Genomic DNA, 576,716 nt, shown 5'->3' with positions numbered 1-576,716 from the left:
ATCTGTTGTTGAGAAGCGTACGAACACTGAAATGTGCAGGAGCTCCATCGTGCATGAACCACATGTTGTGTCGTACTTGTAAAGGCACATGTTCTAGCAGCACAGGTAGAGTATCCCGTATGAAATCATGATAACGTGCTACATTGAGTGTAGATGGAAGAACATGAGGCCCAATCAAGAAATCACCCACAATGCCTGCCCAAACGTTCACAGAAAATCTGTGTTGATGACGTTATTGCACAATTGCGTGCGGATTCTCGTCAGCCCACACATGTTGATTGTGAAAATTTACAATTTGATCACGTTGGAATGAAGCCTCATCCGTAAAGAGAACATTTGCACTGAAATGAGGATTGACACGTTGTAGGATGAACCATTCGCAGAAGTGTACCCGTGGAGGCCAATCAGCTGCTGATACGAGGTGTGGCTAGAAAAAAACCGGACTAGCACTGGTGAAACAATAAAACGAATGCAATAAGGCTGAAAGTCGCGTGGCCTGTCACGTGACTCTCGCTCCGCCTACTGCTCGAGTTTCATCTGCCTCCTGCACTCAGTCTGCCCGTGGCGTCTGTTTTAAGTAGTTGACGTTTTGTCTGTGCGTCGGAAAATGTTGAGTGTACAGAAAGAACAGCGTGTTAACATCAAATTTTGTTTCAAACTAGGAAAATCTGCAAGTAAAACGTTTGTAATGTTACAACAAGTGTACGGAGATGATTGTTTATCGCGAACACAAGTGTTTGAGTGGTTTAAACGATTTAAAGATGGCCGCGAAGACACCAGTGATGACACTCGCACTGGCAGACCATTGTCGGCAAAAACTGATGCAAACGTTGAAAAAAATCGGTAAACTTGTTCGACAAGATCGCCGTTTAACAATCAGAGCAGTGTCTGAGTTAACAGGAGTTGACAAGGAAAGTGCTAGGCAGATTCTTCATGAAAGTTTCAACATGAAGAAAGTGTGTTCAAAAATGGTTCCAAAGTGTCTCACAATTGAACAGAAGGAACGCCGAAGAATGATTTGTTCTGACATCCTGGAAAACATTGAAAGTGATCCCACCTTCTTACAAAATGTTATTACCTGCGATGAATCGTGGTTTTTTACTTACGATCCGGAAACTAAACGCCAATCGATGCATTGGAAAACTCCTGGTTCTCCACGACAAAAAAAAGCACGAATGTCAAAATCGAAATTTAAGGCAATGGTGATTGTTTTTTTGACATCAAAGGGATTGTGCTCATTGATTGGGTACCAGAGGGACAAACAGTGAATCAGCATTACTACATTAGCGTCCTGGCTACCCTACGTGAGCGAGTACGGAGAAAACGGAACGATTTGTGGAGAAAAAAGTCATGGATCCTTCACCAAGACAATGCCCCAGCTCACAGTGCGTTGTCAGTGAAGACGTTTTTGGCAAAACACAACATTCCCATCTTAGATCATCCACCCTACTCACCTGATTTGGCCGCCTGTGACTTTTTTCTTTTCCCTAAAGTCAAGTCAGCTTTGAAAGGAACTAGATTTGAGACTGTTGAAGCGGTAAAAGAAAAGCGACGGAAGTAATGTATGGACTTACCGAAAATGATCTGCAGCATTGCTATGAACAGTGGAAAATTCGTATGAAGCGGTGTAGAGACCGAGGAGGAGAGTACATTGAAGGAGATAACATGAAATTGTAAATAATTGTAAATAAATGTTTTTTCCAGCATCAGTCCGGTTTTTTTCTAGCCGCACCTCGTAGTGCCTGCACACGCTCTACATGGTACGGAAACAACTGGTTCTCCCGTAGCACTCTCCATACAGCGACGTCGTCAACGTTACCTTGTACAGCAGCAACTTCTCTGACGCTGACATTAGAGTTATCGTCAACTGCACGAAGAATTGCCTCGTCCATTGCAGGTGTCCTCGTCGTCCTAGGTCTTCCTCAGTCGCGAGTCATAGGCTGGAATGTTCCGTGCTCCCTAAGACGCCGATCAATTGCTTCGAACGTCTTCCTGTCGGGACACCTTCGTTCTGGAAAACTGTCTCGATACAAACGTACCGCGCCACGGCTATTGCCCCGAGCTAATCCATTCATCAAATGGGCATCTGCCAACTCCGCATTTGTAAACATTGCACTGACTACAAAACCACGTTCGTGATGAACACTAACCTGTTGATGCTACGTACTGATGTGCTTGATTCTAGTACTGCAGAGCAATGAGTCGCATGTCAACACAAACACCGAAGTCAACATTACCTTCCTTCAGTTTGGCCAACTGGCGGTGAATCGAGTAAGTACAGTACATACTGACGAAACTAAAATGAGCTCTAACATGGAAATTAAGCGTTTCCGGACACATGTCCACATAACATCTTTTCTTTATTTGTGTGTGAGGAATGTTTCCTGAAAGTTTGGCCGTACCTTTTTGTAACTCCCTGTATGTGTAACATTTAGTGCTATGCACAAGTGAGAGATTCCAAGCAACAACATCTCTGACACAGTCTATGATCTGTTTGTTCTTTGTTTTCCGTCTATATTATTTATTCTGTTGTTCATTCACTCTCTCACTCAAATTCATTTTGTGTTACGGTTTATTCCTAAAGTAATAAAAAGAGTTTTGCTAACCCATAACTATGTTTTCCAATGCTAAATTAATTATTTCACGGTGTCTTAAACATCGTTGTGTCAGGAAGGCTACTACCTGTTTTGTACGATCGGACGATTCTACAACTTTACCTCTACTCCTTATACTTAAGAATAAACCTATTCTTTAGTATAAGGAGTGGAGGTAAAGTTGTCGAGCCATTCGGTAGTTCGTTAATTATATTCTGAAAATCACACAAATGTGAATCCCAATTTCTGTGCTGACGATAGCAATACAATCTGCAAAGTTTACCTAATTCTTTCATAATGCGTTCTGAGGGGTTAACAGATGGTGTAGATCAGAAATCAAACTCACATATACTTAAATACATTTATTTTACTTGGATTAACGCCGGACATACAGCTCCAAAAAAAAAAAAATAAATAAATAAATAAAAAGAAAAAAGAAAATAAAAATAAAAAATAAAAAAAATAAACATCAAACCAGAGAAATCAGCTACTCGTCCAAAGAACAAACAATGCACTTCACTGGTCGGTCTCTTCTTCCCACACCTGGGATGTAGGGTTACTTGAATCTGACTTATCGTCCAGCTCTTGTACGGACGACCGGTTGAAATGTCGTTGTGAGCATAAGTGTGACTGGTTGTTCGTCTTGGCGTTGTCTCTTCAGTTCGACTGGGTATAGACTCGCCTGAGCCTCGGTCATCCTGAACTCGAGGAGTGCTTTCATGCTTTGGCGATAGTAAGGTCCATGCCGGTTTCACTCTTTCAATGGACACCCTGACAATTTTTCCACTTTGGGACATGTCTATAGTATGGGCATTATGTCCCAGTACTTGGTAGGGCTCAGTATAAGGAGGTTGTAGGGGAGCCTGTAAGGCGTCTGTGCGCAACATCAACGTGCGAGCAATCCGCCAATGCTTTGTGCATGAAGACCGGATGTTCAGCACGGCGGGATGCCAGTGACGCTCTCATCCTTGCTACATGGTCGCGAATGTTCTGAACCAGCAGTGGTAGCTCCATTTCTGGTTGTAGTGGTGCCGATGTGAGATAGTCTGCAGGAATTCTCAATAGTTCTCCATAAACCATCTCCGCCACTGACGCGCCTACATCCGCCTTATACGAAGTCCATAAACCTATAAGTACTAGTGGTAGCGCCTCTGTCCACTTCTCTCGGTAAAAAATGAGAACCGCCTTTAGTGTTCTGTGCCACCTTTGCACCATCCCGTTGCTTGCCGGGTGATACCTGGTTGTGCAATGACGCTGGAATCAACGCCGTCTAGCCAATTCATTCAACAGGTTAGACTCGAATTGTCGACCTTGATCTGTTGTAATATGCAGGGGGCATCCGAAACGTGCTAACCAATGTGCAACAAATGTCTTTGCTATAGTCTCGGCTGCTACATCTGTCACTGGTATAGCCTCTGCCCTTCTTGTGCACCTGTGTACTACAGCTATCAAGTATTTATAACCCTTTGAGGGTGGAATTGGGTCCACTATGTCGAGTTGAACGTGACCAAACCTTGCTGGCGAACTTGCAAAATTTCCGACCTCTGCACGAACATGTCGTTCTACTTTACAACGCTGACATTGAAGGCATGGACGACTCCAATTCCTGACATCATTTTATAATCGGCGGCCACACAAACAGCTCGGTTAGCAACTTCATAGTGGTGTTTGCACCTGGGTGTGCTAAGTTGTGGACACTGTCAAAAGCCACTTTGCGGAATCGCTGTGTAATGTATAGCCATGGTCTCTGTTGCGATACGTCGCACCATACTTTGGTCTTGCTTCCTGGCACTTCTATTTGTTCCAGACGCAATTCTGTGTATCGATCTGTTAGTAAGCCTTGCAACTCTTGATCTCTCTCTTGTGTTGTGGCGGGGTCGTCGTAATTTTAGATGCTGACTAAGCCGCATACTCGAGAAAAATAATCGGCGACTATGTTTTCTGCGCCACTGATATGCCGTATGTCCGAAGTGAATAGGGTGACTAACTCTATGTGTCGCAACTGTTGTGGTGAACATTTGTCGCTAATGTTGTGGAATGCTGACACGACAGGTTTATGATCCTTGAAAACTGTCAAGGTCGGGCTTCAATGTAGGGCCGAAAATGTCTCACACTCTCATACATCGCCAGTAACTCCCTATCATAAATACTCCAATTTGTCTGTCTGTGCAGTAGCTTCTTTAAAAAAAAAAAAAAAACTCAAATGCTGCCAATGTCTATTCACTTCTTCGTGTAATGCTGGTCCAATTGCGACCTGGCTGGCGTCGGTCATAATATTCAAAGGTCCACTCGGGACAGGATGGACCAGCAACACTGCGTCTTCAAGACCGGTTCGTAATTGGCTAAAAACGTTACTCATTTCTAGTGTCCATTGTAATAGTGTCTTGTTCTTGGCAATCTTAGCCGCAAGCGCATCCGTTAATGGTACCTGGGTGGCAGCTTTAACCGGCAAATGACGGCGGTAAAAATTTACCATGCCTAAAAGTCGTCGAAGTTGCTTATAGTCCGTTGGCTTTGGTAGATTATGCAATGAGGTAGTCTTTTCAGGCAAACGTTGGATCCCATTGGCCGAGACTCTGTGGCCTAGGAAAGTTACCTCGCTTTTGCGCGTGACGGACTTGTCTTGATTTAGCACCACTCCGTGGTTACATAACCTCTGTTGCACTTCACGTATATGCTTGTCGTGAACTTGTGAATTAGCTGAAGACATTAATATATCATCTAAATACGCAAAGCAAAATGGCAAGCCTTGTAACACGCCGTCAATGAATCTCTGACAGGTTTGGGCTGCATTTTAAGACCAAATGGCATAAACAAAAAACTCAAACAGGCCGAAAGATGTAATAACTGCTGTCTTTGCAACATTGGTATGCGTCACTGGGATATGATTGTAAGTTTTCCGGCAATCCAGCTCTGAGGAAACTTTTGCACCCGACAGAGAATAGGTAAATTCTTGGATATTAGGTATAGGGCATTTATCTGGGACTGTTCTTGCGTTCAGCCTACGGCAATCGCCACAGTGGCGTCATGTGCCATCCTTTTTGCGCACTAGGTGTAACGGGGCTGCCCATGGGCTGTCGTATAACACCAGCACGGAGCATATTCTCAAACATCGCCTTAGTCTCAGCCAACCGTTCTGGAGCTATTCTACAGACGCTGTGAAACCGGTGGAGCTGATGTGGTGCGCATATAATGCCCTGTAATATATTTAATACTGCTTGGCTGCACCGACGTATGCGGGATCGACAGTTTACTTGCATCATTAATTACTCCTATTATATTGTGAACATAACCTCTCTGAATTACCTTTACCCTGTCACATTGTGTCCCAGGCAGGCAAAAAAAAAAAAAAAAATTGCTCTGAGCACTATGGTACTTAACATCTGAGGTCATCAGTCCCCTAGAACTTAGAACTACTTAAACCTAACTAACCCAAGGACATCACACACATCCATGCCCGAGGCAGGATTCGAACCTGCGACCGTAGCGGTTCCAGACTGAAGCGCCTAGAACCGTTCGGTCACAGCGGCCGGTGCTAAGGCGTGCATTTGCCAAGTCTACAGCCAGTACAAATCACCTACTATGGTTTGCGTAATGTCTGCCACCACGAAACTCCAATTATATGGAGTAGGAAAACCAATGTCTATCGTCATATCTTTGCGCCCATACGTTTTGATGCTGGAATTGTTCACGGCTAACAAATGTAAGGGCTCCTGCATTGTCGTCTTAACTGTGTCCGTGACTAGAAGGGTGCTGACTTCTAAACCAGTGTCTATTCAAAATCTTAAGCTTGAAATCTTATCAATCACGTGCAACCGACGCAGTGTCGTGCAGCGACTCATCGGAAACGTAGTAAGCATGCCATCATGGGCCCTACCTTTACCGTGTGTCCATCTGTGCATTGCTGCAATTTGACTCTTCTTACGTCGTCTGCGCCGTTTGTGGGTGTCACAGCCCATGGCGCCTAATTCGAACTGCCCTTGCCATTTGGGTATTTACAGGGTTTCGCGCACTTTGTAGCACGGGCGCCGAACCGTCTGTGGTACCAGCAGATATCATCGGCAGTAGTTGGATCTTGAGTGTTGTCTGACGGATGTAGATGGATGAACGAGGTGACCGCGTCGTCTTGTCGACGTCCGTACGTAACTCCAAGTTCTTTAACTGCGTGACAGTTCGTCCCATTGTGGTCCGTAACTCTCGAAATTCCCAAGCGATGTCCAGTGATTGTCGACAAGGTGCAGCAGCACAATTCAGCATCGGCTCCATCAAAAACTGCGATGCGTGTTTATCACACCTTCCGTTGTGGCGCTCGTATTTGTCGCCGCTACGCATGTCACAGTGGTTGATTCCAATGTGGCATACGCTCTATCAGCTACTTGCAGGAATTTATCCAATGGTTGTCCTTCATACGCTATTAATGTCGACTGTACTTGAGACGGAAGCTGTTTTCGCCAGATATGTAGCAGCATCTCATAGATAGTCCACTATCACTCGCAAATGTCTCCAGAATTCCGACGGGTTTCTGTCCCCACGTTTCTCCGTGTAGCATTCATTTCACGCTAGCTGAGGAGAGCCCTGCTTCATAGTGACGTAACGCAACGCCATCGTGACGTAAATAAACCTAAATCGACTTCATGAGTACGTGTATCGATCTTTGCAGTTGTACCACAGAGGTTGCAGGGTTATGTAAAAGCTGAATGTGGTATGTTCAGCCCAATTGAATTAGGTATGAACCTGGAATCGCAACAGTTTTGGATGTTATTGTGTGTTTCTTGAACATAATGTATGTTTGGACGAAGGAACCATAACGAAAGAAAAAGAAAGGCTTGCCGTAATTTTTAAAAATATGATGAATCCTCCAGAAATCATGTGGAAGAAACGTGAAATAATTAATTATTAAGCTTTAATCCAAAGGATTTTGGATGTTATTGGATATTTCATGAACATAACGAAAGTCAAAAAAAGCTTGTAGTCATCTTTGAAAAATCCTATGAATCGTGCATGATTGTGTCGACAGAAACGTGAAATAATTAATTATTAAGCTCCCATCCCAAGACTGTGGGATGTTATTGTGTGTTTCATAAATGTAACGAATATCTGAACGAAGGAACCATAACCACAACGAAAGTCAAAAAAAGCGAGTAGTCATTTTAAAAAAATCCGATTAATTGTGCATAAATCATGTGGACAGACACGTGAAATAGGGAGAAATTAAAGTTTTTCGTATTTTTATATAAGCCAATGGATTGCACATAACTCTTCTGGGCAGAAACGTTAAACCGAGAAATTAATGTGGTTCCAAAGATAATTAGGAATGTTGCTGGAATTTTAATTTTGCCTTCATGTTGCAGATCATCTCAGAAAATTTTGCTTTACAGAAATAAATTATTCCTGACGATTAAAATGTATAATGTAACCTGTTTATAACACATGTCATTATTTTTCTTTACACGTTGTATACTGTGAAAAAACAATGATATTTCGTCTATAATTGCTACTCACATTTTAACATGAAAGCAGTAGCAACTATAAAGAAAAGTAAGTCTCCTAGTAGTTGGCAAATGATATTGGGACACTGGCTGTCACAATGGGTGAGCTACTTGAGAAAATAGCCACAACAGCCCACAGTTTTAGCAGCACTAATTGATGTTTGATATGCGATGGTGGAATACTGTGTTTGTTTATTCTCTCAATAGAGATGGTATTAATTTTGGGGGCGTCTGGCATGATTACTATAGCTATTTCCGTATTGCCTAAGAGTCGTAGCTAAAAATGGCAACAGCACTCACTGCTTTCAGTCACTTAAAATTCTGGTAAATGTGACTTGCATGTCATTGTTTTTTCACAGTATACAACATATGAAGAAAAATAACGTGTTATAAACAGGTTACATTATGCATTTTAACCATCAGGAATAATTTATTTCTGTAGAGCAAAATTTTCTGAGATGATCTGCAACATGAAGTCAAAATTAAAATTCCAGCAGCATTCCTAATTATCTTTGGAACCACATTGATTTCTCGGTTTAACGTTCCTGCCCAGAAGAGTTATGCGCAATCCATTTGCTTATATAAAAATTACGAAACACTTTAATTTATCTCTATTTAACGTTTCTATCCACATGATTTATGCACAACTAATCGGATTTTTTAAAATGACTAAACGCTATTTTTTACTTTCGTTATTGGTTTCGTTCCTTCGTTCAGACGTTCATTACATCAACAAACACACAATAACATCGAAAACTGTTGATATTACAGCTTAATAAGTAATTCGAATAGGATGAGCATACCACATAATTGCTGTCACTTCGTTTGCACACGTGTGTTTACATTTAGCTTTCACGTTACCGTGAAACCTCTGAGGTACAACTGCAAAGATCGATATACGTACTCTTGAAGTCGATTTCGGTTTATATACGGTAGACTGACGTACCGTTACGTCACTATGACGTAGGGCTCTCCTCACCTAGCGTGAGATGAATGCTACCCCGTTTCTCCTGGTAAAGCACTTGTGAAAGCCGCTGCTCGGGTAGCTTCGTGCAGCGAGTGATTAGCGAAATCTTCAGGGCGCGGTTTGCTTGTTGATGGGGCGGGTGTAGAATCACATCGCATACTATTGAATGACAAATGAATGACCATTTTTAGATCTCGTAACAAAACTGAAAATGTCAACAGCAGCTAATTCTCTTAGTTTCGCAGGAATGATCGGAAATAGTTGTGTTATGTGCGTAATGGTAGGCGGTTTCGCCCTATGGACACAGTATGCATTTTGCTGAGCTGGTATGGATTCGCTTTTCCATATTGTTGAAGTAACATGTATCCTGTAATTTCTGAAAACATTTCTTAGCAGCAGAGTGTGCCCGACCAAGATGTGTGTACCAAATGAGTTTGTTAACGAGTTCGTCTGGGATGCACAATACCCATATAGGACTGTTGGGATGTCTACGTCTGAATAAAATGTTGTTACATACAAAGTAAAACTGTCTTATAGCAGTGTTTGATTTGTTTTGTCAATCTCCTTTATCTCTTTCCAGATTGGACCTTTCTCCTGTTCATGAGCAATATCACATAACAAGGATGAAAAAATGTTTGTAAAAGCTACTTTTTGCATCTACAACAAACTAAAATTATTTTCCTTGCAATCTTCTTCATGACTTTGGACTAAACCAACAGGTGTACGTGAAAGTGCATCAGCAATAATGTTTTCTGAATCCGGAATGTAAATCACAGTGAAACTGCATTCGTGAAGAAACAAAGTCCAACGTCTTACAAGATCATGATTCAGCTTAGCTCTCATACGAAACTGAAGTGCCCAATGATCGGTATATACCTTAGTGTGTTTACCATGCAGAAAGTAACGAAATTTATCAAATGTCCAATCTATGGCTAATGCTTCGAGTCCAGTGACTGAATAGTTACGTTCGGTTTTGGTTAAGACTTGACTGGAAAAGCTATACTTTCCTGTGTAAGGATTCCATTTTCTACAATTTCTTGAAGCAAGTATACACCAAGACCAGATTTTGAACTATCCGTCAAAGGGCAAAAGTCAAGAGACAAATCAGGATGTGATAATATGGGTGCATTAAGCAATGCGGTTTTCAGATCATCATATTCGGTCTGGGCGACATCATACCAGTCCCAAATTGTATTCTTACCTGTGCATTGACTTAGTCTGTGTGTAAGCTGACGAAAGGTCGATAAAAATTCACAAGACCTAAGAATCCTCTAACTTGTTCGTTCGTAGGTACAGGCATTTCTTCAATTGCTTTTAGTTTTTCTGGATTGGGTAATATACTTTTTGCAGAGATAATGTGTCTAAGAAATTTAATTTGTGTTTTACCAAATTCTGATTTCAGTAAACTGTTTTATAGTGTTGATCTGTGTGACATCGAGAGCAAGTCTAATAGAATCGTCTTTCTTTTTAACGACGTGTAACAGGCTGTCATATGAACTCACAGAACGCTCAATAATTCTCTGATCTAGAATCGATTGTATTTCCTGCTTAACCTTTTCTCCCTATGTCAACGGAATAACGTAAAGTGGTACAAAAAATTTATTATGTTCCTTAACATTGAATTCGTAAAGAAAATTTCTAATAACTCATGTGTGTCTGCATCAGAATCTATTTTATATCTGAGTACTTTCTTTTTAATTAACTGTTATGTGGTGATAGATTGTTCAGCTTCACAATGAAATATTGTTACGTCGTTCATGCAATTGTCATACAAATTCAATGAGTGTTGTGCCTCGAGCGGAAAGAGGAAATGCAAGTAGTTCACATCTTCCTTTGTTAACCAACCTTGAAATTTAAGCGTCACGTGTACCTGATTTACTTGTAACATTACTTCAGCATCGCTAAAGTTTAACTTTGCTTTATATTCACGTAGAAATTTTAAACCCAAAATTGCTTCTGTTGGCGCAGAGGGACTAACAGAAAATTCACAGAAAACTTGTGTCTCTGTTACATGAAAACTAACGAAGTTTGATTACGTATCGGTACCTCTGCACTCTTTCCTTGAATCATTCCCTTCAATTTGGTTCTTAATAGAGGCAAAATTGGACTAATCGCGTTAACTGGGCTACCAGAATAAAGTACAACAGAAGGTGAAATGTTTCCTATGGAATTTTTTACAATAGGATGTACAAGTGTATTTTCATAGTCGTCGTTTTCTTGTAGCAATGTGTCGCTAATATCATCAAAACCTGCAAAATTAGTACGTACGGTTCGTGTGCAGATTGTCAGCAGCTGTAAACGGTTCGTTTGCAGGCGTGGCTGTTATTCATTGTTGCGTTGTTTCGTTTTGCCTGGAGTTGTTGCGTGGCTTGGGCGATCTGATTTCTGCAGCTCCATCACGCTCAGAATTTGAATTTCTACGATCAAGCCAATTTTGGTTTGATCTGTCATCATAATTATTTCACCTGGTGTAACTATAATTAATGTTATTGTCCCGTGGGCGCGACGCACTGATTTCTACAACCTGAGCACCACGTTCAGAATCAAAGTTTGTGTGGTCACGCCAATTTCGTTTTACTATGTCATTACCACTGCGTCTAAAATTGTCTTCACTGCCATAACGTCTGTGTTCATGCCATCCGCGATCTCTGTTCCTGTACTGAAAATTCCTGCGATCACGGGAATCATTCTCGAGCATCTGTAATCTGTACTGTAGGGGCTGATCTCTCATATCATGCCCGTTTTCGTCGCGTCTCTCATTATATCTTTTACATGAGTTCCACCTCCTTTTTCGGTTACGCTGCTGACGGTAATTTTCCCAATACTGATTACTGTGTTTTATCATTATTGTCAAATTCAAGTTCTTGCAAAAGAGCTTGAAAAGCTTCCAAGTCATCCTTACAACGTACTGCCAAAGCTATGTGGCGTAATTTGATAGGTAATTTAGGCAGACAAATGCGAATTAATTCCGACGACTGTATGGATTAGTTAAATATCTGTTCATGCGCATCATGTTTTCAATGTACTGCACAGGAGTTGAAAAATTCGATTCTTCGTTATTTTTTATCATTATAATGCTATGTTTCACGTGATCTTGAGTTGTTTCGGACCAGTAAGCGGACAAGAATGCGTGATAAAAGTCACCGTACGTGTGACATTCACGTGCAGTTGATCTCATTCTTGTCGCAGGTTCTCCTTAGAGCTAAATGCAAATGAATTCCAGCTTGTGGTCAATTGGCCACGTTGGTGGTAAAGAATAGTGAAATTGTTGTGCCACTCCATTGGGTTAATTTAAATTTCCTTACTGTGAGAAAATGTTTATCTGAACCGTTGTTCATTTGCATCACTCTCTCTGCTAATTCTTCGACTCGTTTTGCAAGAGTCTTCAAGTGATTTGCGTCTTTGAAACTTTGGTGTTAGTCTGTAACTGCGATGACTCGAACTTTTGTGCTGATTCCTCTATTCGCATATTCCTGTTGTGACGTGATGTCTCATCTCAACAATATCAACAGACTCTACATGATCAAGTCTGGATGCAAGATCATTAATAGCTGACCTGAATCCCTCACATACCTGAATTTTCAACCGTTCTGACATTTCCTCGAATTTAAGATTTAAATTGTCATTAATTTCATCCCAAAACAATTTGAAGTTCTCTTCCTGTTTCCTACTAAATTCGTTGATATTTTCATTTATCTCATCACCAGATTTTATAATCTTACGAAGTTAAGCTAGTACTAATTGTATAACATTATTACTTCTACTGTAGAAGTAGAAGCAATACCTGAATCTCTCATAACAAAATCGGACTGCATTATGATATTTTGATCACCTGAATTGCATGTAGTCCCCTGCAGTACATCACACATGATTGGCAAGTAATAGTCTATACTCTGATTCTTCACAGTATTGTTTGAAAGTTCCCTGACTTCATTAACCTGAGAAGAATTTTCTACACCATGTCTCAAATTTTCCGAAACTTCATTTGAAGTTACCTCTGTTGTCTTGTCCAATCTTGCCGGAGGTCTAGTTTCCATTGGCTTTGTAGCAATAAAGAAAATGGCACAAAACTGTGAAACATCTATCTTAATACAAAACTGTTAATTACACTGTTACAAAATAAATACTGAACTAGAAAATTGTTGAAATAAGAGTTTTGATTGAACGCCAAGCAGCACATAAGCAACAAAAAGTGCTATGCAAGAACTAATGATTACGTGCTATTGCATAAAATTTCTAAAATGCAGTAGCAAGACAAAGCATCTCTAACTGCAAAATTGCTCAATGAAACGGTATCCTGGCAGGGTCGCCAGGTGAAACTCTTTAGGGTAAATTATCTTAAAACATATATGGATATATGAGTGTGTGATGATCTGTCTCTTTTCAATGATAGTATTCTGATTAAGAACAAATGAAACCGAAATTTGAAAAGAAAATTACTTACTCCTCCCACGAATTATAAACAAATCAGTTCTCAACCATCTGAATGTGAGTTTTAAAATATCCTCTAACGTCTCCTAATAACGGTTCTGCAATGCTCCTGTATGCAACAGATAACCTATCTCGTCTTGCCACTGCAAACACATGATCAGCAACATGCTAAAATACTTCAGAAAGCAGTCTGTGATCCATGCAGAGTGCAATGCATGGACTAATTACAACAATTGCTGCCATACTACTATACATAATAACTGAATGATAGGGAGGGGTTTGGTCAAATAACCTTAAGCGATATAAAGAAAAATAAAAGGAACCAACAAAAGACTTTTACTATATTCAGAAAACTAATGACATATATGCTGGCGAACTTTACACAGAGTTTTAATTATTCCTCAGTGTCTATACTCAAGTAACACGTTCTTGGCCACAACAAAGATGCGATTATTACTCTGAGTGTATCCATACACAAATCTGACCAAATCCCTCCAGCGTGCAAGCAAGCAAAAACTATGTGCAACGAAAAAGCAAATTACCAAAAAATCCTCAATTAATACCAGAGTCTCCTCTGTCGCTACTAGCACGATCGCAGCAGACTGTGACCTCTCGTGTCCAGCGGTTTCTCTCCACCGCACCCTGCATTCGACCACTTCCGATTCCCGTTAGCAACTGCTCTCTCGCTACTACTCCCGATGATAATACTCCAGACTCAGAGTTTGAGTATGCAAACAGCAGAATCATAGATGTCCAACTTTTAGTGTATTGAGAAGCACTAAACAGGACATGCTTAAACCACAATCCAGTCGGTAACAGTAGTTTTCATTGCTAGATGTCAGAGGTCGCTGAAACACTCGCACATCCCGCGCGCTCATGTACCGACGTCCACACAAGTGCGCCGATCCCCTCACACACAGTTGGCACCAACGCTCCGATGTCAATGAAAACTACTGCTGTGACCACAGCCACAGTCGTGGACGTGTCTGTATGCCAGAGTGCACCACCCCCGGCCATGGAGGGCGTCAGGGATGGTTGGAGTGGTAGGAATTCGGATGTTATCAACACCTCCAGCGCAGCCACCTGCCGTTTTGACACTCCTCTAAGGCAACATATATGTCCACATCTGGCCCCGCTCACCCAGCCCACTGGTCACTTCGCTTTCTCCCACTACCGCAGATAAGAACAGACAGGCCGAGCTAATTCGGTACGTGCGGTTGCCGACTCCTCATGACCACCCTCGCAGCCAGCCGCGGTGCACTGTGAAACGAACAGCTGTGGCTTCGATGAATACAGTGGTTCGAACCAATTCCACCCCGACATAGACCCCTCTCCCCCCCCTCCCCCCCCCCCCCCTGTTTAAAAAACTTCTGAGACAGGGATGTTGCCGGCCGAAGTGGCCGTGCGGTTCTAGGCGCTGCAGTCTGGAACCGCGAGACCGCTACGGCCGCAGGTTCGAATCCTGCCTCGGGCATGGATGTGTGTGGTGTCCTTAGGTTAGTTAGGTTTAACTAGTTCTAAGTTCTAGGGGACCTCAGATGTTGAGTCCCATAGTGCTCAGAGCCATTAGAACCATTTGAACAGCGATGTTGTTGACCAAACACCTCGAATTCCTTTTATACAAGTTATTTTCGTAGACAAAAGAAATCAGGCCATACATTCTTTTTCACGTCGCTGAGGTTTCGTTACTTGTTGTGAAAATCCCGTAACAGTATGGCATAGGCTACATTTCCTCCAAGTACTGTCTCATCAGGTAGAAAAAATCTTTTCTTAATCCGCTTAATACTTGTTACGTCATGCATCACAGCACTAAAATAGAAACCTCATTTTTGGCTCATGATGGAGTGCTAAGATCTACCTCTGCCACAGGATACAGTTCCGCACTGTCGCCTGATAAACAAGGTAAGAGCCTACAGAATATCAGACCAGCTGTGTGACTGGATTGACGAGTTTTTAGCAAACTGAACACAGCATGTTGTTCTCAATGGAGAGACGTCTACAGACGTTAAAGTAACCTCTGACGTGCCACAGGGGAGTGTTATGGGACTATTGCTTTTCACAATATATATGAATGACCTAGTAGATAGTGTCGGAAGTTCCATTCGGCTTTTCGCGGATGATGCTGTAGTATACAGAGAAGTTGCAGCATTAGAAAATCGCAGCGAAATGCAGGATGATCTGCAGCGCATAGGCACTTGGTGCAGGGAGTGGCAACTGACACTTAACATAGACAAATGTAATGTATTGCGAATACACAGAAAGAAGGATCCTTTATTGTATGATTATATGATAGTGGAACAAACACTGGTAGCAGTTACTTCTGTAAAATATCTGGGAGTATGCGAACGGAACGTTTTGAAGTGGAATGATCATATAAAATTAATTGTTGGTGAGGCGGGTGCCAGGTTGAGATTCATTGGGAGAGTCCTTAGAAAATGTCGTCCATCAACAAAACACGCGTTCGACCTATACTTGAGTATTGCTCATCAGTGTGGGATCCGTAGCAGGTCGGATTGACAGAGGAGATGGAGAAGATCCAAAGAAGAGCGGCACGTTTCGTCACTGGGTTATTTGGTAAGCGTGATAGCGTTTCGAAGATGTTTAGCAAACTCAAGTGGCAGACTCTGCAACAGAGGCGCTCTGCATCGTGGTGTAGCTAGCTGTCCAGTTTTCGAGAGGGTGCGTTTCTGGATGAGGTATCGAATATACTGCTTCCCCCTACTTATACCTCCCGAGGAGATTACGAATGTAAAATTAGAGAGATTCGAGCGCGCACGGAGACTTTCCGGCAGTCGTTCTTCCAGCGAACCATACGCGATTCGAACAGGGAGGTAGTGACAGTGGCACGTAAAGTGCCCTCCGCCACACACCGTTGGGTGGCTTGCGGAGTATAAATGTAGAGTCCACGGTAACAGCACAGAGAAGTTGTAAATATCAGGTCTATGCTATGTATCGCTTTATAAAATTGGAAATACGTTTGATTTTATTACGATGGTCGCGTCTCCCTGTGTAGGCCGAAGATTGAAATTTAGTTAAAAGATATCGTCGCAAAAAAGAAAATTCCTGATTACCGATCCAAATTAAGAAGCGTATCCGTGGTGCCAAAGACATTGCATCCACCAGCCATGCGGCACGTCATTGATATCAAATTGATAGACTAATTAATTAAATTAATGATGAAAATTTCTTTGCATGGGAAGTAATTTTTTTTTTCAGCAGTTGGATTACACTCACATGGTAGCTCAAATGGGAATCCCTGGAGGCGAGACGATGTTCTCTTCGAAGAACACTATTGAAAACTTACATTTGAAGCTGACCGCAGAAGGATTCTACCGTTGGCAACTTACATTTCGCGTAAGGACTGCGCTATTAAAAACACGATCACAACGACTATCTTACTGTCACCCTGCATAGAAAGCGGTCTTGGTTCTACAGGCACACGCTAGAGTCGCTGATAGTGTTACGCTTTTTGATAGAAATGCTGTCTGTGATTTGGAATCAAGTCCATCCACTGAGCCACATACTTGCGTTGTATCCTATGGAGACGCCTTTTAATAATTAAAGCCACCGGTAAATCATATTTGTGCCACTCTCATGTCTCGAAACAAGTTCCCTTTTTCGAACCTCTCTGTTAAGATTTTGTCACTAAACTTTGAAAAAACACACTACATGCAGTTCAGAACTTGTAAGGGGTGTCCCAAGAGTACATGTCTAACATATGATGACAAGAAGATAGAAGAAGTGGACGGTGTTAAATTCTTGGGATTACAGCTTGATAATAAATTCAACTGGGAGGAGCACACCACAGAACTGCTGAAGCGTCTTAACAAATCTCTGTTTGCAATGCGAATTTTGTCAGACATAGGGGATATAAAAATGAAAAAGCTGGCATACTATGCTTACTTTCATTCCATAATGTCATATGGGATTATTTTCTGGGGTAATTCATCAAGCCAAGCTAAAGTTTTCCGGGCACAAAAACGTGCAGTAAGAATTATATGTGGTGTGAACTCAAGAACATCCTGCAGAAGCCTGTTTAGGGAACTAGGGATACTAACTACAGCTTCCCAATATATTTATTCCTTAATGAAATTTGTCATTAAAAATATATCACTTTTTCAAACCAACAGCTCAATTCATGGAATCAATACTAGAAATAAGAATAATCTTCACAAGGATTTAAAGTCACTTAGTCTTGTACAAAAAGGTGTGCATTATTCAGGAACACACATTTTCAATAACTTGCCAGCAGCCATAAAAAGCTTAACAACCAATGAAATTCAGTTTAAGAGAAGCCTAAAGGATTTATTGGTGGCCAACTCCTTCTACTCCATTGATGAATTTCTGAGGAAAACCAACTGATTTGTATATAAGTACAACATAACTTCTGCACAATTTCAGTGCAGTAATGTGTTCACTGAAAATTTGTGTGTGTGTGTGTGTGTGTGTGTGTGTGTAAGTATAATCTAACTTCTGCACCATTTCAGTGCAGTAATGTGTTCATTGTAAATAAGTATTACAGTAGTTGTATTACATGTTTCTTACCTTATAAATAAATATAAAACTTTTTTATTTTAAATTCAGTGCAATAGTATTTGTAAAATGACTCTTAGTGTTCATTAAAAAATGACGATCATTCCACTTGGGACCTGTGGAATGGTACATTAGCTTATTTGTTTTAGTTTAAATATTTGTCATGTATTGTTGTTTTTCTGACATGTTCCACATCCTGGAGGACCTCCTCACTACGGATCAATTGGAATGAAAGTAAATCTAATCTAATCTAAAAATACAGCAAAACTCCAGCGTGGTTGTTTTAGACGGTCCCTCTGCATCTAGTAACTGTTCCTCAATCTTTGCCCACCCTCCCTGCACTTTGTCCATGTGATCGCCCCAATTTAAGTCGTAACTAAACGGAAGTCAGAAGGCGCTATATCTAAGACGTTCTGCATCCCATGGAAGAAAAGGTTAAGCTGAGTTAATGCCGACAATACCGTGTTTTGACCACTCGGTGGAAATGGGAACATGTTGTCATTGCCCAGTCACCTGTGTACAAGGTCAGCGCCAACTTGAGGTAATAGAAAAGAGAGTACGAGCAGTTACGGTGTTATTTGTTATTGGGAAAATAAGGAAGACTCCACAATACATCGGAAACTGCACTGCTCTAGCATTATAACGTGTTTAAGTGCAGAACTGTGTAGCCTTATGAGTGCATGTGTTTATGTTCCCCAATCATTTCTCTCTTACCAATACCTTCTTGGTACTGACCTCAGACACTAGAACAATACTTCAGAATTGATAGCAGAGCTGATGTACATTAAATGTTTCAAACTATTTCGGTCTGGAGCTCCATCATGCATAAAGCACACGTTTCTTCTTCATAACCATCTGTTAAATCACCACAATACTCTCATGTCTGCTATACACCGGTAACAGGTGCCAACCTTCTCGACATGCGCTCATCTGGAGAGATCTTGTGCACTTGGATGGGCGCGGTGAGTAATCTCCAACTTTATCCTAAGAATGCGAGAATGCTCTGTGATTCCCACCTGCATAGGGAAAAATAGGCAATCGTAAATTAGCCACTATGATCGAATTGGTAGAAATTTGTAGATCAGTATAAGAAGCTGTCTGGTATATTTTGGTGTATATGTTCGAGAATTAACGGTGAATGAATGTACTGCACAGCCATCTATCTACATTCGCAATCTAGTATATGGTACTTGCAAAGTAGTGGAGGGGTGGTTAAGTGATGATACAGAAATTGGGAAGTATGCTGTTGTGTCATTTGTGGGCAGTGAAATTACGGTAAAACTGGTAAAACTGCTAAAACTGATCCCACTATCAACTATGATGCTTATTACAGTATATCGATGGTGTCCTTTCCATCCCATACATCCACTGGTACGCTGTTGATTACCACATAATGATTGACTGACATCACTTGTTTGAGTTTGAGAGTCTTGGTGCTAGTAGCGTCTTCTGTGGATGGCACGCACTGAAACAGTGATCACATGCATGACCACAATATGAGGAATCAATCGAAATGAAACCCCTAAACATCCGCTATCACGTCACTGTGGAAGATGAGTTTAAGTGTACAGGACATCAGTCAGGTGGTTGTTTGGAAACACCCACAATACTGCAAAGTCTTCCAGTTTCTATATGTTGTGATGTCTTCCGCATTTTTGTGTCAATAAGAAACACCATTTCTGTTTCTTATTTCAGTCGTCCTGTGTATTGTGGGAGAAGCAGCATTGTTTACACCGTATGATGTCCAGTTTTCTGTGAGAGCCAGTGGATCGAAACATGCTAATTTGGTTTAGTCCTTGAAGTCCTTGAAGTTGTGGTGGAAAAACAAAATGTATGGTGGCATACAAAGCGGCAGTCAACACTCTATAGCAGTAAAAAACAACACTCTATAGCAGAAAAAAACAACGCATAAAACTGGAATGAGATTTTCACTCTGCAGCGGAGTGTGCGCTGATGTGAAACTTCCTGGCAGATTAAAACTGTGTGCCGGACCGAGACTTGAACTCGGGACCTTTGCCTTTCGCGGGCAAGTGCTCTACCAACTTTTTTTTTTTTTCATGTTTCCGCCCGGGATCGAACCGGGGACCTTCCGCGTGTTTTTTTTTTTTTTTTTTTTTATTATTATTCACTAGAAACAGTAACAAAAATGGCTACAATGAAATGACATAAATAAGGTGACAGATAATTGCAGTCATGAATTACAGATTCAAAAAATGAGTCTGTAGTAGTAGCACAATTTAGCACCTTCACTGTCACCTTTAACTGGTGGCAGTTCAGCACGCACATTTTCTTCTTCTGCAGCCGGTTCCTCATCATCATTTCCCAGGCCCAAATTAATCATTCAGTAACTCCTTGATATGTGTTTTTTCCAGGGTAAATTACATGGACAGAAGAGAAGTCCCGAACAGCGACATCGCAAAATATTTCACTGCCTTGTTATTTTTGTCAGTTCCAGCCTTCTAAACGCATCTATAGGGAGTTCATGATCTTCCTTTATATCAGACACCAGATGTTTCTCGCCATATTCTTGTATCTGCTGTACTGTTGATTTATTTTTCATGTGTGACTTGCAGGTGAGGTTAGGGTCGGGAACGTGACCCAATCCATTCCCTCTCTACTAGGAATCCAGTTCCTAACCTATGCCCATTCGGTTGAAAACAATTCGAAGCATGTTACCATATTTCTTATTGTGATTCTGATATTTGAGTATTTTCTCGAATTCATTTTCCATATACATCTTGTATTCAATATGTTCATCGCTCCCAATATTGTTAAAAACATAACTTGTATATTTGCCCATTAACCAAATCACAGCGTTATTTTTTGCCTGAGGGTAGTAACTTTCTTCTGGTCTGAAGAAAATGTTAGTCGGTACATTGTTTGCTGAAGTTCTTGTTATTTGAGCAATTTTCTCCCTGGCCCACCTCCAGTTGATAATCCGATCTCCACAAGTGTAACGATGAGGCACACTATCAACGAGGTTGCATTTGCTGCAGAGGTTTGTGTCACTTAAACCGACGGCAAAGAGGCGCTCATTAGTGCTGATGATGTTGTTGACTACCTTGTACCACGCTGTTCTCACGTCAGACGAAAGAACATCACTACTGATGTTTTTCCAGACCACATTCCATGCTATTCCAGCATATTTGGTGAGCTACCCATGCACGACTCACGCCCCGTCCTCACAGTTTCATATCTGCGAGTACCTCGTCTTCTACCTTCCAAAGGTCCCGAGTTCGAGTCTCAGTCCGGCACACAGTTTTAATCTGGCAGCAAGTTTCATATCAGCGCACACTCCGCTGCAGAGTGAAAATCTCATTCTGGAAACATCCCCCAGGCTGTGGCTAAGCCATGTCTCCGCAGTATCCTTTTTTTCAGGAGTGCTAGTTCTGCAAGGTTCGCAGGAGAGCTTCTGTAAAGTTTTGAAGGTAGGAGACAAGGTATTGGCAGAAGTGAAACTGTGAGGACGGGGCGTCAGTCGTGCTTGGGTAGCTCAGTTGGAAGAGCACTTGCCCGCGAAAGGCAAAGGTCCCGAGTTCGAGTCTCGGTCCGGCACACAGCTTTAATCTGCCAGAAAGTTTCAACGCATAACTGCTTATGAAAGGATCACCCAGGGACCCTCTCTTGCGACTGATATTCTGTGGGATATGGCCCTCCTACAGCACAGGTGATGAAACTTCACACTGGTCTGTGGAGGCGACCTCAATCACTGACCACTTGTTCCAGTGGACCGGTACATGTATATTTAATGGTATCACCACATATGGTCAATGCCAACACACAGAAGGTATTTGTTTCCCGATATATCAGAAGACAGGGAAGCGGTAATATCTTATCAAGTTCTCTACAGGATTACATTAGCGAACTTTTTATGGTTTGTAGTTTTTCTCTGTTGGATGGTGCAAAATAACGAGGAGGGAGAAAATATTTGGGTGACAGACATGAATCCACTCTGAGAGATGCAGATCTCCCTCGTACTCCAGTACCTGTATGTAGTTTGGAGACGCACCACAATGCAGTAGCAAAATCCTAGTCCTTCTTCCAGTTCCCATATGATGTGGAGTCTTCCTAATTTTCCCAATAAGAAATACCACTGTAACTGCTCGTACTGCCCTCTCTACTACCTCGTGTTGCAGAAGAAAGCTTCGTTTGGCGCTGGTCTTACACTCTGCACACAGTTGGCTGGGCTATGACAACATGTTCCCATTTCCACCGAGTGGTCAAAACACGATCCTGTCGCGTTAACTCAGCTCACCATGATTCTCCGTGGGCTGCAGAAGGTCTTAGATATCCCTTTCCACCCTGGACTGCATTATTGTGCGGATTCTATTTTAAGTTTTTTGTGGCTCAGCTTCAGAGCTTTCCTGTGTAACTCATGAAGATATCCAAACACATGCCTGAAGTGCCTTTTCGATATTATAAATGTATGTGTTTTGAGTGGCACGATCGGTGCTAGTGACTTCTTGAACAAACTATCACCATGAGAATTTTTTCACTATTTTTGCCGAATTCCAGAGGTCGTAAAGTACAGAAACTGGTACCTATCAGATTAACTTCTAAGAAATTTTCTCTCAGGGTGGAAAGGGATATAGCGCTCTCCGACGTCCGTTTGGTTCCGACTTAAACTGGAGCGATCACACGGACAAAGTGCAGGGAGAGCGTGGGGCAAAGACTGAGGAACAGTTTACAAAATGCAGAGGGACTGTCTAAAACAACCACGCTGGAGTTTTGCTGTATGGGAACCTTAGCAGATAGGTGCGAAAAAGGTAACTTGTTTCGAGACACGAGAGTGGCGCAAATATTACCAGTGGCTTTAATCATTAAAAGACGTCTCCATAGGTTACAACGCAAGTATGTGGCTGAATGGATGGACTTGATTCCAAATCACAGACTGCATTTCTGTCAAAAAGCGTAACACTATCAGCAACTCTTGCGTGTGCCTGTAGAACCAAGACCACTTTTTATGCAGGGTGACAGTAACATAATCGTTGAGATCGTGGTTTTAATAGCGCAGTCGTTACGCGAAATGTAAGTTGCCAACGGTAGAATCCTTCTGCGGTCAGCTTCAAATGTCGGTTTTCAATAGTCTTCTTCGAAGAGAACATCGTCTCGCCTCCAGGGATTCCCATTTGAGCTACCTGGTAAGTGTAATCCAACTGATGAAAAAAAAATTACTTGCCATGCAGAGTGATTCTCATGATCAATTTAATTAATTAGTCTATCAATTTGATATCAATGACGTGCCGCCTGGCTGGTGGATGCAATGTCTAGGGCACCACGGATATGATTCTTAATTTGGAGCGGTGATCAGGAATTTTCTTTTTTGCGACGATATCTTTTAACGAAATTTCAATCTCCCGCTTACACTGGGAGAGATGACCATTGTAATAAAATCAGATGTATTACCAATTTTATAAAGTATCTTGTCTGTGGTAGCGGGGGCCAGCAAAGTGACCAGCATGCTAAGTGAGCGGGGATAGAAGAGCATGTGTGTGCTGCTTGAGAGGAGATTCAAAACGATGGGTGTCTGCCATGGACGTATTGATGACCAATCCAATCATCCCTGATGCCCTCCATGACTGTTTGTCGTGCACTCAGTCATTCACGCGCATCCTTGACTGAGGCTGCAGTCACAGCGGTAGCTGTCACTGACCCGTGAGTGTATGGGTGACTGCCACGCTGCGTGTGCATTTGGGGACATGAGAGCGCCGGATGTCTACATCTACATCTACATCTACATCCACACTCCGCAAGCCACCTGACGGTGTGTAGCGAAGGGTACCTTGACTACCTCTATCGGTTCTCCCTTCTATTCCAGTCTCGTATTGTTCGTGGAAAGAAAGATTGTCGGTATGCCTCTGTGTGGGCTCTAATCTCTCTGATTTTATCCTCATGGTCTCTTCGCGAGATATACGTAGAAGGGAGCAATATACTGCTTGACTCCTCGGTGAAGGTATGTTCTCGAAACTTCAACAAAAGCCCGTACCGAGCTACTGAGTGTCTCTCCTGCAGAGTCTTTCACTGGAGTTTATCTATCATCTTCGTAACGCTTTCGCGATTACTAAATGATCCCGTAACGAAGCGCGCTGCTCGCCGTCGGATCTTCTCTATCTCCTCTATCAACCCCACCTGTTACGAATCGCACATTGGTGAGCAATATTCAAGCAATGGGCGAACAAGTGTACTGTAACCTACTTCCTTTGTTATCGGACTGCATTTCCTTAGGTTTCTTCCAATGAATCTCAGTCTGGCACTTCTTTTACCGACGATCAACTTTATATGATCATTCCATTTTAAATCACTCCTAATGGTTACTCCCAAATAATTTATCGAATTAACTGCTTCCAGTTGCTGACTTGCTATATTCTAGCTAAATGATAAGAGATCTTTCTTTCTATGTATTCGCAGCACATTACACTTGACTACATTGAGATTCAATTGCCGTTCCCTGCACAATGCGTCAATTCGTTGCAGATCCTCCTGCATTTCAATACAATTTTCCATTGTTACAACCTCTCGATATACTACAGCATCATCCGCAAAAAGCCTCAGTGAACTTCCGATGTTATCCACAAGGTCATTTATGTATATTGTGAATAGCAACGGTCCTACGACACTCCCCTGTGGCACACCTGAAATCACTCTTACTTCGGAAGACTTCTCTCCATTGAGAATGACATGCTCCGTTCTGTTATCCAGGAACTCTTCACTCCAATCACACAATTGGTCTGATAGTCCATATGCTCTTACTTTGTTCATTAAACGACTGTAGGGAACTGTATCGAACGCTTTGCGGAAGTCAAGAAACACGGCATCTACCTGGGAACCCTTGTTTATGGCCCTCTGAGTCTTGTGGACGAATAGCGCAAGCTGGGTTTCACACGATCGTCTTTTTCGAAACCCATGCTGATTCCTACAGAGTAGATTTCCAGTCTCCAGAAAAGTCATTATACTCGAACATAATACGTGTTCCAAAATTCTACAACTGATCGACGTTAGAGATATAGGTCTATAGTTCTGCACATCTGTTCGACGTCCCTTCTTGAAAAGGACGTGAGAGTATTTCAGCTGTATCTGACATCTAGCCATGACAACTACTACAATAGATAGGATTGTGTTTTAAGTGTGTCACGTTAGGTGCTTTTCAATACATTGCAGTGAACTCTGTCTTGCAGAGATATTTGGTGCTGTTGTTGTTGTCTGTATCCTATCAGGAAGTTGGCGCTTCCTCCTCCTTCAAAATGTAGCAGAGAGAATCAACTTAGGGATTGTATAGTGCTTTAAAAACCCAACCGCGACGTTAAATTTCCGATTGATAGCCATTTCCAACTTCTAGCCATGACAACTATTACTACTACGGATTGTATTGCGGTTTAAATGTATAGTGTCTAGTGCTTCTCAATACATTGCAGTGGACTCTGTCTTGCAGTGGTATTTGCTGTTGTCTGTATCCTGTCACGCAACAGATCCTTCCATCTTCTCCGACTCCGAATGTAACAGAGAGAACCGGTTTCGGTAGTCTATAGTGCTTTAAAAATCCAATCGCGATGTCAGATTCCCGATTGATAACGACCTCTGACATCTAGCCATGACAATTTATTACTATGGATTGGATCGCAGTTTAAGTGTGTCGTGTTTAATGTTGCTCAATACATTACAGTGAACTGTGATGTACTGATGTTTCTTACAGAGGTATTTGTTTTTGTTGCTGTTTCTATCCTATCGCATACTAGGCCCTTCCTGTTCGCCGGCCGAAGTGGCCGTGCGGTTAAAGGCGCTGCAGTCTGGAACCGCAAGACCGTTACGGTCGCAGGTTCGAATCCTGCCTCGGGCATGGATGTTTGTGATGTTCTTAGGTTAGTTAGGTTTAACTAGTTCTAAGTTCTAGGGGACTAATGACCTCAGCAGTTGAGTCCCATAGTGCTCAGAGCCATTTGAACCAACCCTTCCTGTTCCTTCCTAATGTGGCGGAAAGAACAAGCCTAGGTGTTCGCAACTTCAGATTCTGGATTGGTCAATTCATTGTTTCCAATAGTGGTATTGCGAGCACACACACCAGTCTAACCCCTCCGCAGATTGTTTAAGGAGAAGCATGCGACTGAAATTTCAAATTTTCAGCTACCTCCAAAGTAATCAACTTCCTACCAAATGACCTAACTGTCCCAATATCCACCGATAGGAGGCAAGGGAAAACAAATCTGGTATGTTTTGGAACCTGGGTGGCTGCAGGATCAAAACCTGTCAAACATTACGGTCCTAGTATAAGCCAATAGGAAGCAAGGAGAAACTGTCCTACACAAAGGTATCGATTTAATTAACTAGTCAATTATTAATTAGCCAAATATTTCCAACACATCAACAGCTATGGGTTTACCAGGTAAACACTGATTTGTTTGCCGTCCACTCAGTGCATAACCAATAGCGCACGCGGGGCTGACAGTGGCACGTGACAGGGCGTGGCTGGCTGAGAGAGAGAGAGCACGTGATTCAACAGAAATTTCTCACGTACCAGCATCAAAGCGTTGCCGCCGTCTTACGCTTTTGTTCGGGAATTACCGCTATACTTCAAGGGGCTGTGGGGCCGCTGGAAGCTTACAGTGGTATGGCAAACCTGATGGCGTTCCCAAATCCCTATGACACGCTCTAACTATGGGCAGCCTGCATGGGTGTAGAGATGTGGGAAAGTTTTTCAGATATGTTTAAACGGCCTGGAACAGTGTAATTATGTGTTTCCTTATGCGATTAGGATAAAAAAAGCGCCGGAATTGTTTAAATGCTCCATACGGCCTTCGCCCCCAAAATGTTTAAATACACAGTAATTCCATACACTGCAATCGATTTCCTATCAATTTCTTTAAATAAATAAATCGTGTTCCAAACGTTGCCTTGAACCCCATAAATTGTTTAAATAAGCAATATTCAACGCATTGCCTTGTCTACCAGAAATTGTGTACACAATATCCATACACTGCATTCGATTCCCCACCAAATGGCCAATCAACTGAGTCGTTTTCCTGCTAGTTTCCAGGTGGAGGAGTTGGGCGGGAGGACTTGGTTGTTCCCAATAGGGGGAGGTGTTTCATTGATTGATTTAATTAATTAGTCAATCAAATTTATATCAAAAGTTTGCTTTTATCAGCGAGTAGGTTCCAAGAAGGGAGGGGAAGGAAGAGGGGGAGAGGGAGGGAGGAAGAGGAGGGGTCTGGTGAGTTTTCTCAGTAGGACGGATTATCCCCAGGTAGTCATAACCCTCTTAGCAGAACAGTAGCTTAAGAACCTGTCAGTCAAAAGAGAACAATAGGTCTAACCCTGAGTGCATACTTGCCTCTGATACAGGCGACCCACAATCTCTGATGATGCCTGCTTTGTCCCCCTACTTCCAGCAACTAAATTACCACATCCCAACTGTGATGATTATTACACTACTGGCCATTAAAATTGCTACACCATGAAGATGACGTGCTACAGAAGCGAAATTTAGCCGACAGGAAAAATATGCTGTGATATGCAAATGATTAGCTTTTCATAGCATTCATACAAGGTTGGCGCCACCTACAACGTGCTGACATGAGGAAAGTTTCCAACCGATTTCTCATACACAATCAGCAGTTGACCGGCGTTGCCTGGTGAAACGTTGTTGTGATGCCTCGTGTAAGGAGGAGAAATGCGTACCATCACGATTCCGACTTTGGTAAAGGTACGATTGTAGCCTATCGCGATTGCGGTTTGTCGTATCGCTACATTGCTGCTCGCGTTGGTCGAGATCCAATGACTGTTAGCAGAATCTGGGATCGGTGGGTTCAGGAGGGTAATACGGAACGCCGTGCTGGACCCCAACGGCCTCGTATCACTAGCAGTCGAGATGACAGGCATCATATCCGCATGGCTGTAATGGATCGTACAGCCACGTCTCGATCCCTGTGTCAACAGATGGGGGCGCTTGCAAGACAACAACCATCTGCACGAACTGTTCGACGTCGTTTGCAGCAGCATGGACTATCGGCTCGAAGGCCATGGCTGCAGTTACCCTTGACACTGCATCACAGACAGGAGCGCCTGCGATGGTGTACTCAACAATGAACCTGGGTGCACGAATGGCAAAACGTCATTTTTTCGGACGAATCCAGGTACTGTTTACAGATGGTCGCATCCGTGTTTGATGACATCGCGGTGAACCCACATTGGAAGCGTGATGGTATGGGGCGCCATTGGTTACACGCCTCGGTCACCTCTTGTTCGCATTGACGGCACTTTGAACAGTGGACGCTACATTTCAGATGTGTTACGACCCGTGGCTCTACCCTTGATTCGATCCCTGCGAAACCCTGCATTTCAGCAGCATAATGCACGACCGCATGTTTCAGATCCTGTACGGGCCTTTCTGGATACAGAAAATGTTCGACCGCTGCCCTGGCCAGCACATTCTCCAGATGTCTCACCAACTGAAAACGTCTGGTCCATGGGGACCGAGCAACTGGCTCGTCACAATACGCCAGTCACTACTCTTGATGAACTGTGGTATCGTGTTGAAGCTGCATGGGCAGCTGTACCTGTACACGCCATCCAAGGTCTGTTTGACTCAATGTCCAGGCGTATCAAGGCCATTATTACGGCCAGAGGTGGTTGTTCTTGGTTCGGGATCTATGCACCCAAGTTGCGTGAAAATTTAATCACATGTCAGTTCTAGTATAATATATTTGTCCAATGAATACCCGTTTATCATGTTCATTTCTTCTTGGTGTAGCAATTTTAATGGCCAGTAGTGTACTTATACGCCAACAGGACTCGAAGATTAAGACCTACGGATGGGTTACGTTAATACTCAGTCTTGGTCTCCATTGAACACTCAAAATGACAGTTCCGGTGGCCGATGTTACGCAGCTGATCTTGGGGACAGATTTCCTGTCTTTCTACGATTAGGTTCCTGATCTACAGATAGCAGTGTTTGAAGGGCGCGACGACAAATCTAAGTGCTAGAGGAAAGGTTAACTACACTGTCCCAGTGACAGTATGTGTAATCGCCGAGGATACTCACTATACGCAGCTGTTACAGGATTTTCCTGAAGTTGTGAGGCAGTCACCTACATTAACGACAGTTAAGCATGTGGCAGTTCACTGCAGTCTCGCCTCACTGGTTCTGCCTATCTACGTCCGTCATACGCGCCTGACACCTGAAACGCTAAAAATTGTCACCCAGGAATTTTGCAGTATGTTAGCATAGGGTATATGTCAAACTTGAAATAACAGTCGCACGTCGTTCCAAAGAAGAGCAGTTGTCGGCGTCCATGCGGCGACTACCTCCAGTTAAATGCACGGACCATTCCAGTCTGGTATCCTCTGCTGCATATAGAATACTTCTCCACCAATGTGCATGGTAATACCAATATGATCTACGACTGACGCAGTGTGTGCATATTACCAGATAACTGTAGCCACGTTTGAATTCATGGGGATGCCGTTCGGTGTCTGTAATGCAGGGCAATCGTTCCAGCGTTACATGGATGAGGTCATGCGAGACTTCGAATTCTGCTAAATCTGCATACATGATGTTCTCGTAATGTTGACGTCTTAGGAGGAACGTTTACACTATTTAACTCCGTTGTTCGACCGTTTACCCACGAACGATCTAAAGATAAAACCTTCAAAAAGTATTTTTCGGGTTTCAGAAGTTCATTTCCTGGGATACGCTGAAGACGCAAATGGCATACTCTCTCCTCAAGACAAAGTACAAGTCATAATCGCATACCCTTTTCTAGTTACAATTAGAGAGCTTCATCAATTTCTGGGAATCGTAAATTTTTACCGACACTTCATTTCCAGTCATGCTTTGATCACAGCTCCGTTAAATGAACTTCTTAAGGATGCACCAAAAACAGTGACTGATTACAGTGGACGGGTGAAACAGATTCTGTTTTTATGCCACAGAGACGCGACTGGCACACCCTATAGCTCATATTCCGCCGGCATTAATGGTTTAAACCTCTGCTATCGCTAATGGAGCAATCACGCAACAGACAGTAGACCATCGTTTGCAACCACTCGCGTTTTACAGTCACAGGCTGTCACCCTCCCAACCATGGTGGACGACATACGACTGTGAATTATATGTTGCACATGCTGCTATTAAAATATTCAAACAATTTTTGGAAGACCAACAATTTAGTATTTATACAGACCACAAACATTTGACTTATTATTTTAAGGTGAAACCGAGCAAGACGTCTCCAACACAGTTGAGGCAATTGGACTACATAGTCAATTTTGAACTTATTTTGTTTTTGTACAAAGCAACTTCAGTGTGTCTTCATATGCACTGTCTGTGTTGAAACCTTGAATGTACCGGAGCATACAACAGCACAGATCGAAGCTAAAGCTGCAACCACTGATTTTCATGCTCTTGCGCAGGAACAACAGCATAATGAGGAATTACTGTGCTCACGCAACAATCAAGACTGAAGTTATAGTAGCTAACCACATGTGAAACGAATTCCAGGCTGTATTGCGACATTTCCGGAGCAAGACCACGACCGTTTCTACAACAACAATTTCGAACTCAGGCGATCACAGCTGCTCATAGTCTAGCACATCCTGGAGACACCATTAAGTTGGTCAAGCAAAGTTCTGTATGGCACAGACTGCATATGGGCTGCAAGGCATTTGTCGAGAGCTGCAAGGCACGTCAAAGGAATAAAATCTCGGGACATTTCAAGGCACACCTGGGTGCATTTGTACCCTCTAACCAACGATTTGAACATGTGCACATTGCCATTGTAGGACCTCTCCCCGTTTCTGAAGGCTACAACTGCTGTCTCACAATAGTGAACTGATTCACCAGGTGGCCAGAAGCATTCCCAATGACACATTTCTCGGTGGAGAAGGTAGTGCAGACATTCTTTCGTGCGTGTGTTGCTTGATTTGGCAAGCCTTTACGCATCACTGCTGACCAAGAACGTCAATTTCCAAGGAATTGGCAACGCCACTAAGTGTTAAACACATATGCACCATAAGCTACCATCCTGCGGTGAACTGCACGGTCGAGAGCCTACATCGAAAGCTCAAGTCAGCTTTACAATGTCATACCACACAGAAATGGGCTGAGGTACTGTGGATTGTGCTCCTTGGACTATGAATATATCCTACGGCCACGGCAGCCGAACTCGTCCACGATTGCCAGTAGAATTCATGCATTATGGGACAGACGACAACGTAGCATCGTCGGATTTTGATGTTAAATTGAGAGAGCATGTTCACCAACTTGGGTCCGTTATCTCCAGAGAGCAAACTGGACGACGTCGATCCGTTCACTGACTTAGACAGCTGCACACACGTTTTTTTTTTTTTTTGCACAATAAATGAGTTCGCAAATCACTTTAACCACCATATGAGGGACCATATGCAGTATTAAGTAGAGGCAAGAGCATGTTCAGAGCTGACATTCATGGTGTACGGGCTACAGTTGCCCTTGACCAGATCAAGCTTACATTTGTTGATGTGCAAGATGCAACTAAAATGCCAGCACCAACATTTATGAAAAGTAAAATGCCCCAACTGTAGATGCTCCTGCATGCTGCCTTGCTGGCACATCACAATGGACACCAGACACAGGATGTTACATGTAGAAGATAGTGTCAAGCTTACCCACCCCTCAACCAGACGTCTCAGGATTCAACAGGTTCTGGGCGTAATGTCAGATTCAACATGAAATTTCATTGACACTGTAGGAGCGGGAGTCACGTAGTGACCCACCCTACTTGTGTGAACGCGAAGACACAGTAATGTGACGTACAAAACGAAAAAGTTGACACACAGAATATTTAAAATTCTTTAACGATACTTTACATGGTCGTGTGCACTTTCGTATGTTCTTAGTCTTATTACACTATCATATTTCTTTGTCAAAGAAATTTGATTGTGTAATAGGGGAACTTCACAAATCTCACCTGTCGTCAAATAAATATGATCAAATCTAGGGCCTCACTGTAGATTTGGTCATAAAATTCGCTGGTCTTCTGTTCACTGCAATGTGAAATGTTACCACTTGGAGTCCAAGCATCGCTGAAGCGTTCTGTCACCAGTAGTGTGTTTGTAAACATGGCTCCAAAGTATAATTCGTGTGTGCCGTCAACCACAAAATTAATAGAAATTAATAGAAATGTAGGAAGCTGATGAGGCGCTTTACAACGTAAGGCACCCTGAGTCCAAAAATAGATTAAGAAGACTGGAGAGCTAAAAAAAATTGTGGAGGTCATTAACCCTGAATACGGCCTGGGTGCACAGCTGACAACATAAAAAAAGGAAATGAATGGTCTCCGCTCGAGCTACTCTCACAAGAAAGCACAAGTACGTATCGACATACTTATTTCAAATATATAGTGTGAGTCGCGTAAGACGTAACACCCCCTTTATTCTGGGAACGATTGCACGTATCGGCAAGCGGTTTTCGGCGAATCATAGCAGACTATGAGGCACATACTTTGGTACATGCACAATAATCACAACGTTTATATTGACCGAGATAATGAGGAAAGTACATGTTTTTTTAAATGGGACGCTATGCTTTTTATCATCATTCGAACGCTCTGGAAAAGGCGCATATAGTGATTTATTTATTTATTTACTTAGCATCCTTGTATCTCATCATTATAAAAATGATATAGGATTTGTCATGCATTGCCGTACATAGAAAATAGGACATGAAAAGATTTACAGTTATATGTCCATAAATAAAATATTATTGCATATAACATGAAACCATATACGTAACATCATTCATAATATGCTAAATTAGAATAATAGATGAATACAATTTAGTTTTCAATGACCGTTTTGGGTCATTACGATGAAGGAAATAAGCTACTGTATATTCAATGCTGGTGATTTAAGAATTCCTTGACACTATAAAAAAACTCTTGCTAATTAACCTTTTTTAAGTTCTTTTTTGAATATGTGGAATTTTTGTATACTTTTAATTTCCTTTGGTAGTGCACTAAATAAGATGTTTGGCTGATAAAGAACACTTTTCTGATACATAGCTTTGATGTGACTTTCTCTATGAAAGTCGTCGCTATATCTCGTTTTGTAGTTATGAACTTGACTGTTTAACAAAGAATGTTCCTGGTGTGCCTTCATAACACATATTGCGGCAGTGATATTTTTCATGTCTGGTGCAAACTGATATCAAAAGTGCGCGAAAGTTTTTTTTTTTTTGGTCATGTGTTGTTTTTTTATCTTTGCCGTAAGACTGTAGGCGACTTGCCTACAACAAATAATTGCATAAAATGGTTCAAATTGCTCTGAGCACTATGGGACTTAACAGCTGTGGTCATCAGTCCCCTAGAACTTAGAACTACTTAAACCTAACTAACCTAAGGACATCACACACATCCATGCCCGAGGCAGGATTCGAACCTGCGACCGTAGCAGTCGCATGGTTCCGGACTGCGCGCCTAGAACTGCGAGACCACCGCGGCCGGCAATAATTGCATAGCCTTCCGGTATAATGAGTTAACGAAAAAATATTTATTCCTGAAAACTCACAATGAGAAGAAACTAAAAAAAAAACAACAACAGAGAAGTAACATAAAATAGGAGATTTTACAGTCTTACGGCGAAGATAAAAAACAAAACATGACCAAAAAAAAAGAACTCTTGCGCACTTTTGATATCACTTTGCACCAGACATGAAAAATATCGCTGCCACACAGCCCCCCCCCCTCCCCCCTTAAAGTGCGGAGCCCCAGGGATATCTTGATACTTGAATTTTATTCGACGTCCAGCCCTGGTGTGCGTCAAGTGTCTCGGGGACGGTGACGTTGTTGTTTGTGGTGGTGATTCACCTGTCTCGATGTACTGAGCGGTGTTTCGGTATGCTCTGCGTCCATCATGTGTTGATGCACAGGCGTGGTGTCAGAGGTCGGAGAGGGTAAAACCCATGCTGGCTTGACACGTTCAATCGATACCTTTGTCGGAACACCATTGTACACTATGTCCACGGCATGCTTATTTCTTCTCAGCACCTGAAATGGGCCCGTATATGGTGATTGTAAAGGCGATTTGACTGAGTCTGTTCGCAACATTACGTGAGAGCAGTTGTACAAGTCTTTGTGTACAAACACCTTACGCTCGTCTTCTTGTTGACTTCGTGTTTCACGCCCAGCCCGGTCTTTCTTCCGCTTAAAGATAACTTGTGGTCGCTGCAGCGTGCGTACTTGCGCTCGCAAATCTTCTATTGCAGTTTTTAAATCTCTAATTTCGTTAGAGCTTTTTGTTGTTTGTCGCGTTGCGACCGCGGCACAGTTTACTGTTATGTCGTCAGTTTGGTCTTGCTGGTAATGGTAGTTACCGTACGTGACATCTGTCGACGTCATTGCGACTGTTGCAGTAGGCTCGTGCGTCTCGTAGATTCTGTCTGCAGCGAGCAACAGTTTGTCAACTGATCTTTCGTCGTATATAGCTAGTGTAGTTCTTACTTGCGTTGGTAGCTGTTGTTGCCATACATGGAGTAACAGTCTATCAGAGGCTGTCGATCTATCTACCCGGCTGCGTAAATGACGCCAGTGTTCTGACGGGGTCGTATCTCCCCGTTTCTCTTGGTACAGTACTTGTTTGTCTCTGATGTCGACTGACTTCACACACCGAGAAATTAATTCTTCTTTCAGTCTACAGTATGCTCCTTCTGTAGGCGGGTTCACTATAATGTCAGATATCAAAACCGAGGTCTGATGGTCCAAATTACTTATCACCAAGGTGAACTTCTCGTGATCACTGACTATTCTTTGTTGTAGAAATATATTTTCCATTACCGCGAACCATGTGTGTGGCTGAGAAGGCATGAATGGGGGCGCCCGTAATTGCAACCGTTGAGTTGGTGAAGCGTTGAAACCAGCGGGTACTTCCATTGCTGTTACTTGCTGTGGTTGTGCTGCCATGGTTGTTGAACCAACGTCATTCCTTTGGTCCGGTATATGCTTTAAGTTCATATCTTTCGAAATACGCAACTGTAAAGTTTCTATCTCATTCTGAAGCCTATGAATTTCTTCCGTATCGTTTGCCGTCGTCGTTCATTGCTTTTGCAGTTAATGTTCGACGTAGCTAACGAAAGACGTAAAGTTCCTTAATCGGAGGTCACCAATATTGTAGGCGACTTGCCTACAACAAATAATTGCATAGCCGTCCGGTATAATGGCTCAAATGGCTCTGAGCACTATGGGACTTAACATCTATGGTCATCAGTCCCCTAGAACTTAGAACTACTTAAACCTAACTAACCTAAGGACAGCACACAACACCCAGCCATCACGAGGCAGAGAAAATACCTGACCCCGCCGGGAATCGAACCCGGGAACCCGGGTGTGGGAAGCGAGGACGCTACCACATGACCACGAGATGCGGGCCGGTATAATGAGTTAACAAAAAATTGTTTATTCGTGAAAACTCACAATGAGAAGAAACTAAAAAAACAACAGAGAAGTAACAAAAACTAGGAGATTCTACGGTCTTACGGCAAAGATAAAAAACAACACATGACCAAAAAAAAACTCTTGCGCACTTTTGATATCACTTTGCACCAGACATGAAAAATATCACTGCCACAAGACTATAGAGTCTCCTAGTTTTTGTTACTTCTCTGTTGATTTTTTAGTTCCTTCTCATTGTGAGTTTTTGCGAATAAATATTTATTCGATAACTCATTATACCTGACGGCTATGCAATTATTTGTTGTAGGCAAGTCGCCTACATAATTGGTGACCCCGGCGTGATATACTTTCATAAATAACTAGTAGAGTCATGATTTGTAGCTCCTTGAAAACTTTTTTACATGATTCTCTGTGTGTCATACCTCTGATTATCCTTATTGCCCTCTTTTGAAGCACAAACAAGTGTTTGGCCAAACTGGTATTCCCCCAAAATATGATACCATATCTTAGTGTGCTGTGTATGAGTGCAAAGTACGAACATAACACTGCATCAACACTACAGAAATTTTTTAGTATTCTAAGAACATAACAATACTGACTTAGTTTTGTTGCTATTGTGATTCAAATTTTGCTTAAAAGACGCCGGGAAATATTGTACGATTGGAGGTCGAGGCGGTCGGAAGCGGCTGCAGACTGTAAACACGCCTCGAGCCACCCGGAAAGCAGGTCGCGTTCAAAAAATGGTTCAAATGGCTCTGAGCACTATGGGACTTAACATCTGAGGCCATCAGTCCCCTAGAACTTAGAACTACTTAAACCTAACTAACCTAAGGACATCCATGCCCGAGGCAGGATTCGAACCTGCGACCGTAGCAGTCCCGCGGTTCCAGACTGAAGCGCCTAGAACCGCTCGGTCACCGCGGCCGGCGCAGTCCGCGTCGTACAACCAGTAGGGCCCGCGACGTTGCACCAGTAGAACGTGCATCTCCTATCGAGATGCTGGAACATTACGTCCAGATATGCACACAAATAAGAAGAAGTTAGACATGTTACTTCTGTATGGCGAATGTCGTAGGAATGCTGGCGAAACCGTACGGCAGTACAGGGACATATATCCTGATCGTCGGTGTCGTACTCGCGAGGCCATTGCAAGAATGATTCCTACACTAGTGCAAACAGGCAGCTTTAACAGGAAACAAAGGACGAGGAAGAAGACTGCGACCGACAGAGACCACAAAGAGGCTGTTCTGGCCATGACGTTTATTGATCCTCATTGTGGCACGATACGTATCGCCGCGGAATTTGGGGTCAGCCAGACGAGTGTCCTGCGCATTCTGCACCGGCATGAGTTCCACCCATATCACCTTCCACTCCATCAGGCACTCGAAGGACGCGATTTCGAACGTCGTATGGAATTTTGTCGGTTTGTTCTGCGACACCTGCGAGATGATAATACATTCTTCAAACGTGTGCTCTTCACCGACGAAGCAATCACGGGAATGTAAATTTACGTAATCTGCACTACTGGGCAACTGAGAACCCACATTGGCCGCGTCAGGTACAGCACCAAAGGCCATGGCGTGTCAACGTGTGGTGCGGCATTGTAGGAAATTACATCGTAGGACCTTATTTCATTACTGGAGTATTAAATAGAAATGGAGACTTTCTTAGGAACATTCTACCCGTTCTGCTAGAGGAGATACCACTCACTGAGCGCCTGTGTATGTGGTTCCAACACGACGGCTGCCCAACTCACTCCTCACGTGTTACAAGACAAATATTGAACGAGACATTTCCTGACCGCTGGATTGGACGGAATGCTGCAATATAATGGCCTGCCAGGTCCCCCGATTTGACTCTACTCGATTTCTTTTTGTGGGGAACACTGGAAGATGCGGTCTACCGCGAAGTCCCAACAACGCCAGATGACATGCGCCGCCGAATCGTCACAGCTTGTTCCACCATATCATCCACTGACCTTTCATCTGTTACCCATTCTCTTGAAAGTCGATTACAGACGTGTCTTGCAGTCGAGGGTAAACCGTTTGGGTACATGCTTAAGTAAAGTACAACGCCATGTTTTGTTAAGAACACTATGAATTGTGAAGGTTATCAGTAGGTACCAATGTATTATTAAACGATATTTGTCAATGACCAGTAACATCCTTGAAGTATAAATGTAACGTGTGTAGACAATGTGTATACCACGTCGTACTGTCGTACTGTTTGATGGGAGGTGGTCAGCATGTGAATGTGAATAAAATGATTATCTTATCAAATGTGTATTCGCCGGCCGCGGTGGTCTAGCGGTTCTGGCGCTGCAGTCCGGAACCGCGGGACTGCTACGGTCGCAGGTTCGAGTCCTGCCTCGGGCGTGGGTGTGTGTGATGTCCTTAGGCTAGTTAGGTTTAATTAGTTCTCAGTTCTAGGGGACTTATGACCTAAGATGTTGAGTCCCATAGTGCTCAGAGCCATTTGAGCCAAATGTGTATTCTCTCTAATTATAATGTCCAATACTACGTGTGGAAGCACTAGTTTCACAGCAGATACTTTGTTACCCCACAGACACACTCAGGCGTCACCCGCGAAGAGTTTCCCATGAAGCATCCATCAATAACATTACCAGCGGCTTACTGTGCGTCGGGTGTGCCATGTAAGCAGGAAGGGGGTAAAGCTTAAATGAGAATCTGCGTGACAAAGCGGTTGCTATGTTCACACAATAACTATTCATTTCGGCCTCGTGATGTCCGTGCATTTGGCATAGTTCTCATAATCCTCTTCTGATATGCAATTAGCTAGCATGTGCCACAGTTAAATACGAAGCGCGACTTGCCACCCTTGTACCTATGGTGTATCGTGAAGAGGGCGGATGAGGGTTTACCTACGTAGCGTAGGCCGTGCATGCTGCATAGAGCACGGCAACTCGGCCTGCGGGTCGCGCGAGGCGTGTTTACAGTCTGCAGCCGCTTCCGACCGTCTCGACCTTCAATCGTGCAATTCTTCCCAGCGTCTTTTAAGCAAAGTTTGAATCACAATAGCAACATGCGTTACATCACTATACGCTTTTTCCAGAGCGTTTGAATGATGGTAAAAAAAGTATAGCGTCACATTTAAAATACATGTAGTTGCCTCACTATCTCGGTCAAAATAAACGTTGTGATTATTGTCCATGCACCAAAGTATGTGCCCCATAGTCGGCTATGATTCGCCGAACACCGCTTGTCGATACATCTCTCCAGTCTTCTTAATCTATTTTTGCACTCAGGATGCCTCATACTGTAAAGCGCCTCATCAGCGTCATACATTTCTATTAATTTTGTAGTTGTGGGATGCAAAATGTAATTATTACTTTGATCAACAATAAAAATAGTTCTTAATGCGCATAAAGTTTATTGAATATTTATTTACTTTCAGATATTGGTCCTTTAGTGCTTTATAAATCGCTTCACACGTTTCAGGTATTCTTTTAGTTAACGTGCACTGTGGTATTCGAGTACTGTACTGTGAGCTAGAGTAACTCTCTCCTGTAGCAAGAAATCCCAGTGTTACTGCGAGCCTGTCTTCTGCAGATATAGCAGTTCTTAATTGAGTATTGTGCTTTGTGATATGACGAGACACGTCACTGAGCAAATATTGAAATATATGCTCATCCATTCTTATGTAGTTTATGTACGACTTGACGGCCTCCACTAGAAGGTCACGTAACAAATTTTGGTGAATACTTTTATCGTTTCGTCTTAAAACCCTTAGCTTCAACCTTGTAAGTTTCTTTTTTTTCCCACTTCTCTTCCAAATGTGCACACATGGCAGTTGTGTCACATGCAACTGCTGCATATAACAAGAAGTTGTTGTTGTCAGCCAACTTGAACTTTTACGAAAAATATGATGATATTGCAATATCCCTTTATAGCGCCACATCAGATATCTTTGTCAAACAAATCGGACGAATATTTGAGCATATCTTTGATCAAATCCTTGTCAAAGAAATGTTGTTGTTGTTGTTGTGGTCTTCAGTCCTGAGACTGGTTTGATGCAGCTCTCCATGCTACTCTATCCTGTGCAAGCTTTTTCATCTCCCAGTACCTACTGCAACCTACATCCTTCTGAATCTGCTTAGTGTATTCATCTCTTGGTCTCCCCCTACGATTTTTACCCTCCACGCTGCCCTCCAATACTAAATTGGTGATCCTTTGATGCCTCAGAACATGTCCTACCAACCGATCCCTTCTTCTGGTCAAGTTGTGCCACAAACTTCTCTTCTCCCCAATCCTATTCAATACTTCCTCATTAGTTATGTGATCTACCCATCTAATCTTCAGCATTCTTCTGTAGCACCACATTTCGAAAGCTTCTATTCTCTTCTTGTCCAAACTATTTATCGTCCATGTTTCACTTCCGTACATGGCTACACTCCATACGAATACTTTCAGAAATGACTTCCTGACACTTAAATCAATACTGGATGTTAACAAATTTCTCTTCTTCAGGAACGCTTTCCTTGCCATTGCCAGCCTACATTTTATATCCTCTCTACTTCGACCATCATCAGTTATTTTACTCCCCAAATAGCAAAACTCCTTTACTACTTTAAGTGCCTCATTTCCTAATCTAATTCCCTCAGCATCACCCGACTTAATTAGACTACATTCCATTATCCTTGTTTTGCTTTTGTTGATGTTCATCTTATATCCTCCTTTCAAGACACTGTCCATTCCATTCAACTGCTCTTCCGAGTCCTTTGCTGTCTCTGACAGAATTACAATGTCATCGGCGAACCTCAAAGTTTTTATTTCTTCTCCATGAATTTTAATACCTACTCCGAATTTTTCTCTTGTTTCCTTTACTGCTTGCTCAATATACAGATTAAACAACATCGGGGAGAGGCTACAACCCTGTCTTACTCCCTTCCCAACCACTGCTTCCCTTTCATGTCCCTCGACTCTTATAACTGCCATCTGGTTTCTGTACAAATTGTAAATAGCCTTAATATATAAATAATCAAAGAAATATGTTAGTGTAATAGCGGCCTTACCAAATGTTCTATGATAACAGCGAGTGTGACGCCGCAGACGTACTGTTACGTACGATGCTACCGTTGTTTGGTATGTGCCATTTGCAATGTGGCAAACTGTATAGTTAGTTCTGCTAACTGAGACTGTAATTATGTTAAAGTCACTGCAGCTGTGTTATTCCGTTGCAATGCTCGCTGAGGGCTATATCTCCGCGACCTTATCCGCTTATTGTGCTAATGCATTCACATCTCCTGGACATACCGTTAGAATTCTCTGTGTATCGGCAGTTGACCTCGACAACCAGATACTACGTAACACATCATCATTGAGTGTGTTGCTGGCTAGTATGCGTAGGCGCCGTAGGAGCTACGACGGAGTGCGGTCTCTAGTTCTCCTATCCGCACAAGTTACTCATGGCGCTTTGCTTCTGACTGAGACAGGCTCTTATGTTAACCGGGGACGGCGGAGAGGCTCCGTCCCCGCCGCAGCCGCAGCGGTCCGCAACGCCACGACGACTACCGCAGTCCACTTCACCCCTACGCCACCCCACACCGAACCCAGGGTTATTGTGCGGTTCGGTCCCCGGTGGACCCCCCAGGGATCGTTTCACACCAGACGAATGTAACCCCTATGTTTGTGGTACAGTAATGGTGGTGTACGCGTACGTGGAGAACGTGTTTGCGCAGCAATCACCGGCGTAGTCTGGCAGAGGCGGAATAAGGAGAGCAAGCCCGCATTTGCCGAGGCAGGTGGAAAACCGCCTAAAACCCATCCACAGACTGGCCGGCTCACCGGACCTCGACACAAATCCTCCGGGAGGACTTGTGCCGGGGACCGACGCTCCTTCCCGAACGGAAAGCCGTGCGTTAGGCCGCACAGCAAACCGGGCACGGGCCCAAGAGAGACAGGTGCTTAATCAGAGCATTCTTTATAGCAGCGTACCGTTCCGCTTCTGGTGGTGTCGCGAGGTTATCTTCCACCTCGGCGGCCAAGTTTCCGTTACTGCTGTAACCACGTGACTATGCTTCGTTTCATCTACATCTAATCTACATCTACATCCATACTCCGCAAGCCGCCTGACGGTGTGCGGCGGACGGTGCCGTGAATACCTCTATTGGTTCTCCCTTCTATTCCAGTCTCTTATTGTTCGTGGAAAGAAACATTGTCGGTATGCTTCTGTGTGGGCTCTAATCTCTCTGATTTTATCCTCATGGTCTCTTCGCGAGATGTACGTAGGAGGGAGCAATATACTGCTTGACTCCTCGAAACTTCAACAAAAGCCCGTACCGAGCTACTGAATGTCACTCTTGCAGAGTCTCCCACTGGAGTTTATCTATCATCTCCGTAACGCTTTCGCGATTACTAAATGGTCCCGTAACGAAGCGCGCTGCTCTCCATTGGATCTTCTCCATCTCTTCTGTCAACTCTATCTGGTTCGGATCCCACACCGGTGAGCAGTATTCAAGCAGTGGGCGAATAAGTGTACTGTAACCTACTTCCTTTGTTATCGGACTGCATTTCCTTAGGTTTCTTCCAATGAATCTCAGTCTGGCATCTGCTTTACCGACGATTAATTTTATATGATCATTCCATTTTAAATCACTCCTAATGCCTAATCCCAGATAATTTATGGAATTAACTGCTTCCAGTTGCTGACCTGCTATATTGTAGCTAAATGATAAAGGATCTTTCTTTCTATGTATTCGCAGCACATTACACTTGTCTACATTGAGATTCAATTGCCATTCCCTGCACCATGCGTCAATTCGTTGCAGATCCTCCTGCATTTCAATACAATTTTCCATTGTTACAACCTCTCGATGTACTACAGCATCATCCGCAAAAAGCCTCAGTGAACTTCCGATGTTATCCACAAGGTCATTTATACACATTGTCAATAGCAACGGTCCTACGACACTCCCCTGCGGCACACCTGAAGTCACTCTTACTATGTAAGACTCCTCTCGATTGAGAATGACATGCTGCGTTATGTTATCTAGGAACCCTTCAATCCAATCACACAATTGGTCTGATAGTCCGTATGCTCTTACTTTATTCATTAAACGACTGTGGGGAACTGGATCAAACGCGTTGCGGAAGTCAAGAAACACGGCATCTATCTGGGAACCCGTGTCTATGGCCCTCTGAGTCTTGTGGACTAATAGCGCGAGCTGGGTTTCACACGATCGTCTTTTTCGAAACCCATGCTGATTCCTACAGAGTAGATTTCTAGTCTCCAGGAAAGTCTTTATACTCGAACATAATACGTGTTTCAAAATTCTGCAAATGATCGACGTTAGAGATATAGGTCTATAGTTCTGCACATCTGTTCGACGTCCCTTCTTGAAAACGGGGATGACCTGTGCCCTTTTCCAATCTTTTGGAATGCTGCGCTCTTCTAGCGACTTACGGTACACCACTACAAGAAGGGGGGCTAGTTCCTTCACGTAATATGTGTAAAATCTAACTGGTATCCCACCAGGTCCAGCGGCCTTTCCTCTTTTGAACGATTTTAATTGTTTTTCTGTCCCTCTGTCATCTATTTCGATATCTACCATTTTGTCATCTGTGTGACAATCTAGAGAAGGAACTACCGTGCAGTCATCTTCTGTGAAACAGCTTTGGAAAAAGACATTTAGTATTTCGGCCTTTAGTCTGTCATCTTCTGTTTCAGTGCCATTTTGGTCACATAGTGTCTGAACATATTGTTTTGACCCACCTACCGCTTTGACGTAAGACCAAAATTTCTTGGGATTTTCTGCCAAGTCAGTACATAGAACTTGACTTTCGAATTCATTGAACGCCTCTCGTGTAGCCCTCCTCACACTACATTTCGCTTCGTGTAATTTTTGTTTGTCTGCAAGGCTTTGGATATGTTTATGTTTGCTGTGAAGTTCCCTTTGCTTCCGTAGCAGTTTTCTATCTCGGTTGTTGTACCACTGTGCCTCTTTTCCATCTCTTACGATCTTGCTTGGCACATACTCATCTAATGCATATTGTATGATGGTTTTGAACTTTGTCCACTGATCCTCAATACTATCTGTATTTGAGATAAAACTTTTCTGTTGAGCCATCAAGTACTCAGAAATCTGCTTTTTGTCACTTTTACTAAACAGAAAAATCTTCCTACATTTTTTAATATTTCTATTTACGGCTGAAATCATCGATGCAGTAACCGCTTTATGATCGCCGATTCCCTGTTCTGCGTTAACTGTTTCAAATAGTTTGGGTCTCTATGTCACCAGAAGGTCTAATATTTTATCGCCACGAGTCGGGTCTCTGTTTAACTGCTCAAGGTAGTTTTCAGGTAATGCACTTAGAAAAATTTCACTGGATTCTTTGTCCCTGCCACCCGTTATAAACATTTGAGTCTCCTAGTCTATATCTGGTAAATTAAGATCTCCACCCAGAACTATAACATGGTCGGGAAATCTACTCGAAATATTTTCCAAATTTTCTTCAGGTGCTCTGCCACAACAGCTGCTGAGCCAGCAGCCTATAGAGACATCCAATTACCATGTTTGAGTCTGCTTTAACCGTGACCTTCACCCAAATTATTTCACATTTCGAATCTCCGTCAATTTCCTTCGATACTATTGCACTTTTTATCGCTATGAACACGCCTACCCCTTCACTGTAAAGCCTGTCTCTGCGGTATACATTCCAATCTGAGTTTAGAATTTCATTACTGTTTACATCTGGTTTCAGCCAGATTTCCGTCCCTAGTACTATGGGGGCATCGTGGCCGTTCATTAATGAGAGCAGTTCTGGGAACTTTCTATAAACCCTCCTGCAGTTTCTATCTGACGAAATCTGCGCTAAAATCAACTGGCTCTCTAGCTGTACAATCCATAGTACTGGAATGGGCTATCAGAATGGCGGTGGTTTTATTGTCTCTTCCAGTCATCTTGCTATTCTTGTAACACATGTGTATGTTCTGGTGCAATTCAGACCGTCGAAGCTGGCGCAGTAGTATGAATAAGATTCGTGTGGTAGTCTACTCAAATACAGATTTATTCCGCATATATATTAATTGCTAGGTACGAGCTATTCGTAGCGCTAGTTACATGGGTAACGCTCATTTCAGTCTACTTCCTGTCGTGAAGCTCGTATTTGGTGCGTTGTATTACAATCACATTATAACGTAAGTCCTATAAATATATGCTGTTCCAAAACGTTAGTACGTTGATAATCTCTCGAAAGGTCCAATTTATTGGCATTAAATGTCATATATTGAGTTATTGGCGTTTTAGGAGACGTATGAAAGAGATCAAAGTGCTAAATTGCAATTAAATATTCTAGTATAGTGCTGAAGGTCCCTAATCGACTCGCAAATTTTGTTGTTTTGGTTCGAGTCCTGCCATCTCCAAAAATTTTATTATTCACCTTCACCGTTCTGTGAGCTTCCGGGATTTGTCACTGTCAAACATTACAAATCAACCTTGAAACATGGAAATACGAGTGAGTATTCAAAACACTCTGATTATTTGAAAAAAACAAAAAAAAAGACTGACACCTGTGAAAAAGAATTTAAATGCCTCACTGTCAGATGCCTATTAAGGATAACAGAAAATTTACATGCTAATTATTTCCAAACAAGAACGTCTTGAAATTAAGCACTTATGCAGACGAAACATATTCTGGTACTGGTGCAGGCATATTTCTGCTGGTGTTTCAGTTACTTTCAAGAGCGAAGGAAGAAGTTCTACTTTCCTGGGAGTGAATTGTAATTTTTTTGCACACATTAGAACATAATTCACACAAACAGCACATTCACTTAGCAGTGGGGGAGGTTCTCCCAAAGTACTTTTTGTAATACATACCACCATGTAAATAACTAGTATGTAGTTGACAGTTTCTCACTATCAAAGAAAGAAAATACAGCAACAGTTGTAGTTTCACGCTCAAATTAGAACACACTTCACACAACAAGCAAACTTAAGTAGCGTCAGGGGAGCTTCTTAAGTACTTTTCGTACTCTGCAGTATACTGCAATGTAGATAACAATTATACAGTGCGCAAGTTGTCACTTTAAATGAGAGAAAAGAAAGTTATTCTTGCAATGAATGAACTAGCCGAGCAAGTAATAAGTTTCTGCTTTAATTCGTCTGCTAGAATGTCTGCCGCAGTCACGACGATACCTTGACAACGGAGACGTCTATAGACACCTTCGAGAAAGCCGATGTAAATCTTTGAAAGGAGCGCAGCCACAGTACCTCTCGTGAGGTATATATCATGGAGGTAAAAAAAGAAGGGAAGTGACACTCCAGACTTAGGCTGTACGATGTTTTGAAGCCAGAGTGGGCGCCATTTTAAGTCGTCCCAAACATTAGCAGATACCGTTTCTGTCCTGTGTACGCAATAACTGTTTTAAATACTAAAGATTATAGAGCTGATGTCAATTATATAGTGCCAGAAAGGCAATTTCGAACTTTTTTTGTTCTTGAATGCGTATTTTGTCCAGTTAGAGTGACGACACGGAGAAGGGTCACTGCAGGGAACTATAGGGGTATGAATGCGGTGAACCCAATATTTTGTCCAGTTAGAGTGACATAACGGAGAAGGGTCACTGAAGGGAACTATAGGGGTATGAATGCGGTGAACCTATTATTTTGTGCGGACATCGGCTTCAAGTTTGTGACGTAATGCCACCTCACCTCTTTTTTTACCTCCATGGTATATACAAATAAAAGCGTGCCCTAACTAGACTTCATTCACTCGTATCAGAGATTTATATGAACACGTCATTCTTGGAATGATTTATTACAATTATTGCCATAAATAAATGTCACAAAATGACGTTTAATGCCATCATATAAAGGTAGTGTCTCAGGAGTGAGTTGTTATCGTCAATAATTTACAAATTAAAAATGAAAAACACTTGCACACTTGTATTGTAATTTGCAGTATGGGATTTCAAGGTAATGCAGGATTGAAAATTGATCACAAGCCTGTCACTAATATAATTAAATGTCACTTAATACCGCATCAATGATATAAGCCTTCAAGAGAGAAAATGACAATCAATGCAAGAGACAACAATCACCGGTGCTAGCGCAATGGACAACATCATGCCTCCTCGAGTGGAATGATGTGGTTTACATCTCACCACGAGCATATAATTTTTTTCGTATCAGTCTAGTTAACACATTCTGGGACATTCTTACGAATGTAATACTTCTGCAACATTCGCTGTTACCTGCATTCCAACTGATTTCAGAACGAAAGAAGAAATAAATAGTTAGCGATTTCCGAGTGTTTGGTTAGGCAGGAATCCAAGAGGATAGCTTAAATTGCTGTGAGTGAATGGAGCAGCAACAAAATTAATATTTTCCTTGTTACAAAGTCGATAGCCGATCATTCGGTGATCGATATTGCGCCTGACGTCAAAATGACGTCACATTTGCAGGAAGTAGTGTGAAACGAGCATTACCCTAGTTACGAAAGTGAATAAGAAGCAAGGAGTAATCGGAGAAAAAGTAACGTCAAAGAGTAAAAAACGGAAAAGTAGACATACAGAACATTTATGTACTTCACATTACTGTTTCTGCGGGTTCATACAAGTAGCATGGGTGACTACAGCCTTAACACCTCTTCCATGCACTTCACAATGGTTTACAGAGCATAGATGTAGATGAGGATGTAGATAAGTGACCGTGTTTTCTTCTCTATACAGTCTTTTTCTGTGCAAAATGTGCGTCATGTTTTATACTGCTGTTTTTGTACTGCTTGCTTTTGGTCTCAGCATGCAAAATCATATGTAAACTGTAAAATTATGGATTAATGATGTATGTTTGGGACGATTCTTGCCCCCTTTTTTTCCACTATTTGGTAATTCTGGTTTATATAATCCTATGTCCAAGTTTTCCATTACTCCAAGACTTCCACCACATTTTCGTTTAAAAATATGACTATTATTTCATTTTTGTTTACTTACTTAATTAATCATTCAAAGATCATCTCACACTGATATAAGAATTGTCATGCTATGGCAAGACAAAGAAATCAGTAGCTCATAAACACAGAATATACAAGTATTCTTTATGAGGCTAGGAAAGGTGTCAGCCATTGTGTTCCCTAGAATTATTTAAGAAAATAACGGAAAACCTAAATGAGCATGGCCAGACATGGCAAATTCCATACTCCTGCATATGACATCAGTGTCTTAATGCATAGTGAGGAGAGGAGGAGGAGATTAGTGTTTAACGTCCCGTCGACAACGAGGTCATTAGAGACGGAGCACAAGCTCGGATTAGGGAAGGATGGGGAAGGAAATCGGCCGTGCCCTTTCGAAGGAACCATCCCGGCATTTGCCCGAAGTGATCTAGGGAAATCACGGAAAACCTAAATCAGGATGGCCGGATGCGGGATTGAACCGTCGTCCTCCCGAATGCGAGTCCAGTGTGCTAACCACTGCGCCACCTCGCTCGGTCTTAATGCATAGTCACACTGCCTTATACAGTTGGTCCCTGTTGTACAGTGCTCCATGATTTACATACATCTTGCTTCAGATTACTAATAGTATAAAACACAGTTTTGCTCTTCATCACTACACATATTGAGGATATCCACTGGTGACTTCTACATCATGAACATGGTACTATGTCCTTTGAACTAATTTCATTCTGTTCATAAAACTGACTCAATGGCCATAAACATGCAACAATGCTAAATGAAAGTCTTCATGTCCTCTCATCAGTGCAACTGAAAACCTGAGTCAGCACATTCAATGACGAGTAAGACGTTGAAATCAATAGACTGACATGTCTGTCATGTACTTTAGACATTGACAGTCGATTTTCTGGTAAAAGTGTTATCTTCATCATGATTGTGTAGTATAATGTGACAGGATGTTGTTACTGACAACTACTGTAGTCCTCTAAGAAACCTTTAATACAGTGTGCATTAGCCTCCTTATGAGAATATAGTAGCTACATTCTTAAACAGGTATATTTTAGTAATCCTTCTCATTTCCTTGAGGAATTTGTTACATAATTTTATAAGCTGATTTTTTTAAAATGTTGTTTCGAGATTTTAGTTTGTTTTTTCTTGGTAAATTCATGTCCAAATTGGCTCTTGTTATATGATTATATTAATGAAGTGCTAATTAGTGAACAGAATTTGCCATAAAATGTCTATTTGGAGACCAATCATGATGTAGATAATTTTTATTGAATTGTCTGAATGCATTGTTTTTTTAATAGTATGTAGTAGCCATCATTAGATCCTCACATTCTGCTTCACTGCAACAGGTCATAAAATGTAAAAGTAACTGCATCAAAACTCCCACACATGCATCAGTCAGATATGTACACATGTGTATAGGATGATAAACAATCCTAGAGACTACTGATGCATGTATAATGTACAGGTAATTATACAATTGATTAAAAATTATTTGAAAGTACAGTCCTTTAAAATATTTCCAGTTAAATGTAAGACAGTAAGGTATTTTTAAAAAAATATTTGTCTATATGAAAAATGTATTTGTCTTGTGACAGTTAAAACTGGTCAAAATTTAACAAAATGGAAATTGATTAAAGATCATTCTAAAATTAAATACATAATCAGAGCTCTAAAAACAGTCTTACAAAGAAAATTGACATAGTTGACTTCGAGAACTTGTGTATTGTGCTGTTGATCATATTCCAGATTATATTTAGACCAGTGAACCCGGCTATGCTTCACAATTGCTAAATATGTATGGGAATTGTTTGTAAGTCCTACTCTCCTTCTGCCCCCTCTCTCTGTCCACCTCTTCCTCTCTATCTCTCTTGTCAACCTCTCCTTTTCCTCCTCTCTTTCTCCATCTCCTCCTCCTCCCTCTCATCTCCTCCTCCCCAACATTTCTCCATCTCCTCCTCACTCCTCTCTCTGCCCATCTCCTCCATCCCCTCTCTCTGTACATTTTCTCCCCCTCTCCCTCTATGTCCATTTCCTCCTCTCTACCTTACCTTGAGGTCTGTTTATTGTTAATGTAAGCAAAACCTTCATTCAGAAATGAAGTCACTTAGAATGAGTAGCTAAATTGTATGGGATCATTAATATAAGGGGTACAGGAGGGACCTCTCCTGTTCCTGCATCTGTGAAGATAGAAGCAACATTTATAGTATTTCTCAAAGTTTTAATATGTAAACTGGTAAGATTTTAAAGCATTACGTCGCTAGGCAATGAAAACCTCGTAACTCAAATTGGTCAAATTTTACAGGAGAAACAAAAAACTAATTATAGAAATCACATGGGGACCTTATTAGTCAAATGTAGTGGTTTCTGCTACACAATATGGATCCGGTCATTGGTACATAAAACTTTATTATGCACTTCAAATTGTCTGCCGGTTTTTGGAGTTACGAGGTTTTCACAGTTATTTTTTTGGCAGTAATGGAGATAAGAGGCATGTAACGAGCGCACGGTTAAGAATTGAAATGAATGGCTGTTTAATTTCTTTTAAAAAATACTTACTTAAACTTTGCATTATTTGTGTATTATGAAACATCTGTAAGGATACATTGTTACAGACATAAAGTGAAATGAATAATTTCACAGGGATCAAAATATTGGAATCTGGATGTTAATAAATTACAGTGTTTAAAAAATATAGAAGAAATGTCGTTAGCTTTAATTCAACGTTTATTACTGTAAACATTTGTGCAGTTCGTTAACATTTATTGTTACTATTACTGCTACTATCACATTCATAGGTGGCTGTTAACAAGTTTATTTTCGGCTGCATTTTTTTAAGCATAGACATGTTCTCTCATTACAAATGTGAGGCAGTGTGTCGTAATATGAACACACATCCTTAGGAAGGACCAGCTTTAGTTGTTGCAAATGCGTAAACTTTTCAACACTGATCTTTGGTGGTCAACTGTAGAGAGGGGGCACTATAAATGAGCTGTGCATGTTTGACACCCTTCTTGGAAGTGGTTCCCATGTATCGCTGAATTTCAATTTATATTCCATTTTTCCGGAGGGATCATACTTGAGACACTGGATATCAGTCACTGTTGGATCCCCAATTTTGGATCCTTACCGAATAGACAAATACAACGAGAGTTTATCATAGGACTTAAAAAGTGTGTGGTCCAAATAATTGACAACATAAGGTCTAGGACTTTGTCTTGCGGTAGCACAAATTTCTACATATCCAGCAGGAGTATAAATGTGTCTGTTTTTTAACTTCCTTTCTATGGTGGAGTGCATAGAATCACACTCCATTTGAGTGTGACCTTTCTCCAGAAACTTTTGCACTATTGTAATGCCTTTCTGATTGGCGAGATGAGCCAGTGCAGTACTCATGACTGAGTTTCGATTCTGGTATGTGCGTCCGTCGCTATAGAAAATAGCTTCTGAATCATTTTGGACGTACGTTTCATACGTTTCTATAAAATGCACGAGTATAATGGCAAATTCCGAAGATGTTAGTCCACCTTCACTCTCGTGCCAAAGGTAACAATAACCAGCGTTACTTTTTAAATCATAGATGGTAAAGTTGTGGACCTTCAGTTTGCTTTTATACTACAGTGCAGATGCTTTTAGTCTGGGAGAAAGCAGAAGTGCTTGAAGGTCCATAGTAAACACTCTAGCTGGTCCTAATTTATCACTATTTTTCGCTTCCCTTGCCTCAGTTTTTGGGCCATATGCAAAGAGTATTCATTGTCTGAGAGATTGCATGTCTGGTGAGAACAACAAAGATCGCACTGATCCTTTCCAGGCGAGAATAAGATTATTTTCATCGAATACCTCGCAGAACTGTTTGTAAGCAGCTGAGATTTGTCCTCTTTCTCTGCAAAATTCTATATATTACCTATGTAGTTCTGATTTACTCTGCCAGTTAGGTTCCAAGTAGAGTTTCGTGGAAGAACGACGGCAGTAATGCGATTCCAGTTTCGGCAAATCTGATGCTGATTGTCGTCCACCTGAAACTTTCGTTGGTCTCGCCTGCGTTTGAGGCCCTTCTGCAAGCGTTCTTCCTTATGCACTAGATGCCCATGTTCTCACACTCCATTCGCCTAAGCACAAAGCATTCAGAAACATAGTCTTGCAAACAGTTTTTCTCTGTCCTTCTATTACAAAATTGTAATATAGTGTGTTAGAACGGTGAGATTCATTAGATTGTGAATTATTTCTGCGTCTTTTAACTGGAACGTGGTAGACATGGCTTCTAACAAAGATTTTTCTTTCACCTACAAGACATATCCCGCCAGAAATGATTAAATTTTAGCTGTCTCTGCTCTTCTGTAATATCCTTGCAATTCCTATTCCGATTTAAGGAAGAATGTTTACGGTTATATCGTAGTTTCATTTCCCTTCTACTTCTGCTCATTGTTGGTCTCTTTTTGCCAAACTTATCTTTTTGCATTCCTAAATAATCCTGTCCCCTCATACGTTCTTCTTTCTGCAAACTTTGAAGTGATCGATTGCTTTTCCTTTTACAGCGCTGCTTAGTACTTTTTACTCCCACATCAACTTTGTCATCGTCGTCTTCCCTGCTGTTGTTACTGCTATGGTCATTATTGATTTTATCTGGATCATACACATCACTACTGCCACTGGAGATATCATCCTCGGCGCTGTGTTCGAAAAGACTTTCAAACTCAGAAGTAGAATTCGCCTCTGTATTGGCTTCTTTTTCCGCATTATCTGTAGTGTAAACAATAATGTCATCAAAAATATTTAAATAATTTAATCACCTCAACTTTTAAACAAGGATCTTACTTGAAGTTACAACAATATGAACTACGGTTTACCTTCATTTGGAGGTCTATTCTTTCTTTTGGTGCAAGGAGGAACCTGACTAGAATCTTCTTCCGGTGATTTTATAAGATATGATCCGTTGTCGACTTGTTTCACAAGGTGAAAAGTGAATTTACTCATTTTACCCATTGCTGAAAACAAAGTAGTTGCTGTAGAATGAATAGGAATCTGTTAAGTTCTAAAATTAGAATCTCGTATGGACCGAGTGCAGTCTGCTTTACGCGCGATGAAAAACTTGAGTCAACATTGTATTTAATGAGGTCATTATTAATTCTGTATATTAAAATACAATACATAAATACCTAGAAATACTAACACGTACCTGTAGCAATAAAGCAGTGTTCGGTCTGCCAGTCAAAAAGGTTACTATCACATCAAAAAACGTTTTATTCTTGGAGCATCTGTTCGCCCTGTACACTAACAATGGCGATTACCGGAGATGCGAGGTTTACAGCACAAACTACATATCGTTGGAGATTTGAGTTTTTCATTATTGCCACTAGATGGCGACACCGTTCAACTCGAAGAATGAAGGTTTCAACAGGCTATGTGGCATAATTGTCTGCATTTGGTAATGGAGTTACGTGGATTTCGTTGTCAGATGGAGTTACGAGGTTTTCGTAGCCTAGCGACGATTAGATGATTCATATTCAACCGCACAGCAGTATTGTAATCGTAACTCAATAAACCATAAATCTAAAACACAACGTTTCCCCTATATACTTTCATATGTTATCTATTCTTACAAAATGCAGTCACTGTCTGTTTGAATGTTTATTATAGCATCATGTAAAAATTTGAAATAATTTGATCAAGAATTTTTCGAATTTTTTGCTAACAGTGTTTTGCCTTTATGCATTACATATATATTTATTTACCATATAATTTAAAAACATATAGCCTATGTCCATCCAAACTTTTATTATAAGTAGATTATTTGAATTAGACTGGTCAAGAACTTTTTACTAAGAAAATTTCTCCTTTATGTACTATATATGTATTTATGTATATTAAAGGAATATGTATCCTATGTCCATGTGAACATATGCTAATGTATAGTGAAAAAATCTGAATTAAATTTGTCAAGAACTTTAGGATTTTTTTCTAATTTCTTTCATCTTTATGTTTAATAAATATATTTTCATTGTATTAACAATTAATAAAGAGTTGACAATTCATGTGTTGCAACTGGATTCCTTCAGTCATAACACTTAACATCACATACGAATCATTCATCATGGCCAAATTGCCACGGCATGTAGTCAGTTCACTTCCAATTTTTTGTCCAGCATTTTTCTCCGAGTTTGGATTCAAATCTTGGATCTGATCGTTTTGCTTCATATTTCATCACACATGATAACTACACCAAAAACAAGACATGCACACAATGATGCTAATGAAATAAACATTTTTCAAACACAACACTTACCAAACACTACTGGATATTGCTGTGCAAGACGCTATTCAGCGTCACATATACAGTTATCATAATCACAGATTCACCTTATTTTAGATAAGCTCAGCTGAAGCTGAATTTTTAAAGGCTACAATTCATTGTCACGACTTGGTCACCACAATAATAAAACAAACTACTTAAACCAGTGTTCTATTGCAGTCCAGTGGTTAACATATAAACCTGATGTGTAGGACATCACAGGTTTGAATCTCATCAAATGCAGCGAAATTTCTTTACTTCTAAATGTAATCAAATGAGTATGATTATTATTTTTTCAGTTAATAGGCTTAAATGCAATTTAGTACTCTTATTCCTTGCCATGTGATTTTCATCATTATATTGACTTCTTTATTTGCTCTAATTTTTCTTCCTACCATTCTTTATTGTTTGCAGTCAGTCTGTCACCTATAACATGTAACCAAGTGTCAATGAAGACTGCTGATCAGTTGGTAATGCAGCAGCTCATTTAGCCATGTGAGAATAGATTCAGGTAACCAACGACAGCCAGAAATTACAGCTTGATTTCATGGTGAAACTGATTTTTTTCTGTCCTGAGTTTGCTCATAGAGGTCAGCTTTAATTATCATGAACAAAATCATCGTTATTTTAGTTTTGCTGCAGATTGTTGATCGTCATTTTATCAGATACATTGTATATCATACAGCTGTGGTTAGCTTAGGACATGTGTTTAAATTCAGGGCTAACAAAAATGGTTCAAATGGCTCTGAGCACTATGGGACTTAACTTCTAAGGTCATCAGTCGCCTAGAACGTAAACCTAACTAACCTAAGGACATCACACACATTCCTGCCCGAGGCAGGATTCGAACCTGCGACCGTAGCGGTCACGCGGTTCCAGACTGTAGCGCCTAGAACCGCTCGGCCACCGCGGCTGGCCAGGGCTAAAGAATGCGACGTCTGCGGCAGTTCAGTCATTGGTCACTTAAAATTGGCTGTTGTCACAGCATCTCGAACTTCCAACACACCATACAGTGGCCACTTTCAACACTGCACTCTCTGTGTTCGTGTGTCACCTATAACCAAGCATTATCCAGCAGCCAATGTGGCAACACTGTAGTAGCAATTGACATATGCTAATTATCAAGTAGTAAGTATAGTTTAATATCTTCTACTAGTGTTCAGTATCTATGTTATGTTGTTTGCAGTGATTACTGGTTCTTGGCACTACATAGCATTAGAAATATTATTTTTCCTTTTCAGTAAAAGTGAAACAGATAATACCAACATCATCTAAGTCACAAATTGAATGTGATACCAAGAACATTTAAAGTGCACTATTTGACAGCAGACATTGTCATGATGAATAATAATGCACCATTTTCGGTCTTTTCCCTGATTTCATTGATGACATGTTGCAGTTAAATTGTTGTATACTATTCAGCATTAATTTTTTATCAGTCCATGCCCACGATGCACCTTGTGTATCCAAAAAACCAAGCAATCAGTTTTTTCAAAGCAGTTCATGAACAAACCGTTTTTGTTATAGTTCCAGTTGATATGAATGCATCCAGTTAATATTCATGTTTATGAAGTTTTATGCCAATTTTGCATTTTCTGAGTCAAATTTTTGAGGAGATCCTTACACTAATGAATGTGTCCAGTTTTTGAGCTTCCATCAAATTATCACGAATCCATTAGGACAGAAAATCATCACAACTAAACATACTGCAGTTTTCGATACAGTTAAGGGTGCCTGTATATCAAGGTGCCTCACATGCTGATTTTCTTCAATTAGTAACTGAACTGTGCAGATATTTTTGTGCAACAACATATGAGGAACCAAATTCTTTGCTTGCTGAACCATGAGCGTAACGTTATTGTGCAAACCAATTGTGAACGGTCTTTTCTAAACACAATCTCATTTTATTTATTTTAATTGTTTTTGAGTTCCTTGGAGTCTTGAGATGAGTGTATTGCAAGAACTTTAATGTGACAGATTATTGCTGTAATAATCATATGGCAATGCTCTTAAAGATTAAAATGTAAATCATATGTAAACAGATAAATAAAAGTGAAGTCCTGCTGCTCTTATAACAACTCAAATAACTGTAGTAATAATAATCACACATACACATTATATGTCTTACACTCTAATTTCTGCATAAATCGTTTTCTTAAAAAGTGAGATGCTAGTGTGACACAGTAAGTTCGCATAGAACCGCTTAAAATAAAATAGTCAAATGCAGTGTCAAAAATTCCTGTAAAGAATAGAAGGACTTTCAAAAATATATAGTTTCAGGTTTTTTTAATTTACTTGTCAGATTTCCAGTGACTTATCTGGCATGAAATGGGAATTTATTGTATACCTTTATGCTTGACTAACTTAGCTGTATCTGTACCATACTGAGATATTTTAAATCTTTATGAAGATTGTATTTGTTCTTGTATCGTTATTGTGATACACATTGCTTATTTTGTAAATTGGACAGTTCTTGTTGGCATATCACAAAACTTAAAAAATATACTTATATGGCATGGTGAGTCCCCAGCTGTTTGTATAAATTTCTGTTAGAGAATCAAAGGTAGACCCTACTCGTAATTATGATTACCCCCTTCTGTGCCTGTGACTGGCTTCATGGGAATATCCACGGTATGCAGCTTTAATTCTTTCCAAGTCACAAATAGACACAATTAAGTGAATGGCAAATGCTTTGATTTGTCTTCTATTTTGTAGTGCTGGAAAAATTTTTGTTGCACCGATCTTTCCTTTGTGTGGTACTATCTGATCTGAGGAAATAACATGACCCAAAACTTTTTGTTTCTGATGTCCAAATTCCGACTTTGGTAAGTTTATTGTGACATTATACTCTCTGAATCTCTCTAATACTTTATTCTGCAATTCCATATGTTCTTTCCACATTGTGGTGGCAACCAACATACACCGTCACTCTACTTAGCAATTCTGGGCCCAGTAGTATATCCGGGCCTGCTATGAATATCCCTACACTGACATTCAATCTGAAAGGAAGTACACAAAATTGGTAACTCCTACCGGTACATACGAATGCTGTATACTTGCTGCTATCAGGCTGAAGTGGTATCTGCTGGGATGAAGCATGCAAACCTATGCTAGTTAAGTATTTTACACTGTGAAATTTTAGTAATTGCTCACCTAAATTTTCTGGCTTTATCCTAACTGGGAAGTGAGCTTGTTGATTCTCTGGCATCCAAAACTAGGCAGTATTGCCATTTAGTTTCACAATTGCCAGTGGTATTGTGCATTTCCGTTACTCTGGAAATTTGGTGGCACCAATAAGTTATTTGTTTGGCTTCGACTATCCTTGTAAATCAAAACAATGGAGTTCAATATGGAACAAAAGTGTTCCAGGTCTGCTCCGGTGTAGTGACTAGTTTCTGTCGAATATGAGGTAGGAATCGAACTTTCATAATTTTAAAATATGTCCACAGGGCATTCAAGTTTGCTCCAATACCTCGTTTTGTTAATGCATTTTTCAAAATATACTGATGGAAAAAAATTGCAACACTAAGAAGGAGTTGTGTAACGTAAACGAATGTTTGTAGGTGTATTTCTACAGTTGAAAGATGATGGCTGTCCAAATTTCGCGCCAGTCACATGAAACTGGAGGATTCAAATCAGTTCTGCTTTAAATCATTCTGTAATGGTCGTGAGTGTTAGTTACCTTTGAGACTGGATGTGGTGAGTTGATGTTAGTCAAGAATGCCTTTAAGGTGACAAAGATGCCATTATCAGCGCCTCACTGAGTTTTCAAGAGGAAATATAATAGAGCTACAAGAATCTGCTTGTGCCTTCTGAGATACTGCAGAATGACTTGGCAGAATTGTAATCAGCTTAAACGAGGTGGTGGTACAGATTGCTGTGCACACCGGTACCTCTAATATCCAGTAGCACGTCCTCTTGCATTCATGCATGCCTGTATTCGTTGTGGCATACTATCCACAAATTCATCAAGGCAGTGTTGGTCCAGATTGTCCCACTCCTCAATGGGCATTCGGCGTAGATCCCTCAGAGAGGTTGGTGGATCACATCGTCCTTAACTAGCCCATTTCAATCTATCCCAGGCATGTTCTATAGGGTTCATGTCTGGAGAACATGTTGGCCATTCTAGTCCGGCGATGTCATTATCCTGAACGAAGTCATTCACAGGATGTGTACAATGGGGGCGTAAATTGTCGTCCATGAAGACGAATGGCTCGCCAATATGCTGCAATATGCTGCCAATATGGTTGCTCTATCGGTCAGAGGATGGCATTAATGTATAATGCAGCCATTACGGCACCTTCCATGACCACCAGAGGCGTATGTCGGCCCCACATACTGGCACACAAAAAGAGCAGAACCCTCCACCTTGCTGCACTCGCTGGACAGTGTGTCTAAGGCATTCAGCCTGACCGGGTTGCTTCCAAACACGTCTCCAACGATTGTCTGGTTGAAGTCATGTGTGATACTCATCTGTGAAGAGAACGTGATGCCAATCCTGAGCGGTCCATTCAGCATGTTGTTGGGCCCATCTGTTCCGCGCTGCATGGTGTCGTGGTTGCCATGATGGACCTCGCCATGGACGTCGAGAGTGAAGTTGCGCATCATGCACCCTATTGTGCACTGCTTGAGTCGTAACACGACGTCCTGTGGCTGCACAAAAAGCGTTATTCAATATGGTGACGTTGTTCAGGGTTCCTCCGAGCCATAATCCGTAGGTAGCGGTCATCCACTGCAGTAGTAGCCCTTGGGCGTCTGAGCGAGGCATGTCATCGACAGTTCCTGTCTCTCTGTGTCTCCTCCACGTCACTTTTGTTCACTCTGAGATGCCTGGACACTTCCCTTTTTGAGAGCCCGTCCTGGCACAAAGTAACAACGCGGACGCGATCGAGCCGCAGTATTGACCATCTAGGCAAGGTTGAACTACAGACAACACGAGTCATGTACCTCCTTCCTGTTGAAATGACTGGAACTGATCAGCTGTCGACACCCTCTGTGTAATAGGTGCTGCACATGCATGGTTGTTTATATCTTTGGGCGGGTTTTAGTGACATCTCTGAACAGTCAAAGGGACTGTGTCTGTGATACAATCCAACGTCTATCTACAGGAGTCCTGGGAACCAAGGTGATGCAAAACCTTTTTTGATGTGTGTAGTACTGCATCTGCAGCAGCAGTCTGAACAGCAGTTGGCGTCACTGTGACACAACGAACTGTTAACAATCGATCCTTTAAGGACATCTCTCAGCTAGGTGCCCTGTAGCGTGCATTCTACTGACACAATATCACCGACATTTGCGATTTCAGTGGTGTCAAGCAAGAGCTCATTGGAGGCAGGGTAGAGGTCCGTTGTGCTTTCTGATGAAAGCTAGATCCGTCTCAGCCCCAGTGATGGCTGTGTGTTGGTTAGAAAGGGGTCGGTTGAGGGGCCTGCAACCAACCTTTCTGCATGCTAGACACACTGGACGTATACCTGGAGTAATGGTCTGGTGTGCTATTTCATATGATGGCAGACGCTCTCTCGTGGTTATCCCACGAACCCTAACCGCAAATTTGTGTGTTAGACTGGTGATTCGACCTGTTGTGCAGCCATCCATCAACAGCATTCCATAGGATGTTTTTCAGCAGGATAACGCTCACCCACATACCGCTGTTGTAACACAATATGGTCTACAAAGTGTTGGCGTGTTGTCTTAGCCTGCTTGATCACCAGATCTGCCTCTAGCCATGCACATACAGGACATCATTGGACGACAGCACCAGCGTCATCGACAAACCGCATTAACCATCCTCATATCGGCTGACCAAATACGACAGGCATGGAACTCAATCCTACAAACTGACATTTGGCACCTGTAAAACAGAATGAATGCACATTTGTACACTTGATTTCAATATTTTGGCCATTACACCAGATATTAATGTACCAGCGTTTCATATTTGCTATGGTTTATCTCACATTTCATTACCCTGTGATCTTACAATATTAATCATTTAAATGTCGTTAGGGAAACGGCAGCAATTTACAGGAAAAGACATCATATGGACTGAGCCTGTACGCCTGGGGACCTCATTCAACTTGTCGAAGAGGCTATTCCAGAAGACATTGAGGGAACAGGGTTCAGTCAACTGCTGATTATAGCACACATTGGAAAAAATGATGCCTATCATCTGGACTCTGAGATCATATTTGGGTCATTCCAATGACTGGCAGAGAAGGTTGAGAAGACCAGCCTTCTGCAAGGTGTTTCAACAAAGCTCAAAATTTGTGTATTGTCCCCAGGACTAATCATGGCCCTTTGGTTCTGAGTCAGGTGGAAGGACTGAACCAGAGACTTTGAAGGTTCTGTGACAAGCTAGACTGTGACTTCATGGACTTGCGCCATCCACTGGATAGATCTGTTCCCAGTAGAACAGTTCATAATGGGAGGGAATCTCCATGGTATACAGTCATCATCAAGAAACTTCTAAGGAAACAGATATTAACTGCTGTAAAACAAAGTGTAGGTCTATAGATAGATGCAGAATGAAACACATTCAGCAGTCAAGGCAGCAATGTGTGATGCCTTCAGTAGCTAGCATAACACAATACTGTCAAATGATATTTCATAAAACCCAAAGACATTCTGGTCATATATAAAGGCTGTTAGTGGCACCAAAGCCAGTGTCCAGTTCCTTGCAAATGAGATAGTAACTAAAATTGAGGGTAGCAAAGTAAAGCTGAAGTGCTTAACTCTGTTTTCAAACGTTGATTTACAAGGGAAAACCATGGAGAACTGCCCCAATTTAATCCTCAAACCACTGAAATGATGAATGAAGTAAGTATTAATGTCAGTGGTGTTGAGAAACAGAAACAGTCGTTAAAATTGAACAAAGCTCCAGAGACCGATGCAATACCTAGCAGATTCTATACTGAATTTGTGGCTGAGTTAGCCACTCTTCTCACTATAATCAATTGTAGATCCCTCAAACAAAAAAACCTAGCCCAATTTTTGGAAAAAGGCACAGGTCACACCTGTCTACAAGAAGGGTAGTAGAAGTGATCCACAAAACTATAATCCAAATCCTTCCCATCGATTTGTCATAGAATCTTAGATCATATCCTGAGCTCAAACATAATGAGGTATCTTGAACAGAATTACTTCCTCAATGCCAACCATCATGGATTCCGAAATCATCATGCGTATCCCAACTCGCACCTTTCTCACATGACACTCTGAAACATTTGGATCAAGGCAATCAGATAGACGCAGTATTTCTTTATTTCCGAAATCATTTGACTCAGTACCACACCTAGTCTTATTGTCAAAAGTACATCATATGGGGTGTCATGCGAAATTCGTGACTGGATTGAGGACATTTTGACAGAGAATGTAGCATGTTATCTTGAAAGGAGAGTCATTGTCAGTTGTAGAAGTAGCTTCTGGTGTGCGCGAGGGAAGTGCGTTGGGACCCTTTCTGTTCATGTGTTATATCAGAGACCTTGCAGACAGTATTAATAGTGACTTTAGACTTCTTCCAAATGATGCCCTTATCTATGGTGTAGTACAGTCTGAAAGAAGCTGCATAAATATTCCGTCAGATCTTGATAAGATTTCAAAGTGGTGCAAAGATTGTCAATTTGATGTAAACGCTGAGAAATGTAAAACTATGAGCTTCATAATACGAGGATAGGTAGTCTCCTATGACTGTAATATCACTGAGTAACTTCTGGAATCGGCGAACTCGCTCAAATATCTGGGGGCAACACTTTCTAGGGATATGAAATGGAATGACCACATAGGCACAGTTGTGCTAAATGCAGGTGGTAGACTTACGTTTGTTGGTAGAATAATGGGAAAGTGTACTCACTTTACAAAAGAGATTGCTTACAAACCAACACTTTCGAGAACCCACTTTAAATGATGACTCAAGGAATATACTGGGAGTATCAAAAAGAATCACCTGATCATAACTGTTATGTTATTTAAGATATGTGCATGAACAATGTACTTTTGGAAGGAGCAAACTCTCTAGTTTTACATGGTTCCCACTAGATGGCAGCAGTGTGTGTCCACTTCAGTTCTAGTAAAAATGGTGTCGGGACAACAGAAAGCGTTTTGCCTCCTACATTTTGCACAGTGTGGGTCAGTAATTACTGTTCAGTGTTACTTTCGTACTATATATGGTGTTTATCCTCCTACAGTACAGAGCATTAGACGATGGCACGAACAATTCTGAGAAACTGGTTGTTTGTGTAAAAGCAAATCGCCAGGCCGTCCCTGAGTACCTGACACAGATGCCGAATGCATCCGCCATAGTTTCACAAGGAGTCTGCAGAAATCCATTTCGATGGCTCGATGGCTCAAAATGCCGCTGATCTCCATGTGGCGTGTGTTGCGTCGACGTTTACACATGAAGCCATACAAAACTCAGCTACTGCAAGCTCTTCATGGAGGTGGCAAACAACAACATGGGAAGTTCTGTAATTTCGTTCTTCACAAGATGGAGGATGACAGTTTTCTTCCACACTTAGTGTTTCGTGATGAGGCAACATTCCATTTAAATGGAAATATGGACCATAATAATTTGATTGTATGGGAATGGAACAACTACATGAAGTAGTACAACATCACAGTGGCTCTGCAAAATTACATTTATTTTGGGCAGTTTCATGGGAAAAGATGTAGGGTCCATTTTTCTTTGCCGAGAACACTGTTACAGGAAGGACATTTCTCGATATCCTTGAGAACTTTCTTTTTCCATAGTTAGAGACACATTCAAACGACTGCAATTACCAACAAGGTGGGGCATCACCACACTGGCATCTGGAAGTGCGGGAATTTTTAAATCAAAGGTTTACTGAACAATGAACTGGCAGCACTATGTGATTATTTCTTGTGGGGCATTATAAAAGTCTCCGTTTATGTGCCTCCATTACCAACAATAATGAATGAGCTGAGACGTCACTTAACAGCAGCTATGGAAGCGGTAACTCAAGACATGCTCGCTGCAGTGTGGGAACAATTTGAATACAGAATTGACATATGTCATGTACCTCAAGGGTGGCATGTTGAACACCTATGAAACAATATGAAATAAAACTTTTTGAGTTCCCCGTTCATCAAAAAACAAAATTCATTGTATATGTTTATTAGTTTCAGAAATATAGCCATGCCAAATCAACATGATTCTTCTTGATACACCCTGCATTACAACCACCGATGTATCGGTCACATAGGGGTAATGAAGATAAGATTAGAATAATTACTGTACACAGAGAGGCTTTCAAACAACCATTCGTGAATGGAACGGGACGAAACCCTAATAACTGGTACTAGGAAACATATCTTCTGCCATGCTCCTCACCATGGTTTACGGCGTATAGATGTAAATGTAGATGTAGATTTTGCCTAGACAGATGCATTCGCGAAATTTAATTACTCTGCATTAATATTTTTTTTTGCCTTGCGATTTTTTCCTGTCAGTGTATTTCCTTAATCCTCCACGTTTGTCATCATACAGTTGTGTGTGAAACATTTTATCACATAGTCATTCTTTCATATCTCTCGACCAAATTTGTCGTCAAAGACCTTCTCGAATTTGTCTTACTTTTGATATTTGTCCGCTACATCTGCAGTATATCTCACCGAGTTGTTGTTGAGACCAGCTATGTGGTAATACATTACGAAGTGCTCTAACGAAAATTACTGGGTGTACCTTTCTTGATTCAGTAACAAATTCGTGAAATTCTCTGTGTTTCAGTAGGCTTTCATCAGCTAAAATTGATAAAAGATAAGAATCTTCTCCTCATGTATGTAACATTGATATGTGTCTTAGTGTGCACAGCGGCTGATTCAGAGGGGGGGGGGTCATGGGGGCACATGCCTCTCCTCTAGACAGTTCGAGATTGAGAGAGAGAGAGAGAGAAAAGACAAAAGGAAAGGAGAAAATCTCGGCATATTCATAATTTTTACTTATGGATAGCATGTAATGCTGAGTGCAAAAATTGCAGACAGCCTGAAATTAATGGAATGGCTGTGTTATGCCTTCATTTCAATGCTTACTGTTTCCTTTTTGTCAAAATATATGACAAAAGTGCGACATAACATGACTTCATTGAATATTTTGTGATTGTGTAGCAGATGATTGGGCTATTGTCTAGATTTCACTCACTATGCGAGTAAAGTTAAATCTTTTATATGCAAAAATTTTGTAAAGGGCTGCTTTCAGGCCCACAGATTCACATATTTAATCTCTCTGAATTCTTTTTCTGGACACCCCTTCTAAGAAATACTACTGCCACCAGTCAGCTTTATTTGAAGCTACACATTACGATTTCTCATCGTCATCAGGCTTCTTTCAAGTCAGTACATTTCTTGTTTAGGCGCCTTGGCATATCACCAAAGTACTTTTATAGGAAATAGTGCCTTGTGTACTGTTTGTAGCTTTAGCAGCAGCCAGCGTGTCTCAGTCATGACATAGCATCTCACTTCTTGTTGAAAAGGACAGCGTGTAATCCATAAGGTACCAATATCACAAATGAGAAAGTAACTGTGTCTGCTTTTCTGACATCTTTTCATGGCTAAACCACTGAATCGAATCTGATGAAGTTTGGTGTGGAGATAGCTTGAACCCTAAGGAAGAACACAGACTACTTAAAAAAATTAAATCAATGGGCAGAGGGGAAAACAGTATACAATAGTGAATCAAGGCCTCAAAAAGGTTATTAGCAATGCAGTCTTTTACACTTCATTGAGCAGGCGGTAAAATCTACATCAAATTGGAAGTCCTTAATTGTAGACCTCAAAAAATTCTATACATAAGTCCATGAGAGAATGTGCTTTACGGTTCACCCATAGTCAACTAAACTTTTCTGTTTTGATTGCCCATGGTGCAGTCAGTCCAAAAGACAAAAATCGTGAATGTGGGTGTAACATCAAAGAGAAACATATGTTCTCATGGGCATTTTTGCAGGTATGTTTGAAATCTATATTTTAGTATATCATCAAATTACATGTGACATATTGATTGAATGACATGTTGTTTGTGTGTATACAGTGCAATTGCTGGTGGCGGATTAGGCAAGGTGTGCACTATTTTTAGATGGGGTGAGACAGGTACAGATGATGTGAAAGTGGTAAATTTAGTTACAGAACAGTTGAAATTATATAAGAAATCCGTTGAAATTCTCACATAGTACAAGAACACCAAATACCATCAAGTTAACATGGTAGTCTCTCACAATTTGTTGATGATAATGGAGGGGAAGTCAATGAATATTTTTGTCTAAATGAGACCCCAGGAGAGCAAGATTATAGAAGAGAATTGTAAAAAAACATATAACCATTATACAGACCAATACATTATGTAGAATGTGCAACATAACAGCTAGGACCTTATTACTTCTTTAAAGTTTGTTACCAGCAGCTTCTCATTCACATTAATTAATTGAACACCTAATAACATATCAGCAACCATCCTAAGCATAGCGAAATATAGGCATTACCAGAAATACTGTTGTAGGGATACAGTACCACTGGCTCTATCCACAATAATATCGCTGCCCTACCACAGCAAGAAGAACTGTATCTTTGCCAAGTCTCTAGTACCCACCCTATTGTGCATAACTGTGAGAATGAAAGTATTCATAGTAAGAGACGAGAGTTCGAGTGATTATTTATCATAGCAATTAACATGCCTGGTCCTCACTACCTAAATTATTATTTGGGATCTGTGATCATGAAATAAACTCACACGATGTATTCCTAATGCCTCAAGTAGATACTATAATTTGTGGGAATATTTAAAACCATTCTATTCTCTTAACATTGCTAAAATTCTTCTACCATCATTATTGATAACACATTTAAAACAGAAGTGATTTGAAAGAAATTACTATCAGTAAACTTCAGTTATAATCGTTACTGATGATACACAGTTTAAAATTAATGTAATTCAAAACACAAAGATCAGAATCTAGTTAAAACATAAGTTTAACTATGTTATTATAAATCATTATCCTGTCTGATGAACTCAGTTTTGAAAATATTGTTTTACAGAAATTAAGTACATTTTTTGTTAAAGCAAGGAAACGTGCTTGGAAGAATTTATATTCTATATTTTACGAATAATTCACTAAAAGGTAATATGAGTTGTTATATTTACGTACCTGACTACTTTCATTGTGAATGAGATCGCTCTATAACGAAATTCATATGTTAAGGTTTTTTTTCATTTTACAATTTCTTCAGTGTTGTTATATGTCAACAATCATTGTAATTCCTTAGTTTACAGTTTTTAAGAATCTCATCATTCTAGCAAACTGTATATAAGGACCATGTTGAACTATTGTTGTACACCCAGTTTTGCTTCTTGTATTGCTGTGACACCTATCCTGATCAGTTCAGTAAACATGATTCAGTTCTGAAAAGCACACACTGTGTCAACTTTATTCAGTTGCACCTTGAAATTAACAAGACAGAAACTCAAAACTACATTTGGCACGAATTAATATGGGCATTAATACCCACTTGGCCAATGTCTGTAACACCAGGACTGTCATTTCTTGTTTTCCACAGCAACAGCAGCAAGAGAAATTTTGAAACAGATAACACAGGTTATGTATTTGATCCCAGCTAAAAACTTTTTACAGGAAACTTTTCATTTTGTGAAGGATTTGGGACCACTTCAAATTTCTGAACAGAGCACTAACATGGTTTTGAAGTTTCAAGTATGTTTGTTGTTGTTGTGGTCTTCAGACCTGAGACTGGTTTGATGCAGCTCTCCATGCTACGCTATCCCGTGCAAGCTTCTTCATCTCCCAGTACCTACTGCAACCTACGTCCTTCTGAATCTGTTTAGTGTATTCATCTCTTAATCTCACTCTACGATTTTTACCCTCCACGCTGCCCTCCAAAACTCAATTGGTGATCCCTTGATGACTCAGAATATGCCCTACCAACCGATCCCTTCTTCTAGTCAAGTTGTGCCACAAATTTCTCTTCTCTCCAATTCTATTCAATACCTCCTCATCAGTTATGTGATCTACCCATCTAGTCTTCAGCATTCTTCTGTAGCACCACAATTCGAAAGCTTCTATTCTCTTCTTGTCTAAACTATTTATCGTCCACTTTTCACTTCCATACATGGCTAAACTCCATACAAATACTTCCAGAAACGACTTCCTGACACTTAAATCTATACCAGTTATCTTGCTGCCCAAATAGCAAAACTCCTTTACTAGTTTAAGTGTCGCATTTCCTAATCTAATTCCCTCAGCAATACCCAACTTAATTCGACTACATTCCATTATCCTCGTTTTGCATTTGTTGACGTTCATCTTACATGACATGTCCGAAAGAACAGATACCATCTTAGAATATATATAGTTAATGCTCACCGGCCACTTGACCATCTTCTTCTTCTGTGCGAGTGCACAAACAGTGCCCAAACTTTTACGGGAATCGGCAACGAGCCGCGAGTAATGATTATAATTGGTGGGGGCACTACGAATATAGTGCAAGACAATACGTTGAGAATGTGGGTTTCTCAGGAGGCGTGCCAGAGATACATCCCTGCAGTCGCGCTATCCTCTGTGTCCTCTGTGGCTCAGATGGATAGAGCATCTGCCATGTAAGCAGGATATCCCGGGTTCGAGTCCCGGTCGGGGCACACATTTTCATCTGTCCCCATTGACGTATGTCAACGCCTGTAAGCAGCTAAGGGTGTTCATTTCATTGTAAATTCATCTTATATCCTCATTTCAAGACACTGTCCATTCCATTCATCTACTCTTCCAGGTCCTTTGCTGTCTCTGACAGAATTACAAAGTCGTCCGCGAACCTCAAAGTTTTTATTTCTTCTCCATGGATTTTAATTCCTACTCTGAATTTTTCTTTTGTTTCCTTTACTGCTTGCTCAATATACAGATTGAATAACATCGGGGATAGGCTACAACCCTGTCTCACTCCCTTCCCAACCACTGCTTCCCTTTCATGCCTTTCGACTCTTATAATTGCCATCTGGTTTCTGTACAAATTGTAAATGGCCTTTCGCTCCCTGTATTTTACCCCTGCCACCTTCAGAATTTGAAAGAGAGTATTCCAGTCCACGTTGCTAAAAGCTTTCTCTACATCTATAAATGCTAGTAACGTAGGTTTGCCTTTCCTTAATCTATTTTCTAAGATAAGTCGTAGGGCCAGTATTGCCTCACTTGTTGCAACATTTCTACAGAATCCAAACTGATCTTCCCCAGGGTCGGGTTCTATCAGTTTTTCCATTCGTCTGTAAAGAATTCGTTTTAGTATTTTGCAGGCATGGCTTATGAAAGTGATAGTTCGGTAATTTTCACATCTGTCAACACCTTCTTTCTTCGGAATTGGAATTATTATATTCTTCTTGACGTCTGAGGGTATTTCGCCTGTCTCATACATCTTGCTCACTAGATGGTAGAGTTTTGTTAGGCCGGGCTCTCGCAAGGCTGTCAGTAGTTCTAATGGAGTGTTTTCTACTCCCGGTGCCTTGTTTCGACTTACGTCTTTCAGTGCTCTGTCAAACTCTACACACAGTATCATATCTCCTACTTCACATTCGTCTACATTCCCTTCCATTTCTATAATATTGTCCTCAAGAACATCGCCATTGTATAGACCTTCCATATACTCCTTCCATCTTTCTGCTTTCCCTTCTGTGCTTAGAATTGGGTTTCCATCTGAGCTCTTGATATTCATACAAGTGGTTCTCTTTTCTCCAAAGGTCTCTTTAATTTTCCTGTAGGCAGTATCTATCTTACCCCTAGTGATATGTGCCTCTACATCCTTACATTTGTCATCTAGCCATCCCTGCTTAGCCATTTTTCACTTCCTGTCGACCTCATTTTTGAGACGTGGTATTCCTTTTTATATTTTCTCCTTTCATCAATTAAATTCAATATCTCTTCTCTTAACCAAGGATTTCTATTAGCCCTCGTCTTTTTACCTACTTGATCCTCAGCTACCTTCACTATTTCATCTTTCAAAGCTACATATTCTTCTTCAACTGTATTTCTTCCCCCATTCTTGTTAATCGTTTCCTGAAACTCTCCCTGACGCTCTCTACCACCTCTGGTTCTTTTAGTTTAGATTGTGCTCAGAGGCCACATCTGCCCCTGGAAATGTCTTACAATTTAAAACCTGGTTCCTGAATCTCTGTCTTACCGTTATATAACCTATCTGAGACCTTCCAGTATCTCCAGGCTTTTTCCATGAATACTGCCTTCTTTTACGATTCTTGAACCAAGTGTTAGCTATGAGTAAGTTATGCTCTGTGCAAAATTCTGCCAGTCGGCTTCCTCTTTCATTCCTTACTCCCATTGCATATTCACCTACCACGTTTCTTCTTTTCCTACTATCGAGTTCCAGTCACCCATGAATATTAAATTTTCGTCTCCCTTCACTGTATGAATAATTTCTTTTATCTCATCATACATTTCATCAATCTCTTCATCATCTGCTGAGCTTTTTGGCATATAAACTTGTACTACTGTGGTCGCTTGGGCTTCGTATCTATCTTGGCCACAATAATGCGTTCACTATGCAGTTTGTAGTAGCTTACCTGCATTCCTTCTTTCCTATTCATTATTAAACCTACTCCTGCATTACCCCTATTTGATTTTGTATTTATAAACCTGTATTCACCTGACCAGGAGCCTGGTTCCTCCTGCCACCGAACTTCAATAATTCCCACTATATCTAACTTTAACCTATCCATTTCCCTTTTTAAATTTTCCACCCTACCTGCCCGATTAAGAGATCTGATGCTCCACACTTCGATCCATAGAACGCCAGTTTTCTTTCTTCTGATAACAATGTCCTCCTGAGTAGTCCCTGCCTGGAGATCCGAAAGGGGGACTATTTTTCCTCCGGAATATTTTACCCAAGAAGACGCCATCATCATTTAACCATACACTAAAACTGCATGCCCATGGGAAAAATTATGGCTGTAGTTTCCCCTTGCTTTCAGCTGTTCACAGCACTAGCACAGCAAGGCCGTTTTGGTTAGTGTTACAAGGCCAGATCAGTCAATCATCCAGACTGTTGCCCCTGCAACTACTGAAAGGGCTGTTGCCCCTTTCAGGAACCAGACGTTTGTCTGACCTCTCAACAGATACCCCTCCATTGTGGTTGCACCTATGGTATGGCTATCTGTATCGCTGAGGCATGCAAGCCTCCCCACCAACGGCAAGGTCCGTGGTTTATGGGGAATGGTGTCAGGTATATTTCGACGATATGTCTTGGGCTGTAGAGATCTGACACAAAATATGGACAGAGGAGAGAATAAACACAAACTATCTGTTCGGACTAAAGTACAACACAAAATTCACTGATGAGTCCAGAAAAATCCGACATCGACCAATTGAGCCAGCAGCAACATCATCATCTGCAGTGAGATACTTCAACAGTCGTTTCTACTTTTCTTCAAACTCACAAGTAAGATATGTGAAGAACTTTTTGTTTAAAATTAAAATTTTTTTATTTTGTTTTGAGTGATATTTCTGAATGGATAATTGTCTGTAGAGAATGTTAATGGAAGAAGGGATGAGGAGGATGTATAGTAGAATAATGATGAGGACAGTCGCACTAATTTAGAGTCTGAGGAGCAAGTTGAAATATCATGAAGCTTATAGTGTCTGTACACCTTTACTTGGCTTTGATGAGAGAGAGGGCATGAACAGTAGTAACAGCAATAGCTTGTTTGACATATTAGCGAGTTAAATAAAAGACACTACAGAAAAACAGAGTAAACAAATCAATGAAAGGTTGCAACAACTAGAAGGTTATGTTAAGAAACAATGGGAAGCTTTGAATTTAGTGAAAAACGACTTGACTAAAACTAAAATCATTGTAAGGCTGAAGTAGAAGAAAAACAGATAAGCTTGAGAATATTGTGTTAGATTAAAAGAAGTTTTCAGAAATGAACATTATAAAATCAGTAACAAAACTGAGGCAGTGGAGGTTAGGGAAAAAAGCTTGGAAACAATCGTAGTTCATGAAACTGATAGTAATGTTAAAGATATCAATATGCTACATTCAACAGTCAAAAATGAAACACAAATTGTAAGTAATAGAGTAAATGGAAAACTAAAGATTTTAATGGCAATCTTACTAAAATTAAAAGTGGTGTCGATGCATGTGTTGCCAGTATTTCAAATCTAAAGTCATAAGAGGGGAACTTGAAGAGACTATCATAGCTAGAAATTTTAATAGTAATAACAATAATACACTCCTGGAAATGGAAAAAAGAACACATTGACACCGGTGTGTCAGACCCACCATACTTGCTCCGGACACTGCGAGAGGGCTGTACAAGCAATGATCACACGCACGGCACAGCAGACACACCAGGAACCGCGGTGTTGGCCGTCGAATGGCGCTAGCTGCGCAGCATTTGTGCACCGCCGCCGTCAGTGTCAGCCAGTTTGCCGTGGCATACTGAGCTCCATCGCAGTCTTTAACACTGGTAGCATGCCGCGACAGCGTGGACGTGAACCGTATGTGCAGTTGACGGACTTTGAGCGAGGGCGTATAGTGGGCATGCGGGAGGCCGGGTGGACGTACCGCCGAATTGCTCAACACGTGGGGCGTGAGGTCTCCACAGTACATCGATGTTGTCGCCAGTGGTCGGCGGAAGGTGCACGTGCCCGTCGACCTGGGACTGGACCGCAGCGACGCACGTATGCACGCCAAGACCGTAGGATCCTACACAGTGCCGTAGGGGACCGCACCGCCACTTCCCAGCAAATTAGGGACACTGTTGCTCCTGGGGTATTGGCGAGGACCATTCGCAACCGTCTCCATGAAGCTGGGCTATGGTCCCGCACACCGTTAGGCCGTCTTCCGCTCACGCCCCAACAGCGTGGAGCCCGCCTCCAGTGATGTCGCGACAGGCGTGAATGGAGGGACGAATGGAGACGTGTCGTCTTCAGCGATGAGAGTCGCTTCTGCCTTGGTGCCAATGATGGTCGTATGTGTGTTTGGCGCCGTGCAGGTGAGCGCCACAATCAGGACTGCATACGACCGAGGCACACAGTGCCAACACCCGGCATCATGGTGTGGGGAGCGATCTCCTACACTGGCCGTACACCACTGGTGATCGTCGAGGGGACACTGAATAGTGCACGGTACATCCAAACCGTCATCGAACCCATCGTTCTACCATTCCTAGACCGGCAAGGGAACTTGCTGTTCCAACAGGACAATGCACGTCCGCATGTATCCCGTGCCACCCAACGTGCTCTAGAAGGTGTAAGTCAACTACCCTGGCCAGCAAGATCTCTGGATCTGTCCCCCATTGAGCATGTTTGGGACTGGATGAAGCGTCGTCTCACGCGGTCTGCACGTCCAGCACGAACGCTGGTCCAACTGAGGCGCCAGGTGGAAATGGCATGGCAAGCCGTTCCACAGGACTACATCCAGCATCTCTACGATCGTCTCCGTGGGAGAATAGCAGCCTGCATTGCTGCGAAAGGTGGATATACACTGTACTAGTACCGACATTGTGCATGCTCTGTTGCCTGTGTCTATGTGCCTGTGGTTCTGTCAGTGTGATCATGTGATGTATCTGACCCCAGGAATGTGTCAATAAAGTTTCCTCTTCCTGGGACAATGAATTCACGGTGTTCTTATTTCAATTTCCAGGAGTGTATTTGTTGTAATATTAACATCAAAATTTGCCAGGTGATAACAAAATCCATTCTGTAGATATAATTTGTCAATACAAAGACGATTTTTCCACCAACATGTCGTATAACTTGAAAATCACATAACTTGTAAAAACGTTTTTAGGTGATAAGACCCTACAATGGACAAATCAGATTATTAATCTAGATATGAATTTTGTAGAATTTGAAAGATGATTCACAAACAAAGTTTGGTCAGAAACTATACAATCTAGAATATAGTCACAGGTTTTAAATTGACCTCAGTTTAAAGATTGCAGTGGCAGAATGAAAATCTTCTGGTAAGAACAGATTAAGACATTAGTACACCTTGTAAAACGATTAGAGGAAATGAGTCAAATTGATGCTCGTAAAAGGCAATTACCACACAAAGTTCAGTGAGGACTGGTCTGTGGACCAAACGATTCAGCAAAAAATTATTAAGCAATGAAGATAAATCAGATGTGGCTTGGAAGAAAAATGACAGACACAGGGAGAGACAGAGGGAAAATGAACTTCATAATAATGGAGGTTATTCCAATTATCATTTTGGAGATATAGATAGGAGGAAAGATAACAGAACCAATTATCAAGACAGTTATAATCGTAAGAGGAGAAATAATCACTGTAACGATAGATGTAGAGACGAAGAGAGAGGTAATGAACAAAGAAATAGGCAATGAAGAAATGATAGTGATAGGAATACTGGTAATAGAAACCTTTGAAATGGAAGGAGAAATCAGGGAAACTAAGATTTGCTTCACAGGTGACATGTTGGTTTGAGACAAGAAATAATAGATACTCAAATCAGGCCCACAATAATATTAGAAGAAAGTGAGATAATTATAATAGGGTGGATCAGAGTGGAGACACTAGTAAATGGAATGAATAGAATAGAATTCAATAGAGAATTTTGGGAGGATATTCTATGAGTGAGGAAAGAAGAAGAGAACAGCAAGGAAAAAACCCCAAGTTATATTTTGGCAAATTTGTTTGATGAACCAAGTAACAGTAGTGAAGTTGTGCTTAATATCAATAATAATGTGAATTGTGATGTGTATGGCATTATGAGATCAATAGATAATTCTGATGCAGAATGTTTAGTGAACATGTTGATACTGAGGTCGAATGTGTAAAGGCAAAGAGTCATGAAAATATGGGGGAATGAAAACAAAGTAATAACAAATGATGATGCTGTGAGTAATGATTTGAGTATTGATAATGATGATGCTATTAATGTTGATTTTGTTAGCATTAATGAAATAGCTGATGATGATTTGGAAGCTATTGATGATGTTTGTGTAGATACTAATTATGTTTTTACTAATGAATTTTGTGATAAAGTTGACAGAGATTTTTCTGATGATGATTATGATGATATTGATGATGCTTTGCTATTCCATGAGTTAGACAGAATGATTTAAGTGGAGATTAAAGATGATAGTTCAATGCAAAACGAAGTTAGAAGTGTTATTGTAAGTTTAGATGATGATTCTATGTTAAATGGGGTAGTACATGATAATTTACTTTTGTTAGTTGATGTCAGTGAGATTGTATCCATTTATTATTATGAAAGTGAGAGCTCCCTGCACTTGAGAGACTAGAGGGCATGGCCATCAGGGTCAAGTTCAACGGAGCCAACACCGCACTGGTATCGCTGTACAATCCTCCTAGAAACCTAGTAACATGTGATATCAGCACAGTTTTCAACATAGTACAGTGGGTAATGGCCACTGGAGATCTAAACGCAAAGCACCCTAACTGGAACTTACAAATATGTACATCAAACTGCAGGAAACTATACTAACATGCACTAGGCCGAAACCACATTATACTTGGGCTGGATGTTTCCATGTATGTTCCTAGACAGGCCAGACGTACTAGACATAGCCCTCATCAAGGGAATCACATGCACACTCGACCTTATGGTTGAAAACGATCTGAACTCAGACCACATGCCTGTAATACTACACACGGAAGAAACACTGCAAGACACAGAACGACACAGGATAATGAACTACAAGCGGGCGAAGTGGACCCTGTTCAAGGAAATGCTTGATAGTCGTATTCCAGACACCCACGAAATTAACAACACGCAACAAATTGATGAAGCAGTGGATGCTCTTACTCCTGCCGTCCAAGACGCAATGACTGACGCCATTCCAAGTACAACACCAAAACAACACTCGACGGCACTGTCCCAGGAAATCCCGAATCTAATCTCAATGAGTAATCGCCTCAGGCGATACTGGCAGCTTACCAGGCGCCCATTCTATAAACTGCACGTCAACAGACTCCAGGGTATAATATGGTACAAAATACAAACATTTCGAAACGAACAATGCGGACAGAAACTCGCAGGGCTAGATACCAAACGTCCTGGCTTGTGGAAGCTAGGCAGACAGTTCACCAGGGAGAAACATTACATTCCCATTCTACAAGGGCCATACAGCCCAGCTTAATCCGCGACGGAGAAGGCAGAGCTTATGGCCACAACACTTGCAGCGTCTTTCATGCCGAATCTAGCTACTTCAAATCCAGTAATCACACTTGAAACGGACCAGGTGGTTACACGCCTTGTAAAAAAAATGGTTCAAATGGTTCTGAGCACTATGGGACTTAACATCTGTGGTCATCAGTCCCCTAGAACTTAGAACTACTTAAACCTAACTAACCTAAGGACATCACACACATCCATGCCCGAGGCAGGATTCGAACCTGCGACCGTAGCAGTCGCGCCGTTCCGGACTGAGCGCCTAGAACACACGCCTTGTAGTCCAGCCCTCGCGCGACGAAATTAGACGTACTAGCACAAAAGAAATTACATGGGCTATCAAGCACACCAACAGTAGGAAAGCCCCTGGTCTGATGGCATTCAAAACCATGTCCTGCAGCAGTCCCCGGATAGAGCCGTACAATACCTGGCACACATAACGAATGCCATCCTAAAACACCAACGCTTCCCTGACTTTTAGAAGGCTGCCAAGGTCCAGATGTACAGGAAGCCAGGGAAAGACCACTCCCTCCCACAAAATTACCGACCCATCAGTCTGCTGTGCTCGCTCAGCAAGATTGCTGAGAAGGTAATTCTAAAATGCATCTCTAGGCACTGCATCGCCAACGACACTCTAAGACTGGAACAATTCGGGTTTAGGAATCACCACTCAACAACACAATAACTCCTCCATGTAGTTGAACATATAACACACGGCTACAACATGAACAAAGCCACAGGAGCCGTGTTCCTGGACATCGAAAAAGATTTCGACCATCTTTGGCTCAACGGCCTTATAGGCAAACTAAGCGAAGCTGGTTTCCCAGACAAACTCGTATGTCTCATACACTCACACCTCACAAACAGATGTTTTGACCCTGACGTGCAGGGCAAACAATCGACACAACACGGTATCCCAGCTGGAGTACCCCAGGGAAGCATCCTAAGGCCCACCTTGTGCAACCTGTGCATTAACCGCTTCCCAGCAACACAAAACATGACGTTAGCCATCTACGCAGTTGACACAAACATCCTTGTGCAAGATTGGAAACCGTCAAACATTAACTTACGAATGCAGACAGCACTCAGAAGTACTGAGCCTTGGTTGGAACGAAGGCATATTGAAGTAAATGTTGACAAGTGCGAAGCAGTTCTGTTCGCACACAGACCAAAACTACCGCATAAACATCAACACTGTAGATAGTTAACACTTCATATACTCCTAATACGTTTCTGAGAGAAACGTGTCTGGCTGGACTGGAAACTTACAGGAGGGGGGGGGGGGGGGGACACTGAATACGTTGCCAACAGAGTGCACACGAGGATCAAACAACTCTACCCAATGCTCACCAGGGAAAGACACTGAATAGAAGGGTGATGACGTACGCAGATCCCATCTGGGGATGTGCAGCTCCTACAGGCTCGTGCAGCCTGCAGATCACACAGAACAAAGTGTTACACATCATTAGCAACTCTCCACGCTACACACGCACCGTGGATTTTCACAATATATACCACCTTGAAACTCTCAAAAAAGTATTAAAAAAACACACCACATGACTATACGGGGAACTCGAGACACTCGAACAATCCTTTCTTCCTTACTCTGGGAAACTGTGATCACAACCATAGATGGAAGCACAAGCGGCCAAAGACACTACTAGCTAGGGCATAACCACCTATAGCAAGCTAACATACACCAACAAGTGACAAACTACGCAAGCCCCTGCGTATCAACAATGTTGACTGGATATGCCGGCTGTTATTAAAGCTGACCAACAGGCTACAGCAGGGAAACCGACGACCTCGCACACTGACGCACAAACAAATCGCTAACATCACCCTACACTATGCATCTGATATATGACCTATTAGACACAAACGATGATGAACCTAATTGTTACAGGTATGCTTATACTGACCGAGAGATCAACACCAGCACCCAGCGGCAGCTGCCAGGTAACGGCACTGCACAGTGTCAAAGGTATCAACCTGCGTGATACCCACTATTAACAAAGCCTACTTTTGCGTGTCCTGTCGCACGCACCAAGACATCCGCTACTGATCCTGCTACCTTACCTAACTATCGCAGAGGTTTTCTTCCGTTGGCACTTTTTTCTGTCTGCCCTTTAAACTGCTACCCTTCGTTCGACTTTCGATCCAATCTATCTACAGATGAGAGCTCATTAATGGTTAACCTTAACCAGACATCCGCAAACATTGCAGTACCCACATCCTGCGACACCTCATTTTAGTGAAAACTAACCCTTATGCGGAGATGGCAGTAACCTTTTGAGTTGGCCATCATGCCAGTGTGGGCGTGGAGGGGCTCCACCTCCTATAAAAAAGGGGAATGATTTAATTAGTAATGAAATACTGAAAGTAACTTGTAATTATAATGATAATGTTGGCAATGGCAACAAAATGCATTAAACTTTAAGGGCAGTTTGTCAAAATATGCACTCTGGTAATCAAATAAAATTTGATTCAAATTAGGACCCATCCAATCATAATGTAGTTTTAAAAAGTTTGTAGTTTGTAGAGAGTAATGAAGTTCCAGAGGAAGAGAAAGGAATGACTTTCATAGGAACTGAGGAACGTTTATTATTTGAAACTGTAAGTAATAAAAATTGTAATAAACTGGGAAACCATTATATTTCTGTTCAAATTAATAATTGAGGAGGTAATTGTCTTCTGAATACTGGTAGCCCATTCCTGGAATGCCAAAACAGTTAACAGATAGGCTAAAGAATAATGAAAATTTTAGTGAATTTCCTGTAACAGGTGTTAGAACAAAAGGAGCCACTGGAAAGGGTAGCAAGTTAACCATTAGAGAAGTTTTGGTAGATTTAAAATCAATGGTGTAAGCTTTACTCAAGGGCGCTCAGTAGTTGTAGAATTGAATGAATGTCTGGCAGAATTGACTGGATAGTTTTAGCAAAGGTAAAATTTGATTGGGGAGGATATGAAAGTAACTTTTACCGAAAAAAAGTGGGATTTCTGGAGAAACAAGTATAGTATAGTATCATTAAACAATAGCCAATATAATTAGATCAGGAAGTTGGAAGAGTTTGAAGATAAAGGTTTTTGAGGAAGATAAAGAACTTCGTAATGACAAAATAAAAAATTACTCATACAATGAATTAGTAGCTAAAAAATTATGTGAAGCAGAAACTTTGAATACAGGAAACAGAGAGAAATTAGAAAATTTTCTATGGGAGTACAGTGATAGTTTCATTGCTAAGGCCAGGAAGAGTAAAAGGTTATAAGTGTAGACTTAAATTAAAAACTCATTATCAGTATTCTGTTACTCCCTATGCCTTACAAATATGTAAAAGAAAGAAAGTTGCAAAAAATGCAAAACTGGGGAATAGTACAGAGAAGTAGGTGTCAGTACAACAACCCTTTAATGGTGCCATTGAAAGGGTACAGTACCGCCCGACATTGAAAATAGGTACAACATACTTCATTATTTTTGTCAGAACAACACATTTTTTTGTAAAATAACTCAATTTGAATTAATACAGCGAAGCCGGATACCAGTGTGGGAAAGAATGACAATTTATTTATTTAATTGATCACATGTGCACTCCCACAAAATAAATCCCTACATTCAGTTTGGTGAGATCTGTGAAATGAATGAATGTATGGTCGTCTGCTAACCGCAGATAGTGAATGTGAATATATGATCATCTTTGAGACGATCCTTTGGCCACCTTTGGTGGGACCAAAGAGATGAAATTTACCTGAGCTTTGAGTGCCTGAAATGTGGCTGACCAATACGGTAGCAAGGTGCTCCCCCACTTCAGCAGAGGTGCGAGAGGACCTGAAGAATGGCCATGTTTCAGCACTCTGCCGCTGGATCTTGTGCTGTTAAGACCTGTCTTAGTTGTGCTCCGTAAAGACAAAAGAGTGGAGACATGGTATGCATGTGGAATATTTAAGAGTAGTTTGAAATAATAATTTCTCTATTTCAGGAACTTTTGTGGGGAGAATTAAATGTCAGGCAGGTAATATTAATGGGATTGTAGTAATCTTCGGAAGTGAGCAACGGTCACAATGAAACCACGTGTAGCAATAAGTTGAAATACTTCCGTGTGCTTAAGTTAAGCTGAATTACTAGCGTGTGTACAATAAGTTGAAATATTTAAGAAATAGCGTGTGTACCATAAGTTGAAATATTTAAGAAATGGAGTGTGCAGGGCTTGAAATTAGAGATGAGTACTTCCACGTGGGGAGCACTGTGTGAGTCTCAAACTGTGTATGAGACAAAAGATAAAGAGAAGTACTCGTCCATGGTATCAGTTGAGGACTCGTGTGTGTGATGAATACATTCTTAATATTACTTTGCGTGATATGATTCCGTGTGACGCTCGATTCAAACTACAACACTCTGAGAGAGAAACAAGGTGAGTCAGCCGTCTATCCACAACGCCACTTGGCTTGCATTGCACAGGAAGACGTGCATATATCTCCAGAGTTCATAGTAGGAAAGTAGAATTACGAAGTGGGGCTGTGTCGTGTGAAACGGGGATAAATATTAATTGAAGTGGGAAAGCTGAAAGTGATAATGTTGTGACTATTCCCTGTGTAGCATTTCATGTTGTAGTGTGGTGTATGTCATGTAATTTAAGTATGTGTGGTTTGCATGGGAGAGTAGCAAGGTAGTTTCAAAAGATTAGTGGGTTATGCTTGTTCCTTCGGTACCGCTCGGTCTGGAGGAAAGTTTCGTGATGATGATGATTGTGAGAGTCGAAGTGTGAGGTATAATAAAAGATCCACCATCCTATCCAGAAAGTGCACTGTAGCGTTAAATAATTACGAGACCATAAGGTAGAGAATCACCAATGTAAAGCCATGCCCACTGGGCGGAATTTCTCATGTGTTATTGTTGTAGGTTATAGAATTTGTGTGTTTAGGTTATAGAATTTATCGGAATAAATAAGATAGTGAAAAGAAAAAGATTGGTGGACTTTTCCTTCGAATTGTATGTTGCCATGATGTCCCGAATTTATAATGTGTGCGCCATTCATATTCAGTGCGGTGGCCACGTGTTGATAAAAGCCGTTAAATAAAAGAAAAAAGAAAATGTGGTATTGCCAGTGCATAGTGAACAGTCAGAGTTCTGTAAATTACTGATAGTCAGATGCTTGTTTCCGTTGCGTATTATTCATACAGGAGGAGAATTTGTAACTAAATTGTGAGTACGAGAGTTCATGTTACTCGATAAATAAGAATGAATCCACTCGCTTGGCAGACCACTCATCTTGCAGGCCTGAGTGCTTGATGCCACAGTATGAGCAAGGCATGTGGGTGCCTCTCACTATCTAAATGTGATGAAGGCGTAAGACTTGTTTTAGACTCCAGACATCTAAATAAGTACCTTGAAAGAGAAAAAGAACATCGAGAGAGTACTGTTGAATTGATAAATAAGTCTGAAAATGTAAAGTGTAGGACTAGTCTTGACTTAAAATTCAACTCCCACCGAACTGAACTGAAATATGATTCCAGAAAATATACAGCAGTTTTCGACTGTGTTCAAAATCTAGGGACTGACCGATAAGAGGATACCGAACAAAATAGGTCTAATTAACTTACGTCCGAAAATGCATGGTTTCCACGCTAGAGACTATTTATTCAGTCATACTTTGTTACAGAGACTGTAATGTACCATGCAGCCACAGTTTCAGTATGCATGGTTTCCTCCTATAGGGTGGTATTGTTCCTCATGCATTATGCCCTAGCGCCCTCTCCTGCCATAGTAATTGGTAATGTTGTGTCTGATTCTCTTCTCTTCCTGACTCACCTTATAGTGGATGTGATAAAGTCTTGCACACAATAGTTCCGTAATCGAATCGAGAGCTTGCCAACATGGTGTTTACTTACAGAAGGCAAATGGCAACAGGCGGTGGGCAGCAAGATTTATCAGGAGACCTATTCCCACTGACAACAACCACAGCATTCAATGTCTGCAATAGTGTTTCGCAATTTGTCTGAGCCAGGGTCGTTTCAGGAAACAGAAAATCATGAAGGATGTACCCAAAATGTTCAGACACAAAACTTGGAGGAAAATGTGATTAATGCTGTGATGGCGACTGCTGTGTCAGTTCCAGGCAGTTGGCTTGCTAGTACAGGATTAGTCAGACGATAACGTGGAACATTCTCTAAGACAACTGTTACTACCCTTATCACTTACAGCCTGTGTAGGGCTTACTAGCGACAGACTTTCTACATCAGGACCGGTTTTATCATTGGTTTCTTCACCAGGCAACCACAATTATGGCTTGTGTGTCACCCATGCTATTCACAGATGAGGAGCCAGCCACTAGGGCCAAGCGCATCTAGGCGCTTCAGTCGGAACCACGCACCTGCTACGGTCGCAGGTTCGAATCCTGCCTCGGGCATGGATGAGTGTGCTGTCCTTAGGTTAGTTAGATTAGATTAGATTTAGATTAGATTAATTATTCACTCCATAGACTCATAAAAGAGGGAATCCTCCTGGGTGTGGAACATGTCAGATAAACACATTACAAAAATGTAATTAGATAAACTTGAGTTTCATTAATTTTAATGACCCTCAGTCAATAAACAGTAAAATTATGTACATGAATTAAATTTAAACTTCTAATATTTACAGGTTTAATACCTACATCTGCTTTCATTAAATCCATCATTCAGACATTTACTAGTTTTTTGGCTATTACAACCAAGTATTGTCAAAAATTAAAGTAAATTATTCATTTCAGTGATCCTCAGTTAAGAACAGTCAGATTATGTACAAGATTTAAAATTAAACTTTCACTATTTAAAGACTTCAGACTTATATCTGCTTTCCATACATCCATCATTCACACAGTAGGTAGTTACTTGGCTGTTACAACCAAGTATTGTCAAAAATTAAAGTATAATACATTTCATATATATAAAGTATAATACATATATATAAAGTATATATATATATATATATATATATATATATATATATATATATATACATATATAAAAAGTATAATACATTTCATTAAAATGGTCTACTGCACTTGTTGAGAAACTCATGCATGGAATAGAAGGAGTTGGCCACCAAAAATTCTTTTAAATTATGCTTAAATTGTGTCTTGTCTGAAACTTAACTCTTAATGGTTGCTGGTAACTTATTGAAAATATGCTTTGCTGAATACTGGACTCCTTTCCGGGCAAGAGTAAGTGATTTTAAATCTTTATGTATATTGTTCTTATTCCTAGTATTGATTCTGTGTACTAAGCAGTTAGTTGGAAAAAGAGATGTATTATTTACAACAAATTTCATTAAGGAATAAATATACCGAGAAGCTGTGGTTAATATGCCCATTTCTTTGAATAGGTTTCGACATCATGTTCTTGGATTTACACTACTCATTACTCTTATTATACGCTTCTGTACTCTAAAAATTTTTTCTCTGTTTGTGGAGTTACCCCAAAATATGATACCATATGACATAATGGAGTGAAAATAAGCAAAATATGCCAGTTTTTTTATATTTATATCCCCTATGTCTGACATCATTCGCATTGCAGACACAGACTTGTTTAGGTGCTTTGGCAGTTCGTTAGTATGTTGCTCCCAACTGAATTTATTATCAAGTTGTAATCCCAAGAATTTTACACTCTCAGCTTCTCCTATTTCCATGTCATCGTTTTTTATATACACACCAGAAGGAAATTTCTTTGAAGTTCCGAACTGCATATAGTGGGTTTTTTCAAAGTTTAATGACAGTGAATTGGCTATGAACCACTTATCAAGGTCAGTAAAATTTTGATTAGTTGCCCTTTCTAAATTTATATTTGATTTACTATTTATTGGAATGTTTGTATCATCTGCAAATAAGACAAACTTGGCATCTGGTAATATAACAGATGACAGGTCATTAATATACACAAGAAACACAAGTGGACCTAGTATGGAACCTTGGGGAACACCACATGTAATTTCTTCCCAGTCAGATGTTCTCTGATTGCTTGCTGCTGAAGTGTTACGTAATGACATCCTTTGTTTTCTATTAGTAAGATATGACTGAAACCACTTTGCAGCACTACCAGTGACGCCATAATATTTGAATTTACTTAAAAGAATGCTGTGATTCATACATTCAAACGCCTTTGACAGGTCACAGAATATGCCAGTTGCCTCTAATTTGTTGTCCAATGAATTAAGGGCATTTTTGCTGTAAGTTTAAGTAGTTCTAAGTCTAGGGGACTGATGACCTCAGATGTTAAGTCCCACAGTGCTTACTGCCATTTGAACCATTTTGAACCACAGATGAGGTCACCTTTATGCAAAGTGGTATCTTCAACTTTCATAACAGTCATCTGTGGGATAGTACACAGAACCCCCATAATATGGTGACAGCGAATCATCACTACTGGGCAACTGGAATGTGTGGACTGGGATAATTGGCGACCATCTTTTGGGACCAGTCTTCCTTCCACGTTGCTTAACAGGTTGGAACTATCGGCGTTTCTTGCAGGTGACTTCGCCTACTCTGCTGAAGAAGTGTCATTGATGATTCGAAGGGTTATGTGGCTGCTACATCATGATGCCTCAGCCCACTTTGCCATTAATGTCTGGATGCATCTCAATCACATCTTCACTGGTCTATGAACCAGATGAGGGGATCCATTTGCATGACCTGCTAGTTCACCAGATATCAGCCCGTGCAGTTTCTGGTTATGGGCCCATCCCAAAAGTATTGTGTATGCAGAGTCTACTCCAGATGTGGAGACAGTGGGGCAGCATATTCATGCTGCCTTTGACACTGTTGGGATGCAGCCTGGTCGATGTGAACATGTGAAATAGAACACACTACAGCACATACACACTTGTTGAGGCACCTGGAAACCATTTTCAATGCATACTATAACTGTGGCTGTGCAGTACAGCGTGTATTAGACCGCAATCTCTGTAACAATGAACGATTGAATAAATGGTTTCTCACGTGGAAGCCATATATATCCGAACATAAAGTCATTAGACCGTTTTTGTTCTGTATCCTCTCTTCAGTCAGTCTCTAGAGTTTGTAAACAGTGGAAAAAATCACCCTGTATAATGGGAAAAGCTTTTAGTATTGTATTGTGCATTTTGGTTTAAACATTTCTGCAGCATAGTTTATCAGTGGATTAGATTTTTTTCGGAAGGGAACTACTGGTAAAATTGACTATATATGTAGATGATATTTAACTGTCGAGAGATCTTGGGAAAAATATATGGGCACCCTGAGGGAAATTGGGAAAAAGACAAGACTAAGATCAATCACATTAAAATGTGAAAAATGTAGATTTTCTGAGAGACTATTAAAATTCCTTGACCACAGCATTACTCCGGGGTGAATTTTGTCTGATTAAAAAAAATCGTAGCCTTTGTAAAATTTCCAAAAACTAAAAACAAGAAGAAATTCAAGTAATTTTATGGGTTAAATGAATGTTGTGTGATTAGGGCCTCCCGCCTGGTAGACCATTCGCCGGGTGCAAAACTTTCGATTTGACGCCACTTCAGCGACTTGTGTGTCGAATTTTATGGGTTAGTAGGATTCTGTGGAAAGTACATTAGAACCCAACCATTAAATGCACCCTATCTAAGTAACCTTTAAAAAAAATACTACGTCTGCCTGGGATGAATAATGATTTTGATGAAATTAAGAAACAGTTGTGTGATGGAAATATCTTTCATAGACCAGATTCACCTTTACCTTTTTGCTGAACAGCAGATAGTAGTGATACAAGATTAGGTGTGCATCTATTTCAAGAAAAAGAGGTTAATGGAGTAATAGGAAGTTATTCAATTTCATTCTCTAGTAGACTGCTGCAAAAGTGGGAAAAGAATCATATGATCATAAAAAAGTACTTTTAGCAATAGTGTTCAGATTTAAGAAACTTAGGACTTATTTGCTTGGTCACAGAACTGAAATACACTAATATCAAAGAGCCCTATCATATATTCAAGAGTGTTAACTGTACCATGAAAGAATTGGCAGGTGAGCAATTTACTTGCAAACATTTGACTACACAGTTCAGTATATTAAAGGAAAGGAAAACGTAACTGTAAATGCCTTACCTAGGTTACCAGTGGGGGTAGGGGGGATGAAGTTGGATATGAGAATGGAAGACTGGAAAAGAATTTCAAAATTATGAACCTGAATGCTGTAAAGGATGAAAAAGAAATTAGGAGAATTAGTAGTCAGTTCAGAGGGAATCAAACCCTGATGATTTTTGAAAACTTAGAAAAAGCTATCTGACAAAGAAGAGACATGAGAAAGTAATATTTTACTATTAAGTATATAGAGGTATTTTTTTAGACAAAGTCCTGATAGTTGCAGATGGATAGCTAGCCAGACCATTATATCGACACACAAAATGGACATTGTGGTTGCTTCAAGCATATTCAAAAAATTAAGGAAAACATATATTTTCACAATGTTGCCAGAACATTCCGGATATTTCTTGATAATTGTGATGGTCAAAGTATAAAAGTTAGCAACCAAACGAGTTCAGGCTATTTCCAAACTGTAATACCCAATAAACAAATAGATTTAGTAGGCACTCTCTTTACTAGCAAATTGCCAACAGCTAAAGGTGGTTTTCAATGTACATTCGACACGATACATTTATTCTATAAATATAGGTTCGTTTGAGCAGTTGCCAGAGAACGCCAGACAGCAGGCTGCACAGCGCATGCACAGCTACAATGACGTAGACAGCCCGTGCTTGGTGCTTGCTCTGCTCATAGGCTTTTCGTCGCATTTCTGTGTAGAAATTCGTGCATGTTTGGGAATCACATGACAATGTGCAGTTCTGCAACATGTTGTTGAGAGGACCTAGGGAGTTGTACCTGGAGCAATTTTTTATCAATTCTACCCAGACAAGGAATGCAAATAAGGATTATTCACTTCAAAACTAGACTCTACACCTGAATGTACCATAACATTTTGCTGTGTGTTGACTTTGAGAGATTTTGTTTTAAATTCATACTCTGCAATATTGTTATGTATCGTTTCCAATCAGGTTTACATCTACACAGCACTGCAAAAAGCTAGTAAGAAGGGATTCAAATTTCTTGCAAAAAAAGAAAAAGAAGCAGTTCCTTGTGTAGCTTACATCAGACTGAAGGACAATAAATTTCAAGGCTATTTCAAAATGTGTAAAAAATTAACAAGGTTGTCTGTGAGGCAAAGAAACTGTACAACTAACAGTTTATATTCTACTCTAGCAATAAATATAAAGCTATATGCGGAGTTAAAACGATAAAACACAGTATGCTGCCAGTCTACAATTTAGCATAGAATGGCATTCTATAAATTTAAGATTTAAACACAAATTAAGAAATAACTTTGGGCCTAGAGGAAGTACAAGACAAGTGTCTTGTGATCGAAAAACACTGTGCTTCATGGAAGGAAGATTTGTAAAATTCTGCTACAGCTGTCAATATATTTGAAACAAAATATTTAGTTCAAAACTACTGACCAAATTTGTCTGCTTAGTCAGCTTCAAACCTGTTACCGCCAATACTGCGGAACATAACACTTCGTTTCAAATAAACTAACTGCCTCAGGGGAAAAAATTAATAGAAGCAAATTTCTCCACAAAACTGACAGAAATAGCTTCATTAAGACATTAATGGTTGATTGCTAATAAAGTGGAAATAATATAAAATCAGAAACTTGAAACTACTAACTTATTTTAGTCTTTCATGATTATGAGAATGTATATTCATTCACTTGATGTCTCTCGGTCACAGAAATCTGTTTTGTTTTCGTTTGATGTGGGAGCTGTAAACAAAGAGAGACCAGCAATATCACGAAACATACACATGGGTCACATGGAGAATGACCCTCCACTATAACTCAGCTTGCTCTGTGCATGCACGAATCTGGTAGCTTTTTCAGGGTAGCATCTGGCTACTTGCTACTACTGCTCATACGGCAAACAGCCACGTTTCAAGTATCCAGAAGCGAAAGAAGGCACTGCTCATACACGAATTCGGCTCTGCACATGTGCACAAGCCCACTGGCAGCTGCTGAAATGAACCTTACGTAAATTTACTCTTTGAAGAAAGTAACTGCAAGAAAATCATTTCTAAAAGCACACAGGACTATTTTCACATAGCAGGCTTACCTAAAGCAATTTTATCTGTCAATGGAAGTCAGTTAACGTCAAAAGTATCAAAGGAATTTATCGAAGACTACAACATACAACACATACTTATTTCCTCTTACCCTTGAAGTTGTAACATGATTGGACAATACATGAGAGAAGTAAATGGATTACATAGAACCTATTGCAACAAGGATCATTCAGATCTGTTAGAACATATCAGCAGCTTTTAGGATGTACTGAATAGCTTACAACATACCACAAATGGATTCTCACCACCGAAAATTTATATAACAAGAAACCAATTTTTTCATTAGCAAACTAACTGAATTCCCAGCACACAAAAGTATATCTGCCACTGAGAGATAGGATATTTTAAGAGAAACTATGAATCAGTATTACAACAAGAGAAAACAGACACATGATAGGAAAATAAAACACACACAATTTAATTTTGCAGATTTAGTTCAAGTAAAAAGTTACAAAAATCAAATGTGTTAAATAGTGACTTCAAGAATTTTTTCATATTTACATAGGACATTTTAAAATTTATGAAAGCCAACACCATAATACTTAGAGCCTCATTTACCCAAAATTCAAGAACTGTATGGTCTTGGAATTTTAACACAATTAAAACCATACAGACATTCTGACTAAGTTGATACCTTTCACACACAAATTATTTTATTTGATAATTTTTCCATACCAGTTTGGCATTTTCTCCAGTCACATTTGAAGATTATTATACTCAGGCGGTACAAGCTTTTTATGCATTGTGCATGTGGCAAACGCTATGTTATATTTTCTTCAAGATAAACTCAGTTTCTGATGTCACATTCCTCTCTTTTCCTATTCTTTAATCACTTTCTGTAGACACACAATGAAACATGTATTCATAGGTATATGGTTCACATACATACACAGTTTCATCATACACATACCTATTTGAAACTTCTAACATTCATTTTGCACATATGCTGTCAACCGGCTTGTTCTACCAAAATTTGTATTATGTTAGATGTGAACTGCATGCATGCTGCATGTGTCATGGATGAAAACTATCCCTGATGTTCACTCCTTTAGATGTGAGGGAACTGAGTATAAATCATCTATACCCATATATCTGAATGCCTGGTAAACTACTTGCAATACCTGTTGTTCACAAGCTTATCATTATATTACATGCATGACTGAACGAATTTCTTACTATATTGCTTACTGCTCAGACTAGCCTCTGTAAGCCAACACTTGTCGCCTTACTTATCAATACACACTAAAGTACCAAATAAACTGGTACAGGCATGTGTATTCAAAGATACATAAATAGATGGAATACGGCACTGCAGTCACCAACGCCCATGTAAGACAAATAGTGTCTGGTGCAGTTGTTGGATATGTTACTGCTGCTACAGTGGCAGGTTATCAAGATTTAAATGAGTTTGAATGTGTTGTTATAGTCAGCACACGAGCAATGGGACACAGCATCTCTGAGGTAGCGATGAAATGGGGATTTTCCCATACAACCATTTTGCGAATGTACTGTGAATTTCAGCAATCCGGTAAAACATCAGATCTCTGTGAACACTGTGGCTGGATAAAGATCCAGCAAGAACAGTACCAAAGACAACTGAAGAGACAGAAGTGCAATCCTTCTGCGCATTGCTGGAGATTTCAGTGCTGGGCAATCAACAAGTGTCAGCATGCAAACCAATCAATGAAGCATTATCAAAATGGGCTTTCAGAGCCAAAGGCCCATTCATGTACCCTTGATGAGTGCACAACACAAAGTTTTATGCCTCGCCTGGGCCCATCAAGGCCAACATACGATTGTTGATGAATGAAAACATGTTGCCTGGTCGGACGAGTCTCGTTTCAAATTTTATCGAGTGGATGGACATATACAGGTATGTAGACAACCTCATGAATCCATAGACCCTGCATGTCAGCAAGGGACTGTTCAAGCATCTGGAGGCTCTGTAATGGTGTGGGGCATGTGCAGCTGGAGTGATATGGGACCCCAAATACGTCTAGAGTACGACTCTGACAGGAGACATGTACATAAGCATCCTGTCAAATCGCCTGCATCCATTCATGTTCATTGTGCATTCTGACGGACTTGGGCAATTCCAGCAGGACAATGCGACACCCCACAAGTCCAGAATTGCTACAGAGTGGCTCCAGAAACGCTCTTCTGAGTTTAGACACTTCTGCTGGCCATCAGACTTCCCAGACATGAACATCATTGAGCATATCTGGGATGCTTTGCAACGTGCTGTTCAGAAGAGAGCTCCACCCCTAATACTCTTATGGGTTTATGGATAACCCTGCAAGACCCATGGTGTCAGTTCCCTCAGCACTACTTCAGACATTAGTCGAATCCATGCCATGTCATGTTGCATACTTCTGTGTTCTCACGAGAGCCCTACATGATATTAGCCAGGTGTACCAGATTCTTTGTTTCTTCAGTGTATTACATGCACGACAAATCGAATTCTCTACCACGTTTCTTATTGCTCGCATTTGCTTCTATAAATCAATACTTGTCACCTTGCTCATCAACACATTACGCACGATTGCATGGGTTCTTTACTACATTGCTTATTGCTAATACTGACCTCTATGAACCGACACTTCTTGCTTTGTTTATCAATATATCACACCCTTGATTGAATGAATTCTTTAATGCATTGCTTATTGATAGCACTTGCTTCTACACACCACCATTTGTTGTCTTGCTTATCAATGCATTACACATATGATTGAATGAATTCTTCACTGGCTATGGCTCATACTTGCCTCTATAAACCGATACTTGTCACCCAGCTTATCATTATACTATGCACGTAACTGAATGATTTCTTACCTCTATACACCAACACTTCTTGCCTTGCTTTTCACTATATTACTTATATGATTGGTTGGCTTCTTTACTACATTGCTTATTGCTAACACTGGCCTCTATAAACCAACACTGTCGCCACACTTATCAAAATTTTACACATATGATAAAGTGAATACTTCACTACTTGTTAATGGCTTACACTTGCCTGCATAAAACAACACATGTAGTTACACTAATCATCAAATAATTTACTACACACCTCGTTATATGAATTCAGTAGCAATTTTGTTAATAGCCACATACTTCTGAGAACTTACTCAAGTCAACATACTAGCTTGGTTAGACCTACATTTGTCAATTGGAATTCCTCTTACAAACATACATCTGTGGCTTCACGTAACACCAATCCATTAATTACACATTTACGTAAACCTAAATTTACCAAGATACTGAGATATATATTTGAATTATATAAATTTACACTGATATGGATCATCTATTACCTGCATGAATATATAATTGAGCTTTTATCACAATTAATCCATGCAAGAATTAATTAATGTTCACATCTTTTATATATTACATACAAGTATCACAAACATACACAAATATACATCCAATTCTAGGAGATCGAAATATATTACTTATTACTGTGTTGGGACAGTTTTCTATCATATTACTTGAGTATATACATTAATGTCTAAGCAACTGTCAATAGATGAAACATAAACTGAAATGTAATTTTTTTCTTACTATGGTCAGCTACAAAGGTTTGATAATACTGAAGTTCAGAGCAACAATTTCCTGAAGTCATGTGTTTTACTTACCTTATGTCATGTACTTTGTAACATTGATGACACATTTGATTGTCAAAAAGAAGAAATTTTGTACTAATAATTATGTGATGTGATAGATGTAACCATACATATTTTATTAACACTATAATTATTATTATAGCTTGAGAAGTTTTTGCTGTCATGAGAGACAGAAGAATTATTACACATACACACATATACATTCATGTTTCGTTATGCAGACGTAAGGGATTTGATAAAAAATTATTTGTCACGTTGCACTTAAAAATAATTCTTGTCCGAGGTGCAGGTATACTATGAAGTCTAATTTTTATGAGTTTTTGTTGCATAATACAAACTTGACTGAAACATGTCGCTACAGATCTCCACTTCTTATTGCACCTGGTGAGTGTAGAAACACTAAGTAGAAGCGGTAAAACCCTAAGAATTATGTGTACTGAAAGAAGTAAAGTTTCATTTGAATTTAGCTAAAAAAATTGACTAAGCAACAACATCACTTTTGAAATAAGAAAATATTAAAATGTAAAGAAAAACCTCATCTGTTACAATATGTACATACTTAGTTTAGTAGCTGGAATTGGGAATATATATAATAAACACACACACAAACACACACACACACACACACACACACACACACACATATATATATATATATATATATATATATATGTGTGTGTGTGTGTGTGTGTGTGTGTGTGTGTGTGTGTGTGTGTGTGTTTATTATATATATTCCCAATTCCAGCTACTAAACTATGTACATATTGTAACAGATAAAAACACACACACACACACACACACATATATATATATATATATATATATATATATATATATGTGTGTGTGTGTGTGTGTGTGTGTGTGTGTGTGTGTTTTTATTTTGTTTGTAAGCCATATTTTTTAAATCAGAAATAACCTTCACAAATGACTAAACTAATGATTTAGACACTTTATTTGCAGGAGGCTTGATTAGTGTGATATAAACATGTATGCAGTTTTTGAAGCTTAGTTAAACTTGGGACAGTGAAAGATTACTATTACTATGCACTGTGCTATCAACGGTGGCAAAATGCGGACAGAGTAAAATTCTAGCAAGTAGCATCACCCTGCCTGCATCTTGAGCAAGCAAAAACATGAAACGAAAAATGAAAGGCACAAACTGTGAGTAAAACACTTCTATACGGAAGCATGTTGCAAATAATCAGAGACTAAAGTCATATTTAGAATTTTGTCTCTCCCTCCTCAGACTTCAAAGACAAAAAAAGGCATTCTTTATCAGCATACATTGAACTGCCTCTGATATCTATATGTAAACAACAATTAGGGTGAAGGCTCTAGTTTTGGCCACTGCCCCACTTATGGCCACCTTGATGTCAAAGGCTAATTTTTAAGCTTCTCTGGAATACCAGCCAGTTCTACTATAGATTATTATAAACTTTGTGAAAGGCTTTATTCATTTGTCTACATAATCATTCTTTTGTCTGTTTTTGTTTGGAGACACCATTTTGTGAAATGATCAGTGTTGCAGAAGCTGGGTTTTGTAGAAGATTTCTTTAAGCAACACATGATCTTTTTTTTTGTATTTTACATGTTTAAATAAAACATCAGAAGAAACTTAATCTGTTCAGAGGTAAGATACGACATTATATTTTCATTTCTTTTAAGTTTTATATCGCTCAGCCTAAAAACATGTTATCAAAATTATGTGGCCATTAACAGTTCCATATTTGGCCCTGGTTCCGTGTTATGGCCATGCATGTGGCCGTAAGTGGAGGCATATATGTATCCTGTTTTAGCCACTTCTAAAAACTGATACAAAAACATCAATATTAGTGTTCTTTCCTACATTACCCTAGGCTAATTTTATTTAAATAGGCTTATTAAAATATCTTTGGTATTTTTATATCAATATATACCTCATTGTTGGTATTGTCTTGGCATATCGTACTAATTTACCTATGCTTGTAAGATACAAAATATGCAATAGGCACTATTCAAATATGCAACATTCTTTAACTCCATCTTTGTGCATTATTTATAGGAAAAATGAGTCAATCAAAGAATAATAAGTTTCAGTATTCTCCCAGCAAAGTTAAAGATGCTCTAAAGGCTATTGATGAGGGAATGAAGGTTGCTACTTCAAGCAAGTTGTACAAAGTTCCAAGGACAACATTAAGAAACAAAATTTCTAGTGTATCTCCAAAAGAATCTACAGGGCACTGTGGTCCACATTCTGTCTTAGGAGAACAAATTGAAAAAAAAATTGGTGGACTGGGTTTTGGACAGTTCTAGCATGGGATTTCAAGTTACTAAAAATCTCTATGCATCAGCGCAAAAACTTATTGAGAGTGCAGATATGGAAAGTTGTAAGGCTACGTTTACTAACAATCGACCTGGAAAGAAGTGGTATTATGGATTTCTTAAGAGACACAAGGTTCTGTTACAAAAACATGCAGAATATGTCAATAGGGCTAGAGGTTCTGTTACAGAAGAAAAAATAAGAAACTGGTTTCACGAAGTATCCATCACTTTAAATGATATGGATGTGTTAAATGACACAAATAAAATTTTTAATATGAATGAAACGTCTTTTTTTTCTGGCTCCTAAAGGGGAATTAATAATCGGTCCTCGTGGCCACCATGTTTATGATGAGTCATGTAACTCTGACAAAGATAACATTACTACATTGTTTGCTGTTAATGCTGCTGGAAAATTTGCTCCTCCCTTAACACTGTTCAAATATGCAAGGATTCCAGCATCATTGGTGAAGGCAGCTCCGCCAAACTGGGGCATTAGAAAAACAGAAAATGGGTGGATGACAGGTGAAAGTTTTTTTGAGTATATAAGAAATGTATTTGATCCGTTCTTGAAAGAAGCTGAAATTCCCCGGCCTGTAGTAATATTTTTAGGTGGGAACTGCTCTCATTTGACACTTCATTTGAGCAGATATTGTAGGGAAAATCAGATCATTCTAGTTGCTCTCCATCCCAATTCTACACACATCTTGCAACCATTAGATGTAGCTGTCTTTGGACCTATGAAAAAAAAGTGGAAGAAGATTGTTCAGAAATGGCATTTTGAAAATAATGGCACAGAAATTTCAAAATCTGATGTACCTTCTCTTCTGTCACAAATTATTACAGAACCTAAAATGGTGGCAAATATTCGTGCTGGTTTCAGGGCAACTGGTCTGTTTCCATTTAATGTGAACAATGTAGATTACAGCAAGATAGTTGTTCATAGTATACCAGCCTCAACCACAGTTCAGACAAATGAGGAACTTCAGAGACATTTCTCATATATAGAAAAGCAAATTGATCCTGTCCTTCTAGATGAGTTCAAAGCAACCAAGAGAAGGAATCATGAGTGGGAAGGAAATCAAGAAGCATTATTACTTTTCAAGTTCCGGAGAAAAATAGCTGATTAAGTTGTAATGCATGGTGCAAGTGGTAACACTGATGACATTCTGACAGATAGCATAGCGCCTCCCTCTGAAGATAATCAAACAGAGGATCTTTCACAAAACACAGACAGACTTAATCCTTCATCCATTCAAAATGTTGATAATATTGACATATCTTCAACACACAGCAGCATTTTACAGAATTCAGGTATTCCTTCAACACCCATCAACATTCTTATTCCTGCAGATATATCAACAACCCCCAATAATATTTCACATAATTCAGGTACTCCAACATCCAACCATAGTCCATCTTCAGTGCGTATCCAAGTGACACCACCAAAATCATTAGCAACAGTTTTTGAAAGTGTCATCACTTGGCCAGAACCCAAACAACGAGGCACAAAGAGAAAGAAAGAACATACACCCACTGCTGTGACTAGTGACAAGTGGGTGGAGTATCATGAACTGAAGGAGAAAGAGGAGCAGGAGAAGGAGCAGGAAAAAAGGAAGAGAAAAGCTATGAAGGAGTTAAAGTCCAAAGAGCAGCACTTGGCATTATCTCATGTAAAAAAGGGGAAAACAAGAAACAGGCAAGAGTTAAGTGATAGGCCAACAAGTTCTTCCAAGGAAGAAGAATGGACGGACAGTGGAGGCAGTTTAGATGACTACGTAGAAGGAGATGAAGATGAAATACCAGAAAATGTCAAACTATCTTCGAGTGAGAATTCGAAAGTAGGGGAGTTTATTTTGGTAAAATTTAGTTTAACAGGAAATAGAAGAACAAGACCTCCAATTTTTAAGTATGTATCTGTAATTTTGAAAGTGATTTCTGACTCTGAATATGAAATTCAGTGCTTAAAAAGTTCTAATGTTCAGAAAACTTGTTTCGGATACATTGAAAATGATGTTTCGACTATAATGGGTGAAGATATTATAGGGAAACTGCCAGATCCAGTCTTGATGCAAGAAGGACGTTCATTAAAAACAATGTTCACTGGTTCTATTGATACTTGTGAGAAATAAACTTGTCTGGAAGTTGATTTAAGTAATTGCTGGGACCATACTTTGCCTAATGATTTTTTTTCTGTTCATTCAGTTTCTGTACCTTTTACTTATTTGATGTATGTTGTCTGTTGTCTTATATACTTGTATAAAGTACAAATTACTTTCTGGCACATGGATTGACAATTATTCTAGCCATAGTTTTATTATAATATGAAGTGGCCATAAGTGGGGAAACAACTGGCCATAGGTAGGGTTAACATGGCTAAAACTGGGGAAATGCGCCATTTATTTTTCAATATTATTTCTGCTTTTGTTATACAGCCTAGAATATTTGTTTTTACATGGTTGTAATCTGTAGACTTTGAAGCAATAGACACGATTTTTGGAAGTAATTTGTATATTTTCTTCCTATACTAAAAATGTGATGTATCTCGAATTGCCCTTAATGTGGCCATAACTGGGGCCTCGACCCTACTTGTCTTATATTATGCAAACTACATTACTATAAATAATTTGTTTTTTTCTTTTTTCCATTAGTACTTGTAGTATTTACTTGGTCTTAAAAAGTACAACTGCTGTAATGCTTAATGTTTTGTATACCTATGTGTTTAGCAATTTTGCTTCAATTTAGAAACGTACAAACCACTTTTTTTCAAACAGCAAAGTTTCATAGAAAAGTTTATGCCAATAATACTCTGATTATGTAAAATTTGTATTGACTTTTTCACTTGTAAATTATAGAAAATGTGTAAAACTGTACCCACCTGCTGTTACTTGAAACTTGCTTCAAAAGCTTTGCCCAGCCTTTCCCTCTACGAAACTTTTGAGGTGGGGAGGGGGGGGGGGGGTGCGAGAGCACATAACAGCTAGGACCTTATTGCTTTTTTAAGTCTGTCACCAGTGGTTTCTCACTCATATTAATTAACTGAACACCTAACAGCTTGTCAACAACAATCATAAGTATAGCTAAATATGGGCAACTTCTGTAATACTATATTTTGGGATCTGTGACCATAAAATAAACCCACACAGTGTATTCCTTATGCCTCACGTAGATAATGCAATTTGTAGGAATGCTTAAAACCATTCTGTTCTCTTAAAATTGCTAAAATTCTTCTACCATCATTGTTGATAACAAACTTAAAAGAGAAGAGATTTGAAAATAAATACAGCCATCAAAATACAGTTATAATTATTATTGATGATACACAGTTTGAAGCTAATTTAATTCAAAAAACAAAGAACAGAATACAGTTAAACAATGAGTGTAACTGTGTAATTACAAATCATGGCCCTGTCTGCTGAATTCAGTTTTGAAAAGATTGTTTTACTGACATTAAGTACATTTTTACTAAAGCAAGGAACATTCTAGGAAGAATTTATAGCCTATAGTTTACGAATAATTGAGCAGAAAGTAATATTTGTTGTTATATTTACATACCTGACTGTTTTCATTGTGAATGAGATCACTCTGTAACGAAATTCGTATGTTATATAATTTCATTTTACGTTTCCTTCGACGTTATTTATCATACTGTTATCTGTAAACAATCATTTTAATTCCTTAATTTCCTGTTTTTAACAATCACATCATTGTAGGAAACTGTATATAAGGCCCATGTTGAACTATTGTTGTGTACCCAGCTTTGCTTGTTCTATTGATGTGACATCTACATTGATCAATTCAGTAAACATGTAATAAATAGCATGTAACAAATAACAGAATCTTCAATCAGTTCTTGGTAGAACAACATTACAATAAATGAAAAGCACCAGTTTGCTTTTGTTCTGTAATCTTACTTTTACTGTGTACACCGGTTTTCGGCTTACAAGGCATCTTCAGACATGTAATAAATAAGTAAGATTGTAGAACGAAAGCAAACTGGTGCTTTTCATTTATTGCAATGTTGTTCTACCAAGAACTGATGGAAGATTCTGTTAACAGTAAATATGTATTCAGTTCTGAAAGGCACACACTGTGCCAACTTTGTTCAGTTGTACCTTTAAATAAATAAGATGGAAACTCAAAAAACCATGCGGCAAGAATTAATATGGGCACTACAACCCACTTGGTCAGTGTCTGTAACACCAGGACTCCTGTTGATTCTTGTTTTCTACAGCAACAGCAGCAAGATCAACTTTTCGAAGCAGATAACACAGGTTATGTATTTGATCCCAGACAAAGAACTTTTTATGGGAAATTTATCAAATACAAAACATTGCTTTAAGAGGATACATGAATGATGGTGATTTAGAATCGGAAATTTCTCCTCGAGAAGGCGACTTTAGAGCTTTATTTAAGTTCCGAAAAGGTGCTTGAGATGAGATACTAGTGAACCACATGATAACATGTTCTAAAATGCATTCATCATTAGAAAAAATCAACTCAAAATGAATTAACTTAGAGCAGTGGGCAATTAATAATAGACATATTTTTCTATTATTTTGTTTGTAATCGCTAATTCGATGCAGATATGAATGAAAACAATGATGAGTTCCTTAAGTTTGTCCTGATTGTGAATCTCGGTGGTGAAAATATAGCTCACAATATACTGCAGTAATCAGAAGAGCTGAACCTAGACATTTCACTGTCCTGGCGACAAGCATATGATGAAGGGGCCAATATGTGAGATAAAATAAAAGGTGTCTCCATGAGTCAGCTGGAAGAATGCATATTTTCAAAAAAGAAATCAAAACTCATATGCCCTTCGAAAAACTAAATATATTAAAAACTGCGTGAGAGAAAGTGAATGGAAAGAGATGATTTGACTTAGACATTTTTAGACATTTTCCAATGTCTCTCTCTAAGTTTACAAAAATGGCTGATAATGGAGCCAAATGTGATAAACCTGCTTTCTCTCTGCTCCACGCTATAACCTTGTCGGAATTTGATATGAGGCTTGTTGTCCTCACTTACGTTTTGGGAATAACCTTCTCTTTATCTTGATCGTTACAGGCCATCGAAATTGATGTAGTTTCTGCAATGGAAATTGTCAACCATAAAAAGCCTCCAAAACGGACGAGAAATTCCATAGATGAATTTAAAATAATTTTCGTTATGGCAGAAAGCCTAGCAGATGAGACTGGCACAGAAAACAGCCTACACGCTAGCAAACAGTCAAGCCAACGGAGAAAACCATCAGACCCGATTTTCAGACACAGTCTATGGAAGTGTACAACTGTCTATTGGAGTTTATACCTTCTCTCGATCATTTGTTAAATGGTATGTCACTGTAATTCCCTACAACTCAGCTACAAAGAATTGGACAGCTACAAAAATAGCTGTCGCAGATCATTAGTGATAAAGGATATAGAACTTGTTTTGCAAAGTGTTGAAGCATACAAAGACGATGTCTATTGTTTTGTACTTTAGAAGGAAGAAATACAAAATTGACAGTAAATGGACGAAAATATGCCAAAGTCTCCAAAAGAGGCCTATAAGTGGGCAATGGTGCTATCGAAAATTAGAATCTTGATGCAGTTGCTGTACACGTTTCGTGTAATAATCAGCACTGCAGAGAGATCTTTCTCAACCTCTCACCACCTGAAAACATTTCTTTGAAGCAGGATGACAGAAGATCGTTTAAAGGGACTGGTACTCATGTAAATCCACCAAGGTATTGCATCAACGATGAAATCTGAGTAAGTGTAGGATATCTTCTGCAAGAAACTTTCATTGCATCACATGTAATAATGATAGTAATAAAATTATACTTCTAATATGTTTATAACTGTAATAAAATTAATTTCAAAAGTGTTTTTTGTGTGAGTTTATTTCAAAATTAGTCTTACAAAGCTTATAAGGACATGTTCACTCTTCTGATCCGTGTACTCAACACCTCTCCTAAAAAATTCTGTATCCATCTGTGGGTGTGGTAGCTTGTTTGATTCGTCATTAATGGCAGTAACTGATTATACATACCAGAATTTCTCTCGTTAATGACCCAAATCTTTAAGGATTGAGAGTTGTCCTCTGTCAACAAGTTCCTTTGATTTGTCAATCATCAAATTTTCTAGTTCGACGCAAATCTTTAAGGATTGATAGTTATCCTTGGTCAACAATTTTCTTTTCTTTGTCAGTCATCAACTTTTCTACCTCATTGCCAAAAGTTCTGTGTTGTATTACAAATTTTTGTGCCAGTGTGGTATCACTGTCAAACATTCATACATCTGAATGGTCATTTAATTCCTCTATATCTGTACTAACACGCTTTTAAAAGGCTTTATGATCTGACCTCCTCTGACAGTTTTTTATCTTGTCAGGAAGATCTTTGCAAAATTTTTGCAGTTCAGAGAGTTCTGCCTGAATGTTTGTAAAGGCTTTTCCTAGTTCATGGTGAACACTTTGCAAATGATTTCGTTTCGTTGTTAGCTTATCTAACCTAGTTGTGGTGTTCTTTTGTTCTTCTAATATTTGCTTGAATTTTTGATCGGAGTTTTGATCAAAATCTGTGAATAGTTTGGTCAAGATTTGTAAATTTTTGATAGAATTTTTGGAACATATCCTTTAGAAATTGTATCAACCCATTCATGCTGTTCATATCAGCTGAAACTATGTCGCCTAATGTTTGTGATTCTGCTCCACTAATAAACATTTTCTGTTCACAAGACACTGAACTATCTACAATTTCCTCTCATCCCACAACATCCCTTTCATAGCTGCTCCAGGAAAAATTACTGTTGGGTGGTAATTCGTCCACTGTCTGCATTGAAATATTGCTTAGCAAAATTCTATCATTTAGAGTTTCTGTTAAATCCATATTGTGACTGCCAGTAATGACATCATCATTTTGATGATGTACGTATCAATTGTTTGCATTGGCATATCCACATTTACTACTTCCTGAGTCTGGTTGTCTAAAATATTTACATTATCTTGTTGATCTTTTGCTTGATCCATTATTAATGGCTAAATAGATATACACACTTGAAAATATTACAGTGAGTCATAATTTTTCTCTATAGATTGGAAAATTTCTTGGCATTTAATTTACATACAACGAGATGGCTGCTACTTTTTATTACAATGTTTCATATAGCACAAGGCTGCTAACACAGAATACTACTCTAATGAACGCTGTGAATAGAAAAACTGCACATTAAAAGCCTGTTGTTGTTGGATCTAACTGCATATCATTTGACTAACAAGAGGCCAATCAATAACCATTCATTTTATCTTAATTGGTGGTGTGGTGTGGTATTGATTTGTCATTTCAAATATTCTTTATATTACACTTTTGCTAAAACCTTATTTCCTGTCACTTCTCTTCTACCATGTATTGTTTTCTTTATTTTACTCCACCTCTCTTTTTATTGTTTAACTGGAGAGAAAATTTACATCCATTATTATATGAATAATAATCTTACCCAAAAATGTATAGTTATGGGACTATTGTTACAGGCACAGTCGCTGTAAGGCGCCAATATACGATATATTAATAAAAAATTATATTATATCATATGACAAACTCACAAAGGATAAAATGTAGATACACAAATAAGTGAATAAAACATTGTGATAATGAATGTTGTTAGTTTGCATATTGCTAAGGTCTGCACAATAATTCTTGACACACTCATTTAGTCTAGCATTAATAAATATTGTTAATCAGTATTATTTTCAACAGTTTTTTCCATGTAGCCATAACGAAGGCGAATCAGACATTATATGAAATTTTTTTGTATGTTATCGATTTATTATACAGGGTGTGAAGCGAAATTCGCGCACTGGGGCTTCGCAGCGTGACTCCTCACATGCCAGTGATAAAAAAAAGTGTGTCACAAAAATTCGTCCAACGAGTAAATCCGGCATAAAAAGGATGTTAAAGACTGGCAATCTGGCAATACTGTAACCACATGTAAAGTAACTAGCTCTGTTAACACATAGAATTGCACTGTAGAGTTGGTGCAGTGAATAGAGTTTTGGGTTAGCATGCAGGATGTCGACGGTTCGATCCTGGGTTAAAGAACACATGTTTTTTATTTGGTAAATGTAGCCCACGTGGTACGGTATCTGGCATCTTAATCGTCAATAGCGGTTGCAGCAGGTCCTCTAGAAAACATTTGTACCTACATACAACAACCGTAGATATGGAACATCGATCAGCTTTGAAAGATGCCTTTTCCACTTAGTGGGTTTGAATTTATTTGCACCACTTCCTCCAATAGAAGCGAAACCTGTTTTCTTTGTACCCTCCACTAATGGTCACATAGATTAGTAGGTTGGTTGGTTGTTTGGGGAAGGAGACCAGACAGCGCAGTCATCGGTCTCATCGGATTAGGGAAGGAAGTTGGCCGTGCCCTTTCTGAGGAGCCATCCCGGCATTTGCCTGGAATGGAAATCACGGAAAACCTAAATCAGGATGGCCGGACACGGGATTGAACCGTCGTCCTCCCGAATGCGAGTCCAGTGTCTAACCACTGCGCCACCTCGCTCGGTACATAGATTAGTACCAGCTATTATTCTTTCCTCGTTCCGGTACATTACATTTCATCAGAACATTATGTTACCAGTAGGACTAGCAACATGCTTTGCGAGCAATGTCCAAACTCGGTTACTATTTGTATGTGTTATCACTATGGTACCATTAATTGTTTCAACTATCTATTCCTTATTTGTCTAAGCACATATTTGTTGTGATCAGCATTACAAAATGTTGTAAATTTAGGGCACATGTGACATAAGAAAAGGTGTATATTACAGTATGAAATTAGCAAATAAAGAAATGCACCCCAACCCAGACCAGAACTCTCGACCTCCTGCATCCTAACCCAAAACTCTATCCACTGCACCAACTGTGTAGCGCAATTAAGTTGTGCTGTCAGAGGTAGTTACCATACATGTTGTTACAGTGTTGCCAGATTGCCACTTCTTAACGTCCTTTTTCTGCCGGATATACTCGCCAGACGTGTGTGTGTGTGTGGAAACGCCTATGAAGCTAATATGTTTAGCACACAATACAGTTATTTTTCACCAATAAATACGTATTTTCTCATCCACTACTGCAGAATAATTTTTTTCTTTAGAAAATGTTTGTGGTCTACTAGTAACATACTTCTGTCCTGAGGTTTATTAGAATTTCTGAGTGAAGTATAAAGAACTGCCTCTGTTTCTGAGAATTTTTTGATATCCTACTGTCTCCTGCAATCACTCAGATTGGTACTTTTTGACTTTCATAATGGTTTTATGTCATTCATAAACAGTATCTTGTTTACCAAAACTATATTGAGGCAATTCAAGGGGTTGTTGTTCTGTTAAGGTTTTGAATACAATATGTAATGTTTTTGTGTCCACAGCTTGTGATCTAGCGATTAGCGTCGCTGCTTCTAGCCCATGGGGTCCCTGGTAAGATCCCCAGTGGGGGTCTCAGTCATCAGTGTCATACGACCATTTCATTCCTGGTCCAGTCAGGAACTTTCTTCGCTCGCGGACTGGATGGCTGCGTTGTGCTAATCATATTACCTCCTCTTCATTTATGCACACCTCACCAAAGTGACATCAAGTAGAAAGACGTGCACCAGGCGGCCAAACAACCATTGATGGCATCTCCGGGCCAGTAATGGAATACAATAATTTTATTTGAATTGCTTTTGTACGTTCTTTACTATGTATGCATTTCATCCATTCCATGAGTGAACCCTACCACCGGACGCGATTTGTGGAAAAAGAATGAATACTTTGGAAATTAAATTCGTAATTTCACGTTTGTGGTCTGCAGAATATAAGTACAGTAGCCAATTATAGTACTATTGTCGTCTCCGAGAGTACGTCCGCAGCTCGTTGTCTTGCAGCTAGCATTGCTACCTCTAGATCACTGCTTCCCGAGTTCGATTCCCAGGTGGGTTGGGGATTTTCTCTTCCTGGGAACTGGGTGTTAGTTGTCCTCATCATCCATGAAAGTGGGTAGATTGGACTGTATATAGCTCGGGAATGTGTAAGAACGCTGATGACCGACCAGTTGAGCGCCGCACAAACCAAACATCATCCTCCGAGAGTAGCGAGTATTGCCACATGCGGCCTCGGCATCAGACTGCTTTTGTTTGTTGAGTTCGTGTGTAATATCTTTGGTTATTTCCCAGCGTTTTTATCTCTGCTCATCAGCTGCGCTGCTGTTTAGTTGTCGACTTGTCGGCGTATTTGGGTGTGCAGCTGTCAAGGAGGACGGAAGGAGGTGAGTTATGTATACAGTGCTTTTTTTTTTTTTTTTTTTTTTTTCTTAGTAGTTCATACTGTTGTGACAAAACAAATGATGAATTTTGTGTGTTGTGTAGAGCAATCATATCGCTTTCCTTCCTTTAGATGACTTAAGTTATGATGTCACAGTTGCATTGACAGTGCTTTAGTTCCTGGATGAATGTACTGTAACTCTCAATTTCTCTCGGTAGAATGACTTACATGTGTAGAGCTAAAATGCAAGAACCAGGACCTAGTGCCATTGTTTTAGTGATATCGACATTAAAAATGTGTTGATAATGACAGATTTCGAGGGTCAGGTGGTATGTTTTGGAGAAGTCAAATTACAACGTTGCAGTCTGCTTATTTCTTATTGATGACTTTGTCTTCTATTTTAAATTTCCGATGTACATCGTATTTTAAACACAAGTCTAACAAGGAATAAAGACATAGACTATAGTAACCGAACAGCACATGAGGAGTGCATTTGGTGCTACAAAGTAAGTGTCCAAATTTACAATATAATTTTCCTATACGCCGAGGTCATTAAGGATGTACAGAAACTTCGGTAAACAAAGATGAGGCTGCTGGAATAGCACTTAGCTTTTCAAAGCAACTATACCGATATTCACTGTAATCAATTTAGGAGAATAACAGAAAATGTAAGTATGAACGGACGGGCGAACGGATATTGAAATGACCTACCGGATCACCTTTTTGCAGGCTAATTCTTAACTATTTTCAAAAGATTGCTAACGTCGCGCCATTTGTATACATATAAACTTTCTTCCCCATTCTTTACTGAAGAAATTTGCATCATTCCATACAAACATGATTCCTAAGATCTATTTAAATGTTCAGTCAAAACCCTTTGTACTTTTGACTTACATTGACGTACAGTACTACGTTAGTCACATAGGCATAGCGCATTTAATGATCAACAAAATTACATTTAATGTGGCTTGTATTAACTATATTTATGGGGAAGGCACACTTATATCCCACCCCCTTAGGAGTAATAAAGGGATTAGTGACTCATCTGATTGATTACCCTCCCCTCCACCCAAGTGGGATTAGTAAATAATCATGTGATACAGAGCCAATTGACAGATGCCATTAACACAGAGGAGATACAATCCTCGTTGTCATTAATAACATGAAAATGTTAGTAAAACAAAAACTGAAAAATTAACCAGGTAGAGATGTTCAGCCCTTGAAATTTCAAAGCACCGTAGGAAAAATAGGTTGTCAGCACTGACATAATTTTAATCCTGGAATACACAGCATATGAAAAAGATCATACTTTCTAACAAACCACAGGTTATGCTACAGATCAGGCTGTTACCATGTCTTCATATTAAGACATACTCTCTCTCTCATAACATTAATTGGCTTTGCCAAGTCATGACCAATCAATCACCTTCAAATCAAACCCATACCCTCAGGTTATGCTAAAGCTCAGTCGGTCACCACAACTGCTATTAAAAACAGTGAAAGATCAACTGTAGATGGTCTTCAGTACTTGTAATTACCAATAGACATGTACAGGTCTAATTTACAACACTATCAAAGCTACCATCCACAATAACCAACAACATATTGTTATGCAACAGAAATGGTGCTACAAATAAAGCAGTTGTCACAGAGACCAATTACATAGCATAGTTGCACCTAAAAGATGTGCCAATTGTTTGTTGTTCACTAGACCCTGCAATATGTTTTTATGTTGTGAATCTAATCACCTAGGCATTAACAGTGTCAAATTATAAACTTACTTCAACTAAAGATTTTAAACATTCAGTATTGTAAAAAATGAAGTCTGTACTTGAAACATTTCCACTCTTTTGCAGTAATGTTTGTTTCTGTTGGAACAGGAACATGTGGTAAATGCTGAAACAATCTCCAACCAGGTTTTGCTAGGGCACATTTGTTGACCCTGCCGATTCACAACCTACAGACCAATGTGTCACCACAACAAATTTTTCCCCCGTTAGCACTCATTGGCTTTGGCAGCCAACAATAAAACTGAATACATGCACCAAAAGATGACATAACGGCAACCATTAACATTGTAACTGGCCAAAGACCACAACTTGCATTGAATATTGCTCTTGAACACTTAAGGGTGAACTGGTTGTACTTGCCTAAACATACATAACATTTATATCAAATTATGATAAGCTTTCAGGTCTCATGTGTTTGTGATGCCCTGACAATTTAGATTTTGATCTAATCACAAACTCCTTTTTTAAACATAAGAACATTCACCGGTATACTTGGGAAGGCAGGGGAACCAGATCTGTCATTGACTATGTAATAACAGATCAGGAATTCAGGAAGGCTGTGAGGGACACACGTGTATTCAGGGGATTCTTTGACGACACTGATCATTATCTAATCTGCAGTGAAATTGGTATTGTGAGGCTGAAAGTGCAGGAGGTCATGTCCATATGTAGGAGGATAAGAGTGGAGAAACTTCAGGATAAGGAAATCAGGCACAAGTACATAACAGTGATCTCAGAAAGGTATCAGTTAGTTGAATGTAGTCAATTACAGTCATTGGAAAAGGAATGGACAAGGTACAGGGACACAGTACTAGAAGTGGCTAAAGAATGTCTTGGAACAGTAGTGTGTAAAGATAGGATGAAGCAAACAGCTTGGTGGAATGACAGTCAAGGCAGCCTGTAAAAGGAAAAAGAAGGCGTATCAAAAATGGCTACATACTAGAACTCAGGTAGACAAAGCAAGTTATGTTGAAGAAAGAAACAAAGCCACAGATAATTGCAGCATCCAAGAAGAAATCTTGGGAAGACTTTGGAAACAGGTTGGAGACTTTGGGTCAAGCTGCTGGAAAACCATTCTGGAATATAATTAGCAGTTTTCGAAAGGGAGGTGAGAAGGAAATGACAAGTATTTTGGACAGGTCAGGAAAACTGCTGGTGAATCCTGTGGATTCCTTGGGCAGATGGAGGGAATATTTTGAAGAGTTGCGCAATGTAGGTGAAAATACGATCAGTAATGTTTCAGAGTTTGATGTACAATGGGATAAGAATGATGATGGAAATAGGATCACATTTGAGAAAGTGGAGAAAATGGTCAATAGATTGCAGTGCAATAAAGCATCTGGGGTGGACGAAATTAAGTCAGAACTCATTAAATACAGTGGAATGTCAGGTCTCAAATGGCTACACAGGATAATTGAAATGGTCTGGGAGTCGGGACAGGTTCCATCAGACTGGACAAAAGCAGTAATCACACCAATCTTTAAACATGGAAACAGAAAAGATTGTAACAACTACAGAGGTATCTCTTTAATCAGCGTTGTGGGTAAAATATTCTCAGGTATTGTTGAAAGGAAAGTGCGAGTATTAGTTGAGGACCAATTGGATGAAAATCAGTGTGGGTTTAGGCCTCTTAGAGGTTGTCAGGACCAGATCTTTAGCTTACGGCAAATAATGGAGAAGTGTTATGAGTGGAACAGGGAATTGTATCTATGCTTTATAGATCTAGAAAAGGCATATGACCGGGTTCCTAGGAGGAAGTTATTGTCTGTTCTACGAGATTATGGAATAGGAGGCAAACTTTTGCAAGCAATTAAAGGTCTCTACATGGATGGTCAGGCAGCAGTTAGTTGACGGTAAATTGAGTTCATGGTTTAGAGTAGTTTCAGGGGTGAGACAAGGCTGCAACCTGTCTTCACTGTTGTTCATATTATTTATGGATCATATGTTGAAAACAATAGACTGGCTGGGTGAGATTAAGATATGTGAACACAAAATAAGCAGTCTCGCATATGTGGATGACTTAGTTGTGATGGCAGATTCGATTGAAAGTTTGCAAAGTAATATTTCAGAGCTAGATCAGAAATGTAAGGACTATGGTATGAAGATTAGCATCTCCAAAACGAAAGTAATGTCAGTGGGAAAGAGATATAAACGGATTGAGTGCCAAATAGGAGGAACAAAGTTAGAACAGGTGGACAGTTTCAAGTACTTAGGATGCATATTCTCACAGGATGGCAACATAGTGAAAGAACTGGAAGCGAGGTGAAGCAAAGCTAATGCAGTGAGTGCTCAGCTACGATCTACTCTCTTCTGCAAGAAGGAAGTCAGTAGCAAGACTAAGTTATCTGTGCACCGTTCAATCTTTCGCCCAACTTTGTTGTATGGGAGCGAAAGCTGGGTGGATTCAGGTTACCTTATCAATAAGGTTGAGGTTACATATATGAAAGTAGCTAGGATGATTGCAGGTACTAGTAGATGGGAAGAATGGCAGGAGGATGTCCACAATGAGGAAATCAAAGAAAAACTGGTAATGAACTCTATAGATTTAGCAGTCAGGGTGAACAGGCTTAGATGGTGGGGTCATGTTACACGCATGGGAGAATCAAGGTTACCCAAGACACTCATGGGTTCAACAGTAGAGGGTAGGAGGAGTCAGGGCAGACCAAGGAGAAGGTGCCTGGATTCGGTTAAGAATGATTTTGAAGTAATAGGCTTAACATCAGAAGAGGCACCAATGTTAGCACTGAATAGGGGATCATGGAGGAATTTTATAAAGGGGACTATGCTCCAGACTGAACGCTGAAAGGCATAATCAGTCTTAGGTGATGGTGATGGTGATGGTGGTGATGATTATTATGATGATGATGATGACGATGATGGGGAGGGGGGTCATGGCAAAACTGAAGATTACATTATCACCAGTCAGCTTTGACCTGTGACGTCACGATGGCACTCCTATTTCAAGCTTATGTAAGGGACAGTCAAATGAAAAGCAGACAGATGGAAAAAGTAAACACCATATAACTGTTAATACAGTGATCCTGCAGGGGGACAAGAGGGTCAGTGCCTTCATGGGAACATGTAACTGCATGGGAATGTGTAACTGTGGTTGTAGCCAGGCATGCACCTCTTCATTCAAAGCAAATACAGTCACAACTGTCTTTCTTTAGCATTCCAAAGATATAGAAATCATATGGGGAGAGATTGGCAGGTCAAGAGTAATGTATGATAAGTTGTCAGGTTTGGCCTGTGATGTAATGTTAATGGCTGATGTTGAATCACCATTTGGTACATATATTCAATTTTGTTGTTAGTTGGCGAAACTAACAAATTTTGGAGGAGGGGGGGTTGAAGGGGTTCACCTGTAGCTTTACCCAAGGTGTAGGTTATGTTGGAAAGTAAGTTTGGTTGTGAGTTGAAGTCAGAAGCCAATGAACGTGATTACAAAAGAACCTGGTTATGGTGACACTGATATGTACCTTAGCCCACTTGAAAAACATCACCAATAATATCATGTCCCCCCAGGGGGTCCACAACTCTTTCGTGGATACGTGCGTGGCGAGCACGGGGCCCCGAGCCATTGCAGCCTTCTTTCTCTCCCGGGCTGCATTTCCTTTCCCTTCCCCTCCTTTCCCCTCCATACCCCTTTCCCCTCGCCCTCTCCTCTCCCTCTATTGGTGTCCTTGCTTATGTTGGCCCCCGCTATCCTCCTGGTTCTGTTGGTTTTACACTCTGGCTTTGTTGCGTAATCATCTCCTCCTTTTGGCATTCCTTGGTCCCCCTCTAGGGTTTGACCTCCATTCCAAAATTTCTCTTTCCGTAGTGTGAGCCATTTGGGGAAGAGCACCTTACCTAGTGTCTCCGACGTGTGCCCTCCTAGTATATTCCACCTTTTCTTCTACGTCGTTGTCTGATGCTAGGGTGCATAGCCAGCACGGTAGCCAGCCCGTGTGGTGGGGTCGCTATGTACCCTTTTGGTTGAGCCCCCTGAACACACAGGGATCACACTTCTGATACCTGAGCTGTGACCTCCTCATGCATGCCTTGGAGTGGTTGCTCGTCATCCTGGAGCATCGGAACTCCCGGCAATGGCCGCCGTGCCAGACGGCCCTTGCTGTGGCTGGGTGGCGCCCGTGAGGAGAGCCCCTGATCGGAGTGGGTGGTATCAGGGCGGACGCTATGCAGATGAAACGCATAAGGGTCCAAACCTCTGGCCGCTCTTCTGCGGCCGTCTCTCTGCGTGGTACTGATTCCTCAAGTGCTGCTTCTCTTGCCCCTTCGGCCTTCCCTTCCGTGGCTACCCCCTGGGAGGAGGGTCAGGCCCGTCGTCTAGGGGCAAAACCTTTCCCCCGTTATCTAGTTTGCACCAGGACTGATGGAGATACTTTCACCGGTGTCAAACCTTTATTCTTTGTGGAACACATTGAAGACAAGTTCGGCGAAGTGGACTCCCTGAGCAAGATGCGGTCGGGTTCATTACTGATAAAAACTGCTTCGGCTGCCCAATCTGCGGCCCTTCGTGCCTGTACCCATCTTGGCACAATTCCCGTGTCCATTACCCCTCACCAGTCTCTAAATATGGTACAAGGTGTAATTTTTCACAGAGACCTCATCCTTCAAACTGATGAGGAACTTCGGGACAATCTCGGACGGCGGGGTGTTCACTTTGTTCGGCGTGTTCAGAAGGGTCCTAAAGATAATCGTATTGATACTGGTGCCTTTATCCTGGCCTTTGAAGGGGATACCCTTCCTGAGAAAGTTAAGATTATGGTCTATCGCTGTGATGTGAAGCCGTACATCCCACCTCCTATGCGGTGTTTTAAGTGCTTGCGTTTTGGCCACATGTCTTCTCGCTGTACCCAGGACCCTCTCTGTGGTGACTGTGGACGTCCACTCCATGAGGGGAGTCCCTGTGTTCCCCCTCCTGTATGTGTAAATTGTCATGGTAGTCATTCTCCACGTTCAGCAGATTGCCCAGTCTATAAGAAAGAAAAAAAGATACAGGAGTATAAGTCTCTTGATCGTTTAAGCTACACAGAGGCCCGTAAGAAATATGCACGATTGCACCCTGTGTCCATGACATCTAGTTACGCCTTGGTTATATCTTCATCCCTTCCTCCCCCTTCCTTACCCCCGTCCCGGACCCCTCTCCTTCCCCCCTCCCCTGCGGCTCCCACACCTTCTCCTCTGGGCGCCGCTCCCCCTCCCCAGCCGGAGAAGTGTCCCACTCCTTCGGCGTCTGCCGGTCAAGGGCGCCTCTCCCGGGATGCCCCTTCCCGGCACCTTCCAGGTCAAAGGTCTGCTGCAGCGCGGCGACCGCGAGAGCCGCGGTCTATCGGCCCCCAGGTCGCCCGGTCTCTTTCTGTTCCTGATCTTGCTGCAGCTGGCTCCATTATGCCACACAGCCCTCCTCGATCTCAGCCTGAAAAGAAGAAGAAACATAAGTCCCGGGACAAAGAGCCTCTGGTGTCACCGGAGGTCCCTTCCCCGGCTTCACAACCGGATTCTGACCTGTCGTTTATGGATGTCGCCCCCTCCTTGTCGGTGACAGGTGGGGCCCCGGCGGTATGACTGGATTTAGCGTGTTCAGCCCTCATTTAAACCATCGTTCTGTGGTTCTCCAATGGAATTGTAATGGCTACTATCGTCACCTTCCGGAATTGAAATCACTTCTTTCGTCCTACTCAGCAGCTTGTGTGGTTCTCCAGGAATCTCATTTTACTGATGCTCACTCACCGACCCTCCGTGGGTTCCGTGTTTTCTGTCGAAATCGGGTCGGACCCTTGCGGGCTTCTGGTGGCGTTTGTACGTTGGTCCGTACAGACATTGCTAGCACGTGGATTCCTCTCCAAACTACATTGGAAGCAGTTGCTGTTAGGGTCCACTTAGACTCTGCAGTCACAGTATGCAATCTTTATCTCCCTCCTGACAGGACTCTTACACCTGCTGCCTTAACCACCCTTCTTCAGCAACTTCCTCCTCCCTTCCTCCTCCTTGGGGATTTTAATGCTCATCATCCTTTGTGGGGCAGTGCCTTTCCATCTAGACGAGGTCTTCTTATCGACCAATTTATTGCAGACCACGACCTGTGCCTTCTTAATGATGGCTCCCCTACTCATTTCAGTGCTGGTCATGGTACCTTTTCTGCCATTGATCTTTCTCTTTCTTCTCCCTCTCTCCTCCCTTCATTACACTGGTCGCCACACGACGACCTTTGTGATAGTGACCATTTCCCGTTGATAATCACGCTCCCTTCCCGCTCCCCGATGGAGAGGTTACCTCGTTGGTCTTTCCACCGCGCCGATTGGCCTCTATATACTGCACAGGTCGAGTTTTCTCCCTCTTTGTCGGGTTGTATTGATGACGTCCTACGTGACGTGTCTGACGCGATTGTTCGCGCTGCTAACCTTGCTGTCCCGCGCTCATCTGGACAATTTCGTCGTCGGCAAGTCCCGTGGTGGAGTACGGCCATTGCCATTGCCATCCGTGATCGCCGTCGAGCTTTGCAACACTTTAAGAGGCACCCATCTGTAGCCAGCCTTTCTACCTTTAAGCGCCTTCGCGCTAAAGCCCGTTATTTAATCAAACAGAGCAAGCGGATATGTTGGGAACGATTCGTTTCTTCCCTTGGTTCCACTGTCCCTCTGTCACGGGTATGGGCTACACTTCGCTCTCTCCAAGGTTGCCATCGGCAGTCCACCCTCCCAGGCCTTCACCTGCCAGGTGGCATTTGTACGGACCCATTAGTTCTCGCAGAACATCTTGCGACCCATTTTGCAGTGGCATCAGCGTCGGCCTCCTATCCAGCTGCTTTCCTTCATCAAAAACAGCAGGCTGAAGCTGTCACCTTATGTTTCACCACTTGTGAGTCAGAATCTTACAACGAACCTTTCACTGAATGGGAATTTCTTTCTGCTCTATCTGCTTCTCATGATACGGCTCCTGGCCCAGATTCCATTCATAACCAGCTGCTTCAACATCTCAGTGCTCCACAACGGCACCATCTTCTTCGGGTGTTTAACCGTATCTGGCTCCAGGGTGACTTCCCTTCTCAGTGGAGGGATAGCATTGTGGTGCCTGTCCTTAAGCCTGGTCAGAACCCCCTATCTGTTGACAGCTATCGGCCAATTAGTTTGACCAATGTTGGTTGTAAGTTACTTGAACGGCTGGTAGCCCGTCGGCTCACTTGGGTCCTCGAATCTCGGGATCTATTGTCCCCTTACCAGTGTGGCTTTCGAGAGGGACGATCTCCAATCGATCATTTGCTTCGCTTGGAATCCGCAGTTCGGCAGGCTTTTTCCCAGCGCCGCCATTTGGTTGCAGTGTTTTTTGACCTTCGCAAGGCCTATGACACGGCCTGGCGCCATCACATCTTACTAACCCTTCATCAGTGGGGTCTTCGGGGCCCACTCCCGATTTTTATCCGCCAGTTCCTGATCCATCGGTCATTCAGAGTTCGAGTTGGTACTGCTTTTAGTTCTCCACGGACCCAGGAGAAGGGCATCCCACAGGGTTCTGTCTTGAGTGTCCTTCTTTTCCTCACTGCTATCGATGGACTTGTGGCCTCTGTCGGTCCCTTGGTCGCCCCTGCCCTGTATGTGGATGATTTCTGCATTTGGGTTAGTTCCTCCTCGATGCCATCTGCAGAACGGCAGCTCCAGGTGGCTATATGGCGTGCCTCTGCATGGACCCTCTCCCACGGGTTTCAATTCTCTCCTTTAAAATCGCGGGTGGTCCACTTCTGTCGCCGTACTACGGTCCACCCTGATCCAGAGCTCTATCTCGCTGCACAAAGATTGCCTGTGGTTCCACAGTTTCGTTTCCTAGGTCTTCTTTTCGACAACAAGCTCACTTGGCTGCCCCATATCAGACTCCTGAAGGTAGGATGTTTCCGTAAACTCAATGTCCTTCGCTTCCTTGCCCACTCCTCCTGGGGTGCGGACCGTTCCCTCCTCCTCCGTCTATATCGTGCTCTAGTTCTGTCACGTTTGGACTATGGTTGTCAAGTTTATGGTTCAGCTGCTCCTTCCACGCTGCACGTGCTGGATCCAGTCCACCATCGTGGTATCCGTTTGGCCACCGGTGCCTTCCCTACTAGCCCTGTTGATAGTCTCCTGGTTGAAGCTGGGATCCCCCCCCTTTCTGTTCGGCGGTCCCAGCTTCTGGTGTCTTATGCCCTTACTATCCGTTCTTCTCCCGCTCATCCTTCCTATTCTATCCTATTCCCAGACCATGGGCGTCGCCCGCCTGACTCCCGCCCTCGGGCGGGTTTACCGGTTGGGCTGCGCCTTGCGTCTCTTACCCGTGATTTTCGGCTTCCTTCTTTGTCCTGTCTTCCTCGCTCCCTCCCCTCCACCCCTCCTTGGTTAGTTCCTCGGCCTCGAATTCGGATGGATCTCCGCCGCGGTCCGAAAGATTCCATCCCCCCCGGTGGTGTTCCGTTCCTTTTTCCGCCAAATTTTATGGGAGTTTCGGGATGCTGTTGTTTTTTACACTGATGGTTCTAAATCTGCTGATCATGTTGGGTATGCCTTCACGTCCTTTGTTGGAACGGAAAATCATCTACTGCCACCCTCATGTGGGGTGTTTACTGCGGAATTGATGGCAATTTCCCGGGCCCTTACCTTTATTAAACAATCCCAACACAACCGCGTTTTGTTATGTACGGACTCGATGAGTGGCCTTCTTGCTATTGACCGGTGTTTTTCACGCCATCCCTTGGTCTCTGCCATCCATGACCATCTCGCTGATCTTCACCGTGCTGCTTGTTCCATTGACTTCCTATGGGTCCCGGGCCATGTGGGTATCCCGGGTAATGAGCTCGCTGATCGTTTGGCTGGGGGAGCAGTTACTTACCCCCCGTTTTCTGTAACCCCTCCTGCAGCGGATTTACGGCTTCACATCAAATCCCACTTTGCACAGTCATGGGCCAATTCTTGGGAGGCTACTCCACTGTCTAATAAACTTCGTGCCATTAAGGTGAATACAGGCCCATGGCGTTCTTCCTTTAGCCTCTCCCGCAAGGACTCGACCACACTGTGTCGTCTCCGCATTGGCCATACCAGGCTGACCCATGGTTTCCTTTTGCGTGATGAGCCACCCCCGCTATGTGGTTGTGGAGCCTTCCAGTCAGTGGCCCACATTTTGGTTGAATGCCCCCTTCTTTTGGCTCTGCGTGCTAAGTACAGACTCCCCCACACTTTACCTTTGATGTTGGCTGACGATTCCCGGATGGTCTCTCTGGTTCTAGGTTTCCTCCGGGAGAGTGGTTTTTATTCTCAGTTTTAAAGTTTTTAATCTCCCTCTGGTGTTGGGGCAGGGCGGTGAGTGTTTGGGTGTCTCCCACTGTAGGCAGTGTTCAGAGATTCCCGATTCACCTCCCTGACCGGAATCCTCTTTTCTTTCCCTTTTACTCTGTTTTCACCCCTTCTTTTTAAGGCTTGGTTAGTTTTTATATTCCCATACGTACTTTCTGCATTATAGCAGTTGTACCTTTTAAGTCACAGGTGGTCTTGCCTATGCTGTTTCAGCATAGTGTTGGGTTCGTTCTCTTGCCAACTTCCCTCATTTGTTTTTACTAATGACAACGTGACTGCCCTTTTACGTTTCCCCTTTATCCGTTTTATTTTTCTGACTATACTGAGATGTCCCGTTAGCAGAATGGAGTCTATTTGAAACAAGGGACTGATGACCTTGCTGTTTGGTCCCTTTAACCTCAAACAACCAACCAATAATATCATGTAATAGTCAGCATATTGTTTATGGCATTTGTTACATGTTTCCTATGTTACTAGTCAAAGATGACAACTCACATTGAACATTCTTCTATATCAGAAACTGGCACTGTATGGAGGGTGTGTAAGGGCTTCCCAGTGAAACTTCTGAGTCATAATCAAAACAACCATGGCAACAAGTGCCCCCCCTCCACACACACACACACACACACACACACACACACACACACACACACACACACACACACACCATTTACCCATGGAGGCAGTGATTGTCTTGTCTCAGTGGGATAAATGTATAGACAGTTATGGCAATTGCTTCTGAAATAAAGTTTACTTCCGTTTTCCATCCATCTTGTTTTAATCTGACTGACTGACCCTATAAAATATGGAGACCATGTAGATACTTCTTATATATTTTAACATACACATATAATATGAAAAATATTTAATTCTGGATATAACACTACACTAATGGAACAACTGTGGGCATTAGGGAGTTTTCAGTTGGGACAAACTAAACCTATGACAATCCTAATAATGAAGACACGTCAGAGAAAATACTAATGCAGAAATCAAGCAAAACCATTCCTCAGCAATCAGAAAAATTACAGTAAAAACAGAAAAAACTTGTACCAGAAATTTCACTTGACTTATGTAGCTTAAATGAAGTCTGGTACCATGACCCCCATATAGGTCCATAACCTGCCTTAGTTGGCACTAGAAACTTCATGTGACCCATATAGCTCGAACAGAATCCATAATTCCACAAAGTCAAACACAACTAGACAAATCTAGTATCTGTAACTTGACCTATATAGCTGAAACGAAGTTAGCCACAAAACAAAATTTGCTCATATAACCAATACGAAATCCTGGCCTCACAACTGAAGGTAAAGCAAACTCCACATTACCTGCCAATCACAATCCCACATAACCAACAGCTAACAACACAAAAAAATTCATCCTCGCAGGGGGCTCGCAACTCTTTTGTCAGTACATACTTGACTAACATGGGGCTACAGCCTTTGCAGCACGACCTCCCTTTCTATGCTGCAATCCTATACCTCCAGTATTCCTTTACATCAGATTGTCTTTCTGGTGTAGACCCCACTTGGAACTGGTGCCCTTCCATCTAAGCACCCTTCCTTTCCGATAAGGTATGCTCAAAACAGCACTGTCTCCATCATCTCGTTAGCGGAGGGGGGGGGGGGGGGTCGTGAAGCACTTGCGTGCTGGATACCTAGCCCCCTGAGCACACAGGGATGACACTGTTGGTGTTGGAGATGAAACTGAGTGAGATGGCGTGGTGTATTTGGGAGGACAACGGTTCAAACCCGTGTCCAGCCATCCTGATTTATGTTTTCTGATTTCCCTGAATCACTTCAGGCAAATTCCAGGATGGTTCCGTTGAAAGGGCATGGTCTATTTCCTTCTCCATTCTCCCCTAATCTGATGGGACCGATGACTTTGCTATTTGGTCCCCCTCCCCAAATCAATCAACAGAGTGGAAACCTCCCCATGTATGCCCGTCACAACATATATGGAGCCCTGAGCAATGGATTACTGACAAGGTAGCTATTGCTGAGGCTGTGTGGTATCTAGGGAGAGGAGAGCACCCTTTCGGTGGGGGTGACACCATGACAGAGGACTTGCATATTAAGTGTTCTCCCACTGGTGGTCATACAGCCCCAGCAGTCATTTCAGAAGAGAAAAAAAACTTGATAAATGCAGATAGGTATGACCCCAAAGGTTACCTTCACTGGCTATGTGCTGGGAGGAACATAGAGCTAAATGACAAGCAGAGAAACAGTTGTGTCCAAAATGAAGAGTGGGTCAATTTTTATTAAAACAGCATCTGCCATGTCACGAGCATAGTTTGTGTGACAAGCTGGGTAACATTCCAGTGATTCACTCCCCACAATAGACCAAACATGGTTCACGCCATCATTTTCCATTATGACTTCATCTTGCAGTCTGACAATGAGCTACATGCTAACTTGGAGTGATAGGGTGTACACCGTGTGTTGTTTCCGTAGGGGGCCAACCAGTAGAGATGCTATCAGGGGATTCACCGTGGGCTTTGAGCCCACCACCCCATATGCGGTGCTCCGAATGTATAGAATTCGGGCACAAGTCTTCGCATTACGACGCTAGCCCACTCTGTAGGTATTTTGGATGACAATTCGTCGTAAATGTTTCTTGTCCCCATATACCTGTTGCATCAACTGTGGAGAGCACAACTCTCCCTGCTCACCAGAATGCACTGTCTTAGAGAGTGAGAGAGTGAGAGTGAGAGAGAGGGGGGGGGGGGGGGGTGAGGAGGAGGGAATGACTCTGGACAGACTTAACATACCAAAAGACCAAGGAAAAACTTTGAGCATCTACATCCTGCATGCATGACAATGTTGTGTGAAACAGTTATGATGTAATCCTCTCGAGGGCACTCTCCCACGTTATGTGTCCTACAGTGAACCCTCAGGGCTGCTTGACCATGCTTCCTCCCCCCCTCTGATGGATGTGAGCTCTCCTCCTGCTTCCCCCACACCCACTTTGGGAGCAATGACTCCCCACTCGCTGGGGACGTCGATCCTCGTCCCCCAGTCCCAAGTCACCCTTGTCCAGTTTCTCACGTCCGTCAGGAAGGGGTCCCTTGGGAGGCTCCAGTGTTTCTGCTGGTCTGCAGCTGGATCCCAGCCAGTGGCTGAAGAACTGCAGGCTGCTGGTCATAGGGCTTAAGATTGTCTTCAGTCCCTGAAAGTGATTCAGCGATGCCCTCCCAGTCATCCAAACTCCCTAAGGAGAAAAGACAAGAAGTACCGTAGTCTTCAAAGAGCAAGGAAATTCTGGTGGAGCCTTCATGCCGTCCAGTCCCACAGGTCCTGCTTCTGTGGCAAAGGTGGTGATGCCAGTGGCCCCTGAGGCTCCAGATCATGCCACACGGTATCTCAGGACCTGTGTGTGTTAGTACAGCAACCTCTCAGCCGGAGGCAGCAGATGACCCTGCTACATAACTTGCCTCCTTGGTCCCTTCACACCCTCAAAGCATGTTGACAGCACAATTCTCCAGTGGAATTTTAGCAGTGTTTGAGCCATGATCTCTTAAGCTCTTCCCCTGCTTTTTGCATTACCCTTCAGCAAACTTGGTCGCCAATAGTGCAGACCACTGCCTTGATGGCCAATGGGGATATTTTAAGAATCATGCAGATCATGATAGGATATTGCGCGAAGTTTGCACAAATGTTCTGGACCCAGTATATAGTGAACTTATGCCTCAAGATACAACTTCGGAGACTGGCTGTTCAAGTAAGGGCATTTCAAAATTTTAACATCTGCAATGTTTATCTCTCTCCTGATGGTGGAGTGCCTCCGAATGTATTGTGTGGATTGGTTTCTCGCCCCCCCCCCCCTCCCTCCCTCCCCCCCCATTTTTTAATCTGGGGTGACTTCAGTGCCAATAATCCTTTGTGGGGTGGAACCATGATCACTAGCTGTGGTAGATATCAAAAACGTACTGGCAGATCTCAGCCTCTGCCTCCTAAATACTGGTGCCCCCACACACTTCAGCATGAAACATGGAACTTACTCCAGCCATTGATCTTCCTATTTGCAGCCATAGTCTTCTTCCATCCATCCAGTCGAGGGCCCACGATGACCTGTGTGCTAGTGACCACTTCCCAATCTTTGCACTCGTTCCTCAGCATCAGTGCCCTGGGAGCCAGCTCGTATGGGCTTTTCACAATGCCAACTGGGGTGCTTTCACCTCCAGTGTCTTTCTTGGCTCCCTGCTACATGGAAGCATTGATGTGGCTGTCCGGAGTGCAACAGCAGCCATTCTATCGGCAGTTGACTTAGTGATTCCCCTGTTCTTTGGGATCCATCGATCGGAAGATAGTACCTTGGTGGAACTCAGGAATTACTGAGGCCTTCAGAGGGGCTCTCCAATGCTATAAGCAGCATCCATTGATCGAGCACCTCATTGCCTTCGTGTTGCTCCGTGCCGGGTCCAACACACAAAAAAACGATGGAAGCAAGAATCCTGGGAATGGTACATTTCAACCATTGGATTACATAAGCTGCCTCCTTTGCACATTTGGGCAAAGATCAGATGCTTCTGTGGATACCAGTCCTCTGTAGGTGTTTCTGGTACAGTGCTATTTTCACTGACGAAGATACTATATCCCAATATTTTGCTCTGGATGATGCTAGTCTCATCATCTGAGAACTATCAAACTGCTTTTTGTGTGGTCAGTGAGTGCCATTGCCCTTTGTCCTGATACAGCCCCAAGGCCAGACAGCATGCACAACCAAATGCTCAAACACCTGTCAGTGGATTATCAGTGTCCTCTCCTTACTATGCTCAACCATATCTGGAACAAGGGTGTCTTGATTATGGGAGTTTGGCATGCAACAGAAGCCTTTCCGACTTGGACTCTGAAGAGCCTACTCACGGTGTTGCATGTGTACCCTGACCTCAGATCTGTCTAGATTCTTTTTTGGACTGAATGATTCAGTTGAATCTGATGGTGTTTTGCCACCTGTTACTGGCTGTCCTTGATGAATTTCAATGTTCTTAAGTGGTATACACTGACAGCTCAGTGGCCGATGGACGAACTGGTTTTGTATACACACATGCAAGGTTCAGTGAACTACACTCTGCTGAATGGGTGCAGTGTCTTCGCTGCTGAATTGGTGGCCATCAAATGGACCTTAGCCATGCTTGTTCTTGTACTGGCTTCTAATCTGCAGCAACTCCAGGAGCAGCCTTTGGGCTGTAGACTAGTGTCACCCTCGTAACCCCATTAGTTAAGACTATCCAGAATCTTCTTTCTATGTCCATCAAGCTGGGTGGTCAGTGGTCTTTCTTCAGACCCCTGGACATGTGGTTCTCAGGGAATGAACATACTGACTACTTGGCAGAGTGGCTACCAGGATGCTGATTTTAGAACGGGACCTTTGGTCGACTCTACGCCATTGGAGTTCTGACACTTGGACTGGTCCTTTCTGGACTCACCAAACAGAGAACAGTTATGGAGACCATGATGACGAGGCGGCCTTCCCTTCGCTCTTCTCGCAGGTGTTTTGTCTTGGCAGCTGTGCATTGGCCACACTTCGCTGACTCACGCCCATATTCTGACATGAGGGCTGACCTTACTGCCGATGTGGTACTTGCCTGTGACCACCCCTCTCTCCCCTCTCGGGGTCTTTCTGCTCTTTGGCAAGTTTGTGGTTGGCTACTATGGGGCTTCTGCCTTTGCAGCATAGTTTCTCTTCCATGCTCCATGTCTATCCTCCTGCTATTCTATTTCCCCTCCCTTGGGGAACATGTCTTGGCTATTTTTGGAAATTTATTCTGCATTTTTGGTAGTCAGTATCAGAATACTCTCCACTACTTTTCGTTCCTTTTTCCTCTTTGTTCTCGTTCTTGTATCCTTCCTCCGCTTCGGTGTTTGAGGTTCCTCTTTTTCTTCTTCTTCTTCACTGTGCACTCCTGAAGGTTGGCTCACATGTCTGACGTGTAACAGGTGACTAGATAATGTGTAATTTCCAGCCTCGGATTGACAAGCAGGGTTTGCATGTACCCACTGGTACAGGCCAGGCTCAGGGAGGGGTGATTACCTGTGCTGCTACCTTCCCAAATTGCTTATTGGTCCCTCTGTCAGGTGTTTGGGAGGGCCCCCAATTGGAAGAAACGCGTCATTAGAGACGCTGGCAATCATGGGGATTTTTTCGCAATGAGCCAATCATCTTCATAGTCAATAGCTATGAAACATAAATACAATTAGGCTATTTCGTGTACTGAAGACAGTCAATCCTTCGCACCGGTAAATCCATTTACTATTCAGAAAGGTGTAGCTGTTCTGGCCCTGTGAAATTCTGCTCTCGTTAACGCAATAGCACTTTGCTTTTGGACACTACTTCAGGTTCTCAACCACAACTGCTTGCAGCTTCACAGCTCCATGGCTATCATGTTTGTGCCAAGGCCCTTTGAACGCTGAATTCTTTCCATGGTGTTATTTACACTAGGCTGCTGGATGGTCTGACTGAGACAGAAATCCAAATGGACCTATCTGATCAGGGTGTTATTGGCATCCATTGGGTCATGAAAAAAGGAGATGCCGACACACGCTCTTTCTCACTTTGGACAGTGATTTTTCCATCAAAGATCAAAGCAAGTTATGAAGTTATCACAGTTGGACCTTATGTTCCGAACCCAATGCGCTGCTACCAGTGTCATCATTACAACCACACTATAGAGTTCTGTAGACACACAGCCAAATGTGTAACCTGTGGTAGGGATACTGACAAGGGCAATTGTCCACCTCCTCCTCCCCGCTGTATCAACTGCAATGGGACCATACCACCTCCTCCCACGATTATTCCATTTATCTTGATGAGTGGGATGTTGAGAAGATCTGGGCAACTGTCAAAGTGCCTTACCCAGTTCCCCGCTGCGGGTTCGGGGGTTAGAATAGGCCCGCAGTATTCCTGCCTGTCGTAAGAGGCGACTAAAAGGAGTCTCAAATGTTTCGGCCTTATGTGATGGTCCCCTCTCGGGTTTGACCTCCATCTTTCTAAATTGTTCCGAAGAGCGAGCCAATTGGGGAAGGGCGCCTTACATGGTGCACTGTATCTGTCGTGCATTGAGACCTTTAGCCGGCTTTCTCGTCGTTGCAATGGTGTCCAGCTCGTTTTCCATCTCTTGGCCGAGGATACGTCCATGGGTGCGATTTCCACGCTGCACTGTGCAGTGTTGTTTTTCGCTGCGACGACGACCTCATACATTTTTGCACCTAAGATCCAGCACGGTAGCCAATCCGTTGTGGTGGGGCCACCATGTACCCTGTTGGTTGTAGCCCCCTGACAACACAGGGATCACTCTACTGATGATGCCTGCGCGTGAAGCCTCAGTTCTTTGTAGAGCATTTAGAGGACAAGTTTGGGGAGGTGGAGGGCTTGTCCAAAATGCGCTCTGGGTCAGTTTTGATAAAAATGGCATCGTCCGCCCAGTCACGCAGGTTACTTGCTTGTGACAAGTTGGGGGATGTTAACGTTACCATCACACCGCATAAGAGTTTAAATATGGTCCAGGGTGTTATTTTCCACAGGGACCTACTTTTGCAGTCTGATGACGAGCTGCGCGCCAACTTAGAGCGTAGAGGTGTTCATTTTGTCCGGCGCGTTCATCGGGGTCCGAGGGACAATCAGGTTGCTACTGGTGCCTTCATCTTGGCCTTTGAGGGTGATACATTACCGGAGAAGGTCAAGGTGATGGTCTACCGTTGTAACGTCAAGCCCTATATCCCTCCCCCGATGCGGTGCTTTAAGTGCTGGAAGTTCGGCCATATGTCTTCCCGCTGCACTTCCAGCCTCACATGTTGAGATTGCAGACGCGCATCTCATCCCGATACTCCATGTGCTGCACCTCCCATCTGTGTCAACTGTGGAGAGACTGTCACCTTGCTCGCCAGACTGCAGGATCTTACAGAAAGAACGCAAAATCATGAAATATAAGACCCTGGACCGACTGACTTACACTGAGGCTAAGCGGAAATTTGAATGGCTACATCCCGTGCGCATGATGGCATCTTATGCCTCAACTGTCACTCCTGCTCCAGCTCCTTTAGCTGCACCACAAACAGTCAGCTCTCAGTCGGAGGACCTCACCTGCCCCCTTGATGATCGGGGCCCCTTCCCTCGCTGTTGCTCCCACACGATCTACCTCGGGAGCAGCACCCACTAAACCACCGGGGACACCAGTCCCCACTTCTAAGCCGGAGAAGCGTAAGTCTTCTTCGGCTTCTCTCGCTCGGAAGGGATCCCTTGGGTCACTCCCATCCCAGGTTCCTACCAGCAGCACAGCAGACACCAACCAGTGGATGAAGAAGCCACAGGTCGCTGGTCGTCGAGCTTCGTGATCATCTTCGGTCCCAGAGACTGACTCCAATAAGCCCTCTCAACAACGACAACCAAAGGAACAGCGAGAGAAAACGACATTGAAGACCCGTAAGACCAAGACACCTGCGGTGGCACCTACTCCACCGCTACCTACAAGCTCTGCGAAGATGCGGTGGAGATTCTTGCGTCCGCTGAGGACCTCGATCTTGCCGGTCCCTCAGACGCAATGGATAGCACTTGCATGGGTGCTCCATCGGAGGCAACAGGTGACCCAGAGGCGTAATCTGCCTTCCCAGTCCCGTCACGCCTTTCTCAGCCATGGACAATTCCATCCTCCAGTGGAACTGCAGCGGTTTCTTCCACCATCTAGCTGAGCTCTGCCAACTTATCAGCCGTCATCCTTTCCTTTGCATTGCTCTGCAGGAAATTTGGTTTCCAGCAATGCGAACCCCCGCCCTCCATGGCTATCGGGGTTATTTTAAGAACCGGGCAGCTTATGAAAGGGTGTCTGGTGGCGTCTGCATATATGTCCTTAACTCTCTTCACAGCGAGTCTATCCCTCTACAAACAGCTTTAGAGGCTGTCGCTGTTCAGGTGTGGACGCCACAGGCTGTTACCGTCTGCAGTCTTTACCTTCCACTGGATGGTGATGTCGCGCAGCATGTCCTGGCTGCGCTGATAGCCCAATTGCCACCACCTTTTTTATTACTGGGCAACTTCAACGCCCATAACCCTCTGTGGGGTGGGTCAGTGGTGACAGGTCGAGGCGTCACCATTGAGCATTTATTGGCACAGCTCGATCTTTCACTGTTAAATGATGGTTCCTTCACACACTTCAGTGTGGTGCATGGCACGTACTCCGCCATTGACCTTTCGATCTGCAGCCCTAGCCTCTTACCATCTGTCCAATGGAGAGTGCATGACGACCTGTGTGGTAGTGACCACTTTCCGATCTTTCTTTCACTGCTACAGCATCAGTCTTCTGGGCGCCCTTGCAAGTGATCAATGAATAAGGCTGACTGGGACTTGTTTTCCTCCATTGCCGCTGTTGAGCCTCTCTCTAATGATGGCTTTGATGCGGTGGTTCAGTCGGTCACCACGGGCATGGTTACTGCCGCCGAATCTTCCATTCCCAGTTCTTCTGGGTCCCCTCGGCGGCGGACTGTGCCTTGGTGGTCGCTTGAGATCGCTGAAGTGATTAAAGATCGCCGGCGGGCGCTCCAGCGTCACAAGCGACATCCCTGCATTGAACACCTCATTACCTTCAAACGTCTGCGTGCGCTGGCCCGCCGCCTTATCCGCCAAAGCAAGCAGGAGTGTTGGGAGCGGTATGTGTCCACCATTGGCCTCCGTGTCTCTCCATCGCAGGTCTGAGCCAAGATCCAACGCCTCTATGGCTATCGGACCCCTGTCAGCGTCCCTGCGCTCTCACTGAATGGAGCAGTTTGTACAGACGCCGACGAAATTGGCAACCGCTTGGCAGAGCATTTTGCTCTGAGTTCCGCTTCTTCCAATTACCCACTGGCCTTCCGCTACATTAAAGAGCGGATGGAACGTCGGAGCCTTTCTTTTCGCACCCACCATTCTGAATCCTACAATGCTCCATTCAGTGAGTCGGAATTTCACAGTGCCCTTGCCGCTTGCCCTGATACCACTCCTGGGCCAGATCGCATCCACTTTCAGATGCTGAAACACCTTTCAGTGGACTGCAAGTGACGCCTCCTCGACCTTTACAACCGTCTCTGGGTTGAGGGTGAGTTTCCGTCACAATGGCGGAAAGCATTGTCATCCCTGTTTTGAAACCGGGCAAGAGCCCTTTGGAGGTGGACAGCTACCGCCCCATTAGCCTTACCAATGTTCTTTGCAAGCTTCTCGAACGGATGGTGAGCCGGCGCTTGAATTGGGCACTGGAATCTCGGGGCCTTCTGGCTCTGTCTCAGGGTGGGTTCCGTAAAGGCCGCTCCGCCACCGACAATCTGGTGAGTCTGGAGTCGGCCATCCGTACTGCCTTTGCCCGCCGTCAGCACCTGGTCGCTGTCTTTTTAGACATGCGGAAGGTGTTCGATACGACATGGCGTCATCACATACTTTCTACACTTCATGGATGGGGTCTTCAGGGCCCTCTGCCGATCTTTATCCGAAATTTTCTGTCGTATTGTACCTTCCGCGTGCAAGTCATGGCCTCCCATAGTTCCTCCTGAGTCCAGGAGAACGGGGTACCACAGGGATCTGTCCTCGGTGTCTGCCTGTTTTTAATCGCAATAAAGGGGCTCGCTGCGGCGGTGGGAAATTCTATCTCCGCTTCCCTGTATGCTGACGACTTCTGCCTTTACTACTGCTCTACTGGCATTGCAGCTGTTGAACGTCAGGTACAGGGCGCTATCCGCAAGGCGCAGTCTTGGGCTGTAGTGCATGGTTTTCAGTTTTTGGCTGCTAAGACCTGCGTTATGCATTTCTGCCGGCGCCGAACAGTCCATCCTGAGCCGCGGCTTTATCTTGCCGATGAACTCCTTGCTGTGGTGGAGACCCACCGGTTTTTGGGTGTAGTTTTTGATGCCCAGCTGACTTGGCTGCCTCATATTCGGCAGCTTAAACAAGCGTGTTGGCGGCATCTAAATGCTCACAGATGCTTGAGCCACACCCGCTGGGGCGCCGACTGATCTACCCTGTTACGGCTCTGCCAGGCTTTAATCCAGTCTTGTCTGGATTATGAGAGCCTGGCTTATGGCTCAGCATCCCCATCTGCACTGCGAGTACTGGACAAATCCTACACAGTGGAATATGCCTTGCCACTAGTGCTTTCCGGACCAGCCCAGTGGACAGCATACTTGCGGAGGCAGGTGTCCCTCCATTGCGGTTCAGGCACCAAAATTTACTGGCCGCTTGTGCTGCCTATGTTTTTAGCTTGCCCGGGCATCCAAACTATCGTCTCCTGTTCCCGCGATCGTTCGTCCATCTGCCAGAATGTCGGCCCCGGTCAGGTTGTACGATCGCGGTCTGCGTCAAAGAGCTTCTCTCCGGGCTTAGGGTTTTCTTGCTCCACCTCCTTTTCGGGCCACTTTGCGTACACCCCCATGGTGTGTTCCTCGCCCTTGCCTTCGGCTCGACTTGGCACAAGGCCCGAAGGACTCAGTCCCTCCAGAGGCCTTCCGCCGCCGCTTTTATCCCATCCTGGCCACGTATCAGGGCTCTGACGTTGTTTACACTGACGGTTCGATGGTTGCTAGTCGTGTCGGTTATGCACTAACTCTTGGGGACCATTCCGAACAACGTTCCTTGCCGGCTGGCTGCAGCATTTACACTGCTGAGCTGGTCGCCATCTTTCGTGCCCTAGAGTATATCCGCTCCTGCTCAGGTGAGTCCTTTATCTGTAGCGATTCCCTGAGTGGTTTACGAGCTCTCGACCAGTATTTCCCTCGTTCTCGTCTGGTGATGGCTATCCAGGAGTCCCTGCATACTCTTGCCCGTTGCGGCCGCTCTGTGGTCTTTGTGTGGACCCCCGGTCATGTCGGTATCCCGGGCAATCAACATGTTGACTGCCTGGCGAAAGAGGCCACCAGGCAACCATCTCTGGATGTTGGCCTCCCAGAGACTGATTTGCGAGCGGTCCTCCGCTGAGAAGTTTTTGTGCTTTGGGACGCTGAATGGCGCGATCGGATCATGCCCAATAAACTCCGTGCCATTAAGGAGACAACGACTGTGTGGCGGTCATCCATGCGAGCCAACCGCAGGGACTCAGTCGTCCTTTGTCGGCTCCACATTGGCCACTCCCGGCTGACACACAGTTACTTACTGCGTCGGGAGGACCCTCCTCTGTGTCGCTGCGGGGCGGCTTTGACAGTGGCCCACATTTTGTTGGCCTGCCCCCTTTTAGCTGTGGTCAGGCGGACATTTGCGCTGCCTGATACGCTCCCTGCCCTTTTAACTGATGACCCTGCTATGGCTGGCTTAGTTTTACATTTTATTCGGGCAGGGGGGTTTTTATCATTTAATATGAGTGTTTGTTTTATTTTATTGTTTTGTGTTGATTCTGGCCTTTGGCCTATGGTTTCAAACTGAGTTTTTAATGTGTTCTCGGTGGTTGGCTTTTCCCTTTTTATTCTATGGTCGGCCAACCACTGCCACACTCCATGTGATTTTAATGTGTTATGTCTGTTCTTTGTCTGGGTTTTTCTTGTCCTGTGTTGTCTGTTGTCTCTATTACTCGTTTTTTACTCTTTGTGGTAGTTTTTAAGTTTTGGAACAAGGAACCGATGGCCGTTGCAGTCTGGTCCCTTTAATCCCACAAACCAACCAACCAACCTTACCCAGTTGCTTGCAAGTTTCTTGGCTAGTTTGAAACCCTGCGACTACCACCTGGTACTTACATCACTGTTCTTGCTACATCCAACTCCATGGAGGACATGGCCACCTAGACACATGACCTCAGAATTAGCACTGCGGTTGCCAAATCGCCTAGCATCATGGCAGCATCTGTATCTCCCCCTCCAGCTATGCAAAACACCATCAACCTTTCATCTCATGGGGCAGTCACTAGCCACACAACTGGCAGGCTGGAAAGGACAGAAGGAATACTCCCAAGACGACTTCCTATTTTCCTCCAGCCAACCATCTGAGTCTTCTTCTGCCAACTGGAAAAGCTTGAAGAAGTAAAAGGCAAATGGTCTTCTCCTTAGCTGACTCGAAGTTTCTCTTAGGCAGTGCCGTCATGTGATACCCTTGCCCAGCTGACATCCATGTCGTCAGTACACACCACCAATCATTTTTCTGTCCACAAGCCGACAGAAGGAGAATGCTAACACTTCTGTAGATGTCACGGAGCAGGCGCAACAGGATCCTCCTGCTGCTGTGCCCTAGACCAGCAAGTCTCCGAAGGCTGGCACTTGGGAGCTGCCAAGGTGACACCCATTCATTATTTTCCTCGTCATGACTCTCCTCCAATGGAATGTTCGTGGCCTTCGATCCAACAATGAGGATTTAAAGCTGCTTGTAGAATCACAGTGACCACTTGTTCACTGCCTTCAGAGAATGAAAATGGGTCCTCACATCTGCTCTGAGCTCTTGCATTTCTTCCCAGTCCGTTTTGACCTTCCCTCTGAGGCCGGCATTCCATCTTGTGGAGGGAGTCGTGCTGCTCAAACAGGAAGATGTTCATAGTCAACCCAACCCCCTGACTATCCTCCTACAAGCCGTTGCAGTTCGCCTTTATTTCCCCACTTGACCTTTTTCCTTTGTACCGTTTACATCCTTCTGTCATTTGATGTCACCAGGGCAGACTTCCTCCAGCTTATTGGGCAGCTACCTCACCTATTTCTGCTGCTCGGCGACTTCAATGTGCACCTTCCCCTTTGAGGTTCTCCCAGAACCTGTCAGAGAGGTACCCTCTTGGCTGACATTCTTAAGCAACTTAACCTCTTGTGCCTTAACACAGGAGCACCCATGTTCCTTTCAGACTTTTCACATACCTATTCCAATTCAGACTTACCATTCTGCAATGCCTAGCTTGTCCATTGTCTTGAGTGGTCCATTCTCTGACACATACTCGAGTGACCATTTCCCTTGGGCTCTCCATTTGCTGACTCCTACCCCACTTATGTGCACACCCAGATGGCAGCTTATTAAATCTGACTGGAGGCTTTATTCCTCCATGGTGACCTTCGACAAACAATATTTCCCCAGTTGTGATGACAAAGTGGAGTGCCTTACAAACATTATCCTTACTGCTGGAAAATGTTCCATTTCTCGCATTTCTTTACCATGCCGTGTCCCGATCCCTTGGTGCACTGAGGCATGCCACGATGCAATTTGCGCGTGGAGATGTGCTCGTGCTCTGTTTTTTAACTGCTATCCTATGATGGCAAACTGAATTCATTATAAACAGTTGTATGCATAGTGTTATCGTCCATGAGGATAGGAGAAAAGATAGCTGGATTTCATTCACTAGTTCTTTTAACAGTTCCGCTCCCTCTCCTATAGTGTGGGCTAACCTTTGACAGCCCTCTGGGACCAAGATCCATTCTCCAATTTCTGGTCTGACAGTAGCAGTCAGTGTCATTGTGAACCCTACTGCTATCCCCAACACTTTGGGATGCCCCCCCCCCCCTTTCCCTTTCAACTCCATAGTGTGAGCCATTGGGGGAAGAGCACCTTACCTAGCGTCTCATACGTGTGCCCTCCTAGCTCCTTCCTTGTCTGCTGCTGGGGTGCATAGCCAGCACGGTAGACAGCCCATGTGGTGGGGTCACTATGTACCCTTTTTGTTGAGCCCCCTGAAAACACAGGGATCACACTTCTGATACCTGAGCTGTGACCACCTCACGTAAGCCTAGGAGTGGTTGCTTGTCGCCCTGGAGCATCGGAACTCCCGGCAATGGCTGCCGTGCTATATGGCCCTAGCTGTGGCTGGGTGGCTCCCGTGGGGAGAGCCCCTGATTAGAGTGGGTGATATCAGGGCGGACGCTATGCAAATGAAATGCATGTGGGTCCAGAACCCTGGCCGTTCTTCTGCGGCCGTCTCTCTGCATGGAACTGATTCTTTTAGTGCTGCTTCTTCTGCCCCTTCGGCCTTCCCTTTCATGGCTACCCCTGGGAGGAGGGTCAGGCTCGTCGGCTGGGGGCGAAACCTTTCCCCCGCTATCTGGTTTGCACCAGGACTGATGAAGATACTTTCACCAACACCAAACCTTTATTTTTTGTGGAACGCATTGAAGACAAGTTTGGCGAAGTGGACACTCTGAGCAAGATGTGATTGGGTTCGTTGTTTATCAAAACTGCTTCAGCTGCCCAGTCTGTGGCCCTTTGTGCCTGTAACCATCTTGGCACAATTCCTGTGTCCATTACCCCCCACCAGTCTCTGAATATGGTTTAAGGTGTGATTTTTCACAGGGACCTCATCCCCCAAACTGATGAGGAACTTCGGGACAATCTCAGACGGTGGGGTGTTCACTTTGTTTGGTGTGTTCAGAAGGAGCTGAAGGACAATTGAATTGATATTGGTGCCTTTATCCTTAAGTTTGAAGGGATACCCTCTCTGAAAAAGTAAAGATTATGGTTTATCAATGTGACGTGAAGCTGTACAACCTACCACCTATGAGATGTTTTAAGTGCTTCCGTTTTGGACACGTCTTCCTGCTGTTCGCAGGCCCCTCTCTGTGGTGACTGTGGACGTCCACTCCACGAGGGGTGTTCCTGTGTTTGCTCTCATGTGTGTGTGTTAATTGTCATGGCAGTCATTCTCCACGTTCACCAGATTGCCCAGTTTATATGGAGGAAAAGAAGATACAGAAGTATAAGTCCCTTGATTGTCTAACCTACACTGAGGCTTGTAAGAAGTATGCACATCTTCACATCTTCGCCCTGTGTCCATGTCTAGCTATGCTTCACCCCTTCGTCCCCCTCCCTTACCCCAGTCACGAACCCCTCTCCTCCCCTGCAGCTCCCACATCCTCCCCTCTGGGCGCCGCACCCCCTTTCCAGCTGGAGAAGTGTCCCACTTCTTTGGTGTCTGCCGGTCAAGGGCGCCCCTCCCAGGATACCACTTCCTGGCACCTTTCATGCCAAAGGTCTGCTGCCACACAATGACCATGAGAATCACGGTCTGTGGGCCCCCAGGTTGCCCAGTGTCTTTCTGTTCCAGATCTTGCTGCAACTGGCTCCTTTATGCCACACAGCCCTCCTCGATCTCAAAAAGAAAAGAGGAAGAAGTAAAAGAAACATAAGTCTCAGGACAAGGAGCCTCTGGTGTCACCAGAGGTCCCATCCCCATCTTCGCAGCCTGATTTTGACCTGTTGTTCATGGATGTCGCCCCGTCCTTGTCGGTGACAGGTGGTGACACAGCGGCATGACTGGCTTTAGCCTGTTCAACCCACATTTGAATCATCGTTCTGTGGTTATCCAATGGAATTGTAATGGATATTACCGTCACCTTCCGGAGTTGAAATCCCTTATTTCGTCTTACTCTGCAGCTTGTGTGGTTCTACAGGAATCTCATTTTACTGATGAACACTCACCGACCCTCTGTGGGTTCTGTGTTTCCTGTCAAAATCAGATCGGCTCCCAGTGGGCCTCTGGTGGCCTTTGTACGTTGTTCCGCATGGGCATTGCTAGCACATGGATCCCTCTTCAAGCGGAAGCGGAAGCGGTTGCTGTTAGGCTCCACCTGGACTCTGAGGTCACGGTTTGCAATCTTTATCTCCCTCAGGACAGGACTCTTCCACCTGCTGCCTTAACTGCCATTCTTCAGCAACTTCCTCCTCCCTTCCTCCTTCTCGGGGATTTTAATGCCCATCATCCCTTGTGGAGCAGTGCATTTCCGTCTAGTTGGGGTCTTCTCATAGACCAGTTTCCTGCAGACTGCGACTAGTGCCTTCTTAATGATGGCTCCCCTACTCGCTTCAGTGCCAGTCTTGGTACCTTATCTGCTATTGATCTTTCTTTTTCTTCTCCTTTCCTCCTCCCTTCATCCCCCCTGCGGGTCCGGGGGTTAGAATAGGCCCGAGGTATTCCTGCCTGTCGTAAGAGGCGACTAAAAGGAGTCCATCCCCCTCAAGGGGGTAGTTAGCGCCTGCGTCCAGAGACGGACGGTTCCACGACCTATATTTGTGGTCTTTTTGGTTTTTCACTTCTCGTTTCTTCCTTCTTTTGGTTGGTTCCTTTCTTTGTTCTTCTCCATCTCACTGTCTTCCTTACTCTTTCCCTTGCATTCTTCTCCTTGCATTCTTCCCCTTGCATTCTTCCCCTTGCATTCTTCTCCTTGCATTCTTCTCCTTGCATTCTCTGGTCTCCGCCTCGGCGTTTGAGACAGTCTGTCCTCTCTCTCTTCCTTTTCCTCTTCTTCCTTCCTCCCTGTGCACGCCTGAAGGCCGACCCACGTGTTCGCACGCGTCGCCGGTGACGGGGTAACGCGTAATTCCCCGCCCTGGGTAGACAAGTAAGGCACGCACGTACCCCCTGGTAAAGGCCAGGCCCAGGGAGGGGTGATTGCCTGAGCTGATACCTTCTGACCATGCTGATTGGTCCCTCCGTCTGTTTCTCGGGAGGTGTGACCTGAGGTGTAAACATTCACCTAAGGCGGGAGTGCCCTCTGAGAGGGTCCCCATAAGGAAGGAGCACGCCATCGGAGACGCTGGCAATCATGGGGGATTCCTCCGCAATGGATTTCTCTTCTTCTCTCTCGACTTCTGCCCACAAACGGAAACATGACCAGCCACCAGTGACAAAAGTACTACCGCCTGCCCCACAGTTCCTCGTCGTTTCTTGATCTGAGGATGGAAAGGATTTTTCCTCTGTCAACCCTTTCGTTATCCAGAAGGGCGTAGATGCCATAGCCGGTACTGTTAAGTCTTGTACAAGGTTGCATAATGGTACCTTGTTACTAGAAACTGAGCGCCTTTCAGGCACAGAAACTGCTTCGAGCCACACTCCTGTACACGTTCCCTGTCCGGGTGGAGGCTCACCGAACTTTGAATTCATCTCGTGTTGTGGTCTATACTAGATCCCTCGACGCATTGACTGACGAGGAGATTCAGTCTTTCCTCGCTGAGCAGGGCGTGACGGCTGTCCATAGGGTCATGAAAAAGGTCAACAATGACCTTGTACCGACCCGGACACTTTCCTTGACCTTTGATAGTGTTCTGCTGCCATCGCGCATCAAAGCGGGCTACGAGGTTATTTCTGTTCGCCCCTATGTCCCGACACCTACGCGCTGCTACCAGTGTCAGCGTTTTAATCACACTCGCCAGTCTTGTTCCAATGCGGCTAAATGTGTCACTTGTGGCAGGGATGCCCATGATGGTGACTGTCCACCTCCGTCTCCTCGTTGTGTGAACTGTCAGGGTGACCATGCAGCGTCCTCCCGCAACTGTCCCATCTGTAAGGAAGAACGCTGTATCCAAGAAATTCGGGTCAAAGAGAAAGTGTCCACCTCGGCTGCTCGCAAGCTATTTGCTAGTAGGAAGCCCACGCTGCTCCCAGCGGGGAAATACAGTACTGTCCTCGCCTCTCCTCGGACTACCAGGGAGGTGGCAACCCAGACATGCGATCTGACCTTCAGCACCACGGTCGTCCGTTCGGCCAGTGCTAAGATCGCGCGGTCGACATCTCCTCTTCCTCCCATCACCCCACAGACACAAGCCCCTTCATCAGCTTCTGCTAAGACGAAGACCCAGAAGTCAGATGCACGGGCCTTCAAGAAGGAACCGTCCCGTGCAGACTTCGTACGTACCTCGACCTCCCAGCCATCGACCAGTACTTCCACCAAACGACCTTCCAAGAAGGCTCATAGGGAGCACAGTTCTCCTTCTCCGCCATGGCGCATTTCTTCTCCTGCGCCACCCACTGGTTGCCGCCCCAGGCCGTCGTCCGTTTCGCCTGGCCGCATCGCTGGTAGCCGAACATCTGGCCGTTCACCAGCGGAGGAAGCTCCCCCTCCCAGCCATCTTACCAAGATGGCCGATTAACCTATAGAACCAATGGACGGTGACTGTCCGCCTACTGATAGCGGCGGCAGTGCTCGCTTGAAGCCAGGCCCTCAGTGGCCTTCGAGGTGACCCCTTCTTTCATCTTCCTTTTCTTCTTACGATGGCACATATTCACTGGAATATTCGCAGCATTCGCTCCAACCGAGAGGACTTGAAGTTGCTGCTCCGCTTGCACCGTCCGCTCGTCGTAGCCCTCCAGGAAACGAAGCTACGCTCATGCGATCAAATTGCCTTGGCACACTACACCTCTGTGCGTTTTGACCTACCCCCTGTGGTAGGTATTCCGGCTCATGGAGGGGTTATGTTGCTGGTCTGGGATGATATTTACTACGATCCCGTCACATTGCACACCGGCCTGCAGGCAGTTGCCATCCGAATTACTCTCCCCACTTTTACATTTTCCATTTGTACCGTTTACACTCCATCGTCGTCTGCCGTTACCAGGGTAGACATGATGCAAATTATTGCTCAGCTACCTGCACCATTTTTGTTAACTGGAGACTTCAATGCCCACCATCCTCTTTGGGGCTCTCCAGCATCCTGCCCGAGGGGCTCCCTGTTAGCAGGCCTTTTCAACCAGCTCAATCTTGTCTGCCTCAATACTGGCGTCCCTACTTTTCTTTCGGACACATCTCGCACCTATTCCCATTTAGACCTCTCTATATGTACTACCCAACTTGCATGCCGGTTTGAGTGGTATGCACTTTCTGATACATATTTGAGCGACCACTTCCCGTGTGTTATCCATCTCCTGCAGCATACCCCCTCTCTGTGCTCATCTAGTTGGACCATCTCCAAAGCAGACTGGGGGCTCTTCTCTTCCAGGGCGACCTTTCAGGATCAAACCTTCACAAGCTGCGATCGTCAGGTCGCACACCTCACGGAAGTCATTCTCACTGCTGCTGAATATTCCATCCCTCACCCTACTTCTCCACGTCGCGTACCAGTTCCCTGATGGACCGCAGCATGTAGAGACGCTTTACGTGCTCGTCGACGTGCTTTACGCACCTTTAAACGCCACCCTACAGTGGCGAATTGTATCACTTATAAACGATTACGTGCACAGTGTCGTCGTATTATTAAAGAAAGCAAGAAAGCCAGCTGGGCTGCTTTCACAAGCACATTCAACAGTTTTACTCCTTCTTCCGTTGTCTGGGGTAGCCTGCGCCGGCTATCTGGCACTAAGGTCCACTCACCAGTTTCTGGCTTGACGGTTGCGAATGACGTCCTTGTGGCCCCTGAGGGCGTCTCCAATGCCTTTGGCTGCTTTTTCGCAGAGGTTTCGAGCTCTGCTCATTACCACCCTGCCTTCCTCCGCCACAAACAGGCAGAGGAGGCTAGGCCACCTAACTTCCGCTCCTGGAATCGTGAAAGTTATAATGCCCCATTCACCATGCGGGAACTCGAATACGCACTTGCCCGGTCACGGTCCTCCGCTCCAGGGCCTGATTCTATTCATATTCAGATGCTGAAGAACCTTTCTCCTGCGGGTAAAGGTTTTCTTCTTCGTACTTAAAATCGCATCTGGATTGAGGGACATGTTCACGCATGCTGGTGCGAGTCTATTGTTGTCCCGATTCCTAAGCTGGGGAAGGACAAGCACTTGCCTTCCAGTTATCGACCCATCTCGCTTACCAGCTGTGTCTGTAAAGTGATGGAGCGAATGGTTAACTCTCGTTTGGTTTGGCTGCTCTAGTCTCGATGCCTACTTACCAATGTACAATGTGGATTTCGTAGGCGCCGCTCTGCTGTTGACCATCTGGTTACCTTGTCGACCTTCATTATGAATAACTTCTTGCGGAAGCACTCGACCGCGGCTGTGTTCTTTGATTTGGAGAAGGCTTACGACACCTGTTGGAAGGCGGGCATTCTCCGCACCATGCATACATGGGGCCTTCGCGGTCGCCTCCCTCTTTTTATTCGTTCCTTTTTAATGGATCGACAGTTCAGGGTACGTGTGGGTTCTGTCCTGTCCGACACCTTTCGCCAGGAGAATGGGGTGCCACAGGGCTCAGTTTTGAGCGTCGCTCTCTTCGCCATCGCGATCAATCCAATAATGGATTGCCTCCCAGCTGATGTATCAGGCTCCCTTTTCGTGGACGATTTTACCATCTATTGCAGCGCGCAGCGTACATGTTTCCTCGAGCGCTGTCTTCAGCGTTCTCTTGACCGTCTTTACTCCTGGAGTGTCGCCAATGGCTTCCGTTTTTCTGCCGAGAAGACGGTCTGTATTAACTTCTGGCGCTACAAAGAGTTTCTCCCACCGTCCTTACGACTCGGTCCCGTTGCTCTCCCATTCGTGGAGACAACAAAATTTTTAGGTCTTACATTTGACAGGAAACTTAGCTGGTCTCCACACGTCATATTTGGCTGCCCGTTGTACCTGTTCTCTAAATGTCCTCAGTGTTCTCAGTGGTATGTCGTGGGGAGCGGATCGAACCGTCCTACTTCGTCTATATCGGTCGATCGTCCGCTCCAAGCTGGATTATGGGAGCTTCGTATACTCCTCTGCACGGCCATCCATCTTACGCCGCCTCAACTCCATACAACATCGGGGTTTACGACTTGCGATCGGAGCGTTTTATACTAGTCCCGTCGAGAGTCTTCACGCTGACGCTGGTGAATTGCCTCTCACCTACTGGCGCGATATACTGCTTTGTTGGTATGCCTGTCGGCTACTGTCAATGCCCGACCACACGTCTTATCGTTCCTTTTTTGACGACTCTCTCGACCGTCAATACGGGTTGTATGTCTCTGCCCTGCTAGCCCCTGAAGTTCGCTTTCGTCACCTCCTTCAACACCTTAATTTTTCACTCCCTGCAACCTTTCGAGTGGGCGAGAGCCACACACCACCTTGGCTCCAGGCTCAGGTTCGCATTCACCTTGACCTCAGCTCGCTCCCAAAGGAGGTTACCCTCGGTTCGGTCTACCACTCCCGTTTTGTCGAACTTCATTCGGAGTTCATTAATATGACCTTCATTTATACAGATGGCTCTAAGGCCAATGACGGGGTCGAGTGTTCTTTTATTGTCGGGGCACAAAGTTTCAAATACCGGCTCCATGGCCATTGTTCGGTCTTCACAGCTGAGCTCTTTGCCCTCTACCAGGCTGTTCTTTACATCTGCCGCCACCGACATTCTGCTTATGTCATCTGCTCCGATTCCCTGAGCGCCATCCAGAGCCTCAGTGATCCGTATCCGGTTCACCCTTTCGTGCACCGGATCCAACGCTGTCTTCAGCAGCTGGTGGACGTCAGTTCTCCAATTAGCTTTATGCGGGTTCCTGGCCATGTCGGTATCCCTGGGAATGAAGCTGCAGGTGCCGTGGCCAAGGCTGCGGTTCTCCAGCCTCGGACAGCTTCTTGTTGTGTCCGTTCGTCAGATTGTAGCAGAGTCATTTGTTGGCCCATTTTATCGCTGTGGCATGCCGATTGGGCTGCACTTACAGACAACAAGCTTCGGGCCTTGAAACCTCTTCCCGCAGCTTCGACATTTTTTTGGCCCGGTTACGAATTGGACACTGCCGGTTCAGCCATTGCCATCTGCTGACGGCTGTGCCAGCGCCGTTCTGCCCTTGTGGGCAATTGCTGACTGTCCGCCACATTTTAACGTCCTGTCCAGATTTTAACACACTGCGTCTTGATCTTGGCCTGCCATGTACTCTAGATACCATTTTAGCGGATGACCCACGAGCAGCTGCTCACGTTCTTCGTTTTAGCAACTTGACAAACCTCTCTAAGGACATTTGATTATGCTGTTTTTTTTAATCCTATGCCTGTCAGTCTGTCTTTTATCGTGTTTTCCCTTTTAGTTGCTGTTTTAAACTTGTGCCTTGCGGTGCATTCCTAATGTAGTCTGGGCGCTAATGACCATTAAAGTTGTGCGCCCTAAAACCACACACAAAAAAAAAATCCTCCCTTCATTACACTGGTCGCCACATGACGACCTTTCTGATAGTGACCATTTCCCGCTGATTTCTTGCTCCCTTCCCGCTCCCTGATGGACAGGTTCCCTTGTTGGTCTTTCCAATGCACCGATTGGACTCTATATACTGCACAGGTCATTCATTCTCCCTCTTTGTTGGGTTGTATTGATGACGTCCTACGTGACGTGTCTGATGAGATTGTTTGTGCTGGTAGCCTTGCTGTGCCACACTCATCTGGACCATTTCGCTGCATGGCAAGTCCCATGGTAAAGCATGGCCATTGCCATTGCCATCTGTGATCGCCGTTGAGTTTTCCAACACCTTAAGAGGCACCATCTGTTGCCAAACTTATTACCTTCAAATGCCTTTGCACTAAACCCCGTTACTTAATGAAACGGAGCAAACGGATGTGTTGGGAAAGCTTTGTTTCTTCCCTCCATTCTACTGTCCCAGTGTCATGGGTATGGGCTACACTTGGCTCTCTCAGAGGTTGCCATTGGCACTCTACCCTCCCGGATGGCCTTTGCGCGGATCCGTTGGTTCTCGCGGAACATCTTGCGACCCATTTTGCAACAGCATCAGCATCAGCCTGCTATCCGGCTGCTTTCCTTTACCAGAAACAGTGGGCCGAAGCTTCCGTCATATGTTTTACCCCTTGTCAGTCAGAATCTTACAACGAACCGTTTACTGAATGGGAACTTCTTTCCGCACTTTCTTCTTCTCATGATACGGCCCCTGGCCCAGACTCCATAACCAACTGCTTCAACATCTCAGTGCTCCACAACAGCAACATCTTCTCCGCATGTTTAACCCTATTTGGCTCCAGAGTGACTTCCCTTTTCAGTGGAGTGATAGCATCGTGGTACCTGTCCTTAAGCCTGGTAAGAACCCCCCTGTTTGTCGAAAGTTATCGGCCAATTAGTCTGACAAATGTTGTTTGCAAGTTACTTGACAAGTGTTGTTAGCCCATCGGCTCAATTGGGTCCTCGAATCTCGGGATATGTTGTCCCCTTACCAGTGTGACTTCAGAGAGGGACTGTCTCCAATCAATCATTTACTTCGCTTGGAATCTGCAGTTTGGCAGGCTTTTTCCCAGCACCGCCATTTGGTTGCAGTATTTTTCGACCTTCGCAAGGCCTATGACACAGCTTGGCACCATCACATTGTACTTACACTTCATGAGTGGGGTCTTCAGGGCCCACTCCCGAGTTTTGTCTGCCAGTTCCTGTTCCATCGGTTGTTCTGGGTTTGGGTTGGTATTGTTTCTAGTTCTCCATGGACCCAGGAGAATGACATCCCACAGGCTTCCGTATTGAGTGTACATAGTTTCCTCATTGCTATAGATGGACTTGTAGCCTTTGTCGGCGTTTGGTCACCCCTGCTCTGTATGTGGATGATTTCTGCATTTGGGTTAGTTCCTCTTCAATGCCACCCCGATCCGGAGCTCTGTCTCCTACAGTTTTGTTTCCTGGGTCTTCTTTTCGACAATAAGCTTGCATGGCTGCCTCGTCAGACTTCTGAAGGTAGGATGTTTCTGTAAACTCATTGTCCTTCGCTTCCTTGCCCACATCTCTTGAGGTGTGGACCGCTCCATCATTCTCCATCTTTACTGGGCTTTAGTGCTGTCTTGCTTGGGCTATGGTGTCAAGTTTATGGTTCGGCTGCTCCTTTCACACCGCACCTCCTGGATCCGGTCCACCATCGTGGTATCCGTTTGGCTACTGGTGCCTTCCGTACTAGCCCTGTTGATAGTCTCCTGGCTGAAGCTGGGATTCCCCCAACCCCCTCTTTCTGTTCAGCGGTCCCAGCTTCTGGTTTCTTATGCAGTCGCTGTCCATTCCTCTCCCACTCCTCCTTCCTGTCCTTCCTGTTATATCCTTTTCCCAGACCATGGAACATCACCCACCTGATTCCCACCCTCGGGTGGGTTTACCGGTTGGGCTCCGCTTTGCATATCATCGCCATGATTTTCAGCTTCCTTCTTTATCCTGTCTCTCACATTCCCTCCTCCCCCCCCCCCCCCCCCCCTCCTTGGTTAATTCCTCAGCCCTGAATTTGGATGGATCTCCACCTAGGTCCAAAAGATTCCAATCTCCCGATGGTAATTCCGTTGTTTTTTCCGCCAAATTTTATGGGAGTTTTGGGATGCTGTTGTTTTTTACACTGATGGCTCTAAATCTACTGATTGTGTGGGATATGCCTTCACGTCCTCTGTTGGCACGGAAAATCATCTATAGCCAACTACATGTGGGGTGTTTACTGCGGAATTCATGGCAGTTTCCCAGGCCCTTACTTTTATTAAACAGTCCCAACTCAAACGCGTTTCGTCCCCCCTGCGGGTCTGGGGGTTAGAATAGGCCCGAGGTATTCCTGCCTGTCGTAAGAGGTGACTAAAAGGAGTTTCAACCATTTTGGCCCTCAATGTGATGGTCCCCATTGGGGTTTGATCTCCTTTTTTCAAAATTCTACAGAAGTACGAGCCTTTCAGGGAAAGACACCTTACGTGGTGTATAACCTGTACTCAGTGCACTAAGACCTTTGCACTCATCATCGGAACGGCGTCGTAACTGCACCCACTGTTCATCAATTTGGGGCTAAACACCTTATGGGTTGCACAAGTTACGCCAATAATGCATCCCCATCTGCACCTACGATCATGATGGACTTTCCATGGCACCCAAAATCCAGCACGGTAGCCAGCCTGTCGTGGTGGGGTCGTCATGTACCCTCTAGGTTGTAGCCCCCTGACAACACAGGGATCATACTGCTGATACCTGAGCTGCACCCTCACCACGTCAGCCAAGGAGTAGATGCCTGTCTACCAGGGGCATCAGGACTCCCAGCAATGGTCATCCTGTCAGGTGGCCCTTGCTGAAGCTGGGTGGTGCCCGTGGGGAGAGCCCCTGGTCGGAGTGGGTGGTATCGGGGCGGACGTTTCGCAGATGAAACGTCAACATGCATCAGGTCGCTCTGTGGCCGTGTATTCTAAGAGGAAAGGTTCTGTCTCTGGTTCTGGTACTTTTGCCTTTTCCCCCTTGGCCACTCCCTGGGAGGAAAGACAGGCCCGCCGGCTTGGGGCGAAATACTTCCCCCGCTATTTAATCTGTTCTCGGACCAATGGGGGGACGTTCGCCACCTCCAAGCCCATGTTCTTTGTACAGTATATCGAGGATATCTTCGGAGAAATCAAGGCTCTTAGTAAAATGCGTTCGGGCTCCATTCTCATAAAGACCACCTCTGCTACACAGTTGGCAGCGCTCCAGGCATGCGACCGACTAGGGGACATCCCAGTGTCCATTGTCCCACATCCGGTGCTCAATAGGATGCAGGGGATTATTTTCCATCGGGACCTCCTGCTGCAATCTGATGAGATCAGAGCCAACCTGGAGCGCCATGGCGTGCATTTCGTCCGCCGAGTCCAGCGTGGCCCCAAAGACCATCGCGTCAACACTGGGGCCTTTATCCTCGCCTTCGAGGGGGATATTCTCCCGGAGAAGGTAAAGATGATGTGCTACCAGTGCGACGTGCGACCTTACATCCCACCTCCTATGCGATGCTTTCGATGTATGCGCTTCGGGCACATGTCGACACAGTGTGAAGCTGAGCCCCTTTGTGGCGATTGTGGACGACCTCTTCATGAGGGACATACATCCACCCCACCACCTTGGTGCATCAATTGTCCTGGCCTCCACTCACCTAGATCTTTCGACTGCCCTGCATATCAGAAGGAGAAGATACAAGAATTGAAAACCTTGGACTGTCTGTCTTATTCTGAGGCCAGGAAGAAATATGACCGCCTCCATCCTGTGATGTTGACAATGTTGTTTGCTTCGGTCATGTCCACTCCTTCTGCAGTATCCTCACTCCTATCCTGTCCCCCCTCCACCTCCTCACCCCATCCGGGGTCTATGCCTCCGCCTCCCAAATCCCTCCCTTCCAAATCCTCCTCCCTCACGGCCCCTGCCCCCTCTGCCCCAGGGGCCACCCCTCCTCCTCCTCCTCCTCCTCCTCCTCCTCCTCCTCCTCCACCGCCGCCTGAGAAGCGAACCTCTTCTCATGCGTCGTTACGGACCCCTGCTTCCGAGGTCCGGCGTTCCAAAAAGGACCCTGAGCGTGAGGACTTTCTTCGGGTCCAGCCCCCCATCCCTGTGACTCATCGGTCTTCCAAGAAGGCCTCAAAGAAGTCGTCTTTATCCCCCTCTCCACCTTGGCACGTTTTGTCTGATGCTCCATCCGACAGTCGCTGCTCCCGGCCATCCTCGGTTTCGCCGGGACACTCTGCTGCCAGGCGCTCAGCTGGCCTGTTGTCGGCGGACGATGCTGCCCCTCCTGCGCAACCCAGGAATGTGGCCGCAGCTGGCGACGACTCTATGGAACAGGATCTGTCTCCCGACGGTTGTAGCGATGTTCCCTCGAAACCTGGCCCTCTGTGGCCATCGAGGTGACCAGCTCTTCACCCGTTTCGTTCCCCCCTTTCTCTGATTCTCGATGGCTCTGTTACATTGGAACATAAGAGGTATTTGATCTAATCGGGAGGAATGAAAACTGATCCTCCGCCTGCACTGTCCGCTCATCATTGGTCTCCAGGAAACGAAGTTACGCCCAACTGACCATATTGCTTTTACCCACTATACCTCCGAGCGATCTGACCTAACCCCTGTGGACGGTATTCCAGCTCGTGGTTGGGTCATGTTGCTTGTTCGGGACGATGTCCATTACCATCCCATCCCATTGACCACCCCACTCCAAGCAATAGCTGTCCGTATTACTCTTCCTGCCTTTACTTTTTCTGTTTGTACTGTCTACACTCCGTCATCCGCAGTTAGTCGGGCTGTCATGATGCACCTCATTGCTCAGCTTCCTCTGCCGTTTTTATTGTTTGGCGACTTCAATATCCATCATCCCCTTTGAGGTTCTCCTGCATCCTGTCAGAGAGGCTCCCTCTTGGTGGATGTTTTCCACCATCTCAATCTTGTCTGCCTCAATACTGGCGCCCCGACGTTTCTCTCGGAATCGACTCGTATCTACTCCCACTTGGACCTCTCGATCTGCTCTACCACTCTTGCCCGTCGGTTCGAATGGTATGTCCTTTCTGACACCTATTCGAGGGACCGTTTCCCCTGTGTCATTCGTCTCCTGCAACACACCCCATCCCCACGTCCCTCGAGCTGGAACATACCGATAGCTGACTGGGGACTTTACTGCTCCCTGGCGACCTTTCCGGACCAAGATTTTCTCAGCTATGACAGTCAGGTTGAATACCTCACAGCTGCTATTATCAATGCTGCCGAACGTTCCATTCCTCGTACTACCTCTTCTTCACGTTGCATTTCAGTCCCCTGGTGGAATGAGGCTTGCAGAGACACTCTCCGTGCTCAACAATGTGCTTTACACACCTTTCGCCGCCATCCTACGCTGGCGAATTGTATTGATTACAAACTACTCCGAGCGCAATGTTGTCATGTCATCAAAGACAGCAAAGAAGCTTGTTGGGCCTCTTTCACAAGCTCCTTTAACAGTTTTACTCCCTCTTCTGTAGTCTAGGGTGGCCTGCGCCGGCTGTCGGGCATTAAGGCCCACTCCTCGATACCTGGCCTGACTTCATGTAATGAGGTACTTGTGGACCCTGTGGATGTCTCCAACGCCTTCAGCTGATTTTTTGCGGAGGTTTCAAGCTCCTCCCATTACCACCCTGCCTTCCTTCCATTCCAGAAAAGAGGCAGAAGAGGCTCAGCGACCTTCCTTCCACTCGCTGAATCTGGAAGATTATAATGCCCCTTTACCATGCGGTAACTTGAACGTGCACTGTCCCGGTCCTCTGCTCTGGGGCCAGATGCCATTCACATTCAGATGCTGACACACCTTTCTCTGGCAGGCAAATGCATTTTTTCTTCGTACCTATAATTGCGTCTGGACCGAAGGTCAGGTCCCCATGCGTTGGCGTGAGGCTGTCGTTGTTCCCAAACCCGGGAAGGATAGACACCTTCCTTCTAGTTACCTCCCCATTTGTCTTACAAGCTGTGTCTGTCAGGTGCTGGAGTGCATGGTTAACACTCGGTTGGTTTGGATTCTTGAATCTTGACAGCTACTTACCAATGTTCAATGCGGCTTTCGTCGACGCCGCTCCGCTGTTGACCACCTTGTGACCTTGTCGACGTTCATAATGAACAACTTTTTGCGAAAGCGCCAAACAGTCACTGTGTTCTTCGATTTAGAGAAGGCTTAAGATACCTGTTGGAGAGGAGGTATCCTCCGCACTATGCACAGGTGGGGCCTATGTGGTCTCCTGCCCCTGTTTATTGATTCATTTATAACAGATCAAATGTTTAGGGTAAGTGTGGGTTCCGTATTGTCAGACGTCTTCCTCCAGGAGAACGGAGTGCCTCAGGGCTCCATTTTGAGCGTAGCCCTTTTTGCCATAGCGATCAATCCAATTATGGATTGCATTCCACCTAACGTCTCCGGCTCTCTTTTCGTCGATGACTTCACGATCTACTGCAGTGCCCAGAGAACATGATGCCTCCTGGAGCACTGCCTTCAGCGTTGTCTTGACAGCCTATACTCATGGAGTGTGGCTAATGGCTTCTGGTTCTCTGAAGAGAAGACGGTTTGCATCAACTTTTGGCGATATAGAGCACTCCTTCCACCATCCTCACATCTCGGTCCCGTTGTTCTCCCATTTGTGGAGACAATGACGTTTTTAGGGCTCACACTGGACATGAAACTTCGTTGGTCTCCACATATGTCTTATTTGGCTGCCCGTTGTACACGTTCCCTTAATGTCCTCCGTGTTCTTGGTGGTTCATCTTGGGGAGCGGATCACACTGTCCTGCTTCGCTTAGATCGGTCCGTAGTCCGATCAAAGCTGGATTATGGGAGCCTCATCTGCTCAGTCATCCCTCTTACGCCGTCTCAACACCATACATCATTGGGGGTTTCGTCTTGCGACCGGAGCATTCTATACTAGTCCCGTTCAGTCTTTATGCCGAAGGTGCCGAATTACCATTGACCTACCGGCGCGACGTACTGCTTTGTCGGTATGCCTGCCGGCTGTTGTCAATGTCCGACCACCCCTCTTATCAGTTCTTCTTCGCCGATTCTCTCGACTGTCAGTATGGGTTGTATGTGTCTGCCCTGCTGCCCCCTGGAGTCCGCTTTCGTCACCTGCTTCGACAATTGGATTTTGCCCTCCCTACCACCTTCAGAGAGGGTGAGAGCCCGACACCACCTTGGCTCCAGGCTCCGGTTCACATTCATCTTGACCTCAGCTCGCTCCCGAAGGAGGGTACTCCGGATGCAGTGTATTGCTCAGTTTGTCGAACTTCTTGCGCGACTTGCCAGAAACACCTTTATTTACACTGATGGCTCCAAAACTGATGATGGTGTCGGCTGTGCCTTTGTCGTCGGGGACGTCACCTTTAAATACCAGCTCCTCGACCAGTGTTCCAGCTTTACGGCCGAGCTTTTTGGTCTCAATCAGGCCGTTCAATATGTCTGCTGCTGCCACCACCGTTCTCTGTACATACTCTGCTCTGATTTACTCAGTGCTCTACAGAGCCTTGGAGCTCCATATCCAGTCCATCCCTTGGTGCAACAGATTCGGCAATCCCTCCGTTCTTTTGCTGATGATGGCTCTCCTGTTAGCTTTATGTGGGTTCCAGGCCATGTAGGAGTGCCTGGGAATGAGGCGGCTGATGCTGCGGCCAAGGCTGCAGTCCTCCTGCCTCGGCCAGCCTCCCTTTGTGTCCCATTGTCTGACATTAGTAGGGTTGTTTGTAAGATGCTTGTGTCATTATGGTGGGATACGTGATCGTCACTTCAAGAAAATAAGCTCCGGGCCTTAAAACCGTTCCCAATAGCTTGGACAACCTCCTCCTGACCATCTTGGCGAGAAGAGGTCCTGTTGGCCAGGTTGCGGATTGGGCATTGCCGGTTTAGCCACCGCTACCTGCCATCCGGTTACCCCACCCCACAGTGCTCTTGTGGTCAGGCATTCACAGTGCACCATGTTTTATTGTTGTGTCCCTGTTTTAATCAGTCTCGTGTTGTCCTGTCTCTGCCATCTACTTTACAGGAAATTTTAGCTGATGGCGCTCAAGCAGCTGCTCGTGTCCTTCGTTTTGTTGCTTTGACAGACTTGTCCAGAGACATCTAACTCTTAATTGTTTTATCTGCATCTTTGTAAGAACTTTCTGGTGATCCCCCCCCCCCCCCCCTCCCTCTTGAGTTTTACCAGATTATATGTGCACTTACATTTGTGACTGGGCGCTAATAACCTCAGTAGTTGAGTGCCCTAAAATCCCACAAAAAACAAAAAAAAACACGTTTTGTTATGTATGGACTCAATGAGTGGCCTTCTGGCTATTGACCGGTGTTTTACCCGCCATCCCTTTGTCTCGGTCATCCATGACCATCTTGCTGATCTTCACCGTGCTGCTTGTTCTGTTGACTTCCTTTGGGTCCTGCCCATGTGGGTATCCCAGGTAATGAGCTTGCTGATCGTTTGGCTGGGGGAACAGTCACTTACCCCCCCCCCCCCCCCCCACCTTCTCTGTAACCCCTCCTGCAGCGTATTTATGGCTTCACATCAAATCCCACTTCGCGCAATCATGGGCCAACTCTTGGGAGGCTACCTCCCTGTCTAATAAACTTCATGCAATTAAGGTAACACCTGTCCCATGGCGTTCTTCCTTGCGCCTCTCCCAAAAGGCCTCAACCACCCTGTGTTGTCTCTGCATCAGCCATACCAGGCTGACCCATGGTTTTCTTTTGCGTAATGAGCTACCCACACTTCGTGGTTGTGGAGCCTTCCAGTCAGTAGCCCACATTTTGCTGGAATGGCCCCATCTTTTGGCTCTGCGTACAGACTTCCCTGCACTTTACCTTTAATATTGGCTGATGATTTCTGGATGGTCAAACTGGCTCTGTTTCCTCTGTGAAAGTGGTTTTTATTCACAATTTTAAGGTTTTTAATCTCACTCTGGTGTTTTGGCAGGGTGGTGAGGGTTGGGGTGTCCCCACTGTAAGCTGTGTTTGGAGATTCCCGACTCCCCTCCCTGGACAAGATCCTCTTTTCTTTCCCTTTGACTCTTTTTATCACTTTTTAGAATTAGTTAGTCTCCTTTTCCAATATGCACTTCTACATTCTAGCGGCTGAATGCTGTTGAATAGCAGGTGGTCTTGCCTTTACTACATCAGAGGTGGGATATTTCCTACCTCTAGCATAGCCTTGGGGTTGCTCTCTTGCAGACTTCCCTCATTTTGTTTTTACCTTTGACAACACGACTGCACTTTTAAGTTTTTTAGCCTTTTACCTCTCATCGTTCTGACTTTTCTGAGACCTCAAACTGTCTGAATGGACCACATTTGAAACATGGGACTGATGACCTTGCTGTTTGGTCCCTTGAACCCCAATCAACCAACCTTGGGGTGCTATTTTGCGGAGATTTTGAGCTGCTCCCTCCCCCTGCAGGTCCGGGCATTAGAATAGGCCCGAGGTATTCCTGCCTGTTATAAGAGGCGACTAAAAGGAGTTTCACACGTTTCGGCCTTCATATGATGGTTCCCTGTAAGGTTTGACCTCCATTCTTCAAAAATTTCTTGAAGAGAGAGGCAATTGCGGAAAGACGCCTTACATGGTGCATTGTGTCCATTGTGCATCGAGATTTTTAGCCCGCTTTCTTGTCGTCACATTTCAGTCTCTCTCATTCTCCATCTCTTGGGCGAGGACACCTTCTTGGGTGTGTTTTCCACCATGCACCATGCAGTGTCGCTTTCTGCATCGACTGACCCTGGACTTCTGTGCACCTGATATCCAGCACAGTAGCCAGTCAGATGTGGTGGGGGTGCCATATACCCCGTTGGTTGTAGCCCCCTGACCACACAGGGATCACTCTGCTGATGCCTGTGCCGCTAACTCCCCATGTATGCCAAGGGGAAGATGCCCATCCCCCTGGGGCAAAGACTCCCAGCAATGGCCATCCTGGCAGGTGGCCTTTGCTACAGCTGGGTGGTGCCCATGGGGAGGGCCCCTGGTCGGAGTGGGTGGCATCAGGGCGGATGACACGCTGTGAAGCGTAGTCCATCATCTCTTGCTGATGGTGAAACACCAGCAGTCTCTAAGCGTTCACAAGCTCAATTCCGCCTACAGAAGTATGACCCCAAATCGTTCCCCTCCCTTGCCACACCATGGGAGGAATATCGGGCTAAGGATGGCACCGGATCTTATTCACCCTGATATCTTGTATGTTAGAGAGCTGATGGGGGAATCTTTCATGACGATGAAGCCTCAGTTTTTTGTTGAGCATTTAGTAGAGGACAAGTTCGGGGAGGTGGAGGGCTTGTGCAAAATGAGATCTGGGTCAGTCTTCATCTAAACAGCATCCTCCTCCCAGTCATGGACATTACTCACTTGTGACAAAGTGGGGGGATGTTTCTGTAACCATCACGCCCCATAAGAACTTAAATATAGTCTAACGTATCAACTTCACACGGACCTTCATTTGCAGTCTGACAATGAGCTGCGCAGTAATTTAGTGGCGAGGTGTAAATTTCGTCTGGCATGTCCACTGGGGTCTGAGGGATAATCGGGTTGCCACTGGTGCCTTCATCTTGGCCCTTTGAGGGTGATGCATTGTTCGAGAAGGTCAAGGTGATCTATGGGTGTGATGTAAAGCCCTATCCCCCCCCCCCCCCCCCCCCCCCCCCCCCCCGATGCGGTGCTTAAAGTGCTGGAAGTTCGGCCATATGTCTTCCCACTGTACTTCCAGCATCACATGTCGAGATTTCAGACGCCTATGACATCCCAATACTTCATGTGCCCCACCTCCCATCTGTGTCAACAGTGGAGAGCACCATTCGCCTTGCTCACCTGACTGCAGGATTCTCCAGAAAGAAAGGAAAATCATGGAGTAAAAGACCATGGACTGACTGACCTACACTGAGGCTAAGAGAAAATTTGAACGCCTGCATCCTGTGTGTGTGACATCTTACGCCATCACTACAACAGCTCTGACACCATCAGCTCCGCCAACCCCAGGGACCTCTCAGAGCCGGAAGACTACACCTGCCCCCTTGATAGTGGGGACATTTCCCTCCCTGTTGCTCCTGCGCCACCTACTTCGGGAGAAACACCCCCAACCATTGGGGATGTCCATCCGCACTTCTAAGCCAGAGAAGGATAAATCTTCTTCCGCTTCTCTCGCTAGGAAGGGGTCCCTTGGGTCACTCCCTTCCCATGTTTCTGCTAGTGGGAAAGACGACACCTGCCAGTGGCCGAAGAGTCTAAAAGCAGCTGGTTGTAGGGCTTCACGCTCATCCTCAGTCCCAGAGACTGAACCAGTGAAGTTCTCCCAGCCAGGGAAATCCAAGGAGCAGTGAGAAAGCCAAACAGAAAACCCCTAAGACCAAGGAAATTACGGTGCCACCCACACCACCACTACCTACCAGCTCTGCATCTGAGGATGGGGTGGAGATTTTGGTGTCCGCTGAGGACCTAGATCTTGCCAGATCCTCAGACACAATGGATATAGATTGCTCAGGCAATAAATCGGTGGCAGCAGGTGACTGAGGCATAAACTGCCTCATTGGATGTTCCATGCCTTCCCAGTCTCACGATGTCATCCTCTAGCGGAATTGCGGTGGTTTTTTCCACCGCCTGGCTCTGAGCTACGACAAGTGTTAAGCTTTACACTTGCTATCTGCATTGACCTCCAGGAAACCTAGTTTCCGGCAATGCGAACCCCTTCCCTCTGCGGCTATAAGGGATATTACAGGAACCGTAGCAACTATAATAGTGTCAGGTGGAGTTTGTTTGTCCTAAACTGGGTCTGTAGTGAACATGTGCCCCTTCAAACCCCTTTTGAAGCTGTGGCTGTCAGAATAAGGACGACACAGGAAATAACTGTCTGCAGTGTATATCTTCCTCTGGATGGTGCAGTATCCCTGAATGCATTGGCTGCACTGATTGGCCAACTCCCTAAACCTTCCCTACTTCTGGGAAATCTTTTGTCCATAACCCCTTGTGGGGTGGTACCGTGCTTACTGGCCGAGGCAGAGATGTCGGAACTTTACTGTTGCAGTTCGACCTCTGCCTCTTAAATACTGGGGCAGCCACACATTTCAGTGTGGCTCATGGTAGTTACTCGGCCACTGATTTATCAATTTGCAGCCCAGGACTTTTCCCATCTATCGACTCGAGAGCACATGATTACCTGTGTGGTAGTGACCACTTCCCCATCTTCCTGTCACTGCCCCAGTGTCAGGCACATGGGCACCTGCCCAGATGGGCTTTGAACAAGGCAGACTGGGGAACTTTCACCTCTGCTGTCACTGTTGAATCTCCCCCACATGGTAACATCGATGTGATGTTTGAGCAGGTGACCAGCATAATTGTTTCTGTGGCAGAAAACGCGATCCCTTGCTCTTTATGGTGCCGGAGGCGTAAGGCAATCCCTTGGTGGGCACCGGAAATCGCTGAAGCAATTAGAGCGTCAGCAAGCTCTACACTGGCATTAGCAGCACCCTTCCCTGGAGCACCTCATAGCCTTTAAACAGCTCTGTGCCCATGTTTGCTACTTTATCAAACAGAAGGAGTGTTGGGAGAGATAAGTCTCCACCATTGGGTGCCACACATCACCTTCCCAAGTCTGGGCAAAGATCAAACGTCTTTTCGGGTACCAGGCCCCAGCAGCTGTCCCCGGTGTTACCATAAATGGCGAGTTATGTACTGACGCAAACGCGATTGCTGAGTACTTTGCTTGACCCTCTGCATCGGAGAATTACCCCCCAGCCTTTCACACACTTAAACGGCAGCTGGAAAGGAACATCATCTCATTCACTACATGCTGCAGTGAATCCTATAACGCCCCATTTACAGAGTGGGAGCTCCTCAGTGCCCTTGCACATTGCCCTGACACAGTTCCTGGGCCTGATTGCATCCACAGCCAGATGATTAAACATCTCTCATCTGACTACAAGCGACATCTTCTCATCATCTTCAACCGGATCTGGTGCGATGGCATCTTTCCATCGCAATGGCGGGAGAGCACCATCATTCCGGTGCTCAAACCCAGCAAAAACCCACTTGATGTAGATATCTATCGGCCCATCAGCCACACCAACATTCTTTGTAAGCTGCTGGAACATATGGTACGTCGGCAGTGAGTTGGGTCCTGAGTCACGTGGCTTGCTGGCTCCATGTCAGGGCGGCTTCTGCCAGTTTCGCTCTACCACTGATAATCTTGTGTCCATAGAGTCTACCATCCGAACAGCCTTTTCCAAATGGCAGCACCTGATTGCTGTCTTTTTTTTTTTTTTTTACTTACGTAAAGCATACATAATGATTTCGTGACATCATATCCTTGCCACATTGTATGATTGGGGTCTCTGTGGACCACTCCCGATTTTTATCCAAAACTTCCTGTCACTCTGTACTTTCCGTGTCCAAGTTTGTGCCTCCCATAGTTCCATACATATCCAGGAGAATAGAGTCCTGCAGGGCTCTGTATTGAGTGTGTCTGTTTTTAGTGGTCGTTAACGGTCTAGCAGCAGCTGTCTGGCCCTTTGTCTCACCTTCTCTGTATGCAGACGACTTCTGCATTTCATACTGCTGCTCTAGTACTGATGTTGCGGAGTAGTGCCTACAGGGAGCCATCCACAAGGCACAGTCATGGGCTCTAGCCCATGGCTTCCAGTTTTCAGCTGCAAAGTCGTGTTTCATGCACTTCTGTCGGCATTGTACCATTCATCTGGAATCCGCACTTTACCTTAATGATGATCCACTCACTATAGTGGAGACATCAATTCCTAGGACTGGTTTTTGATGCTCAATTGACTTGGCTCCTTCATCTTCGTCAGCTTAAGCAGAAGTGCTGGCAGCACCTCAATGCCCTCTGTTGCCTGAGCAACACCAGTTGGGGTGCACATCGCTGTACACTGCTGCAGCTCTACAGAGCCCTTGTCCAATCCCGAATTGACTATGGGAGTGTGGTTTATGATTCGTCAGCGCCTTCAGCATTGCATTTACTCAACCCTGTGCACCACTGTGGGGTTCACCCTGTGCACCACTGTGGGGTTCGATTACCGACAGGATATTTTAGGACGAGTCCAGTGACCAGCATACTGGTGGAGGGTGGTGTCCCTACACTGCAAATCAGACATGCGCAACTACTCGCCAGTGATGCAGCACACATTCATAGTTCCCCTGAGCATTTGAATTACAGTCTCCTTTTCCCGCCTGCGGCAGTCCATCTCGCGCGTCAGCGGCCCAGATAGGGGCTAACTATTGCGGTTCACGTGTGGTCCCTTCTCTCAGAACTGGAGTTCTTCCCTTTACCACCTTTACTTGTGGTCCGTTCACGTATGCCTCCATGGTGTACGCCTTAGCTGCAGCTTCATCTGGACCTTTTGCATGGCCCTAAGGACTCCGTTAATCCCACCGCTCTCCTTTGTCACTTCCTTTTGATTCTTGACGTGTTCCGGGGCTCTAAAGTGGTATACACCGACGGCTCAATGGCTGATGGTCACATAGGTTCCGCATATGTTCATGCAGGACATATTGAGCAGCACTCCTTGCCAGTTGGCTGCAGTGTTTTCATTGCAGAGCTGGTGGCCATATCTCAGGCTCTTGAGTGCATCCACTCATGCCCTGGTGAGTCATTTCTCCTGTGTACTGACTCATTGAGGAGCCTACAAGCTATTGACCAGTGCTACCATCACCATCCTCTGGCAACATTCATTCGGGAGTCCATCTATGCCCTGGAACAGTCTCACCGTTCCATGGTGTTTGTGTGGACCCCAGGACATGTTAGAATGCCCGGCAACGAACTTGGCGACAGGCTGGCCAAACCAGAGATGCAGAAACCACTTCTGGAGATAGGCATCTCAGAAACTGACCTGCGTTCTGTCTTACACTGCAGTGTTTTCCGGCTGTGGGAGATGGAATGGCATAACAGCATGCACAACAAACTGCGTGTCATTAAGGAGACTATGAATGTATGGAAGTCTTCCATGCAGGCCTCTCGCAGGGAATCAGTTGTCCTCTGCCGGCTCCGCATTGGCCATACGTGGCTAACGCATGGTTACCTACTCCGTCGCAAGGACCCGCCTCAGTGTCGCAGTGGCTCCCAAATGACAGTTGTCTACCTCTTGCTGGACTGCCCAATTTTAGCCACTCTGCGGCAGACTTTTAAATCTTCCAGCACCCTGCCTTTGGTGTTGGGTGACAATGCCTCCACAGCAGCTTTAATTTTAAGTTTTATCCGTGAGAGTGGGTTTTTTACTTCTATGTATGGTTTAGTGCATGTCATTTGTCCCTCTGTGTCCTCCACGCTAGTGTTTTTAGGATGGAGGTTTTAATGTGTTGCAGAGTGGCTGGCTTTCCCTTTTTATTCTCATGGTTGGCCAGCCGATATAATCTGCTTTCATGTTTTACTCTTATGTTTCTAGCATATCTTGCTGTTTTCTTGTCCTCTTTTGCTCCTTTTACTTGCCTTTCCTTTGTTCTTGTGGCTTTTTCTTTCTTTCCATTTTGTTTTACATATTTTGCCCATTTTATTCTCACACTTGTGGCATTGTTTTATTAGGAACAAGGGACCAATGACCTTGTAGGTTGGTCCTTTCTCCCGCCTTTAAACCAACTAACCAACAAAACATGTGACAACACCCTTACTGGAGTTGAGAGAGGTGTGCATCTCAATGATGATAGTCACCCAGTTTCTGCAGTTCTGTGGAGTACTTCTTTCCAGTCACATTGGCGGGACAAGGCCCTTGTTACTCCTCTTCACAAAATCCACAGCCCTATGACACATGGATTCTTACTTTGATGAGAGGACCCTCCAGTGTGTGGTGCTTCTGGCACGCAGATCACAGTGCGCCACATTTAATTGGACTGCATTTTATTTGCTGACCAGCATACTCTGATGGATCTGCCATCAATTTTATGTAATGATCAAATGGATGTGGTAAGGGTTTTAAAGTTTTTGAATTGTGCAATTTTTTTAACAAGATTTTAGAGAGATATTTGTAACGTGTCAAATGGTAGCTGGCTCACCCTAGATTTTTGTAAGTGGCCAGCCAATCCCATTTCCCTGTGATTTTCTATTAGTTCTTCTGTCTTGTTTTCTGTGTTTTAATTTCTTGATTAGCTCTGTTCTCCCTAATTGGTTTTAGAGCATGTGAGAGTGCATGTGATACAGTCTGTGGGGTCATTTAGAGTGCATGCGTGTACAACACTTTTAGTTCATCTCTACATTCAATTATTTGTGTAAGTGTGAGGGCACTGATGACCTCGCCATTGGGTGCTGGGATGCATATGCATACGCACACGCACTCTGGACAGTTGTAGGATACCAGCCTGTCATGTGCCACAGTCCTGACAGCCAATGCAAGGAACATTAAGAGTTGCATCTTCTTACACTTCAACAAACTGGCATGACTGTAATTCCTTAATGCGATCATCGACACTGACAACAGATTCAACTAATTTGTTTTGAAGTGTGCTTGATGCTCATTTACACCCATAAGTACCAAGTGAGGTGGCACAGTGTTTAGCAAATTGGCCTCGAATTCAGGACGACGGTTCGAACCTCTGTCCAGCCATCCTGATTTAGATTTTCCGCGATTTCCCTAAGTTGCTTCAGGCAAATGCCAGGTTGGTTCCTTTGAAAGGACACGGCAGACTTCTTCCCTGTCCTTCCCTAATCCGATGGGACCGATGATGTCACTGTTTGGTCCCCTCCCCCAAATTAACCAAGCAACCAACCTAGAAGTGCTTTGCAAGTGGTTATGCATGAACTGTTCCTGTGTAGACATGTTCCAATAATTCAAGGTAACTATCTTTATAGGGCGCAGAAAAATTTCTGCTACCAGTCACAATAAAAGATTTATCAGTCACACAACCAGTGTCACCAGCAAATAATTTTTTGTATTTGTTCAGTGATCTCCAGCAATATAAAGATCTACATGAATGTATAAACAACTGAGGATGGGCAGAAGCCTGAAACAGGTCATGTGACAAATAAATAATCTTTTATTGTGACTGGTAGTGGAAATTTTTCTACACCCTATAAAGGAACAATCAGTGTTAAACAGCATCCACTATGGATAAAATTCAACTACTTTTGCTGTCAGAATTTTGTGAATGCAAGCTCTTGCTTTCCCAAGAAACAAACATCAATATTTCTCTCGAATACAAATATAGTATTTTTCAGAATCACATTTTGTTTTATGGCATGAAGTTAAGCCCCTTCAGAAACTGAATGTCCAGTTCATCTATGATCCAACAGCTGAAAATACTTTATTCTGAAGAGTGTCTTCTTGAATTGTGGCGTTTCTCAGCTTTTATGTCAATTTTTTGTCACAAATACTCTGAAAAAAGCTGACATCCATTCTTTTCCAATCCCTAATCCACCAAATGAAAAAATACAATTTATTTATCATAGAGCAATCTGTAAGCCAAGGACATGTTTTTATATCAACAAAATGGAAATTTTCTGTTTTATTTCCTATCAACTGGTTTAATGTGAATTGCTCATCTATCTAAACTCACTTTGTTTCAGAAGTTCAACTTGAAAATGGTTTGTCATCTAATTCATGAAATAAAGATAGGAGTGTTCCCTCTGCACAAGCCATAATATAATTAGTCACAAATGCACTCCCAAATTACACCACTAATACAGTTTTGTTAAACCAGGGCAGAACAGCCTGCAAAATAACATAATTTCACAGCTGAGGTAAGCCCCAACCATGTTCCTATGACACATTACTGCCTTTCGGCTGCCACGTATATGTGAGAGGCTATTTCTAGAAGCATGCTCTGAACTGTTAGTCTGTGGCATGTATAAGACAGTAAATTCTCAACTTGTGGATGGATTGAATGAAACATACAGAACTTACTTATTTCAACACATTGTTATAGTTTAACTCTAATCGTAAGTTTTCTTCAAAATTTTGAATACGCTTGAGTGACCAGTGGCCATTTAGAAAAACTTAACTAAATTTGAAGTACCAAGTGACTGGCGCTCCTAGGTGTGCCCCAGATAAGATCTGAACCAACTGTGCTAACGTGGCATGGTTACAGAATGCTTTAAGGACTGAAAAAAAGAGCTAATGGCTGTGACAGTATATCATTCTGAAAGCTTAGCACTTCCTGCATTCCTCTGAATTTGAGCTTGATTGATAGGAAGCAGGGAATTAAAGGTGGTTTTCGAAACTAAAAACAAAATTGTTTTACTTTGGGAGAAACAAAATTAACCAAAAATAATCACTGTTTAAAAGCACATATCTTAGTGTGAAGTTCAAATCTGCTGCTGGACAACAGTCAGTACAGTGTTGCTCCACCCCCTTACATTGTGGAATGCTTAGAATGCTGTGCACAAGCTGCTTGTCAGATTATCCCACCCGGTTGTGACCCTCTTGATGTCACCCAAAGTTTCAATGCCATTCATGCTTGATACACCACAAGATTCAACTGGTCCCGACCATACTCAACCATATCCATATCAGTAGACAGCATAGGTCATTCGACTGGGTTGACACCTGTCTCCTGCAGCAATTTCATGATGTGAGTTAATGAGCATCACTCTCATTTAAGTATATGGCTGAAAAGTCAGCCTTCAGGAATTGTGAAACGAACCCTGTCATCCAGGTTTGTGTGCCACGGAACGCAGATTCGCCATGAAATGGGGAAACTGAGGCGTATGTTGTGCTGCATGAGGACTAAGTACTGTAGTGTGCAAGTGAGACAGGCGAGAATATATGCCATAGGGAAGCCCCGTAGAAGCTGTTAGTGGCCAGGGAGATGTAGCAGTGTTAAATATGGCGAACCTAAGATTGGCCATAAAGGGAAACATTTATGAAAACTATTTAATTACATAATAATTCAGGGAATGAAGCCACAGTAATTTTAATCTACCATCCTTCATAAATTTTCATGGTGATTCCAGTAAAACTTGAACATTGATCGTATCTGTAATAGTTTAGGATTTACTGTTAAAGTGAAAATAACAAGTTTTGTAACAAAGACCTGAATGCTAAAATCTGAACGCTTTGGTCGATCTTAATAATAGACATTTCATATAGAAGCATATCATTAAATGACAAACTTTGTAAATATCAACTCTTTAACTTTATTTGTTCAAAAGATACAGTAAATTTAAATTATCAGTATTTACAGTTAAGCATCAGATCATTTCCTCCACACAGAACACATTGAATGATGACAGCATGACATTTTATTGAATCATTAGGTAGTAGAATGTGTTGTGAAGTTTAGTGCATACTTTTGTTATTTATTTATTCCTTTATTTATTTATTCCTTTATTTATTTATTCCTTTATTTATTTATTCCTTTATTTATTTATTCCTTTATTTATTTATTCCTTTATTTATTTATTTATTTATTTATTTATTTATCTATCAGATTGCACATGTGTGCAAGGCTACTGGCCATGGCATTCAAAGCTAAGAAGGAAATTATATTCGTTTTATGTAGAAGTAGTTAATGTTTATTATGTAATGAATATTGTTGTTACTGTATTTAGAACATGAAAGTGGTCAAGCTTTGATTATTTAAATATGTTAAAATGTAAAATAATGTAGAATAAGCTGTAAAATGTAAAATAATGTAGAATAAGCTGTAGCCAATCAGATGGATGGCTTCAAGACGGGGAATGGCACTAGTCAGTTGAGCAAGGATGTTCAACACATGGGAAATGCAACCGGGGACGAGCTGAGGGACTATGCTGGTGGAGACGCGAAAATGGGCAATTTTGCAAACTTGCGATCAGCCAGACAGTTTAACCAAAGGGTCACAGATGTCTAATTTAGCCCGTGTAATGCAACACGTGTAGTTCAAGCCCTAGACCAGTTTAAGCAAAGACATTTCGACGAAGAGGAACTGCATGTGAGCCTGAACAGCTTTCAGATGTTAGTTCGCAATTCGGTGAGCATGGAATGCTCACACTTGCCTCAAATTACCCCTGATTAATGAGAAGCGTTAGACATGCGTATGACAACATGACTGACCCATCTCCCAATGATGGACCTGTGGGACTGCATGCCTAACATGTGTATTGCTGTCCTGGCTACCTCTGCTTTCTCTTCAAGTCGTCATCAGATATCAGGTGTTTGGAACTTGGTACTGAATAAAACCTAAAGATATTGATCGATCTTCCATCCCAAGTGGTTCCCTGTCCTCACCTGCAACTGCTGTGGACCTCATGAGTAAAGAAAAGGGCATCATATAATAATGGACACTTAGAAGCCAAATTGAGAAGTGTTGGTTGTACTGTCTGGATTGACACAGCTGTCACAGTAGCCTCAAATAAGTGGTGTTATTGATCATAGATGACCACCACAAAGCAGATCATCATTGTTATGTATTTAAAAATACTTGTGGATATTTGGATAGTGTTGGTTTGGTGTACGCCAATTAAGTGGGCAGGATTCCATGCTGACAACACATCTTTCTATGAAGTGATAAAATATACACTGAGGTGACAAGTCATGGAACAGTGATCTGCATACATGCAGATGGTGGTAGTACCATATACACAAGGTATAAAAAGGCATTGTGTTGGCAGAGCTGCCATTTGTACTCTGGTGATTCATAAGAAAAAGTTTCCAATTTGATTAAGGCCACATGACGGGATTAAGACTATGAATACAAATTGGTAGTTGGAGTTAGATGCGTGGGACATTCAATTTTGGAAAGTGTTTCTGAATTAAATATTCAGAGATCCACAGTGTCAAGTTGTGCTGAGAATACCAAATTTCAGGCATTACCTCTCGCCACGGACAACACATTGGCCGACAACCTTCATTTAACAACAGATAGCAGTGCCGTTTTCATAGTTGTCAGTGCTAAGACAGGTGGCACTCTGTGAAATAACCACAGAAATCAATGTGGGATGAATGATGAATATATACATTAGAACAGGGTGGTGAAATTGGCATTAATGGGCTGTGGCAATAGATGACCAACTCAAGAGTCTTTGCCAACAGCATATCGTCACCTACAATACCTCTCCTGGGCTCATCACTATAATGGTTGGGCCCCTGACTGGAAAGCCATGGCCTGGTCAGAAGAGTCCAGATTTCAGTTTGTAAGAGCTGATGATAGGGTTAGTGTGGCACACAAACCAAGAAGCCCTGGACCCGGGTTGTCAGAAAGACATTGTGCATGCTGGCAGTGATTCTGTAATGAAGTCGGCTGTGTTTACATGGAATGATCTGGGTCCTCTTGTATATTTGCTTGGAGACAATATGCAGCTGTTGACGGACTTCATGTTCCCAACCAAAAATGGAATTTTTATGGATAGTGACACATCACATTACAGACTCGCAACTGTTCGCAATCCTGGACAGTATGCATGAATAATTTGGCCACCCAAATCGCCCAGCAGTATTCCATCGAACATTTATGGAATGTGATAGAGGTCAATTTGTGCACAAAGTCCTGCATTGGCAATACTTCAGCAGTTATGGACCGCTATAGGGACAGCATTGCTCAGTATTTATGCAGGGGACTTCCAGTGACCTGTTGGGTCCATACCACGTCAAGTTGCTGCACTGTGCCTGGCTAAAGGATGTCTGATACTTCATTAAGAAATATCCCATGACTTTTGTCACGTCAGAGTATGAGTAGCTCAAAAGACCATTTGGCATGTTCACTGACTGGAAGTGTTAAAAGCTGCATTTTAAAGTTCATTGTTGGAGGCAAGTGCACTCTACCTAGCTGCCCTGATAATGCAATTTTAATTGTATCTTTGTTTTCCAAGAGTCTAAACATTGCAGTTCCTTGTGGCCAAGAGTATCAGGAAAGAGGTGGTCCTCCAACTCCCATCACCTCCTGTTTACACTTTCATTTAGTTTATTAGGAAAAGAGCTAAACCTAAAAATGTCTGTTTTAAACACTGTATGCCTTTCATGGGCCATGGGGATATATTTTAAGAGTATTCCAAAAGATTTATACCAGATCCAGTTAACTGAAATTTTTTAAACAGTGATGGTGTGGGAAATTTACTTTTTCTGGTAGATAACTAGAACTTCCCTGTTTGCTCATTTCCAAGTATGAACTTGACATAGATTTGTCTTTAAAAATGTGCTGAATAAATAAATTTTTACTGTATCAGTTATCTGCTGCTGGTTTTGGTAAACAGTAAAAGGCTATGGATGTAGAACAGTTAACTGTATGAACTGAGACTATTCCTTTGTGCAAGTAGTAAAACCACCTATTGTGTCCACCAAACAATGTTAACTGCACTATTTTAAAGTTTTGATTTTACACTATATATGTCCTAGGTGTGAATTTATATGCATGAAATACAAAAAAAATTTATCTTTTAGTTGGGTGTACATAGCTGCCCAGAACTGCTTATCTGTATGTGTTTTGTATGGTGTTTAGTTTTGTTTCATCACATTAAGAAAAATTCTTAGTTACATTTTTATTATTTTCCATTGGACTAAAGTGTTCATTGTAAGACTCTCTCTGATGTTCGTGGCTTCAGGAAAAACTGGAGAATCTTTCGAATTACTCAATAGTGAAGTGATAAAAATTGTTCTTAGATGCTTGATAGTAAATAGAGCTTGAGCTGATAATTATTTGAGACTTTAACATGTATTTCCTTGTGGGGCGTCAATTCATGATGCAGAAGTTAAGACATTGTAAAGCAACAAATTTGATTGTTAGTTGGTTTTTTGTGTTACCTTTATGAAGTAAATAACTGGCACAATTGTGAAATATCTGCTGTGCAGAATAAAATAAAACTGACAAGACACCTAATGTGCTGTGTTCCTAATTTACACATTTTCAGTTCCATTTGAAATAATTTTCTGAAATTTCTACTAAGATAAAGTACTTCAGGGTTGTTGCCCATCTGCGTAGTGAAGAGATAATTAGCCAATCACAGTTCATATTTCAAGAGGACCATTGCACTGAGATGGCTGTTTACTGAGTTCCCAACAATACTTCAAATGATAAAATATTACCAGTTGTCATCTTCTGTGATTTCTCAAAGGCATTTGATTGTGTCAGTCAATATTCTGTTGGAGATGTTTTTATGGAATATGTAGTTCAGCACATATTCTTAAGGAAAATTTCAGAAATTTATCAAAGGCTGCATGAGGAGAAATGACAATAGGAGTCTCCTGTTGTTTGACCTCAGGCTCACTATTATTCCTGTTCCTTGTTAATGCTATACAAAATATTATGTTACGCCATTATATTTGAATCAGGAGGCAGAATTGGTTAAGTTTGCAGATTATACAAACATTCTCTTGAATGAAAGAAAATTGTGTATGATGCTTTTGTAAAAGTAACAGACTGGTTTTACATAAATGGGCTAATTTTAAATTTTGAAAAAGTGCAGCTCATCCAGTTTTGTAATGCTAGTAGTATCCCACCTACTAGCAATAAGAGATAATATAATTCCAAGAAATTAGGTATACAATTAATTAGAACTTGAACTGGATAATCTATGTAGTAGACCTGCTAAAAGTTTAGGTTCAGCTACTTTTGCCATAAGAATAATTGACCACTTTGTGGATATAAAAAGCAGTAAGTGGACATATCTTGCAGTTTCTCATTCACTGATCTCATATGGTCTATGGGATACTATTCTGGTGTAACTGCTCATGTTGGCATAAAGTATTCATTGCACAAAAGTAGGTAATTAGAAACATGTCTGGGGTTCACATTTGTACATCTTACAGGGATCTCTGTAAGCAGTTGGTGGAAGTATTACCCACAGCCTTACTGTACTACTCCTCACATATGAAATTTGTCAACAGTCCACCTGAGATTGTGATTAACAGATATTCTGGTCAATACTACAAGAAAAAAATTAACATTTAATGAATTTTCGGGATGGAAAGGGATGTAATGTGCAGTTGTAAAACTCTTCGACAAATAAGATGTCTGGCACATATAGATTAAAGATGTTTCTCCTTAACTACTTCTATATGATAGAGGAATCAGTACATATGCAGAAGAAACTGTAAATGACCAGCATGTACACACACCTTGTTTTTGTCTTTTTGTATTATTCTATGGTTGTTAATTCGACATGCTATACATCATAATATTTATACGACCTATGGAACAGCTAACTTGGTTATATTTCGACACTTTGAATGATGAAGTGAAATGCCAATGAATATGTTATTGATGCTGTACAGAAGTAATATTTTGCCAGTTCATTTTCCTCGATAGGCAAATATTTAGTCTTTCAAATTCAGAAATGTTTTTTTTTTTTCATTTAACATAGAAAAATACTTGAGTGCAGTGTGTAGGATAATTTATAAGCAATGTTAGTTTCTTGTTGTGTGTTCTTTGAAGCATTATCCTAATGGACTATCAAACAGTTACGTTAAATAAGGATATGCTTAAAAAGTGGTGCATTGCTAACAAAGTGACCAGACCCTGCTGAACTGCAATAATCTGAACCTTCTAGTCTGTTTGGTGGGACATTTACTGTGCTAAATGAAGGAAAAAAAATTCAGAAAATTAAGTAGCCAGGAGAGGGACAGAAAGGTAGTTTGCAAGAAATGATTTGTTTCGCTTCGAGTATAGCTTAACTCCATTAACTCGTGATACAGATACTTAAATTTCAGCCTTTACTGCTGTCTGCCAGTTACTTTCACCAACGTTCCAATAATAGCTTTGTCATTTTTCTTTTCCCCCACGATAGTGATACGTCAATTTTATTCTATTGTACTTTCAGAACTTGAGTAACTGGAACATTAACTTTTCATCATGTGTTCCAGGTTCAGCAATCACAGTTCCTGATCTGCAGTGTCTTTTCTTGTGTAAGTAATTCTTATTTTGATTTGGTTGGGTAATGGGTAGAACAAAATGACAGCTTTCAGATAGTGTAAAAAATTGTGCTTTTAAAAGACAATAGAAAAAATTTTTGTTTCGTATTTTAATTTACACCCTTATTCCATATCTGGGCAATCCATTGTTCAGATATTGACTTTTCCTAATTCTAAAAATCTAAAATAGTTTCAAAAGTGCCTATCCATTACTCTGATTGGAAGGAATCAGTTCCACATTGATACACATTGAAAATGTTTTCTAACCATACCATTCATCTAATTTTAGAAAAAACTTTTGGTTTGAAGTCTTTGGTGCTTCTGCTTTTGGTGTGACAGAACGCATTTAACACAGGATGATGGACCAATCTGAAAGTAAGATTTCCTTTGGTTGCTTTGAAAAGATGTTTCTTCCACACATTTGAGCTCTGAGCCATTGAAACTTAATTTTCTATTAAAGACATTGTATGAATGACCTGCACAGGAAAAACATGCAGAATTTGAATACTGTATTTTCAGGCAGTCTATGAACACTTAGCCAACAGTGTTGTTTTTATTCTGTCCCTTAAGAGTTGGATAACATTTTATTGAAAGTTGAATAATCAACATAATCTAAAAACCAGTGTAAGAAACACTTGCTGTCACTGCACCATTGAATATTTAATACAAACATCCAAACTAATCACAGTGGAAACTCCAGGTTGGATTATCAACAATGTGGGGAAAGATAGATTGCTTTTTACTGTAAAGATGACACATTAAGTTGCACACTGGTACAATTAAGACACATACCCAAAGCTTTTGGCCACAGCCTTCATTAGAAAAAGAATTGTACACCATTCATTCACAATACAAGCAAGCACACCTCGTGAACATGACACCCAACTCTGGCAGCATGGACCAGAGGTGTGCTTGCTTGCACAAGTAAATAAAGGGTTTCTCTTTCTTTTTCCGATAAAGGTTGTGGCCAAATACTTCGTGTAAATGTCTTTAATTGTGCCTGTCTGCAACTTGTCATCTTTATTGTAAGTAGCAATCTCTTTTTCTACATCCAAAGTAATCACTTGCCAAACTGAGATGAATTGAAGTTTAGCCAGAGCCAAATTTTTAAGTAGAGATAAACTCCAACAGAACTGAACTACTTGTCATACAGCCTGTCAACGTGAGTTAAATTTCTGTTCTTCTCTTTGTCTTGTAATTTAATTTTACATTCAAAGCAACATAAGACACATCATTCACTCCCCCCAGGGGGTCCAGAACTCTTTTGTGGATACGTGCGCAGCGAGCACGGGACCCCGAGCTAATGTGGCCCTCCTTCCTTTCTGGGCTGCATACCTTCCTTTTCCGCATCCTTCCCTATCCCCCATCTTTGCCGCCCCCCCCCCCCCTCCCCACCTCTGGCTCTTTCCTTCCCTTTCTCTCCCTCTGGGAGTATGGTTTGTGCCTACGTCCGGAGGCGGACGCTCGCAAATGTAACGCATTCTTCGCCTTCTCTGCTTGTATGTTTTCATCCTTCCTTTGTCCTTCTCTTTTCCTTACCTCTTCTCTTTACCCTTTTCTCCGCTGCAATGTTTGAGACCTCTCTTCTTTCCTTTCCCTTTCTTTGTTTTTCCCTTTCTCTTTCTTCCTCCCTGTGCGTGTCTGAAGGCCGACCCACGCATTTTCGTGCGTAGCTGGTGACGGGGTAACGCGTAATTCCCCGCACCGGGTAGACAGGTAGGACACGTACGTACCCCCTGGTAACGGCCAGGCCCAGGGAGGGGTGATTACCCGAGCTGATACCTTCTGAGAGTGCCGATTGGTCCCTCCATCCATTTGTCGGGAGGTGTGACCTGAGGTGTGAACAATCACCTAAGGCGGGAGTGCCCTCAGAGAGGGCCCCCACAAGGAAGGAGTGCACCGTCGGAGACGCCGGTAATCATGGGGATTCTTCCGCAATGGTTTCCTCATCTTCCACTATGTCAGCTCACAAGCGTAAGTTCACTGAGTCTCAGCCACAGACAGTTCTTCCATTGTTGCCACAGTTCCTTGTTGTTTCTCGGTCTGACGAAGGTCACGACTTCTCCACAGTCAACCCTTTCATTATTCAGAAAGGTGTCGACGCAATTGCAGGTCCTGTAAAGTCTTGTTCCAGATTACGGAATGGCACCTTGTTGTTAGAAACAGTCAGTGCCCTCCAGGCACAAAACTTGCTGCGTACTTAACTGCTCCACACCTTCCCTGTCTGGGTTGAAGCGCACCGCACTGTAAATTCCTCACGTGGAGTCGTTTATACGCGCTCCCTCGACGGATTGTCTGACTAAGAAATTCAGCACTACCTGTCTGACCAGGGCGTAACGGCTGTTCATAGAGGTAAGAAAAGGATTGACACGAACATCTTTCCAACCCACACTGTCTGCTTGACATTTGACAAAGTTCAACTCCCATCGAAAATCAAAGCAGGCTATGAGATAATTTCCGTTGGCCCTTACGTCCCAAACCATACTCATTGCTATCAGTGTCAGCGGTTCAATCACACCAGCCAGTCCTGTTCCAATCCGGCCAAATGTGTTACGTGTGGCAAGGATGCCCATGAGGGTGCTTGTCCACCTCCATCCCCTCGTTGGATCAACTGTATGGGTGACAACGCTGCTTCCTCTCGAGATTGCCCCATTTTTAAAGACAAAAAGCTCATTCAGGAAATCAGAGTGAAGGAAAAGGTGTCAACCTCTGCTGCTCGAAAATTATTCGCCAGTCAACAGCCCACCATGCCTCAGATAGGAAAATACAGCACTGTCCTTGCTTCTCCTCGGCAAACAAAGGAGGCGGCCACGCAGACTTGCGACCTCACCTTTAGTGCCACGGTTGTCAGATCGGCCAGCGCAAAGATCGCCCGTTCAACCTCACCACTTTCGTCTGCCCATTCTATGGCTCACCCTTCATCAGGTTCTGCTAAATCTCGAGCCCAAAAGTCAGACGCCAAGATTTCGAAAAAAGAGCATACTCGTGAAGATTTTTTACATACCCCAACTTCACAACCATCGGTTCCTCCTTCATCTAAACATGTTTCCAAGAAGGCTAATAAGAAACCCAGTTCATCTCCATCTCCGCCAAGGCGTGTCTCATCTACAGCACCACCTGGCGGAAATCGCCCTCGGCCGTCTGTGTCGTCGAGGCACACTGCTGGCGGCCGATCAACCGGCCGATAGCTGGTGGCAGGAGCTGCTCCTGAACAACCTATGGATCAGGTTCTTCTGCCTTCGGCGGAATGCCATTCCATGCTGTCGGTCGCAAGCTCTGAGCAGTCGTTGAGTTGACGGCAACCTTGGTCACATTCCTCCATTTTCTGTTCACCCTATGTCCATTATCCACTGGAATATCCGCGGCATTCAAGCCAATCGGGATGAATTGTCGATCCTCTTACGATCCTACTCGCCGGTCATCTTCTGTCTTCACGAAACAAAGCTGCGTCCCCATGGCCGCTTTGTTCTCCCCCATTTTCAGTCTGTCCGATTTGATCTCCCCTCTGTTGAAGGCACTCCAGCCCATGGAGGACTCATGATTCTTCTCCATGATACTCTCCATTATCACCCAATCCACTTAAACACTTTCTTCCAAACTGTCGCCATCCGTCGTTCCCTTTCTGGACATACCTTTTCTCTTTGTACTGTATACATTCCATTGACCACACCAATGGCACGAGCTGATCTCCTTCATTTTCTTGGTCAACTTGCACCCCCCTATTTGCTGGTTGGGGACTTCAGTGCCCACCACCCGCTTTGGGGATCTCCACATCCTTGTCCACGTGGCTCACTATTGCTAGACGTCTTCCACCAAGCGGATCTAGTTTGCCTCAACACGGGGGTCCCTACATTTTTGTCTGCCTCCACGACAAATTTCTCTCATTTGGACCTTGTGGTCGGTACTGTTCCGCTAGCTCGGCGCTTCGAATGGTTCGCCCTTGATGATACACACTCGAGTGACCACTTTCCATGTGTCCTTAGACTGCAGCCTCAACTGCCATATATGCGCCCGCGATGCTGGAAGTTTGCCCAAGCTGATTGGACATGTTTTTTGTCCCTAGCGACATTCGATGACCGTCACTTTCTTAGTGTCGACGATGAGGTCACACATATTACAGACGTTATTCTTACAGCTGCGGAAGTTCAATACCACGCACCTCCGAATTGCCCCGGGGCTCCCCAGTTCCTTGGTGGAACGAGGCATGCCGTGACGTAATACGTGAGCGGCGAAGTGCTCTTCGCGTTTTCCGCCACCATCCTACTTTGGCCATCTGTATCCGCTATAAGCAGTTCCGTGCGCGGTGCCATCGCGTCATCCGCGATAGCAAGAAGGCAAGCTGGAAATTCTTTATTAGCTCATTTAACACCTTCACTCCCTCCTCGGAAGTTTGGAGTCGGATTCGGCAGTTACCAGGCGCGCCTAGTTTCTCCCCGGTCTCTGGGCTCACTGCCGCGTATGAAACGTTAGTGGACCCCGTCGCAATTTCTAACTCATTGGGTCAACACTTTGCTGGGATTTCGAGCTCTTCAAATTATCCGCCAGCATTTCTCCCGAAGAAACGTGCAGCGGAAGTGCAACCTCTTACTTTCTTCTCTCAAAATCGCGAAAGCTATAATACTGTTTTCTCCATGTGGGAACTCCAACATGCACTCTCTTCTTCCCGCTCCTCCGCCCCAGGACCGGATGGTATCTAAATCCAAATGTTGCTGCATTTATCAACCCATAGTCTGCGTTACCTCCTTCGCCTTTATAATCGAATTTGGACCGACAGTACGTTTCCCAGACGATGGCGGGAAGCTATTGTCGTTCCTGTTCCGAAACCTGGAAAGGACAAACATCTCCCATCTAGCTATCGCCCCATTTCTCTCAAGAGTAGTGTATGTAAGGTTTTGGAGTGTATGGTGAATTGCCGTTTTGCTTGGTGGTTGGAGTCCCGCAGTCTTTTAACACCTCCCCAATGCGGCTTCTGAAAGCATCGTTATGCAGTTGACCATCTTGTTTCTCTCTCCACTTACATTATGAACAATTTTCTCCGGAAACGCCAAACAGTAGCAATATTTTTTGATCTGGAGAGAGCATACGATACCTGTTGGAGGACAGGCATCCTCCGCACACTGTTCTCTTGGGGCTTTCGAGATCGGCTGCCCCTTTTTCTTCACGAATTTATGGCAGAGCGCACATTTAGAGTGCGGGTGAACACTACACTCTCCCGTACTTTCTCCCAAGAAAACGGGGTACCCCTGGGCTCCGTGCTAAGTGTTGTACTGTTTGCCATTGCCATAAATACAATTATGGATTGTCTCCTTCCTGATGTCTCGGGCTCCCTCTTTGTGGACGATTTTGCGATCTACTATAGCTCTCAACAGCCTTCTTGAACGACGTCTTAAAGGATATCTTGATTGCCTCCACTCTCGGAGCATCGAAACCGGCTTCCGTTTTTCTCCCAGTAAGACCGTTTGTGTTAATTTTTGGCGACGTATTGCGTTTCTTCCGCCCTCCTTACATCTAGGTCCTGTCAACCTTCCGTTTTCAGACGTCGCTAAATTCTTGGGTCTTATGTTTGACAGAAAACTGTGCTGGTCCTCCCACATTTCCTATCTTTCGGCTCGCTGTGTCTGCGATCCCTCAACACCCTCCGTGTCCTGAATGGTACCTACTGGGGAGCGGACCGAGTGGTCCTTCTCCGCCTCTATCGCGCCTTAGTGCGCTCGAAATTGGACTGTGGAAGCATAGTTTACTCCTCTGCTCGGCCGTTTATTCTTCGACGTCTCGACTCTATCCACCACCGTGGATTACGCTTAGTGTCTGGAGCTTTTTACACCAGCCCTGTGGAAAGCCTTTATGCTGAGACTGCTGAACCTCCGCTGTCCAATCGGCGAGCAGTCCTTCTGAGTCGTTATGCTAGCCATCTGTCTTCCATGCCTGCTAATCCAGCCCATGACATTTTTTTCGACGCCTTCTTTGATGTAGGGTATGCAGGCCGCCCCTCCTCCCTACTACCACTGGGAGTCTGCTTCCGTCAACTGCTCCATTCTCTTTCCTTCCGCTTTCCTAAAACCTTCTTGACAACTTGGGGTACAGCACTGCCTTGTCTCCGTCCCCGGATCTGCCTGCTCCGTGACCTTTGTCAGTTTCCCAAGGATGGTACCCCTTCTCTCGTTTATCGTCGGGCATTTGCTGCTCTATGTGCACAAATGAAGGAAGCCACATTTATTTACACTGGTGGCTCGAAAAAATCGTTAGGTGTAGGGAGTGCCTATATTGTTGGCGACACCCCAAATCGATTTCGGCTTCCCAACCAGTGTTCGGTTTATACTGCGGAGCTTTACGCTATTCTCCAGGCTGTCCAATACATCCGCCGCCATCAGCGGATACAGTATGTTACCTGTTCAGATTCTCTCAGCTCTCTCCTCAGTCTCGAAGCTCTCTACCCTGTCCACCCTGTGGTCCACCGGATTCAGGACTGTCTGTGCTTGCTCCACCTGGGGGCGTCTCGGTGGCGTTCCTCTGGCTCCCAGGGCACGTTGGTATCTATGGAAATGAGGCGGCCGATACAGCGGCCAAGGCTGCAGTCTCTCTTCTTCGGCCAGCTATTCGATCGATTCCCTTCGCCGATCTATGGAGCATTTTATGTCGTCGTGTTGTTCTTTTATGGCACGCACATTGGTCGACACTTCCTCATAATAAATTGCGGGACGTGAAAGCTCTTCCCTGTGCTTGGGCCTCTTCCTCCCGAACGCGTCGTTGGGAGGAGGTAATTTTAACGAGACTCTGGATAGGGCACTGTCTTTTTAGCCATCGACATCTTTTAAGCGGCCATCTCCCCCACTCTGCCCCCCACTGCTCTCAGCTGTGGACGGTAAGACACCTTTTAATTGAGTGCCCCTATTTTACTCAGTTACGCGCCCGTCTACAGCTGTCGCCTGATATATCGTCCATTTCCTTTTAGCAGATGACATGCGCTCGGCCGATCGCGTTCTCGAGTTTATTAGTGCGAGTGAAATGACGTCAGTCATTTGAAGCTTTTTTTGGGGACAACCAACCCCTTTCTGTAGTGGATTTTAAAGCTTTCCTTCTGCTTTTAGTTCCTCCAATTTTTTGAGTTTCGTTCCCATTGCTGCTGGTTTCCATTTTCGTTTTTTACTGTTTCCTAAGTCACGGACCGGGCACTAATGACCATAGCAGTTTTGTGCCCTAAAACCAAAACAAACAAAAAAAAGAGAAAATCATTCACTGCACATAATTTTAATGGAACAAGATCTTATGGGAAGTGTAAACAATGGAAACTCCAGTTAGAATATCAACAAAATAAGGAAAAGATAGTGTCCAATCACCATAAAGACATGTCAATTTGCAGACAGGTGCAATGAAAAGACAATTACACATTAAGCTTTTGGCCAAACCCTTCTTCTGAAAAGCAAATATACATCATTCATTCACACGTCACACATACATGATAGCCATTTCTGGCAGCTTGGACCACAATCCTGTATTCACCTAACCAGAAGTCCTGTTCCTCCTGCAACTGGCCTTCATTAATTCCTACTATATCTAACTTCAAGCCATTCATTTCCCTTTTTCAGTTTTTTTACTTACTTGTGAGATTAAGGGATCTAACATTCCACACTATTATGTGTAGAATGCTGGTTTTTTTTCTCTTCATGTCATCCTGAGTAGCCCCTGCCCGTATATCCAAATAGAGAACTATTTTACCTCTGGAATATTTGAGCAAAGAGGATATCCTTTCTTTCAGGAGTGCTAGTTCTGCAAGTTTCGCAGAAGAGCTTCTGTAAAGTTTGGAAGGTAGGAGACGAGGTACTGGCGGAAGTAGAGCTGTGAGCACCGGACGTGAGTCGTGCTTCGGTAGCTCAGTTGGTAGAGCACTTGCCCGCGAAAGGCAAAGGTCCCGAGTTCGAGTCTCGGTCGGGCACACAGTTTTAATCTGCCAGGAAGTTTCAGGATACCATCATTTAACCATGCAATAAAGCTGAATGCCCTGGGGAAAAGTCACGGCTTGTAGTTTCCCATGTTTTCAGCCAGTCATCCAGCCTGTTTCCCCTTTAACTACTGAAAAGGCTGCTGCCCTTCAGGAACCCTACATTTGTCTGGTCTCTCAACAGATAGCCGTCTGTTGCAGTTGCATCTGTGGTATGGCTATCTGTATCACAGTAGCATGCAAGACATCCCACCAGTGGCAAGGACAAAGGTATATGGTTCCATAACTTATGTGACAGAAAATGTAAAAATCTGTCTAATGAACTTTGTAGGTGCTGCCAAAGGGATGGAAATATGACCAAAAAAGTACACTGTTATAACAATTGGTAATAAGCTTAAATTTGTTGACAAATTGAATCCGCAGTGGGGCAGTGTTCATTGGGAAATGGTGCTCTGATATCTGAAATGTTTTTGGTGTTAGAGCTGCACAGCTATCACTGAAACAATACAGTTAACACTGTGGAGAAGGGCAGCAGTGGGTGGAAAGTGGATTTACATGAAAAGTTAACCAACTGGTAAATGCAAATGGCAACTCTCCAGAGCAGATGGCTATTGAATAAAACACTGGTGGACACAATTGAGGCACGTGCATGTACTCATGGGCTACACCAGTAGATTAACAATGCACCCTAAGGCTGCATGTAGGTTTTAAATGGAAGCAGACATTCTGATTCTGTGACATCCTTACAACATAAGAATTTTGTATTCTGGGTGTCCTAATTGAGCACATCACTTATTTCCAGTACCGACGTTTCCTTGCAGAGTGGGTATATTTATCAAGGTCAACTTCCCTGGAAGAACACTGCTACTCCCGTACAGAATGACTAAGAACCAATTCCCCTCTAGCAGTATAGAACAGTGTCAGATTTTTGTAGAATTTGTGTCTCTTGTATTATTAGTAACTCATACAGGGTGTTTCAAAAATGACCGGTATATTTGAAACGGCAATAAAAACTAAACGAGCAGCGATAGAAATACACTGTTTGTTGCAATATGCTTGGGACAACAGTACATTTTCAGGCGGACAAACTTTCGAAATTACAGTAGTTACAATTTTCAACAACAGATGGGGCTGCAAGTGATGTGAAAGATATAGAAGACAACGCAGTCTGTGGGTGCGCCATTCTGTACGTCGTCTTTCTGCTGTAAGCGTGTGCTGTTCACAAAGTGCAAGTGTGCTGTAGACAACATGGTTTATTCCTTAGAACAGAGGATTTTTCTGGTGTTATATTCCACCGCCTAGAACACAGTGTTGTTGCAACAAGACGAAGTTTTCAACGGAGGTTTAATGTAACCAAAGGACCGAAAAGCGATACAATAAAGGATCTGTTTGAAAAATTTCAACGGACTGGGAACGTGAATACGTGCTGGAAAGGTAGGGCGACCGCGTATGGTAACCACAGAGGGCAACGCGCAGCTAGTGCAGCAGGTGATCCAACAGCGGCCTCGGGTTTCCGTTCGCCGTGTTGCAGCTGTGGTCCAAATGACGCCAACGTCCACGTATCGTCTCATGCGCCAGAGTTTACACCTCTACCCATACAAAATTCAAACGCGGCAACCCCTCAGCGCTGCTACCATTGCTGCACGAGAGACATTCGCTAACGATATAGTGCACAGGATTGATGACGGCGATATGCATGTGGGCAGCATTTGGTTTACTGACAAAGCTTATTTTTACCTGGACGACTTCGTCAATAAACATAACTGGCGCATGTGGGGAACCGAAAAGCCCCATGTTGCAGTCCCATCATCCCTGCATCCTCAAAAAGTACTGGTCTGGGCCGCCATTTCTTCCAAAGGAATCATTGGCCCATTTTTCAGATCCGAAACTATTACTGCATCACGCTATCTGGACATTCTTCGTGAATTTGTGGCGGTACAAACTGCCTTAGACGACACTGCGAACACCTCGTGGTTTATGCAAGATGGTGCCCGGCCACATCGCACGGCCAACGTCTTTAATTTCCTGAATGAATATTTCGATGATCGTGTGATTGCTTTGGGCTATCCGAAACATACAGGAGGCGGCGTGGATTGGCCTCCCTATTCACCAGACATGAACCCCTGTGACTTCTTTCTGTGGGGGCACTTGAAAGACCAGGTGTACCGCCAGAATCCAGAAACAATTGAACAGCTGAAGCAGTACATCTCATCTGCATGTGAAGCCATTCCGCCAGACACGTTGTCAGAGGTTTCGGGTAATTTCATTCAGAAACTACGCCATATTATTGCTACGCATGGTGGATATGTGGAAAATATCGTACTATAGAGTTTCCCAGACCGCAGCGCCATCTGTTGATGAAAATTGTAACTACTGTAATTTCGAAAGTTTGTCTGCCTGAAAATGTACTGTTGTCCCAAGCATATTGCAACAAATGGTGTATTTCTATCTCTGCTCGTTTAGTTTGTATTGCCGTTTCAAATATACCGGTCATTTTTGAAACACCCTGTATTTTTTCCATGTAGTGTGAACACTGGAAAATATACGCCCTCTCCCACGTGTTTCTGCTCACTGCGCTGACAGTGATACATAGGGCGAGATGCGGAAGGATCAGTATAACTTTGCATCTTTTGATGAAGAGCGATAGAGAGATTGGGAACTTACCTGCTTGCACATGTGTAAAACTGGGGAGCAGGAAGTGAATTATCACAATCAGGCAATGTGCCTCCCCTCACCCTTCTAAAACACACACACACACACACACACACACACACACACACATACACACACACACACACACACACATACACACACACACACACACACACACACACACACACACACCCTCATATCACCACTTATTCCCTAACATGGCTCTGCTACACTTAGATGAAGTATATACATTTAATATTTGTTCTTAACCCATTTCATTAAAGAATAAATATCAAGCTTAGACTTTAAAACACTATTTTCAGTAATTGTGGTTTTTCTATTTCTTGTGGAAACCATTAGTCCTAGTGAAACTACAAATAGGACCTTGTCTGTAGGCAGTTTTAAGTTGGTTGGTTGTTTTGGGGAAGGAGACCAGACAGCGAGGTCATCGGTCTCATCGAATGAGAGAAGGACGGGGAAGGAAGTCGGCCGTGCCCTTTGAAAGGAACCATCCCGGCATTTGCCTGGAGCGATTTAGGGAAGTCACGGAAAACCTAAATCAGGATGGCCGGACGCGGGATTGAACCGTCGTCCTCCCGAATGCGAGTCCAGTGTCTAACCACTGCGCCACCTCGCTCGGTGCAGTTTTAAGTAGTTTACCTTCTACTGAGAGATATTTTCACTAGAAGCCACACTTTCAGAGGTATTAAAAAAAAAAAGTGATGTGCTTCTCTCCACCCCCCCCCCCCCCCCCCCCCCCCCCCCCCCCCCCCCCCCCCCCCCGAAACACAACCCAGTGGTCAGGATTTTTAGTAGGTTCTCCCTGGTACTCCCACCTACCTGTACAAAAATTTTTGACTGCGTGATTTTTTTCCTCCGTAATTTTCCTTTGTTTACCAAATTATTAGGGAACTACCATACCATGTGTAGCAGACTGCTGGCAGCACACCACATTCAGCTGTGTTTAGAGTGGTGCTGCGAGCAGGCAGCATGGACTACTGATCAGTGGAACTGCATTGTGTTCATTCATGAACTCAAAAGGAGGCAAAAATCATAACGAGAATTGGTACCTGGAATGTTAGTACTCTGCTACTACTAGCAGGAAAACTAGAAATCCTTAAGAGAGATGGAAAAGAATCATATGGACCTCATAAGAGTTGCTGAGGTAAGATGGAATGGATGTGGAGAGTTACAGGCAGATGAATATGTATTGCACTACTCTGGAGGATAAGTAAAAGGAATGAATGGAGTAGGAATGATTACAAGAAAGGAATTGGCTAAATGTGTGGAATATGTAGACTATGCAAATCATTGGGTTATTGGTGTAAGGCTAAAAGGAGCACAAAAAGATTTACTGATTGTCTAGGTGTATATGCCAACTTCAGAACATGATGACCAAATTCTATGGTAATGGGAGACTGGAACGCCATTGTGGAAAAGGGGAAAGAGAGAAACATAGTAGGCACTCATGGTCTTCGAAAGAGAAATGATAGAGGTGAATGTCTAATTGACTTCTGCAGGGAAAGGCAGCTGATAGTGGCAAATACATAGTTCAAGAACCACAAGAGGCAGCTCTACACTTGGAAATCACCAGGCGATAAATAACACTTGGAAATCACCAGAGGATAAATACAGAAACCAAATCGATTTTATACTGGTAGAAGAAAGATACAGGAATGGAATAAAGGTGCACACATTACCAGGTGCAGATATTAATAGTGACCACAACTTACTTAAGGCAGAAATAGAAATAAGAATGAAAAAACTGAAGAAGGCGACCATGGTGAAGAAGTGAGACCTAGAGAAGATCTAACAAAGAACAAATCACAGAAATACTGTCACTTGAGCTTCTAAGCACATTAAGAGACAGAGCCACCTGATAATGTCAGTGAGTTCTGGAATATGCTGAAAGAAAGAATCATTAAAGCAGGACAGCAAAATATAGGATATGTAAAAGGGAAAAGACGAAGGATAGAAGAAAATTTAAAAACAAGAACACCGAACATGCAAGAAAGATGTATTGAAGGTTAAATAATTAACTGCGAAGAGAAACAGAGCAGGCTAGGAAAAAATGGATAAGAGGAATGTGATGCAATTGAAGCTGGACAGGAAAGGAAGATATGACTTACTATACAACAGAGTAAAGACTATGACATGGGATCAAAACAGAGCAGGAAGTGCTATTATGGAAATTTTGAGTAAAGACGAAGAGGTAGTGTACAAAGATTGTGATGATGTTCTCCAGAGATGGGAAGAATATCTAAAAGAGCTATATGACACATATTGCAAACCAGAAACTCTGGAACTTGAATCACTCAAGAGTGTAAGTGATAATGAGAAAAGACCATCATAATGGAAGAAGTAAAGTCTACCATAGCTGCAATGAAAAATGGCAGAGCAGTAGGTACAGATGCAATACCTGGAGAAATATTAAAATGCTTGAACCAAGATGGAATAGGAGAAATATTTAGGTTATGTAATAAAATATGGCAGTGGTGAATGGCCTGATGACTTTCTGACAATAGTGATTCCATTACCAAAAAACAAGGAACTTAGAAATGCAGGGAGTGCAGGACAATTAGCCTCATTTCATATGCAGCCAAAGAGATGTTAAGAATAATTAATAGGAGGCCTGAAAAATTAATGGAGGAGAATCTCGGTGAGGAGCAGTTTGGCTTTAGATGGAATACGGGCACTGGAGATGCAATAGGGTTCCTACGAATCTTGGGAGAAAGGTTTATTGAAAAAGGAAGACACACCTATATGTGCTTCATCGAGCTAGAAAAGGCGTCTGACAATGTGGCTTGGGACAAGCTGGTGAATTACAAGCAGTACTGCTGTGATATTTCACGTGGAGCATTAACCCCAAAATATATTCGACAGTGTCAGGCATGCAATAAACATGGTTATTTTCTGCGTTTCTCGACAGAGAAGCCACAAAATTACTGGCCAACCACAGCTAGCAAAAGTTAGTGATACATCTCGTACTTGCACTGGGTCGTAATTCAAACATTCGGAGACTGTGGAGGAGGGAGATGTGAAATCGGCGTCGAAAGGCAGGAAGTGATGGTGTATTAAGTCTTACGTAATATGTGCAAAGAATTTTGTTCAGAGTATTGGGAATTGTTTGAAACACCTAGGGCTACCTTAAGAGCTGCTGGCCGCAGCATTGAGCACTATTTTCATGCACTAAAATGTCCGGACAGACGTTCTTTGTGTATTTGACATTCTATTGTAAGCAATGAAAAGTAACGCTAGAGTAGACACCTTATCCTGCATAATTTCGAAGCTGCTGTATTTCGCACGCTGTTGTGATCAGTCCTTGAGATTATTCCCTGTGCACTGATTGTGCTCATTGGGATTGAGTTTTAGACCGAGTACGCACACTGTATGCAAAGTTTCAGCGGCGCGGATTTGCTGTGGCGGCATTTGGATTATGACAGTAACCGGATCAATGGCGAGTAAAGTAATTTAGCCATTATTTAAATAAGATATGGGCGCGATACGTGTATTGGTAAGGTGGTAACGAGTTTTGATTATATCTGAAGGTCTGCAGAAAATAAGAGCAAATTCTCCTCCTTTTTTACTTAAATTGGTTCTGTAAAGTTTTCTAAAAAAATGTTTTTGGAAAGGTTCAAAAAATGGCTCTGAGCACTATGGGACTTAACAGCTGTGGTCATCAGTCCCCTAGAACTTAGAACTACTTAAACCTAACTAACCTAAGGACATCACACACATCCATGCCCGAGGCAGGATTCGAACCTGCGACCGTAGCAGCCGCACGGTTCCGGACTGCGCGCCTAGAACCGCGAGACCACCGCGGCCGGCTTTGGAAAGGTTGTTACTCCATTCATTGTAATCACATTTTTGAAAATAATGCAATGAAGGTTCTTTAAATGACCAACTTATTTACGGTATTCATTTTTTCCTTGTCGTTCACGTTTTGAAATCTTCCACCCCATTCGTTGAGGTCATCGACTCACGCACTTTTAATCTCAGTTCTGTCGTCAATTCATAGATTTTTGTCCCACAAAACTATTAGTTTTCCAGTAAAGAAATAAATCGTTTATGATGCATCTCAAGTCATATTTAAGCGTACGAGAAGTTATGAAATCAAAAAGGAAGGCAAATGACAGTAGACCTAACGGACAGATGTAGACGCACTTGACTGCCTTGCGGAGGCTATTCCACTCTTGTCCGGCAGCCGTCAGAGCAACGCTGTGTTCACGACACGACAGCGCCCTCCGATTCTTTCCCAGTATATGAAAGCGCGCAATGGGAAACAATTGCTCACAATTTCTCACTGAAGGCAGATTTTCCACACTGTATTGGAGCTATTGATGGTAGACATATGAATAGTGAACCCATCAAATTTAAACTACAATGGATATTCGCCCATAGTGTTGATTTCGCTAGCAGATTCGAGGCAGTGGTTGGAAAGGAGTGAGACGAGGTTGTTGCCTATCCCGATGTATATTTAACAAGCAGTAAAGCAAACCAAAGAAAAATTTTGGCGTGAGAATTAAAGTTCAGGGAAAAGAAATAAAAACTCGGAGGTTTGCCGACGACATTGTAATTCTGTCAGACAACAAAGGACCTGGAAGAGTAGTTGAACGGAATGGACAGTGTCATAAAAGGAGCATATAAGATGAACATCAACAAAACCAAAACAAGAATAATCGTAGTCGAATTAAATCTGGTGATTCCGAGGAATTAGATTAGGAAATGAGACAATGTAGTAGAGTAGTTTTGCTACTTGGAGAGCAAAATAACTGACGACGGTCGAAGTAGAGAGGATATATAAAATGTAGACTGGCAATGACAAGAAAAGCGTTTCTGAAAAGACATTTTACATTGAAGATAGATCATTGTGTCAGGAAGTCTTTTGTGAAACTAATTCTATGGAGAGTAGTCATGTACGGAAGTGAACGATGGTCGATACACAGTTTAGAGAAGAATGAGATAGAAACTTGTGAAATATGGTGCTGCAGAAGAATGCTGAAGATCAGATGGGTAGATCGCATACTAATGAGGAGATACTTAACAGAATTGGAGAGAGAAGAAACTTGCGGCACAGCTTGACCAAAAGAAGGGATCAGTTCATACGACACATTGAGTCATAAAGGTAGCACCACTTTAGTATTGGAGGGAAGCGTGGTAGTAAAAATCGTAGAGGAAGACAGAGGTGAACATAGTGAGCAGATTCAGAAAGGTTTAGGTTGCAGTACCTTTCTGGAGATGACGAGGCTCGCATAGGATAGAGCTTCGTGGAGAGCTGCATCAAAACTTTCTTCGGACTGAAGACTACATATATACATACACACATGTTGGTATTAGAATTTATGGGAAGGACTCACATATTCAAAGTTCCATGAGGAAATAATTAGTAAGTAAAGGTATGGAAATTCCTGGAGATGGATGTCTTCCTGAGACAAGAAGTAACAGGCTACCTTACATTTTCGTGATGTATGGGAGTTTTGGACTGTAGACATACCTCATGCGACCATATGGACGGAATACAAGAATGGTCTCGTATGTCTGGTAAATTTCTGTGAAAGAACGGAACATTTTTGTTGCGCCTTCGTAGGTGGTAAACTTCATTATACCAAGGATCGTACAAAAAAATTAAAGTGTACAGCTTACAGTTCATTGTTGACAGTGGTTTGGTCAGTGTGTCTGTGATTGATACCGGAGATAACTTTCGTGCTGTTAAACATTTTCATTTGAAGGGTTGGACTGCTGCACAGAATGGGATGAAGTTCACACGGACTCTGCACCATCATTGATGACCACTTACTTTTGGATTAATGAATTTAAATGTGGTTGGGAAAGCAGCGAGGACGAAGCTAGCTCTCTAAGCATCTGTAGGATCGTATAGATGCGCTGGACACCCGTGGCGAATCGGCAGGCAGAATACAGGCTTTCATTCTGCTCTTATGCTGTGTAGGTGCGTGAAACAGTGTGTTGTAATAGTTTCTAACTGCAGAAAACATTCGTCCACACATGGAGCACCCTTTCCTCCACCTTGACAATAGATCACACACGAATGCTGCGACATCTGCAACAGTCTGTTTGCGGTCTCTGTCATCGATCATTACATAGTCCCGATTTGGTTCCATGCGATTTTAATCTGTTTCTGAAACTTAAAGAACACTGTAAAGGACTTAACTTTGATAGTGATGAAGCGGTGCAATCAGAGGTGAACTGACTCATTCAGCAAAATGAAACATTCTACAGTGACTACGATATTGCAGTGGCTGTGTTGTTCTTATTGCGATGCAAAGTTCCTTTGGATATTCATGGATGTCCAAAGGAACAGGCACTGCGGCGACTACAGCGGTTATGAAGTACATGCTGCATGAAATGAATTCGCAGTTGCGAATGAGGACTACTATCGGCTGTGGAATGGATTGACAATGAAAAGTCTTGCCGGAAAGGGACTCGAACCCGGATTTTCCGCTTACCGCGTGTGGTCGCCTTACCATTTGGCTTTCCTCACGCCCAGAGCCAAACTTCCGTATGTCGTCCTTCCTTTGGACATGCATGCATGTGGTAGAATGACACAGGCATTGCAATATCGTATTTATCTGCCGATACCGGGCAAGCGACTTTCAACCCCCCAGGGGGTCCACAACTCTTTTGTGGACACGTGCGTAGCGAGCATGGGACCTCGAGCTAATGTGGCCCTCCTTCCTTTCCGGGCTGCATACCTTCCCTTCCCTTTCCGCATCCCTCCCCGTCCCCCATCTTCGCCCCCCCCCCCCCCCCCTCGCCTCTGGCTCTTTCCTTCCCTTTCTCGCCCTCTGGGAGTATGGTTTGTGCCTACGTCCGGAGACGGACGCTCGAAACTGTTCAAAATTCCTTGCTTTCTACGCTTACAAGTCCTCGTCCTTCCTCTGTCCTTCTCTTTTCCTTCCCTCTTCTCCTTGCCCTTTTCTCCGCTGCGGCGTTTGAGACCCCCTCTTCTTTCCTTTCCCTCTCTCTTTTTTCCTCCCTGTGCGTGTCTGAAGGCCGACCCACGCACTTCCATGCGTAGCCGGTGACGGTGTAACGCGTAATTCCCCGCCCCGGGTCGACAGGTAGGACACGTACGTACCCCCTGGTAACGGCCAGGCCCAGGGAGGGGTGATTACCCGAGCTGATACCTTCCGAAAGTGCCGATTGGTCCCTCCGTCCGTTTGTCGGGAGGTGTGACCTGAGGTGTGAACAATCACCTAAGGCGGGTGTGCCCTTGGTGAGGGCCCCCACAAGGGAGGAGCGCGCCATCGGAGACGCCGGTAATCATGGGGGATTCTTCCGCAATGGTTTCCTCACCTTCCACTATGTCTGCTCACAAACGTAAGTTCACTGAGTCTCAGCCACAGACGGTTCTTCCATCGTTGCCACAGTTCCTTGTTGTTTCTCGGTCTGACGAAGGTCACGACTTTTCCACGGTCAACCCTTTCATTATTCAGAAAGGTGTCGACGCAATTGAGGGTCCTGTAAAGTCTTGTTCCAGATTATGGAATGGCACCCTGTTGTTAGAAACACACAGTGCCCTCCAGGCTCAAAAATTGCTGCGTACTTCTCTGCTCCACACCTTCCCTGCCCGGGTGGAACCGCACCGTACCTTAAATTCCTCGCGTGGAGTCGTTTATACACGCTCCCTCGATGGATTGTCTGACGAAGAAATTCAGCACTACCTGTCAGACCAGGGCGTCACGGCTGTTCATCGGGTTATGAAAAGGGTTGACTCGAACATCATTCCAACCCGCACTGTCTTCTTGACATTTGACAAAGTTCAACTCCCATCAAAAATCAAAGCAGGCTATGAGATAATTTCCGTTGGCCCTTACGTCCCAAACCCTACGCGTTGCTATCGATGTCAGCGGTTCAATCACACCAGCCAGTCCTGTTCCAATCCGGCCAAATGTGTTACGTGTGGCAAGGATGCCCATGAGGGTGCTTGTCCACCTCCATCCCCTCGCTGCATCAACTGTATGGGTGACCACGCTGCTTCCTCTCGAGATTGCCCCGTTTATAAGGACGAAAAGCTCATCCATGAAATAAGAGTGAAGGAAAAGGTGTCGACCTTTGCTGCTCGAAAATTATTCGCCAGTCGACAGCCCACCGTGCCTCAGAAAGGAAAATACAGCACTGTCCTTGCTTCTCCTCGGCCAACAAAGGAGGCGGCCACACAGACTTGCGACCTCACCTTTAGTACCATGGTCGTCAGATCGGCCAGCGCAAAGATCGCCCGTTCAACCTCACCACTTTCGCCTGCCCACTCAATGGCTCACCCTTCGTCGGGTTCTGCTAAATCTCGAGCCCAAAAGTCAGACGCCAAGTCTTCGAAAACAGAGCATTCTCGTGAAGAGTTTTTACGTACCGCAACTTCACAACCATCGGTTCCTCCTTCATCTAAACATCATACTTCCAAGAAGGCTACGAAGAAACAGTCCCTCTCCTTCTCCGCCAAGGCGTGTCCCATCTACAGCACCACCTGGCGGAAATCGCCCTCGGCCGTCTTCTGTGTCGCCGAGGCGCACTGCTGGTGGCCGGTCAACCGGCCGATCGCTGGTGGCAGGAGCTGCTCCTGACCAACCTATGGATCAGGATCTTCTGCCTTCGACTGAATGCCATTCCATGCTGTCGGTCGCAAGCTCTGAGCAGTCGTTGAGTTGACAGCACCCTTGGTCACGTTCCTCCATTTTCTGTTCACCCTATGTCCATTATCCACTGGAATATCCGCGGCATTCGAGCCAATCGGGATGAATTGTCGATCCTCTTACGATCCTACTCGCCAGTCATCTTCTGTCTTCAGGAAACAAAGCTGCGTCCCCATGATCGCTTTGTTCTCCCTCATTTTCAGTCTGTCCGATATGACCTCCCCTCTGTTGAAGGCACTCCAGCCCATGGAGGACTCATGATTCTGCTCCATGATACTCTCCATTATCACCCAATCCCCTTAAACAGTTCCTTCCAAGCTGTCGCCGTCCGTCTTTCCCTTTCTGGATACATGTTCTCTCTATGTACGGTATACATTCCATCGTCCACACCAATGGCACGAGCTGATCTCCTTCATCTTCTTGATCAGCTTCCACCCCCCTATTTGCTGGTTGGGGACTTCAATGCCCACCACCCGCTTTGGGGATCTCCGCATCCTTGTCCACGTGGCTCCCTATTGCTAGACGTCTTCCACCAAGCGGATCTAGTCTGCCTCAACACTGGGGTCCCCACATTTTTGTCTGCCTCCACGACACATTTATCTCATTTGGACCTTGCGGTCGGTACTGTTCCGCTAGCTCAGCGCTTCGAATGGTTCGCCCTTGATGATACACACTCGAGTGACCACTTTCCGTGTGTTCTTAGACTGCAGCCCCAACTGCCATATATGCGCTCGCGACGCTGGAAGTTTGCCCAAGCCGATTGGACACTTTTTTCGTCTCTAGCGACATTCGACGACCGTCACTTTCCCAGCGTCGACGATGAGGTCAAACTACATTACCGACGTTATTCTTACAGCTGCGGAACGTTCAATACCACGCACCTCCGAATTGCCCCGGCGCCCCCCAGTTCCTTGGTGGAACGAGGCATGCCGTGACGCAATACGTGAGCGGCGACGTGCTCTTTGCATTTTCCGTCACCATCCAACTTTGGCCAACTGTATCCGATATAAGCAGCTCCGTGCGCGATGCCGTCGCGTCATCCGCGATAGCAAGAAGGCAAGCTGGAAATTCTTTATTAGCTCATTTAACACCTTCACTCCCTCCTCAGAAGTTTGGAGTCGGCTTCGACGGTTCTCAGGCGCGCCTAGTTTCTCCCCGGTCTCTGGGCTCACTGTCGCGCATGATACCTTAGTGGACCACGTCGCAATTTCTAACTCATTGGGTCAGCACTTTGCTGAGATTTCGAGCTCTTCAAATTACCCGCCAGCGTTTCTCCCGAAGAAACGTGCAGCGGAAGTGCGACATCTTGCTTTCTCCTCTCAAAATCACGAAAGCTACAATACTGTTTTCTCCATGCGGGTACTCCAACATGCCCTCTCTTCTTCTCGCTCCTCCGCCCCAGGACCGGATGGTATCCATATCCAAATGTTGCTGCATTTATCAACCCATAGTCTGCGTTACCTCCTTCGCCTTTATAATCGCATTTGCAGTACCTTTCCCAGGCGATGGCGGGAAGCCATTGTCGTTCCCGTTCCGAAACCTGGAAAGGACAAACATCTCCCCTCTAGTTATCGCCCCATTTCTCTCACGAGTAGTGTCTGTAAGGTTTTGGAGCGTATGGTGAATTACCGTTTAGCTTGGTGGCTGGAATCCCGCAGTCTTTTAACACCAGCCCAATGCGGATTCCGAAAGCATCGTTCTGCAGTTGACCATCTTGTTGCTCTCTCCACTTATATCATGAACAATTTTCTCCGGAAACGCCAAACGGTAGCAATATTTTTTGATCTGGAGAGAGCATACGATACCTGTTGGAGGACAGGCATCCTCCGCACCCTGTTCTCTTGGGGCTTTCGGGGCCGGCTGCCCCTTTTTCTTCGCGAATTTATGGCAGAGCGCACATTTAGGGTGCGGGTGAACACTACTCTCTCCCGTACTTTCTGCCAAGAAAACGGGGTACCCCAGGGCTCCGTGCTGAGTGTTGTACTGTTTGCCATCGCCGTTAATCCAATTATGGATTGTCTCCTTCCTGATGTCTCGGGCTCCCTCTTTGTGGGCGATTTTGCGATCTACTACAGCTCTCAACGGACCAGCCTTCTTGAAAGACGTCTTCAAGGATGTCTCGATCGCCTCCACTCGTGGAGCATCGAAACCGGCTTCCGTTTCTCACCCAGTAAGACCGTTTGTGTTAATTTTTGGCGACGTAAGGAGTTTCTTCCGCCCTCCTTACATCTAGGTCCTGTCAACCTTCCGTTTTCCGACGTCGCTAAATTCTTGGGTCTTATGTTTGACAGAAAACTGTGCTGGTCCTCCCACGTTTCCTATCTTTCGGCTCGCTGTCTGCGATCCCTCAACACCCTCCGTGTCCTGAATGGTACCTCCTGGGGAGCGGACCGAGTGGTCTTTCTCCGCCTCTATCGCGCCTTAGTGCGCTCGAAATTGGATTATGGAAGCATAGTCTACTCCTCTGCTCGGCCGTCTATTCTTCGGCGTCTCGACTCTATCCACCACCGTGGATTACGTTTAGTGTCTGGAGCTTTTTACACCAGCCCTGTGGAAAGCCTTTATGCTGAGACTGTTGAACCTCCGCTGTCCAATCGGCGGGCAGTCCTCCTGAGTCGTTATACTAGCCATCTGTCTTCCATGCCTGCTAATCCAGCCCATGTCCTTTTTTTCGACGCCTCCTTTGATGTAGGGTATGCAGGCCGCTCCTCCTCCCTACTACCCCTGGGAGTCCGCTTCCGTCAACTGCTCCATTCTCTTTCCTTCCGCTTTCCTAAAACCTTCTTGACAACTTGGGGTACAGCACCGCCTTGGCTCCGTCCCCGGATCGACTTGCTCCGAGACCTATGTCAATTTCCCAAGGATGGTACCCCTACACTTGTTTACCGTCGAGCATTTGCTGCTCTATGTGCACAAATGACGGACGCCACATTTATTTACACCGATGGCTCGAAAACATCGTTAGGTGTAGGGAGTGCCTATATTGTTGGCGACACCCCAAATCACTTTCGGCTTCCCGACCAGTGTTCTGTTTATACTGCGGAGCTTTACGCTGTTCTCCAGGCTGTCCACTACATCCGCCGCCATCAGCGGATACAGTAAGTAATCTGCTCAGATTCTCTCAGCTCTCTCCTAAGTCTCCAAGCTCTTTACCCTGTGCACCCTCTGGTCCACCGGATTCAGGACTGTCTGCGCTTGCTCCACCTGGGGGGCGTCTCGGTGGCGTTCCTCTGGCTCCCGGGACACGCTGGTATCTGTGGGAATGAGGCGGCTGATATAGCGGCCAAGGCTGCAGTCTCTCTTCCTCGGCCAGCTATTCAGTCGCTTCCCATTACCGATCTACGGAGCGGTTTATGTCGCCAAGTTGCTCATTTATGGCATGCGCATTGGTCAACACTTCCCCATAATAAATTGCGGGAAGTGAAAGCCCTTCCTTGTGCTTGGACCTCTTCCTCCCGAACGCGTCGTCGGGAGGAGGTAATTTTAGCTAGACTCCGGATAGGGCACTGTCTTTTTAGCCCTCACTCTGTCCCCACTGCTCTCAGCTGTGGACGGTCAGACACCTTTTAATTGAATGCCCCTATTTTAATCCGTTACGCTCCCGTCTACAGCTATCGCCTGATCTATCGTCGATTTTAGCAGATGACACGCGCTCAGCCGACCGCGTTCTCCAGTTTATTAGTGACAGTGAAATGACGTCAGTCATTTGAAGCTTTTTTGGGGACAACCAACCCCTTTCTATAGTGGATTTTTAAGCATTCCTTCTGCCTTTAGTTTCTCAAATTTTATGACTTTGTTCCCATTGCTGCTGGTTTTAAATTTCGTTTTTTTCCTGTTTCCTACGTCACGGGCTGGGCGCTAATGACCATAGACGTTTTGCGCCCTAAAACCACAAACAAACAAAAAAAGCGACTTTCAAGCACAACGTCTGACCTTAACGGGAATGTACACAACGGAACGACGAGTACCGGTCGTGGACACATGGTTGGCGACATATTGAAGTTTGGGTCTGGCAATGAATCGTTCACGGATACCAAAATGGTTAGGCGACCACGCACGATAAGCAGGAAATCCGGGTTCGAGTCCCATTTGCGGCACAAATTTTCATTGTCAATCAGTTCTACAACTGATGCTTGTCATTATTATCAATTTCGAATTCATTTCATGTCTTCTATAGTGACTGTTCTCGTAGGGAGAAATGTTGGTTGCCAGTGTAACTATAGGGCCAGGGCGGCGCTGTCGCTGGTGGAGTACTCGTTATTCCTTGGGTTTCATCGTCCCTGTTAATACATATAGATAAAACTAATATTGCGCTATACTAATTTGGAAACGGCCTGTTAAATTCCACTTTAAAAGTCATTGTTTCTAAGGGAAAGAAACACTCTTTCCATCGACACTGAGCGTAACGTGAAAGACCTGATCAGTAGCATCTGCTGCGATGACTCCAGCTACACGTTGCAAATACAAGATTGCAAACATATGCCGCAACACCAGAGAACATTCACCTGACGGCTCTTAAGAGAAATAATTACCCAACCGCTGCGCAATAAAGGAGATTGGCCGAACGTGAACAACTACAGAAGAATCTCCCTGCTACAAGTTACCTTCAAAATTTTCTCCGCGTGCTTACTCCAGAGAACATAAGAGCAGTTAAAACACAAAACTGGTGAATACGAGGCAGGATTATCCCCTGCCGTTCATACACAAAACAAATCTTTAATCTGGAAACAACTCTAAAATCCAAGGCTATCAGGAATACTGCAATCATTTGCACTTTCACAGAATTCAAGAACTCGTACGATTATGTTGTCCGATAATACTTAAACATCTTAGGACAAAGGACAATACTCAGAAACACAAATACTAATCACACAGACATTAGATGGCTTAACATCGAAAGTTAAGTTCAGGTGAAATCTCCGACCCCTTAATGATTAAAAATGGAGTACGCGAAGGCGACGGATTATCCCCACTATTGTTCAGCCTAGTCCTGGACAAAGTAATAAGGGACTGGGGAAAAGAACTGAAAGTCCAAGGGCACTGGAAACAACACGACTAGGACGATCCCGGGACAAGATAGGAATCTCAAACCTAGCATTCCTTTTCTCGGGTAAAGAAGCAACAACGACCAAACAAATACTAAAAGAATGTGTGGCAAAAGTTGGTCTGCAATCTGTGTACACAAGTCTGAGTTCTGCTGCTCAAAATCAGAGAAATTAGACTCAAAATGCGGCAAGATATATACTCACTTCAAATAGGTAGGAGAAATCCTCGAACCTGCAGGGGAAGAAAAGATCTCACAGAAGACTCGATCGGAGAAAAAGAAAACATCTCACAGAAGACTCGAAACATCTCACAGAAGACTCGATCGCAGAAAAACAAAACTTAATGGCAGAACACAAGACACATAAGAAATGCGTGTCCATTCAAAGAAAGATAACTCTAAAACACGGTAATCAAGCCTGAGATAATGTATGCAGATAAGACACTAACACTCCATATGGAAAACATACTGACGGAAGAACGCAAAACCATGGGAAAAATTCTCGGCCCCAATCTGACAGAAGAGGGATACGGATTACTCTCTCGGAAAACCATAGAGAAGGTGTCCGGTCTTGCAGCATATGTCAAATGGCTCTGAGCACTATGGGACTTAACTTCTGAGGTCATAAGTCCCCCTAGAACTTAGAACTACTTAAACCTAACTAACCTAAGGACATCACACACATCCATGCCCGAGACAGGATTCGAACCTGCGACCGTAGCGGTCTCGCGGTTCAGACTAGCGCCTAGAACCGCTCGGCCACTCCGGCTGGCAGCATATGTCAAAATAAGGTTAAAGTTCTATGGGCACATTAGCAGGCCACCACCATCCACTCACCAGTAGAATTCTGGCATACATACAAGGGTCAAGTCAACAATACCATGCATCACCCAAGTCAGACTTGACCTAAAAAAAGCACAAATCGTTTCCATAGAAGTTCATGTGGAATGTTAAATCAGAATGAAGTCACAAAGAAACCAGGGACAAGGTGGACTCCATGGAGGAAAAAAGAGAAGCATGGAAGATCAGAAAGAATGCTTCGCGTGATTGTACAAATTCTCGACGCCAAAATTACGTATGGTGCTGAGTAATGTCAAAGCTTTTAAGAGCGTTGCAGTGTAATTTGTTCTGAGAACTAATAGTTTAAAATTACGTTGCGCCGTCTGACAGTTCATGAGAATATTGATGCAATGTTGTTCAGTACACCGCTCAGTCATCAAAAACCATCTGCCCTCATCGAGGCTACGGATGGCTACTTCCTAACAACCCCTCCTGCGTAGACGGGGTCAACTTTGTATTTTCAAATGAGAACACCCCACGTTTATTGCCTATTCGGATTCTACACAAAAAATACGTATTGTTTACTCAGATCATTGTTTTTCATTCGTGGTGGATGGCACTGTAATCGACAAATATCAGGTGTGCCTGTTTTCGCAATTAAGAAACGACGCATTTGTTTCTACATTTCATTTATGATGTAAATGTTAACCCTTGTGTTCAATGGTTAATATTTGTTTAAAATTTACTTTAGTGTTGAAAATTTGATCGTGCAGTACAATATGGTTAGCCGTTTGTGTGTGGTCAGAAACTACGTTTAGCGTGATCCTGGAGGAAACACATGGATGTATCAGATTCCTGTTCCCATCGGGATGTTTGATTTAGCATTTTTATACCCTTGCCTCTCATCATAACTGTAATTCACAATTTTTGCTCAAACTGACGACCTTCCATTTCGATATATTTATTAATTCGTGCCTGTAAAGAATCTGGTGGGATGTGTGCACAAGCTTTGCAGATGCGCTCTATCATCTGTCTAGTAGTTGGTACTTCTGCACACACTTTGTCCTTCAGACAACCACACAAGAAAAAACCTGGCGACATAAGCTCGGGTGATCTGGCAGGCCACGTTACTGAACCACCTCTACCGATCCAGCGAAGAGTTAAATTCCGATTCAATATTTCTTTGCCTCTTGTTGAGTGATGTGCCGTATAACCATAAAAGTTGCAACCACATGGTCTGTCGCACTATGAGGTGTACATCTTACAACAGAATAGGTTGACTCCTCGCAGAAAGGGTTGCTGAACACGATTCGTCATGTCTCTCTCTCTCTCTCTCTCTCTCTCTCTCTCTCTCTCTCTCTCTCTCCGCGTATTATTACAGGCGTGTGGTATTCTGCGTCGAAGGTTGTCCTCAACAATACCTCAGACATAAATCACAGATTTAAAATTGCCCCACAAAAACAAATCCAGTGGATTAACGTCCGGCGATCTAGGTGGCCACCCTTCAGGGCCTCCACGACTAATCCATTTGGAAGGGTAGGAATTGTCCAGATGGCGTGGCACTGTGCCGCTGGAGTGAGTGGGGCTCCATCATGCGTGTACCACAGGTTCATACGAGAGGCCAAACTGACGCCTTCTAACATGTCCGGTAACCGTAGCATTCAGGAAACGCAGATAACGCTCTCCTGTCGGACTTGGTCGTGGCACATGTAGCCCTAGGAGATGTCGATCGATAATACCACACCAAATATTGATTTCCCGTCGTTGATATCCTCTTACCACTGTGCTATGGGGCTTTTCTTCTGCCCACTCGTGCAAGTTACGTGAATTCACCAAACCCTCCTTCGTGAAATGGGCTTCGTCCGTGAGCAGTATTACTCGTGAAAAATTCTGGTCGTGCCTCTGACGCCGTAGGATGAATTTGCAGAAGTCCAGCCTCTGGTAGTCCACCGGCGACAATGCTTGTAACGCGAAAATGATTATGATGGTTTCCGTGTAGTAATCCCGTAACAGTAGATAGCGATATTCCTACCGCAGTGGCGAGAAGCCTGGTGCTTATTCTTAGGTCCTTCTCAACAATTTCTCTTTGTCATCAACACTATACGCCAAAGGTCGGCCCCGCTCACTACATCCTGGACGCGCCAAACATGCCCCACGCGCCCCACGCTCCCTCAAGCGCATATCCAGAGGCAATGTTTTTGCGGATGGAGGGCGCCGATTAGACATTCTTCGTCCTCATGTGCTACCTCCCACGAGACACTATGGTGGTGCCATTTTTGAACAGGACACTGCTCATCCACACATGGCACGTGACTTTGAACTATTTGCATGATTTTGTTGTACTTCTGTGCCCAGCAAGATCCCCGTATCTGTCCCAGGTAGAACATGGGCGTCAATTCTATCCCAATGTATTATCAAGGATATCTAGGACCTGTTAAAACAGTTGTCATCCTCTGGAGAGGATGCAACAGACTACAACATCCTTCCCAACTGAATCAGTGCATGCAACCAGGCTAGAGGGGGTGGGACGTCATTCTGGTGCCTGGGATCACACTGCCACGTTATTACACTACTGGCCATTAAAATTGCTACATCACGAAGATGACATGATACAGACGCGAAATTTGACAGGAAGAAAAAGCTGTGATGTGCAAATGATTAGCTTTTCAGAGCATTCACACAAGGTTGGCGCCAATGGCGACACCTACAACGTCCTGACATGAGGAAAGTTTCCAACCAATTTCTCATACACAAAGGGCAGATTATCGGCGTTGCCTGGTGAAACGTTGTTGTGATGCCTCGTGTAAGGAGGAGAAATGCGTACCATCTCGTTTCCGACTTTGATGAAGGTCGGATTGTAGCCTATCGCGATTGCGGTTTATCGTATCGCGACACTGCTGCTCGCGTTGGTCGAGATCTAACGACTGTTACCAGAATATGGAATATGTCGGTTCAGGAGGGTAATACGGAACGCCGTGCTGGATCCCAACAGCCTCGTATCACTAGCAGTTTAGATAACAGGCATCTTATCCGCATGGCTGTCACGGATCATGCAGCCACGTCTCGATCCCTGAGTCAACAGATGGAGACGTTTGCAAGACAACAACCATCTGCACGAACAGTTAGACGACGTTTCCAGCAGCGTGGACTATCAGCTAGGACATCATGGGTGCGGTTACCCTTGACGCTTCATCACAGACAGGAGCGCCTGCGATGGTGTACTCAAAGACGAACTTGGGTGCACGAATGGCAAAACGTTATTATTTCGGATGAATCCAGGTTCTGTTTACAGCATCATGATGGTCGCATCCCTGTTTGGCGACATCGCGGTGAACGCCCATTGGAAGCGTGTATTCGACATTTCAGATGTGTTAAGTCTCGTGGCTCTACCCTTCGTATTGAATAGAATTGGGGAGAAGAAGAGTTTGTGGCACAACTTGACTAGAAGAAGGGATCGGTTGGTAGGACATGTTCTGAGGCATCAAGGGATCACCAATTTGGTACTGTTGAGCAGCGTGGAGGGTAAAAATCGTAGAGGGAGACAAAGAGATGAATACACTAAGCAGTAGATACTGGGAGATGAAGAAGCTTCCACAGGATAGAGTAGCGTGGAGAGCTGCATCTAACCAGTCTCAGGACTGAAAACAACAACAACAACAACAACAACAACAACAACAACAACGACAGCAACAACCACCATACGACTCGTGGCTCTACCCTTCATTCGATCCCTGCGAAACTCTACATTTCAGCAGGATAATGCACGACCGCATGTTGCAGGTCCTGTACAGGCCTTCCTGGATACAGAAAATGCTCGACTGCTGCCCTGGCCAGCACATTCTCCAGATCTCTCACCAATTGAAAACGTCTGGTCAAAGGTGGCCGAGCAACTGGCTCGTCAAAATACGCCAGTCACTACTCTTGATGAACTGTGGTATCGTGTTGAAGCTGCGTGAGCAGCTGTACCTGTACACGCCATCCAAGATATGTTTGACTCAATGCCCAGGCGTATCAAGGTCGTTATTACGGCCAGAGGTGGTTGTTCTGGGTACTGATTTCTCAGGATCTATGCACCCAAATTGCGTGAAAATGAAATCACATGTCAGTTCTAGTATAATATATTTGTCCAATGAATACCCGTTTATCATCTGCATTTCTTCTTGGTGTAGCAATTTTAATGACCAGTAGCGTAGTAAATTTAGTTTATAACCCCTGAAATAACACCCATCCTCTTTGTGAAGCTAAATTTTTTTCTCCTACTCTCCTGAGTGCTTTACTTCTTTTGTCAGTTGTTTCTAACTTTTCGCGAAGTTACCACCACGGCAACAAGGGAAAATTGGAGCTTAATCGACAGTCATTCATCAGACGCGTTATTCGTGAATGGAACAGTGAAATCAGTAGACTGCGCCGTTCACAGTAAGGTGGCTTGCGGAGTATCGATGCAGTTGTGAGGGTCGTGTCGGGAGTGGGTGTTGGGGGAGCGTGTGCGCTATACGTCACTTGTTACCACTGTTTTCCCCTTCCGCCCCCGGTCAGGAATTCGCCAGCCGTGTTTTCAGTTGGCATTTGCGCTGTGCGCACGTCTTTGGGTCAGGGTGCGCCGCACCGCCTGTCGGTGTGTCGTGCGACAGCGCTGCCCTCGCCTCGGCCCTATCGATCGCGGCGCCGTTGCCACACTCGGTATCGCCGCGGTCCCCGCTGTCTTCCTCAGTGCGGCTTAGCTACTTAGCGTAGGCGGTCGTGTCCTGACACCCTACCTAATACAGCTAATGGCGAGTCGGGATCTCCCCAGACCCGCCCGACAGCGCCCGAGGTGGCTGCGTCTGCGGCGGCGGAGAATTGATCAGCGGAAAATCCGTTACTGGAGAAGTGCCAAGGCGCGGAAGCCTCCAGCGGGTACTCGGCACAGCCAGACTGAGCGTATCTTTGTTGGATCTCTCTCGAGTGGGCGGATAGCACTCAGTGAGATGGTCGTTTCTCTTGTGGCTATCGATTAGCCACTGACAAGGAGACGGCACGACTGTGGGGTCGAGGATTTGTCCGAAATTTTGTGTGGTGAAAGACTATCCCTAATACCTCACGTAGTTAAAATATTAGGACGCACTACCCCGAAAATCCCGGGAAAAATCGATCCAAAGTTTCTTAGGTGTCGTAGGAGTATAAAATGTAATTCATTGCCGCGCCGCGGTCTAGCCTAGAGGTTTAGGGCTCGGACTCCTACGCCGGAGGTCTCGCGTTAGATTCCTCCTCCACCACTTTTTTTTTTCCTTCTGTTTCATTTTCTTTTGTTATTCCACCAATTATTCAGAGTTTCCCAAACCTACATTATCTTTAACAAATTAGTTACATTATTGACTAAAAATTTTCTTTTTGTCCAACACAGTTCATGGCGGTGGGTTTTCCATTTTTCATTGTAAAGTATATGAGGAGAAACATTATGTTTTTAATCAGAATAACAAAATCTATTGGGAAACATTCAATTTTTATACATATACTAATTATAAACAAGAACCGCACTGGTAATTATCGTCAAAACAAACAAAGCAATAATTTTTGCGACATCTTGTGCAACATATAAAAGCGGATTTTTTACAATCACAGGGCGTTTGCAATACATCTGTACAAAAACATGCCCCATTAACATTTACGAAAATGTTTTGAGTTTCTGATAATTTTGACGCAAACCAGGAATATTGAATCATATCTCGGAATATTGGTGACGATAATTGATGGTGAATTATAGAATGAATTTTTATACAGTCTTCCCGGGAATTAATTTCACGATCCTCCTGTAACAATGCGCTGCAATTTTGCAAGCAACAGAAGAAAAAAAAAGTACCGGAGGAGGAATCGAACCCGAGACCTCTGGCTGGGCACTGGGCTAACATTTTATACTCATACGGCACCTAAGAAACTTCGGATCGGTTTTCCCTGGATTTTCCGACTAGTGTGTCCTAATATTTTAACCACGTGAGGTATTAGGGGTCCTCTTTTACCACACAAAATTTCGGATAAATCCCCGACTCCACGGTCATGCCGTCTCCTTGTAAGTAGACAGGACGCGATCGCCACAGCACAGGAGGCAAGACTACTGTCACAGTAAGCATTATTTAGGGTAAACACAGTTCAAGAAAATAATTAAAAGTTCAATAGTTGAATAACGGTCATTGAATTACAGAAAAATCTCCCAGATGTGAAATTTAGAACAAACTCGGCACATGGTACGAGTTGTAATCAGTGCTAATTTGTGTGCGGTGCATCTTTATATAACATCTTACTCTTTTCATAAGTTTCCAAGAAGTAAAACTACATTCAGATATTGTTGTCGACTGCCTTTTTCTGCAAGCCCCAGTTAAACATTTACATTTCTCATTAACTGTATAGTGGAGTAAGATTCTTCTGGATGTGAATAACTGCTATTGAATTATTTTGTCTGGTTCGCCAAAATATGGGACTAATACTTCAGCTACAGTGTTGTAGGTAGGAATGCTAGTTACTCTGAAACTAAAGGAGTATAAAAATTACTTACAAATTTCCAACATTGGCTGTATGGATACTTCCTGAAAGTTAATAGTGGTATATATGCTTACATACCAACAGCTTGTGGTCTCGCGGTCGCGTTCTCGCTTCCCGAGCATGGTGTCTCGGGTTCGATTCCCGGCGGGGTCAGGGATTTTCACCTGCCCCGAGATGACTGGGTGTTTGTGTTGTCCTCATCATTCATGAAAGTGGCGAGATTGGGCTGAGCAAAGGTTGGGGAATTGGTACGGCCGCTGATAACCGCGCAGTTGAGCTCCCCACAAACCCATCAACAACAACAACAGTGATATAACAAGGTTTGCAATTACTGGTATTTGTAATTTACAGATTTTAGGTTAACTAATCGCAACAAGTTCTGATTAACTAAACGAATGTACTGGACAGAACGTCTCTCAACATGTTTCGATCTTATATAACGTCTTCCTCTCTGCCAATTCTTCTCATTGTTAGTTGTACATTTTGGAGCTGGGTTACGACGCCATTTCGTCTTTCCCTCCGGTTCCCATTCGAGGATCATTTTCGGTATTCTGGCGTCGCCCTTCCTTTTTACATGCCTGTACCATTGTAAGTTCCTTATATCCATCACGTCATGTAATCTTCCATTTACTTCCATTCTCGTTATTACTTCGCCTTTTCTTATTTTGTCTTTTCAAGAAATTCTTGCTGATCTCCAGAAAAGCATTTTTGTTGCTTGCAGTTATTTTACGTGTTTCAGATTAGTAGTCCGTCTCCACTCGATACAAAACTATGCTCTCTAGTATCGTTTTATCATTCTTTTGGTTCGGCTTATTACATTTCTCCTCATAAGATTGAGTTGAGCATTCCAATGACCTTCCTTCCACTGCTAATTCTTTTATTAATTTCTACATTCGATTTTCCTTCCATCTCTAAAATTGACCCCAAATAACAAAGTAATGATCGTCTTAATTCTCTTCCCCTCTATGTATAAATCATGTGGATCATTAGTGAAGCAGTCTGTTTTCTGATAATTAACCTTCAATCCCCAGTGTATGTAGTCCATTGCTGATTGCGTATATTGTTTACATTCTCCTCGCCTTGTCATAACTACTTGATCATTACCAAATAGTGGGTGGTGTAAATAAACTCTATCTTTAATTGGTAGCCCCATCCGATTGCATTTACAAGACCATGTTTATATAGATTTTAAATAATTTTTGGGACATCGGGCAGCTTTGTATGAGACTCTTGCTTGTTCTAAATTTCTGTGAAAGTTTATTGCCAATTTTCACTTGATATGCGTTATCTTCATATATTTCTAGTATTATTTTCATTAAACGCCCCTGTATGTTCGCCGTATGTAATGCTCTCCAAAGTAGTTTTCTCGGGACAGTATCATACGCTTTTTCTAAATCTATGAAAGTCAATCCTGTATATTTTGTTTTCCCCACGTTTCTCTAAGAACTGTCGTAATGTGAAAATATATGGTCTACGCGTGATCTACCAACTGAAGCCACATTGTTCTGGGTTTTAAAATTTATTCGCAGCTTCTTTTTAATTATTTTCCCAGAAGTTGTCAGGTGTTTATAACTTACATTCCTCGATAGTTCCGGCAGCAAATGACTCCTTTCTTCAATAAGGTAGTAATATATCCTAACTTAATTTTCTAGGGTACTGAATTACCATGTAACGTTTTATTGAATAACCGTGTTGTTAGTTTCACAGTTTTGTCACCGCCATATTTTAAGAACTCCAGATTTATACTGGCTGATCCAGGTGATTTAGCCGGCCGGAGTGGCCGAGCGGTTCTAGGCGCTACAGTCTGGAACCGCGCGATCGCTACGGTCGCAGGTTCGAATCCTGACTCGGGCATGGATGTGTGTAATGTTGTTAGGTTAGTTAGGTTTAAGTAGTTCTAAGTTCTATGGGACTGAAGACCTCAGATGTTTAGTCCCATAGTGCTCAGAGCCATTTGAACCATTTGATTTACCTTTCTTCCCTGTTCTTAATTCCGTACTAATTTCTCTTTCTAAAATTTGCATCTACTTCCCTTCCTGTTCCTCTCCTTCCACCTTGCCTTCCTGCCGATATTCTTCTCTATCCTCATTTAATAATTTCCGGAAATGTTCTTCCCATTCCTTTGATGTTATCAGTTGAAGATTGATTTTGGCTTTCGTCTCATGTCAAAGCTCCTTTAATACAGACCTCGCTCCTTTCGCTCTTCCAAATCCTAGTTTGTTATTGATATTAGCACTTGCCTATCCCCCTGCGTCATTCTTTGCTATCCTTATTTTTCTCACCACTTCATTCATATTCTCCTTGTAGAATGGTCTTGTTGCTTCTGCTTTATCATTCAACCACTGGTTGAAAAGGTGATGGCCATGATCTGTGCTGTGGGAACAATCAGTCGTTGGCTGCAGTCGTTAAGTAACAACTGTAGAATATCCAGATCGGAGTGGTTAGTTTCCTGACGTGAATATTAGTACACCCAATCAGTTTAAAAGGAAGTCTACAGTTTAATGTTGAGCCCAAAGCAGAGAGAGCGTCGGAGATTTTTTGTTTAAGCACGTCAACACATTGCCAGAGACAAATTAAGCAGCTGGGAAAAGCCATCGATGAACCGTACATCGAACACCGAAGCCGATTCGAACATTGGTCAGATCTATTGGTTTTCAATCTAAGCCGTGCTGTAACTGCCCATTCGTCTGTTTCTCTAAATCAGTACTGGAGAACTACTGCAAGGTAGTCCCCCAGTCATTCAAAAAATGCAAATGTTTTATAATGGCCTTTAATGAGTGATATAACTAAACTAACAATGTCCAGTAATTAAAATGCTGACCCCGTGAACATAGGGAATAAGGGCATGAGAAATAAGCCAGCAACTTCACATCGTAGTGAAGCCTACTTACCATCAATTTGTTTTGCTGATACTGTTCAAAATGTAGAAAACACACAGTCCAAAGTCTCATTTTTTATTGGTTCATTGACTATCGAAGCACAACCAAACGAAAAATTAACCCTTTGCACTTTCGGTACATCGCGATATTTCGAGAAGCTGCCGATAGCAAGAAGTGCGTCCGCTCCAGTGAAAGGCAAGCCTCGTGAAACTGTCGCTCAACGCCGTCCATTTCGAATCTCTTAATGTTTTCCTTTCATGGATCTTCGCCTCCCCCCCCGCTTTCCATATTAGAGCCTAGGTCGCTCTTCCTCTCTTAACTTTTACTCTTCATTGTGATCCCTTCCTCCCGGTTACAATTTGCACCTTCGCAGAACGATGCCCAAGGTATTGATAACATGATATTGCAATAACAATGTAACTGCTCCGTTTAAACAGACATAGCTATAACAAAGTGGTTCCCAACAGATTATAGTGGGCGATTCTCTGTTTTATTTAATTACAATTTTTTTTGCTCCTTTCAAAAACTTTCATTTGACAGTCTGCAATCCACTTTCTTGGATTAAGAAATGTAGAGTAATACAAAATCATAGTTGTAGCGAGACTGAAACCTGTAACAAGCAAAGCCACGAAAAATAAACACAAAAGTACCTCTGTTTAAAAAAGCCGATAAAGATTAGCTAAACACATTTCACCAGATGTGGTTCAGAGATCTATACTAAATAAATTAATAAGAGATCGTACTGATCCCTCATGGTATACAAAAGAGTTGGAACGCTTTTGCAGAAGCAACGAGAAAAGCGTGCCAAATTTAAAAGAACACAGACTATCCAAGATTCCCGATATTTTACTGAATCTTGAAATTTTGCGCGAATTTGAATGCGAGATGCTTTAGATAGTGTTTGTGGAAACTGTCTCTAAATCAGGCAGAAAATGCAAAGAAATTCTTGTCAGGTGTAAAGTACACCAGCGGCAAGACGCAGTCAATACCTTCACTGCACGATAACAACAGTGGTGTCACTGACGACAGTGCCACAAAAGCAGAATTCTTAGACACGGTTTTCCAAAATACTTTCACCGAAGAAGACTAAGTAAATATTCCAGAATTCGAATCCAGAACAACTGCCAACATGAGCAACTTAAAAATAGATACCATCTTCGTAGCGAAGCAGCGTAAATCACTTAATAAAGACCCCCCCCCCCCCCCCCCCCCTCGGCGGATTGTATACCAGACATGTTCCTTTCAGAGTATGCTGATAGATTAGCTCCGTACTTGGCAACCATATGTCAACCGCTCGCTCGTCGAAGTCTTAAACGTTGCACAGTTCACACAAATACTGAGAAAATGAAATAAGAGTAATCCGCTGAATTACAGATCCATATCACTAACGTAGATTTGCAGTAGGATTTTGGACTAAATATTGTGCTCGAAAATTATGAATCACTTTGGAAAAAGTTATTGACAGCCAATATGGATTCAGAAAATATCGTTTTCGTCAAACACAGATAGCTCTTTCCCACGGAGTAATGAGTGCTGTCGACAGGAGACGTAAAATTGATTCGTTGTTGTTAGAGTTCCAGAGGACTTTAGACGCCGTTCCTCACAAGCGACCTCCAATCACATTGAGTGCCTATGGAGTATCGTCTACATTGTGTGACTGGATTAGTCATTCCCTGTTACAAAGGTCACACTTCTTAATAATTGAGGGAAAGTCATCTATTAAAAGAGAAGCAATATCTGGTGTTTCCCAAGAAAGCGGTGTAGACTCTCTACTGTTCATCTACGTAAACGACGTAGGAGACAAGTAGAGCAGCCCTCTTAGATTGTTTGCAGTTGCTGTCATTTACATGTCTTGTGAAGTCATCGAGATGATCAAAACGAGTTGTGAAATGAATTAAAGAAGATATGTGTGTTGCGAAAAGTGCAAATGATTCTAAATAATGAAGTGTCAATTCATCCACATGAGTACTAAAAGATATAAGCAAAATTTCGTTTACGTGATAATTCGCAAAGAACCTGTATAAAGACTGTAAATTCAGCTAAGTGGTTAGGGATTACAATTACGAATAACTTAAGTTGGAATTGTTATGGAGTGGGGGGGTGGGGGGTAAACAAGACTGCCATTTATTGGTAGAACACTTAAAAAATACGACAGCTCTACTAGCTTGTCCGCCTTCTTCTGGGGTACTGATGTGCGGCGTGGGATCCACATTACATGGGGCTGACGGAGGACATGGAAAAGTTCAAAGTTCTTTTTGTGTTAACGCGGAATGAGAGAGTGCTACACGTATAAGTGAATTGGGGTGGCAGGCATTGAAACAAAGGAATTTTCGTCGCGGCGGATTCTTCTCGCGAAATTTCAATCACCAACTTTTCCCTCAGATTGCGAAAATATTCTGTTGCTGCCCATCTGCATAGGGAGTAATGATCATCCTGAAAAGAGGAATCAGAGCCCACACAGAAAGATTTAAGTGTGAAGGTGGAACGGTAGAGAAATAGCATGAAGGTGATTCGATGAACCATCTGCCAGGCATTCAATTATGAACTGAATAACGTATAAATAGCGTTTAAAGGATTTGGCAGCATGTATCTGCTTTCTTCTGAACAGTCTGCGCCCGCCGCTTCTTCTTCTTCAGTAGCTCTACAGCCCTTGGTGAGCCTTGGCTTCTTCAACAATCTTCCTCCACACTTCTCGGTTATTTGCTGCTCTTTTCCACCCCCGGACTCCCATATTGGTGATATCCATTATTACCCCATCGATCCATCTTCTTCTAGGTCTCCCTTTTCGCCAAACTGAATGGATCATACCTTTCATCATTTTCTTTGGAATTCTATCCTCTGCCATTCTCTCCAAGTGTCCTAGCCATCGTATTCGCTGTGATTTCACAAATTTTACCATGTCCCTGCCTCCCCGTCATAAATCCCTTTTACCCCTCCCCCTCTCTGAGGGGAGGGCACCCCCCCTCCCTCGCCCTACACCACGGCCACCCAAAAGTTGGGAACCACTGATAACACCTAACCACTTGCTTCACGAACCATGTCATTTACACTTGCGAAATAAGGAAACAAAGATAAAACCCAGAGTGTCAGACTTATAAAGGTTCCCGCATCTTCAAATGCATCGCTGTTCTGACATGGAAGATACGTAGATATTGGAAAACAACCTTAAAGATCGTAACACATTTGTTGAAACTTGGACGCGGGCTACTGTTTCTACTCCAACCGACGAAGGTAGCAGCGGGAAAATATCAGGAAGTGCAGACAATGGCACGGTAATTCGAAAAATATACGCGTTGCTGTCAATAAGAAGTAATGCAAAACATGTTCATCATCTTCGGAGCGTGAAAATAAGATTTATTAAAACTTGGGGCAGTCGGTATTTCAGTTAAAACTAATGTTGCACCGGAGACGCGGCCCGAAATGAAACTATGTAAGTGGAATACCCGTAGGGCAAAGAATGCTTCATTTGTATATTAGTAAAAAGCTGTTCCAGAACCTGGTACCAGATGCAGCGCAGGGGCATCAGTTTTCAATATTTCACGTTATTATTGGCCGAATTTAAAACTTTAAAATGCTGTAGTAATATACTGCTTAAGAGATATAATCCTGTGTTAGAAGTTTAACACAGTAAAACAAGTAAAACTGTTAGAAACTGTGTTTGTCTTGAGGCAGCGTAGCTAACACCGCGCAAATACATCGACTTCATTCAGTATTTAAGAGTGAGCGCTCTTAGACACTTCCAACAAAGTTTACACATAATTCCTAAACTTTACGAAACTTTTTCTCGCTGATTACCTCCAGAAAACGATGAGAGAGAAAAGTTTATCGCTTACTACATTTTTTTTCTGTTCGTGCACTTGAACTACATCAGGCATGGCGTTTTAATTTATTGCTCGTTTACAACGAACTCTGAGACAGAATTTGCAGTCAGGAAGCACAGTGCATATGTGAAAAACTAGCTTTCGCTTAAAATGGAGCGCTAATTACCCAGTTTGTATTCATCCTGTGTTTCATAATGAGAGCACTTAACGACTTACAAGAAACTTGAAGCACAATTTCAAACTTTTTCTAAGGTTTTTCTCGCTAACATGCATAGCGTCATATATTTCACACATTAAGTCATTTGTAACTTATTCCGACATTTGAAGCTGTTTCGTACGGAGGAATTGGGGGTTTATTGGTAAGAACTAAAACCGTAAAATTAGCGTTTTTGAAACTATGCAATTTATTTTTCGTTATCCATATAAGTCGTTTGCAAACTCTAATTATTCTTTAGATTAAAAAGAGGGGGTAGCGCCAGTATCATCACGTCTATCACCTTTTTCTATTAATAGATGGTACGTGTATAGAATGAGATCTGCACGAGCCCTTTATCTCTGATGGTGATGGATTGTGGGGCGCTCAACTTGCGCGGTTATCAGCGGCTGTACAAATTCCCAACCTTTTCTCAGTCCAGTCTTGGCACTTGTATGGATGATGATGATGATGATGATGATGATGATGATGATGATGATGATGATATGATGATGATATGATGATGATGATGATGATGATGATGATGATGAAATGATGACACACACCTAATCATCTCGAGGCAGGTAAAAAATCCCTGAACCCGCCGGGAATCGAACCCGAGACATCGTGCTCGGGAAGCGAGAACGCGACCGCGGGACCACGAGCTGCGATCCTAGTTTCTCTCTCTTACGCTGCTCGAAAGGTTTTGCGCCTCCACATATCTTCGAAAGCGCGTGAGCTCAGATGCAAGTGGAGCAGGTAGTGAACGAATATGCGTCAAGGGCGAAAAAGTCAAATTAAGACAAACAATAACCAAAATCAAGGTAGTCTGTTCGAAAGGGCACATCGCCAATGTGCGTTTATAAAATGTGAAATGCTGGTCCTAAAGGTACGAAGCTTTTTTCCTGTTCTTCGGGTAGTTTATCTTACTTGATCCACAGCATTGCGAAAAAGTTTTCGTAACCCGACTTTGTCTTCTGCTAGTATTTCGGCCGTCAACCGGTTGTCATCTTCGGATGGAGCCGTAAAGACTTTCCGGATCAGCTCCGAAGATTGCTGAACATTTACATCCGATTTATTACGAGAACACACAAGTTTAGTTGCCGGCGCTATGGCTGGAATATCAGTTTGATAGTCGATACTACAAAGCTTTCACCTTTACACTCGTTGGTCAGTCTGGTGCGGTAACAAAAATGTAAGTAGCATGGTATTTTACATACACGGTCAAATTTTCACTGACACCACGCACGATATCCCCATTTGTACGAAGGGAGAAACATCAGCTAGACGCGGTTCTAGCCGAATATCGCAAACATTAGTCTGTTATAAGATCATGATGTGTGCTTTGCGGGATACAGTACGTTACCTGCATAAACTATCAGTAAGTTGGAACTATTCCTCTCAGATAAGATATGTTGCATACATTGGCGCAGAGGAATAGTGGGTCCACAAAGTTTTGCAATCTGTAATTTAAGATGCTTAATTATATGGAATAAGAGGACGAATAGGATGGATAGTTCAGCCTTGCCAAAGTAAAGTTTCTTTTTTTTAGTGCCAAAGCGCCTCTGTCGGCTTGTATATTGTCGTGATGAAAGATGATTTTCTTACGAGATTTATCTGCATCTTTTCTCGTATATCGTACCAGAAGATTTGTAGAATTAGCTTTCGGAAGGCAGTCAGTAACAATCATTTCTTGCTATCAGACCAACACTGGCCAGGAGGATTACGTCAGATGAAATGAACTTCTCCCTCTTCGGTGCAGGACAGCTGACTTTCTTCCACCACTGTTGTTGCTGTATTATTTGTCAGGTGAAGTAGTGGTCACACGTCTCCACTATTGACTCGACTATTTCGAAAATAGACCAAGCATTGGTAATTAATTTTTGCATTAAATTTTCGTCACCATGCAACAATGACGGCACCCAGTTTGCACAAAGATATATCATTATTTCTTCAAATAAAGTATACTATACATAGTCTTGTAACGTGCTAAGGAATTAGCTGAAACAGCCAGTTTATCGCCGACGTTGGAAGTACTGTGATTGCTGGTTTGAGACGTTCTTTCCGTGGATCATTTCTAATAGGACGGACACGTCGAATACTGCCGCCCATTTCCTAGCTGTTGAGGATAGGGCGGACGCGTTTCAAATTTTATGCAACCGACGAATTCCAGTCACTCTCCTGAACGTCTCTCTCAACGCTACTAGTTCAGAAAGCGGTATAAATAAATCTAACCAATGTGATATGAAAGCTTGCCTTAAATTTACTGAGAATCATGTGCCAGTATAAAAGAAACAAAATTTCATTAATATCAGGTCCATCTACGTGACATTTCGATAATATCCCTTGTGGCTCTCCTACATAATGGATGACGTTAACGAGGAGGTGATTCAAGCCAGAGAGTACTAATTATTATATGCTGACGTAACTCTGGCAGATTACATGAAATAGAGCGACGTACCTAATCTCGTGATGCGTCAACACACCCAAGCAAGCAGGTGCGACGATCAGTGTCTGTACTACGGCAAGGATAAATATTTAGTATAGAAGTGTGTGATCATTGGCATATCGAATGGAGGACGAACTGAAACGTAGGTTTCAAAAGCGCCTAGTATTATGATTCGTAGTGTGCTTATAACTAAGATTTGAAAGCGAGGGAACAACGATATTGCCAAACTCAAGTTGCTTTGGCTGTGGGTTTGTGATGAAATATGAAGCTTGTCAAAATCTTCGCATGAAGAATTTACACGCATATTTTTATTTGCAGTGTTTAATTATGGAGTAGTGAAGTCTGCATCTTGAGCTATTATCTAGAAGCAGTCTTGAAATTCATAATCCTATTTTCTCTTTTTTGTAGAATTGCTGTAGACGTAAGAGGTGATGGTTGTTTTCGTATTTTATTCGCATTTTAATAAGGATTATAGTAACAAAATAGAGTCCTGGTCTAAATTTTTCCTTTACTTCTTAACTTCCCCATTGAGAACATAATTACACTACACTAATCTCGCAAGGCAAGGTTTCTCCTTTTTCAGCGTCTGAATCTCCGTCGATTTCTTAGTAGCTATCTTCAGAATTCTAACGCTACACGCGGTGACTCTGAAGAGGTATATAATCTTTCTCTATTCATTCACCGAACAGTGACAAAGTTCAGTTACATAATTAAAGTGGAAGAAAGTTCTAAGAGCAGACCAAATCTCTTGAACAAGTGTAACCTCTAGGCTTTTGCTCTGTCATACGACATTGGTAAACGTGATATTTTTCCATCCTTTTCAGACATAATACACATGGAAAGATACATATTAAGGAGGCGAAATATTTAGTTCACATTGACCTGAGTGTAAATCCGATTACATATTCTCAAAAAGTCAGACATGTGACTCGTGCGTCGTCCGTGCAAAAAGTTCCGGGATTGACTTAATTCCTGGCACATATGCGACGTCAGCGCAGTAAGTACGGTGGCAATTTGAACTAATAAGTTTAAACAACAGGTGTGCATTCGACCAGGCAGTGTTAAGTAGTGCACGTGCAACAGCAGTGTGTCGTACGTCAAATCGTAGTGAAGCAAGCTCTCTAAAGAAAGTGTTAGACATTTTCCAGAATGGTTTGAAGAAGCAAAGTTTGACCCGCATACGTTGACTCCCGAACGCTTGGACGCCTGCCACGACTTGATTTTAACGTAAAACGCGGACAATTCTTTCTGGAAAAAATCACGCGTGACGAGAATAGCCGAAGTTCAATATAATGTGAGGCAAAGTTTAATAACATTTCAATGTAAGACTATCCTGACAGTTTCACACGGTTGTAGAACGTTCTGTGCGTTGTACTCAAGTGGTGGTGGGAAGTAGGGAGAGAGACTGTCGAACACCTGAAACATTAAAGGCGCCGTCTTAACTTTTTCTATATTCTGTTAATCCAGTCTGGAAACTTTTTCGACTGACAGCATAATAAGCAAACTTCGTTTAATATCATAGATACGACGAACACGACAGTAACAAGTTACATTTCTTACGTTCATTGCTTCATGAAATGTCAGCATTCAAAGAGTTAATCCGGCTCACCGTAGATCTCCCAGGTTCTTGTTGCAGCGTAATATGCTCGATGTGCTCGGTTACAGGCAGTATAAATGAGAGTACACGTCTGCCGCTTTATCACATTATTATCCAGAACAGCCCTAGACACACTCATCGAGCTTTCACAAGCAAACTTACGTCATTTCCGGATGCCAGGAGAAGAGCAAGCCGCCTTACTCAGCGCCTGAGAGATTTTCAGACACGCGTGAGAACGCAGCAAGGTCAGGAGGGGACTCGGAAACAGCAGATCAACCTACATTAGAAATACCAGTAACGTATTTTTCCACAGACTCCATGTAAACACAAAATTACGAGGCGTGTTTTTTAAGTAAGTACCGTTTTGAAATTTAAAAAAGACGCGCTAAGATATGTTTTATTTTTACATGAAATCCTGTAGCTTAATCTACGTACTGACGCCATTACAGTCTGATCCTTCCTTGTTTTCGTTGTGTACTGAGTGTTTAGGATGCCTCCGATAATCGTGAGTCCCGCAGGCTGTGAAGTACGGGCTGTTATAAGATTTCATAGTGCTAAAGGCCTAAAAGCGATCGATATTCATCGTGAGATCTGTGCAGTTTACAGAGAAAACATTGAGTGATGGAATGGTAAGAAAGTGGGTGAGTGCATTTAAAGATGGCCGCACAAATGTGCATGATGAACAAGGGAGTGGACGTCCTTCGGTCGTTAATGAAAGTTTGGTGCAGGAAGTGGACAAGAAGGTGAGAGAAAACAGACGCTTTACGATTTCATCCTTGCGGGATGACTTTACTAATGTTTCTCGTAGTGTTTTGTATGGCTTTGTGATAGAGTATTTGAATTACCGAAAATTGTGCGCACGTTGGGCACCGAAAATGTTGAAGGATGTGCATGTGCACAAAACCAAACGTTTAGACAGTGCATTGACTTTCCTTGAGCAGTACCACAACGATGATGATGATGATGATGATGATGATGATGATGATGATGATGATGATGATGATGATGATGATGATGATGATGATGATGATGATGATGATTTCTTAAGCCAAATTGTTACGGGCGATGAAACATGAGTGGCCTCCGTCACACCAGAATCAAAGCAACAGTCCATGGAAGTTGAGCAAGGGCATCGTTTTGCTGCAAGACAATGGCCGGCCGCATGTGGCGAATCAGACCACAGATCTCATCACATCTTTTCGATGGGAAACTCTAGATCATCCTCCGTACAGCCCCGATCTTGCGCCCAGTGAATACAATCTGTTCCTGCACTTGAAGAAACACCTGGGCGGTCAGCGTCTTCGACGATAACGAAGTCAAAACAGTGGTGATGCAGTGGTTAACAAGTCAGGCGGCAGACTTCTATGAGGAGGGTATTCAAAAACAAGTACAACGTTAAGGCAAGTGCCTCAATATTGACGGAAATTATGTAGAAAAGTAGATTAAGGTACAGGCTTTAATTTAAAAATAAAATTATTGAGATATCTTAGCACGTCTTTTTTTAATTTCAAAACGGTACTACCTTAAAAAACACGCCTCGTACAATTCCATCCATGAGCAATCCTGAATGTGAATCTTGCAAATTAGTGTTGCAATGAAGACAGCAAGTGAACACATCGGCGTAAAGTACGAGCAGATTTTATTTTATTTTCGGGAGAATTAAAGATCGGTGACCACTGGCGTACCTGAACGCAATTTCGTTCCGCGAGCTAATATATCAGTTAACAGTGGCCAGAATTTATCACTTACTGAACAGACCCGGGTCCGGATGCTCCACAATCGGTCTCCCAAACTCTAGAAACCAGACTTTCGCTCCAACCTAAACGCGGCTCTGCTTTAGGTGCATTACTGAACGTCCTCCACAAGTTGACTGCACCAAGTGGTTTAAGAATACGCTGCGTGGCAAGTAACTATAAGACGAATTTAATTGGTGAAAATGTGATATGGCATTCGGAATCACACGAATTTTTGGAATGACCTGTTGCTGTAAATTCCTTAACCATTCGCGCGAAATTGACTACCGATTCGTTTTTGTTTTGCGAAGAAAAAGTCAGATGTTGCGTCGTGAATACTATTTTATTGGTGTCATATCTTTGAACCCCCACATACTGATGCTTAGACATTTGCCTCCAGTTGAAATGGGTTAGGCTTTTGAGTACGTGCGTCATATTTTAAGTTTGAGATGTTGCCTACGGTGCTTTAACTGGTAAACTAGATGTAACTTTGGAGCATTGTAGGCACCGAAAGAAGAAAAAGTGCATATACAATATATAGTTGTATGAGGTAGACAGCCAGGCTTATCGAGGTCAAAATTAAAGTTGCAGATCAGTCCCCATTTCGCAAAACTCTTTCCAGGCGAGGGTCTAATATTTAATACATGGACACATACACTTACGTTTTTAATTACTTTTTCTGATAAACAATTTAAGATTGCACCTCATAGAAGATATGCTGTGTGGTCCGTGTAACAATTCATTTAACTGTCGGAACTTCCTGTGATTGCGGAAGCACCGAGCTGTCCTTTAAACTGATAAATTGTTCATACGTTTGAGACGTTGTGGCCTTTCATTCAGTTTCGTCACTTTACTGCGCTCTTCATTTTAAATCCAAGTAAAGTGTATTAACATTTTTGCCCGACAGATGCAAAGATAATTGCCCACGAAAAGCACAGTTGTAGTCCAGCAGACAGTTTAAGCGCCGTATTAAGCTACACGAACGTATAAGTAACCTCAGCTGCAATGAACAGAATTCTTAACTATGTAAAAATGTTTGCTCCTTTGTGTGATAGACGCGATTGTTTTCATAATTATATCCATAGGTGCGATATTGCCAGACTCCGCTTGTATTGCAGCTTATGAAAATTCGTTGTGCTCCAGCAGGCGAACAGCATATCGCCTAATTGGTCGTCGCAGATCCCGTTAGCAAAATTTTCTTGGCAATTTGGACGGTGAGTCTGAAGTAGATAGCTTTTTATACTCGTATGAGTGCTCTAACGAGAATTATTACACTCGTAAATACTGTAGAATAAAAGAATGACACATTCTAGATGCTGTTCGTTTACACTTGTTTACACATTAGGAAGTTCATTTGACATGGTTCCTAAATTTTGTTGTATGTACGTGATGTGCCAGTATATATAACGAGGATCAGAACAGCGGTGGAATGGATGGCAATTCATACATGTTATAAATTTGTAGTGGATTGAACGTTACCCGCGGAAATGTTCAAAAGATTTGGTAGTTCCTCTTAAAATATGCACACACACACACACACACACAGTTGTATTAGTATTTCATAGTGATATCAGATATGACTGAGTCACTAATGGCGATATGTATGAAGTGTATAATAAAAACAAGAAGAAAACGCTACGCAGATATGTGAAAAAATATATATAATGTATTGACGCAGAGTAACTATCTTCATTACATTATCTCATTATTCGTTGCCCTCATTTTTAGGTATTGTGATCTAAAAATATAAAAAAAGAAAATTGAAGATAAAAAGGCCACACAAGTTTTTGCAATATAGGTTTTCATATCGCACCCCGGCATAACTAAAGACTGGAATACCTGAGATAAAACGACCTAAAGAATTCATATATTGAAATAGTATAAGCTTCCTTTTAATTTCAAGCAATTATTTTTTGACAGTAAATTCTAGTATAAAGAATACAATAGTAATATGGGCATGTAGTTATTATGTTCTTGTACTCGAGTTTTCTCAATTGTTGCATTTTTGAGTTGTCACTTTTCGTGCCGGCGCGCGATTTAGATCTTTACAGACGCTGTTAACTTGAACTTGCATTTCTGTACTTTACTCTGTAAGAGTAGTCTAGCTCAGAAATATTTTGTCTGATGAACGTCTTCACGACATTTTTTTTCCTTGCGTTACACCTGACCGTACACACATCGACCACCAGTGTCTTACATTCACATGAAGTATTATCAATGTGGTCTGAACGACAACGGCTTAAAACTTTTCAATGTAATATGAGCGAAGGTTTATCCAATGCTTTAAATTCACGCCTTTACATGTGAGATGCAATGTATTCCACTGTTCCTGCAATCTTGGAGCTTCACACATTATTCATATACAAAAAATTTGAGAACTACCCTATATGAACTTACTATTGTGGTACTCAGTGTTATTTACGAATACAGTGTTTTTTATATCGAGCTTGAGAAGTCACCTAAAGATAATACACTGCGATTGAAACCTTTGTTAAAAATAAAAAAGCTTGCAGTGCAATTAGACGAAAAATCCATAAATGTTTTTTCACCAGTTGAGGATATACGTCAAATTAAAATAAACACACAAATGGAAATCGTTAGATTATGGATTAGATTTTATCATTATTACGCGCCGTTCATAATGCAGACAATGAAATGGGTTGTTCTGCGTAAGGTAACAAAATTTGTAATATATACAAGAAAGAGTTTTCATAAAGTTTTATCCTAGGCCCTTTTTTATTATATACATAAACGACATTCAATCTACGAGAAGTAGAACTGTTTTGTTAATGGCATGCGTATTAAAATCAGCTCCCAGTGGACTTATAAACAATTCGTTTAAAATAATGATCGATTTTTTTGCAAGTCGAGAGCAAATACATCGACAAATATTAATAACGCAGATCATTCAAAATTTTAGAATATATCTATTAATGAGACTACACAAAAAGAAAGGAAATCGGCGGTGGGCCTTCTAAAATACGTCGGTTGAGCCGCTTTTGCGTATTGTCACGGCAAGTCTTGGTGAGAAACAAATAGCTAAAGTAACATAATTCGCTATCTTGATGTAGTAATGTCTTCTGGAATTATGATGGGGTAAATAATGTTTCATTGCTCATGATCGTGCAGGGCGAAAAAAGTGCGGTGCTCATTCACGAAGATTCTCTTAGAAACTGTTAAACCAATTGCATATTTTAACTACAGCATCATAGCACTTATTTTCATATGAAATAAGCTATAAATAATCTAATTCTCTGCTGAAGGAACTGACAAATGTCAGTTATTAAAAAAGAAGATAAAACTAACCTTCATTAAAACTGGCTTAAATTCAGAGAGAGGTGCACGATCCTACTGTTAAAATTTTTGAATTTTATCTAGTAACATAAAATTCCTGAGAAATGACATTTGATTTTGGAATCAATATGAAAATGTTTGTATTTGCGTGTATTACATATTATTTTTATTTAGAAACGTGCAGCGTGTATTTGACACAAGAAATGCATGCTTGTTTTAGTTACGATGACAAATGGTTGACAAGCAACCCTACGTAAAGGAAAATTACGTTATGCAGGTTGTAAACTGATTCCTAATACATCTTTGCATACCCATCGATCACGGACCTAAGCAAATAAAGCCTTGCATGAGAGACTGCGCGGCAGCAGCTGTTGCACGTCGCCCACCCACGCCCTTTCAGCGTGTGATGTGGGCGTTGCGACCTGTAGGTGAGGGCAGCGAGTCACCAGCCACGACTTACAGCGCTGTTACGGTTCTATAACCCTTCGGAAACAGCCTTCCTAGGCAACAGCATAAGCTAGACCAAGCAGGCGCACAACTGGGAGTGTCGGTGCTTGGCTCGCCGACGTTATACGGGAGGCAGATATCAACGGGTATCTCACTATCTGGGGCACAGTCCCTAGGCGCGTGTCGTGAAGCCCATCAACCATTACTTCAGCATTCGAGGATGTTTCCGATGGGTCGGCGCGTGATGTACGTCGTGCGTGAGCTTCAGTAACGTTACAAACGCGAAGTAAAAGATATTTTATAGGTTCCTGCCGTCTCGCAAATGGATATGAAATACAATCAACGGTCAGGCCTACAAAAGTTGAAAGATGTTTATCATGACATTATACCAAGTTTTTACCCAGCATTGTCTAGGATTTCAAGAAATGTGACGTGAAAAACTTGAAATTAATAACTGTACTCTCGTAAATTCCCTCGTAATTATTACTTTTGGTGTAATAAATTCACCGCAGATCACTGGATGCATTTAATCAGTGCACTGCGTGTTCCAAGGAAATGATTGGACCTTAAATCTCTGGTATCTGTTGCGCGACTTTCTCTGCGCGGGCATAAACTGGGTAATTTCTTGTGGATGGGAAGGAGAGCTATTATTTAAAATTATTCATCTTTCAGTAGCAGTAAAAATGTTAGACAGCTGTGCAGAAATATTTGCACATATAATTAGTTGTCTAGAATGTATAGAACAACTACTCAAGTTTCAGAAACTTTGTGACCAAATCAGAAGTAATTAACATTCTCTTTTTGGGAAAAATGATGTAACGGTGTTTACGGACTATAGTATCAACTCTTGGCAGCATTCTTCAGAGAAGAAGGAAAAAAAGATAAAACTCCTTGTTTCCTTCTAATTATTCACAATATAAACTCCCGTGACAGCAATAAAAACATTCATTGCAATCTCGTCAGTGGATAAGTTCATTGTGAAACGGGTTATTAGATCATACGGTACTGATCTTATCACTAGAAGGAATCGGCGCAGCAAATTTTATCGGCCACTAGCCTTTAGTAGAATAAGTCATCACGATTCATCCTACTGAGTAAGTCATTACGAATCATAAGTGTCAAGAGCGGAACAGTACACATAGCCTAAATGATATACTGCTTGCCTACAGTCATCAAATTTACTGCTCAGTTCCACTACGGTGTCCAGTAGAAAAACGTCAATAACAGTAGCAAAGAGTCTAACAAAACTAAAATACATCTGCACCAATTCATTACATACTACACTTTAAGGTCTTAGGTTTTTTTTCCGAGTTCAGTGTTTGGTTTTGAATGGTTTCGAACGTTCGTGTCCCTATCAGGTCCACTAGCGACAAATAATTACGTGAATTGTTGCATCGATCCTTGAAAATATATAATTGCAAAGATTGAACGAAGAGTTGTATAAGGTTTTATTTTTATAGGTGTCAAGAGAAGGCACTATTCCTATAGGAATAGTTTATCGTACAATAAAATCTGAACAATACCTTATGTAATGAAATCAGCAAAATTGTGAACTTTCATATCATGAAAGTGTGAACATAGACATGTAAAAAAGCAGGAAGTTACATTAACTAAAGACTTTATTCAACCTAACGTATTTGCACAGCAAAGGAGTTACTAGATGTGAAATTTTAAGTAGGTTTCCTGGGTATCGGTTCCATTGAGGACAGAACGTTTCCATGAATATTAAGACATCTGTATTGACTTGCAGAAGTGGATGTCTTTAAAAGAAACCTTTAAGAGAAAAGTAATTAAATGGTTCAAGCGAGTCAGCGATCTTTGTTGTCCTGCTGATAGGTGGAACGTGAAAAACAGTTCCTGTAAACAGTTCCAAATAGTTCTGCGTTTGAAAACTGTTTAGGCAGAAATCCAGCAGCGATCTTTGCCCTTGGTGACATTACATAAAGGTATTAGATGTTGCTTACTTAAAGGGCCCAGAGGTCTCAGGCTTCCTTTCTTCTTGGATTATGTGCCTAATGCCAAACTTTGGTTTTCGTATGTATTTTTACATATGCAGTTACAGAGTGCTCTTGCAGGATAACTCTTATTCTTACTTAGTACTAAATTAAACATATTTGCAACACAGTACCAATACAATGATTACCGTTAATGTTATCAGGTGGTTAAGTGTAAGTCAAAGGGTAAATAGATGTTAAATACCAGCCATAATTTGGTAAACATAGTCGTCTTTGTTTAGTGCTGTGACGGCACACAGCCTCTTTAATGTGCGGCACTGTTCCACGTAAACGCTAGCGCGTGGTCATTTACTTCTGTACCCAGTTTATAATTGACAGTCCTCAGGCGCAGTGTGAGAGGACAATCTGATAAGTAGCGCCTCCGAATTTTAGTGTAAACTCTTAAAGCCTTTTAAGTAACTCAAGTTATTAACATTCCTTAACTTTATTCTTCATGCCTACGTCTCTCCCAACCAGTGCTGCCAACAGTTAAAATGAGCTCCCCACCAGTTTCAAGTGCAAAGGCCACCAACAAAAATGCCCCTACTCGCTAAAATTTCCACTAAATTTTTTAAAATTATTATGAAAAAAATATATTAGTAATTTGTTTCCTTTATTATTCAGTAATAAAATATTCACATTCATTAAATGAGCATACAATAAATAAACCAGCAAGCCAAGGTCATGAACATTCAGAAAGTTGTAAACAGCTAATTATTTAAATGAATTCGTCTTCTTCAGAGTAAGCATTTTTGTCTACATCATCGTCAGTTTCAGATTTATATGATTCTTTGCTACCGATTTGTTCTACAACGTTTATTTAAATTTAATATTCGTTGCAGCATTTTCCTTCCAACCTCAAACCACAGTGTATTCTTAATACAGCAGTTAAAATATTTCAACTTCAATCTATTCAACTTCAATCTATTCAACTTCAATCTATTCAACTTCAATCTATTCAACTTCAATCTATTCAACTTCAATCTATTCAACTTCAATCTATTCAACTTCAATCTATTCAACTTCAATCTATTCAACTTCAATCTATTCAACTTCAATCTATTCAACTTCAATCTATTCAACTTCAATCTATTCAACTTCAATCTATTCAACTTCAATCTATTCAACTTCAATCTATTCAACTTCAATCTATTCAACTTCAATCTATTCAACTTCAATCTATTCAACTTCAATCTATTCAACTTCAATCTATTCAACTTCAATCTATTCAACTTCAATCTATTCAACTTCAATCTATTCAACTTCAATCTATTCAACTTCAATCTATTCAACTTCAATCTATTCAACTTCAATCTATTCAACTTCAATCTATTCAACTTCAATCTATTCAACTTCAATCTATTCAACTTCAATCTATTCAACTTCAATCTATTCAACTTCAATCTATTCAACTTCAATCTATTCAACTTCAATCTATTCAACTTCAATCTATTCAACTTCAATCTATTCAACTTCAATCTATTCAACTTCAATCTATTCAACTTCAATCTATTCAACTTCAATCTATTCAACTTCAATCTATTCAACTTCAATCTATTCAACTTCAATCTATTCAACTTCAATCTATTCAACTTCAATCTATTCAACTTCAATCTATTCAACTTCAATCTATTCAACTTCAATCTATTCAACTTCAATCTATTCAACTTCAATCTATTCAACTTCAATCTATTCAACTTCAATCTATTCAACTTCAATCTATTCAACTTCAATCTATTCAACTTCAATCTATTCAACTTCAATCTATTCAACTTCAATCTATTCAACTTCAATCTATTCAACTTCAATCTATTCAACTTCAATCTATTCAACTTCAATCTATTCAACTTCAATCTATTCAACTTCAATCTATTCAACTTCAATCTATTCAACTTCAATCTATTCAACTTCAATCTATTCAACTTCAATCTATTCAACTTCAATCTATTCAACTTCAATCTATTCAACTTCAATCTATTCAACTTCAATCTATTCAACTTCAATCTATTCAACTTCAATCTATTCAACTTCAATCTATTCAACTTCAATCTATTCAACTTCAATCTATTCAACTTCAATCTATTCAACTTCAATCTATTCAACTTCAATCTATTCCTCTGCTTGTATTTGTTACGTTCGTACTGCTAAATAGTCTCTCAACATCGGCATTGGAATGAGGCAGTATTAGGAGAGTAATCGCAAAAGTCGCTAATTCCTCAAATCTGGATTCCCCCGGAGCGTATTTGAAATGCAACACTTTATTCCATTTTATCATTGGTTTCGTTCCAGTTCAACAAATGAATTTGTCAGTTCATTCACTCTTGGTATAAATTCTACACTTTTATTGAACTGAGCCATTATGTCAACTAGATTTTCTTTGTTGTGATTAAGTGGTTGTTCAACACTTATTCTAGAAATTTTTTTCATCAACTTCAAATTTTTGGCCGGGCGGTTCTAGGCGCTTCAGTCTGGAATCGCGCGATCGCTGCGGTCGCAGGTTCGAATCCTACCTCGGGCATGGATGTGGGTGACGTCCTTAGGTTAGTTAGGTTTAAGTAGTTCTAAGTTCTAGGGGACTGATGACCTCAGATGTTAAGTCCCATAGTGCTCAAAGCCATCTGAACTTCAAAATTTCTGGTAACCTGTTATTCTTATTTTTTCAGTCAGACTTTCTATAAATGTCGCACCGATTATACAACATATCGTCGTCTTCCCGTGGTAGTCCTTTTTCTCTCATTTCAAGTAACCGCTTTTCAAAGCGGAATCCCGGATAAAATCGCCGATCCAAGAAATCACGAATATTTTGAGTAAAAAATATTAACTTTATTTGCAGGTAACGTAACTTCGCTGACAAGCACCTCTATCAGATTGGTCAACTCAACAGTTTGGTGTGATCTGTATCTTTCGATTCGAACGTTTTATTGACTCTTTTACTTCAATTAATATTGCATATAAAAAGAAATATATGCGTAATTAATCTCGTTCGCACACATAGCATGCAATAACTCTGCCATGTAACACCTTTCGCGTACTTAAGCTACGGAAACATGCGTTTTTAGCTCTGACCTTCGTGTATATTCTTAATACAGCGGATTCTATTGATGACCACCGTGTCTGGTACGCTTGAACTATTTTTTAACGGTTTCTGCCCATCGTTGGTTTTGTACAGCTCCTCATAAGAGATTGTCTGGAAGAGGAGCGACTAAACCAATCATATGTATCTTTAATTAAAAACAAATTTCTCGATAAAAATTCTTTTACAGCAGCTGAAACAGCCAGTTGCAAGGAATGGCGCAAGCAACGTACTAAAATAAGGTACGGTACCTCTCCATTCAATTTCGTAAATACTCCGTTATTTACTCCGACCATGGCAGGGGCATTATTTGTACCAATGTCCATGAAATTTTTAAGTCGCAAATAGAATTGCTGAAGTGTTTCCTCTATAGCAGGGACAAAAGCTTCAGCATTACACTCGTGCAGTTCAGCAACGTCAAGGTATGTAGATATTACTTTTTGGTGTAATTTACTGTAATAAACTACAATCAATCCCTAGTATTTATGTGCAGCAGTATCAGTAGATTCATCAATACCCTAAATGGTTGATCTCTACAATCTTGTTTTAGAATGTCAGTGAAATGCGGTGCTAACACGTTTTTTGTAACTGACGAGCGCTTAATTCGGTGCAGCTGAACTTTTTCGATATCTTTTTGATGACTGTGATTAATTACCTCTCCCAAATGGTCGATTACACATGCACTAGTATGCATGGCTGTGAATAATGCAAATCTTGCTTCTTCCCTTTTTTAATTCCCAGTCAGCTCTGACATAAAAGCAGTTTTAAGCTGCATAGTTGCAGCCTGCAACATGTTGCTTTCTTACACTCTTATTCCACGCCTAAACAGAATTACTATTTTTCCATAATATTCCGGTTATTGTACTGGCTACACCTTTCCTTCCTCATGGATATATGATAATTATTCTAGATATTGACGTGCGATTAATCTGCGATAAAAATGTTCTTCCATTCATTTAGTAAAATTTCAACACTCCTTATGCCACAATCTTTGAACCTGCTTCCTCAACGGTCAAAGATACAAAACCGATCAATGAATGAATAATCATTTTAAAAAAAGTTGCTTACCCTTTTGTCTTGTTGTTGCTTCTTTCACGGCCCATGAAACTCCAAATCTCCATAGTGACACCATAAACACTGTACCACAAAATCTGCATTTCGCTACCTGACCCGCAGTACTTTCAGTAACTAGAAGCCAATCTTTTAAATATGGGTCTCGAAGCCAAGAATCCCGAAACTTTTGCGTTATATTGTGGTTTCGGCATAGTTATACACGTATGAAGTTGTGAAATAATACCATACACAGAGAATCACAATTGTATAGTGCAAACCAGGAACGACGACAGTCGAATTAGTTTTTATCCGCATCTGATGTGACGCACCCTGAGGGAGCAAACAAGCCCTCAGTGGTTATTCGAAGCGACAATGATAAGTAAGCGCCCATTGTTTGAAGCAGGTTGCACTCCCTGCATCTGCACAAACCGCCTTCGCTCGTGAAATGAACTATAGCCAGGTGCTACTAAATACTGTTTATTCTACAGGGAATCCCCGCATGTAGCCTATCGAGTTTTATGGTTCGTTTGATGTCACATTGTAATGCATCAGTGTTGCCTTTACAATGAAAGTTGAATACTCCTGAAATCAAATGAAGTAGAAATAACAGATTTAGAAACACATAAGTAGCTTAGTGGTTGAGACATCGCATTTTCGGTATCTGAAACTGAATTTTGCTGCTCCACTCTAAATACCACCACCCACTAGAAGCAATATTTCGCCACTAAGAATAGAAACTATCAGTTTTAGTGGAAAATCCACTGAGTTGGCAGCACTGCTCCCAACAGTCGTCCTGGCGACCAACACATTTCTCCCAACTGTTTATACCATCACTGTAGAATGTTTGACTTCGTTGACGAAGCCACCACCTCACCCCTGCGTGCACACCTTCAGCACTATGAGTGAAGTCCTCGAAAGCATTCTTTAAGTTTAGGAAACAGATGAAAATCGAATGCCGCCAAGTCGCGATAGTATGAAGGATAATCGATGACAGTGAACCTAAGGCGCTGGATTGTTACAAATGTCGCAGCGCGTGTGGTCGGGCACTGTCACGGTGAAGGAAGGGGGTGCTCCACGTGAGGATGAGCTCTTCGAATTCGAGACTGGATTATAGGACACTGTTTCTCAAGCACCGACATAGTTACGTTACGCAACGCCATTTTCCACGCTCGGACCTCTTTAGCAGAAGGCTGCAAGTATGTTGACATAAAGCATAGATGTAGAATCTTAGTAACGTTTGTTTTATTTGAAAAGCTTTAAGGGGACCACACCCTGCCTACCTAACCCATGTTAATTTAGGCAAGTATTTGACCCATTTCTGAAAAAAACTAATTGATTCAGGACCTTAATATTTTTACTGTATGTTACATGATGCTAATAGTCAACTGTACTAAAATCTACTTTATCCATTTTATGGTTTTTAAGAAATACTTTTTTAAATTTAGTAACAAAATATTTTTTCTGTAGGAAATGTTTTTGTGAACTTCCTAACAGGGAATATTAATGAATGTAATGCCAGAGGTGGATTTTTATGTTATGCAGAGTCTCTGAAAATTTCATTCATTTATCTACGATAGTTTCTGATATAGTAGGGCATATGTACTGAAGATTTTAGTTTGCGGGAATTGACTTAAAGAAAAAACTTTTGAAATTTGTTACTTGCAGTTAGTTAAAACTATCGTGCTCTATATGATGGCCCTACTTTGGCCTCTAGCAGGTCTTCCACCATCTTTTTCACCTTCCTGGATGTTTGTCTTGCTTTCTTGGCCATATTAGATGCAGACCTGTCTGCGTTGGCTATCCTCATTTTATCGCAATGCTGCAGCCCAGTGATCATATTTTCACCAGGATTAATTCGCGGCTTTTTCACTACCCAACACTTTCCAATATTACCACAATGGAATGAAATACATCATGAACTCCTAGTTCAATTATATGCATGCCTACAAATACAGTTTTAGGAAGGCGGTTCTAAATTATGCTGTTGAAACATTCATTTGCGTTCTGTCTGCCCATGCGGACATTTCCGTAGGACGTCAAGATAAGCCAAGTCTCTGAAAATAGGTTTAATTGCTGTAATAACAGCAGCAGGAAGAGAATGCTGGTAAGAATAAGATTCTCAAGTTGCCTGAGCCCTATTGTATTTGCACCACGAATTTTGTCCTGACGGACACAAGCCATGACAACTTATCAGTAGAGGACTTACGGAAGAATGTGGCCCAAACATCTCTCTTCGTTGCCTCCAGACTTTCTTTATTTCTCCTAATTGCCTGCCCATAGTATACCGGCAAGTTTTCTATTTCACAATTCACTTGAACAAAACTAATCGCGTGTTTGAAAGCGTGTTGTTTACAAACAGCAGAAACAAAAGAATACCGACCGTGGCATTCCGAGGATAGCCAACACACTCGGAGAGTAAAAAAAAAAAAAAAAAAAAAAAAAAATCCCTGACGTGCAGTGTAGGGGATATAAAAATCTAAAATATGTGCAGAAAAGTGGGCGAGGCACATAACACATGGTAGGAAAATGCTTGAAAATTTTTTTAGCAAAATCCTTTCCAGAGTACTTAAATAAAACCTTAATCGAAATATGATGAAAACCGAAAATCGATTTTTTTCGACATGAACCACGGTGTGGTCCCCTTAAGAGCTTTCAGACACACAATCCGGAGGCATTACGTTCCAGCAAGCCCTCGTTGAACTTCTGTGCGGATATCGTGGCTTAGGTTTGGACAATTTTTGTACACAGCCGTAGAATATATTCGTTAGTAAAGGCGACACCTTAAAGTTTCGTTAGTGTACTGAGAAGAAATACTAACCTTCGTAAACGCACGTGCTGACGTAGAAATTCGTCATAAGTGACGTAGTCTTCCGGATACGATTATCGTACCGACGATCTAGACGTAACGGTATCGCAAAGGGCTGCTTCAGCTGAGATCTGATACCGTGCTCTGACGCAACGTTTATAGATACGATATCGGCCGCGGTTTCGGAGGTATGAGGAAGCGCTGTGGCGACAGCGCTCTAGCAATTCTCCAGCGGTAACTGGCTCCTCCAGGTCGCTACGTAACATTTTCTGCCCAGGTTATTCACTTCTCCCAAGAAGTGATAAGATACCGTCCATAGGAGCCACCAGGACTTGATCGGCTAGCGCGGCTCGACCTTCAGGGGTCGAGAGACCCGTCTTTGAGTTCTGTTTGTTTCTCAAGCTTCAACACCACCATCTTGAACAGTTAGATGATAGCCCCCTTTTACTAATTTATGACAAGCGTAATACAAGTAAGCACAGATATCGTGCGCACACTACTCAATTTAATATGTATTTCTTTGTTAGCGCCGCATTTATCAACCTGTTTTTCGTTTATTACAGCACGTCTTCTCGGTTGGGTTTAATGCAAAATCCAAATGTCCGCCGAATACCACTATCATGAAGTAGGTGTTCATAGCAAAACGCAGCTTAATAGGACCGCGCGCTTTGAGAACTTTTATCATGGACTTCGAACACCTCAATTTCTCCTTGTTATTAATATAATTTATGCAGCATGTTTGCTGCTCATCGGCATAAGAACTGCCACAGTTTACATTTCGCAGATTTATACCTAATTTATTTGTACACTGGTTGACACGGAGAGAAAAGCCAAAATCTCTCTTGCAACGTAATATAGAACTGACCAACTGGCACAGTAAGCGGAGGACAACAGGGTTGCGTGACAGTTACAATACAGATCTACCCATCTTACGCTATGTACTTTGTCTAATGACTACTGTTATGCAGCTGCTCATAAGCTACACTCCTTGATGTTAAAATGGGCTAACCTTTGTGTCAAAACACAACCACTCCGATAGAAGTTGGTGCGTCATCAAATGAAGAACCAACTAATCTGGAAAATCGTAATATATTGTTGAGGCCCTTAGTCCGGGAAAGCTATAAGTTCACTCATCAGAATTAACGGAGCTTACACGACCGAAAATTAATTCAAATTGACAACATACTTCCGCCTTAACCGAGAGAGCAACTCACTTATAAATTATCACAAGTCTGCTTCTTTGTCATGACAGACTTGGAAACGAAACGCCAGGGTAGTTTTGGATCTGGTGGCAATAAGTCAGACGGTGTTCTCCAAGGAACAAACAAACCTAACCCCACAGTTGCGACCAGGGGGCCATCAGCCACATTCTAATTAACAACACTTAGGCAGTATACAGCAAGGCAGTCAACATCGTCCAAGTTGCCGACAGTAGTTTGAATGATGGCGTTTGATACTACACATAACTTGTTCATTACACTTCCTTCGTCTAAAGCTACAAATATTGTCGCTATCAAAATATACTTCCACAATAATCGTTAAATGAGGGTCCACGTGATTGTGCGTATACAGATTGGACATAAAATGATTAAATACAAAGCTTCTTACGCTACTGAATTTGGACTGCCATTTGACATGACTGAATTTGGACTGCCATTTGACATGACTGAATTTGGACTGCCATTTGACATGACTGAATTTGGACTGCCATTTGACATGACTGAATTTGGACTGCCATTTGACATGACTGAATTTGGACTGCCATTTGACATGACTGAATTTGGACTGCCATTTGACATGACTGAATTTGGACTGCCATTTGACATGGGCCCTGCCTCGACCAACATTGGTCGTTCTCCGCCACACAATGGTCTCTCGCTCATATTTATCAGTTTTTGAACTACTGTGACACCAGGCAATCCACTTTATACTACTGGAGATTGAAGCTCTTCTGTCTGTGTTTGCTTCATCATCGAGACAGAAAATAAAATGTCGAATTTCCTTGACCTCACAATACACAGAGGTAACAACCAGCACCAATTTTCCATAATCAGGAAAGTCAGCACCACCACCAGCACAGCCATACATAAATACTCTAATCATGGATATAATGCATTGTAGAGAAACTGAATGACAAAATTAAAAAAGAGAACTAAAGGAGACACCTAGCAACCAAAAACAAACAGCCTGCTACCAACTTAAAAACATATACACAGAACATAAATACACACACAAGCACGCTTAACAACACCCATAATAACAAGCAAATCGTACACACGCGACTACAACAAAGTGGCCCATAGAACAGGCAATATAGTCGCGAAAAAAAATGGCTGAAACAGCCTGCAGGACAGACAATTCAATACAGAGAAAAATAAGGGCAACCAATATAAGCACGGACAAACCCAACACGTTGGTATTTACCAACTGACATGCTAAGGCTGCAAATCGGTTTATATAGGACAGACAAGCAGAAACTTATATATCAGAGACACAGAATGCAGCAACAGTTGCCCCACAAAAACAAAATATTGGAGAAAACTATCGCACACACAAAGCCATAGTTGAAGGAAAAGAAATAATAAATGAATACACAGTTCCCTTTAACGGAACTCAGTCTCTGCTCTCAAAGAACTATGATACCACCAACCCGTAAATACCCCCCTCCCCTACCCTAAATCCCAAACACACACACACACACACACACACACACACACACACACACACACACACACACAAAATAGAAATAGGAAGGTGACTGATGGCCTCAGATGTTAGGTCCCATAGTGCTCAGAGCCATTTTTGATAATAAAAACCCAGGAAAACTCCGGTATGTGGTAACAAAGTATACGAAACTTTGTTTTTCAAATTTGTAAATACTATCTTAAAAACTCAAATTTGAGTTCAAGTAGTAAAGAGAAGTTTTCCTTTGTAATTGTTAGAAAATAAAAGCCCCCTGATTCTGCTGTAACTTCAGCGAAAAATGTATAAGACAAAGTTGTATTTTTCTCAAGACGGATCACCTTTAAAAACACTTTACTAATATTTTTCCTTTCTAGAATATGTACTACATTGGTGCCTGCGGCGAAGACCCTTTCAGAATACTACTGTCTGGTTCTTAGAAAACAAATCCTGGCTTTCCTCCCGGGCTTAAGGCCTGGAAGCGGTCCACCTGTTTGTTACCAAGGGGTGTCTGCCCCAGCAAACTGTGTCCAACTTTTAGTTCTGCCCGTCTTATTCTTAGGCCAACCTTCCGGAAAACTGCTCCGCCATTGGGAAATGTTCCCGGGCAGTCAACCGCTCCACCGCGCGGCAGTGAATGCCTACGACCGTCGCTTGCTACAGTGAATACTGAATCCAGCACCTAACCAAAATTCAAATATGTCGTAATCCATAGCTCGGATCACAATGCGTTTTGTACCAATCGATCTCAAATAAAACATTTTCTGTTCCAATCTTTTTTCTCATCGTAATCATCCATCGTGATTGCAGACTTCACGAAATCGCGAGTGAACGAGGTCAGTGAGTTTACACACCACTGCCCTGCGCCACATTGCCCTTGTACGTCACTTTCATAGCAAGTGTAAAGACCTAATTTTGATTTGTCCCAACACCCGTTACTATGTCTTAAAGTATGGATTCCAGCGAGTGCCCTACTGGATTATACAACCCGGGATCTGTCGTCGGAAGTATTTTCTACGCAGTTGAGCAGCAAGGCTCATCAGGCATGTAATGAATGTCACTGTGTGTTACCTTTACAACATGTGTCAATTTTAAGAGACTACAATGAGATTTCGGAGAACTCGTACCTGAAAAGACTTTGCAGTCGTATATTTAAGGATATGAAACAAATTCGTAACAGCATTTTTAACTTAAAAATTCCCTAGCGTAAAAAGCTGCATTCTTCTGCCCTTAACGCAGCTACATTTAAGATAATTCAAAAAATTCGTAATTTAAGCACGCAACTTGCACTGTCGTTATTGGTTCACTTTCATTGTCCGCATTACCAAATGCAGTTGAATGCTATTACTCAAACGATTTCCAATTCTCAAATATAGGAAAAATAAATCTCTGCTCCTTAATGTACGTTGTAACGTGAAAATCTTTTTAAGGTAACCTCCAGACAAATACCGTACTTACGTTAAGTTCCCCATTCTTCCCCTTTCAGTTAAGAATTGTTGCTCAATTTTCTGCTACAGCTTTTGCTTGCAAAATTTGCACGTACTACTAGATTTTTCATGTAATGTTGTCGAACGATTCACGTAAAGTACTTAGGAGCGTACATACCAATAACTGTTTTCATTTTGAGACATGTTGTGTATTTCTGTAAAAGCGCTGAAAAATTACACGCTAAATATTTTGAAATTAATGGCGCACTGTAAACTTCGGTGCATGTCTATATTTCTACACACACTCTAGACGATTGATCACTTGTTTTTTATTTACGTATATGTACATACCTTACTTAAATTGATGCTCGGTATCAAAATGCATATCTGCTCCATAGTAGACACCCCAAAACATTCAATAGTGGCAAAGCAATCACTTCACGAAAAAACAGAAATAAAACATCTTCCACATAATCCCCTTTCTAGGGAACATGTAATATCAGATTGCCAATGTCTTCAAACGACGCTACGGTCGCAGGTTCGAATCCTGCCCCGGGCATGGATGGGTGTGATGTCCTTAGGTCTGTTGGGTTTAATTAGTTCTAAGTTCTAGGTGACTGATGACCTCAGAAGTTAAGTCGCATAGTGCTCAGAGCCATTTGAACCAACCATCTTCAAACGAATAGGCATAAACATATGTTATCACAGACAACAAGATTGGGACAGAAATTACCTCACAACAGACACACGAAACCCAGTTCATCGTAGATGTCTGCACAAAATTCAATGTTTGCACTGTGATTGCTTCTACGTAGGCCAGACAGACAGATCATTTCAGATTAGATTGGTACCGCCCATCAGCAATAGCAACTTACTTGCATGAAACAAAACACCACGTTAACAACACAAGTGTCAGCATCCTACACATCCAGCCCAAAGACAAAAAACTAGACATTCTTGAAACACTTCAAATATACGAACATACGTTTTTACAATAGTATCATCTCTTCTCAGCAACTGCACACGCTATTAAATGAGCCAGTGTGGACACACACACACACACACACACACACACACACACACACACACACCCCCTACCTACCTACCCCTCCCTTAATATTTACCATAAATATTTAATTATGTTACCATGACATCCCCAAAAGTACAAGAGATTGACCTCTTTTGCAAATACACTGTCACACCAACAGCTATTACCCCCTCTCAGCTTGGAACTCCATGTACATCAACTAATGGCGTAAACAGTATATCTTCATATTTTAAAGCATTAACCAATGTATTACCCCCCCACCTTAAGGCAGTTGCTACAGGGTGTTTCAAAAAATGACCGGTATATTTGAAACGGCAATAAAAACTAAACGAGCAGCGATAGAAATACACCGTTTGTTGCAATATGCTTGGGACAACAGTACATTTTCAGGCGGACAAACTTTCGAAATTACAGTAGTTACAATTTTCAACAACAGATGGCGCTGCAAGCGATTTGAAAGATATAGAAGACAACGCAGTCTGTGGGTGCGCCATTCTGTACGTCGTCTTTCTGCTGTAAGCGTGTGCTGTTCACAAAGTGCAAGTGTGCTGTGGACAACATGGTTTATTCCTTAGAACAGAGGATTTTTCTGGTGTTAGAATTCCACCGCCTAGAACACAGTGTTGTTGCAACAAGACAGTTTTCAACGGAGGTTTAATGTAACCAACGGACCGAAAAGCGATACAATAAAGGATCTGTTTGAAAAATTTCAACGGACTGGGAACGTGACGGATGTACGTGCTGGAAAGGTAGGGCGACCGCGTATGGCAACCACAGAGGGCAACGCGCAGCTAGTGCAGCAGGTGATCCAACAGCGGCCTCGGGTTTCCGTTCGCCGTGTTGCAGCTGCGGTCCAAATGACGCCAACGTCCACGTATCGTCTCATGCGCCAGAGTTTACACCTCTATCCATACAAAATTCAAACGCGGCAACCCCTCAGCGCCGCTACCATTGCTGCACGAGAGACATTCGCTAACGATATAGTGCACAGGATTGATGACGGCGATATGCATGTGGGCAGCATTTGGTTTACTGACGAAGCTTATTTTTACCTGGACGGCTTCGTCAATAAACAGAACTGGCGCATATGGGGAACCGAAAAGCCCCATGTTGCAGTCCCATCGTCCTTGCATCCTCAAAAAGTACTGGTCTGGGCCGCCATTTCTTCCAAAGGAATCATTGGCCCATGTTTCAGATCCGAAACGATTACTGCATCTCGCTATCTGGACATTCTTCGTGAATTTGTGGCGGTACAAACTGCCTTAGACGACACTGCGAACGCCTCGTGGTTTATGCAAGATGGTGCCCGGCCACATCGCACGGCCGACGTCTTTAATTTCCTGAATGAATATTTCAATGATCGTGTGATTGCTTTGGGCTATCCGAAACATACAGGAGGCGGCGTGGATTGGCCTCCCTATTCGCCAGACATGAACCCCTGTGACTTCTTTCTGTGGGGACACGTGAAAGACCAGGTGTACCGCCAGAATCGAGAAACAATTGAACAGCTGAAGCAGTACATCTCATCTGCATGTGAAGCCATTCCGCCAGACACGTTGTCAAAGGTTTCGGGTAATTTCATTCAGAGACTACGCCATATTATTGCTACGCATGGTGGATATGTGGAAAATATCGTACTATAGTGTTTCCCAGACCGCAGCGCCATCTGTTGTTGACAATTGTAACTACTGTAATTTCGAAAGTTTGTCTGCCTGAAAATGTACTGTTGTCCCAAGCATATTGCAACAAACGGTGTATTTCTATCGCTGCTCGTTTAGTTTGTATTGCCGTTTCAAATATACCGGTCATTTTTGAAACACCCTGTACATGTAACACACAAAATCTTAAGAACCCAACGCGTTGAAAAGTTTGCTCTCATCCAGTCACTCCTTCCACCACCTCTCCCCCTGTCACTTCTTTTTTCTCCTCTGCCTCTGCCTTTCATTCCTATCTGTGAATCCCAACCAAAATTGTTCTTTATGTATAATTCTACCACTGTATCCAATATAGTTAATTGTGCTTAAAATTTTCAACATGTCACCTGATCATATAAACGGATATGAAGTTCAAGCTATATTGACTTGACAAAATCGAATTTATACACCACCTGAAATATTTATTCCAATGCATGTGTTGAACACCTCAAAACAAAGATCTCCAAAATCTTTTAAAACTTATTCTGTAATGTTGTTGTTGCTATGTATATTCTTTATACTTTGTGATGATGTTTCTCTTTTGCTGTATTATCCTTGGACCTAATGGTTTCCAGACGCTAGATTTGTTTACTAAATTGGGCAGTATTATATGTGTTAAAACAGTGAAAGGAACCTTTGTCGACTGGAGGTACTCTATTTTAGCTGTTTTTACCGTTAGATATACGTTTAGTTTTTTTTTCTTCTGTCTTTGAGAACCATGTTCCCACGTCATACTAACAAATATCAATCCACTTGATGATAGAGGTTTACACCTTTGAAACGCGTAGTTGAGATAAAGAATAGTGACTGGTAAAAGTAAACTTGTTCCATTTCGTGCGTTACAGAAATTCTTGACTAAATCAACTCACCACGTCCAATCTCAAAGGCAACTAACGCTCACGACCGTTAGTGTGTATTTAAAGCAAACCTGATTTGCACCCTCATAGTGGCGCTATCAACACCACAATTATGCGACTGGCACGAAATTTGAATAAACATAATCTTTAAGATGTAGAAACACACCTACTAGCTTTCGTTTATGACGCACGACTTCTACCTTGGTATCTAGATTTTTCCGCCTGTGTAGATAGTTCGTTTATAGGTTTTGATGAGTGAGTTTGCGAGTATCAAAATATGACATAAATGCACTTTTGTTTGCACTGACTTAACATGCTTAAATTATTTTCGCCGCCAAGGGACCGCAGAACTTAGTATTTGACACAAATAGCAACGTGATACCTCTCACCGTTCCTGGAAAAAAAAGAGATTGAGGTAATGCAAGACACTTAGAGAATTATAATAAAGGATTAAAACATTCGTACTAAGCCCTCAAAAGTCTTTTCCATCTATATCTTCTCCGATATATATGCCATTAATTCTTCCATGTTTCGACGTGTAATTTAGTATTACCGTTGAAATTATAGCTCCTGTTCACTCTTACTTTGCGTTAATCCATTTCTTTCTGTATTTTATTAGTTCTTAGTTAAGTAAAGTGATAGATCTTTCACCTTATTAAGTAATAAAAAACCGGTACGATTATGAGTCATGTCATTTCCGTGCTTGCTACATAAATTCTCGTGTTTGTAGTTCAGTATTAGGAAATACATATATCCAAACTGAAATTTGGGTGCATAGGAATGAGAGATGTGGACACACAGCTGAGTTTTTCGTGCATGTCTGTCGTTATGGAGGGAAGTGCAATACGTTTATGCAACAAAAAGAAAAGGACTGAAGTTAGTCTTGGAAAAAATGGGACGGAAATTTCGCTTCGAAATTGTGCTACAGAGAGCAAAAAACTTCGCGCTCTCCTCGCCCATTCGTTAGGTATAATGAGATTGTGGCTAAAATAAATGGAAATCGTTGGCGCCACGTTTCTTTTTTCGTTTTTCCGTTCGAGTAGTCGCGGTGGAGATGGGTGGAAGTGACGGATAGTAATGGTGGGGTGTGTCGCGCGGTATTGATGTGTGTGTCAACCCACGGCGCGCCGCAACTCTGCTGCCCGTTACACGCAGGGTCTGTTCATAACTTGGCGACATGACCCTGCACATTCCTGATATTGTGTTCTGCACAGGTTCGTTCAGTAAATAGCAACGCACACGGTGTTAACCGACTGAACTCTCTTTTGAAATTTCGCACATAGTGAGACAGCATCACGGCTAGCTTTTATTACATGACCTCACCGAAATTTCTCAGTACAGAAAGCAAATTGTCATCCCATCAAAATTGTTGGTATTGCGAGGTTTTAGACACGGCAGTGCTTGGCTAAGCACTGTAAAGTTATGTAAAACCAAAATATCAAATAAAATAGGTAAATGAAAGAGAACTTAATCTGTTCACCATTCGCTGTTTTTATCGTAAAGTAATGAGGGTTGAACACTACGTTCCACGTAAAGTAATGACGTGTCAAATACAAAAATCACCAGTATTTTCCTGCTGACTCTATTTTTTTATACTATGCTCAGAAATTATATTGTAACCGAGGACAGGGCATTACAAATGGTCACTGCTGAAGAGTGAAACCTGAGGTTGGACAAAATTTTTCGCATTAAATTGTCAGTTTCCAAGTGCTACAAATAGATAACGGCACATTATGAAACCGCAGGTAGCAAATCATCTACTTTCTATTTTTGTTATAAACTATGAGTGAATTATTAAATTTCTAATTTGCTGCTGTTGTCAAAACTCCCTTTCTCTTTTGTTTTATAGAAATGGTATAAAACAGATTTTTGTGGGAAATTTGTATCATTCTTTTTCTGTAATTATATCGAACGAAAAACCCATTTTGTAGACAAATGTAGTGATTTACTTGCTAACAGGAAATTAAATATAACTGATTTCATGCTGATAAAACTGAAAATGCTCTTTCAAAAAAATGAAATGAACAACTTAGATAGTAGACAAAATATTATATTTACGAAAAACAGTTACTTGGCGGCAGTTATAATTTCAATAATTAATTAAACCACTGATCAATATTTATTTTCTATTCTGTTCATAAAATCCTTTTCTATAATGTGTTGACCTGTTATTCGACTCCTTTCGTCAAAAACAGTATCATTCAAAGAGGATACAAATCTTTCAGAAACAATAAAACTTCGTACCAAAGATAAATATTTTTGGGCTTCATATGACAATCCTGACACACGCATTTTTCTCTACTCCTAAAAACGAAAGGGTCATTGCCTATGGGTAATAGAGGATTGTATTGTACTGTATGTTAACCCTGGGCCTAGAAACGACTGAGAGACTCCGTCCCTGCCGCAGCCCCAGTGGCCCACAGCCCCAGTACGACTACCGCAGTCCACTTCACCCCTCCGCCTCCCCGCACCGAACCCAGAGTTATTGTGCGGTTCGGGCCCCGGTGGACACACCCCCCCAGGGAACGTCTCATACCAGACGACTGTAACTGCTACGTTTGCTTGGTAGAGTAATGGTGGTGTACGCGTACTTCGAGAACTTGTTTGCGCAGCAATCGCCGACATAGTGTAGCTGAGGCGGAAGAAGGGGAACCAGCCCGCATTCGCCGTGGCAGATGGAAAACCGCCTAAAAACCATCCACAGACTGGCCGGCTCACCGGACCTCGACACACATCCGCCGGGCGGATTTGTGCTGGGGACCAGGCGCTTCTTCCCGCCCAGAAAGCCGTGCGTTAGACCGCACGGCCAACAGGGCGGGAATAGAGGATACTGAAAGTAAAGCCTTTTTTTCGCTCGGAAACAAACTTTCAGCGTCCACTAGACTTCTTGTGGTAACTTCCTTATGTGATGACCAAAGAGGGTTTCCATTTGTTCTGACCTCCTCCCTTTGAAGTGAAGTTGAAAGTTTGCCGATTTCGTTCAAGTAATTGTCTACCTCTTGAGTCAAATTGATAACGGCTTTGTTGGCAATGAGGGGGTCATGTACATTTTTTAAACCTTTGTTCTGATGGGGTAGAATTGCACAGCAGAGAATTCCGTAATATTTTAGCACTTCTCTTTAAGGCTGCTCAAAAGGTTTCGAAATAGAGCTATGGCTGCACTGTTTAGGACTGAGATTTCTTTATGCATTTATCGAGAATGGTCTGTAGGGGAATAACAAGACTTCCTGTAACGTACTCGCTTCATGAAATCTTCGTGGCCTTGTCGAATGGCAGTAAAATATCCAATATTTCAGAGAATTTAGTGTCTGCAGTAGGAATGATCCTTTGCGTATTTTTATGGAAGGATCGGCTGGCACTTGAGCAGTTAATGGCGACAGTTCTACAGATCTTTCCAACAGAAGATAGATGTTAGTCCACCTTGTTTGTACTGACTGAGCCAAAAGTAATGTTTCCCTCTGCTGTGCCCTCCCTCTTTTTGCTCTACCCTCAGCTTCTCCATAAAAACATTACTCTGCCTTCCAAATTAGACAATTGATTTTATTTCGCTTATTTGGGTTTTTAAAATTTCATTACCAACGCCCTCTAGGCCATCTTTCGTTAATCTCTGAGGCGACAAATTACTATCATAGAGTTTGGTTTGCTGTTGTGTTCAGAGGAACACCATAGTATGCTTAATTATAACAGAATTTGCATACGACGCACATTTTAGAAAAATAATACAAATTACTTACCTTTAAAGTGTGCTATAACCACCAAAAATGTCTTTTACAAATTAGTGAGCGTACAACAATCCGCAGATAGGGAGGGGAAAGTGCGTTACATTTGCCAGTGCCGATTTAACTGTTTGGATTGCCAGTGTTGTCTGCAGTGTACTTATTGCTAACCATCTGAATGACCTGTAAGACGACCAGTTTTGTTTGTGAAAGACAATATTATGTAAAGTATATAATTTGTGAGCAGACAGCGAAACAAACTTCAGATCCTATATCTCCCACAGTATAGACCCATAAACTCTGCCATTTAACCAGTATGTATGTCATGTGTATCAAAGGACATTATTTAAATATTGATATATGAAATTTAAAAAAAACCTACGGTAATCTCATGTGTTTACCGCGTGGGGTGGCGCATCTCATCCTTTGCTAATACGAACTTTGTGTTCCGTCTGTGCTGACCTCGTTGTCCACGGGACACTAATATCCTCCTCTCCCCTTCAGAAGTATAACATCATTCTATAACGGCATTCTGTGTGACGGTATAGTATGATTGAGCTTGAATTTATATCTCAAGGATAATAAACGCAGTCTGTCAGAACCTTTTTTTACCGACAACTGGTTTCAGTCTGCCCTGCATATCATCTCCCGGTGTAGGTTGAACGAAGACAATAACAATAAGGATTTTATATAACTGCTATATTACAACCCTTTGTCTCATGGATAGTAGGAAAAGCAACATAATATTACGAACTCTACCATTCCTGGCACCGCAAAGTGTAGTTCATCAACGTTTGTTTAACTAACAGAAAAAACGATGTGCTTGGGAAAAAAATTTTTGTGGTCACGTGACATGTCATAGATAACAATTTTTTCATGTGTAATTAAAGAAAACAAATAAAAATTCAGACTTGGAGGACATGTTATAGTAGTGTATTCTAGAATGAATGATGCGTTACACTATGGTAGATTAAAAAAAGTGCTATAAACATACTGACAGGACACTGTGCATAGTACATTTCATTGTTTACAAATCTTAAATCTTATTTAAAACCACTGCTGAATTACCGAACGTATTTCAGAATTTGAGATTTGCTGTGCTTTTAATGAGTAAAAGTGGAAATACAGTGAGGACTCTTACTGTACGTTAAAAAGGGGGAAGAAATTGGCCATAGCTATTTTGTAGAAAACAATTAATACGAATCAATGAAGGTGTTAAGGGATAAGTTTGAGAAAAGTGTGGCCGCTAGAGTTAAGTCCGTAATGCCTGATGTTCTTCGTCTTTCCTGGAAAATATCGTCCTGTTCGGTAATATTCTTGTCAAGTTCTTTTCTTTTGACAATATAAATTTCAAGCACGTCAAGATAAAGCCCCTTGTTTCTGAAATCTGCACGCTGTTCTCAGTACTAATGATTTTATGGGTCCGTGTTGATAAATGTGTACCTAGTACAGTTTCACCTTCTCTGAGCGTATGTTCCTCGAAGTGAGCTGTAAATGTTCGACCCATAGGTCCAATACAGTTCTTTTGACAGTCATCACATTTTAGCATAATGAACACCGCAGCGTAAATATTTATTCTTCCCCTGTGAGATGTTAGGATGAACCCTTTATCCCAAAATGTTTTCGGTTCTAAAGACAACTTGCAGGATACAATTACGTAGAAACCTTTGTTTTGTCAGGCGTTTTGCCACGGTACGTCATGCTAAAAGAATTGCACATCGTCCTTACTTAAAGTTGTTGTCTACGATAATCTGTCATATATGCGTCTGACAGACGTCGCACGCATTTGTCCCCGTAGCCTGTTTCAAAATGTGTTTCCTTTTCAATTCGTCGTGTGCTATCGCATACATAGGAAAATAAATTCACTACTGTACAGCTACACTATTGATGACGAACAGCTGGAGACAGAGTCTGCCGTAAAGTATTTAGGCGCAGCTATCCAGAGCGACCTTAAGTGGAATGTCCGCGTAAAACACAGTGGGAAAAGCAGAAACCAGACTCATTCAACTTAAAGGGAAGAGTCAGGTCCAGGAATTCTAAAAGTTCGATTATTTCACCTACACTGGCTTTTTATGATTTAATTGTTTATCTGTCTTTAATTTCAATTATTATGAGTAGATTGCAAAAATAATGTAACTTACTCTGATGGCTGTAAATTGTTTCCTGGCTTTTATTGAGAGTGGTCTCCCTTAATGGAGCTGGAGGAGGAGATCACAATAAATTTTGGGTTGAGTCTGTTGTAGAAGTCGGTATTGGTGTCTCCAACAAAGATGGCGGAGATGGAGACAGGCGCAGCGACGGCGAGAGGGAAAGATCACAAGTTGATAAATTTTCTGCATCGTCACTTTCGGATGGAATAAATATTTCATTTTGAAGCAACAACAAAAAAACAAAAGTTCACTTACTGTACAAAGTTTATGGTACAGCAATAAAATTATAGGTATGTCAAATTTACCTTAATTTTCAAGGAACATTAGGGATGTTACCTCCTTATGTCGCAAGTTTGTTATGCTTCCTTCCGCTTTTAATGTTTTAAAGCAGATAAAACATTGTACTTCATTGCTACCGTACTTCGTAAAATACTTCAACGGATAGTGCCATTTTGTAATACAACACTATTCATCGACGACAACGAGAAACTACCATATAGACCACATGGGAAACAGTCTCGCAAGCTGTACGCACACGCGTTTTGCCTAACAGGCCACGCCACACGGAAACATGTTATTGTTTCGACAATGATAGATCAGACGTGGGCAGCTCGTGCACGTGCATCCTCTTATGGGCTAAGTGATAAGGCAACAGATACCATCGTCTCAGCAGTACTGTAATGATTCTTAGGTCTCGCGTCTGTTGTTAATTTCGAACTGTCGGCGTTGTTATTGAAATGGCAGTCTTCGCTGTTCCCACTTCCTGGAAATTTTACAAATAGATAACTAGTTATTAAAAAAGTTACTTTTAAAAAACTCAGTACCGCTTCTTTGGTAAATTGATGTAACAGTTTTTTACCCGACTATCGATAAAAAGTTAAAGAAAGTGGTTATAAATGGCACCAAACAATGCCTAAAAATACCGGTTATTCAAAACTAAAGCTGGTATGGGTTTTAACCAACCAGTTTGCCCATGTGTGTATTAAGATAGCGACGCAACGGTACTAAATGTGCAACATCTCCGTTGCAGTGCATTATGAATAAATTCCTTTCTCTCATAAGCGAAAAACGGCATGTAAGGAAAGCAGACTGTCGCCCTACGTCGGGCGAGCAAGTCGCGGATGTGCCCTTTTTTACGAGGCGATGCGCGGCTAGGAAAAACGCGGACGTCTCCGCAGGATGCCTGAGCTGTGCTTCTGCGGCGGTTCTCGATCGTGGAGTAGACTGGTGAGGCCGACCAGCAGCCGGCCACATCGACCGCCTGCCTGCGGCCGCTACAAAACCCAGCCCTCAACTCGTCTTGCAGCTCCCACGAGATTTCCCAATCGCAAAGCGCTATAAAGACGCCGGAGAATTATTGCCTTCGTAAAAGTTCAGCCAACTCGATTTCTCGTAGAAGTAGTGTGTGTCGCTTCAACACCACTAGCTGGCCTTGTTTGCTGGCGAGGAAAAAAAATTCCTTTTCGTCCAGGCTGGCGAGAAGATAACCACGAATGTAAAGAACCAAAATGAAACCTGTAACAGGTGTAATTGAAGTTCGACAAGGCAAAAGAATCTGAATTTGTTCTTAAACTATCACACTGCTAGTAACAACGTATCTCGTAACTAATTATTGGTGAGACAGCCGACTGGTTTTAACAGCCAATAGATCGGTTTTTGTTTTTTCCTCAGTCGATTTTTTAGAATGGACAGTCAAATGAAACAGTCTGCGGCCACGTCAGCTCTGTGAACGTTTTTCACTCTTTATGTGTAAGTGGTTTCACTTAATGTGAGACAGCCGACTGACTCAAGTCTCTGACGATAAAGTCAGTTAAATGAGTGTTTTCATTTAATCTTCAGATTTATGTAATCTGATTTACATGATTTTTCACTTGTTTCGCACCATGTATGGAACTGCCAACTTTTTTACAGACAAATAACATATCTTATTTTAAGGAGAGGTGAATAATGGAGCAATGGAACAGCGGCGATGCGTTGAACTATTCAATATATTATTCAGTAGTCTACAGGCTACTGAAAAGTTCAACGTATAGCCACTTCCGATGGCTCATGGTGCCACCAATAACTGGTGATAAATTTGAACAATTCATTTTCTTTGTTTAGCTCCCTTGACTTAGTAACGATGTTACTTATTATTTTTTTGTTTAACACTGGGTACCTGATTTTTGTCTGTGTAAGTACTTTTGTTGATATTTTATAAGGTCTAATGAATACTTTCACTTCAACTGTTGCAGACTTTATTACAGTGTATATCTGCACTAGCGCTCCCACTTGGTAATGGGCGTGTTCAATGCTGTTCATGTCAGCAGTATGTTTGGTTGACTTTCGTTCCACATACTATGTACGACTTGACAGTTCATTGTTTGCTACTCATCGCACATATATTGTTTCAGTGATGTCATCTAATTTATTGGTTTTGTAGCAAACATATGTTGCTGCTCTCAAGGTTAGCTATTTTACAATTGTTTTCACAAATCCGATTTACTTCTGCTGTTCAGTCTTTCTACGTTTATTTTTAACATAATTACTTTAAATTTGCCGGCCGGGGTGGCTGAGCGGTTCTAGGCGCTAAAGTCTGGAACCGCGCGACCGCTACGGTCTCATGTTCGAATCCTGCTGCCTCGGGCATGGCTGTGTGTGATGTCCTTAGGTTAGTTCTAGGGGACTGATGACCTCAGAAGTTAAGTCCCATAGTGCTCAGAGCCATTTTTACTTTAAATTAGTGTTTGTTAATCATTTGTAGGACACTAACGTCCGATTCTTATTTTGACGTTGGCTTCCTAATGATATGAGCCTATTTCACTTTTGAAGCTGACAGTTTAAACAGTTGAAACCGGTAAAAGGAACCAAAGAAAGGTTTCCTTATGCAGTTGACGACTGACTTTTATCCATGTCGAGAATAACTGTTGCTGGATACTTACCAGAAACTGTTCTCCTCCTTCGAATGTGTGCAGTCTTCTCGGATTCTTACTGCAGCACCATTGCAGTGTCACTGTGTAGTGGCACCTGCCTCCGACGACCGCCAACTGCGACACCTCTCTCATGATATTGACTACTTCTGACTGCTGCTCTTCACTGCTTTTTGCTCTCGGCCCCCTAAGTGCCGATCGTTTAAAGCGTTCTCCGGTTTGACTGCTGCCACCGTCAGCGACCCCAGAGTCCCGACGAAGTGTTGTTGCGTCGTCTGTGTGAACAAATGGTAAACGGGCCATTGCTAGTGGCTATGCCCCTACGCTCTCTGTTGACAGGCGACGCTGAAGCATTGTCAGTACATCTACTATCCCCCAGGTCGCATATGCTGTCATCGGATCAAAATCGACGTTGTGTTCACAGGTGTACTTTTTTTTCCGGCAGAGTATTTATATTGATGGGTCAGCAGGGGGGTCTTGGGACCAAATGCTGATCGTTTTCGTATCTTTCAGCATTTCGCAATAATTTTTCAACCGCGTTACTTTCGTGTACACATGATGTATTATACAGATTGTTTCAAAACGGATGTACAGTTTTAAGGCCTTGTAGCATCTATTAAATTAAAGTTACAATTTTAAATAATACATCAAATGAAAGAGCAACTAAGCATTGTTTGTGTACCTGTGCGCAAAGGGACGTCCGTGTGGAGATTTTTTAGGAGACACTTGTTACTGCGTCCTTACCGTTTGGAGTTGGTGCAATCTCTAAAACTTAACTATAGATTACTTGCCGACTTTGCAAACGAAATTTTGGTGCATGACGATGAAGATTTTCTGGATCGTATCGTCTTCAGTGACGACTCGAAGTGCAACTGCGAACACACATAATGTGCGCCTGTAGGGTCAGCTGTTCTCCACCAGATGATACAGTTGCAACGAGATTCTCCTAAATTGAATTTTTTTTGTGCAATACACTGGCGGGAAGTTTGAGCCTTTCATTTTCGGTGAAGCAACTGTAACTGATGTTTCTTATCTCGATCCGCTAGAACTATAAATCTTCCCTCAATTGGAAGAAGCTGAACCACAGAACTTTGACAGTAAAATGGTGCTCCGCCTCAATGGCATAACTCAGTACGCGACTGATTAAGCAACGTTGTACACGACCTTGTGTTAGCCGCAAGGGGCCAGACGACAAAGCCTTTCTGCATGACCTCGTTCACACACGATCTGAAGCAATACGGTTTTTACCTTAGGGATTTATAAAGAATCATGTGTGTGCCTCCGCTACCAGGCGATCTACCCGACCTTAGAAACAATATTGTTCGTACTTCTACTCCAGACACACTAACCAGGGTTTGGAAGGAACTCGCCAATCGACTTGATGTGTGACGAATGGTGCTAACACTGAATACTTGGAAGAAAAACTTTTGGAGCTGCTATTGCATTTGAAGTATTATTTACAAGTCGAATAAAATAAAGCCGGTATATTAATTCTGAAAGACCCTGTATTACACATTGAGTGATCAGTATACGTGTATTATTGATTTTGAGTAACTGTTTGCGTGATAAGCATTGAAGTTCCCACTGTAGTGATTACGACAACTTCTGCCTCTTTCATTTCCAGAGAGGACTCCAGTAAGAAGAAGTGCGAGGTGGTGATTTTGTTTTCTGTAATCAGAGATTCTTCGTGACACATACATAATAAAGAGAACATTGTCGTTTCTACAATCCCTTACGACGAACGAATCCGAAGAGCAGCTTAAACCTCTTATTGGAGAAAATAGCGATGGAACACTATGCTGCTCTAAAATACCCGGTGATTTTCATAGACTTTATCTTGTCTTTTAAGCACCAGGCCCTTGGTTCGTGCCACGCTGCAGTTGGTAATATGTGCGCTGTACGGCACCGGTCCCACCTTAACGGAGTAGCGGATGTAATTCTGTGAGAGCCCAGTAGGCTGTTAGTTGCCCACCACTTTGGGAATGTTGTATTGCCTTTGTAAGGTCTCTCTTACCCCTATACGAGGAATAGTTGCAAGAAAAAGACTAATAAAACGCGGTGAATGGAAATTTTTACCAGGGATACGGGAAGAAATTGATTTTCTCTTTTGTTGGGCATCAGGCCTCATAAACATTAATCAAATCAAAATTCACCTCTTCACTGGATATGTGCAAAACATTGCAGTGACTCAGACGTGAACACAGATAGTTACATCAAAACAATTTATTAAAACAGCAAAAAAAAAATTATACAGGGCTTCAGGGTGGTTAGACTAAGCAGACACGGCGCATATGGGTTCTCCGAGGAGCGGGCTTTGAGTCGCAACTCACCAAAGTCTTGAGTAAGGCGTCAACAGTGCAGCTTTGCTGCGACGAGCGTCGATCTGCGGCAGCTTCTTTCTCGGGCTGTTTTCCTGTCCACTTCTGCTAGTGGGCAGTGCATGGCGGCTGCTGAATGAATGGTCTCGCCCTTTGTGCAGGCCGAAAGGAATAATAACGCCCGAGGTCCGCTGCAGCTACATGCCCGGCGTGTTCGTCATGCAGGTAGCGGCGTTACGAGGAGTAAGCTAGCTCTCAGAACAGGATCAAGTTTTACGTGCGGCCGATTTCCAGAGGCGGCACCCGACGAATCGGATTTGAACCAGGTGATAAGAGGCACCCCATGGCAGCAGGGTAAAGACTCGGATCAGTGTTGGAGTAAGACTACGGAAGCATCATCAGGTGGGAGACGGAAGACTGGCTTCAAAAAACGAAACCATGTCGAATGTTCGTTCTGATTACCATGCTGGATGTCATTCGAGTCTGGTGCTTATTCTCACAACATGGAGTAGACTGCAGTCATTACAGCGTCAGAACAGAACCAAGGGCAAGCGCAGAACAAGTCTTGAGACGAAGTCCGATCGCTGTCTTCACCAAAAGTGATCACCGAATCTCATTACCCTACCTAAAAAGAAAAAGCTCGCCTTTCTCAGGCTGATGTCTCATTTCATTAGCTGACGATATATCGATGCCAATTAATAGACGACTGTTCTTGGGCAGGTCCGTTCCTCTCGATTCCTTGTTCCATAGTGTTAACTTTCTGCTCAACACAAAGTCCTAAAAATAGTTGATTATCCGCCAGTTTGTTCGGCGCGTTACAGGCAAGTTTAGCTTCTCGAGGAGTCTTCTATAGTGAACGGTCATTCAGTTTACGAATACGAAAAAGAACCTGTAACCAGAGCCTGGATTTTTAAGACCTAGAATACATAGAAAATTATCACCGAGTTCACCTGAAAATGGTGTTTTCTCGAAAACGGACATTTTCAGACCGTGGCTGCACACAAAGCAGCAGTTGATTCTTCCACAGGAGATAACAGCAACCAGCTAATTTTTATAATGTTATTTATTTACATAAATAGGGCCGTCGCGGGTTTAAAACACAGCCACATCGTCAGACGGCTTGTTCACATAAGGTACATTTTTGTTGTAGTTTACATTGGTTTTCATTTTTTACTGCCCCATATTGTGAAAATTCATTGGGGTGGTGGTGTCCTACAACCAAAACATGTGACGAACTGTCTAATTGTAATTGCGCCTCATAACGATTTCAAACAAAGTAAAAAAAAAAATATTAGAGTGAAAATGTTTTAGATAATTGTGCCGAAAATTCCGGGCCGTTACGTTGCAGTGCTGACTGGTTGTTTCATGCTGTACCGCAGATTATATGAAGCAACTCTTTTTACATGCGTGTGTGCACACGTAAAGCATCACTCACACTTTCCAAAATGTTTTGCCACATGGAAGAATATATGCAAAGATGGCGATATTGCAACTGTAACAATGCCAAAGAATCTCTGAGATATTTCGATGTTTACATTGATGACAGAAGAAATTTACAAACTACAAACGTCTCAGTACTTACAATTTGTATTACATGAGAACGGATTACGATTAAGGTAAACAAATAAAGCAGCCACTTTGTAATGAAGTGCTAATACAGTGACATTATGTATACACTGAAAGCAAAGAAAATGATGAATGACTAAGCAAACTGTTGTATTTTATGCACTAGTTCATAATGGGTTAGTGTCTACATGTTGTTATTGTCAAACGAAGTAGTTTATTTTAAACTGGAAAGCAAAGGAATGAAGTTTTGAAGAAAGGCTACGTTGGCTAACTCGGTCTGTTCATTGAGGAGATTATGTGGTGGTTTGCTTTTATGTACATATATTTCAATCCATTCAAGTAAATTCATAAAGCTACCTTTTTCAGCATGATTCAGTACCTGGATGTGGATCTTCAATGCTTGTTATTCCGTAATTGATTGTAGCTGTGTGCACTGCGAACGTGGATTTCGAGATGTTGTTCAAACATAGAGCGTCTATGACGTGAAAAGATGTACGACGCGTGTTGAAAATTAATAGCTCCGAATTTTTATAACTTTTTAACATTATACATCTTTATTCTTTATGTAAAATTTTACAGGGGGTGGAAGTGAAAGTACAAGAATGCCAATTACTTTTAAATATCTTTGTTTTTCTTTAAGATCATTCCTTGAACGTACACAAAAATTGTTGTATAGCCATCCTAGAGTTACGGCAGAGTTTCTCGATAGTGACAACACGCGAAGTTTGATCTAATCCTTTACCTTCAAGAACGGATCTAAAAATTGAACACACGAATATCGATGTTCACAAATGGACATTACGTGTGGTACAATACCAATACAAAATATATATATATATTTTTTAATCTCCTTACTGGGTGAAAGTGACGCGACAATGGAGATAAGGGGATGAACCATCAATTTTTTTTTTTCACTATGTACGAATCCGTTCTTGTGCAACATCACTGCGTTTTTTTCTAGATGTACGTGCATTGTTCGTTCTTGGCAACACTAAACAATGAATTATCGTATCCTAAATGCACGTTACGCAACTGTAAACAATGAAGTAAAATATTAAAAATGAAATCTTTGAAAAATTGAGTATCTACGCAAAATTAAATCTAAGTTTCAGCAGCCAGAATATTCGGCATCTTAGTGCTTGTGAACAATATGTAGCTCGTAACAAAAGAAACGGTACAGGTCAACAAACTCAAGGCATTACTAAAAAGCTATAATGAAATGAAGCTGCCGATCGACTGAGTCACGACACGATTACACAGGGACTTGGTCCCATGATAATTTAGTCTTAGAAATGTAGAGCATCACACTAAGGCGACAAGCACAGTGGCGTGTGCATGAATATTCCGTAACATGTACAGTTCTTTGTGTTGTGTTGTGTTGTTTGTGTTGTGTTGTTCGTTCGTCCCCGTTCCCATGTCTGCAGGTGCTCACTACTTCATAAATCAGATATGGTTACTGATGTAACAAAAAAAATGCACGCCATAAAACTTCAGATAGTTGTTACCAACTGTCAGGTGCTAATTGAAAGCAGCCAATTGTTTTATATTTCTTTTAATTTGCTGAAGAGATGTTCATTTAAACTGTCTGGCCGCTGATCATTGCTTGTTGGTAGAGGTATGAAGTCGTCGTTCAAACTGTTGCAACGTGTGTGTTAATGGTTGGCGCTCATTGAGTAAATGTAGTAAAACACGCTTCATTCAGTTAATTTTATAATCGCTATTGTGAATAAGTATCACGTTTGAGCATGAAGATCTCTATAATGCGTCGCCACGAAACTCAGCTGGTTGACACGGCGCGAAAATATGGTCGACAGTGAAGTAAGTTCTCTCTCAATTTTTCCAGTCAGCAGTGAGCGGTGCACGAATGTGGTTTCTGTAGAATTTCGTGAGGTGTAAAAGCGAAGTGAACAGAATAACTAAATGACTAATATTGGTAAGCGTTTTGCACCTCATAATCGCACGAAAACCGAAAAGGAAAGTGAGGGGAATCTAAAAGCACACTGAGATGAAATATAACAGTAACACCTCGTTGAAACCAAGGCAATATACCAAAAATTATAATTTAAAGAATGATATAGGTAGTGTAAGGAGAACATTTCGATTGGGCTTCGTCATTTTATCCGTGGTTGGTTTATTCCAAAGCAGCTAAAGGTGTGCTTTCTAAGTTGGATGTGGTTTTCTGAGACTATAACGCATGGTAATCATCGTGGCGCTTCCATAAGCTGTCCCTTCACCAGTTTCACAAAGTTCCACAAATCTACAAAACTGCAAACGACTTCCGAACGGCATAAAGATGCAAAGACAGAAAAGACATTCAAATGCTGTTTTTGCTTTGTTGCAGTTTAGAGTACCGTCAGGTGACGAAACGTTGCGACAACAGTTTGAAAGTGCCCCCTAAAAGTCCCACCTACGTACATTACACAGAACCCAAAATGATTAAGATTCTGAAACAGTGTATAGTTTTATGTTACATGCTATAGGTTGTATGCGAACAGGAATAAGTAGTAGTTTCCACATAAATCGATCCGAAAATCGATGTTGCAACGTGTGATTTAGAGTTCAAAAGCGCTAAATGTGGAAATTAGCCACACGCAGTTTTTGATGGCAGGAAACCATTTAATTGAGAGAACAGGACTTAAGACGCGGATAACAAAAATAACGTAAATAACGGAAAAGAAAAAGATTGGAAATGTAAAAACAGGTTTTATTATGTTATACAGGGTGTTACAAAATGGTACGGCCAAACTTTCAGGAAACATTCCTCACACACAAAGAAAGAAAAGATGTTATGTGGACATGTGTCCGGAAACGCTTACTTTCCATGTTAGAGCTCATTTTATTACCTCTCTTCAAATCACATTAATCATGGAATGGAAACACAAAGAAACAGAACGTACCAGCGTGACTTCAAACACCTTGTTACAGGAAATGTTCAAAATGCTCTCCGTTAGCGAGGATACATGCATCCACCCTCCGTCGCATGGAATCCCTGATGCGCTGATGCAGCCCTGAAGAATGGCGTATCACAGCTGCCCACAATACGAGCACGAAGAGTCTCTACATTTGGTACCGGGGTTGCGTAGACAAGAGCTTTCAAATGCCCCCATAAATGAAAGTCAAGAGGGTTGAGGTCAGGAAAGCGTGGAGGCCATGGAACTGGTCCGCCTCTGCCAATCCATCGGTCACCGAATCTGTTGTTGAGAAGCGTACGAACACTTCGACTGAAATGTGCAGGAGCTCCATCGTGCATGAACCACATGTTGTGTCGTACTTGTAAAGGCACCGAGCGAGGTGGCGCAGTGGTTACACACTGGAATCGCATTCGGGAGGACGACGGTTCTATCCCGCGTCTGGCCATCCTGATTTAGGTTTTCCGTGATTTCCCTAAATCACTCCAGGCAAATGCCAGGATGGTTCCTCTGAAAGGGCACGGCCGACTTCCTTCCCAATCCTTCCCTAATCCGATGAGACCGATGACCACGCTGTCTGGTCTCCTTCCCCAAACAACCAAACCAACTTGTAAAGGCACATGTTCTAGCAGCACAGGTGGAGTATCCCGTATGAAATCATGATAACGTGCTCCATTGAGCGTAGGTGGAAGGACATGGGGCCCAATCAAGACATCACCAACAATGCCTCCCCAAACATTCAAAGAAAATCTGTGTTGATGACGTGATTGCACAATTGCGTGCGGATTCTCGTGATCCCATACATGTTGATTGTGAAAATTTACAATTTGATCACGTTGGAATGAAGCCTCATCCGTAAAGAGAACATTTGCACTGAAATGAGGATTGACACATTGTTGGATGAACCATTCGCAGAAGTGTACCCGTGGAGGCCCATCAGCTGCTGATAGTGCCTGCACACGCTGTATATGGTACGGAAACAACTGGTTCTCCCGTAGCACTCTCCATACAGTGACGTGGTCAACGTTACCTTGTACAGCAGCAACTTCTCTGACGCTGACATTAGGGTTGTCGTCAACTGCACGAAGAATTGCCTCGTCCATTGCAGGTGTCCTCGTCGTTCTAGGTCTTCCCCAGTCGCGAATCATAGGCTGGAATGTTCCGTGCTCCCTAAGACGCCGATCAATTGCTTCGAACGTCTTCCTGTCGGGACACCTTCGTTCTGGAAATTTGTCTCGATACAAACGTACCGCGCCACGGCTATTGCCTCGTGCTAATCCATACATCAAATGGGCATCTGCCAACTCTGCATTTGTAAACATTGCACTGACCGCAAAACCACGTTCGTGATGATGAACACTAACCTGTTGATGCTACGTACTGATGAGCTTAATGCTAGTACTGTAAAGCAGTGAGTCGCATTTAAACACAAGCACCGAAGTCAACATTACCTTCCTTCAGTTGGGCCAACTGGCGGTGAATCGAGGAAGTATAGTACATACTGACGAAACTACAATGAGCTTTAACATGGAAATTAAGCGTTTCCGGGCACATGTCCACATAACATCTTTTCTTTGTGTGTGAGGAGTGTTTCCTGAAAGTTTGGCCGTACCTTTTTGTAACACCCTGTATTGTTACCTTAATATTGACCAGGCACTGGAAGTGCACTGCAGAACCAATAGGAGGAAATGATAGATAGCAATATGCGCAACATTTTCTGAATTACTTGTGTGGACATATTCGCCACTACTGACGTGGAAACCTGTGGGCTCCCCTGGTCCACATTGTCCATCGCTCGCTTTCCGAGGAATGATTTCCACAGCTTCCCAACAAGCAGATATCGGCTCCTTTTGTGGGTGTAAAGCCCATCCATATGCTGTCCGTTGTATTTTACCATTCATTTCAATCCGTAGCTGTTAAGATACCAGTGACCGTGCTCACAATTGAAGACACACACACACACACACACACACACCACTAGCCAACGAGGTACTAGCGTCATGTGTTGCAACCAGCATTATTAGGTGGGTGATGGCCAACAGAGATGTCTGATCAGGTGACTCAAGACGATGGACCACTTGGAACTCCTTCAACCGACTTTGTTTTGGAGGCGTAACAAGCAAAACTGACCTTCAGATATTTACTTTTTTGTGGTGTCTGCGTTTTGTGGATGTGAGACTGGGCAGGTCTCGGTCCAGTTCGTGCAGTATCGTTTTTTTCCCACGTCGTGCACCAAGAAACATGGAGGAAACAATATCGACGTTTCCTGTATGCAGTTTTTCAACATTTGTCGCCTCACATTTTGTTTTTCATGAAATACAACTTTTTAAGGCTGAGGTGTCTATATTTCGCCACATATATTGCACTCCCAGCAAAAGACTTACTCGTTTTGTAAGTGTCTGTCAAAAGGAACAGTGTATTAACTTGTTCCACATGCATTTCCCGAAATGGTGGTGGCGATAAAATCAGATAAATTGTGGAGTCTAAGATTAGATGTGTAGATCGCGTAACTAATGAGGAAATACTGAATAGAACTGGAAAAAAAGACAAATTTGTGGAACAATCTGCCTAGAAGAAGGGATCGGTTCGGTTGATAGGACATATTCTGAGACATCAAGAGATCGCCTATTTAGTGTTTGAAGGAAGTGTGACGTAGGGATAGGGGTGTAAAAATCGTCGAGACAGACTTAAAAGATATAGTAACCAGATACAGAAGGATGGAAGTTATAGTTTTTCGGAGATAGAAGCTAAAGGGTGTAGTAGCAATGAAGAGCTGCATCAATCTGTCTTTGGACTGAATGTTATGGACCACAATAACTACGGAGATTTGCCGGCCGGAGTGGCGGGCGGTTCTAGGCGCTACAGTCTGAAGCCGCGAGACATCTACGGTCGCAGGTTCGAATCTTGCCTCGGGCATGGATGTGTGTGTGATGTCCTTAAATTAGTTAGGTTTAAGTAGTTCTAAGTTCTAGGGGACAGATGACCTCAGACGTTGAGTCAATAGTGCTCACAGCCATTCAACTACGGAGATTTATCTAAAGTACTTCTTTCAGCGCACTATCGACGAACGGAACAGTGGAGAATTGCGGCGGGGCTGTAATAGTAATACCAATACCGGAAGCACTCTTCGCCTGGGACACCGTGAGGGGATTTGCAGAGTATGGATGTAGATGGACACGTAAAGAATCATTGTGCTGACGAAACGCCGAAAAGTACTTTTTATAATGAAGGTAACTCAAGCGGAAAATTAGTAGTACTTCAGTCATGAAACTGTTAATGAAATTACATTATTTGCAGACATTTCGTCATGAGCTGTGCATTACAAGTTCGACCTGTTTTTCTGGGATAAGCGGTCTTCATTTTATTTTTCTGTCCAACTCGATCCGTTTCGGAGCTGCAACTACATTTTCGATGACAGCATCAACGCTTCAGGGCATTGCAGCTGCTTCAGTTTGTCACCCAGCAGTGACTTAACGACACGATTTCACGAGAAGCGCGTATCGGTCGAATTGAACAGACGAATACAACGAGGTAGTGGTTACCTTAAAGCGTTGTCTACATAGGGGGAAATCTTCCATATGCGCACTTACACTGCATATTGAGTAACGTACGAGGATTGCTGGATAAGTAAGAAAAGATAGATAACAAAATGGAAATCCCCAGTGAAAATCAAAACTGTTTTATTTGCAACAGTTAGCTACCTATTCCAGCTATTTCTCTACATAGTCGCCGCTCACAAATAGATATGGTGTTGTACCAATTTTTCAATACCCTCGTCGTAGAAGGCAGCCTCATGTGCTGTCAGACTATTTTCTACGCTGGCTTGCAGGTTGTTGTCTATGCCAGGATGTCGCCTTCATAGCCAGCGGTCCATCTCAGCAGAGATATCACAGAGCGCCAAGTCAGGGCTGTATGATGGGTGATCAAACACTTCCCATCGAAAACACTGCAGAAGCGTCCTCAGTGCCCTGCAATGTGCGACCGAAAACTTTCTTGAAGAAGGAAATGCACGATTGTTACGTTATGTGGGGTTCCATGAAATCGAGCGAAATCTCACGGGAGACACTATTTTCAGTGCATCTTTACGCGCTCACCGTGCACTCAGAACCAAGAAGAGCGACTTGACACTACCTACACTGGCATACAGGCACACTGCCCAAAACATATGTGCAAAGTTTCATCGGGTTTCCACTGTGGGTTCAATTTCGCAACCCATCGTTTATACTTCCAATAGCTCTCGTATTTTTGACGGAGCTCTATGACTCAAGTGACCTTTCATTTGTTATTCAGAGACGCTTTAATGAAGCGAATGAGTTTCGTGTGCATAAATAGATGAAACAAAATAAAATTATTCAGTGAAGGTTAATTTTTTTACATTCTTGTATCCATGACACGAGAGGTGGCTTGTTTGTAAGGGTACGGAATCAAATTACTTGCCACAACTTGCTATTTCCATTGAAAATGGGTAACTGAAACATTGAGTATGAAATGAATTGTCATTTGAGTCATCTGTCCGCCCTCAGTTGCTAAGTGGTGAGTGTAGATGGCTGTCATGCGCAGCACCCCGGTTGGATTACCGGTATTGTCGAGGATTTTTTTCATGGTGGTAGGACTGTCCCAGATGTACTCCGTATCGTGTTGCCAATTGAAGAGCTACTACATTTGAGAGGTAGCGGCTGCAAGTTACAAACGTCGACAACGGCCTGGAGTGCGGTGTGCATACCCCAAGCCCCTCCATACCGCATCTGCATGACGCCGCATGGTGGATTACCCGGTGGCTGGCTGACATCGTGTCGTATTGACGTCCTGATAGCGGAATTTCGTTTTTCCCTTAATCTGAGTCACCCTGTACAGTCGTATGTTAAATCATTTGAAGTATAAGAACAAATGTCAGTTTTTTCACATTGCAGGAGTCAGTCTTTCGGTGAAGTGACTGTGCTGCCTTTGCTGCTCCTGCCGCTGCAGTGGTCTTCAGTCCGGAGACTAGTTTGATGCAGCTCTCCACGCTCCTGCCCTCTGCAAGTCTCTTAATTTCTGCATAAATGCTGCAACCTACTTACTGTGTAGAGAACTCGGTCGTCCTCCAAAATTTTCACCGGTCACTCGCTTCCTTCCGTTCCGAACAAGACTACAGCCCAGACACAAACCTTCAGAAGAGATTACCAAACACTTAGATTTCTATTTCTTGTTAACAAATATCTCACTTTTAGAAATGCTTTTAGAGCTGTGGCCAGTGTCCATTCAACAACTTCTCTACTTTGGCTGCCATCAGTGATTTTCCTCCCCAAATTTCAGAACTCATCAGCTACTTCCAGTGTGTCCTAGTCTGATTCTCTCAGTATCACTGGACTCATTTCGACTACAATACATCATCCCTGTTCTACTTTTTTGACGTACGTCTAATAGTCTCTCTTCGAGACACTGTTCATTCTGTTCAGCTGCTCTTCTAGGCCCTTTGCCATCTCTGACAGTGTTTGGGATCCTCACCATGTCGGATTAAAGGAAGACGTCGAAGCCATTCAGAAGCATGCTGCTTTAGTTGTTACCAGTAGGTTCGATCAGCAAGGAAGTTTTATGGAGGTGCTTCGTGAACTCAAATGGGAATCCTTGGAGAAAAGACGACGATCTTTTCGCGAGGCACGAGTGCGGAAATTCAGAGAAGCGGCATTTGAGGCCGACAACAGAACGATTCTGCTGCCGCCAACGTACATCTCGCGTGTCTACCTTGAAGATAAGATGCGAGAACTTAGAGCTCGTGTGGAGGCTTTCACAGTCGTTTTTCCCTCGCTTTGTGAGGAAAGAGAATGATTAGTAGCAATACGTGGTACCTTCCGCCCTGCACCACGGCGTGGCTGACTGTGTATAGGTAGATATAGAAATTAAAATGTTACGGCAAACTTCAAAGCTTTTCGTTTTCTTAAACTCTAATTCCCTTTCAGACTGTCCACTTGATTTTCTTTATGCTTGTTAAATGTAAAATTTTACTGTATTGCTCAGACACTGCAATCCCGACCCACCTCTTCCGTCTCGTGCTCTTCGACCGTTATCGCTGCAGTCTGGCTTCTTTAAAAGTTTCAGATAATTTTCTGAGCTCTGTACTTTATCCCTACCTCCAGAATATCAAAAGTCTTCTCCAGTTAGCGTTCGCAAAAGTTCTCTCTAAGCCTAAAAATGCTAAGAATGTAGTTTCTCTTTTTTTATTTTATCTTCTGGGATAGGTCGTAAGGTGAGTATTGTCTCGCGTCCTCCTAAGATTTCTCTGCAACCCAAAAGTGATCTTACACGAGGTTGACTTCTAACAGTTTTTAGATTCTTCTGTAAACAGTTTGGGTCAGTATTTTGTAAACATGACGTGAAATCGATGACTGTGATAGGTGGGAATATCAGCATCCTGCTCTTCTTGGAACAGGGATTACAGAAAATTCTTTTTGAAGTCTAAGGGTATTTCACCAGGCTCGTATTTGATAAACTGGACCACATATCATGACCAAAAATGTTATTGTTCAAGATTAGTTGCAGGCACAAAACAAGCTGGAATAATATATAAAAAATTGTGTGTGTGTGTGTGTGTGTGTGTGTGTGTGTGTGTGTGTGTGTGTGTGTGTGTGTGTGTGTGTGTGTAAAGCATTTCTTCATACGGTACAGGACATATTTGCAGTACACTTGATTGACAAATAAAGTGTACTACAAATATGTCCTGGAAAAGATCAAGGAAAGGGTGAGTAGAGTAGGACATCGCAGGCAAGTGGATGTGGCATTATGACAGTGCCCCATGTCACACGGCCAGTTCCATCACGGAATTTTTTGTCCCAAAAAGCATTCCTGTTGTTCCAGAGTCCACCTGCTCACGTGATTTGAGTCATTGCGACGTTTTTCTTTTCCAGAAATTGAAAAATTCTTGAAAGTACGTCATTTTCGGACTCTGGAGAACATTCAAAAGAATGTGACTGACATGTTAAAGGCCCTGTCATTGAAGCGTTTCAGAGCTGCTGCCAAGACTGGAAACGACGACTCCGCCGGTGTATAGCTGCCGAAGGGAAATAATTTGAAGAGGATAATATTATTGTTTGAAAAAATAAGAACTTTGGTGGATAAAAAATAAGTGGCACTAGATTTCTCTCACATTTCGTTTTTGTCGTGCTTGCTTCTCCCCTGATGTTGTTTTTTGTTTCGTAGGTAGCACGTCTTAACTTCGTCTATTTCGATATTAAATTTTTCGCTATTCTGATTTCTACTAGTTACAAAATGTTGGTGTTGGTCACGCAATCCTCAGCACCTCGCGCGCGAGCTTACTGATTTCTTCGTTTGTACGGTGTGCGGAAGGGATTCGTGCACAGAGTGCAACAGTACCGGTATAGGGAGGGAGTCGTGATGTTCGGCGGGTCAGCGCCGCTGCGCGCTCGACTTGGCAGTACGCGTGCGTGCCGCGGCTGCGCCGTGGCGCTGCAGTCGTCCGAGCGTACGATCAATGGGCGCTCGCTGCCGGACTCCGGGCGAGCGCACCTCTGGAACCAGGCGCAGACAGTCGTCGCCGGCCTCCCAGAGCAGTGCATCGCACACGCCTCCCTCCCGCTGCGAAGCTCAGTATCGCGCTCTGCCGGCCACCGGCTCTCCTGTCATCTCCTCACCGCACGGCACACAGGTATGCTGCGCCGTTTCTCAGCGTCGTTAGCTTAAAATGTACTGCTTCTGTCGGTCTGCACAAGGCACGGACGCCACGAGAGGGCACCTCGCTTTATTCTCGCTACTGCGCATTCACCACAGCAGCGTTCAAAACTAAGACAGGTGAACACTCTCCAACTATAAAGTGAAATTTAAAGCCGGATGATCAATTTACCGGAAGCAAGGAAATTTTGCTTCATCTCTACGGTGTTGTCAGGAGATCAGACGCATAAGTGCTTTTACGGATGTATCTGGAACTGGAACGTTCAGATTTTCATTGATCGGGTCGCGAAAGCGGCGTTAGAATGAAGTGTCTGCTTCGGCTGTGAAGAGCTTTGAGCTGAGAGACTGTCGATACGTTCCGAAGTTTGAGCACGATTTCTGAAAGGGAGCTGTTTTCCGTACAATTTCTCGCCGTACAGTAACGCCGAAACGCTAGAAATGCGAAAGGTTACGAGTCGTAGACGGTATATTTTGATGCGTCCAACAGATAACGATTGCGCACCAAACTATTGGACAGTCCCGAAAAGAGTCCAAGCAGCTTTCACAAGAACAGCGCTCGCAACATGTGAACACACCAGATCAGTTCGGCTGGGGAAAGACGTCACTTTTCTACCAACCCCATTGTCAAACTCGGTGACAGCTTCTTGGTCAACTTTGGCTAAACGAAGCATTCAAACGTTCACCACCTCAAGTCGGTTTTGACAGACAGTATTAGAGGCTCCGTCCAAAAGAGAGAAGAATTGTTTGCAGTTGTGTGCGGAGGAGATGAAGCCTCCAGATACTCGCGACCCAATTATAACGTGAGAAAGTACCTTCTTACCCTCCTTGTTACTTCGAACCACCTTTCCCGCAATTCTGTAAAACTGAGGAATTGAAAACGCGTTTTGTCCGAAGGTCCGAATCTCTTTCTGAAGACTTTATTCGATGTGGTGTTCTACGCCAACATTGTTAAGGCTGCCAATAGCAGAGGTGGGCGTGTCGGAATTAGGCCCCGCCTGCTGTCCGGTTCTTGCTTGCCGTCTTTCCGCCGCGTGTCCCCGGTATGCACAGGACGCCGTCCTTGGCCAGTATCGCGGCCGTGTTATCGCGACACCACCGAGGATCGCCCACGGCCAGCCTAGCGGGCCGCCTCCTGCCGGTTCTGTGGCGCTACAGCTCGACCTTTCGCTGCGCAGACTCAGAGATTTTCGTGCTCGTGACGTCATTCGTTGATCACGCGCGTCTGCCGGCGGCATGCTGCTGTCTATACGTTCCTTCTCACGTCAACCGGAAATGTGCTCTCGCTCCCTGAAAGCTATTGTCGGTATGCGGCATATTTAGGCTGCACGTGACTGAATACGAAGACAAGAAATTAAACACCGGCCAACCACTAAACTGACATTATTGAAATAATTTTCCTCTGATTTCCAATACCGATACCAGACTCCCACAACTGATCCTAAGTAAAGCTCCAGTACATTTATAGACATGCAAACGCATTGCTAATATTTTTTTAATGAAATTTCCGGCACTAGGCGGTATAGGTCTTTTATTCTGCTGCATAATTTCGGCCTTTGGCCATTTTCAAATACCATAGTGTAGGGCATGATCACACTTCTATAAACGAAATCCTCGTCCAGATATATTAAACTTCGTTGTATAATGCCAGACAATCTGTGAACTTGTTCTCATTTTAATGGCGTGACACCATTATATAACCAAGTTTAATATATTCTGACGATGATTTCATTTGTAGAAGGCAGATCATGCCCAATGAACGCACAGAGGCGGACGTCATGATTGTACGGTCGAATCAACGATGTGTACAGTCAAATGGAGGAACTTTTTAAATGAAAGTATTACTTCACTGTGGCCCCAAACAACAAAATTATCAGCATTGCTGACGCTTCTTACACACGTTTCAGTGCCACATTCCTTTAAAGTGAAAAATTTCTGTAAAAAAAAAACTGAAAAATAAATTTCATTGCTATTTACGAAGTATATGTACTGGAATTTATGAATAATGCACCTGAACTGAAGTCTCCTCCTGTCACAGAAGCAGCACACACACAACACTGATATTTAACTGTTACAGTGCTCTGTTTCTCGTACATGTTCGATTAAAACACATGACTGGCATACGTACATTAATAATATTCACGTGTTCCATTACGTAACCTTGTAAATTAGTAACAAACTTAATGTTCAACCTTAAATAATAATTTTTAGTTTTCACTATAAGGGATGTCAGTAAAATGCGCGCAATACACTGTCATAAATGCTTTCTTATTATCCCTGGCGCCGCCTGACGTGTACTGTAAAGCCTGGTTTACAGCTGAGCAAACAGAGGCGAAACAGCATCAGAGGACGAAATTTCTCTCTAGTGTAAGCGGTAAGCGAGCGCGAGCGAATTGCATTCTGCCGTATTCGGTTCGAATTCGCTATGTAATTATATGGCTGGTGTATGTCATGTTATCGATTTTTTGTAAATAAAAATGGGTTACCCGAGTTGATATGTGATCTCTAAAACAGAAAAGCTTTATAACACACTTTATCAAGTAGCCTGTGTGTCGTGTTTATATTTCACATTTCATTAATCATATTTTGACACACTCTTACCTTGTACGCCCGTCAATGAAATCCCTGAAGTGCTTCTGATATGTCGCAGCCATCAGAAACATACTTGAGAGTACTGAAATTCGTAACAACCACTAATGGCTATGTCTCCAGTTGCCGATAACAAAAGTGTAAGTGCTAGCCTTTCTTCAGGTTGTTTTGGTCGTCGATAATTAGTGTTCGGTTTTTAAATTTCTTCCTCAGTTGCAGTGAGAACCCAGCGAATACTAAGGAGCACTGCAGCAGCAATTCAGTGTTAACTCCACTACTTCCACACTTACGCACAGATTCACGAACTTAAATCTTGCGTAATATCGCCTACTTCATCAAAAACAGTGCGCTCGCCATACAAAATCATACTCTCTCAGTACATGGTTCGCATCGTGACTCTAACTATATTCTGTTCTATAATGCGTCCCGATTACTAGTGACAGCAAATACTAACGCAGATTTGTTCGTTATTTCGTGTTCTCTCCCGTCCCCTCCAGTGTAAACGCTTGTTCAGACACAAGCGAACGGTAGCGACACTGGCGAAGTGTCTACGAATACTTGTTCGCTTGTCTTCCACTGTCTCCGACATAAGCCAGGCTTAAGAGTGGACAGGGGTAACCCGCAGAAAGCATAATAATGATCGTTTTATAACTTCACATGTATTTTCCTTGCTATAATACAGTATAATATTTATGTGGGTTCCAGAACGTTCCAGATGGGTTTCGCTTTTTATATCAAAGACAACTTCAGTTGAATTTTTTCTGGAATTGCACTGTTTCGTTTTTACTTACAATGAACTGTATAAAACTTATAACTGAAAAGAAAACGGTGTTATGTATAACATCCACTGCAGATGCCTTGAAATATAAAATGCAAAATTCGTCGGGAATGTAAATAAATATTATATTGTGGCAAGAAGAAGGCGTTTGAAGTTATAAAACGAACAGTAAGGAAATAATTTGAATAACTCATCAATCTATGGGTTGGCAGTCGTTTCTCGAACACGGTATCTAACACCAGCTTCCGTCGTTCGGTTCTAACTCCATCACTACGCCCTCCTTTGTTCGCGTTATGCGATATGTCATCAGGTTGGAAGAGGAATGGCTAGTGTGTTTCCACGCAACGTGCTAATAGGGCTCTGTGATTCAGCACGGGTAGATTTCCTGTCACAGAGCGACGTGGCGCAGTTGTTAGTACAATGGACTCGCATTCGGGAGGTCGACGGTTCAAACCCATATCTGGCCATCCAGATTTAGGTTTTCTGTAATTTCCCTAAATAGCTCCAGGCAAATGCCGGGCTGATTCCTTTGAAAAGGCACGGCCGATTCCCCCCCCCCCTCCCCCTCTCCATCTTGGACACCATCAGAGCATGTTCCCCATCTCTAATGACTTCGATGTCGACAGGACGTTAAACCCAGTATTCCTTCCTTTGTATTTCCTGCCCTCATAGTTATAGCAGTGTAACGCCAGCGGGGTCTTCTCCACAAGACATGTAGACGAAAGGTACATTAAACTCCATGTTAAACATGTCAAATAACTGCACAGTTTAGAAACAAAATTTGTCTGTATTTTCTGTAAAATTTCGTTGATCAATCTTTAACCATCTGATGTTACCGGTCGGTAGAACTCCGTCGCACGGTCCAGTAGAATTGGCGAAAGTTACCAACTGGTGCAACTGATGCGACTGAACCTTTACCGAACGACCGCCCCCCCCCCCCCCCCCCCTTTCCTCCCACGGTAAAAGCTTCGAAGTGTTTTCTCCGGAAGAGTATGTGAATGTATGTATAACGAACAAACTCCAGATTTCACTTGCCGGGATGTACGCGGAAGTGGTGTATCACGTAAGTAGGCTAATGTTAAAACAAGGACGTAGGGCACTATCACAAGGCCATGACGTCACTGTCGATTTAGAAGAGAGATAAGTGCGCTGGAGATTTATATTATCCCCTAAATAGCAGCTTGAATTGGTTAGTTTCCTTAAAAACTTGCGTCAGCTTGATTTGTTTCTGTCGAGAGAGAGAGAGAGAGAGAGAGAGAGAGAGAGAGAGAGAGAGAGAGAGAGAGAGACACGAAGCATTGGAGGACGGTATGCAAAACGAGGTAGCGTCTGAACTTGACGTGAAAGTTGCGACTAACCTCAGACGATCTGAGAGTGTTCTGGAACATAGAAACATAGAGAATCCGCGTATTGATCAAATCAGCAGGGATAGTTGCAACGTGAGGTATTGCACAATTGTTGCAACGGTGAAGAAGCGTTTAAAGCCTGACAATAGCAGAAATCGATGAACTGCGAAAGTAATTTTTTCGGTGTAATATAAACAGAATGTGACTTGTTGCCACAGTTCAAATTTTTATTTATGCTTTCTTGTCAAGTGCGAGTAGCAGTAACTGTAAATGTCTTTTATACTATCTCTTGCTGTGGGTTATGGAACTTATTTCTTCGTAATTTAGCAAAAGTTGGCGTAAAAAAGTAATCGCGCAGTGTATAGATCGTGTATGTATAGTAAGACAACGTTTCCCGTGAAATGTTAAGTGATTGGCAACCTGTTTCACATAGCGAACAATCGCAAGGTGCTCGTTAAGTGTGACGTGGTTTGTAACCACCGAGGTAATTTTAACCTAAATTATTCACGATTACTTTGTTCTTCTTAGATTGCAGAGCTGCAGTTCTCAAAGAGACAAATTCAGTGCTGTAACCATTTAATACGGATGCAAATTAAGGGTTACAAAAGACCGATGAAGCTGGGAATTATTTTGTTCTTGTGGGGGGGATTGGTATCATCAGGAAGCTTGCGGTACTCTCAACGGAAAGATGCAGATCACAAACATAAGATAGTATTCAGAACATTGTAATGAAGTGAATATAAACCACTGTCTATGCACCTCAGGTTTGTTGAGAAGTATGCCAAAATTCATTTTAAGATTCCGTTAGAGTGAGTCTGGACAATAAAAGAAAAATATTGCTCACCAGAATTGTGCGCACTTGGCGGTGTACATAGATCGGCGGTTAGAAAAGTGAGGGATCTGAACATACATCGTACTCGTAATGTTTGGTACCCGCAGACTTTTTCTTCCAACATTTAATGAAATTTTCTAAAGCCGTTGACGGACGATAGTTTTAGATCTTCCAGAACGAGACTTAACTGCTGTTCTGTACTTAATGGCAATAAGTTGAAAGTGTACTTTGTTTCAACAGGACATGGCGTTGCAAATAAATCCATTTTTAAATTGAGGAATGGTCTTTCGTTGTTAGACCAAAAGACTTCCCTCTCTTTCTTCGTACATGACATTATTCGTAAAGACTATAGTGTTAATAATTATTACTTCGTTGAGGATTTTACATGTCCCCTTTCTTTTTAAAAGTGTAAAAGTAGTTGTAGTATATGATGCAACAACGTATTTTTTTCCGAACACTGTACTGTAAATTAACTTCGGCGTACCACCAAACTTTCGTGGCGTACGCAGTGGATCCACTGCATGTCTTTCAAATATTCTGGAAGGAAATATAGTTTGCTAAAGTATCTCACTTCCCAACGACTCAGTTTCTGGTAGTATTTCATTCAGCCTCATAACACTTCATTTTCAAGGTATTTTTACACCTTAATTTCTTGTTAAATATCAAAACACTGAAGAGCGTTATTTTATCCGTGTAGGATCTTGTGAACCCCGCGGCCGTTAATGATAGTTGGTGAAAGACGCAACCAGCCACAAATACTTTTTAAATGTTTTACATTAATGCCATACCCCGTTTCGGGCTACCATGCCCATCTTCGGAGGGCTAATATTTTTAGTTACAGAGATGTTTTGGCTAAAAGCATCCTGTCTGCTCCCACAATGAATTTCACACATCATGCACGTTATTAAGTCTGCCACAGTAATTTATTTGCAATGTGTACTCTGTGGAATTAGGCAACATATACATCAACCTGGAAAACAATTTGGACCATAAGAAAACTACTGGAACTAAGGTAAGTGACTGCAACTATTTTGCGTCATATATAAATAAATGCAAGCTCTTTGGCATATTTTTATTAATGAAACAATTTACAAAGTTGCTCTAAATACTAAATTTTCTTGTGCAGTGCGGGAACAGACGACATGCTATTGGTCAAAACATCTGTGTAAAAAATTTGCCGTACGAAGATGGATATGGTAGCTCGAAACCGGTTATGGCAGTAAAATGACATTTAAAAAGCATTTGTGGCTGTTTGCGTCATTCACCAACTTGAGAATGTTTCAATGCATTTGTCTCAAAACGGCTAATCAGGAGATCAGTTCCTCTTGTAAGTAAATAAATAAATAAATAAATAAATAAATCACAGGGCTTTTGTAAGATTATTTTATGTATTCCGTGTGATTGTTTTTCTGTGTGAAAACAGATGCTTCTCACAACGAATGATGATTGAGACTAATAAGTTAGGTGTTATAACTGTACATCAAAACAGAGCGTTAGGTGGAGTATTTTGACTCTGACGGCGCGCACAACTGTAAAAGGTACATATCGCCTGATTGGTGGGTAGTACTGAGTAGAATTACAACATGGACGACGAACTGCAGCTGTGACCTAAATTGGCGGTTTATGTAGCTATGATATGCAACCAGTCGCTTTTCGATTGTGATAAGATTTATGTACTATTAACTAGTTTTCGGGCCCCTGCAGTCTCATCAAATGGAGACGTTACAGTAAAGTATACTGTGAAACCAAGTGCACCTAGATAGTGTGTGTCTAAGCTGGTAAAATTAAAGTTATTGGAGTCAACTTGTCATGATACCAAGGAGCTATGCAATCACGATGATTCGTAGCTCCACATGGGCCAGAAAAAGTTCCTGCAACACCTGGATCTGGTGAACCTGCAGTTGTCCAGAAAAAAAAGGTTTCTAGTTTAAAAACAGGCTGACTTCATATAATGCCTTCATAAGCCGCGAAGCTATAGCAACAGGATTGCCATCCTTCGTTTTAGTAGTTCCTGCATAGAGCTTTCTTCCTTACATACCAAACTTCTGTCGAGTGATGTCTTCCAGGGATTTTGCTGTCGAATGGTTGACATACTGGGCAGTCGGTATCCCGCAAGTTATTTTTTTTCGATGCTCGCCTGAGTTTGATAGCGTACCGAGAATCGCTACAGCGTTCACTTCTTTGGGTGTATAAATTTTCCGATGTTAAATATTCGCGAATAATGCGATCATTTGTTAATCGAACCAGCAGGTCCAGAGACGCTGCCTGATTCTAGCGTCTAAAGTAATGGAATGATTCTGCGTAGAAATGGCCGGTGGGCGTACTCCTGCCTCTTCTTATTCTGTAAGGAGGAAATAGTGCGGCAATCTGAACAACTTGAAACTGTCTTCAACTGTCTTCTCATGCCTTTCTTGGTGCCGCATCTGTCAATCGCTTTCCGAAACTGATACTGTGCGATGATCGTTAAAGGGTAAATAATTCATACTATGTCAGCTACATCGGCTGCCGGCCACGACCGAGGAGCATCGAAATGTAGCAACAAAAGAATAAGCGGGCCATTTTTTCTGAAAAATCGGATGATACCTCAAGAAGTAGTCGCGCTCACACATTGAATAGCGCTTAGAATTTTCGTTACGGTCCGTTAGATGCAGGGAACCTCATAGTGATGGGCAGACAATAATTTGGTTGTGGTAGGTGATTTCCTGCCTTGAGGAAATCAATGATTATTTCTAGCTGAAATTCTCCACAGAGAACTTCACAAAACCCTTAGCTCCCTCTTTAATAACGTTTATTTGCCTGAAAATTCTGTAGCAAATCATGAAGTCGTATGATCTGGGTTAGCTGCGTCAAACTATAACAAAAAAGTAATTCACCCTACTTTAGCGAATATGGGTTTCACGCCGCGCGATCTCAGGGGCCTTGCCACGGTGCGCGCATTTCACCCCGTCGGAGGTTAGAGTCCTCCCTCGGGCTTGGGTATGTGTGTTGTCTTTGGCGTAAGTTAGTTAGGTTAAGTAGTGTGTAAGCTTAGGGAGTGATGACCTCGGCAGTTTGGTCCCGTAGTAACTTACCACAAATTTCCGATTTCGTAGTTTCACATCGCCATTTACTTTGTAAACATTTGCCACGCAGTAATCAGTTGATTATTGTCCTGAAGACAAGGAAGTACAAAATGTCAAAAGCAAAACGTAAGCAACTGTGCTATTTCCTTCACACTTAATTAGCAACAGGCACTTAAGTTTCAGCAGACAGTTCAGGGATAGAAATAAATTATACTACACAAGATACAGTTTTAGACTTAAATATGAACCGTCGATTCAATTGTTCTGTGATACCTAAAGTCAGGTGCGGAAAAATTGTGGGGGATAATAAAACCGTGAATGTTTCTTCATCCTCGGGAACACGTGTAACATTAATAATGCCGAGATCGCTGAATCTACATTTATAGTCTGCAAGCTAACTTGTGCACTATGGCGGAGGTTACTTTGTGCAACAGTGAGAGTTCCCCTTTTCCTGTTCCAACTGCGAGAGGCGCGGGGGAAAAATGATTTTCGGCAAAGCTAGGTATTAGTTCTAATTTCTCGCAGTTTCTTGTTATGACGGAGAGAAAGATTATTTGACGCTCCTATTAACATACGCACTCGGAAATTTAACTTTAAACTCAGAGATGGGCATTTCACGGGTACCAAATGAAGCTGTGAGAAACCCTGTGGCTTTTTTTTAATATTATTATTAAGATCTTCTCTATTCCCGGTGTCTGTCATATCTGGTAGGCCACCTTCTTTGTCGGTGGAGTACATATTCTGAGGCTTGTTCCCATGAATTGAACTGGCATCTGCCTTTTGTACAGTTGGTTTTGTCTGTTGACACACTTTATGTACAGTTGCCTATAGGTTTTTGTGTTTCAAAGCATTGCTAGCCGAGAATGAAATAATGTTGAAATTGTGAGAGTAAGTTACAGGCCCAGGGCATACTGACTAAAGTCTTTGGAATTTCGTTTGAGTAGCCTTGGCTTTATTTGGAATCAGACGGTGTGTTCCTCTTCGTCCCTCGCCACGCACACTCCTAAAAGAATGACATACAGATGGAGTAGTAATATGTATAGCTAATAAGCAGATTGGCTGCCGTGGAGTCTGTCGGATGTTGGCTGAGTTGTCCTAGCACTGTCCAGGCCGAGCGTGACTCACGTTTCCTCTTGCCACCTTACGTAGTCACTCTGCAACCTGCGTCTGAATTAAACGGAAGATGTTAGTATTACATTTCGCGTCTGACATATTGATCAGGACAGCTTAAGGGGCAAGCGGGTATTAAATTCCAGGTACGCAATTGCAGTGCCTTCGTTCTGAAAAAGTACGTTTCACTGCGGCGACTACGGCTGCCATGAAAGACAATAAATGTATTCGCAGTTCAGAAAATTAATCACTTGTGGCTGTATAATGGAACGACAATGGAAATTTCTGCCGGACCGGGACTCGAACCCGGATGTCCCGCTTCTCGCGAACGGTCACCTTGATCCCTTCGGCCATCCGAACACGACTCACGGCCAGACCCAAACTTCCATGTGTCGTCTTCCACAAGTGGTTTCATTGGTTATAGCTACTCTCGGCACACACTTTCCTCTAAACCCTAGCAGTGTTTTTCCTTCATATTATTGCGCATTTTAGTTACTAAGTTTTCTGTTGAAGGTCGTTACAAAAATTCTTTTTATCAAAATGTTATCTGCAGCTTTTCAAACATAACCACATTTGCTTTTATTCTTTTGCCCTAAACATAAAAGTAACAAGGCATTGGATTCTCGTCTTTGTCATTAGCACATGCACATTAGTTTGGACTTCTTTCGCCTTCTTTCGCTTGAAGTCGGTGTTTCCGTGGTCTAGGGGTAGCGTCTTTGATTCATAATCAAAACGTCTTCGGTCCCGGGTTCGATCCCCGCCACTGCCTAAATTTTGATAAATAATCAGCATTGGCGGCCGAAGACTTCCGGCATAAGAAGTCAGCCTCATTCTGCCAACGGCCTTGTCAAAGAGGGCGGAGGAGCGGATAGAGGTTCAGGGCACTCTTGTCCTAGGGGTGGGAAATTGCCCCTAAAGGCGGAAGAATCAGCAATGATCAACGACATGAGGATGTAGAAGGCAATGGAAACCACTGCATTAAAGACACGTAACGTGTATCCACAGGACATGTGGCCTGTAATTGAAGAAGTGTCATGATCTCTCCATTGGCAAAAGATTCCGGAATAGTCCCCCATTCGGATCTCCGGGAGGGGACTGCCAAGGAGGAGGTTACCATGGGAAAAAGATTGAATAATCAACGAAAGGATAACGTTCCACGAGTCGGGGCGTGGAATGTCAGAAGCTTGAACGTGGTAGGGAAACTAGAAAATCTGAAAAGGGAAATGCAAAGGCTCAATCTATATATAGTAGGGGTCAGTGAAGTGAAGTGGAAGGATGAGAAGGATTTCTGGTCAGATGAGTATCGGGCAATACCAACAGCAGCAGAAAATGGTATAACAGGTGTAGGATTCGTTATGAATAGGAAGGTAGGGCAGAGGGTGTGTTACTGTGAACAGTTCAGTGACCGGGTTGCTCTAATCAGAATCGACAGCAGACCAACACCGACAACGATAGTTCAGGTATACATGCCGACGTCGCAAGCTGAAGATGAACAGATAGAGAAAGTGTATGAGGATATTGAAAGGGTAATGCAGTATCTAAAGGGGGACGAAAATCTAATAGTCATGGGCGACTGGAATGCAGTTGTAGGGGAAGGAGTAGAAGAAAAGGTTACAGGAGAATATGGGCTTGGGCAAGGAATGAAAGAGGAGAAAGACTAATTGAGTTCTGTAACAAGTTTCAGCTAGTAATAGCGAATACCCTGTTCAAGAATCACAAGAGGAGGACGTATACTTGGAAAAGGCCGGGAGATACGGGAAGATTTCAATTAAATTACTTCATGGTCAGACAGAGTCCGAAATCAGATACTGGATTGTAAGGCATACCCAGGAGCAGATATAGACTCAGATCACAATATAGTAGTGATGAAGAGTAGGCTGAAGTTCAAGACATTAGTCAGGAAGAATCAATACACAAAGAAGTGGGATACGGAAGTACTAAGGAATGACGAGATACGTTTGAAGTTCTCTAACGCTATAGATACAGCAATAAGGAATAGCGCAGTAGGCAGTACAGTTGAAGAGGAATGGACATCTCTAAAAAGGGCCATCACAGAAGTTGGGAAGGAAAACATAGGTACAAAGAAGGTAGCTGCGAAGAAACCATGGGTAACATAAGAAATACTTCAGTTGATTGATGAAAGGAGGAAGTACAAACATGTTCCGGGAAAATCAGGAATACAGAAATACAAGTCGCTGAGGAATGAAATAAATAGGAAGTGCAGGGAAGCTAAGACGAAATGGCTGCAGGAAAAATGTGAAGACATCGAAAAAGATATGATTGTCGGAAGGACAGACTCAGCATACAGGAAAGTCAAAACAACCTTTGGTGACATTAAAAGCAACGGTGGTAACCTTAAGAGTGCAACGGGAATTCCACTGTTAAATGCAGAGGAGAGAGCAGATAGGTGGAAAGAATACATTGAAAGCCTCCATGAGGGTGAAGATTTGTCTGATGTGATAGAAGAAGAAACAGGAGTCGATTTAGAAGAGATAGGGGATCCAGTATTAGAATCGGAATTTAAAAGAGCTTTGGAGGACTTACAGTCAAATAAGGCAGAAGGGATAGATAACATTCCATCAGAATTTCTAAAATCATTGGGGGAAGTGGCAACAAAACGACTATTCACGTTGGTGTGTAGAATATATGAGTCTGGCGATATACCATCTGACTTTCGTAAAAGCATCATCCACACAATCCGAAGACGGCAAGAGCTGACAAGTGCGAGAATTATCGCACAATCAGCTTAACAGCTCATGCTCGAAGCTGCTTACAAGAATAATATACGGAAGAATGGAAAAGAAAATTGAGAATACGCTAGGTGACGATCAGTTTGGCTTTAGGAAAAGTAAAGGGACGAGAGAGGCAATTCTGACTTAACGGCTAATAATGGAAGCAAGGCTAAAGAAAAATCAAGACACTTTCATAGGATTTGTCGACCTGGAAAAAGCGTTCGACAATATAAAATGGCGCAAGCTGTTCAAGATTCTGAAAAAAGTAGGGGTAAGCTATAGTGAGAGACGGGTCATATACAATATGTACAACAACCAAGAGGGAATAATGTGCTCGTATTAAGAAGGGTGTAAGATAAGGCTGCAGCCTTTCGTCCCTACTCTTCAATCTGTACATCGAGGAAGCAATGATGGAAATAAAAGAAAGGTTCAGGAGTGGAATTAAAATACAAGGTGAAAGGATATCAATGATACGATTCGCTGATGACATTGCTATCCTGAGTGAAAGTGAAGAAGAATTAAATGATCTGCTGAACGGAATGAACAGTCTAATGAGTACACAGTATGGTTTGAGAGTAAATCGGAGAAAGACGAAGGTAATGAGAGGTGGTAGAAATGAGAACAGCGAGAAACTTAACCTCAGGATTGATGGTCACGAAGTCAATGAAGTTAAGGAATTCTGCTACCTAGGCAGTAAAATAACCAATGACGGACGGAGTAAGGAGGACATCAAAAGCAGACTCGCTATGGCAAAAAAGGCATTTCCGGCCAAGAGAAGTCTACTAATATCAAATACCGGCCTTAATTTGAGGAAGAAATTTCTGAGGATGTACTCCGGACGTACAGCATTGTATGGTAGTGAAACATGGCCTGTGGGAAAACCGGAACAGAAGAGAATCGAAGCATTTGAGATGTGGTGCTACAGACGAATGTTGAAAATTAGGTGGACTGATAAGGTAGGCCGGCCAGAGTGGCCGAGCGGTTAAAGGCGCTACAGTCTGGAACCGCACGACCGATACGGTCGCAGGTTCGAATCCTGCCTCGGGCATGGATGTGTGTGATGTCCTTAGGTTAGTTAGGTTTAAGTAGTTCTAAGTTCTAGGGGACTTATGACCACAACAGTTGAGTCCCATAGTGCTCAGAGCCATTTGAACTGATAAGGTAAGGAATGAGGAGGTCCTACGCAGAATCGGAGAGGAAAGGAATATGTGGAAAACACTGATAAGGAGAAGGGACAGGATGATAGGACATCTGCTAAGACATGAGGGAATGACTTCCATGGTACTAGAGGGAGCTGTAGAGGGCAAAAACTGTAGAGGAAGACAGGGATTGGTATACGTCAAGCGAATAATTGAGGACGTAGGTTGCAAGTGCTACTCTGAGATGAAGAGGTTAGCACAGGAAAGGAATTCGTGGCGGGCCGCATCAAACCAGTCAGTAGACTGATGACAAAAAAAAAAGTTTCCTTGAGGTTTCAGTTTAACCTGCCGTGTTAAGGTATTATTGATAATTTTTGATCATTTGTTATTGATTGACACGTTTGTCAGGTCAACTTTCAAATGGTTCAAATGGCTCTAAGCACTATGGGACTTAACATCTGAAGTCATCAGACTTAGAACTACTTGAGCCTAACTAACCTAAGGACATCACACACATCCATGCCCGAGGCAGGATTCGAAACGGCGACCGTAGCAGGCGTGCGGTTCCAGACTGAAGCGCCTAGAACCGCTCGGCCACAGCGGCCAGCCAGTCCAACATTAATATCTTTGTACTTTGAGAAGAAGAAACAACAAAGTCCGTCCGTGGATGGGAGAGGGAGAAACCGTAATACATGGTGCAAAGTAATACTCTCTGGCATACAATTTATACTAATTCGCGGAGTTTACGCATAAGGAATTCTAGCGAAAGTTTCTTCATTTGATTAGCTTTAGAGAACTGAAATATTAAATTCCCATGACGACAGTTTCGCTTCTTTTTCTGAAATTACTATTAAGTTCCCCTTTAGTCGTTCGTCTGTTTGGCTGCTTGCGTATCCCTGAGATTATGCTGGAATGTATGATTTCATACTTATTTCTTATTTCTCATTTTGACTACACCATCTCTCTGAAACTGTTTCTAAAGGTAAAAATAACGGGCTTTAATGAGTCGCCGACGAAGACGTCAGTACCTGTGAAAACGTTGGGGGGGGAGGGAGGGAGGAGATTCGAGGGACCACATGCCTACGTCAGATTTTCCCACATTGTAATCTTGGGATACAATATGCGTTTCGCAACCACACCCACAGCAGCTTTACAATGCCACTTGCACGGCTGAGCCAAAATACTATAACCACTGCCCACCACGTGACTGAATGCTGCTTGATGGCCTTGCGGACATGAGACGCGATAAGGAAAGTGGGCCATATAAGCCCATGTGGGCACTTGCTGACGGTTAGACACATTTTAATGTCCTGTCCAGATCTTAACACACTGCGCCTCGATCTTAACCTGCCAAATACTTTCGATGCCATTTTAGCGGATGACCCACGAGCAGCTGCTCGTGTTCTTCGTTTTATCAATTTTACAAACCTCGCTAAGGGCATTTGATGATGCTGTTTTTTAATCCTATGCCTGTCAGTCTGTCTTTTATCGTGTTTTCCCTTTTAGTTGTTGTGGTCAACTTGTGCCTCGCGGTGCATTCTTAGAGTAGTCAGGGCGCTAATGACCATTGAAGTTGTGCGCCCTAAAACCACAAAAAAAAAAAAAAAAAAAAAAAAATGGGCAATATAAGGGAAGACGAGACGAATGGGGGACCATTCTGGTGACGATATACAACAAAAATGGGAAAATTCATTGACATAAACGACTTTGACAAAGGACCGATTATGACCCGGCGCTTGGCAATGAGCGCCTCGGAAACGGCGAGATTAGTCGGCTGTTCGCGCGCTACGGCCGTGAGCATCTGTGGTAAGTGGTTGAAGGATGGCGGAACCGTGAGTCGGCTGCAAGACGTCGGACGTCCACACTTTGTCAAAGAAAGTGGAGATAGATTGTTGGCCCCTTCCGTAAAGCAGGATAGGCGACGATTTGTGGTAGATCTGGCGGCAGAGTAAAATACTGGTGCAGGCACAAGTGTTTCGGACCATACCGTTATGTACACGTTGTTCAACATGAGACTCCATAGCAGACGACCCCTAGTGTTCCCATTTTGGCACAATGAAATTGTCATTAAAGACTGAAGTGGACTCTTGCTCAGTGAGATTTGATCGGGTATGACTTCAGGTAACAGTTGCTAGTGATCGTGAGTGTTTGATGGCACAATGGTTCGTCACAACTTCCTTTGTCCTAGTGTGTTACCTCTCATGTGACATTATCTTCGTGCCAGTTTTGAACAGGACAATTCTCTTCCACACATGGCGCGCCTCTGACTGCAGGATTTTGAGGTACTCCCATGGCCAGCAGGATCCCCATATCTGTCCCAGATAGAACATGTGTGGTGCCAACTCGGACCCAATGCAGTAGCCAGGATATCAAGGACCATTTGCGGCAGTTGCGGGCCAGGCTGCCCCTGGAGAGTGTGTAACGGCGGCAAGATTCTCAACTGAATCAGTGTATGCAACCAGGCTAGATGGGTTGCGACGTTACAGTGATACTTGGCCTCATACTGCCAAGTTCTTCGTAAATTTGACTCGATTTTGTAATCGCTGAAATACCAGTATATACTCTCATTCTGTGAAATTTAGTTTCGTGGTCCTCTTCTGGATGCTTCTTTGTTTTTATGATGCATTGAGTAATTCAGTAGTACGATTATTTGTACACGGGGGAACAGCAGCAAACCATTCAAATAATGTTATCCTCTCGGTTATTTTTGTGCTGATTATGAAGTAGGAAAGTATGCTCAGTTTTTCAGTCTCTACCCTACTGTATGCCATTTATAACATTTATTGTTTTGTATCGGAACTGATTCGCGAATAGAAAGATATGTACGTAGCCTCATTTTTAATTATTGTTCTTAATTGAATGAAGCATTATTTTAACGGGAACAGACAAGAATGGCTGAAATAGAAAACTTTTGCTTCACTGCAATGAGTACTCTCCATCGCCCTTAGAACCAGGCCGCGCCTAACGTTATATTGACAGCAACATTTTTATCAGCCGACTAGCTGCGGTGTCAATATACAGGCGACTTACGAAGTATTGTAAAATTTATCTTTTGTAGTTATTTTCGGTAACTGCTTCTTCGTAACGACGGTGAAATCTTGTGCAGCACTTGGTTGCAACGAAAGTTACGTGAAAGGAAGTGATATTTGGTTCCATGGTTAAATTTAAGAGAATAAGAATTTTGCGGGCACATTTTCAGAGAGTAAACCATAGAATTTACAGACTGAAGCTAGGGAGTGATATCAAAAAATGCTAATGGCCTTCTGTTTGACAGTACTTGTTTGTCCAAATAATACGAACTAAATAAGAAGGGTATTATGTGATAAAAATAAGTTGGTTCTTAGATTTAAAACTCAATGAATGACGGAGATTTTGGTACAAATGAATTTTACTATCTCACTACCTCACTCAGTTTTTAGTATATTATGCTTGTCTGATATTGTTTTGCTATCTGCTGGATCAAGAAGTCAAAAAACATATGTGCTTCTTTTGTTTAAAAACCGGACGTTACGTAAAGTAACGAAAAAAATTCTCAGAAAAGCACAATAAAACATTTCAAACGTATTTTTGAGAAATCGTCAGAAAACTAAGATTTTTTGTTCTCTCGTTCAAACAGTAAACTAAATACTTGGCAGTGCAACAATACAGGTAGTTACTAAAGACATGCAATTCTGTCTCTTGTAGAAAGAAAAAGCAATGCAGTGTTTCAGACTGTTTTTTACAGTTTTAAATGGCCGAATACAAAAACGAACGTTGCATTGATATTGCAAATTTCGGAGAAATTTGCGTAACATCTATAATACTAACACAAGTCGTTAAACTGTCAAAATCAGTGGTTGATTTCATCTGCAAATGAGAAAACTCTTTCGCTTCCACTTAGCAAAGCGCGCAATGACAGAAACTCGTCCTTTTGCCCTCTCAGGATTTTTATAGTATGGGGGTTAGAGTTGATGCTTTAATTACAAGGGAACCAATTGGCCTAACGCATAATGAGTTATGCAGACATTTTTGTATTGTTCTGCGTTAGGCCATATGGAGCAATTTAGTTTTAAAGTTCAGTATATACGTGTTTTAGATTGCAGTAAGGATTACCCTGTTCTAGGCTGCTTCGCTAGGAACTGTTCGCTTTAAAATTAGCTTGAAATTTATTTGTGCGACGTTAGTGAAATTTTAATAGATTTTACACATGCACGCACGCACTCATTGTTAGTGGAATCTCAGGTTACAAAACTCTTCAGTGACCGTAGTGTGTGCTACGGATTTTATAACGAGTAATATTAAAGAGTGGTTGTGTGCGAGTAGGATCTTTCTCTTTTCTATTTCCTTGTCAATCCTATCTGGTACGAATCTTGTATTGAGGAGCAGTATTCTAATATTGGTCGAACGGTTGTTTCGGAAGATACCTCCTATGTGGGCGCACTAAATTTCTTGAGAATTCTTCCAGTGACTCTTGTCTGAGGTATGTCTTTCCTGCAATTAGTTTTATGTGATTGTTCCACTGGAAATCGCTCCGCACACGTCTTCTTAGATCTTTTGTGGGTGTAACTGCTTCCAGCGATTGATCTGTAATTGCGACCGTGTGGACTGAAGGTGGTGTGGAGGACGGTGCTGTAACTCAGAGCAGGAAGACCACAGTGCTTTCGCGATCTTTTTGTTGTGATCTTATCTTTTGAAGTCATATCTATGCTATTTACGCAATAACTGTATGCTGCCGTTTAAAGGTATACTTCGGGAAACCAATCATGGAAAATAACTTTTGTGCTTCTTGGAACTGAGACTGATTGCTATGTGCTATTCATCATTCTAGGATCTTGAGTTTTTAAAAAAGGTACTCAATAAGTTTATACGATAAAAACGTTAGTAGCAAAATTCCTTTAAGCATTACTGCGATGGTTGGTTTTTATTAGCACACACATGTTAGTATCTTGTCATTCTTTGTGGCTTCTAAACCGAAGAGAAGCTATACAGAGAAAGTGGCAAGATCATTTCCTAAGAAAGTAATTTTTCAAGTAAGCGAGTCGTTGCACGTTTGTCGCTGTTCTCTGACCCACGATGTGCTTACTCTCGGCACGTCTGTTTCCGCATTTCTGGAAACGCGGAGAAATAAAAATGGCGGCTCGTGACGGCTTTATGAGTTCCATTTCAGGCGACGTGAAACTAATTACTTCACTCTTTCATCGACGACTGGCAATATTTCTCAACGCAGACCACTTTTGGTGGAGGCGAGTAAAATGAGTCTGCACGCGAAGGAATTATTGGTCGATGTCGGTTGGGTCGTGCAAGATGTAAGATACCGTCGTGGCTCCTTAGGGTTGGAAAGGGAGAGCGGCTGTGTACAAGAAAGCTACTATTAAACAGCGACTGATTCGTTTGACAGCAGCGCAGTGTTGTGGATGCGCGTGCGGCACTTAGGCGCTCTCCTTATTAGCACCGTGCTTTAGCTCTATTAACAAGCACACAGCGTTGTGTGTAACCATCCGTGGTAACTTTTTGAATCTGCAACGCAGTTTTAAAGCAGAACAACTGCAGGCAATAGCACACTGAGGAAAAGTTACGGGATGGCGATGTGCATGTACACAGATGGCGGTAGTATCGCGTACACGAGATGTAAAAGCGAAGTGAATCGGCATAGCTGTCATTTGTACTCGGTTGATTCATTCGAAAAGGTTTCCGGTATGATTATGGCCGCACGACGCCAGTTAACGGACTTCTAACGCGGAATGGTAGCTGGAACTACACGCGTGGGACATTCCATTTCGGAAATCGTCAGGGAATTCATTATTCCGATATCTGCCATGTCAGGACACTAACGTCTCACTACGGATGACGCAGTGGCTGACGGCCTTCACTCAACGACCGAGAGCCGCGGCGTTTGCGTAGTTTCTTCAGTTCTAACAGATAAGCAACGCCGCGTGAAATAACCGCAGAAATGTGGGACGCACGACGAACCTATCCGTTAGGATAGGATAATGCGGCGACATTTGGGATTAATGGGCTAGAGCAGCAGACGACTGACGCGAGTGTCTACGTTAACAGCAGCACATCACCTGCAGCGCCTCTCCTAAGCTCGTGATCATATCGACGACTCGGAAACGGTGGCCTGGTCAGATGAGTCCCGATTTCAGTTGGTAAGAGCTGACCGTAGGGCTAGTGTAGCGCAGGCCCCACGAAGCTATTGGTCCAAGTGGTCAACAAGGATGCTGCTCCAACTGCTGGAGGCTCCGTAATGGTGTGTGCTGTTTTTACATGGAATGGGCTGGGTCCTCTGGTCCAAGTGAACCAATCGTTCACTGGAAACAGTAATGTTCGGCTACTTTAAGACCCATCTGTAGGCATTCATGGACTTCCTGTTTCCGGACAACGATGGAATTCTAGTGAGTGACCATGCTCCATGTCAGCGACCCGTAGTTGTTCATAATTGCTGTGAAGAACATTATGGATAATTTGAGCGAATGATTTGGCTACCCAGATCGCCCGACACGATCCCCATCGGACATTTGAGACACATTCGAAAGGTCAGTTCATGCGTTAAATGCTGCACCGACAACAAAACGCAGCTCAGTGTATTGTTTTTGTACTTTCAATACACAACATTTCCTTTGTATTCCTACAAATCTTTACTAACACGTACCAAATGAATGGTATGACTAAAAATACGAGGAATTTTTTCAATGTGTACACATTTGCGCGTATTTTTTAGAGTTAAATCACGAAGTACTTCTGAGATTCTAAAAGTGCACTGCTTGTTCGTTCGGTACGCTTGAACGGTTTTCATGCTCATATCTATAGAACGCTTCGAGAGGATGGTAGAGGAATGAGTGAGTGTCGCTTTTTTTTTTTTGCCAAAAATGGTGACTGTCGTCTGTTTCGTTGGTTTAGCTGCAAACTATTGGCGCCAGTTGAGTGACAGAAGATACCATGTTCCTTTAGCTTCATCTGACAGAGCGCCTCTAATTCATCACGGTCGTTCTAAAATATTCTCCATAACGCGCAGACGGATTCAGTTTAGCCAAAATCATATGAACTAAGAAAATTTGTGCTTTCTAGATAACGTATAGTGAAGTTACAGTGGCGCTGGTCTTTCGTGATATGGTATAGACAATCGAGACAGCTAGAGTAAGGCCTCGTGTATTGGCCAGGCCCATCAACGCCGTTTCCGCTTCTGCCGAAATCGAATTATCGCACGCTACACGAAGACATTACTGGGCTGCACCACCGTGTTTTGTCTCATCCAGTGGCGTGCTACGGTACTATGGCGCGGGGATCACAATGTGTAGCATGGCTGCAGACATGTCCTCGCATACAAATAATATTTTCGCAACTTTACTTTTTGTAAATAAGTAAAACCCGTACGATTCCCTTCCCCCCCCCCCCCCCCCCTCCCCCGATTTAAGAAGTTGGGAAAGCATTAGACTACATGTATTAACGTCTTGATTGTTTAAACTTTCAGAATTAAATTACTCTCCGTTAAGGGATTTCTGTGGTGATTGTGTGCCATACTGTGAATCAAATGTCGATCCTTGTCTTTCTCGACCAAAGCGATACCAGTTTAACTGAAAACGCCCAGGCAGTCTCAAAGCTTCGGCTTGTCACTGACTCGTTCCATTTCCTCCAAGCTTCGTATATGAGCTGCTACGGTACTGAATAATATAATATTATTAGCACAGAAAATGGCGGTCCCGCAGGTCTGCTGTGACAGTTTGCGAGCTTCGTGCAGCCCATTTTTCAGTATCGTGTAATTTTTTGTTCCTTATAGTGACTCATTCAGAAGGAAACGCAGCATTCATTTCACTAACATGAGGAAAGCTATTTTCACGTGGATAAAACTTCGTTAATTGTTGTACGGATAGGTGTACGCTGTTTACCAGCTTTAATTTTCAGTAGGCATACAACAGAATGGAAAAATGGAATGGTAAACACTAAATCTTCAAATATGAGTTGGAAGGTACATTTATTCTTTACGACAGTTCCTCGCAGTAGTAGTAGTAGTACGTATTTTTCTGGCGAGTGCTGTTTAATCGTATATTCTCAAATTTTTCGCCATATTGATTTCTTAATTCTTTTATTTAGAAATGTTCTAATTAGCATTCTGTTAACTGAGTACTGACTCGCTCCATGAATAAATGCGTTCGTATCACATTGTTCCGCGGAACGTGGTGGTGGTGGTGGTCCATTTACTTTATTAATCTCCTCTTTTTGTTGACTTCCCTCAAGACTTCCAGGTTGGTTTTATCATTCCGTCTAGCTCGTTGTCGTCATTTTCCGCCATACTACATGTAAACAGCTTAAAGTCGGCTCCTTTCCAATCTACCCGGAGTCCAACTTTCACTTCCGTAGAGCAGTGTATACCATAGACATCATTTTGCAAAGGATTTTCTGATATCTGTGTTAATATGTTTGCTGGTTAAAATGTTTTTCTGGGTCATGAACGCATGCTTTGCCAATGATATCCTTCACTTCCATTACGCATCCATTCTCCTGGGATTATGCTACCGAGATGACAAAATTATCCCTGTTCAGCCTCGACGCCATCAATTTGCATGATTGCTCTTTCGTAGCAGTCATTCATTATTCTAATTGGTTTTCATATTGTTATCTAAACTTTTCAGAAATTCTGCACTAATGTCAACACCTGTTGCATTTCCTTCTTTGAGGACTCCAAAGGGCATGTTCAAGTACATGTCTCATGATTGGAGGAACTTGCGTTTTTATTTCGTAGGAAATTACCTCGGAAGCTCGAGAATTTACGCGGATTCGACGCGACAAGTAAACTGAGAATTTTTTTTCTACGAGGATGTCCACGCAAAAAACGCCGATCTCACGTATTGAAATTGCTGAATGGTTTAAAAACATTACCAGATATTCACTTCCGGACATTATTTTGTTCCAAGTAACTGATAGTGTTTATGTAATACGTAGGAAGATTCGCAAAGTATTTGTGTTGTCCGGGAGAATGATGAACGTACGTGTAACGAAGAAAAAACATTCAATTACACCAATCTTGATATTTGATATAAATGACAGACGAAGGGGCAGAGAGATGGAGGCTTAATTACATACGTTACCAACAATCGTGTTGGGGAAGTGGTTAGACAGAGAGCTAAATCTACTAACAAATGGTCTTAATTGGAAAGTACATTTGCGTGGTACTGGAGACGCCAGTGATTGCTCAGATGTTTGTGTTGAATGTAGTTTATTTTTCGGTACAGTGACACTCAATTTCAGTAATTCGTCTTATAATTCGAAGGTGACTGGTAACGGTCAAAACTAGAAATTTCTTATTGAAATTATGTGTGATTGTACCGGAAAAGGAGCTATATTCAAAACAATTTTCTTCTAGTGTTTAACTGGTCACTGCGTTACTTTTCTGCAACTAGGCACGCTACGCAGTATTAGCCGACTGTTTCTTCGTTTGAATAACGTCGCAGATTATGTTAGCACTGTACACAAAAACCTGTTACTGGAGACAGAGCGACTCCCACTAAAGGCAAGTTCTGCCATTAAGCCACCGTTTCCTGGCGTCACTCGCCTGTGTTCCTCCACTTTGCTTGTACATATTACCGAGGCTACTTCTTAAATAATTTCTACGTTTATCGATTGCAGGAGACACGCAGCATAATAAGAAAGGAGTTCGTGTCGCAAGAAGCGTAAATATGTCCGTCACTTCAAGAAAATTGTGAACAGGGTATCCACACCATCCCTTGTTTTTTAACATTTCTTTCATTGTTTGTTTCCTGTGTACATAATGTTAAAAATCATTACGACTAGGAATTTTATTGTTGAGCATTAGAAAGTGTTCAAATGTCTGTGAATTCCTAAGGGACCAAACTGCTAAGGTCATCGGTCCCTAGATTACACACTACTTAAACTAACTTGTGCTAACAACAACACACACACCCATGCCCGAGGGAGGACTCGAACCTCCGGCGGGAGGAGCCACGAGGTCCGTCCGTGGTGCCTTAGACCGCGCGGCTGAGCATTGGATAAAACTATTATTGGAACTTCCTGGCAGATTAAAACTGTGTGCCGGACCGAGACTCGAACTCAGGACCTTTGCCTTTCGCGTGCTCGGGTAGCTCAGATGGCAGAGCGCTTGCCCGCGAAAGGCAAAAGTCCCGAGTTCGAGTCTCGGTCCAGCACACAGTTTTAATCTGCCAGGAAGTCTTATAACAGCTCACACTCCGCTGCAGAATGAAAATCTCATTCTGAAAACTATTATTAGTATTAGCAAGACAGTTTGGGATACAATGTGTACGTTTTGCTTCCATTCCTACGTAATATTAATGGATACGATACTAAACGGCGCGCGCACACACACTGCATAATGCAACATGTTTTGCTGCAACAATGACTCCAAAATACTTAATCTGAAATAATGCTAACGAGAAAAGGTCGTCAACAGACTACTGTTTTATCCCTTTTATTTATAACTATATTTTTATCTTGAGTATATTTTTCATATAAAAATAAAAATTTCTGCTAAGGTAAGTTTTGTCGCAATAAAACTGGTGCTTCAGGTTCAGTTCCGAAAGAAATCTTAGTGCTCGCGGGCGCCTCCGCTCCCCCTCCCCCCGCCTCACCCCATATCTCTCGGGGAAAGCAGAGAATGTAGTGTGATCAAGTGTTTTTCCTTCAAGAAAATAATTTAGAAGTCGGTATTATGCAGGTTTTTAACAGGCGCGGAACTGGAACTTTTTTATGGGTACTTAGAAGACGTTATTCGTCTTCCAAAATATTAAAAATAGACGATACCCCCAGATCTAGCCCTTCGCCCCCTACGAACTGTGGTATGATGGACGCCCTTCGTCTATTTAACTATTAAAAGTTCAATAACAACCTGCTCGGAAGCGCCCTGTCAACAGCCGTGCAGCCGAAAGTGATTCCAAACCTGTAGACTAGTTTCATTATGCCAGAAGAATAGTATGCTTAGCAGTCGTTTTTCATGGCTTTCATAGTAACGCAGCATCCAGCATAAGCTAAACGAATTCATTTCAAAGTACTCCATAATGCATCGTCTTAAAATTGGTTGAGAAAAGTTCTGTAACGTAATCGCAAAGTTTAGTTTAAAATATTCCACGTTTAATCAAGAAGGTACGTTCGTAATTACTTAGTAAGTCCATAATCCGCAAAAGGAAAAAAAAAATTCGAAAGGGCGGAAGTTTAAGATTAAAACGTTAATAATCGAGGACAGTTCATACTTCATATGGCACGTTATTCTTGAACTGGTTACGTAGTTCAGTTACTACTTACAACAAATGCGATTGTTATACTGTGATGTATTGATGAAATGTGGTCAGGTGCTATGAATTTACGTTCAACGGTAACAATAGCTCTGACCTTTTATTCCAGTCAGTTAAAATGAGACAATAACGTGCAAGAACGTGACGAGAGAGCTTAGCGAAGTAGTTGCATTTATTTTACGTTTCTCGAAACTTCCAGCAAATTTACTGTAACTCTTCCTCGAAGCAACATCTAAAAAATTTTGTTTTCTCTTAAAATCTTGTGGCAGCTAGATACATCCGCGTCCATAGGCATTTCAGGCATAGAACATGAAATCCTTCTTTGCCGAGTCATCAGTAATACGGGGCTAGATCGGGGAACTAAGTAATTAGAGTAGGTTTCAATGGTTTCCCTAAATCGCTAAGCGTCAAGTCGGATTCCTTCTCCATTACGAGTTTGTGCTGCTTATCAAATGACCTCGTGGTCGACGGGATGTTAAAGCCTAATCTTTTTTGTTCTGGAGTCTGGTCAAAGTTATTAAGCGATATCCTAGAACGTTATCAGTGAAAGCACAAACCACAAATCACGGTCTTACTAAAATAGTCTCCATCCATTGTTTTGGTGTACCACTTCTCAGCCACTGTTCTTCGTGGGTCACACACACGTTTCAACAGTTCCTTAAGGCGAAGGAAACTGCACCAGGTTAATTTCTTCTTAATACCAAGATTTAAAATAAGCTCTTTTGGAACACCGTAGTTAATAAGATCATGATCCTTAGTTTTTAAAGTGCTATTTGACTATATTTATTCTTCATAGCACGACGGGAAAAGACTTTAAAAAAATCTTTCTCCTTGTCAAGCAGTACGGTACACTGCGAGAACAAAACTTCCTCAGTCTGTCAGCTCGTAAAAGAGGTCGAACGGCAATTGGGCGATGCAATCGGATTTCCTTTGCCAATTTCTGCACTGTAATATTTCTATCGAGTAGTAAGAATATTGTCCACCCTAATTTAATGTTCGCTAAACCAAAATAACAGTTCTGGAACCTTCTTATTCCTTGGAATGTGGCGATATTCTCCACTCTTCTGTCAAGTGCTGGTGATTATCTGGAAAATCTGGTCCATTCTTGAGATACTCTACCGATGGTGTACTTGCCACTTTTTGCTTCCTCCATTTCGTCATCTCTTGGAGCTAAGAGAACATCAGCTGTGGCAAAACTGATAGTGGTAGTCTGAAAATTTGAGTAGTGCCCACCTATGAAGAGCTCCAAAGCAAAGGATTTATTTGACGTCTCCACCTGGAGTCTCTCTTAACTACAACAACAACAAAACAGGAAGGACCCCTTGTGCGGGACTATTAGTCATCGCTTTTCAATTGCCTCCGATTTGTTTGCGAGCCCAATTTCAGCATCGTATTCAGACCTTAGATGACGACTGACTGTCGCATGAGCTAATTTATAAGCATACGACAGCTAAGAGCTTAGATAATGTAGAATAGCGCCTAACGAGAAGTCGATCTAGCAGTCAAATTTTGCACGAAATGAAAACTGCATCTTCAAAAATCTGTCGTCGATTTGTAGCTCCATCTCGTAGGCAAAAACGAAGATATTGGTGAAATATAATTTAAAACCACTTGAAAAGAAATAAAAATGCTAGTTTGACGTAAAACAAGCTGAAAGACTACCATTGCTGAAGTCTTCGATATTTGCAGTAGTGTCACCTTCTTGGAGCGGTATTTCAGCTGCACGAACTCGCAAGCTGTGCTGCCCGCCGGGTAGGTTACTGCCGTTTCAGATTTAATTATTAGTTTTGTCCTTGCACCTCCAAGCGCAGTTGTGGACAAGAGTAGTGACTAGTCTTTGTGCACCGGCTCACACTAATAATAAAGTTCTGGGGTCTCATTTCGTACTTGTGGTGGTATTAGTTATCTATTTTAACCATACAACTTCAGATTTCAGCGATTTCACACTGTAACGCAGTCCTACATTCCTCCTTACTTTAGAACTCTCATGTATAAAATAGCTTCAAAAGTCTGATTGCTTTATAAATCAGTTAACGCGTTTAATATTCAACTTGAAGCATGTAGAACCTTTATGGTTGAAGACATTGTAGTTCATGACGCATCTCAACGTTTGTCTTATCTCGTTAAGTTCGTGTCCTGCAACGATATAGTTTTGCAGATACGTTGAGTGGTATATGTGAATACTGGCTGAAAATTGTGTTGCAAATAGTTACTAGTAAAGAAGAAACGAATTAAAACATCGTGCCTGAAGAACTTTTGCTGCATCAACAGGAAACATGTAGTAAGCGATGAGCTTCTTTCCTTTCATCCTTCTGTATGTGGTCAGCGACAAAAGGTTTGAAAAATTTTGAAATTACTTGTAAAATACTTTGGAAGTATCGAAGTGCTCTCATTCCCAAACACTTGATAAATATATATTGAAGAGCCAAAGAAACTGCTACACCTGCCAAATATCGTGTAGGGACCCTGCGAGCACGCAGAAGTGCCGCACCACGACGTGGCATGGACTCGACTAATGTCTTTAATAGTGCTGGAGCGAACTGACACCATGAATCCTGCACAGCTGTCTATAAATCCGTAAGAGTACGAGGGGGTGGAGATCCCTTCGGAACACTACGTTGCAAGGCATCCCAGATATGCTCAATAATGTTAATACCTTGGGATTTTGGTGACCAGAGGAAGTGTTTAAACTCAGTGTGTTCCTGGAACCACTCTATAACAATTCTGGACGTGTGGTGTGTCGCATTTCCCTGCTGGAATTGCCCAAGTCCGTCGAAATGCACAATGGACATGAATGGATACAGGTGATCAGAAAGGATGCTTACGTATGTGTCATCCGGCAGTCGTATCAAGGGTCCCATACCACTCCAATTGCACACGCCTCACATCATTACAAAGCCTCCAGCAGCTTGAACAGTCACCTGCTGACGTGCAGAGTCCATGGATTAGTGAGGTTGTCTCCATACCCGTGCACGTCCATCCGGTCGATAAAATTTGAAACGAGACTCGTCCGACCAGACAACATGTTTCCGGTCATAAACAGTTCAATGTCGATGTTGATGGGCCAAGGCGAGACGTAAAGCTTTGTGTCGTGCAGTCATCAAGGGTACTCGAGTGGGTCTTCATTGCCGAAAGCCCATATCGATGATGATTCGTTGAATGGTTCGCACGCTGACACTAGTTGGTGGCCCAGCACTGAAATCTGCATCAATTTGCGGAAGGGCTGCGCTTCTGTCACGTTGAACGATTCTCTTCAGTCGTTGTTGGTCCTGTTCGTGCAGGATTTTTTTTTTCCTCTCGCAGCGATGTCTGAGATTTAATGTTTTACCGGATTCCTGATATTCACGGTACACGCGTCAAATGGTCATACGGGAAAACTCCCCCTTCGCTGTTACGTCAGAGATGCCGTGTCCCATCGTTCGTGCGTTGACTATAACACAACGTTCAACCTCGATTAAATCTTGATAACCTGCCATTGTAGCAGCAAATGGGATCTAACAACTGCGCCAGACACTTGTCTCGCACAGGCGTCACCGACCGCAGCGCCGTATTCTGCCCGTTTACAAATCTTTGTATTTGAATACGCATGCCTGTACCAGATTCTGTGGCGCTTCAGTGTAATATGGGTAAGATGCGCGCGTTGCAAGTTACGCTGCCTCAAAACGTACACACAGCTAAACTTCAGTGCTTGGATTATGATGTTAAACCTGTAACATACGATTAAACCTCTCAGTGAGAAGATTATGATAGCATTTAAAATTTTTAAGTTCGGTCGATAAATATTTGAAATAAAAATCAAATTTTTGTCGATCGTGGAAGCTGTCTGAGACTGACTGTCCGTTTTAGCCAGTTACGAACTTAGAACAGTACTCTTGGCCTGCTAGTATACAATAACGCGCGTAGCGCTACAGTGCGAGACACGGAGGTGAGCCGCAACCGGGTGGTATGGTGCATTTTTGAATATGTGGGTTTTTGGTGGTTTTGCACGCTCGTGTAGGAAAATTCTGAGACAGTTCGCATTCTCTGCCTCAGAAAATACGATAGTTAAAAGAAAGCAACTTGGAGAACAAAGTTTTCACGATTCGTAAACAGATGGCGCTCAAGTCTTCCGTCTCTTAGAGTAATTGACTGTTGCGTACATTAAGAACACGGAGCCACGAAATCAAGTGATAGTAAATGGAAATTCCCCAAATCATGAAATCAGCGGACTCCGTACAACGCGATAAGCAGTAGAAATGAGAGAATAAAGCAGTACTCCCTGCACGGAGACGCAGTTGTAAACCAAATGCGCATTGACTCGAGTAACTTGTTCGGAGGGTCCATTCTGCCTTAACTATTATCGTCCGCTAGATAGGAACTCAACTGGCGAGCTGTAGAGAACACAGTGGCTGCTCGTACAAGTTCGAGAATTCTCGACTGCTTCCAGTTACCGATCTGAACATCAGTCCTTCCATAATTTTAAGATATTAATTCATTTTTCCTATGTTTTATCGTTTAGGAAGCGTAAAAGCATTACGAAGATAGCAAACTCCAATTGAAGCCAGTACAAGAGAGGCGTTGTACATGACGGTGAAGTTTACTTTTAAAATTCAGAGAGCGTTCTTTCTTAGAACAATGAGCAACAGATTTTATTTATTTAGCTTATGCCTACACTGGAATTATTTCAAACTAATAACCAAGCCACGAACATAGTATGTTGATCCCTTCGTCATCACCAAGAACGTTTGGATCGCGAGGGAAAGCTTTGAGGACATTCTTGAGTTACATGGCGAACAGTCTGCTTTTCAGCGCTAAATCACAACTTGAAGTTATTTTTTTCCACTTTTGCAAAGAGTCGGCGTGGAAATTCAGAACCATGTGGCTCGGTCGATACGCATGGAATCTAAGTTGTTGCGTCGTATCATTAATCTGCCACGTCTTCCCAGCAGTCATCAGTATTACAGCACTTTCCGACAAACATTCTTGCAGTTTCCTTTATTGATCGTTGGAATGTCTACCTGAATAGGGAGGTGAGGATTTTTCTGCAGTTCTTTCTTCTCCCGTACATCTGCACTTTCCCAGCGCAGAGATGGAGGTGGTTTGTGGCTAACTATGGGTAACCAGAAAGTAGAGGTAGGTCTGATGGTGCCAGTCATAAGACGCATCATGGGGTTGAACTGTATGCGCACTACTCATCCAGGCTGGTGAGCAGTAGTCCACAATAAGGTAAACCACTCCCAGAGCTGAAGCATGGGGTGTTGGTGCAGTTGATCGCCATGACGTGCCACCGTGTTTGTGAAGAATATTTCTCGTTTTGATTTTGATAGCATTTCTTAATGTAAATTGTTTGTAACTAAGCGTTGTCAAGCGCGACCCCAAGATATTCCAGGTTTCTTCTGTCTGAGTAGCCTTCCTTTAAATTAGACAGTGATCTCTTTGTTATTTAGGTGAAACTTTTGAGACATCTGCCTTAGCGACACTTGCCTGCCACTTCTGTTTACGGAAATATTTGCCAATAACTGATAAATCATTGTTCAGTAGGGGCTCAGTAACTTAAAGATCTCTACTCATAATTGCGAGTGCCAAGTCATCAGCACACTCGCACTCCCTTGCTGTGGTTTCGAGCACATACGATATGTAGGAACTGAACAGTAGAGGAGCCACGAGAGGTCCTTATGGCAGCCCAACGCTCAGCTTCATCTGTGAACTCGTCTTGTCGCCAATTAGTACATGAAAACATCGGCTACTGAGCGTAGCATTGACGAGATTGCCAATTTTTAGTCTCGGGATGGCTTGTATGTATCAGTATGACACATTGCCTGCAGATAGTAACATATGCAGCCGTCAGATTAATAAATGATTTAAGACGTACTCTTCGCATCTCACAGTAAGGTAGCTTATGGAGTCTGAAATTTGTTGTTGTGGTCTTCAGTCCGACAACCAGTTTCGGACAGCTCTCCATACTGCTGTATGCTGTAAAAGCCTCGTCGTCCCTGAATATCGATTGCAACCTGCATCCGTTTGAACCCGCTTACCTTACTCATATCTTGGTCTCACTCAACAATTTTTACACTTACACGCCCCTCCATTACCAAGTTGTTGATCTCTTGATGCCTCAAATGTATCTTAACAACCGGTCCCTTGTTTTAATCAATTTGTGCCACAAATCTCTCTTTCTCCTCAGTTCTATTTCGGTACCTCCTCGTTCTTGACGCCAGCTATTGTGTTAACTGAGTTATGGGTACTATGCAACAGTCACGTTAACAATACCACTAAACTAGGCAAAACAAAGTATAAAAATTACTAGTTATGCGATCTACCCATTTAATCCTGAGCATTCTTCTGTAGTACCACATTTGAAAATTATCTATTCTCTCCTTGTACGAATTGCTTATCGTCAACTTTCCAATGCCATACAAGGGTACACGCTAGACAAAAACCTTCAGAAAAGACTTCCTAACTTGATTTTAACAATAACTATAGTAGTAACACTCTAATGTGACCCTCTCCCTGAGGTTCCTGTTTTTACATCTTTGCTTAAATGTTCGTTAAAAATTTTGCTTGCCGAATAAAGTATAAGACATCAGGCCATACCTTCGCTACGGTTTTGTGTAAGTGACTTTTGCGTAGTACCCCTAACTTAGTTGACACAATAGTAAGCGTCACAAACTGTGGCGGCTGAGTTTAGGCTTATTCTGCGCACATGCGTCACGCATTCGCCGAAAGGCATTGAGCGTTCAGTACTATTGTGAGAGCACTGGGATTAACGCCGTAGCTAACGCGAGAGTTAAACGAGATCGTAGCGAGTTGTTTAGTGAATGTCTATTCCATTTGTTGCAAATCGTCATCGCTGATGGTAGTAGTAAGTCATAAATTCTGCAGAAGCAAGCTAGAGACATAATTTGCAGGATATACGCTTTCTTCAAGCGAAAAGCACGCCCATGCGCGTACCGTAATTGTCGTTTGGAATCGTCAGCAATGCAATCCACATCTGTGCCTCGACACGCGCGAACTGCCGTCGTTCGTGGATCGGACTATAGCAGTTTGAGGTTACGTTGTTTGTTATCTGAGATACAATGAATAGAAAGTTAAACTACAGAACAGGGTATATTTGTGTTTGCAAACATGGTTGATACATGATTGTAATTATCTGTTCGCGATTTGTTTGTGGAACATTTTCTAAACATCCAGTCTTCATCTCTACAAAATATTCGCAAATTTAATTTAATATTTGAAGAAACACGATCGGTAACAGACCTATCTCCTTCAGGTAGGCCAAAGTATGTTGCTGAATAAGAGAATCTTAACGTTGTCGTGCAGTGTTTTGAACCTTCATCAACCAAATCTCAAAACAGCATCCAATGAGTGTGGAACGGGAAGAACAACTCTGCGGATGATTCAGGAAAAGGTGAAACTGACACTTTACTCAAAAACATTAAATGGAGATGATCCCGAAAGACGTATGGAACTCGGCGAGTTGTACACAATCCGACAAGAACCGGATCCCAAGTTTTGCAAAAGCCTTCTGTATATCGACGAAACGACTTTAAAGTACAAGGGCAGAGTGCACATCCACATCTGTGTTTACTGGGATTCTACGAATCCCGGTGTGGCGACGAAATGGTTACTGTCTCTTGGCGTGAGTGAATCGGAAAAGATTATCATCGGTAGGGTAACTGACGCTTTTTTAAAAATGGTACTGCAATTCATATAAATTACCTAATTATGCTTTACTCTTGTTATAACTGTAAAACAGTCCACTTTTTTAGCCTCTGCAGCCGGATAAGAAAAAAATTAATACGGCAACAAGATTGAGTACCACATACTGTGGATTTGTGACATACTTTCTAAATGAAAACTTTTATGAATGTGAGGTACAGTTGAGTAGCTTCCAGGATCACACCCATAGATTTTTCAGTCTGAAATATATAAAAGAGGTTTATTCTGTCAAGATTTAAGAGGGAGAACATTTCAAGAAACGAATCCAATCAGTATTTGAAGACCTATAGTCCCGAAAGATTTGCGACAAAATTTGTAAATCGGTGATAAAAAGATGAAGTGTTCGCTTTGAGTAGCATGGGACCCTCTCTGAGCATCTTTTGTGGGGTCATTGAACTCGACATTTACTTGTGTGTCAATAATGTGTATTTTCATTTGTTTAGTACTACTGCACCGACCACATTTTTACAACTGACTTATGGCACACCCTATGTTAGGGACAAAAGAACTGCATCCCTCCCATCTCCCCATTAAATGTTTTAAAAATTTTCTGCCGAACCGGACTTTGCTTGTAGACAACGAAAAATTATTTCTTGTTAAATTTAGCTAATAGGATGACCAGAAACGTCACAACTTTTTTTAGTGTCACAATCTTTTCAGTCATCTTAGCTCTCAGCAGTGGAGGGTAGGTCATCCGCAGAGTGTGCAGATATGCCCGAGGATCGGGATAGAAAGAGTACTGGTCCCACGGGGCAGTCACCAGTAATCCCCATCCACACACAGAGGATGAACCAGTGCTGATGGTTCGCTGTCACCATACCTGTGGGCACAGATGAGTGCTGCGAAGGTTGACTATCGGTACCGTCTCTCGTAAATGTAGACTCATCTGTGAATAGGATGGATAACAAAAACCGCAGCACCGTTATTGATTGAGCGACGGACCAATGACAAAGCGATAGCTGCGGAGACAAGTCCGTAGGTAACACAGCCAAAAGTGATAGTGGCAGTAGTCGCAGAGAATGTCCCCCAAGTCTCGTGGCGTACCTCGTATAATGTAAGCTGACATCATCAAGACGGGGCACAAAAGGGCCAGCTGCAGCGCCTTGGGAGGAAGAACTCGCCAGTCATCCTGTCCCGGAAAGGTGTGGACAATGGACAGCTGCACGGAGAAACAAAGGACTTGCTGCATCGTAGTGTTAAAATAGGCGGGCAGAGCGCGCAAGGTATGAAGTGGAAGATTAAAGAAAAGAGGCTTTTGTCATTCGACCAAAGTGATCCAGACTAACAGCGGGAGTACAGAAATGTAGGCCAGTGAGCAAACACAGACAATATTGTTTTTGCGAATAAGTGAGGGCGCAAGAGGGATCTATTAGAAAACATGATGCAAGAGCACAGATGGGCATCGTCCGACGTTATCATTGTGAGTTGTCAGTATTTCCTAAAGAAATCCGGGATTCTATGGATAGTGATACATCTAAAACTAGAATTAACACATATAGGTTAATTTCGTTGAGGCGGAAAGCTTGTCCACAAATCAGCACGAATTTAGAAAACATCGCTCGTGCGAAACTCATCTTGCTCCGTTCTCGCATGATATCCTGCTAGCCATGAGTGAAAGGCAACAGACAGATTCCATATTCCTAGATTTCCGGAAAGTGTTTGACATAGTGTTCCACTGGACATCCTTAACGAACATCAGAGCATATGGTTAAGTTATTGTAAAATATGGTTCGTCCAAACGCCATGTTTAGGTTTTTGCAATTTACTCTATTCTTTACGTATAGTAAATTCTGTAGAAGATCAAAACGAATTGCAAAATTTGTGGATGCCCATCTTACTGCCATGACGAGAAACTTCAACTGATATATATATGAGGAACAGCACCACCACAACTGTATCTTGAGAATGTCTTTATTCCATCTCACGACTAGTTTCGGCGGCACATTACCGCCATCCTCAGGTTCCACCACTGCCAAAAGTGTAATTGATTTCCGTGGTGCAATAAAAAAAAAAAAACAGTAAATGCCCCAAGAAAATCAAATTCTCTTTTGGCAGTGTTGGGACCTGAGGAGGGCGGTAATACGCGCCGAAACTAGTCGTGCGATATAATAAAGACATTCTCGAGATGCAGTTGTGCTGGTGCTGTTCCTCATAGAATTGCAAAATTGTTTAGACAAAATATTTGTATGGTGCGAAAAATGGCAATTGATCCTAAACAATTAAAGTGTAAGGTCCTACTCACCAGCATTAAAAAGTATCCATTGAATTTCAGTTATATGATAAATCATACAAATGTAAAGATTGTCAATTGAAATAAATACCGAGTGATTACAGCTAGGAAGAACAATTGTAAGTTCCAATTGACGTTGGAATCATCACATACATGATGATATGGACAAGGCGAACAAGAGACGACGTTCTGTTGGCAGAACACTTAGAAGATGCAGCAAATCTATTAGACAGCCTGCATACCGTTTGTCCGCCCTCCGCTGGTGTATTGGAGGACACCGAAAAAGTTCAAAGCATGACAGGTAGATGTGGAGCACCGCGAAATAGCAGACAGTGCGTCACAGAGGAGATACGCGAGTTGGGGTGGCAGTTTTTAAAGCAAAGGGCTTTCTTCGTTGCAGCGAGATTTTTCACGAAATTTCAATTGGCAACTTCCTCCTCCGAATGCTAAAATATTTATTGGCGCCCACCTACATAGGGAGAAATGGCCATGGCAATATAATTAGGGAAATCGGAGCTCGCGCGGAGAGATGTGGCGCTTTTTTTTTAGTCTGAAAGTGGTTGTATGAACCGTCTGCCAGGTACTCAAGTGTTACTTGCAGAGAATAGTCATGTAGATGAAGAAAGCATGAGTAAAGCTTGCGCCATTTATTATTAAACATCGTTTTCAGTGTCAACTTTGGCTTCTTTTACGGCACTGGCTCTGCGTTAGTTTCGTTGTCCGGTGACGAATCATTGTGGAAATAAGCTTCACGTACTTTAAAATGCGCAGTAATAACAACCAATTGTTTTTAACAGACTTGAGATTCGCTTGTGAATGGAAATAAGTTTAACGACTGTGAACTGGAGGCATACCAACTTTTCTTTTCGGACTAAAAAAAATTTTTAATTTCAATTACGTGTACAACGTGCCTCGTGAACACTAGCAGAATGAACAGACTGTAACATGCATCGTACTGTGCTTTTAGGATAATAGGTATTTTTACATACCTAGAAGTTCAATCGGGAGTCTATTTTCCAGCAAGGCCAATCCCGCAGTATCTGTCAGGGTAGCAGGCAACCCTGCCCGCGACCTCAGCGCAGCGGCCGTGGCCTGCGTTCGCCAGGCGCGGCCCGCATATCCACGGCCTGCCACGCATCCCCCCTGACCCGATGCTGCATGCCGGCGCCGGCCTTGTCCCATACAGCGCGTGGCGCAACGCAAACAAAAACGCTTCTTATACAGTCTAGACCTCCGTCGAGGTTTATCTTCCTTTGTTTGTATAGGCTCATGTAAAAATGTGATAACTGGACATATCAGTGAGTTGTTGAGGAAGGGCCGATTTGCAAGCATTTCTTCATTCTCTCTCTCTCTCTCTCTCTCTCTCTCTCTCTCTCTCTCTCTCTTTCTCTCTTTCTTTCTCTTTCTTTCTCCCCCCCCCCATTTCGATAGTGGTTAGCACACTGGACTCGCATTCGGGAGGACGACGGTTCAATCCCGCGTCCGGCCATCCTGATGTAGGTTTTCCGTCATTTCCTTAAATCTCTCCAGGCAATGCCGGGATGGTTCTTTTGAAAGGGCAGGGCCTTCTTCTTTCCCCATCCTTCCCTAATCCGGTGAGACCGATGACCTCGCTGTTGTTTGGTCTCTTCCCCCAAACAACCCAACCCATTTCGATATCGTCTTCTGTTTTGACCGTTCATGGTCGACGTAACTTTAAACTCCGGTATGTTCTGAAAATTGTGATATACTGTGGTGAAGAGAGAATTATTTTTTAAGCGGTCTCTTAAAACTGTGTACAGAAAATCGTAATTTGGGCAAGCAGCTAATAGTGGGGAAAGTACGCTAGTGTTTGAAGAAGACGTCACAGAGTCCAGTACGAACATTATAAAAAATGTTATTTCGCGTGATAACGGGAGAACGCAAAAATAAAAGGACGCAAACGTCTGGTGTTACTTAACCATAGCGTAAGAAACCGAGGAGATGAACTACAGCTAACTACAGGTTTACAGTTAAACATCTCAATAATTGCTATTACGGTGTACGGCGTATATCATCGCTTAATTAGATTAGATTAAGATAAACAGCAGTCATAAAAAACATAAACTGTCACTTCGAGATTTGTGACTGGTGCCCGTTCGCTGCCATCGCCATTAACTCTTCCACATGTGCATCGGCGCGTATTAAATGGTGCAGCACACGCGAAGCGCATCAGCATTCTTCGATTATACGCTAGGTGGTGGCTGCTTGCAAACTGAATCGTAGATTCAGGCCACTGGAATATAACGCGCACTTTCTACTAAATTACTTGCTTTCAGCGATCTACCGCACGAACACACCACTTGTTGGAGGTAAACCGTTCACCGCCCTAGACAAGTTTCTCTAACTTGAGCGGCAGAAGTTTCGTGAGCAGATTGTACTCAGAACTACGGCGTAAGTGGGTGCTGTTACCGTGACAGCAGCCAGTGAAAATCCTCCGCTGATATCTGGATTCAGGGCAGTTCCGCTGCACGAGGAGTCATTCCATTCGCTTGTAGAGTGGGCCAGTCATACAGGTCAAGGGGAAGTAGTCTTCCTTTGCTCCGTACCGTGTTTCAGGAAACAATAGGATGACAGGACCGCTGACGCAAACAGGAAAACATGTCTGTTTCTCGTACTCGGCATCACTTGACTGTCGGAAACACTTCTTTTGTAAGTGTATTTTTAGTGCTATCACCTGTCAACACCAAGATGACCCAAAAATTCCTGGAGTAAATTTCATGTGCCGTTAGTTTTGATGCCAAGGGGCTGTGCCGCTCTGAATGAAAGGCGCCACCATTGTCAAGCCTGGCATCTAGTTTTAACGGTTGAACCTGTACACAAACGGCTTTTTTGAATACCGGTCGACAGTGTGTGATTAGTCAGCTTAACAGATCAAGCGAAATAACTATTGGTAATTCTTGAATGAATGATACCTTCAAAAATTCCAGACCATTCTCTTGTTTCTCCGACCGTATTGTATTAGTCTCTCTTTAAACCTGTGAGTTTGCGGTCTTCATCTCCAGCATACAATTCGAAAGTAAGGTTTCACGTAGCTAACTGAGGTAATAATATTACGACCAGTTATTTACCACTTCATACCAGCTAAACATTTTCATTGTTTGTCAGATTTTGTGAATTATCCATAGATATTCTAGTACTGAACAGCAACGCGGCGAAGTGATCAAATTACCAGATTCGCTTTCGGAAGGAGCAGCGTTCCATATGTAGGATATCCACGGTTTCGAAGAGCAATGCCGTGATTTCTTTGAAATGGATAAAACGCACTTCCTTCCCCTAGTTGCCGTACCCGAACTTCTTCTGTAACTAATGCCTTTAGTTCTTAAATCTGAAAGAAGTAAAAACACAAATTCGTATCACTTGAAATGTATTAAGAGAAATAGCTTTTCTAGCAAATCTGAATGGTAAACGGATCCGTGTCGAACGGAAGCTGGATTGCCTCAGTGTTAATGGACTGGAACGTAATCTAATGAAAGATTGTGTTCAGTTCCGGATAAAGGGTTGAATATACCCTTCTGTTCGAACAATAGTAAAAGAAATTTATCCGTATAGTCATTTTCCGCAATTGATTTGTAAATATTCCTAGGTGCAGTATTGGTATTCAATTTCGCAGACGGGTTTAGCCGTTACACGGAAGGTTTCTTCAGTGGATGTTATAGTACAGTATTCATACCTATATTGATCATAGATTTAAAACAGTCGACTTTCTATTTTTTACAAAAATAAAATGCTGCTTACAGTCACCTTTTGCCCGGACTTCTGCTTTTCTGCCCATGAGGTCATAGTTTCAAAAATCCACGTCCAATTCTCTTTGGAAACTCATCAGACTGAAAAAAGCAAGAAAACAAACTTTCGAAACGAATGCATGTGGAATTTTCGTAATTAAAGAGAAGTTCGTCAGTGAACCACCGACTGCAAAATCACGAAGAACCATTTCATTTATGTAAAAAAATTAAGGTGAACTGTTATAAATCTGTGATTGGTGATATGGAAACAGAAGTTATGTATTCCATGACATCTAGAAAAGACTACTGTCATATGAAAGTTGATACACGTATGCGAAATTCAACTTGATCATTGCAGCAAGAAAGGTGTTTTGTTTATAAATTAAAACAGTCTGGTACGTCTTTATGAGCGTAGCACTTGCTGTGTCTAAAGATTTAGTAGATCCGAGAAACTGTTCCTGCCGCGAACTTCTTCGTAAAACCTTCAGGTGCTAAGGCGTACTTGTATGTTAATCGGATTCGCTATTTTGGTTTTGCACGGAACGTCACCCGGTAATTAAACAGTATCGAGAGTGCAGTCGTGTTGTTCCCCCGTTGTGCAGTGTCATTGCATTAGCAAACACCGCCGGGCCTCTGAAGCTTGAACAGATTTCGGTGAAAGCTTTTACATCAGCTTCCACTGCATTGAGCGGCACACGGATTCCGTCAGAATGATCACCATTGTCTCCCCTTAGCTTTTGAGCGCACTAGTGCGCGCCATTGGGCCATTTTCCACCCCCGGAGCTTTACAGTATCGCTTTGGAATTTGCGTATTTGGCCTTTGTCACACACACACACACACACACACACACACACACACACACACACAGTGCACCGCGCTTTCATTAGAGATCTATCGATCGACAGACAAATCCGTCTTCAGATGTATCGAACTTTGGTGCAGCATATTATTTCGGAATGGAAAACATCAGCCTCATGTGGAAGCAACCTCGCATGAGGCGCGACGTTGAATAGCGGCGCAAGTAAATGAACGAAACAACGGCAGCGGCGAAGTCTTTGTGAGCGCTGTGCTGCCGAGGGCCAGCTTTTGTGTTTACGCCATTGTTCTGAATCAAGTAGCACCCTAAGCACGCGCCTTAGCTGCCTGCACCGCTGCCGCCTAGGCGAGCTGTCCCACAGTTTCGCCGCACCTCTGTTTGCATTATGTAATTACAAGCTTCGTTTTGACGCCAAACATTATTGTGATACATGGGAGCTCTATCCGGAAAGTTATCTCCGCTAGTTTAGAAAGAAAATACGAAGTTCAACAGAACGTGTTTAAAACACCTTAAATCTCCAGATTACTTCCCTACATAATTAGCTGTCAGATAAGTATTTATCGCAACTCGTAACTGGTTGAAAAATTCCTTTCGCGTAAAATTCTACAGCTTGAGCTTGGAGTCATTGTTCAAAAATGGTTCAAATGGCTCTGAGCACTATGGGACTCAACTGCTGAGGTCATTAGTCCCCTAGAACTTAGAACTAGTTAAACCTAACTAACCTAAGGACATCACAAACATCCATGCCCGAGGCAGGATTCGAACCTGCGACCGTAGCGGTCTTACGGTTCAAGACTGCAGCGCCTTTAACCGCACGGCCACTGGAGTCATTGTGTTGAGATCCCTGCCACTTACGTAAATGAAGAGGTCAGAGAAATAATTGTCGCAGAAGGCATGTAAAATCAAAATGGAAGTCTGCAGCGGTATGGACTCGTTGAAAAAATGCGTGAAAAATATAGTTGAAAAAATACATCTAAATAAATTCCTGGAGGAAGAGGAAAATGTATAACAACTCTAAGTGGAGTTTTGAGAAGCTTAAAGAAGAAAACCCGCCGCGTGTGTAAAAGTGGGGAAAGGGGGGGGGGAGGGAGGGGAGGATGGATGTTCAGGAACGTTACATCTGATCTGACGCTACAGTACTTATTTCGGCGTAACATTTATTCAGAATAACTGCGTAAATGAAGAATCTGCGACTTTTATTTGCATACCGCGTCTTCTTCCATGACGTCTCGCGGTAAGCTTTGTAATTGTTATTTCAGATTTCATTAAATTTAGTACCAAAGTTCCTGTAAGGTCCCAAAAAGAAAAACAGTAGTCGTGGCCTTCCTGGCTGCTGCACTGTTAGATTTTTAAACGAAAGACGTCAAATGGTGCACATCATCTCACCGTAATCTGCTTGTGTATAAATCGTTTCGCAAAGAATGTCTACAGCGTTGAGATTTTTTCCCCTCATTAAGATCCTTTTAAGAATGGATTTAACTGACGCGATTTTCATTTGCAACGGACATTTTGAAGGACTTCAATCGTAACTTCATCGTAAAAGGCGATTATATAGAAAGCAATACAACGGTATAGATTTTATCATTTTTCTATAAAGTTCTGCGAAGTACTGCGCAATTTTGCTTATAGTCCACCTGATGTTACATTCCGGACCCTTTTCTAATGACCCCGTCGTCGAGAGGACGTAAAACGTTAACGTTGCTATTTCTTATTGGATAGCCATTGTAATAAAGTTTATATAGTGCGAATACGTGTCTTGGGTTTATTAAGCCTTAGAATATGTTACGACCTAGTAAAGTTGATGCTCCCAGATTAACTCAAATTTGGAAGATACCTCCATTTTTTCCAGAGGTGTTCTGTGCATCGCGAAAAATCTCTTCCGGCGAGAGCACTGCTATAGATGATAAACTCTCTAGCAGCAATTTGGCACGCTAATTTCGTGTGAATCACAGTTAGCGGCATAACCCGTGAAACGATGTAAGTATTAACAAAATATCACCACGGCGCTGAAGATACTTCATTTAACATATTCATCAGTGCATCATATTTATGTGATCAACCAGTGCTTTGTCCGCCAACCGTTTGTAGTTAACACACCAACCTGAAAACAAAATCACAAGTGACAAGAAACGGCGACAGTTGAATGATGCATCTATTTGTTGGACAACTCCATATAGTCATCCGGTTCATCATTTCCATAATTAGCAGGAGAAGACTTCTCTTTTTGCAGCATGTGAAGAACAAAAAGACAAAGTTCGTGTGGCACTGTATGGTCGCTAATTTGGAGCTAGCGTTAAGAAGAATCGCCGTGTTACAAACCACTCTGTGAGTTTGTGTTTCACGAGAAAACAACGGTACCGTATCTGAAATAATTGGTACGTTATCGCATTGAAGAATTGATACAATAATTACGAACTAATTGTCGTTGTGATTATCAGTCCAGAGACTGGTTTGATACACCTATCGTCATCATCTCTGCATATCCGCTGCAATCTTAGTTATTTCTATTCTGCTTACTGTGGCCATGCCTTGGCCTACATTTCTAATTTTTATTCCCTTCGCAATCACTCCCATTATGAAGCCAACTATTCCTTCATGCCTCGGAATCTGTCCTCCTAAACGATCTTTTATTTTAGTCCGGTTGTTCCATAAATATTATTCTTCCCCAGTTCGATACAGTACCTCCATCTGTGTAATCGTCAGTTTTTTCTGTCACCATGTTGCAAAAGCTTTTATTCTTTTCGTATCTGACGTGTTTGTCGTCCACGTTTCATTTCCGTATAAGGCTACACTCAAGACACTTTTTTTCTGAAAAGGCACCCTAATACTTAAATTTATATTCGATGTTTACAAATTTCTCGTCCTCAGAAATGGTTTCCTTGCTATTACCAATCGGTGTTTTATACCCTCTCTTCTTTTGTCTTCATAAGTTATTTTGATGCCCAAATGGCAAAACTCGTTATTTTTAGTGTGTCATTTCCTAATTTAATCCACTTGTCGCTTTATTTAATCCGACTACATTGTATTAACCTTTGTCTGCCTCTGTTGATTTTCACCTAATACAGTTTCAAGACTCCATTCATTTAGTTCAGCTGATCTTCCAAGTCCGTTGGTGTCTGAGAGAATCAGTGTCATCGGCAAGCCTCAAAGATTTTATTACTTATAATAGTTCAAAAGAAGAACGCCGTTTGCACGCTCCACATCTTTTTCATTTAACTGCTATTTTCTGAATAATGTCATCCGTTTTTGTTAGTGTTGCCAACGTCCTCACGTTTTGATTTCAGGTGTTTTTTCTATTTATTTATTGTGTGTGTGTGTGTGTGTGTGTGTGTGTGTGTGTGTGTGTGTGTGTGTGTGTACACTAGTAAGAAAAAAATGTTTAAAGTGCTACCGACAATGAGGCACCAAGTTTTGTGATTATACTTGAACAGAAATGCAGCAGTAATATTTGAACTGAGAGAACTACAGTCAACAAAGTAAGAAAATTCAAGAAAGAATGTTTCTACAGCAATCCCATTCTTGGATCAGATATCGCCAAAGTCCAGTTGAGGAAGAATTGGCTTTTCATAATATTTTATATACACACACATTGTTCTATTGGCTCACTTAAACTTTTTTACTGCTTTTAACTGAAATTACCTCTTTCCATCACAGATGTGTTTCATTGATACAGACTAAAGCTTATCTGCACTCTGCTTGCCACACAACTGATAAGAGGAGACATTGACGCTTGCTACCTGAAACTCCTGAGGAAAGCACTTCTTCGCACAAATGCAATGCGCCAACTAGTAGTGAACGCTTTAAACGTTTACTCAGTGATTTGGCATTTGAATAAGTTCAACTCTTAGTGAAAAATGGCGCGTAGAACGTTGGACATTTCCACTATTCTTTTGCTTGCAGATATATTGGTCTGAGCAATGATAACTGAAAGTATTCATAACCTATCGGTGATGATTTCGAGACGAGCAGCCTTTCGTCCCGCTATCAATAAACTTGTCTGATCGAAGTCGCTGGCGCAAGTGAATTTAACGGTTCATTCACCTTACAACATCGGTGTGTACAAACGATATCTGTGGTGTGCAACGAAATTTATAACGAAATGTTTAATGAGTTCAGAGGGAACCTCGCGATTGTACGAAGGGTAAGAGCGTGCTTGTGCCTAATGGCAGCAACCATGTTAGAGGCAGATCTGTCGTAGACGCACTCAACGCTCGCACTAATAGTATTACCGAGAAAGCGGGGAAGACAGGAACCGAAGCCAACAAAGCGCTGACCCGTCGAGGTAAACTTTCACAAGCAGTGGGTAATTACGCTCTCTTTAATACGTAGTAGACAGCAAAATGACCGTATTATGCTATTGTTGATTGCAATCTGTTTCCCTACACAAGCGATGATCAGCTTCGAAATGCTTAGATCGCAAATCACTTAAGTACTTAGCAGAGAACATTATGCCCATCCAAAGTTTTCTTCCAGTTCGAATCACTTACCGAGCGAAGAGTGCTTGCCTTAACGTCTCTGTGCGGCTTGTTAAGTGTCAAACTCTTCTCCGCGGTCGCTAGGGGAGCGGAACGTGGAGGGGCAGAAGTACACTTCTAGATTATTCACGTAATCATTAGTCGGTAACATGTGAAAAATTGGCGCTAACAGTAACATCCGTCTAGACGACTAAGATGCCCAAATTTTGCATTTTATGTCCATGTTAAATATGGTCAATGTGCATCTTTGAGGCACATGACTTTTATGCCATATTTAATAGATTTCTTGGGAAATTAGTTGAATATGATCTTCCTCTAAATGGGATCAGACTCCCATCAACACATGTATTAGTCCCGGTGGAAATACCTTCTGACAGTTAAAAGGAAGGATGTCGAAAATGTTGGCCACAGCTGCCGCAGGATCATCGCTCTTCCTTTGTTCGCGAGTAGATGCATTATTGACTTAAGAGCCAACAAGAAAAATCCACACCACGAAAATAGGACATTCAGAACAGTCATTTTCAAAAAGTGATGAATGTTTCCAAGTACAGACTTGATAATGGAACATAGAATCATGTCTCTTTATAATTGGAGAAGGAAGGATTCTGTAATTTATTCCTTATGTTTTGCAGTTTTGATTTGGTATGTGCTACAGCCTCATCCAAAATCCGTGTTGAAAAACAAACGCCCCATTCCTTCTGGGCCTCTATCACCACCTAATTGATTGACGGAGTCTAACCACGAAGTCAATTTTTATTGTGCGGTATCTTAGTACATTTGGGTGCTATGGAACTCGAGGTGAAACAATTCATTTTTCTTTGATAAGTTATATAGGTTTCGATGTTCTCGTTTTCCCTATTCTCAACAGTCAACACCACCTTGTTCGTTCTCGGACGCGTTGAGAATATCATTCGCATTAGTTTCATAGTCGCTGCCATGGTCGGAATCTGATACGTGACCTTCAGTAAAATAAGAATCGTCTGAATGATAGTAGTTATCGCTCCCGTCGAACTGCTCTAAAGCCAGCTGCACTACTTTTTTCTGCTTGTTGACATACCCCTCTACAAGCAGCCATCTATAAATGAGGTATTTGAAAAGTAAGGAGTATAACAAAAAAAATACTCGTTCAGAGTAAAATCTGTCTATCAAGAAAAGGGAAAACCACACTTCTGAAGTATTATCAAGCTTTGGGACAATGTCGCTGGTGTATGTGCACGAGTAAAACAATACCATAGGAGAAATGAAACCATGTCGTCCACACAATAAGAAGTTCAGCTCACAAATGAAGGCTGACTGAAATATCAGATCAATATAATAATGGACGTGTGCCAACTGTACGTTGAAAAATTTTATATCCGCCTATGAGACGGACGTTACCAACTGTGGCTTATCATTCCTCCTCTGTAAAAAGACTTTCACGGGATGATTGGCGTCTGTCTTCAGTCGTGTGGTGTGCTAATTCAGGTTTTTGAGTATTTCCGTGCCGCCCCCCCCCCCCCCCCCCCTGAATCAAACAATCCTGTAATCATTCGTTCCCTCCTCCTTTGTAAACATACCGTATCCCCATTATACCTGTTGATTTTTGGTCTCATGCTCTAAAAATGGTTCAAATGGCTCTGAGCACTATCCGACTTCACTGCTGAGGTCATCAGTCGCCTAGAACTTAGAACTAATTAAATCTAACTAACCTAAGGAAATCACACACATCCATGCCCGAGGCAGGATTCGAACCTGCGACCGTAGCGGTCGCTCGGTTCCAGGCTGCAGCGTCTAGAACCGCACGGCTACTCCGGCCGGCTCTCATGCTCTAGAGCAGTCTTCTAAGGCCGGATGCACGAGTGTTTGCAAGCACTCTTGTGTGTACCGACTGCCTTTTCTCAGTATCCTGTTAATCAACCGCAGCATACCATGGATTTATCTACGGTTGATTCTAAGCGATCATTCAGTTTCGTATTCCTACAGGCTGTTACTCTGTTTTTGTACAATTTACTGGTTTACAGATGCTGTAGTGAGTTGATACTACTTTTACGTGTGTTGTGAAGTACATGCCCTTAAATTTCGGTACCTTTAAAGCAAACGGTCAATCTTTGCACCACTTTGAAGCATTATCAAAAAGAGAATGAATATTTGTGCAGTATTTTTGTAAGTTTTCTCAGGGTGTAACTGCCCCACTATATTTTGTTTCTGTACGTAATTTAGCCCAACTTTACCTCCCACTCTATAAAAGTCTACGTATTACCAAAACTGTGTCCCCACCAAATTGTTATCAAAGTTAAACTCATATGCTTACCTTCCATTAAACAGAACCTAATTTGAACTTAACTGTAACTGATCTGAATGCAACTTGTCTTTAAATTAAATGCGTAATTGACGTAATAATCTGCCCTAATTAGAATTTCCACTTACCTCGTGTCTTGACAACACTGTTGCAGATTTCTCGAAAGCACAAAAGTAAACAGCAAGCAGGCGGCGGCTAAGCTATATCTCTGTTTATAAATACATATTGAAACGGTTGCATGTGGTAAAGCGTAATGATAAAAAGTGGGGTGGGGAGAGTAACTATTCCTATGAAATATTTAAACACAACGATTTTAGAATGAAGTATGGATTCAGAGACGACAGAGCAAAACTTAGCGTTATCTTCATACATAACACTGGTCTGAACAATTCTGTGCTTAGCAAAATGAACAGTGATTTAAAGAAGGGTATAGTGTTAATGTTCACCTGCCTCCCCCCCCCTCCCCCCCTCCATGAACCATGGACATTACCGTTGGTGGGGAGGCTTCGTGCCTCAGCGATACAGATAGCCGCACCGTAGGTGCAACCACAACGGAGGGGTATCTGTTGAGAGGCCAGACAAACGTATGGTTCCTGAAGAGGGGAAGCAGCCTTTTCAGTAGTTGCAGGGGCAAGAGTCTGGATGATTGACTGATCTGTCCTTGTAACACTAACCAAAATGGCCTTGCTGTTCTGGTACTGCGAACGGCTGAAAGCAAGGGGAAACTACAGCCGTAATTTTTCCCGAGGCCATGCAGCTTTACTGTATGGTTAAATGATGATGGCGTTCCCTTGGGTAAACGAGATGAATACACTAAACAGATTCAGGAGGAAGTAGGTTTCAGTAGGTACTGGGAGATGAAGCAGCTTGCACAGGATATAGTAGCATGGAGAGCTGCATCAAACCAGTCTGTGGACTGAAGACCACAGCCGGCCGAAGTGGCCGTGCGGTTAAAGGCGCTGCAGTCTGGAATCGCAAGACCGCTACGGTCGCAGGTTCGAATCCTGCCTCGGGCATGGATGTTTGTTATGTCCTTAGGTTAGTTAGGTTTAACTAGTTCTAAGTTCTAGGGGACTAATGACCTCAGCAGTTGAGTCCCATAGTGCTCGGAGCCATTTGAACCATTTTTGAAGACCACAGCAGCAACAGTGTTAACAGAGAATTTCTGTAAAAAGCAAACAGCTTAATAAGTTACTATGTTAAGGCATGACTCAGGGAAATGGGGAGGTCTTTCACCCAGCTCTGAGCAAGTTAACTAGCTGACAATCATTTCTGGCTGCGCAGTGCTGCAATCTTACCTCAAACTCCTGTTCTTCGAAGCATAACGTTATTCGAAATTTATATTCTCTTCACTTTCTAGTACATCTGTCTTATTCATCCTTGCTGTCCTTCACAATATTCTTCATCTAACAGATACAATCACAAGTCAACACAGCACTACTGAATACGTCCATCGCCTACCACACTTCAACTAAGAATGCATCAGGCTGCACAGAGGCAAAGACGGTGCCACGACAAGACCAAAGATCGTTTAACAGTATCGTAGCTTGCTCTCTGTGATACGCACATCGATGACATACAAAAGCCAAAGGAATGATCACCTTACAGTGGACCTGTTAATGTACAGGGTGTCACAGAAGGAATGGTCAGTATTCAGTAATGTTGACAGGAAGGAACATTCGGAGCTAAAAAGGCTGGTAAACGTGGGTTCTGTAATGCATGGCTTAAGAGCTACGAACACTATTCTGTGCAAGAGATGTTCCATAGCAGCGAAGATGAAAACGTGTTCATAACTCTTAAGTTACGCACTTAAATCTCAATGTTTACTGGACATTCTTATCTTGTTTTGGCCCGTAATACCACCTTTCAAAATATGGAAAGCAGTGAGCTTGCAGTAGAAATCAGGTGCACAATATTAAAGATGTAGTGTTAATAGTTGTTAAGGTACGCATTGTACGACCGTTGTTTACCAGACTGTTTTTCTTGGAATGATCGTACGTGTCATATCTATAAATATTGACCATTCCATCTGTGAGACTGAAGAAAAGATTATACGCCACCTCACGTCTGTTTGGGTAGAACAGACATAATAACGCAGAGTTGTAGAGGTACGATACCTTTGTTAAAACAAGATTTTGTAATTTTGGCGCAGCTTGATACTAAAGTATCGCGGTAAATTGTCTGACATGATCATGATTTTGTTCGGTCCTAGCGGCCTGACGAACTGTAGAGCTTGCGTGACCACCATTGCCTTTGCGGTAAACTTTAACATATACTGAAGAGTGTGAAATAGACAGACTTCCGTCTGTTTCTTATAGTAACGCGTTGTTGAAACAACTAGCCGCAAGCTGGATTGGACGCTGCTGTTGCGTGTTAGGAGGTAAGGTAAGACACCTTCAATCCGAAAATTGGTTTAATCTTCTGCTTGTCTTATTTGTGTCGATTCTGTATAATTATCTCCTGCCCTATTTGTTGTGTAGACCATCTCTACATCCGCAAATACTATGGAAGATGAAAAACGTCTGTCCTGTTCCACGACAAAACTAGCACCTGTTAGCCGAAAGGTCTCTTGATTCGCTATTCAAATGTTAGCGTGGCGGAGTACTTGTTTGTGGCAGACGTCGGGCTGTTAAGAGACGCCGCGGAGGCGATAGAATGGGTGACTAGCCAGGGGTAATGAAGCGCAGGGCCCCCGGGGTACTTGGCGTGACGTCACGGAGTCTGTGACGCGTATCGAGTGCACTCGAGATCACCGGCGCTGCGCCTCCCGGTACGTGGTCGATAGCGGCGCACCATCCGCGCCGAATCGCCCCTCGATAGCTCGCAGCCGCCGGTGCACTCGAGCGAGAGCTGGTCCACTGTCCTAGCTGCGCAGCGTCTGCTTGCCAGGTACGCTTCTCCCTGCAACTGTTCAGCGTATTCGGCGTCGTTGCAGTTGCACGCCGTAGCATATAACGATAAGTACTGGTAACAGCTTCATCAATACATTTGCGGATATGGGCGTTCTGTCAGAAGAAGCGACAGGTTTACATCAGTGTAGTATTACACTATAATACGCACTTCTGATCTGTATTAAGCTTCTGTTGTTCCGTCAATGTTATTCAGTCAGCTTCAGAAATCGTGCATATTTCTTAGTGACATAAAGCCGATAAAGCAGCTTCGGCGTGCGTAATTTGATGGACACCGTCAGTATCAGTCATTAAGTTGTCAGCGGATCAATTTTGTAGCCAGCTTCTCTCACTACTCCAACCAAACGAATGAACAGTCACTTTAGCCTGATTTAAATTGGGTGACGTTTAACAGTGAGCGTATTGTGACTCCTACCATCAGTACATCAATGTGTACCTGGCGCTGTTGATTCCCATCGTTGCCACTTCCGCTATGCAAAACATAATTCCTGCCAGTTCCCAAGTAGGGAATTTTCATGATGTGAAAATTTCTCATATTTCAAGAAAAACACAACTCTGCTCCAAAATAAAATTAAAAATGAATTTTCACATTTTTAGATAAATCGTATAGAGTATACCAGGGTTTCCCAAACTGTGTTCCTCAGTACACTGGTGTTCCGCGGAAGTGAATAAGTGCTCCCAACATTTTGACGATACTAATTATTTTTTAAAATTTTGGTATTTCGGTGTTACTAGTTTTGATGTAAAAGCGAAGTAAACACTGAATAAAAAGGTTGTCATTTTTAAAAATTTCATTAATCTTCAAAATAAACAAGGACTACCATCCCAGCGTCAGGATTCTTGTGTTCCGTCAGAGGAAAAGTTTAGGAACCCCTGAGCTATATCATAAGCTAATTTCAGAATTTGTACGTGATTTTTGCAGGAGGTAGAGATTTTAAACTTCGTACCTGTTACGAGTTAGTGAGTCATTTTGATAGCCAACCAGGTACTTCAGTCAGTTTGTTCCCGAGATGAGTTTATAACAGACTTATTCACGAAGGTTTTTGTATATAATTCGTTACTGCTTCGACAGACAAGTTGTTCGACGGTAGATAGGTGGCGACATCAAAAAGTTGGCTACAGACTACTGGAGTAGGGCAAGTAACCCTTACTGAATGCTGCACTACACTTCAAACTTACACACTTAAGTTACATTGTATTCACAAGGTGTCTGTAAATAAAACGCGCTGCTTGTCAGGAAACCTCTAGAGAACCGCTGTGTGTACCTTCCTTGTCGTTCGAAAATCCCTTTCCCGACAGATATTTTCAGCTTGCCGAAAAGACTGAAATCTCATGGTACAGGTACAAGACTATGTGGCCAATCAGCATCACTCAAGTCTGTGTGCGGCCTGAGTCAAGTTGTTGGGCGTGATATTTCGTTTGGCCCTTTTAAAGCCAGAGCTTCACGGTGAATCTGTGTGCACCTTAGATGTATGCACAGGAATCCCCGTGCTGTCCCCCGCATTTCAGCTTCGGAGAAAGGTCCCATTTGCCGCGCCTTTCATTCCCACACTGTGATGCATCTGTGCCGCAGCAGAATTGTTTCTGCGGAAGAAACCGGAGGAACATGTACACTTTTCTGACAATGTGGCACTCTTCTTGCGCAACGGTTATAGCGTGGGACGGAACGTGCAGCTGCCTTTCTGGAGGCCGTTTAGGGATGCGAAGCAGAGACGGAACGGCAGTGAGATGCTAAATTTAAAACTATTTCCCGGAAATAATAATAATTAGTAGTAGTAGTAGTAGTAGTAGTAGTAATTGTTATAGCAGAGCATCAGCAGCTCCGACCCTAATGGAAAAATAAGAATAGATTTATGAAGTACTTAGACATCTACCTATAAGTGAGTTACTGGTCTTTTACATAATTTTTGTGGAAGATAGCCTTAAAAGCGATTTTCCATCGCCAGCAAACATACTTGTGACAACTGCGGACATGAAATTTCAGATACCAACTAATTTAAATCGCACTACAATGGTATTTTTATCCGTATCAGGTAGTTACTAAACGTGGAGCTATTAGATGCTAAGTAAAGGTTGCTTTCTACCGTAAGGAAAATATTACATACGGCTGAGTCGCGTTATCATTGGCCATTTACAGTTTCCAACACCTCGCCCTGTCGTAAGTTACTTCCTCTTCAGAGCGCCTCTTATTTTGTTGCGGCCTCGCAGTTTCAATGCAGGCATTTCATTCTGTTCACCATGCTGCTGTTCGCTTTTACTTGTATGTGGAAGGGCCTTCTAGCTGCGCAGCAGTTTGTATTCTAAAATGGTTCAAATGGCTCTGAGCACTATGGGACTTAACTGCTGAGGTCATCAGTCCCTTAGAACTACTTAAACCTAATTAACCTAAGGACATCACACACATCCATGTCTGAGGCAGGATTCGAACCTGCGACCGTAGCGGTCGCACGTTTCCAAACTGTAGCGCCTAGAACCGCTCGGTCACTCCGGCCGGCAGTTTGTATTCTAATATTACTTCCTTAGCAGTGGGAGCTGCAGCTGCTTGATCCAATATGAACTTCAAAAGTTGTTTCAAATTCCCTTCTGTTTCTTTTCTACTTCCGTTTTTCGGTACCGAGATATTATAACATTTCGTGGTTGCTTTTCTATATAAAAATACTGTCCCGCAACTAAAATTCGTGCAATGTCTGTGTTTTCGTTCTGTTCTGCTGTTCATGATATAAAGCAACCGCAGATTCTGAATGAAGGTTTGCTTATTTATTTGTATCGGGTATTTCTCTTTAACGGTTGTCCCCTTGAAGCTATCTCAAATATGTGTTAGCCTTTAATTTCATACCATGTAACTAATTTTTATTCGTTTTAAAGTATGTCATTACTGATTTATTGAAACGAAACATAGATATTGGAAACAAGGGGGAAAACCGAAGTAGTGCCAACCATTCTGAGGGATTACTAGAGTTTTAAGTAGCCCATTCCTGTGTGAAGGGTGGTGGCATCTGTCTGCGTGCAAATACAGATCAGTGTGCTTTGTCTTCTATTCTAGTACATAGGGCGCGCACTATCTCTGACGCAGAGAGTCTACCCCAGGAATTGGAACATCTGAGAACTGTATTTCGAAAAAATGGGTACTCAGAGTGGCAGATTCAGCGTGCTCTCCGCCCAACCATTACAGCACAACCTGTGAAGATGGATGAAATCACGAGGGAGGAGGTAGGCACTGCGTTTATTCCATATACAGGCGCACTCTCGGGGAAAATCCCCCGCATTTTGAAGAAACACCGGGTCGGAACTGTGTTTTGTCCTCCGAATAAAACTCGTGCACTGGTGGGGAGCGCCAAAAATGACCTCGGTTTGAGGAAGGCCGGCGTGTACCAGATTCCGTGTCAATGTGGCAAGTCGTATATTGGTCAGACGATGCGTACCGTCGAGGATCGATGCCGTGAACACCAGAGGCACACTCGACTGATGATGTATCCGAGCAAGTCGGCGGTCGCTGAACTTTGTTTGTTGGAAAATCACGCTATGGAGTATGAACGCACGAGGATTCTGGTACAGACGTCGAGATACTGGGACAGCGTTGTTAGAGAGGCCATGGAAATTCGCACCAATGACGACCTCAATAACCGTGACTGTGGCTATAATCTTAGCAAGGCTTGGGAACCAGCGGTTGGGTTAATCAAGAGTAAATCGAGCAAACGTATAGTTGTGACGACCACGGCGGACAGAGCCATGACACCGACGTCATCTCTGACGCCGTCGCAATCTGTTCCATGGCGCGACCGTGCGCGGGGCGCGGACGGCGGATGGAGTGCGCCGCGGGTGGAGGGTATTTAAATCGGCCGCTGCCGCGACCGAATCCAGTTCCTCCTGAGCAGCCATAGCGTACGGATCTCCGTGCCGGCACGCTCACAGGAGCTCAGTCCGTCAGTTCACCTGATGATGGCGACATGTATGATAAAAAAAAGAAAAAAAATTGAAATTCTCCATTGTCGGGTGGTGGAAATTTGTGGTATTTGTTTCAATGATGCATAAACTTTCTTTAACGACTGCAGTGTTCGGTACGATCAGTTTCTCGTGTATTATAATAGAAACCATGGTGAAACGTAGTGTTCTTTAGCTCAACAGCGTTGGTAGAAACGCGTGTCACTGTAAGAAAGTCATGCAGGCGAGCGATGTGACATCAAGCTACGGACACCCAGATATGCATTCGCAAGAACTGATGTTCAAATCGCCCGACGGACGTTAAGATCTAGTGTTTAACAGTTACAGTAAATGAGCTCCGGCCAGTACTACTTCGGAATCTTTGAGGCTGCAGCAGAATCCCTGCGCAGTCCTCTTTCAACCTGTCCCCAACAACGATAATCGTAAAAAACCTGAACATTCTTTCGTTTTTGTGCTAAAAGAACTGAGAGTGCTAGTGAACAGTGAAGTCAGAGTTTGCCGGAACAGTAATTGTCACTGCTGAACCCGGCGCGGGGCACAGGTGTGTCTCCCGCAGCGGTCGATATTCAGCATCGCATTCGGGAGGACGACGGTTCAATCCCGTCTCCGGCCATCCTGATTTAGGTTTTCCGTGATTTCCCTAAATCGCTTCAGGCAAATGCCGGGATGGTTCCTTTGAAAGGGCACGGCCGATTTCCTTCCCCATCCTTCCCTAACACGAGCTTGCGCTCCGTCTCTAATGACCTCGTTGTCGACGGGACGTTAAACACTAATATCCTCCTCCTCCTCGATATTCAGCATTTGCAGAATTCAGCAGTCTGGTCCCTTTCTGCGCTTTCACAAAACGTTCATCGAAGACTGTGAAGGCAATTTCAGTTTCACGTTACACATATTAAACATCGCGAAATGCGTGTGACTCTGCTTTGGTGAAACTGTTTTTACGAAATGTTTATAATTGCTAGGTATAATTTTAAGAAAACATTTATATCTACAATAGTATTTTTTGCTGACATTTTCCCCTCCTGTGTTCAACTGACCACAGTGTATGAAAATGGTGGTACGGTAGATTATTGTCGTCGTGTAAAATTCTGAGAAATGAAGACCAATAGTAAATGTAAAGATACGACAAAACCCAAAGTTGCACCGCAAGGGGTATCTAGTATTATTCTATTCCCACGTGCAATCCTGGGACGCCGCTCCCTCCAACTTCCCCCTCTGCCCTTTATCATTGGCTGGACGATGAGGGAAAGGTCGCGGTATACCACCTCGTATCTTCTGAACGAAGAAAGTCGGGAAAATAGTAGCAACATTATGGACCAGAGGTGTGTAGACTAAGTGCCGCAGCCCACACTGTCACTACGTGAGGGCCGCTCTTCATTTCTTCCACAAATACTCACTTCATTTAACAAATATAATCACAACTTTGTGTTTTTACAGAAGCAGATCTTACCCTGCAGGCTCAAGTGCAACTCCTGTGTTGCTGCGCAAGTTCAAAAACAACGTACCGTTAGTTGTTATTCCGAATTGGGATGACCCTGCCCCAATGCCAACTAGACTGCTGTGTCTCAAAAGCACAAAGTTATACAAGGGTCAGTCCTCTATTTTGCGGGAAGGAATAAAAGATGGGTAAAAAAATTACATGAACGAACTGTGAGGGAAGGGTTGCCATCGGATCAATGGAGGGCGGAAGCGGCCCGCGGTATGTGCATTCCTGTTATTGAGCATCGAAGTACCTGCGTTGTGTTTTGAGGTACAGACGATAGGCGACCACAAAGTTTTAATTCCCATCTCGAAAAAATAAAGTTTTGTAATTAGTTTTTTCAGGTACATTGCGGCGGCCTTGGTACATTTCGACAGCTCCCGCGAAACACATTGATAAAATGGAGATGGGGTGCGCCATTTTCTTTTGACGTGCTAAGCTGTTTTGGCACGGTGCTGTCAGTGTACAAAGACTGCGGTAGTGTACCTGAAAAAAACTTAATTATTTCGTGGTGAAAATTAAAACGTTGACTACCCTGTGCAGTGTTTGATACCACGTACAGGTTATCTTAATGTTTCAAGTAAACAGGCGTACTATAAACATTGTTAACAAAAATTTGGAGCCTTAGAACATTACGTATCTCAAATGAAAGTGTATTTAATCAAACAGTATTTTTTTATTTTAGTTGGTGATCGCAGATGGTACCACTCAACACTAATAAAAATAAATTTAACATGACTTCAAAAGGCGAGTAATATTTATTCTTAGAGACCACCCGCATAGCATAAACTTTCTACTTCATCCTATTTCCTTCACTAGTGTTAATTCGGTGATCGCACTGTCACATTTCGACAACTGGACAGAGACTCACTTAGAAATGTAGCATTGAAAAATGACAGCCAACATTTGCGTATGAAATGTCTGTGCAAAAAGAAAAACTACTTACATGTTTGGGGTAGCCTTTTTTTATTTTTCGACATAGTCTTCTTTTAGACTTATACACTTCGTACAAAACTGTTCTAATTTGTTGATCCCTTCCGAATAATAGGAACTGTCTAAGCCAGCAAAATAGCTGTTAATTGCTGCAATCACTTCCTCGTTTGAATGAAATTTTTGTCCCGCCAGCCGTTTCTTCAAATTGGGGAACAAATAATAGTCCAAGGGAGCCAAGACTGGAGAATAGGGGGGATGTGAAACTAGTTAGAATCCTATTTCCAATAATTTTGCGACAAGTGCTGAAGTGTGTGCTGGTGCATTGTCGTGATGGAAAACACTTTTTTTTGCGGTCCAATCGCTGGCGTTTTTCTTGCAGCTCGGTTTTCAAACGGTCCAGTAACGGTGACTTACGTGCATCTGTAATAGTTTCGCCGTTTTCCAGATAGTCGATTAGGATTATCCCTTCCGAATCCCAAAAGACAGTCGCCTTAACCTTTCCGGCCGAAGGAATAGTCTTCGCCTTTATTGGTGCAGATTCTCCCTTGGTAACCCATTGTGTTTAGACTGGTGTTGGGTTTCAGGAGTATAGCAATGTATCTATGTTTCATCCACAGTGACGAAACGACGCATAAAGTCCTGCGGATTCTTCCTGAACAGCTGCAAACCATCCTTGCAACGCTTCATACGATTCCGTTTTTGGTCAAGCGTGAGCAATCACGGAACCCATCTTGCGGATAACTTTCTCATTCCAAATGTTTATGCAAAATATTATGTACCCGTTCATTCGAGATGCCCACAGCACTAGCAATCTCACGCACCTTAACTCTTTTGTTATCCATCACCATATCATGGATTTTATCAATTATTTCTGGAGTCGTAACTTCCACAGGGCGTCCAGAACGTTCAGCATGACTTGTGGCCATATGGCCACTCCGAAAATTCTGAAACCACTTATAAATTGTTCTAGTCGAAGGTGCAGAGTCACTGTAATGTTTATCAAGCTTCTTTTTAGTCTCCCGAGGCGTTTTGTCTTTCATAAAGTAGTGTTTTAACCACCGCACGAAATTCTTTTTAGCCCATTCTTTGACAATAACTCGACTTCCTTGATTCACACGAATGCCAAACACAAAGAAATGGACCAATATGGCTGAAACTTGATGTGCATTCTTTCCAAAGATGCTACTAACTAAACATGACCTCTATACGCGCCAGTTGTGCCATCTCTCGGACTTTGCGTAGACTTTACAGACGCCCTTCATATACGAAACACCGACAATGCCATTGAACCTGAGGGCTAGGTCGTTTAATAGGAACAAAAATAGGTGCTTTCAGAATGAATCTTTCACTCCGCAGCAGAACAGTGCCCTTACCGATAGATCTGTACAGGTGCGACTCATATTCGTCTTCACAGCTTTATTTCTAGTATTTACCTCGTTCTTTACAATCTTCTCAAAGTTAGTCCTGCATACCTTCTCAGACTAGCACTGCACTGCAGAGTGAACGATTAATTCTGGAGACAATCCTCTAGGCTGTGGCGGAGTAGTTTCTCCACCGTATCATTCGTTCGAGGAGTACTGGGTCAGCAAGGTAAGCTGGCGACGTAGCGTTAAGTTTGGAAAGTAGAGGATAGCCACTGAGGGAAGCAGCACGGTAAGGGTGGACCCTGCGTCTAGCCTGGGGGAAGTTCAGTCGGTACTGGCAAGTTCCGAGACATATTCGCAGCCCGTCACAACAGTTTTAACTTGTCCATGCTACAGCATAATTGATGCCGAACACTGATTGCCTTTACGCTTTGAGGACAATTAATCTTCCCTGCGTGCTGCAGTGTAGAGAATTATGCTGTCGAATCTCTGGAGTCTCGTGAGTGTGGTAGAGCCGCACTGTAGAAAACTCTCATAGAGCGAGGTTGTGCAGTACTGATGCGCTGTCCTGGTATTCGGAAGCAGCCGGGTTGGAATGCAAGTCCCGATAACTTCGAAAGTCGTCCGTACGGCTGCTAGTGCCGCGCTGACGAGGGAGCCACAAGACACTGTCTCGATCTTCCCTCGCGCGTGTCATACTGACTGCCCTATACCTCGCTGTTGACTGAAGCTTGCGTAATTGACTGTGACAAGTTCAGTGGACAGTATACACGTCATATCGCAAAGCCGTTAATAGCTGTTGGTTTTGGAAAAGATTTCCATGTGCTATTTATTTATACATTTGGCTTCATAGTGCTTAAGTTATGAAAAACCAGCACAACTATCACTGACGCTTGAACAACCAACACGCTTTCCTCTCTCTCTCTCTCTCTCTCTCTCTCTCTCTCTCTCTCTCTCTCCCTCTCTCTCCCCCCCTCTCCCTCCCTCTCTCTCCCCCCTCTCCCTCTCTCTCTCTCCCCCCCTCTCCCTCTCTCTCTCTCCCCCCCTCTCCCTCTCTCTCTCTCTCCCCCCTCTCCCTCTCTCTCTCCCCCCCTCTCCCTCTCTCTCTCCCCCCCTCTCCCTCTCTCTCTCCCCCCCTCTCCCTCTCTCTCTCTCCCCCCCCTCTCCCTCTCTCTCTCTCCCCCCCCTCTCCCTCTCTCTCTCTCCCCCCCTCTCCCTCTCTCTCTCTCCCCCCCTCTCCCTCTCTCTCTCTCCCCCCCCTCTCCCTCTCTCTCTCTCCCCCCCTCTCCCTCTCTCTCTCCCCCCCCCTCTCCCTCTCTCTCTCCCCCCCCTCTCCCTCTCTCTCTCCCCCCCCCCCTCTCCCTCTCTCTCTCTCTCTCCCCCCCTCTCCCTCTCTCTCTCTCTCTCTCCCCCCCTCTCCCTCTCTCTCTCTCTCTCCCCCCCTCTCCCTCTCTCTCTCTCTCTCCCCCCCTCTCCCTCTCTCTCTCTCTCTCCCCCCCTCTCCCTCTCTCTCTCTCTCTCTCTCCCCCCCTCTCCCTCTCTCTCTCTCTCCCCCCCTCTCCCTCTCTCTCTCTCCCCCCCTCTCCCTCTCTCTCTCTCTCCCCCCCTCTCCCTCTCTCTCTCTCTCCCCCCCTCTCCCTCTCTCTCTCTCTCCCCCCCTCTCCCTCTCTCTCTCTCTCTCTCCCCCCCCCCCTCTCCCTCTCTCTCTCTCTCCCCCCCTCTCCCTCTCTCTCTCTCTCCCCCCCTCTCCCTCTCTCTCTCTCTCCCCCCCCTCTCCCTCTCTCTCTCTCTCCCCCCCCTCTCCCTCTCTCTCTCTCTCCCCCCCTCTCCTTCTCTCTCTCTCCTCCCTCTCCTTCTCTCTCTCTCCCTCCCTCTCCCTCTCCCTCTCTCCCCCCTCTCCCTCTCCCTCTCTCCCCCCTCTCCCTCTCCCTCTCTCCCCCCTCTCCCTCTCTCTCTCTCCCCCCCTCTCCCTCTCTCTCTCTCTCTCTCCCCCCCTCTCCCTCTCTCTCTCTCTCTCTCTCTCTCTCCCCCCCTCTCCCTCTCTCTCTCTCTCTCTCCCCCCCCTCTCCCTCTCTCTCTCTCTCTCTCCCCCCCTCTCCCTCTCTCTCTCTCTCTCTCTCCCCCCCTCTCCCTCTCTCTCTCTCTCTCTCCCCCCCTCTCCCTCTCTCTCTCTCTCTCTCCCCCCCTCTCCCTCTCTCTCTCTCTCTCTCCCCCCCCTCTCCCTCTCTCTCTCTCTCTCTCTCCCCCCCTCTCCCTCTCTCTCTCTCTCTCCCCCCCCTCCCTCTCCCTCCCCCTCTCCCCCTCTCTCTCTCCCCCTCCCTCTCCCCTCCCTCCCTCCACGCGCACACCCCAGAGCATAAGCATCGAATTCCAATTCTGTGCGTTACTACTACAAATAGTTGTAAGACAACATTCCATTTTATTTTCAATATTATCTCAATAGTTTGTCGTTAAGTGATCAGATTTTTTAATTCTCCGTCTGTTTACAAAAGGATAGGCCTTTTGGTAAAGATTAACGAGGGCAGGTTTCGGTTCATTATTTTTATTGTTTACAAATTTTGACTGATCACTGTTCGCGAATATCGTGAGAATACAATGAAACCTGACTATAACATCATTCAAAATTGTGTTATAAAAGAGTGTCGTTGTAACAGAATTCGCATTTTCAGCCTATTGTGGTGGCAAATGGAAAAGAACAAATTTATTTAGCGTTGTTTGGTTTTACATACATTACTCACTCTTAAGCTTACATGAATACAATACGTACAGCATTATGTCAAATACCCACCAAACTTACTATTACGTTCAGTATTCATTATGTCATTTGCAATTTCACTGCTCCCTCCCCTATATTCGTAGATCTTGTTAACAATTCTGATCGCTTCTAATGCGTCACTCACCGTACGGACAAGCACCATATTTCTTTCTTCTTCGTCTTCATCTCCTTCGCTCACTTCCATGCTCACTGTGGCCATGATTATTCACTTCATTTGTAATTTCGTCTGCAGTTTGCGCTTCGGTTGTAAAAAGTTCCTCGATTGTTGCATGTATTTCATAGTCACACTGACTGAGAATATCACAATTGATCTCTGGCAGCAATGCAGATAGCAGCAGATCATCAGTGTCATCGAACGTTTCTTCAGCTTCTGCGGCATTTGTTAATTCAGTTGTGATTCACGCATGATGGAAATAGTTCTTGTTGGTTTGGGCTGTGACCCGGCTCCAAGCTTTGGTAATGCAGACTCCTAATTACCCTTGGTCCATGGGATGCAATAAGCTTGTCGTATTTGCAGGAAGAAAAACAAGCTTAATAACCTGCAGACCAGAGTGTGCAGGATGTGCTGCACAGTTGTCAACAATAACTAGTATCTTCGTTTTCTGACTTCTAGGCTCACGGCCCCTACGCATTTCAGCTTCAAAGAGTTCGGAGGTCATCCTGGACTTTTATTACCATTTTAATGCACTGGCAGATTTTTTACATGCTTAAAACACCTACGAATTTTTAATTTACCTGTTACGAGCAATTTTTTTCTTCTCAGTTCCGTCTTCGTTGGCACACGTTGGTAGCGTTTGACAGTTCCTAGACCCCACCTCAAAACTTCCGTTACGACATAGTGCCTAACAGATAGTTGTAAATTCGCGTACTCACACTTTCCTATCAGTCTGAAGCTTTTGGAATTATCATTAATTGATTCTATTTTTGTACCAGGTGATGGAAGAAGACGCTTGCAATTGCTTAATTGACGTGGTTCCAGATGAAGATGCCTCTATAGATGGATTGTCTCCTGATTGTGTCAGACCACTGTATCGAGTCTGATAAAAATACCACTAGTGAGCAGCCCGGTGATTCAGATGGTTCAGATTCAGACCTGTTCAATTTTTTCATAGGTGAAGACAAGAACACACAAAGGAGGATGGTTCCTGCCAATCAGTGCCAAAACTAGAACGAGAAATATCATTCATGTTCATGGAAGAAAGGGATCGGCAAAGACTCATAAATATCCCAATGATTGTTTCCCTGCGCTAATAGACACCACACTTATTAGTGCTATTACAGCTAGTAGAAACATAAAAATTTATAAAGACGAAGAAAAGAATAAAAATGACAGGATTGCGTGTTCGACTTATGATACCCGAAGTAAAAAGCCATAGTTTGACTTCAGAGTGTAGCAATACTTATTCGCTCAAGGCCCCGAAACTTGCCAGACTTGTTGAATATACCGAGAGTGGGAATTAAAGCTTTTCCAACACAATCATTCTGAATCGTTACCTGTTTCTTCACAGGTATATGTAGTAAGATGTCTAACTACCGACCACAGCATAAACAAGACAAACTGGTATCGGTCCGGGCTATATTCGAACATTTAATACGTAACTGCAGAGTCAATTACATATCTTTTGAATATTTGACAGTAGATGAGCAGGTTGTTCCATTCTGAGATCGCTGAATTTTTCGACAGTATTTGCTGAGTAAACCGGCCAAGTATGACCTCAAAGTCTTCTCTTTAATAGAAGCGAAAACTTGGTACACTGTTTCCATTGAGATTTATGTTGGAAATTAACATAGTGTTCCACACAAGTTTTCCACCTCTGCAGTTGTGTGGTTATCAGACTGATAGAACCACTGAGTGGCACAGGTAGGAACATAACTGGTTTTATAGTATTCCTTTTCTCCTAAGATTGTTGGAGAAAAACGTGACATCTGTCGGTACGCTGTCACTCACAATATTTGGCTTTCAAAATGACTTCACTTTGCTCTCCAGTGCCCCGAAGAACACAGATGTACTGTTGATTTTTTGTACGCACCTTGAAGACACGTCAGTAGACGCTGCCTCCGCTGTAAACGAGAAACCAAACATAATCACTTTCTGCAACGACCGAAAAGGGGGAGGGCGGAGGGTGATACGATGGACAAGTTGTATGCCACATAATCAACTTCAAGGAGGTGCAATAGATAGCCGCCGACGATATTTTTTCGCATAGCTGATCTAGCTGGATTCAATAGTGTTACAATTTTCAGAAGTAATAATCCTGAAAAGAAAAGACAAGGAGGGGATTTCTTTGGGAAACCGGATTCGGCTTGGTGCAAGAGCAGCTAAAGAAGAGGGTAATATTGGATCGCTTACCCAGAGAAATTCGCCAAAGAACAGCAAAAATGAGTAGATCAACACCTGGTGTCAGTGACAAAACAGCACAAGAAGCGCCAACTGCGAAAAGAGGTGCATCATCTGCCCTAGAAATAAAGATGTAATAAATCAATTTGCTTACTGTCTGTCATCGGTGTATGAAAGGTAAATGCTAAGAGCCATCAGAAGAAGACTGTTAAACCATCGAATGTTCATTTTATATATATTTTTTATAAATATATATATTTTTTATAAATATATCAGACCACAGTAACTGTAGGTACTACCGGTTTTGTAACATAATAAAATGTATTATTTCTTCAAATAACTATTGATTCAATGTCAAAATTTAAATGGTTGCCTTCACATTATTTTGTATTAAGTGGCCTCGTTATTAACATAACACGTTTACAGCAACATTAACACATCATGGTGATCCACTGGACCCCACGTAACGACTTATGTAACAAAGGAAGGTTAGAGATATCACAGTCCGCATTCCTGAGCCATAGTTGATTGTTCCGGTATTCACACTGGTGGCTTCACCGCTCACTTTGCCAAAAGTAATGCCGTGATGTTGCTCGAATCTGTAAAGACAGCCATTGCTGCACATAAATTCCTCATCTTTTAATTTCTTGGCAAATTCTCTCTCTTTCACTAAAGGGTAAATTGATACTCCTCTGTTGCTTAAACCACGTAAGCATCTCATCATCCACGTCGCTCCGTTCACCTTTTCGTAACCACTTAATGTTTGATCCATTTTGTTCATTTTTGTTAATTTTCATCGTTGTTCTTCCAAATCGTTTGGACAGTGGAATTTACAAGGCCAAATTGACCACACATGTCAACCTTTTCAGCGCCATCCTCGATTTCTTGAATCACTTTCACTGTTTCCTCCACTGTTAAAACTTTTGTATTACTGGCCATGCTGTTCTAAAATGCGTACACTTCGTAACAAATTGTCACCATTACTTTAGTATGAGAGCGCTAGGGTAACAATTAGGTAAGGAGTCCACACTACACCTATTGTTGACGGAAAGGCAGAGAGAATAATATGCAAGGTTGCCATCTGGCGACAACAGAAGATTTCTTTCTACAGTACACTGATTTGTGAAAAGTCTTGTTGCTAACGGAGGCTGAAAATGACGTTACCTACGGGGTACACGTGTGTGTATATATATATATATATATATATATATATATATATATATATATGTATATATATGTATATATATATATATATGTATATATATATATATATATATATATATATATATATATATGAGTATTAAGTAAGTATGTTATTTACGAGGAATATGGCCGTATCACAGAAACCACGACTTCATAGCAGAGTTGTCGTTGGAACCGACGTCGTTATAAGAACGTTCATCTGTAAATGTGCAGTGAAACTGTACCAGAAATCGCTCTTAAGTGATTCCTTAAATATATCGTCTGTAATATAATATATTTTGTGAACTACTATTTTGTGAACTACGTACGGAATTCTAAATGAAAAGGCCGTCTTCAAGTGGAAGATTGGGTTGATCGGCAACTACAAGCCATGGTCGTGGCTGTAAGTGGTGGTATGGCGCTGCCTTGTCTTGCCTTCCGTAGCGGCAAAGTTACTCGTTGGTGGTATGAACTGTCGTTGGGAACTAAATATTTCAAGTTTTCTATTTACGTTTCCTGAATCACTCCATCTGAATTGTGGGATATCACCTCTCAAACAGTAGTCATTCTTGTCGATGCACAGCACAGTATTTGGACTACAGTGTTGAGAAGATGTATTTTGCTATCATCAAGTAATAAGGGTAGCGTATAACTGGATTAACACACAATTCGCCATCCTGAGTATGAATCCTAGAGTACAGGAAGTGTAAATAAATAGTACCGAAAATTTTAGTTAAAAAGTATGTTAAGTCACCCATGCCGACATGTGCAATTGTTTTGCGTATTGAATGAAATATCCAGATGAGCTGATGTAACGTAGAAATGACAAAGTATAAAAGCCTTCAATTATTTGTTGCTTAGAAACAGTGGGATACATATTGTTCTCAGTGCTCCAGTGCCCACTGCAGTCAACAATGTACTTTGTTGCTGTAAACGGTACGATTGTCATTGAATTTTTATCCTTTATGCGATCTACACTTGTACGCGAAAACGTTATGATCACCTGTTTAATAGCGTGTTGGTTCATATTTGGAATGCAGTTCAGCAGGGATTCTGAAAGGCGTGTATCTGACAAGGCCTTTCCACATTTTCGGAGGTATGTGGCACAGATGTTGACGCATAGGTCACGTCGGTAGTTCTGTGGGGATGGAGATGGCGCCTAGTACTGTCCCAGATGTGTTCCATTGGTTTCCGATCGGGCGAATTTGGTAGCCAAGACATCAGCGTGAGTTCACTATCAAGGTCCTCAAACCACAGTAACACGATTCTGACACTCCGACAGTTACCGTGCTGGAAAATGTCACCACTGTTTTGGAAGACGTAAAGGATGAAGGGATGTAGGTGGTCAGCAGTAATGCCCACGTAGTCTACAGCTGCCAAGTTCCTTTAGATTACTGCCATAGGAACCACGGTAGCACATGTGAATGTCCCTCATAGCATATTATTGCCCATACCAGCCTACATCCCTAGCGTGGTACATGTTTCGAGCCAGATGATGGAGTAGCCGGAATCGACCATTAGCATGTTTAACAAGAAACTGGTCTCATCCTACCAGATGTCTAATCTAGATGGTCCCATGTCCGCTGCAATTATAATAGACGTATCTGTGAACGCAGAAACACGTAGCTGTAGAACACTGTTCAGTACTATCGTCAACAATGTGCGCATAACGGTGTGCTCCGAAACACTGGGGCCTTCACTGGAGTCGCCATCCGTCCCGATATGTAGGGACCGTCCTCGTTATCGACGTTCTTGTCTCGATAAACTAATTTTGCTCCGATTTTTTCAGGGATATATATATATATATATATATATATGAGCTTTTTTAGAAACTAAGTTTGATTCGGAAAAATGGAAGTCTAAACGATCGGTGAAAGGAAGGTGGATTTACTTTCTTGAGGAAACCGAATATGCTGAACCCAAATATCAACTGCTACAATTATGCGAATATTTGTTTCCTATTCCCGCGCACAACGCCACTGTGGAAAGTGTGTTTTCGCTGATGCCGGCTCAGTGGACCGATGAAAGAAATGGACTGTTGTCAGGGCTGTGGAATCACACTTAAACTGGCAATGTAACTACAAGCTGACTTGAATGGAGTTCTATAAATACGTAAAAGGGGAAAAAGACTTTCTCAAAAAGGTGACACTTTCCCAAAAATATATCAACTACTTCTGTCGCAAACAGTTCCATGTAATTGTGTTCTAAGTAAGAAGTAATATTACATTTATTTACTTCATTTCTACATCCCTTTCTCAGTGTCCCGCCGAGGTCGCAGCTAGATATCTCAATCCTAGCCTTCACCAATATTGTACTCCGCCGTGAGATCTGCCGCAGATCGCCGTCTATCCTGCTTTACGGAACGGGGTACTCACCGACATCAACGGTCAGTCACGAGACGTAATCTTCAAACACCTGGACGCTTACTTATGGTTTTACCGTCCTTCAGCCACTTCCCGTAGATACTCGAGACTTTAGCACATGAACAGCCAGTAAGATCTGCCGTTTACGAGATGTTCCTTCCCAGGAGCAGGGCCATAACAATCTGGCCTGTGTCAGTGTCGCTTATGGCAGTGTATTTCTCCATTTGCGGCCTGTATCGTGGCTAGAACCGCTCCCTATTCATTTCTAATTCGCCTATACACTGAAGTGACAAAAGGCGTGGGAACCTATTGACATCGTGTCAGACCTCCTTTTGCCCAGCGCAGTGATGTAACTCGACGTGGCATGGAGTTAACAAATCGTTGGAAGTCAACTGCAGAAGTATTGAGCCATGCTGCCTCTATAACCGTACATAACTGCGAAAGTGTTGCCGATGGACGATTTTGTGCACGAACTGACTCCTCGATTATTCAATAGGATTGATGTCGGGCGATCTGAGTGGCCAAACCATTCGCTTGAATTGTCCAGGATTTCTTCAAAGCGATCACGAACAATTATGGCCCGGTGACATGGCACATCGTTGTTTGGGAACATGGAGACCATTTGCAGCTCTTCATGAGCTTAAAGTAGCCGAACATAAACATTTCCAGTCAGTGATCGGTTCACTTGGATCGGAGGACCCAGTCCATTCCGTGTAAACACAGCTCACATCATTATGGATCCATCACCAGCTTGCACAGCGCTCTGTTGGCAACTTAGGTCCATGGCTTCATGGGGTCTGCCCCGCACTCCAACCGATACGGTGACTAACCCAGTAGAGACGCAGCAGGCGATTCATAGTGTTGCACTGACTTCGGTCGTCTGCTGCCGTAGTCCATTAACATCAGATTTAGCCGCATTGCCTTAACGGATACGTTCGTCGTACGTTCCACATTGATTTCTGCTGTTATTTCACGCAGTATTGCTTATCTGTTGGCACTGACAATTCTACCCAAACACCGCTGCCCTCGGTCGTCCACTACGTTATCCGTGGTGAGAGGTCTGTGCCTGGAATTTGGTATTCTCGGCACATTCTTGACACTGCAGATTTCGGAATATTGAATTCTCTATTTCAGAAACCATTCCGTGTTCTAAGTCATAGCCGTCATTCGGGCGTAATCACATCGCACAGCGTTTCACATGAACCACCTGAGAACAAATGACAGCTCCGCCAATGCGCTGCCGTTTGATCCACTTATCTTACCGCGTTCAGTATGGGGGCGGTCAGTTGTCATGAGCTTTTGGCTCCTTACTTCGTTAGTTACATCTGATCGCTTCTTCTGTTAGGTATATTACTCTGTAGGATCCAATTTACGTAATAAGTAGTATAATTTGGCGGAAACTTTACTGAGTCGTAGGCACAGTTATTTCATGAATGTTACTTTCCTATGGTATACAGTTATTAAAATTGATTTTTTTTTTCGGGGCTCATGCCAACATAGTGTAGAAAATATTGAAATATCAAACACAGATAACAGTAGTTGTAGAAGTTCAGATGTCTAAATACGTTATTGTCAGTATGATTCTGATACTTGAGTCTGCACACGCTCAGTAAATGTTATTACTCAAAATTACAGTTGCGCTCTACCTAAAATACAGTTTGGCATGTTTGGTATACTGCATGAATGACGTAATAGGTGGTAGGATTACCGTTAGCATTGGTAGCGAAAGAGAAATAAATGAAGGTGTAGTAGAGACAGGGAACCGACGACTTCCCTTTATCTCCTTGTTCGGTTATTTGTTTTCATTCAGCGTTAGTCCACTGTGTATTTTATATCCTCACAGAATATAAATTGTATTGGCGCTTTTATGTAAGCAAAGCAATTACTTTTGATGAAAGAACAGTTTTAAGTGTCCGTCTGAACAGCTCTCTGAAGGCCCAACTGTACCAACCGATCGCAGAGTCATGCTCAGCCGATAGCCGTCACTGGATGCGGATATGGAAGGGGGATGTGGTCAGCACATCGCTGTCCAGGCCGTTGTCAGTTTCCGTGACCTGATCCGCTACTTATCAGTCAAGTAGCCCTTCAGTTGGTCTCACAAGAGCTGAGTGCACCTCGCCTGCCAACAGCTCGTGGCAGGCCCGAACGATCATTCGTCAGAATGCTAGCCAAACCCGACCATGCATTTTCTGTGATCTGACGGGAACGGGTGTTACCATTGCAGCAAGGCCGCTGGCACAGTTTACGTGCGCCGAGCGAAGTGGCGCAGTGGTGAGCACACTGGACTCACATTCGGCAGGACGACGGTTCAATCCCGCGTCCGGCCATCCTGATTTAGTTTTTCCGTGATTTTCCTAAATCGCTTGAGGCAAATGCCGGGATGGTTCCTTTGAAAGGGCACGGCCGACTTCCTTCCCTAATCCGATGAGACCGATGACCTCCCGGTTTGGTCTCCCCAAAATCAACCCTCAACAGCTTACATGCACAAACATTTATATAATAATTATTATTATTATTTCGTACTCAGTAGAAATTTTTCATTGGGGTCAAAGGCAAGAGTCTCCTGTCATTATTGATGAATGTGAAAGTTGTTCATGAATAGCAGAAACTTGTTAAAACTTTGTCGAAGTATTATAGCGATGTTTGATACTTTTGCTTTCCGAGTTTTGTGTCTTATCTCTTTATTTTTGAGGAAATTGCGATTCCTGGAACTATATGATAGATCTGTATTGTTTTCTTTATATTTACAATAACATCCTTCTTATTTCACGTTACAAATCAACTATTTTCGAATAAAACCTGAATTAAGCATTGAAAGTTTGTTTTGCCGTAAATACTGTTTACTTTTGAATAACAGGCAGGAGGAGAACTGTATAGGAGAAAAATGTGGCGTAGGTTACTTGGACCGTTACGTATCCTCACTCAGTTCCTAGATGCTTCACCACTTCGGGTTTTTGAGGAGAATCTAGTGAGATATTGATTACATACATACATACATACATACATACATACAGAAAGCGATCGTTATGAGTTAACGTCCAATACGTATGCAACACACAACGTATATGTAATAAGGGTACAACATTGAGTAAAGCTACTAGAAAAATTACAGTAGTCTACGCTTACTTATGACCTATGGTGGTTTCACAACTACTTAGAAATATGAAGTGCTGCGTCATATGGATGTAGAGTTAAGAGTGATGGATTGGTATCTTGCTCATAGGAAAATTTCTCGTGAGTGTGGGTGTGTGCTTGTGCGCTTCCATGAGAAAAATTCACTTTACAGAAATTCCGTCTTCCGAGTGATGTTCAGAATGTTGTCCTCTGTAAGAGCGGAGTAAAGCCGCTCGGTTCTGAACTCACAAGTAACGAAATACGTAATTTCAGAAACAAGGCACTGTATTTATGGCCTCGTGTGACAACTTTGTGAAAGAAAATAAGACGCTCTCACAGCGCACTGTCTACCACTGCGTACGTTTATAAACTGAGTGTAAACAAATTTGTGTGTGTGTGTGTGTGTGTGTGTGTGTGTGTGTGTGCGCGCGCCATCAGGCAGCGGCATCGCTTAACACACTTGATGGAGGTTTCCCGTGTTTCAACTAGCCTCCCCTCCCTTGTGTGTTGCAGACCCGCTGAACGATGCCTGCTCCCGCCGCCGCCCCGGTCCCAGATGGGCCAAAATCAGAACTCCAGGAACTCCAGCTCAAGGCTGGACAGGTTACCGATGAGGTGAGTACCAGATCTCTTAATCACTAAAACACCCTCACCCTACAGGTGCATCAGTTCACGCCTGTTTACGAAGTGGGTCAGAAAAGTGATGAGACCGAAAAAATGCGAGCAATCTGGCAAGGCTGTGTTCTACTTGTGTAGACTTGTGTGATCATACCTTCCAGATACTCAGTTTCAGTGAAGTTGTGTTTTCGTCGTGTCTCACGAAAATGGAACAGCAGAATTTAGAACAATGTTAAGCCATCTTGTTTTGTGTTAATCTTGAGGAATCTGCGAGTGAGACCTTCGAAAAGTTAAAGCAGTCCCACGGGGAACATTCCTTTTCAAGAGAACAGGAGTTTCGCTGACGCAAATCATTTATAGAAGGCCGGAAACACGTTGCAGACGACTTTCTCTTAGGGAGACCTTCAACTTCAAAAATCAACGAAGCCGTCGGCCTTGTGGGTCCTCTTGAGATCAGACCGACGTTTAACAATAAGGATGATTAGTGACATGTGAAACTTACACTTTCACCGTACATCAGATTTTGACTGAAGATTTGCACAGGCGAAAGGTTTGCGCCAAAATCGTGTCTAAGAACGTCGCAGCCAATCAGGACGACACTCGAAGAAACACGTGCGTTAATGTTCTTCGGAAGGTTTCCAGTGACCACGAATGGTTCAGTCATGTGACGACAGTTGATGAATCCTGGATTCTTGAGTGCGATCCTGAGAGAAAGCAGCGAAGTGGGGAGTGGAACAATGAGACGTCTCCTTGACCGAAAAAGCTCGAATGAGCAAATAAGAGTAGAACAATACTGATGAGTAATTTTTTCCGTAAGTGTGTCGTGCATTTCCTGCAGGCAAGCTGTAAACCAAGTATGCTACAAAGATATTCTTGAAAGGCTGAGGAAACCGGACATTGCAGACAAATGGATGCTGCATCATGACAACCCTCCACTTCCATCACGGGATTTTTTTTATCTCAAAGGCTTTCTTGTTGTTCCACAGACCTCCTATTCACACGATCCGAGTCCATGTGACTTCTTTTCTCTTCCCGATATTGAAAAATGTCTTAAAGACGTAATTTTGGGACTCCACTCTCAAACATTCAAGTGAATGTGACCGACTTGTTAAAGGCCTTACCCTCTGAAGCCCTTCAGCGCTGCTACCAAGTCTGGGAACGACGGCTCTGCCGGTGTATAGCTGTCGAAGGGAACTACAATATTGTTGTTTGAAAAACATAAAAACTTAGGTGGATAAAAATGTCTCATCACTTTTCTCACAAACCTCGTAATATCTCTAATACATGAAGACACTAAAAAGATTTCGGATGAGATAAGAGATGACACCTTCAGCTCACCATGTTCAGGCCCCTGAATGTTGTAAACGTATCTTTGTCATAACGGTACAAAAAGCATTATCAATTTATATAGACGTATTTTTAAAATTAATCAAACGTTAATTTCATGAAACTATATCAATTCCAATTTTTAAAGTACATTTAGCCGGCATGAGCTGTGGATCTATCATAAAACAGAAATGTTGCATAAGACCATGTAATTAAATCGTTAAATCTTTGAACCGTATGGTAAATTCCATCAGTGCACGACTTAGTCATTATTCGTGTGTAATAATTATACATCGTTATTTAGGTGCTCCACTACTTCCCCAAATAAGTTAAAATACGAACTAGTAGTTGCTGTGGGTAATCTTTTACGCTCGGCACTTCATGAATGAAGGAACACACAGACGTCGTACACCGGCCATTGGCAATAGCAACGTAAATGCGAGTACAAATAGCTTGCAAGTAGCGTTCTGCACTCTTCAGAACAGCAGACAGACGGTTTTGCAAAACAATTCGTTTTTGCAGCAGCTACAGGCAGAAACATTAAACGTTATTTCATTTACCGCCACCAACCCTCCCCTGTCAGTCCAATGATTTAAAATTACGATGTACTCTGTATAACAAAGTTATGTAGTCGGCGACTTGAACGACATTTTTCTAGTCTTTCGATAAATCAAATACCACGTACTTCGTGCGGCCCGCAAGGACATAGCGAATCAATTGAACAGAAGTACTGCTTTTTATTAGGGAATTGAAAGCATCCAGTATAGCATGAAGCAGCCTTCAGCCCGAAGATTTATTTAAAGCTGCTGGTGTTTTAGTAGACACGGTGTTGTAGGTGGTGTGCCGCCTCATCTGTTCGAAACTGAGTCAACTTTCCTAATGAAATTATAAGGAGGCTTCAATGTAATATAGAATCGGACCGTGGGATTTGGTCATTTTTTATACGTGCAAAGAACTGTCATAACTGGAGAATAATGAAAAGACTGACTGAGAGTCGAATACCGAGGTGTAACCTGACATCCACGTTCCTAGAGGGAGCCAGACGTAAGTACAGGGTGTACATAAAGTCTAGGAACACTTCCAGTTATTAATTGCGCAAGAACCAAACATTGTACAGATATCATACAAATGTCATTTTTAAGAGAAACTCTGAATTTTTTTCATATATACCGCCACAGCGTAGTTTGGTAATTTGCCGATAGTCAGCGCTAGTCGCAAACATGGCCGTGCTACAGAAGGGGACAGCTGTCTCATGGAATGGCCTCCCCGGTCAACATATGTTACTCCGTGTGACTTTCTCTGTGGGGGCACATTAAAGATCTGGTGTATGTACCGCCTCTACCACGTGATGTAGCAGAGCTCTGGGAGAGAATATGGGAAGCGACTGCCACTGTCGACGATGCCATGCTGGGACGGGTATGGCAAGAATTCGATTACCGTATTGACGTCTGCCGGGCCACTCATGGTTCGCATATCGAATGTTTGAAGGAAAAAAAAAAAAAAAACTTTCAGAGTTTCTCTTCAAAATGCAATGAGTATGACATCTGTACAATGTTTAGTTCTTGTGCAATAATTAAAGTATTCCCGGACTTCATGTACACCCTGTATAAAGTACTACGTTAAAGGTCTTGTGCAAAAACTGAACTGTCATTTGTACTGCAAGAATCGCCTCACACTGAAACGCGAAGGCTAATTTACTTTGGTCACTTTCATCCTATTATCTTCTGTGGTATCATATGTCGTGCCACCTCTGTCCATTTACCAATAATATACACAGTAAGGAGAAAGAGGGGCTGATTTGGCGGGAGGGGGGGGGGGGGGGAGGGGAGGGGAGAGACACAGAACAACGGCCTATACGAAGTTCGCGAACTAGCTTTGCCATCGTGATACACACATTCCGTCACAGGATTCGTTGTTGGGAATATTGACTCATTAGTAAGAATTGCAACATTGTCAATGAGCACCAGACCTACAAAACGATTTGCACTTTGCTAACGTTTCCTTAAGCATAGTGCAGGGAGGTGAGCAGTATTCAGCAGATTCCATTTTCAGTATGATTCCTGGAGAACTGAAAAAAAACAACAACAAAAAACTGATTGGTAAATCCACGTCTTATAGTACACGCTGAAAGGTCTCCTTGTGGCACACCCCTGTTCCGTAGGGTAGTTCAGAATATTTTCTCTGCAATGTGTAACTTTTTCATGTGCACCTACAATATTTTTCGTGTTTTATTGGCTATATTGTTTCCTTTGTTTATAAATTACCTAACCAGATTTGCATGAACTATGTACTGACTCATTCCATGACCATAACCTTGGCTCGAGTTACCCCACGGAACCCAAAAAGGTGGGGGACACGAACAATTCTTCTTTACCAGTGCCAAACTGCCCGATAAATATTTATACCGCTCTTGTTCATACACCGACCACACGTACAAATAAGTCAGCCGTGAAGTAAATGTATAGAAACACTCTGCGGAGAAAAGTACTTTACACTTGAATGTTTTCGAAATACGTTGTACGTCAGATATACGTTACGAATACTGTCTTCTCTGTGAAATTTCTAACAGAAAATGAATTTAAAAAATTAAATAGTAGGAACGGTTGGCTCTCTTCCTACGTCAGTTGAGGTCTCGCTTTTAGGCATGGTCTTCTGCGCGCGCGCGCTCGAGCGCGCGCGCGTTTGTGTGTGTGTGTGTGTGTGTGTGTGTGTGTGTGTGTGTGTGTAGAGGGGGGGGGGAAATCCTTCTTCCAGAAGTCATCACAAGGATGTGGTTTCGACGGCGGACCGCTGGGCTTATGCCTCACAGCTCCGATTCACACTACATAAATAGAATACGCTGCGATGCTGCTTCGCATGAAGTAGCCAGCTAATCATTCCTCTTGTATTCGATTTTTGTGGATTTGTACACTAGACACAAAACATAGTGAGAACTCCCTTTCTGTGACTTAACGTCCAATTGAAATATTCTCCGAATATATCTGTTCTTGCCATAAAATTCAGCTAGGGAAAACCATCCAAAAGATAGAAAATCCGTGAAAAATGACTTGGACAGCGATCCGAAAGATTGTGTATCGAGACGAATAAAGATTTTCCGGTAAACATACAATACCTATGCCGTTCTAGTATCAACTTGGGTTCTTGAAACATTGGCTTTGAGCACGGCGAGTGCTCATAAAATACAGTGTGTACTAAGAGCAGTGGGAGCTACATGCTGGCCATCGGCCTCGGGAAAAAGTTCAGGAGCGAGTAAGATCTACAGGGATTAGACAATCTGGGAACACCGCGAGAAATGCGTGCGTGAACGTAAATGCAGATGATAACCAAGTCAGCCGGTTGAACTGTTGTATTAGACCACGAATGAAACCTGTACTGTCATCAACACGTTGGAAGTGTCAATCGCAGTCAGTAGTTGTGGGTAGATTATGTCGGAGCTGACTGACTTGGAACGTGGGCAAATCGTTGGTGCTCTTGCTCCCGAAACCAAGTAGCTGAGCTTTTAGTTAAGTGTTAAAAGACGAACCACATCGAGGAGTTCTACCGCATTCAGGAAGAGGGGACGGAACATAATGCGCTAACTCTCAACACTGGCGAAAGTGTGTGTGTGTGTGTGTGTGTGTGTGTGTGTGTGTGTGTAGCGTCACTGAAGGGACACTTCAGGAGTGAATGTCACATTGTTTCAAACTTCCAGCCCAGTTTACGTCACAGGATTGATACATGACAGGGGTGACGTGAATAATTGGACAGCCATATAGTGGTATGGAACACAAAATAGAGCTGAACACTGTTGCAAAAGCAAAGAAAAAAGTACGCCAATATTTTTTTTTTTAAATAGGAAAATCCCGAGATTGGCGAAGTTGAACAGAAGCTCGAAATTTTGCACCACCTTGAATGCGATGTGCTTTTAAATAGTTGCCACAACGAAACTCCTTCGAAATATGACACATTCTGACATTCTGGTCGTATGGAAAGCACACCAGCGGCAAGACACAATTAATGCCTTCACTGCACGATAACAACTGTGGTGACTTGATGACAGTGCCAGAAAAACAGTTACTAAACACGGTTTTCCAAACTTCTTCACAAAAGAAAGACGCAGTAAATATTCCAGATTTAGAATCAAGAATACCTGCCAACGTGAGAAACTTAGTAATCATCGGTGTAGTGAAACAGCTTATAACACGTAAAAAAGGCAAGGTCTCTGGTCCAGATCGTATACCAGCCAAGTTGCTGATACAGTAGCTCCAGACTTGCCAATCACAAATAACCGCTCGCTCGTAGAAAGATCCGTGCCCTTTGACTCGAAAGTTGCACAAGCCACACCAATACCGAATAAAGGAAATAGTAATCCGCTGAATTACACACACATTTCACTAACGTCGATTTGCAGCTGGATTTTGGAACACACAATGTGCTCGAACATGATGAATTACCTCGAAGAAAACTATTTATTGATAGATAGCCAGCATGGATTCAGAAAATATATCTTGCGAAACACAACTAGCTCCTAATTCTCACGAAGTAATGAGTGCTATCGACAGGGGACGTAAAATTGATTCCATATTTTTAGACATCCAGAGGACTTTTGGCACCGTCTTCTAATCAAATTGTAAACCTAATTGGCTCAGCTGCATACTGGATTCGTAATTTCCTGTCAGGAATGTGACATTTCGTAATAATTGACGGAAAGTCATCGAGTAAAACAGATGTAATATCTGGCGTTCCCCAAGGGAGTGTTGTAGGCCATCTGCAGGAGGCAATTTGGCAGCATGATCTGCAAACATAAGACGGCTGCTTATTTACCGTCCTGTGAAGTCATTAGCTGATCAAAACGAACTGCATTATGGTTTGCACTAGATACCTGTATGATACAAAAAGCGGCACTTGACTCTAAACGATGGAAAGTGTGAAGTCAGCTACATGAGTGCTTAAATATTCACCCGCTAAATTTCGGTTACATGATAAATCACACAATTCTAAAGTCTCCAGATTCAGCTAAATACTTAAGGATTACAGTTCCGAATAAATTAAATTGAAGCGATCACACAGATAAATGTTTTGAAAATACAAATCAGAGACTGCGTTCTATTGACAGAATACTTAGAGGAAAGTAACATGTCTACTAAAGACACTGCTTACACCATGCTCGTCCGCCCTCTTCTGGGATATTGCTGTGCGATCTGGGATCGGTCTCGGATAAGACTGACCTAGGGCATCGAACACGTTAAGACCGGCAGCTCGTTTTGTATTATCGTGAAACAGTGTGTGCCACGGATATGATACACAAATTGGGATGGCAGTCCTTAAGAAAAGAGTTTTTTCGTTGCGAGATTTTTTCATGAAATTTCAATCACCTGCTTTGTCCTCCGTATGCGAAAATATTTTGTCGTGCCCACCTACTTAGGAAGAAATGATCATCGTAATAAACTGAGAGAAATCGCCGCTGACACAGGATGATTCAAGTGTTCGGTTTTCTCATGCGCTGTTCGTGATTGGTGTGACAGAGAAATAGTGTGTGGAATGGTAGAGAAGTAGCTTGAAGGTGGTTTCATGAACCCTGTGCCAGGCGCTTAATTGTGAATAGCAGAGTAATCATCTAGATGTATTACAACATTAGGCCAAGTTTACGTCCCTATGAGTGAAACGTGGCGGGGATGCCGTGAAGATTTGGACAGCTACATCTTGGTATTCTATGGGCTACATGGCTACTCCGAAAGGTTGCATTCTTGCCAAGAATGAACTATGTCACTATTTTGGTCAATCAGGTCCATCGTAGGATACAATGTCTGTGTCCCAATAGTGATGCTGTGTTCAAAGACGGCAGGGCCTCTGTTCAGACAGCTCGCGTCGTCCACGACTGGCTTTATGAGCACAAGGATGAATTGTCGCTTCTCTCCTGGCAACCTCATTCAGCAGGGCTCAATATTATTGAGGCCTCGTGGCCTACTTTGGAGAGAAGGGAGAGTGATCGCTATCCACCTCCACAATCGGTAACTGAATTTTCCACTCTCTGTATGTCCATCTTTTTATAAATGGTTGCGGGACTCTACTGTTCGGTAGAGGATGTCAAATACCTTCAGCCGTCAATTTTCAATCCTATTTTATTTGGCAACTTGTTTCACCGTTTTACAACGCCACCTTCAGGCCCCTGACCGACTTGCAGGAAGAACTACCTCGGTTGTGTTCAAAACAGGGTCCATCAATACTGGTGTTAGTTGATATTTGCTACAATGATCACTTCAACCATCACCTGTCGACTGTTTAGAAGGAATAATGGTAAAAGATTTCCTTGGAAACCACACAGGACATGTAATTATCCATTCAGAGACGACTGGAAACCGTTTCGAATGACAGCGGTTTTCCTACACTGTATTTGGTATGGTAAGGTGTTGTGTCTTTCTGATTACATATTTGTGTCCATTACCTGTAGCAGTAGTTTATTTGAAACGTCATTAATATGAGGACACCATTAACAACATAGCATCCTAAATCCACAATTCCTGTGAATATGCTTGTGTGTTTCCACTTTCACTAGGTAAGAGCATACAGCGCCACCTGTAGCTGTCAAAGCTGTATGTTGTCTCCTTGCTTCATCCATCATCATCACGTCAATCTAGTGACTTGTGACGCTATTGTCATGGCGCCAAACAAGCCCTACCTCAGGATCACGATGCAACTTACGTATCAAATTGACTTTCATGCAATTTTAAGTTACTCTGATGGCCAGTTATACAGATGATTCAGTGTATCCAAATTACATTGTGGGCTTATAGGCTGCATATTACGTTGCAGCGACATAGTTTCCGTCTCAGATTATTATTTGTATTATAATTTCCTGTTCAGCAGCGTTCAGCTTTGTTCGTACTATCACAGGCCCCTGGCGCGAGGGTAAATGTACCGTCTGAGTCAGCTTTTCCCAAGCGGTGTTCACTTGAGAAGCCAGGCTGTTAGGGAATTGGGCAGGGGCAGCAGATTGGTGACCCCTGCGGAGATTGGAGCAGATGAGCAAAGTAGCGGCCGTGGGGACCGCCGTCCACTGCAGGCCACGCACAGGGAGAGACTGACTGACTGACTCTCTCTCTCTCTCTCTCTCTCTCTCTCTCTCTCTCTCTCTCTCTCATAGGCGGCCACTGTTTCCGTTATGACGTCACAAATCGGACGAGGTTTTAAGAACAAAAACGTACGAAAGTACGGAAGATATGATGTCAGCTAATAACACATCGTAGTAACTGACAGCATATATTATTCTTTCAGATTAATTATGGAAAAAATAGAGTACTGCTAACACACTAATTTGTTCTAAAGTAAAACAGCGATATAATCTTCAGGTTACATCATTTTTCCTGTAGGGTAAAGGCTAGGTTAGGCAATACATACCGGGTGATCAAAAAGTCAGTATAAATTTGAAAACTGAATAAATCACGGAATAATGTAGATAGAGAGGTACAAATTGACACACATGCTTGGAATGACATGCGGTTTTATTAGAACCAAAATAATACAAACGTTCAAAAAATGTCCGACAGATGGCGCTTCATCTGATCAGAATAGAAATAATTAGCATAACATAGACAAAGCAAAGATGATGATCTTTACAGGAAATGCTCAATATGTCCATCATCATTCCTCAACAATAGCTGTAGTCGAGGAATAATGTTGTGAACAGCACTTTAAAGCATGCCCGGAGTTATGGTGAGGCATTGGCGTCGGATGTTGTCTTTCGGCATCCCTAGAGATGTCGGTCGATCACGATACACTTGCGACTTCAGGTAACCCCAAAGCCAATAATCGCACGGGCTGAGGTCTGGGGACCTGGGAGGCCAAGCATGGCGAAAGTGGCGGCTGAGCACACGATCATCACCAAACGACGCGGCGCAAGAGATCTTTCACGCGTCTAGCAATACTTCGTTTTTTTTTTTTTTTTTTTTTTTTTTTTTTTTTTTTTTTTTTTTTTTTTGTTCTAATAAAACCCCATGTCATTTCAAGCATGTGTGTCAATTTTTACCCCCCCCCCCCCCTATCTCCATTATTCCGTGGTTTATTAAGTTTTCAAATTTATACTGACTTTTTGATCACCCGGTATATGGCTATTTGGTTGACAGTTCATGGTACGGCACAGAAGCCCACTTACAGGTTCAAAAGAGTATTATCAGATAGTATGTCTCGCTAGTGGCTAATTTTTGAGTATAAGATTGCAACACACAGAAAACTGTGACCTTTAAGGTTACGATCTCAGCGCAGGATCCTACTAGGGTGCTGGCACGATTGTTCTTAGCATTCTTATTTGTTTTACGGTCAAACCACTTGAGAACGAAGCCGACACCGCTGAGTAATAGTGTTTGATTTAAATCTGTAAACATAAGTGTATTGCGCATTTGATTTTTAAACAGTTGAGTACTCGTAATAAATCCTGGACATGCCTCGCACGTTGGAGTGGAATTTTATTTTTTTTACTGCGCCTCTTTTAAAATGTTAAATTCGCTGTGTTCATTAGCCTGCATGATAGTGTTGCAAGCCGTCCATTCAATCCCGCGTCCGGCCATCCTGATTTAGGTTTTCCGTGGTTTCCCTAAATCGCTCCATGCAAATGTCGGGACGGTTCCTTTGAAAGGGCACGGCCGACTTGCTTCCCCATCCTTCCCTAATCCGATGAGACCGATGACCTCGCTGTCTGGTCTCCTTCCGCAAACAACCCAACCCCAAGCCGTCCATATTCTATATTCACATGACTGCTCTGCAATTTACAATTAAATGCCAGGCAAGGATTTCTTCGAACTACCTTCAAGCTATTTCTCTACCGTTCTGCTCTCAAAAAGCGCACTGGAGAAATGAATACTACTTCCTTCCCGAGCGATCTGATTTCTTATTTTATTGCGATGGTAATTTCTCCCTTCGCAGGTGGCTGCTAACAAAACATTTTCGCATTCGGAGGAATATATGGGTCTTACTGTGCGTCTTTTCTACTGTGTTACAGTCTAGCCACGATTCCATTTATCATCGACGTTTGCCGTCGTGCTATTAATAGGGCACATATTTACTAAGTCGACAAAGGCTGTGGGCTAGCGGCGGCCGCAGTGGAACCGGATCTGCAGTAACGGGGAACCGTTACGCGTGTAGCTTGGTTGCTGCCAGCTGCTCGCTTCTCGGTAATAACGATAAAATATCCTCTGCACGTACCCGAAGCTTCATTTTTTCGCCTGTCAAGAATAAATTTGTGTTAGATTATGTACCGAAATTACATTTAAAAGTAATGCAATAAAATGGAATAGATAAAATATTATTTTGAGATGATTGATTTTATCATTTAATGTACAGTACATTGGTGCATACTTTAAGTATCATGGTGTCTGCTGTCGTGGGATTCACAATGACGTACAAATCTCGATACCTCGATACATCGGACTCGTGTACCATCTGTTAGTTACCATGATACAGTTGACTCTTGCCTTAAGTATTCTCCACTTACACGTGTGAAACAGTAATTTTACACCACTTCGTAGTAAGATATGCTCGTATAAAAGCATGTGGAAATGTTGACCGTTACATGACGACTGCATCGCTCGAAGTAATCACAATGCTGGTTTCTATCTATAAATATTGCCTCGTAGTGTCGCCTGTCTTGCCACCATATCTTGCTTGATGACTAGTGTCTTGGCGGACTCCGCAAACGTCAGGTTGAAAACTCCATGACAAGTACTCGGTAGCTCAGTTAATGATTTTTCAGAAAGATACTCAGGGGATTATTAGTTCAATCACCGTTTCCTCACAGACCTTGTTTTTCTATTTACGCCTCAATTTTAGCGTGTAACAACGCTTAACTTGGTGAATACAAAGCTGCGCAGTACATTTAATTACATGCCAAACTTCGCGTCCATACACCCGGGTGCTGATCATTCAGGTAAATAACCTGTTTTGTACAAGAATTTTGACACAAGCAATGACAGTTTTTCTTTCTATGATGTTTCAAAAAAGAACATGTCGAAGCGTTCACATGATGCGTTCTGGCTACGCTTAACAAGGCAAAGAACATTCTGGATCGTACTCACTAACGAGAATTGCTTCCCGATGTTAACGTTACGGCGTTTGTGCTTCGTAACGTGTCCGCATTTAGATATCGAGAAAGTAAATTAGCCGTAGGCCTGTCGTCCATCGAGGTTGGTCGCCAAACAAATGAAGCGACCGCAAACGGCACATACACATGTATGCGTCATTTTTCTTATTTTTTGGTGGTTGTGGATAGTCCCAACCCAGTCGCTGCCTTTATGATTCCGGCTGAAAGTGATGCAGCCAGGTTTCGCCAGCTGTAATGATTCGTGGCAGATAGGCCTCTCCATTAGCCTCAAACTGATCCAACAGTTCAGATGAAATGGTCTTTGTGGTTTGTTGTGAGATTTTATGGAACCCGTTCAGACAACACCATGCACGCTTCCGAATGCTCACCGGAGTTCCCAACCCCTCTTAGACCATTACCCTGAGTGCAATGAGAGATTAGCAAGTAACGGCCCTCTCCACACCATCAACATTGGCGCTAACAAAACTTTCAAATGCAAAACAATTCTCTCTGAAGACCTAATTTTTAAAATATTGAAAGATAAATTATATTTTTGTAGGTTTTTTTATTAAGGCTCGATCTAATGAGACATTTTGTACCGCTTATTTCTAACAACCTGTTTTTTATCGAATGATGCAGAAATTTTCACAGCAACCTAGAACTCCTCCTCAGAAAAGACGCTGAAAGCCGACATTTGTTGCATAACATGCTTCCTCTGCACTACTCTTTCTTTAACGACATTTGCTTCACCCTAACTATGCAGTCCATCCAAAATTAACCTATTGTGTAGGCCCTACAACATTGTAAAAACCTTCTCAAAGTTGCTGTTGTGTTGTGCTGTCAATTAGATCGTTTATTGCTGCGTTCTGATTAATGGACTAATTTCCGGTCTATTGCGAGAACTGCCTACAACTCGCAAAAGGCATTTTCATGACATTTTAAACTTACTTGAAGTAAATGTTTCAATTTTACTGTCACAGGAATGGTACGAAGTAGAAAGTATGTGTGTTGTGGTGGACTATATGATGATGAGCATACATTCGTTTCGCACGATGTAACGTTCTCCACACCATTTCATGCGCTAGTGCTAGTTCTGAAATAAAAAATATAAGTATTGGTAACTTACGTAATCTGACTCTTCTACAAAATAGTAAAAAAGGTAATGATCCTTAAAAAATAGTTTCGTGGCCGAAACACAACTGAGCTTTTCGTTTTACCTCTCAGAAAATTACATTTTGCCCTTCACGGGGTAATTACCCGCAGGTGAGAAATCACTGCTATAGAGTAAACTGTCGAGATGTTACGTACCAGTCAGCACGCATAATAGGGCCATTACGATTCTCTATGTCGGGAGCAGTGGCTGCGACGGGATGAACGCAAACACGGAATATCAGACCAGCTGTGTGTCTGGATTGAAGAGTTTTTAGCAAACAGAACACAGCATGTTGTTATCAATGGAGAGACGTCTGCAGACGTTAAAGTAACCTCTGGCGTGCCACAGGGGAGTGTTATGGGACCATTGCTTTTCACAATATATATAAATGACCTAGTAGGTAGTGTCAGAAGTTCCATGCGGCTTTTCGCGGATGATGCTGTAGTATACAGAGAAGTTGCAGCATTAGAAAATTGTAGCGAAATGCAGGAAGATCTGCAGCGCATAGGCACTTGGTGCAGGGAGTGGCAACTGACCCTTAACATAGACAAATGTAATGTATTGCGAATACATAGAAAGAAGGATCCTTTATTGTATGATTATATGATAGCGGAACAAACACTGGTAGCAGTTACTTCTGTAAAATATGGGGGAGTATGCGTGCGGAACGATTTGAAGTGGAATGATCATATAAAATTAATTGTTGGTAAGGCGGGTACCAGGTTGAGATTCATTGGGAGAGTGCTTAGAAAATGTAGTCCATCAACAAAGGAGGTGGCTTACAAAACACTCGTTCGACCTATACTTGAGTATTGCTCATCAGTGTGGGATCCGTACCAGATCGGTTTGACGGAGGAGATAGAGAAGATCCAAAGAAGAGCGGCGCGTTTCGTCACAGGGTTATTTGGTAACCGTGATAGCGTTACGGAGATGTTTAATAAACTCAAGTGGCAGACTCTGCAAGAGAGGCGCTCTGCATCGCGGTGTAGCTTGCTCGCCAGGTTTCGAGAGGGTGCGTTTCTGGATGAGGTATCGAATATATTGCTTCCCCCTACTTATACCTCCCGAGGAGATCACGAATGTAAAATTAGAGAGATTAGAGCGCGCACGGAGGCTTTCAGAAAGTCGTTCTTCCCGCGAACCATACGCGACTGGAACAGGAAAGGGAGGTAATGACAGCGGCTCGTAAAGTGCCCTCCGCCACACACCGTTGGGTGGCTTGCGGAGTATAAATGTAGATGTAGATGTAGATGGCCGATCGTGGAGCTCCGTTCGCACTTCTGGATGCCTCAACTACCTTTACCCATCCTCCAACAGTATTCCTACAAACTGAACCATTAGTGTACACAGCACACAAATACTTACGAACGATCACCACTGTTTGATTTTCCGCAACCAAGAATTCAATCACACCACGTTGTTTGTAACGAGTTTCTTTCATAGAAGCCATTTTGATGGTTCACTGCGGTTCTGTATGTCGCAGTTGTTCGAATATTCCGACACTAGCAGAAGAAATGTCAAATTCGAAGCATCTACACTGACGTCTTTCTATGTCCCAACATCCCCCAGAAAGTAGTGCCCATTTGTACTTAAACAGTTGTTCATTCTACACACACGAAAGAATGATGTGTTACGTACACACCCTAATTTTCCGTGTAATCTCTTACCAGTTCCGTGGCCTTCCTCCAGCGAGACACAAAGCGTGTGTGCCCTGTCGGTATGACTTCCTGGTCTGTTCAGGGAGCCGTTTATTCACAATGCTAATCACCACCTCGTTTTCCTCAATGTCTTCAGGGAATGCTATCCTCTAATGCCCAAACAAGTTTGGGCCAGCATCACCTTTAGCATTGCGGATACTGCACCCCATTCATCGTTGTGGGGTCTTGACTTGCGACAGGAGCCTTCCGGACAAGTCCTGTGAACAGCCTACTAGTAAAGGCTGGGGTCCGCATGTTACCTATCAGGCGTCAACAACAGCTGCGGAATTACGCTATAAGCGTTCGTAACTTCCCTGAGCTTCCCAACTACCATGTCCTTTTTCCTGGAAGGGAGCTCCACCTACCACAATGGCGACCCAGAACTGGGTTTAAAATTGCTGAGCGCCTCGAGAGTCTCTGTTCGAACTGTACTTTCTCCCACTGTCGCCTCTGGTCAAGGAGACATCGCATCTACTCCCCGTGACTTGTATTCTGACCTCGCATTTGCCTCGAAATCTCTTTTGGACCAAAAGGTTCCGTTGAACCCACGATTTTTCACCGCCTGTTCTTGGCTGTTCTCGAGAAGTATCTGGGTTCGGAAGCAGTATTCACCAGTGGCTTAACAGTTCACGAACAAGCTTTGCATACACACATGCGTAGTGTAGGAAACTCCACTCTCTGCCAAACGGCTGCAATGTCTTCACTGCTGAAATGATGGCCATTAAATTAGCCTTTATCCGTGTTCGTTCTTGTACTGACAATTGTCTTACTGTGCTGTGACTCCCTGAGCACCCTTTAGGCTATAGACCAGTGCTACTCTCCTCACCCACTGGTTACAGCTGTCTAGGATCTTGTCTCAGACCTCCATCAAGCTAGGCGGCGAGTCCTTTCCTTTTGGACCCCAGTCATGTTTGGATTTCGAAAAATGAACGAGCTGACTGGTTGGCCAAGCTGGCCACCAGAACACCGATTTTGGAAATGGGAGGGTCTTAATACAGGACCTTTGGTCGTTTGTATGCCATAGACTGCTGGAAGTGTGGAACTCGGAATGGTCTGCCCTGGTCTCCCCAACAAACTGAGGACGATTAAGGAGACAACCACGTGGCAGTGTCCTGTGTGTGCTTCTTGCAGGGAATCGTTCATACTCTGTAGACTCTGCATTGGCCATACTTGGCTGACCCAGAGCCACATCCTCAGACGTGAGGATCCCCCTCACTGCCGATGCGGAATGCGCCTGACGGTGCTCCACTTACTCATAGACTGCCCTAATTTGGCTGCTTTGAGCTGGCATCTTAATCTTTCTGATAAGCTCCCTCTGGTGCTAGCAGACTACGCCAACTTGTCTGACCTGGTGTTACATTTTGCCTACGAAGGTGGTTTCTATTCATCGTCATAAGCTAGGGCTTTTTGGAGTCGTTGTCTGCCTGTGGGGTTGGTGGAGCACTTCTCTCTCTCTCTCTATCTCTCTCTCTCTCTCTCTCTCTCTCTCTCTCTCTCTCTCTCTCTCCTCCTCCTCCCCCCCCCCCCCCCCCCCCCCTCACCTTCCACGGTCCCTTAGCGACCCTAGCTGGTGCCTCAGCCTGTCCTGTGTCCTTTCCACCATTTTATTTTCTTTATTCTCTTTATTCTTTTTCGGTTTTAATGCCTTGTCCTGACTGATCTTCTAACGACTTGTCTATGCTGTCTTCTTTCTGAGCTTTATCTCTCTGTTGTATTGTGGTATTGTGCTCATTACACTTAGGCTTTCCAGGGTTTGCCTTTTGGCTCCTTCCTTTGACCATTACTCCTGGTTTGCCACATAACGGATGACAGTGCTGATCACTTTGCAGTTTAGTCCCTTTTACTCCAAACCGGTGAACTGAGCCCAAACACGTGAAGTCCAAGGGAGCTTGGTCAGGGCAGTAAGGCAGATGGGGTAACATTGTTCAACACGTCTTCGTGAGGTGTTCAGAAGCCCTCAAACTTGTCAGGCCGAGAGTTGTTATGCTGAGTCAAAACGTTCCTTGGGATTTTATGGTGCCAAAGACCATAAACGCTTATAGAATGTGGTTAATATGTTCGCGTATGGCTCCAAACTAACAGTACTGACTCTTGTCATCACATCGATGTGGAACGCAGCCGCACAGTCCCAAAAGACCGTAATCGTAATCTTACCGGCGGAAGCAGTTTCTTTGATTTTTTTCATCTTTGGAGACTGAACATGACTCATTTCCATCGACTGATGAATCCAGGTTTCATCACCCGTTAGAACCAGGCAAAAGATGCTTTCCCCCTCACTGCTGAAACTTTGCAACGCCTCAGTACATTTTTTTTCTACAAGATTTGTGTTACATTGTAAGACAATGGGAAAGCCATATTGCACACACTTTTCAGTATCCAAGGTGCGGCTGACTGCACCCATACTTAGCCGACTGACTACAGCAGCGCCAACAGGCGAGTGATACTGTCTCGATGCTCGGGAGTAGCACCGCCGATCTGCCTTTTGATGGCTTCAGCCTCTGTGCCCTGTGCCTTGCGACGAACTGTATTCCTGTCGACTGCAGATGTTATATAGACTTAACAGAAACTGTTGTGAATTGTCCCTTAAGTTTTTCTACGCAGTGATGAATCAGATGTCAGTTACAGACGCCACTTTGAAACAGTGCTGTAGCTTTCTGTCGCAGTGACAGAAATATTCACACAATCGGGAAACTTAAAATAATCCATACCGAGTGTTACGCATTCGCAACGTTGTTGTTGACTGAGATAAAAAAAAGTGGAGCGTTGCTTTCTGGGCGACTCTCTAATATTAACGGTTGTGAAAGAACATTTGGAGCGTTATACAAGGTGTCACAGGAGGAATAGGCAGTATTGAGGGATATGACAAGACCGATCATTCGAAGCAGAAAAGTCTAGTAAGCATGGGCTCTAAAATGCATACTGTAAGAGGTATGAACATGTCCCCAGAAGAGAGAGACGTTTCACATTGATGAAAAAGAAGAAATTCTCCTAGATCTTAAGATACGTACTTTGGAGACCATGTTTACTAAGACTGCTGCATCGAATGATCGGTCCGGTCATCCCCGAATTGTGGCTATTCCTCCTGTGGCACCATGTAAGTATACGCCGGAGGTGAGCGAGGGAAGAAAATTCAGGAGTGGTTGAAGGTGTCGGATGGTGGAGCAGTGAGGGAGACCTGCGGAGCTGCTTGTTGCCCGCCGGAGCTGGCCACTGTGCGGTATTTGCGCACGGCCGCTCTGCCCGTGCAGTGGCGACGTCTCCGGCGAGCACCGCCATCGACCGCCGCTGTCTGGACCTAGCCTTGCCTCGGCGCCCCACACTATTGTCCTGTCCCACCGCCACACTGACCCAGAGCTGCAGCCGTGTGCTGTCATCCTACGCAAACATAATACTGTACAGTCCCTGTCCATGGTCGCCTCTGTGTTCTAGAACCGAGCGGCAACGAGCGCAGTTTTACTCGTTCAGCGTTTACAAAGGCAATCTTAGTGTTGACTGCTCAACACACTATATTAACTACAATATTCTTAAAGCCCTGTACTGAATTACAATATTCTATACATATGCATAAGAGTCGAGGGACATGAAAGGGAAGCAGTGGTTGGGAAGGGAGTGAGACAGGGTTGTAGCCTCTTCCCGTTGTTATTCAATCTGTATATTGAGCAAGCAGTAAAGGAAAGAAAAGAAAAATTCGGAGTAGGTATTAAAATCCATGGAGAAGAAATAAAAACTTTGAGGTTCGCCGATGACATTGTAATTCTGTCAGAGACAGCAAAGGACTTGGAAGAGCAGTTGAATGAAATGGACAGTGTCTTGAAAGGAGGATATAAGATGAACATCAACAAAAGCAAAAAGAGGATAATGGAATGTGGTCGAATTAAGTAAGGTGATGCGGAGGGAATTAGATTAGGAAATGAGACACTTAAAGTAGTAAAGGAGTTTTGCTATTTGGGGAGCAAAATAACTGACGATGGTCGAAGTAGAGAGGATATAAAATGTAGACTGTCAATGGCAAGGAAAGCGTTTCTGAAGAAGAGAAATTTATTAACATCGAGTATAGATTTGTGTCAGGAAGTCGTTTCTGAAAGTATTTGTATGGACTGTAGCCATGTATGGAAGTGAAACGTGCACGATAAATAGTTTAGACAAGAAGAGAATAGAAGCTTTCGAAATGTGGTGCTACAGAAGAATGCTGAAGATTATATAGGTAGATCACATAACTAATGAGGAGGTATTGAATAGAACTGGGGAGGAGTTTGTGGCACAGCTTGACCAGAAGGAGGGATCGGTTGGTAGGACATGTTCTGAGGCGTCAAGGGATCACCAGTTTAGTATTGGAGGGCAGCGTGGAGGGTAAAAATCGTAGAGGGAGACCAAGAGATGAATACACTAAGCAGGTTCAGAAGGATGTAGGTTGCTGTAGGTACTGGGAGATGAAGCAGATTACACAGGATAGAGTAGCATGGAGGGCTGCATCAAACCAGTCTCAGGACTGAAGACCACAACAACAACATGTTTTGCATCTACATCCGTACTCTACGAAGCGCTGTGTGGTGCATGGCAGAGGGTACGTTCCACAGTACCAGTAATTAGGACTTTTGCTCGTTCCATTCTTGTACGGAACGCGGCAAAAATGATAATCTAAATGCTGCTGTGGATGCTGTAATTAATCTAATCTTATGATTACGGTCTCTCTGGGTGCCATATGTGAAGGGTTCTAATTCATTCGTAGACTCATCATTTAAAGCTGGTGCTTGAAACTTCGACAGTAGATACTGTCTTGGTAGTTTCCGTCCATCTTAGAGTCTACCGGTGCAGCTCTGCCTAAATCCGAGCGACTCTCCCGTTGCCCAAACTAAGTTGTGACCATTCGTGCTGCCCTACTCTGTATACGTTCAATATCCCCTGCTAATCCTATCTCGTATGGGTACCACGCAGTTCAGCAATATTCTGGAATGGGTCGCACGAGTGATTTGTAAGCAATCTCCTTTGTAGACTGATTGCACTTCCCCTGTGTTCTACCAATATATCGAAGTCTGATACCTGCTTCACCCACGACTAAGACTATGTGATTGTTCCACTACTGAGTGTTACATCAAAGTATTTGTATGAGTTTAGAGGTTCTACCTGTGACTCAGTAATATTATATTCGTAGGATACAATGTTTTTTGTTTTTGTTTTGTGAAGTGGACAGTTTTACATTTCTGAACAATTAGAGCGAGTTGCAGATCTCTGCACCACGTTGAAATCTTATCCACATCTGACTGAATATTTATGCAGCTTGTCTCAGTACTTCATTACAGATATCATCTGCAAAAAAGAATGATTTTACTATTAATATTGTGTTCAAAGTCATTAATATACACCATAAACAGCACGGGTCCCAGCACACTTCCCGGGGGGCACCCGAAGTTACTTCTACTTCTGACAATGACTCTTCATCCAAGATAACACGCTGTGTGCTCCCTACGAAAAATCCTCAATCCAGTTACAAATGCCGTACTTTTGACAATAAGCGTAGGCGTGATAGTGAGCCAAATGATTTAAAAAAAATCAAGATATACTGCACCTACCTGACTGCGTTGATCCAAAGCTTTCAGTATGACGTGTGAGAAAAATGTGTGTGGGGTGTCACGCGATGGATGTATTCAGAATCCATGCTGATTGGCATGGAGGGAGCCATTCTGATATACCTCCTTTTGTTTGAATCTGGAATATGTTCTAGGATTCTACAACAAATAGACGTCAAGGATATTGGGCGGTAGTTTTATGAATCACTTCTTCCGTTCTTGAGGAGACAGGTGTGACCTGTTCTTGCTTCCAGCTACTGGGCACAGACTTTTGTTCGAGGGATCTACGATAGAATATAATTAACGGAAGGGCTAACTCAGCCACGAATTGGGTAGAGAATCTGATAGGGATTCTTGTGATTCTATACAATATGACAAATATTCCTGAGCCACTCTGTGTCAATCTGTGTATGTCGTTCAAGTCAACCTCGTAACCATGCACTTAACAAACGAGTAAATGGTGTATCGATTGGTTTACTCTGCACTCACATTCCCGATTGACCAGCCCGCCCCACTTGGCCATTAGTAGTTTACATACACCAAAACTCGTTCTGACACAGTTCAGAAGTGTCAGCAGTTTCCGCGGCAGGTTGAATCCATTGATCTTTTTGTTGGGATCGTCCACGAAAATTCGGTTCCTGTGTGCACTTACAGCCCATAGTTCTTTCCAAGCTGTCTTGGAGTGGAAGCCTTGAAATTCTTCACCGCTTTCCCATAACGTTGATTTGGATTCAAAGCTGTAAATAGATGCTAGGTCTTGGTGTGTAGGGAGTTCTATGTTGCCTAGAACTTTTTTTTGTGTGCTCCTGCGGCTAATTGTGATCACCTATTTCAGGGGGCTCTGCTTGCTAAGACGAGGAACCAGTCACATCAGGTGGCCCCGTGTGTTCCAGAGATTGTCCACATCGCCTTCATATCTTGTACATCTGCTTTAGAGCGGCGTGTGCACTTCTCACCCAGATTTGCGAACCGTATTCAACCACGCTTTAGACAAAGGCTAGTGCTGAAATATTCAATATGCTCGTTCCCCAACTTTATATCGTTCCATCCAATTTCGATAGGATAGCAGTAGCGGGTTTTAATTTCTTATTTGTATCTTCTCTGTTGTCAGTTATACTTAGAAGTGGGATCTAATTTCGCTTTAAAGTATTTAGGCTTCATGTCTGAGGTGTTGGCAATTTATAGGGAGCTGTAGTTTGTATTTGCACTTCTGTTCGTAAGGTGCATTATGGTGCTGGTAGTTCTGTTTGGGTTTGGATGTATTAAAAACACACCACTGATATTCGGCGGACAGTGGTTCAAACTCTCATCCGGCCATCCAGATTTAGGTTCTGTGCTTTCCCGAAATCGCTTAAGGTCCTTTGAAAAGGCTAAGACCGATTTCCATCCCTGCCCTCCCCCAGTCTCTAATGAGCAAGTCGTCGATGAGACGTTCGTTAAAGCCTAATCTTCCTTATTTCCTTCTATTCTAGATAAAATTTATTGGTGTAGCCATTTCCCGCAGAAACCGTGTAAACATCCGTTTTAGAAATTCAGACGTCCTTTGCCATTCTGTAGTACAGAGGGTGTGCTGAAAAGTAATGCCTCAGAATTTTTATGTTAAAACTGTTAAAGCTTTGTAAATAAACCAAACTATATTCTACAGTCTACATCTTTATTCTTCGTGCATACATATTTATTTCTCAAATAGTCAGCCTCGCGACGAAAACATTTCTCCCAGAGAGAGAGCAGTTCATTGATATAGTTGCTATCGAACGTTCCACTTTGCTAACTGAGCCACATCATCATCTCTACTTGCCCCGTTTTATCAAAGTGCTCGAAGGTGTTCAAGTTTTGGAAACAGATGGAAATCGAATGGGCAAAGTCAGGACTGTATCGAGGATGATGGATGGCAGTGAATCCAAGGCGTCGGGTTGTTACGGATGTCACAGCGCTAGTGTGTGTCATTCTGAAGGAGAGGGTGCTCCATTTGTGGGCGAACTCCTCGAATTCGAATCTCGATTACAGCACGCTGTTTCTCATGCACCGACATGATTACTTTACAAACACATATGTTACACACTACAATTCGGAGATCGCTAGAAGCAGAGGGCTCCAAATGTGTAGACATGAAAAACGATGTAGACTGATAACATAGCTTTTATTTAAAGAAGCTTTATTTTTCACATAAATTCGGAGGCATTATTTTTCAGCATACCCTCGAATATTTTCTGTACAAAGGATTTACTCCTTTTGTATTGAAGACATCTTCAGTATATCTTCCTCTGGCGTGATACTGTCTTATTTTTACGTATGACCTTTAAAGAAAATCTCATATATTCTATTAAATTCCCAGTGACCACATAAGAGGCTAAACTAGAAAATTACCTCGGTTTCTGTTTGTGTATTATGGGCATGATTTGACATCCTATTACTTTCCAGTATACACATACAGTATACTAACACACTAGCCCGCCGCTATTGCGCGGATATTAATTTTGCCAATTTTCTGTTAGAAAGGAAAACAATAAATGAACTGTTATTGTAATGTAATTTCAAAAAAAATTCATATCTTCGTAGTCGTGAAAACACCTACGAAATCCCTGTCGGATGATCCCTGACACTTTCTGTACGATGGGAACAGCTGCTACTTGTGTCTACTAGTAGAATGCGACGTTGTAAAGTCTCTAAGGCAACCCCACGCCATAGCTTTGTAGACAGCTATTGTTTTCGCCTACAGCCATTTGCGCTTTGTAGTTGAAAGCTGTCAAAAGCACTGTCGGGTGTCAGGGATTTCCTTAAGCTGATCCGACAGTGGGAATGTCTTAGTGGTAAAAAATAAATGTATTGAAACTTCATGCATGATGCGGCATTTTTCACACCTCGGTGTTCATGACGTCATCTCTTGAACTACGTGTTGCACAATGGTATATTTTTGCAGGTAATTCAGCGGCATATTTGAATACAGTCAACGAAATAAGTTGCGTATAGAGTCATTGCCAAAGAAGTAATAAATTTAAATTCGTGCACAAAGCGACAGTTTTTCGCACCTCAGTGTTTGACTTAATGTCTCCTGAACTGTATAAGTAGGTGGTTCTTACCCCAAAAGCGATAGTTGCCTCACAGTAAGACACATGGGTACCATCTTTAGTTGAAATCGGTCCAGTGGTTTAGGAGATGCTAAACATACACATATTTTTTAACATGTATGGACATAGACGTTATAAAGTAAGTTAGACCTGTCGCCCTATGCTAAGACCATTGTGCAGCAAGAGTAGCGCAATTTCAGGATAGTGTACATGTTCCGGCTGTCCTGCAGACACATTTCTGCTACGGTGCGGGTAACACAACGTGCGAGTGAAGTGGCGCGGCATCTGGAAACTTACTCCAAAGTTCAAACATGAGAAAAAGTATGATTTTTGTGGGCAATACGCTTAAATTGCACACAGATTCACAACAAAATTCTAGTAGTTTGTGGACGAAATCAACTTCACCTCCAGCCGTAGTGAAATGGTGCCACCAATCTGACCGAGGCCGCACAGGCCTCGGCGATGCTGATCTGGAAAGAAGGCCATCGACCTCGGACAAAGACCGCAGTGTCCAGCCAGTCGGAGAACTTGTTCCCAGCAATCGCAGAGTGACTAGCACATACAGTGCTCAGCAGATAGCCGTCTCCATAGCCTGTGCTCATTGCATCGTCTGAAATAACCCGCGGTATCGAAAATTTTGCACACGCTTGGTTTCGGGATCACTGTCACCTGCAATACAAACAGGCAAGTTTTACGACACCTCTAGAGTTCCTTGAGACTTACTCGGCGAAAGGCAATGATTTCCTAAGCATCTTCATTACGAGCGATGAGACAGGGGTCCATCATTTCACATCTGCAACAAAGAGTGTGTCTGTGGAATGGAAACACTTCGTCGCTTCAGTGGGAGATCCAAAGTCTCGGCATCAGCAAGGAAGTTAACACCTACAGTTTTCTTAGACTGTGAAGGAATTCTGTTTTTACTAGAAAGAGCAGATAAGCAGTTGCTAGCATTCCACTTAGACAATGAATGGGCTATATTTAGTTCCAATACAGTGGCAGTAGAGAATTTATGGGTAGATTTTGAAATGGCTTGTAAATCACGCTCTGGAGAAGTATGTGCGAGTAAGTGGACTGAGGACGGGCTGCGCTGACATAAGCGAAAGGAAGCAGAAGTTTCAAATGTCGCGTTTAAGACGATATTCACGGAGGAGGATCGTACAGGCTCACCGTCATTTGGACATGGCTCAGATGTGTTGGAGAACATCGTAATAGGCATCCGTGGCGCAGAGAAGAAGCAGCTGTAAGAATTGAAGAAGGGAAAGAAATTCGCCAGGTCGCATTTCGGCTTTGCAAAGAGTATTCAACGGCATTGGTCCGTTATTTAGCTTGCATTTATAGCGAATCTCTCGCCCAGCACAAAGTCCCAAGCGACTGGAAGAAAGTGCAGGCGACTCCTTTACCTAAGGAGGGTAAAAGAACTGACCTATAAAATTACAGACGAATATACGTAACATCGGTTTGCTTCAGAGTCCTTGAACAGATTCTGAGTTCGAATACAATAAATTTCCTAGAGACCGAAAGCCTTCTGTCCTCGAACCGGCACCGTTTTAGGAAGCATCGCTCATGCGAAACTTGGCTTTCTCTTTTCTCAGATCATTTCTGGCGAACTGAGCATGAATGGCAACAGGCAGATTCCACATTTCTAGATTTCCCAAAAGCATTTGGCACGACGCTCCACTGCAGACTGTTAACGAAGGTACATGTATGCAGAATAGTTTCCCAGATATGTGAGTGGTTCGAAGACTTTTTAAGCAATAGAATGCAGTACGCTGTACTCGATAGCGAGTGTTCATCAGACACAAGGGGGTCGTCAGGAGTGCCACAGGGAAGTATGATGGGACAGCTGTTATTTCCCTTATACGTATGCGAATCATCTGGCGGAGAGGAGGAGCAGAAATCTGCGGCTGTTTGCTGACGATGCTGTGGTGCACGGGAAGGTGTCGTATTGAGTGACTGTAAGAGGATACAAGATGACTTGGACAAACTTTCTAGGAGTAGGAAAAATAGTGCCGTAACGTTATAAAGAAATAGCATTTGTAGTGCTACTTGACACACTCAGGTGGATTAATGTCTAAGCCTATTGTTGCAAAGCGATATGAAATGCAACGAACATGTAAGGACTTTAGTAGGGAAGGCGAATGGCCGACTTCGGTTTATTGGGAGAATTTTAGGAATGTGTGGGTCTTGTGCAAAGGAGTCCGCATATAGCATAGTATACGACTCATTCTTGAACAGTGCTAGTGTGTTTGGATCCCCACTAGGTCGGATTAGAGGAAGACATCGAAGCAGTTCAGAGGCGGGCTGCTAGATTTGTTACCGGTAGGTTCGATCAACAAGCAGGTATCACGGAGATGCTTGAGGTAACTCAAATGAGAACCCCTGGAAGGAAGGCGTCGTTCATTTCGAGGAACGGTATTGAAAAAATACAGAGAACCGGATTTGAAGCGACTGCAGAACGATCCTACTGCCGTCAACATACATGTCGCGTAAGGGGTAAGAGGATAACAGAAAGAGGGCTCCTACGAAGGCATGTGGACAGTTGTTTTTCCCTCACTCTACTTGTGAGTAAAACGGGAAGAGAAATGACTAATAGTAGTGGTACAATGTACACTCCACCACGCACCGTTGGTGGCTTGCAGAGTATGTATGTAATGCAGATTTTTTTATGGCAAAAGGTGCATCCAATACTGCTGATTCCCACTGTGCATCAGCTACAAGCTACGCCACACCATAAAGAAAAAGAACTATGGAAAATTAAACGAAGGTATTGTTCTCAGGCACGAGAATGCAACATCCCATACAATGTGTACAACACAAGCTTTGCTTCGACGTTTACGATGGTAGGTCTGGAAACATTCGACATAAGTCAAAGAGATTCCGTCTATTCGGCAAGTGAAAGGACATATGAAGGGAAAGAAATTTTCAGGTGATGCGGACGTTCACACTGTGGTCCCCGAATGGCTCCGTGATAAAGGAGCGGATTTCTGTCGTCGAGCAACTGAAAATTTGAAATTGCCTTGTGACTTCCATTGCTGGCATTGCAAGTGTACAGACTTGTTACAAACCCAGAACAAATATCAGTCTGCAGTGGCATCTACGTTGTTGTGAAACTAAGACACACAAAAACTGTTTTTCGCGCCAAAGGAAATGTTAAATTGGTTTGCCAGACCGCAATGGGAATAGTGTTTTCCAAGATACACAATACTCGAGCGTCTTACCATTGAGTCGTCCCGCTCGTTTTCCTCAAAGATGGACCATATATCCTTAAATCCTGTGGAGTGGCACACGTCAGTCGCTGCCTGGAGAGGGGGTGTGGGAGGTTTGTGCAACAGCCAGCTACATCTCAAAATGATGTGGTTTAGCGGCTACCTGTAAACTTTAAACATAATTTCAGATCTTTCTAAACTTTATTACGCTTGCATGCTTAATCTCAAATACGTAATACATTAACTAATTTCTAAAGTAGTTAAAAGTTAGAAGCAGTTTTAGACGAATGCAAGGGAGTTAGATTGTTTAAATAATCAGGGGTTTCACTGGTTTCAGTATGGGGTTTCACTATGGGGTTTCACTGTGGGGTTCAGAATCACTTTCGTCCCATAGGGGTAGGAATGAAACGGGGGTAACTTTGAAGCAGAACTCAGGACCACCCGGAGCAATTTCAATCAGTTTTGTTAGGTACATTACTTATTATTTGCAGATAAATAATGTGGGAGTAAGATTCTCCATTACCACTAGATGCGGGGGTGTGGATGAATATGGACGTAAAAATGTTCGAAAATGACTTGTTCGTATTTATTTTCTGTTTTTAATAGACTTGGAATACTTTTAAAAGTATGAAGTGCAATAATTTGCCTCTTGTTTGTGCTGTTCAGTGTGTCAACCAAGTCGCTAGAATGAGCTCTGTAGCGAGCTAACGATTTTGTCAACGTGTTTCGGGACCTACGATCAACCCATAGGGCTGAATATCGCATATAAATTCAACATCTCTCTGCAGTCGCATCGTGCAAAATAGCAGAGAATCGGACATATATGCGTGTGTATGCAATAAATGTCACATAGGGATATGTTCAACATCTCCTTAACACCTGGACCAAATTCACCCAAACTTGGTTCACACATTACTTACTATCTGAGAAGAAATACTGTGGGGTTGAAAACAGCCAATAATCCTTTAGGGTGGGGATGAAAATCGGGTGATGGACAGAGAAGGCGGTGAGGAGGTGGGCATCAGAGGAGGGGTGGGGAAGGGGGGCGAGGAAGAATAAAAACGAGCTGTAGGGAAATGGACATGGGGAGGAGAAGACGGAGGAAGAGAAGTTTGGAGGTGATCTGTGCACGAGAGTGCACGGTACCAATATGTTCCCAAAAGCCGCGAGCGAGAAAGCGATTTTTCACGAGATCATATACGACGGACGTTTGAAAAGTCCGTGCAAAAATAAAAACTACTTACGTGTTTGGGGTAAACCAACGCTGTTCTATAATAGGAATTGTCCAAGTCTGCAAAATTAGCTATTAGTTGCTGCAATCACCTCCTCGTTTGAATAAAATCTTTGTCCCGCCAGCCATTTCTTCAAATTGGGGAACAAATAGCAGTCAGAGGGAACCAAGTCATGAGAAGGGGGGGGGGGGGAATATGAAACGAGTTTGAATCCTGTTTCCATTAATTTTGCGACTACTGCTGAGGTATGTGCTGGTGCATTGTCGTGATGGAAAAGCACTTTTTTGCGGTTCAGTCGCTGGCGTTTTTCTTGCAGCTCTGTTTTCAAACGGTCCAGTAACGATGACTAATATGCACCTGTAATAGTTTTACCCTTTTGCAGATAGTCGATGAGGATTATCCCTTGCGAATCCTAAAAGATAGTCGCCACAACCTATCCAGTCGAAGGAATGGTCTTCGCCTTTTTTGCTGCAGATTCTCCCTTGGTAACCCATTGTATAGATAGTTGTTTGGTCTCAAGAGTATAGTAATGTATCCATGTTTCATCCACAGTGACGAAACGACCCATAAAGTCCTGCGGATTCTTCCTGAACAGCTGCAAACCATCCTTGCAACACTTCACACGATTCCGTTTTTGGTGAAGCATGAGCAATCGCGGAATCCATCTTGCGGATAGCTTTCTCATGTCCAAATGTTTATGCAAAATATTATGTACCCGTTCATTCGAGATGCCCACAGCACTAGCAATCTCACGCACCTTAACTCTTCTGTCATCCATGAGCACACCATGGATTTTATGAATGATTTCTGGAGTCGTAACCTCCACAGGGCCTCCAGAGCGTTCAGCGTGACTTGTGCCCATATGGCCATCCGAAAATTTTGAAACCACTTATAAATTGTTCTAATCGAAGGTGCAGAGTCACCGTAGTATTTATTAAGCTTCTCTGTAGTCTCCCGAAGCGTTTTGCCTTTCATAAAGTAATGTTTTAATCACCACACGAAATTCTTTTTCGTCCATTTTTTTACGATCACTCGACTTCCTTGATTCACACGAATGCCAAACACGAAGAAATAGACCAATATGGCTGAAACTTTGTGTGCGTTTTTTCGAAAAATGCTACTAACTAAACATGACCTCGATACGCGCCAGTGGTGGCAACTCTCGGACTTTGCACTGGTTTTTCAAACGCCCGTCGTGTACCTATTGGAAGATCGCGCGTGCTGCAACTATCATACAGCACAGGGTCAAATTTTAAACATTATACACTTCCTCCAGTTCAGACAAATTCATTAAATCGGTTGGTGTTTCGAATTAGGTGTGGTCTACTACGGTGAGCCTTAGGCGGCCATTTATATTTGTTTATGGGAGGGAGAGAGAGAGAGAGAGAGAGAGAGAGAGAGAGAGAGAGAGAGAGAGAGAGAGCGAGCGATTGGGGGGGGGGGGGTGTTTGAAGATAGCATTGGGAGCAGGAGAGCAAGCAGCCAGTGGAAATGGAAAAATACGGAGACTTGGTGGAGACCATACTAGGCTTGGTAGGTCTGGATCCTCCCAGATTGGCAAATTTCAGCATTTAGTTGTAGGAGAGGGTGAACTTTGGACCGAAATTTTAAAATTTGGTAGTGGGATATGCCGTAAATCTTGGGAGAAAAGGGAGACAGTGCGAGAGGGATCTATGCAAAGTGGTAAGAAACTGTCTGGAAAACTTGTAAGGATGCTTCAGCGTAGATTGTGCTGAGAAATAATTCCTAAGAAATAAATTCTCTACGTTGCGCTGTTTGAGTTGATTAGCATTGGAGTTAGCCGACCAGGCTGTTGCGCGCGCAAATTGTGTCCCGCGAGAAACGGTGTCGTCAGACGTGTCCACCGTTTGGTGGTCTGAAACGAACAAGAGAGCGAAACAAAAACTGGATATGAGACGATAGTAAGGATGGAAACGGAACCTAGCTTTAAAGTGAGTTACTTATCATGTATAGACAGTGGCAGTGAGGAAGAGATGCTGAGTATGAAAGCATAGTTACAAAGAGAGACTGGATAAAATGATTTGGAATGTTCTGTGTTAAAAGAGCGCGAATGTGCTCGCATGCCAAAATTTTTGTTGAGGAAGGCGGAATGAGGGTTGAGGCAGCTTGTACTCCACTTTTCTGTCAGTCTTTTAAAGAGGAACGCATTCGCCTTTTTTGTGCTCCTACTGGAGCATTTTTCTGCTGGTAAATAAATACCCGGGCAGCGCCAAGTTTCTTAACTAGTATTACAGTAAAACGGACAAACCATCGTGCCAGATTCGCACGGTACAATAATTCTGTTTATCCCCTTTAGTCCTGTGGCGGTCATTCATCCGACACGAACAAGGTCAGTAGTCGATGCTGCAGACAATACTGTTGAACGGTTCCGTCTCGTGGACTGCTCTTCTCGCCGTACGGCAATGTTCAGCCGCATGTCTGAGCACTCTGTGGCACACAGGGAAGATGAGGTACGAGTGCTTGCAAAGCGTAGCTAGTCAGTCGCGCTGCGATAAGGTGTCTGTCGGCGAAGTCAGGAAGGAACTGTGCGGGCAGCACTGTTATCAAAGCTGTTATCATGAATCACACAAATGTCCAGAGCATACTCGCCTAGAAGGTGTAGAAGGAAGGGCAAGACCAGGTCACCGACAATGTAACAACAGGCATCGTGCTTCATGTTCATGGTAACCTGAATGATTGACCCAGTTCCTCGCGTTATTAAAAATAATCGCAAAACATCGCGGAACCAGCTCCAGCCTCAGCTACACTGTCCACACAGTGCGGTTTATGCGTCTTTACAGTCCATCGATGCACTCGAAAAAAATTACTAAACCGAAGGGCGCCGATGACCTCACTGGTTAGCGCCCTAAAACACCAACCACATGACCAGATCGAATCTTGATGGACTACACTATGCCTGCAACTGCTATCCATTTGTTGTTTGGCACACGGAAGACTTGAAGCTTAATGTGCCGCTGTGAGCCATTGCCGTTTGCTTGGTACCCGATCCGGAAATACTTAGCATGCAGTTCCCTTCTTAGTGTTTGTATGACCACTGTTATTGCGCCGTCTTATATGGCTGCCTTTGGTAGACAAGTCGTCGTAGATACGCTGGGCAGCCTGCTTTGATACGCAAGCAAATCGGGCAAATTCATCCACGTTGTGGTGGTGGTCATGAGGGAACACGACAGCTTTATTCTGCCATTCTGTCACGTCTCTGTGTTCACCCATCTTCCCCTGCTGACCCCATACAGCCGATGGGCAGGTACAGACACAGCTTAATTGCCATGACGTACCTAACTGTTGGAGGGTGGAGATCTTGGTACTATCACGAAATAGACCAACATATTAAGACTATACAGTGACGTATGTTGTTTGCGACACATGAAAATTCTTGCCAGACCAGGATTCGAACCCAGATTTCCTGCTTGTCGCGAGCGGTCGCCTTAATCACTTCGGCTATCCGAGCACACCTCCCCCAGGACACATGTCACGTAGTCGCAATCCTTAAGCTCGCACAATTCGTGATTGCGGCAGTGGGAGCTAAGTACTATTCGTCATTTTAGCCCGTCGGGGCATGGATACTTCATTGTCGCTTATAATGTCCGTGTTCACTCAGTGTCCTTCAGACATATATGCAACTCTGAAGGATGTTGTATTGTGAGGATAGAGACCTTGTAACATCCATGATCCTAGTACTTGTTGTATGTCACCTAAAGTGCTCTAAAAGGACCAGTCTACTCCTTTAAGGGCGGTGACTAATATTATGTACAGTTTACTGGCCCTGGCAGACGTACACGAGGCGGCTGACATTGTAAACACAGATCCGTGTTCCTTCGCGCCATTGGATAGTCCGTGTCTTCCAGTTGTGCTGCAGGTCGCGAAGATGTGAACAGGTTGATGGGTTACGATGGTTGCCTCGTAGGTCACAGTATGGCTCCCTGTTTACTGTGCAACCCGAGCAACAGTGTTCCAGGTTTGCATCTTTTAGATCGCACAATCATTCACTAACCGCAGAAAGATAGCTTATTGGGTGCTGATGAAAACACATTCGTTGTTGCTTAGTTTATAATTGAAACTAGTGCAGCCAGGTATCGTCACTGACGAAAGTATGCGTTAGGAAATCGTGTCACTTCCGGTAAGCTGCGACTAAAGTTCGCTTTTGCGGTGTTTGCTGGATCTCTTGAAGTGTCACTGTGTGATGTAGACCTATACTGAGGTGACAAAAGTCATGGGATACCTCCTAATAGCGTGTCAGATCGCCTTTCGCTCGGTATAGTGCAGTAACTCCAGGTGGCATGGACTCAACAGGTCATTGGAAGTCTCCTGCAGCCATGTTACTTCTACAGCGGTCCGTAATTGTGAAAACGTTGCCACTGCAAGATTTCGTGGTGCACGAACTGACCTCTTTCCCATTAATGTTTGATGGGTAGCAAGATCATTCATTTGAACTGTCCAGAATTTTCCTCAGACAATTACAAACAATTGTGGCATGGTGACATGGTGCATTGTCATTCATAAAAATTTCTTTGGTGTTTGTAAACATGGAATCCATGAATAGCTGCAGTGGTTTCCAAGTAGCCGAACATAACTATTTTCGGTCAATGATCGGTTCAGTTGCGCCAGAGGACCAGTCCATGACATGTAAACACAGCTCACAGCATTATGGAGCCACCACTAGCTTGCACAGTGTATTGTTAACAACTTGGGTCCATGGTTTCGTAGGGTTTTCCAGTTGCCTACGGTCCATCCGATATGGTCACGAGCCCAGGAGAGGTTCAGCAGGCGATGTGCATTTAGCAAAGGCTTTCGCGTCGGTCGTCTGCTGCCACGGCCCATTAACGGCAAATTCCGCCGCAATATCCTAAAGGATACGTTCGTCGTACGTCTCACATCGATTTCTATGGTTATTTCATGCAGTGTTGCTTGTCTGTTAGCACTGACAACACGACGCAAACGTCGCTGCTCTCCGTCGTTAAGTGAAGGCCGTCGGCCATTGTGTTGTCCAGTGTGAGAGGTATTGACTAAAATTTGGTATTCTCCGCACACTCTTGACATTGTCGAATTCCCTGAAAGTTTCAGAAATTGAATGTCTAGCCCCAGCTACCATTACGCGTTCAAAATATGTTAATACCCGTCAAGCGGCTGTGATCAGATTAGAAACCTTTCCACACGCATCACTTGAGTACAAATGACAGCTCCGCAAATGCACTGCCTTTTTATACCTTGTGTACGCAATACTACTGCCATCTGTATATGTGCTTATCACTATCCCATGACTTTCCTCACCTCAGCGTGTAGAGGAGCGGTGTGAGGCGCAAGAGCGGGACGCACCTGTTTCTGTTTGCACTACACTTACAAACACCCTGTGGCAAACATACACACGGTACAGCGACACACGGAGACCCTCGCACTTTGCTTTCTTTATTTAAACGCCAGAACTCAATCTTATCGCAGCACTTTACTTTTGTTTCCTGTGCATCTCCCAAGGTAGTCTCTCTCTTGCTACATTTGCTGATTTCATATTGCCAATAAATGTCAGACTTCTTAAATATTTTATTTATATTCAGTAGAATCTGAGCGGGAACTCTCACAGCGGCTACATTCACTCACCAGCCTACAGACACTCTGACAGTGTTGACAAAAAGCTGACGGAACACACGTACCATATGTTAGAGATGAATAAGTGGATTGTGTCGAAGTTAACGCATGGGAGAAAAGATGCTGAGCCATGTGGTGTTCAGTATGTGCCAAGAAGAAGAAGAAGAAGAAGAAGAATAATGAATGAATGAATATCCCATAGATGATATTGATGCGAACTTTTTTAAGCACCAGTTTCTGAAATGCTGTGAACAATACAATAAAATGTCAACTTTGTAAAATCTTTGACTTTAATCTCACAGAATAGGCTTTCAAGGCTAGCACAGAAACTCTGAGAGGAACTGTTCTGTATGTGTGATTTGGTTTAAAAACGAGCCGGAATACACGAGTCGGAATGAATGAACGAGCCTGCACGGTTCGAAAAAGACACACTACGGCAGATTTTTACAAAAACTGGAAGCAGTAGGATTAAAGAGGGCAGTGGATTATTCAGACGAAACATGGACTGAGTGCTGCGTCATGATGGTAGTGTGCGGTAAGTATTGTCAGACAGAAGTACCGGACAGTGTTAGTTGTTGTGTAAGATAGGGTATTGGCGTATACGAGACCTCTAACTAGTAGCATTACTGGAGTATGCGCTGTTGCTCTCTCCTCCCCCCCCCCCCCCCCCCCCCCTACAATTTTTATCGCGCGTAAAAACGCTACCGGCTGCCGGTAAGAGGAGATAGTTTCGACATTCCCAGTGAACGTAGTGTAACTTTGGACGTAAAGATTCTGATCTTTTAATAGTTAAAATAAGCTTGATGGACTCATTATTACACAGTGTTTGTCATTGAGGAATTTGAAACTTGGTCCCACTTATTCCCCTGAGGTCAGAGGAGCTTCTTGTGAATAAATGTCTAGCGGCATAGACAACAGAAAGGATTGTATCTGTTATTGAGCCACAGCACCTATCTTCTTTTAGTATGTAGTATTCAGATACCGCCATAGTATTCGTAGGAACAAATTGATATCGCAACATTCCGTGGTGGTACGGAAATGTCCCGCTCTTTCACAAGGAGAATCAAGCGAGTTACATTTAGAACTAACGAAAATCAGTTTAACAGAATGGAAGCTGTCTTGGAAAGAGGCTATGCTTGAGGAATTAGATCTGAAAAAGAAACATAGGAAGTAGTAGACTGGTTTCCTTATTTGAGTAGCAAAATAATACGAAGCCCAAAGTAAAGATAAATTTAACATCGAATTTAGAATTAAACATTCGGAGCTCTCTTCTTAAATTGTTTGGAGAGTAGCCACATTATATGGAAGTGAAGCACGGACGATAGGCAACCCAGACAAGAGAAAAGAAGCTTTGAAATGTGATGTTACAGTAGACTGCAGAAGAATGGGACAACCTAAGGTGTGTGTGTGTGTGTGTGTGTGTGTGTGTGTGTGTGTGTGTGTGTGTGTGTGTGTGTGTAAAAATTGTAGAGCGATTCCAAAACCTGGTTACAGGAAGCAGTTCATATGCATATAGATTGCAAAAGATGAATAGGCTTGCAGAGGATATTTTAGCTCGGACAACTGCATCAGTCTACGGCCTGAAAACCACAATACCAGCACGACAATTGTCTTAAACGCTGGAGACCCGCCAAACCTTCGGCTGTAGTACTTATTAACTGGACAATGAAGCGTTACAATAATGTAGTTACAATGAAATTGACAAAAGCTTTTGCTTTCGTTAAACTTTCCTCCTCGTGGCTTTTCACTTTCACCAATGCCTTGTTTAAAGTTGTTCCTGAAGCATGTCGTAAAGGATTGGTAAAGAATGTTCATTTGGGCGGATGAGTTTGAAATATTCAGTAGCCAGCTTGATTGTTATTTTGCCCAACTTTTTAAGATATTCGTCGGATATTTCGAAAGAATATACGTAATTATTTTCATCTTCAATGAAATTAAAGTCGTTGAGCAGAGCACAGTGACTGTCACTGAATTATACAGGGTCACTGTACTGATACCACTAACTAAATTTACATGCCATCTTATTACATTGGCTATAATTCGTAAACATTACACATTTTCCAGTCACTGTCGTCCGTAAAAGCCACAAATATAACATCAAACTCACGTCTCCAACGCGGCATTTAAGTAGCTCGCAGTGACGTTACACATTTAATTTTCGTGTTCGTACTCATTGAATATTAAGGTAGAGTTGAGTTCTTGGATGAGCCAGCAAGGCCTCAATATCACCGGAAGCGAAAGTTAACACGCTGAAGCAATGGTTAACATTCTGTCGGTCTTTCGTCACGGCGTGCAGTCCGTTGCCGCAACTCCGTGCAGGAAGTTTTTGTGAAATTCAGGAAGACAAAGTTCTCCTTTAGCCTGTAAGGTATTATGTTGATTGTACACTCAGGTATACAAGCAGAATCTTACAGCTGCGTCAGTCTGCTGTTATCGGTCGCTATTTGATGGTACCGAACGATAAGAGTTCCGGCGCTCGGTTTGTGTTGTGGTTGACCCGTTTGACATCCCAGCCGTAACGTCCGAGTAAGAGTAAACACACAATTATGCTTCACTGCTATCTCGTTCTGCATATATGGAAATATGAAATGTACTAAGAAACTATTTTTATACATGTCTAAGGGAATAGCAACCATTTTTCTGATATACTTTTTACACACGGAAGTCACAAGTACGTGAAAATGTTTTTCCTTGAACTTATTCCATTTCCGAATAACATTCCTTTCCTACTGAAACTCCACTTCAAGTCTCGTAAAATTGATGTCGGCGCGGACATTAGCCTCCAACCTAAATTCATGACCTCATTTACATATGTTGGTAGGCTGTCCTTAGATTCTGTATGTTATGTCAGCAAAAAGCAAGACATTTCCTTCAGTAGACACAATGTGAACGTGCTTGTGGTCATTATACAGTATTCCTGCTGCTGTAACGTTAAGCATTTCAAACCTGTTGTATACAAGAAAACTATTAGCCACTTTCATTATATATACCCTGTCACGTGGCTTTTGCGGAGTGAGGGAACAATATATATTTCCGCAGACGACGGAATTCCTGCTTAAGAAATAGATGAAGAGAGCAGAATCGTCTACCTTCAACATTTATTCGCTTAATTCACCTCAAAAGACTTTGCAAGAACTAAGTTGCGACCCTTTGGAATAAAAGCGACAAATACATTGATTATTTGTTAAACTTCGTATTGCTGTGTTAGTACGTTACGCTCTGAGCGGTTAATCTGAATTACTTCGTCTTTTGACAGCTTTATGTAATGACTGGAACAATAGACGATACGTGGCACCAATATCTTGTGCGCGGTTTCCTTTATTGATTTATTTCCCAAATTAATGTAGATGAGTTGTCTCAAGAGTGGATTTACTGTTAAAATTACATTCAGTTCAAATTAAGTTTCTTCCAGCTTTTTGTAGTAACAGGTACAAAACGTTGCTGATGCAAGAACATGCAACTGTTATTTAGCAGGACCGCTTTTTATTTCGCAATACGAAACAGAGACTTTGCGGAAAGATTAACGGTGAAAACTGCTACAAAATTAAGTTTCAGATATCTTTCGTATAATTATATCCACTGTAGTTATGTCAGGGCGCTGATGATCCCTCAGAAATATATGAAAGGAAAAACCTAAATTTGATATTAAAGTAAACTAGCTTAGCACCCATTCCTTCACTCCCGTAGACAGTACAGTCTAATTGAGGCCATAGAAGCATGGTCTTTTCCGAATTAAGTCTCACAAAAAGCGATTTTGGTACCTGAGTCGGAGGTTTTTATTAACCCTGCCTTTTAAAATCTTGTTGTGATATTTCAGTACAAACGTTAATCTCCAAACATGTTTCCTTATTTCTAACAGAGATAACGAAATGTTTTCATAAAAAATGTTCGTCCCCTATTTCACCCGCTTAGGGGATGAATTTCCAAAAACACTGAAACATGCATTTTTTTATTTCGAGCCAAGATATCGTGTAGCAGTTTTCGAAGATGTAGCTTTAAAAATACTTTAGCAGCTTTAATGATTTTATTTTCGCAAAACCATTCACATGCTGCGTCGTCCGCAGCTCGTAGTCTAGGGGCTAGCGTTGATGTCTCTGGATCACCAGGTGCAGGGTTCTATTCCCTGCTGGGTTGGGGATTTTCTCTGCCTGAGGACTGGGTGTTTGTGTTGTCATCATTTCATCATCAGTTGTGAGAGTGACTAGATTGGATTGTGAAAAGAAAATGGACTGTGTAAAAATTGGTAATTTGTACGGGCGCTGATGACCGCGCAGTTGAGCGCCCCACATACCAAACATCACCATCACCACCACCACAACCACCACCACCACCACCTGCTGCATCACCCCTCCCCCCCCTTTGTGAATCGAAATACTAATTTTCGTACTTCTACCGTAAAAGTGACATTGTCAAAATACCTATTTTTCCGCGTTTCGCCTCATTAGGTGTGGATTTTCGAAAAATAACTGTATTAAACGATCCCTCCTGTGTAAGATCAACAACCTCTCCAAATTTCTTGTTTCTATTCCTAGCGGTTTGGGGTGGGTGGTGATAAGTCAGTCAGTCAGTCAGTCAGTCAGTCAGTCACGCCCTATTTCACCCCCGTATGTCTGATTTTCCAAAAACACACACACTTTATTTTTTTATTTTCAACCGAGAAGCCAAATACACATTTTCTTAGACTTAGCTTCGAAAATGCTTTCATAATGAAATACCTCCATAAAAACTGCAATCCCCTATTTTCACCGCATTAGGGGTTAAATTTCCAAAAACAATGAAACATATATATTTTTTTAATTTCTAATCGAGAAACCAAATGCATGTTATCATAGATGTAGCTTTAAAATTCTGTAGTAGTTCTTTAATAATTCGTTTTCAATAAAATTTTCACCACTATTTCGCCGCCATATTTGCAAAAATGCTGAAACACGCATTTATTTATTTCTGACCGAGAAAACAAATATTAATTTCCTTATATCACTTCTGTGCAAATCACGCTGAAGTTCTTGGCAGAGGGTTCATCGAACCACCTTCAGAATAGTTCTCTGTTAATCCACTCTCGAACAGCGCGTGGAAAAAAAAAAGAACCTCTATATATTTCCGTGCGAGCTCTGATTTCCATCATTTTATTATTATGATCGTTTCTTCCTATGTATGTCGGTGTCAACCAAATATTTTCACATTCGGAGGTGAAAGTTGGTGATTGAAGTTTCGTGAGAAGATCCCGCCGCAACGAGAAACGTCTTTAGTTTAATAATTTCCACCCCAAATGTCCGCGACAGTCTCTCCCCTATTTCTCGATAATACGAAACCTGCTGCCCTTCTTTGAGCTTTCTCGATGCACACCGTTAACCCTATCTGGTAAGGATCCGTACCGCGCAGCAGTACTTCGAAAGAGGACGGACAAGGGTGGTGTAGGCAGTCTCTTTCTCTGTTGTACCTTCTGAATGTTCTACCAATACAACGCAGTCTTTGGTTCCCTTCTCCACAAAATTTTCTGTGTTCTTTACAATTTAAGTTGTTCGTAGTTGTAATTACTAGGTATTTATTTGAATTTACTGCCTTCAGATTTGAATGATTCATCGTGTAAGCGAGGTTTAACGGATTCCTTTCAGCATTTGCGTGGATGAGGTCACAGTTTTCATTCTTGATGGTCAGCTGTCAATTTTTGCACCATACAGATGCATCTAAGTAGTTTTGCAATTGATTTTGGTATTCTGATCACTTTACTAGACGATAAACGCGATTATCATCATCATCTGCTAACAACGTAAGACGGCTTCTCAGATTGTCCCCTAAATCGTTTATATAGCAGAGGGCCTGTAATACTACCTTGGGGAACGCCAGAAATCACTTCCGTTTTACTCGATGGCTTCCCGCCAGTTGTTACGAACCATAACCCCTCTGACAGGAAATTACGAATACAGCCACATAACTGAGATGATGTTCCTAAAGCACGCAATTTTATTAAAAGGCGCTTTCGTGGTACAGTGTTAAAAGCCTTCTCGAAATCTAGAAATACGAAATCACTTTGAAATGCCTTAAAGATAGCACTCAACACTTCGTGTGAGTAAAGAGCTTGTTGTTTCACAAGACCAACGTTTTCTAAATCCGTGTTGATTACGTGTCAGTAGACCGTTATCTCCGAGGTAATTCATAATGTTCGAACACTATAAATCCCACAATCCTGCTGCGTTATAAACATTGATATGGACCTGTAATTTAGTGGCTTATTCCTATTTCTTTCTTGAGTTCCAGTCTTAGGGCACGGATCTTTCGTTGAGCGAGCGGCTGTACATGATTGTTAAATATATAGCTATTGTATCAGCATATTCTGAAGTGAACCTAACTGATATACAGTCTGGACCGGAAGACTTGGTTTTATTAAGTGATCGAGATTGCTTCACTGCTCCGGGGATATCTGATTCTAGGTGAGTCATGTTAGCAGCGGTTCTTATTTTGAATTCGGGAATATTTACTTCGTCACCTTTGGTGAAGAAATTTCGGAAGGCTGTGTTTAGTAACTCTGTATTAGCAGCATTGTCATAAATAGCATTTCCGTTGCTATCGCGCAGAGAAGGATTTGATTTGTCTTGCCGCTACCATACTTCACGTATGACCAGTCTCTCTTTAGAGTTTCTGCCATGGGTAGAGATAAGGTCTCATTGTGGAAACCATCATCATCTCGCATTGAAGTCCGCGCTAAATTTCGAGCTTCTGTAAAGTATCGTCAATCTCTGGGATTTTGCGTTCGTTTAAATAAAGTGTGATTTTTTTTTTCGTTGTTTCTGCAACAGTGTTCCGTAAATTCATTTGCTATAAATCTGTTACCGGGGCCGTTGACCAAGCAGTTTGGTCCCTTCCCCCCTTTTAAACCAACCAACCAATCTCAATTACCGTCGATATTATTTCTTTGAATTCAATCTGATTTACACTTAACATTGTTAATTTGGAAGAAGTGGAGATTATCTCTCAGGAAGGCTTCAAGCGAATTGTATCTGTTTTTCGGAATAGATATATATTTGGTTTATTGTTGGTGGATTTGGGAGTTAAAATATTCAGTCCTGCGGGAACATTGTGTTAGCTCATTCCTGTATCCGTTTTTATGCTCGTTATTAGCTCAGGATTATTTACTGCTGAAAGATCAAATCCGTTTTCAAAACTATTTTCGGTTTGAGTGGGCTCAACAAGGAATAGTTGGTAATAGTTTCCAGAGAATGCGATTAGCACAATTTTGGATGATATGCGTACCTCTGGATTTAAACATGTATTTTCCCCAACATACCGAGGGTAAATTGAAGTCGTCATCAAGTATAGTTCTATGAGTCGGGTCGGGTACGTGTTTGAACCTTTCAGCAATTGTCATCTGAATTTGGAGGCCAATAAAAGAATCTAATTACTTCTTCTAGTTGCCAAGAATGACCTCAACCCATACTAACTCACAGGAACTATCTACTTCACTTCTGCTGCAAGATAAACTACTTCTAACAGCAACAAACGCGCCACTGGTAACTGTATTTAGCTTATCCTTACTGAACACCGTTAGGTCATTTTCAAAAATTTCCGCTGAACTTACTCCGAATTCAGCCAGCTTTAGTGCCTATAACGATTTGAGCATCAGTGCTTTCTATTAGCGCTTGGAGCTCTGGTACTTTCCCAACACAGCTACGACAATTTATAACTGTTATACCACTGGTTCCTAGATGTACGTTCTTCCTGTGTTCGACCTGCACTCTGAGACTGAAGCCTCTTTTTGTGTTGCCCCGATACCCTATAAACTAAAAAACCGCCCAAATCACGCCACATAGCCCCCTCTAGCCGTGTAGCTGCCTCCTTCGTGTAATGGACTCCTGACCTACTTAGCGGATCCCGAAATCCTACCACCCTGCGACAGTAGAAGAGGAATCTGCAGCCTACACAGTCACAAAAGCGACTGAGTCTTTGATTCGGACCCTCCACTCGGCTCTGTAACTGAGGTCGACAGCCGGTTCTGTCGACTGTGCTGCAAATGATGAGCTCTGTTTTCATGTCACAATCGAGACTGGCAAGCTTTACCACTCCAGATAGCCATTAGAAACTAGAGAGAATCTCTTCCGATCTAAAGCGAAACACATCATTGGGATCAGCGTGAGCTGCCACCTGCAGTTGGTTGCGCCCTGTGCTCTCCATGACATTTGAAATGACCCGTTCCTCATATGGAATGATTCCACCCTGTATGCGTACGGAGTGCACACTGGCTTTCTCCCCCTCCTTGACAGCCAGGGGCCCCATAACCCGCCTAACATTGGAGGCCTCAGATACCCATAATCCCAACTTCCTGTCACTGCCTGCGTCTTGCAGACTGCGAGGTTTTCTCTGAAACAGGACAAGCGACTGCATCTGGCTGAAAGAGATCGTCAGCTACAGGTAGCACATGGAACCTGTTTGTCAGATGAACCTGGGAGGCTTTTTTTTGGCCCTCTGGGAAGTCTCTTGCAGCCTGCCACGCCCTGAGGCGACCCCCCACTCGATCACCGGTAAGGGCTCAACTTCAATGCGATGAGTAACTGGGATGGTCACTGGTGCGGATCGATCAGCGGACTCATGGGTCGTACTGGACGTCTGCTGGATCACCACGTGCGATCCTCAAGTGTCGCTCGTCCACTGCAGCCTCGAGCTGTGTAACCGAAGTCATCACAGACTGGAGCTGAGAGTTAAGTGTCACCAACTCAGCTCGCATCCCCACACCGCAATAAAACTCTCTGTTTGTACTAAAAACAGTGGAAAACTACACTACAGGCAAATAAACGACTGTCGACACGCGCTGCTGAACTCTACAGTAGACACTAACGTAATTAAAAACCTTTCATCCCCTGTTTCGAAAAATACCTTCTTCAACGATGTCTACAGTGTAAGATCACCACCCCCTACAAATTTTATGTTCCCATTTTTAGCGGTTTGGACTGGGCGATGATGAGTCAGTCAGTCGGGATATTGTGTTTTATATATAGGTGCCCTATTGAATAGAAAAGGCTAATCTTAGAGGCAAAGAAAAAATCACAGCGCCTATTGTTTCTGTGGTATGTGTTACCAGTACAAAACTTATCACAATAAATTACAAAATAGTTTTCACTTTGAGATAGATTAACACAAATACTGTTATTACAGGTGACTTGTCTTCCTACTTAAACGAAAAAAAAAAAAATAAAATAAAATAAAAAAAACACTGTACACACGTGTTCCATAGAGCTGTTAACCGAGACGTCTTAACTACAAAGTTAGAGTGCCCTTATAATCAAATCGTTAAATTAATAATTAAAATCCAGTTGTACATATACAGTTTGTCGTATGTAAAGAACATTGTGATCTGATGAAAGTGCAGTTGTTGTAAACAGTTGTGAACGAAGAAAATGCGTTTTTTCTTTTTTTTCCAGAGTTTTCTTTAACCAGATTCAGTTCTTAAGTTTGACTTTAGTACTACAATGATGCAGTTGCTGCCATTTCGACATTCCACGTAGAATGAAAAAGCGCCCGACAAAATTTGAGTTTTGTTTTATTGTCGCCTAGCGAAGACTGTGATGTATTGGCAATCTCTAGTACAGGATTATGCAGTTGAAGAAGCCTTACTTTTGTGGGAATTACGTAGGTTGTTAGGCTGGGAGGTTGGATCATTTCCGTAATCGGTATCTACACAGCTCGTCGCCCCTGAGTGAATGGCGCAAATAGTGGATCGAATTATTGTGACATGACGATGGTCAGCACTCGATCGATCCGGATGACGTATGGAACTGCGTAGATACGCAGTAGCACGAATTACGCTTAATCGTAGCGGTGATACACTGCTCTTACTTCAGTTAACAACGAGATTACGCCAGTGCAGTTAATTTTGGAAATGATATATACCGCTGATGGCTGTCTGTATATATACGGGAATTCCGACTGTAGCATTTGTAATTCAATCACTAAACAAAGTAATGCAGGTAACATATTTCAGATCTGATGTTATTTTTTTCATTCGCTATGAAATGGGAGCCAGCCAGCTTTGTCCGCTTGTGATATTGCTAATGTGTGTGATGGCTTCCATTGCGTATTTTTGAAAATCGATGGCAAACCATCGAAACGCCATCGCAAATAATAAGTATGTTGACTGCCAGAAAAGCGGTATTTACCGTGTTCAGAAATGATTTAAAGGCTGTGTATCCTCGTATCATCAAACTATTAGTTAACTTCACAGCAGTAAGTGCACAAGGTAAGACGCCTCTCTCTCTCTCTCTCTCTCTCTCTCTCTCTCTCTCTCTCGTTTCACACACACACACACACACACACACACACACAAGGCAGCTAGTACTCGGTAAAAAGTCTCGGTGATTATTGCGCCGCCTCGTTGTGTAACTCTGAAACGGACTATCGCTGTATAGTTATCTCGCGGGTAGGTGCTTGCCTTTCGAAAGGACACAGCTCTGACTTGCGTGTCCACCTTGTGAATCGCGTGCCAAACGTGTAACTATTGTGTGGCGACTGCGGCGAGCTTTTTTCGTTTCGTTACGGCGCGTGGGCGTATGATGTGTTGTACACCGCTGACGCTCAAGGCGGAAGTAGGGGAGTGCGAATCCGGCGCGGATAGAGATAGCCCGCTCTTCACCAGCAGGTCCCGCGGGGCACCCCAGCTTAGCTTCCTCATTCGGCAGGCGGCTCGCTGCTAACTTTGTGTCGCATGTCCTCACTCAAGAGACTGGCGACTGCCTTGAGATTGAATCCAGGAGTTGATGTAGAGGCTGATGATCAGGGACTTCCCCGTCCCCGCCCTCTCCCCAGGTGCCAGCGAAAAAATTTTTCGGGAAGATTTGGAAAGGTGTGTGTCAAGTTTGTTGGAAGTCCCTAAGTGTGTTCTTGTCCTCAAAACCTGGATGAATGTAGCCTGGGTAATTTGCACGTAGTGAGGTACAATACAAATGCAGAGTTTCTAACTACAATGAAGAGCCGAAGAAACTGGTACACCTACCTAATATCATGTAGGGCCCCGCGAGCACGCAGAAGTACTGCAGCACGACGTGGCATGGACTCGACTCATATCTGGAATAGTGCTGGAGGGAACTCACACCATGAATCCTGCAGGACTGTCCATAAACTTGTAAGAGTACGAGGGGGTGCAGATCTCTTCTGGACAGCACGTAGCAAGGCATCCCACATAGACTCAGCAATGTTCATGTCGGAGAGTTTAATGACCAGTGGACGTGTTTATACCCAAAAGAGTGTTCCTGGAGTCACTGTATAGCAATGCTGGGTGTATAGGGTGTCACATTGTTCTGCTGCAATTTTCAAAGTCCATCCGAATGGACATGAATGGATGCAGGTGATCAGACAGGATGCTTACGTACATGTCATCGTCAGAGTCGTATCTAAATGTAGCAGTGGTCCCATATCATTCAAACTGCACACACCACTCAAAATCCCCCCCCGCGCAGGGGGATCACCACTCTTCTCTTTGGTGGGTTCGTGCTTGGCTACTTGGCTACAACGGGGCCTCAGCCTTTGTAGCATTTTTTCCCTTTCATGCTGCATGTCTATCCTCTTGTTATTCATTTTCCCCTCCCTTGGGGAACAAGTCTGGGACGTCATTGGGAATGTTCTGCATTGTCGCTGACGTAAGAACAGTCTCACCTTTGTTTTTCGTTCTCTTTTCCGTTCTTTGTTTCCCTTCTTTCGTTCCTCCTCTTCGGCGTTTGAGGTTCCTCTTTTTATTCTTCCTCCCTGTGCGCTCCTGAAGGCCGGCCCACGCGTCTGGCGCGTAGCGGGTGACTGGGTAACGCGTAGTTCCCAGCACGGAGTCGACTGGTAGGGGTCGCACTTACCGCGTGGTACAGGCCAGGCCCAGGGAAGGGTGATTGCTTGAGCTGCAACCTTCCCAAATTACCGATTGGTCCCTCTGTCAGGTGTGACCTGTCGCGTGAACAATCACCTAAGGTGGGTGCGTCCCCTTGTGAAGAGGGTCCCCAGTTGGAAAGGGCGCGCCATTGGAGACGCCATCATGGGGGATTTTCTCGCAATGAGTCAATCATCGTCCCAATCAGGGTCTACGAAATGTAAACGTAATGAGGCTAATGATTCAAAGACCCTTCCTCCTGCTTTCACATGCTGAAAATGGTCAATCCTTCGCCACGGTAAATCCGTTTATTATTCAGAAAGGTGTTGATACAATTGGCAGTCCTATGAAATAATGCTCTCGTTTACGGAATGGCACTTTGCTTTTGGAGAGTACTTCTGATTCTCAAGCACAACTACTGCTTGCTGCCTCGCTTCTCCACGGCTACCCTGTTCATGCCGAGGCCCATAGAACTTTGATTTCTTCCTGTGGTGTAATTTACATTAGGCTGCTCGAAGATCCAACTGAGACCTCTCTGATTAGGGTGTTATGCCGTCCATCGTGTAATGAAAAAGGTAGATTTCTCCTTAGTGCCCACCCACACTCTTTTTCTCACCTTTGCCAGAGTGGTGCTTCCATCCATGAGTAAAGTAGGCTGTGAAATTATCGTAGTCCAACCATACATACCGAGCCCGTCGTGCTGCTACCAATGTTTCAACCACACTAGAACGTCTTGTCGACTCCCAACCAAATGTGTAACCTGTGGTAGGGATGCGCACGAGGGCGATTGTACGCCTCCTTCTCCCCGCTGTATCAACTGCAATGGCGGCCATGTCGCCTCCTCTCGGGATTGTCCCGCGTATCTTGATGAGCGGGCTGTCCAGGAGATCTGGCTAGAGGAAAAAGTCCCTTACCCAGTCGCTTGCAAGTTACTGGCTACTCCCAAAACCTGCGTTCTCCTGTCTGCCACCTTTTAGTTCTATTCTTGTTACTCTTCGCTCCGTGAAGGTCATGGTCACGCAGACATGCGACCTCCAATTAAGCTCTGAGGTTGTGAAATGGCCGAGTGTAAAGGTAGCATCGCCATCCTCCCGTCCAGCTATGCAACAAGCCATCAAAGTTTTGTCTCAAGGGGCGAAGCCAACAGCTAAACAACCAGTATCGCAGAAAGGACAGTAGTAGTCCTCCCGTGAAGACTTCCTCTGTCCCTCCATCCAAACAACACTAGAGTCTTCCTCTAACCGGAAAGGCTCGAAGAAGTCCACCAAAGGCCAACAACGGTCTTCTCCTTCGCCAACTCGAAGATCCTCTTCGATGGTGTCGCCACGTGAGACCTTAGCCCCGCCAGCCTCCGTGTCGCTGGTGCGCATCACCAACCGTTTTTCAGCGTTGGACTCCACAGACGGACTGCACAAGCAAGCTGATGTTTCTGTGGACCACATGGAGCAGGATCCTCCTGCTTCTGTGCCCTGTAGTAGCGACTCTTCACCGGCTGGCCCCAGAGCCAGGCGCTGTTAACATTCAGATGTTGCAGCACCTTTCTCTCGCAGCAAGCACTTTCTGCTTGACATGTACAACCGCATCTGGGCTGAGGGCACATTTTCCGGACGCTGGTGTAAAGCTTACCGTTATACCTAAGCCCTGTAAGGACAAAAACCTTGTTTCTAGCTACCACCCCATCTCTCTTACCAGCTGCGTTTGCAAGGTGATGAAAGTATGATCCATGCCCGGCTGGTATGGTGGCTCGAGTCTCGCAGTTTACTCACGAACAAACAGTGTGGATCTAGAGCGCGGCGTTCTGCAGTTGACAATCTCGTTACTTTTTCCACCCATGTCATGAATGGTTTTCTGCGGAAATCCCAGACCGTGGTCGTGTTTTACGATTTGGAGAAGGCCTACGGCACTTGCTGGAGAACTTGTATTCTCCGTACTCTTTACACGTGGGGCTTCCGTGGCTGCCTGCCCTGTTTCCTTCGGGCATTTTTTAAAATAGCAAGTTTTCAAGGTGCGTGTGGGTTCTGCCGTTTCGGCACCTAAATCTAGCATAGAGATGAACGCTCGTAAAGCCTTCACAAAATTCCAGAAAATTGTCGCAAATACAGGCCTGGACCTAAACCTTAGAGTTCAGTTTGTAAAATATTACATCTGGTCCTACTTCTGTACGGTTCTGTTGTTTGCATACTAAATGCACCAATAGCAAAGATCGAGCCTGTGAAATGCCGATTTAGACATTAGTTGCAGAATGCTTAAATAACTGACGCCGAAGTATTGCGACGAAGACACAAACAGCAAGAAACGCTAACATCCTTTAAAAGAACAAAACGTACATACATTGGACATATCTTACGTAACGCCAAACATATTCAGGATGGTTATACTTTCGCTAGGTATTTGCAAATATATAGCAGCGCTTGAGCCGTAGCTTTCAAAAATTACTTCATAACAAATGAAGTAAATATCTCCTCTTGTTAGGTTGTACTTCCTTCTCCGCAAGTTGACCACAGCACATGCCAAGACTGTGTAGACCAACTTTAGCTTCTTTGTGTAATTTCGTTAAATGACTTTGTACGGATTGGAAATATGAGTAATGGTTAAATTACATAACTTAAGTCTACAGCTTTTTGCGACTAATAACGCTCTCTGAAAAACCTTTTCACGTTTTTGAAACAATCACGGGCAGTTAACACTCAGTATGGGTTTTAGTTATCTTAGTGGCGCTGTTGATCTCCTTGTCGAGGACACACTGAAATTTAACCTTTTTTCCTTACACTATCTCATATTAGACTGTGTGCTTCAAGATGTCTATGTAACCACACATCGAAAGTAAATAAGAGGAATCGAAAGACATTTTATGAATAAGCGTTACTTGAAAAAATCGAATCCTTTGCCTCCTGTCAGACTTGTTGGACCTCTGAAGGGTCATGGGTTAATATTTGACGAGGTAAGAAAACAAAAAAATAATATATTTTTGGTAATTTGCTTGTGGTATTGATTTCTAACATCAATGCTATTCGGTTGAATATGACGCAGATTCATTTATAAATAAGATAAAATGTATATTTCTGTCTTATGAGGTTGTATTGCCGGCCTCTGTGGCCGAGCGGTTCCAGGTGCTTTAGTCCGGAACCGCGCTGCTGCTACGGTCGCAGGTTCGAATCCTGCCTCGGGCATGGATGTGTGATGTCCTTAGGTTACTTACGTTTAAGTTGTTAGCATCTGAGGTCATCAGTCCCCTAGACTTTAAGTCCCATAGTGCTTAGAGCCATTTGAACTATTTTTGAAGTTCTATTATGGAGAGCAGCGGTGTAACTGCGTGGAAGGTGATCGATAAGCGTTGGTTGCAGTGTTTAGACCTGTTCCTCGGATCTCTGAAAAATTATGTTGAAGTGGAAAATGTGGGATTAGCAAATATTCGGCTTAATCGATGTTTTTACGTACCGGACAGCGAATCCCTCCGCTCAGGTGCTGAAATCTAAAGTCGTCTCCAACTTCCACGGCCGGTCGCATTGTCCTGTTGGCCCTATCTGTGTGAGCGAACAGGTGCAACATTGAAAGGGAAAGTACACGATTCTTATGGATGCAGTTATACATTGTTCTCTTCTTGTGGGAGGGTAGAGCCACATTGTACAAACTTGGCTGTGGGTTTAAAAAACTGGCCTGCAATTCCTCTTAATGAAATGGGAGTGGCAGAAAGGTAGAATCACAGATCTGGACTTTGTGTGTGTGTGTGTGTGTGTGTGTGTGTGTGTGTGTGTGTGTGTGTGTGTAGGTCTGAATTTTTTTTCGGTAAATCTTTTATTTTCTCCATTGTTGCAGTCGCTGTTGTGTGGTTTGTCAGTTTTGTTTACGTTAATCAAAAGTGGCATTATGCGAGGGCTATTCGCGCATTAAGATATGATCGCTTGCGAAATGGAAAAAACTGCAAAAATCCGGTGAAACTTCGCCCTGATGGGTTGGCAGTGTCTCCAGCATGGCCGTCGATTTCGTCACGTCGCTCTTTCCAGTTGTGAGTGCACAGTGAGCAGGTGAAGTTTGAGTGTCTGCTGAGAGATTTCGCCTCATTTCATACAGCCCATTTAACGTACCTGTCACACATTTCTTTCTTCATGGTAATTCTCGGCTGCACAGTGCAGGGGCAGTGAAGACAATCCTGCAGCCGCCCAGGGTGGCCGTGCGGTTCTAGGCGCTACAGTCTGGAACCGCGCGACCGCTACGGTCGCAGGTTCGAATCCTGCCTCGGCATGGATATGTGTGATGTCCTTAGGTTAGTTAGGTTTAAGTAGTTCTTAGTTCTAGGGGACTGATGACCTCAGAAGTTAAGTCCCATAGTGCTCAGAACTATTTGAACCGTTTGCACAATCCTGCAGCGTTTGAGAGTAGTAGTATTTGATCACTCGCCGTACAGCTTGGACTTACCTCTCTCAGATTTTCATCTCTGCCTGAATGAACCGTTAGCCGTGAAGACAACATTGTGGCACAGACAACGAGCTGCAGCCCAGCGTAAAGAATTGGCAAAAGTCACAGTTGGATGATTCCTATGACGAGGGCACTGGAAACTTGGTACATTGGTATGACGAATGTGTAAGTTGGCGTGGCGACTATACAGAGTAGTGGCTGGAAGTTGTAGCTAACTGGTTTCCATTTCGCTACCAGTCGGACCTTGCTGTAGTTCTTCCGGTGTGTGAGGATTATTTGAATACACCTGACTCTTCAATACGCCCTGCAGGTAAAAATCACAAGGACAGAGATCAGGTGAGTGAGGTGGCCAGGAGATTGCCGTGCCTCTGCTGATTGCCCTTTCCTCACCGAACGCCTCGTGCACTCGTACCAAGAATGTCCAGGGGGTGAATGCTGTTGTTCTGTCGTACTGAAAATATCTATAAGACCGTGCATCTTCCGTGAGTTGCTCCACATAGTTTAAGCAGTTTCTGGACATAGCGGTTTGTATTAACAGCTTGCTGAAAGAATTGCGTTATGATGCAGGCACCAGAAGTTGCGCACCAAACACACATCTTGAGATTGTGATGGCTATTGAAAGTACTGGTGGGAATTTTCTGATGTAGCGGTGAATAGGTTGTGAGTTTACATACGGTGTCAGGCTGAGCCGGGCCACCTGTCAATAAATGGGAAACCTCAGAATCCAAAAATCCTGATTCGACTCCAGTCAGAAGCCACTTTCAGAACTCAATACGCGGAAATCCGCCTGGACACTTCAGCTGAAACACAGCAGTGAGAGTGAAAGGATACGGATGCAGGCTGTTTCCGATAATGTTTCGACTCGATGATCTCTTAATTTCCACTTGCACAGATAAACGGCTTTGAGATTTTGTCGGACTTCGTTCGAGGCGTTCCATCACTCGAACAATGTTTTGTTGTGTTCGAACACTCTACATATAGTTCCGGTTCTCATGTGCTACATAGCCTGTTTGACGCCAGGGTGTCACTAGGTTTTGCACTGCAGACGTTGCTGGGGGTTTGACACAACACTTTCCATCTTAAACTCTTGCATAAACAGTTCTGCGCATGTTTTCCAGAGATTGTGCTTAGCATAATACTCGATAATGAATACGCTCTATTTTATTCTGAACACCATTTTGCATTTTTTTCTAGCAAAACATGTCTGTTCTTCTCACTCTCGTAACTGTAATGACACAAACAACTACTAGGGACCCATCATGCGGGTGATCCTGATACGCACACATGTGACAGCAACCTATTGCTACATCGAAATCACGGCTTCCAACATTTTGTATGATACTCAGTTTTCCTGCAGTAAGTAGACATTCTCAAACAGGATAAATATTTTACTTTATTCTGAAATAGTCCCTTCTGTCAATCGTGAACACACATCAACACTTGCCACAATTAAATAACGTAACAATTTCATTAGCTTCACTTATGGCGCAGTTCCTCAAGTGTATTGATAGGTCCAGAGGGGAATACAGGCTAGGCAAAATAAAATTCGCCCGGAACTGACCCTTGTTAATGTGCATTAACAGTTCCGGGCGAATTTTATTTTGCCTAGCCTGTATTCCCCTCTGCACCTATCAATACACTTGAGGAACTGCGCCATAAGTGAAGCTAATGAAATTGTTACGTTATTTAATTGTGGCAAGTGTTGATGTGTGTCCACGATTGACAGAAGGGACTATTTCAGAATAAAGTAAAATATTTATCCTGTTTGAGAACTCATTTATTATCGCCCAATATTAGGTAATGGTTCATTGTGTTAAGCACGTTCAATTCCGGGAACTGATTACTATTTTATCTTTTGTACAATAGGCTGGCGACGTGGTCTTCATGTACCTACGTTTAATACTTCCACTTTCCGGACATGCTTAAAATATAACTATTCAGACTTGTTAATAACAATGTAGATCTACAGTTGAATGTGTGAAACTAAAAATATAAATTGCAAGACCTAACTCGTAGGAAAGCACGCATCTGACATGTAATGCAGAAACATAAAACTTAAAGCGGGTTTGGAACTAACTGCGCTGGTGATGTTATGTAGTAATAAAATGCAGTAAGTAGACATGTTTATTCTTGATAATTAATTCGCAGTCTCCAGCTTTACGTAATTATTGGGTAATAGACTGAAAAGTAAAAGCTTATGCACTACACTCCCTAGACAAGAAACACTGATTTTTAACAAGGAGGAGAAAAATCATGGTTATTTAACTGGCGAAAATATTTCATTTTATCGTAAGAGGCGAATTATAGATCTCATACCTCAATCCTAGGCAAAAACTGCCCAAAAAGATAACTCATTACCAGTGGCTGTATGTCTCAAGCTTTGTGAAAGGTTATTCAGGAATACCATTTCACAAAGACGAGTATACAAATAGGTGGTTTATTGCCATTGTTTATTTATATGCTGCAAAAGCTGTGAATAACATGCTAAGTTAAAGGACAGGTTAAAAAAATTTCGCTTTAGAGTTCCGATGAAAGGCAGCACTTCATATGACAGTGGTAAGATGTAATAGGAGACCTAACTAGAAGACTGGTTTATCCCATGCCTGGAAAAATCGCGATGAAAACATTTGAGAATCTGCAGTGAAGGGAAAAACAAACGGATGTGGGACTTCAGGACCCCACTGCTCCAAATTTCTTGAAATTCTGTGCCCTGAGAAGCATAATGGAAAACGGACGTCATTGGTTCACTAGACTTGTTGATTTTTTTCCTCAGAAACGAAGGGAACGCGTGGTTTAACACTTGACCTAAGAGTGATGATAAATTAAGAAGAAAACTCTGAGTTGTGATTGCTCTTTTAAAATTTTGCGCTCGCCGCCTTCTTTCGGCTTTCAGACACCTTTAGTTGCGGCAAGTTGGCTCTTAGCGTAGAGAACTCGGCATTTTCACAATTCTGTTCTTCATTCAAATCCTTGTTGGTGTGTTTTTTCTCCAGTGGGCAAGGGGAGGCTTCTACAACGTGATGAATTTTCATGGAATTACGTATTTTAGTGGTAGCAACGTGTTAAAGCGAAATGTGGACCTTGTGGTAGTGGAGAATATGACATGCCTCTGAAATGTGCTAAATATGGCGGTTAAAATTGAAGTACACTTATAATATTCAAAGGTGTGGGAGCACTGGGTTAAATGCAAAGCCAAGTAAATAAAAAAATGTAGTTTTTTAAGCTTATCCATTACAGATATTTTAGATCGCTTGACTGTTAATCGCATATAAATACATGAGACTGCAACCAGTCTCTGGTTGCAGTTTTATGTATTTACATGCAGTTTTTTTAATATTCTTTCAGTGTGAATAGCTGAAGTTTCTCATTTTCATACAGTTTTTCAGCTAAAAGTTTGATGCCGACATCACAGTAGACGAGGAAGAAAAAACTGGGATCGGTGTTTAACATAATTTTGCTATCAAATTTAAACTGAGAGTCATGACATGCCTCAGCCAGTCGGTTAGAAGTTAAATATGTGACGAGCTTTTAACTCGCGTCTGGAATTTTGTTGCTACTCGAGCGTCACATAGGATGTCATTCCTTGTTTTGCAATGGTGCATCGGATTCCGGTTCCACAAAATAGGTTCATGCTTCGGCGCGTTGTAGCTGCGCATGCCACTATCGATCGTCTGCAGTAGCGAAGCCTGCACGCGATTTGCGCGGTGGCCGCTAGAGGGTAGCACAGAACGCGTGCAACCTCCGTAACGTCGCGAAAGGAGAGAACAGCCCAACCTTACCGGTTGTGTTTGTAGGTTTATAGAAAGCATATGGCGTAAACAGTTAATACATAGTCTTTAAAGGGATTTTATAGACACACTATTAATACTTGTCCTGTTAGACGTGCTAGCGGAGAAGGTAGTATAGCACTTGCTGGGAATAGAAGAAATCTGAAAGAGGAAAAATGATTCCACTTTCTCATGTGACAGTGTTTTCTAGACAATATAATAAGGAATACGTGATTAATAGAAAGAGGCTGTTTCTTAGAATTCGTGATAAGGTACGCTAGATAAATTAGGATGGGATTGACGAAATAGTTTTTAAAATTATCTGGATGTCAGTGATGCACGCCATAAGCTGAAATTATTTGAATAATTTAAAATTAAGTGGTCCTGGAGGACGTTTAAAATAGTTCGTAGACTAAGTGCCAAATGAGGAGGCGAGGAGTAAGTCAGCAGGACGACAGGGCGTGGAGGATGAGGAATTCATTACTGTAAGGTGCATAGTTGTGGTAAATAGGGGACGTGGACGTTTAAGTAGCGGTATATGACAATAGTAGATAGAGACAGAGAATGCCTAAAACTTTGGGTGTGTTAAGTTGCAGAAATTTAGGTTTCAACTTGCACCGAAGGCAATCGGCATAGGAAAAGGTGATTCGTTTGAGCTTCGGCGGCGTTTTCTAAAGACAATGAGTTCAAAAATGTACGTTGAAGGGAAGAAGTGACATATCTTCTTGTGGACAGATGAGCTGTATTTTTTGCTGGAAAAGGGTTACGCTCTTTGGATTACGAGGGGCCAAAGAGGAGATGAGACAGTTTATAATATCAAAAGTAGGTCTGCCATGGTACAGAGGAGGAAGTAGCTGCACAGCAAAGCTGCTGGTTAGGTCACCGCATGCCATGAATGACTTGAAATAGGACTTTAATTTTCAGATTTGTCCGGCGTGAAGTGATCCCAGAGCTATAGACCACGGAAAAGTTAAAAGTTGGCAGAAACCCATCAGTCAAAACGAACGGGAACAGCTGTACAATTCTGGATTTCATTAGCAGATACCAGAAGGTTAGTGATACTAGGAGACGCCCATTGTTACTGGTGATGAAACCAATTTTGTACGAAATAATTGAATACAGGCATAAGGGAATAAGGGGTATTATACGGATTCTTCTTCGAAACAAGAAAAGCGAAATCATATAAAAAAGATGGCAGCTTTTTTTTTTTTTGGGGGGGGGTGTCGTAAGAGCTTGCTTACAGTTGGAATCATACCGTGAGGGGAAAAAATTGTGTAGCCTGCAAGAGAGAATTGGGGACTATCATGGCCCATCCAAAACAGGTGACATGAAAAATGTTGCACGCAGGTCTTTTGAATCAAGACAACATTAGACCTTGTACAGCTGCCGAAAAACGAGAATTGCAACTTTCAACTGGGACTTTCTTCGTTGTTCCTCTTGCACAGTATTTTCATTATGAAACTCACAAAAAAGTCCGGGATAATCACTTTAAGAATGAAGAAACGTTCAAAGAACGTACAATTTCATACGTACATTAATTGGCGACAAATATGACACATCTATATTTGATAGGTGTAGACACCACTCAAATTTATACGTTTCTGCAAGAGCGCGGCTCTTTGGCGTCTGTTTCAATGCGGATGTACTAATATCGTCCGAACTACTGCGGGAGTCAATAATTTGCGAATAGGGATTAATGGACGAGGGACGCACCACTGCAGTGTGCGATAAGTTGGAAATTCGTTCCGGTCAGGGACCTTGCACGGGTGGCCGTAGCGGTTGAGGCAGCCGCTCATGAGAAACGGTGAATCAGGTTCGATTGCCTGCCCGGTACAAATTGTCAACTTCCGTCTTTGATTACCACAATGTCCATCGCGGCTCTGTCACAAATTCTCACCCTTTCCTTTCCTTTCTTTCCCTCATTCTCTATTTTCATTTAAAAATGTCATAGGCATTGTGAAACGTGTCTCGTTACGATGTTTTTCAGTGACTTCGATGGTTCTGAAGAGAAGTAGGGTTGGGTACAGTGTGTTGTTTTAACAAAGGGTTTTTATTTGATCCCTTTTATTTTTGATGTGAAACATTAAGTGATAAGGATGACCCACAGTATTTGTCACTCTGTCTCCCAGAGAAATGAACTAATGGTACAGATTACAACAGCATTCTTTTGGCAGACTGGAGCCTTGCAGTAAGCAACTAGAACTCGCATCCTGGGCACACACTCTTTTGCAGTATGCAGCTTAAATCTTTCCTTCCGATCCACATCATTCCACAGGAGAGTTTCTCACGATCCTGTAGGGCCGACGCCCCAGGAGTATGTGATTCAGCCCAGAGGGGAATTTACGGTAACTGAATTTTTATTGTTATTGATATGTTAAGCATAGTGAAGGACCTATTAGTCTGTGTGACAAGCTTGAACCTATCTTGAAAGTTTGAAGTTCAGTGGACAGACTAATGAACGACATTACATACGCAGTCTAATGTATTTCGTACCTAACCTTTCAGTACTCAGCTTTCGCCCATCAGTGGGAAGCGAAACTACGTATAACTGGATCGTACAATTTCAACCCTCCTTCTCTTCAGTAGGGTATGTTACAGTATTTTTGGAGTAAATGAGTAGTAAATGCCACGCGCTGCAGTGTCCTATCAGATTTGAAGCCTCTTTCGCGTTTTCCACTGGTTTAAGTTTTTAGCAATATTTCAATACGAGATGACCACAGTTCACCATAGTATAGAACGTAAATTAACTTGGCAGGTCTCCATGGTTTGACACGCAGGCTTTAGTTGGAGCTTTGATGTACATTTACGTGCTTACGATATCATAATTGCGAACGGTGCGCACTGCTGCAAAGCCCACTGCGCGTACTAAGTCCTAATGTATTCCCAAACGTTAAAGATTTCGTCATATAACACTTTTCTGAAAACTGTTATCGACGGACTAACAAGGAGAGGACGCCTGCTCGTCATCGCCGAATTAATCTAAATTTATGGTACATGTAGGGCGTGGTGAGAAAAAGTGCCCCAAGTGGGAACTCCAGATGGCCAAGCGTTAAGAAAATTAAAGGAAATTTGATACGGGTCTCTATCACCATGTGCACCTTATCAATTGTCCCTGTGACAGTGTATTTATAATACGGTGTTTGGCTCAGCGGACGCCGACACGGTAGCTCAGCGTGTTCGGTCACAGGGTTAGCTACCCTCTGTAACAGAAAACTGAGTGAATGGATCAACGAAGAACATAAATGGTTGTCATCAGACGTCCGCCCAGAACAAATTTAACGAACAATATAGAACAAAATTAGATAAAGAAAGCGGAAAGAAATCAGATTCGCATTGACAGGGTCGCAGGTTCGACTCCGCCCGGTGGCAATTATTTTTGTGCTCCTACTGACATCAGAATTAACCACAACATTATATAGGTTATTTTATTAATATACGTAAGCACAAAAATATAGGCATAGGATGAAATGCGAGACTGCAAAAATTTTAAAATGGACTGTAGTTAACTTGTACACGGGAACGTCGTGTATATAAATCAATACATCCATTCTTTTGCAGTTGATAATTACATATACCGGGGTGATATTCATAAAAGAAACAGGGGAAGCAATAATTTTGACCGTATCTTGCGCACGTTATAAACGCCGCCTTTTTGCAGTGAGATGGTTTTTTTAATGTCCCCATATAAAAACAGCTTCTTTCATCGCACTGTTCAGCAGCGAACCACGCGTAGCGCAGCATGTTGCTGTGTACGTGCGAGGATTGCTGGTGATGTATAGTGGAATGTAGTTTGATGCAAGCTTCTCGGGAAGTGATTTCTTCTTCTTCTTTCTCGATGAGGTAAGTGCAGTGTTGATTTTTTTTACAAGATTTTTTACCTGATGATAAAAATATACATAGCAGGGTTGCACTAATGGCGCACATTTGAGGGGAATTACTTTGATACTGCTCGTCGGCAATCCGTCTTCATCTTGGAACAGTTCGTCGTATATTTGTGGATTTGTTTGTCCTCCCCACAAGTCAGTCAACAGAAGACATTTATTCTCTTGCACGTAAGGCTTCATCACATCAATTAAGTACTTTTTTTTTTTTTGTATAAGTCTGTTGTCAGTTTACAGGGTCTTCAAAAAGTGATAACATTTGTACATTTTGCTGCAGACGCATCTACTGATTTATTACCACTTGGTCCAAAAGAGCCAGTACTCTCCTGTAGGCATATGTGGCCACAGCATTTCATGAAATGCTCATAGCATAGAAGTGTGTTACTTTGTTCATATCCTTTCGTTTCACGCACACCACTTTTGATCCTTGGTGTTCTAGGTTTCGGTCATATGTCGACTGATAATGGCAGCCTGGAAATAGAATATACGAATTCAAACCTATTATAAGTGACAGTGCAAAGAGTATGCCGATTGACGTCGACAAATAAAACATCTGCCTTACCTGCCTGATCGGTGTTAACAAAGTCCTTGTCGTAGTTAGGGATAAGAGGTCGAGTCTGGCGAGGAAAATTCTCTGCCACACCAAAGGTTTCCTCAGTAGTAGCACTCTGTCTTTTTGATACAAATTTTGTAACGTTTCACCGACAGATTTTATGCTTTTATTTAAATCCTATGACCCACGTTGCTGAAGCTTTGAATTCCAAATCTGGAAACTGTCTCGCAGCAACAAGTGCCCATTGTTGCAAGTTTCGGGTAGTGACTTCTGGTTACAGCTCTGTGCTTCTACGAAGCGATCATACGTCCAGGAATCAATTGTGTGGTATTTGTCGTTCAGAATTCCACCCTGTTTAATGTGTTCTTCCCAAATTTTCAAATCCCGCATATGCTTCAAGCGAGATGCATCTTTTGTTTGCAGACTCTTCAATTACCTCTTTTAATGTGTTTTTGCATGGTTAACCGCCATTGTTTTGTAATCCAGTGGAACGGATTCTGGATCTTCTTTCATTTTTGTGGCTTTGGATTCGTAGTAATCACCTGACGAAATGTCACCCTTCACTTGTGCATATTCACATTCCTCGGCGACGTCGTCGAACCGAATCAACTCCTCGTCGCACACAAACGAATATTCGGATAAAATGTCTAGAATTCTTTGGTGTATTTTATTTGCCATTTGAATGTGTTCTTCGGTTATTACCGTGGAGCTTTCTGAGGTGGTCAGATCTTCTTTGGTCAAATGCTGTATACATAAATCCAGCGCCGTCTTCAACCAATGCTTCGACGCATCGCTGTGGAGGCTATTATCTTCTGGATCCTGCTCTTTATCTACCGACTTTCCAGGCATGTTACGATTTTCACTTTTGTCCGACAGTTTCGGTCTTTCCACAGTATTTTTCTCCAGTGTTCTCACGGTACAGTTTTGTCTGCAATGATTGCGATATTTCCCAGAATATTCGCACACAGATCTCGCAATATTCACATTACCCGGTCAAGAGCGAGCAGGTGAATGAGTTACTTGGCTAGCGTTGCCCCTTAACTATTGTAAATCAATACAACAAGACGACGTCTGACGATTAAGGCACACGTCAACGGCAAAATTCACAATACGTACAGCGATACCAGTTCAAAACAGGGTCATAATAAGCGTGAAAATAACCATTTCCAGAGCGAGTATCCTCGAGAGAGAGTCCAGTACTCGTAGCACAGCATACAATCGGCAGCACAGTACGTACACGGAACCTGAATGTATGGTGACGGATGGTGTGTTGTCTGGTAGCGGCATTTAAGGAGCTGCTCGTCGTTCAGGCCGGCGTCGTTGGGGCTGGTGTTGTTTGTGCCGTCACGCCTCCAAGGACAAATTAGTCAATGTATACGGTTATTCGTGTTTGCACCTTACGGACCGTTCACAACCCCAAGTTTGCAAGGTAATGCGCTTGTTTTAAAGACTGACGCCCCATGCTGATGTTGTGCAAATAGAAATACAAAATAATCTATATGATGATGCGATTGATTGTGATGTCAGCACTGTACACATTGCCAAGGAGTACAAAAATATTTGCCGTTGAGCGGAGTCTAACCCACGACCCTTTCAATACGAATCCGCTCTCTTACCGCTGAGCCAAACGCCGCTTCCTGAATATATTGTTATAGGGACAATTGATAAGATGCACTTGGTGATGAATCCGTATCAAAATTCCTTTTATTTCCTAAACGCTTGGCCATTTGAAGTTTCCACTTGGGGCACTTTCATGTCCCATCTCGCCCTTGATGTACCAGGAATTTGGACGAAATCGGCGATGACGAGCTCGACACACTAAGCGCCCTATATTCATGTACTCTAAGATAGGCAAATTACAAACAGTAATGAGTCAGTTCGGTTTTCTTTCCCTTGGCACAAACCATTTCCGACTTGCTTTCGGGCATAAATAACTTTATTAATGACGCAGAATTTTTACTTCACTGCTTGCTCCGATGGTTAAACCATCAGCAGGTGGAAGACATCCTTTGCATTTTTATTTGTAAGAGAAAGCATCGACGATTTTTTTTTCGTAGCAACGAGATTGCCATGAGGTTAGGTTGCGATTTCCAGTGTTAATTATTAAATGAATTAGCTATAGTATCTAAATATTTACTCAACAAATAGTTTAAAAATGTAGAGGTACTTCCTTTTTCTTTGCAAGCACCTCTTACATCCCATGTCTGTAAAGTGTCTTCTGTGTAATATCTTTCGATGCTGCTGCTAATTCGTTAGTTATTACTAGCGCTGTGAAAGGCGGCAGTCACCGTTAAGAGAACACTGTTCCATACGGACTTGGACTCGCGTGTTGTAAAATGTATGTAGGTAAGTAGTTCACAAGCTTTGTCCGTTTGCAAATGCCCCTTCTTAAATCTTTGAGCGACTATGCTTTCTGTAGTAATTTACATAAGTCCCACTTGTGGAACTTCCTGCTGGACGGATCTCGTAATCACTAAACGTGTTCAAATTTTATGAAATGCTCTCACATGAAATAAACGACGTAGAAGCTTTCATGCCCCCAAGTGATCATGCAGTTGTTCTGTCTGTTGCTTACCCATCTTTTTTTAAAATTGTTTTTTGCAATTATGTGCCAATGAGCTGCGAGTCTCTTTTTTGTCGAAATAGAATACAGTTTTAAATGGATTCGAAAATCATTATTAAATCCTTGAACAGTTGTGTGTCTATTCTTGTTGAAACTGCTAACTGTAAAATGTTTCAGATACGCTTTAAATTTATAGAATTTTTATGGTACGTTTTATGTAATAACAACATGCCACCTAAAATGACGCTCTGAAATAGCCTATTGGTACCGTATGATAGCTTTTGTGAGAGTTGCGACGGTGATCGTAGAGATAGAAATATTGTAAGTAAATGAACAACAGTAGAAAAACGCCACTTCCGATGTTGAGCCTTGACGCGACCGCCATATGATGCTACAAGACATACGCCGATGAGCCAAACTATTATGATCGGGCTTGTGACGCGGCAGGGGAAGAGTGTAAAAGGAGCGAACACAAAGGATATAGTCATTCTAGCGACGGTATGGGCCATAAGTGCGGAAATGTGCCGACATAAGCGACTTTGAGAAAGGCTAGATCTTAATGGCGCGAAAGTAAGCGTCTCGGAAACTGCTAAGGGTTGTTAGAGTGCCACTCCCTTGAGCATCTCTGGAAAGTGTTTTAAGGACAGTAAACCACGAGGTGACAAGGTGTTGGACGTCCACAGAACGTGCTTGCCTGCTTTGTAAAGCACATGATAGGTGGTTTCTGTGTCAGATCTGATGACGGAGTACAGTGCTCGTGCATGCACAAGTTTTGCAGAGCACGCCGTTCAGCGTACATTGTTGAGTATAGGACATCACAGTACCCGACCGCACGTTTTCCTGTGCTGACCCAGCGACACAGTCAATTAAGACTGCAATGGACGCGAGATCATATCATTGGGCCGTGGTTCACCTGTCTTGTGGCAATGCTGGAATGAACAGTAATTCGTCGTAAGGTGGGCACTCTCACGTTGGCTCCTTATGACTAGCTGTCACCTCAAGAAAGGAAATACTGAACCGAATCGCTTGAGATGAACATTCACAAATTGTTGAGCCAAAACAGTCTTTCAATTAGGAACCTCCGATAGTCCTAAGAACTTGTACTTGAATTCTTCAGGGATTCGTAAATGGATTACGGTGTAAATATATGTTACAAAATGACGAAATTCCTCCAGCTGTATTAAGGTGTTGGCTTTATTGGCGACTAGTTTCGATGTTTTTACATCATCATCTTCAGGCCCATACTTGTTGACAACAACTGTGTCTAACACTAGTAGTCAGTGGTGAGATAGGCGTGTTCCATGCGTAAGGCAGGTAGTAACTGATATATACTTCATATCAGTTACTACCTGCCTTCCTGCTGCCAAATTCCAAACCTCCATCACAATTAGATGTTCGTCTCCCTTAAATGTCTGAATAATTTCTTTTGTCCCATCATACATTCTTTCAATCTCATCAGCCGAGCTGCTGCGGTGGATGTTGGCTTCATACCTAACATGGCTACGATAATGCGTTAATTATGCTGTTAACAGATGCTCACCCACATTCGTATTTTCTTATTCATTAGTGTATCTTTTCCTTAATTACCCTATTTGGTGTTGTATTTGTAGCCCTGTACTCACTTGACCAGAGGCCTTGTACTTCCTGCCATGGAACTTCACAAGTTTCCGCTTTGTCTAACGTGAACTTAACTATTTCCCTTTTGAAATTCTCTGCTCGGCATACTAGTTAGATCCTCTAACACTCCAATCCATAAAATGCCAGTTTCCTGATCATTAATGAGTAGTTCTGTCCCGGAAATCCGAATGGTGGTCTGTTTTACTCCTAAAACAGTTTACACATGATAAAGGCGCACAGTAGAGCTAACCACGGGTCAGTCTGGACACACTATAGACCCCTCTCCGTTGCGTCTGGTTACGGTGTGGCTCTCTATCGCTGCGGCGCTCAAGCCACCCACCTCGGGAAGGTCCATGGTCAGTGGTAAGGAGGAGGGGAAGTTTCTTATAAAACTAAAATCATAGGAATTTTTTTCTACCATGACTGGTGTACAGTAAAATAAACTCATTGGTTATAACGGAACTGACAGTGTAGTCGTGATGCTCTTTCAGCATCCTTTGTCGAATTCTTGATATTGAAGGGAAATTTTTAAAAATATGTAACGTCTTGTGCAACGAAGGTCAGCAACTTTTTTCCAGTCTGCGTTGCATTTGTAAGTAGGCAGTAGGACGTATGGTAGAGATACACTGTGACTATTCTAAATGTGTAATGTTCAGTTGGGCGTAAACAGTTTTCCTGAAAAATCCGCTGAACTAACATCTGTACGTTCATTGTCGCCTCAATGGGAACTGTTAGATGCCTTACAGAATCTTTTAGTTAGAAAGACGTAATGATGAAACTAAAACCAGAACATAAATTTGAACAGCGGAAAGCAAGAATTAAAAATTGGAAGTACGTGTAAGACATATAAAAAACAAATTACCAGGGAGTGAAATTAGACTAAAATATCCGAATAATTTTAACAGCGGTTTTATGAGGTTTCCTGGCTCAGTATGAGACCGCTGCTAGATTTTTGAATAACCTCCAGTGGGCGACACGACAAAAGGCTGCAACCACGTGAAAGCCGCTCTGCTCGTAACATTCAGACGCAGTGTTTTTAGCACCACATCGTGGCGATAGAATCAGAGAGATTCGGACATGCACAGAGATGTAGTACAGCAATTGCGAGTATAATAGAGCGAGGGCGTATGTAGCCTCAATCTGTGTCCTATGCCATACGCAGTACGGTCGCTCGTGCAGTAGAGACGTAGATGAAAAACTAAACTATCGGAAATTACGCTTGGAAATGGCTTTACAATATCGGTGTAATATTTTTTGTTCGCTAATCGATTACATATAGATTTTTTTGCAGCCATTCTATTCACCGGAATCACTTTATAATGAGAAAGAAGAAATAGTAACACTAGTTTTTTTACTAGTAGTATTTAGTGTAATAACGTTAAACGTAGATTCGCTCTTTTAATTTGGATTTCTGAGTTTGGTTGCAGCAACACAATCATTCTTATATATACAGTACCCAACAATATTTGTTACAGAAAAATAAATAAAAATTTGCAGTACCTGACACACAACACCTACAATTTTCATAGACATAAGCAAAATGTTACAGGGTCATGGGAAAATTATGACACGCGAACTACTTTAGCTAAAAATTCATTGTGACGTTAGAGGACGCAGACTACAGAAGCTTAAGAAAACTTTCCAGCCACTATCTGAAATCATACAACAGACAGTTTTGTATTCAGTTTTTCTGTCAGCGAAATGGCGTCAGATATGAAAACTGCCAAGTATTGAGTAACTCTCCCAACATTTCCTTGGTGGTGACAGAGAGAATTCGGTGAGTTCTGCCGTGGGAAGGGATTCGAGGTATCGACGTGCCAGCGAGCCTGGGTGTGGTTTGAAGCAGACATTCCATTCTGCTGTCCTCTCGACCACATAATCTTTTCCCTCTGTAATCAGTGTTGATAAACACCGCTCAGGCTTCTGCCGATGTGTAATGTTAAAGCATATCGGTAAGGAGCATTTCTTGCTTTCAGAGCTGGTCAGGACTGAAGGAAATTGGAAGAAATTAATTTCCTTACAAAATGCCTTAGATTCCTAAAATGAATTATTTTTTCCGTTTTTGTTTCTTGGTAGATTGAAGAGCCATGTGGCAACTTCAGAATAACAACGCCAGGGATGGTCATTAAGTTTTAATTATCGCCTAGATAACAAAAAGGTGAGACAAATGACTTGCTGATGGTGTTGGTCCTCCTCTACACATTAACCCTTCAATACGATACATTTTCCACAATTATATGAAGACCTTGGTTGTAGACGTCTGTTCGGGAAACTTCCTATAGGGAATCTTCTCAGGCATCCTGGAGATGCCTGCCATGCGATGGTTTGTTCATTCGAGGAAAGAGGAAGTAGTCACTGGGACTCATGTGGGGATAACGTGAGATGATGCGGCAAAATTTGATTAACGAAACAGCGTGTATCGCTGTGTCCTGTGTAGAATGAGCTGGGGGTAATCACGGAACAGATGCATCTCCGCCACTGGACAGCCTCCACTTCTCTTGCTTTTCGCGGCTCTTCACAGAGACACTATCTGCCAGTTCGCACCTCTTTCAGACCTATTTGGCCACATTGGAACCGTCTGCGCGACCTAGCCACTGTACCATGTGCGTGGGCGTCCGCAGAATTTATCCAGGAGGGGGAAGAGCAAGGTTCTAAAATTTCTCTTTTTGATAAAACTGATTCGATGAATTTAGCATCGTACCGTGTCTCCACAACCAAATTTGGTAGGGAAGTATCTAGGTTTCCTCTGACCATTTCTACCGTAGATACTTCCTATAATAAAATCCAGTTTCCAACGAGCTTTCCACAAAAGTGTTATTAATTTAACAATAACTTGAGAATGACACTGAGAAGTAAAAATATGATCTACAAAAGATTAGGATGAGTGAGAAAATTGTCTTGGACGCAAACAAAAATAAGTTTAAAAAATGCCACCTTACTACAAGTCAAGGGACTCCTCCGCAGGTCCGAAGCCGCAGCCGCGCCAAGAAAACGTAACACTTCCCGTTAACCGAGCGACAACCAAGCAGCTATAGTATTTCCCAAATCCTTCCAATGCTAAATCTGTGGTCTAGTAGAATCGCAGACACACATTGCTAGAAGCGCATGAGAATTTAGTAGTGAATAAAAATTCGATACATGGACATTTCACTATGAGACAACTGGCCCCTCTTGCGGATGCTTATGATGATTGGTGCATTACTGCCACACGTTTCCTCCAGATCAGCATGTACTGATGCTTTGTTCTTCCCCTTTACATACAGAAAACGACTTACCGCACGATATTCGACTTCATGAATCGACTACGGCAATTTAATTTGGCTCCCCTATCGGCGTTTGAAGATACTGCGGCGCGGAGATTTCATTGTGTGTCAGGACGGGAGACATGCACCTGAAACAAAAATTACTACATAATTTTATTTTTGCGCGGCGATAATTAACAACTAAAACGCCGCCTGCTTCTGGCAGGTAAACATCTGTGAGTTCTCGCGTGAAAGGTCATATGTTGATTGCCTTGGCCAATAACATGATGCTAGCGGACAAAAAAATGTCTCTGAGCACTATGGGACTTAACATCTGAGGTCATCAGTCCCCTAGAACTTGGAACTACTTAATCCTAACTAACCTAAGGACATCACACACATCCATGCCCGAGGCAGGATTCGAACCTGCGACCGTAGCAGTCGCGCGGTTCCGGACTGCGCGCCTAGAACCGCGACACCACCGCGGCCGGCCGCTAGCGGACAGTTCATGATTCTCGCAGCGGCAAAGGAGGTGCATCTGCATATATTGCAGCACTGGATGTGGTGCTAATCCATCCAGTCGCACAGGTCATGCTTGTACCCGGCATCGTAAAGTTGGAGTGCAAATTCCATTGCATGGGATATTAAACTACTTATCAGGATGCCTGGGAGAGAAGGTAGGATTCAGAACGATACCTGTGGGTCGTAAACGCAATAACCATCATTCGCAAACCGCTCTGTGAATAGGGAAAAGAAAGAAATTATTACAGTATACGCAGTGGAAGTGCTAAAAGTGACTAGCGATCCACCAGAATTGCGCCCCCCCCCCCCCCCCCCCCCGCCTCCCACCCTCTCTCTCTCTCTCTCTCTCTCTCTCTCTCTCTCTCTCTCTCTCTCTCTCTCTCTCCCTCTCTCCCTGTGTGTGTCCCACACCGACAAATAATCCTCTGGAATTGCTCGAATGAGTATTTTGTAAGCTAGTTCGTTCGTGAGAGAATTACCCTTCCTTAAGATTTCTCCAATAAATCTGTCTGGCTTCCGCAGAGCTAGATTTATGGGGTCGTAACTCTTCAAAATACTCCGCTCATATACTTGATTGTTGTCACAGTTTTCTGTGATAGATTGCCATTCATGTAGTCGAATAATGTCGCGAATTTTCGGCTGTTTACATGCATTGTATAACTTTTATTTATTTTGAGGTTCAGTTCCTGGTTTGTACAAAGCCCAACGAGAAGAAATCGAAGTTAGTATGTATGCTAAAAAAGTGTTACAGGTTTGTTAATGAAGAAAGTGGAATAAAGGCGTGAGTCGCCCTCGAACAGCTCATTCGGTAGAGCACTTATCGCAAAAGGTAAACGTCCCAGATTAGAGTCCCGGCCCGGCACACGGTTTAGTTTTAGTATACCGTGAAATTTCAGATCGGCTTATTCCACTGCAAAGTGGAAATTCAATCTGGCAGCGTTGTTAATTTTTGCAGTATACACGGTTTAGCAATCCGATACAAACTTAGAGGGCTTTTACATGTCTTGAGCAGCAAATTGAGGAAACTTCATCCAAAGAAGCCAAAGAGAATCGAAATTGCAGAATAACTCCTTTCTTTTGTAGGAAACGTGAGTCTGTACGCTAACGGACCACAAGCAATTCTTCGGACACGTTCGAATACTTGAATACTGCAAGTCCCATAGAGAGAATTTCCACTTGTGGTATAGCAGCGCACAAACTCAGATTGGCTACTCATGGAGAGCCATAGCAACAGGAATTGGTCCCTCTAACTTCGATGCTTTTTATCGTGGTTGGGCGATCTCTTCGGATATGTTTCGTATGTTTAAGCTGCTGAAGTACTGAAAGAGATAGCGACAGTTTCTGAGCTCGTTTTATTATTTTGAATTCGCTGATTTACTAAGGTGTTGAGACTTCCACGAACGAGGTAGGAATCACAGGCAGCACCCAATGACAAATCGATTGGCAACGTGCTAGGATGAGGAATGCTGGTCAAATGACCTGTAACTGCCGGAGCGTGTTTGTTTGATAAGCTACTGCGAAAAGTTAAGCTTACAACTACTATATATAGTATGTTCTGAGCTTCACGTGATATGGCAGAAGATGTGAAAAGAAAGATTTCTTTGTCTTAGTTTATTTGTTAGTGTAAGATATTTACGAGGTTATAGTAGTAGTTAGCGTTCTCGCTCTCGCCTCCCCCATTTATCTATCTATCTATCTATCTATCTATCTATCTATCTTCAGTTTCAAGGCTTCGGGATCTTGATGTCCAATAAATGAGCGCACTTTATCCAATCGGCAATTTTGACGGTTTTCTTTCACCTTGAGGATTTGTTTCTAAAATCTGTTGCTTACGAAGGCTTGTCGTTACATTAAAGTCTTCTTCTACGTTGTGCCATAGGGTTTGTGTCTGTATACTGATGAGTCAAAACATTAAGCAGTGCCCACAGCAAGACCGAAAACGCCCTGGTGGCATTGCGGTTTTATGACGTAAGGGAAGTGTGCGAGCGGAGCAGAGACGAGTGGACATTGATTATAGCGATCATACGGCCTGTAAATGGGGAACTCGAGCAACATAACGGATTTCGACAAAGGGCTGATTGTTACGGCGCCCTGCCTGGGAACGAGCATGTCGAAAACGTGAAGCTGGTCGGTTGCTTGCCGTCTCTGCAAAGTTGTCTAGGCTGCGTTCTGTGGCAGATATGGCGGCAGAGCACCGTGCTTAAGCTGGAACAAGTGGGTTAGAACCCACGGTTCAGCGCATGGTGTGGAACATGAGGCTCTGCAGCAGACGACCTATACGTGTTCCCATGTTAACCTAAAAGATTGACATACACGATTGCAGTGGGCACGAGACCATCGAGATTGGACTACGGATCAATGGGAACCTTTCGCGTGATCGGATCAATCTCGTCTCTTATTGCACCAGATTGATGCTCGTGATGGAATACGCCACCACCCAGGTGAACGGCATCTTAAACACACGTATTGCGCTACAGATCCTGGTCAGTGGTTGCAATATTGTGCTCTTTCGGACATACATACGGACTTCAGTGGGACCTATGGAAGTAATTGGAGTCATCATGACTGCTGTGGGCCATGTGAACATTACTGCGTGTCACCAGCATCCCTTCATTCTTGAAGTCTTGGGCGACTACGATGGCGTCTTCTGTCAGGAGAAATATCCGTATCATAACGTTACAATCCTGCTACAGTGGTTTGAGGAGCATTGAGAGCCCTATCTGAACCAGATTGAGCACATTTGGGACGCTATCGGTCGTCAACCCAGCGCCGCCAAACCACCGGTCCATAATTTAGGGGAACAGTCTGATCTGTGCGCAGACATCTAGTGCGACTCACCTTCGCAAACCTAGCAACGGCTTGTAGAACCCATTCCACGCAGAATCGCTGCTGTATTGCTGTCCAAATATGGACCAAAGTGCAATTTATAGTAACAATGTTTCTGCTCATTTGTGTATGTCCGTCTCTCAAAACCGAAATGTCAGCGTTGTTATATTCAATTCATTTTTCAGTGGACACCAGCAATCTCTTATTTTTTTTTTTTTAGAATAAAGAGAACTCAGAATGAAACTCTGTAAGGCTAAGTTTTTTTGCACTACGATGTCACTTAAAATACAAAATTTTGAAAGAATAAAACTTACTTGACTTTTATCGGTGTGCGATACCTCATGGTTTTATTTTTATTCACTGGGACGGTACATTATTTTGTGACTGCAGCTGTGAAGTTATTTTCTGGTCCCAGGTGGATGCGTACCACTCCCGAGTTATGGGTACGTATTCAAAGATAAATTCCGGGTAAACATTACACAGGAAGTGAAGAAGAATTCCTCTACCTGTCCATTACCTGTTTCTGTTCTATTGCATGTCACTTTCGCGCACCTGTTACTCCATCAATTTTATTGTAGATGAACAGGAAGAAGGTAACTTCGATAGTTTCACGACCTGATACAAATTTAGGTAGTTTTGATCACGCGTGATCTGTAAGGTATGTTCTGAAATTAAATTTACAGTTTTTTCAATGGATAATTGAACATTATTTGTTCACGAGTTACTATTTTTTGTTGGATTTCGATTTGTTACAGAGATATTTGCAGGTGTACAAATGTGCAGGGCAGGTTAGGAGCACAGTACAACAATGCTACATTTTCCTGGCGGCCTCATTTCGAAAATGTCATGAAGACAAATTCATATGTTCCTCTCACCGCTTTCAAGGAGCAGCTTTTATAACTAAATAAGTAAATACGTCTGGCACACGCATTACATTCAATTACTGTTTGTCCGCTCGGAAGCACTGTGTGTGTCCTTTAGTGGCTTACGTAAACATGAAGTGTTCTGTTTGCACAATCGGTAATCCTTGTGTACAGTTTCTAAGGTTCCCTAAAACATATTTTGAAACATTTTCCGTCCAGGGAAGCTGTATTTAAGGCTCCTACTGTCGTGTTTGGCAGTCTTCCACCACAATAACAACTTCTTGTGTTGTGATCTTCAGTCCTGAGACTGGTTTGATGCAGCTCTCCATGCTACTCTATCCTGTGCAAGCTTCATCATCTCCCAGTACCTACTGCAACCTACATCCTTCTGAATTGTTTAGTGTATTCATCTCTTGGTCTCCCTCTACGATTTTTACCCTCCACTCTGCCCTCCAATACTAAATTGGTGATCCCTTGATGCCTCAGAACATGTCCTACCAACCGATTCCTTCTTCTGGTCAAGTTGTGCCACAAACTTCTCTTCTCCCCAATTCTATGCAATACCTCCTCATTAGTTATATGATCTACCCATCTAGTCTTCAGCATTCTTCTGTAGCACCACTTTTCGAAAGCTCCTATTCTCCTCTTATCTAAACTAGTTATCGTCCATGTTTCACTTCCATACATGGCTACGCTCCATACAAATACTTTCAGAAACGACTTCCTGACGCTTAAATCTATATTCGATGTTAACAAATTTCTCTTCTTCAGAAACGCTTTCCGTGCCATTGCCAGTCTACATTTTATATCCTCTCTACTTCGACCATCATCAGTTATTTTGCTCCCCAAATAGCAAAAATCCTTTACTACTTTAAGTGTCTCATTTCCTAATCTAATTCCCTCAGCATCACCCGACTTAATTAGACTACATTCCATTATCCTCGTTTTGCTTTTGTTGATGTTCATCTTATATCCTCCTTTAAAGACACTGTCCATTCCGTTCAGCTGCTCTTCCAGGTCCTTTGCTGTCTCTGATATAATTACAATGTCACCGGCGAACCTCAAAGTTTTTATTTCTTCTCCATGGATTTTAATACCTACTCCAAATTTTTCTTTTGTTTCCTTCACTGCTTGCTCAATATACAGATCGAATGACATCGGGGAGAGGCGACAACCCTGTCTCTCTCCCTTCCCAACCATTGCTTCCCTTTCATGCCCCTCAACTCTTATAACTGCCATCTGGTTTCTGAACAAATTGTAAATAGCTTTTTGCTCCCTGTATTTTACCCCTGCCACCTTCAGAATTTGAAAGAGAGTATTCCAGTCAACATTGTCAAACGCTTTCTCTATGGCTACAAATGCTAGAAGCGTAGGTTTGCCTTTCCTTAATCTAGCTTCTAAGATAAGTCAGTATTGCTTCACGTGTTCCAATATTTCTACGGAATCCAAACTGATCTTCCCCGAGGTCGGCTTATACCAGATTTTCCATTCGTCTGTAAAGAATTCGCGTTAGTACTTTGCATCCGTGACTTATTAAAGTGATAGTTCGGTAATTTTCACATCTGTCTACACCTGCTTTCTTTGGGATTGGAATTATTATATTCTTCTTGAAGTCTGTGGGTATTTCGCCTGTCTCATACATCTTGCTCACCAGATGGTAGAGTTTTGTCATGACTGGCTCTCCCAAGGCCATCAGTAGTTCTAATGGAATGTTGTCTACTCCCGGGGCCTTGTTTCGACTCAGGTCTTTCAGTGCTCTGTCAAACTCTTCACGCAGTATCGTATCTCCCATTTCATCTTCATCTACATCCCCTTCCATTTCCATAATATTGTCCTCAAGTACATCGCCCTTGTATAAACCCTCTATATACTCCTTCCACCTTTCTGCCTTCCCTTCTTTGCTTACAACTGGGTTGCCATCTGAGCTCTCGATATTCATACAAGTGGTTCTCTTCTCTCCAAAGGTCTCTTTAATTTTCCTGTAGGCAGTATCTATCTTACCCCTAGTGAGATAAGCCTCTACATCCTTACATTTGTCCTCTAGCCATCCCTGCTTAGCCATTTTGCACTTCCTGTCGATCTCATTTTTGAGACGTTTGTATTCCTTTTTGCCTGCTTCATTTACTGCATTTTTATATTTTCTCCTTTCATCAATTAAATTCAATATTTCGTCTGTTACCCAAGGATTTTCTACCAGCCCTCGTCTTTTTACCTACTTGATCCTCTGCTGCCTTCACTACTTCATCTCTCAAAGCTATCCATTCTTCTTCTACTGTATTTCTTTCCCCCATTCCTGTCAATTGTTCCCTTATGCTCTCACTGAAACTCGGTACAACCTCTGGTTCTTTCAGTTTATCCAGGTCCCATCTCCTTAAATTCCCACCTTTTTTCAGTTTCTTCAGTTTTAATCTACAACTACTTGTTATTAAGACGCATTCCTGTGAAGTCGCTACGCTAGTCTTTCACCACTCATTGCTCGGCGTCTGCTCCATTGTTCCGAACATGGCTGTATAAACAATACGGGAATAGATGTCTGTGATTGGAATGCGGGCAATCTAGCTTACAGGCTATGTACACAGTCTTCGGAGCACTGCGTTTTTTCGGCATCGCTGTCTATGCTTATGTCCGTGCACGATTCAAAGTTATCCTAATTACAGTCCATAAAATGAGGCAAAAAAAATTACCTTATGATATCCGAGACTTTAGATGCTTAGAGACCTGTGTGTATAATTAAGGGTCTGGCCACGTTGTGTTGCTCATTCTGACAAACGCGATGGACCGACTTAGAAATACGCATGCATTAAAAGGTCTCCGAGCAACTCCCGTTCGTCCTAAAGACTTGGCAACAATTCGCTTCGTCCTAAAGACTTCAAATTCGTACAATCTCATTTACGTTCGTGATTGATCACTCAGCGGTGCGATTTCCGCTTCTCTCCATTAATCCAGGTGCTTTGACATCAGTGAATAATGTTGGCGCTTTTATTCAATAGTGAGACTTTCCTTCAGATATTCATTTTATGTAAGCTGCTTATGTCACGTGTTGTTGTTGTCTTCAGTCCGGAGACTGGTTTGATGCAGCTCTCCATGCTGCTCTATCCTGTACAAGCTTCTTTGTCTCTGAGTAACTACAGCAACCTACATCCTTCTGAATCTGTTTAGTGTATTCATCTCTTGGTCTCCCTCTGCGATTTTTACCCTCCACGTTTCCCTCCAGTTCTAAATTGATGATCCCTTGATGCCTCAGGAAGTGTCCTACTGTAGGCTCCCCGATGGTCCGGTTGCCTATGGTGGACTGGAGGCCGAGCGGTGACCTCTCCAGTTGTCAGGATGCTAGGAAATGACTGTGGACGCGTCATAAACGCCAAAGAAACATTAGTAATTCAGAACACCTTTAATCCTGCCGAGTACAATGTGGCTTGGTGATATCAACGACCTTCCCGAGTCCTTGCTGACTCGTAGCGATGACACGAGCTCCGGGCCGCACAGTCTTGCTAGCGCAGCACAGTGTGCTGTGACGTAGCGAAGGAATGTCCTTACTTGTACTTCGGCCGCGCGTGGCTGGTGGCACCCGGCTCGGCTGCGGACAGCAAGCTGCTGCGCGTAGGAGGCTCCGGGTTGGAACCCTGGCGCTGTCGGCACGAGAGGCGTTCTAGTAGTGCGGAGTGTACTCTATCCCACCCCTTCTTCTTCCTCGCTCCTCCTGGTGGCTCGACCGCAATGGACGGGCGGAACGGGCTGCAGTCCCCCAGCGTTGTCTGCTAATCCTGGGTTGATGATTGACAGCGGCAGCAGAGAGGATCAGAGCTGGTACTGTCCCCTCACGTCTGCTGCTGGATGGGCTGCCCTTACTGCAACATATCCTTAATAAAGATTAACATGTCCATCACCGAGCTGAGCGCTACGCAGCGACCCAGTACACATCTAACTGCAAGTCTAACTGCGAGTCCCTTGTTGCTATCAAAGCTGGGGGTGCGGCTTATGCTATAATGTTAATTATAAAACAGTGTACTTTGTACATGCAGCCATCGCATCACCTCGCCTATACTGGGATCAGAATAAAAGTGATGGACACCTAGTGGTTTACAGGACAACTACCAAAGTGACAACCAGTCAGAGAAACGAACTTTGTTACACTATCTGTTCTGCGCACTGGTGCTGTATTGCTCTTCTGCTCCAGGTGCCGGATTGCCAGATAGTAATAGTAAAGGGTACGTGCAGCAGGAAAAATATTGTGATTCGTTTTCGTTGTTTCTCTGTGAGGCATGTTTGATTTATACAACAGAATATCTTAAAATTTCTAGAACATTGTACAGAAAAGCAATTAGGCAGTTATGATCTTGAATAAGAATATCAATAATGCACGCTAGTGGAGGAACTTGTGTATGAATTTAGTGCTAAATTACAGAGTTGTTGCTACAACAGCAATGTTACACGAGCAACTATAATTAATGGATCGATATCATAACACCTTTTCACTCTCAGCTGTGCTCCAGTGTCAGTCACTTTGTGTTGATCCAGGTATATTATTCGCATCATGTAAGAAGGCGACCCAGTTTTCAGCCGTTCTGCGCATCCCCCGCCACTAGCCACTGGCGGCCAGTTATATTCATTCTGTTCCCGAACGGCTAGCAGAATGTTACAGCAAGAGAGCGACAATCTCACTCCTACGTGCTGCACTTCGTGACAACCGAATTATTCATTAAACTATAAATTTTTTTGTTTCCTTTTTTTTCTTGCGGCAATAAATGTGAAGCGCTTAACAAGCAGGCTTGGCAGGTAATGTACCGCATTTATAACTGTTTCAAACGTGAATTTAAAGGCACGTCTCCTACTGTTGACATTGGAAAACACAGGAACGGACTACAGAACCATGTGGTGCCGGCAAGAGAACTGTGAAGAGAACTGTACAGGAAAGTGTCAGAGCTGTTTGAATGATAGAAACAGTTGGTTTCGTATCGCCCGGAAAAGGTTCGAAATCGCAATGAACCTTTAACACACATCGGTAGTGTTAACAACGATGTTTTAAAGTGCTTCATGTGAATGATGAATGCCTGACATAACAAAAAGGTGTTACAGTTATGCAGACTTCAATAGTAAACACGTTGTCAAGGTAAACAATTTTAAAATACGTTGGTTCCAGATATATTAAGAGTTGTTAGTTCAATGAAATGACCTAGAAGCAGTATGAACTATATCCCATATAAAGATTCACGATAGAAGAGGAGGAGGTAGTTCAACGGTGTATTACCTTGATGAAACATAGGTCAGGTAGAATGCTTCCAATGTGATCTGCTGGAAAATGAGTGATGGCACTGGCAGTTTTATAGTTCTCATTGAGACAGGTTCTCGGAAAGTTATTCTGCATGCTGACTCTTCTTCTAGTTCTACTTATGAGAATAAACTTGTATTTACCTGCAAGAAAATAGCAGTGATTACCATTCGGCATTGAACGCTGTCAGTTTCACGACGTGATCCACAATTCTTTTCATACCTTGCTTGGAAGTCCGTCATTGCCAGTTAAAATTAAACTGTTACATCAAGCAAAAACACCAGAATAGCGGATATTTTTCCCCAGCTTAAAAATAAAAATATTAAGCACCGTATACACCAGACTGGTGCAGATCTCCTGCTGCTCGTTAATTTATGCTGTACAAATCACGTCACAAAACGTATAGATTTCTTCCACGTGAATGGGATCACACAGTTTTGCGTTTATCCACGTGTCACTGTTATTGTAGCCCCATGGAATTAATTTGGGAAATGGGTTTTAAGGCTATGTGGGTTCAAATTGCAAATCTCAGTTCAAATCGCAACAAACGTTAATTATCACAAGCAATTTCAATGTCGTTTTGAGGAAAATTATACTTCACGTCTTCACAAAGCTGTGTCAGCTGTTCTCGCTTTCCGACTTCACGCCCAGTAAATCTGTGAAGCTGTGGACGTGAATTAATGACGTGAACGAATATTTCTCTCATGACGATTGATCGAAATTGGTTTTAATATTTATTATTCCTCTCATAGATTTGAATGTATAATACAGTGTACCGTAGGCAAACGTTCCTGAAGGTTATCTGCAGCAATTCAGTTCGGCAACGTGGACTTCGTTTGCCCGCTCTCTGGTGCCTTGCATTCGCAGTCCCCTTCCCCTTCCCCACCACGCTTCCTTCCCGCTCCGCCTCTATGAGCGGAAGCGCCTTCCTAGGTAGCGCGGGCTCTAGCACGTGTTGGCTGCAGCGTCTCTTCCCACGCTGATTCAGCCATTTGCCGCTGCAGCACGCTACATGCACTTGCTTCAGACTTGCTTTGGTGCTTTCGTCTTGTTTGTTTAAAATACTCGGAGCCTTCAGCGGCAAAAACCTTTCGTTTATTCGGTCGTTTAAAATCTTTGATGGACCCAAGTATGTTTTTTGGCTCAGTGATAACTGTCAAGTTTTCTAACCTCTCTATTATTGAATGTATTATGAGCATAAATGTGTGGATGAGGAACAATTACGCTTCCGAGAGAGGACCTTCAAAAACTGTTTTATCCAAACAGGTGGCGTTTCTAAGCCTTGAAAGTAATTTTTTTATTGGCTCATAGAGCTACAGAAGTAGCTCAACAGCTGGAACAGGTAGCCAACGCGTCTTCGAATGATAGAGAAGCTGGTTGTGTTCGGTATCAGCTGGGGCACCGAATTCTTTGAGAGACTGTTCGGACTGTGTAGGTCACAAAAAAAATTACAAATTTTTAGGATTACAGACTCTGCATCCAGCTGCAGCAAATCGCATCCACTGTGTACTGCGTTGTTAATGATGTGCACAGAGCAAGCAACACTAGTTTTCGTAGGGGTTCAAACGCCCTCCCAGTGTCTGGAAAACATTGTTGATTTCTTTGCTTTCTCTTCTGCCAAAGTTTGTGATACAATCATCTCTACAGTAAGCTATACTTTTGAGAACAGATAATGCTGACGAAGTTGTCTTATAAGAAAGTTTGTAATTGTATCAGATCTCACCTCTTCCACTGACTTTGTTTCTAGTGGCTTTGAAGTCATTCCGTTGTTTTGGTGATCAAAATACTGGCTAATGAGTGGAAGTACTGAATTATTTGCATGATTACCAGCATCAGGAGAAAAGATTATAAATGGTGTATCTTGTACATCGATTTAAAGTTCGACGATTTATAGAGGGCTTAGCGCGCAGGCTACTACAGCAGTAGCTTTAGTTCGATTGTTTATTTTTTATTTTTTGTTTTCCGTGTCTGGCACACAAAACAGTTAACGATTTAGAGCGCAAGTGCAATCTAACACAGTAAGACCTATGATGACACTCTGTGTAGTAGGACACTGCGTCCTCAGCTGCTGAAAAAGGTCCTCTTCAGAGCTTGATCTAGCAAAATATGTGCCACGGTTGTAGTACTAGCTTGGATCTCCAAATTATTTTTTTTCTATGTGTTTAAAATGTTCATTGATGGCAGTAACCCCTTTATTTGCTATGCAGATATTTGTCGAACAAATTTTACAAATATTTCCCGTTCAGTATCTTCCTTATTTTTCATCCTTGAAAGTTCTTCAAATTCAGTAGAATATAAACATTTGAACTTAGGCGTTTTGATGTCTGGAATAAAAAAAGATACTGCAACGTTTTTATTTTTTATTGAAAGATAAGTAAAAACGTTTCATTTTGTACGTATTTAAAGTAGTTACATAACAGCTTTCCTTAGTTACCAGTAAAATCTAAGTTCGGTTAGGTTAGACAAAAAAATAATAAAAAAATGCCTGTACGACCTTAATACATTGTTATTGTGATACTTTATTGTTTTTTAAATACGTAGATAAAAAGTTCACAACGCCGCCACGAGCGCACACACCACAGACGTGTGTACTAGTATCCGCTCGCTACGCAAGTGAGTTGGGTGCAAAAGAGTGAACTGTTGGCGCCGACAGGTGCAACAAGTCGCATAGCGCGCGCGAAAATTTGAAACCCGGACAGTTTGCAAAGCACCACCTGGACGCCCTCCAAACTAGGACAAATCGGGGGAAACCCGGACGAATGGCAACCCTACCTACAACACATTCCGGTACATGTCTTTAAGGAAATCTGTCCGAGGTGCTGAATGTTCACGCATACCAATGCAAAATAGCTGGGAAAGAAAATGCTGGTTCCACGGGAAACGTCACAAGTTGCACACAGTTTCTTCTGGAGAAATTTGTTGTCCGCTCTGGGTCTGCTAATTGTTTAAATTATCTGACCATGCATTTTAATAAATCATTGTTCATGGACCAGGTAACGGTGGAAGGGTGCTTCCAGAAATGAGTGGCTCCAGAGGGTCAGAAATTGTCGCCTTGGGGATCAAACCAGCGTTAATGTTATGAATTCCTATGCAGAGGCGGTCGGCGACAGAAAATATACATCTGGCGAACAGAAGTGTTGCGTCAGGTAGGGGAAGACAAACCACCAAATTTTTTGCGCACCAAGAGCTGAGCTGTGGAATAATTGATAAGGTACCCAATTGTGAAAGCGGCGACCAGCGGCAAATCACAACGAGCGAGGAGGCTGAGTAGCGACGTTAGACTCCAATTTAGGAGATGAAGAGCTCAAATCCTTCTTAAGAAATCGGGATTTAGGTTTCTCATCGTTTCTGGAAAAAATTAAGCCAATCCTGGGATAGTTCATTTTGAAAATGAGATGTACGATTTCGTATCCCATCCTTATCATATCTCGGCTTGTGCTCTGCTTTTAGCGGAACTTGCAGGTCGGATTAAAGGAGGACATCGAGGCAATTCAGAGGCTGGCTGGGTTCGAACAACGAGCAAGTGATGCGGAGATGCTTCGGGGAATCAAATGGGAATACCTGGAGGAAAGGAGACATTCTCTTCGAGGAACACTATAGACAAAACTTAGAGAATCGGCATTTTAGACAAAACTTAGAGAATCGGCATTTGAAGCTGACTGCAGAATGATTATCGTGCCTTAAACATAAACTGCACGTAAGGACCACGAACATAAGACTTGATAAATTATGGCTCATTCGGAGGCATGCATACAGTTGCTCTGTGGAACAGGGAAGCAAATGACTTACGTTAGTAGTTCGTGGTACCCTCGACCACGCGCTGTACGGTGGATTGCGGAGTGTGAATGCAGATGTAGATAGGACACACAGCTTTAGTATTTTGACTTTGGCTTGTGAGATTTGTTACAGAGCGCGAAGATGTAGGCAACCAGGCAACGCATAGATGGGTCGGGGAAAGGATGATAGGCCTACGCAACGGAGAAAAACATGACTGAGGTTTTTGGGATGTGAAAGTTCTACAAACAGGAAAGCTACATATGCAGGACAAGAACTACGAAGAAGATTCACAACAATATTGAATGTACTTGAAAGCCATCATGAAGTGTGGCCGTTTTATTAAGACAAATCATTCTCCGTATGTATCACACGGCGATAAAATTGTAGTAATCGAACAACTTTTGTTGTTCGATTAGACAAAGTATGTTCAAGGCTATAAGGCTAGCAATAGCTACATTATCACGATCCTAATAAAAGAAACAGAATATATAAATTCAGGTTTTCATATGGAGTATGATTGAGAACGCAGTGTATAATTTATCACACAAAGAGAAAGTGATTCTGTTGCCAAAGTATGTAGTATAGAAAGGAAAGAACGTTATTGATACATCTTACGAAAACCCCCGCTGTAGTGATAGAAAAATCAAAATGGTTATGCGACTGAAACTGTGTAGTCTCCTTTTACTTGTATGTACTGATGTGAATTAGCAGCTTGGTTAAGCGTTACATTAAAAATACAAAGATTTGGGGGTTCTATCCATAATTGTCCGTAGCGTACGACATTTTTTGCCTTGTACTTACATTACATTGACTGATTAAAATAGACCTCCAATGGATATCAAAAGAATCATCTCAGTGACTACAAGTATTTTATCAATAAACAAAGCTAAATATAGAAGTAAAAAATTTCGTGTGTTACGCTATGCCATGCATGTGAACCGTGGAGTCTGGGGGACAGTAAAGGGGAAAAGAGAGCACTGGAGAGGTGGATATGGAGAATGGCAAAAATACTCTGGACCAAAAGAAAATCCAGTTTACAGATAGTAGAAGGAACAAAATAATTAAGGGCATTAATTTCGTTCGGGATACGAAAACTTAACTGAAAATTTAATTCGGCATAACGAGTTCATAACAGAACATATTAGAAAGCATAATCAAAGCTAAACATTCCCAAGTATCGTTCGTACAGTATCATCAGTGGAAAAGAGTGCACGATTTAGAACCAGCAGGACAGAGAATGGTTCTATCACTTGGAGGTTATCTGAAGTGGGTGAAGTTAACGTGACCTACATTTGCCTCTCCAACACTGTATGAAAACATTAAATCTATAGCGGTTAAAATTCCACTTGTGTCTAGGTTACCACATGTTTCCAGTGTGACTGTAAAATTTTTCACGGTTGCCGTTGCCAATGAAAAAGAGAAAATATTGCGTGCGCGATGCCCTGCGTGTAACTTCAGGAATCTCAGCATATTCACATGCGGCGCATAAATGCTGAAAAGCATAACACTAATAACCAGAGACGATCTCCGTACAGCAAGCAAGACGCTCAATCTTCAGGGCATCAAAGTTTCGTCTAGGAACTGTATTGGCGTAACTATTGTGAGCCTGTTGCTGACTATTGGAATTGGCTTCGAGAAGGTTTCAGTTAGCTTCTCGTCAGAACTGAGGAAACAACCTTGAATCTCTCGATGGGTGTGATTTTTGTAAGAGACCACATATATTCTTAATACTGCAATTATACATGAATTACTCTCGCGAAGCGCTACAGTGAGATCTGACACTTAGACCGTGGCTGAGTTGGTGATCTGTCACAGAGCCATGCTGTAATTCTAATTGCCTTTAAGGCAGACGCGACATAAGGCGGCAGATTTTCTTCGCAAGATCCCATTCAAACCCGCAGTTTTCCTTGAGAACACCTGGATGTTAGCTGAGTCACTGCTATACGAAAAGTCTGGCGTCGCTTCATACGCAACGTGACACAGTGTTAAGCATTTGAGATCATGAAATTCGTATTGTGGAAGCAGCATACAGAGAAGTGGAGAGCCCAGAAAAAAACGAACCGCGTGCAAAAAAGGAGGCTGGCAGCTCATCTTCAGTCAGTGCCAGATAGAGGAGGAGAAATCTTTCGAACCCGATAGTCTTTTATTAAAATTTGTGGCCGAGGCGATCTATATTTACTGTAACGATCGATATTTACGATGAGAAGAGAACGTAACAGGCAAAAAGCCTAATAGCTGAAGAAAGATACTGCTGGAACGATATAAATTGTCCAAACAAAACGTTGCCCATGCAGGACCATTATCAGAATAGTGCGTAATTGAAAAAAAGATGGGGAGGAGTGTGCCCTATTTCTTTCGCTGCCCAACCTCTGCCCAACCTCTGCCCGTTATGCAGAACTTCGTGGCGGACGCTATAAGTGGTACTTCATCCAGGCGCCCTAGGGGCGTTGGGTATGGGCGACTCCCGAACCTGAAGAGAGACGTCGCGTAGTTCTGCGTCACATACAGACATCGCACGCCGCCTTACCTCTGCTGCGGTGAGATTTGAAAACCAGCATCTAAATCAAATGACGGAGGGCCAAAGGACGAGTTCCTGTCATTACGAGCTATGCAAAGTGAAGCCTACATTTATGTTTTCGCTCAGTTATAGCTGAGCCGGCCTGAGTGGACGAGCGGTTCTAGGCGCTACAGTTTGGAACCGCGTGACCGCTACGGTCGCAGGTTCGAATCCTGCCTTGGACTTGGATGTGTGTGGTGATCTTAGGTTAGTTAGGTTTAAGTAGTTCTAAGTTCTAGGGGACAGATGACCTCAGCAGTTAAGTCCCATAGTGCTCAGAGCCATTTTGAGTTATAGCTGAAAGCAAGCGTTGAGTTTAACGGTTGTATAATTTTTCCTATTACTGTTACACGTGTAGTAGTAGTAGTAGTAGTAGTAGTAGTTCAGTTTTGCGGTGAATTCCTGTGTTTGTTGCTCGGAGTCATTTACTGTAGCTCACTGCTTCTACAGTAGTAGGAAGCAAGCCATCGGGCTGGCAGGAAGTATTAGTTTTCTGTCGATTTTGCAACAGTACGTGTGAAATGCTTTTATAGGAAATGAGATTCTTTACTATTAGAAATTTCCAGTTTTTAGACAAAGTAAGCGTTTACATTTCATGACGTCTGTTTAATTGAGTACAGTTAGTTAAACAATACCAAGGTGAGAAGCATACTATTTTTTGGAAAACGTTGGTTGTAGAGAGAACTGTTGTAGAGTTACACATTAACATTCTGTTGCCTCAAAGTCTTCGTTATTCATGGAGTTTTAGATCTAAGGACCAGTTTATTTATACGGGATAGATTATATAATGACCCTGATAATTCAGTTCGTAAAATTTACACACACACATAACTGCTATCAAATAGATCATTTGCATCTCCTAAGTAAATGTATTGCTCCTTACCTTCAACGTGCAAATTCACCGACTTAAAAAACTGTGTTCGCAAATTTTTTTTTTTTTTTTAAAAAAAAAGAAACTTTAACTGTGGAATGAAGTACTAATTCATTCACACATCCTTCGGTGCAATCAAGCCCTTCCAGAGATTTCACGATTATAGTGAATAACCTTTTACTGAAAATACAACAGCGGAGAGAAACAGAACAGTATTCTAGAAGCAGCCTGCAAATGGATGCGCCCACCAGTCAGCTGATAGAGATGTTCGTTTCAACCAAATGACATGTACAGTCTGTTTTCATCTGTTGTATAAGTCTTCAGTCAGGCGTTCGTCGCCATCGCTCTCGCTGTTTGTTATGGGAGGTGTAAGAATTAAGCGGCAGCTGGCTCACTGGGATTTTGCACGCTCTCTCCAAATCTCTCGCTGGCTGAAGACCAGATGGATTTCCCCGATGTCAAGCCTTCAGCCCTGGGAACGTGATTTCAACTACAGTGGACGCCGTTTCTGGGAGTTCCACGGTATGGCGCTTACATGTCCGATTCTAAGCATAAAACCATCTCTGGTGTATTTTCAACAATAACCCCCTCTTGCGCTTTAGAAATGGAGACTTGTATCGACAAGTTATTATGTGTAGCACATGAAGATGTGTTAACTTTTCCTGCATTTGTGCCTCCAAACTCTTAAAAATATCCAAAATTTCATGTGTGTGCACTGAGATGACAAAAGTCGTGGAAGATCAATGGGCACATATACAGATGGCGGTAGTATCACGTACGCAAGGTATGAGAGAGCAGTGCACTGGCGGAGCTATCATTTTTGTTCAGCTGATTCATGTTAAAAGGTTTTAGATATCATCATGTCCTCACCACGGAAATTAACGGGCTTTGAACGCGGAATGCTAGCTGGAGCTAGAAGCGTGGGACATTCCATTTCGGAAAACGTTAAGGAATTCAATATTCAGAGATCCAAGAGTGTGCCGAGAATACCAGATTTCCGGCTTTACCTCTCACAACGGACAACGCAGTAGCCGACGGCCTTCACTTAACTACCGAGAGCAGCGGCGTTTGCGTAGAGTTGTCAGTGCTAACAGACAAGCAACACTGCGTGAAATAGCCGCAGAAATCATTGGGATATACGACGAACGTATCCGTTAGGACAGTGTGGCGAAATGTGGCGTTAATGGGCTATGGCAGCAGACGACCGACGCGACTGCCTTTGCTGACAGGACGACATCGCCTGCAGCGCCTCTCCTGGGCTCGTGACAGCCGTTGGACCCTACAAGGCTGGAAAAGCGTGCTGTGGTCAGATGGGTTAAGAATTCAGTTGGTAAGAGCTGATGGTAGGGTAACAGTTACGCAGGCTCCACGAAGCCATGTACTCAACTTGCAACAAGGCAGTATGCAAGCTGATGGTGGCTCCATAGTGATGTGGGTGATGTGGGCTGTGTTTACATGGAATGGACTGGGTCCTCTGGTCAAAGTGAACCGGTCATTGGCTGCAAATGGTTATGTTCGGCTTCTTGGAGACTATTTGCAGCCATTGATGGCCTTCATATCCACATTTAATCACTATGCCACAACTGTTCGTGATTGACTTGCACATTCTGGACAATTCGAGCACATGATTTGGCCACCCAGATCGCCCGACATAAAACCATCGAACATTTATGGGACATAACCGAGAGGCAATTCATGCACAATTCTGCACCGGCAACACTTTCGAAATTATGGACCGCTGTAGAGGCAGCATGGCCCAATATTTCTGCAGAGGACTTCTAACGACTAATTGAGTCCGTGCCGCGTCCAGCTGCTGCACTACGCCAAGCAAAAGGAGGTTCGACACGATGTTAGTAGATATCCTATGACTTTTGTCAGGTCTTCGCATACTTGGAAAGTGGCGTCCAAACAAATCATTACAGTGACAAATACTTATTTTCATTTAAACGGCCTACTTCCATTGGCCAAGAAAAGGGGGGAAACTATTGCACGCGCGATACTGTGTATGTAACTATGAAAACTGTTTATTCTCGTGTCACCTAGAAACACCGAAAAGGACAGTTTGTGCTCATTGAGGAGGCTGCACAAAATGAAAGAAGAAAAAGTTTCCAGCGGTAGTAAGCAGACTACTACTTTCATACAGCGAACAAGGCAATCAGTTCTCAGGACAGCAAAGACTCTTCAAGGAAATGTGGTGCTAAAACTACTGTTACCCTATTGAGGCCAATTGCTAAATGTCGCCTACAGCATAGTACTACGGCCACTGGTCTGCGTCCGTGATGCGATGCATGTTTCGAGTAGCCACATCACCACGGGGAACTGAATCTCGCGATGGGCAGAGGTAATAATGTTTTAGCCCATCATTGCACATTTTAGATAGTTGGTCGAATATACTGTAGGCATGAAAAATTGTGAAGTTATTTGATTAAATGCATTGTGTTTCTTTATAAATAAATTTTCTGCCACCAGTCAAGATTTTCTGTTATTTATATTTTACACGACGCGTTTCAGGAAATGACTCCCATTTTCAAGTGCCTTTTTCTCTGTGTACTATGTCATTTTTACGTAATGTTTTGATGTGTGAGGTGCTGCTTTGCTCTCCTGACTTTACTGCAGTATATTAAAAACCCACAAACTTTAGTTGGTTATCGATCTTTATATGTAGTTATTGGCTTGTACTTCGTTTTATTATGGTCAATTTATGCAGAGTCTCACACATGTTAAACATCACACACAATTTTTTGTGTACAGTATACCTTAAGAATAATTTATATAAGCAAATAGTTACAAACATGTTTTTAAATGTAGTTGATAGAGATAATATATGTTTTACAGAGTATGATAGGCTTTTGTACAGAGGATATTTATCTTAACAATCTAGACCCTAATACTATCTCTGTCGACCACATCTAAAAACATGTTTGTTTACCTATTTTTTACTCTATGGACTGTGTGTTATGTTTAACATTTGAGACTATACACGAATGGACCGTAAGAAAACTGTAAGCACAAGCCACTAACTGCAAATAAAGATCGATAACCAACAAAAAAATTGCTGTTTCTTTATATTTTCCAATAAAGTCAACAGAGCAAAGCAGAACTTCACATATCAAAAGCATTTCATGAAAAATAGCGTAGTACACAGAGAAAAGGGCACTTGAAAATGGGAATCATTTATTGAAACGGCGTGTAAAACATAAATAAAAGAAAATTATGACTGGTAGGAGAAAAGTTGTTAACAAACAAATCCATTGTTTACACAGTCGCTGGCTTTCACAAACTATTTTTAATGGATGAAATCAGATTAAATGTATTGATTTGCTATGTTTTACTGGTGCGTTCCGTCATCTGTACCATCTGCAAACCCTGCACCTGCCGTGCCCTCCTCCCCTCCCACCCCCACCCCCACCCCCTACCTTCTAAGTGTAATTCAGATGCCTAAGCGCCGTTGGATGTAACGGCGTGAGCGTGTTTTTACAAGCTACGTAAAGCACGAATGAACATTTTCAACGTCTTACGCCGCTTTCACACTATACGGTTTTGACCGTACGGCAAAAAGCCGTACGGCTGTAGGTGTGAAGAAATGTATGGCGCCTTTCACATTATACGGCGACGGCAAAATGCCGCTGCCGTGCCGTGCTGCAGCCGTGTCTTGCCACTACAACAGACGGTCGCCGTACGGCAAGTTCGACAACAGTGGCCTACGTGACTAAGTGCATGCTTTCACACTGGACGGTTTTGAGCCGTACGGCGTCGACTAGTTCGTTGTAGTGTCGTTTTATTCATTTGTGTTTATTCTTGTTTACTGAAAAGTGTAGAAGAATGGATGAAATTGATACTGAACTTTTGATAACCTTGGTGGAAGTAAGACCTGTTCTGTGGGACAAAACTCTAGATGCGTATAGAGATCGTATTGCTACAAAGAATGCTTGGCGGGAAGTTTGCGTAGCACTGAAGCAAGATTTTGATGAGATGGAAGACAAAGATAAAAATGCGTTTGGTAAGTATTTATTTAATATATTAATATTACATTTAATACGTTTTAAACAGTTTTTATTTAACGTTATAAATTTTATTCTAAAAGTAAATCGTTTGTTTATAAGTAAATTACTGCTACCAGTCACGTTTTTTTTGTTTTGTTTATATTTTGCACGACGCGTTTCGGGAAATAATTCCCATCCTTAAGTGCGTTTTTCTCTAAGTTTTCATCATGTGTGGTGTCTTTTTATGTGTCAGGTCTTGCATTCTGTTTTCTTTACTGTAATTTATAAGAGAAACACGCACAAGACCTCACAAATAAAAAAACACTACACATAATGAAAACTTAGAGAAAAAAACGCACTTGAAGATCGGAATTATTTCCCGAAACGCGTCGTACAAAATATAAACAAAACGATTAAAAACGTGAGTGGTAGCAGTAATTTATTTATAAAGAAAACTATTTACTATACAGTCGCAGGCTTTCACAAACAATCTACAAAAAGGAAAAGGCTTGTTAATTTATATCTTTGACATCTGCCATGACACGCTTCCAGCATTTGTCATAAAATATTTACAAAGAGTGTTCCTTATGGCGTTGGCTGTCAGTCCTCCTCTTATGTTGGCATCTTGGGCTAAGTCTTCCAAACCAGTGAAGGATGTGGTGTCTTCAATTATAAATCCATCTCTCTGACGTACAAAATTGTGTAAAACAATGCAAGCTTTAACCATTTTTACTGCAAAATCTGGATGAACATTTAAAGGTCGGTGAAACAACCGCCACTTATTGGTGAGGATGCCAAAAGCACATTCCACATACCTCCTTGCTCTGCACAAACGGTAATTAAATACACGTTTCTCAACTGTCAAGTTTGTTCCCCCAAAAGGCCGGAGCAAATGCGTGTGTAGGCCAAATGCTGCGTCTCCCACGAAGAAGTAGGGTACTTTTGGACCTTCCGTACCAGGCAGACATTGGACGTCTGGAAATTCCAGGGAATTACTTTCTATTGACTTCCATAAACTGGACCGTCTGAACACTGAAGAGTCACAGTCTTTGCCATAACTTCCTACGTCGACATAAATGAACCTGTAGTTGGAATCCGCTACAGCCATCAGAACCACAGAAAAGTATTCTTTGTAATTGAAGTACATTGATCCGCTATTAAATGGGGCAGTAAGACGGATATGTTTTCCATCCACCGCTCCTAAGCAGTGGGGGAAATTAGCAGTACGTTCAAATCCAGCCGCTATTGATTCCCATACCTCTTTGGTCGGTCTTTGTATACATTCTTCCCGCAGTGATGACCAAATTGCTGTGCATACATCATTAACCACTTTACTTGCTGTAGAAATCCCAATTCTGTACTGGAAATGTAAGTCAGTGAAGGAACAACCGCTTGCCAGATACCTGAACAAAACGAAAAAAAATCAGTGACATTTAGTTTGCAGTGGACATTTTTTGTTACAGTTTTGCTTTTTTCTATACAAAATTAAAATGTTTTCATACAGTTTTGTTTTCTTTTGATGTAGGTATAGAAGTAATACGGAGGTGGACCAATCTACGAGACTCCTTTGTGAAGTCAAACATAAAAATTCAAGCTGCGAAAAAAAGTGGCTCAGCAGCAAAGAAAATGAAAAAGTATGTATATTCTGATCAGCTGCAGTTTCTAAAAAAGCTGTATGATGCTCGAGAGACGGAGGACAGTTTTCAATCGGAACGCACCGCCAGACTGGAAGAAGATATAGAAACGCAGGGCTCCGTCGAAAATACTGAGAATGTTTCTGGGCCATTTGATACAGCACCCACACAACAAACATCCAAAAGCGAGTGCCATACAAACAGAAAACATAGAAAACCTGATGCAATCGAAATGAAAATATTACGAGCTCTGGAAGAAGACAAACCTTGCAGCAAAATGTCATTTTTACTTAGTCTGAAGCCTCATCTGGAAAAATTTGATGAACAGGATTATCTTCAGTTTCAGATGGGAGTCCTCAAAGTTATAGAAAATATATATGAAAGGAGAAATATATTGACAGCTCAACCTCCTCCATTTACCCATTACACACCTCCCATGCCCTATAATAATAGATTTCAAGCTTATTCTTATTCACCTATGGAAAATGCTGCTCCAATATCCTCTTACCATACGCATCAGATTCGTCCTCCTCCAGCTGCACCAAACCCAACTACTTTTCTCGAACAACCATTACAGACTTCTCAAGGTCGCAGTTCTTATCAACGAATTAATAAAGTGCCACCACCATACCCTTCGCCTTCCACAAGTAGCCATGAAGGCCCACCATCAACAACGCAGTTCTACAACGTTTTTGCAGAGAGCCTGTCGCCACAAAGTGACAGTACAGTCAGTCCTGCTACAAACTCTTTGGTTTCAACTGCTGATATTGATATTGACTTTTCTACTTCATAATCTGAGCGTAATAAAAATGTAAAACACAAATAAATAAGTAAATAAACAGAACTAGTTTTTATGTATTAAATTACCTTAACGTGATAGCCAGCATTTGAACAGGTTGGATGCAATTGCGGAATTGTGTGTTTTGTCGTTGTAACACATCCTTTAGTTTTCTATGTAATTCGTCAAACGAGGTAATAGACATTCGGAAATAGTTAAAGAATTTATTTCCGTCGTTCCTCAAATCTTCAAAGAGTGTATAAAATAAACCCACTTCGTCTCTTCTCTGGTTAATGGGGTGTACCCACAAAAGACGACCTTTTCTTTTGCGGCGACGATGAAGCAACCACAAAGCAACAACTCGTTTACGGTTCATCTTGATACACACATTAAGCAAACTGAATAGACACCAACAACTGGTCACGTCAAAAAGCCGTGTAATGTGAAAGCAACACAGGCACGGCTAAAACTCGTACGGCTTTTTGCCGTACGGTCAAAACCGTATAGTGTGAAAGCGGCGTTAGGCTGTTTTGCTAGCGTAAGGGGAAAACTGCCTCACAATGCCGGCAGAAGATTTGTGCCGTACACGGGGACGATGCGGTAACGGCTCGAGCATGTCAAAAGTGGTTTAGTCGATTTAGAGCTGGAAATTTCGCCGTAGCAGACAAACCTCGATCTGGACGGCCAACGGTTACGAAAGTGGAAGTGATAGTCAACAATCCACGAATGACAACACTGGCGTTGGCATTGCAGCTTAATGTTTCTCGTGCTACTATGGGAAGGAACATGAAGCAACTGGGTCTGTAAATATTAGCGATGTGTGTGTTCCTCATGAACTGAGCGAAGCGAATTTGACTCAGCGCGTCTAGATCTGCAACTCCTTATTGAGATACAATCACATTGCTGCTTTTCTGGAGCGGCTGGTCACTAGGGATGCGAAGTAGATCGTCTATAACAACCTTGTGTGTGAAGTTGTCAGTGTGTGGGTGTTATGTTGACCAGTTGCGCAACGAATTGATCTGACATGTACCCTTTGGTTTCTGCAAGAAGCAATTTTCACCCCACACCACTACAAAAGTCAGAAAGACGCTCCTAACGTACCAAAAAGAAATACCTGAAAAACTTTCAGCAATAAATATCTACTGGAGTCGTCTGCTGTAAGGAAAAGACACAAAAATATTCTATTTTCTTATGTAACTAGTGGGAGACTTGGGTACTGGAGTATTGCTAGTCTGTATAAGAAAAGCATTAAATGAATGGAAAATATTATTTATTCCAAAATTTAAGAAAAATCAAATGAAACTTTTATTTATAAACTGATACACAAATTTCCAGGTTCTTTTCGGAATAGGAGGTTACCTCTTATGGATAGCAATCCTGTTAGTGACATTTATATACAAATGGTGGGAAAGCTCTTTTATCCCTTTCCTTTAAGAATATTTACTCGGCAGAATGGCTGAGAGCCGCGCCTACTCAACTTGAATAATTATCCGATTGAATTTTTCTAGGTACGGTCGAGGTTGTCGCGTGAGAAATGTAATTGAGTGACGTGAATGAAGGGTGTTATTTCTAATGGAGGAACGATGGGTCTCGTCTACACTGCAGCGCACAACACCGTGAGCTGCGACGACTGCTGCCTGCGTCGTTTGCTGCTGAAAAATAACAGAACTATATCTTTCTATCTGGATTGACCTTCGCCAATGGGACTCTCACTATGCCTTGATGAAGTCATAGACTCCCTATCTGCCCCTAGACTAACTATTGGCGTGGTACACCAGTCAGGTAACCAGTCCACCGCGATGCCACTCAATGTTCGCTCGCAGGCGCTAACTAACACTCTGTCTGTGTTCACACCCCACATTGTCGTGGCCAACTCGGTGAACAAATTCTCAATTGCGAGCGGCTCAGTGTAGAGTATCACTCGGATTCGCTAGCGACAGAGGTGCTCTTTCAGTGCAGTACTGAGTAGAGACTTTGTCCCTCGCTCTGTGTACACGCACAAGCGCATTCGCTCCCACTGCGTGTTCCCGCTACAAGTGTGTCACCGGAACAACTTCCCTCCATGCAAAAAGCGAAAGAGTATATCGTCCCCTGTCTTTCCCTCAGTCCTCCGGCCCATTGCATCAGAAATAGTCCACCAATCAGCATTACTCTTACAAATGGGAGAATGGCTAAGCCAACAAATCTGGAAAAATATAGCATCTGTGTTTACTGTCACTAGTGAGGACTCTGAAACTGTGCACTAGGTCCGTCAAAAAATGCGTATGCTGGGGCTCTGCCAAACGATACAGCGGGTTTTGCTTTTAAGGTGAACACTCAGGCCATTATCCCTTTTCTCTGGCAAAAACTGTTTTGGTCCGTGGGTGGTCGGTCGGCTAGCGCAGCTGCGTGCTAACTCACCCTCTTACGGACATTCCAGCGGGCTGGTTGCCTCCGCTGAACATAAACTCCTGTGGCTGTCATGTCTTGAATGTTTGTGTACGCCAGCCTCGACTTTTTAATCTCGGTGCGCACTTGCGATTTATTTATTAGATTTGCATATCGATTAAATGGAAATATGTAAAACTGACTATATCCTATCGAGTTTGTAAAATTGAATCTACCCTGTCGAGTTTGGGCTCGAATGAAGCGTCTTGATACGCAGAATACGATGGTGAGGACGGAATAGGTAAGAAATGAAGGTCAGGAGACCACGCCACCTTACAAAGTGTGCAAACAGACCGACTGGCAACCACTGTCGTAGCTGTGCTGTGGGAAGATTTGTTCCCAGGCGTTCTTTGTGACTGCTCTGTAACGAAAAGCGAACAAAGTTATGAGACAATCTACTATTAAATAAGAGGTTTTTTTTTTCCCTGGACTCTTTAGAACTTTCCCCGTGCACGAGTGTCGCTCTATGGATTTCAGTCACTCCTGCCATGGGTGCTCGTTTCAGCGATTAGTGGAAATGGGAGTCGTTAGCCAGTGTAATGAGGAAATCATAGGCTGATGAGGTGTATCTGGCTACGGCGTTTATAGTAAATGACGTAATATTAGCGGGAAAGTTTACCCAGGTTGGGGTGTCAAATTTAGCGGCGCCGTGGTGTGGGCGGGTGCGGTTTTTTTTCGCGCAGCCCTTTGAGAGGCGGGGGCGTGGGCGGTGTCCCACGCCACGCCGCGGCGCGCATGTGGCTGGAGACCGGTCCGGCGGCGGCGGCGCGTGTGGAAGCGGCTGTGGCCGTCAGTGCGCCGCCGCCATGCTGGAGAGGAGCACCGCCACCGCCACCGCAGCCGCGCTGCACGCCAGGCAGCTAGAGGTGAGAGGCGAGGCCGGCCGCACACCAGGGGTGCAGTCTACAACTCTGCAGGTCACACTTAAGTGCCTGGTAGAGGGTTCATCGAACCACCTTCACAATAATTCTGTTTAGCCACTCTCGAACAGCGCACGGAAAAAACCAACTCTTTACGCGGGAGCTCTGATTTCCCTTATTTTGATGGTAGTTTCTTCCTGTGTAAGTCGGCGTCAACAAAATATTTTCGCATGCAGAGGAGAAACTTGGTGATTGGAATTTCGTGAGAAGATACCGCCCCAAAGTGAAATGTATTTGTTTTAATGATTTCCATTCCAAATCGTGTATCATGTCCCTGACACTGTCTCCCGTGTCTCTCGATAATACAAAAAGCGTTGCTCTTCTTTGAACTTTCTCGCTGGACTCTGTTAATCTTATCTGGTAAGTATCCCACACCCCTCAGCAGTGCCCCAAAAGAGGACGGTAGCGTAGTGAAGGCAGTCTCTTTAGATCTGTTGCATCGTCTAAGTGTTCTGCCAATAAAACGCAGTCTTTGGTTTGGCTCCCACACATCTTCTACGTGTTCTTTCCAATTTGCTGTTTGTAGTTGTAACTCCTAGGTATTTAATTGAATTCACGGCCTTTAGATATGATTGATTTATCGTGTAACCAAAGTTTAACGGATTCCGTTTATCATTACTGTGAATGATCTGACTTTCCATTATTTAGGGTCATTTGCCAGTTTTCGAAGTCTACAGATATCTTTTGTGAATAGTTTTGCAAGTGCTTTTAATCTTCTGATGACCTTACTGGACAGTAAATCGAAGCCGGCCGGAGTGGCCGTGCGGTTCTAGGCGCTACAGTCTGGAGCCGAGTGACCGCTACGGTCGCTGGTTCGAATCCTGCCTCGGGCATGGGTGTATGTTATGTCCTTAGGTTAGTTAGGTTTAATTAGTTCTATGTTCTAGGCGACTGATGACCTCAGAAGTTAAGTCGCATAGTGCTCAGAGCCATTTGAACCAAAGTAAATCGGAGCATCATCTGTAAACAACCCAAGAAGGCTGCTCAGATTGCCTCGTAAAGTGTTCAGGTAGGTAAGGAACAGCAGAGGGTCCATAACACTACCTTGGGGAACGCCAAAAATCACTTCTGTTTTCATGAATCCAGTCGCAAAACTGGGACAATATTCCATTAACAAGCAATGTGATTACGATCGGCGTGGGAGATACGGTGTCAAAAGCTTTCTGTAAATCTAGAAATACAGAACAATTTGAAATCCTTTGTCGATAGCACTCAGCACTTCGCCCTACTGCTACGTGCATTGTCAGACTTCCTGTAAAATTTACCACTGTGTATGAGAGTTGACCATATTTTGTTGCTACTTTTATGTAGGTGATGTCCCAGAAGGAACGCTGGATATTGCGAACGCGATAGAAATGGTAATTTGAAGCAAAAGAGGCCTATATGCGTACGGCGAGGTGATAGATCTATTAACTTCAAATAACTTGAGACTCGTTACAAAAGTTGACATTGTGGGGCAGCACCTCGGGCAGCTCATGTACAGATCTTATTAATTGGTAACCTACATAAATGTGTTATGAGCCCCGAATAGACTAGATATATTAAGGCCGCGGTACGTTCGTCGCCCCCCACGCCAAGTACTGATTGTTAAGTCGGCATCATCCGAGTCTATCAGCGTGTGAGCGTATATGCAAAAAACGGAAGGACCAATTGGCAGCAATTGAAAATTATTTTTAAAAAACTGGTGTTATTTTGATGTCTGGCATTCGAATATTTACAGACCACTTGACAGACTGTGTAAATATTAGTGTTATGCATTAATTGTCACGTTAGCGTTAACATTTATTTTTATAAAAATCGCGGGAGAAGAAACACTTGTTGGTGCGTGAGGTTTTCACTGCATTTCCGTGTTACTTGTTTCTCAGTGCAGCGCTTCAGCGAGGAGGAGACAGTGGTTTGTTGTTTTTGGAAAATCTAGTAAAAGTGTATTGAGGGTAAAAAAGCAAAAGCAGAAATGCTGGATGTGGTTTGCAAATGTTCCTTTACATCAGAAGATACGAAAGCACATTCACTTCAATTTTCGAATCCCTACAAATATGGCTAGTACAGATATTAGAGTTAGCGGCGTTGGAAAACAGCTAATCTTCAACGAGGTCCCAAGGCTTGATTGTGGAATCCGTTTCAGTTTCTATAAACTATTTACAACTGATTATACACCGTACGTCTCTCGAACAAAATACTGTGAACTGTGGATGGAAGAAAGCACGGGTCACACCCGTCCATAAGGAGGTTGACAGATGTGATCCTCGAAAATATCTACAAAAATGATTAACATCTGTCTGGTGTAGAATCGTATAACGTGTTCTGATCTCAAACGTAATCAAATAGTTGGAACAGAACGTAGACAACACCAAGCAGCATGAATTGCGAAAACATTGATCATAACTCGTGCTTTTCTCCCATAAGCTCCTGAAAATGATGGATGATTTAAGGTAGATGTAGTATTTCTTGACTTACGGGAAACATTTGACATAGTACCATACTTACATTTACTATCGAAAGTATGAAGTATCAAGCGAAATTTGCGATTGGATCGAAGGTCTGTTAGTAGGGAAGACATGACATTATACTTCGGATGGAGACCCATCGAAAGACGGGGAATAACTTCAGGCGTGCCCCAGGGAAGTGTGTTGGGACACATTTTATATTGATGACCATGATGACAACATTAAAATATCAAGCTTTTCTCAGATGGTACAGATGTATGCTGAAGTACGGCCAGAAAAAACAGCACAGATACTCAGTCTTCCTCCCCCCCCCCCCTCTCTCTCTCTCTCTCTCTCTCTCTCTCTCTCTCTCTCTCTCTCTTCATCTCAGAGTAGCACTAGCAACTCACGTCCTCAATTATTTGGTGGATATATTCCAATCTCTGTCTTCCTCTACAGGTTTTGCCCTCTACAGTTCCCTCTAGTACCATGGAAGCCATTCCCTCATGCCTTGACGGATGTCCTAGCATCCTGTCCCTTCTCATAAATGTTTTCCACATATTCCTTTCCTTTCCTCTCACAGTCTACATAGAACCACCTCATTCCTTGCCTTATCAGTCCACCTAATTTTCGACATTGGTCTGTAGCACCACATCTCAAGTGCTTCGATTCTCTTCTGTTCCGGTTTTCCCACAGTCCATGTTTCACTACCATACAATGCTGTACTCCAGACGTACGCTCTTAAAAATTTCTTCCTCAAATTGAGGCTTATGTTTGATACTAGTAGACTTCTCTTGGCCAGGAATGCCCTTTTTGCGTAGCTAGTCTGCTTTTGATGTCCTCCTTGCTCCGTCCGTCATTGATTATTTTACTGCCATGGTAGCAGAATTTAACTTCATCTACTTCGTGACCATCTATCCTGATAAGTTTCTCGCCGTTCTCATTTCTGCTGCATCTCATTACTATCGTCTTTCTTCGATTTACTCTCAGTCCATATTCTGTACTCATTAGATTGTTCGCTCCGTTCTTCTTCACTTTCACTCAGTATAGCAATGTCATCGGCGAGTCGTATCATTAATTTCCTTTCTCATTGAATTTTAATTCCGCTCCTGAACCTTTATGTTATTTCCATCGTTGCTTCTTCGATCTTCAGATTGAACAATAGGGGCGAAAGGCTACATCCTTGACTTACACCCTTTTTAATCCGAACACTTCGTTCTTAGTCGTCCAGTCTTATTATTTCCTCTTGGCTCTTGTACATATTGTATATTACCCGTCTCTCCCTATAGCTTGCCCCTATTTTGCTCAGAATTTCGAACGTCTGGCACCATTTTAAATTGTCGAAGGCTTTTCCAAGGTTGACAAATCTCTTGATTTTTCTTTAGTCTTGCTTCCATTATCAACCGCAACGTCAAATTCCTCTCTCGTTCCTTTACCTTTTCTAAACCCAAACTGATAGTCATCTAGCACATCCTCCATTTTCTTTTCCATTCTTCTGTATGTTACTGTTATCAGCAACTTGGATGCATGAGCTGTTAAACTTATTGTGCAAAAATTCTCGCTCTTGTCAGCTCTTGCAGTCTTCGGAATTGTGTGGACGATATTTTTCTGAAAGTCAGATGGTATGTCGCCAGACTCATACATTCTACACACCAACGTGAATAGTCGTTTTGTTGCCACTTCCCACTATGATTTTAGAAATTCTGATGGAATGTTGTCTACCCCTTCTGCCTTATTTGATCTTAAGCCCTGCAAAGCTCTCTTAAGTTCTGATTCTAATACTGGGTCCCCAATCTCTTCTAAATCGACTCCTATAAGAATTTAAACCATTGGAAAGAAGTGAAAGCATGGGAAAGATTGGCAGCTTGTTCTAAATGTTCAGAAAACTATAATTGTGCACATCCGCAAACGGCAAATAGATATCTCCTAAGACTGCTTTTCAGTATGACACATTCGTGTTTCAACACGCAAATGAGTAGTAAAAGTTCAGGCATTATGTTGCTCGTGTTGCTGGTCAGAACTGTCTCCGTTGCTGTAAAGTGAGACGGCCCTAGAAGCGAGCCGTTACTTAAACTTGCATTTGTAACGTGACATGGCATGAGTCAGTGGTGTTTAGCAATGGCGTTATGCTGAAACTTGTAATGGGTTTTTCAATACTGCCTATTCAATTATTTATATTCCAGCAACACACACATTACTTCTGTCTTCAGCAGCACTGCAGAACAGTGTCTTTGTAACAACACTTATGCTAAGAGCGTCCATTACACAAGTCCTTCTCGCTAACACTGGGCGCTCTCTCAACGAATAAGAACAGCGATTTGACGTAGAGCTGGCACCACTCCCAACGGTTGAAGAAACAGATATACCCGAATTCAAATGAAATGATTCTGTATTAATTTAAATGGGTAGATCTAAATTTTTAGTGTGGAATAACTTATTTGTGTGTGTGTGTGTGTGTGTGTGTGTGTGTGTGTGTGTGTGTGTGTACACGCGCGCGCAGGATACAAACTTCTACAAACATATGCGCAGTATGACGTACTGTCAGTAAACGGAAATTGTTGAAAAGCAATATTGTCAAGTTAGCAACCATTCAACCCAACCACTCTAGATCCTTCAAAGAGCTTTTGGCGTCTGGTTACTTCGCAAATGACTTAATGTGTTAAACATTTGCAGTTAAGCATGTAAGAGAGACGAAGTTTAGAAAAGGTTTGAAATTTATTTGAAGTTTATTGGGAGTCACTGAGTGCTGGCATCAAACACAGGATATGGAGTGTCCTTGTAATTTTAATTTGCACTGTATCTCAAGAAAAAGCTAGTTCTTCATGCGTCTGAGTATTTTTCACGATATATCTCCAGAGCTATGACATACACTACTGGCCATTAAAATTGCTGCACCAAGAAGAAATGCAGATGATAAACAGGTATTCATTGGACAAATATGTTATACTAGAACTTACATGTGATTACATTTACACGCAATTTGGGTGCATAGATCCTGAGAAATCGGTACTCAGAACAACCACCTCTGGCCGTAATAACGGCCTTGATACGCCTGGGCGTTGAGTCAAAGAGAGCTTGGATGGCGTGTACTGGTACAGCTGCCCATGCAGCTTCAACACGATACCACAGTTCATCAAGAGTAGTGACTGGCGTGTTGTGACGACCCAGTTGCTCGCCACCATTGACCAGACGTTTTCAGTTGGTGAGAGATCTGGAGAATGTGTTGGCCAGGGCAGCAGTCGAACATTTTCTGTATCCAGAAAGGCCCGTACAGGACCTGCAACATGCGATCGTGCATTATCCTGCTGAAATGTAGGGTTTCGCAGGGATCGAATGAAGGGTAGAGCCACGGGTCGTAACACATCTGAAATGTAACGTCCACTGTTCATAGTGCCCTCAATGCGAACAAGAGGTGACCGAGACGTGTAACCAATGGCACCCCATACCATCACGCCGGGTAATACGCCAATATGGCGATGACTAATACTCGCTTCCAATGTGCGTTCACCACGATGTCACCATACACGGATGCGACCATCATGATGCTGTAAACAAAACCTGGATTCATCCGAAATAATGACGTTTTGCCATTCGTGCACCCAGGTTCGTCTTTGAGTACACCATCGCAGGCTCTCCTGCCTGTGATGCAGCGTCAAGGGTAACCGCAGAGCCATGGTGTCCCAGCTGATAGTCCATGCTGCTGCAAACGTCGTCGAACTGTTCGTGTAGATGGTTGTTGTCTTGCAAGCGTCCCCATCTGTTGACTCAGGGATCGAGACGTGGCTGCACGACCCGTTACAGCCATGCGGATAAGATGCCTGTCATCTCGACTGCTAGTGATATGAGGACGTTGGGATCCAGCACGGCGTTCCGTATTACCCTCCTGAACCCACCGATTCCATATATTGCCAACAGTCATTGGATCTAGACCAACGCGAGCAGCAATGTCGCGATACGATAAACGGCAATCGCGATAGGCTACAATCCGACCTTTATCAAAGTCGGAAACGTGATGGTACGCATTTCTTCTCCTTACACGAGGCATCACAACAACGTTTCACCAGGCAACGCCGGTCAACTGCTGTTTGTGTATGAGAAATCGGTATGAAACTTTCCTCATTTCAGCACGTTGTAGGCGTCGCCACCGGCGCCAACCTTGTGTGAATGCTCTGAAAAGCTGATCATTCGCTTGTCACAGCATGTTCTTCCTGTCGGTTAAATTTCGCGTCTGTAGCACGTCATCTTCGTGGTGTAGCAATTTTAATGGCTAGTAGTGTATTTTGTAGATACATTCAGAGCTGTATGTGGGGACTGAGTGCAAAATTTGTAGCGAATAGTAAGCATTGGACCCCTTTTCTTTCATCCTCTTTTTTTCCTTTTTTTCCTTTTTTTCCTTTTTTCCTTTTTTTCCTTTTTTTCCTTTTTTCCTTTTTTTCCTTTTTTTTCCTTTTTTTTTCCTTTTTTTTCCTTTTTTCCCTTTTTTCCCTTTTTTTCCTTTTTTTCTTTTTTCTTCTTTTGATGAATATAGTCTGGGTAATTTGCTCTGCCTCCAGACGTATATTTTCTAACTGTAGTACTTGACATGCTCGACTTAACGTAAGATCATATCGCTTAATGAGTATATTACGACAGCAATTTAAATTTTTATATTCGATCAATAACGCTATGAAATACTGAAAATCAAATTTTTGTTGCCCTTCCAAGATTTCAAAGAGCCCTACTAGCAACGAGTATCGTGCACCATGAATTGGTTTAACAGTTTAGAAATATAGTATATACGCTGTAGTCTCTCACGAAAAGGCTTGAACACTCACGAGGTTATTTCTTGTTATCATGCAATCGTGAATAGTGGTGTGGTGGCGTGTAGAGCTGTGCTTTGGACTGCGCTGCTGACCGTGACGGGGGTGACCCGGATTTTTTCAAGTGCACTGAGCCGTGCGCGGTGGCGCTTTAAGGAGAGCCAGCAGGCGGGATGCGAGCGGCCGACCGGAAGGCGACAACGCCGTGCCGTGTGTCGTGTGCCGTGTGCGCGCTGCGGTCGTAAGAGGCGGCAGTCGTCTGGAAACACCCCGCCTTCGGAGGGGATGTACCGCTCCGCTCCGAGCATCGCACACATTTGTTCGAGGAGCTGGCAAAGTCTCAACTCTGCCATCGAACACACAGCGGGAAACGATGTTTGAATATTTTGATGTGTTACAGTTGAACTTCCTTATTATAACTACATCGGTTACAACGACAACTCGGCTATAACGTCGTGATTTCCGTGCTACGACTATATTCCTCGTAAGGCAAATGTACAGTAATGGAAATAAGTATTCATACAGTAGGTGGTGACAAACTAAGATGGTGTGTTGGAATAGTAAATCACCCACTGCGCCGATACGAATAAGTACGATGATGTAGCGCGTCAGATAACCATGTTCTTGGTAATGAAGGTTCCCGTATGCCATGAATCTATTCTGGGAAAATAAAATATGTTACACTCCGCACGGTCTACGACAGGGCAAAATGTATTCATGCAGCGGACTACTTTCAACCAAACTGCTGACGCAGCCTCGGAGTGCATGTCACACTTGTGTAGTCGTGGGGCGGCCGTGAAGAAACAGCTCGTCGGACGGGGTGCCGTGGGCTGGCCGGTGTGACCGAGCGGTTCTAGGCGCTGCAGTCTGGAACCGCGCGACCGCTACGGTGGCAGGTTCGAATCCTGCCTGGGGCATGGATGTGCGTGATGTCCTTAGGTTAGTTAGGTTTAAGTAGTTCTAAGTTCTAGGGGACTGATGACCTCAGATGTTAAGTCCCATAGTGCTCAGAGCCTTTTTTGGGGTGTCGTGCAGTTGCAGGATGGGCCGCAAGGGGAAGGAAACGACCATTGAGGAACAAATCATCGTTGTCGCTCAATATCTTCCAACACAAGTCGTATGCCGAAATTGCGAACACCTTAGGACGAAGCCGAGTGACTGTCGAATCCATCATTAAGCGATATAGGGACAGATGTGTAGTAATAAACAGTGAACGACACTGTCGTCCACAGTAGCTTACAACAAGGGAGACCAGAATGCTAAAGAATCATCAAGAAAAACCCGAAAACGACAGCTTCGGCACTATCCGCATATGTACATGACCACTTCCGAAAGGACATCACTCCAAGGGCAGTTCGTACCATTCTCCATCGTTCGGGCTACAGAGCCAGGGTCCAGAGACGAAAGCCCTACATCAGCAAAAAGAACAGGAAGTGGCGGATGGAATTCGCGAAACAGCATGTATCCAAAACAGCAGACTTCTGGGATACTGTATTGTTTAGTGATGAAAGCAAATTTAATATCGTGCACAGTGATGTTAGGATCTTCGTCTGGAGACGATCGAATACAGACCTCAGCCGAAATAACATTCAACCCACGATGAAGCACGGAGGTGGTGGAGTGATGGTATGGGGCTGTATGTCAGCCTCCGATGTCGGAAAATTGTTTGTGGAAGGTACCATGGAAATCTTAAAACACCAGCTCAGAGTCCGGACCTGAATCCCATCGAACACTTGAGGAGTGAGCTGGAAACACGAGTGAGAAAACGCGACATCCGTAATAAGACCTCTTTGAAAGAGACTCTCCTTCGAGAATGGAAAGGTACCACGTCGGAAACTACAAGAAAATTGGCCCGTTCCATGCCACGGGGGTTGCGAGAGGTAATACATCGGAAGGGTATGCATACGAAGTATTAAACATGTTCTGGCTTTGTTAGAAGTGTCATTTTCTGTTGGTGTAGGAATACTTAATTCCCAGCGCAGTAGAGAACTTGGCAGAATTTGTTTTGTAAAGACTTGTTCATTGTCGTTCTATATACCAGCATAGCTGCATTGGCGACTGGCCAATGTGTATAGTGCATATCCAATTAGTGTTTTTGGTTTCGCACTGTCAATAAAGGCAGTTTACTTTTCTACGCTCTAGTGTATGAACACTTATTTCCATTACTGTATATGCGTTCACCTCGTAACTAATCACTTTCAACCTCAGTTAGCAACAAGATTTCCCAAGAATCGGTGTACTGTAGACGGAAATCTGATGTAAAATGGTAATCTACAATATTCTTCTCTCCGCCCTTCCGTCAACTATAGGTGCAATATGGACTCCTCACCCCATTGTTACTCTGGCGCAATCATATTATCGCAGAACTCGTCAACAGTACGGGTGCTGTCAGTTTCCATAACAATTTATTATGAAGTGTACCCATTTAACAGCACGGCCAGTGAAAGAAAAGTTTTAACGTTGGAAGAAAAAGTAAAAGTGATACATGAAATCGAGAATTGAACTGGAAAGGTTGACGTGTGTCGTCAATTTGGCCTCGTAAATTCCAGGGTCCAAACGATTTCGAACAAGGATAAAATTGTTGTTGCGTATGAACAAAATGGATCTAACGTTAAACGGTTACGAAAAGTTGAACGAAACGACGGGGATGAAGCACTGTTTAAGTGGTTTAAGCAACAGAGCAACATCAATATGCCCGTTAATGGGCTTCTCCTTTTCAAACTATCGTGTGACATACAATTAGTGAAGGATGTATGCGTTACAAAACTTCGAAATTCAAGGGCGAAAAAACGTGTTGGTGGCGAGTTTATCTAAAGAAAGAATAACAGTTCTTCCTTGTGCTAACGCAGATGGAACTGAGAAGAAAAAATTGCTCGTGTTAGGTAAATCAAAACGTTCTCGTAAACTGCCATACTGCCGGGAGAGCGGTGTGCTGACCACATGACCCTCCGTATCCGCATCCAGTGACCCTGTGGGTTGAGGATGACACGGCGGCCGGTCGGTGCCATTCGGCGTTCATGGGTAGTTCGAGCGGAATGTCTTAAGTGTTCAAGCATGCAAAAATGTGCCACTGCGCTACAATGCGAACTAGTCCTGGATGACCTCCGAACTCTTTGAAGCTGAAATACGGCCTTGGGGTCGGGAGAAGTCGGAAAAGGAAGACAACTGTCCAGCACATCCTGCACTCTGTGGTCTTAAGAAAATTAAGCTTGCTTTTCCTCCTGCAAATACAATTTTATTGCAACACACGGACCAGACTGTATTTAGTTGTCTGTAATGCAACTATCGTAAGCACATATTACCGAATGATACAGTGGATTGAGGAAAAGCAGGATAAATCAATTACACTAATGAATGCGATCAGATGCGTTAACAAAGCTTGAAACTGGGTCACAACCCAAACCATCAGCTGTTTCCGTCATGCGGGAATCACAACTGATGGAACAAATGCTGCCGACACTGAAGATACGTTCCATGACACTGATAATCTGCCGCTATCTGCATGGCTGCCAGGAATAGTGTGTGATATTCTCAATCAGTGCGGCTGTGAAATGTGCGCAACAATAGATGATGATCCTGTTAAAACCCAAGCGCAAACTGAAGACGAAATTGCAAATGAAGTGAAGATTCAGGACCACAGTGACCATGAAGTGAGCGAGGGAGAGGAAAAAGCAGAAAGAAATAAAGTGCCTATCCCTAATGTGAGTGTGCATTGAAAGCCGTTCAAATTGTGAACATATTCTATTAAGTTGGGGGAGGGAGCAGTAATTTAGAAAGTGTGTATTGGGCAGATAGTCAGCAGCGTAAAATGACCGATAACTTCACTCATACGGAAAGAAGTTGGTGAGTACTCGCCATACTTTACATACTGCATTTATGTAAACTGAAGTGTCAATACTGTATATAAAATAAAACAATACTAAATACATTTCTTTTCCATTTGCTACCATGTTGTTACTGTTGTGGTCTTCAGTCCAGAGACTGGTTGGTTGCAGCTCTCCATCCTGCTCTATCCTGTGCAGGCTTCTTCGTCTCTGAGTAACTACTGCAACCTACATCCTTCTGAATCTGCTTAGTGCGTTCATCTCTTGGTCTCCCTCTGCGACTTTTACACTCCACGCTTCCCTCCAGTACTAAATTGGTGATCGGACATCAAAATTGCAACTTCGAGAACGGTAGCAAGTAACTAAATATTTCTTACAGGTTGATCCAAAAGTCCGTTAACATTTGAAAAGTCAATACTTCCCGGAATGGCTTGAAATGACATGAGGTTCTATTGACAAGAATAAAAGTGCACAAAATGACCAACAGATAGCGCTTCATATAATACTAGAGCAATAATTAGCGTAACAATTGATCACTGGTCAGCTTATCAGTAGGTAAGGTGAGAAATTGCCGTCGGATATTGTCTGTTAGTTTCCCTAATGAGGTCGGACCATAGCAATAGACATGCTACTTCAGGTAACCCTACAACAAATAGTCACACGAATTAAGGTCTACCTGGAAGGTTAAGCATGGCTGGGATTGCCATAGCTAGCTGGGACGTCGGCGGGACACACGGAGGGGGGGGGGGGGATGTAGAAATAAAGTAAAACTTTTATTTCAAGTAATTACTATTTATTTAGAATAAAATTACATGGAACTTTTAGCGTCAGAAGTAGTTGGTACACCGTATTTTGGGAAGATTTCACCTTTTTCAGCAAGTTTTTTACCTTTTACATATTTATAAAACTCCATGCAAGTCAGCTTTTAGATAAACTCGAGACAGATTCCACAGTCCCTGCAGCAGTCTATTTGTTTCATTAGTTACATATAGTGGGAATTAGTGAAGTTCGGTGGCAGGAGGAACAAGACTTTTGGTCAGGTGATTACAGGGCATAAATACAAAATCAAATAGGGGTAATGCAGGAGTAGGTTTAATAATGAATAAAAAAATAGGATTCCGGGTTAGCTACTACAAACAGCATAGTGAACGCATTATTGTGCCCAAGATAGACACAAAGCCCATGCCTACTACAGTAGTACAAGTTTATATGCCAACTAGCTCTGCAGATGATGAAGAAATTGATGAAATGTATGACGAGATAAAAGAAATTATTCAGGTAGTGAAGGGAGACGAAAATTTAATAGTCATGGGTGACTGGAATTCGTCAGTAGGAAAAGGGAGAGAAGGAAACATAGTAGGTGAATATGGATTGGGGGAAGAAATGAAAGAGGAAGCCGCCTTGTAGAATTTTGCACAGAGCATAACTTAATCATAGCTAACACTTGGTTCAAGAATCATGAAAGAAGGTTGTATACCTGGAAGAATCCTGGAGATACTAAAAGGTATCAGATAGATTATATAATGGTAAGGCAGAGATTTAGGAACCAGGTTTTAAATTGTAAGACATTTCCAGGGGCAGATGTGGATTCTGACCACAATCTATTGGTTATGAACTGCAGATTGAAACTGAAGAAACTGCAAAAAGGTGGGAATTTAAGGAGATGGGACCTGAATAAACTGAAAGAACCAGAGGTTGTAGAGAGTTTCAGGGAGAGCATAAGGGAACAATTGACAGGAATGGGGGAAAGAAATACAGTAGAAGAAGAATGGGTAGCTCTGAGGGATGAAGTAGTGAAGGCAGCAGAGGATCAAGTAGGTGAAAAGACGGGGGCTAACAGAAATCCTTGGGTAACAGAAGAAATATTGAATTTAATTGATGAAAGGAGAAAATATAAAAATGCAGTAAATGAAGCAGGCAAAAAAGAATACAAACGTCTCAAAAATGAGATCGACAGGAAGTGCAAAATGGCTAAGCAGGGATGGCTAGAGGACAAATGTAAGGATGTAGAGGCTTATCTCACTAGGGGTAAGATAGATACTGCCTACAGGAAAATTAAAGAGACCTTTGGAGAGAAGAGAACCACTTGTATGAATATCAAGAGCTCAGATGGTAACCCAGTTCTAAGCAAAGAAGGGAAGGCAGAAGGTGGAAGGAGTATATAGAGGGTTTATACATGGGCGATGTACTTGAGGACAATATTATGGAAATGGAAGAGGATGTAGATGAAGATGAAATGGGAGATACGATACTGCGTGAAGAGATTGACAGAGCACTGAAAGACCTGAGTCGAAACAAGGCCCCGGGAGTAGACAACATTCCATTAGAACTACTGATGGCCTTGGGAGAGCCAGTCATGACAAAACTCTACCATCTGGTGAGCAAGATGTATGTGACAGGCGAAATACCTACAGACTTCAAGAAGAATATAATAATTCCAATCCCAAAGAAAGCAGGTGTTGACAGATGTGAAAATTACCGAACTATCAGTTTAATAAGTCACAGCTGCAAAATACTAATGCGAATTCTTTACAGACGAATGGAAAAACTGGTAGAAGCGGACCTCTGGGAAGAGCAGTTTGGATTCCGTAGAAATGTTGGAACACGTGAGGCAATACTAACCTTACAACTTATCTTAGAAGAAAGATTAAGAAAAGGCAAACCTACGTTTCTAGCATTTGTAGACTTAGAGAAAGCTTTTGACAACGTTAACTGGAATACTCTCTTTCAAATTCTGAAAGTGGCAGGGGTAAAATACAGGGAGCGAAAGGCTATTTACAATTTGTACAGAAACCAGATGGCCGTTATTAGAGTCGAGGGGCATGAAAGGGAAGCAGTGGTTGGGAAAGGAGTGAGACAGGGTTGTAGCCTCTCTCCGATGTTATTTAATCTGTATATTGAGCAAGCAGTAAAGGAAAGAAAAGAAAAATTCGGAGTAGGTATTAAAATCCATGGAGAAGAAATAAAAACTTTGAGCTTCGCCGATGACATTGTAATTCTGTCAGAGACAGCAAAGGACTTGGAAGAGCAGTTGAACGGAATGGACAGTGTCTTGAAAGGAGGATATAAGATGAACATCAACAAAAGCAAAACGAGGATAATGAAATGTAGTCAAATTAAGTCGGGTGATGCTGAGGGGATTAGATTAGGAAATGAGACACTTAAAGTAGTAAAGGAGTTTTGCTATTTGGGAAGCAAAATAACTGATGATGGTCGAAGTAGAGAGGATATAAAATGTAGACTGGCAATGGCAAGGAAATCGTTTCTGATGAAGAGAAATTTGTTAACATCGAGTATAGATTTAAGTGTCAGGAAGTCGTTTCTGAAAGTATTTGTATGGAGTGTAGCCATGTATGGAAGTGAAACATGGACGATAACCAGTTTGGACAAGAAGAGAATAGAAGCTTTCGAAATGTGGTGCTACAGAAGAATGCTGAAGATAAGGTGGGTAGATCACGTAACTAATGAGGTGGTATTGAATAGGATTGGGGAGAAGAGAAGTTGGTGGCACAACTTGACCAGAAGAAGGGATCGGTTGGTAGGACATGTTCTGAGGCATCAAGGGATCACAAATTTAGCATTGGAGGGCAGCGTGGAGGGTAAAAATCGTAGAGGAAGACCAAGAGATCAATACACTAAGCAGATTCAGATGGATGTAGGTTGCAGTAGGTACTGGGAGATGAAGAAACTTGCACGGGATAGAGTAGCATGGAGAGCTGCATCAAACCAGTCTCAGGACTGAAGACCACAACAACAACAACAGTCCACTGGGCTGTCATCAGCTTTGGTCCTGGGTTTAGACTGCTTTGCGGCGACTTTGGAGTCAGGATACACCGCTGCATTCTGTTTTACGGTACAGTCAAGAGAACTGAAGGATTGATTATGCATGGCAACTTTATAAGCTATTATTAGTTCTGCAGCAGCAACGAGCAATTCTTCCTGGGTATTTTGTTTAATTTTGAATGTAGAAATCGGCTTTGACGTCGATGATACCGCGAATTTGTTCTGTTCTTCGTAGACATTTGATGCCTCACATCTGCCTTATCCCCGTTAGTTTCGGAGATGAAACTGCTACAAATCTCTCTCAATGCTTTCTGATACGTACGTCCTTTCTTGACAAAAGACTAATTTTTGTCTGATCATCCGGAAGGTGACACTCTCTCTTTCCATCCGTAGGCACTTTCGTAAGCTATGTTACGTGTATTAAACGGTAAACAATAGCAGTCAACAACAGCACATTAATCATCGAAGTTCACTTCACGCCCTTCATACCCGCAGTAAACACTTCAAACATTACTAACTTGCACTCATTGTTCATATTACATTTAGAAAGAATTGTCTTATTACATCGCTATTCAAATGGGAACGGCCCGATTCTTCCACGTGGAAGAATAGTTCCAGCCCCGTACTCCTGGAAATTCTGGTATTTTGTAGAATGATGGCGCTAGATGTAGAAGATGCTTGCATCGACCACGCAGGATACGCAGCATGTAACGCCGTCTTTGAGACGACCTTGCCAACATAAACTTGTAAAACTGAGGCTGCATTCAGCTCTTGCACTAAGTTCCAAATGCTCGACTGTTGGATGTTTCTCTTCACATCTACATACATATTCCACAAGCCACCATACGGTGCCTGGCGGGGGGACCTTGTACAACTGCTGGTCAGTTCCTTTGCTGTTCCACTTGAAAATTGAGCGAGGGAAAAAACGATTGTCTGTATGCTTCCGTACGATGCCCGATTTCTTTTATCTTGCCTTGGCGATCCTTAAGCGAGATATATATTGGTGGCAATGTAATCTTCCTGCAATCAGTCGCTAATGTCGGTTGCCGAAATTTTCTTACTAGTGTTTCGTGAAAGGTAAGTCGTGTTGCTTCCAGGGATTCCCATCTGAGTTCACGGATCACAACCGTAATACTAACGTGTCGAACGATCCTACTGGTAACAAATCTAGCAGCCTGTATCCGAACTGCTTCCATGACTTCCTTAACCCGACATAGTGGAGGTCGCGATCACTCGAGCAGTATGTAGTGTTTAATAAAAAAAAAAAGAAAAATAAGGGAGAAGAAAAGAAAAAGGTTGAAAATGTGGGAAGAAATCGTAAGTGAAAATGGGTTTTTTAAAATCGTTAACGACCGTGAAAAAGGGAAAGAATGAAAAGCAAATCGGACTTCGTGTTACAGAAAAGCTATCGGACTTCGTGATTCGGAAAAGCTATTGTTGGGTTGGTCCTTGTGGCGTTTTTGAGCAAAAGTTAAACCAATTTCCACTACAAAAATTATTGAAAAAGAACAGAGAATAACAAAATGTAACTGACAGGGGGAAATGGCGCAGATAAGATTTCATCCTTTACCAGATTAACATGTCTTCTTTCGTGCGGCTTCCAGGTCTTCAAAAATCTTCTTCAATTCTGCGTGAAAAGTCTGCTCCGAAATCTTGTAATAAGTTTCATCGTGTAGGAATTTGTAATGTATCCAAAACCGTCTTGATATTAAATGCAATTTATTTTAGTTGCTTCTCTCCATCCTCCGAATTTCATAACTTCCACAATGTCTACACATTAAAATCAGATCAAGACTAACTAATAAGTTTTTTACGTCAGCATCAGATCGCGTCTGCATTAAGCTTCCGCTCTCGAGAGACAATTAAGAAACGAATAGAAAACAAAAAAAATTTAGTAGTTTCTCTGCCGTCGAGCGCTCATACCGCTGCGACGGGATATTTTTTATCTGAGGGAACGAGTGTAGCGCGGCGAAATTCAAAGTCCCGCTACAAGTATTAAAGAACGGTTCGCGCAAGTGGTGGGTACCTGCTCTCCTACAGATGAGCCACGGTTTCCTGGAATTCTCCCAGTAAACCGAAGCCGCCCAGTCGCCTTCCCTAGGACCGACCTTGTTCCATCTCGTGTATCTTTGCAGCGTTACGCCTCGATATTCAATCGACAAGGATGTGTCAAGCAGCACACTGCTCATGTTTTATTCTGACGTTATGGGATTGTTTTTCCCATTCCTGTATTAACTTAGTTCTTTTCATAGTTAGAGCAAACTGTACCAAATAGGAATACTTTCAAAGTCATCCTTCGTTCTCCTTCAGTCACTCAACGACGCGGCCTTCCGGTATACCAGTGTCCTAACCAAACAGTTGCAGATTACTGCTCACACTATCCATCAGGTTGTTTCTCTGTAGATAACAAGAGCTTTTCTGTCTCACTTCACTCGTGCACTGCTGACGATACCCTTATCTCTGACGAACACTCGCTGCTCAGCACAAGGCACTGGGTTCTATTTACTTCAGAAGTCTTCCAGTAACTCACATATCTGAACTTACTCCGTGTCCTTCGGTCTTCTTTAACAGTCCATAGTGTGGCGCTTTGTCCGACACTTTTCGTAAATCCTCGAATCCTTAAGCTACCGCGCTTGCCCTTACATATCCACAAATTTTGGCTGTACTTTGAAACACGATACAAGAGAGGAAATTGTCCAATTCAAATCTCGTTTCCAAAATTACTTCACTCCCTACGGACCTACATTTTGATACACGGCAGTCTCTCACGTACCTAGTAAATCAAATGGTTCAAATGGCTCTGAGCACTACGGGACTTAACTTCTGAGGTCATCAGCCCCATAGACTTAGAACTACTTAAACCTAACTAACCTAAGGACATCACACACATCCATGCCCGAGGCAGGATTCGAACCTGCGACCGTAGCGGTCACGCGGTTCCGGACTGAAGCGGCTAGAACCGCTCGACCACACCCTAGTAAATCCTCTGTGATTTGAGTAACAGGCTTAACCATGAAAAGCTGCAGTTTTTTGTGTTTAATGTGGGCCAAATACCCAATTATGTTTAATTCTGTCAACTATTTCATGACAAACGCGATACTCTGTAGATTTTCCAGTAGAAAAAGAAAAATTGGCAAAGTGTTAGTAGAATTCGCGCACTGCGGGTTCCGTACAAACTTCATTATGTATTTAGACACTTCGTTCATTCCGGGAATCGAGAATCCTGACAAATTTTCCATGTTACTGACATTGATATTGGCAAGATATCGGTCCCAGCGGTTCACAGATTTTAGAGTTTGACGTCGGATGACAGATTAAAAAAGAGAGATTCTTTTCCTGTGACATAATTACATATTCACAATTTTCGGATTTTTTTTCCTTCACTTGTCTTACTTCGTGCCAAATTTCATGCCTCTAGGTCAACGGGAAGTACCCTATAGGTTTTGTTGAGTGAATTGGCGAGTATCAAAATACGTGACTTACAAACTTAAATTTCTTACATCGCCAAGGGACTGTAGACTTTAGTATGTACATAAATATCAACTCGGTACGTCTACCCATTCCTGAGAAAAAGGGTTTTTAACAGGCAGACAGAAGGACGACCAAGTGATCATATAAAGGTTTCGTTGTTACCGATTGGTGTACGGAACCCTAAAAACACGCTTCTGAAATTGTCAGTGCCAGTGTCGAATGCTCGGAGCAGTAAGGCGCGCATATTATTGCTGTCAATAGAAATAAAGCTTCGAAGTAGTACCAGGCTGACATCACCTGAAGAATAATATGCAGTGCTTGTGTAGCTGGACCTGCACCAAGCTGCAAGGCACCTATTTCCCGCGAAGTAAAACTTTTGCATTCTAAATTCTGTGAAGTTTGAAAGCCGTGCTCTTCTATTAGGTACTTACCTAAATTTGTTGTAGATGTATCATTTGACTGTGCCACTGAGTTGTGTACTGCTGCGTGTCCCTACCATTGCACACGCATGACTGGAAAAGGCGGGTATAGATTCCAGTCAGAGGTTTCACTTCCTCTCTCCATTTCATAACGCGCTGTACAAATTCTTATAATACTACACAGTACGTCTTACCATCAGTGATCCACTGGATGCAGTTGTACAAGTCGTACGTTATACATAGGCTGGAAGAAGCCAAAAGTGAACCACCTACTATCGGCACCAAACGAGAAGCCACAGCATCCTGTGTTACCTTCAAAAGTCGCTGGAATGATCACGCGATTTCCCCTTGTTCGCAAATGATTTAGTGATTTAACAGCGATTTACACTCCAGATTTCGGGAAACACATACAAATGCACACAGGTGAAACCAGCAGTCGAGATATTCCGCAACAACTTCAAGAGCTACATGTGTGTGGCACAGTTTGTAGAGAAAACACTGTTAGTACGGGAAGAGAGAAACAGGTGTTCCTTTAGGCACAAGGTCAATATTTGTGAGGCATCACTTTAAAAGACGGCACTGCTGCTTGCTAATATCAACTTCTGTGTGAGTAAAAATCGTTGAGTGATTTAGCATCGTGATTTGACGGACTGATAACATAATTGATCGGTTACATAATTTGGTAACAAATGCTGATTTAGTGTCTAAGAGTACTTTCGCAACTTTGGACGAAGGTACTAGATCAGAGGTACTTATTTTCCCTTTCGGAACGTGCCCATACAGCGATCTCAACAATGTACGGCAAGTAGAAAAAAGAGAGATATACGGGGATATGATAAACCCCTTCCTTCAAAACATTTTTCTCTCCTTCATACCTCCTCTGCGTTACCACAGATGACGTGTCACTGATCTCATTCGTACTAAGATTGCAGTACACGCGAGGTGCCTATTTGCTTCCACCGCCCTGAGTGGAATGTGGAAGTTGTAACAAATGTTCGCCAACCTGCAGTCTTGTGTAGTTGTTGTCTCCTGCGCAGAAAACAGCAGGTAAGTTGTGAATTCGTAATCTGGAAGCTGTAAGAAACTCTTAGCGAGGAACTGTTGTTTTTGAAATGATTGAATTTCCAGCCAGTTTGTTTACACGGGATACCATTCGCATTTTATTAGCAGAATACGAGAAACTGCAAAATTACATTCCTTTTTAGTCACAAATAATTTTTACTCTCTAGCACACTAATGAGCTACATATTTCCGTAATCAGTATCACACTGTTTTCAACTATATGGCTAAATAACCATACATTGCTAATAAAGTCTTCACCAGCATTAACCGCGTCAGACGAAATGTCTGTCTTCCGACATTGCCGAACCGGCTCTGATTTACGTACTAGACATTGCTAACTAAGTCTTGACTGATACTGCAGCGGACAACATGTCCGTTCTCAGAGACTGCCGTACGAGCTCTGATCTTACTGCCAAAACACTTCGCCCGCCATCCAGGTTAGTTTTGCAGTTGTTTATTATTCATATTTGTGAAATAATGGAATTATAGCACGCTATTGAGAGATGCTTTAATTTTAAATTCAAGTAAATATTAACAACAGAAGACTACCATTTTGGCGCGCAACTTCCTAATGAAGCAGGCAATGGCGGAGGAGGACTATAATTTAGGGGTCTTTCTCAAGATACCTGTACTGAACAAACCATCTGTCATCGGTACTTCACACCACATTACGTAATTTTGACACAGCTGCCGTCTCAACGGCTCTAAAAAGAGCTTCATAGCTGAATACGATGGCAGCAGAACCAGAAATATTACAACTGGAAATGGTATATTACAGTTCGTTGTGACAATTCAAAGGACAGTCATACCCTAGTCGGAAGTTACAGGGTGACGATTATGGAACTGTATGAAACAAAATCATTACTTCTGAACGGTTTGCGTTAGGACGATCAAACTGCACGGTTGGCCGCGGGGTGTGGTGGGAATTAGTACGCGCATGCTTTTTCGGTTTAGCAACGAAGCCCACTTTCATTTGGATGGGTTCGTCATTAAGCAAAATTGGCGCATTTGGGTGATAGAGAATCCGCATTTCGCAATCGAGAAGTCCCTTCACCCTCAGCGGGTGACTTTGCGGCGTGCGACGCCCAGTCACGGAATAATCGGTGCGATATTCCGTGATGGCACGGTGACTACCGAACGGTACGTGAAGGCTTTGGAAGATGATTTCACCCCATTATCCAAAGTGACCCTAATTTCGACAAGATGTGGTTCACGCAAGAGCGAGCTCGACCCCATCGAGGCAGGAGAGTGTTTGATGTCCTGGAGGAGCACTTTGGGGACCTCAATTGGCCGCCATATTTTCCGAATCTGAACATGTAAGGCTCCTTTTTGTAGGGCTATGTTAAAGGTAAGGTGTACAGCAATAACCCCAAAACCATTGCTGAGCTTGAAAACAGCCATTCAGGAGGTCATCGACAGTTTCGATGTTCCTACATTTTAGCGTGTCATGAAGAATTTAACTGTTCGTCTGCGCCACATCATCGCAAATGATGGCAGGCATATCGAACACGTCATAACCTGAATTCGAATATCTGCAGTCATGTGCACATGTTGAATAAAGTATGCGCACGCTGTAGTTAGTAATTTACGTTTTTTTTTGTGTAGTTCAATAATTGTCACCCTGTACATAGGCAAAAAACAAAAGTCTGATCCCGACATAAAACAGATTTCACAACCCCACTGTTCTAAAACGAATAAACAATACGAAAATGCAACACAGGATACAGAGAACTAGTATGATATGAAAATAACGCAGGTAACGCAATAGGAAATAATAAATCGCCGTTGTTACACATTTGGGGACCAGTACAACCAATGTTAATGACTGTGTATCTAAATTAACAGTAAAATGTTCATTTGTGTGTCCGGTTAGAATTGTCAAAAGCTGCGGATAGAAAGTACCGTCTAGACACATGACAAAAGTACACAAAAACCAGATTTGGGTATTACACCCACACATATGGATACAACAATATTCAGACACATACCTGTGGGAGGAACATAATGACATACATCAGGTACTGTCCAGTCTTTGCACAGTACTTGTAGCTGGTTTTTGCACAATTACGCCGCTGTGGGTCTTCCATGAGTACTACAGCATACTGTCTGAAGACACTGGGAGGACGAACATTCTGGTGAAATACACAGAATGGAGCCCTATTTTTATTCTGAAGGGTTGTGGTTTGGCGTTTACATATGGATAAAGCGACCCCCCCCTCCCCCAAACCACATGGCGACAAAACTTAACTTGATAGCTGACTGCTGTCGTGGTCGGAAAACACTAATCGTCATGTTGATCTCTGAATGATACAAAAAAGTTTCGTGACGACTCGAAACTATCTGAACGTTGTATCGGTGATACTGATGATTAGTTAGTTACTTTCTATGGACGACTATGCTCGTCTCCGTAGCAGTCTGCTGGCGGACTACATGCTAAAAATGAGGGTATCACCAAAATCATCTCTTACTACGAGGACTTTGTATGTGTAGAATATATCTTGAAACTGCTTGGGATATTTATTGCAGCTAGACCGGTACCTTCAATGATTGTTGGGGCCAGAGTTTACTTCTTAAAAACGTATGCAGGCATAAAGCTGGTCTTGCTGGAAGCAAATAGTCCTCGCACAGAAACTCGCCGCTAACAAACCATTTATAATGATGGTTTCTGAATCTACGTTTCTGAGGGTTCTCCATTACCTCAGATTACTTTATTGGGTTTTACTGTAGAAACATCTAATGTGAAAGCGAAAAAATTCTATTTCTGTGGAAACTGAAGTGATTACATACGAATGATTGTGGACTTGCGTGTTTTTAACGAATATCGAGAGGTAGTACGCAGAAATTAAATGACATCTGCATTAAAGTCGGTATGTATCTGCTAACAGTGTGTAAGGTCGGGACAGTTGTAGATTGTGTGATTTCCGCGGTTGAAATCAGATCACTAGTGTTGTAATTAAGATTGTCTCGTGAATAAAATCGAGGCTGGCGACCTTCTAAAACAGTTCAGTTAACGTAGTAGTTTGAGATGTGGATTCGGACAATGGTAAAAAGACTCTTTCCGATCGTGGTGTTACTAAGTTCCATAGTGTAATATTATTGTCTGGCCTTCGTACACGGTGCATCTAATACTACAATTAATGTGCTAGCTCAGTGAAAGGTAAACATTACGTTTGAAACAGTGTTTTCTTACCTGATCTACACCCATATCGTGCCACGAAAGAAGGAAAATGAACACACATAAGCAAATATAATTACTGTCGAGTTTCGCTGGTTGGTCATCAATAACACACTGTTTTGTGTACGAGTCTTCAATTGTTGGGTCATAATCTGTGACAAAGTAACTCTATAAAGAAAGTGAAAATGTGTGTCAATAATCCAGAGCCTCTGAAGTGCCAATTCATTCGGTATCAAGAAAGCGAAAAAGTTGAATCATATGGAATATTACGAATAATTCACACGGTATTATCAGTTGAATTTACAGGATTTATTCTGTGACCACAGCACAATATGTACAATAGCTATACATAGATGTCGCTTTTAACGAAACACACCGAATTGTCAAAGGTTGCCTCCGACCCACACTTGTGCAGAAGCTGCACTGCCTTGGTGCAACAGCGACCCCAGACATACGATGGCTTTCGGCAGCCAGGATAGAGAGGTCCAGAGCCACTTCATCTGTAGCCCGCTCCCTATTCGAACATCAACCAGCACAACCAAGACTCAAGTCAAGGAAGAGCTTCCTGAGAACAACGGAGGCGTGTGAAGAACCACGTAATCAAACAAGACTAAAGGAGTGGCACACCAAAAGCCAGCACATCAAAGACTGGCTGGTACCAGACGAGAGAATGACCTGAGGCCAGACTGAAAACTGAACCTCTTGGAAGGCATTCAGTGGACTTCGGAGCGGTGTCACAAGGTGCAGAGCCTAACCTACACAGATAGCGTTAACGGTGTGGTGTTGAACAGACTGCAGAACACCTGCTGCAATGCAGTCTGTCCCCAGCTGCGTGCGCTGCCCAAGATCTGGCCAAAGCTTCAGCCAACGCTCTCTCTTTGACCAAGTATTGACCTGGGAAAATTTGATAAATATGTGATAGCTGCTTCTGTTTTTAATTATTATATATACACATTACTTACTCTACGTTACTGATTTATGTGTGTATTTTAATTATGGCACTTTTTATACATCAGTTTTAGTTGTTATGAGATATGTAATATAATTACTAATAGCTCTTTGATGTATGAATGTTCCTGACACGAGAAATCAATAAGTAGGTATGGATGTTGACGCAAAAACATACATCAGAAAAATGACTGCAGTACTATCAGGAATCGATTAGCAATATTTCACGAACTGAACTTGAAGTTCAATTAACCATTACCTTTAGCACTTGAATTCATTTTCTTATTTAAAATTGAGATTTTACAGGTCTAGTATTAGCAAATTCATGCGTCGATTTTGTGTCATACGATACTTAACTTGTTGCACACCTTCATTCTCAGTTATCTGAAGGAGAATAATTTCCAACTATAGATCAGACTCGAAAAACCTAACATCCCCCCTGCTCTCAGGTTGAAATCTGAATGGTGTAATTGCTCCTCTGAACCCTTGCCTCCACAAGGTAATTATTGTGCAAACATTTGGCCAGTTAACGTAACTTCTTGCAGCAAACTATATGTGGCGGATTATTGTTCTAAACTTGTTAGAATGTGATTTTGTTCGGTGCATATTATTTTGAGAACGTAAGTTTAATATTCTTACTTCCCACGCTGTAGATTGGCATTGTGGCTCTCCCTGTTAGGATAGGTGCTGTGAGTGAAAAAAAACCTGTTCGTTTCAGACTTGAGATGTAACTTGGGAGATATAGCGGAAACACAGACGCAAGGTTTTTCCTCCACATTTGTATCATAGTTGAGTAAGTATGTTAGTAAATCCAAGAAGGAAATAGAAGTCGTCCCCCATGCTAATTTTTAAACGTCAACCGCAATTTCAGATGGTTTTAAAGTCTCTGTAGTCAGTTGCGGTTCCGTTATGGGTTGATCTAGTGAGTACGTCAGGAAAATTTTCGTGAGCAGACACGCCAGGTGCAGATATTTAGAGGCACGAATTAATCTTTTGGGGATTTCGTTGCTAATATGAGATAGTAACTAAGAGTGCGTGAGGGGTAAGCGTCACATTTGAAGAAGGAAGCGTCCACTTAACTGGAAGGACTGTTGGCAGTATAGAAGCAGCGACAGCAGACTGGGTCAGTCAGTGCTTCGATTGTGGACTAGTATAGGAGAGGTGGTTACGTACACTGCCTGATCACTAGACCTTGCTCCTGTGCCCTAGAGGAAATTCTAAACCTTTCTTCAGTTTCTCAAGGAGCCACGTAATGTGACAAAATTTGGTGGTGATCCATCCGTCGGATGACTATGTTAAGCTCGGCGGCCGCGTTTGTGGACTGTTGCTGATAGCGACTTTAGAGTGGAAACGCCCCTTCGGAACAAGCACAGCTAACTCAGAGCCAAGCACACCTCATGTACTGATGGAGAGGGACTGTCGAGCATTGCGCAAGACGGGCGTAGAAATCAAACGAAATCAGCAGAAGGAATCACTCGTGAGTTCCAGAGTGCTATCAGCAGTGTAACTAGCACAATGACTGTGCGTTGGGAGTTAAAACAACGTGGTAGAATTACCGACCAGCTCCTCATAAGCCAAACATTTCTGTAGTCATTACGCAGCGGCGCTCGAGCTGCTGTAAAGACACTGGACACTGGAGACGTGTGATTTGGAGTGATGAATGAATGGCAATCTAATGGAGTCTTTGGCATTGGCGAATGTCTGAAGACTCTACGTGCCATCATTTGTAGTGTAAATAGTGAAGTTCAGAGGATATGGTGTTGCGCTATGGGGATGTTTTTCGGTGTTATGGTGTGGTCCCCTTATTGCGCTTAAGAAAATACTAAATCTGGAAGTACACTCCTGGAAATTGAAATAAGAACACCGTGAATTCATTGTCCCAGGAAGGGGAAACTTTATTGACACATCCCTGGGGTCAGATACATCACATGATCACACTGACAGAACCACAGGCACATAGACACAGGCAACAGAGCATGCACAATGTCGGCACTAGTACAGTGTATATCCACCTTTCGCAGCAATGCAGGCTGCTATTCTCCCATGGAGACGATCGTAGAGATGCTGGATGTAGTCCTGTGGAACGGCTTGCCATGCCATTTCCACCTGGCGCCTCAGTTGGACCAGCGTTCGTGCTGGACGTGCAGACCGCGTGAGACGACGCTTCATCCAGTCCCAAACATGCTCAATGGGGGACAGATCCGGAGATCTTGCTGGTCAGGGTAGTTGACTTACACCTTCTAGAGCACGTTGGGTGGCACGGGATACATGCGGACGTGCATTGTCCTGTTGGAACAGCAAGTTCCCTTGCCGGTCTAGGAATGGTAGAACGATGGGTTCGATGACGGTTTGGATGTACCGTGCACTATTCAGTGTCCCCTCGACGATCACCAGTGGTGTACGGCCAGTGTAGGAGATCGCTCCCCACACCATGATGCCGGGTGTTGGCCCTGTGTGCCTCGGTCGTATGCAGTCCTGATTGTGGCGCACACCTGCACGGCGCCAAACACGCATACGACCATCATTGGCACCAAGGCAGAAGCGACCCTCATCGCTGAAGACGACACGTCTCCATTCGTCACTCCATTCACGCCTGTCGCGACACCACTGGAGGCGGGCTGCACGATGTTGGGGCGTGAGCGGAAGACGGCCTAAGGGTGTGCGGGACCGTAGCCCAGCTTCATGGAGACGGTTGCGAATGGTCCTCGCCGATACCCCAGGAGCAACAGTGTCCCTAATTTGCTGGGAAGTGGCGGTGCGGTCCCTTACGGCACTGCGTAGGATCCTACGGTCTTGGCGTGCATCCGTGCGTCGCTGCGGTCCGGTCCCAGGTCGACGGGCACGTGCACCTTCCGCCGACCACTGGCGACAACATCGATGTACTGTGGAGACCTCACGCCCCACGTGTTGAGCAATTCGGCGGTACGTCCACCCGCCCTCCCGCATGCCCACTATACGCCCTCGCTCAAAGTCCGTCAACTGCACATACGGTTCACGTCCACGCTGTCGCGGCATGCTACCAGTGTTAAAGACTGCGATGGAGCTCCGTATGCCACGGCAAACTGGCTGACACTGACGGCGGCGGTGCACAAATGCTGCGCAGCTAGCGCCATTCGACGGCCAACACCGCGGTTCCTGGTGTGTCCGCTGTGCCGTGCGTGTGATCATTGCTTGTACAGCCCTCTCGCAGTGTCCGGAGCAAGTATGGTGGGTCTGACACACCGGTGTCAATGTGTTCTTTTTTCCATTTCCAGGAGTGTATATGGGCACATTTTACAGCATTGTGTGCTGTCTACAGCAGAGGAACAGTTCGGAGACGATGAATGACTATCATCATGACAAGGCTCCCTCTCATAAAGTAGCATCCGTGAGGCAATGGTTTCTGTACAGTAACGTTCCTAAATTAGAATGTCTTGCTCTGAGTCCCGACCTGAATGCAGTGGAACGAACACGTGTGGGATGAGTTAAAACGTTGACTTCGCCCCAGATTCCAACATCCGGCATCACTACCTCGTATGGTTTCGGCTTTTGAGAACAACTCATTGAAAGTGTCCCCAGCCGAGTTCAGTTCGTTATAAAGGCGAGTGATGGACACAACCCATATTAATGTCCACTAATAACTGTCCAAATACACTACTGGCCATTAAAATTGCCACACCAAGAAGAAATGCAGATGATAAACGGCTATTCATTCGACAAATATATTATACTAGAACTCACATGTGATTAGATTTTCACGCAATTTGGGTGCATAGATCCAGAGAAATCAGTACCCAAAACAACCACCTCGGGCCATAATAACGGCCTTGATACACCTGGGCATTGAGTCAGACAGCTTAGATGGCGTGTACAGGTACAGCTGCCTATGCAGCTTCAACACGATAGCACAGTTCATCAAGAATAGTAACTGGCGTATTGTGACGAGCCAGTTGCTCGGCCACAATTGACCAGACGTTTTCAATTGGTGAGAGATCTGGAGAATGTGCTGGCCAAGGCAGCAGTCGAACATTTCCTGTATCCAGAAAGGCCCGTACAGGACCTGAAACATGCAGTCGTGCATTATCCTACTGAAATGTAGGGTTTCGCAGGGATCGAATGAAGGGTAGAGCCACGGGTCATAACACATATGAAATGTAACGTCCAGTGTTCAAAGTGCCGTCAGTGCGAACAAGAGGTGACCGAGACTTGTAACCAATGGCACCCCATAACATCACGCCGGGTGATACGCCAGTATGACGATGACAAATACACGCTTCCAATGTGCGTTCACCGTTATGTCACCAAACAGGGATGCGACCATCATGATGCTGTAAACAGAACCTGGATTCATCCGAAAAAATGACGTTTTACACCCTGGTTCGTCGATGAGTACACCATTGCAGGCGCTCCTGTCTGTGATGCAGCGTCAAGGGTACCCGCAGCCATGGTGTCCTAGTTGATAGTCCATGCTGCTGCAAACGTCGTCGAACAGTTCGTGCAGATGCTTGTCGTCTTGAAAATGTCCCCATCTGTTGACTCAGAGATCGAGACGTGGCTGCACGATCCGCTACAGCCATGCGGATAAGATCCCTGTCATCTCGAGTGCTAGTGATAAGAGGCCGTTGGGATCCAGCACGGCGTTCCTTATTACCCTCCTGAACCCAGCAGATTCCATATTCTGCTAATAGTCATTGGATCTCGACCAACGCGAGCAGCAATGTCGCGATACGATAAACCGCAATGGCGATAGGCTACAATCCGATCTTTATCAAAGTCGGAAACGTGATGGCACGCATTTCTCCTCCTTACACGAGGCATCACAACAACGTTTCACCAGGCAACGCCGGTCAACTGCTGTTTGTGCATGAGAAATCGGTATGAAACTTTCCTCATGCCAGCACTTTGTAGGCGTCGCCACCGGCGCCAACCTTGTGTGAATGCTGTGAAAAGCTAATCATTTGCATATCACAGCATCTTCTTTCTGTCGGTTAAATTTCGCGTCTGTAGCACGTCATCTTCGTGGTGTAGCAATTTTAATGGCCAGTAGTGTATATTTGATCAGATAGTGTACATGAAAACAATTCTGCTTCTCCTCAAATTTTTTGGATGCCAGAGTGGTGAAATTGAAGTGAGCCATTTGATAGATCCCTCAGAGTGGTGCAGGTACGTCATGAATATTGTGCGTGTAGACGACTCGGGTATGTGGCATGCTATCCGCCTCCGTGGCCAGTCTAACGCACGACTTTGGCCGTTATAGTATTAGGCCGCCAGGCGGCGCAACCAGCCACGCCACGGGTGGAGCTGCTCGTCATTGGGAACAGATTGTTATGGATGGAGCTTAGTAGACTAGGGGCAGCCAGTGGCGCCACCGGAAGCTGGCTTTAGACTGGCTGCCTTGCCCCACCGCCATTGGTGGCTGAGAGTCTTCGCGGGGCAATGTGTTAAACGGAGCCTATTACTAGGGTGACCAGATGCAATTGTTTAAAAAGGACAAACAGCTTCAAAAAGGACAAAGGAAAAAAAAGAGGAAACAGTAAACGGATCAACTGCAGATGAGGATACCACCCGTCAGCTTTGTAAAAGTCACGTGGCTGCCGGGAATTACCGGTAAAACTAGTAGTTAATTGTTACTGATGGTCAGGTGGTGGTTAACTGAGCAATATAAAAAAATTAAAAACCTTGATTGTGGTGACAGTGTGGCGTCAATTGTTTTGTCACGTCAACAACTCGGAATTGTTTACAAGGCGAAAAACGTAAGACCATTCACCTCCCATCACTCGACGCGCCGCTACCAACATCTACAATTCAAGCAGCAGCTGGCGACATGGGAACTGCACTTTAACCTTCCGAATATAAATAAATTGAATGACTATGAAACAATGAAATAAAACCACGACAGTTAATCTGTCGAGTTACTTCTTACCTTTATTGGCCACTCACTAAGACGTACGTTCCAGCTCCACATATCCTACATTCCGCTTCAAATTCATTTCTCCCTTTCTTGAAAGCTGGATATTTGTAGGAAAGGACATCAGAAAATGTACACTTTCGTTTAGGCATAGCCAAATATTTTACGTAACTCACTCGGTTAAAAATTACACTCACAAATCACACGTGCACTACAGGAAGCCAAGCCAATACAAAGCGAAGATACGATACGAAACGAAAATATTAAATAATCGATATTTGCATTCGTTTATAGATCGATCAACGATAACATCGACGATCCTGGTGCCTCTTACTAACACCGCCTTCGTGCAAATAGTTAAAGTATTTAAGAAAAGAGCAATAGAACGGGACGAATTGTAAATTTAACTGTATTACGCTCAACTCTGCGAAAAAGCCGGACACTGTAAAATTCGGCCGGACCCCGGACAAAGAGCTGAAAAGGACATGTCCGGATTAATCCAGACTTCTGGTCACCCTATTAAACTCGGTCACCACCACCATTCGGTTTGGCCACCACTTCGTCAGTTTGCTGTGTGCACTAGTGACCAGGGAACATGTCGGACAACTGCTATACATAAATGCTGCTCCTAGCACTTTTAATGAAAAGGAGGCGGCGAAGGGAGAGGAAGGCGCGCGCGCGTGCGTGCGTGCGTGCGTGCGTGCGTGCGTGCGTGTGTGTGTGTGTGTGTGTGTGTGTCGACACAAGGTTTCACCCTCTCCCTTCTCTTATCAACACACTACATAAACTTCACACCACACTATACTCATTCCCATTAGTCACCCGCACTCGACAGGTACAGTTACAGACACAGCTCTGACAAACCCCGAGGTAAGGAAGCAAAACCTTCCGTTAAGGCGGTCGAATCACTCCCGCGGAGTGTCCCAGCCATGCTATGCAACTTAATTTTTTACTGATAGACTCATCTTGAGCAAACGATCTTCCTTTCCAGAACATGAAATCTTTTTCCACAGTTGTATTGTCATCTAGTGGATATATAAGTGTACGGTCTTGAAAATGGACCTTCGTGGGCATCAGGGATGCACAGACAGTCGCGGCCGGCATATGGCGTGCCATTGATCTCATGGCGGCCCACCACTTATCGTTCTTTCTTGTAATTTTTTTTTCTTTCATTCCTTCCAGAAATGGATAGCGCGGGCCCTTGTGGAATTCCGTTATTTTCAGTCCATTCTAGCTGGCATTGGGGAAAGCGGATCCCATTTCGGAGTAACAACTTGCTTCTAGGCGCAATGTTTACTCGTATGAACTGGCGATCCTTAACGTAGTCATAGCAAGGTACTAACGAGTCTGTTCACTCCTGCTCTATTTCAACACAACAGATTCCGACACGAGACTTGATCCATATTAAATGTGTGTTATATTTGTTGTTCAGTGTTGACAATACAGAGTTAATTTTAAAAATGTGCTACATATTTATTAGCTTTGGTCAAATTATTGATGCTGTTCGACTTTATAAAGTTTTATGGAGTCTGTTGGCGCTAAATATTTTGAAAATTTCCATACGGTGTAATTTATGTATGCCTTTGCTGCCATCTCTCTCTCTCTGTCTCTCTCTCTCTCTCTCTCTCTCTCTCCCTCCCTCCATCCCCCCTCCCTCTCTTTCCCTTTTCCGAAGAGATCGGCTTCCAGTAACAGGTTTTGAAATGAAGATAATACAAACCCATTCCTAAACAATGAGCTCATTACAACATTTTTTCAACGACATTTTTGCGTTGAGATTCCAGATAAGAGGTAAGTGGAGACAGTCTCGTATTGAAATCTTCCTAATCACTTTTAGAATACAGTATTTGATCATTCCAGAATTTCTTGATGTGGTTTGATGCTATCAAGAAAGAGCACATGTTGTCTGTTCAGACTTTTGAAAATCTCAGCGCCTTTCTTATTACTCGCAACCCGTTAAGGTTCAAACATTGTCTTCTCCTGGAATAATTTTTAAATCGGTCTCTTTCCACTATTAGTTAACTGGCACTGCTTGCTCAGAATACTGCCTTTTGTACTATTGGTAATGCGCTTCTGTCATTAAAATTATTTCTGTAAGCTAAATTTATTCTCTCTGTTTTGGTTATATAAGTGAAGCCATTGCCATGGTGTAAAACTAGAGTTTAAAATAAACAATTATAAAACTTCAGTGAAAATTAATGATATTTTTTTTCTGTTTCAGTCATTGGAATCGACAAGGCGTATGATAGCACTATGCGAGGAGGTAAGTCTACAGTTGAACATCTCTGGTGTGTGTTTGTTGCACCCTCTCTGACTTTAGTTACTGTATCTTGTTGCCACCAGGTGGGTTTGGGCGTCCTGTGCGCCTCCGCGTCGTATTCCTGGCTTTAATCAATGTGATGCGCGCACAAACAGGCGGTTTCCGCTTTGAGAATGGCGTGCGGTACGATATTTACGCCAGACAGAGCTGCCATCTGCAACAGGTCCAAGCGCTGCTACAACCTCAAGTCTCCCTGTACAGAATCGAGGGAATGATTAATTGCCTTGTTTTATGCATTCATCTGTGGATGAGAAGTTATTTTCAGCGTTCTTGTGTGTTAGGTCTTCGCTGATGAGTAACAGAGAAATTAAGACACAGAAGCAGAAAACAGTAGACGCATAAGACGGAACAACATATAGTGCCCTTCACTTCCCCTGTTAAAAGGCACTTTCAGGACTTCGTTTTATTTGTAGAAACTTGTAGCATTTCCACCAAGGACGTTTTAAAGAGACCTGCACGTGTACTGCCCTCGTTATAATATGTAATGTCAATGACTGAGAGACTGAAGAACCTTACTTCACAAGCTAATAAGAACTGACGGAACTTTCAGTTGTTGAAATTGGGGTCAAGAATTCAGAATAGTGTAAGTAAGAAATCAGTACCAATTTTTAGGTTTCTGACATGGATGACGTCAAACATAGCTACATAGCTTGATTTAAAACGAGCCAAAGAGTGAAGAATTGCTGTTGGAAGCAAGGCTCGGGTTTGATTGAGCAAATTTAACTGCTTCATTTGTAGAGACAGTACACTGCTGGAAAGGAAATCCAACACCCCCCAAGGTCACTTTATTGGCAAGTGAGGTGACTGGTAGTTAGTCATTGTAGGAGTATATTATGAATTCAGACCAAATGAAACATGTCACAGTAGAGGATACCCAAAAAATAAGTAGTGTACCCAGTTGTAGCGGCAACGCAGGCTCTAGTCGTGGCATGCAGACTTTCATGAAGGTGCAGAATAACATTGTGTTAGAGACTATCCCAAGCATCTTATGCCTTTCGCTGCGATTCGGCAATAGTTCTTGCAGGCGCTGGAGAAAGAGTTAAGTTCGTGCTTCATGATGTCAGATACATTTTCAAGTGGTGAAAGATCTGGTGATCTTGGTGTCAGGGCTGCGGTTCTTGTGCATGATGAACAACATGTTGCGACGCATCAGCCGTATGTGGAAGTGCATTGTCCTGCTGGAAAAATACAACAAATTAGCGTTCTGCCGAACAAATGGTAATATCACGGGGATGATAGCCTGTGCTATGTAGCAGGCACAGATTACTTTACCCTGCAGAAACACTATATGTGACCAAAGGCTGTAACTGATGGCCCCCCACACTCGAAACCAGGAATGAGACTTGGGTGTCGCAGATGAATGCTTTCTGAAAAAGGCGGCTCACCAGGTCCACGCCATAGATGTTTACGTCTATCACTCGCATATAGATAGAACTTACCCTCATCACTAAAGACAACGGAGTACCATTCCACTCTCAAGTCAACTCTTTCATGAAATCAGTAGCATGCTTACCTGTGTCGGGATGTCAATGGTAGCACATGTGATCATAACCATACTGCAAGCAGATGGTCCCCAATCGTCCCTAATAACGCAGCAGGTGCAACATGTGCCTGGATCTCGTCCCTGGATGATATTCGATGGGTCACCGCCGCTCGCACAGTGCTCCAGCTTCCCGCAGGCCCACAGTAAGACTCCATTCAGATAGCTAAGTCAGTAGAACAGGAGTGCGCACTCATCAGTGGCACCACCTGCAGGGCCGAAGCAGAGGGTGCGCGTACAGGTCTCCTGAACGCCACATGGTCGCCAATGAGCGTGACAAATGAAATGCTTCTGCTTCAATGTCTCAGTGTTCACATATTATACCCTGGTTGCATTGTACACAGTACAATGCAACACAGTACAGTTCTAAAAAGCATAGTTGATTTTATGTCTCCTTTCTTACCATGGATGTAAGGATAAAAGCATTTCTGCACCTAAATATGTGTGCAGTGCTTAGTGCTGTATGTGAAAAAACAGTAGACAAATATAGGTTCATGTGTAGCTGGGCCTATAATTTACGGATATTTTAAATGCACTGTCATTGATTTTCTGAAGCAATTTTTTTTTTTGCATGTGGTACATTACTTCTTTAAATATTTATAGACTCAGTATTATGGATGGCCTTACCTACGCGTGTGGGAGGGAGGGGGATAATGATTTTAATATTGGGGATAGTGGTGCTTCATACAGGGTGTTTCAGGTGCGGCACAAGTAGTCTGTCTGGTGTTGATAGGCACATGTAGTCTAGCCCATTCATTGGAGACCGGTAGGTGGCGTTTTGGTTTTAGGTGAACTGGACAAAGTAGGGGTCGATGAAGCATTTTTAATGATAGGATCCACGCTAACTAACAAAAGAGCCACATTCATTTCATGCAGGATCCCTCAGGGGGCTCGTGACTCTGTCGAGTATGAGTGGCGAGCGCGGGTCTCCAAGCTATTGCAGCGCCTACTTTCTTTCTTGTGCTGCGATCTCCCATCTCAGACTATCCGTACTTTTCTTACGTTCTTACTCGTGGTGGCAGCCTGTGATATGTACCCAGTTATTGCTCTGGGTTCCCGCTTTTGTCTGTATCTTTATCACGTTACTTTCAGTTTTTGGCTCAAGGAAAGTTTGGATGTGACTGCATTTAAAAATTTTTTTCAATAGTGTGGGCCGAGTGTGGGCCGAGTGGGGAAGAACGCTCTCATAGTGCCACTGCCTACAGTGTTAAAGATAGTCTGCTCACAGTAGCTGTATGGACCAGTGGTTCTCAAATTGGTGGTGCGATTGATATGCAAGGGGGGGGGGGGGCGATATATTTTTAAAAACTAATAAAAATAAATATACTTAGTAACAATATTGCGTTTATCTTCTTCCAACAGTGATGTTGGTCTGGATTGAATTTCGCCCGACGTCGGTGTTACGCCGGACGTGGTCGACGACAACGAAAGCGCGGTTATATTTATAGTATTATTTGAAATGACTGGGCGAGCTGGGCGCAGTAGACGGAATCAGCCGTTGTCGGCTGCGTGTGACTGTTCTGAACTGTGGCGCGCATTGCGAACATTGGCTCATGTATCTCTATGCACTCGTACTAAACCTCCAGAAATATCCCAGTTCAGCCGGTAATTGCGTAGATAGTGGTATAAGGAGCGTCCAGTATAATTGGCAACGTTTTGCCACCAGAGTTTCGCGCCTATTAAGCCGGTCCGTCCGTGAACTGACATAGTGAGCCGGCGCATAGCAATTCTTTGTACCTGTTTCGTGGAGATGCTGCCGTAGTTTTATGTCCCCTTCCAGAGTCGTAGCATTCTGAAAATGCAATAGTACTGTCTGTTTTATGTAATGAAGCGAGAAGTTTTTTATGCAAATAATTTTTACACTGTATGCCATTATGGTGGGTTTACTTAAGAAACACCCAAAAATGAACTTGCTCACACCGATTATAAGCCAGCTATTAACGGAACGGGAGCATGGTTTACCGCATGACTAGATCGAAAGGCATCCTACCGATGGCTGCCGACTATGACGCACAGTCTGTAACTTCAGCGTATAATTGGTACAATTCGTATGAGATCGTACATCTTTGGTTATGCCTGAGTTATTTATTTGTTAATATCAACGTTTCTTGGCATTATAAAATTATTGAAAGATACTATTTATGACCCGTAGGCTACTCCTAGCGTCTGAGTGGCAAAAGGCAACTTCTGTTACAAATATTTATTAAGAACAGTTACTTGTTTCGCACCAGAGTAAATGTATTAGTTGTTCGGTTTACAATAATTGCGGTTTTAGATGGGCGCGCTGCGAACTGTTCACGTGTACTGCTATTGGTTGTTTCGGGTGACGCACGAACGGTATAATAGTGCTCAATGAAAATGTAACACGGTTCGTGAACTGTAGTACTTGGCATACGTTCAGCATATGAAACAAGTATGCAATCTGTTTAACACATTCTTGTGCAGAAGAACAATCGAAATGAACAATAATAAAATAAAACTATTTTTTGTGGTCGAACAATGCAGCTGTGCGTATGTTTAGGAGAGAACGGTACATCCGCTTTTGATATTTCTTCTACATGAAAATGCAGTAAATGAGGAAAAATCATCTGGTGTGTTACGGTCGAATAACTGATACGAACGCATGATACATTTGATATCAACACATTTTTCTCCAGAGAATTGTGCGAAATTAAAATAAAACTGTTGTTTTTTTTTTAATCTAATAACTTGAGTTGGGAGTGCTCCAGATAAAAACACATTCGCTGTTAATATATTATTCTACATGAAAGCATAAGAAATGAAAATAAAATTTTGGTGTACGATCTAATAACAAAGAGGGGTCCCCACTGGGGGAGAGAGACTTTTGAAACTATATGTGCATATATACGGTGGTGTAGGTTAGGGCCCCAGGTATCACATCCTGGAGCGATTCACCCTAGTGAGCCCTAGTTTGTAAGTGGTGGAGGAAAAAAGTTTCGAATTTCACGCAAAAATCTGTATCAGTAAAATTGAGCTCATACTGTCAGCTGACGTAGTGCAGCGGACAACACATTTGCTTATTCTGCAAGAGGTTGTGGGTTCACATCTTGTGAGGTACCGTTGCTTTCTTTATTTTCAAATCTTTATCGAAATGACTTCGCTGACGGTGTTATTAAATCCTGTAGCAAAAGTACAGATTTGAGCGCATTCATTACCAGTAGAACCAGATTGTTCTACTTTTGTTTTTTGATCAATACATCAGCAGTTTCAAAAGTTTAATTATTATGTGGGCTGAATAAAAATAATTAAAAGAACATACACAAGGATTCCAAATGAAAAAAGAAAGACGGGAACAAAAAATGTGACTTAGTGAAAAAAGTAAATAAAAGGATTTCAACAACCTTCAATCCATATGTAAAGGCTGAACATCAGCTCTTCTGTACCCAGTTCTGCCTCATCGGCGGACTCTCTTAGAGCTGTTGCTGATGTCCGAAGCAGCTCTGCCAGTCTGAATCTGCCTCGTCTGATATATCCACAGAACCACGCAACGAAATTTCACCGTCGCTGTCTGGTTGAAGTTGAAAAATTACGCGCTTAATACACTAAAGGCCATTAAAATTGCTACACCAAGAAGAAATGCAGATATTAAACGGGTATTCATTAGATAAATATATTATACTAGAACTGACATGTGATTACATTTTCACGCTATTTGAGTGCATAGATCCTGCGATATCAGTAGCCAGTACCCGTAGTAACGGCCTTGATACGCCTGGGCGTTGAGTCAAACAGAGCTTGGATGGCGTGTACAGGTACAGCTGCCCATGCAGCTTCAACACGATACCACAGTTCATCAAGAGCAGTGACTGGCGGATTGTGACGAGCCAGTTGCTCGGCCACCAATGACCAGATGTTTTCAATTGGCGAGAGGGGCATTCATGCGGTCGTGCATTATCCTGCTGAAATGTAGGGTTTCGCAGGGATCGAATGAAGGGTAGAGCCACTGGTCGTAACATCTGAAACGTAACGTCCACTGTTCAAAGTGCCGTCAATGCGAACAAGAGTTGACCGAGACGTGTAACCAATGGCACCTCATACCATCACGCCGGGTGGTGCGCCAGTATGACGATGACGAATACACGCTTCCAATGTGCGCCCACCGCGATGTCGCCAAACAGGGATGCGACCATCATGATGCTATAAACAGAACCTGGATTCATCCGAAAAAATTACGTTTTGCCATTCGTGCACCCAGGTTCGTCGTTGAGTACACCATCGCAGGCGCTCCTTTCTGTGATGCAGCGTCAAGGATAACCGCAGAGTCATGGTGTCCCAGCTGATAGTCCATGCTGCTGCAAACGTCGTCGAACAGTTCGTGCAGATGGTTGTTGTCTTGCATATGTCCCCATCTGTTGACTCAGGGATCGAGACGTGGCTGCACGATCCGTTACAGCCATGCGGATAAGATGCCTATCATTTCGACTACTAGTGATACCAGGCCGTTAGGACCCAGCACGGCGTTCCGTATTACCCTCCTGAACCCACCGACGCCATAGTCTGCTAACAGTCATTGGATCTCGACCAACGCGAGCAGCAATGTCGCGATACGATAAACCGCGATCCCGATAGGCTACTTTCTGACCTTTATCAAGGTCTGAAACGTGATGGTACGCATTTCTCCTCCTTACACGAAACATCACAATACCGTTTCACGAGGCAACGCCGGTCAACTGCTGTTGTGTATGAGAAATCGCTTGGAAACTTTCCTCATTTCAGCACGTTGTAGGCGTCGCCACCGGCGCCAACCTTGTGTAAATGCTCTGAAAAGCTAATCATTTGCATATCACAACATCTTCTTCCTGTCGGTTAAATTTCGCGTGTGTAGCACGTCACCTTCGTGGTGTAGCAATTTTAATGGCCAGTAGTGTAGCTTCGTCCGTCAGCGCGTCTCTGTGCCAGTATTTGTGCGTATAGTTTCCATTTTATCACACGCCTTCTTCCAGTCGCCGCACGTATTCATTTGTTTAAGCTGGTAAATGGTAACGCTGCTGATGTTGTTCAATGAAACTTTGTTTCGTTAAATTCCAGATATGTTCGATAGGGTTCATGTCACTGTGAAGTGGTGGAAGGCGTAAGACTGTAAGTCCTCTCCCGGATTCCTTTAGTACTCTATCTACTGTATATTCTGTCTCGGGTTTGTAACGTTTCGCAACTTCCAAGATATCGTTGCTTGTTAAATTAGCACCGAATGGAATTTTATGCTTAGTCAGCCATGATTGTTATGTGCTTTGCCGGAAGTTATATTAGGCGCTTTATTTACAGGAAAACAATGGCAGGGGTGCATTCGCTAATACCGATATACTTCCACGTGGAATATTTGCCATTAGACGCACTTGCAACCATTTTATACAATTTTCACTGTTCATTTCGTTGTGATAATCGTCCGATGTTTATCTCGAATCATAGATGAGCTCTTCACCTTCACTGAACACCATTCTCCTTCCGCATGAACTACTGTTGCTCTTTGCCGAGAACTTTCATTTTTAAGCACACATGATACGTCATTATGCTGTTAACATTTAGTGACATTACAGTGTGCATGCGCCCATGTTTCATCAGTATACATACTGATTTCTTCGCCCCTTTCTCGTTTTCTCTCGCAGTTCTAAGAAAGTGTGCGCATCATGCTACTGTGTCCTCCCTCTCAACTAAAAATATTAGTCTTTTTTATTTTTAAAACGAAACCTCATATTCTTCAAAATTTTACAGAAAGCGATTCTTTTCTCCATGAAATTGTCTGTCTCCTACTTCACCCAGTTGTAAAGCTTTCGAAGAGTGGGTATTTTTCTTTTAGCGTCTTAATATTCCGACAACTTTCTTTTCGGTAAACACTTACCAAAGTTGTCGAGACACTTCGTTTTCTTCCTCAGTCTCTTCTTCCTGGGTGACACAATTTTTTGACCACTCTGGCTTTCTGAACGTCGTTCACATTACGTACTGTCCGTTCACTCTTTCCTACTGCGGCTGCTGCTCTCTCCAGAACTCTTACTAATAGTATTGGCAAACCTTTTCATTTTTCTTCCCGGTCACTGTCAATTTCAGCAGACGCTGAGAATAGACAGCAGTAGTAACGCAGTGTTAACGTGACTGTACTATGCCCAGCCACGTGCATCATTCGTGTGCTGCCGAGTTATTGTCGGACGCCTTCGGCCTCGTCGGTAAAGAGTTGTGAGGGGAGTGGAGGAAGCAAGCATTGGATGGCGAGAGGAGGGGAGCCTGGGGGGGGGGGGGGGGAGACAAGGCACGCCTACCATTTGCAGTGCTGGCACTACAAATTGCACCTCATGCTTACACGAAACCAGACGATAGGCTTGGAAGTATAATTCGCTTTAAATGTTGTTCGTAAACGAAACTGAAATCGTCATGTATATATATATATATATATATATATATATACATACACATATATATGTATGTATGTGTGTCTACTATGCGCTCACAAACCATTCGTCCGATTGCAATGAAACTTTGGTGAGTTCTTCTCCGAACGCCTGAAAAGAGTAATGGACAATTTTCCAAGAGTTAGGTCACTGTAGCATGCGTAGCGCAATTGATAAGGTAAAGACTCGTCGTGCAACGGAACCGGGTTCGATTCCAACTTCTCGCGATTTTTTTCATTTTATTTCATTCCCCACGATGTTAAACTATTAACCATAAAATTTATTGAGTGACACCACGTGGTACTGTTTATTCGTGGTGTGGCAACAGGGGCGCTTTACCAGCCTAACCGCTGGTGGCGTGAGAGGGAAAGCCGGCTCGCCACTGTTGCTACCTGAGCAACGGCGTATGCATGTATTTGTAAAGGGGGTGAAGCATTTTTTTCTGCTCCCTTTCCCTTTCGCAGCATTCAATCACACGCAATATAATTTGCGAGCATCGCTACGTAATACTGGTTTCCTTCTAACCGTAGGCCTACTGATAGGGGTTGTTGGCGATCCGAGATGGGCCAGCAACTGCCTCTTCACTCATTTTGATAATGTTTAGCACAACTGCACAATAAAAACACGCAGAACAGTACAGCGCAAAACAATAACGAAGCAGACGACAGTGGCTACTTTGTACGACACAGTCAGCTACGTAATGTTGGGAGCAGTCGAAACTGCGTGCCTACCGAAGGCTCCCGACGTTTACCGACTTCTACCGATTCTGGACTAGGGAGAGTTTACACTCTGTACGTATCTCTTTGCTGACGTCACGAGCGATTTCTGCATCAGCACCTCATCGTACTGGCTCTGAAATCGCTAGATGGCCAACCGCCACTGCTAGCCATCGTGGGAACCTACCGGTCGCTGTTTACTCCATACTTCACTGCAGCGCTGAATCACGTATGTGAAATAGCGAAACTGGAAATAGAGCAAAATGCGCTCTTATCTGCAAATAATGGGTACCTTACAACTTCATTGCAGTATGAAACAGTTTCTGCTTAGTCACAGAAATGAAGACACCAGAACTTCATCAACTGGTGGAGGAGAAAGAGTTAATCGAAAGGCGAAAACGAGAAGGCATACCACTACTAATGCTCGGCTTCACAAAAACTACAATCAGTAATGAACATCATCAGTAGTATGTAATTTGTTTAAACATTTTAGCTGCTGATAGCATGAAGCCCAAAAAGTTAAAGCGACATCTTGAAACCAAACCTCCTGAATTAATGGGAATACCAAAAAATTTTCTATCAGAAGATCTTTGCTAAAATGACGAATGTGACTTCTAATGCCCTATTAATATCTTACAAGATTTTGCAAAAAGATTACTACATGCAAGAAACCACACAGAGTTGCGGAAAATCGAGGTTATACCAACAGCGATTGATATACCATCTACATTTGGTCATGCATTGCTCAACAGTTGGAAAGTTCTCCAATGATACAGTGCATAGAAGAATTTGACATTTCTGATGATTTGCTTAAGTAGTTAATCGATAGATTGTGTAGCAAGTGCTTTGCACTTCAGATGGACAAACCGACTGATGTTCATAAAGATACTCATTTGATTGATTATGTTCGTTTCCTTGATGAGTTTCACATTCGAGAGGAATTTTTTTTCTGATAGCTCATACAGAAAACAGAAACAACTAAAAGCTTTTTTGATGCGATCAATACTTTTTAAAATCAAAATGAGCTATCATTGAATAGGTGCATTGAAGTGGAGCTCGCTCAGTGTATGGAATTCGTTGTGGATCGCAAGTGAAAGTTAAACCTGTAGCTCCTGATACTGCATGGACTTACGCTACATCGGGAGGCTCTGCCTGCTACAGAACATAGCCTACCCCTTCGTGAAGTATTGCAAACTGGTACAGAGACAGTTAATACTATTACCGCAAAATATGTAAATTCGAGGGGTCTATAAGTGCTGTGTCAGCAGATAGGTGTTAAACACAGTCAACTGGTCTTGTTTAGTAATGCTCGATAACTTTAAAATGGTAAAGTAATAAAAAGAATGTTTAACTGAGGACTGAGGTATTCTGTTTCTTAAAGGAGAAAAGTCGTTCTCAGGCAGACTGTCAGCAAGAGGTTTTGTACTGACAGTGGCTTTCCTAACTGACATTTTTTAGAAACAAAATGTTTGTAACACTTCACGTCAAGGTAATCGAATGAAAAAGTGTAGGCATTCCTAGAGAAATTAGAGCTGTGGCCAGGGGCGCCGACGTATAAAAAATATGGGGGGGGGGGGGGGGGGGGGTATACTGGGGGTCTTACGCCGGGAAATTTTCTAAAATTTAGATGAAAATAGTGCGTTTTAAATTTTTTAAACATTTTAGTCATATGATCAACATTAGGATCCCGAAAACTGGACTCCCGATAACTCGACACTCCGGGAAACTCGACAAGCCTGACACATTTTTTGGCTTTGAAAAAAGAAACAAAACATAAACACGCAGGATTTAATTTACAGTAATAATCATGATTATAGACTGTTACAGAGCAGTGAATATATAGCTCTGAAAAGACTGAAATTATATTTAGATAAATCCTAAACTATCATTAAAAGAATAAAACACAAAATATTGCTGTCGCACAGTAATAGCACTTTGATTAATTAGTGGAATAGCTAATTTAAGCTTACTGTGAATAAGGCTCAGGGTTCATTAAATAAAAACAATATCTCAAAGTTAATACTGTGTGCCTAATACTTTCAGTCCAAAAGTATGTAAATAGCTGGTTTTAATTGGGCCTTACACCCAAAAAATACTTAAGTATTATAAAATAACTAATACAGTACTATAGTAATATAGTAATACAGTACTAAACTAGTACTAATATTTCGAAACTGAAAATTTAACATCATGTATGTATTTAATTCCCTATTTTATAAAGATTTTTAATATTACTCGAAATGCCAAAGGTGCAAAAGTCGACCGTCTGACTGGATTACTGAATATGAAGTCGTTGATGACTGGTCGAATATCGAATTCATCCAAAACATCTCGGTGGGCATGAAGAACAGCCAAGTTGTCCAATCGCTTCTGTCCCATTGTTGATCGGAGATAAAGACTTCAGACGTCTAACGGTGCTAAATGACCGTTCTGCTGTTGCTGTCGTGATTCGAACTACTTGGAGAAGCTTAATGCACTTCACTACTTCACATACCATTTCTCCAACTGCTGGCTCTTGGGTAATGTACTTTCTTACATCACGCATGTTTTTTTTAAGACCAGTTGTTTATTATTATCGATATCGGCTAACATATGAAAGTGTAAGCGCAGTCTCTCAATCTCTAGGTCATGTTTGAAAAACTCAGTTTATTTTTCCAGATTTGTTTCACCTCTGTTAACTAAAAGCAAGCACTCTTGTTCAGCTGCAATGACCTGTGTGACTCCAGTTGAAGCAAACCGCTCAGTAGTTCAAGATTGCACCGTTTCACAAACTTCAATGTAATTAGCTTTGTAGTATTCCTTTGCGGTGAGCTGGCTTCGTTGTTTTCATACTTCTTTGGTATACTTCGATTCTGAGGAAGCGGAGGATCATCATCTTGTGAAGGTTTTTCTTTTAAACAGAATTCCCAAAAGTGTTCCAAACTATAACGCCTTCCATTCAATATACATATCAAGCCCTCATATTTTTTCCAGATCAGCAACACTTAGATGAGGGCATTAAATTTTTTCATTGACGTCCTCGATTGGGTTCATTGCATGGCAATAAAGACCTAAAAACAAAAGTCTTGAATTGTAACACTGACTGAAGGTAATTTGCACATTTGTAACCTCCCTCTATTTTGTGTTCTGCAGAAAATGTTACAAAAAACTCTAGAAGTTCTTCAAAGTTTTTCAATATTCTCAAGATACTAGAAGCCCGCACAGTCCATCGAGTTGGGCAAAGCAGTCGTATACGAGCTTGGTCGTTGGCTCTCACAGCATATGCTTCTGAAAAGTCCCATCCTTCTGTTGGTTTCCCTTGCGGTGTTTATTAAGTCCTTGGCTGAAGCCACAATATCCCTCATAGACAAAAGATAGCGGAGACTGTCTACAACTGCCAAGTCTAAACGGCGAGTAGTGCAGTGCACATATCGTGCTTTTGGTTTTATATCCAAAACTAACTTTCTTATTCCTTTGAACTTACATCTCATATTCGAGGCACCATCATAGCACTGCCCTATTAAGTTATCCATTGACAAATCAAGACGAGCAAAAAGTCTTTTTAACATACTAAACATAGTTTGTCATTCATTGTTGGGGGTCTTGTATACGCTAGTAAAGTCATCGTTGATGGCTAAGGAATCATCGACATTACGAATACAAAATGACACTTGCTCGTGAATCAAAGAATCACTTGTTTCATCACGCATAATAGAAAAATGTTGAGTCTTCTTGACTGAAGCCAATACCTTTCTCAACACACACTTTCCTAGTAGATCAATGATCTCGTTTTGAATATCGTGGGATGTCCACTTATACCCCGAACGCCCTAACCATTCTTTAAACTTAGGTATGTCAGTCTTTCGGAGTTCCAACAATTGAAAAAAATTTGAGTTTACATCTTTGTGCCCTCTAATTGCTAGTCCTTGTTCGCACGGTAGTAAAAATTGTCTCAAGAGCTAAACGGCTTTTCTTCATATCACTATCCAACTGTTCATTCAATTGGGAGGCCACACTTCGGCTAGTGGTAGAATTTAGTTTCAGAAGTAAACGAATAAAATATAGTCATATAAAATAGTCCACTAGATACTAAAGTCGGAAAACTTAAACACGTCTGCAGCATGCACTGAACGAAACTATCCACACTGCGACAGCAGGGTGGGCTTTATATAGCCCCAGCGTCGTAATGTCTCGAAGCGCCAAGGCGACATGAGCTGGAGGGTCCCAGGCGCTTCTGATCCAGTGCTTTTGATGTCGTCGCGCTCGCAGATCTGGCCAACTGGCGCCAGACTTTACCCGAAGGCGCACCACGACAAATTCTAAGTGTTCCTGCAGCACCGTAACACTATCATGATTCACACCACTCGTTTTCAGTTAACCTGCTTACTACCATAATAGTTATTTGTTTTAACTCGTTACTGAATGTATTTTAAAAGGTAACTATCGTCAAACAAGGAAAATAAAAAAAATCCAACGTAATTTTGTGGTTTTTACAAAGCATAATATAAATAATAATTTTCTTAAATTATTGGGGAGGGGGGTGGGGGGGGGGGGGGGGCTGTGGCAAAACCAAATGGAAAGTTGGCGTGGAGGATGCAGCCTGTTCCCTGCCCAGTGTCACTGCCCAGTGTCACTGTTAAGAGGACATAGATAATCAGGTACTTCCAGTGGAGATAAAAGCGTGCCTTCGTCATCTTACAACTCTAAAAATCCACTTCAGAAAGAATTTCGGCAATAATTTTGACAAATTTAATTAGGTTAAAGATACTTTCAAAAATGTTTCTGGACCATTATGTCTAAATATAAAGGAGCAAGAACAACTTACTGACCTCATTTGTGATACTTCACTGAAGAGTAAATGTAATGGAGTCTCTTTATTGGAGTTTTGGATACATATTATCAAGGAATTCCCAACACTGAACCAAAATGCAGCGACAATCTTGGTTCCTTTTGCAACAACTTACTTGTGCAAGACTGGAATTTCAGTTTTCGAATCTACGAAGACGGACTAACGTTCCAAGATAAATGTGAGCAAAGAAGTTTGAGTGTCTGTTTCTGCTATTACAATCCATCTTAAAAAACTTTCTTCTCAAAAACAAGGTCATCCATCGCACTGAACTTTGCAATTTAAATTTGTAGTGATCCTGAATTCATGGTTTGGTGAACTACAAATATGGTTCATTTCATTAGTTTTTGAATAAATGAAAATGTGATAAAAATAAAAATGTTCCACATCTTCTTTATAATAATTCGTGTAATTTTGGTTTCTGTTGTGTAAAATCTTTCTAAATTTAATTTAGTAAAACAGAAAAAAGACTAACTATTATAAAGTTAGGGCAAGGGGGGCTGATACTAATTTTCCTCATAAAGGGGGCCCTAGAGGAGAACAGTTTGAGAACCACTTAGGTAGACTCATAAATGTGCTTGAGAACGAATGTAGTAGAAAATCCAACATGGTGGGGTCACTATGTTCCTTTTTGATAAATACCTGTGGCAGCACAAGGTTCTAGTGCCCAAGCTGTAGCGACCCACGTGTGGTGAAATGGTAAGGAAACAGTGACCCGGAAGTGGTAAGCTGTTAAGCCTGCATTTAGCATAATAAAATTTCACAATTTATTTCATACCAATAATTTTATATAACGCACACACTGGTACCTTGAGCACACACAATTATTAAATTGGACACATGTAGAGTAATTACAGAATCCTTTAAAATTACATAAACTTTAATCATGAAAATACCTTTCCTTAAAATGATATCTGTGCCTCACTGTTCAATTAATTGAAAACCAGTAACTGACTGAAATCCATTAACAAGAGTTAAATTAGAAGCCACAACATAATTACAATATCAGAACAGCAGGCCAATAGCTGATAAAGGAAGTTAGGTACTCGACCTGAAAAACGTCTATCAGGAGCTGGTACAAGAATTATATACATTCACAACAGATCCCAAGAGGACTTCCCATCAGATTTAGGCAGATATTATGAAACAGTTATGTTTTAGAGCTTTAAAAACAGAAAAAAATATTACCATGCACACCGTAACATCTGAAAACAATTACATGTAATCTAAGCAAAGAAACCAGTTGCATGTTTTCCGTAAATCAGCAGCATAAGTCAGTTGATGATATCGGTGTTCCAGTAACTCGACTGACTGCAAAGCCCATTCGGCCCACTCGCACATATTTAAACAGAGTACTAGCTAATATCCAGGCACCGCACCAGTGGAGTCTACTCTTAACTGGTGTCATTAAATAAATTCAACACCAGTGATAAACCATATCCACAAGAGATACCATAATAAGTCTTTACCACAGTCAACAGCCACCTCATCCAGGTCAAAACAATAGTGAAGATTGCTGCAATATCCCACCCAGGGGTGCAATATTTACAGATTAAATGAAGTCACACAAGCATGCAAGTTACTGTTTGCATTCCCTTGAAATCTCAAATTACTTGATGATACTGACTGCCAAAATGATCTCTCAGCAGGTAAAACTCGGTGAACTAATGTCTCAGGATCAGAACCTGGATCCACTACATGGAGAAGTTCCTGGCCAGGAGTGGAAATGCCTTGAATTAACCAAAGGATTTGTATGTGGCTACCTATCAAATGGCCAGCTCCAAATTGAAGAACCTGCTACCTTTCCAGCTTGGTGATCACCCTGTGCATGGGCTATGTTAATGTGCTCACTGCTTCTAGGAGACACTGTGGCCTATGTGCTTCCAAGGCCAATCACCCATACTACACTTCTACACTGTCTTGGAACATGGTCATTTCGTGACGTGCCAAGAAAACTCTGGACACCACAAATCAAGACACTGACGCTAGCTTAGAGTATATTGATATGAGCATATTGCTTGCCAAGAAGTAGATGCTCATCTTCTTAGAGCGTCAGGAATATCGGCAACAATCATCATGCCAGACGACCATTGCTGTGGCTGGGTAGCACTTGTGGGGAGAGCCCTTGTTTGGAGTAGGTAGCATCAATCTAAATCATATAACGGTGTTACTGATCTGGCTGTCCCTGCAGATCAGTTTCAATATTTCATTGTAGAGGGTTAGGATCCAGCTGCTTTTGCTACACTGCTTCTCCAATCGGAAGAGAGACAAGCCAGAAGACTGAGAATGAAACAATTTATTCAATACCTGGTGTCTACTGGAAGAGATGGAGATACTTTTACAGTGACTAAAACATTATTTTTTGTGAAACAAATAGAAGGTAAATTTGGAAAAATTGACTTTCTGGAAAAATTATGAAATTGACCCCTATGGATTAAAGCTGTCTCTGCCACTGAATCTCAGGTACTTCAGACATGTGAAAGGCTGGATGACAAGTAAGTGACTATTACTCCACATAAAATTTCAAAATGGTAAGAAGAGCTATGAGCTACTAGGTGTACATTTGTTAGGAATGTACATAAAGGTGCAGATGATGACCAAATAGATACAGGTGCTTTCATCTTAGCTATTGAAGGAAATGTCCTCCCCAAAACAGTTACAGTTGTGCTGTAATGATGTGATGTGAAACTTTACCGTGCATTCTGTCAAAATTGTACTGGTCTTGACAGGGCACATGGAGGGGCCTCAGCATTGGTTCGCACGTAAGTCACCCGTGGATGTATTCCCCTCTGTACTGCATTGAAAGCAATAATGGTTTGAGTGCAAATGATTCCAGTAATCACCAATTGTAACATTTATTTACCTCTAGGCAAGTCACTTACTTACCCCAAGATGACAGACAACCCTAATCAAACAACCTCCCCCCCCCCCCCCCCCCTGCACCCACAGGGGGTCCACAACTCTTTTGTGGATACGTGCATAGCGAGCACGGGACCCCGAGCTAATGTGGCCCTCCTTCCTTTCCGGGCTGCATACCTTCCCTTTCTGCATCCTTCCCCGTCCCCCATCTTCGCGCCCCGCCCCCCCCCCCCCCCCCCCCCCCACCTCTGGCTCTTTCCTTCCCTTTCTCCCCCTCTGGGAGTATGGTTTGTGCCTACGTCCGGAGACAGACGGACGCTCGAAACTGTTAAAAATTCCTTGCTTTCTACACTTGCAAGTCTTTGTCCTTCCTCTGTCCTTCTCTTTCCCTTCCCTCTTCTCTTTGCCCTTTTCTCCGCTGCGGCGTTTGAGACCCCTCTTCTTTCCTTTCCCTTTCTCTTTTTTCCTCCCTGTGCGTGTCTGAAGGCCGACCCACGCACTTCCATGCGTAGCCGGTGATGGGGTAACGCGTAATTCCCCGCCCCGGGTAGACAGGTAGGACACGTACGTACCCCCTGGTAACGGCCAGGCCCAGGGAGGGGTGATTACCCGAGCTGATACCTTCCGAAAGTGCCGATTGGTCCCTCAGTCCGTTTGTCGGGAGGTGTGACCTGAGGTGTGAACAATCACCTAAGGCGGGAGTGCCCTCAGAGAGGGCTCCCACAAGGGAGGAGCGCGCCATCGGAGACGCCGGTAATCATGGGGGATTCTTCCGCAATGGTTTCCTCACCTTCCACTATGTCTGCTCACAAACGTAAGTTCACTGAGTCTCAGCCACAGACGGTTCTTCCATCGTTCCCACAGTTCCTTGTTGTTTCTCGGTCTGACGAAGGTCACGACTTTTCCACGGTCAACCCTTTCATTATTCAGAAAGGTGTCGACGCAATTGCAGGTCCTGTAAAGTCTTGTTCCAGATTACGGCATGGCACCCTGTTGTTAGAAACAAACAGTGCCCTCCAGGCACAAAAATTGCTGCGTACCTCACTACTACACACCTTCCCTGTCTGGGTGGAACCGCACCATACTTTACATTCCTCGTGTGGAGTCGTTTATACACGCTCCCTCGATGGATTGTCTGACGAAGAAATTCAGCACTACCTGTCTGACCAGGGCGTAACAGCTGTTCCTGTTGTTGTTGTTGTTGTTGTTGTTGTTGTTGTTGTTGTCTTCAGCCCTGAGACTGGTTTGATGCAGCTTTCCATGCTACTCTATCCTGTGCAAGCTTCTTCATCTCCCAGTACCTACTGCAACCTACATCCTTCTGAATCTGCTTAGTATATTGATCTCTTGGTCTCCCTCTACGATTTTTACCCTCCACGCTGCCCTCCAATGCTAAATTTGTGATCCCTTGATGCCTCAAAACATGTCCTACCAACCGATCCCTTCTTCTAGCTAAGTTGTGCCACAAACTTCTCTTCTCCCCAATCCTATTCAATACCTCCTCATTAGTTATGTAATCTACCCACCTTATCTTCAGCATTCTTCTGTAGCACCACATTTCAAAAGCTTCTATTCTCTTCTTGTCCAAACTGGTTATCGTCCATGTTTCACTTCCATACATGGCTACACTCCATACAAATACTTTCAGAAACGACTTCCTGACACTTAAATCTATACTCGATGTTAACAAATTTCTCTTCTTCAGAAACGATTTCCTTCCCATTGCCAGTCTACATTTTATGTCCTCTCTACTTCGACCATCATCAGTTATTTTACTCCCTAAATAGCAAAACTCCTTTACTACTTTAAGTGTCTCATTTCCTAATCTAATCCCCTCAGCATCACCCGATTTAATTTGACTACATTCCATTATCCTCGTTTTGCTTTTGTTGATGTTCATCTTATATCCTCCTTTCAAGACACTGTCCATTCCGTTCAACTGCTCTTCCAAGTCCTTTGCTGTCTCTGACAGAATTACAATGTCATCGGCGAACCTCAAAGTTTTTATTTCTTCTCCATAGATTTTATAATACCTACTCCGAACTTTTCTTTTGTTTCCTTTACTGCTTGCTCAATATACAGATTGAATAACATCGGGGAGAGGCTACAACCCTGTCTCACTCCTTTCCCAACCACTGCTTCCCTTTCATGCCCCTCGACTCTTACAACTGCCATCTGGTTTCTGTACAAATTGTAAATAGCCTTTCGCTCCCTGTATTTTACCCCTGCCACCTTCAGAATTTAAAAGAGAGTATTCAAGTTAACGTTGTCAAAAGCTTTCTCTAAGTCTACAAATGCTAGAAACGTAGGTTTGCCTTTTCTTAATCTTTCTTCTAAGATAAGCCGTAAGGTTAGTATTGCCTCACGTGTTCCAACATTTCTACGGAATCCAAACGGATCTTCCCCGAGGTCCGCTTCTACCAGTTTTTCCATTCGTCTGTAAAGAATTCGCGTTAGTATTTTGCAGCTGTGACTTATTAAACTGATAGTTCGGTAATTTTCACATCTGTCAACACCTGCTTTCTTTGGGATTGGAATTATTATATTCTTCTTGAAGTCTGTAGGTATTTCGCCTGTCACATACATCTTGCTCAACAGATGGTAGAGTTTTGTCATGACTGGCTCTTCCAAGGCCATCAGTAGTTCTAATGGAATGTTGTCTACTCCCGGGGCCTTGTTTCGACTCAGGTCTTTCAGTGCTCTGTCAATCTCTTCACGCAGTATCGTATCTCCCATTTCATCTTCATCTACATCCTCTTCCATTTCCATAATATTGTCCTCAAGTACATCGCCCTTGTATAAACCCTCTATATACTCCTTCCACCTTTCTGCCTTCCCTTCTTTGCTTAGAACTGGGTTGCTATCTGAGCTCTTGATATTCATACAAGTGGTTCTCTTGTCTCCAAAGGTCTCTTTAATTTTCCTGTAGGCAGTATCTATCTTACCCCTAATGAGACAAGCCTCTACATCCTTACATTTGTCCTCTAGCCATCCCTGCTTAGCCATTTTGCACTTCCTGTCGATCTCATTTTTGAGACTTTTGTAGTCCTTTTTGCCTGCTTCATTTACTGCATTTTTATATTTTCTCCTTTCATCAATTAAATTCAATATTTCTTCTGTTACCCAAGGATTTCTATTAGCCCTCGTCTTTTTATCTACTTGATCCTCTGCTGCTTTCACTACTTTATCCCTCAGAGCTACCCATTCTTCTTCTACTGTATTTCTTTCCCCCATTCCTGTCAATTGTTCCCTTATGCTCTCCCTGAAACTCTCTGCAACCTCTGGTTCTTTCCGTTTATCCAGGTCCCATCTCCTTAAATTCCCACCTTTTTGCAGTTTCTTCAGTTTCAATCTGCAGTTCATAAACAATAGATTGTGGTCAGAATCCACATCTGCCCCTGGAAATGTCTTACAATTTAAAACCTGGTTCCTAAATCTCTGTCTTACCATTATATAATCTATCTGATACCTTTTAGTATCTCCAGGATTCTTCCAGGTATACAACTTTCTTTCATGATTCTTAAACCAAGTGTTAGCTATGATTACGTTATGCTCTGTGCAGAATTCTACAAGGCAGCTTCCTCTTTCATTTCTTCCCCCCAATCCATATTCACCTACTATGTTTCCTTCTCTCCCTTTTCCTACTGACGAATTCCAGTCACCCATGACTATTAAATTTTCGTCTCCCTTCACTACCTGAATAATTTCTTTTATCTCGTCATACATTTCATCAATTTCTTCATCTGCAGAGCTAGTTGGCATATAAACTTGTACTACTGTAGTAGTCATGGGCTTTGTGTCTATCTTGGCCACAATAATGCGTTAACTATGCTGTTTGTCGTAGCTAACTCGCACTACTATTTTTTTATTCATTATTAAACCTATTCCTGCATTACCCCTATTTGATTTTGTATTTATAACCCTGTAATCACCTGACCAAAAGTCTTGTTCCTCCTGCCACCGAACTTCACTAATTCCCACTATATCTAACTTTAACCTATCCATTTCCCTTTTTAAATTTTCTAACCTACCTGCCCGATTAAGGGATCTGACATTCCACACTCCGATCCGTAGAACGCCAGTTTTCTTTCTCCTAATAACAACGTCCTCTTGAGTAGTCCCCGCCCGGAGATCCGAATGGGGGACTATTTTACCTCCGGAATATTTTACCCAAGAGGACGCCATCATTTAATCATACAGTGAAGCTGCATGTCCTCGGGAAAAAGCTGTTCATAGAGTCATGAAAAGGGTTGACACGAACATCATCCCAACCCGCACTGTCTGCTTGACATTTGAGAAAGTTCAACTCCCATCGAAAACCAAAGCAGGCTATGAGATAATTTCCGTTCGCCCTTATGTCCCAAACCCTACGCGTTGCTATCGGTGTCAGCGGTTCAATCACACCGCCAGTCCTGTTCCAATCCGGCCAAATGTGTTACGTGTGGCAAGGATGCCCATGAGGGTGCTTGTCCACCTCCATCCCCTCGCTGGATCAACTGTATGGGTGACCACGCTTCTTCCTCTCGAGATTGCCCCGTTTTTAAGGACGAAAAGCTCATCCAGGAAATCAGAGTGAAGGAAAAGGTGTCGACCTTTGCTGCTCGAAAATTATTCGCAAGTCGACAGCCCACCGTGCCTCAGACAGGAAAATGCAGCACTGTCCTTGCTTCTCCTCTGCCAACAAAGGAGGCGGCCACGCAGACTTGCGACCTCACCTTTAATGCCACGGTCGTTAGATCGGCCAGCGCAAAGATCGCCCGTTCAACTTCACCACTTTCGCCTGCCCACTCTCTGGCTCCCCCTTCGTCGGGTTCTGCTAAATCTCGAGCCCAAAAGTCAGACGCCAAGACTTCGAAAAAAGAGCACACTCGTGAAGATTTTTTACGTACCCCAACTTCACACCCATCGGTTCCTCCTTCATCTAAACATCATACTTCCAAGAAGGCTACAAAGAAACCCAGTTCATCTCCTTCTCCGCCAAGGCGTGTCCCATCTACAGCACCACGTGGCGGAAATCACCCTCGGCCGTCTTCTTTGTCGCCGAGGCGCACTGCTGGCGGCCGATCAACCGCCCGATTGCTGGTGGCAGGAGCTGCTCCTGAACAACCTATGGATCAGGATCTTCTGCCTTCGGCTGAATGCCATTCCATGCTGTAGGTCGCAAGCTCAGAGCAGTCGTTGAGTTGACGGCAACCTTGGTCACATTCCTCCATTTTCTGTTCACCCTATGTCCATTATCCACTGGAATATCCGCGGCATTCGAGCCAATCGGGATGAATTGTCGGTCCTCATACGATCCTACTCGCCGGTCATCTTCTGTCTTCACGAAACAAAGCTGCGTTCCCATGACCGCTTTGTTCTCCCTCATTTTCAGTCTGTCCGATATGATCTCCCCTCTGTTGAAGGCACTCCAGCCCATGGAGGACTCATGATTCTTCTCCATGATACTCTCCATTATCACCCAATCCACTTAAACGCTTCCTTCCAAGCTGTCGCCATCCGTCTTTCCCTTTCTGGATATCCCTTTTCTCTTTGTACTGTATACATTCCATCGTCCACACCAATGGCACGAGCTGATCTCCTTCATCTTCTTGGTCAGCTTGCACCCCCCTATTTGCTGGTTGGGGACTTTAATGTCCACCACCCGCTTTGGGGATCTCCACATCCTTGTCCACGTGGCTCACTCTTGCTAGACGTCTTCCACAAAGCGGATCTAGTTTGCCTCAACACTGGGGTCCCTACATTTTTGTCTGCCTCCACGACAAATTTATCTCATTTGGACCTTGTGGTCGGTACTGTTCCGCTAGCTCGGCGCTTCGAATGGTTCGCCCTTGATGATACGCACTCGAGTGACCACTTTCCATGTGTCCTTAGACTGCAGCCTCAACTGCCATATATGCGCCCGCGGCGCTGGAAGTTTGGCGAAGCCGATTGGACACTTTTTTCGTCTCTAGCGACATTCGACGACCGTCACTTTCCCAGCGTCGACGATGAGGTCAAACTACATTACCGACGTTATTCTTACAGCTGCGGAACGTTCAATACCACGCACCTCCGAATTGCCCCGGCGCCCCCCAGTTCCTTGGTGGAACGAGGCATGCCGTGACGCAATACGTGAGCGGCGACGTGCTCTCCGCGTTTTCCGCCACCATCCTACTTTGGCCAACTGTATCCGCTATAAGCAGTTCCGTGCGCGATGCCGTCGTGTCATCCGCGATAGCAAGAAGGCAAGCTGGAAATTCTTTATTAGCTCATTTAACACCTTCACTCCCTCCTCGGAAGTTTCGAGTCGGATTCGACGGTTCTCAGGCGCGCCTAGTTTTTCCCCGGTCTCTGGGCTCACTGTCGCGCATGATACCTTAGTGGACCCCGTCGCAATTTCTAACTCATTGGGTCAGCACTTTGCTGAGATTTCGAGCTCTTCAAATTACCCGCCAGCGTTTCTCCCTAAGAAACGTGCAGCGGAAGTGCAACCTCTTGCTTTCTCCTCTCAAAATCGCGAAAGCTACAATACTGTTTCCTCCATGCGGGAACTACAACATGCACACTCTTCTTCTCGCTCCTCCGTCCCAGGACCGGATGGTATCCACGTCCAAATGTTGCTGCATTTATCAACCCATAGTCTGTGTTACCTCCTTCGCCTTTATAATCGAATTTGGACCGACAGTACTTTTCCCAGACGATGGCGGGAAGCCATCGTCGTTCCTGTTCCGAAACCTGGAAAGGACAAACATCTCCCCTCTAGCTATCGCCCCATATCTCTCACGAGTAGTGTCTGTAAGGTTTTGGAGCGTATGGTGAATTACCGTTTAGCGTGGTGGCTGGAATCCCGCAGTCTTTAACACCTGCCCAATGCGGATTCCGAAAGCATCGTTCTGGAGTTGACCATCTTGTTGCTCTCTCTCCACTTATATCATGAACAATTTTCTCCGGAAACGCCAAACAGTAGCAATATTTTTTGATCTGGAGAGAGCATACGATACCTGTTGGAGGACAGGCATCCTCCGCACACTGTTCTCTTGGGGCTTTCGAGGTCGGCTGCCCCTTTTTCTTCGCGAATTTATGGCAGAGCGCACATTTAGGATGCGGGTGAACACTACACTCTCCCGTACTTTCTCCCAAGAAAACGGGGTACCCCAGGGCTCCGTGCTGAGTGTTGTACTGTTTGCCAGTGCCATAAATCCAATTATGGATTGTCTCCTTCCTGATGTCTCAGGCTCCCTCTTTGTGGACGATTTTGCGATCTACTACAGCTCTCAACGGACCAGCCTTCTTGAACGACGTCTTCAAGGATGTCTCGATCGCCTCTACTCTTGGAGCATCGAAACCGGCTTCCGTTTTTCTCCCAGTAAGACCGTTTGTGTTAATTTTTGGCGACGTATTGCGTTTCTTCCGCCCTCCTTACATCTAGGTCCTGTCAACCTTCCGTTTTCAGACGTCGCTAAATTCTTGGGTCTTATGTTTGACAGAAATCTGTGCTAGTCCTCCCATGTTTCCTATCTTTCGGCTCGCTGTCTGCGATCCCTCAACACCCTCCGTGTCCTGAATGGTACCTCCTGGGGAGCGGACCGAGTGGTCCTTCTCCGCCTCTATCGCGCCTTAGTGCGCTCGAAATTGGACTGTGGAAGCATAGTGTACTCCTCTGCTCGGCCGTTTATTCTTCGGCGTCTCGACTCTATCCACCACCGTGGATTACGTTTAGTGTCTGGAGCTTTTTACACCAGCCCTGTGGAAAGCCTTTATGCTGAGACTGCTGAACCTCCGCTGTCCAATCGGCGAGCAGTCCTTCTGAGTCGTTATGCTAGCCATCTGTCTTCCATGCCTGCTAATCCAGCCCATGACATTTTTTTCGACGCCTCCTTTGATATAGGATACGAAGGCCGCCCGTCCTACCTTCCACCACCGGGAGTCCGCTTCCGTCAACTGCTCCATTCTCTTTCCTTCCGCTTTCCTAAAACCTTCTTGACAACTTGGGGTACAGCACTGCCTTGGCTCCGTTCCCGGATCTGTCTGCTCCGTGACCTTTATCGATTTCCCAAGGAAGGTACCCCTTCACTTGTTTATCGTTGGGCATTTGCTGCTCTATGTGCACAAATGACAGAAGCCACATTTATTTACACCGACGGCTCGAAAACATCGTTAGGTGTAGGGAGTGCCTATATTGTTGGCGACACCCCAAATCAATTTCGGCTTCCCGACCAGTGTTCGGTTTATACTGCGGAGCTTTACGCTGTTCTCCAGGCTGTCCACTACATCCGCCGCCATCAGCGGATACAGTATGTTATCTGTTCAGATTCTCTCAGCTCTCTCCTCAGTCTCCAAGCTCTTTACCCTGTCCACCCTCTGGTCCACAGGATTCTGGACTGTTTGCGCTTGCTCCACCTGGGGGGCGTCTCGGTGGCGTTCCTCTGGCTCCCAGGACACGTTGGTATCTGTGGAAATGAGGCGGCCGATATTGCAGCCAAGGCTGCAGTCTCTCTTCTTCGGCCAGCTATTCAATCGACTCCCTTCACCGATCTACGGAGCGTTTTATGTCGTTGTGTTATTCATTCATGGCACGCACATTGGTCGACACTTCCCCATAATAAATTGCGGGACGTGAAAGCTCTTCCTTGTGCTTGGACCTCTTCCTCCCGAACGCGTCGTCGGGAGGAGGAAATTTTGACTAGACTCCGGATAGGACACTGTCTTTTTAGCCATCGACATCTTTTAAGCGGCGATCCTCCCCCACTCTGTCCCCACTGCTTTCAGCTGTGGACGGTAAGTCACCTTTTAATTGAGTGCCCCTATTTTAACCCGTTATGCTCCCGTCTACAGCTATCGCCTGATATATCGTCGATTTTAGCAGATGACACGCGCTCAGCCGATCGCGTTCTCGAGTTTATTAGTGCGAGTGAAATGACGTCAGTCATTTGAAGCTTTTTTTGGTTACAACCAACCCCTTTCTGTAGTGGATTTTTAAGCCTTCCTTCTGCTTTTAGTATCTCCAATTTTATGACTTTTGTTCCCATTGCTGCTGGTTTCCATTTTCGGTTTTTTACTGTTTCCTATGTCACGGACCGGGCGCTAATGACCATAGCAGTTTTGCGCCCTAAAACCAAAAAAAAGAAAAAAGAAACAACCTCCCCACCCCCACCCACTCATGTTGTATTCTGCCACATGGGGATTCCAGTGTGTATGACCCCATGTTAGGACATACTACTTTATCCAGTATGGGCCTTCTGATTGACCAGCTTCTTTCTGATCTTCATCTGTCTGTCCTCAATGACAGTACAGTTATCCACTCCAGTGTCACCCATGGTATGCATGTTACTGGCTATCAACCTCACAGTCTCTTCATCCAACCTAGTGGCTTTGCTACGATGGTCTCCACACTATAAATTTGGTGACAGTGAGCTCTTTCTGGTAATCCTGTCACTTCCTTCTAACTGTCCAATGGATCAACTACCAACTAGGTGCTTTGAAGAGCCAGCTGGCAGTTTTTTCCTTCTGTGTAGTCTTTACCTCCTCTGTCAGATTCCATTGACATGGTTGTATGAAACATCCTGATGCAATCATTTGTACTGCTGGAAGTGTTATTACCCTTTCTACAAGCGCTCTCTCCCACCAGCCGCTGTCATGGTAGACTCACAACATTGTAACAGCCACACAGGATCACCAAAGAGTCCTGCAATGTCCACGGTTGTGAGATAGTATCATTGTCTTAGTCCTTAAGTCCACAGGCAGCTATTGCCCGATTAGCCTCACCCAAAATGCTTTGCAAACTGGTTGAAAGGATGGTTCTCCACCTGTTATGTTTTGTGTGGTTTCCAGAAGGGACAATCCACCACCATCCATCTGGTTAGGTTTGAGACAGCAATGTGACAGGACTTGCCTAAGTGGCAGCACCACATCACAATCTTTCTTGACCTAGATAAGATACACAACTGCTTGTCAGCATTGTAATTCTCTTACCCACCATGACTTTGGGCTTTGGAGGCTACATCTAAAGGCAAAATCTTAACAGTCCCACTTCCTTCTGAGCATCCCTTTGTGTGTGAATTGCATTTTTCTCTACCGTATTTACTGGGACCTGGTGTCATCCTGATTGGACTGTAGTTGGCAGGTTTATAGGTTTGCAGTACCTTCAGCTTTGAAATTGTTAGGCCAAGTCCATCATTGTGGAGTAAGACAAGTCCACTAGTGCATTCTGGACAAATCTCAGACACTCTCCTTGCCAAAGCAAGGATCTTTCCTCTTCAGTTCCAACAGTGCCAACTCTTGCCCACGCACATGATCACCATTTGACAATGTTATAATTATCCAGCTTACCAAACTGTATATTTTTGCATATGAGGGGCGTCATTACTCTGGCGTTGCCCCCAAGTGGGGATTACCACTTGGAATGCAACTTGAGGTCCTCTGCCTGGACATAAGCCTAATCTCTTTATAATGTGCTCCCTGTGTTTTCTGGAAGTCTGCCCCCCCCCCCCCCCCCCCCAGATTTTGAATTGAGATAAACTTCAGGAACTTGAAAAAATAAATCTCACTCCCATGACCATTTGGTGTTTGTTCCTTTCAGTTCATCTGGAGTATCAGGGTGCAGCCACCATTTACACTGATGGCCATAAAACCGTTTATCGGACAGGTTATGTTTTTATATGTTCCATCAGTCGTTCAGTCATAAACAACATTTGTTGCTTAGTGTGTAATGTTTTCATGATGAAGCTGATAGTCAGTAACAGAGCCCGACATTTTTGTTAATGCAACTCCCTCACACACTTTAATTTTTAGTGACTCAATGAGCAGTGTGCAGGGCACTGATTGCTGTTACTCTTCTCATCCTCTGGCCTCTGCTCTTCAGGACCTTCTTGCTGAACTTTGTCATACTCACTGCTCAATTGTCTTTCTGTATCCCAACTCACATGGGTATCCCAGGAATGAACTGACTGTTTGACTAGAGAAGCAATTACTCACCCAACATTTGCTTTGACAACTCCAACTGCAGATTTGTGGGTGCAAATAAGACCTTTACACACTTGGAGATGGTGCAGAATCTAGTGGGCTACTGCCCTGTGTAATAAAATCGGCACTTGCAAAGAAACTACTGCTTCATGGTGCTCCTCCTTTCACCCTCCCTCCCCTTGGTGAACTACTACCTCCAACATCTTGCGCCCCCCCCCCCCCCCTCTAGCTCTGAGGAAAAAAAAAATATCCACTATCTTATGTCATCTCTGCATATGTTATAGAAGAGTAAGCAATAGTTTTATTTTAGGTAGCAAGCAGGTTGTGATTGTGGAGCTTTTCAGGCAGTAGCTCATATCCTGATGGAATGCCACCCCATTCTGGATCTCCATACTCAGCACTAAGCGTGGTCTCCCAGATTCTTTGCCTCTAATAATGGTGGATAACTTGTGGGCAGTTGAACTTGTTTCCAGTGAAAGCATTTTTTGTTCTCAAGTACAGTGCTTTAAAACTGCATTCACGGGGGTGGGAGAGGTTTGGGGGGGGGGGGGGGGGGCTTGGCATGTGTACCACTGCATATTGGGTCTGAGGGGGGGGGGGGCTGGCCGTAGCTCCTTTGCCAGCTGTCTCTGTCATCCCTCTTTTACTCTCTTTTATTTGCATGTCCCTTTTTCTCCTGCAACTTATTTCTGTTTTAGGGGCAACACTGTTGAATAGTGGATACTGATCCCCTATTTAACACCTCAGTTCTAATGGATCGGTGATGAGACTGTTGGGGGAGGGATGGCTCCAGTCAAGTACAGAGCACTAGGGGACATTCACCTGACCCCACCCACCTGCTGCCTCAATAGTCTCTCTCATGTTGTTGTATTATTGTGTTATTGATGCATTGGCTGATGTCCATTACATTTTAGCCTTCTCATTTTAATTGTTATGAATTTTCTGAATAGAAGGCATTGTTTATTTATTCTGCAACAATCTTCAGCTTTAATCGGCTTGGCAGGGGTTTGGCTGTAGGTGTGATTTCTCTTGCGACAGGTCAGCCCTGAGAGATCCCACATCTGCTTTGACATATTTACTGGCCCGATTTATAAGCTTTTAGTTCTTCATAAATTATCTGCTGTTGCATCAGTATTACTTTCATTCTCTGTGTCATCACTCCTATATACTTCTATCATCTGATAAAATTTCTGGCAGAAGTCAGAATCCAGAGCAATTTATTCCATTTACTCCAACAGGGCAACCAACTGAAAGAGCACACAACAGCAATATGTCTGTGGCATCTGTATACATGATGTGTTTTTAATAATACAAAGTATCCATGTTTGATACTGTCATGTTTAAATTGGTGGTGTCTGTTATTTTTATTGTCTTGTGTAAAGTAAACAGTAATCATAGGTCTTTCTGTTAGTCAGTTCTCGGAATAAACATACTGTATATTGTTCAGAAACCTAGTAGCATTTGTGATTTAATTTGTGTTGAGCTAACTGCACATCACACTCAGATTTTTGCATAAGCAGATGCTTTCATTGAGGATTTTCATACTTTGAACGTAAGTCATTCTATGCAATCACAACCCCCTCCAGCCACATCCGTCTCCAGTCAGTTTGAGCACATTTAATCAGAATAAAAACTGATTTCTGGATCAGTCTCTCCATCATGCAGAGACTACATCTGAATTTGTTAGCTGATGCAGTGCAAGTTTCTTCACAGCCCTGTGAGCAGATGCTGCTGATGCTCCTGTCTGAAGTGCTAAATGGCTCAACAATTTTCTTGGACCTCTTTGTGAGGCTGCTACTTACTCCTCTAGTTCAGCTAAAGCTGAAAGCCACCTGGAAGAGTCTCAGGAATGGGCTAGAGTGATTGTTACAATCAGGGCCTGTCTCCCCAGTATGGGTTCTTGCACAATGTCATACACAGCACTTGAACTGTAAGCAACACTTAAGCTTTTGTAATTGCACAAATCTAGCATGGATGTTTCACATTACTGCTGTTTAGCTCACAATGATTATCATCACATACCATACCTTGAAAAAGTACTTCCCTGTAAGAGGAAAAAGTGCAAGCATCATCAAAAGGTGACAATATTTTTGGTAAGATTAGATGGAATATGGAAAGCTGTGAAAGATTATGTAGGGGATTCCTATATCATTTTTGGTGTTAGGAAGTATCTTACATAACAAAAAGACGTACATTAATTTCGTGCTGGACAATGCAAGAGCACACACTATCAATTCATCTGTGACAGCAGTATGGTGCATTTTTTGATGAGAATATCCTATAATACTACACACACACATATATAAAAAACTGATATGGCAGCAGTAGAGTGTTCAAACAGTCCGCAGGGATGTTTTGGTGCGTTATTTGAACAATTTGTAAACAAAAAATGATTAAGTGTTTGAAACTGGAAGATCTAAATACTACTGCCTCAAGGGGCCTGGGAACAAATTTTCTGAGATTCTGTCAGTGCCACCTGATCTGCCTGATATTAGTTGTAGGTAGTTACCAGAGTCTTTTATGTCTTACTTTATGATCACAGTGTTATGAAAGCAAATACATTGTTGAAACAAGAGAAAGCTGTTTTACTAAGAACTTACTTAGCGATTGATAACTTGGAATGGAGGAATCAAATATTTTGAATACAAATTAAAGAAACATAGACAATCTAATACAACATAATTTTCTTGTTTCTACGCCTATTAGTCAGTGATGCAGAATTGTCCAAATTCTTTGTCATTCCAGTGGTCTTCACTTCATTATATATAATTCAATATGGGCATGTTGCAAGTAATTTACCCATTTTGTAATGTAGTCCTGTATGTAATCTTTTGTACTTCGTAACTCTTTCGTTATTTCTCTTCCTGCCCCTTCTTCTTACCCACTAGTCACTGTGTTGTTAGTCCACACCCCTACTCCTAAAGAGATAGGATGGTTTTGTAAAATTTTATTCTGGTCTTCTTCCTTGCCTCATCTTGCACATTTTTATAGATTATACCATTAATGTAGTTGAATTTTTCTGTTTTATTTCCAATGCCCACTACTTCCTTTCATGATAAAGTGTACCATAGGAAGCTGGCAGAATTTGTCACAGCAAAAAAAGATAACAATGTATGACAATAATGCAAATTCCCGGATAGAGCAGTATGTAAAATAAGGGAAAGGCAACGATTTGCCTATAATGGACTGAGGGGGCATAGAAACATGTATCAGGAAACGGAATCCACACTATCTTTTCAGCTCTTTTTCTAGTAATAGCACGCAAATTCACATTCCTGTTTTGTGTTTCTATCATCCACACTTCCGTTTACAGTAGGTGACTGGGTGCCTTTCTTTATAACAGTACACGAAACTGGAAAGGCATTTAAAGAGATTTTGTGTCTCAACAGTCATGAAAAATAATAAAAAGGCTAAAAGCTGATCAACAAAGTAATATGAGCACAATAATAATGCATTCTGTTAGTGTTGTGCTGGATGTAAGAGTTGTAGATGAGAAGGTTGAATTCAGATCCTGTTACAAATGGTAGGTGTTAAATATTTTCCTGTGTGAACCAAATGTGGTTCTTTTACATTTTAGTTGCTGTTGTACAGAAAGAAAAGAACTTTTTTCTTGTAGAATAAAATACGTGCGCATTACAGCTACTCATGCTGAGGGAAAAAGCCGATGTTTGATTACAATGACCAACTTGTCTGGGTACAAAAGTTAAACCTTCAGCAATATGCCATCCATTGGAACGTTGTACTGTCACAGTAAGTCTGAGTTCTTGATTGACCAATAACAAAGCTGTAATTTTTTTTTAAAACTGGGCGAATATCCTGGACAGTTTAATGAATGCAGAGAGATTGCAGTAATCTTAGCTTCAGTGGTAGATGAGATGTAGAGACAAGGGTGCACCTGCAGAGGGGCAGACTTGATATAACCAGGTTTGTTCCTCTTGTATTCAGGAATTCTGCATTTCTCACTTTCCAGAAATTCAAATTTAAAACAATTTTCTCGGAATTTGTACCATGCTTTCGTTTCACAAGAGTCACAAGCACTGAAAACTTGCAGAGATTATAATCAAGGGAGTTACCCTTTCCAAACATTGTTTAACACTTCAGATTGCCAGTATTAACAAAGAATGGATCTGGTGGGCAAAACCGGGATTTAATGTAGCATGTAAATCAGCTTCTTGCCATTTGTTAATGATCAAAATAAAAAATAGAAATGTAATATGTAAACCCTAAATAACAAAATTGAAAAATTAAATATATGTGCAATGAAACAAAGTTCCTGTAGAAGGTAAGTGGATATTGTACTAGAGATAAGAAAGAAAATAGAAAAACAGGAGCTAAATGTCCACATTATAAACTATAAAATGCAACAACCGAGACAGAGAAAGAAAAAACATTGGTATGATAGGGGGATGACAAATTACATAGACAAGAGTGCTAGTTGAATGAAGACGGACCATATATATATAACACAGATGATGTGACTTACCGAACGAAAGTGCTGGCAGGTCGATAGACACACAAACATACACACACAAAATTCAAGCTTTCGCAACAAACTGTTGCCTCATCAGGAAAGAGGGAAGGAGAGGGAAAGACGAAAGGATGTGGGTTTTAAGGGTAAGGAGTCATTCCAATCCCGGGAGTGGAAAGACTTACCTTAGGGGGAAAAAAGGACAGGTAAACGCGCACGCACGCACGCACGCACGCGCACACACACACACACACACACACACACACACACACACACACACACACACATATCCATCCGCACATACACAGACACAAGCAGACATTTGTAAAGGCAAAGAGTTTGGGCAGAGATGTCAGTTGAGGCGGAAATACAGAGGCAAAGATGTTGTTGAAAGACAGGTTGAGGTATGAGGTATGAGCGGCGGCAAATTGAAATTAGCGGAGATTGAGGCCTGGTGGATGACGAGAAGAGAGGATGTACTGAAGGGCAAGTTCCCATCTCCGAAGTTCTGACAGGTTGGTGTTAGTGGGAAGTATCCAGATAACCCAGACGGTGTAACACTGTGCCAAGATATGCTGGCCGTGCACCAAGGCATGTTTAGCCACAGGGTGATCCTCATTACCAACAAACGCTGTCTGCCTGTGGCCATTCATGCGAATGGACAGTTTGTTGCTGGTCATTCCCACATAGAAAGCTTCACAGTGTAGGCAGGTCAGTTGGTAAATCATGTGGGTGCTTTCACACGTGGCTCTGCCTTTGATCGTGTACACCTTCCGGGTTACAGGACTGGAGTAGGTGGTGGTGGGGGGGGGGGGGGAGGGTGCATGGGACTGGTTTTACACCGGGGGCGGTTACAAGGGTAGGAGCCAGAGGGTAGGGAAGGTGGTTTGGGGATTTCATAGGGATGAACTAAGAGGTTACGAAGGTTAGGTGGACGGCGGAAAGACACTCTTGGTGGAGTGGGGAGGATTTCATGAAGGATGGATCTCATTTCAGGGCAGGATTTGAGGGTGTCGTATCCCTGCTGGAGAGCCACATTCAGAGTCTGATCCAGTCCCGGAAAGTATCCTGTCACAAGTGGGGCACTTTTGGGGTTCTTCTGTGGGAGGTTCTGGGTTTGAGGAGATGAGGAAGTGGCTCTGGTTATTTGCTTCTGTACCAGGTCGAGAGGGTAGTTGCGGGATGCGAAAGCTGTTTTCAGGTTGTTGGTGTAATGGTTCAGGGATTCCGGACTGGAGCAGATTCGTTTGCCACGAAGACCTAGGCTGTGGGGAAGGGACCGTTTGATGTGGAATGGGTGGCAGCTGTCATAATGGAGGTACTGTTGCTTGTTGGTGGGTTTGATGTGGACGGACGTGTGGAGCTGGCCATTGTACAGGTGGAGGTCAACGTCAAGGAAAGTGGCATGGGATTTGGAGTAGGACTAGGTGAATCTGATGGAACCAAAGGAGTTGAGGTTAGAGAGGAAATTCTGGAGTTCTACTTCACTGTGAGTCCAGATCATGAAGATGTCATCAATAAATCTGTACGAAACTTTGGGTTGGCAGGCCTGGGTAACCAAGAAGGCTTCCTCTAAGTGGCCCATGAATAGGTTGGCGTACCAGGGGGCCATCCAGGTGCCCATGGTTGTTCCCTTTAATTGTTGGTATGTCTAGCCTTCGAATGTGAAGAAGTTGTGGGTCAGGATGAAGGTAATGAGGAAAGAGGTTTTTGGTAGGGTGTCAGGCCTTTAAATATGTCTGCTTGTGTCTGTATGTGTGGATGGATATGTGCGTGTGTGCGAGTGTATACCTGCCCTTTTTTCCCCCTAAGGTAAGTCTTTCCGCTCCCGGGATTGGAATGACTCCTTACCCTCTCCTTTAAAACCCACTTCCTTTCGTCTTCCCCTCTCCTTCCCTCTTTCCTGATGAGGCAACAGTTTGTTGCGAAAGCTTGAATTTTGTGTGTATGTTTGTGTTTGTTTGTGTGGCTATCGACCTGCCAGCGCTTTTGTTCGGTAAGTCACCTCATCTTTGTTTTTATATATAATTTTTCCCACGTGGAATGTTTCCTTCCATTATTTTGATATATATATATATATATATATATAAAAAGAAAGATGATGAAACTTACCAAACAAAAGCGCTGGCAGGTCGATAGACACACAAACAAACACAAACATACACACAAAATTCTAGCTTTCGCAACCAATGGTTGCCTCGTCAGGAAAGAGGGAAGGAGAAGGAAAGACAAAAGGATATGGGTTTTAAGGGAGAGGGTAAGGAGTCATTCCAATCCCGGGAGCGGAAAGACTTACCTTAGGGGGAAAAAAGGACAGGTATACACTCGCGCACACACACACACACATATCCATCCACACATACACAGACACAAGCAGACATTTGTGAAGGCAAATGCCTTCACAAATGTCTGCTTGTGTCTGTGTATGTGTGGATGGATATGTGTGTGTGTGCGAGTGTATACCTGTCCTTTTTTCCCCCTAAGGTAAGTCTTTCCGCTCCCGGGATTGGAATGACTCCTTACCCTCTCCCTTAAAACCCATATCCTTTTGTCTTTCCTTCTCCTTCCCTCTTTCCTGACGAGGCAACCATTGGTTGCGAAAGCTAGAATTTTGTGTGTATGTTTGTGTTTGTTTGTGTGTCTATCGACCTGCCAGCGCTTTTGTTTGGTAAGTTTCATCATCTTTCTTTTTAGATATATTTTTCCCACGTGGAATGTTTCCCTCTATTATATATATATATATATATATATATATATATATATATATATATATATATATATGGATGGATGGATGGTCCGTCTTCATTCAACTAGCCCTCTTGTCTATGTAATTTGTCATCCCCCTATCATACCAATGTTTTTTCTTTCTCTGTCTCGGTTGTTGCATTTTATAGTTTATAATGTGGACATTTAGCTCCTGTTTTTCTATTTTCTTTCTTATCTCTAGTACAATATCCACTTACCTTCTACAGGAACTTTGTTTCATTGCACATATGTTTAATTTTTCCATTTTGTTATTTAGGGTATACATTTTACATTTCTATTTTTTATTTTGATCATTAACAAATGGCAAGAAGCTGATTTATATGCTACATTAATTCCCGGTTTTGCCCACCAGATCCATTCTTTGTTAATACTGGCAATCTGAAGTGTTAAACAATGTTTGGAAAGGGTAACTCCCTTGATTATAATCTCTGCAAGTTTTCAGTGCTTGTGACTCTTGTGAAATGAAAGTATGGTACAAATTCTGAGAAAATTGTTTTAAATTTGAATTTCTGGAAAGTGTGAAATGCAGAATTCCTGAATACGAGAGGAACAAACCTGGTTATATCAAGTCTGCCCCTCTGCAGGTGCACCCTTGTCTCTACATCTCATCTACCACTGAAGCTAAGATTACTGCAATCTCTCTGCATTCATTAAACTGTCCAGGATATTCGCCCAGTTTTAAAAAAAAATTGCAACTTTGTTATTGGTCAATCAAGAACTCAGACTTACTGTGACAGTCTCTCTCTCTCTATTGGTTTAGTCGGTTCCGACTCTTCGTGACCCCATGAACCAAATCACGCCACTTTTTCCTGTCTTGCACTTTCTCCCGTAGACTTTCCAGGTTGGAACACATTGCTTCTGTGATGCCATCGATCCATCTCATCCTCTGACGTCCTCTTCTTCTAGTTCCTTCAATCTTCCCCAGCATTAATGTTTTTTCCAGCGAGGCATGCCTTCGCATTGTGTGTCCAAAGTAGGTCAGCTTTTGTTTTAAGATTAGACCTTCCAGGGAGAAATCTGGTTTAATTTGCTCCAATATTGATCTGTTGGTTCTCTTTGCAGTCCATGGAACTCTAAGAAGTTTCCTCCAACACCACAATTCGAAGGAGTCAATTCATCGCCGTTCAGCCTTTCTAATGGTCCAGGTCTCACACCCATACATCACAACTGGAAAGACCATAGCCCTCACAATACGGATCTTTGTTGCTAGTGTTATATCTCTGGACCTTATAACCTTGTCAAGGTTTGACATCGCCTGTCTACCGAGCAACAGGCGTCTCCGGATTTCATGGCTGCTGTCACCGTCAGCAGAGATCTGGGAACCGAGATAACTGAATGTGGTCACTACCTCCATGGTTTCTCCTGCTATATCCCACGAATTGGTAGGTGTAGTTGCCATAATTTTCGTTTTCTTCACATTCAGCATAAGACCAGCCTTTTCACTTTCGTCTTTCACCTTTAATAAGAGTGTTCTCAAATCTTCTTCACTTTCTGCCAATAGGATCGTATCATCCGCGTACCTGAGGTTGTTTATATTTATTCCAGCTATTTTAATTCCTGTTTCTCCTTAATCTAGCCTCGCATTCCTCATGACATGTTCTGCATACAGATTGAATAAGTACGGTGACAGTATGCAGCCTTGCCGGACCCCTTTCTGAATCTTTATCCATTTCGTTGTTCCATACACAGTTCTCACCGTGGCTTCTTGGTCGAGGTATAAACTCCGTATCAGATGAATGAGGTGACCTGGTACACCCATGTTTTTCAGTACGTTCCATAATTTGTTGTGATCGACGCAGTCAAAGGCTTTGGCGTAGTCAATAAAGCAGAGGTACACATCTTTCTGGAATTCTCTCGCTTTTTCCATAATCCACCGAATGTTAGCAATTTGATCTCTAGTTCCTCTTCCTTTCCTAAATCCAGCTTGTTCTTCTGGCAGCTCTCGATCTAGATATTGGCGAAGTCTATTTTGTAAGATTTTCAACATAACTTTGCTAGCATGTGAAATAAGTGCGATTGTTCGGTAATCTGAGCATTCTTTAGAACTTTTCTTCTTTGGAATGGGGATGAATACTGATCTTTTCCAGTCTTCTGGCCACTGCTGCGTGATCCATATTTTTTGACATATTGAGTGCAGCACTTTCACTGCATCCTTTCCAGTGACTTTAAACAATTCTGCTGGTATTTCATCATGTCCACTAGTTTTGTTATCAGCCATATTTTCAAGGGCCCACTGGATTTCGCTCTCCAAAATATCTGGCTCTAGTTCTAAATTAACATTAACATCAGCAGTAGGAGCCCTGTCATGATGCAGTTCTTTCTTGTATAGGTCTTCTACATATTCTGCCCATCTTTCCTTAACATCCTCTGCTTCACTCAGATCTTTCCCATTTCTATCTTTTATCATTCCAGTTTTTGCCTGGAATTTTCCTTTAATTTCTCTAATTTTCTTATAAAGATCTCTTGTCTTCCCCATTACATTACTATCTCCAACTTCCTTGCTCTGTTCATTAAAGAATATATTTTTATCTCTTCTAGCTAATTTCTGAAAATCTTTATTTAATTCAAACATAGCTGATCTATCTCCCTTGATTTTTGCTTTCCTTCGTTCTTCTGCAACTTGCAGTGCCTCAACTGATAGCCATCTAGCCTTCTTACTGTTCCTTTTCTTTGGAATGTGTTTCTCTGCGGCCTCCTTGACAGTATTAGCTACTTCTGTCCACATCTCTTGCGAGCTTTTGTCCTCCAGCTGTAATACATTAAATCTGTTTTGTACCTCTGCAGCATAGTCGGAGGGTATAGAGTTAAGGTCGTATCTGCAAGTTGTGATACGTTTTGGTACATTCTGAAGTTTCAGCCGAAATTTTGCAATCAGGAGCTCATGATCTGATCCGCAGTCAGCCCCAGGTCTTGTTGTAGCTGACTGAACCGCGCTCTTCCACCTCTGATTACAAAGTATGTACTGTGACAGTACAACGTTCCAATGGATGGCATATTGCTGAAGGTTTAACTTTTGTACCCAGACAAGTTGGTCATTGTAATCAAACATCGGCTTTTTCCCTCAGCATGAGTAGCTGTAATGCGCACGTATTTTATTCTACAAGAAAAAAGTTCTTTTCTTTCTGTACAACAGCAACTAAAATGTAAAAGAACCACATTTGGTTCACACAGGAAAATATTTAACACCCACCATTTGTAACAGGATCTGAATTCAACCTTCTCATCTACAACTCTTACATCCAGCACAACACTAACAGAATGCATTATTATTGTGCTCATATTACTTTGTTGATCAGCTTTTGGCCTTTTTATTATTTTTCATGACTGTTGAGGCACAAAATCTCTTTAAATGCCTTTCCAGTTTCGTGTACTGTTATAAAGAAAGGCACCCAGTCACCTACTGTAAACGGAAGTGTGGACGATAGAAACACAAAACAGGAATGTGAAACCTAAGTAGGCAGGTGCTTAATCCTTGATGACTAAAAAATTATTTTTCTTGTTTTTCATTATAATAATTATAACCAACATATTACAGCTTACACTGTCACCTTTTCTTCCAGACTTTGATAGTTATGAATCATAACTTACTCATTTTTCTTTTTGTACATGCTACACTAACTTCCCGCATAGTTGTTAATTTGGTCAAAGGGAGAAGCATAGAAAGTCAGATTCATGAAATTGTAAGTGGCAACAGTGACACTAACGAAATGGGTGACTCAGGAGCTTTGTGAGTGGATAGTTCTTGGAAATGGAGGAGGAGGAGGAGGAGGAGGAGAAGAAATGCAGATAATCTTTCCAAAGAAGAGGTTGAACAACAGTGTTTGTTTCCAGTGCAAAAGACACATAGCAGTATAAAATGAAACTGAACACCAAACAGAAGTGCAAGACACAATATTCAAAAATAATAATAAAAAAAATGCACAGCACTTAATTGAGGACTCGGAAAAGGATGGAGAAAGTGTGATGAGTATTGTGACTGGAGAGAGAGGCGATGGATACTGGTAAACAAAGAGGAAAAAATGAGGGGGAAAAAGGGCCAAGCATGAGGGGGAAATTGGGAGATTAGAGTAGGAAAAGTAGTAATACAAGAGGAGATAGGAATAGTGGAAGAGGAAGATAGTAATTTGCATAAATAATTGTTTATGCAAACAAATATTTACCTGCTTAATTTTATGCCTCGATTTTATGTTAAACACTTACAAATGTGTTCCTGATAATACATTTAAAAAATGTTCATCTCTTCATATATTTTACAAATATTGATATTCTCCATTCTGTTGTTGCTACTGATTAACCAAATCTCAGATGTTGAATTCATTTGCCATGAGGTCAAATTATCTATTTAATCTAGCTGAGAACATCTCTCTTGTATTCATAAAGTAAGCCAAAGAATACACGCAAATCTTAGTAGACAATTATATAGTTCAGAAATTAGAAAACTGCCACATTTATCAACAGTTGTAAAGTGGTGGTGTCCACAAAGGATCACTGGTATTTCTAACTTCAAACTTTAGATCTGAATTGGTGAGCATAGAAATTCTGTACCCACCTGGTGGCAAATTTATCTCTCCTCTTTCATTCTTCTGTGACCAGCATCTATGTTAACTTTGAATGCTGTGTGTCCCCTGCATCTAGCTGTAAATTCTACTTTTTTCAGAAGTGCAGCATCGTGTGATGAGGACCAGCAGCAGAAAACAGTATTAACAAGTGTTTTAGATTCTGGAAGCTAAAACATGATAAAATAGTAATATGTCAGTTCAATATGTAGACCAAATGGCTTGAATGACTGTGTGTGTGTGTGTGTGTGTGTGTGTGTGTGTGTGTGTGTGTGTGCGTGTGTGTGTGTGTGTGTGTGTGTGTGTGTGTGTGTGTTTGCAGTTAAACAATCAGATATTTGCTTATGCCTCAAGGCTGTGTGTGTGTGTGTGTGTGTGTGTGTGTGTGTGTGTGTGTGTTTGGGGGAGGGGGGGGGGGATGAGAGAGAGAGAGAGAGAGAGAGAGAGAGAGAGAGAGAGAGGAGCAACAAAATGATGCAGATGTGTGGTTATAAATCTATGCATAAGTGGTGGAATGGATGGAGGGACGTAGTGTGTGTGTGTGTGTGTGTGTGTGTGTGTGTGTGTGTGTGTGTGTGTGTGTGTGTGTGTTTGGGGGGGGGATGAGAGAGAGAGAGAGAGAGAGAGAGAGAGAGAGAGAGAGAGAGAGAGAGAGAGAGATTGAGAGAGTTTGTTTTGTGCTGGGAACTAGAAACTTGCTAGAAGTTACCTAGTTGTTAAGCAGTGTGTCCGTTTCTGCCTCTGTTAATTGTCATGTGTCTGTGGTAGGTTTGCTCAGTGGAGTGTATTAAGGTAGTTTGGAATTTATTGAGTTTGGTGATAGTTTATCATTATTTTTATTCCAGATTGTTTGAAGATTATTTCTCAGCTTATCTTCCATATCTTTGTTTGTCAGATGATGATCATGTAACGATCATCCTCTGCATTACTTGGCCATGGTCTTTGGTAATAGATATTTGAAAGGTCTACCACACATTTGGTGAGGTGTGGGTACAGTATTCATTTTTTATGTACTTGTGTTGAGCATTGAATGAAGAGTTATGTGCCTTTTGGTAAGCAGAGTTGTTGAATGAAGATTTGCAGTATTAAACATCCATCCTTAGGTGTAAAAGGTACTTCTATGCAAAACAATAAATTTTTTCTTTGAAGTATATACTGCCTAAGATGTCAGGAAATAATCACATCACTCCCAAACACCCACTGAGCGATCCTACGTATTTGTAGGTGGTGAGCCTGTAGGCTGCTGGTTTAGGGAAATGTTTTAGTAATGAGCAGCTGGGCAAGCCACCTACAGTTGTGTAGTAGAGAGTGATTTATACTGGCAGTGCCTTCCACATGGGCAGGCAGCAGCATGAGGTAAGGTTTTGGCCAGGTCAGAATCTAGACCTGCCATCTCTCTGTCTGTCTGTCTAACTGTCTCTCTTTTCTCTGTCTGCGTATCTGTTTGTCTGTCTCTCTACTTGCTTGTTGTCTCTGTCTGCTCTGTGTTGTAGGAAACCTGCTCCATTTCCCAATCAACCCTCATTGACCTGCTGACAAGAACCCATCTCTAGTGGCTGCTACGTGTGTTGTCATTATAATTTGTTTGTTTGTTTGTTTGTTTATATTTATTTTAATTTGTGTGCAGATTGTTGGGTGTGTCACTGTGTTGCATGCACAGGTATGTGGCAGCTCAGCTGGTGAACCCACACACAGCATAACCACACACTGACCGTTGCTACAGGACAAGACATTTTCTTTATCACTTCTATGTTGTTGCTGCCGCTGCTGCTTCTTTCTAGATATTATGTGTATATAATTTTTATTTGTAGTAAGTGGGTATATTTTATATTTCTTGGTATTGTTTTACTATTATAAGCAACGTGTGTTGCTAAATCGTGTTGTATGCTCTAAAGCTATTTGTTGTTCTAACAGAGCTAATAAATATACTTACAATAACTCAGGCTAAAACTTAAGTCATACTATTTAAAACTGTAATTCTGGCACACAACAAACAAAAATGTTCTTAATAACTCACAAAACTTAAACAAACTCTGTCCAGAACTATACATAAATTACTACGTAACATTTCATTCCTCTTGCTCGTGACAAATTAATTCTCACTAATTAACTTTACACAAAATACTGTTGTACGTGCCGTTCTCACTGTTGTGTCGAAACCTGCTTGTAACTAAATGGTTTGTGGCTCTTTTTTCTTTTCTCGCTGCCCAGAGCAAGGAGGCTGGCATCCGTACTCTGGTTGCCCTAGATGACCAGGGAGGTGAGTGCCCTCCCCGAACCCTCCCCTCTGCTGCTGACCCACCCCACCTTTTGATTACCACAAGGTCACTGCTCACAGTCCACAACATGACTGATGCATGTTACTGTTGTCTGCTAGCCTTGCTGTGCCTACACCATCACATATTTTATGTGGAAGCAAAGTGCCTGTTTAGGCAGCTTCACTAATGAATGATATGACCCTATTGTAAACACAACATATTCCTTGTAAGAATTGTTTCTCATTGATTAAATATTATTTTTGTATTCCTACAGCTACACTTCCTGTAATTTGTTCTTTTGTTGCTATAACCCTACTGCTGGAATCCCAAGCAGGGACATATTTATTATTAATTAATGTCATCATAATTGCAGTCTTAGCAGAAATTGAGTTGTATGCAAAAGACTGAATTTTTACTGTTTCTTACTGAATTTAATACACAACCATTAACATGACTGTTATGATTACAAAAAGATTGTGTAGACACACCAAAGGTTCTCAGATGAACATGTACAGCACTCTCTTCGGAGTAACATTTGCTACAGTCGTACCTTCGGTGTTGGGAGCCCATATGCTGCAACTGCCATGGGCTTTATGGTCTTGTAATGCACATCCAGTGGGCACCACACACGCAGGTCTTGACTTGCAAAGTGTTACATCGTTGAGTGCACTTCAAGCATTTAAAGTTTTCTTTTATGTACAATATCTTGTTAGGCTAATGTAGGCTAATGTTAATAATATCGCAGCACACATCTATCTCTTAAGTGTTTTTTGCCATGCTTTTTTTAGTGGACCTGTTACAACACAAGTTGTTGAATTAATTTGCAGACATATGACAGTAAGTTTCTTTCAGACACAGTAACATATTCTTTTTCTTTTGTAATTCATATGAAGTCGTGAAGCTGTAACATATATAATCTTAAACGTCCTTTGGTCATTAATTGCAAATTGTAAGGTGTAATTTTTTTTTTACAAACAACACTTCACAACCAGTTATGTTTAGTTGCAGGTATTTCTTGTGTATAGGTAGTGAATTCCTGTAAAGTAACTTCTTATACTTACATACATGATATTCAACTTGAAACATTTTCATACTCTCAAGAACATAATGGATGATCTTCAAACTACACCTGTTGGTAAGACAACACCCGGTATTAAAAACATAAAGTCTTAATAACATTAAACAGAAATCAAACATGTCTTCAAAGAAAACTGTACAGAACTAACATGTCACTAACTGTAAAATGCATATTAAATCGTTGCTCAGTATGTGCATGTTCATGCAGTAACTGAAATGTGTACATAATGGATGGAGGGCAAGAATCTGGCGCTTGCCAGCTTAATGACCTCACCTCTTACCCTTTGCCCTGGCCCTTCATTTGCCGCGATCAGTGTATGTGCGTCTGCTATCTCCATAGTCCAAATCCACCCTGCCCCTGCTCATCTCATTACCAGCAAACAGCTCAGTTCACTCACAGGTGGCAAGACTATGTACAAAAATTAAATGATTGACTAAGTGCAATAAATCCAAAAATTTCATGTAGATACAATAATGTAGGAAGTGATGAATGGGTTGTCAATATCTTTTCTTTCCTCAATTTGTCTCTTATTTGCATTTCTTACCACAGGCTTGAAATTATTTCATCAGACTTTCAAAGTGATTTACAGATTGAGTTAACATGTTTAACAGTGAAATGACAATGTTCCCATAATTCCTGGGACTTTGTCAAAGAAAACTATTACTCCTGTGATAGATGATTTAAGATGCAAATCAATGCAAGTTGAGCTAGTTTCTTTAGTCTGTTATCCGTGGCTCAAATAGACAGTGTGAAGAGGAGAATGCACAGGTCCTAATTAAGTACATAGTTGAATTAAGATGGCTTCAGCACTAAATTCAGAATTTCGCTACTTTGTGAGCAGACTAATTTCTTTGGTACAGCTTCAGAGATGAGTGCACTTGAGCTGAAACCCTATCAAAAATTTCCCTCAAATTTTTTAGGCGTGGGTGTTTAGCTCAGTAGTTATCATGTTGGAAATTCCATTTCAATTTCCTGCTTTCAGCAGTGTTCGCTTCTTTGTTGTTTTTTTCTTTATTTGTCCTTATGTATTGTATTTATCAGTTTGTAGCGTACTATTTTTAATTTAATTTTGTCTCTCTCTGATTGTGTGTGTTAGTTTGAATTTTTTGTTTTGTATTTTGTTACTAGTTTCATTTTCGTTTTTATTGCAATGTAGAGCGAAGAAGCCGGCGCCCAATCTCTCAAGTTATTGAACCATCAAGGGGGTAAGCCATATTGTGGTTGTTGGGACGTTCACTAACCCATGTAACCTACTATTCTAGGCAGTTGACGAGATGATACTAACGGAATGCAGTGACGGAGCCAGCTGTGTCGCCAGTAGTCTGTAGTTGGCCAGTAGTGCTAGAAACAAAATATTTAATGTACACCATCGGTGCTGGCGTGGGAGCGAGCCTTTAGCATTGATCCACTCTTAAAGTTTTTCCTTTACAATTTTTTTGGGCATGTCCCTCTTTTGTTTTCATTATATACTAATTTCTTAGTTTAACACATTATTTGTTTCTAGTTTTAGAATTTTGATTTTTATAATTTCTTATTTGCATGTAAAAATGTAGAGATAGCGTTATTTTTTTAATTGGGGATGCCAGGTTCCACAAACTTTATGCAGTGCTCATTTCAGTTAATTTCTATTTCCATTTATTGAGCAAATTTTGACTATAAATATTGGCCTTGCATTGAGCAGACATCCTGGCATCCTCAGTCAAGTGTGGATAGGGAGTGGTTGAGGTTCTATTCCTCCACTGTTCATACTCCTCTTACTATTTTGTAGAGCCACGAAGTCGGCATGAAAACGCTAGTGATGTTGGATGAGCAAGGGGGTAAGATCTTCATGATAAATGTCTCATTGTGTTGTAACAGCAAACTCAGTAGCAGACTTCTCTGTGTCTACACTTACACATCGAAATTCGTATGTGTAAAATTTGTGTTCTTCATGCTTCCCTCCATCTTGTTGCCTTACAGAGTAATATCAAAAGCCATTGCAAGAAATCTGGATGTAGAATTTTAATAAAAGTTGGTGATGATAAATGGTTATTTTTGATGTATACCAAACAAAAAAAGTACCACTGTATTTGTGTGATAGTTGTCATAATGCAAATATTCATGTGGCACTAATTTTCTGCTTTTTCACTTAAGGAATTGTTAACTTAAAGCCATTCTGACATTTTATTATTTGCAGAGTAATATACATTACATCCCTACCTGATATTTAATATCTGTGCTTAAGATGCACTATCAAAGCATTATGATGACACCCTCTTTGAAACTGTGCAACATCCTTCCACATATTCAGTATCTAGAACCACGTGTGTCCCGATTGACCAAAGACATAATGGATTGGACATAGGTATGTGATTAATTTACAGAAATTCTGCTATTATTCTCCCACCCCCACCCCCTGCCTCCCACATGCACATGTGTGTTGGTGTGTGAAGTTTAATCTGGTAGAGTGAGTTTTACTTTTAGCTCATACAATAAAGTTTGCCAAATTTCAATGTACCCCAATAAAATCCTGCAATTGGGGTGAAGATGGGTGGGTGGGGGGGGGGGGGGGGGGAGAGAGATAGATAGAGAGAGAGAGAGAGAGAGAGAGAGAGAGAGAGAGAGAGAGAGAGAGAGAGAGAGAGAGGAAGAAAAAACAAATAACTCTTTGATATACATTGCGTGGTCGATAGCTACTCTTTGTATAGGTAATGGGATGGAGAGTATTAATTTGTAACGTAACCAGATTTTTCCCTCAACTTTAAGTCACTTAATCATGAAATAAACTAAGTAATCAGTTTTAGTAGTATAAATTACTAACACAAAACTGAAATAGATATTGACATTCAGAATGTAGAACTTGTTATATTTCTCTCAAGCTAGGTGGTACAGTCATGTTAAAATGTTGTTAACTTACACTTAAAGGAAACATAACATAATGACATACTGGTGGTTATGCAATGAAACTATCACAAGCCAAGATAAAGTAGAGAGAAATATTCAAGATAAAAGGCAGTGTTTGACGTGAGGTGCAGCTGTTTATAAAGACACAGTTGTTAGATGCTCCTTTAAGACAATTCTCGTAGCTCAGTGCCGAGGAACAGAACTGCACTCTGTCCCCTCTACAGTCCCAAATACAAACCTAAATTACACAGTTCTGGCATCTTGGTTTCACACAAATGTCAGTCTACTAGAAATTCTGTTGTCATTTATGTGTGTGCTGTGCATGAGAATTTGCTCTTCAGTGGGAAAGGCTCCTTAAACAAGATGTTGTGTGAAGTGACAGTCCTTATTTTAGACTGTGTTTCTCTCTCTCTCTCTCTCTCTCTCTCTCTCTCTCTCTCTCTGAGCTGGAAGTCGGGATGTCTCCCTCATTCATGAAGTGCAGTCTGGTGATCCGATGTATGCTGGCTTTAGGTAGGAAGACTGCTTCATCATGAATAATTATTCAGTATATGGAGAATTTGTTCTTTGAAACAGTTTGCATTTTGATAAAAATGTCAACTATTCTGCAGAACATATGTATAAAAAGAGTAGTCACAAAGTTTTGACTAGCACCTTGAAAAATGGAATTCCATAATGTTTCTTTGTTTGCTTAAAGGTATATGTCTGCAGCCCTTGTACACATTCAAATCCCTGCAACACAGTGCTATAGGATGCCACTAGAGGAGCCAAAACAAAATTGTACAGCTGTATGATGAAGGAGACAAAGCTACAAAAAATTAATCATAAAACTTTATTCGAGGTGATAATTTAAGCTTTGACAATCCCTCGTGCATCTGTATGTACAAAAGACGTTCCTGTTAATTGAATTACATTGGACTGAGCAGGGTAGTGGAGTAATTCATATACTGAACTTGTATTTTGGGAAGAGAAAATCTCAAATCATTCAGCCATTCCTGTACGAGCTTTTGGTGGTATTATCAAACCATTTGACATGAAATCTACCAGCATGGCTCTTTGGAGGAGGGGGGGGGGGGGAAGGGGTGGGAGGGGGAGGGGGGAGGGGGGAGGGGGGAGGGGGGAGGGGGTGGGAGGGGGGAAGAAGCTTCCCTTCTATATCCAAGCAGAGGTTGATATCTCCTATTAATGAACAAGGGTTAAGGTAGAATATTCGTTCTCACTCCCATTGTAGTAAGCGGCTAATGAAATGATTATGAAACCAAGAAATATTTTTTTGTTGAAAAATAATGTGTGTTCTCAAACATGTTTCATATTTGTTCTGAATATCTTGAAATTGTTGTATTACTTATAATTTTAAAGTTTGTTATGTTCAAGTCACATTGCTGTGAGCTCTGGTGTTACCAGTGGGATGTAGTGATTAGCATTGCTGGTTGGTGTGCTGCAGGTCACTGGTACAAACTCAACCATTAACAATGATATGTTATTTCATACTTAGTATTTCTGGAAGCTAACGTTTTTATACAGGACTATTCAATGTTTGGATGGTCAAGACCCAATGAAATGGCTGAAAGGATCTGACCGAGAGCCATCAGATACAACTGGTGAGATGACATGATGTGTTAGGGAAATGTGCTCTTCTATGTAAATGGTCAGAAAACAGTGCAGAGAACCTCAACAGCTGGAACAAATTCCATGCCAAACTGAAGAAAATGGCTGGTGGCAATAAGTGCAACTCTGCTCAGCAGAAGAAAAATTGAAGAATAGAATGAAGTGTCAAGAAAAATAACACAGTTGTACATAGTGATTTGGCTCTCTCATATCATGAACCCTAACATGACAGAAGCTGACAGAATCATCATGCTGCATGGCTGGGGTTGGCAGTCACAATGACAGGGCAATTCACCAAGTGGTGCCGGTGAATTGAGGAAATGTAACAGAAAGGAGGTATGACAGACTACTGAATGTGATCCCTACGGCAGTTGCAGAAGACCACCATGAGCTTGTCTCTCTTATACAGCAGGTCATAAGAGAAGAGACACAGCAGTGTGTGGCAGCCAGAAATATCAGACTGAGTACACAAGAGATAGCAGCCTTACATGTCGCTCGATATGTGAGGACATAATGAAGAATGAAGAGGAGGAGCTGTATTGGTCCTTAGCACCAAAACCGAGCAAGGTGGCATAGGGCTTAGCACACTGGACTCACTTTTGGGCAGATGGTGGTTCAAACCCACGTCTGCCTGTCCTGATTTTGATTTTTCCCCCAGTCAGATATGCTATGAAGAACGGACTTAGCGAACTCGGGCATATGCTGCCATTGTCGAACGACAACCCAGCATCTGACCAATGCAGGTACAACTGCTCCCTGCACAAAGTCAAATGCCCTAAAGAAGAACAGACATTTGGAGGACAGAGGACAATATGTTGTTGTATTTCCACTGTAGATGCCTGGGCAACATTGTACATTACTGCAGAGAAAGCAGGAGAGTCTTCTCTGACTACTACACTGCCAGATATCAACCATCTCAACAGTTCTATGCCTGCCATGTAATGACAGATGATTATAGTTCACCTTTTTGACAAAGCCCATCATTGTACCCTAGATGAGGCCACTGCTCGACATGCCATAGCCGTTATCCATAACCGTAGAGTATTACCAGTTGCCTTGCTTAGCCATCAAATTCAGAAAAACTAAGTGAGGTGACCACCTACGAAGGTGAGGCCACCACAGATGAAAATCCTCCTGTCACGACAGTTACCAAGATAACAGGAAATTTTATAGACTACCAACCAAACTGGGTCCTAGTAGACTCAAAGAGATTCCTTTCCTGTAATGCCAAATGCTTATCACCAGCTAAAGAAGCCTACATAATTTTAACCAGCATGATTGGGAGTGTCAGCAATCTTACTTGTTATAGTTACGTATGAAGAAATGGTCACAATTGAAAAATATCATTTACTTAAAATGACCTGTTTTGACACATACAGTAGGCCATCTTCATATTGATTGCACCCTTTGCAGGTGCTGGTGATGTGCTGATCAGTTGCGCATTGTTAAGATGATAACTGTTGTCTTAGCATGCAGGTGCTCAGCGCATCGTCAGTTCCAGCAAATGGTGCAGTCAGTCCAAAGATGGTCTACTGTCTGTGGCAATACTGGTTATTTTAAATAAATGGCATTTTGCAACTGTAAAGAAACCTGTATTTTATGATACGCTGATGGGAGCAGATGTGAAATATATCCAGTCAACAAGAACATGTATTGTAAGAATAACTATTGATGAAAAAATGCAGCCCTTCAAATTTGCCATTTTAATAGTGTAGTCATGATGCCATTCTCAAATGGAACTTCCTGCAGATATCACAAGCAGTTGTAGACCATGGAAGATTAGAGTTCTAGGTTGATGAAGCTGTTTCAACAGACACAACAATTTCTCTGAGCGATTGTTGAAGATGTTATCCTGCCATCATCTATGAGAGAAGTTCCATTCATCAGTCGAAATGATCAGTTAAGGCTTTGTTGATTGCAAAAAGCTGCTGACCCTCACAAAATAAATCTACATGCCAGCAACAGTCTTAAGCATTGTGAGTGGTCGTGGAGAACTTTGGGTTACTGACTGTCACAAGGGGCCTCAAAGCATCCCTAAAAGGTATGTGCTTCAGGACAACCAATCCAGAAAGGGCATATTATTGTCTTGATGAAGAATCGTGCTCTGCTAGCACTACAGACAATGCAGGGGGGGAAACTATTATCAAACTGCTAATAGGATCTGGCCTGACTGAAGGTCAATATTGCTGAGTAGTAGCCATTCTGCATCAGTATTTGGATGCTTTCGAATCCAGAGTGGAGAAAAGACAAACCAAGCAGTTCATGATGAAACTCCTTATCAACAATGGGAATCATCCACTAGTTAGGCAGCACTCACACATTGTCATGGGCGAAATGGTGGATAATCCAGGAAGAAGTGGTACATGCATATGGGCTACTGGCAAATTGAGTTTGTCTGGGAAAAGACTGCCTGACAATCTCATAGTTCAAAGTAATGCTGTTTGGAGTACGTAATGCTCCATCCACCTTCAAACATATGATGAACAACCTGCATATCCATCTTCAATGGATGACGTGATTTTGCTACCTGGGACATTTTTTCAAAGATGTGATTAGGTTTCTTGGCATGTACTCAAACTGTCAGCAATTCATAAAGGACTTCTGTAAAATGATTTGTACCTTTCAAGAATTATTGCAGGAAGACACCAAATTTTCTGTAACGAGGCACAAGAAAAATCTTCCTTGTCTTCAAAGAGGTGCTATCATCCTCTCCTGTTCCAACATTGTGAAATGGGTATGCCAAAATTCAGGAAGATGCCAAGAAGGTGGCAGCTAATGCTTTCAGAGTACTCTTAAAGTCTTCTCTGCAACTGAGAAAGTGTGTCCTGCATATTTTTTTCCGCACAGAGGTGTACAAAAATAGACGTAAACACAAGAATGCCGACTGCTTTTCAAGGAATCCTTTGGCAGAACACTGAAGCATAGACAAAATCTCAGCCATTGCTCTATTGAACAACATTGCTGCTGAGTGGAGGGAAGATACAGCATAGCTCTAAACTTTAGAAGTCTTGAAAAAAGGGGAACCAACTGAAGGAGGATTCAAGTGTGATGTTATGTTGTGGAAATGGTTGCTTGTCATTCCAGCTTACATGTGGTCTGGCACTCCTTCTGCTGGTTATCTGACGTTGCTAAAGACTCTAAAGTGAACAATGAACAAGACACAAGTATCACTGGTCATGTCTCTGTCGATCTCTTAGATGCCATGTGTGCCACTGCAAAGAATGCCAGTAATAGAAGCACATGCCACAATTACCTTAGAGGCGTCTGGTATCACTCACTCTTGCAGCAGTGCCATTCCATTAAATTGGAATTAATTTCTTGGGTAGGTTTCCAAAGCTGACAAATATGGATTGATGGATAATAGTGTGTTTTAATAAGAAGTTAGCCCATGTGCTGTTGGTGAACGTTGGCATTGAACAGAGAAGTTGGGATACAATATTGCCCATGGTGGCATTTGCATACAACACAGCAAAGGAAGACACTACAGCTTTCACAAAGTTCTTCCTGCTCCATGATCATGAGGCCAAAATGACAGTTGATACACTGTCCCCTCTTCAGCTGGAAGTACTCGGCATGATTGTGAAACACCTAATCACCAGGATTGAACAAGCACGGCAGCTGGCTTGTGTATTGACCCTGGATGCTCAGGAGAAAGAGAGAGAGCATTATAACACCAAATACCAGCCAGTGAAAAACAGTTTGGGAGACTTGTATGGATTTTTTATGCCTTTGTGGAAAGTAGGCCTATGGGAGAAGCTACAAAAGTGCTACTTTGGACCATATCAGATTATTCCTCACTTGTCGTATGTTGCATATCAAGGATTATGACACTTAATCAAGAAGATAACTGTGCAGATGTGTCATCCATGTCCTCTGTACAGATTGATGATGGGAGGATTAAAGGAATCTAAGTAGACAATCGCGAAGCGTTAATGGGAGGGCCTACCTTCACGATCACCATAGTGAAGAGGATGTAACAACATGACCAATGTGAGGATCAACCAGGGCCACTATGGGGAGGACCCAAGATGAGATCTAAACCAAAGGTCCTTTATTCGGCTCCAGTGAGGACATGTGAAACAGCAGGTTGTTGTTTCTCTAGGAGGAGCAGCAGTGCCACAAGTTCTGATGCAATCAGTGTGATGCAGTGGTTAGTGTTGCTGGCTGACATGCTGCAGGTCACCATTTCAAACTTAACCACCATCAGTTATTTGTTATTTTCTATTTATCATTTTTGGAAGGTTCTTGAAATGTATGACTGTATATCTGGAATATTTTATGGCGTTTGCCATGTGCAGTTTTTCTGTAACTTTTCTTGTACTTTTGTTTGTATAAAATTGCAAAAATGACAACTGACAGATTAGGATTTCATTTGAAAGTGGAATGTTTAAAACGTACTGTGTGTGGGAAGCATATGTTTTGGTTTTGTTTCAGGTATTTGATATTTAGCATGTAATGACTGATCCAGTTAGTTACAATCTCTATTTTTATAATAAATTATCTGTGAGCTACCACCTAGCACCACCAACAATATTTAGAAAATGGTTTCCAATTGTTTCAGTAGTCCTCATTTCAGTTAAGAGTTCCTTCAAATAACGCTAACTGCTTATTTATACAGAAAGTTCTGGCAGAATGTAAGTAATGTAGGATAAAGTTTACAACTCACTGAATAGTAGAGGCATTGAATCATCGAAAACTTCATTGGCTGTTGGACGAATCCTCTTTGAACTACAGTACATATAAATATGCATACATCTGTATGGCCGTTGTGCTGGCTGAATGCACCAGCTGACACAATGTACGTGTAAAAGTGTTTGCATGTGGACAGGTGTGGCGGGGAGGGGAGGGGGGGGGGGGGGATTGTCCCTGCACCTACACTGAATGCAATAGCCGGTAGAGAGAGAGAGAGAGAGAGAGAGAGAGAGAGAGAGAGAGAGAGAGAGAGAGAGAGAGAGAGAGAGAGAGGGGGGGGGGGGGGGGGGGAGGTGGAAGGGGAGATATGGACATGCTGGCTTTGGGGTGAGGTGGGGTGTGGCACGTCCGTGTCCTAATTTCCCTCTTTACCACCACATTATAGCAGATAGCACAATATTCCCTGACAAGTAATGTGCATTCTGAAGAAACATTATTTTCTTCTAATAAAAACTCTGTGAACCTATCAAAAGTTTTTTGTTTGTGGAAATAAGCTATATCGCTACTCCATTATGTAAGGAAGCAAGTTTCTTTACGCAAAATTCTGTATTAGAGTTGTGAAATAAATCCACAGCAGCTTGTTTGTTGCTGATCTACCCCTTGTTTTATTTTGAAAGACTAGGAATTGTCAGTGTTGTAGGCTGTTGGGCAATGTTTGCACTGTATGAATCGATACTTAACTTGGGTACTTCCATTCATATACTTCCGAAATTGACAGGGATCTGTCATTGGTGACCTGACAAAAGAGGCAGCTAAAGGATGCATGGAACAAGTGTTCCATTCCTCCTCATCCATTTTTACACCTCTTTGTGTCTTAACTTCACCTTATAGCATTTTGAAAAGGTGTTTTGACATAGAAAAATAGGCACTTGCTTGGAGTATAAAATATCTGCTATGATCTACATTATTGTCCATTGCATTTGTTCATAAAAAAGTGGTTTACACATTTGCATATTACATTGTGAAAACATTTCCCTTGCTACCTATTGAACAGAGAAGTCAAATATACTGATAAGAAAACATCATGACTAGTTACAGTTTAATGGTTGGATTGAGATAGTAAAATTAAAGATATTTGAAATGTGACTTGCGCCTGCATCAGGCAAGACAAAACTGCTAGCTACACTATGGTTACTGCACTTACAGTGGTACTACAAATGATCAGTAATCATTTTGGTTTACTAGTAGCATTTTTATCAGCGTGTATATGTATAATATGTAGCTCTATTTCAAATGACATTTACAGTTTCTGACAGTGTAATGAGATATAAGCTCAGAAGCATAAAAAGCTTTAAATCACTTTGGTCCAATCTCATAGTTAGTATTACCATCCCTTTTAGCTAAACTGGTTTGGAAGAAAAATTAGTGTCTGCTGTATACTGCAGTGGGAAGTTTTATTTTTTGGAAGAACCTTACTGTAAAGAAAGAATTATTTTTCTTGCTGTGGCTTTTGATATTCTGTGAAGACTTCATATTTAATGTACCATATGTAAAAGAAGACTGCATTTATAGTTGTCAATACGTTGCTTAAATTTCAATTGCTTCGATTTAATGTTCGACTGAAATTTGTTTTCAAGCTTTCTATGTCTATGTAGCACATTTAAACATTTCAACAGTTTTCACCATATGCCCACACCGTCTCTCAGATTTTTGTAAAACTCAGTTTGTAGTATCCTCTTCTAGTCATTTCTTTAAAAAGAAACATACTTTGCTGTGCACAGTTTACTCATTACTGCCACACAGTTTTATGTGAACAATCAGTTTTGTACTGTCTTTGTGCCTTATAGTCGAGAAGTGGTAGATTACATATGCTTAACCTGGTTGCAGAAGAATATTAACTTATGGGAGTTGTTATTCTGAATAACATTCAATTTGTTAATCAGCTTCAGATGCACTTCTCTCTGTTTATAAAGAGAGCATATATAAATTATTGTTCATGGGAACTGGAATATTTTATATCCCAAAATGCCAGGTCAAGCACAGTAGTCTGTAGGAGGGATCTGTGTGTAAAGAGTTGAGCATGTATTAGATGCAGCTGTAGATGACATAGGCTAGCTACTTCTTTAGTCATTCAGAAGACAGAGGCTGTTGAAAGCTGATATATGGAACACAATAAAACAACTTAGTTCGCTGATTTCTTTGCTGAGCTTTACCTAGTTAGGGTAGTTATGTATGTCCATATGTGTATATTGTCGATACTTTAAAATTAAAACTGTAAAATTAGTTTGCACCAGTGGAAATATTCTTAAGGCAACTGCAGACTTTCACACTGCCATGATGTAATTGTATTGTACAAGAGAAGATGGGTAGTGACTCTAGTGATAGTTGTTGGTGACAGCTTGTGTCGAGTTATGCAGTACTTTGCGCAAGAGGCAAACATTTAATACAGTTGGGGGAAAAAAGACGTGTGCAGTTCTGTAAGAACTGTGAGAACTGAATAAGTGGAAATGTAAATGAAGAGCTACAGTATACTGATGCTTCAGAGGTACTGTAAAGTAACTATTTAAGATTAAATATAGAATTGATTTATCTGGCTGTTTCAACTGAGTCCAGCAAACAGCTCTGACTGTATATGGAAGGTATGTTATGATTCAGATTACAATGTAAAATATCATAAGTAGAATGGAGGAGGCAATAACGTAGAAAACTTTTATTGTTTTATTATTATTACAATGTAACTACTACTACCGCATTGCAAAATTTGCAGCTGGAATCATAATTGCATTTATAAATCTACTTACTAACAAAACAGTACCTTAAAGGTGAATGTAATTTTCACAAGCTTGTGGTATAAAAATGACATAGATTCTTGTTAACTGATTCTTCGAGCACTTCTTGGTAAAATGGCATAATAATAAATGAAAAGCACAGTGTTGTGTATGTTCTACACAATATTGTGCTTTCCATTTTTTATGGTGAAGGGTCTGCAGGTAGATTAGAATGACAGTACAAAGTAACAAATATGCCATGCTGTTTACTCTAAAGAAATGTGATTATGCATATTCAGAACAAGACTTTAAATTCCTTTTTCTTTTTTCTTTTTGCAAACTGTTTCTTATTGCTTTACCGCTATGGATTAACTTTGTCACTATTTAAGAAGAAATTAGTTTTTTTTTTTTCAACTCCTCTTTTGTGTTTCTACTCCCTATACATGTACTCTCTTCACTGTTGTTTCTATTAAAATAGTAGGCATTCCTTTTTAAAAAAGTCTTAAATACCTTTCCATATTAGTTATTATATGAGGGGGCAATAAAAAAAGAGCTGGAGGCCTGTAAACAGGAACTTATACTAAAAATATTGCCCAGGACTGTTGAGGCGTTTCTCACTGTGGCATAAGGCAGTAAATGGTCACGTGTGAAGTTCTTGAGGGTGTGTTGTGATCCAGTTCTGAATGTTCTGCTTGATGTCCTCATCAGTAATGAATTATTTGCCTCTCTGAACTTTCTATACCTCATCAAAAAATGGCATAATACAGGGAGACATGTCTGGATGGAATGAAGGGCGAGTGAGAATCTCTCGAGGAGCACATTAACAGCATTTGTTGTATGGGTCCTTGCATTGTCATAGAGCAGGATGACACTGTGGGTGTGTTGCCCTGGTCAGTTCAATTTGACCACTTTGTGCAGGATGGGTTAAGGTTTGAGACTATTTTTGCACACTAATCTTTACGCCATACAGCAGGAAGTCAGTAAGAGGGGGTCCTTTCATTCAAAGAGGGTGAAGATAACCTTTTCCTCATATAAGTGGATGGCCTTGGATTTTTTACACGGCAGTGACACTGCCTGTTTCCACTGAAAAGTTTTTTTTGACTTGGGTTTGAAGTGATGACACCACATCTCGCATCCATTTACTTCCTTGATATGATGACGCACATGTTAAAGGAAGGCCCTGTTGTACATACTTGCTGTTCTGTTTTAAGACTGAGAGGCACTTGTTTGTTCACACTTTGCAAAATTTCAGTCTGTTCTCATGACACTTCTGACACTCAATCTGGCCTCTGTGGCAGTGGCTGCTACTGTAACTCATTGGTCTTGAATAATGAGGGCATCTGTGTGCTGGACAATGGCATCAGTAATGTGGTCTGGCTTTTGAGACTGTGCGTCATTGGGCAACGACATATGTCTTTCTCTGATTTGATCCTTGCGATGGACATACAGTGCCCTCCATACATTTGGATGATTCTTCAATGAATTTTCATTTCCCGCACTTCTTCCACTGTTAGGAAATACACTATGCCCCTTTGCTCTTATTTGAACTTTTCATTTCACTGTTTCCAGCATGGCAAAGTGTGGTGAACAGTTGACATACATGTATGCTTGCTCTGTCATCACATATGTGGATGTGGGCTCATGTCCCTTTAGTGGTGAGTTTGAGACCTTAGCACTGTTACAGGGTCTGCACCTTGTTCAGCAGGCAATATTATGAACTTCTGATCTTTCTAGTGGCTATCTGTTTACAGTCTCTGGCCCATTTCTTTTTGAATGTATCGGGTGTGTTGAATAACTGCTAGTACTTATATTAAATGGCAAACATAGTAGCATATTTAGTAGCTAACTTCTAGAAATGTGTGTGTTGGAAGCTTGATTTGTCAGTGAAGTGTAAAACTTTCCTTAAAACTGTAGCTCTGCACAGTGGAGTAAGCTCTTTTTGTAAAAACTGAACTGCATAACTTGTTTTATAACTGTTATATTCCACTTAATGTAACATCTACAGTATCACCTGCCAAGATAAGGAAATACCCGTTTTTAAGGGTGTCATCAGTGGGTGACAAACAAGCGGTATTATACAGGAAAGTGTGGTGAAATATTTATTGGTTCAAGAATATGTGCTAATGGTAGAGCAAGAGCATCAGTAGTATACTGATATGTTATCTATTGCTTAGCATTGTTATAGGAGGACTGACATTCTGTGTAGTTAATGAGAGTAAACAAATATGTCTTCTTACACAGAAAAGGTGCATTAATGCTGTACTGCAATAGAATAATGGTTAAGGCCTGCATTCAAACCTGTTATCTGCTGCCCTCCACCCCCTGCCCCCTTTCCAGTAATGATTTGCATAGAGATAAATAAACAAACAAACAAATGTTATCCTCCCACAACACCCCTATTCAGTCACCACATTTACATTATGCAAGTGTAGAATATTGGAAAATTCTTGAGTCTGCCTTACTGTTATTTTATAAAATGTGTTTTTTATAAAATGTTGTTGGTGAATGTTTTGCATTAAATCTTTATAAAATTCAGAGTTTTCAACACACAAACATTATTTTTGCCAGGAAAGCAACTGATTCTCAAAGAGGTAATGGAATTCTGCTGATGGAAATACTTTATTAATGCCCCCACCCCTCCCTGTTACCAAACATTACCTCAGTGCCAATGATATATAGTTGCATTGCTGTCATGATATAAAATATGAGACATACTCCTCAACAGTGCCTCACTGTCAAGTGCCTGCTTTCATGACTTCTTTGATGACAGTAATGTAAAGTTTGGGTTAGTATGTGACCTCACTAATTGTGCTTCTGTGCAAGTATGCCAACTAAAGTTTGTTTACTTCTGCCAAAGCTCTAGTGTGAGAGGCCAAACAAAATTATGTTGTGGGAAGTTAAATAGAATCAGTGTTTAGATTCCTAATAAGGAATTTATCAACTTAACACCATTCTGCGTACATTGTCCCAAAGTTAAAACTATGCAATATACCTAACTCGACACTGTCTGTATTGCTAATTCAATGTCAGTGCAACAATTAAATGCTTTTAACAAAAGCACTCTGTTGCTAATTATGCACAGTGAAATTAAATCAAAATGATATAAAATTATTATACCACTTCAGCATAATGTATTCATAAACTGCATGAAAACACTGATAAGATATTTAGTAATATGCATAAAGAATAGTCATCAGTACAAAGTTTGCATGTAGATAAACTTCATAATTGAGCTTAAGATCGCTTTCACATCATCATTTTGATACAGTCAGTAAGGCATGGGGCACTAATTACGTTGCCAAATCATACAAATCAGCTTCTGTTCCAAAATTACTGTTAGTTTTGTTGCTAACTTTATGTCCATAGTGATATTTATTTTTGCTATAAATTGCAGAAATAGTTCGTTAAAAAGTCTTCATATTTTCTACCATTCTGGGCTAGGTGAGTTAGAAGAGGATTTGGCATTTATTAGATTTATGAGAAAAGTGTCTTACTACATAGCTTTTGACTGCTATGTGAGCTTCCTTTGTGCCATTTATTCTATTATGCTCAGCTACGATGTACATGTGACTACTCCTGCTCTGGCTTTGTCACAGCCCATGCTGTAACACATTGTACAATTCTTGGTATCACAAGTACTTGTCCGTGATGTGTTGCACGTATCAAAATAAGATGTGTTCAGAGATGCTTCAGGGACTTCGTTGTCAGTTTTAACAGATGGGTTGTCTGGACACACAAATTTAGCTGCATTCATAACCAAACCACCTGCTTAGAGACAGCTTTTAGTTTCTGAATCATAGTTAGTGATTGTGTTAAATCTTCACTTATGAGCATGACGTCAATACACTTTCTGTTATTAGGGTAAACAACTTCAGAAATATAGTAATCCCTTTAGGAACTCGTTGGTTGATTGAGAACTTGTCAGTACATAGGTCTTCACTTATTCTGACTGTTGCCTATTCACAAATTCTGTTTCAGATTGATAATGGCATTCCTAGGGCATTCATGATTATCCTTATTTCCATTGAACCAATTTCTATACAAATTTCATATCTATGCAAACACTTTATTCTATGGTCATTTCAAGGGGGAGGTTGCGTAACCTTTATGAAATTCTGCTTGTTCAACTGCCAGTGGAAATGCAGTTGTTCAGTGAATCAGTCAGTCAGTTGGTTAGTTAATATTTTTGTCAGAAGCTTGCAAAGATGTGCTAGAAGACTTAGGGGAAGGTAATTCTCATAATTTTCTGTCACCACCTCGACTAGTGCTATCGTGTCTGTATTTTTCCTGATGTTAGGTGTCTTCCCAGCCGAAATACATTTGTTTATGGGTGTCACTAGTGTCTTAATAGATTTTTCCCTCCAAGTTTCATCATTTTGCTTGTTAATTTTCTGTTCATGAACCCTTCTTTTTTTCCTATCTCTGTCATCACTGCTTCAGATATTTCTTCAGTTTTGTTATTCAAAGATGGGGGATCCTTCACGTTTTGTGTCCATACACAAAGAATATAGTGTATGGCAGAAATAACCAACAGTGCAAACTAATATCTAGCTTAACTGTGACAATCTGCCGTTTCATTTTCTCAATATATTTTACTTAGATCTTTTGGGATTTGAAAAATTATCATGTTTTGGTTGTTAAATTTCGTCATGTCATTTGGTATTTCTTTCTAGATTATCTTGTTAACAGGTTAAGGCATAGCTGTATCTCCCTCACAATATTCCACTTTAATATCTGTAATAAACAGCTCGTGAGTACCCTACACAGACAGATTGCGCTCTCTCTCTCTCGTCTATTTGATACTGTTCATACACACATCAGTATGTGAAGGAAATCTGGTAAATGTGTTTTCATTTTTGTTACTGCATGTTGGGCTGTCCCTACACACACACACAGACACACACACACACACACACACACACACACACACACACACACACACATACACAACACCACCACCACCACCACACACACACAAACACACACACACTTGTAAATGAAATGTATTATTTTCATTACTGGCATTTAATTTTGTATGGTATTTTTGGTGTGCAACTTTCTTTTTATAAGAAAATAACGCATTATCTTTACTCCTAAAAGTTCATTACACTGTTAACCACATTTCACTCATACATTGATTTCTTTGGTTTTCATTATGCTTTTTTGTTTTGACATGCCATTATTTTTACTATTCAACTGTTGACTGGTGTAAAAATTAAGTTTCACTTTGTTGATTAATTACTTCATATGCCTAATATGCTGCCAATGTAATGTAGTCAGAAACAGAAAACGCACAACAAGAAAATGGTAGGATTGGTACATCACATTTAAAAAACTCAATAAAATTACATAAACAATTGTAAACACTAGAATAGATGATCAGTGAAGGAGGATCAATTTCCAAAACTTTGTGTAGAAAACTAGCTCAAACCAGTCCAGAGCAATAACAAGACCATTTGATAGGAGACCAAAAGCATCAAACTTCCTCACTCATACACACAAATTAATATTGCCAAGTAATACTGTTCACCAATCTTCATGTACGAAAAACAAAATGTTGTCCCCCCCTTCGAGTAAGAATCAAATGCAATAGGCGCGAATTTATTAGAATCATAAAGTGGGTGTGAATGGTTGTCTATCGCATGTTAATAGAAGGGACAATTGCAGAGTAGCACATATTGAGGACATATTCTGATTCGTAAGCAGGCTTCCTCCAATAGCAACTAAAAACACTGAATTCTATTCTACACAATAATACAAACACCAGAACGAGTTCAGAACAGATATTCTTCTAGAACTGTGGAAAGAAGGCCGTAACAGATACAATCAAGTGTGAGATGAAAAGGAATGAAGAAAATTTCTGAAGTATCTGTAGTCAGAGTTGGTAAACTTTGGTTAATAGTAATAAATATACACAGCACCCAGAAAAACATGAAAATTACTTCCATTGAAGAAAGCAAAAACAGTGGTTAGAAATTTTAAAAACAAAATTTATTTTTCAAGCCCCTGTGAGAAACAGCATACCCAGTGACAAAAGAGGTGGAAATTACTTTCGCAAGGAACGTGATAAAGTAATACAGGAGTTGTGGTGATGGAAATAACAATCCATGGTAACTTGGGTTGTTATGTTGTTGTTGTTGTGGTCTTCAGTCCTGAGACTGGTTTGATGCAGCTCTCCATGCTACTCTATCCTGTGCAAGCTTTTTCATCTCCCAGTACCTACTGCAACCTACATCCTTCTGAATCTGCTTAGTGTATTCATCTCTTGGTCTCCCTCTACGATTTTTACCCTCCACGCTGCCCTCCAATACTAAATTGGTGATCCCTTGATGCCTCAGAACATGTCCTACCAACCGATCCCTTCTTCTGGTCAAGTTGTGCCACAAACTTCTCTTCTCCCCAATCCTGTTCAATACTTCCTCATTAGTTATGTGATCTACCCATCTAATCTTCAGCATTCTTCTGTAGCACCACATTTCGAAAGCTTTGGGTTGTTATATTTAAAGCAATATGATGTCAGTACAGAGACATACAAGCTCCATGAACAGTATAAACTCATAATATGGGGAAAGAGGGAGAATCCTATTGGGGTGAAAGGTGACCACACTGTGGCTGTTACATTAGCCAGGTTAAATGAGAAAGTATAGATGACCTTGTGATTCAAATGCAAGTGCATTTCACAGTAAAATAATTTGCTATTTTATGCAATATTGGCAATGTACAAAGAGTGCACATCAGACATACTGGGCAGCTGATGATGTGGTATTCTCCACAAACTTGGCTCAGATATTTCATGACAAAATTGTCTATAGAAATTGCATGAAATTTATACACAACTTCTGTGATTATCTTCAATACTTTCATATCCATCATAAGAATGTTTTGCCTCCTGCAAGCTCTTCTTTGAGTGAGATGGACCTGATGTGTGAATTCATGTAGACATCTGTACCTGACCATCATTTGTTTCACTTGTACACACCTATTAATTGACTTGGAGACTACAGAAATGTTACATGTTGTTTGTGGTTGTGTCACACAAGTTCTGCATAAGTAGTTAAAATATAAGAGGTAAAACTAATGGCCTATTAATTACTGGCTGCTGAAATTGCAGGGGTTGGGCAAAAATATGGAAACATCGCAAGAAATGCTTAAATATATATGTAGATGCTAGTCAAGCATGCAGTGTGTCCTGTTCTCCCCATGAACTGCAGCTGTGTGATGTCCTCAATACATTGCAAGTGTCTGTCATAATCAGAACAGTGTTCCATGAAGTTGGGAGTGCATTATGTCAGTGCTAAGAGATTTTCAATGTGACTAAAGGTAGCCAAAGCATTGTGTGCTTGAAGAGGCATCATATTGAAGATTTATACCACATGTAGGGAAAGTGGAAAAAATCAGCTCATACAATATGGGTGAAAGTGTGTGTGTTGAGAGATAGTGACAAACAGCTATTGAAGAGGACCGTTACAAAAAAATAAGAGGACAGCAGTGCAAAATTACTGCAAAAATGGAATATCGCACTTATGAACCCTGTCAGCACCAAAACAACACAAAGGGAATTCCATAAGCTGGCAATTTCAGGGCGAGTTGCAATTTCAAAACCACACATCAGTGGTGCACATGCTCGTAACAGGAAAGTATGATGTTAAAGCCATTAAACCTTAATTTCACAACAATGGATAAAAATCATTTGGTTGAGTTCCACACTGTTTCCTACTTCTGGCAGAGTTTTTCCCCAAAGTAAAACATGGTGGCGGTTTGATGGTGATTTGGGCAGCCATATCATGGTATTATATGGGCCTCATGGGCACTCTGCAAGCTATGTTACTGACAAGGATTATGTGACCACTTGTCTTATTAGGTCCATCCCGTGATACAGTGTTTGTTCCCCAATGGTGGTGCTATGTTCAGAAATGGCAGGGACCTAGTTCATTCAGCTCATATCATCCAGGAATGGTTTTTTGGGTGCAAGGATTAATTGCCACATCCTCCCTGGCCACCATAGTCTCCATACTTCAATATTATTGCACCTTTGTGGTCTGCTTTGGAAAGAAGGGTGTGTGATCGCTCTACTACTCAATCATTACCTGAACTTGCCTCTAGTTTGCAGTAACAATAGTATAGCAGTGCCTTGAAAACCATTCAGGACCTGTACTTATCCATTCTGAGGTGACTGGAAGCTATTTTGAATGCCATTAGGTTTTCTACACCGTGTTTGACATGGTAATGTGTTGTGTATTTGCGGTTCCATATTTTTGTTCACCCCTGTATACTAAAGAACACTCTCTAATATAAGTTGGGTATCATGGCAGTGCAATCTTCATAAACTACTAAATAGCTTTGATGTGTAGATGATAAGCTTTTGGCCTTATTTTATCATAACTCTAAAATGTTCAAATAAGGAATTAAAGCCTCTGTAAAAAGTAGGCCTACACCATCACCCTCGTAGCCACTGGTGCATTTTATACTAATTATTAACTATTCATTAAAAGTGTTGTAGACCCATTGTGGCTATCATCTAAGATACTGGAATGGTTTGCTATTTAGGAAATAGAATAAATAAGCAATACATAAAGTAAAGAAACATTATGAAGTCAGTTATGCCACTGAATAAAATTTATTCCCATGTTAATTTCAAACCTGTTTAAATTAATGGCCATAAAATTTGCTACAGAGCAACTGGACCGCATTGAGGAGGGGATGGACCAGATCAATGCTGATATGCGAGAAGCAGAAAAGAATCTCACAGGCATGGAAAAATGTTGTGGTCTTTGTGTGTTACCATGCAATAAGTAAGTAATAGTAAATGTGAAACCAAAAGTGAAATTTTTCTTATACAAACATTCAATATTTTAGCTGTAGGTATAGCCTGGAACATGTAATTATTTTTTAAGAAATAAAGAATAGCACTGTTAGATTCTGCAGTCCAATGTTAATGAAGCAAAATCTTTCTTCCATCTTTCCAGATGATCTGCTAGAGCATTCAGCTGTATGTAGTAATGATATAGACTTGAAATATTCTGCTTGGGTGTCATTATTAGGTTAATAATATTTGTAGTGCATTATAGACTTCAGAGCTATAAAATTCCATCCACAAATTTCTATATGTCTGTCCAAACCAATCAGCCAAAAAGTTTCTAGAACAACACAACTAGTGCAGACATAGAGGATGCATTGTACAAACCAACTGAAGATATAAGAACTTACATCTACATCTACATTTATACTCCGCAAGCCACCCAACGGTGTGTGGCGGAGGGCACTTTACGTGCCACTGTCATTACCCCCCTTTCCTGTTCCAGTCGCGTATGGTTCGCGGAAAGAACAACTGTCTGAAAGCCTCCGTGCGCGCTCTAATCTCTCTAATTTTACATTCGTGATCTCCTCGGGAGGTATAAGTAGGGGGAAGCAATATATTCGATACCTCATCCAGAAACGCACCCTCTCGAAACCTGGCGAGCAAGCTACACCGCGATGCAGAGCGCCTCTCTTGCAGAGTCTGCCACTTGAGTTCATAAACATCTCCGTAGCGCTATCACGGTTACCAAATAACCCTGTGACGAAACGTGCCGCTCTTCTTTGGATCTTCTCTATCTCCTCCGTCAGACCGATCTGGTACGGATCCCACACTGATGAGCAATACTCAACTATAGGTCGAACGAGTGTTTTGTAAGCCACCTCCCTTGTTGATGGACTACATTTTCTACGGACTCTCCCAATGAATCTCAACCTGGTACCCGCCTTACCAACAATTAATTTTATATGATAATTCCACTTCAAATCGTTCCGCACGCATACTCCCAGATATTTTACGGAAGTAACTGCTACCAATGTTTGTTCCGCTATCATATAATCATACAATAAAGAATCCTTCTTTCTATGTATTCACAATACATTACATTTGTCTATGTTAAGGGTCAGTTGCCACTCCCTGCACCAAGTGCCTATCCGCTGCAGATCTTCCTGCATTTCGCTACAATTTTCTAATGCTGCAACTTCTCTGTATACTACAGCATCATCCGCGAAAAAGCGCATGGGACTTCCGACACTATCTACTAGGTCATTTATATATATTGTGAAAAGCCATGGTCCCATAACACTCCCCTGTGGCACACCAGAGGTTACTTTAACGTCTGTAGATGTCTCTCCGTTGATAACAGCATGCTGTGTTCTGTTTGCTAAAAACTCTTCAATCCAGCCACACAGCTGGTCTGATATTCCGTAGGCTCTTACTTTGTTTATCAGGCGACAGTGCGGAACTGTATCGAACGCCTTCCGGAAGTCAAGAAAAATAGCATCTACCTGGGAGCCTGTATCTAATATTTTCTGGGTCTCATGAACAAATAAAGCGAGTTGGGTCTCACACGATCGCTGTTTCCGGAATCCATGTTGATTCCTACATAGTAGATTCTGGGTTTCCCAAAACAATATGATACTCGAGCAAAGAACATGTTCTAAAATTTAGGATTTAATATATGAAATCTGCTATCCTATATGAACCTGTGACTGCATGTTTCATATATTACCTTTTTGTGACCATCGGGTCATGTGTACCACATAAAAATTTATTTCCCTGCATTTACAGGGTTATGAAAGTTCCACATCTGTGTTGTGCCACGATCTAATATTGAATGTATCAACTGTTTAGAGCCAATAGGCTCACTGTTTAGCCCCTAATGTGCAAGATATTGTTTGATTGTTTCAGTTGTGCATTGTGTGCCTTCTGTTTTGGCAGTTTTATGTAATGTTTTTTCCTGTGAGCAAGATATAAGCTCAGTACAGGTATTTATCTCTCTTACACGATTTGCAACCACCCATATTTAATAGATCGAGGCTTTTATGTGTATGATACCTGAGTTGTTCAAAGTACTCTATGGGCAACTGATTTGGTCAGCCTGATGGACATCAGAGGATGCAGTCAAATAGCTAAATAGTTGATAACATAATATAAATATGAACATCATAAATAAAGACAGCTGAGTGGAATATTTCAAACATATCTTGTAAGAAGTTTGTTATTGTCAAATTTGATCTTTTTTTGAGAAAATTTGGTTTTGGTGTACATATTTTGCTTAATTTTGTTGGTTACTCAGAATACAGTTCTAGCCAAAATATTTAAGAATATTAGTGTGTTACAATGCGTACCTTAAACAAACCATAAATTTGTGCATTTTGGCTGCTGGAGGAGAGTTCTAATTAAGTAAATCACTATTTGTTGTTCTGTTTTGTAGGTCTGCATCTTTCAAAGAAGATGAAGGTACCTGGAAAGGAAATGATGATGGCAAAGTAGTCAACAACCAGCCACAGCGGGTCATGGATGACCGAAATGGTCTTGGTCCACAAGGAGGTTACATTGCAAAGTAAGAACAGAAATATATTGGGATTTGGTTAAGTTGTATTACTTTTGTATTTGCATTAGTACTTCGCTTAATCAGTGAGCTAGCAAGAAAAATAATGAGTGATCCTTTCAACAAGGCCAAGATACATTTAAGGAGTTATTTGTTCTAGATGGAAAATAGGGTCAGGAGAAGGCAATAACATGAGGACTGTTCATCTACATATAAATTGGATGCTAATACTGATGAATGTGCAGTAGTAGTTGGTAAGTAACGAAAAAAAGATAATGAATGTAGCTGGAGGGGTGATATTAAGACAAGATACAATTACGAATAAATTTTGTATCAAAATTAAGTATATCAAACGTAACACTGCAGTAGACTGCGATGGAACACCAAAGTGTTAAAAAGCAGTCTCTAAAATAACTTCGCAGTCATTACCTAAGACAGTTGATCTTTCCTTCAACGAGGGCTGTTTTCCAGATACTCTGAAGTACATGCAAATTAAACCACAAGTCAAAAAGGTACAAAAGAACGTATGGGGAACCATCATCCAGTCTCTGTTTGAAAAGGTTGTCACGAAACACATTAAAAATTAGATACATAAGTGGAATGTGATTTCAAGAAATCATTGTGGGCTTCAAAAACTCAACATCTTCTGTCGATGAAAATTTAGATAAAATCAACTCCTCTCTAGACAAATCTATACATGTGACACGCATTTTTTATGATCTGATAGTGTGATCCATCACTTCTCACACTCTAAGCTTGAAAAATACTGAATTAGGGGCATTTTATTGGTGGTTTAGGTCCTACCTAACCATTTGAAGTCAGAGTGGTATTAATGTCATATAAAGGGAATTAGGTGTCAGAATGGAAAATCATTTCAGTAGTAATCCCCCAAGGTTGACTCTTAGGTCACATTATCTTCGTTTTGTGTATATGATCTGCTGCTCAGTATTCACTGTCAATCAGTATTTGCAGATAATGCATCTGTAATCAGTAAAACTAACAGTACTGATCAAATTCCTCAAACTATCGAAAATACCCTAGAAAAACTACATAACTGGTTTAATCTAAGTGGCTTCAAATTGTTGTCTTAAGTCCAAAGACTGGTTTGATGCAGATCCCCATGATAATCCATCCTGTGGTAGCCTCATCATCTCTGCATAACTGCTGCAAGCTACATTCATTTGAACTTGCTCACTGTGTTCAAGCTTTGGTCCCCATCTACAATCCCCTCCCTCCCCTCCCTCACCTCCCTCACCTCCCTCACCTCCCTCACCTCCCTCACCTCCCTCACCTCCCTCACCTCCCTATGCTCCCCTCCCCTCCCTCACCTCCCTATGCTCCCCTCCCCTCCCTCACCTCCCTATGCTCCCCTCCCCTCCCCTCCCTACCTTTAGTGTCCCATTTCCTAATGTAATTTGCTCAGCATTGTTTGATTTAATTCAGTCACATTCCATTATCCTTGTACTTTTGGGAGGTTCAACTTAAACCTCTTTTCAACACAATATGTATTCTCTTAAACTGCTTTTCCAAGACCTTTGCAATCTCTGACAGAATTAAAATGTCACTGGCAGGCCACAAAGTTTTTGTTTCCTCTACCTGAACTTTGACTCCCTTCTAAATTTCTCCTTTGTTTCCTTTATGGCTTGTAGGTTGAATAACATTTGGTGTAGACTACAACCCTGTCCCATTTCCTTATCAGCCAGTGCTTCCCTTTCATGTCCTTCATCTCTTGTAACTGCAGTTTGGTTTCTGTGCAAGTTGTGGGTGATATTTTGGTCACTATATTTTTTTTCCTCTGCTTCCCTCAGAACTGCAAAGAGTGTAGTCCAGCCCACACTGTCAAAAGATTTCTGTAAATTTCAGATGCTGTAAATGCAGGTTTGCCTTGCTCCAATGTATCTCCTACAGTAAGTAGTAGGGTCAGTACTGCCTCATGTGTTAAAGTATTTCTTCAGAACCTAAACTGATCTTTCACAAGCTCGGTGTCTACCAATTTTTCAATTTTTCTGTAAATAATTTTACACAATTTAAATTAAAACCACCCAAGTTGAAACAAACTTCAAATCCATCTCAAAACCCAGGGTCTGCTAAAAGCTAGCAATGTGTAATTCCTAGGAATGCAATCAGGTAAAAACTTACCGCCAGGTAAAAACTTACCGCCAATTTCGTGATACAGCCCTGATTTATTTGTAGCACATAAATTTCAACATGATCATGTCGCTGTAAGGGACACAGTGAAATGTAAACTCTGTAAAATTTATAGATACACATTAGAGTAATTAGCCTTTTGTGTCTCTGATTAACATTTCCTTTGCAACTGTCACTAAAAAGTTGTTACATGTGCATTCTTGGTAGTTTTTGTTGTGTGGCGTGAAAAAAGTAATTACTGTTACTAGACCGTACAACTGGTGACCCCGAGGTGATGGTAAATACACAAGAATCACTCTAATCATTATTTCAATTTTACTGCGGCACTGCAGATATGTTTTTTTTAATGCCAAACACATCATTGAATGATGCCTGCATGGAACTATTGTGTGTGGCAGTGAAAGTATAAAATATCACCTTGCTGGCAAAAAAAGTAGAGAGATGCTTTTTGCAAGTGGAGTCCCAATTTATCATCACAACTGTTTGCAGCAAGATGACAAAATATCATTGCATTTTGGGATCTCCTCATGGCAAAGTTGCTGAGCTGATTTCGGTTTTCACATCCCAACCATTATCAGCTTCCCCATATAAAACTTAAAAACACATCATACCCCAGAATTTGAAGAAGTGGTCATGAAAAGTTAAGAAGTTACTAACTGAAATACAAATAAGGGACAAAAAGCTATCCACTTTGCCTGGAGAGATGCGTGCTTTTGCAAGAATGCAGTTAATTGATGATATTTTATAAACCGTATTTCTTCAATGACTACCTACCAATGTACATTCTATACTAGCAGCTAGTTGAGATATGAAACTTAAAGCAAAGCTTCTGTAGCTGAAAAATTGTAGATTATGACCAATCAGTTAGTACATAGTACAGAAACTGTTTCATTCCATCTCAGAATGACAGACTTTCCTATCCGGAAGGACAACCAGATCCAGAAACTATTAGCTGGTAGATGATAGTGAAGCAGATAAAAATCACTGTGGTGTGCACAGAAACATTTCAAGTAATGATATTACTATAAATTCAATGAGCTCAAAGAAATGCACATTGCCATGTTAATTTATTACTTGACAGTCTGTGAATGCTCAGATGTAAAACTGGTATGCTGCTCACATGTTGTGAGGAGACTGAATCATCTTGCCGCCTGTTCATAACAGATCACAACAATCGTATTTGATTTTTGCTCAGTTCTAGAGCAGACATTTCCATACTGCCGTGTGACAATATTAGGCCACAAAAGTGTTCAGAAATGGCAACTTTATGCTGCAATCAGTTCTGTAATAAATACATATGGTGAAAGACTACTGAATTTTGAAATAGGCCGTTGACGAAGATTTCCATGGCCGTTTCTTCTCGCAGATGTTCCCAGCCAATTAATGGTACCAATTACTTGAACCAATGTGGTCTGATGCCTGATGTCAAATAAAAACAAAAATTGCTCGACTGCAAAATTTAATCACTAGTACAGTATCTGTACAAGTACCTACTGACAGTTCAATTTTCCTAATTGATCCACAGCAAAAATGCCGAGACTTGTTACCAGCCAGCATTTCATATTAATACAAGGTCTGTTCAGAAAGTTCCGGAACTTTGTCCACAGGATTTTTTTATGCTTACCTTTTACTTATCATGCATGGTCTCATATGAAATACTCTCCTCCACATTGGTACACTGCTCCCAATGCAGTTTCTACTTCCAGAAGCAGTCTTGCTATACTCCTTGCTGGATCACGTGAAGTGCTGACTGCGAATTTTCTTTTATCTCATCTATGGCTGCAAATCTTTGTTCTTTCAATCAGGTTTTCAACTGTGGAAATAAAAAAGTCTGCAGGGGCCAGGTCTAGAGGGTACAGAGAATGAGCAACACAGGTATTTAGTTTTTAGTGCGATAGTCACGCACTAACAGGGAAGAATATGCAGGTGTGTTATTGTGATGCAGGAGGCATGAATTGTCTTGCCACACTACAGGCTGTACCCTTCTCACATTTCCTTGCAGATGTTGCAACATGTCCTGATAGTACCATCATTAAGTGATTTGTCCCTTTGGCATGAATTCATGATTTACTAATCCTTCAAAGTCAAAGAAAACTATCAGCATGGCTGTGATATTTGACCTGACCTGACCTGACGAGCTTATTTTGGTCTTTGAGAAACTTTCCTGACCAATTGTGAAGACTGAATCTTGGTCTCAGCTTCATAACTAAAGACCCTGGTCTCTTCATCAGTTATGATTCTCTTAGAAACATCTCATTCTAATTTGTGCAATCCAAAAGCTCTTCACATATTGCAAGGTGAAGGTCTTTCTGGTCTTGATCATGAGCCATGGGATGAACTTTGTGTCAACATGATGCATTCCAAGATGCTGTCTCAGGATTTAATGACATGATCCAACTGAAATGTTGCATTTTTCTGCGATCTCTTGGACAATCAGCCTTCGATTTGCAGGCACAGTTGTTCTGATGTTCCTGACATTAGCACTGTCAGTAGACGTCAAAGGGCATGCTGAACTTCTGTGTAGCCAGTTTAAAAGCATATGAACCATTCATTACACAGAGTATGCCGTTTTTTTTTTAAAGCACTTATCACTGTACTTCCCACATTACTTGGGGTGTCTCTTGAAAGGTTTTCTTGAGTTTCATGAAAAATTTAATGGATACATGTTGTTCCTCTAACTCTGCCACCCTGAAATTCACAAACTGTGCTACACAATGTTCTACTCAATACAGCACTGAACAATAACTAACAGACGTACAAAAATGAAACTTCTGGTAGTTACACATTAAACACAGGTGTGTGTGTGTGTGTGTGTGTGTGTGTGTGTGTGTGTGTGTGTGTGTGAGAGTTGTTTTGATGTTCCTGACATTAGCATTGTCAGTAGACGTCGAAGGGCATGCTGAACTTCTGTCTAGCCAGTTTTAAACCGTATGAACCATTCATTACACAGAGTATGCCCTTTTTTTTAAAAAAAAAAGCACTTATCACTGTAATTCCCACATTATTTCGATGGTGCAGAGATGCCAACAGCAAAAGTTGTGGACAAAAAAATGTTCACTATCAATGGGTAAAAATTTGAGAATATACAACCGCTTGTCAAGCTTTTCTGTGAAGTTGACAGTCACTTGTCACATATACATGTTGATCTGGTCTCTCAAGGCTTCACCTATCTTTTAACAATGATAGTGGCCAGACAGTTCCACTGAAAGACATCTGAGCAGAAAGTCTTGCTAGCAGTCATATTATCATGGATCACAACTTTCGGAGTCCACCACAAACACACACTGGCTGTTTTTGTGTCATTTGTTCAGTCACATCACAAAGACCCTAAGTATACCACACTAAAACCACCACTTACCATTCAGTGTTGAATGACAAAGTTGGTTGGTTGATTTGAGGAGAGGAGACCAAATAGCAGGGCCATCGATCTCATTGGAGAAGGGAAGAATGGGAAAGGAAGAAGGCTGTGCCCTTTCAAAGGAGTCATTCTAGCATTTGCCTGAAGTGATTTAGGGAAATCATGGAAAACCTAAATCAGGATGCCTGGACGCGAGTTTGATTCGTTGTCCTCCCGAATGCGAGTCCAGTGTGCTAACCACTGTGCCACCTCACCCAGTTGGCAAAGTTGAATGGTGACATTGCATCAAGACAGCATTAAGAGCAACCATCTTCCAGTAGAATGTTCCAAATTTTAGCATGTAACATGGCAGCATGTAATGAAACTATGTTAGTGCATAAGAAATGGCTGCCAGACACCCATAAAACTGAAAACACGAATTTGAAGGTTTCGTCCACACGTGGAGTGCACTCTCTTTCAGCATGACAGCAACAGGCAACACATGATCACTGTGACATCTGCAAGAGTTGGATACCTTGGGTTCACTGTCATTGATCCCTCGCCGTACAGTCCAGACTTAGCCCCATATGATTTCCATCCATTTTCAAAACTTAAAGACCACCTTAGAGGACTTCAGTTTGATAGTGATGAAGCAGTTCAAGCAGAGGTGAGGTTGGTGCTCTATCAACAAAGTAAAAAATTCTCCCATGACAGTATCAACAAACTGATCTCTCACTTAGTCATGTGTTTGTCACCAGGGTGACTACGTTGAGAAATAAATAATATTAAGGAAAGGATACATTCCTAGTCGTCATAAACATGACATGTTGAGTTGCAGACAAGCACAACAAAGAGATGGTAACACGTTTAGCTCTGGCCACCTTCTCCTTCAGAAAAGAAAATACACACATGTTCACACCAGCAAGCATACATAAAGTACACACGACAGCCATCTCTGGCAGCTTGGACTGGAATGCAACTGTCATGTTGAGTGACAATCTGGAGTGGTGCAGCAAAGGGAGAGAGATAGCAGGGTGTCGTTGGAGAGAGAGAAGAGTATTGTCTGGTGGAGGATGCAGGGACCAGATGGAGGCATGAGAAGACTGTCAGGCACAACAGTTGCAAGGCTGTGGTGCAGGGAGGAAAGGGGGGAGGGGGATCAGTAAAGGGGAGGAGCAGGGAAAAGGGAAGATGGGCAAATGCATTGCCAGAGGGCGATCCACAAGTTGGGCAATGGGATATGAATAGGGAGGTGGTGACAGGACAGAGGGCAGAAAATATTGGATGGAGGGGGTGCCAGAGTGATCCCATCCCAGAAGTCCAGCATACCCTCCAATCCCTGCATAAATCCTTAGGTTCTTGCTAGATACTCTCCCCTAAATCAATTTCCTTCCTCATTCTTATGATAGCCTGCACACCCGCCTTCTACATGCTCCCCAAAAGTCACCAACATGACAATCCTGGATGCCTGATTGTAGCTGGTTATTGTGACGCCACTAAAGGAATTTCGGCCTTCGTTGACCGACAGCTGCATTCACTTGATCAGAACCTAGCCTCCCACACCGAAGATACCAACCACTTTCTTCAGACTCTCCACAAACCCCATCCCTTTACCTTATGGATTCTACTTGTCACTGTTGATGCTATTTCCCCATACACCAACATCCCTCATGTCCCTGGTTTTGCTGCTATTGAACACTACCTTTCCCAATGTCCTTCACACTCCTAATCCACTACCTCATTCCTCATACACCTTGCTGACTTTTCCTAATACACAACTACTTCTTTGAAGGGAAGGTATAAAAACAAATCTGCAGCACAGCCATGAGCACCCGCATGGCACACTACTATGCCAGGCTAGTTGTGGACCATCTAGAGGAAACCTTCCTAGCCTCCCTGGCCTGGTTCAGTCCCAGTGATGATATCTTCATGATCTGGGCTTACGGCCAATAAATTCTATCCTCATTCCTTCACAATCTGAACAAATTCTCTCCCACCCACTTCACCTGGGCCGCTTTCCTGGATGTTGACCTCTTCTTCTCTGATGGCTCCATTTACACTTCTGTCCATATTAACCCCACTAACCACCAACTGTACCTGCATTTTGCCAGCCGCCATCCCTTCAGCATCAAAAATCTGTCCTATGCAGATTGGCCACCTGGGAACAGCAGATCTGCAGCGACAACAACTCCCTTGCCAAGTATGCTGAAAGTCTTACCAATGACTTCACAGACAGATACTACTCCCCAGACACACTCTGCAAACAAGTCCCCTGTGACTCTTCCACTCACACATCCAATCAATCCCCCTCCCGAGAACTAGCTGCTAGAGTGCCCACTTAGTCACCCAATGGCACCCTGGATTGGAACAACTGAACTGTGTCCTTCATCAGGACTTTGATTACCTATCATTATGTCCTGAAATGAGGACATCCTATTGAAGATTCTGTCCACCGCACCCAAAGTGATGTTCTGCCACACACCCAACCTCCACAGCATCCTAATCCATTCCTATGCCACTCCTGCCTCCTTGCCACAGGGATAATCTTGTGGAAAACTCGGGTGCAAGACATCTGCAATCCACTTACCCAGCACTAACCATTCCAGTCCTGTCACGAGCTTATCCTACCACATCTGAGGCTGCACCACCTGTGAAAACAGCCATGTCATACACCAGTTCCGCTGCAATCATTGCACAGCTTTTTGCATTGGTATGACTACCAGTCAGCTGTCCAACAGGATGAATGGCCACTGCCAAACAGGGGTGAAGAGCATGGTAGACATAACATGCATGATTTCAATAGTTGCTTCACAACCCAGGCCATCTGGATCTTCCCCTCCATCAGCTTTTCTTAACTGTTCAGGTGGAAGTTATCCTTATAATGCATTCTCCACTCCCAAAATTATACTGGCCTCACCCTACAGTAACCTACTGTTGCCACATCCTCAACCCAACTTTTTCTGCCCCCTCTGTGCTATGACCTCCTCCCTATTTGTGCCCCCCACCCTCATTGTGGGCCTTATCTGCCAATCCATCTGTCTTTCCCCTTCCATGCTCCTCTCCTTTCCCTCACACACCTCCTCTCTGTACGACAGCCTCCCATCCACTGTGCCTGATGATCTTCTCAAGCCTCCATCTAGTCCCTGCACACTCCACCAGATGGTGCTCTTCTCTCCCTGTACTCTGCTCTCTCCTCCCCTTCTCAAACCCACCCCACCCCACCCCACCCCACTCCACTCCACTCCACTCCAAATTCCACTCCAGTCCGAGCTGCCAGAGATGGCAGTCATATGTGCTTGAATTGTGTGAGTTTGTGTGAACAGTTCTCTCTCTCTCTCTCTCTCTCTCTCTCTCTCTCTCTCTCTCTGTCTGTGTGTGTGTGTGTGTGTGTGTGCGGGGGGGGGGGGGGGGGGGGGTGTTTCTGAAGACGGCTTTGAGTGGAAGCTAAATGTGTAACAATCTTCATGTTGTCCTGTCTGCAACTCGAGATATCCTCATTACAGTGAGTTGCAGACTATCCTTTTCCTAATATTGTTGATATTCAAATCTAGAGTTTCCATTGTTTGAGAAATAAATATGTAGTTATGAAGAATAAAGTTGTAGAATGTCGATAAGGTTTGTTTTATTTAAAAAGCTTTCTGAGTATTCACATAAAAAATTCAGAGGCATTACTTTTTAGTGCACCCTCATACATAACATGGACAAATTAAGTAGAATGTATTGTATACTCATATTTTGAGAAAAGCTGTAAACTAATTTTTCTGTTTTGTTAAGTGTCCTGTACAAAAAGGTAGTGACTTGAAATTGTATTTTATGAGGCAATACTTTTATTCAGTTCTAGCTTCAACCACTTCATTTCAAATCTTCTCCATTTCCATAAAATGAGAGTAATAGAGCTTTTGATGAGGAAAAGAGAAATTCACTTGTAGCAGTTGCTTCTCAGTTAAAGACAATACTTTTTTCTTTATTTTGCCCTTCGAGTAAGCTGTAATTCCATGAAAGTTTTAGTGCACCTCGTATCAATGATTATTTAAATCCCTAGGATTCTGCAGATACTGTGTGTGTGTGGTTTGTAGCCCATTCCTAATATAGAAGGATGATATTAATTTATTGATTTTACTTGTTGCTGGGCCCCATGGCTGTGGATTATATTACTTAAAGAAAAATACAGCAAACAGCCCCTTTTTATATGTTTTCACTTTTCCTAATGTACTTTTTGAACTTGTTCACATCTTTATTTGGCATAATACATATTTAAATTTTCATTAGCACATTGATAGCTGTTTGGATGCTACAACTGCCTTTCAACCCTGCTTGTTGTCAGAACTATTTTGCACATCTATAAGCATGACATAAACATCAATTTTTTCTGTCTGATGCACAAAAGCAGTGCAGCATTGGCCTGTTGCTGTCTTACGTATTACTTTCATGTCTTGTATTTTGACTGTGTAAATCACACCACAGTTTGAGCCGATTTTTATCATCGGCAATGAAAATCATTAAGGGCAAACATATTAGGAAATGAGTGTACCAATCCTCAGATCCTTAAAAAGGTTTCTGCAAATGCCTGGTTGTCTACTTCACACAATATTCTTACTACTCACTTCTATTGAATATACATTCTATAGGTGCACTGCCCCAAAATATATTTCCATGAGACAACAAGAAATGAACATATGCAAAATGAGCAAACACTCTTGTCTTTAGGTAAAAACAGTGAGAGTTTCTATATGACATGAATCGTGAAGAGTACACGAAAGAACTTATAATGGCTCTGAGCACTATGGGACTTAACATCTGTGGTCATCAGCCCCCTAGAACTTAGAACTAGTTAAACCTAACTAACCTAAGGACATCACACACATCCATGCCCGAGGCAGGATTCGAACCTGCGACCGTAGCAGTCGCGCGGTTCCGGACTGAGCGCCTAGAACCGCGAGACCACCGCAGCCGGCTGCGAAAGAACTTGCGCCCCCCCCCCCCCCTCCCCCCCTTATTGCAGCAGTGTACTGTAGGTCTCTAGAGGAGCATAGCATTCCAAAAAGATTGGAAGAGGGCACAGATCATCCCCGTTTTCAAGAAGGGACGTCGAACAGATGTGCAGAACTATAGACCTATATCTCTAATGTCGATCAGTTGTAGAATTTTGGAACATGTATTATGTTAGAGTATAATGACTTTTCTGGAGACTAGAAATATACTCTGTAGGAATAATCATGGTTTTCGAAGATGATGATCGTGTGAAACCCAGCTCGCGCTATTCGTCCACAAGACTCGGGTTCCCAAGTAGGTGCCGTGTTTCTTGACTTCCGCAAGGTGTTTGATACAGTCCCCCACAGTCATTTAATGAACAAAGTAAGAGCATATGGACTATCAGACCAATTGTGTGATTGGATTGAAGAGTTCCTAGATAAAAGAACGCAGCATGTCATTCTCAATGGAGAGAAGTCTTATGAAGTAAGAGTGACTTCAGGTGTGCCGCAGGGGAGTGTCGTAGGACTGTTGATGTTCACAATGTATATACATAAATGACCTTGTGGATAACATCGGAAGTTCACCGAGGCTTTTTGCGGATGATGCTGTAGTATATCGAGAGGTTGTAACAATGGAAAATTGTACTGAAATGCAGGACGATCTGCAATGAATTGACACATGGTGCAGGGAATGGCAATATAATCTCAATGTAGATAAGTGTAATGTGCTGCAAATACATAGAAAGAAAGATCCTTTATCATTTAGCTACAATATAGCAGGTCAGCATCTGGAAGCAGTTAATTCCATAAATTATCTAGGAGTAGGCATTAGGAGTGATTTAAAATGGAATGACCATATAAAATTAATTGTCGGTAAAGCAGATGCCAGACTGAGATTCATTGGAAGAATCCTAAGGAAGTGCTGTCCGAAAACAAAGGAAGTAGGTTACAGTACGCTTGCTCGCCAACTGCTTGAATACTGCTCACCGGTGTGGGATCCTTACCAGATAGGGTTGATAAAAGAGATAGAGAAGATCCAGCGGAGTGCAGTGCGCTTCGTTGGAGGATCATTTAGTAATCGTGAAAGCGTTACGGAGATGATAGATAAACTCCGGTGGAAGAAACTGCAGGAGAGACACTCAGTAGGTCGGTACGGGCTTCTGTTGAAGTTTCGAGAACATACCTTCACCGAGGAGTCAAGCAGTATATGGCTCCCTCCTATGTATATCTTGCGAAGAGACCATGAGGATAAAATCAGAGAGATTAGAACTCTCACAGAGGCATACCGACAGTCCTTTCTTTCCATGAACAGTACGAGCCTGGAATAGAAGGGAGAATGGTTAGAGGTACTTAAGGTACCCTCCGCCACACACCGTCAGGTGGCTTGCAGAGTATGGATGTAGAGGTAGATGTAGATGGAGGAGCTGTGTTGGAGGTGCCTTCCAGTCTAAAAATAGCATGTTACTGTGGACCATTGAGTGGGGAACTTTTGGGCAGATATGGAATATTTTTAGTATATTAGCTTGTGATCATAGTTTAAAATTCTTACTGTAAAAAGAGGGAAAATTGGCTATATTAATCAAACCTTGCAGTTATTTGTTTAAATGTAAAGCTCTTATGTTTATTGCTCATTTGGGAGACTTTGGGAATCTTATACCAACCCAAAGTACTTTTTCTGACACTTACTAAATTAGAATTCCTATAACTTGTTGGAAATAATTTTTGTGATGCTCTTTCTCTTGCATTAATTAAAGTAAAACACCCATATTAGATTGTATACATTTCTTTGACTGGTAAAGCAATCGTACACTGTAGGATGATGATTTATAGAATGTAATAAATTGGAATAATATCATTTAAAAGTGTAATTGATGCCAAGTTGTAATAAAAATGCATGCACTTTGAAATGAATTGCTGCATCTTTTAACATGTTCTTACAGGAAATACGTTAGTCAGAATCAGATAAAGTATTGATTCTACTGCAGGTACTGTTTTGCTTGTATTTCAAGTGCAATAACAAATAAAAATAAATATTATTTGTGAATGTGAGGAAATCCTGATACATTTCAACCACAATTTTACTTTTGAACAGGATCACAAATGATGCCCGAGAAGATGAAATGGAAGAAAATATGGGCCAAGTCAACACTATGATTGGAAATCTACGCAATATGGCATTGGACATGGGTTCTGAGCTGGAGAACCAGAACCGACAGATAGACAGAATTAACAGGAAGGTAATGTATCATCTCTCTTGTTGTACATTTGTTACGAAGAGTTATAAATTATTCTAATTACAGTGTTTTTATAACTACTAGAGTCCTGTGTATTCTGCGAGCTTGATTTTTTTTTTCCCATAAAAATTTGCGTAAATTATTATTGCTGCAGTAGAAGTTTCGGCATGTATAAACACACACACACACACACACACACACACACACACACACACACAGAGAGAGAGAGAGAGAGAGAGAGAGAGAGAGAGAGTGAGTGAGTTTTGATCTTTTGTAATATATATATTCCAGAAAAGCATCAGTCTTAGATAGAGCCATTCTGTTCTATTACAGGGAGAGTCGAATGAAACAAGGATAGCGGTGGCCAACCAGCGAGCCCACGATCTTCTGAAGTAAACTTTAGTGGAAGATTAATACTCTTGTCTTTTTCCTAATGTGTTGTTATGTTATTCATGTACTTAATTACGTTGATAAGGTTCCTTGACCTTTCTTTTCAGCTCATTTAAGTCAGTTTATACAGAGCTAGTATTATAATAAATTTTGCTCATATGAGCAGTGAAAGACCAAATTGTTTACAGAAAATAAGCATGCCCAGCTTCTCTTTTATTAAATGAGTAAAATTTTTATCTTGTCCTGAAGTATGTTCAGAATAAAAGGTATGGTTATTTTAACTACTAATAATTCTATAAAGTGTAGAGTCTAATTGGAGTCTAAAAGTAGCAGGAGCTAGAACACCAGTCTTTAAATTACATTGTTTCCTTTCACTACCATGTGTCACTTACTACTGCATCAACCATTTCTTCACGAGAGGGATAGCAAACTTTTCTGCAGTATTTGGCTATGGATATAAACTGCTAGCCACAGCAAGTTACTACAGCATGCATTAAAAATACTTGCTACACAGCATAATTATTATTGATATTTAAACTAAAACATATAGATATTGACATGCTGAATTTTACACTATGGTGGTGAAAGTCTAAATTTGGTGTTCTTTCTCCTCCACAATGAGTTATGTTTACCCCCAAGTTGAACTATTTAATATGTACTCTGAAAATAGATATACTAGTTTTGTAAATTATTTAATTATTTCACCAGTTGTTAGTACAGCTTAGCAAATTCCAATGTTCACATAACAATTTTATCTACTGATGTTACATTTGTACAAAGTAGATTGGAAGCTACTGTACTAATTTACTTAATTGCCACTTGTTTGGACCATTTAAAGCATTGAATTATTGAACAATTAGTCGGCGGGTAACTTTACTGATGTGATACGTGTTTAATGTATATATTTTGTAAATATTATAAAGTTGTATAACTCATTTTTGAATTGTTCTAAGTGCTTCAAAAGCATCTACTTCTCTTGCAGTGTAAATATGTGTAGAATGTTTACAGTATGTTTAAAGTGCAATCAAAATGTTTAACATGCACATTCTTTAGGAAAGTATTACATGAACGAAGAAATATTGTTTGTTATTGTCTACATGAATAGTACTATTAGTTATTAGAAATATTGTCATGGGAATGTGGATGAATTTTTACAGCGCAAAGTGTGGAAAAACTATTGACTGAATTTAAAAGTATTTTTTTATAAATCACTGTTACAGACATTTGTTTCATGAGACATAATTATATAACTTCAGTTTAAAATCCCATTGTAAAATGAAAATGAGGGTACACCGTTCAGAGCTGCCAGTTCTGTACTGTGTTATGTCTGTTACCAATAATGCTCATTGAGTTCTGCTTCTGAATAATGGACATAGCTTACAACACTTCTGTTATAGTAGCAGACCCTTTTGGGTTCAGAATAATTTGATATTTTTTCTCTTAGCATTTATTGGGTCACGTTAAATTGGCAAATGGCTTTATTGTTTGCTGTACTTAATAAATTATTAAGAATTATCATCTAATGGAAGGAATGGCAAATATATAGTTATCTATTTTCGTGTGAGGGTGTTGAAGTTATTGTGAATGAATGAATGGAAAGTGGGCAATGAGATTTTTGTGTGTGCTGTGGCCTAATGACTGCGTATTTGGCTTATGGTGGTGTAATACTTAATTTTTTGCTACAATTTCCTCTTGTATGTCATCCATAACTGTTGAATCTTAGTGTGTCATTATTTTTTCAGAAGATTTCATGGTATTGTTAGTTTTCCAACAGCTTGAACTTTTGCTCATACATATAATACCATCATATACAGTATAGCAGAATATTGTTAAATAACGTTGTAAGCAGCATAGTGCAAATTAATAGTAAACTGCAGTTGGGTCTTTACATTGGCATCACATTTCAACATCAGTACTTAAGAAATTTTTTGGAGTGCTGTAGGCTACATATAGCATTTGATTCAGTACTTAAAAAAACATAAGTAATAAGAAAATGCACATGATAAATAACAAGAATAATAACTAAGTGTACAAAATGATAAAACTGCTGTTTCCAAGAGAGTACAAGTGTGAGTAGGGAATACCAAAAGTGATCAGAGATTCTTTTGTGTGACTTTATAAGTATTGCACTATAATATTTTATTGTAACAAATATTTTATTTATTCTATCTATGATGAAGTGAACTTTTAATACAATAGCCCTTTTATTATTTGCACGCTTGACTAAAAGTTTCTGTGAGCACTTTCTGGTATTCTGTAATTTACCACTGAATTTATTTAAAAATAGTAATAGGTTTTCATCTGTCTAAGATAACTTAGAATTTGTGTCAAGTGTCAAAACTTCAAGAATATTTAAATATTTTGCAGCTGTACAGTATGTTCAAATGAAAAATATTTCTCTTACAGTAGAATTTGTGTGTCATGAATTACACATTTCTGTAATCAATATACACATTTAATAGTAGATGGTTTCCATGCTCACATATTAAATTCGGAATGTTTGTATAATTTAAATATATATATAATGATTTTTGAAGTTAATATCTTGGTTGCCATCACTTGCTGCATATTCCAGACAAATGATTTGTTTTCTATGTTGTAATAGCTCATATAGTCCATATTGTACCCTTTGTATTAACCATTGCCAATAAACAGATGTGATATCAGAATGATTACTTATATATTTGGCAGAATTATCCCAAGTGAAGTCATTACATACAAGTTCCCTAAGCCAAGTTATTGCCACTGTTATGACAAAAAGTAATTCAAACACCGTACTGAAGCAAGCGGTATGAAACAGAAAATATTATTAGCCTGAAATGTTCATGATACCAATGTAAATAGCGCTGTCTTAGTACCAATTTCCCCACAGAAAAATGAGATATTTGCAATAATATCTACACACAGCCAGCACTGTTTTATGCATCTGCAAATATGGAAACATTTATTATAATTGTTCTGAACAGTCTGAGAGTTGTGTAGCAAAGATGTGTGTTTCAAAGGCTAATTTTCCCAGAAATTAAACTGCACCAAAAACACACTTGTACTCGGGTAAACTAAACTGTGTAGCACAATTAGCAGTGTAGTGTAGTGTAGTGTAGTGGGTTGGGGGTGCCATGGCCACGACTGGCTGGTGGGGGCAGTCTTCTTGTTTGTCAGGATGTGTTAAGAGTGCCTACTGGGATGTCCATTTGGTTTGTGTGAAGGTGAGGGAGACAGGATTAGATTAGATTAGATTAGATTAGATTAGATTAATACTAGTTCCATGGATCATGAATACGATATTTCGTAATGATGTGGAACGAGTCAAATTTTCCAATACATGACATAATTATGTTAATTTAACAACATACTTAAGTTAATATAACAACTTTATTTTTTGTGTTTTTTAATTTTTTTATTTATTTTTTATTTTTTTAAATTTTTTTTTCTTAATTTATATCTAAAAATTCCTCTATGGAGTAGAAGGAGTTGTCATTCAGAAATTCTTTTAATTTCTTCTTAAATACTTGTTGGTTATCTGTCAGAGTTTTGATACTATTTGGTAAGTGACCAAAGACTTTAGTGCCAGTATAATTCACCCCTTTCTGTGCCAAAGTTAGATTTAATCTTGAATAGTGAAGACCATCCTTTGTCCTAGTATTGTAGTTATGCACACTGCTATTACTTCTGAATTGGGTTTGGTTGTTAATAACAAATTTCATAAGAGAGGATATATATACTGAGAAGCTACTGTGAATATCCCTAGATCCTTAAATAAATGTCTGCAGGATGATCTTGGGTGGACTCCAGCTATTATTCTGATAACACACTTTTGTGCAATTCCTCAGTGATGAATTACCCCAAAATATGATGCCATATGAAAGCAATGAGTGAAAATAGGCGTAGTAAGCTAATTTACTAAGATGTCTATCACCAAAATTTGCAATGACCCTTATTGCATAAGTAGCTGAACTCAAACGTTTCAGCAGATCATCAATGTGTTTCTTCCAATTTAATCTTTCATCAATGGACACACCTAAAAATTTGGAATATTCTACCTTAGCTATATGCTTCTGATTAAGGTCTACATTTATTAATGGCGTCATACCATTCACTGTACGGAACTGTATGTACTGTGTCTTATCAAAATTCAGTGAGAGTCCGTTTACAAGGAACCACTTAATAATTTTCTGAAAGACAGTATTGACAATTTCATCAGTTAATTCTTGTTTGTCAGGTGTGATTACTATACTTGTATCATCAGTAAAGAGAACTAACTTTGCCTCTTCATGAATATGGAATGGCAAGTCATTAATATATATTGAGAACAACAAAGGACCCAAGACTGACCCTTGTGGAACCCTATTCTTGATAGTTCCCCAGTTTGAGGAATGTGCTGATCTTTGCATATTATGAGAACTGCTTATTTCAACTTTCTGCACTCTTCCAGTTAGGTACGAATTAAACCCTTTGTGCACTGTCCCACTCATGCCACAATACTTGAGCTTGTCTAGCAGAATTTCATGATTACATTGTAGCAGGCTGCAGAGAAACTGTTGATGAACCAAATAGTTCTTTATTATCCTATCTGCTGCAGATAATTACACTACAGGCCATTAAAATTGCTTCACCAAGAAGAAATGCAAATGATAAACAGGAATTCATTGGACAAATATATTATACTAGAACTGACATGTGATTACATTTTCACGTAATTTGGGTGCATAGATCATGAGAAAACAGTACACAGAACAACCAGCTCTGGCCTTAATAATGGCCTTGATACCCCTGGGCATTGAGTCAGACAGAGCTTGGATGGTGTGTACAGGTACAGCTGCCCACGCAGCTTCAACACGATACCACTGTTCATCAAGAGTAGTGACTGGCGTATTGTGATGAGCCAGTCGCTCAGCCACCATTGACCAGACATTTTCAATTTGTGAGAGATCTGGAGAAAGTGCTGGCCAGGGCAGCAGTCGAACATTTTCTGCATCCAGAAAGGCCGGTACAGGACCAGCAACATGCGGTCGTGCATTATCTTGCTGAAATGTAGTGTTTCGCAGGGATCGAATGAACAGTAGTGCCACGGGTCATAACACATCTGAAATGTAACGTCCACTGTTCAAAGTGCCGTCAATGCGAACAAGAGGTGATGGAGACGTGTAACCAATGGCACCCTATACCATCATGCCAGGTGATACGCCAGTATGGCCATGACGAATACACGCTTCCAATGTGCGCTCACTGTGATGTTGCCAAACACAGATGCAACCATCATGATGCTGTAAACAGAACCTGGATTCATCCGAATAAATGACGTTTTGCCATTCGTGCACCCAGGTTCGTCGTTGAGTACACCATCGCAGGCGCTCCTGTCTGTGATGCAGATGTCAAGGGTAACTGCAGCCGTGGTCTCAGAGCCGATAGTCCATGCTGCTGCAAACGTTGTCGAACTGTTCGTGCAGATGGTTGTTGTCTTGCAAATGTCCCCATCTGTTGACTCAGGGATAGAGACATGGCTGCACTATCCGTTACAGCCATGTGGAGAAGATGCCTGTCATCTCGACTGCTAGTGATACGAGTCCGTTGGGATCCAGCATGGCATTCTGTATTACGCTCCTGAGCCCACCAATTCCATATTCTGCTAACAGTCATTGGATCTCGACCAACGCAAGCAGCAATGTCGTGATACGATTAACCACAATCACGATAGGCTACAATCCGACCTTTATCAAAGTCGGAAACGTGATGGTACGTACTTTTCCTCCTTACATGAGGCATCACATCATCATTTCACCAAGCGACGCTGGTCAACTGCTGTTTGTGTATGAGAAATGGGTTGGAAACTTTCCTCATGCCAGCACATTTTAGGTGTTGCCAACCTTGTGTGAATGCTCTGAAAAGCTAATCATTTACATATCAAAGCATCTTCTTCCTGTCAGTTAAATTTCGCGTCTGTAGCACGTCATCTTCGCGGAGTAGCAATTTTAATGGCCAATAGTGTATATGGATGTGCCCTCATCTCTGGTGCAGCTTGTGGTTGTCTTGTGGTAATTTTATTCAGCACGGAAGGTGAGGAAGGTGAAAGAAATGGCCCATAGCATACACCTGCTGCTTGGAAGGTGCTGCACTGACTTTATGTAGCTGGCATGCCAGGTACTAAGTCAATAAGGTGGTCAGAGTTTCCATCTTGGAGCTGACAACTCGTGGCAGGCAATGCAGGCATCTTACATTGTAGTTGACAGTGTCCTAGTGGTGTGATGGTAGCCAGTGCTGCCCAGGAAAATGAACCCCGGACTGTGTATCTTAGTTAGTTGTAGGCTCCAAGGCTATGTCAATAGAAGTCGTAGTGACAACTAACGCAGCAGATGCTGTGCAGGGCCCTGCCGTGCCGATCACTTGTTTGGCTGGGCCGAGGGTTTAAATGCAACTGTGTGGCACAGACTGAGCTGAAGAAGCTGCATTCATGTATTGTGCAGAAATGTGTCAAACATAGGGCAATGTTCCAACTCTGAGAGTTGTGATGTTGAAGGAGGGCAATACAAAAATGACCCAGCAGGAGGTCATTGTCCACAGCTGCTGGCGGAGATGGCAGTGTGGTTACTACTGTGGGCTTGGCAGAGTTTTACACAGATTCAGTTTCTCCCTCCTTAAGATAATCTGGCCCTCCAGATTACTGCTAGCTAAAGTAGAGTCACAAATATAATTGTGTATATACGTCACTTTCTCCGTCTTAGGTCCATGGCAATCTTCACCCTTTGGCACTTCTTTATCCTCTATACTCAGTTCACTGGCTCACAACATGGAGCTTTTAGTTCCATGTTTTGCATTATCTTCACTTCAACTCTCACTTTTTAGTCATTTTAGTAGGTGTTTCCCCACATTGTGGGAATGGAATGGGTCTTAGGAAGGCATCACATCAGCAGTCTTGCTGGTCTTCTATTAAAATTCACATCACACATTCTCATACTATGTACGTTACATACCTCTAATAACTAATTGGGAGAATTCTGACAAATTCCCATACACATGATTAATGCAGGGTATGACTTAATCTACCCAGATCTATCATGCAGATGCAGATGATGATGATGATGATGATGATGATGATGATGATGATGATGATGAAAAACCAGGCACTTTTTCATCTGTACAACTTATTTGTGTTAGTCTACATACACACTATCTCCTGTTACCTTATCTGACAAATGAGGAAAACTCTACAAAGGAAAGAAGTCAGTGGTAGAATTCCTACGAACAAACTCCATGCTCACAATACCCCAATACACACACAATTCATCTTCATTGTAGCAACCCGCAGTCCAAGCTTCATCTCCGTGGATGGCATTGCCTGCCGTCACCTAGTAGGACACGACCAGCTACAATGTAAGATGCCTCCGCGGCCTGCAGCAAGCCCCAACTCAGATGTGGGCTGTGACCACCGTGTTGGCTCAATGCCTGACTTGTCAGCTATGCGATGTCCATGCACTGCCTCCTGAGCAGCACATGCAGGCTACACACTATTTGCTTTGCCTTCCTCACCAATTGAAAATATTAAGAGGTGACAATCCGTGCTGGAGATGATGGCTGCTTCACTTTTGAGATTTTTGAAGCCTTGTATCTCTGATTTTCACTACATTGGGGTTAGATACCATGGGCAGTATTTGGGAAAGGCCAGATAGCTGAAACATTAACTCAGATAATATTAACTTAACACAATTTATAAGGGCGCACAGCCCTGTGCACCTAATTGCGTGATGTGATTTGCTGGGTATGCCATTGGAATGGGCAGTACGCAAAGCCAGTGCCAGGAGTGCACCTAGCTAAGACATGGGGAAACATTGAGTACTAAGAAAGCATAAAAATTGGCCAAAGCAACCAGAAGGTTTATCTTGTAAATAGCAGTTTTTTAAAATAGATTGAGAAGTGTAAATCAGCACTAGATTAAAGGAGTCTCACTTAAAAGACTTGTGTGGAATATGTCAACAGTTGAACTTAGTGTGTGTAGTTCAGTTACAAACAGGGATGTTTTGTAGCTGTTAATGTAAGCAGTGGTGGTACAGTACTGAATGTGAAGTATGCGATCTAAATGTCACAACATTAACAAACTATGGAAACTCCAGGATAGAATGTAACAGTATTATGAGAAAGTAAGATGTTGAGTTGCAGATAGGCACAAAAAGACTGTCACAAATAAGGTATCGGCCAGTGAGGCCTGCATCGCGTGCGCGCACACGTGCACACGCACATGCATATGGCTGCAGTCTTTCGCATCTGAAGCCACACTACGAGCAGCTGCACCAGTGCACGATGGGAGTTATGACTGGGTAGGGGTAAGGAGTAGGCTGGTAGGAGGAGGAGGAGGAGGAGGAGGAGGAGGAGGAGGAGGGATAGTAGGGTAGGGTAGGGGTGGGGGACAGTGAAGTGCTTTTGGGGAGCGAGCAGGGATGAGGTGGAGAGAGAGTAGGGCAACTGTGTGCAGTCGGGATGTTAGACAGTGGGTAGGGGAGTGGTGGGGGGGAGGGGGGTAGCGGAAAAGGAGAGAAATAAAAAGACTGTGTGACGAAGGTATGAGGCCTGTGTATTGCTGGAATGGGAACAGGGAAGGGGCTGGTTGGGTGAGGATAATAACTAACGAAGGTTAAGGCCAGGAGGGTTACGGGAACGTAGGATATATTGCAGGGAAAGTTCCCACCTGTGCAATTCAGAAAAGCTGGTGTTGTTGGGAAGGATACATATGGCACAGGCTGCAAAGCAGTCATTGATATGAAGAATGTTGTGTTGAGTAGTGTGCCCTGCAACAAGGTGGTCCACTTGTTTCTTGGCCACAGTTTGTCGGTGGCCATTTATGTGGACAGACAGCTTATTGGTAGTCATGCACACATAGAATGCAGCACAGTAGTCGCACCCTGCCTTTGATGTGATAGATGATGATTGTGACTGGACTGGAGTAGGTGGTGGTGGGAGGCTGTATGGGACAGGTCTTGCATCTAGGTCTGTTACTGGGTTATGAGGCATGAGGTAAGGAATTGGGAGAAGGGGTTGTGGACGGATGGGAGAGTGTATTGTGTAGGTTCGGTGGACAGCGGAACACCACTGGGGGAGGAGTGGGGAGGATAGTGGACAGGACATTTCTCATTTCAGGGCATGACGAGAGGTAGTCGAAACCCTGGCGGAGAATGTAATTCAGTTGCTCCAGTGGTGGGTGATTCTGAGTTACGAGGGGAATGCTCCTCTGTGGCTGGACCGTGAGACCTTGGGAGGTGATGGGAGACTGGAAAGATAAGGCATGGAAGATTTGTTTTTGTATAAGGGTGGGAGGATAATTACAGTCTATGAAGGCTTCAGTGAGACCCTCTGTATATTTCAAGAGGGACTGCTCATCACTGCAGATGTGATGACCACAGATGGCTAGGCTGTTTGGGAGGGTCTTCTTGGTATGGAATGGGTGGCAGTTGTTGAAGTGGAGGTAATGCTGGTGGCTATTAATATACACTCCTGGAAATTGAAATAAGAACACCGTGAATTCATTGTCCCAGGAAGGGGAAACTTTATTGACACATTCCTGGGGTCAGATACATCACATGATCACACTGACAGAACCACAGGCACATAGACACAGGCAACAGAGCATGCACAATGTCGGCACTAGTACACTGTGTATCCACCTTTCGCAGCAATGCAGGCTGCTATTCTCCCATGGAGACGATCGTAGAGATGCTGGATGTAGTCCTGTGGAACGGCTTGCCATGCCATTTCCACCTGGCGCCTCAGTTGGACCAGCGTTCGTGCTGGACGTGCAGACCGCGTGAGACGACGCTTCATCCAGTCCCAAACATGCTCAATGGGGGACAGATCCGGAGATCTTGCTGGCCAGGGTAGTTGACTTACACCTTCTAGAGCACGTTGGGTGGCACGGGATACATGCGGACGTGCATTGTCCTGTTGGAACAGCAAGTTCCCTTGCCGGTCTAGGAATGGTAGAACGATGGGTTCGATGACGGTTTGGATGTACCGTGCACTATTCAGTGTCCCCTCGACGATCACCAGTGGTGTACGGCCAGTGTAGGAGATCACTCCCCACACCATGATGCCGGGTGTTGGCCCTGTGTGCCTCGGTCGTATGCAGTCCTGATTGTGGCGCTCACCTGCACGGCGCCAAACACGCATACGACCATCATTGGCACCAAGGCAGAAGCGACTCTCATCGACTGAAGACGACACGTCTCCATTCGTCCCTCCATTCACGCCTGTCGCGACACCACTGGAGGCGGGCTGCACGATGTTGGGGCGTGAGCGGAAGACGGCCTAACGGTGTGCGGGACCGTAGCCCAGCTTCATGGAGACGGTTGCGAATGGTCCTCGCCGATACCCCAGGAGCAACAGTGTCCCTAATTTGCTGGGAAGTGGCGGTGCGGTCCCCTACAGCACTGCGTAGGATCCTACGGTCTTGGCGTGCATCCGTGCGTCGCTGCGGTCCGGTCCCAGGTCGACGGGCACGTGCACCTTCCGCCGACAACTGGCGACAACATAGATGTACTGTGGAGACCTCACGCCCCACGTGTTGAGCAATTCGGCGGTACAACCACCCGGCCTCCCGCATGCCCACTATACGCCCTCGCTCAAAGTCCGTCAACTGCACATACGGTTCACGTCCACACTGTCGCGGCATGCTACCAGTGTTAAAGACTGCGATGGAGCTCCGTATGCCACGGCAAACTGGCTGACACTGACGGCGGCGGTGCACAAATGCTGCGCAGCTAGCGCCATTCGACGGCCAACACCGCGGTTCCTGGTGTGTCCGCTGTGCCGTGCGTGTGATCATTGCTTGTACAGCCCTCTCGCAGTGTCCGGAGCAAGTATGGTGGGTCTGACACACCGGTGTCAATGTGTTCTTTTTTCCATTTCCAGGAGTGTATTTTATGCATGGAGTTTGTTTTATGAGGATGTATTGAGCCACTGAGTTTTTCCCAGTCAGTATATCTGACAATCCAGTTACGGCAATGCTACCACTGACTTCTTTCCTTTGTATATAGTTTCCCCTCATTTGTCAGATAAGGCAACAGGATAATGTGCATGTAGTTGTCACAGGCTCGAAGGCTGCATCATTAGAGATCATGGCGATGACCGATGCACATCAGCCGTCATGCAGGGTCCTGCCATGCCGATAAACTACATGGTAGGGGCTGAGGTGTTAAATGCAGCTGTACAGTGCCATGTGGAAGTGTCCACGTCAGTGCCGTAATGATCTATGAGGTTTATGTGAAAGTGACACAATAGCGAAGGCTAGCTATATTTACACATAGTTATCCACGGCTACTGGTGGATATGGTGACACGGTTAAGACTGGACTGTGGCTAAGTGTTATGCCATTATAGTAGCAAAAACTGACACTGGTGATTGTGAATGATGGAAAAGGGAGAAGGGGGGCACCTGATGATATGAGGTGTGAGGAAAAAAACATATGGTGAATGACTTTTTTTTAGCAGCAACCACTGACACTATAAACCTTTTTATGTAGTTTGTTCAATAGCCTGATCCATTCAATCTGGGAACATCAAGCTGGAATAAGTTCTGACCTGTCAGTCGGCGTCCAAAGATGCTAGAGTGAGAGGTTCACAGTGTCTGTCGTGCATCGTGGATTTCGAATATGCAGGAACATTAAGTTCTATTTCCAGTTGCAAAAAACAGCCAAAGAAATTTATGAAATGTTGCAATTAGTGTATGGTGATACACTGTAACTCTGAACACTTGTACAAGTTGTATAAGTGATGTAAAAGTAGAAATTGGTTGGTAGAAGATGAGCAATGTTTGGGATGCCCATCAACCTCAAAAACTGAAGAAAAGGTACAAAAAATGATAAATACAACTTGTTCAAACAGAGAGCTTACTGAAGAACTTAGCATGTTGTAAGAGTCTGTGGAAAGCATTTGAATCGATAATTTGCAGATGACATGAGTGACTGCAACAATTGTTCCCAGACTTTTGAACAATGAACAGAAGGAAAACTGTTTGTCAGTTTGCACAGAGTTGAAGGATTGCCTTCATTCAGATCTGGACTTAATGTCACACCCATAGACCCAAGTTTCATCTCCAGTTACAATTTGACACTCTATGTACTGTAGAATTTTCTGTTTCATACAAAGAGGAAAGGGTGATCTTAAAGACCATGTGAAAACAGCCAAACATAGGGTTGCTATTAATGCTACTGCTTCACCAAACATGAGAGATTTTTTAAAGCCAAAGATGGGAATAACAGTGATCTGGAGTGTGCTGCAAAAGAGGCTAGTTTTTCGTACCACTCTGCCAGAAACAGACCCCATATCTGAGAAAAGTCACATGTAGTGAAAAACAAAACTGAATATATAAAGTGAATGTTTCAGTAAACTGTTAGTTAATTTCAAAAATATGTCCTGGTGGGTTGAACAAAAAGAAAGAGAGAGAGAGAGAGAGAGAGAGAGAGAGAGCAAGCGTGCCCTTGGCAGCTTTAGTCATGTTTGAAGCACCACTATCTGTTACTAGCAGCAAAAGTTGTATTTGTTCACACCATCCGGCCACCAGTAGCCTCATAGACCTGTCAAACAAAATGGCAGTTTGTCGAGTTGTGGAGTGCTTCGCATGTTTTAGGAGGAACATTTCTCCAGGCCCGTCAACTTTTAGATCATCATCATCGTCATCGTCTGCAACATATTGCCCATCCGTATTGATGGTTTCACCTATGGGTAATCAAACCTTTTGGTCAGCAACAATAATTCATATTTTGTTGAGCACAATTTCACAGTTCTTTCTCAATGTAGATTCATTAAAAACTGGATGTGATGTTTACTTCTTCAATAACTGTCTGAAGCATGGATTCTTCAGCTTCTCGAATGAGATGTTACAAGACATCATCATACTGCACAAGTCCTTGACAAATGATTGCACAGTTGCAAGATGGACCTGTCTGCTCAAATAATAGTGGTTGTCTGCTGTCATTTTCAGCACTTCTGTTCACACAGCTGCAGTGTTTGGCATGGTGTTAATGTTGTTGCACATTAAAGTGCTTCTCTAGACTAATTTCAACTTCATAGTTCACAAAATAATATTCCGTGTCTGTGCTGAAGGACTTCTCTCCAAAATCATGAACAAAACTTCGCAACTTTATGCTGTTGTAGCATTTATGTTTAGCATGTTCATCCTGATTTGAGTTTTTGTTCAAACTGAGTGGCGTGACCATGTGTGTAATGTTTATTACATCAGAAGCCATCTTTGTTGGCTTCAAGGGCATTTTGTGGACCCCCACATAAGTCTTATGTCAGTGAACTGACTAGTGTGTTATGCTGCTAGTCCTGGTAAAGCTTGCTTTGTAGTAATTGTTATTTATTTGTGACTATCACATGAAACATTGTAATACAAGCAACATTTTCATGTTTTTATTCTTGTGGTCCTAAAGATATGACAAACACACTCCTGGAAATGGAAAAAAGAACACATTGACACCGGTGTGTCAGACCCACCATACTTGCTCCGGACACTGCGAGAGGGCTGTACAAGCAATGATCACACGCACGGCACAGCGGACACACCAGGAACCGCGGTGTTGGCCGTCGAATGGCGCTAGCTGCGCAGCATTTGTGCACCGCCGCCGTCAGTGTCAGCCAGTTTGCCGTGGCATACGGAGCTCCATCGTAGCATGCCGCGACAGCGTGGACGTGAACCGTATGTGCAGTTGACGGACTTTGAGCAAGGGCGTATAGTGGGCATGCGGGAGGCCGGGTGGACGTACCGCCGAATTGCTCAACACGTGGGGCGTGAGGTCTCCACAGTACATCGATGTTGTCGCCAGTGGTCGGCGGAAGGTGCACGTGCCCGTCGACCTGGGACCGGACCGCAGCGACGCACGGATGCACGCCAAGACCGTAGGATCCTACGCAGTGCCGTAGGGGGCAGCACCGCCATTTCCCAGCAAATTAGGGACACTGTTGCTCCTGGGGTATCGGCGAGGACCATTCGCAACCGTCTCCATGAAGCTGGGCTACGGTCCCGCACACCGTTAGGCCGTCTTCCGCTCACGCCCCAACATCGTGCAGCCCGCCTCCAGTGGTGTCGCGACAGGCGTGAATGGAGGGACGAATGGAGATGTGTCGTCTTCAGCGATGAGAGTCGCTTCTGCCTTGGTGCCAATGATGGTCGTATGCGTGTTTGGCGCCGTGCAGGTGAGCGCCACAATCAGGACTGCATACGACCGAGGCACACAGGGCCAACACCCGGCATCATGGTGTGGGGAGCGATCTCCTACACTGGCCGTACACCACTGGTGATCGTCGAGGGGACACTGAATAGTGCACGGTACATCCAAACCGTCATCGAACCCATCGTTCTACCATTCCTAGACCGGCAAGGGAACTTGCTGTTCCAACAGGACAATGCACGTCCGCATGTATCCCGTGCCACCCAACGTGCTCTAGAAGGTGTAAGTCAACTACCCTGGCCAGCAAGATCTCCGGATCTGTCCCCCATTGAGCATGTTTGGGACTGGATGAAGCGTCGTCTCATGCGGTCTGCACGTCCAGCACGAACGCTGGTCCAACTGAGGCGCCAGGTGGAAATGGCATGGCAAGCCGTTCCACAGGACTACATCCAGCATCTCTACGATCGTCTCCATGGGAGAATAGCAGCCTGCATTGCTGCGAAAGGTGGATATACACTGTACTAGTGCCGACATTGTACATGCTCTGTTGCCTGTGTCTATGTGCCTGTGGTTCTGTCAGTGTGATCATGTGATGTATCTGACCCCAGGAATGTGTCAATAAAGTTTCCCCTTCCTGGGACAATGAATTCACGGTGTTCTTATTTCAATTTCCAGGAGTGTATATATATTTTCAGCAAAAGATGTCTGCAATATGATCTATTATGGCAAGAGTTGGCCAAACGAAGGCCTATTACTAAAAAAGGTGTAAAAATGGGTTTTTTATGAACAATAAAAACTCATTTTCTACACTACCATACCTGGATTCATGCATATGTTGTTGTTAAATTCAGCCTAAACTTCAGGAAAAAAATATGACTTGTCATTAAAATCCAAGCCCTAGACATAACTATTGCATCACCTCACATGTCCTATTTGTCAATGTATTACATAAAGATCCCACATTTGCGGACACGTGCATGTATGCTGCATAAGTATCTTGTACCTTTCTTCCTACTATCTGAACCTACAGATTCACATTGTTCCTTAAATGAATCCTTATCCATAATCAATAAGTAAATGCATTTTTTAAAAACTTGTTGCATTTCAGCCATTTAATATTTGACAGTCAAGGCACGCTGAGTTTGAAAATCTCATTTTTTTCCCCAGGAGGCTTGGCATTGGAAGCTAATTCACAGTTTCAGAATTCAGGTTTCTCCCAGCATAATGGATCAGAGAGTATGTTAGGAGTTGACTGTTTCCTGTACTGACACCACCAACTTATAATATTACAGTGATATAATTGTGTATTACGGTGGATAGGAGCAAGTAGGATGTCACAAGTTGACTAGCACTGGCTAAAGGGCATTCCTGACCAAGAGAAGTCTACTAGTATCAAACATAGGGCTTAATCTGAGGAAGAAGTTTTTCAGAATGTACATTTGGAGCACAGCATTCTGTGGTAATGAAACATGGACTGTGGGAAAACCAGAACAGAAGAGAATCGTAGAATTTGAGATGTGGTGCTACAGATGAATGTTGAAAATTTAGTGGACTGATAAGGTAATAAATGAGGAGGTTCTGCATGTAATTGGAGAGGAAAGGAACATGTGGAAAACTCTGACAGGGTGGAAGGACAAGATGATAGGACATCAGGGAATAACTTCCATGGTACTAGAGGGAGTTTAGAGGACAAAAACTGTAGGGGAAGACCCAGATTGGAATAGATCCATCAAATAATTGAGGACATAGGTTGCAAGTGCTACACTGAAATGAATAGGTTGGCCCAGGAGAATCATTTGTTGTCCACATCAAGCCAGTCAGAAGACTGATAACTCAAAAGGCATATAAGAAACTGATCAACGGACATATAGTAGTTCCATGAAATGTGTAGTTATTCCGGCAGGCTTCACTGCCTGAAATAGTGGAAGTCTCTGTTGACTTGTTTAATGCCAGAGAAAGCCATGATCTCATGACTAAATGTTACACAAGAACATGTATGGGAGCACACAGAGAATAAAGCAGCAAGGAAGGAGAAGAGTCAAACCAGCGGAGTGCAAATGTTGTAAATTACTGAATGATATTAAGTTACTACCATGAAATTAAGACAAGTTGTTTGGATAACATATCAAATATTGACTGAATTCCATAATCCTTAAGGTAATACAGGCAGAGTCAAGCACATATATTGCTTAGCAAAGTCGAGGAAACCTATAAATAATGAAGTGGGAAGTAGCATCAGTTGTAATATAAAAAAAGGAGAGATTTTTTCAATAAATTATGATTGTATATGATTGCATTGTTAAAATGTTCTGTGCTTATTTGTATTCTTTTGGGCATCGGACTTCCTTACATTTTTGTTGAAACCGCAGGCGGCAGAGGGCTCTGGGGACACTGGCGCTTGTCATAATCACAAAAATCCTCTTCCTGTAATTTTCCTCTTCACTTACATCAATAAATAAAATGCTTGAAACAATTCCTTAACATTATATTATCCACTCGCACATATAATACATTGAGAGCACAATACTTCATCTCTCAACTCACACATCCTCACCGTCCTTCTACATATGAGAGAGTTAGATTGTGTGTGTCTAAAACAAAAAACTTTAGAACAAACTGAATGAGAAAAATCTTTTTGTTTAGTCTGTGCCTTACTGCACATTCATAATTAACATCTTTGCCAACCCTCTCATTACTCGGTGTTTCAATTTTTATATATAATCTTAATTTTACGGCATCCTGGGGGCCTTTCATCATGTACTTATACAATTGCCCCCACACTGTACGTTGACATGTTGTGGAGTCATACAGTGAATGTTGTTTCTTGTTTTTACTTAAATTTGCCGATAGGGGTGATGTCCTTTATTGTCAGCTTCTTTTTTATTAATGGAATGGATATGTCAGCTTATCCTATGCGTGTTAGTTCTACAGGAAATAAAAATATTATGTACATAATATTAGCCCATTACATATTTAAATTTAGCATGCTAACAATAATGTCTAGTTTGCTCCATTCTCGGTGCAGAGTTTCGTGCTGGTGCACTGGCTGATTTGGCGGCAATAACTAGTTGCCAACAGACAACATGCTATATACTACCATGGTATGTGCGTGCACTTTTTTTTTTTTTTTTTTTTTTTTTTTTTTTTTTTTTTTTTTTTTTTTTTTGTGTTGATGTCACATTGAGTGTCACACTTTCACCTGAGTGCCACATATCGAAGAATTGCTGTGGCATTTATCTTCATTCTGGGTGCAGTGAGTGTGTGCTTATTGTTCAAAATCTGTCACTGTGGCAGAAGATATCCATTTTTACAGCCTGGGCATCATTACTACCCATCGTACTTGCATTTTCAGGCGAGAGAACCCTGACCAAGAGCATCGTTGATAAGGTGAGTACCTGCTCGATCAACCATAGTTCACTTGTCCATGTATCAAGCATTGTGAAGCAAGATATTCATAAGTTATTTCATTGCACATGCATGTTCATGCCACCACATTTGACCGTGCACTTGTTGAAAGGCACATATAGCCGTCCAAAACATTGTAAAATTGCTTGTCTTTGAAGTTCATTTCTTCATATAGAGTTTGGTTTCCAATGAAAAGTCATACAAATATTGAGTTACAACAATATACATGATATGATAGCTTACACCTATGGCTGACATTCCATCCATTGGTTATATTATGAACATAAATTTCTTAAGTTTTAAAACATCATAAAAATTTTCATTAACTGGGGTCTGTTACTACAGTTTGTTTATTAGTTTCAACTTATCTTCATTCACATCACATAAACAGATTAATTGCATATCACATTTTTATGACATAATACAAGCATATGATACATTTTTGCTTCATTTTATAGATAGACTTTTATCACTTATGGGAGCTTATTTATTTCTTAGGTAGATGAGGGAGAAAAACTTTGGAAATAGGACTAAAACATTGTTCATTGCTGGCCTAACTATGCTTGGGGCCGCCTCCTTTGTTTGAAAGGGCAGAAAGGAAATACTCGTCTACTGGTTAAAGGATTTATGAGGAAATGTTACTTGTACAATCATGGACTAGTTGCCAAGGAACTTTTGCTTCATTGAAATAATGTGTACCGACTAATCATTAACGAAGTGTCAGGTTGTTTCTTCATGTACTAGTGTTGTTTACTTCAATTCATGGATTGCTTTGTGTGAAATCTGATGTTTTAACCATTGTATATTTTTCTTTCTCAAATACTTGGAAATGTCATTATTCAAGCTTTCATGTGAGACGGTAAGAAATTAATTGGTTTTTGTAAACTCTCATGCTTGTATGTTTATGTGTACTCTGCAGCAAATAGGTAGTGATAATTGTCACTGAGACATACTGCAATGATGCATATTTCATTTTTCATTTGCCTTATGAACTTTATTGTAAATATCCTTATAACTAAATTGTTTACTGGAGGTGCAACCCGTTTCTTCATTTGGTACCTGGTACTCTCAATGTAATTCTCTTCTTCTGCACTGTGACGATGCACTGGTCGCTGAAAGAAAAAAACTTAAAACTAATTGAATTTCGTAGCTTGGTGGTCATTGCATACATCTGCAGATACTTCCATATTTTGTTTAAATTAACTGACATTTGTTTATTCTGTTACCCTTTGTGATCATTTTCCCTAAAAAGAAACTTATATGACACTTCTTATGGTATTTTGTTGTTCATCCTTAGCTTACACGTCTCGTCTTTCATAATGCATGCTTTTGGTTGTAAATATGTTGTATACAGCTTAGTATTTAATTAAATCTCTGTGTGCATATATCAGTAGGTTCCTTAGTTCTTAAGACAGATGTATTTACGTAGTATTTCCATTTACTTTGTATTTAAGTTAGGTACATATTGCATTCCTATTTTGGCTGTACCTTTAGCGTCTGTCTGTCACGTATGCGCACAGGTCAATGTCTCCTCTCCTGCTACTGACGTCAGCACGTATTGTTGAGCGTGCGACAGCTGAGCCATAAGCTAATTTCATTTATACTTTCACTTTGAAGGAAACTGTGTGTTACTTCTCATTGCTCACATTTTGTATGCCTATGTGTACAAATCAAATGAATCACTTATGTCTATACACATTACTTTATCTTAACATACACTCTAGAAGAAAGTTACACTTAGATTTCCATACAATATGTACGATCTTGTGATAAAAAAAAATGTTAGCATGCTTCATCATTCTATAAAGGTTTTATATCTTTGTGAGGGTAGAGACCCTTGTCTCTTCCCATTTTCTCATGGGCTAATCTGTACGTCCCAGGGAATGGAATTTGGAAATTACATATGGTCCTGAATAGAGTAATTGCCACTTCTTACTCAGTCTGCCAAATTTTGGTGATTTAGGGTGAGTCCATAAGGGGACTTGTTGCCCTTCAAAAAATTGTGTAACATGTTTCAGTTTCTTGTTATAAATTTTCCTTCTATACTCGGCCCTGTTTTCTAGAGTAACTATGGCTTGTTTGATTTTATCTTGTAGTGTCATTTCTGTAGTGGGTACCTTTAGTATGGGTGACTCCCACTCATTCGTTCGCTTTGTCGGGAACATCAATTCATTAGGTGTGAAATCTGTTGAAGAATGTGTGGTGGCCGGCTGGTGTGGTCGAGCGGTTCTAGGCACTTCAGTCTGGAACCGCGTGACCGCTACGGTCGCAGCCTCGAATCCTGCCTCGGGCGTGGATGTTTGTGATGTCCTTAGGTTAGTTAGGTTTAAGTAGTTCTAAGTTATAGGGGACTGATGACCTCACATGTTAAGTCCCTTAGAGCCCAGAGCCATTTGAACCAGTGTGTAGCGTTATTGACAACTTGCATGAAAGGAGTTCCATATTTGTGAGGGATGTACGTCCTAATAAACTGGATAAATTCTTTAAAGACTTGTTCAACTGGGCTTGCTTCTGAGTGAAAAAAGCTTCCTAAAATATGCTTTATGCCCTGTGAGGTCATAAATTGTTTCCACTTCTGCCCAACAAAATATGAAGCATTATCAGTTAGTGGCACCTTTGGTTTACCTACTCTTCTCAGATAGTCTCCCTCAGTTCTTTTTCTGATATTTGTGGCTGTTGCCTTTTTAATGGCATATATTTTGATATGTTTCAAGAAAATTTTGCATAATGCTACTACATATCTTACTCCTCCTTTACTTCTTGGATATGGACCAGCTGTGTCCAGGGATATACGAGGGTTATTCCAAAAGTAAGGTCCGATTCGCCGTAACTATTGAAATTTGGCGCCAATGACAAAACACGCATGCGCGCCGACTCCCGGCAAGCCTTGCGCGTCAAACGCCGCCATTCGCTTTGTTACTGTTGCTGAGTGTAGTTCACAGTGTCACTTTACAATGTTTAAGACAATTGATCAGCCCGCCGATTGTGAAGTAAGGGCAGTGATACGGTTTTTGTCTGCAAGAAACAATTCAGCGGCGGAAATCCATCGGCAGATTACTGAAGTGTACGGTCCTAACATAATGAGCGACAGTAAAGTGCGCAAGTGGGTGCGAGCTTTTAATGAAGGACGGGATAATGTGCACGATGAACCACGGTGTGGCCGACCATCAGTGATTTCAGACGATTTGGTCAATGCGGTTGACAAAAAAATTCGTGAAGATCGCCGATTCACTATTACAGACGTAGACATGCATTTTCCGAATGTGAGTAGAACAACTTTGTACAGAATTGTGTCTGAACATTTGAAGTTTCACAAATTGTGTCCCCGTTGGGTTCCCAGGCTGCTTACTGAGCCCCAACGAATGAAAAGAATGGCTTTTGCTCTTGATTTTTTGGAGCGATATCATAAGGAAGGTGACAGTCTTTTAGACAATGTTGTCACAGGGGATGAGACATGGGTTTCTCACATCACTCCAGAGTCTAAACGTCAGTCAATGCAATGGCGTCACACGTCATCGCCAGTCAAGGTCAAGGCAAAGCAGACAATCTCAACACGTAAGGTTATGGCGACTGTGTTCTGGGATAGACGTGGAGTATTGTTAGTCGACTTTATGGAGAGAGGAACAACGATTAATAAAGCCGCCTACTGCGCTACCCTGACTAAACTTCGACATGCAATCCAGAATAAGCGACGTGGTCTTTTGTCGTCTGGAATCTTGTTGTTGCATGACAATGCCAGACCCCACACTGCAAATGAAACGCAAGCTCTGATCAAGAAATTTGGATGGGAACAGATGGACCATCCTCCTTACAGTCCGGACCTGGCGCCAAGTGATTTCCACCTGTTCCGTTACTTAAAGGAGTTTCTCGGCGGCAAGCGCTTCGACACAGATGATGAAGTGAAAGAAGCAGTTAAGGACTGGTTATCGTCACAGGCGGCCGATTTCTATAACATGGGCATTCAAAAGCTTGTTGAACGATGTGACAAATGTTTAAATAAGTATGGAAGTTATGTAGAAAAATAGATAAAGATGTAAGGAATGTAAATAAAACAATTGTTTTGAAAAAACATTTTAGTTTTGATTTTTTTTTAATAACCGGACCTTACTTTTGGAATAACCCTCGTAATATCTAGAGGTTTTTTTTGTGAGTATTGGGTGTAGCTCAGTGTATTTTGACACATTGGACTGTTTTGATTTTTGATATATTGCTCACTGTAGGACTCACTTTCTCAAATGTGGAAAATAACAAGGTATTGCAATTTTTGCAGTACGTTTGCTCACTCTATAATGTCCCCATACATCATGTGTGTGTCTTATAAATTCGTCGATATAATCTTCAGACACACACATACACACATACACACACACACACATACACACACACACACACACACACACACACACACACACACACACACACACACACACACCATTGATCATATTTTTCATGTTTCCTATGAAACAAAATGTCCTTGTACTCCTGATACCATTTACTTACCTTTTCACCTTCATCTTGCTTAAGGCTTTGTATGTCTTTACTCCATCTGCGATCTTGCTGCTGTATAATTTTCATCTGCTTACAAAGCCTATGATAATCAGACTGTTGTGTTGTACCTTGCATTAATAATGTTTTGATTTCTGCATCTTGCTCTGTTAATTCAACAGATTCCTCTAAACCTAGTTGTAGCCTAGACAAGGCATCTGCAATAACGTTCTGACTTCGTTTAATATAAATCATCTCAAAATTGAATTCTTGTAAATATAGACACCACCTAGCTAACCTACGGTGCAATAGTTTACATTTAAAAGAAATTACAGTGGCTGGTGGTCACAGTAAACTTTGGTATTCTTGTCCCACAAAAAATATTCAAACTTTTTAAATGCCCATATTACTGCTAAACTTTCCAATTCTGACACAGAGTGAGACCTTTCCACTTCTGATAACGTGCGACTAGCAAAACTGTTGACCTTGGGTACTTCCTTGCCTTCCTCCTCTCGCATCTGGAATAAGCATGGTCCCACCCTTGAGATGAGGCATCTCTGCATAGACAAAAATCCTTGGACATGTCAGGGTGGCTAAGATTGTTTGCATTTACCCATGCCTGCTTATGTTATTAAAGTCCTCTTGACACTTCTCACCTTATAACAAGAGCCTATTTTTTCGTAACAAGCTGAGCAATGCATCACTGTTCATCAGTTGTGGTATGAATTTACGAAAAAACTAAGCTAGTCCTAAAAAGGCTTTTAGTTGTTTTTTATTCCTTGGAGCTGGACAATTGCGTATGGCATCAAGTTTTTTTTCAGATCAGGTAATATACCTTTTTCTGACACACGTCCTAAAAATTTGACTTGCTCCTTGCCAAAACTAGACTTTTTTGAATTGGCTGTTACTCTGTAATCTGCAAATCATTGAAGCATCCGTTCAATGAGCCTGATATGTTCTAACCAAGTAGGTGTGGCTGTTAGCAGGTCATCTACATAGATAGTGACTTTGCTAAGCAATTCTGGTGCTAAAACCTTGTCCAATGAATATATAAACACTCATGCGCTAATGTTCAATCCAAGAGGTAGAACACCAAATTCGTAACTTCTGCCACCAAAAGCAAATGCTGTATATTTTCAACTTTCTTCATGGAGTTTTATTTGCCAGTAGGGCATTTTGAGATGTAATATACTGAAATATCTTGTATTGTAAAACTTTAGAAGCAGTTCGTCTAAATTGTCTGGCCTTATGCATACTGGTATTATAATCTTATTGATACCTCTAGCATCAAGAAGTAATCATACAGAGCCATCTGGTTTGCTTACTGGTAATACTGGACTAAAAAAGGGTGAAAAGGAAGGTTGTATAATGCCCCATTTAATCATATGATTGATCTCTTCCCTTACTGCCTCTCGTTATGTCCATGGAATAGCATATGACATTACACAAAATGCATCATGTGGATGGACTTCAAGTTTACATTCATAGTCTTTGATTACTCCTGGCTCCTTACTGAAAACGTTGGCATACTTAAATAACAAGTTAGAAATTTCTTGTCATTGCATATCATTTAGTATCTGTGATTCACTTAGTTTCTGCTCTACCATTTCGTAACTAACCTCAGTGTTCGCTTTTTGTTCAGTATAAAATTTGTTTGTGAAATACACAGCTGTAAAGGAATATTGTGCTAGGACATTTGACTCTGGTTTGTTTTTCTTACTTTAATCAGGTGTTTTGACTAAATCAATAGAAAAGATCTGATCCTCCACATGAAAGTGGCACTTACCATTACCTATTCCAACGGTTTTAGTGACAAGAGAAGCGGTGCAAAACTGGATTGTGAACTTCACACTTCTCATACTGCAGTTGACTGACTTGAAACATTTAGCCAAGCCTCTTCTATGGCTGCGTCAGTCTCCACAACTTCTTCTCCGAAGAAATAATGCTGGTTAGAGGAACTAAAAAAATGCTCTCTCCTTCTGTCTTGCTAGGAATAACTCGGCACCTTCATTCTTACAGTTCAGTTCAGTTTAGGTATATTTTCATTTCTACAAGTTTCATATAAGCATATAACCTCTTGCAAGTCTACTATGTTGATAACCATTGGATACCATTAACTATAATTACAGTGTGGTGGGTTTAATAACCACCAGAAATTCAAAAACAGGTCTTGCTTCTAGCAAGTCTAACACAAAGATGAAGTAAGAGTCTCTAGATCCATCATGTTTCAATTGTCTATAACAATTACAGTTATTCAACTGCCAAGAAATAATACGTAGTTACTCCTTGCATCCTCCATACAGGTTCTATGGCGTGAGCGGCAATCACTTGTAGGTGGTGCTCATCTGATGCAACTCTTGTCTTCCCATGATAAACGTCCATCCTGCACACACAGACATGTGTTAAACACTAAATAGGCTCTCTCTCTCACTCTTATCTTTAAAACATTATGTGTTCTAGATGGCAGAAGGTAGAGTGGTTCCAGAATTTGCGTGGAAATTCTCAAATCACTACACTATGTCACTCCGTGTTTTGTACGTTATAAACGTGTCAATGCCGATAAGACAATTAACTATAAGTTTGTCAATTATAAGAAAGTTGCAATTCACTGTAAAATGTTAAATTTGTACTGGAATAAGTGCTTGATGCTTAACCAATTTAGTCTTACCACCTGTAGCAGTTTGCACCTTGCAATTTTGTACAGGAAATGTTGGGAATTTGCCTCTCTTCTCTACAAAAAAATGTATTAGACATTAGGTTGGTACTTGAACCTGTATCTAAAATTAACTGTGTGTCAATGTTCAATATTTTCACCTTAAGGATTGCTTGTATTTGTTCTTCTTTGACTTTATCTACTGTATGTAACTCATGCTGATACAAATCATCCATGGCATCATCTCGTTTGTCAAATCTTATGAAACATGTTTGTAGTTCTACCTTGTCCCCACTCCCTGAGAGGTCAATAGCCTGGGGCTTAACTAAGACAGGTTGGTGTTTTCAGACGGCATAGTGTGACTTAGTTCATTACCTGGAGAAATCTTGGTGAGTTGCACTGTGTGTGTACTTTATCAATTTGCGTCGTTAGCTGCTGTACAGTTATTTTGCTGCCCAAAGGTCGGCTGTGGTACAGCGTAAGGCATGGAATTGTTGCCACACATTGGGCACTGCTGCGGCTGACTGTTTCTATTCATATTTGGCAGAGTGTCTAGAGATGGTGAATTGTAATTCGCTTGTGCACTGAAATTACCCCTGTTGTTTTGGAAATTTCTTTTAAATCATTTGTTTTTTCAGTTACCATTACCATACTCATTACCTCTGGGTATGTAATTCTGCTGTTGTGTGTACCAACTTTGCTGTGTGTTTAAATCATGTTTTGCTGACTGATTTACATTATTATGTTGTTGTTGTTGTTGTTCCTGATTTTCTGTTGCTCTATGGGATACCCATCTTTCTTCGTAAATTAAGTCGATAGAATGAAGCACTGACAGAAGATATTCACTGTTGTGCTTGGGCATTGTGACTAATTTTTCTCTAATGTGCGATGGTAAAAGACTTTTCAAAATTTTTAATATGTCTACCTATGATCAGGGTGGTTCATCCAGTAGCGTGTCTTGTTCAGGTGTTTTTCAAAGTATCCACGTTGTGCAGGGTTGCACAGCCTCAGACCAGTATTTGTTGAGGAAAGCTCCGTTCAAATTGGGTGTAAGTGCTGCAACGTTTGGCCACTTCAGTTGCCCATAAGAGCATATTGCCTTGCATATATCCCATGACAAATCTGATTTTGTGTGTTTCCATCCAGTTGTGTGGAAATACATGATGAAAAGCACTAATAAATACTACGGGATTCATTCTTTTACCTTTGGTAGTAAATGTAGGAAACTGTCGATGTCTCAGCAAATCTTTGTCTGCAAAAATAGTTGATAGACACATGGCATTTTCAGTAATATTTATGTTGTTTTTGTAGTTACCTGTAATTATGGCTGGTAATTGTTCAGGTATTGGAGTTGTGGGTATGTTCACATTTTGCAATCTACAACTGTCACTGGTACCTGCTGTGGGACTTGTGACAATTTGTGAATAATGCCAAAAGGCTGTGGTTTGTTCACTGTAGCCTGTGTATTATTTACATACATATTTTGAGATCTGGTAATATTTTCTTCTAAAAGATTGCGGATCCTATTTTTCGCGGCTTGTAGGTTAATGTTTACTTTGTTCACGATTTCATTTTCTTTTTTCTGAATGGACTTTTCTACTACATCCCTGTATAACAAACAATCAGTTATTAACTTCTCTGCAATGGTGTTACCCTTGTCTAGCATCTAGCATATCTGCTTCAGCTTGACTGATGATGTCACTCAGATTTCCATTAATCTTCTCTCTCTCTCTCCTTCTTAGCACATGTGGAGTCAACTTCTAATGTTGCTACCCTTAAAGTAAGCTCTTCTACAGCTAGAGGTACGTCTTCATAGTTTTAATTTAGTTGGTTTCAACAGTAAAAAAGGTAACCACTGTTGTTAACAAACTGGTTTTGTGTGGCATCAGTGTTTGTGTTTGCATCTGTGATTTTCTTTATCTGTTGCTCTACTAAATCATTATGGTCGTTAAAATAATCTACCTTCTGTCTTAACTCTGTAATATTACCATTAACTTCAGAAAGTACTTCATGCTTCACTTGTGTTTTCATATCATTCAATTTTTCAACAATTTCAGTGCAAAAAATTTTGGCTAAGTCATCGAATTTCTGTGAGACCGTTCGTGTCTTGGAAATCCTTGAATACTTGTTTTTGTTCTTGCTTCATTGTATTTAGATCTTGTGTAACAGTTTTTTGTTGCTGTTTTACCATGTTCATATCTTGTGTCAAATTACTGAAATTAGTGTTTAAATTGCGTTTCATGTCATCAAATTTCGCATTTATGTTAGATAGTTGCTGCCATAGCAGTGCTCCAGCTGTACTACTGCGGTTGCTATCAGCTGTACTTTCCAAGTTAATGTTTGTGTTGTGACCAAGTGGTGTTCTTAATGTGTTGTCAAGATTCATATTTAGATCGCCCTCCACAAATGCCATGGAGTGTTTGAAGTTCGCTCTTTAACTGTGAAACATACGCTGATTGAGAAAGCAAATGAAATTAAATGAGCGTATGGCATCGTTGGCCGGGAGGTCCTATCTGGGAAAGTTCAGCCGCCAAGTGCAAGTCTTATTTCAGTTGACACCACATTGGGTGACTTGCGCACCCGTAATGAGGATGAAATGGTGATGAGGACAACACAACACCCAGTCCACGAGTGGAGAAAATCTCCAACCTGTCCGGGAATCGAACCCGGGCCCACTGCACGGGAGGCAAGCACGTTACCGCCCAGCTAAGCAGGCGGACTTGAGAAAGCAGAGAAATGCAATCATGATTTCAATAGGAAGCTCGCCAAATCCATCAACAATGTTTTGTGTTTAGTAGCTGCTGAAGCCCGTTATTGTCAATATTGCTATGCAAAATTAGTATCAAACCCCTCCTCTGTTAGAAAAAGATGATGATGGTTTGTGGGACACTCAACATTGTGGTCATCAGCACCCATAAAAGTTCCAAATCTTTCCACTCCGTTATGGCACTTCCCTAATGATGAAGAGATGATAAGGACATCACAAACACCCAGTCCCAAGGCGGAGGAAATCACTGACCTGGCCGGAAATCAAACCCAGGACCCCAAGATCCTGAGGCAGCAACACTAGCTACTAGACCACGAGCAACAGACATTTGAAAAAGAGGCCACCCTCAAGACACCAACTTTAATCCTGCTTTTCAAGAATTATGCAAATTTATATATAGTTCACAGGAATGTCAATTTTTACTGCTCAATTCATTGCAGAAAGTTAATGAATATCTCCCAGGAGAGAGAGTGACTATAAAAACTCTGAATAACAAACTGACTGAACACTTCGGTGATGGGGTCTTGTTTGCCACAATGCCAAAAAATCCCCCAGTTGTATGTTTTCGTGGCAGTGGCCACAAACTTTTGAATCAATGGTACAATAAATGAGCTGTTAATGAAAAAGATGAGAGAAAGAGAATAGTAGAAGCAGCAGCAGCTATCATCCATGAAGATATAAGAATGACTCCTTGCATTGCCACTATCAATGACTTGACAGAGAATGCTGAAGTTATGGTTCCTGATGCGATGCAAATTTTTGAAGGGTGTGGTTTTCTCAAAAAAGAAAGTTAGTGAACAGTCCCCTTTAAAAAAATGTACAGCAATATCCCATGTGATTGTGACAACTACCAGGCCTCGTTCATTTATCTCCCCACTGCAACTTTGTCTTGCAGTGTACTTTTTTCATAAAGTGGGATCAAAAAACATTATTGAAGTTGTCTTGAATAATGGTTTCTGCTCTTCATGTAACATTGTGGCTTTATTTGAGGCTTCTGACATTCAGTTCTGGAAACCAAATATTTCAAATGATTCATTCTCGTAGTTCGTTTTCGATAATGCTGGTTTCATACTGCAACAATGATGGGCAAAGGTACATTCCATGCTATGGATGGACTCGGATGTGTGACTCTTGGGAGAGTGATAGAACATCAGAAAGTAAGAAAACTCTGTCGTGCCAAGCTCTACTGAAACAACAAGTGCCCAAAAAATTAGTCTGCTAACATTCCGAATGCAGAATGGAGTTGGAACTGAAGAAATTGCTCTGTAAAAGGTCGACTCAGAACAGTCACTCACTAAAGTAAACATACTTACCAATCATGATTTTCCTTGGATGATGGGAAAGTTTTTACATCTCTCTATTCCTGCATGGCAAGGTTTTATGGAGAAAAAAACTACTGGAGAAACTTGTATGCAATCAAATGTATTAGAATTTCCATTCAACAACAACCCACCCATAGATTATAGTACTATTTTAACTGCTTTAACTTATGCCATCATGGAGAGTAAGAAGGCCACACAGCAAAAAGGTATTGTGACATTTGATCAACAACTCTACATTAAAGCTAAAGATATAATTGCAGTGGAGGCTAATGTAGGGAATGAGCTATTCAATGATGTAGTTATTCGGTCAGGAGGCTTTTACTTGATAATGTCTTTTCTAGGGGCAACAGGATTCTTAATGAGAGACAGTGGACTCACTCAACTTTTGGAGACTGTGTATGCTGGAGCTTCTGTTCCCCATATACTTTCTGGTCGTGCATACAGAAGGGCAATTCAGGTTCACTCTGCAGTCATGTGTTCTCTTTCCATCGTAATACTGGAGGAACTGGCAGTCATGGAGGAGGAGAAACAACATATTGAAGACTGTATTTGTGATTTGAGTGGAAATGGTGCTTCTTTTGGTGATTTGGAAAAAGATCAAGTGATTGAAAAGCTGACAAATAAATTTGTCAACACAATGGATGGAGGTGTGTCATTTGTACATCCAGGACATGCAAAAACTGGAAGAAACCATGAAACCCATGGAGTTCAATAATTCACCAAGGACAGCTTCTTCATGGTTCGATGCTCTGATAAGTATTGGTGTGGAGTATGGACCAACATGATGATAGAACAAACTCTTATGAAGAACCTGAAGAGCGTTGGAGGTGTTTCACACGGAAGAGGTTTCACAGACAGTGTACTGAACTGATGGATTTTCGGTATACCAATATCCCATCACATATGTGAAGCTATGGAACAGTTCTGCAATTGACATTTGGTTTTAAGTGATCAACATGTTGAACTGAGGAGTTGGAGGATAGAAATTGATGAGAAAATTTGCAGAACATTTCGGTTATGTTTCCAACAACACACTCCATATGTTTATAAATAGTAATTGCATTCATTAGGATCTGGATTAGTAGCTTCTCAGGAAGTAAACTGCTACAAAGCTGTGTATATTGGCAAAGAAGCCCTTTGAACAAAAGTTACTGTTTCACCAAAATTTGGTTCCCTGAAGCTTAAGGTATCCAGCATGTTAGGACAATGTGCATGTCAACTGTTAGGCTCAAAAGAAAATATAACTGAAGCATATACAACACAGTTATTCCAGAGAATACTGCGAGGTTTCATTCATCTCTTGCTTTAAAGGAGTGCTTCAATTACGAATTCTCGAGTGTACCAATGTCTGTCTGACAGCAGTGGGTTGATAAGGAAAACAAAAAAGCCCTGACTGTGCAATCTCTTCAATCAAGTACCTGGAAGGAATATTGACAATAATGAATCAAAATTCTTTGTTACAGATGGAGGGTTTCTTATCCATCATGTCGTGTGACCCAAGAATGGAACTTTTGGTGACATTTATAAAACTTTAATAGCCTATATTCAGACACATTATAAAGATGATACTGCTGTTGTATTTGACGGATATTCAGAAAGTTCTCTGAACATAAAAACTGTTGAATGCCAAAGGCAAAAGATGAAGAAATATTCATTAATGACGAGACGTTGTGTGTTGAATCACAGTCCACCTTTCTTAGTAACCTCAGCAGTAAGGAAATGTTTATTACACAGCTTGTGCAAAAACTAAACAGTTTTGGTATTGAAACCACTATGCAGTTGTTGAAATTGTTGCAAAACCAATAAATACCTCAAAATTTTACCAGCAAGTGATAACAGTGGATCAATGCCCATTTTTTAACCGTTAATGTTCCTGCTTGGGTTTGCTGTTTGATTTATCGGCCACTTTAGCAAATGATGCATGGGCTGTAGACCGCGTTTTACTTTTTATCCACCAAAGCAATATGGCAAAGGCCATTTAAGTTTTAGTTTTCTTCTATTATGTCAATTGGGGCTGACGTATAGTCGTCTTTTAACTCCTCTCTGTCTTTGTGTTCTCTAGGTTTGACTTGAGCACGTATGACCCCAGATGTTTTTTGCACCCTAAAGCAAAACCAAACCAAACCAAGATGTAGATCTTATTGTGCTACTTATTGCTCTTTCAGACATAATCCTGATGAAGGAAGGTAAAGGTAGCATCAGAACAAGGTGTTACAGTTCTACAGATATATCTAACTCCTCACTCATTCGCGAATGCAAGAATTCAATTCTGTTTCTTCTCGCAATAAGTGGTTGTGACAGCACTTCCGCCTTGTTTGGGAAAGGTAAGCTGCAAGCTTTCCAACTATTCAACTGCTGTCCCCAACTTCATGATATTCCACAGATATTCAATGATTGTGCTTCCTCTCCTGATACCATAGCAAAAGCATGAGAGAAGTTTATACCCTGTCTCTACACAAAAACAGTAGAGTCTCCTGATGATGACAACTTAAATGCCATTCAATTTAAAAGTTTTAATGTACTTTTGGGTCAGGTTAACAATGCCTGTCATATTCTCTCATTTGCCACCCACTACTGACACAGAATCTCCACTCACTGAGTTTACCTACAAGTCCAGCAATGGCTGGGGAACAACTTGTATCACAGAAACTGAGGCTGGAGAGAATCAAACTCATCCCTCTCCCCGATTCACATGAAACAACCACCTGCTCCAGAGAAAATACTGCTGCTGATTTTATAAGGCTGCGGAAGAAAGTGTGGATGTGTGAAGCCTGGCCTACATTTCACAACAATGTGCAAAAACTGTCATGGACAAAGCTGCACTAATGTGCCTCACAGTGATTTGACAGAAGATTTGGATGATGGTTTTATGAAAAAAAAACAAGGATTTATTTATTTGATAGATATTGTGGTATTTTCATTGTCTACATGCTATACATGTGATTGCAAATATATTACAACAAAAGTAATTGTTGATCAGTTTTACAGTAATTCTTAATTTTCATGAAAAATGATTTTCATTCCAGTAATTGAAGTTGCATAAATCTAAAGTAAAAGACAGTAAAGCAAAATTGTTCCGTATAAAAAAAGGGTCTGTTTTAAAAGAAATTTCACTTTTATTTTTGCCTTCAAATTTTAGCACTCGTAAACTAATTACCTTGCTTAAACATGCATATGACCTCTGAGTAGAATTTCACCAGAAATATTTTCTGTCATATAGATAACTTTGTTAAATGAACCATTTTTCATAAAGTTAGAAAAAAGGTAAATAAATTACATTAAGGGGTGGGAGGGGGAAGCTCCCCCAATAGGGGATGGAACTTTCTGGTTTTTTATTTCTACATCCCCTAAGACTGTTTCCCCAATATTTCAAAACTTCATAAATTTTTCCCTCCATTTTTTCCTAATTTGCCTGGACTATTTCTTGAGATTGCCAAGTGCTCATATTGGTTTAAAGAAAAAAAATTCAGAATTTTATTCTGTGGTAATGTGTTAAATTGTTCAACCTCTATGAATAGTTGTGGAACACAATTTTCAGTTCATTGCACATACAGGCAATTTACAAACTTAATGTGTGATACATACAGGCTCATAAAATGAATTTTTATGATGTATGTATGCAGACTGAACTGACAAGTGAAAATTTGTACCAAGGCTAGGATTTGAACCTGGGTCTCCTGCTCACTACACTGATGCACCGACCAATACGCCACCCTGTCACAGTGGCTTTGCAAAACCACACAAACTACCTTAGCATGCCTATCTCCTCAAAGCCACTGTGACAGGATGGCGTAGAGATAGTGCATCTGCCTAGTGAGTAGGAGACCTGGGTTCAAATCCCAGCCTCAGTACAAATTTTCAGTTGTTGCTTCAGTCTACATATATACATCACAGATGATTAAGACTTGAAAATGTCTGTGGAACCATATGGTTTCATTTGATTAAACCACCTATGCCTGGGTTTCTGGCAGGATCACACGTTTCGTTTGATACTGAGGTGCTGTTTCAATGCAGCTAGATTCTCTGCAGTGCTATTTGAGTTTAGAGGGAATGCCGAATGGGCTCAGGCATGAATGGGTATCTGGACTGAGGAGGGAGGTGTGTTAAGGTAGTCCGTGGTTGGTGCAACTCATTGTGTAAGATTTTGTACGCAATGGTAAGGAGAGGTGGACAACAGAATGGTACGGCAGTTGTCGTCATTGGAAAGCTGTACAGGAGCAGAAATCATTAGTGAGCAAGTTAACACAACAAACGGAAGATTTACTTAACTTGTACTTTTCAAACAGTATGAAGATTCATTACAAATAATGTAGCTGAAATAAGAGTCCAACAATCAATATTAACAAGGAAAAGGCTCACTGTACTAAGTGCAAATGATGGTGTCATAACAAAGAGGCTCCAAGTGCAAGTGGGTCGAGTAGCTGCCGCTAGCCATCCTATATTATGGCGGTAGATGGCACTCAGAATCCAGAGCTGCTGGAGGCATGACTCAGCAGGTGCACACCATTGGGACAGCCAGATTATGTGCGACCACTATTGGCATCTAACAGAAACTTGCAATTCCATTACCACCTTCATGATGCCCATTGGGTGGCATCGATATGTGATACCACACACATGCTGAGTGAGCAGGCGACCCAGTTTGAAATCCTGACCTTGGTATAAATTTTCAGTTGTCACTTCAGTATATAGACACACACACACATCGTAGGTGACTGAGATTTGAAAAGGCCTCTGGAACCATATAATTTCATTTAAATTTTTTTATTTCCATTATGTACTTTACCTGTACATAATTATGCAAGATCAGTTTTGTTTACCAGTTTAAGTGCTATGACAGTGAAATACAGGTTTGAATTAGGTCCTTGCTTGTATTATATATAGAACCCCAAATCTGGCAATTGGCATACACACATGTTGCAATCTGGGAAATTACATAATCATTTGAAAGATAGCTATAGTACTTTAAACATAGCTGCGCTACAGCAATGGTTCCACGTAAATCAGACTAAGAACAGCCGACCAGTTGCAAAGGATAAAGCAATCTTTACCTAGGTTTCAATAGATATAAATCTATCTTCTTCAGAAGATGCCTGGGGACAATGAACATCGTAATATATATTAAGGTATGAAACATGAGTCAAGAATAAAGTTTAACATATATTAGGAAAATATTGTATTACAAGATGTGAGAAAGATTCTTGGTACTTACAGTATTATAACAACATGAAGTGATATGTCCTTATCGTTTAGGCAAACATCTGCATAGTTACATTAATCATATAAAATATAGCCCTGACAACAGGGTTTGTCAAACAAATAAAATAGGTACATAGAAGTTGCAGAGCGCCTAAGCGACTGAGTAAAATCGGCCAGCGTAGTAGCACAGCGGCCAGGGCAGGTGGCGCTCATGTCGCGAACTATGTGCCGATAGGCGTACTGAAGTAACATTTGAAACATCAATTTTAAATGTGTTCTTAAATAGAGTGATAATAAATAAATTGGCAAGCATTTGACACTCCCGTTATGACATTGTGGGAGGTATAGGAACAATAACGTAGATACATACATCAAAAAGACAGGTGGCGCTTCCGCCGTGAGTTACATGCAGTGGTCTATATAGCCAAAATATAAAGTTATATTACCATATTAGTGAAGCCCATAGAACGTATATAAGTCAAACCATCAAGAACAATCAGTAATGGCTTTTAAGAAAATTACGAGACCTGGTCTACAAACCAGTTACTACGTAATATAGAATAAGAGAAAATTACATGGGGACCAGTCAAAGGACGGAGACTAGATCTGTGGGAAGAGCTATTTATTTTTAAACATCTAGAGCTCAAAGACGGCAATATTCTGAATGATCAGTTGAACCTTGCTTGTAAACAATTTTTTGAAGGCTTTAAACCCGTACTGTGTAATGTATAACATTAATGTTAGTAACCTCAGTAGTCTATTTCCTCAGGAAGCTATAATGCACTTTCAAATCCTCCAGTTTACTATCGTTTATATAATGTGTTCTTTTCACGATATATGGCTGCCACTACAGCGGCCCCCATGTAACTGGTTTGTAGACCAGGTCTCGTAATTTTCTTAAAAGCCATTACTGATTGTTCTTGATGGTTTGACTTATATACGTTCTATGGGCTTCACTAATATGGTAATATAACTTTATATTTTGGCTATATAGACCACTGCATGTAACTCACGGCGGAAGCGCCACCTGTCTTTTTGATGTATGTATCTACGTTATTGTTCCTATACCTCCCACAATGTCATAACGGGAGTGTCAAATGCTTGCCAATTTATTTATTATCACTCTATTTAAGAACGCATTTAAAATTGATGTTTCAAATGTTACTTCAGTACGCCTATCGGCACATAGTTCGCGACATGAGCGCCACCTGCCCTGGCCGCTGTGCTACTACGCTGGCCGATTTTACTCAGTCGCTTAGGCGCTCTGCAACTTCTATGTACCTATTTTATTTGTTTGACAAACCCTGTTGTCAGGGCTATATTTTATATGATTAATGTAACTATGCAGATGTTTGCCTAAACGATAAGGACATATCACTTCATGTTGTTATAATACTGTAAGTACCAAGAATCTTTCTCACATCTTGTAATACAATATTTTCCTAATATATGTTAAACTTTATTCTTGACTCATGTTTCATACCTTAATATATATTACGATGTTCATTGTCCCCAGGCATCTTCTGAAGAAGATAGATTTATATCTATTGAAACCTAGGTAAAGATAGCTATGTTATATTCTGCTACTTAGGATGGAGTATAAGTATTAAAAGTAAATTGATTTATGAAGTATTTTATGGGTTAGCAAATTAAAAAAAATTTTGAAGCCATTTTATGTGCCTGTGCTGGGAGTACCCCATTGGTGAGTACAAGCACCATATTGAAAATTTTGCAAAAATCTTAATTTGCAACCTAATCAATTTGTGTCATATTGTGCATAAAAATCATGTCAACAAAAATATAATTGTGAGGTTAGAGTCTAACAAGCACAGAGGCAAAATCTGCTATGGAAAATATAGCTGGTCATAAACTGTAATGTAAATTATTTCATAAGTTAATTAGTTTCAGATAATTCAAAATATCTGACTCGAAAGTCCGTATGTCACTCTTTCCAACAGCTGTTGTCAATAATATAAGACCTGCCAATTAGTTTACTAGAAATTTACTCTTGCATCTTGCAGTAAAAAGGATATTATCTTTTAACTAACAAGATTTTCACAAAAATTACATACAATATGACAGTAAGAATAAGGCACTGAACAATGCATCCAATTAAAATTTGTCCTAATTAGCGGCTTGAAATATTTGTGCATATGCTACACGTGCATTACATAGATAATTGTATAAAAATGGAATAATAAATATAGAAAAATATATTACAATGACTGCTGCAAGAGCAGACGGAAGTTTCTAGCTTGCTCCATTCCAGCACCCTCTGTCCCCCTCTCCCTCCCAACCAAAAAAGATATACAGACAAATATTGACTGGATAATTTAGTGGCAGATGACTAGTTTTTAAACACTTTTCCAAAATCATAATAGATAATAACAATGTGAATAATCTGACAATTACAACTTCACAGATGTAATATAGAAGCAATATAAATGTTGCATGGTTTTAGAGACAAATACATTACATGGACACACTGAAAGTTTCTTTAGCAAATAAGTTCCTTTTTTTGCAACAGTTTTTCATATTATTCCTGGAAATTCAGATTTTATTTACTGAAAACGCTTCACATGTACACTTTGTTGTGAGTTCTGCCCATGCCTTTCAAAGGTGGGTCCATTTTTTCAGGCACGTTTCTTGGCATCCATGGTTTCACTCATCCTCAGCACTCAGATATGTGGAAAAATGCATAAAACTTCCTATATTAGTAAAGGGATACAATTTATTTCTAAAGTTGAAATAACGATTTTCATTCCTTATAATGGATGAAATATAGTTTCCAATCATATATAAAAAGATTTTACAAAATCTTGGATAAATACATTTGAGAAGGATGGAAGCTATTTCCAAGTTCAGGCACAGGCCTTACGGTGCATCAGATATTACAATTCAACTTTCTACTATTACACCACATGCCAAGAACATTTCTGGTTTAAGAACTTAGTCACTGAAGCCATTCCTCATTTTTAAAAATTTAATTAACCTTCAAAATAAGCAAGGTGCTCCATCAAAGTACTAGGTTTGTCAAAGTGTTCTGACAGATGAAAACTGCTGCTTTATTCTTTTCAGAATGTCACTTACTTACTTCATTTATTGAAACAAGGTAATTATAAATACATCTTTCTTTAGTGCATTATACTCAAAACCATTAGTACCAGGGACCTAAATAATAAATCTTAATATCGTGGAAAATACAATGTGCAGCAGTTTTCCTCTGACGGAACACTTTGACAAGCCCAGTACTTTGATGGAGCACCTTTCTTCTTTTGAAGGCCAATTAAATTTTTAAAAATGAGGAAAACTTGTTTTATTCAGTGATTAATTCCATTTTAAATCATAACTGATGACACCGAAATCATAATACAATTTTTTTTAAAATACGAAAAAATTATTTAATATGTCTTTTGTGATTTATTATTATTTTTTCCCTTAACATGTAACAACAAAGTGAGATAAGGTCTCCAGTGGCTTCAGTGATTGTGAGTCCTTCAACCAAAAATTTTCATGGCATGTGGTATAATAGTAGAAAGTTAAATTATAATATCTGGTGCACTGTAAGGCCTGTGCCTGAGTTTGTCTTCATTGCAGATTAATAAGAAAATCCTGCTTCATGTAAATATGTTATGATACACAGAAGTAAATCAATAATAGCTTGTTTTGATAAGCTCAGGTATTCTTGTCATAAATTGTCCCATAAACTGCATAATGGCTGATCGTTGTGCTTTTACTTTAAATCAGAGTGGAAAATGGGTTTCAAACAAGGAATTGTCCTCACTAATCTCTGAAAAAAAGTCATGTAAGTGTTCTGTAAACAGCTTAAAAACTTCATCTACTTTAAAATTGTTTTCAGTCAAACATTCATGTAGAACTGAAGAAATCCAAAATTTTAATTTACTCTCAAAAAATGCAATTTTGTCTCTTGTATTTAAAATGTCTGCCAGATACGTGAATTTTATCAACCATAAAGGATTTCTTAAATATTCAATAACATTTTGTACTGAATTATTTGGTGCATTAAAGAAGGCCAGTAACTCATTACAAAGTCCATAAAGCCTCATAGTGCTTTCCTTCTGACTAGCCATCTCCCTTTTGTTACAGAATAAATGTGCATTGTATTCACTAGCCATTTCATCACAAAAATTTTAAACAATATAGACACCAATGACTGAGATTTTATGTTGTTTATCAGTGTGACTGCTTAATCCATAACATATTTTAGATCAGTAGACTTTTTTGTTCTAAATCAGTAAGCTTTTTTTGTGCCTAAAGCTTGTCTATGCAAAATATAATGACTGTTGGTGGCTCTTGTAGCTACCTGTAGTATACATGATAAAACTTCCTGGGTTTTTCCTACTTGGCTATAGCACCATCTGTGCAAATATCAGTACACTTCTCCCAAACGATCTCATGTTTTATAATGTAAACATTAATGCAATTGAATGTATCTTCTCCTGTTGTTTTTTCATATAATACACACTCATGAATCTATCTTCTTCAACACTGTTATGAAATGTATAATGAACAAACACTAGTAGTCCTGTGACATAAGTAGATTCACCCTTCTGTAGTGCATGCTCACTGCAAAGCCAAGTCAATAAATTACTCCTTTATGGCAGCAGAAACATCTTTGATGCATCATGAAACTGTATCATTAGATAATTATACTACATCTTTTTTTTTTTTTTTTTGTTCATTAATAATGCATGATGCCATCTCTTTTACAACTGGGTTCATAAGTTTTTCTCCAGTTGAATGAGCTTCACCAATAAGTGCAAAAGGTAACCTATGTGGTAAGATGCTTCATTTATGTTTTCATTTCAAATTTTGCAAAAGTAGTTTTCTGCAGATTAGGCTTTTCTGTTGAGTTACATTTGAAAAGTTAATATATTTTCCTTTGTGATTGCATGCACTGTTTATATGTGCCTACCAAGTTTAGCTGGGATTGAAGAACTGTTTGTGAGTTTTTATTTTGACATAAAATGTGCACTTCTATGGGAGGATCTGATAAATCAGTACACATGAAACCAACTTTTAAATAGCTTTGATCATACTTCCATTTAGGTCTATTTCTTTGAGACATTTATTCCTTAATATTGTCTTTCGAAGAAATCTCAGTTGTGTAACCTTTTCTTCTTCTTCTTCAGTAGTATATGTATCAGTTGAATTACCACAGTTTCATACCCTCAAATTTCTTCTATTTAACCATGAGTCCATGGACACTTTTCAGTAATATATAAAGCTTATAAAAAGAAAAACAGTTTTGCTGAATCACCTTCTTTACACTCTAAATAATATATTTATAAAAGTATACTGGCTATAACTAGTTAATGCTAAGTTGAGGTTTAGCTTCAAGGAATGCAGGAAGCAGAGGAAGAAGATGGTTCCCACATGGTGTGTAGACAGAAGAGAGGAACTTTGCTACATTTGTCTTTCACTGGTGACCATTCAGGCACGCAGCCACTTCACCAGCTGCAATACAAATTGCAAGTGGAAATAGCAAATTTCATCAAACACCATCATGGAGTTGTTAACATTTAAACCCATCCATTGCATTATTTACTTCTCAATTAACACAAAATGTCTTCATCACGATAGTACCACATCTGTTGGGTCATTGGCAACAGTCAGAAACATAAGACACTGGATGTAAAAGTGTACTGACTTGTACCAACATGTGCTATGATTAAATTTGGAATGTTGCACACTACAGACAGCATTCTTAGCATGTAAGCCTGATCATTTGCATAAGCAAACCAGTGTGAAAACCAAATCGCAGCATACAAAATTTTATCACATATCATTATGCGTGCTGTCATTTTAATTGTAAATCCAGCCTTCTGCTCAACTGAATGCTTAATTGAATTTAGTTAAGAAAATATGAACTAGTCTATTATCCAGTTAGAAAAAAAATTGTTCAGTATGAACCAATTCGGGAGAATGAAAACATGGACAAGCTGACCCACTTTTCCATTCTACTCTGACTTAGTTTATCTTGAAGAATTTAGTCAGCTATGGCCACCATCAAAAACTCAGCAATGGACAATGATAAAGTTTAATATATATAAATGTGTTATGTACCTAGTTATACTCCAAAAAATAAACTGTTCTGCAGGTTGTACATGGATTTTAGGTAAAGTAATTGGTGCTTTATTTTATTTTTGGCTTTCAGTTAACCAAAATTCACTTAGGTTTTCAAAATTCATAAGTTTAGACTTAAGGGGTAAATTTTAGTCCAAATTACATTATGTAAAAAAGTCACAAAGCAATTTTAAAGCACTGAATATTGTATCAAGTTTAGGTGAGTATAATTCATGTTGCCATGTCTGGTTCTAATGTATTAGCACCTATTGTGCTGACTTCTACCGTACTATTACAAGTAAATGGAGATTAATTAATACTGGGGAATGGAAGACATTCTGTTCTGCTTCTCTGCACTGACAGACCTACCAACTATTAATTTTCATTATTTCATTGCCCTTATTCAGAGTGATATGGAGTGCCGCACTTTAATAGTATAAGTCACCGATTATACTGAGCGAAGCAAATTCGCCCAGACCTAACCGCCATCTCATGTCATTATTGCAACAGACACAATCAAGAAATAGGAGGTCATTTGAGGTAACAAGGAAGACTTCAGAAGTGCAGAAGCCTCCCACTGCACATGTCCTGTAGGATCGTAATCAGTCTTCCTATACGTCAAACTGCTTAGTATACCATACATTTTATCAACATACACACAATGAGGTAACAATACTGCTGCAGTATCTTTATCAGATCTCGGTAACACTATGCCAGTATTTGTCTTGCTGTGTCAGAATCCTCTAGGAAATTTCATAGTGCAGCTCTTTTTGTGAAAGTTACTACATTGAGGAGGAGCTTTCAAAACAGCACAGCAGCATCCAATAGAAGGTGCTGTATGCCTCTTTACCTCTAATAAGATTTGTGAGTGGTACTGAAGAATCCATATGGTGCCTTCCTTTGGATGCTGAAGAAATAAGAAGGAAACTTGCAATGCTTTTTTGAAAGCTCCTTCTCATGGTGTTAAATAAATCTCCTCAGAAATGACAGAGGAATCTGACATAGTGGTACTGAGAGCTGGTGAAGGTAATGCGACAGTACTGTACTGTTTGCATAAGATGTGTGGTCTACTGAACAGTTTGACCTATAGGAGGACTCATTATGATCTTACAGGATGTGTGTAATGGAATATTTCTGCTCGTCTGAGTTCCTCCTTGTTACCTCAAGAGATCATCAAGAGGTTCAGACCACATAGTTACATACCATAAGTACTGTACGGCCTTCCTAAGATTCGTAAGGAAAATCTGCCTTTATAGCCAATAGTAAACAATATTGATGCCCTCGCATATGATTTAGCCACACATCTTGCTTCCTTGCTGAGGTCACTGGGAGTAATGCTCATATCATATACCTATTGTGGCCAGATTTAGCAACAGACTGAGGACTCAATGTGTAAGTTGTCTGCACTGTTTAATCAGCTTTGATGTGGTCTCTCTTTTTACAAAGGTCTTTCTCAAATATTCTTTGGCATTACTTGGTAATATGTTTCAGGTGGATATTGGCTTTGTTCAAGAGTGCAACGTCAACCTTATGGTCAACCAACGACATTTTAAGCAAACTAATGGCATTGCCAATTGTAGCCCTCTGTTTCTCCTGGTAGCCAACATTTTATGGAGAACTTTGAGGGGAGAGCGCTTCTATCAGCAGCCCTTAAACCAACTCTCTTTTGGAAGTATGTGGATGATACTTTCATATCGTGGCCTCATGGAGAAGATAAATTAACGGAGTTTATCCATCACCTCAACTCCATTCATAAGAACACCCAGTTCACTATAGAATTAGAGAAAGATGGTTGGGTGCCTTTCCTGGATGTTTAGGTTATCAAAAGAATGATGGCTCTCTTTAGCATTCGGTTTATTGTAAGCCAACACATACTGACTTCTATTTACAACCATCAAGTTGTCATCACCCATCACAAACTGAGTGTGCTTAAAATCAGAGCTCACACAGGGTCAGATGCAGATAGTTTACTTAGAGAGCTTGCTTCAGGGAAAATGGATACTCTACTTCACAGATTAACAGGGCACTATCAGTTAAAACCAAGAACCATAAAGTGGACAAAGAGGAGTGTATGCCAGCTAAATCTCTAGCTTTTCTTCCCTTTGTTGGTAATATTTCATCCTCTGTAATTTTCAGGTGAAAGTAGTTTTCTGCTCACTGTCTAAGATTGCCAACCTGCTCGAATCAATGAAGGACAATTTATTATTATGGAAGGCTGGTGTTTATAAAATAAGTTGCCAATGTGATACAGCTGCACTGAACATCAATGCTTCACTTGCCTTGTGCAACAAAATAAGTCTGCTATTGCCGAACATCACACCTCCAACAGACATTCAATGGAGTATGATAAAACAATAATTTTCATCATTAAAGAATACATGGAAATATGCATGGTGGAAAATCTGATGAACTGTGACAATGGCTACAAGTTGGATAATAATGTGTGTAATGGTATAGTCTCCATGATTTGCTCAAATCAAAGGCAACAGAGTGCACTGAAGATTGCTGCAAGTGACAAAGCTGAGAACAGTGGAGTTTTGCAGCTCCACTAGTGAAGACATTGCCACCAGGCAGAGTAATGTGTCTGTAAGCTTGATTTTTATGCATACACAGAGTACTAACAATGCGCTGTATATTGCTGAATGGAGGACATCTCCATCAGTCTTTGATAGCTCACCCAAAGAAGATTGGCAGGTGCCAAGTTGAAACATCGTGGAGTGTAGTTAACAACTGGCTGCATGACTAACATTTCTACAAACCTGTACTTACCTGTGAATGATGTATTATTCCTGCAGATCTGTTCCCTCCAGAATTTAGATGTCCATATGCTAAATACTTAACAAGTATTTTTCTGATGTATTTTACTCAGATTTATGAATAATGTATCAGAAGTGCTGCCATGATAACTAGCCCATTGGTGCACTGAATACTGGCAACAGAGAAAAAGAGAATAAAAATGAATGCAGTTGCTGAGTGGTTGGAGGTGTATTGAAACAACTTTTCACTATCTTCTTTCTGTACCAACAACACAGTCATGTCATGTTATTGGTAATAACATTTACATGATGTTTTTGGCACCAATAGCAGTCAGTCAGGAAATTTACATCTGTTACATAAGTATGTCAAAATGTTGAGGGGGAAAAAAAGCCAAGTTAATAGTTTTTTGTGGAGCACTTATTCTCTTCCTGCAGAACACCACTGTTCTCTGGAACACAGTTTGGGAGCCTTGGCCTAGACCCACTGCTTCAAGAGCAGTATGACTCCACATGTACTGAAATGAAAATGTGAAGTGCTTTGAATCAGAAACAATACAGGACTTCATCAAATGCGTCACCTCTACTATCTGGTGTATTAAACTTATTGCCCTTGTGCGCCCAGGCAGTAACCACAGGGGGGCTAAAATTTAAATGGAAAAAATATAGATGAAAAGCCTAGGACATTTGAGTTTAGTTTTATTATTATATTTTGTATTTGTTAAATAACATATTGTTGAAATGATTAATAATGTGGATATACATAAGGAGTGTTCAAATGAAAAGGTACAAAGTGCTGCAACAACTAAACTGTTAGAAATTTGGGTATGTTGATTTAGGATAACATAGTCAGACATCAAGGGACACAAATGTAGTGTCTGGTGTGGTTGTACTCATGTGTCACATCCCCCTAAAAATGCAAAGCTGTGCCCTAAACAGGCAAAGTGGTGATAATCGCATTTTTCAGTGTTCAAGTTCCGATATTCATCAAATTCCTTGAGCACAGAAGAACCATTAACTGTGTTGTGTACTGTTCTCACTCCATAGCCTATACACAAGTCCATCAGGAGCAAATTGGCTGGACTTCTCAGAGAGGGAGTGATACTGCTCTATGATATTGTGTTTCCACATGTCACTGAGGTTACACAAAGTGTAATGGCCAAGTTTAAGTGTGAGCAACTTGTGCATCCACCCTACAGCCCAGACATATTGCCCAGCAACTTTCATGTTTGCCCTGAAACTTTCATGTGTTTGGTCGACTAAAAAAACATCTCAAAGGGAAACACTTCAACTCAGATGATGAACTGGAGGACACAGTTGAGGACTGGCTCCTGTCACAGCCACAGGAATTCTAGGAACAAGAAATCCTTCAGCTCGTGAAACAGTGAGATAGTTGTGTTCAGGCCTCTGGTGCATAAAGAATTAAATAATACTTACAGTGCTGTTTTGTACTTCTACTTTGGGCATCCATTATATATTGAGACAAACAGGGTAAAGTGTACTATGGATATACCGATTATTGTGATTGATACTGGGATCAATGAGACAGATTGTATAAATGAATGATAAGACATAAATATTTTGCAACTGCTATTGAAACACAGTCATGAAGATACATGTGAAACAATGACAGGTTATTGACCTTGTGAAGAAGTATACTATGAGAGAGAATCTTGTATGTGTAGAAAATGACCAAATTGGGACAGAATTATAGACAGAAAAGATGTAGATTTGAGTTGCCAGAAAGAGAAAAATAGTTACACCTCATTAGGAAGTGCACCACTCACAAAACAATTATTCACTACAGAGTAGCAAACCCCTACATAAATGCTTTATTCATTTTTCAGAATGTTTTGAATTATGTTTGCAAAATGGATGTTTCCCAGATTAAGAAATACTTCAAGGTTAGGTGGGTGAAATATAAAACAGATTAGATATAGGATGTATGGTTTCAAATCTGTTACATTTTTAAGACAAATATCATATCAGATTTAGAACAGGTAAGTTCATAGGCACTAGCATGAGGAATTCTGACTACTTTGAATTGATCATAGTATACATGCAAAAAGTTTCATGTCTCTTGATTTACCTTACTGGATTTTTCCTTTTTCACTAATACGAAAACCCTTATTTTGAAACTGACAGGCTTAATATTGTCATTATGCCTCCTACTCATTTCTGCATCCTTTTTCTTTATCATTTCTTTACCTAACCTTATCTTTTCACCTTGAGCTATTTTGCTCAAGGAAGAAAACTCAGTCCCTTCCTAAATATTATTAGTAGGTTTTTCTCTGAATATTAGTTCACAAGGAGCAATTCTAGTAAATTCATTCCCTGAATTGTTGATAATGGTGTGTGACTAACCCAAGCAGATTGTTTCTTAGCATAGCATGTCCTGTGCAGCCTATTGATTTCTTTCATGACCCTCTCACCCATATTCCCTCATGGAAAACAGGTGGAAATTTTTGTGTGATTAAGTTTGTGCATCCCCATAGATAGCATAAATCTTCCAGGTGTAAACTGGGGCCTACTGTTTGATAGCAGAGATTTTGGCAACCACAGATTTTAAAAATAATCCTTTTCTAGTTGTTTTTTAATGCTAGTTTTGTGTTGGCCTTCTTTATAGGGGAAAGTTTCACATGTTTTGAAAAAGTATGCAGAACTACAAAAACATGTTTACAGTATCTCTCTCTCTCTCTCTCTCTCTCTCTCTCTCTCTCTCTCTCTCTCTCTCTCTCTCTCTCTCTCTCTCTCCTCCCCCCTCTCCCCCCCCCCCCCCCTCTAGCTCAGTAGGTGTGGGCAATGGTCTCAGTAAATTAACAACTACTAATTATCTTGGAGAATTAGGGAGTGCTGCATGCATGGAACAGTGGTGGGCTTTATTCTTTGGCACTTATCACATCCAGCTAATCCTCTTTTAGTATTATCCAAAAGCTGTTGAATATTACAGTCTCTCCTGAATTTCAGCTACAATGTTTCTGGTACCATAATGACTGTAACTCTCCTGTAGGTAGACAATTAATGTATCCACATGTTGTTGAGGGAAACATAATTTGCACTCTAGTTTATCTGAAAACTTCCTCTTGAACAACAGACCCTTGAAGATTGTGTAGCATTATTAACGTTTACCTACCTGTCTGAATTATAATAATATTTAACTAATCTCAAATTTGGATCTTCATATTGTTCCCTTCTCACATGTTTACAATTATGTCTAATCAGTTTTTCAGCCTTTAGTCTCTGAAAATGAAATAATCTTATCTGACCCCCAGTTACCTAATACCTTTTGCCTACTAGCATTCTGGAGAGAGTGTCAACCACACTGTTTGTCCTTATCTTTGATTTACCTTTCAGGTAAAACTGCTGTAAATATAATGCTTATTTGGTCAATATTGGATAATTTTACTTAAATTGTTGTAGAAAGCTCAAGGCTCTGCGATCTGTGTAAGCTATTGTCATGTAACCCAGTAGGTAACCCCTCAAATGTTATGAATCTAAAAACTATTGCTAAAGTTTCCAGTTCAGAAATGTATAATTTTTCTCATGAGCATGGAAAGTGCTGCTGGCAATTCTTCTGTTCTGTGTTCCACCCTGTATATGTTTTCATTAACTGTGAGAGACAAAGCGAAAAGAGATCCCTTGTCAGAGAAGTCAAATTTTCAGTACAAGCAAAAACATTCAACTAATATTTAAAATATCTATTTTTGTATACTCTTGTAATTTACTTCATTCTGTACACACTCATATCAATTTGAAAGTTGTTTTAATCCAACAGCAGTCAATAATATCCTTAAAAAAATCAATGCCAGTCTTCTGAAAAAGGACCTCTCGTTGTTACGGCAAAATAACATTAGCCTGACAAAAGGCCCCAGTCTAAATCATGCAGCTGCGTATGCAGCGCTTCACAAAATAGTACCTTTAAAATTTTATAGGCATTTTAAGGAACTCGGGTAGCTTTGTATTTGTATTTGTATTTATTTATTTATCCTGTGGATCACATATTGTACAAAGTACACATGATATAGGACAAGTCATTTTTCTTAACAAATATGTAGTTTGGAGGAAAAAAAAATAGGCAATGGACTGCCATTTAAAAAAATGTACACAAAATTGTTCATTGATGAATACAGTAACTTCACATACAGAGAATACAAACAATTTACATGGGGAACTAAGAAACATGTAGGCAATGTAGTGCTACTTTAAATTTACACAAATAATCACTGAGATTACAGAATAGTGAAAATGTCAACTGGAAACACAACAGAAGGACAATGTCATTTAAAAACTACATTAAACATGAAATTAACATTGAGATTTCACAGACAATTAAGTTTTAATACTAATAGAATGTGTACTTGTACATTCAAAAAGCGAGTTAAAAAATTTTGGGAAGTGAAACTGAAACATAGTTGTGTATAGTAGAAATTAGGTTATTATTTTGCCTACAGAATGTTTTACTCTAATCACAGTATTTTACAAAGGAACTTTATAATTTTTCAGTTCCAGGAATTATTGTACTGAATAGAAACAGTGCTTTGTCAGATGTGCCTTTAGTTTATTTTTAAATATTGGATCTGGAGCAGTTTTCATTTGTTCTGGAATTTTATTGTGTAATACGACACCCAGATGAGTTATATATTTTTGGTATGATGATGTCCTTGAAAAAGTTTGATGGATATTAGATTGCCCTCTGGCATAATGAGCGTGTATATCATTGTTTTGGATTAATTTGCCTGTTCTTGAGAGGTATTCTGTGGTGAATGGGATTGTTTCTTGAATGAATAGGGATGGGATGCTTAGAACATTAAGTTTTATAAATTGACATTTACAGGATTCCAGCTTTTTGAGGCCACAGATTATCCTCAGTGCTCTTTTTTGTAGTTTAAATATATTTGTGTTGTGAGTTGAATTTCCCCAAAAGATGATTCCATAGCGGAGCAATGAGTGGAACTGCGCATGGTATGCTTGCATTAGTGTGGATTTACTTGTAGTAGATTTTAGTATTCTTAGTCCATAGCACAATGATGAGAGTTTCTTTGATAAGTTGTTTATATGTGTGTCCCATTTTAAATTTTGTTGGACCCATAGACCCAAAAATTTTGTTGCATTTACATTTTCAATTTTATCATTATTTAACTTTACTTGGATAGTTTTTTGATTGGATGTGGGAATTAGATGGAAGTTGATACATACAGTTTCCCACTATTAACAATTAGGCCATTTTTGTTAAACCACTCAGAAAGATTTTTCATAGAGTTATCAGATATTGTCTGAAGGGATTCAGGGCTAGATCCAGTCAACACTATGCTTGTATCATCAGCAAACAGGATAGTTTTTTGTGGGCTCATACGTTCAACAGGATCATCTATGTAAATGAGGAAAAGTAATGGCCCTAGAACAGAACCCTGGGGAACACCATATCTTATTGTTCTTTCCTCCGAGAGGAAAACTGTGTTATTTATTTTATTCTGTACATTAATATCATATTGAAGTGATACCTTCTGTCTGCAGTTTTGTAGGTAAGAGCATAGCCAGTTGTAAGCCACACCTCTTATTCCTCTTCTTTCCAATTTAGCAAGCAGTATTTTATGATCTAGTACGTCAAAGGCTTTAGAGAGATCTAAGAAGATACCTGCAGCTATATTATGCTGGTCAATTGATTTCAGTACGTGGTCCAACAGTTCAAAAATTGCTGTCTGGGTGGATAAAGATTTGCTAAAACCATGTTGTTGGATGCTGATTGGTGCGTGGTTTTTTATGAAATTTATAAGCCTGTCATAAAAAAGTTTTTCCAGGATTTTTGAAAAGATGCTTAATATGGATAATGGTCTATAATTGGATACTAAATCAGGGGAACCTTTCTTTAGTAATGGTGAGACTTTAGCTATTTTGAGAGCATCTGGAAAAATGCCAGTTTTTAATGATTGGTTGTAGATGGTTGATAATGGCTTTACTATATGGGGAGCACACACCTTTAATATGAGGTCAGGTACTTCATCATAGCCACTAGAGATTTTATTGGGTAACAATTTTATTATGTTCCAATTTCATCAGGGTTTGTTTCATAAACAAACATTGTAGCATTAGTGCTGTTTGACGTATTGGTGGAATTGAAGAACGATACCTTGCAGTTTGCCTGAATGAGATCTTCTGCTAATGAGGTGAAATATTCATTGAACTTGTTTACAACTGTGTATGGATCTGTGACCTTAAAGTCATTAAGTGTTAGAGAAATGTTTTCCTTTTTAGGTGTTGAACTACAAGTTTCTTTTTTAATAACTTTCCACATAGCTTTCATTTTGTTTGAAGAGTTTCTTATGAAATTGTCATTCCATAAAAGTTTTGCCTGTCTAATCACTCTAAGATAAGTTTTTTTGTAGGCTTTACAATAGTCAGAAAATTCTTCAGTGATTATGTATTTTTTGGAGCAATATTGGAGAAATCTGTTTCTCTCACTAGAAATTTTGATTCCTTTTGTTACCCACGACTTTCTATTTTGATTGCTTGAAGTTTTTGTTTCAAAAGGAAATGCTGTATTAAAGTAATAAAGGAAGGTGTTATGGAAGCTTAAGAACATATTATCAACAGTTGTTTGCATGTAAACACTGTCCCAATTTTCCTTAGCTAATAGGAAGTTAAAAATCCTAATATTGCCATCTGAAAAGTTTCTTCTTTGAAATACTTTTTTGGGGCTGATTTTACTATTTTCCATGTCAACGCTCAGTAGCTGAGCATCATGGTCACTGTATCCCATGCTCAGTACTTTGCCAGTGAATTTGTAACCAGTATCAGTTATGAAGATTTGATCAATTATTGAATCAGTATGCTCTGTTGATCTTGTTGGAGAGAGTATTGTGGCGATCATATTAAAGGATTTGGTCACGTTTAACAAATCAAGTTTAGCATTACTGTTTTTTGATAAATCAATGTTAAAATCACCACAAAGTATTATTCTCATATTTAATGAGCTGACACTATTCAGCAGAACTTCTAATTTGGTCATAAAATTTGGAATATTACTACTTTGTGCTCTGTATACATTTATAATTATATATATCTAAAAACAAAGATGTTGTGACTTACCAAATGAAAGTGCTGGCAGGTCGACAGACACACAAACATACACACAAAATTCAAGCTTTCACAACAAACTGTTGCCTCATCAGGAAAGAGGGAAGGAGAGGGAAAGACGAAAGGATGTGGGTTTTAAGGGAGAGGGCAAGGAGTCACTCCAATCCCGGGAGCGGAAAGACCCACCCTAGGGGGAAAAAAGGACGGGCACACACTCGCGCACACACACACACACACACACATCAATCCACACATATACAGACACCTGCTTGTGTCTGTATATGTGTGGATGGATGTGTGTGTGTCTGCGCGAGTGTGTGCCCATCCTTTTTTCCCCCTAGGGTGGGTCTTTCCGCTCCCGGGATTGGAGTGACTCCTTGCCCTCTCCCTTAAAACCCACATCCTTTCGTCTTTCCCTCTCCTTCCCTCTTTCCTGATGAGGCAACAGTTTGTTGCGAAAGCTTGAATTTTGTGTGTATGTTTGTGTTTGTTTGTGTGTCTGTCGACCTGCCAGCACTTTCATTTGGTAAGTCACAACATCTTTGTTTTTAGATATATTTTTCCTACATGGAATGTTTCCCTCTATTATAATCATATCATTTATAATTATATAGTTTACTTCAGGCAGCTTAACCATAGAAAGCTCAAATTCCTTATCTTCAGATAATGCAATCTGTTCATTTAGGCCTACCTCACTGAATTTTATCTGGTCCTTTACAAATATAGCAGTACCGCCATGTGTGGAGAAATTCCTACAATAAAAGCTTGTTAATGAGTACCTTGGAATAGAGGTTGACTGAATTTCTTCTTTAGACAGCCAGTGTTCGGTAATACATATTACATCTGGATTTATTTGAGACTGAAGTAACACTTCTAACATTTGAATCTTATTTCTGAATGACTGGACATTATGCTGTAATACAAGAAATGATGAACTTTGTGACTTTTCAGTTAAGGGTTTAATTAATTTCTTTTCTAAAGGTATTTCTGACACAGCACTTACCCTAAAAAATTGGCCAAGATTTTATTTTTGTGTGTGCCTTCTTGCATGCAATTTTCAGTAGCAGAGATGGTTTTGAGTGGTTGACACAGTTCTGCTTCCATCAAAGCTTCTGTTTTTGGCCTAAACCATTTTGTAATTTGTGGTTGTTTGGCGATCTTGATACTTGGGGCTGATTTCTTCAGGATATGATTTCGGAGATTTTCTACTATTTGGTCATTTCCTAACATATTTAAATGTAGTCCATGAGCTGTATGAAATCTTCTTCCTAAATTTTATGTATCAATTATCTCTACATTATGAAATGTAGAACATATTTCTGATATCAGTTTGTTTGCAATGTAAATTTTTTGGTTGACACAGGACCAGGAAGGCAAATCATAACGATGAGGAATGTTAACAACAAGTGCATTTGTATGTAATAGCTTGTTTAAGCATTCCTTCATTTCTTTTGCAAACCCTTTTGTTTCATTCCTATACATATATATATCGTTTGAACCACCTAGAAGCACGACAAAATCACAATTACTTAAGTGAGATACATCAGTAGAGTTTGTTAGTTTATTTACCTCACAAAACTGCGCTCCTGGCTTCACAAAACCTGTTACCATTAAATTACATTTATCTTTCAATAGTGTTGAAATTCCATGTCCATGACTGTCACCAAGCGCACAATTTTTTTTGTTTATCACAGTTTTGGGGCTAGAAGGTTTTGAAACGTGTTTTTGCTGTGTAGAAAAATTTGGTTTTGCACATTCGGTAACCTTTTTTGATAACTATGAACCTGTGTTAACTTTGCGGTCTTGGGAGCAAATTTATTGTATGCAGCAGAAGTTTGTTTTTCACAATGACCATCGTTTTGTAGTAGGATATCGAATTTATTTTTTTGAGCTATTACTGAAGAAGAAACACTATTTACGATATCTGCACACTTTATTTTACACGGACTCTGTTGTGTAGGTTCCACATTTTGCTTAATAACAGGCTTTTCTTTCAGATGGTGCATGATTTGATCTTTTGTAGATAGGCCTACTGTTTTTTGGAGCACGGCAGGAGAATTTATTACTTAAGACGACGAAATGATTGCGCTATGGTTTCTGTTACCGGTACACCCAGAATGTGTTGGAAAACTTGAAATGGCGACGGAATCATCGGTTACTGTGTACACTTTATTTCTCTCGAATTCACTTACGCCCTGCTCGGCGGTTTTTAGTTTTCCATGATCATTTTCAAGACATTTGAATCTATCAGCTAACACTCTGTTTTCTGCCAAGGATCTGCGCACAATTTCTTGCAACGAATTAATAGTTTCAACTAGTTTTGCTTTGTCAGGATGGACTTCACATGTTACACACTTACATTTTGATTTGGATGAATTTTCACTGCAGGTTTTTTGTGTGGCACTAGACTTGAAACTTTGCGAAGCAATTTTGTTGATCATATTCTTGCTATTGATGCCAGATAACATTTGAAAATTCGAAATAACTGGAGGCACAAATTTTGGTATAAAAGAAGAATGTTTTGTCAATACACGCTAATGCCAAACAAGACAAGTGGTTCCTTTTTATACGAGAGTTATAAATGCCCACATATGACCAGTTTACAATTGACAGCCCTAAAATGCCAGCTAATAGCTGATGTTACTGTAGCAATGAAAACCTATTCCTATTACATATGTTAATTCTGCTGTTGCCACTAGAAATGAAAAAGGTGAAGTTTCTGTGAATACATATGACTGGCTCAAAGTCTCAAAGGATAGTATTGCTAACAAAGTACCTCACATTACTAAATATATCTTCTTTGAGCTCATAATTGGCTACAAATATTGTGTACTGTGCAAAATGGCCCTTCATGCTCTTTGCTCAGACTTGTCAGCAAAGCGTAACACACACACTGAGATGCAACAGAATAGTTTCTGTGACATTATGTCAGGAAAGATTTCTCTACCTGTTTCTGGATCCCATAGATTCCATTTATTCACCATACAATTTATACATGTCAGCCAGGAATAGCTAACCAATACAGACTTCAAGTATAATTTGATTTAATTCTTCTCAACTGTCACTACAAACTTTTTGAACCTGAATATTAGCCACTTACATCACAATACTATAAATATTATCATTCATTGGAGTTTCAAAAAAGGATTTTACTAACTTACTCAGATTTCAAATGTGTTATGGGACCAAGAGTCATTTTACGACATTTGCCTGGATTTTTTTCCAGTTTGTGGAAAATGTTGCACATAGCCATGTGAAGTTTCAATGTCTGGAACATCTTTTGATTCAGGCATAGGATGAATGCTATTGACAGTGGTATGATTTCCTCCTTCACAGATATTCCCCTCACTATCATATGCATCAGAAAGAAATAGTGTCATCAGAAACTACCACTTTAGTTACACGGAGGGCATCAGCATCAGACACTTTGTAAAACATTATTGGAATGGCAGAGAAATACTCTGAAGGTGGCTCAAAAAACCATCTGTCAGGCACTCAAGTGTGAGTTGCAGAGTAATCATGTCAATGTAGATATGGATGTAATAAGTGATCTGAATTGGTGTGTAACTTCACACATTTGAACAATAAGTAAATAAAGACCTCCACTGTCAGAAATAAATAAATTATGCATATTGTGAAAAGTAAAATTGCTACTCACCATATAATGGAGATGCTGAGTAACAGATAGATATAACAAAAAGACTGTCACAAATATAGGTTTCAGCCAGTAAGACCTTCATCAGAATTAGATGATGAACACACACGTGCACACTCACACAAATGCAACTCATGTGCCTCAGCCTCAGTTACCTGAGACTGCAGGTGTGTGTGTGTGTGTGTGTGTGTGTGTGTGTGTGTGTGTGTGTGTGTGTGTGTGGTGCATGTTGTGTTTTTAAACACTCAAATCATATAGCCCCAAGTGACACAATTTTAACAAATTAAGCTATAACAACAGGAGAGAAACTTTTTTTTTTTTTTTTTCATTTGAGCCTCTAGCTATGTAGTATGTACAGAAAACAAAGCCATTAAGTTTCAAGTGCCACAGTTTAAATTTAAAAATATTATGGAAGAATAAACTCCTTTTCAGGCTTTATTGACCTAGGAATTCATCTTGACTCTTTAGTAGGTAATTCGAATCAAATGCTACCACATCAACACAAGATTTTACCAGCTTGATTGCAATATTGTCATAGCTAGAGCAGTTTCTGCTTTTTAGCGACTTCGTAATTTTTATGATCTCCAACAGATTGGGCAAAGCTGATACCTGATGGTGGTATATGCAGTGTCTGCCAAGCAATTTTTTTGAATATTTTTTCAGTGTAATATGGTTTGTCCCAATGCCACACATCGAAATACTTCACTTTTGAGTAAAGAAGAGCTCACATATGTTTAAACACTCAAGAAAATTAAATTAGTACTGTCTTTTCTTCTGAGTAACGAAATGTAAAACATGAACAGTTTTTATTTATGACAAATAAAATTATTTTATGATCTTCTTTCGTGAGAGCTAAATATTGGATACAATTCACTCATAAAGCAAGCAAACAGGCTTTGACACTTCGTTAACAATAAAGTCTAAATGTGATAGTCAGCTGTTACTATGACTCAGTATCAGTGGACTGGCCTCCTTCCCCACTTTTTCTTGCAATACTTTGAAATTTCTTAATGGATGCAAAGAGTTCCTCAGCAGCTGGATGATAATGTGGCTCCAACATTTTGCCTTCTGGATTTTCTCTGAATAAATATTCAGCCTGAAAAAACAAAAGGTCAAGTACTAGCTGTCAGGTAAAAAGTGAATGGTTAATTTTACTAGTTCAGAGCAGCTCAGTCTTGGAGCAAGTCTGTCATGTTCTGCAAAGTACACTAATTTTATCCATCACACTTCTCTACAATTAGACTATTAGAAAAATTTCAAGGAATATGACAATATTTAGACTTAGTAATAATGGAATTCCTGGATGGAAGGACATGACAGATAACCAAATGTCTACTTGCATGAAAAGCCACTGCCAAACTGTGGCTAACTGCAAACTTGACCTGTCACTGAACATGTTGTGCACCACAACAAAAATGATTTTAACAGCTGTTTCACTACATGTACCATTTAGATACTCCCCTCCAGCACCAGTTTCTCTGAACCACACAGGTGGAAATTGTCTCTTCAGCATATCCTGCACTAAACCTTCACTAACCTGTTTCCCACTGCCCCATCTTACATTTTACTTTTTCTCTTCTGTAATTGTCCACACCACTCCTTCTCCATACTAGTCGTATAGGTCCTCTCCTGCCACTGTTCCCCACCCTCTTTCCACCACTCTCCCTTTCTCTTTCCTCGTCCTTCCCTCACCATGTCCACCTCCCTCCCTTCCACCCCCTCCCCCTGCCCAGCCCTCCACCCTCCTTCTATATGTCTTACATACTTTAACGCCCTCAGAACTCGTTTTGTTTTATTGAGCAGCCAATGAGTCATTTGTTTTTCCAAATCCTGCCTTGTACTATCCCACTACAACCTTCTTGCCTCATAAGTCCTTCTATACTTCCTCCCCACATCCATCAGCACAGCCAACTACTCTCAGTACCAGTTATCAATCATCAGTCTTATCAAAACCGCAGGAATGTGCATCTGGGTGTCTGTGTGATTGTGTATATGAACATGTGTATTTTCTGCCAGAAAAGGAGCTGGGCTTGACAGCTAGTTAATAGTGTGTTTTGCAGTGTGTCTATGTGTAAAACAGCAGTCAGATAAAGGTGAATGGTTGCCTCCCTTATTTTACGTAAAGTTTTCAGTTACTTCTCTTACACACTGTATACAGCTTTGTTTTTCCTGTATGATTTTTGTGCTTAAATTTGACTTCCTCAGTATAGAGTACTGATTACATGGTTCTTGCAGTGGATCATATTCTTATGTGTAACTAAACTGATTCCTTTGGCTATGAGTGTACAGAAAGCACCAACATTGCATGTTTCTTGTTTTGGCAGTGGGTGTAACTGTAAATAATACTCTGAGAGTCCATTACT

At 42.2% G+C, this 576,716-nt stretch overlaps 1 protein-coding gene across 4 annotated transcripts; it reads left to right on the top strand.

Annotated features, from left to right (window-relative positions):
- Positions 1-103,120: 103,120 nt before the first annotated feature.
- LOC124595574 (synaptosomal-associated protein 25) lies at positions 103,121-523,470 on the top strand. 4 transcript variants are annotated; one of them, XM_047134565.1, is made up of 9 exons: positions 103,121-103,166; positions 161,754-161,795; positions 318,642-318,743; positions 441,971-442,012; positions 486,249-486,297; positions 505,046-505,163; positions 507,603-507,731; positions 520,270-520,414; positions 520,745-523,470. In XM_047134565.1, the coding sequence occupies exons 3-9, from the start codon at positions 318,654-318,656 to the stop codon at positions 520,805-520,807; spliced, it is 636 nt and encodes a 211-aa protein (XP_046990521.1). In that variant the 5' UTR covers positions 103,121-103,166; positions 161,754-161,795; positions 318,642-318,653; the 3' UTR covers positions 520,808-523,470. The 4 variants fall into 4 exon arrangements, with proteins under 4 accessions (XP_046990521.1, XP_046990357.1, XP_046990442.1 ...); XM_047134401.1 differs by lacking the exon at positions 486,249-486,297 and adding an exon at positions 485,637-485,685; XM_047134486.1 differs by lacking the exon at positions 486,249-486,297 and adding an exon at positions 483,356-483,404.
- Positions 523,471-576,716: the final 53,246 nt, after the last annotated feature.

Source organism: Schistocerca americana, chromosome 1 (assembly GCF_021461395.2).
Source record: "Schistocerca americana isolate TAMUIC-IGC-003095 chromosome 1, iqSchAmer2.1, whole genome shotgun sequence".
Taxonomy (NCBI): Eukaryota; Metazoa; Arthropoda; class Insecta; order Orthoptera; family Acrididae; genus Schistocerca; species Schistocerca americana.
This window is presented reverse-complemented; position numbering and strand designations above follow the sequence as displayed.

What these genes read in the sequence shown, in the direction of transcription:
- LOC124595574 (XM_047134565.1), top strand. Translation starts at nt 318,654, where the DNA reads ATGCCTGCTCCCGCCGCCGCCCCGGTCCCAGATGGGCCAAAATCAGAA. An exon ending in CTGGACAGGTTACCGATGAG is followed by an intron (nt 318,744 to 441,970) that starts GTGAGTACCAGA and finishes TTTCTGTTTCAG; the next exon opens with TCATTGGAATCGACAAGGCG. An exon ending in CAAGGAGGTTACATTGCAAA is followed by an intron (nt 507,732 to 520,269) that starts GTAAGAACAGAA and finishes ACTTTTGAACAG; the next exon opens with GATCACAAATGATGCCCGAG.